This window comes from Lepidochelys olivacea (assembly GCF_965140295.1).
Source record: "Lepidochelys olivacea isolate rLepOli2 genome assembly, chromosome: 9".
NCBI lineage: Eukaryota > Metazoa > Chordata > Testudines > Cheloniidae > Lepidochelys > Lepidochelys olivacea.
The window spans coordinates 84,395,614-84,872,471 of record NC_140419.1 but is presented as its reverse complement, the minus strand read 5'-3'; the positions used below and the strand labels follow the sequence as shown (position 1 = coordinate 84,872,471).

The 476,858-nt window shown below is 43.1% G+C and overlaps 3 protein-coding genes across 12 annotated transcripts; 1 reads left to right on the top strand and 2 right to left on the bottom strand.

Moving 5' to 3' along the window:
- Positions 1-105,887: 105,887 nt before the first annotated feature.
- CHRDL1 (chordin like 1) lies at positions 105,888-267,282 on the bottom strand. 6 transcript variants are annotated; one of them, XM_084638923.1, is made up of 12 exons: positions 266,758-267,282; positions 154,733-154,882; positions 152,766-152,878; positions 148,838-148,931; positions 122,594-122,739; positions 121,180-121,273; positions 117,600-117,667; positions 114,835-115,009; positions 111,065-111,259; positions 109,424-109,591; positions 107,143-107,232; positions 105,888-106,414 (listed from the first exon to the last, which is right to left on the bottom strand). In XM_084638923.1, the coding sequence occupies exons 2-12, from the start codon at positions 154,827-154,829 to the stop codon at positions 106,284-106,286; spliced, it is 1,371 nt and encodes a 456-aa protein (XP_084495049.1). In that variant the 5' UTR covers positions 154,830-154,882; positions 266,758-267,282; the 3' UTR covers positions 105,888-106,283. The 6 variants fall into 6 exon arrangements, with proteins under 6 accessions (XP_084495049.1, XP_084495046.1, XP_084495048.1 ...); XM_084638920.1 differs by lacking the exon at positions 266,758-267,282 and adding an exon at positions 158,600-158,740; XM_084638922.1 differs by lacking the exon at positions 266,758-267,282 and adding an exon at positions 158,600-158,740 and having other exon boundaries at positions 154,733-154,879.
- Positions 157,892-375,361, top strand: PAK3 (p21 (RAC1) activated kinase 3). 4 transcript variants are annotated; one of them, XM_084638916.1, is made up of 19 exons: positions 157,892-158,112; positions 163,791-163,910; positions 176,603-176,728; positions 181,482-181,676; positions 321,071-321,267; positions 329,616-329,716; positions 333,398-333,442; positions 334,595-334,748; positions 336,341-336,378; positions 339,045-339,176; positions 341,014-341,176; positions 351,013-351,076; positions 357,881-357,929; positions 362,147-362,259; positions 363,308-363,425; positions 364,220-364,319; positions 364,771-364,967; positions 371,282-371,419; positions 372,115-375,361. In XM_084638916.1, the coding sequence occupies exons 5-19, from the start codon at positions 321,093-321,095 to the stop codon at positions 372,202-372,204; spliced, it is 1,677 nt and encodes a 558-aa protein (XP_084495042.1). In that variant the 5' UTR covers positions 157,892-158,112; positions 163,791-163,910; positions 176,603-176,728; positions 181,482-181,676; positions 321,071-321,092; the 3' UTR covers positions 372,205-375,361. The 4 variants fall into 4 exon arrangements, with proteins under 4 accessions (XP_084495042.1, XP_084495041.1, XP_084495044.1 ...); XM_084638915.1 differs by lacking the exons at positions 157,892-158,112; positions 163,791-163,910; positions 176,603-176,728; positions 181,482-181,676 and adding an exon at positions 272,874-273,047; XM_084638918.1 differs by lacking the exons at positions 157,892-158,112; positions 163,791-163,910; positions 176,603-176,728; positions 181,482-181,676; positions 321,071-321,267 and adding an exon at positions 272,874-273,047.
- A 15,963-nt stretch (positions 375,362-391,324) lies between these two features.
- On the bottom strand, positions 391,325-476,397 carry CAPN6 (calpain 6). Of its 2 annotated transcripts, none has more exons than XM_084640288.1 (13): positions 476,317-476,397; positions 466,683-466,862; positions 425,068-425,199; positions 424,159-424,367; positions 423,099-423,291; positions 419,115-419,308; positions 416,960-417,037; positions 415,512-415,707; positions 412,273-412,395; positions 409,501-409,703; positions 406,628-406,749; positions 396,450-396,586; positions 391,325-394,676 (listed from the first exon to the last, which is right to left on the bottom strand). In XM_084640288.1, exons 2-13 carry the CDS (start codon positions 466,845-466,847, stop codon positions 394,494-394,496), a joined length of 1,935 nt encoding a protein of 644 aa, XP_084496414.1. In that variant the 5' UTR covers positions 466,848-466,862; positions 476,317-476,397; the 3' UTR covers positions 391,325-394,493. The 2 variants fall into 2 exon arrangements, with proteins under 2 accessions (XP_084496414.1, XP_084496415.1); XM_084640289.1 differs by lacking the exon at positions 476,317-476,397 and adding an exon at positions 470,931-471,015.
- Positions 476,398-476,858: the final 461 nt, after the last annotated feature.

Here is a 476,858-nt window from a genome sequence, read left to right as displayed (position 1 = left end):
GGGAACATGCACGTGTTAAAACTGCACTGGCCAAAACACTAGTCTCTCAGGTGCCACAAGTCCTCCTTTTCTTTTTGCGAATACAGACTCACACGGCTGCTACTCTGCAACCTGAAGAATAATAGTTTAGGTGTATACTTTACATCTCAAAGGAGCATGAAACATTTTAAAAACTATATATACAAAGAGGACTGGCCTCACCCATCACTAAAATGCAGCTATCGCTGACGTGGAAACTGGCAGCTTTTTAACAGAGAGAACAGCAGTGCTACAAAACTATTTAGGCAGGGAGTTAAGAATATCATATGTAGTTGAAACAGCCGGGGAAATTTGTATAGGCAGAAAATCATTATCCAAATTAGAATGCAGCCTCAGAAAATCTCAAGGGAACTTTTAGGGCCAGGACTGGTCAGGAGCTCAGTTTTACATCTTATGTTGAAAACAGCATCACAGCAATGTCCTAGCACAGTCCTAGGCATTGATTCATTGTGGACTTAAAGGGAAGAGTACCACTTGCTAAATCTACAACTCCACTTCCTGGTGAGTTGGAGAGGCTTCCATCCAAAAAGTTGCCTAAATAGGCATGCAGCAATTCTCCAAAAAGAGCCATATTTTTGGAATTTAATGTAACCACCCTCTCACCCACATCATATATCATTTTAAAGCTTATGTTATGTACATTTAGATGAGCTCGGATGTGGAGCTGTCAAGTGGTGCCGTAAGCCTGTAGGCGAGGTGAAACAATGGTATCCAAAATGAGAAAGTGTCATTTATTGCACAGTTCCAGAAACACTGCCACATGACTCTGACTACAGTTCTTAATGTTTAAGTTAATATCAACACCTTATTGTGGTGTTTATTGGTCAAAACTACCAAATGACAGTGTAGAGTTTTATTGATTTTTGCATGAGCAAGTATTTATTTTTAGAAATGATGAAGCTGTTTAGTGTGCAACAAAAATAGCAAATATGAGCATTTTGCAATATACTAACATGAAATATTTTCACATCACATATTCTTAATTGTCGAAGTATCTCACATGTGATTATAATAGTGTTCTATATTGTCAGTAAAATTTGCTATCCAGATCAGTGTCATGTGCACCAGTAGCAGAAGATTGCCTGTCCATTGTTTATGCTGCATAGTGGATAGATGTAAATGTATGTGAATTCCTAATGTAAAGCCTCTCCATTTGTAAACTTTTGTACATACAATGTAGCATCTAGTCTGCTGGTGGAAGGTTTTAATTTAATTGCCTACGCATGCAGTACAAGCTTTAGAAATTTTCTAGAAACTAGCTTTTTAATTCAGTGACACGTATATACAGGCCACATTGCTGTTAGAGATGACAATTTCTGGAACTACATGAATACCTCCCTCTGCTTACAATAAAGAGAAAAAAAAACTTCACAAACTTTGAAAAATGTGTTATTTGTCAAGAAAATTAAAAGAATGCAAAACTGTCAAAAGTCACCAGTGCTGGACAGAAACTTCCTAAAATAGAAACATTTGCGAGAGCAATCAATCTAAGGGGGAGCAGCACTTCAAAGAAGAGATGACATGTTGCGTGGAATATCTGTGGAAGTCTTGATTGCTAAGGATTCAGTTTATAACTCAGCATGCCTTTCTTCCTACTTGAGTAAAACAAATCTTAAAGCAAAACTATCTGGTTATACTGCAATAACACTGTCACCTTATGACATTGCATTTTATTAGCTGATTGAAGAGCGCGAGAATCTGATGTACAACAAGAAGGCTCTTCTCTGTCCAAGATGCTACAAAGATATAAAGCCCTACTTCCCTCAGATGTAGAAACTGCAAGCTATTCCACTAGCACATAATAGGCAAGCTTCGAAAAATGTTATGATTCTGCAAGTTCATTTCATTCAGAGCATGGACAAGGCAAATCTACCATTGTTCTATGCAGCACAATAACATTATCTGATGCTATCCAAGTTGCTAGCAATCTGAAGCAGGAACTTAAGTCATCCAAATGTTTTGTGGATGTTCTGCTGAGAGAGCCTGATGAACAGTTTTCAAATGAACAAGTGGTTTTGTATAATGTTGCTTCAGTCCTTCAGCTGAAATAGCTATTATAAAGCCTCATAATCTTATCTAAAGCTAGGTGATTGTAGTTTACAGAGGTCAGTACTTTTGTTTCCTTATTGGTGCAGGAGTTCGTATATTGGTTGATAGATAAAGCAGTATATAATTCAGCCAGCAATGAGTACCATCCTTCAGAAAACATTCAGAGAAGGTGCTCTCCGTTTCAAAGTGCATAGTATTTAACAGTTCCAAAATTATCGTACCACTGCACATAATAGCCTTGCTGCACAGCTACAGCATGAGCTTGGGTCTCACAATTTAATTGGCATCCTACATTTTCTTGGATTCTGCAACAGTTATAGTGAGCTGAGGCTGTTCATCGCTAGTGCTGCAAAAACTGAATTAGCAAGTCGTGTTCATTCCAAATGGAATTGTACCGCTTCGTGCTGACAGAAATCTCATTCATGAAGGAGACGATAATATAGACATCAACGTAGAGACCATTGATAGAATATGTGCCATTCAATGGCTAGAGTGGTAATTCAAGGACAGCCTGCAGATAGTTCGATGTCACAAGAAATATCACTGAAGCATGGGAAAGAAAAGTCACTTACTCTCCACAGGCAATCAGAGTCTCTTATACAGTGTGCAGCATTTGAAAAACCTAGAACACATCCAGAACTGACTCTACACGAAAAAGTACTCTAGAAAACAAACTCTTGTCACCTACAAATGAACGCTGTCCAAGATCTCTCCTGGTGTCTTTTAAGACTACCTCATGATGTCATACCAACACCAAATGGCCTTGCTATTGTTCACACTCAGGTGATTCCATTTTGGACTGGTTTCAACCACAAGCTTGAAACAAAGAAGAGCACCTACACAGGAGTTGCATATGCACCTACTGGGGATGCCAGGTTAGCTGAGATGATAATACTGTGCTGAAATGTAAGGAAATGTCAGCAAGAGGGTCGCTCTTTTCCTATCTTCTATCAAGCTATCAGCTGAGCTTTGCAATATAATTTAGTTACCCAACACTTGAACCTAATCACTACCAATTTGGGAAGTCTGGACCATTGAATTCATCGGGCATGCCAGAGACGAGGCTGGTCCTCTGTCTCCCACTACCAGGTCTCCAGGGAAGGGTGTGAGTATGCTAGTTTAAGTAGTCTTTTAGAATAGAGATGTTACTACCAGGGGTCATAGAATTGTATTACTTCTTTGTGACTCTGTGTTTTATATTGTTTATTATTCTGTCATTCATTTTAATAAAGATCTTAACAATTTGGTATTGTCCTCAGTATAAGTGTCCTTGCCACACAACCCGAGGGTCTTCTCACAATGCTGAACTTTCTGTGTTCTCTAACCCTGGAGCCCGAATTGGGACAAGAACCTAAATATCTTCTGGTCAGATCATTGGCAAGCCATAATAAACCAGCCCATAAATTCAGATCAACACCCAAGAGGGCCTGTACCTACATCCCTCTTCTCTGCTGATGGAACAATGAGAAGAACAGACAAAACTGAATTAGGGCATCAGCTGGAAGCTAAAACTGAAAGAATCCATGAGCTAAGAGCAACCAAGAAACCGCAGTGTTTATCAGAGATGCCATGGTTGTCATAGAAATAATGGCTAGAAACAAATTCCACACATTCGATGAATTGGCTGCTGAGTACTTGAGGCAGGTCCTAAAAGGATTTGACAAAGCTAATCCTGTAATTGAAGTCTTTGACATATTTGACAACAGTAACTCTGAAAACAGCAGAAAGACAGTGCCACATAGGATCTAACATTAGATGCAAGAAATACCAGGTGATTGATGGAAACCCTGTAAAAAGCTTCTAAACATGGCATCCAACAATCAGTCACTTGTAAAATTCCTCTGTTAAAATATGGTTCAAAATGCACTTGAGAGTGTACGAGAACACCCAACATAAACATTCCTTTTTGCTGGAGACTTTCCCAATGGTGAAGTGGCAAAGTCCATCACTAGTAGAGCTTTTGAAGAAGCTCAAGACTTGTACAGTACTCAAGAGGAAGTGGACAAAAGGATGCTTCTTCATCCTGTATATTCCCATGTCTTTTGGTGTCAAAGGAATCATAATAATTAGATCACCTGTTGCAGATGTTTTGGTCCTTGCTGTTCACTGCTTTCCAAAATTGGAACACACAGATAACATCTGGGTTGAAACAGGCACCACTATCAGCACAACTGACAAGCGTCACTTCATACCTGTGCATGCAATTTATGGAGCACTCACTCCTAATTTCTGCAACATACTTCCTGCTGTATGCACATTAACAGGATGTGACTCTGTGTCATCAATATTTGGTATTAGGGAAAAAATCTATGTTTAACGTCAAAACAAAGGGAGTTTACTACTTTGGAGAGTGTGATGGACAAGTCACAATTTCTGCAGCAAGGAAGTTGGTAGCAGTTCTGTATGACCAGAATAAAAAAGAAAAGGAGGACCACAGAGACCTGAATTGCTTGTGCCTCAATTTAGCCATCAAAAACAAAAAGTCACTGGCCAAACACACACTGTATGAGGACAAAAAGAAAAGGAGGACTTGTGGCACCTTAGAGACTAACCAATTTATTAGAGCATAAGCTTTCGTGAGCTACAGCTCACTTCCTCAGATGCATATCGTGGAAACTGCAGCAGGCTTTATATATACACAGAGAATATGAAACAATACCTATTCCCACCCCACTGTCCTGCTGGTAATAGCTTATAAAGCTTATAAAGCTATTACCAGCAGGACAGTGGGGTGGGAATAGGTATTGTTTCATATTCTCTGTGTATATATAAAGCCTGCTGCAGTTTCCACGATATGCATCTGAGGAAGTGAGCTGTAGCTCACGAAAGCTTATGCTCTAATAAATTGGTTAGTCTCTAAGGTGCCACAAGTCCTCCTTTTCTTTTTGCGAATATAGACTAACACGGCTGCTACTCTGAAACCTGTATGAGGACAGTTTTCCAGAACAAGTCAAAAGAACATCTTGGCAAACAAAGATTTGGATATCTTTGCACATAGATAAACCAGATATTGGGTCACCATTGCAACATGGATGGAAAATGTGGATGGGTGAACTACTTCTTTTGTTCTTCAAGGAGCCAGTGGCATTTGACGTTATTTATGCCTGTGCCAGCAGGGGTCACTGCACAATCAACTGTGTCTGTAGTTAAAAAAATCTTTCCTGCACAGAACTGTGTACATGTCAAGGTAACGAAGACTGTGGTAACCCACACATTCTCGTCAGAGATTATAATGACGAACAAGATCTTGATGATGATCACTAGAAATGTCACCAATGCTATTACATTTTCATGATACCTGTACAAATGTATTCTTAGATTTTGTTTTACCCTTGAGATTGCTGTTATTATGCTTTGAAGTCACAAAGAAATCCAATTTTATGTCTTGAAATAATACATAAAGTCATTAAACTAACAGAAACAAATGCAAATATTTCAAAGTGGTCATTTTAACATGTTGATATTATCTATCCCTGTTTCTATGGTAATCACAACATTTGACAGCTCCAATCATACCTCATTTTAAAGTAGACATAATAAAATTTCAAGTGATGGATGATGTGCATGTGTGTAAAAAGGGTACGTTAAGAGGACCAGATTGATGGTGTAGGCCTCTTGCCTAAAACTTAGTCTGCTTTGTTTATGAGATCAGTTACAATCACAGCTGCAAGCAACAAAAAATGAAGAGAACAGTCCCATGTAGGCAGGGAGAGGAATTAAATTATATAATTCAGCCTTTCCCATCTTTGAATTTTTTGTTTCTAGTTGGGATTGGTGAATAGTTAAAAAAGAAGAAACCCAGTTTCCCCTTTCTCAAGTAACATTAAAGTCCGTCTTCCAAAAAGGGCAGTCTTCTCCACTTTTGAAATTCATTTAACCTTCTGTTGCTTTTGGAGGAACAGCCTCTGCAGGTACAGACGCCGGTGGGTGCTTGTGCGCCCCCAGCCCCACCCCGACCATGCCCCCTCCCTGCCCCAATTGGACCCCTCCCCTATTCCCCGTGGTGCTCCAACCCCGGACACCGACGGAGTTCGCACCTATGTCTGCAGGTATTGAGTTCTGTCTCTTTCTAGATTTTAAACACACTGCCTCTGTGGATGAGGGGAAAGCGGTGGACGTGTAGTTCCTTGACTTTAGCAAACTTTTGACACGGTCTCCACAGTATTCTTGCCAGCAAGTTAAAGAAGTATGGGCTGGATGAATGGACTATAAGGTGGATAGAGTGTTCGCTAGATTGTCGGTCTCAACAGGTAGTGATCAATGGCTCCATGTCTAGTTGGCAGCCGGTATCAAGTGGAGTGTCCCAAGGGTCGGTCCTCGGGCCGGTTTTGTTCAATATCTTCATTAATGATCTGGAGGATGATGTGGATTGCACCTTCAGCAAGTTTGCAGATGACACTAAACTGGGAGGAGAGGTAGATACACTGGAGGGTAGATACACTGGATAGGATACAGAGGGCCCTACACAAATTAGAGGATTGGGCCAAAAGAAATCTCATGAGGTTCAACAAGGACAAGTGCAGAGTCCTGCACTTAGGACGGAAGAATCCCATGCACCGCTACAGACTAGGGACCGAATGGCTCGGCAACAGTTCTGCAGAAAAGGACCTAGGGGTTACAGTGGACAAGAGGCTGGATATGAGTCAACAGTGTGCCCTTGTTGCCAAGAAGGCCAATGGCATTTTGGGATGTATACGTAGGGGCACTGCCAGCAGATCGAGGGACGTGATCGTTCCCCTCTAGTCGACATTGGTGAGGCCTCATCTGGAGTACTGTGTCCAGTTTTGGGCCCCACATTACAAGAAGGATGTGGAAAAATTGGAAAACGTCCAGCGGAGGGCAACAAAAATGATTAGGGGACTGGAAGACATGATTTATGAGGAGAGGCTGAGGGAACTGGGATTGTTTAGTCTGCGGAAGAGAAGAATGAGGGGGGATTTGATAGCTGCTTTCAACTACCTGAAAGGGGGTTCCCAAGAGGATGGCTCTAGACTGTTCTCAGTGGTAGCTGATGACAGAACAAGGAGTAACGGTCTCAAGTTGCAGTGGGGGAGGTTTAGGTTGGATATTAGGAAAAACTTTTTCACTAGGAGGGTGGTGAAACACTGGAATGCGTTACCTAGGGAGGTGGTGGAATCTCCTTCCTTAGATATTTTTAAGGTCAGGCTTGACAAAGCCCTGGCTGGGGTGATTTAGTTGGGGATTGGCCCTGCTTTGAGCAGGGGGTTGGACTAGATGACCTCCTGAGGTCCCTTCCAACCCTGATATTCTATGATTCTATGATTTAACATTAGCATGGATAAAAATATTCAAGTAATTTTAAAAGTTTAATACCTAGATTTGCTTAGCTTCTGTAACCACATAGTGAAATGTTGCTAGTGAATGTTGTCAGTACAGCACAGGTAATATCACTCTGCCCTTTGGGACAGAAAATTGTAGGGCTCATGTTGTTCCCCCAGGCCTGGCTTTCTTACCTAGAGCTGATACTCCAGTGCAGTACTGAGAACAATACTATATTGTTAGAAGTGATGTCCCTTGGGTGTGCTTTCTGCTTATCTCCTGTGGCTATCCCAGATAAAATTAAAAATTCCAGGGCGCTTCTTGAATAGAGAAGCAAATATGTCAATATCCTGGGCAATATTCCCTCTCTCTCAGTAAAATGTATTTTATTGTCTATTGATGCATATGAGCTATTTTTGATCCCACATTGGCTGCTCCATTTGCCTGCAAACTTACTAGTCTGAGTAGTCACTGAACTACTACCCTACCTAATTCAAGTGCTTTTCTGTATACCTTGAGCATGCAGGGTTATGTATAAAGTCAAATTTTGTTATCAAAGAGAAAGTAGAAGATGTAGAATTGTATTTTTAGTGCAATAGAATACAAGAGTATTCTAAATGTATTAGCCGTATTATCAGCTTCTGGGCTTGGAGAGAAATTTAGACCTGTGGAAAAATGTGCCAAGTTCAGTGGAAAATTTCCATTCATGCTTGAAAAAAGGGTTATTTTGTCCCGCAGAATCTGCCAGCTTTGCAAAACGCTAAGATTTGTTTTTATTAGCCCCTAGCTTAAGTTAAATCTTGTGCATGTGTTATTAGCGTTCAATTCCATTTACGTTTCTTGTTAAAGGGAACTCTGAGTCCATTCTTTTTCTTCTTTTTATACAGTACTTCTTTATTTTGCTAACTGTAGATCTTTTCCTGTTGCATAGTGATTCTGCTCTGCCTTTACATACAGTCATATATGTAAGTGAAATCAGTGTGAACATTAATGTAAATCTTTTAAAAGATATGAGCAGACACTAGCATTGTGGTTTGGTGAAATGAATTCAATTTAGACTTGATTTGTCCAATCACAAATGATAAATGTGGTAGTTTTTCCTTACTATTGCTACTTTTGAGCACTATTTCTTGCCTTGAATTCACCTCAAGATCAGCCTCATATTCTAAAGTCACAAAGAATCTAGAGTGTGCACTTGATTACTTTAAAAATCCAGGGAAAAGATAGGAAAAACCTATGGACTGAATTAAATTGATTTTTCACATTCAGTGTCAATAGCAATGCTCTTGGCAATCCTGTTAGACCAATACTGATGGGACAAATTAAACCAAGAAGCGCTTACTTACTTGTGTGAAGATACTTCCAAATGATTTAAGGATACTCCCAAGCATTACTCTTCTCTAAAAATATTAAGCAAATTTAGTGCTTAGAAAAAGGGGTATCTCAGAGGGCAATCCAACTCCCTTTGAAGTCAAGGGAAAACTGCCACTCACTCTAACGGGGCTCTTCATGACAGCCCTGGACAATCATAGTCCTCTCTTTCTCTGCAGAACAGGTACATTACAAGTAGTTGCTGTGAAAGCTGCCCTAGAGTTACCCACTATTTGGTCTCACTAGTGATCAAGAGGAACCAGTTGAAATTTGTGTACAAAAATTGTCCAAAGGGACTACTTGCATGGGGAAGCTTTGTAGGATCAGTTCCTTTGTCTCCCTTGGTCCCTTTGCTTACACATTTTAGCATGACTAAATTTAAAAAGATTGCTCAGGCTGTGCAAGAAATTTAGAAAATAATTATTAAAAGCTTTCTTATAAAATATTTATTGCAGCCAAGTGCAATTTTAATATCTACATGTTTAAAAGGAAAAAATGATATAAAACTTTATTGGATGCATTGCAGAAAATATACACCTTGTGATACTTATTTCATTGTGATTATTTATTGGGGTAGTGCCTAGGAACCATGGTCATGGGTCAGGACCCCATTGTGTTAGGCACTGTATAGACACATAAAGAGATAATACCTGCTGTGAGGAGCTTACAATCTATTTATAAGGAGAGAGCCAGAAAATGGTTTCAACAAACAAGACAGAAGTACAGGAAACAATGCGACAATATTGGTCAGCATGATAGGCAGAAGTCATAGCGCACCAGCTTCCTAATCATTGTCAAGTTTTCTGAAGGCATCATGGCAGAGGATAATTTGAAGGAGGGATTTGAAGGAGGGCAATGAGGTGGCTTTCCTGATGTTTCCAGTGAGCTCCTCTCATTCTTGAGTGGGAGCATGGGAGAAATCACAAAGGTGTTTTGTCTGAAAATGTAACAAGTGGGCAATGAAGACTAGCACCATTGGCAGAACAGGGTGGGAGTCAACATCTTGATAGTGAATGAGAGCTGATAGGTAGGGTGGGGATAGACCATTCAGAGCCTTAAATATGAAGGTGTGCAGTTTGTGTATGATGCAGTGGAAAAATGGAGGAATGCAAGGAGAGGGGAAAAACATCTTTTCAAAATTTAGTATTTTTATTTTCCATTTTCCAGGATTAATGTAGAAGATATTAAACAACAGTAGTTCTAACTTTATTCTATGAATACCTCCTTGCAAAACATGTGTAAAATGTGCGTGTTTGGAACCCATGTTTTTGTTATATCAAAGACAAGATATTTTTCATCTGAGAGGCCTTTTATTTACTACAGTCTCCAAAATTCATAGGTCAAATTCTACCTTCAGAAGGCCAGATTCTCACCCCCTGCTTATGGCCTCCATTGCCCAGTCTGTCATAAAGCTGGCAGATCTGGCCACTAAGGATTCCCTGAACATAGAGAGTTCCTCACCTATGGGAGAGCCAGATTCCTCCTTCTAGTGCTAAGTGGTCTGAAAATGTGTGGGTTCTCATCACCCCCACATCTGCCCAGCTCCTGTGGTTCTTCTTTCCCCCTCACACACACTTTCCCAGGCCTGGGTGTGCTGAGGCTGAAATGCGGTCCCCAGAGAGGGGGGGAAGAGGAGATGTCCCACTGCTTATAGGAGGAGAGGAGAAAGGAGGGAGCGGAGTGGGACCTCAGTGAGCTTCTGGCTCTTTCTGCTTCCTCCTCATCTCCTGTGAAAAGGGTGTCAGGTTTTTGAAGGGGAAAGTGGGGAAGTTTAAGCTGCTCTAAACTGGGCCAGCTGAAAACTAACCCTTAGATCAGGGAGCCATAACTGACTCCTTTGAAGTCTTCCCCATATCCCCTTGAATATTAGGCACAGTTAAGAATCAGGTCCTGAACATGTGCACAAAATCCATAGATTGTAATGGAAGTTGTATGCCAAATATCTGTGAGCAGTAGTTGTTCCCAAGCAACCAAGGGCAATATCGTGCTATTGTTGCACATATGGAATAATCATTGAAGTCTCCTCTGAGTTTTGCTCAAAAATTGATGTCAGAATGTGGTACCACTGCCAGCTTGGAGACAAAAGATCCCCGCATGTTGTTTTATTGGAACCCTGGCCACGTTTCACATTTTGAGCTATGGTGTAACTTTACCGTGCTTTGAAAACAATCTCTGTGTGATTTTAAACTTAACATTTTCTTTCAATTGTCTTTTACTCTCCTACAAACACAGGTCTTAGTACCGCGAAATCATCTGTGTACAGAACTTCCATCGCAGCATTGGGCCTGGATTTTGTTGCTGCAAACTTTCTAAATATTCCAGAAAGTGACTTGTCAAACCCAGTATGTACATATGTCAAAAGGGTCTTTTGATTAGAGACTAAAAACAGTCACATTTAGAAACTGTTAGTGGAGTCAGAAAAATATTAATTTTAATAAAAAGTATAACATTTTGTAATAAATGTCAAGATGTGTAAATCCACAGAAGGACAGATAGTAAGATTTTCATGTGTGTTCTTTTCACAAATTCATTGTGAAATGGAATACTCCTAAAGTATATTAAGGCAACATCCCATACTTTTTGAAATATATTTTTTCCCGTATGCAATGTTCACAGCAAAATTTAACTTAGATGTATAGATCCTCAGCTGGTATAAATTCAGCATATCTCTACTATGAAGTTAGTGGAGTACAATTTATGTTAGCTCAGGATCTGTCTCAAATACATTAACAGTAACCTGTAGGACATGTTTTTTGATGTTGCTGTTTGCAGTTTGCCTCCTCCCTTCTTTTTCTTGGAGAATGTAGTGATAGTGATCATACATATTTGTAGCACCTCTCATTTCTAAATGGCCCAAAGTGCTGGGTTAACATATTTATCTTAATGATTTAGAACAATAGAGAGTTATCTTTTTCCACCACAGAAATGCAGCCACTTCTCAGATGAAACATGGCAACTATTTAACAGGACACAGCAAATGCTGAACAACAGTTTAGGACAGGAAGTGAAGAATACTTTATCCATTTTAAATGAATGAGTAATTTAGGTAAATAGAATGTTATTACTCAAGTTGGAATCTAACCAGGACACATGCCAGGTTTTTTTTCAAAGTGTGCTATCAGATCTTTAACAATCACAAGTGGTCAGGGCTTCAATTTTATATCTCATCTAAAAGAATTGATGTGAAACCTAGTTTTCTTACATTTTTGCTTCTGTCATTACGTAAACTGGCGGTGAATTTTGATGAACAAAATACCGCTACTGATTAGGAGGACAGGAAACGTTACAATGGAAAGAGTTTAAAAATTCCACTTTGATCTTCCTCTTCCTTTTGAGTTCCTTTCATGCTCATTTTTTTATTTCAGATACTTGTTTAATGTCCTTGTTAAATTATATAAGTTCTGCCGATTGCTGCTCTTGGGAGCTTATTGCATATATTAACTAGCTTTCTGTGTAAAGGAATTCTACCTACATTCCTCTAATGTCCAACTCTTCTTAGCTTATGTTCATGCTCCCTTGCTCTGGTATTTCACACAAGCTCAAATAGCACAGAAGCAATATTCTGTCTAACCCTTCAGAGAAATGAGAGACACTTTCCCCCAAAGACTAAAAAACGTTTTTCTTTAAGCTTTTTTTGAATAGCAAAACAATAATTGAATCCTTCTGCTTACCCTCTGCTGCTCTATTACTATAAAAAACCTGTTAATGGCAAGTTGGCCAAGAACTGCTCATGTTGTTCCAAATGGGGCTTCACTAATCACTTTGTATTAAATACCTTTATGCATGCATCACAGAATATTACTGACTTATGTTTTAAACCACTGTTCATTAACTGCTATTTTAGACTATTATAATTTGTAATTACACAACATAGACTCAGTGCCTGGTTTTGTAGCAGTTGATTATTAATTTAATATTTCCTTGTTTTTCCCCCTCCTAGAGTCATTACCTTTCTTTTTTTTCTACTGGATACACTAGATTACTTAAGTTTCATATCTGCCTGTATTTCTAGGTTGTACCTGTTATCCTGAATTACAGTGTCTTCCTCATTTCTCAAAAAGAAAAAGGAGTACTTGTGGCACCTTAGAGACTAACAAATTTATTTGAGCATAAGCTTTCGTGAGCTACAGCTCATCTGAGGAAGTGAGCTGTAGCTCACGAAAGCTTATGCTCAGATAAATTTGTTAGTCTTTAAGATGCCACAAGAACTCCTTTTCTTTTTGCGAATACAGACTAACACGGCTGCTACTCTGAAACCTGATTCCTCATTTCTGCGACTGGTTTCATAAGATCATCAGTTTTATCACCTTACTTCGCTTACTCATTTTTGACAATTTGTATGTAAATGTGGATGCCAGCACTTCAGTGCTGTCAGTCTGAAATCTTTCTAAAGTCTAAAGACGAAATAAATTCACTTAAAAGAGCCAAAAGATTTAAATAGTATATTAATTAATAGCAGACATCACCCGCTGCGGCAAAATGCCAGCAGAGTTCCAGCCAAACGTGCCTCATTGCAGTTGTTACTTTCATCGTTGTCAACTTTAGCAATCATTAGCGTAGCCACAGTAATACTAATCTTCATGGCATGGCATGAGTCACCTCTCTCATCCTCACCCCAATCTGCTTTCACTTATTCCATAGTGCAGACCGTTGTTTTTTATTTGTACGCTATCAAAAGCCAAGCAAATCATGTTCACTGCTTCACCCTGCTAACTCTTTGCTATGATCTCAAAACATTTTTTACTGGAGATATGCAAGTCTCGGGGCCCAGTCCTACCAACTGCTGAATAAATAAAGTCAGTGGGAGGTGAGGGCGCTCAGCGCCTCACAGAATTGGACTCTAAATGCACGCGCACACAGATCTTAAACCCCGTGCACATGGCAAAACACTGCATGTGCAAAAATTTGCACAGAAGCATAACAATTTGCACAGAAGAAATTTTTTGCGCACACGGCCTGTCAAAAATTAGAGGGAACATTGAGTAGTAGTAACTTCTGTAGTATCCCTGTTTTTCTTTTCTATTTCTTTTTCTATTTTTTCTTTTCTATATTTTCTATTGCTAAAGCCAAATCTGTCCTCATACATGTATAAATAAGAGTAAATCCACTGAAGTCAATGGAGTTTCATGGATATAGAACAAGTGTGAGTTCAGACCCAGGCCTTATAAATCTGTAGTTTCCCATCTTAAATGGAGGTGTGATTTAGCTACCCGCCAGTCTATTGAGACATCTCCTGACTCCACTGAAGTTTTAAATATTCCTGCTAAGATTCTCCTATGTCAAGTTAACTATTAATATCTTGTGTTGTGGCCCTGATTTCCTTCTATATTTCTTACTGTCTTGTAAAATATGTGCATTCCTTTCCTCTCCCTGCTGAACATTCCCTTGAGTTAATAAACTAACAGTGGTCTCTTGTAGAGGCTCTTCTGTCTCATTCACTGTTCTCTTGTTCTTTATGTACTTCATAAATGTATTGTTACCCCTTTTGACTTGAGTGGTTAGCCAATATTTGGGATCCTGTGGGTTGTTTCTGTTAGCAGAAATTGATGGTTGCATCAAAGAAATACCTGACTCCATCCTACTTATTTACAAAGAATGTAAAGTCCTGTTTCTCTCAAGATGGTAGGAATCCAAGAACAGGAGACAGTTTTTTTTGCTCATATTTCCAAGCCTCTTTTTAGCCAGCGCTTTACCCAAAAGTTTGTCTTAGCTTTTTCTCAAAGTGATACTACAAGTGGTTCTCTGGCTTTCTCTGGGAATTCCTTCCTGCCTTATTTGTGTGTTTCTGTGGCATTGCTTCCCTTTCCCTTCCTCACACACATACACCTGTCCATCAAACAATCCCCAGTGCCCTTGTGTTTGCAGTCAGACCCCAAAGAAAAAGCCTCAGACCATGTGACTCAACTCCTATTCCAGCTTTGTATGTTGCCTGTTTTTTGAGCGGTGGCACCCATTGTTTCCATAAAGGAGGTTAATTGCTTTTTACATTTATCCTGAATGACAGCTGGCTGTTATCCCCAACAGCTTTTCTTTTTCTTTTTTGTATATGAACTATATCCTTTAATCATTTCCATCTGACATCATTGCTCTCTTAAAAACAAAACTTATTTTCTTTTAACTCGACCATTATTTAGTCTAAAAAAAGTTAAGTAAATCATATTTCTTGAACAATGAAGTAAGTCATAGTAAATGAATGGAAAAACATTGTTGCTCATCTGTTTTGTTAAATAATCTTTGAACCCTCAACCTTAAAATATGGTTCAGACCTACAAAGTTTGGATCCAAACATCACAAGCTTGGGGTAGGAGTGTTTATTTAATGAATAGTGACCACATCTTTCCAAACTAAATAGTCACCAATGGAGAATGAACCTCGGTCTACAAACACTAAAAACTAAAAGATAGCTCCTTTGGCTGTGAGCAACTAGTAGCTGTACCCATGATGAAGCCATTATATTCCATTTGCAACTGAGGCTTTAGTTTGGTATCATCTCCACTGATAATATTTCTTTATAGTAGATCTTTCATTTTTAGTTTTAATTTCTGAAGCGTAATCTGGAGCAGAAGTGTCATTGTGATGTAGCACGATATTTGAAGGGTGACATACAAAGGAGAGTTTACCATGAAATCAAAACTAGTGTGTCAAATGTAACCAAACGCTGGAACATTTCAGGACTCTACTTTCATAGGTTTTGTTTTTACATACAATGTTTCAGATGTGGGACTTCTAAAATGTTTTTCTATCATTTCATTAAAAAAAACCCAAACAGACAGACAGTTTGACCTCTGTGAAAAGCAATTGCACTGTATGAGTTCTTTCAGTTTTTCTGCTTTGCTTATTCTGTGTTTGTTTTCATAGGGCAAAGTCTCATTATCCAGTTTTCATCACATTCAGATCCTATGGTAGCCTGTAAGTGTCCAATCTCTAAACTCTATAATACAATAGAACAGCTGTATGGAGGTCCATGTGACCACAACATGAATACTGAAAGTGCTGAATTCATGTGTCTTTCATTGTTTATCACTCACCATTATATGTAGGGGTACAGTGTAGTTTATTATGTAGTCTATTTTACAAAGCTAAAATGCATGTGACTTAAGTATGGATGCTTATAGTAAAACACATATACATTTTTAAATTTCTAACTTAGTGATCTCATTCATTACATTTTAAATTTGACATTTACAATATAAAGACATACTTTAAAACATTTCCAAAGTGGCCTTTATTTTTTTAGAACTAGCTCTCCATTTGACTATATCAGACCTGAAAACTATCCAAGAAAAGTAATACATTTGCCCTTTGATGAGCAATTATGAAGTGATACATGTTCAGTGTGGAAAAGGGATAGCATTTTATTGTAAGAGCCCACTAACTCATAGTGAATTAGAATAAAACTCTTGTGGGAACACATGTGACATTCACATGAATAACAGATGAGTTTGTTATGATCTGTGCTTCTAAAAAGAAGGGCAAATGAATTCATAATGATTAGACATTTAAAATAACATATTCTCCAGTACTGCATTAAATCCCAGGCTGTAATTCAGCCGCAGGGCTATGAAGAATATGAAATGAAATGGTAGCAATGCATGTAGCTGAAACTGAATAACAGACTGAGAATTCAGTCATTTGCTACTTGATTTTAGTTGGTTGTTAATCAAACTAATGAAGACTTACTACTCTGTTTAATGTGTTTGAATTAGGTATGAAATTTACAGATAGATCTTGTGCCTGAAATAGGAGGAGGGTGTGGATAACAGCGTATGGAGCATAAAAAGAATAGTGTGTATATATGATAAAAGAGAGAAGCAAATGGGTCACTAACATGCATAAAGTCTGAAGTTCTGATGCCTTTGAACACTCAGTTTGAAATATGTTCTGGACCTGAATTTTTGAAGGGTTATTTTGCTCATGGTATGGGCCTATATATACAATGAATACCACTGAGGAAAATTATTACTTTCCTGAGAGCAACATTTTCAAATGCTTGCTGCGGTCTCACGTTAGCACAGTGGCTTTCCGCCTTTCCAGACTACTATGCCCCTTTCAGGAGTCTGATTTGTATACCCCAAGTCTTGTATACCCCAAGTTTCACCTCACTTAAAAACTGCTTACAAAATCAGACATAAGAATACAAAAGTGTCACAGCACGCTATTACTGAACAATTGCTTACTTTCTCATTTGTACCATATAATTATAAAATAAATCAATTGGAATATAAATACTTAACTTACATTTCAGCCTATAGTATATAGAACAGTGTAAACAAGTCATTGTCTGTATGAAATTTTAGTTTGTACTGACTTCACTAGTGCTTTTTATGTAGCCTGTTGTAAAACTAGGCAAATATCTAGATGAGTTGATGTACCCGCTGGAAGACCTCTGCATACCCCCCAGGGGTACATGTACCCCTGGTTAAGAACCACTGCATTAGCACTCTGCTGACTGTCTAGCAAGAGAATGTCTCTTACTTGAATTCTGACCTCTGCATTGCTCTGTGGTGACACTAGGAGCATAGCAGTCTAGTAAGGTTAACTTTTGTGCCTTCCCAGGCAAAGAAGAGAATGGATTGACATGGAAGAAAGCGAGACAGCCCAAGAAGAAGAGGCTAGAGGACAACACAGAGCAAGAGCAGAGGAGAAGGAAAGGAAAGGGGAAAATATATAGGGAAAAACTATGGCTGCTCCTGGAACTCCCAGCACAAAAAGGATCAGCAGAAGAGAGATCAGAGGCAGATCACCGGATGACCAGAATTTCAGTAGTACACACACTGGGCTGGGTGCTGTCCACGTAGACAGCAGAAACCCTGCCCCCAAAATCTTAAAATCTAGCTTAGACTAGCTCAGGCCCTGGAGCAGTGAAGTCACATCAACACAAACTTCAGCAGAGGCTATACAAACCCAACCTGAACCCTGGGTAATTAAAACCAGGGCTAGCCTGTGCTGAGGTCACACTGCCACAGTTTCAGTGCTCTGGGACCTGATCTAGCTAGATTAAAGTGAGTTTGGGTATGTTGGCTCGAGCTATAACCACATTCAGTGATTGCAGTCTAGATATACCCTCAGGCCTGGTCTACACTATGAGTTTATGTTGGATTTAGCAGCGTTAAATCGAATTAACCCTGAACCCATCCATACAACAAAGCCTTTTTTTTCGACATAAAAGGCTCTTAAAACCGATTTCTATACTCCTCCCCAACAAGATGCATTCGTGGCCAGTACAGATACTGGAAAAGTCTGTTAATGTGTCTGGGGATGTAGTGGAAATCCTCCAGGGACATCTCCATGAAGCTCTCCTGGAGGTACTCTAAAAGCCTTTGCAGAAGGTTTCTGGGGAGAGCAGCTTTATTCCGTCCTCCATGGTAGGACACTTTACGACGCCATGCTAGTAGCAAGTAATCTGGTATCATTGCATGACAAAGCCTGGCAGCGTACGGTCCCGGTGTTTGCTGGTATTCAAGCAACATCCGTTCTTTATCTCTCTGTGTTATCCTCAGGAGAGTGATATTGTTCATGGTAACCTGGCTGAAATAGGGGAATTTAATTAAGGGGACATTCAGAGGTGGCCGTTCCTACTGGGCTGTTTGCCTGTGGTTGAAAAGAAATTCTCCCTGCAGTTAGCCACACGGTGGGAGGGTGGGGGGGCATTGGCGCTGAGCTGTTCGCGTTTGGCTAGTAGGGATCTTCCCTGATACCAGCCACACGTGGGGGTGAGGAGTAAAGCAATCATCCCAGAGAATTGGGGGGCGGGGGGTGGGTTAGTTTGGTTTCTGCTGCTGCACGTTAACAGGAAAACCGCAGCACTAAATGGCCAACTCAACGTGCTTTGCTTGGTATGGGAGAGGAGGGCACTGCTGTTATGAAGGTTGCAGAAGCCGAAAGACTATGGCTTACCATGGCCACCTGCAAGCCGAATTCTGTTGCCTGGCACTGTGTGTGTGATCTCTAACACAAAAGCTGCAGGCACTCAATATAAGATGCAAAATGCGACCTTGTACCAAAATCAGATGTGCTATGTAATGTGAATAGTGTTGTTCACCGTGAAAGAGTATAGCCATTGTTCTGTAAAATGTATCTTTTTAAATACTTCACTCCCTTTTTTTCCTCCAGCAACTGCAAATGTTTCAAGCCTCCCTCCTCCATCCCAAAGGCTATCTCAGATAAGGCGGCAAAAAAAATGCACGCGGGATGAAATGTTCTTTGAGCTCATGCAGTCGTCCGGCACTGACAGAGCTCAGCAGAATGTGTGGAGGGACACAATAGCAGAGTACAGGAAAGTGGCCAATGAACATGAGGAGAGGTGGTGGCAGGAAGATCAGAGGAGGGATGAGGCAACGCTGGGGCTACTGCGGGAGCAAACGGACATGCTCCGGCATCTCGTGGAGGTTCATGAACGGCAGCAGGATCACAGACTGCTGCTGCAGCCCCTGTTTAACTGCCCTCCCTCCTCCCCAAGTTCCATAGCCTCCTCACCCAGACGCCCAAGAACGCGGGGAGGAAGGCTCCGGGCACCCAACCACTCCACCCCAGTGGACAGCCCAAGCAACAGAAGGCTGTCATTCAACAAGTTTTAAAGTGGCCTTTTCCTTCCCTCCAACCCTCCTCCCACACCCCACCTGGGCTACCTTGTGAATTATCTCCCTATTTTTATAATCAATTAATAAATAATACATGTTTTTTAAATGATAGTGACTTTATTTCCTTTGCAAGCAAGCTGTGATCGAAGGGGGAGGGCAGGTGGCTTACAGGGAATTTAGAGGCAACCAAGAGGGCGGGTTTTCCTCAAGGAGAAACAAACAGAGGTGTCACACAGTACCCTGGCCAGTCATGAAACCGGTTTTCAAATCTTCTCTGATGCTTCCTGCTGTGCTCTTCTAAGCTTCCTGCTGTGCTCTTCTAACCGCCCTGGTGTCTGGCTGCGAGTATTCAGCAGCCAGGTGATTTGCCTCAACCTCCCACCCCGCCATAAACATCTCCCCCTTACTCTCACAGAGATTGTGAAGCACGCAGCAATAACAATGGGAATATTGGTTTCGCTGAGGTCTGAGCGAGTCAGTAAACTGCGCTAGCGACCCTTTAAACATCCAAATGCACACTCTACCAACATTCTGCACTTGCTCAGCCTATAGTTGAACAGCTTCTTACTACTGTCCACAGTGCCTTTGTACGGCTTCACGAGCCAGGGCATTAAGGGGTAGGCTGGGTCCCCAAGGAAAACTATAGGCATTTCAACATCCCCAACAGTTATTTTCTGGTCTGGGAAGTAAAGCCCTTCCTGCAGCCATTTAAACAGACCAGAGTTCCTGAAGACGCGAGTGTCATGAACCTTTCCTGGCCATCCCACATTGATGTTGGTGAAATGTCCCTTGTGATCCACCAATGTTTGCAGCACCATTGAAAAGTACCCCTTGCAGTTTATATACTGGCTGCCCTGGTGGTCCGGTCCCAAGATAGGGATATGAGTTCCATCTATAGCCCCACCACAGTTAGGGAATCCCATTGCAGCAAAGCCATCTAGTATGACCGGCACATTTCCCAGAGTCACTACCTTTGCTAGCAGCAGCTCAATGATTGCGTTGGCTACTTGCATCACAGCAACCCCCACAGTAGATTTGCCCACTCCAAATTGATTACCGACTGACCTGTAGCTGTCTGGCGTTGCAAGCTTCCACAGGGGTATTGCCACTCGCTTGTGAACTGTGAGGGCTGCTCTCATCTTGGTATTCTTGCACTTCAGGGCAGGGGAAAGCAAGTCACAAAGTTCCATGAAAGTGCCCTTATGCATGCGAAAGTTTCGGAGCCACTGGGAATCATCCCAAATCTGCAACACTGTGTGGTCCCACCATTCTCTGCTTGTTTCCCGGGCCTACAATCGGTGTTCCATGGCATGAGCCTGCCCCAGTAACACCATGATCTCTAAATTGCCAGGGACCACAGTTTTAGAGAAATCTGTGTTCATGTCGTCATCACCGCACTGCCATTGCCTCCTTGCCTGGTTTTTCAGGTGCTGGTTCTGCATAAACTGCACGATAATGCGCGAGGTGTTTACAACGGTCATAACTGCTGCGGTGAGCAGAATGGGCTCCATGCTTGCTGTGCTATGGCATCTGCTCGGGCAATCCAGGGAAAAGGGCACAAAATGATTGTCTGCTGTTGCTTTCACAGACGAAGGGCGGGAGGGTTGACTGACGACATTTATCCATAACCACCCGCGACAAATTTTTGGCCTCATCAGGCATTGGGAGCTCAGCTCAGAATTCCAATGGGCAGTGGGGACTGTGGGATACCTATCCACAGTGCACCCCTCGGAATGTCGACGCTTACCACAGTACTGTGTACGCACACCGCCGAATTAATGTGCTTAGTGTGGACGCATGTACTCGACTTTATATAATCTGTTCCCAAAAATCGACATCTGTAGAATCGGAGTACTTTCGTAGTGTAGACATGGCCTCAGTGATTTGTGTAGTGCTGGTGATAGGGGTGGAGGGGCAGGGATATTCAGCACCTTGGCCCACCCATGGTCACCATCTACCAGTCCAGGTCCATCCACTTCCACCACATGGATTCTGACCCATTGGAGAGACCTCTGTGGTTCTCCAGGGAATAAGGAAGGTGGTGCTAGATGTGACTGTCTCTCTACCAATACACAGAGCAGGGGAATACATGTGTGGAAGGCCCTGTCTGCGAACAGATTTCAAGGGCATGATCTGGCCACATGGTTCCTCACATTTTTTACAGGGGGTGGGAAATCTGAGCAGCATGTTTCTTAGTTTCCTTTGAAGAATTCTATCAGCGGGTTGTTTTCACTCCTCCATGAAACTGACTGGTGGTTCCATCCCAGAAAGCCACAGAGAACTAGGATATGTGAGGATTTTAGGACATCCATATGAGATAGGAGCATTGACACAGAGACAAATTGCCCACAGAATTCTCTGGGTTTTCATCTCCCCCATGACAGCCCTGCTCCTGTAGGAGCCATGTTTCCATAGACTCCTTACATTGTTTACATCAGAAAGGAAAGTTGCCATATAAAATGTGACCTGCCTTAAGTTTCATTCAGAGGCTTGAAGATGCAGACATTCTACACTTTCTGTCTCTGAAGGGCTGCAATATCAAAACCAGTGTGGGCTCTTAGTGCTGAGGAAAGTGAAGGCCACGGTGTGTTACAATCATGAGTGAGTCATGGAGTCAGGAAGCAAATTAACCAAAAGAGTCATATAATTTAATAATTTCCTGCTCTGGTCCTAGATAACTATCCCTGTTCGGGAAATGAAGACAAGTATTGGGAAAGCAGCTTGTGTTATTTAAAAAAATTGTGAAAGTCCTTTAGAAACAAAGGTACTACGTTGGAACAATTTATAGTGGGGGTGCTGAAAGCCAATTAACAAAACTGTAAATATGATGGAAACCACTCCAAGTGAGGGGGTGCTACCGCACGCCCAGCAACTCTCGCTCTGGCACGCCTGTACTGCACAGATTGTACTGAGGGAATGAAAGAGATTCAGGAAAATTTTGTCCTGCTATAGAATAAGAAACACCAGCTGAGCTGTAAAGTAGCACAGCGGTCCCTGGGTAAATCTGATTAACAGCTGGATTGTATTACTTTTAATTTGCTCTCTATGCTTGGATAGCAAATACCTGACTAATTCCTTTTGCAAAACTGGGCTCTTATGAATATACTTGCTATGAGACTTTATATTTGTATTTATTTATATTTTTATTTTAATAAAATAAAAAAAATTAACTGCAGTTTTTGGAAAGACGTTTATTTATTTATAGAGTATTTAATACTACTGACGTACATATTTACTTACTTACTTATTAACTACTACTTACAGATCTCAATACCTAAATACTTGAGGTAATTTTTATTATCACCATTTTACAGAATATATAGAATCATGGAATCACAGGACTGGAAGGGACTTGGAGAGGTTTTCTAGTCCAGTCCCCAGCTTGGTATCATCTGCAAACTTTATAAGTGTACTCTCTATGCTATTACCTAAATCATTGATGAAGATATTGAACAGAACCGGACCCAGAATTGATCCCACCAGGATCCCACTTGATATGCTCTTCCAGACTGTGAACCACTGATAACTACTCTCTGGGAATGGTTTTCCAAACAATTATGCACCCACCTTATAATAGCTCCATATAAGTTAACTATCTGTATAACTGATGCAGAGACAATGATATCATCACATTGAGATCAATGGGAGTCTGCTAAAAATTGATACCACAATCTGTCCCAAAGAGACTACAGGGAATATTTTCAAAAGTGGGCTATGGATATCGAGTACCCAAATAGAAAAATCTTGAAACAGTTGTTTCAAAATTCCGAGTAACCCATAACTGCTGTCGAAGTCAATGAGAGCTGTAGTTACTCCTCGCCTCTGAAAATCAGGCCCACAGTGTCTCAAGCTGGGCACCCAAAAGCTGGGCCATCGTTTAAAAATGTTGACCTTAGTGACTTGCCCAAGGTAACATAGCAAGTCAACAGTAGAGTCAAGAATAAAATCCAGATGTGAACTCCTGATCCCACTGCAGTCAATAGCAAAACTTCCATTGACTTCAATGGGGCAAGATTTCACCATGGTCACCGGTTTCCTGGCTCTGTGTTCAATGCATTTGGCCATTGCTGGCCAACCAAATGGCTTAGTGGGCAAATTTAAAAAATAATAATAGTAGCAGTCAGTCAATTTCCCATTTCAGTGCCAAGGGCCTGATTCACCACTGTTTTATTCCAGTTTACATTAATTGTGCTGGGTGAAACAGGGTGGCAGGTTGCCCCACTCTAAGAGCAAATGACAAAACCCTCCCAGTGGGTAGGTGATAGAAGATTGTAAGGAGCTACAGATTAATTATTGCTGATAACTTGGGGCAAGTATAGCTCATTAGACTCCATATTGAAATGTAGGGAGGTGGCTCTCATACAGAGGGCATTAGTGCTTGGGATGGGCATATCTTGTGTAAAGGAACCCTAGGAGTAGCCACATGTGAGGAGATTAAAAAATGGAATTCCAAAATAATACTACATAAAACTGCCCCGGGAGGTGCGGTGCATTTTTGACTCTACAAGAGCATATAGGTTTTTTGTTTGGAGGTAGGAGGGAGCTCCACTATCTGCCAATGGGATTGGCTTGGCTTTAGAGCATGCTCCCAACAACACAAGCGTCACAGTTTATGTATCATCTCATTTTGTGAGATGTTGGCTTGCAATATAGAGCAGAACATGGTGGTTTTTAATCTTATGAAAAAGTAATTATAGTAAGGAAAGGCTGTTGGCAGTGAATGTAATAATAATAATAGTCTGCATTTCAAACATTTGTTTATAATTACAGTGACCTCAGCCTGTTGTTTTACTGCTAAAGAACAAACCTCACTCCAAATGCATTTGTCTACCACTGTAATGCTGCAGCAGTACACTCTAAACAAATTAGGGCTAATTGCTAATAACTCACTCACAGAAGGTCTGTTTATCAGGTTTGTGTATGCAAAGTGGGCTTTAAAAAGTAGGCTAATTTCTTAGAGACTACTGAGCAAATTCCACCTGTATGTTAATTCTTCAGGATCTCTTGGGAATAAAATGTGATTCTTCTAATGGGGGCTGGGGGCCGGGGGGGAAGGGGGCAGAGAAGTAAACACAGTATTGGGCTGAAAGATAAAAAAAAGTATTTTAATATGTAGCAAACTAATTATTCATATGTAGCTACATATATCTACAAGATAAAGTATACTCAGTTTCCCTTCCATGGCAACAAGGAAATAACATGTTAGTGTATTTTATATATGTATATATAAATATAAAATACACTAACATGTTATATACATGGTATATACACATACCACATATTTAATAGAAAAGATAGTTTAGAAATGTTCTAGAGTTTTAGTCTTTTTCATTGGGAATATGTTTTGTGTCACTTCACGTACATAACCAAATTCCCTTTGTGACCATGATTCCAGCTGTGCAGGGCTCAAAGAAAGAGCTACATTTTGGAAAACATGGATATCTACCTGACATGGAGACACAAAAATAACATGTAAAAATCAAGTCTGAAATGCTAGGCTAGTTCTGTCTCCTGACTTTCCGAGATATTGAAGTATTTTGGATCAATGTTATATTAATGTATGTGGGACATTGCTCACGAAAGCTGAACTCCTTGTAGCTATTGTTTTATTATACTATTTTACCTTTTGTCTTAAAACAACTGCAGTCAGCAATCAGTTAACATTAATTAATAGTCAAGGTCTTTTCTGAAATAGTCTGTATTTTTAACAAGAAAGTAGTTTAAGGGAATGTAAAACTTTCCAGCTGGGTGTGGGCTCTACCTTTCCATAGGTGTTCTCTTCTCTCTGTCACTCAAACTACTACTCCTAGAGAATTTGCGCAGTGCTCTTTATAGCCAACATACAAGGGGAGCAGGAATTTTATTTGGAATTAATCCCTTATCCACTGGAGATCAAGAAGTGTCCCTGCATCCTGCCACCTTGAGATTATTAAAATTAGATGCATAAATTAGCTTTATTAAAATCCATAACATATTTAAAATATTTACTTATCACTCTATGCGCTTGTACATCATTGAGTATAAGCCAATGACATTAGACTACATAGTTTCATGTTAGTTTATAGTGAATGTTTCTTTCTGGTTCTCATGCTGCTATGTTTGCACTGCAAACATGGTAGGGGAATTTTAAAATCCAAACAAAAACTATCTTCATTTAATTTATTGAATAACATGGAAATATTCTTTTATATATTAGTTTTTCTAAAAGTATTTTACTTTTGGGGGGCTATTTTATTTTTTTGTAAACCACAATTTTAGGCATAATCTATACATGGAAATAACATGCCTTCAAAGAGCTGAATACAAGGCCCTTTACAAGGTATACAATTCTGTGCTTAAGTTTCTTAGGCTATGTCTACACTACTGCGGTAAGACGACCTACGCTACACAACTCCAGCTATGTGAATAACGTAGCTGGAGTTGACGTACCTTAAGTCGAGTTACTGCGGGGGGTCGATGGGAGAAAATGTCCCGTCGACTTACCTTACTCTTCTCATTGGGGGTAGAGTACAGGGATCAACTGGAGAGTGAGCTGCAGTCAATTTGGCCGGTCTTTACTAGACCTACTAAATGGACTGCCGGTGGATCGATCTCAGAGCGTCGATCCCTGCCTAGTGTAAACCTGCCCATATTCTCAAAGGGAGAAGTACCATGGCAGTGAGCATTCATCCCCAGAGATAATTTCATAGGTAAAAATTTATTTTTTCTCTCTCTTCATTCTGTGAAACGAATGGACTTGCGGCCTGATCCAAAGACCACTGAAATCAATGGAAGGACTCTCATTCATGACAATGGGGCCTTAGAGAAAAAGGGCTGGATTCCCTCCTGTGTTTGAGCTAGTATAGGAAAGGGAGGGATGGGAACATCAGAGATCCTGCGGGCTAGTCTGTGCTGGACCCAGTGTAAATTAGAGCAGCCTAGGGACCCTATGCCAATGGAGGATCAAAGTAGTTTAGTAAAGCTCTGCCATGCCCCCTTCTTGTCCCCAACATGCCTCTTGTGCCAAGACTAGTGTGACTGGCGAAGGAGCCAATTCTGCCAACATTACGAGAGTTCCCCTCCTCCAGTAGAATTCTCCAGTGGTCATTTGCAGCCATAATCCGGCTCCTTTGCCCTGCCTAAGTAGTGCAAAGTGGCTAGATTGTAATGGAGAAACTGTCCCAAAGTTGACAACTTACTCAGCTCCTGTGGCTGTTCACATATAGTGTCAAAAAATCTTACTCCAGAAGAACTGAACAAAAGCACAGATTAAGAGGTCCTGGGGAAGGGCAGAGCTCCACCTGTTGATAGCCTTAATTTAGTTTCAGATTGTAGCCATCCTCCTCATACCCTGTGTACAATGTAGTGCTGCATGTATGTGAATATGCAAAGGTTGCTGCATAACTTCCAGATGACTGGAGAGGTAAAAATAATCTTTCACATACATCCAATTCTTTCTGCCTGAGGACAGAATTTAAATATCGATGCTGGGTGTTTTTCCTTCTGTGTAAAAGCCGCAAGTTCAATTCCTAGCCTTATCTGTCTCAGGCTACAAAATGTTTAATGAGGACATTTACAGTGGGCAAAGCTGCCACTGGAAAGGATACGACTAAAGTGAACCATGCATGAAATGTAAAGGTATATGGAAATAGTTTCTTAAGCATTTCATTTCCTAGCCAAGATAGTAGGGTCATAACTTTCCATACGACTATGAATTCTGTAGGTGAGCAAAACAAAGATGCTGGGAATTCTGTGAGGTTTATCCAGAGACTTTCCTCATAATTTTTAACAGGGGATATATAAAGAACTTTGGTCCCACCTGTTTGATTTCAGGGCACCAGAGTGGAGGTCAAGCTCCTATGCTGCTATGTACATGACACATACCTCTCATTGTCTAGCTGCTTACTGTTCTGTGTCCTAGCCTACTCTTTGGGGAAATTAGGATGTAGTCTGGAAAATCCTATGAATTCAGTAGGGCTCTGCATGGGTGGCCACTTAGATCTGATTGCAGGATCAGGCCCCTGAAGTATGAAGTACTTGCTGAACATAGGCTGTGAAAATGAGAGCTTGCCAGTTACTGTTCTTTTCCCTACACTTTGCACACCTCTTCTGATGTGAGGCTGTTTCAATCACTACATTACAAAGTTACACACAAAGTTATCGAGAGGCAGATCAGAGTTCAAGATCCCCAGTTAGCTGACACTATGCGGCTGAAAAGGGCTTCAAGCATTTCAGAGGCTGCATCTTCACGTGCTGGATGGGAAATTAATAGACGCATCACCTGTTACTCGATAATGACCCCTGTGGGTCAACTCAGGAGTGATCCTGATGGACTTCAGAGGAAGCTGTGGCCCTCTTTGTCACAACAGCACAGAGAGTTTTGGGAGATAAAGTTTCCAAGGGAGGCTTGGAAGTATCTTCTTAGGGAAAATAAAATAGACTATGTGATGTTGGCCAAGTGCCTTAGGCTCCAGTTCAGCAAGGTACTTAACTACATATCTAACTTTAAGCACGTGAGCAGTTCCACTGACTCCTATATTCTAAACATCATTATATGTCTGTTGCTTTTTTGTTTGGTATATTTCAAGGTTTTCTAATAGTTGTTTATGCTAGGACCTAAAAGCCCCAGCCAAGGGGCTTTGTATTATGCTAGGACCTAAAAGCCCCAGCCAAGACAGAGGCCCCATAGACACTGTACAAACACACTAATAAGAGCCAGTTCCTTCCCCGAGAGTTTACATTCTAAATATTGTAGACACACAAGAAGTGGGAGGAAGGGAGAATTATTATTCTGATTTTACAGATGTCGAACTGAGACAGAGGGTATGTATGTCTACACTGCAGTAAAACACCTGCGGCTGGCCTGTGTCAGCTGGCTCAGGCTGTGGGCTATAAAATTTCAGTGTAGACATTCAGACTCAAGCTGGAGGCAGGGCTCTGGAGTGTCCACACGGCAATTTTATAGCCCCGCAGATGGAGCCTTGCAAGCCCATGTCTATTGCCACGGGCCAGCTGTAGGTGTTTTATTGCAGTGCAGACATACCCGGAGAGACTAAGGCCCTGATTCAACAATGCACTCAATCATGTGCCTAACTCTAAGCACACGGGTAGTCCATTTGAAATCAGTGAGGACTCTACATACTTGAATTTTTCAGTGTATTAAGTTTGACTTGTGACATTTTATTTGCACAGATTTCTAATCTTAGCTGCTTTGATGGCTGATGGCAAAAATCAGCAGATTTTGCAGGTGGTATTCAATTTGGTTACTGGATTTCTAAATACAGTATAGTAGCTAGACTGTCAGTAAAGCAGCAGATCTTCAGTTTGTGTATATCCCTAATTTTTAAAAAAATCAGTCCTGTAATGTTTCCCTTCCATTATACCTGTAACTGTTCAGCTACACCCATCCATTTCATGGGCAGTGCATACACAAACACACACATACAGAGACTGGATGTGCTAGTTTTTCAGTACAAAATAATTGGGTCATTGTATTACACCACTGTGAGAGTCTCAGCCTGAAAGGGATATTTTATTGACATTTAAGTGAAAAGGCAATCATAATATAATGGATCTTAAAAGTGGCTACACTGCTTCTGGATTACTGTATTGTTGCTCAATATTCCTGTCAAAATCCCTTTGCCCTGTGCTACCAGACTGAAGTCATGAGACTCTGTCCTATATTTATGTAACCTTTAGGAATATTTATAGCAATAAACGCAGCAATGTATTTTCAGCACAAATGATACATTCATGCAGTTTGACTTTATCTAATGTGTTGGTAGCAGCTTAAAGAAATTACACCAAAGTATAAAGAAGTTTGTTTCTCATGCATGCTTTGACACACTCTAGTGGCAGGAAGTTGCACTACTGCTTAAGCAATGGAGCCCAATTAAGGTTAGACTTGACTCTGTGCCAATCCTTTTTTTCTTTTCCATGTGCAGTAATTGTTCAACTGAAATTAACCTTTAGTCTGTTATTATTATAGTACGGTAAACAGCCTGACAGTGGAGAATTTACTGTTCAAACCCTGACTTTAGTACAAAGTCATATTATTCTTATTTATTTTAATTTATAACATTTTGGCTCCGGGATTTTTGTTGACTGTATGCGCAGATGGAGTCTCACACAGCAAGCCCCAATCTGGTTCAACTTTTTAGGTGCTGCCACAATACAAAAGTTTAATAATAAGAAATAACACCCATCCACAAACTCTACCCATTATTTAGCTATATCTACAATTTACACAGGAATTTACTCAGACAGCCTCATCCATAAACCAACCATCATCAAATAACAAACCAATAAACCATTCCACAAAGAACTACTCATTTATAGCCAAACCCCATCCAAAGCTCGTGTTCTGCTTATTGAACTGATCATAAAGGTCTCATTGTGCTCCCTCTTTCTGTTTGTCATATTCACCTGTTGTCTATCATCAGAAAGTTAGATGGTGAGCTCTTTGAGGCAGAGAATGTCTTTTGGGGGGTGTACATGTGTACAGTACCTAGCACAATGGGGACTCAAACTCTGATTGGGGCTCCTAGGCATCACCATGTACACATATGAAATATAATAATAATTAATCTAAGCGTGGCCCAGGAGAAACTGGTACATGGTTCAGTGGAGGAAGGGATTCTCCTTAAAGGTAGGAAGGATGGTCTACTGCTGCGGTTCTCAAACTGTGGGTCGGGACCCCAAATAGGGTTACTATTTCATTTTAATGCTGGGGCCCAAGGCCAAAGCCGAAGCCCAAGGGCTCAGCCCTGGGTGGCGGGGCTCAGGTTACAGACCCCCTTGGGGCTTTGCCCCCCCTGCCTGGGGCAGTGAGGCTTGGACTTTGACTTTGGCCCCGCCACCCAGGGCAGCGGGGCTCAGGCAGGCTCAGGCTTCAGTCCCCCCTCTGGGGGTCATGTAGTAATTTTTGTTGTCAGAAGGGGGTTGTGGTGCAATGAAGTTTGAGAACCCTTGGTCTAATGGACTGTGCGCTGGGTTGAACCTCAACAGTCTGGAGTTCATTTCCTCACTCAGCCCAGGACTTCCTGTGTGACCTTGGGAGAATCACTTTATGCTGTGCCACGGTTGTTATTCTGTCAAATACTAGAATAATACTTGCCTGCCTCATGGGGGGTGCTGTGTGGCTAAAGCCACTCAGTTATAGTGAAGACAACCATATCAGTATCTGGATAGATACTCTATTAAATGCTATCTATGGAACATGCAATTGGCATGACCAAAAATATTTTATATAGGATCAAGAGCTTTCAGACTCTGGCAGTTACAATGTTCTTGGTCTGGCTGGGAGCTATTGTGTCTCCCTGTGTAAGAGCAGCCTTATGTCGGTGTGATAAATGAAGGGAGGGGCGGGGGGTTGGCTCCCTTTTATGGACACACAGTCAGCCAGTTAGCTATAAATCCCCTCTTGGTAACTGTTCTCTACTTGCTCTACATGTAAAGGGTTAAAAAACATGCAGGTAAAAGGAGGGGAGTGGGCACCTGACCAAAAGAGCCAATGGGAAGGCTAGAACTTTTTAAAATTGGAAAAAAGCTTTCCCTTTGTGTGCTGTTGTTCTTCTCTGGGAAAGAGGGGAACAGGGAGCAGTTATTCATTGCTCAATTAGTTAAAGCAAAACTCTTAGAGATACGTCTGGTGCCTTAGAGGTATAAATACTACTTCTTCCATTTGCATTACTGTCAGTTCCTTTTTGACCTAAGTCCTAATCCAAGCAGGGAATAAATCAATTCATAAATGAGAAGAGGATGGATGAGTGTGCATCCAGAAATAATAGCATCTTGTCAAGGCTCAGTCAGTCATATCCATTGAGGCATCAGTAGTTAACCTAAGGTCATTCCCATCAAATAGAGCTTTGTAAAGCTACAACATAGAGGATTCTCTAGATGCATTTGGAGAATACTACTGTAGCGACAAAGCTTTTCTGAAGGATTCAACTCAGTTCTTTCCATCTTATTGTTTTGAACTGATGTCATCTTGACTCTACAGTGAATCCACTGTTGGCTTGCATTAAAAATAAATGATCAACTGAGCATTACATATAAATGTATTAAAGATTTTATGTATGGAAAAAACAAGGATGGGAAAGGTCAGAGCCTCGGGGTGAAATTATTACAATCTAAAGATGTTTGGGGAAAAATGTTGAAAATGTTTTGGTAGAAAACAGAAAAAAATTCTAAACAAACATTGTAACTTTGTTAACTTCTTCTGTTAGAAGCTCCCCAAAGTAGAGGTGACAGTGAAATTCTAAACTCTTGTGATGTAGCTTGGCACCAGTGATTCCTCTTTTTTGCTTTGAATTACTAATCCTGTGAGGCTTAATTTGGAAGTTTTAGAAATGGTTCTTCTTCCTGTTTAAATAAATTGGGTTGCCCTATGAAAAAGGGACGTATGTTGATTGTAAGATAGAATAAAGAAAATTGGATAAGGTGCACAGAGAAAACAACTAACAATGCTCTGCACATGAACTGTCCAAAAAGCTCTGCAAATTAGCTAATTAATCTTCACATTAGCCCTGTGAAGTCAGTAGAAAGGCAAGAAAATTGAGAAGGCAGTAGAAATTGAGAAAGAGGTTATGTGATGACTAAGGCTATTCAGTGCATCAGTGTCAAGCTAGGCTGAAGTTTAAATTATGGGCTTACTATTTACGTTACCAATAAAGTCAAATCCCAGGAAGGGGGTAAGCTGATGTGTGGATACTTTGCTCTGAATAAGGGGGGAAAAACACCTGCTTCCACCTAACTCTAACATAAAGATTCTAGGTACTTATGTGGTCCTAATTACTAGTAACTGAATGCCTCCCATTACTTCAGGGCAACATGCTTTCTCCTCCTTCTCTGTCACCAAGAAACAGACCTGAAGAAGAGCTCTGTGGAGCTCAAAAACTTGTCTCTTTCATCAACAGAAGTTGGTCCAATAAAAGATATCACCTTACCCACCTTGTCTCTCATATCCTGGGACCAACAAAGCTACGACAACACTGCAAACACCAAAAAAACAGGGTCAGGCTTTTTTCTTTTGGAAGGAGAAGTATCTTTCTAATGCCAGTTTTTTGGGACAGATGAAGACAGGCAAACTATTTGATTTATCTTCCATGTTACCTTAACATATTTGCACTGGTGTTAATTTTCCCACTTCTGTGGGAAAATCTGCAGGGCAAGAATTGGGCTCCTCAGCCACTTAAAAACTCACCAATGAACCCCCTTGACAGATATCATCCTTGTATCGAGAGATAGCCAAAGAATAGGTTAATTAGAGCAGAATTTTTCTCTGCATTTTGCCACCATGCTTGCTATAATTCGATATGTGCATTTAATAGGCCATTTCTGTCAACTACATTAAAATGTATTCTCTCATTTAAATATTTTGATCTATAAACATTTCTTGGAGCTTTGGAGATTCCTTCAGTCACATGTCAGGAAGTATGGTGGGTGGTGGTGTTATCTAATAGAGGACTGGGAGCTAAGATTTTCTGGGTTCTATTCCTGTCTTTGCCCTGACTCACTGTGTGGCTTTGGGCCCAAATTTTCAAAAGTGACCACTTATTTTGGAGTGCCTCCAATTTTGGGTCCCCATCTTGAGAAACTGGGGCCTGATTTTTTTTAGTGATACTAAGCAATGAAACTTAATGGAGCTGCCGGTGTTTAAAGTTGGGCATCCAAAAATGGAGGTACCTAAAAATAGCATCCACATCTGAAAATGTTGCCCTTTCCCTCAGTGTCACTTTCTTCATGTATAATGGATAACTCTATGACAATATACCTCTGCCCTTTGCTAGAGGAGATGGGAACTGTGACGGTCATAGACCCTACATTACTAACAGCTAATGGAGAATCTCCTTTACCAAAAAATGGTTTTAGAGCAGAATGATCTGAATTCTATCCCTGCTATTGCTAGGCATTTTGATGTGGCTGTGATAGGAGCAGCAGAAGTTTCCTAAAAGTGGGGGGCCACCAGCGTCTGAACCGTGGTCCTGCCCCCCTGCACCACCTCTTCCCCCTGAGGCGCCGCTGTCATGCAACCCATTCCCCCCAGACCCTTGTGTTGCCCCTTCTCCCCAAGCCCCTGCCCCCTGCTTGTTCCTCTCTGCCCCCTCTCCCTCATTGCTTGCCCTCGCAGCTGGTAAAAAGTGATGGGGCCAGAGCTTCCTGCCCCTCTTCTCCCACCTCCGTTCCGGTATCCCTGGGCTGGGGCCAAGGTATGGAGTACATTCTTTAGCCAGCTATGAAGTGTTCAGGATAATCCTTAAAGTTTGTGAAGAACTAAGTGACTACAAAGTTGTTACAATCCATATTTATGAAATCAGGCCTTCAGTCTCACCTGGGGGATGTGAGAAGTTAGGTAGTTAATATGTCTACAGGGTACTTGAGAGGTAAAGCATTAGATAAATGCAAAGAACTATCATTAGAACTCATCAAGGTGAAAAGACTCTAGTTTCCTTTTCCCTCACTATTCTTAGGTAAAAATGTATTTGAAAAAAATATCAGTTCAACAGAGTTAGTCTCTTATACATGTAGCATTCAGTCCTACGTTGTTTGGTCACAAGTTTGAGTTAGATGCCAAATATCTAACTCTTTGTTCCAAAGGATTTATTTCTTTTCAACACAATAAAAGTAACATTAACCACTGATTGTGGGTGATGTGTTTATTGTGACAGCCATTTAATATAGCCGAGGGCCTGCCATCTTTAAATGGATGTCCTTGATATACTATACCCTGTACTGCTAATGTAGAATTGTAGAGAGACAAAGTGGGTGAGGTAATATCTTTTATTGGACCAACTTCCGTTGGTGAGAGAGCCAAGCTTTCGAGCTTACACAGAGCTCTTCAGGTCTGGGAAACTAACTCGAAGTGTCACTGTTAAAAACAAGGTTTGAACAGATTGTGTAGCATAAGTAGTTAACATATATTTCAAGGGACCATTCAAGGTGAAGTGGCCTCTTAACACCCCTCTAGTTATAGGGAGGAAAGGAAGTGGAGTGGGGAAAGCAACTGGGAGGGAGGGGGTGGTTGTTAGTGGGTTACAGATCATTATAATAAGCCATAAATTCAGTGTCTCTATAGTCCATGATTTTTAGTGTCTAGCAAAGTTATGAATTTAAGCTCCCTGGCTCAGCTTTTGAAAGTGTTGTGCAGGTTTCCTTTGAAGATGGGGACTGATAAGTTGGATGTGGAGTAGGATCTGACTGTTTTGCAGTCTTATAGCTCATTTGAATGCTCAAACATTGCGAATATTTGCAAAGTGATTCTAATTTTTTGACTGGCACTTGCAATAACATACCTCAAATTTCAATCATCAATTTTGCCAGCAAACTGTGTCTCTGGATATGTCTACACTGCACTGAGCCTCCCAGCCCAGGTAAAGAGACTCACTAGCTCTAGCTCGAGCACTAAAAATAGAAGTGTGGGTTTTACAGGTCAGGCAGCAGCTCAGGCTCGCAAGCCCACCTGACCCGTGGGTTCTAAGCTCAGGGAGCTAGCTCGAGCCTCCGCTGGTGCTGCAATGTCCACACTGCTATTTTTAGTGTCCTTGCTGAACTAGTGTGAGTCTGTTTACCTGGGCTGGGAGGCACTTTTCCAGCTGCAGTGTAGAAGTGTTCATTTGGAAGTAACAGCTATTCAGTTCTAAGCATATAGTAACAGAAGCAGTTGTTCTAGTTAGATGCCTTTAGCACTAGTCTACTCCTCTGACATCAGTACAGCAATCTATGAAAAGCCTTCTGTAATCACATAGGTCAAATGTACTGTAACATACAGTACAATTATAGCATCCGTATAGTATATCCTTACATGTCCTTGATAATGTTAACTCATTTGAGCCTGGATTCTGATCTCACTTGGAGTCATTCCAGGAAAATTACTCCAAATTTATATCAGGGTTCCTGCCCCTGATCCTTATGGAAACCCTCTATGAATGATATTGAGAGAAGAAATCTCACTCCAGCAAGAGATTGAAGCTAGCTGTAGCTGTACTGTACTGACAGTAGGTCCCTCAGTTTCTTCAAAAAGACTGATTAACCAAATACAAATTACCCCCCATGTACCTTCCTCATCCAAAGTACTGGTCCCATTATCCCATCACTTTCAATAGCGTTTTTCAATGTCATAAGCTAAATCTTGCCTGTCTTGATGTTACCTGTCACAACCTTAGTCTTTGTACAGAGATCCCAGTGATGTCAGTGGCATCTCCACATGGAGAACTGGAGTAGAATATGGCCCTTATTATTTATTCATATGTTTGGGGACTGATTCTCATTTCTTTTACACCAGTGTAATTCAGTGATACCTTGACTGAAGTCACTGGAGTTACCCCTGTGTAAAGCAAGAGCCAGTGAGAACAGACTCATGCTTGGAGTCTTCACAGCTATAATTTTTTAGCTAAAATTGGCAGGACACTTTACAGGTTGATCACTTACAAGAGTTTCTCTTTACCTTCTATGTAAGGGAGTTATATGACTGTGTGAAAGAATAAATATATCCTTTCAGTTCATGGTCAGACTATGTAGTAAACTCTATTTTTAATCAGGTTAGGTTCCATTCTACACCCTATGTATTTTTTTTTAAATTATATTTATATCCAGTAGCTCTTTACAGCTAATTGCCTCTAGGCAGGGCGCATCATAAATTCCTGAGTTTGTATAGTATCTACCATAACGAGGCCTCGATCCTTGTGTTTTCAGGTGCTACTGCAATATAAATCAATGTATTGAAAGTTTAATTAAACTCTTATTCACCTATATAAATTTTGAGCCAGACTGTGGCTGGCCCTGTGTGGATGCACAAGGGGAGAAGAAGGTGCATGAAGCTTTTTTCCCCTCCTCATTTGTGTTCCCGTGCAGGGGTCACTCACAGTCCCTGGAGGGAGTGCAAGAACTGCATGAATCTAGCACTATGAGTGGGTCTGTACTCACTAAAAGGGATGGGCAGGGCACCAGCCAGCAGAGTTGAGCAGGTGTGAAAGCAGTGCAGTATAATGTGATATAATGTGTGCAGTGTAATCTGTGACAGGTTGGTAGAGCTCCAAGTGACAACAGGTGCTGCACACAGAAGCCTAGCAGAATAACCACAGCCAGCATCAGGCGCATGGACTGAAACTGTCTTCTTTATCATGGCTCTATAAACAGCAGAGAGGCTGCTTCATTGGCCCTCCACAACAGGGAGCCCTGCATTCCAGGGGGCAAAGTCTCTACGTGCAAGCAAGTGGGATCCTTGCCTCAGCAATGGCTCCCATACACAGCCCTGATGCATGTTATTATTGTTCCTGGCATGAGAAATCTGGGCAAAGGGCTTTGTGCATGAGGCTGTGGCCAGGCAAAATATGAATGTGCATGAACACAACGTAAGTGTGTGCCCAATTTGGGTGCCATTTGGCACAGCTGGAAACTGTTAATCCCTTTAATCCATATCCCCTTCCCCTTAACTCTTCACTAATGTCAATAAGGGTCTTTAGTTTTCAACAGGAAAACTGACCTATGCTGTAATCTATTGTAAAGATGAAAAGTTAATCTATACTTGATCCCATCTACTTTTCTATTTTAGAGGTAATTTCCTTTCTGAATTAAGCTGCAGTGTATTGTAGAGTAACCCATTCATGATCTCTTCCTCTAATATTAACTCTCTTTAATGGTACCATTTCAAATGATATTTTCCCTATAATAAGTGTAAACAAGCTCCACCTACATAGGTAATGGTCATCTACACAAGTTTACCAGTGTAATTAGTTTTATCACATTAAATTGTTCAGATTTTAAACTCTTTGTGGGCTTGTTCTGAAGGCAAAACTTCCATTGACTTCTGGCTTTACTGAGAGTTTCTTCTTTAACAGCCATGTGGGATCTGGCCTTATATGTTTGCATGGCAACCCTTCCAATAGCTCATATCCAATCCTCTGCTGACAATAAGCAGCAATTGCTTCAGTAACCTATTATTTTTTAGCAATAGCTTTTCAAAATACAGCAAACCGTATACATTTCTTTCTTTCTGTCTTCAGTTTCTGTGACAAGGAATAGGGGCCCTTCAAGATTCCCAGTAAACCGGGTGCTTACTCCCTGCCTCACTCAAATATTCAGGATGGAGTAACAAGGCTGGATCAGGGGCTAAAGACCTGATGCGGATCTTTCATTAGCTTTATACCAGTGTAGTTCCAACAGGTTCAATGGAGTTACTTCTGAGACTCAGTAGTGTGAAAGGAGAGTCAGTGCTCAAAGCCCAACGAGGCATTCAGAAGGAATTTAGGACATACCATGTAAATTGGTAGTGAATGGGGAGAGAGGCCTTTACAAGAGGCAAAACTCCACACAGAAGGTCTAACTCAAAGTCTTTCCATTGACTTTAGTAAACTTTGGATCAGGCCTCCAATAGGCTGACTTGTAATCCAAGGTGTTCTGCTTGTTTTCGTTTTTGTTTTTAATTTGGATTCTTTCGTACCTCAGCCATTTGTTCACTTTTCATATAACTCAGGCCCACGGATGCCCAAGGACAAAGCCCGGATTAAAAATCTTGCTTGTTGACAGTCTTTGTTTTGTTGCTGAACCCAGTGCTGGCCCACTACCCCTTTCCGCACTTGTACGCTCATGTAATATTATTTCTCCCCACCCCTTAAATCTATCCTGTTGTAGAAAACCTCTCACAGGACATTTTCAAGCTAAAAAACGGAAATAAATATCTATCTGATCAAAAGGCGGCAGGGGAAGATTGAACACCTCAAACTCTGAGGGTCTTGCTAACTTTTGTTTCCACTGCAGATGCAATGTCTAAGCACTTTTATAGGAAACATTATTCCTTATGGGACTCCATTAGTACTCCATGCTCTCACCGTCTCCTGACAGTAGACACAGGAGGCAGGCATTACTTATTCTGTTAGAAGGTTTCCCTACCACTAGTGCAATCTCAAACTGTCCAAAATGTCTCTCTTAATAGGACAACACACACTGAGCTGCAGTCAAATATTTGGATGCTAAAGATTAAGCCCTCAGGAGACTTCTGTTGTTGTTGCAATAATGTATCACCAACCATTAAAGGATATTTTAAAGCTACTCCAATTTTTCCAAAAGGCCTCTGGAGAGGTAAAGAAGAAAAAAAACCTCTTGCATTTAATGTCTGCAGGGAGTTCTAGAATTTGGGTTGTAGATTCATCAGAAATAAGCAATTTTCCTGGGATGATATTCACATATATATATATATGAATAAAGTACCAGAGGATATTTAACTGTTCTCACTGCTATTTCAACCAAACTGTATGTGTTGTAAAATGGGAATTTCACCATCTTTACAGAGCCTAATTCATGCACTTCTAGACTAGGAGAACTGCATGATAAAAACCTATTTATTTTTGGTGTAAATAGGTCTTCTACCTTAGCATTAGTGGTATATCTGAGATGTCTTTGTAGTGTTAACACACTATTATACAGCAGTTTTAACATACTGTAGCAAAAGCCTGTGCACAAGACAAGAAAGCAATGTATGTAACTGTAGATCAGCAATATTGGGTCTTTTTTAATAATGTTTCTAGTTAAAGTACATAAAACAAGTCCTAGACTTGAATTGTTTACTCAGCTAAATAATAAAACCGACATTCAGCCTAGTATCAGGGAAGCTCAGGCAACAGACATATCCACAATTCAATCATGGTTAAAAATTACAGCTCTCCAAAATGTGCTGAAATGTAATGGGAAAAAGAAGGCTGGAACTGAATGAAATCAGTGTCAGTCGTTGATTTCTAGAACATACAAAGACAGTGAGTATAAACGTGTTACTTACAAGTGCTGAGGATTTTAGGGAATGAAAATGGAGACCAGGAGCTGGAGACTGCCTGCCATGCCAGCAGTGTTGATTTGGAAACGATGGACACAAATAAACATTCAGCAAAGCTTAAAAACTGTAATGCAAAGCTAGCCAAAAGTGTCCATGTCCTTACCGTGCTGTGGCTGGCAGGCAATCCGTTTCTGGGAGCCTTCAGTCCCGCTAATCAGGCTCCGGGGATTTTGTTTGCAAGGGAGATTGTCCTTTAAGTGATCAGTGCAGGAAAACGGAGAAATAAAGAGAAATGAGCAAATTGTACAAGGCAAATAGCTGCAGGTCTTTAGCATGCTCCCTGCGTTTTCCTAAGCTGCATCTGCAGGAGAGAAAATATCCCCAAAATAGCTCAGGCTGTCAATGACTTGCTGAAACCTGAGAAAGAATTGCTGAATTTAAAGATCTGCATTGCTGTGGGTGTATAATTAAAATGAGAAACTGCTGGCAGGAGGAACCTGGGATGGAAGCACATGCTTAAGGAGTAACTTGCAAGTTCACCAGTGTCAGAACATGACCTGACCCCTGATTTTCCCCTTCCTCCCTCTCACATCAGTTAACCCCTCTGAGTTCAATGTGGAGGAAAATTCTGTACTAGTGCAGTGGGAGGGAGAGGATACATAGATGGCCAAGAAAGCTCTTTCAAACCCTATTATCTGTGGTTCAGTGACAGTAAGTTACAGCAGTGTCCCACTTTCTACATTTCAAAGCAGTCAAATAAGCTGATGTTATGCATAGGTCTCTGGAGCTGCAAATTTTAACCTAAGGAAATCTCAACTGCATGCAGATTTTTGTTTTGACAGTCTGCAGCAGGTTAATTAATGTCAACCTAGTGCTGAGGCTAGTGTAGTCTGTTTGAATCAACCTTAATTTTAAAGACTACACCAGCTGTGTTGTTAAAATGATTCTTGAAAAATATTTTGAATGGGGTCAATGCCAACGATAGAGAGGAACTAAGAGTTGGATGAAGATATAACCAGGAATAGTGGGGTTAAATTTAAATAAGGGGAATATATGCTGATATCAAGGAAAAGAACTGATCATAGGATCTGTTGAGCTAAGAAATAACCTCCCAAGGGATCTGGTAGTAGCTCCATTGCTTTGGACATTTAAAATACGACCGAACAAGACACTACAAAAAGTTCTAAACAATACAGCCCCGCATTTCCGGGAGATGGATTAGAAGACTTAATAAGTAGTTATTTTCCTTCTATAATCAATATGGGTCTAGTCCTGCCAGGGGAATTCTCTCCTCCTCCCCCTGTCCCCAGTCACTTGATGCCAGCTAAGATATTGGAAGATAGCCTACAAAGCAGCAGTAAGGGCCCTCTTACCCTTAGCACAGGGGGAGTCCAGGAAGTGCAGAGTCAGCATAGTGTGACTCAGTGCGGGAACATGGTGGGCAGCTATCTGTGCCACAGCTCTCCCCATCAGTTGGATGGAGAAATAGGGACCATTGCAGTCAGGGGGTAACTTCAAGTATCCCCTGAGTCTTCTCTAACCTGCACCATAGACTGAATGGGCCCCTGGGCAGTGGGGAGGAGCTCTGCCTCCTTTCTTGGTCCTTGCCTTCACTGGGATCAACACTGGCACAGGGATGAATCAGGGCCAAATATTTACTCTGACAAAACTCCCAGAGATTAAAGGGACTGACAAGAAAGCCTGGTGTGCTAAGGAGGCTATGTTATACCATGTGGTTTAGGGCCTTGTTCAGGTTACTTTAGTCAGGCAAACTCTGATTGTTTATATTATGGTAACACCTGGAGCACCAGAGGGGGATCAAGGTTCTGTTGTGCTGACCTGAATGGAGCAAGTTGGGAAGTTTTAGACAAAACAGTCTTACATCAGAAAATGCTGATTTGTCAGGAACAAAACTTTTTGCAGTAATGTGTCAAGTTCAACAAAACACTTGTTGGGAAATTTCGCAGATCCGTGATGGAGTTTCTGGTCAAAATAAGAGTGTGTGTGAACACGTGTATGCAAGACAGAGACCCACCCCAGTATGGCCAGCTTTGTAGCCTGGCATGTTGGAGACTCATGTTGAAGTCCCTGCTCTGCCTCATTCAGCCAAGTGCTCTCACTACGGGGCTATTCTGGGCTGTCAGGCTTTAAAAGGTGTTGGGTTTTGTCCTGATGCAGAATGGGAAAATTGGAATCTTGGAAAATTTCCCACACAGCTCTAGCGCTGAACAGCCATAAAGAGACACAGGCCCTATCTCACCAAGTTATCAGACAATGGGACAGATCTGTGATAACTCTTTCATGCTGAACAGCTCCTTAGACCATGACGGTCCCATTGAATCAATGGGATTAGCTGTGATTAAGGGTATCACCATCTGGCCCAAACAGCATTCATTGGAAACTTTACTACTCATTACTGGGTTTAGGGACTAAATCTTCAGTTGTGCTGGAGGAGAACTTGATGCAGTTGAGGGAGGAAGCCAAAGATGACTCTAACCTTCCTTTCAGTCCCCCACCCCTTCCTGGGTCTAACTAGGGTCCAAAACACCCCTTCCTGGGGCTAACTGGGTCCCAGAGCAAATTAAAGTAGCATAAGGACTGCCCTGGTTTGTGCTGGCTTGTGATCATCCCCTAGTGTTCTGTTGGCTTGCATGGATCTCAGGAGCAAAGCATACTTTGACCCAGTTGGTGAACTGCCTCCTCTCATATATGTCTCCCCATGCTGGGAAGGGAACTAGGAGGGATTGGCATAGAGCTGTCCAGATTGGCTTTATGAGAGCTGATTGTCCCCACAAATGCCAGGAGAATCTTATCAGCTACACATTTAAGGCAATTTTAAGGTCCCTTGTGCCACTATAGCATGGTCTAGGATCTGGCTCTAAGCCCCTTTCCCTTTTTATACTTGAACTGAAAGGGGAAAAGCAGTTTCAAAAATATAACCAGGTTGGATTCAACCAGATGGGACTCCATTATGGGACACTGCTCCCTTGCAAAGCAGTTCTGCATCTGAGAAGCAAGCTTAACAGCAGTTTAGTTTTAATGCTTATTTTTTGATTGATGCCAAACGATAGCATACCAGATAGGTGGAATGTCATATGCAATATATTTTAATGGATGTGGCAAGCCCTGACATTAACGAAACCATTGACTATGTAAGCTTTAGGACATGGTAATCCCTGTACATCTGAGCCCCTTGAGGTGGGTTTTTTTTTCCCCCCTAAGGTGTTTGATCATTTTGTCTTGGGGAAGTTGTGCACATGTTTAATATTGACTAACCATTGTAGGCCTCACTCACTCAGTGTAGTTTTGCTGGACTAAGAACTGTGGGATTTGGCACATAAAGATAAGTAAACTTTTAAGCTGCTCCTACACAAGGAATGCTGAGGACCTCAAAGTATAACTGAAACCAACAGTATCAGAGAACAGGGTGACGAGGTGATATCTTTTATTGGGCCAGCTTCCATTGGTGAGAGAGACAAGCTTTCGAACCATGTAGAGTTTGTTTTCAGGTCTGGGAAAGATACTTCCAGTCTGAAGAAGAGCTCCGGGTGGCTCAAAAGCTTGTCTCTTGCACCAACAGAAGTTGGTCCAATGAAAGATATTCCCTCACCCACCTTGTCTCTCTAATATCCTGGGACTGACACAGCTCCAACTACACTGCATATAGTATAAGAGAACAGTAAATCCAATAAATCCTGCAACCAGTTTAAAAATGAAGGGTTAACGAACTCATTTTACATAATAGTCTCATAACATGGCTTCCGAAGCTTGGCTCTGATTCAAACGTAGCTCAGTTTGCATTCTGCTCAGGGACAGGAGAGACAATGGGGAGCAGGAATCTTGTGAAAAATAGAACAGAGAACAATAACTACAGGGAGACTGGAGAGGAAGGAAGCTGAGGAGAGAGAAAATACTAATGTGGTGGGCGGGGAAATGCTGTATACAGTGCTCCTATTGGTGCCAGATTGGTGTGTAGCCCAGACATTCGCTAACTGGAAAGTCTCTTTAAATTGACCCTCCCTTGGCACAATACAATGGTTTCAATCCCAGGAAAAACAGCTTCATGATACAAACTAGTTTTGTAAATGGTATGAATCCAAAAAGACACATTGACATTCACAAGCCCTTGTACTCCGGAGGATTGATCACTCCACAGCAAAAATAAAACTCCAACCCACCACCCATAAATAACTCCCCACTTCCACCCCAGACAAGAAAATAAAAACGTATTTGGCTGTGCTAGTAAAAGTATCACCAATACACTGATGTGTCACTGTTTGGTGTAAGGTGCCCCCTAATTCCCCTCCTTGGGTTACCCGTGTTGCCAGTAGCAGCACAGGAGTGGGGAGGAGAAAGCAGCGTCCATGGGACTGCAACTCCCCCTTTGCACGGGTGGGTGAGCAGGAAGTGGGTGGAGCCTTGATTCTGAGCCCTATCCCAGTGCACCAACCAGTGCAGAGAAGGAAGGAATCTATGCCAGATATAGGGCTGTGACAGATTACCTTCTCCCCATCTCCCTCCTCCTCCTCCTGGAGCAAGGTGGGAATCTGTCATCAACTGCAGCTACACTTGGCCTCTTATTCAAGACTTATGGCAAAAACACAATTGAGCCCTGTTGTGTGTTTGTACAGCGCCTAGCACAACAGGGATCTGGTCCTCCATGGGCTCTCGATGCTACCGGAATACTACTGCTTCAAACTGGTGATGTACCTTCAGGCAGAGAGCATTCCAGAATCACAGGCCTTCAATTAAAAAGGCCACTTATCTCATCCCTGGGCCAGTCAGCAATTCCAATCCCACTGATCTCAAGGGTCATGCTAGGAACTAGGGCAGCAGGCAGTCCCTGACGTAGGCTGGTTATGTTTTCGTATGTCTCTGTATACCAACAGGAACATTTTGAAGTGCGTCTGGGGAATGAATAACTGTGACTGAGCCCTGTGCGGCAGCATTCATCCTCAGAAGAAAGGCAATGAGTACCAGTATGAATACATTAACTGAATGGATTATCTGAGATGTTTCAAGGCCAGCAAAACAAATCTGACTACAATCTAATCCAAAGGAGACCATAATTAGAGATTAGTGTCTGTGCTAACAGAGTGACCATGCATTTAAAAAAAAAAGTAAAAAAGAGAAGTCTGTGCCTCCAATGAGCTGACTAATTCAGCCTCTCTCTGATCATTATAAAGTGGTTGCTTATGCAACACAGAGAAAAGGAGTACTTGTGGCACCTTAGAGACTAACCAATTTATTTCAGCATGAGCTTTCGTGAGCTACAGCTCACTTCATCAGATGCATACCATGGAAACTGCAGTAGACATTATATACACACAGAGACCATGAAACAATACCCCCTCCCACCCCACTGTCCTGCTGGTAATAGCTTATCTAAAGTGATCATCAAGTTGGGCCATTTCCAGCACAAATCCAGGTTTTCTCACCCTCCGCCCCCCCACACGCAAACTCACTCTCCTGCTGGTAATAGCCCATCCAAACTGACCACTCTCCAAGTTTAAATCCAAGTTTAACCAGAACGTTGGGGGGGGGTAGGAAAAAGCAAAGGGAAATAGGCTACCTTGCATAATGACTTAGCCACTCCCAGTCTCTATTTAAGCCTAAATTAATAGTATCCAATTTGCAAATGAATTCCAATTCAGCAGTTTCTCGCTAGAGTCTGGATTTGAAGTTTTTTTGTTGTAAGATAGTGACCTTCAGGTCGGTGATTGCGTGACCAGAGAGATTGAAGTGTTCTCCGACTGGTTTATGAATGTTATAATTCTTGACATCTGATTTGTGTCCATTTATTCTTTTACGTAGAGACTGTCCAGTTTGACCAATGTACATGGCAGAGGGGCATTGCTGGCACATGATGGCATCTATCACATTGGTGGATGTGCAGGTGAACGAGCTTCTGATAGTGTGGCTGATGTTATTAGGCCCTGTGATGGTGTCCCCTGAATAGATATGTGGGCACAGTTGGCAACGGGCTTTGTTGCAAGGATAGGTTCCTGGGCTAGTGGTTCTGTTGTGTGGCTATATATAGCCAGCATAGGTAAATACCTATACCTGGCTCCTCTGGGTATAAGTAAATGAATTCTCTCTTGTTCCTTGACCACCACAAACATCAGTTACAAACGATCTTCATCTGGCTTAATTTATAACCTTACTATCTGAGGGCCCACCATATGATAGGTGTGATTAATAAATCATGTGTACGTCACTGCATTTCAGTGTCCAGTATGCTTTGAAAACTGTTATTCTTGGCCCATAGTAATCGTTGGTGGATTAGGAAAAAAACCACTCCAGCTAGTTTCCACTCAAGGAAAAAAATAGAATGAGGATATTTACATCACTTGCCTAACAACCCTGGCCATTAATTATGGCTTTGTTAAGGAAAACATGCTCAGAGTACAGCAAAATAAACAAACTGGGTTAAATCCTGGCCCTACTGAAGTCAATGGCAGATTTTACCTCCTGCCTTTCCAGTTAGAAATCCCCATGTCTTGCTGGTTATACCTCTTGGTCCCTAGTTCAGTGAGCTTGGTGGATTGTGAGCTTTGGAATAATGTAGACACATCCATATCACTTCACTAGGAAGTTCTACAATGGACAACCAGATGGAGACAAATATTATTAGAAGGATGCTACACTTACTGGTAAAAGTAGTATCTTGCATTACCAAAAGCAGGACTACAACATTAGGGAACAGGACCCAGTCCTGATGAAATCGATGAAAATTGAGAGAGCACAATAGTACTTGCTCTATCAGACCTTAGGGAATGTATTCCTGTGGAGTGAAAAGTTACTCTGCCAGCAAGGAAAGAAGACAGAAGAAAACAAAATTATTGATTCAGTGGATGCAGGATGAGACCCTAATTTGAGTATTGACCTTGGTGAATAAGTTCTGTCAAGGGTATCTGTTAATAATGAGAGAAATTATGATTTGTCATATTAAATAATAGTCCCTGTCAATGTGCAGGGCTGGAAACAAAACACCAAATATATAGATGCAGTATCAGTAAAGGTAACAAACCTTTAGACACTAAAAACTGATGGAGTTCTAGTGCATCTGCCCAGTTGTGTCTGAATAATTGTATTTCTCGTCCATGTTTTGGTTTGCTGCAGGAGCAAAGGCAGTAACTAGGGCCTACCAAAGAAATTCTTTGAAATAGTGATAGATGTAATCTTGCTTCTCCATAGACAGGGTAGTTATAAATGTCCAACTCCAGTGATGTGTTGTCATATCTGATGATGAAGCACTGAAAGCTGAGAGATAGACTCAAAGAGCCAAAATAAATAAACCCATCCTCCAATGCTGAAATTTTTCTGGATTTAGACAGAAATATTCAATCTAGCTGAAAATGTAACATCTTAATGTTTAGAGCACTTTTGGTGACTAGTTACTCTCCTGGCACTAAACTAATGAATCAGCAAAGCATTTTCAGCAAACTTTAACTGTGGTAATCAAGCAAGTTCTGTTGAACCAAAACAATAAGAGAAGTCCCTGGGGCAATTAAAAGATTTTCTCTATTTCAATTACTGTATCAGATCAACCTCTGCTTTTATAATTCTTTTCATTCAATATATCCCAAGGCACTCTGCATCAGATTAGGTGGCAGCTCAAGAATAGGATTTAGGAAAATGCCAGATCAGAAAGCACAACCTTTTCCCATTTGACTTCTGAAGACTTTATACATCTGATTGAAATGAAAATGATTTCTTGTCATTGTACTGTTTATGGCCATAATAAAAATATGGACATCTTTCAACTTCTGCTGAGCGTCTCCAAGAGCATCAGTATCCTCATGCATACTCCAAGGCAATAAGCTGGACACTTGAGCACATCCATCTGAACTGAACATCTGTTGCAATAGAGACTTTAGTGTTGCTAATAGAACAAACTGAGTTTTCTAGATTGTGTTAACGCAACTGTCTTTTTCTTTGTTTCAGGGTAGGAGTCCCCCATATCTGGCACTGCTTAATCAGGCTGTGTGTAGAAACACCTGACTAGCTATTGCCACAAAAACTTGATCAGTGGAGCCCCTTCCTGCACCTCAAAGCCGCTTTTAGACCACTCATTTTTCTAATGGTGCCAATCAAATGTGCATGATTCATAGAGTCTGGAATCAGCATATCACTCCAGTTCTAGCCAGTCCTCATTAGCTTCTACAGATAAGCTCCCACCTGCCAATAATTCTGTTCTCTCTTCCTCTACTTCCCTCCTACTCTCTATGCTCTTAGTCTTCTTTCCTGCCTTCTCTTTGTTCTCTTTGGCTTCATGGCTTTTCTTCTTCTCTTAGGCTGGAACACCCTCCTTCTTGCTTCAACTCCAAGCCTAACCCTCTTCTCCCCAAACAATTCCTCTCCTTGTCTCATCAGTTAGTCCTTCACCATCCCAGTTCTGGGCTGTTATCTTTTCTTATTTAGATTGAAAGCTCTCTAGGCTAGGATGGATGAGTTTGATCTGTAAAGCATCAGGTAATCTGACAGTGTTGTATAAACCTTTTATAATAAAATCTATTATTTCATTTCCTACAGAGGGGTGACTTGCAGAGACTGAAAAGATTCCATCATAATCATCTGAAAAGAAAAAAAATTAAAAGAACGTCACAGGAAACAATACAACTCCCCACCACACTCCCAAAGCGCTGAGCTTCTCTGCAATTGTCACAGCAGTTTTCCTCAACACCATGTTGGATCTATTTCAAAAATGCTAACTCCCTGCTATGCTGCGTCTGGTTAATGACTGTCTCCAGAGATTTTCGCTGGTGATCATTGCATGAGATGCCAAGAAATCAACTGCTTCAGCAATGTCTGGGAGCAGGATGTGTCAAGGATATAGCTTGTTCATCTGAGTTTATAATGAAACATCTTATTATAGCAATTGCTCAAAGGTACTAATTTGATACATACTGAATCTGCTCGGCCAGAGCAGTCTGGAGCTGACTCACAAGTAAACACAGTCTGATAAGAGATTTGTATTTAGTCACCAAAAATCATAATCATTATGTGTGTCATGAACATTTAGGTGCAGCCCCACAGTATATTTATGCAATATTGTATGTGCAACTGTGTAAATTGGAATAAATGCAGTGAGTAACCCTGGGATATTGCTAACTCCATTATAAAAAAATTGGGTTCTGTTAAATATTAGAGAAAAATCTGAGCAGAGTGGGCCAAATTCTGCCCTCCAGTTCAGCTGTAAATCAGAGTAATTCCACTGACTTTAACTAAGACCTGGTGTACACAAGGACATTAGATTGGTATAACATGTCACTCGGGGGTGTGAAAAATCCACACACCAGAGCGGTGCAGTTAAACTGAGCTAACGCCCAGTGTAGACAGAATTCTCCCATCAACCTCGCTACCACCTCTTGGGAAGGTGAAGAACCTACACCAATGGGAGAACCCCTCCTGTCAGCGTAGGTAGCATCTTTACAGAAACACTACGGCAGCGCAGCTGCAGCAGTTCCACTGCAGTGTTTTAAGTGTAGACAAGCCCTAAGTCACTCTAGATTTACACCCGTGCAGCTGATAGCAGAATTTGGCTCAGTAAGTGGGTATATACGTAAGTTTTGTTTAAAGTTAATTATGTGTTTAAGTTCCATGGGCTTAAATGGGATTTATTATTATTAATTATTTGTGTTACTGTAGTGCCTAGGAACCCCGTCATGGGCCAAGACCCGATTGTGCTAGGTGCTGTAAAAACCGAACAAAAACACAATCCCTAATTTAAGCATGTGCTTAAGTTCTCTCCAGATTAGGAATGCTTTCCTGAATTCAGGCCTAAGGACCTCCCTTCAGTACTGGCTCCTCTGTCTGTGTCTCCTTTGACAGACTCATCCCTTTCCCTGGCTTCACTTTTTTCACTTCTTACAGTTTGGAGACAAGATCCTGGGTGAGTGGTTTGATCCGGTATGGCAATGCCTACATTCCAGTGCAGATTGTCTGCTGTAACATGAGTTTATCTGATCTGCAAATTGGCCAATGGGGATTGATTAAAAAACCTAGGTTAAACCGTTTTGTTTTTTAAACCGATTAAAAAACAAAGGTTCCATCAGTTAATAAAAAATCTCACACAGGAAAACTTGGCATTTCAGAAAGGTTCCACACAGACCACATCAAATCTGTTCTAAGAACTCTTTACCAGGTCCCTGTGGTATGAGTAAAATTAAAGGGAATCCTGTTTGGACAAATGGAGGCAGATTGTGTGGTTTTGATTTGCTGGTTTGTTCCATTCAATACATTTTCCCACTGTGGCACAATGCTTTTCAGTAGCATTGCTTGTAAACCACTTTCAAGGCTTTATTTTGGAGGGGAGGGTGGTGGTGGTGTGAAGTGAATAGAAATGCTTCAAGTCTAACCTGAAGTTCTCAGCATATATAAACATGTAATGTCATATTAATCCTCTGTGGGCCAGTGCCCATATGGTAAATGTATAGAACCGTATTTAGTATGGCTGGCAGTCTTGCTGGAGGACTCTCCGCAAGAGCCGTCATGTCAGCAATCTCTCAGCTACTGGCCTCTGATGAAGTGAGCTGTAGCTCACGAAAGGTTATGCTCAAATAAATTGGTTAGTCTCTAAGGTGCCACCAGAACTCCTTTTCTTCATGGAACAAAGTTTTTTCTACACAGGGGCCAATAAGAAGGGACACACATAACTGGTGGGGCTGGAGCTTCTTGGTTTAAGCACATAGCCCAGAAATGGAGGCCCTATTTGAGAGCAGGGTTCAACCATCACCACACATAAGAAGGGCTTGCAAGAAGGACTCTGCTCAGCCTGAAGCACTGACAAACCTTAGGCTCAGAGAAGGGGAGAGCTCAGCCTAGGGGAGGGTATGTCTCAGGACTTCTGTTTTGTTTTCAAAGATCTGTAACTCTCAGCTGCTTTAAGAGTAAAGTCCCTGTGGTTCAGAAACTCCTTTGTTAAGCCTGTGTTCCTTCCTTTTCTGCCATGTTATCCCCAAAGGGATTAAACTAGAAGCCTGCAGCACCCACAGTTATGCAGATGGAACTCTGAGGGAATGTGTGTAAGCGACTGAGGGACTCACAAGGTCTCTGACACTCATTTTGGGATCTAGGGCAGCTGGATTGCGGTGTCCCACATCCCAAGGAAGAGTGTCAGACGAGAGTTTCGAGCCTAGGAGTGTGCCCTGGAGTCCCAGAGCTAGAAACGGTGACTAGACTCTATACACATCTATTTAGCTTGGAAGCATGTGGGACCCAGCGACTGGGTGCACTAACACCAGACTGAAGACTGTACAGAGTGGTGCTAAGTCAGATTGTAACACAGTGAATAAAGGACTTGTTTGGGGCCAGATTCACCAGTATGTTTTGGCTGCTTTGAACCACTCCAGTGATGCAGAGCAGCCATAAACTTGCTTTATACCAGGTGTATGTCTACTTTGTATCACCGAACTGGGGTGAAACAGCTTAAGCTGGCCCTAAATGTGTCTATGGTACATATCCTGGACCTGATAATGGGTAGTTTGGGTGCACAAGGAATAAAGAATTATGTCCTTCATGAGCAAGGGCTCTCGCCAAACATGGGTAATCTTTGACTTTCACCATTACAGATGATTAACCAAAATTAAAATTACTGTCCTGCAGTCTTTCCGTACTCAGGCAAAACTCCCATTATAGTCAATGAAGAAATCTGCCTGAGAGAGGACTGCAAGCTGATGTCCTGAACACAAATGTGCTGATAAAATATAACATGAGAAACAAAACAAAAATCATTTTGAAAGGAACGGAATTGCTAAATTTGGTTTCAGAGAAATGATGATAGATTTTCTATGCATTGTGCTGACTGTCAGTTGCTAGAGGGCAGCATTGTATAACAGACAATGAGCAGTGGGAACATGACAACATCTTAATTTCCATAAACATCTAATAACTTTGGAGCTGAAATGTAGTATTTTCTGAGTGTATAAATAGTTCTGCAGTTTTACCAATTCTGGGATCATAAATATTGTTAGATTAACTAATAAAGCCATTCCCAGTTTGGTTGCTGTCTTGGTTACTATTACATTCAAATGCTTCAATTTTTCCCATTCTCTTTTGGTTGATCACAAACACCTCAGAGACATTATCTTGTGCATTTTTCTATATGCAAAAGTTAATGTCAGTAAAGAAATTAGGAAACTATAGTACTAGGTTCCCTAATTCATTCTATTTTGTACTTGAAGAATAATCCACAATCAGTTTTTTTACTTCCTGAGTAGGTGGCAACCATAATGTCTACATTCACCAAGCCCCAATAAATTCTCAGAACTCAAATTGCATAGAACTGGTTGGATATATAATTAGTGCCAAATTATGTATTCACCCTGTTTGGAGTGAATGTGTTGCTTTCTGTCATGGGAGTGCATCTGCTTTGTGTTGCTGCTCTCTTACTATTCCTTATGTTGACTAATGCAGTGTATGCTATAGCTGCATTCAAACAAACTGGAAAGGAAGGTAGATTCATATGTGATTGCAATGCTTTTGTGCACAGTGCTTATGAACATTTGAGCACACTAGCTTTACGAGTACAAGTACTCACAAAAAGCAATTTTTTAGCTCAAATACTTGCCCCAAATGTCAATAGTGAAATTAATGAATTGTAATTCATGCAACTATCGAGTGACACCAGGGAGGGCGTTTTAATGTGGGGTTGTGTGTGTGTAATAAGTTGCATTTATGTCAGCACAAGAAAGTCAATATTGTCAAAAATGGTGACTGATTTTAGGGACACATGAGACACCTTTGTCACGCACCTGAAAAAGAAGATACCCCCAAATCAGTGGCTACTTCTGAAGATTTGGCTCTATACCTCTGTTGCAAACCTCCTCTTTCCAGCCCCTGTGGAAAGGTAATTTTTTAGTGGTTTAACACAAGGTACAGCTGTGGGTGGGTGGGCAAAGGGAGCTACGGGGCTTACCTAAACTTTCACCAGCTGAAACTGTCTCTTAGGCCCTGGTCCATTATTTAGGAAACACTGGAATTAGTGCGGTTCAGCCACATCCAGTGCTCATGCCCCCAGCCTGCCTTGGAATGTAACCTACATACTAGGCGGAGAGCATGTGGCGAAGAGCCAGCTAGGGCTTTATGCCGCCGGAGGAGCTTCTTATGGCAGGGGAATCCCTGCTTCCCTTTTTAGGAAAGCTTTAAGTTCCTTCGAGCTGGTGTGATTCAAAGGGGACTTAACCTCAGCTACAGGCTGAGGATCCCTCATAGAGTTTCCCCATATGATCCCAGGTAGGTGTAGGGTTCCCTACCTCAAAGAATAAACTGCTGTGCCTGCCCCCAAACTCCACAGATATACTCTAGGATCTATGTGAAGCCAGAGCCCCCTTCCTGTCCCTCCCTGCCCCCTGGCTGCCCTCAGGGACCCCCTTAAAGCCCAAGGCCATATTATCTTTTCTTCAGAATCTCTACAGGGTCAGAGAAGGGATTATGTGTCACCCACCCCCCAAACCCACCCATTTGTCCCTCAGCCTGCTCACCCTCTCCTGAGTGCAGAGAGGCCAATCTGTGGGTAGAGGTCTGAGGTCTGATCCCCAAGGAAGTCAGTGGAGTTACTCAGGATTTGGTGTAAGCAAGGTGAGCAGGATGCCCACAAGAACACAGACATATCTGAATGAGGATCCAGCTTGTAATAAACAATATAAAGTCAATCAGAATGTTTACGCGCAGGAAGTCACTGTTGCTGGAGTGTGCTGATCATCTCTCTCATTCCGTTGTTGTTTATTGAAAGAATAAGGCAATTACTTTGTAACTTGAACTCACAGTATATACTCAAACATCAGCCAAGCTGGCTAGAGCTGCCAGTCCTTGGCTTCATTTTTTTTTAATCTCCTTTTTAATTTGTTTTTAGCAGCATGAAAATATACCAAAAAAAAATTAAAAAAATCAGATGTTATTGCCTTTGGATTAAATACTTTGATTATAGCAATGTGTGTGTAGGACTGTGCGTAAGGTTGTGTCAGTATTTCCATTAGATAAACCCATAAAAATAGAGGTATTATTTGGCTGTAAAATTACACTCCAGGCTGCAGCTCAGTGTACTAGGTATTTATGGAATTAAAAAAATATTTTTTTCACCATTTTTAATTGAGTTAAAAAATAGGGGCCAGAGTCTACGATAGTGCTGGCATAGCTGCATTGAATTCAATGGAGATACACTGGTTTTGTCTGGCTCGAAATCTGGCCCTAGAGGCTTACAAGCACTGACTGCTTTTTAAAATACCTGTATAATTCAAACCATCTTTGATTTTAAAAGCTAAAGTTCATCAAGAGACAAGGTGGATAACTGGACAGCTTCTGTTGGTGAGAGAGACAAGCTTGGACAACAGAAGTTGGTGCAATAAAAGATATTACCTCACCCATCTTCACTCTCTATCTTGAGACTGACATGGCTACAACTACATTGCATACAAAATTAATCAAGTAATGAGTCCCTAATATGGGCTAATTATGGGCTGGAGCCTGCTCCCATTAAAGTTAGTGGAAATTTTGCCATTGACTTCAATGGAATGCTAGATCGAGCGGAGATAGTGTGCCTCTTTCTACCTTTGCTGGGAAGCATGCTCCCAGTTGCAGGGTCGACATACCCTTAGAGTCAATGGGAATCTGTCCATTGACTTCAGTGTGAGTTGAATCAGGCCCTTGGAACTCTTCTGGTTCTTTGGGGTTAGAAGGAAGCATTCCCTGGGGCAGATTATCCCACAATTGCCTACTGCAGGTTTTCCTGCATCTCTGCTAAAGCAGGGGATACTGGCCACTGTTGGTGTCAGGGTCCTGGAGTAGATGCAACACTAATCTGAGCAATTGTGGCAATTCCTATGGTTTTATGGGGACAATAGCAGACTCCAGTCTCCGGGACTGACAATTTTGTTCCCTTTAACAATGCTACAATCTTTTTGTTTTTAAATCCATGCCTTATTTGCAGTCTCTCAGTATGAAATTTCTTTTGATTATTTGTATAGTTTTTAGTTTCACAACTAAGAACAAAAAACACTTTTAGACCTTACTTGAAAAACTGACTTTTTTTCCGGGAAGGAAAATGCAGCCAAAGACACACAGTACTGAATTAGTCTAATTATGCTGCATTCTTGTGGTTGAATAAGACACAAAGCAACTAAAACAAACTAACATAAACAGGGGAGCCAAATAAAATACTTACATTTGTATAGTGCAAGGGGATCTTCTGCTCTGGAATGCAATTCAAGCTTTATTTTTTTTTTTTAAATAGTCAGAGCATAAAATAGCTCAAGATCTATAGAATACAATTCTAGTGTGAGCTCAGAATAGATTTGTCAGGTAAGAATTCAGCTAAAAGTATATTTTAAGGTGACTAAATGTTTGCTCATTATGCAACAGAAGTTTAACAACTCTAAATAAAGGGTCACACAATCTAAAGAAAGGCTCACATAGTCAGCCATAAGAAAAGAGGACCTGTGGCACCTTAGAGACTAACCAATTTATTTGGTGCCACAAGTACTCCTTTTCTTTTTGCGAATACAGACTAACATGGCTGTTACTCTGAAACAGTCAGCCATGGCTCTTCATAAAGCAAGAGCAAGTTATCAAATGGATACTCAACACAAAAAAGGTGAGAGAGAGAAAGAACTGGGGTGGGTAACTGACTCATAGTCTACCTGATGTTGGAAGTTTGATGTTCTTCATGAAGAAAAATGAATGTGGTATGTAAAGAATGCAGATGTTTATCTATATATCATTGCCAGTGGGGTTTCTCACAGTCCTCCTATTAATTGTGCTGCAGGAGAACGTTTGGATTTTCACAAAACAAATGTGACCTTCCTGTCCCTTCCCATTTGAATGGGCTTTGTGCAAAAGAAAACAAATGATGAAGTAGCTGTAGCATAATATGGACATCAAACGAAATGGGAACACAAGGTTGTAACACAGTGTAAGGTAGCAAAAGGGATTTTTGGGGTGGGGGGATTTCTTCTGTAGGAGGCAAAATTAACCAATATAAATGATATACCTTAAAGCAGTGGCTCCTGCACTGTTGTCCATGGTCTTCAGTGGCCTATAGGGTACCGGCTGGTGGTCATCTGAGAGCTGGTTGATCACATGGTTGCTGTTTCCAGCTGCTAAACTGAATTAAAAGAATCTAAAAATTAATTAGAAAATATTTAAGGTTACCATTCCAAGAGCCACAAGTCAACACCAGATGTTCTATGATTGCGAATGGAAGGGTGTTTAGGTGATTATGAATGAGAGGGAAGTGGGACTCGCAGTCACAAATGTGATGGAAGGTGAATCATGAACTCCATTACGAAGTAGTCCACATTCTGAAAAAACCTGAGAACCTCCTGCTGTAGATTCTCAGTATTGCCAGAGTGTCTACCTACAGGGAAGAAGGCCAAAGACTGGATTCTGCTGTCAGTTACAACAGTGGAAATCAAGAGTACTGGTAATTTGATTGAAGTTAATAGATTTCAGATTACTCTATGTAACTGAGTATGGTATCTGTCCTTAATCTGTGTTGAAAAGACAGTTGCTTTAGTTGAAAAGCTAAATGTGCTTTTCTTTTTAAGTCACGGAACTTTCTTACCTTGCCCAAAAGACAATGCTGTCATTGTGATAGAATCTTTCGGGGCTGTTTTTATTTGTTTTTAAACAGTGACCACAGAAAACTGTCAGGGACAAAAGGACAGTTCAGTATCCTATTCTGGGGTCTAGATCATGCAGCCTTTAATGAGGCAAAACCCCCATTGATTTTACATAAGTTTTTCCTCCATGGGAGTTTGGCTTGAGCAGGGCTACAAGAGAAGCATTATAGTTTTTAAGCTTGGAACTGCTATTTGTTTGTTAGGATTTCCAAGATCGCACACAGAATTTCAACATCCCTAATTATTTCAGCATATCACAGTCCAGCAAAGGAGCTCTCCTGGGTTTTTGTTTTTGTTCCCTATTCTTTCTCCTTCTGTCCATTCTCTCCCTCCTTTCCATTTTCCCTCTCTCTCACTGAATTACAGAACTCTCCTTCACATTTTTGGCAGATCATATGGCAAAAAGTCTTAGTGAAAGCCTAAAACAAATCACTGGGTGTTATTTTTCCTTTAGCATTTTTTTGTTTAAGAACTGGACTTGCATGCATTCACCACATAAAATGTTACCCCGCTTGAGTTATGGCTTCTGCCCTTCATACCAGTATTATGTTTTAATCCCTCTTTAATTAGCTGGTCCATGTTGCACCATTTCCTGTTCTCGTGGTCTGTAACATCTAGTTTTATTTGTCTGAGGCCAAGATTTTCAAAACCTTGAGCCTAGTTTGAGGTACCCAAGTTCCTGGTTAGCCACTGGGATGGATTTTTGTTAAGTACTTTCCACTAGAATCAATGGGAGCTGCTAACTGCTCAGCACTTTGGAAAATCAGCCTACTTATTTAGGTGCCTGGACTTAGGCACTAAAGTGTGAAAGTCCCGACACTCTGCCCTCACCTCTAACCACTAGACAATATTCCTTCTTTGTATTATGCAGATAACCCCTCGTACTGTGCTGTTCCCAGTTAGCTCGCACCTTTGGTTATTCTAGATAAATGATATATGCCATTTTTGTGTGAGTTAACAGAATATGCAGCATAACCAATGGCCAAGGAGTAACCATGAGAACAGCTGGGACCAAGGCTGTAGATTGGTGTGTGGGAGTGCTAAAAAATTCTGTGAAAGGTAATGGAAAACTTTACTGTTCTGAATGTTTTGGTGTTGAGTAATTTGATCTGCATGGCTATTTTTGATCTCTCCTGTTTACATTCTTGGTGTCCTTTTCTAATTTTTTTAGACATATATGCACTTATCCTCCCATCTCTAAGGGGTTCTGGGTAAAATTCGGCAGAAACAAAGACTGTAGCACAGACAAATACAGATGAAAGGTCCGGGTTGTTTTTTATTTGCAGAGCTCTGTATTCACACTGCCATTCTCTGTATTAATCTCCTTTGCACACCCTCTGGGCTGTCTGTGTATGGGCACCTGTCTCCCAGTTAAACCACACACCTGCACTGGCTTTAACACCAGTCTATTGTGGTGAAGCCATGACCTTCTCTATTTTTACCCTATGTACCACGGGCACATACTAGGATGTGGGTATCATTTTGGTGCATAAATAAAAAAAACAAGGGCTCAGTCCTCAGTCATGCTGAGTTTATACTTGGTGCAGCTGAGGAGAGGAGGGTCAAAACCACCTTTATGGCTACTCAATCCTTGGCAAGCCAGGGGCTGAAAGAGCCTCTAGACTAACTTTTAGGGCAACCTCAGGACTGCTCTAAATCATACCAGCTAGAATCAACGACTGTGCCCACCAAGGAGTGTAATGTGCTCTGGACAGACGTTCCCACCCCATTATGCACCCTCTCTAATTTTGGCAGGCCCCCTCTACATGAATGGGGGGACAGATTGGTGGTATAGGACAAACTATGCTGGCATTGCACCATCCAAAGATTCTCCTGAGTCACTCCTTGGTAACTTTCCATTTTCTTTGTTGTGACTGTGGTGAGGTACAAACCGTGCAACACATCATGGACAACTGCCCCACTCATGCTTGCCTGGGTGGCATAAAGGGGATCCACTTAGCTACTCCAGAAGAATTAGAATGACTTTCAAATCTTAAAATTCAATTATAATCCCAGCTCATTGCTTTTCAAATGCGATATGAAGAACAAGAAGAAGAAGAAGAATGTTCTTTGTGCTGCTTTAGATGTGCAAAGCAGGTGGAAGTACCTTGAGAATTTTATATCTGGCCATGGCCACTCTGCTTCATGATCACATAAGGCAAGAGCGGCCTATGGGAGCGCTGAAGTGAGGCGGCCGGTCGCACACGTTCAGCACCTGAGCAAGGCAGAGAGCTGCACTTAGATGTGCTGGCGTTCCAGCAGCCTGGCACTGTGACTGCTTGTACTGAGTTACTGAAGGGCATGGCCCTTGCGTTCACTGCAAAGAGAATTGACTTCCTCCCTTGGCCAGGCTGCCTTGGAAAGTCAGGGCTGGGGTGTGTGAGAGCATGGGTGTGTAGGGAGATGCAGGTTCCTTGGTGCCAGCGAGTCTGGGAACAGCAGCCTGCATTCCAGGGCCCTGCAGCTGAGGCAGAGCGCGTGCTCATTTATCCTGGGGTGGAGGGAGAAGCAGAAGAAAGGCGTTGGAGAAGGAAGCAATTCAGAACCTGGCAAAGTGGGTGCCTGGGAATGCTTGCTGGGAACAGGATCAGAGAACAGGGATTGCATTATCTGGGAAGACTGAGCAAGGCCAAGAAAAAGAAAAAAACAACAGGAATGAGGAGAGCGCGAGAGTGAGAAAAGAGTAGATTCAACTCCAGAGGCCCTGGGAAGGTGTGCAGAGTCAAAGCAACAGCCCAGGAAAACACTGCAACTGACCAGCATCTTGGAGGAATATGCCCAGGACAGAAAGGGCACTGCCAGGGCAGATAGGAGACAGCCAGACGCTAGTATACAGGAGTGGGGAGGATGCCAACAAGTTAAAGAAGTATGGGCTGGATGAATGGACTATAAGGTGGATAGAAAGCTGGCTAGATTGTCAGGCTCAACAGGTAGTGATCAATGGCTCCATGTCTAGTTGGCAGCCGGTATCAAGTGGAGTGCCCCAAGGTTCAGTCCTGGGGCCGGTTTTGTTCAATATCTTCATAAATGATCTGGATTTTGCACCATCAGCAAGTTTGCAGATGACACTAAACTGGGAGGAGTGGTAGATACGCTGGAGGGTAGGGATAGGATACAGAGGACCCTAGACAAATTAGAGGATTGGGCCAAAAGAAATCTGATGAGGTTCAACAAGGACAAGTGCAGAACGAAAGAATCCAATGCACCCCTACAGACTAGGGACCGAATGGCTCGGTAGCAGTTCTGCAGAAAAGGACCTAGGTGTTACAGTGGACGAGAAGCTGGATATGAGTCAACAGTGTGCCCTTGTTGCCAAGAAGGCCAATGGCATTTTGGGATGTATAAGTAGGGGCATTGCCAGCAGATCGAGGGACGTGATCGTTCCCCTCTATTCGACATTGGTGAGGCCTCATCTGGAGTACTGTGTCCAGTTTTGGGCCCCACACTACAAGAAAGATGTGGAAAAATTGGAAAGAATCCAGCGGAGGGCAACAAAAATGATTAGGGGACTGGAACACATGAGTTATGAGGAGAGGCTGAGGGAACTGGGGATGTTTAGTCTACGGAAGAGAAGAATGAGGGGGGATTTGATAACTGCTTTCAACTACCTGAAAGGGGGTTCCCAAGAGGATGGCTCTAGACTGTTCTCAGTGGTAGCAGATGACAGAACAAGCAGTAATGGTCTCAAGTTGCAGTGGGGGAGATTTAGGTTGGATATTAGGAAAAACTTTTTCACTAGGAGGGTGGTAAAACACTGGAATGTGTTACCTAGGGAGGTGGTGGAATCTCCTTCCTTAGAAGTTTTTAAGGTCAGGCTTGACAAAGCCCTGGCTGGGATGATTTAATTGGGGATCGGTCCTGCTTTGAGCAGGGGATTGGACTAGATGACCTCCTGAGGTCCCTTCCAACCCTGATATTCTATGATTCTATGATTCTATGAGTGTTCAACCTGTGGAATTCAGGAGGCTTTTAACTTTGTGGTATCTAAGTTACATAGTTGCAGGCTGCTCTTGATCATTTTTGGGACTTCACTCAAATGAGCTATTCCGAATAGTGGGTGGAATAAAATTAATTTTTACATAACAGTCTGAGGTCAATGCATCGTCTCCCAGTATGTGGTCTCTAAAGCCAGAAGCAGTGATCTCTTTGTGAAAGAATTTAAGAAAAGTGAAGGTCTGTCCCAGTTAATACTGTCAATATCCACCTCTCATACCCTCAAAGAATGCATCCTATGCTTTCACATAAGTGCCTGATATTCCTGGGATGGACAGAGGCAAGTTTTCATGAGAGAACATCTTATCTGCTTTCAGTGGAAAGCTGCAACGCACAGAAGGAAGGGGCATACATTGTCACCATTCATCTTCTGGAGAGCTGCAGAAATGCAGAGAATATAATATCTGGACAACATTTCCAAACTTGGATGCTTAGAGTTAAGTTCCTACATCCATCTGCAGGTTTCAGAGTAACAGCCATGTTAGTCTGTATTCGCAAAAAGAAAAGGAGTACTTGTGGCACCTTAGAGACTAACCAATTTATTTGAGCATGAGCTTTCGTGAGAAGTGAGCTGTAGCTCACAAAAGCTCATGCTCAAATAAATTGGTTAGTCTCTAAGGTGCCACAAGTACTCCTTTTCTTTTTGCATCCATCTGCAGGCACCCAAAAAGATATGGCCTGATTTTCAGAAGTAAGTGAGCACCCACAAATCAAACTGAAGTCAATGTGAGCTCCAAAAATCACACCATTTTTATTTCAGCACCTAAATATGGATTTAGGAACCTCACTTTGGCTGTTTGAGTTTTAAAATGTTGGCTGCAGTCACCTCTTCTCATTGTTTGATCAATGAACTGTAGAAATGAAAATCAGAGAAGCAAAAAGTTGACGCAACTTTTTCTTCTTCCACAAATTTAGTGTGAGACTGATTGGCCTGGAGGAAAAGACTTTTTACGCTGGCCGAGTTAAAGTCTAAGCTTTCTCCCCAAAAATAAAGGGGAAGTGATAAGCAGCTGTCTGCAGAACAGGAACTGTCCCTCTCTGTGCATGGCTGAGCAAATGCAGGATTGTTTTCCTGTGATTTCTGTTCCAATGTTTAGCCAGCTTTACTTTTTGAAATTATTTTTGAGTCAGAACTTTTTAGGGCAGTTGAGATAATGTCTGTGGACTGACCCACGATCTCAAATGTCTCAAAATATCACTGAACCTGCCGCTGACTGACTAGGTATATTTTTGGATCCGTGGGCTTTCCTAACCTAAGGTCACTGGAATAGGGAGGTTCTTTGTTTGCATAAAGGAGTCCTAATTAGATCCAATTTGGTGATGTCAGTGACTTCAGAAGAGGAGTGCTCCATTCTGATTTGTCAGGAAATTCCTGAGAGGAGTTCCAAGGTGGGAGAATTAGTCAGGTCACCATCTTCAAAACCGGGATGAAGGGAAGAAGACTTACTACTAGCAGGTTTGTTTCTGGCTTCAAAGGGCCTGTGCTTCCTTTGCAGTCCTGGCTGGCCACCGAGGGGCAAGAATGGAGAAACATGCAACATCTAAGATTCAACATCTACAAGAAAGTAACTTCTAACCAGCCAGCAAGTTCATCAGAGTTAAATATCAGAGCCAATACTGGCTAATCTTTTCAACCATGTACCTGAAGATGAATGAAACCACCAGAGATATGACAACCATCCTGCGTATTTTGAGCCCGTTGGGTTTTGTTTTGTTTTCCAATCTTTATTAGTAGAGGCAGGCCTCTATTTCAGCATTCTTGCACTTGTTTTTAATTCCAGCAAATGGTTAGTAGTGAATTTATGCATGTGTGTGCGTGGCTAGAACCCCCAGAATTTATTTGAGAACAGTGCCTATAGAATAGTTCCTTAAATACCTAAAACAGCTGTCGGTTAAACAATCCTGCTGTCTAAAAGATCACACAAATGTATATTTAATGGATTAGGTGTTGTATGTTTAATCCTGAGAGCTCACATTATTTTCACCTAAATTTGTCATTTGAATATTAAATGTAACATGCTATTTTGTCTTTAATTGTGCTGGAAAGTTTTATTGTAATCCTACGTAGGGGACTGGAAAGAGAAAAGAAACTGGCTTTCACCTAACCACCAATAAGTTGGGCAGGCTACCTTAATTGGCACCAGAGCTTCCGTCTCAATGTTAGCTTCAAGTTGGGAATGACTTCACCATCCCTATATCAGCTGTTTGCCTGAGATTGATAGTGCCCTATCACTTATGGGGCTGATAGCTAAACAATGACTCCTATCTTCCCAAATGTTCCTGTCACTGTTCCTTTAAGGGCCCGGGGCCAGGAGCCTTGCAGAAAGGGTGGGGCAAGGCTTCCCTCTCACCAGCCAATAAAGAATGAGCTGGGAGAAAGGGACAATATAAATGCTGCCTCCTCCCTCAGCTGGGGGGGTGGTGGTGGCGCAAATGCTTGCAGAAGGTAAGATGTGCCTGCAGGGCCCTGAGTTAAGAGGGAGAAGATGGCAAAGTCTGCCTGATGAACCCCCTCCCCGCCAGCCTGAGGCAGTCCCTGGTGAGAGGTTGGAACCTGCCAGCCCCACCGAGCCCTGTGGCTCAGCAGTCAAGACCCACCATCCCTGACATCAGCATCCAGCCACAATGATTGACCCAGAACAGGCAGTATTCCTGTCCCTATAGGTGGGCCCCTCTCCTGGTGGCCTGCCCCTAGAGTTCCACACAGTCCTCCTAGCCTGAGGGTAGAACTGACTGGGAAAAGGGGCCAACTGGAGGAGACATCGCCTGAGCCTTTACAGCTCGCCTAAAGTCTAACTCCAGCTCCAAGGAGGAGAGCTAGGAGGCTCCTGTGTTAAGAAGAGGGTGTGGGGATTGTCTGAAGTACAACCCAGCTCTGGGAGTGGGGCTGGGACCTCCAGAACAGTGGAGGAAACTGAGCAGGACCCAGAGGGGGTGTAATTTGGAGAGGCTAAACAAGTGAATTATCTCTGTAGAGTGAGTGAATAAACCTGTACCCTGCAGCGAGCGGTTGACCAAAGCTGGTGTCGGTAACTGTTTGCACTCAAAGAAAAGGAGTACTTGTGGCACCTTAGGGACTAACCAATTTATTTGAGCATGAGCTTTCGTGAGCTACATCCGATGAAGTGAGCTGTAGCTCACGAAAGCTTATGCTCAAATAAATGGGTTAGTCTCTAAGGTCCCACAAGTCCTCCTTTTCTTTTTGCGAATACAGACTAACACGGCTTTCTACTCTGAAACCTGTTTGCACTCAGGACACCTGTGGGGTGGGGGGTCTTTTCAATGTGCCTGTAGGGGCACGACAAGAGAGCGTGCTGGAGAGGCATGCCCTTGTCATGGTGCACCAGCCTGAGTCTAACTCAGGTCTGAATAGCACCTCCATCAGCTCATACGTAGCATGAAATGAATATGCAGATTAATTCAGAGTATGAACAATAAACAGCTTTATTTCCAAATGTGTTAAATTACAACAGAGTAGCAGCTACAGAATGTGGGCTCAGCTCTCATTTAAACTGAGGCCCCTTTATCCTGCTCTAGTAGCAGGATAACTTTTATTCTGCTCTGCTAGAGCCTTGCAAAGAGGGCTTCGTGTAAATGAGGCTCGGACTCTACCCTTTTCCCTGGGTTTATTATTATTTTTGGCATTGAAATGATTGGTGGAGATGACGTGTATTTATTGTCATTAGGAAACACTTCTCAAAACACCTGATATAAATAACTGAATTTGGTTTCAAATGTGATTGATATTGATCCATCTCTATATCACGTTTTCTGAAGCTCAGTATTACAAACAGACACAACGAACAGCAAAAAGCAAGTAACAGAACGATAGAATAGCTTATGAAATCTGAAGTCTAATATTTATTCACACCCTGCCTTTGCTCCAAAGATGACCCTTTCATCTGATAATGATACACCTTGTTCATGTGAGAAGTTTTCCATCTTTATAATGACCAGCTGCATTTTGATTTTGGCCTAGGGAATAACTGTCAACGGATTTTAAAAAACATGTGTGCTCATCTTGCACTGAACGTGTTCTCTGCTCTTTTTCATCATGTGAAGCTGAACTTTCTTATATCCCCTCTTGTCTGGAATTTCTGTAGTGGAGGAAAGCTAGTTCTCAAACAAGCTTTACAACAATTGCCTTTCCTATTCTTTTTCACTATCAAAAATGTGATAAAGAAGAGTTAAATTGGCTTAGCAGTACCTTTTACTCTTCCAGAACGTGGAATTTGGCAAATAAAAATGGAAACATCCAAGAAATGGGAAATACAAACAAACATTAGGAAAACAGGAAATACACAACTAAGGTAATACCTCCTACTCGCAATCTACATACTCTTCTCTGTCCCCCTAATGGCAGGGATGGTAAAACCCAATCCTTCAAAACCCAGGATATGCAAAGACAGCATTACAAGCTCTCATGACTGTATTGCGAGTCTCATGGTATTTGATGTTTTTTTCCCCAAAGCCCCAGCTTCTGCAGTAATTTTATAACATGAAAATTTCAGCTTTAATAAAAAAAAAAATCTAGAACTCATAGGCCTGGTCTACATTGAAAACTTACATTTGTAAAGCTACATCTCTGAGGGGTCTGAAAAATCGCCCCCCCCCCGAGAGAAGTAGCTATACCAACCTAACTGCCATTGTAGACAGTGCTAGGTTGACGGAAGAATTCTTCCATCAACCTAGCTGCTGCCTCTCAGGGAGGTAAATTAACTACAGTGAGCGGGGAACACCTCCAGTTACGGTAGTGAGCATCTACACTGAAGCGCTACAGTGGTGTAGCTGCAGCTGTGCCCCTGCATCAGTTTAAGTGTAGACATCCCCATAGTTGTGGGAAAAGCTTGAAAGCATGGCCCCTGCAGGCTCACTAACCAGAAGGCAAACAAAAAGAACCCAAATGTTTAAAATCTCAGGCTCAAAATGGTATCTCATGACTTTGGGGAGGGGGAATGCCTCATGACTTTTGAATGTTAAGAGGTTGTTCCACCGAGACAATCTTAACTCTTGGGAAACGTAACAGACCCTTACCTATCCCTCACAAAACTTCCCATGGTCTCTGCTTCAGATCAGTATTCCTGTTCCTGTATTCTCACTATGCTCTGTGGAGCAGTATTGACGTAGGGGCTACTTGCAGCGAGTTGTCAGAACTGACCCTACCTTCTCATAACTACTCACTTCAGAATGCTATGGCGAAGCGCTATATTACAGGAAATACTTCTCTTACGTCTTAGAGTGATCCTTCTATACACTCTTACCACCAAGGTAAGTAATTGTACCAAATAAGAGCACTTTCCCTGTACCATTTCTTGGATGAGGCTCCTGTTGACTTCAATAAGAGTTTGACTGAGCATTGTGTACAGGATTGAGCTCACAGATATAGTTTTAGCAGCGGTGGAAAGTTTATTATTCATAGATGTTCACGAATAATGATGAAGTATGATTGATAATGACAATAAAGAAATCTACTCATCTGCAGATGTTGGAGTGGGAGGATAAAATTTGATTTGGGTTTTAGGGAGTTGGAAGCATCCTGACCTTTTTTTTTTTCCATTGGGGTAATTATGAAATGAGTCCAAAAACAGATAATGATTAAATGGCCCACACCCTTTATTGGGATGAAGGATAAGCATGAAAACTAAGCGAGGAGTAAAGGAATGCATTGAAGTTTTTATTTATACTTTATATCCTGTAGCTCATGCTAAAACATTATTTTAAAAAGTTCAGCATTCAGTGAGGATTTTAATTGGAACTCTTACATTTATTAGCAACAAAGATGTTTAATTATAAAAAACAATGCATCTGGCCTTATACTATGTTTTCCCTTTGACTCCTCTCCTCTTGTCTCCAGTGTAAGTTTTTCTAGTAATGAACAGGGTGTAATGTTTCTCAACTTCTACACTGGTCCCTCTGAATTTAGTTGCCAAACATCCATAGACTTCCGTGACAGCAGAATCAGCCATGAAGACGGATGGATGGATGTTTAAAGAACGAGTTGCTGGGAATAATGGGAAACAGCTACAGAGTTCCTGTGACACAAACTCAATCCTAGGTTATGAGAAGACTTATTTAAGGTTCCTGTTATGTGAAATAATAAATATCTAATTATTTCAGACTTCCCCCTCGTGCACTGTTAGATTGTCAGTGCTTTAGAGAAAGGACCATGCCTTCATATTGTGTTTTGTATGGTGATTTTTCACAATGTGGCTCTGATCCTGTTAGTGGTTTCAGGTACTGCCAGAATATGAATATTTAGTAATAATACTTTGCTAGTTGTGGAAGTGTTGCTTTCCTGGTGCTTTGGAGCTAGGGAAGCAATTTGGGATTTTTACTAGTGGTAAATAGTCCTCTTTACAAAGTGCTGTTATGACCCCCTGAGTGGCGGTGGTAGGAAGAACCTGTGCTGTTGAAGGGGGAGTTGCTCCTGAATCTTATTGGTGTTGGAGACAGTCGTTTATATCAAACATAGGGTTGCAGCGGACCTGGTTAAATAAAAATAAAGAAGACTAAGAACTAATGGGGATAATATCGGTCAAACAATCGGGGCCTACATTAGCTGCACTAGTGCTAACTAAAATGTGTATGTCTCAGCCTACCAGCCCCCTCTCTTTACCATGCTTCCCTGTGTCTCTTTCATCCCCAATCCCTTTCTTTCCCCTCACCTTCCTTGGACAAACCTCCCTCCAGTGGTGGATTAATGATTTTGCCGCCCCGATGCCCAGAAATAATTGCCGCCTCCCAGCTCACCTCCGCTCCGACTCCCCCTCCTCTCCTCTCGCCAGGTCCTGCTTCTTCCCACTCCCTGCCAGTGTTTGTGCGCGAAACAGCTTCTCGAAGGGGGGGAACGCAGCGCGCTCAGGAGAGGAGGCGGGGCTGGGGCGGGGATTTGGGGAAAGGGGCCAATAGGGGCAGGGAGGGAGCGGGGAATGGGGGCGGGGAAGGGGTGGAGTTGGGGCGGGACCGGGGGCGGAGGGCGCAAACCAGCACCTGGGGAAGCAGCCTCTGGCTGCTATTATAAATTTGCCGCCCCTGCAAATTTGCCGCCCTAGGCCAAGGCCTGGGCCTTGTCGGCCTAGGCGTTAATATGCTGCTGCCTCCCTTCAGCTCCTTTGTCTTTCCTTGGATCTCCTACCCCTTATTCTTATCTTTTCTCCGTACCTTAGTAAGCCTTGCATCTTTGCTGCTTGGGCTTAGGTGTGTGTGGGGTCACTACTTATTGAACAGGGGTCTGCTTGCTTCATTGTGAGGACCATGGTAGGCTGTTGTTATTAGAGCCATAGGGAGCGGAGCAGCACTTGCCAGGAGTGTGTGGGGAGACTTTAAGATTCTGAAAGATACAACACTGTGAAGATTGTTGCGAAGATTCTGAGAAGATACAACTTCCTCTGGGTTTTTATGCCCTAGGATGCTGTTTACTCACTAAAAGCAATACTTACTGCTGGAAGCAATTCTCCCCCAAGGTCTATCTCAACCACTTAAGTCCCTGCTTAAGCCCTGTATTGTATATATGCCTTTTGTGAGCCTCTGTATAAGGGTGAATTTCACATCTGTGCCTAAAGTCACAGCTGGCAATTGTCTGAGTACACCTCCTGGATAATGTGGGAGCAAGTGTTAGACCAGGGATCGGCAACCTTTGGCACGATGGGGGCTGCGGGAAGTGGCAGCCAGCACATCCCTCAGCCCACGCTGCTTCCTGCAGCCCCCACTGGCCTGGAGCAGTGAACCGCAGCCAGTGGGAGCTGTGATCGGCTGAACCTGCGGACGCAGCAAGTAAACAAACTGGCCTGGCCCGCCAGGGGACTTACCCTGTCGGGCTGCATGCCAAAGGTTGCCGATCCCTGTGTTAGACTAAGCGCAGCAGCAAGATTGAAAATGGTGAGTACAGCTCGGAAAGTACCATGGCATACCACTAGCACTGCAGCTCCAAGCAAAACTTTATATGAAGGTACACCCTGGTGGCCCTAACTAAAATGAGGGCCCAGATGCGTGGCACCCTGTGTTTGCACAGTGTAAGAGGCAATCCTTAAAATTTAAATAGACAAGGCAGCCCAAGGGCAAAAGGGGAAACAAAGATGAAGTGACTTGCCCAAGGTCACATAAAAGGTCAGTGATAGATCTGCGAATGGATCCCAGGTCTCCATAGTCCCAATCCAGTGCCCTATTCTCTAGACCATACGGCTTCTTTGTAGCTTTTCCATCAGTGCATTACATAATGTTACTGACATTAACAACAATTGTCTTTATCTGGAACCTTAGGCTGATTCAGGGAGTGAGGATACATTGCATGGTATTAACAGGATGCTAGAGCAGTCCAAGAACTTTTTAAATTGAATGTATTTGATATTATGCAGATATAAAAAGACTGTAGGAGGCTGCTCTCTCAGCTTCACCCCTTGACTTTTGGATTGTGACCCAAACACAGAATAACAGTCAATGGAAAGCTGCCCAGATAAGACTTGTTTCCTGCTGGGAGGAGGAGAAATGACCATCACCATGTTCAGCTCCATTGTGCGTGAGTGCTTCATTTTGGCCAACAGACATAGCAAAGAAACGAAGGTACAGGACTGTACTTTCAAGAGATGCTCCTGCTTAGATCACTCATTAAAAATAAATGGCTCCAAAAGAGAGAATCTTTGTAATAAAAAGGTGTTGACTGATGGAGGCAAAAACAAAGGTACTTTTTAAAATATTGGCTTTCTGTATATGCAGAGATTCTTGATTTGACCTCCCTCCCCGTGTGTTCCTGTTCATTGGGAACCTGTTCTTCTAGTACTGCTAGCAGAATGAGACTGGATTAGGGATCTGCTTATTTAGGATGTTTTCCATTGAGGTTTATGAAGAAATCAGTTTGACCAGTCTTAGGTGCGAATAACGTTACTTTATGCAATGGAGAGACCATTGCTATCTTCATTGTGGAGTGCCTACAATGGGGTTTGGCTCTAGCCCTAATCTAAATCAATGGCAGTCTTCCATTGACTTGAATGGGCTTTCAGAAGCGTTTCTTTCACTTCTCCTAAGGTTGGGGGTTACATATTTGGATACTGATACACAGCAAAGATATCTCATTGCAATAGCCTGTCCCCAAAATATTTGTTTTTGAAGCAACTGATTCTTTAAAAAAACACCTCATCTTCCTCTAAAATGTATTCGTGAAAAAGTTCAAAGTAAAACGTACTTCCCTCCCACTTTTGATTGTTTGATAAGATTCTTAATTTAATCACTTGATTAAACTGATTTATATAAAATAACTTTTCAGCAATTTATATTTGAGTGAAAAGCTACTCTAAAGCGAGGCCACAATGGAGCATTGTTACGCTGTCAGGTTTCATAAAGAGGATATTTAGCTGAGCTTATTTTATACAAAAACAAAACAATAAAAAGCAAGCATGAAAAATTCAGTATTTTCAGGGTTGTTTGCCGTGGATTATCTCTGCTCTGTGCAGATATGAGGGAAGATTTCTCTACAATTCCAAGTCTTATTATCTAGAAATATTTTAACATAAACCGTGTTTTCTCAATGTGATCATAGCGTTTTGTTAATTTTTTTTTTAAACATACTAAAAGGGAGAGTAGTGCTTTGGCATGAATTCACAACAGGCTTTGATGAGTTCCAGAAAAGTGACTGTTATACAAATACAAAGAATGAAAAGGACTTGTTATCTTTAACAAGAGCTTGATCGGATGTAATAAAAGTTCCTTGTTAATTTACTGAATGTTAGCAGCTATGCTGTTAATGAATTTATAATGAACAACATTTGATCTTCTGTGAAAACTTTAGTAAAAAACAAAAAACCCCACACCCCCACACCAAATCACCCCTTCTGGAGAAAGTCCAGATAACTTCCTTTAGTGGGGACAAAAACTTTAAAGAAGTGTTGCTTTATGGGGACCCATTTTGGCAATTTATCAGAATACTTCTGTAGTTGCTGAAAGTAACAATATAACTCAGTGGGGGGGTTACTTAAAAACATTGGCTTGAGTTTTTTTCTTTGTTTTGAAGGGCAGCGTATTGTTTACAGCAATGCCTGCAAAATAAAGAATTGCAAAAATCAGCTACGTGAGCAGGGAAGTTGAGATGTATGGGAATGGCTCCAAAGTCCTTTGTGTAACACATGTTAAATGAAGTCATTATAAGACTTTGAAACAGGCCTACCCAGATAGACATAACTTGTTTTTTTTTAACTAATCATGTTATACTTAGAGCTCTGAGAAACAATCCATGTTTTTCACATAAACGAGGACTGACATTTACATGAGTGCTCCCACAAAGGCTGCCCAAGCACTGCATGGGATTTACAGAGAAATCTTCCTGTTGACTTGCTTTGATTTTACAATCCCTTTTACAGCCTTGTGTTGGTTTTTTGCTTAGTTTCTCAATTATTTTTATATTCCGTCAAATTCCAACCCCTGTTAAACACAGTCAGTGTTATTGGTATGAGTGCCAGTGGCACACAGACAGACAGGGTAGACAGACGGCCCATATAATACATCCTATGCTGGCTTTATAAGTCTATAAAAAACTCTAATAAAGAAGAAGGTCTCATTAGCTAGAGGCAGGGGGCTGATTGATTTGCAGGCCACACTCCTTTTATAGCTGCTTTCTGTGTGAAAGTCCACCTTACAGTGTGAGAATGGCCTGTCTGCTTTTGGTAGCATGTTTAGTTAAACTTCATTTACTTGTTATAATCAGTTTTGTTCATCTTGTTGTGGTGTCTTCTACCCCAACCTGACATCAAAACATGGTTTCTCCCTTGTTTCACCTAGCTCAAGTGAAACTTGTTCCATCTGAGGTCAGGAGTAGAGCTGGCTAAAATGTTCACAGCGGACTATTTACCTTTTTAGTAAGGTCAGGCACACTTCAATACCGAATAACTTATAACTGCAGTTAGTAGAAATTGTTTCAAACCATTCAGGATTATTAATGTTCGTATAATTTTCCACTGTCAAAAGCCATCATTTGAATGGTTAGAGGAGGTCGCTCTCTATATGCATGACATTCTAGTATATAGATCGTCTAAAGAAGAAAACAAGGGGAGCTTCCCTCCACAAAGGGAAATATAAAGCCAGGCCAAGCTACATCCAGGCCCAGATGAAGTCAGAGCCCTCTTACAAATTCAGCCACCTAATAACATTGCTGAAATGGGCAACAAACTAAGTGTCCTGAGATTAATGTTTTCAACTCTTCACCTGCAGACTGTGCAAGAACAGAGTAGAAGGGGAGATGTGACTGGCAGTATGGGGGGATTGATCAGGATTGTTAGGATCATCCACAAGGTGCTTTTCTATCGTTTCTAATCTAGAAAGGGTTTTACTATTTGCAAATTGTAATATTTGTATCAGGCTTATCCAAGAAAAATTGGAGGTAACAACGTTAACTCTTTCTTAATTATTTCTGCCCCTACCCCTCTGGAATTCTGTTAGGTCTTGGCCAGACCAAAATGATACAGGTTTTGTTGGAGTTAAAATAACCAATAGAATGAGCTGGCAATAGCGAAAATGACTCGTATACTTCAAAATCCTGAATCATTCAGACTAACCAGAGAGATTTCAGAAAGAATCAGCTTTGCAGTGTTCCTGCAAGTTTTGGAGATGGTGCTAATCAAGCTTTGTAGGCTCTAGTTGGAGCAGGGTATGGTCCTATATGTGTATGAAAATGGAGCTGTTAGATTGCACCAGGTGAAGCCCTTATTACTGTTTAAAATAGGGACACCAGTTTATTGTGGGTTACTATGACCAGGCAAATTGGTCAGGTTAAGTTGAAAACTGCCTTGTAAGACATTCAGATAAGCATAAGCACCTTAGCTTATCCAAACTGAATGGGACATCTACATCTTTGATAAAATCATCTCATCACTCAGATTATATCCTTCCTATTCAAAACACTACAGAATAAAAGAGCCCTTTAGTCTAGAGAGGTTGCTGAGCTATATTCATTTTAATATAGAAATGGGTCTGACCCAAAATCGGAACATCTCCAAAGCTTTGCCAAAGTTCAAGCCCAGAGATGAATTTGCAGAAGATCAGGCCCCTCCATACTTTTTAAATAAAGAAAAGCTTAAAGGTTAGTAAACATTATGAGAGGTTAGGATCTCTCATGGGAGAGCCAGGTGTTTGGTATCTAAAAACTTCTCTGCTTAAAGAGATTTAAGAAGAGAAAATAAATAAATATAGCTTTAGCCAATTTCAGTAGTTATTTGCTAAATTGTATCAGCAGGCCAGGAAAGCTCTGATTGAACTATTAGTTAAATTATGGAGCTTCACGTTCTCTTCATGAATCCTTCCAGAGTGTCTAAGCTCTATTGGGAAGGGTGCTTTGGATGTTTAGCTCAACCATTTTTACAGCAGGAAATATTCACCCTGTCCCCCTCACTCCCAAATTAAAATCTTCCTCTTCATTTAAAAAAACACTCCGGGAAATAATTAGGTCCCATGTGACACAATTAACCAGCAACTCATCCCAGTGGTTTAATACTAAGGCTTAAGCTCACAGGATGGGATCTTCAAAGCCATCTAGTGGAAATGACTGGTTGGTTACCATTAATTTTAATGGGGACTGGGTGTCCAAATCCCATGGGCAGTTTTGCAAATCTCTGAAAGATTCTTTTCTTTACCCAGCCAAGCCTGCAACAAAATGGCCACTTACCTATTGAAGTACAGTTCCCAGAACATCTCAAACCTAGGATCAGGAGGTCATAGTAGCTTCCCAGCTATAAAAGTCCCCATTTCCTATGTGAGTCCTTTATTTCAGAGAGCTTCTAATTGCCAGGCAATTATTGGACAATAATAAGATCAACCCCTTAAATCTTAGATTAGGGTGTAGTTAGAGGCTCCCATGGTTTGCAAACACTTGGGAAGTTGAACAAAAAGGGGAGAGAAGTTAACCATATGAATAAAAAGTAGTATCCTTAATTGCAGCAACGTGGACTGCACTGATCCTAAATGTCCGTTAATATTCATGTAATTAAGTTATGCTCTGTGCTGCCTCCTATATATCTTGTAGTTACACGGTTGCAGGTGTGGTTTTTAAAAAATGTATTATAAATCTGTATTTCCCCTCATCATACACCAGCCTGGAAAAGGGCATCTGTATTGGAAGCTGTTTTTCTGCTTTTAGTGACTTGACACTTTGGGTTTTTTATGTTGTGAGACAAGTTTTAATTTTCTTAACATAGGCCAGGCATGGTACATAAACCTCTTCCTCTCCCCTCTCCCCCAGGGAGGCTTTTATGTTGGATTCCTTTAGTGGCAAAGCTTTGGAATGTCTCCCCTTGATTGACTTGATTATGATCTTCCCAATATGTATCATGTTGATGAATTCCCATTAGAGATCCCCAAAGGAGTTTACGAGGTTTGATGTTCGATGAAACAGAGGAATTAAATTATCTCTGCAACTACCATTAACTGAAGAGTTGAATATTACTGCTGAGGATGTTTAGTGATTTTTGGGTGTCCAATCTGAGACACAGTAAAGGGCCTAAGTTTCGGAGGGTGGATGCTCATCAGCACTTTCTGCAACTCATGCTTCTTTAAGTTATCTCAATTTGGGTACCCAGAATCAGAAGCCACTGTGAAAAATTAGGCCAAAATAACCTTATGGAGCAACAATATTGTGTCAGCTTAATTGTGCCATGTGATGCATTGGTGCTGGGAAATGAGAGGAATATGGAGGGGACCTACATAGCCCTAGAGTCCTGGAAGAAGAGAGAGACCCATGCTTGTTGGTGCACCACAGCTCCAAGAGGGCTCTCAGAGATGACCAAGCCAGTAGCTAGTGAGAGCATTCAGCATCATAGCCTTGCTAAGGTGAGGGCTACTCCTACACTGCTGTTCCAAAATTGGCACATGTTTTACTGCCCTGAGCTCTCTGTCTTACTAGCAGGATGGCTGGCAGCACTCATCTCCTCTCCCTTTCACCAGAAAGGGCAGGATTTTGCCTAGAACAGTAGTATTCAAATCCTGGTTCTTAAGCTTCTGTAACTGGTACTCTAAGATCCCCTGGTTCTCCCTTGCATAATGATAAGCCCCTCTGTGGTAGCCTTTGGAGCACTATTCCTACCCACCTGCCATTCAGCTGTAAGCACACTACCAAGCAATCGGGGTCAAGCCAGTCCAAACACTATTCTCCTGAATGTGTGGGCTAAAACTCTCACAAATGAATGGGAGTTTGCAGACAATGGCTGCTCCAGTCGAGATCTTTTTGGGTAAAGTGGCACATTGTCTCAAAGTGCTGGAAAATGTTGCTAAAAGCTCATTGAGTGTGACTGACATAAGAGAAAAGACAAACTAGATTTTGTTTCATATCACCCTTTTTACAGTCAGTATGCAAGATATCTTGGCCACAATGTAGTTGTGGTCTGACAAATTCCATTGTTGGCATTATGATGGAAAGAACATTATTTATGTTCATGAGTGACCCACTTTAGTGATCCCAAGACTAATGTTTAGTAAAACAGTTGAGATTTTCAAAGTGGACTAGTGATTTTCAGTGCCTCATTTTTTTCAGTGCCTCAACTAACTTGAGTCTCCTTGTCAGAGGGCATATTGTCAGAGGACTAGGGCTCAGCACATGCTGACAATCAGGTCTCTTTTGGTGATCTAGGTTGGGCACCCAAAAACTTCTTAGTGAGGCACTAGTCCTTTGTGAAAATTTTGGCTGCAGTTGGCATATTTAGCTATGATATCGGATACTGCACCTTTCAATGCACAAATAATAATAATAACACCTCTTATAGAGCACTTTTTATCTGTAGATCTCAAAGTACTTTGCAAAGGAGGCCAGGATAATTTCTCCATCTGTAAAATGGGGATAGTGAGGTACAGAGAATTGACTTGCCCAAGGCTCCCTGGTAGAGACCCAGTTTCTATTCTTGACTCTGGAGTGCTCTGGCCACTAGTCAATGCTGCCTCTTTCCTCTGTCTGCTTTGAATGGGGGTAGGGCTAAGAGGCATTTCAAGCTGGAAGATCTTGCTGAGTGAGACATACTCTTCTTTCCCTCTTGTGGTTAATATATTATTTGTTTTTTCTTTAATCCAAAGCAAGTGGAGCTGGTTGAAAAACAGGGGAGGGAGGGAATGAATTTTACAACATTTTTCATGCAAAATGTTTCCCCTATTTCTTTTGATTTAAAAAAATGTTTTGATGATTTTTTTTCAACCAGTTCTAAAAACCACCCAGCTAGTCTGGCAGGAACCAGGAGGAGAGGGTGTCAGGCAAGGGAAGCTGCAATGAGAACAGGCACCAACCTTATGGCTCCCATAGAGTGGGTTTGGTTTTGTTTGTTTGTTTTTAGTTAAGAGTTCTCATTTCTGTATTTCTGTCATAAAGTCCTTCCACTCCTCCTTGTCCTTTCTCCTTTTTTTTCTCTCTGCTTCCTTCTCTCGCTCCCAGCTTCCTGCTTTCACTCATCATCTGTATTAGAGTTGGCTGAAATTTTCCAGAGCTTGATTAAAAAATGTCATCAATTTCTTATTTCAACAAATAAAATGGATGAATTTTTAGTGACAATTCCCCCACTTCCCCCCCCCCCCCCGTTTTTGGACAAGCTCTAATAATTGTTGTGACTTATTGTTTGCATGGTGGTAGCGACTAGAGGCCCCAGTCAGGGATCAGGACCCTCAGAGGCCCATTTTTTAAATAAAAAAGAAAGACCATTCCTGACCTCAACAACTTCTAGCTTAACCATAAGTAGGGCCCTACCAAATTCAGGGTCCGTTTTGGTCAGTTTCACAGTCATAGGATTTTAAAAATAGTAAATTTCATGATTACAGCTACTGAAATCTGAAATTTGACACTGTTGTAATTGTAGGGGTTCTGACCCCAAAAGGAGCTGGTGGGGGGTAGGGTTGGTGGTCGTGAGGTTATTGATGGGGTGGGGGGTTGCAATACTGCTACCCTTACTTCTGTGCTGCTGCCTGCAGAGCTGGGCCCTCAGTCGGCAGCTGCCTCTCTCTGGCCACCCAACTCTGAAGGCAGCACAGAAGAAAGGGTGGCAATACCACAACCCCCATGCAACTCACTTTTGGCTTGGACCCCCAATTTGAGAAATGCTCATCTCCCTGTGAAATCTGGATAGTATAGAGTAAAAGCACACACAAGACCAGATTTCATGGGGGAGCCCAGATTTCACGGTCCGTGATGTGTTTTTCATGGCCCTGACTTTGGTAGGGCCCTAACCATAAGACAAGACCCAAGAAGGGGAGAGAAGCAAACAACAGGGAGGACAATGACGTGATTACATTTGGTAGAGTAAATTGGAAGTCACAGAGCACACAGTGTCAGATCTTCAGCTTACATTGACACCCACAATTCTGCCCCTGGGGAGGGAACGAGATAGAGAATGAACCATGTAACAGATGTTAGTCACTTCACTTAATGCACGCCTAGAAGGTGCTAAGATTCTACAAGACACAAGGGTGGTGTAAGAACCTATGTAGAGTAGCTGGTGTAAATTGTTGTTGCAATTGAGTTATGATAATTTACACAAGTTGAGGATGAGGCCCAAATTAGCTGTTGCAGTCCCTTAGTTAGAACAGACCCCTCTTTTCTATTCATTTAACACATCCCTCCTTTCTCCCACTCCATCCAGTTGTCCCCTTCACCAATAGCCTTTTCACAACTTCCCTATTGCTTCGGGTCTTGCCCTCATACCCACCAAGCTTTTCAGGCAGCAAACATGTCTTTCTCTGTGAAGTGCAGTGAGAATTTAGGGATGTTTAATAAGAACACATGCTTAATTCACAATATTCTAGGTTGCCTCTTTTTTGCTTTGCAAAAGCAGTTCTTATACAAAAGTGAAGTGCTTAACAAAATCTTGTTGATGTGTATGGTCTGTAACTAGCCATGCAAGGTTAATAATAGAGACACTTTGGCAATGGAAGGACCTTTGTCCAGGGGCAGAGGATCATTGATACTGAATTCAGAGGTCATAAATATTGGACACAGGTATGTTTTCTAATCCTTATCAGCACATAGTCCATGGTAACATAGAATTGCCATACCAGATCAAACCACAGGTCCATTAAGTCCAGTATTCTGTCACCATCATGGCCAATCTCAGATGTCTCAGAGAAAAGTACAAGAAACTCTACATTAGGTAGCTATGTGATGACCTGTCCCCAGAGAAGTTTCCCGCTACCCCGCCCCCTTTAACCCTAGCAAGGGTTATGGTTTTGTAATTAGGGTATTAACTTGGGACTTGAGGGAAAGGGTTCAATTCCCTGCTCCAGCAGAGACATTCTGTGTCTCTGGGCAAGCTGCTTAGCCTCAGTGATTCAATTCTCCAAACATAAAATGGAAATAATAGTACTTCATTGCATCTCAGGAGTGTTGTGGGTTTGGGGATTGTGACGGGGTATACCAGAGCCTCTGAGGACCCTTGCTGGAGGCCTTGTGGCCCTGCCACACCCTGCCCCAGAAAAGGGCAGTGGAGAGGGTCCTCCAAGCTGCCTAGACTGGCTGTGTGGCACACAGCCAATCAGGGGCCAGCAGCTTAGTATAAGAAGAGCTACAGGGTCGAAAGAAGTTCAGTTCCTTGCTGGAGTTGGAGCTGTGTGGGTGGCAGAGGGAATGGCAGAACCTTGGACCGGGCAGCACTGCCAGAAGCTGGGGAGTCCTGAGCAGCTTGTGGGACTCCATTAGGGCGAGGCCCTGATGTAAGGGGTGAAGACAGTGTGGGACCGTGGGGAAGTGGCCCAGGGAATGAGAGCAGCAGTGTGACATAGATAATGGGACACAGTGGATGGCTGCTATCTACAGGTTCCCTGATCTGGGACCTGGAGTAGTGGGTAGGCCAGGGTCTCCCCATTAGCCACTGGAGGAAGTGTCCTGGACATTAAGGCACCCCAGGGGGGAACTGAACTGTAGTGGCCCAGCTGGAGAGCTGTGACCAGAAAGGCCCCCAACAGGCTAAGGACATTGTCTCCAGGGAGGGAGCCCTGGGGCACTGCCCTATCCTGGAGCAGGGACAAACAGAGAGAGTGTAGGCACACGCCCTTGGCCAAGGGGGTGCTCATGACAGGGGAGTTATATAAAGTACTGTGGTACAATACTGGGGGCTGTATAAGAGAGAGGCTTAACCTTAGATTTCTCCCTCTTAGTTATTTTTAAAAAAATGTTTACTATTCTAACTTTATATTCTTGTTCCTAAAAATGTTTAATCCTTTATTAATATTACTGAGCTCAGTGATCTCCTGTGGCAGTGAGTTCCCCAGGCTAATTGTACACTATCTGAGGAAAGAATTTCTTTTTATCAGATTTTAATTTGCAACCTTTCAATTTCAGTGGAGGTGGTGATGAAAGGAAATGTGGATTCTGTAAAGATTATGGAGCCTCATTCATCCCTGGTGTTACTCTACTGAAGGAAACAGTTACCAAGGAGGTAGCCCACATGTCTTCCTTTCTGAAGCCTGTTAGCATTTGCCTTGTAGCAGGATAAATCCGTGCTGGAGAGAATCAGGACTGTTTCTTTCCCATACCCAAATGTTAGTTTTCTTGACTCCAAGTCTAGAGGAAAAAGTCTAATACAGAATGCTGTCCTTTTCTGATAACAGATTAGTAATTGCAGATTTATGAAAAATACCTTCAATGAGAAGAGGTTAGCCACTGCTTTTGAAAGTCACAGGCCAGTGATATGTACAGAAGGAGAAAATGCTCCCTATTGGCCAGAATATGTTTTCAGATCCTTGAAGGTATTGTTTAGACCAAAGAATCTAAATCTGAGCATTCAGATAAATCCCAGGCTTTACGTATTGGGGGAAATTGAAATTTGCCTGTTTTTGTTTCAAACTGTACTGGGAGCGCTTGGCTAGAAGATGCTGAAAAGTAAGCTTGATGGGACCTCTAAGTTGGGTTTGGCCCAGTATAGCTCCTGGGTGTAGGATGGATGAATCTGTAACCTTTTGTGTGCTCCTTTCCAAAAGGCAGATGCTGTCACTGTCCAATATATATTGACACCTGTGAAAGATTTCTGGGAAAAACTTCCCAGGTGGGATCAGTGGCAAGGCTGTATGGAAGTTTTCATAGCACAGTGACTGTAGTAACAGTTCTGATAGGGGAGGGATGCGGGTGGCTGGGTGGAAGTGGTGGTAATGTGTACAAAGGGGGGCACTAGGATGTAGTAAGGGGCATGCAAATCAAAATGAGAGCTAACAACACAATATAAAGGGAACAAATTACAGGCATTTACTGAATAGGAAACTACTCAAGAACTTGTAAAGTCAATTTTTTTACCATTCCCCAAAGAGGGAAATGGTTACTTTTCTATCAGAGGTCTGGTCCTACATGGACCTCTCCATCCTTCCCTCCCTCTTATTCTGCCCCCTGCCCCATTCATTTTTCCTTTCTCTTCCTTTCCTCCTTTTCCCAACTTCCCCACCGGCATTTCTTGTCACCCCACCTTGGCTTCCATAATATGAACAAAAATCATTGACAATAAATTGCCACTTTAAGAACCTTACACTGATCTTGACCATTCAAATACACTCATGAGCTTGTGAAAAGCATGTGACTGTAGCCGTTGTGTTTTAGAGAGAGAGGCTGACTTCAAAGAATGCTGAGAATAATTAGTCATGAACTTCCAAGAAAAGGTAGTAGCTCTCAAATCGCACAGTTGCAACACAGTGGGTCCTGCAGTTATCCTCTCTTTTCATCTCCGATCCTCCAATAAGTCAATATGACTCTTTAAGGGTGACTGCTGCCTTTCAGATGGCAGAACAGCGCTGTCATTGTTCAACAGATTTTGGCACTTTTTGGATATGTTGCAAAAACCTAATCAAACTTCTTTGTGAAAGAGAAAACAAGAAAGGAAAAACACGTGTATTAAGGCAAAAGCTGCAAAGGTTGGGAATAGAAAATGAGACAGGGAAACAAAGTCCTAGGAACAATAAACTCTAAATTGGCTTTGATTCAGCTATTTAGAATGGATTGAAAATTACTTTTGATTGCTTTAATGACTGGGTATGTCAGGAATGAGCTGTTACCTTCCCTAATTGAGCTAGTGCATTAAAAATGGAGCATAGCTGCCATGGCATGAGCATCAGGAGGAGTGAGCTACCCTGAGTATGTACCCATCTGAGGCACAAGGCATGTAGGGGGGTGACTAGCTGCTCACACCACTATGTCTAAACTCTAGTTTTAGGACATTAGCTTGATCACAGCTAGTGCTGGTATGTCTCCTTGAGCAGAAACATACCTGTCCAGTGCAACATGTAGCTGTAGCCTGAGTCTCTTAGCTCAAGCACTAGAGGCTCTTGCCTGTTGTGCTGAAGATGCTGGGTTCAAACCCTACGAATGGTCCAAGTGAGATTGGCTTCACAAGCCCCTATTTCAGTGGTGGGTGGGCTGCACGCAGCCCGTCCGGGTAATCCGCTGGCGGGCTGTGAGACAGCTTGTTTACCTTGACCATCCACAGGCACGACTGCCCAGAGCTCCCAGTGGCTGCAGTTTGCCGTTCCTGGCCAATGGAGGCTGTGGGAAGTGGTGCAGGCCACACGGATGTGCTGGCCGCCACTTCCTGCAGCTTCCATTGGCCAGGAATGGTGAACCGTGGCCCCGGTAACTGTGGGCTGCCGTGCCTGTGGATGGTCAATTTAAACAAACTGTCTCATGGCCCACCAGCAGATTACCCTGACGGGCCGCAGGTTGCCCACCACTGCCCTATTTGTTTCCATTAAAAGTCCAGTCTTTGCAAGCATTGGGGGCCTAGCCAAATTCCATCTGGAGTAAATGATTGCAACATTAGGGTTGCTGATTGCCTGGCCAGAGAGGAAACCACTGTGCAGTTAGAGTGTTAGCCTGTGACTTGGGAGACCAGGTTTCAATTCCCTGCTCCATAACAGACTCCATGTGTGACCTTGGACAAGTCAGATAGTCTCTCTGTGCCTCAGTTTCCCATCTGTGAAACGAGGACAATAGCATTGCCCCAGAAGGGAAGGCAAATAGTACTTTACCTTGATGGAAACTGTGAACAGTTTTCCTGGTGAGTACTGAACTTGCTTGAACTGAGCTTTGAGTTTGATGCATTTGTGAGATTCAGCCCATGCTCACACAAGTTCTTTGGCTGAGGTGGTTAGAACAACTGGGGAGATAATGAATCTGCTTGTCTTCCCCATCCATCTACATAGCTTCCCTCACAAGAATGAAGGCTTCGGATTTACCATGCCAGAGTATGCTGGATGGGGGCCTTGCAAATACATCCACTGGCACTCCATGGCACCAAAGACACAGGTAGGTTGCAGTTAGGCTCTCGGCTGATTAGCATGTAGCCAGGATTAGCTGGAGCAGGCACCACCATTAGGGTTAGTTGAAAACTTTTAATTCAAACTGGGTTTTTTTGTGTGTTGGGGGAGGGGGTGTGTGGAAAATGTCTGCTTTCCATGGAAAACTTCAAAAAATTTTTTGTCAAATACCTGAAAAAATTGAAGTCTGAAATAATTTAATGCAGATTTGTTGTTGCTGTACCTAATGGGAGGTGTAGTTGGGTTGTCTCATGGTGATCTCAGTCCCTAGAAAAATCATGGAGCAGGTCCTCAAGGAATCAATTCTGAACCTCTTAGAGGAGAAGAAAGTGATCAGGAACAGTCAGCATGGATTCACCAAGGGCAAGTCATGCCTGACTAATCTAATTGCCTTCTATTACGAGAACTGGCCCTGTGGATGAGGGGAAAGCAGTGGACGTGTTATTCCTTGACTTTAGCAAAGCTTTTGACATGGTCTCCCATAGTATTCTTGCCAGCAAGTTAAAGAAGTATGGGCTGGATGAATGGACTATAAGGTGGATAGAAAGCTGGCTAGATTGTTGGGCTCAACGGGTAGCGATCAATGGCTCCATGTCTAGTTAGCAACTGGTATCAAGTGGAGTGCCCCAAGGGTCGGTCCCGGGGCCGGTTTTGTTCAATATCTTCATTAATGATCTGGAGGATGGTGTGGACTGCACCCTCAGCAAGTTTGCAGATGACCCTAAACTGGGAGGAGAGGTAGATGCACTGGAGGGTAGGGATAGGATACAGAGGGCCCTAGACAAATTAGAGGATTGGGCCAAAAGAAATCTCATGAGGTTCAACAAGGACAAGTGCAGAGTCCTGCACTTAGGACTGAAGAGCCCCATGCACCGCTACAGACTAGGGGCCGAATGGCTCGGCAGCAGTCCTGCAGAAAAGGACCTAGGGGTGACAGTGGACGAGAAGCTGGATATGAGTCAACAGTGTGGCCTTCTTGGCAACAAGGGCAATGGCATTTTGGGATGTATACGTGGGGACATTGCCAGCAGATCGAGGGATGTGATCGTTCCCCTCTATTTGACATTGGTAAGGCCTCATCTGGAGTACTGTGTCCAGTTTTGGGCCCCACACTACAAGAAGGATGTGGAAAAATTGGAAAATGTCCAGCGGAGGGCAACAAAAATGATTAGGGGACTGGAAGACATGACTTACGAGGAGAGGCTGAGGGAACTGGGATTGTTTAGTTTGCGGAAGAGAAGAATGAGGGGGGATTTGATAGCTGCTTTCAACTACCTGAAAGGGGGTTCCAAAGAGGATGGCTCTAGACTGTTCTCAATGGTAGCAGATGACAGAACGAGGAGTAATGGTCTCAAGTTGCAGTGGGGGAGGTTTAGGTTGGATATTAGGAAAAACTTTTTCACTAGGGGGATGGTGAAGCACTGGAATGTGTTTCCTAGTGTTAGGATATAGATATTCAGGCCTGTCTGTAAAGGCCTATACTCTAAGAATTTAGGTGTATTCTTATCACTTGGCTAGTTAGAGGTATAAAAGAATCAAAATCACTGTCTTCCAGTGTAAGGTCCTTCTCTTACTGTGACAGTCTGAGGCCCTGTTCTTAGGCTAAGGCCTTTGGCAAGACAGCAGAGGCAGCCATAAGCTGGGAAGCGACTGGTCACCTCCTCACATTCCAAACTAGTCACATTGAAATAAGGTGTTATTGGGCTGTTAGGAATACAATCTTGTCCTAATAGTGCCTATCACCTCCAGAGAAAGGGAAGTGCCTAGAAGATGTAAAAGGAAACTTAGTTTAATAGCATCCTGTCTGGCAAGAATTCACTTATCAATAACTGGGATGTGAAATCCTCACTTCTGTATTGTTTTGTCATTATAGTTCCCACTTTGCTATTGTTTGTCTGTATAATCTCTGTCTGGTTCTGTGATTATTCCTGTCTGCTGTATAATTAATTTTGCTGGGTGTAAACTAAGGTGGTGGGATATAATTGGTTACATAATCATGTTACAATATGTTAGGATTGGTTAGTTAAATTTCAGGAAAATGATTGGTTAAGGTATAGCTAAGCAGAACTCAAGTTTTACTATATAGTCTGCAGTCAATCAGGAAGTGGGTGGGTGGGAAATGGGAACAGGGAATGGGGGTGGGGAAATTGGAGTCGTTTGGCTAAGGGCAGGAATGGGAAGAGGGACACAGGTGTAAGGCTCTGTGGTATCAGAGCTGGGAAGGGGGACACTAAGGAAGGAAACTGGAATCATGCTTGCTGGAAGTTCACCCCCAATAAACATTGAATTATTTGCACCTTTGGACTTTGGGTATTGTTGCTCTCTGGTCATGTGAGAAGGACCAGGGAAGTAAGTGGGTGAAGGAATAAGCCCCCTAACACCTAGGGAGGTAGTGGAATCTCCTTCCTTTGAAGTTTTTAAGGTCAGGCTTGACAAAGCCCTGGCTGGGATGATTTAGTTGGGGATTGGCCCTGCTTTGAGCAGGGGGTTGGACTAGCTGACCTCCTGAGGTCCCTTCCAACCCTGATATTCTATGATCTGGCTAGACTAGAGTATGCTAACTGTGAGGAAAGGCAGAGGCAAACCAAGACACAAGGGATAATTTTAAATTTCTAGAACTTTATAAGGGAAAACCCCAAAATTGTACTGAGAGCATAAATAATATAGAACATTACCAAAGCATTACTAATTAAATAATAATCTATAGGTTACCAACTCATTAACCTTTTGTGAGTTGTACACAATGTGCCATAATACCAGATACATTGCTTTTAACAAGAACAAAAGAAATTTCACAATATACTGTCTGACTTCAGAAAAGAATCAATTCTTCCTCTCCTTGGCTGTAAGTCCAGCTCCGCTCTTGCTATCCTGTTTCTTGCTTCTCTTTGGCTTGAAGTGCTTCTTAGATTTGATGTTCCTGTGGCTATACCTCTTTTCACTGAGTTTATCCACACATGGAGTTTCTTCACCTGATAGGGCCTCACTTGTGCATTAGGCACCTTTGAATTGTAGTCCAAGAGATGTTCAGACAAATTACCTGAACAGAGAGAGATTAGGTCCTGTGTGGGTGGGCTTCTTGTTTACCGTTTTCAGGATCTGTTTTCATCTAGCAGCTTTTTGATCATTTCCTTTCAGGTTTTTCCCCTTGATTCTCTCTCTGGTAAGTCTGTAGATTTCACCCCCACCCCACCCCTAAGGGTGCCTGCTTACATACTGAGGTCTATTTTTCTCCCCCTCCCTCTTCTCCTGACTTGAAACCTTTCTTTCCTTCTCACTCCTCAGGCCCCTACTTTTATTCTGCAGATCTTCTTTTATTTTATCACCTCACCTCCTACCCAGGCTCCAGATCATTCCCTAGCTCAGCATCTTGATTCTTTTCCTTCTCTAACCGCCCTATCAGGGGGATTCTGAGCCACCTCCCCAGCTCCTGCTGCCCTCTCATGGGCCATCTCTCTCCCCACGACAGCAAGTGCTGGTACCAGGATGTGGGTTACTACACTCACTTATGTCCTCATTCTCCTCTCTGGGACAGGCACCAGGTGGACTACATCTCTAATGATGCACCACAGCCATTGACTCATGATGCATCACCTCCCCTCCTCAAGAGTGAGGGGAAGTGCTACATTGTGAGAGATGTAGTCTGACTAGGAACCCTGGTTTATAGAGGAGAACCTAAAGTACTCTCTGTTCAGACATTTCCAAATTGAAATATTTCTGTACTTTGCCAAAAAGTTGAAAGCTTCCATGGAAAACTTATACAAAAATGTTTTTCATTTTCATAAATTTTCCGTCTCCCTCCCTCCCTTCTGACTATTTATTTCTAATCTGGATTAATCTTGGTATGTATACATGACCATCACTGATCTGACTTCCAGTGTGCATGACATCTTGCTCATTGTCCATAAAGGAATGCATCAGCACAATCTGTACATTTTCTAAAGACCTGACTACTTTGACAAATACTAGAAACAAACAACAAATGCCCCCAGAGTATGAAGGCTTTAAACTTTTGGTTCTTACAAACCACTTCTCACTGGTGCTAACCTCCTTTTCACTGCAAGATAATTAACCTTCACTTCTGTTGTGCACCCTTGCTTTCAGTGTGGGACTCTGCATAGCTCCGCTTGTGGTCAATTATCTGGCAGAAGAGGCCCACAACAGTGGGGACTATTGCTTAATTGTTGTTGCGGGATTCTTATGCAATGTGCTGTTGCTGGGGCTCATTTACAATTGTAACACATCCAGAGCGCCCTGCATCAGGAGTCCTGTGTACTGGACAAAAGTTAGAAAGTAGCAGCGCTGTCCCTGGCCAAAAGCTCATTAAGATACATGTCTCCTTCTAGTGAACATCACACAGATGACATAGACAACTCACTCCAAACGAGCAGCACTCTTTTGTTCTGCCCCGTTGAGGCTTTCAGATAAAAAGAATTTGAGTGGGCTCAAAGGGCCAGCTGTGATATGAAGGGAACAGGTTTAAAACAGCTCTCACAGGCTACAGATCCTTAATGATGGGATCTTTCATTGGTCTTAGAATATTTGAGGAAACTCAGCCAGCTAAAATTTTTGTTGATTACTTCAACAGAGGCCCTTTGTTCTTATTATCATGCAGAATAATTAAGCCAATGCAAGCAAGTCCCCTTAGCTGTATACATAATTAAAATGTTAGACTGTGATTAAGTAGACTGTATTGGCACAGAGAGCAACCTATTCACTTCATCAGAGTACCATCACTGCCTTAACTTGGTTTCAACCTCAGCCTTATTTTTTGTTTTGGAAAAGAAACTTTATAGACAACAGAATGGTCAGTTGTATCAGTTGGCCTAAAATGAGGAGTGATTGTAGATTAGTGACCAATGGCAGCTCCTGTTAACTCTGTAGGGGCTTTTTCTTGGTGATTTTTAAAGGTTTGCATCTCAGAACAATAAAAGGAAAGAACCAAACCCCAATGGTATGAAAACAGACACTCTAAGAAGGGGATGTGAAAAATATTGTTGTCTTCCTTTCTTTGATAGTGTGGAGGAGGCAGAGCTGTAAACACATCTTAAGTGGTTACAATACAGGGCAAAGACCAAGGTATGGTCTTTCTATTTCGTCTTGTTGAGAAGGTTCACTTTTTCAGCAGCTGCCTCTAATTTCCTCATTCACTTTATGATCTTGGGAGTTCATATGCAAAAGTCAGATCCCAAAATAGAAAAGTTGTATGGCCATGTGTTACTTGGAGCTTTGTCAGAAACACACTCTTTGATCAATCAAATCTCTTAAATGCAGTCACAACTTTCTTTCTTTGTTGTGTTACTAGTCTGAGATCAGGAGGAACATATTGTCAATCAGAACTCCTAGTCTTGAGGGATCCTAACCCTAACCATCCCTTTTTAAGGAGGCATTCTCTCCCTGTTCTGGGAATGGTGAGAATGACAGTATGGCACGGAGTCTTTCCCATTTAAGATCAAGAATTCTTAGTTAGACTCTTACTTCATTTTCCAGATGTTCTAGTCACAGAACCTTGTTCACCAGGAGCAGCACGCACAGGGTAATAAGTACAGGAAGCATCAATAGATCTGGGGACTGGAAGAGGGTCTACAGGAAGGAACCTGGGTTACCCTGATATCATGTCTCTTCAAATATTAGGGCCTTTTTTGAGATATCCAACAAAGCTGCCACTTTGGCTAGATCAGCTCTAGGAAAAGGGGTGTCTCTCTATAGTTCACACTAGCATTTCAACATGTTAATACATGGAAAGTTGCAGTTTTAACGTGTTAGCTGTTTAAGGGTAAGCTCTACAGGAGAGATTGGGATTTACCTTGACCGGTTTACATGCATTAAAACTGCAAGAGCTTTGATTGCATTTTCTGAGTCATGATTACCTATACAAACTAGACATCAACTCATTCAAGTCAGGCCACTGAATTGCCATGAGATCTAGAACTCATCAGACTGGCCCAGTTTGGATTCAAAGTGGTGTCCTACTCTGTGGCTACATCTACACTGGGCTAGCCCCCTAGTTAGATGCAACCTACACTGACCAAAGGAGTCTCCTGTCAGTACAGGAAAACCAGCTCCCCAGTGATATTCGTTAAGTCGGTAGAAGCCCTGGTCCATTGACATAGTTGCATCTACGTGGAGAGTTTTGTCAGCATACCGATGTTGGTCAGGGCGTGTGTTGTGTTTTTTTTTTTTTTTTCTTAACACCTCTGGCCAATGTGGTATGCCGATACAAGTGTAGACTGAGGCCGTGTCCACGCTACACATTTGTTTCATGTTGTGTTGGCACACAGCTGCTGCAGTTAGTGCATTGCTTGTGCATGTGCATGCTTGGCTCCTTGTGTCAGCAGCGCACGTACTCACCAGGAGCGCTCGTACTGCTGCAGAGTGTAGTGTACCGGGGTAGGTATCCCACTGTGCCACTCACCACCATTCGGTGCACTGTCTTTTGGGAAGTTTTGGCTGTGCATGATGGGGCTACAACAAGTTGCACAGGGGTGACTGGGATCATGGCATCGACTTACCAGTTTACAGCAGTCTCCATCCCATAATGTTATCTGTAGCCCATAATTTTCATGCCTTCCCATCCCCACCCCCAAATCCCATGAAACTGCATGGCCCTCCTTGCTATCCGCCATCTCACAGAAGCATGCAGCCTGCACAGCTCTGCACTAACGATCCTGGAGTATTTTCAGAACTGTAAGAACCAAATGAGTGGAGAACATGATGATTTCTTGGAGGGCAGATGGCTGTAAAAGTAAGAATCAACTCAAGGTTGTTGTTGGTATTCACAGAGCAGTTGCAGATGGTGGATTGCCCCAGAAACAAGCACTGACTGGTGGGATCACATCATAATGCAGATTTGGGATGACGAGCAGCAGCTGCAGATTAGGCTGAGCTCACCCCAACCCTCTGTCACAGGGACAACAAAATAAGAGTGGCACTGACAGTGGAGAAGCAAGTAGCAATCTCACTTGGGAAATTTGCAACATCAGATTGATTCCCTACTGTCCAGTAGCAGTTTGGAGCCAGGAAATCCATCATGAGGGCTGTTGTGATGCAAGTGTGCAGGGCCATTAATCTGCTCATGCTATGCAGGACTGCGACTCTTGGCAATAAGCAGGACATTGCTGCAAATCCATCTGCTATGAGGTTCTCAAACGGCAGTGGAGCAGTAGACGGCACACACATCCCCATTTTAGCACTAGAACACTTGCAATAGAAAGGGCTACTTTTCTATGGTCATTCAAGCACTGGTGGCTGACCAAGGCTGTGTCACTAACATCAGTGTGGGCTCTTCAGAGAAGGTGCATGACACTTGCATCTTTAAGAGCACTGGACTGTTCAGAACGTTACAGCCAGGGACTTTCCCAAATGGCAGATTACCCCTGGGGACCCAGCCCACCTCTTGGTCCCCTGGCTCATGAAGCTGTACAGTGGCCTGCTTGACAGCACCAAGGAATGTTTCAACTACTGGCTCAGCAGGTGCAGAATGGCATTTTAATGAGCTTTTGGTCATTTGAAGGTTTGCTGGCTGTCACGTCATACCCAGATTCTTCATAGAAATAAGCTTGTGATATGAATATGGCATAACTAAGCTATATTTGATGCAAGATGAGTTTTGTGAGATCATTTGAAGGGTTATGATTCACCAGATATGATTATCCTATTTGTATGCATGTATCATTGCTGTATCTGAAGTTAGGAATATAAAACTCTGTACCAATTGCAAAAGTGTTTGGATCTGGGAAACGTCCACCAGACAGTAGGCAATCAGCCTGAATGGGCCATTAGAAGAACAATAAGACTTTGAAGATACTAATCTCCTGCCTTCCTGAGAAGCTTCCTGGGTTGCTGCTTTGACACTACAGGGTCAGGTGATCCTGTCACCTGGTACTAGACCCCCATCTTTGGCTTTCAGTGCTTTTTCCATTAAGGGAGATCAGACTAGGAAACACAAGATTCCCGCCATATGTAAATCCTATATAAGCTGGAGAGTGAGTTAATTAAGGTAGCTGGTTCTTCACTGAATCCCCACCCAAGATGGCCGCTATAAACACCTAAGACTCTTCTGGGGAGAAGGAGTGGGACCCTGGCTGAAAGAGGTCAGCCGATGAAGGGTATACCTGGAGATTTAAGCTGCACTGCTTACAGTTTACCTTCAAGAAACTCTGCAACCTGTATAAAACAACATTTAGGGTGAGAAATTACTGTCTGTAGCCAGTTTCTTTAATGTATTAAGCGTAGTTAGCATGTTTTGTTTGCTCAGTAATCTGCTTTGATCTGTTTGCTATCACTTAATCTGTCCTTTGTAGTTAATAAACTTGTCTTTGTTTTTTATAAACCAGTCTGTGCAATTCATATTGGGAGTGGGGAGGAGAGGAAGCTGTGTATATCTCCCTCCACTGAGAGGGGGGCATGTGGGTAGGGGTTTTTTTTATTTTTTTTTATGAGTTTAGGTAAATCCCTGAGCTGAATCCTCCCACAGAACTGATTTCAGTCTGTCTGCAGCTGGATGTAGCCTTAGCTGTATGTGTGTGCTAGAGAAGGCTTGAGGGCCTGGCACAGCAAGGACAGGGTGAGGAATGGTGGAATGGGTGGGCTCAATAGGACCCCAGTACATCAGGTGGCATCCCAGAAAGGTGGGGGATCCAACACTCACACTGGAGTTCTTTACTCACAAGACTGAACCTAAGGGAGAAAAATATACCAATGGCTATAGCTGCCTGCTGTGTCCTGCATAATGTATGTGAAGCAAAGGGGAAAAGTGGAGTGGCTGTCTGCTGAACTTGATCAGTCACATATGAGCGTTATTAGAGCTCAACACAGTTATATGGCTCGGGAGGCTTTGGAAGACCATTTTAACAGTAAGTCAGAAGAGTATGTTGTAATGGGCTCTACCTGGCCCTGCTCTTTTGTGTCCTGTGAGGAATCATATGGTTGCTGTAAATGTAAAAATAAACATTGTCATTGCACTTATTAATTTGTTTGTGAATGATCCTCTGAGTTGAGTGACACTGTGTAGTAACAAAAAGAAAAGGAGTACTTGTGGCACCTTAGAGACTAACCAATTTATTAGAGCATAAGCTTTCGTGAGCTACAGCTCACTTCATCAGATGCATATCGTGGAAACTGCAGCAGACTTTATATATACACAGAGAATATGAACCAATACCTCCTCCCACCCCACTGTCCTGCTGGTGGGAGGAGGTATTGGTTCATATTCTCTGTGTATATATAAAGTCTGCTGCAGTTTCCACGATATGCATCTGATGAAGTGAGCTGTAGCTCACGAAAGCTTATGCTCTAATAAATTGGTTAGTCTCTAAGGTGCCACAAGTACTCCTTTTCTTTTTGCGAATACAGACTAACACGGCTGTTACTCTGAAACCTGTATAGTAACAGGTAATTTGGTTGCTTTCAGAGCTGTTGAGCACTCAGCAGAATGTTGTGAACAAATAATAATGAATTATGTTCCAAATAATAGGAATTTATTCTGTAACAAAATCAATATGCAGAAAACCATGCAATTTTGCAACAAATACATTTAAACTTAAGTTCTGTTCCCTTGATTTATTATGAAGGGGAAAGAACATTCATGTCCATTCCAGATACACTGATCTGTGCAAGCCAGGGTTGGTGTATGTGAAACTGTGGTTCTTTAATGTCCCCCTGATGCCATGAGGGGTGTGTGTGTGTAGAATATGGTGACCAGACAGCAAGTGTGGGGGAAAAAATCAGGATGGGGTTGGGGGTAATAGGAGCCTATATAAGAGAGACCCCAAAATTGGAACATCTGTTCACCCTATATAGGGAGGTCCTGATAGAGTTCTCAATGGGCTGCAGAAGGAGGTGAGCCTGAGATTGTTGAACCTGCAGGTTCAACAGAGTCTGCAGCATCTGTTTTTGATGCCTGAGATGCCTCCTTATGTCCTGATACAGCCCCCTCTCCTTTTCCTGCTAGGACTCCAGGACCTTTCTCCTCTCCACTCTTGTTTTCCAGGTTGTCTTTAATGTTCATCTTCCAGGCTTTGTACTCACGGTCCAGTGCAGCAGGATTTCATTGAACATGTCATCCCACATCCTCTTCCTTATTTGGCTCAGGCATTCAGTGAGTGTGGAGGTGGAGAACCTGAAGGCCTCAGTGGCAGCCCTTGAAGATAAAATACAGAGGTACCATTATCAGGGTCTTCACTATGGAGAGTGAAACTTAAGATGCTGAACTTCCTCCTCTTGCTTGCCTAAAGTTTTTTAAGCACTACATTTTCACTTCTGCTTGGGATTGCTTGTGCACAGCAGTAGTCACAGCACCATCCATGGTGAGTATGGCCTGCCGGGGTTCGGGAAATGAAGAGGGAATTGCTTGGTTGCATGATTCTTGTAATACAGGGTTATGACACTGAATACTGGCACCATTTTCCACAGGTGGTGGTGATTTTAGGTGATACCCTCAGGAGTGAGGTAGCAAAGACCAAGAACACAGCTCCTGCAGATTCCTAAAGCTGTCCAGGCCTATATGCTGCTAGCCTGTGTATCACAGTTATCAGTTATCGCTGAGCAGTGTGGTAAAGTGTTCTATCACAAAGTAAGAAATAAGGCAGCCCTCCTTAGAAACCTTTGGCAGAGGATTGCAGATTACCTCCAAGAAAGTTTCATCAAGATCTCTCAGGAGGATCCAGGGATATCCCTCTGTACATAAACTCACTGCTCCAGACACCCCCCCCACCACCTAACTCTAGAGTGGGATGAAAAGTCAAAAGATATCCTGCTACTTGCCATCCCTGCAACTGAAATTTGTCTACATACTTACCCGAGGGTCCTTCTCCTGCATTAGGCTCGCTGGTGCGCGACTGCAGTGGAGTCAAAAACAGGTCCTGGCTCACTGTGCAGCCAGATCCCTGGTGGCCTGTCCCCCCACACCATACTCCTCCTCCTCTTCCTTGTCCACCACCTCCTCTTACTCCCTGTTCACCAGGGCCTGTGACTTGGGCTCCTCTTAGGCATCCGCAGTGCTCTGGGGGGTTGTGGTGGGGTCTCCCCTGAGTATGGCACACAGCTCTTTGTAAAAGTGGCTGGTCTGTGGCTCGGCACTGGATCGACTGTTGGCTTTCCATGCCTTTTGGTTTGCCTGCTGCAGCTTCTTGGCTTTCATGCAGCACTGCAGCTGGTTCCTGTTCTACCCCTTCTCCTGCATCCCTTGAGCAATGTTTCTATGGCGGGCTCAGAGCTGTGCCAGCATAGTCTCTTCTCCCAGCAGGCCCAGGAGATCCAATGTCTGCCAGCTGCTAGGTATGCTCACCAAGCTGGGCAATCAGGAAGAAGAATTTCAAAAATTCATGGGGTTTTAAAGAGGAGGGGAGGCTTCTGGTCTCCCTGACCCTTGGGCAGTGGAGTTCACGGTGGTGACCAGAGCAGCCAATGTGCGACAGGTTCTGGCGGTCATTTGGGGTTGAACTAAGTAATGCAGTGTCTCAACTCACCCTGCGTCTGCCTAAGTACATTGACCATGGCTCTACGCTGCTCAGGGAGGGGTGTTACTATACTGGAATAATGGGGTTCTTGTGTCAGTGGGAGACACATGGACAGCTAGGTCAATGTAAGCTGCCCTGCGCCAATCCCATTTCGTAGTGTAGACCAGGCTTGGTCTAAACCTAAAAATTAGATCAACCTAGCTAGGCTGTGCCAGGCTTGCACCCTAGGTGGCTGGCTAAATTGACCTAACTCTCCAGTGTAGAAGCAGCTAGGCTGACAGAAGGTTTCTTCCATCAGCCTAGCTACTGCCTCTCAGAAAGGGGGATTAACTACACTGCTGGGTTGTGGGGGCAACCCCTTCCACTGATGTAGGAAGCATCTATGCTACCGTGGCACAGCTCTGTAAATGCTGTAATGCAGAGCTATCCCAAGGCTGTATTTCCTTTATCACCTGGGCTATGCCCCCTTCTCTCCCCCCTGCTCCTAAGAACTCTGTGTTCTGAATTGCTGCCCATTCTATCCTTCATAAATTATTGGGGTCTTGGTTATTTAGAAATCACTTTGAGATCCTCCACCTGAAGGTACTACAGAAGTAGGGAGGGTTAGAAATGAGTGGCTTACAATAGCTGTGAGAAGTAAAACAATCCATAATTCAAAAAGGATAGCTGAAGAACCTTTCTCATAAGTAGCAACAGTATAATTTCTTAGACTTGAGTTCTGTATCTTCTGTTTTTAGTGGTAATTATTTTGGGCCAGGTCCTTAGCTGGTGCCACTATGCTGATTTACACCAGGTGAGGATCTTGCCCTTTCTGGTTAGGTTTCCTTCTAAATCCTACTTGAAACCACATTAATACTGAGCTGCACAAATATTCTCAGAACATCTTATCAGGACTAATGTTATACTGACTTTATATGCAAATATATTTTTGTGGCTGCTAGTGTGTTTCTGTGGTGTTTCTCAGACAGATGTATAATAAGCAATCTGTAGGCCAAACCTTATCCTTCTGTGATACCATCCCATCCTTTGCTTTAAGAATCTCTCATTCGATTGACACTGATGGTGGTGGTTTTTGAGGTATAAGCTTCATTTTAAGGAAATCATCTGGCAAACAGTCCTTTCTACATTTAATCTGTAGGGAAGAGAGAGAATGTTTGTTCAGATATACTTCTATTAGGTAGAGAGACCATTGAAAAAAGCCAACATAAATTCCTATTTGCTCACTTTAGAAGGAACATTCAAATGTAACAATTTTGCAGCTGACATGGATTCCTCTGGCTTTCTTTAGGGTTATCTTAGCTTTCTGCTTGACAAGTAAATTATTCTTCACTGTTGTTTTTGTTGTTAGGATTTCCGTGCAGTTAGTGATATGGGCAGTGGGCCCCATAAACGGGATGGCTACGATAGCTTTGTTTGTCTCTGAGAGCTGATTTCATAGCGGACATGGTTGGGATGTGGTAAATAATACCCAGCACATGCTGACGAGAAAGAACTTGGGAATGATCTGCAAGCTTAGGTCATGGGCAGTGCCTAGTCTCAACAGCAGGAGACTCGTCCATGTAGAATTCTTTAAAAAGTGCCTAAGGAAGGAGGAAAATAGGACAAAGAGAAACTGCTGTAAAGTTCAAAGTTCCTGTGAAAAGCATTGTTTTGTTTTCATCATTATTTTACAGTGAACTAAATTTTCTATTTTTTAAATGCTTGTAAAAGCAAGGGCCTCTACATGGATTTTCTTTGAATTCATAAAAAAAAAATCATGCATTTTTTTTCTCTCTCATGTAAAAATGATCCATAACCTATACACAAATCCTTGGAAACAAAATAGTAGCAGATTTTTGAATACCAGGGAGTTTTAGCATATTTTGACATAGGAACTCAAAGGGACTGACTCTTCAGTGCCTTGTATAGTCATTTATACTAGTGTAAAATTACTGTAAAACACTGCCATTGTGAATTGGTAATATATTTACACCCGATTGTATTGGTATAAATGATTCTCTATTCAGGGCACTGGACAATCATGCCCAAAGTCTTGTAAATATCCTTCTGAGGATTTATACCTGCCTTGTTCTGAAAGGATACCACACTGCTGCTGTCTGGATGCATTTAATTAACGTGTATCTTGTGAGGCTCAGCTTCTGACATGCACCAATATCTTCCATCCAAACCAGGAAATGTTTTCTAAAAATACAGAATAAAAAATAAATTGCCCTTAGATATACTTGCCCATGTGTCGTTCTCAGAGCAGTCAATGGAAGCTGTATGCATGTTTGCAAGAGCAGAACTTTTATATTAAAACTGTATTTACCATTGAAATGTCCTCTTTCTATCAACCTTTTGTGAAGACTGGAATGGTTATTGAAGTGCTGCCATTTAGTTGTTAGATAGTTACAAAGTCTTTATTATAGATAATGTCCTTCTACTGTGCCAGTGGAAGATATAGCAGAGAGAGAGAGAGAGCGAGAGAGCAGAGGGCTTAATATTAATAAAAGTATCTTGCATTTTTGTAGTGCTTTTCATTCCAAAATATCTCAGATGATTGTCCAAGTATGTTCATAGGAATTATTTCATTCACCACTGAAATCCTGTCACCTCTTGCTATATAACAGTATACTGCATCATGTCAGTATCACAAAACCTTCAGGATAGGAAGTGAAGAATAAATACTATATTGGTTTGAAGCTGCAGGGTTTAATAGGAAAGTCCTATTTCTCCTAGGTAGGAATGTAGGGGGTGAAATTCACCCCTGTGCAGAAGGCCAGCACAAAGCTCAAGCATTGCTTAAGTCCCGCCTGAGCCTTGAAACTATTTAATTATGACTGAGTCATGTATGGGTCTTGTACTGGCGCTCTGCATGGGGAAGAATGTAATCTGGGATGAACCAATTCCAGTAACAGCACTGAGTCAGAAACATTTAGGTAACTGGAGATCTGTCCATAAAGTGTGTAAATATGATTTGTACCTTCTAACGTCTTTAACGTCAGGACAATATGTAGCAGTACAAAATTCTTCAGCCTTTTCTGAAAGTTGCAGTATGTTGTTCCTTCTGAATAGTTCACCTCAACAGAAGAGACTCACATGATCTTTGGGAAAGCTGGCCTATAGGATTTGTACATTGTTCTTGCTATAATTTCTGCATCTTCCCTTAAAGCTCAAATCCTACAGGGAGTTGAGTACTTTGACTCAATCCGTCAAAGCTAGGGTGACCAGATGTCCTGTTTTTTATAGGGACAGTCCAGTTTTGGGGACTTTTTCTTATATAGACGCCTATTGCCCCCCACCCCGTCCCATTTTTTCACAGTTGCTATCTGGTCATTCAAGTCAAAGCACATGCTGGATTCCAGTGAGGCTATGTATGTGCATACAGTTAAGTGTGTGTTGAAGAGCTTTGCTGAACTGCAGTTTGTGACTCAACTCCAATCTTAGGGCCAGATCCTGCAAACCTTTACCCTTTGGAATACCCCTTGTTCATCCCTTACTCAGTTCGTAGTCTCACTGACTTCAATGGGCCTGTGTACAGAATAAGGGATAGCAATGGAGTTACTTTTGGTTTGCACCAGTTTGAGAGGAGATTCCTGCCATGTCTACACACACATTTGCACTAGTTTAACTGAAGGTGTGATTTAAAAAACTGATTTATTTAAATTGGGGCAACTTTGTATGTGGACATGCTTAACTCCATTTAAACCTGGCTTATAAATTAGCTTTCCCTGTATATTTACAGGGGCAAGCGAAACTGATATACCCAGTTTTAAACCAATATTAGTAGTTTGCATTGGTTTAAACTGGTGCAAATTTGTGCGTGGATGAGCCTCCTGTCTCCTTTATTTTCATCAATTTATAAGTAACATGCTTTTATTTTTCTCCTTTCCTCTTATCACCTCTTCCCTTCTTTCATTCTTTGGCTGCAGCAGTGAATGCTCGTCAGAGAACACTAAGAAGTCACGTTTCAGTTTTTGGGCTGTCAGGATATAGGTGGAATTATTACAATAGATATTGTGCTGGTTCCTATGAATGTGCCTGAGGAGTGTTATTTCCGTACTTGTCTATTTGTAAATTGTTTAGCCACATTTTAATTCAATAATAAACATCAAATTGTGTATGCTTTTGATTTATGAACAATATCTCTCTCTGTTAGGCCCAATCCTGCATTAGGGCCTTACAGTGCATTATCCAAAGAGGATTTTTAAATACAGCTGGTTTTCTAGGAGCTGCATCTCATTTCATACTCCTTGACTCTCATGTTGGCTTTTCTGCATTCTATTAATGTGTCTCTCTCTCTAAAACATACAATGCCTGAACATCGGCTTGCATAAAAACTAAGCAGGCCAGAAAACCCCTGAAAGCAAATATTTCTTTTACTTAGAAAATATTTCAATTGAAGTGAAAGCTCATCTGGCATAACTACAACAAAGCAAATAAAGTTCAAACTGAAATGGCATTTCTTCTTTAGTCAAGGGCCTGTTACCATTTCAGCGGGCTTCAAGCAAACTTGTGCATTCTCGTAGAATGTAAAAGTGATCAAAGTAGGTCTCGAAATGTCGTCTTTTCCCCCACGCTCAAATAAGTTAGTCAAGTGACTTCAAGAGACTCCTGTGCAGCCTGCAGCATCCTAACTCTTCCAGGGCTTCCTGCTGCTGGTTGCAAAAGGGGAGAGCTGGTAGAAAATACAGGCAAATATTAGCCCCCCTTTCCCACTTGCATAAAAATCAAAACTTTAATGTAAACTTCGCTTAAATTTTGACCATTCAATAAAGGTGGCAGGAAAACAGCAGGAAAAAGAAATCAAGACAACTTTTTGAAAAATATTTGCAAAAAATATCCAGTGACAATTGCAGCTCTGACAAAATATTTGAATAATTTATCTTTTATCATGCATATCCTTTGACTTCAGTGGCCGACTGTATCAGCCCCTTTAAAATCTGCTCCTATTGAAATGAATGAATGGGAACTTTGCCACTGATGTCAGATAGGAGCAGGAATCTGCCTTTACCGGTATGTCTACATGGCGGCTGAAAGCAAGCCTCCTAGGCAGACACATTTGTGCTAGCAGGGCTTGACCTCGCATGTAGAGTGCTAAAAACAGCAGTGTGGATGTTGTGGCTCTGGCAGAAACTTTGGCTAGGTACCTGATCTCAGACCCAAGATGACGAATGGGCTTGAGGGCCTGAGCTCCATCTGAGCCACAGCATACATGCTGCTATGGTTTGACCATTTGCTTCTTGAGCCCAGCACTGGGAAGCTCACATCCAGTGCACTGTAGATGTACGCTAATTTACTTTGGCCTTAACACACCTCAATGTGTGGGTGTTATGAGCATCTTGGTAAGGAAATAAAAAAGAGAAGAGAAGTCACCTTGGAGAAGACGGAGTGTCCATTCATCCCAGTCCAGGGAGAGTCAGCACAAGTTGGTGTATTCTCTACATGAGAAGCACTTAAGCTGCACTGAGGGTATGTCTACACTTCAATTAAACGCCCATGGCTGGCCTGTGTCAACTGACATGGGCTCATGGGAGGGCTTGGGCTGTGGGCCCAAATTTCTTCCCTGCAATTAAATATTCCTGCAGCCCGAGTCCTGCAAGCCTGAGTTAGCTGATGTGAGCCTGCTAATGTGTAATTGCAATGTAGACATAGACCTTTCGAGCTCAAGTGGGTCTTGAGTGGTGCATAGTCGTGCTGCGAACTGTCTCCCATCACAGAGTTGAATAAAGGACAGGGGGAATCTTTACTCTGAATGCTGTTGCTGCTGTTAGTTGAAAACAAACCTGTCACCTTAGCTGAACATATTGAATTAGCGGCAAAGACATCTGTTGAAACTTATTCTCCCAGGTTAAAATAATTGCTTCATCTTATCTTGGCTAGTCACTTTCATGCTCAGTTGTTGGTTTTTATATTATGTTAGATAAGGGCAGGGTTGTGGGTATATGCTTGTTATGCTTTTGTTCATAGGCAGTTTCATTTTCATGCATACTGTACCCAGGTAGCAGGAGTTTCCAAAACTTCAGTGCAGGAGAATAAAACCAGAACAAAAGGAATAAATGGAAATAAGGATTAACTGTGATGATTTTTATCCCTTTCCCTCAATAAATCGAAAAAATCTTGGCTTTTATAGCAGTGGGTAATGCAATAGGCATCATACAATGCACAGATATTACATAAAGGCTTCATGTGTTATCAGTTACTCTTGAGATATTAAAAATCTGGGTTGTGAAATGTCTTTAGCTTCTTTCCTATTGGAAAATGTATGAAGAGGGGAGGCTTAATACACTTTAAAAGTTTTAATATGTATAGCAGAACAACACAATAGTATTAAATGAGGTAGTTCCTTCTCCTTTATCCATCCTGCATGATTTGGGGATGTGGAAGTCAGACGATCCAGGTTCTATGATGGGGAGCCTTTATAGGGTGTGATAAATCATGCAGCTTAATGTGCTATTGAAAGGTGCTCAGACTACTGTGATGAGGGTGGTTTAAGAAATGATAAAGAATAGACTAGCATGTGTTCTAGTGGTTAGGAAACAGTTTCTTTAGTTTTGTAACATGGTCTGTTAAAACTAAGGAAAGTGACTTATTTGGAAATGACTATACACAGGCAAATGAAATAAAAGAATTTTATGAAGAGTTTCCAATGACATCTTAAACCCGAGGTTTGAAGAGTTTCACTATTTTTACCTCTTCCCAGTTTTAACAGTTTACCTTTCCAGGGTTTAACATTCTGTTAACGCATTTCCACAATTGATTTGTGTGTGTGTGTGTGTGTGACATATTTATTTCTTTTCCCAAAGCCTTCTCTGGTATTTTTAAATTTGGCATAGACTGACTTTTATCAGTATTTTCCAAAAGATCTTGAATTGTACTCCCTATGTAAAGAGATCTCTATAGATCTCATAAATGTCTGGGCATAGTAGGTTGTTAGTTGGATACTACACGTGGATGTTTGTGCTTTGCTTATATGAATTACTGGTTTTGAGTGAACTGCCGTACTTGCCCAAGGTGAAACTCACCTCTGCAGAAAGGGCTGGTACAAGACCACTGCCCTGCAGTGGTCCTATGCTTTTCCTTTGCACAGAGGTGAATTTCAACTCTTGTGAACTGGTGGTCTAGCTCCATGAATTAGAGCCCATTTCCAGTCCTCTGTTCTAGCCATTTGATCCAAGGCATATTTTAATTGCTTTGCATTACAAAGCAGGAAGACATTTTGTCAGGAGCATTAAGAAACCCCAAACAAGGCAACCCAGCCATTTCTGTGGCTTTCTCCAAGAACCATAGAATTTGTGTTTCTATATAAACCAGTACACTAAGGCCCAGATTAAAAATGGTATTTGGACCTCTGAAAATGGAGGTGAGTGCCTAGAAGTATTTTTAAAATCACATTAGCTGATTTGCAGCTTTAGGCACCTGAAAACCTGCCCCTACTAGACTAGCAAATAATGCACACAGGGCATTTCTCAGTCCTTAGCTAGGCAGAGCTCTCATAGACGTCAAAGGAAGTTTTGTTTGAGAGAATACTGTAGAATTTGCTCCCTTGATTGGCAGACTTTGATTTTTCTCTTCAAATAAAACTCTACACAGGAGCATGTCCTCCCCATAGTATAGCCTCCTAAAACTTACCTGTTCACGTGTCAGATTAAGCCCAGAAACACTGCAGCCAGTTATGATAGCTGTTCCTCTACCAACAAGTCATGATCGGAACAGAACTATGGCTCTTGAGATTATGCAACTTCAATGGGCCACCTGTTTGTTTCACTCCTTAGTTTATCCGTTTGCATTATCCTGCTTGCTACTATCTCCAGCTTATCTGGTTGGAGTTAATATCATTTTGACTTCAAAATTCTAGCTGTAATGTGATCAGCTTTAGCCAAGGGGAAATCTAAGTAATGACAACCGGACTAACAAGCTTGTAGCCCAGGAGACTGCCTCCTGTACTCAGTTGGTTAGAAACCACCACCATTTAAGCAATGTGGTCCAGTGACAGGGCTCTAGGATGGGAACTGGGTTTCTCTTACCAGCTCTTACTCACTGTGTCATTAAAACTCCCCGTGCTTCAATTGCCTCATCTGTAAAAATCGAGATAAGACCAATCTCTGTAAAGCTTTTCGAGATGTAGTTATAGAAAGCACTATACCATTGTTGAGTTATTACTATAATGTATACATTATAGTTTTCTGGATAATTTCTGCTACTGAATCCCTGAAAACATAAAGTTAAATCAAATGCCTTCTGCCATGTACCCTCTCACTTTCCCCCCGTCCTTAAACTCATGTTAGTAGAAGCAAACTGGCCCGATAGTTTCCCCGCCCCACCCCCATCTTCTGTACTTCAATACAATTTAAAGGCTCCAGCAAAGGGCTTAGGGTGATGAAGCAGCATAATGTGAAAATGCAATCACATGTGTGTAAAATCATATTAACCCCATTCTTTCCGGAGTAATGAGTTGAACTTCAGTTTTAATTGGGAGAATCTAAACTTTAATAGACTTAATTTGAATGGTTTTTACATGCCTGGCAAAATCTGTGTGTACCAGTATAAATAACATCAGGAGAAGGGAGAGATTAGCCACAGTGTAATAGCACCGATCATCAGTTATTAGGGTAATTCATACAGACATATAACAGAAAATGTGGAAATGGCAGAAGTGCTGAGTGACTTTGTTTTTTTCACCAACACGTTTATTAGCAATTAGACATCTAACATAGTGAACACCAGTTAAAATGAAGTAGGATCAGAGGCTAAAATAGAGAAAGAACAAGTTAAAAATTACTTAGACAAGTTAGATGTCTTCAAGTTACCAGGAATTAAATACATCCTAGAATACTCAAGGAGCTGACTGAGGAGATATCTGAGCCATTAGCAATTATCTTTGAAAAGTCGTCAAAGAAGGGATAGATTCCAGAGGACTGGAAAAGGGAAAATGTAATGCCCATCTATAAAAAGGGGAATAAGGACAACCTGTGGAATTATAGACCAGTCAGATTAATTTCAGCACATGGAAAGATGGGGGGCAAATAATTAAGCAATCAATTTCCAAAAACCTAGAAGATAATAAGGTGATAAGTAACAGTCAGCATGGATTTGTCTAGAACAATTGTCAAACCAACCTAATAGCTTTCTTTGACCGGTAACTTGGGGAAAGCGGTAGATGTGGTATCTCTTGACTTTAGTAAGGCTTTTTATACTGTCTCACATGACCTTCTCATAAACAAACTAGGGAAATACAACCTAGATGGAGCTACTATAAGGTGAGTGAATAACTGGTTGGAAAACTGTTCCCAAAGAGTAGTTATCAGTGGATCAGTTAAGCTGAAAAGGCATATCTAGTGGGATCCTGCAGGAATTGTCCTGGGTCCAGTTCTGTTCAATATGTTCATCAGTGATTCAGATAATGGTATAGAGAGTACACTTATAAAGTTTTCAGATCATACCAAGCTGGGAGGGACTGCAAGTCCTTTGGAGGATAGGATTAAAATTCAAAATGATCTGGATAAATTGGAGAGATGGTCTGAAGTGAATAGGATGAAATTCAATAAGGACAAATGCAAAGTACTACACTTGGGAAGGAACAATCAATTGCACACATACAAAATGGGAAATGACTGCCTAGGAAGGAGTACTACGGAAAGGGAGCTGGGCGTGATAGTGGATCACAAGCTAACTATGAGTCAACAGTGTAATGCTGTTGCAAAAAAAGTGAACATCGTTCTGGGATGTATTGGCAGGAGTGCTATAAGCAAGACACAAGAACTACTTCTTGCATTCTATTCTGTGCTGATTAGGCCTCAACTGGAATATTGTGTCCAGTTCTGGGCACCACATTTCGGAAAGATGTGGACAAACTGGAGAATGTCTGGACAAGAATGACAAAAATAATTAAAGGTCTAGAAAACATGACCTATGAGGGAAGATTGAAAAAAATGTTTTTTTTTTCCAGTCTGGAGAAGAGAAGACTGAGGGGGGACATGATAATAGTTTTCAAGTACATAAAAGGTAGTTACAAGGAGGAGGGAGGAAAAATTGCCTATGGAGGTTGTGGAGTCTCTATCTTACCTGCTCTTAAAATTACCAATGATAAACACCTGCCAGGGATGGTCTAGTAATACTTAATCCTGCCATGAGTGCAGGGGACTGGACTAGAAGACCTCTTGAGGTCCCTTCCAGTTCTATGATATATATAAATATATACCAGCTATACGTAGTGAGGAAACCTGTGCAGTCAGTAGTGGCTCTTAAATCTCTTTCTTTACTCTCACAAATGGATTTAGTTAGATGGGACAGTAGCTCATAAGTGATCGCTTATACTGTAGTGAGGCTTCTGTTGAAGCACTTCGCATTTGAAAAAAAGAGATTCCAGAGCTGTGTGTCAGATCCATGTCCAGCTGTGCTGCTACAGGTTTTTAGAGTCTGGTTTTTGGGAGGTACCGAGCAACCAGGACTCCAAAGAAAGTTGATGTGAACTGTGGATGCCCAGCTTCCTTGAAAATCAGGATCTCACTGTTTTTAGGCTTGATTCTGCTCCCCTTGAAAGAGGTTTTCCATTGACTTGAATGAGAGTGAGACTGGCCCCTTAAAAATTAAAAGGATGGCAATGTTCTACCAGTGCTGACAAATAGGGCTAAATGGTGTTCTGAGCTGTGGGTGACCGTGCCTTCGGACAGTCAATGTAAACAAACTGTCTCGTGGCCCGCAAGTGGATTACCCTGACAGGCTATGTGTGGGCCACAGGTTGCCCACCACTGGCTTAAGCACATGCTTAAGTCCCATCAAATTCAAGGGGTTTAAGTAAGCGCATGCTTACACCGAAGCATATGATTATGGGCTAAATGAATAAAATAAGGCAGGGCTTTAGGCCCTGATTCATATCTTGCCGTTGACACAGTTTTTGAATCAGAACTTTGTTTACTTTCACTGGCAAAGCGTACTCACAGCTCATGTGGCTGAAGACACACTCCCATGAGCTAGGGCTGCAGAACAGGGTTACTCTGTTGTCCAAGCCTCCTGATTTGGTTTAAAGGAATAATAGCAGCAGAATTGCAAATAGGTCTAAAATTTATTTCTTTAATTCACATATCACATCACTGAGAGAACTTCGTGTTTTGAACAACTGCAGAGTTTATTAATTTATAAAACCAGGTCAAAGTGATAGAGCAAGTACATAAATAAGTACCACATCAGGCATATGTCCTGTGAAGACAGTGAAAAACATGATATCGTGTATTTTATTGTCTTAAGTGACCAGAGACTGTAAAAATGCAGAACTTCATTTTCTAAATGGTGCTTATATTGTTTTGTATTCATAAAAGTTTATTATACAAATAAATACACAATTTGAACCCCACTTGTTCTGTCACAAACACAAGACTGTTTGTCTTCCAAAAAAACAACACAAACACTGTACACTTTCCACAGAATCTTTGTTCAATCAGCTACTGCTACAACCATACTGTACCAAGAGGTGAGCCAAACATAGCCAGGTGTTTGTCTGCCTACCAGAATACTGTGACGCCTCAGAATGCCTTCCATTATGTCTTCATCAGAGGTATGTTCATGTTAATACATGCATTATTAGTGGACTTATAATAAAAAAAAATTACATTTCTAAAGTGCCTTCCAATCCAAAGGATCCCAAAGTGTGTTACAAACCGCTGCTCCCACAACTACCCTGCGTGGCACCCACTTCTGATGTGGAACATACAGCTGTTTAATAGTGCACAGGCGTGCTATGCCACAATTTTGGACAGAAGGTGAACACGACACCCATTTTAAACACAAAAGAGAATTTAGAGAGGCAAAGTCTCATTACCGAATTTGGCCTGGACACTGGAGTTAACTTTCTCTCTTATGAGAACTGCCCTAGGATCATTTATAGGACCATGCAAGGACTGTCGGGTGCTTTGTCTGGTTTCTAAATGATTTTACTCACATCACAAGAATTATTTTGTTCTTAGCAATCAAACTGGCTGCTGAAGAAGCTCACTTCTGGCACACTATCCTGTTATGTGTTTTAGGCCACTTTGGGCACTGGCAGAGAAGGAAGTGCACTAAAAAATAATCTGTTCTCTATCCTGGCATGGAGGATAGCTTGCTCTTTGCAGGCAGGACCATGAAGAATTTCTGTGTAGGAAATCCTGGATTTTCTTTTCATCCTTATATCCTCACTTAGTCTCCCTTTTCCTTCCTATCACATTCCCATCTCCTTGCTCTTAGTCAATGCCCCTTTCCATATATTCCTGCTGGATATTGCAAGAAACCCTGGCAGGGATGGATCCTGTGCCACTGAAAAAGCAGTAAAAGGGGGTTGCCTCTTACAACCACAGCTGCTATCAGGGAGCGGTGCAAAGAGATCACGGCTGTGAATAAGACCTTACTAAAAGGTTTAATATTTCTTCTGCTGGAGCCTGAGTTGGGCCACTGGTATTAAGTACTGAACATCCATACCCCTTAACCTCTTTGTTAAGATGTATATACCCCAGATGAAGACCTAGAGTGCCATCACTGGAAATACAGTGCGGAGCAGAGAGCACAAGTTTTGCAAAGTCCCATGGAGGCCTCTGAATTCTGGCCACCACCATTTATTTCACTCCCTTTGAGGACCAAGTGCCTGGCTCGAGGCAACTTCTTTAGAACTTCATTGCTGTTCAAGCACAAAAGGAAATGTTCTCATATGCTTCTGGAATAGAAAATGGAGGGAAAGCAGCCACAGTCACTTGCGCCTCAGGAGTGAATCTAAGATGGTGTCCATGTGGCAGGATTTCCTCAGAGAAAGCCATGTTTTCAAAGTAATGGCCTTGTATATCAGAACAGAACTCTTTTCTGAAGGCAGACACTGGACAGACACTAACATTCAGCTGTGAACTGCAAATCAGAATGAGTGCCTTAGATTTCTTTTTGCATGAAGATAATGGTCTTGCTGGTGCTGCACTAACTTAGTGGCTTTATATAAGTGCTCATTAGTTTGCCATTGGAGAGAGTTGTCCTTGAAGTTATGCTTATTAGTTTGCTGGGGCTTGAGAGGCCACCAATTAGAACCACGCAGAACACTCTTATTGCGACAATTAACATTAATAAATTAAGCGATATCACAAGACATTTAATGAGTTATTAATCACTGTGGGTTTAACCCTATAGGAATTTTCATAAATGATTCAAGTACTTTGCATTCTCCTGCTATGTTACTTTGTAAAGGGAGTTTATTGACCGAGGCTATGTGTTAACAGGGCCCATGAGAATGCAGTAGTGGGGCGGCATGAGGGAGCTGACGTTTCATATTTCATGTAGAGAAGTGGATAATGGAAACCAAGTGAAAGCCACTTAAAAGTTGAATGTTTTCTCAAATTGCTACATAAATGCAGTAATTCCCACTAACACCTTCTGGTTTGTTTATGTACTCAGAGTTTGTTCAACTGCAAGACATCGTCCCAAAAGCAGTAGGCTGGTTGGGAGTTTTCATTTAAATCTGGATTTTATGGCTCAAACACAAGTACTGTATCACTTGTATTCCCACCCCCCCACCCTAGAAAAACATGAGTCATTTCAACACCAGAAGTGGTATAAACTCAGCACAGGAAATAATGCTCTCCATAGCTCCTGCACAGTTATTAGGTGTCCTTCATTTCATTAGTTTGAGTAACTTGCCAAGTTTAAAAAAAAATCTGTTTTCTTTTTTAACTTTTCAACTTTACAAGGAACTACAGTCTCCCTCTCCCTTCCCCCCACCAATACGGAGCCTCCTAGTCTTTTTGAGGAGATATTTAAATGGTTGACACAGACCACTACACATAAAGCAGCAAGTTTGCTGTGCATGATGTGAATAATTACTGCATTATAGTTTTGGATTTTAGGGCAACTGTTGACTTAAGCAAAATAAGCCTGCAGTCCAGCTGCAGATCCAAGTTTTCTCCCTCCCGTGCTGTCTCCCTTAACAGTGACCCTTTTCAGGCTTTTCGAGGTACAAAACCTTTACCAGATCCTCCAGCTCAGTCCTGCACACTCTGCTTTCACACATTTGGCTGATCTGAGCTTCTCCCTCGCTAAATATTTTCCACTGGCCTGAAAACAAAAATACAAAGCAGAAAGACACTGACTTAGACCGAATGCAAGGAGCTTTAGAGTCCCTTACAAGCACTAGCCAGACAAACACATTCAAATTGTTGATAGGGAGAATTAAAATATTTTCCTTTGGAAGGTTTGAAAATATCTCAATCACTTAATACATTGCATGCAAAAGAACATGAAGGGCCAGATTTTGATTGGGGAAGGGGGGAGGGGGGAAGCTTTAGTTTGTAGCTGGGAAGGCCCTGGCTTGTAATTGCGGCATACTCTCAAGAGTAATTCTTTCAACAGCTGCTGTTGCCCTGCAATAGTGGAAGTCTAAGCATAACAGCAACTTGCTAGTGCAGAAGAACTGGAGAATAAAACTGACCATTAACAAGTGAAATTGGGAGGCCAAGTTCTGTAGCCCAAGCTGGGTGAAATACAAACTATAAATTGCACTAGTGGTGAAAAATGAATTTGGGTTTTTTAAACAGTCAGTTTTTAATAATCCAAGGTGTTACTAGGGACTTCAGAAAGGCATCTTTTAAATATGATTTATGTGAAAGTAACCCTCTAATCATATGTTGTATTCTGATTATTTTATTTGATACTCATAAACTATCGATTCCAGATGTTGGTGGGAAAGTAGCACATTTATTTCAATTGGAGGAGTCATGCAGGGCATGTTTCAGTCTGAGGTTATATAGAAAAGTGGAGCCTAAGAAGACCAGACTTTTACTTACTCAGTGTTGTCCTTGTTATCTGCTTGAAGTAGGGAAGTTCTTCAAATTCACTTTTGGATATCTTCTCAGTGTGGAAGTGATGTAGAATCCCTGTAGCAAAGCAGTAAGAACATGTAGTTGGAACAAATTTTCCCTGTTCTGAGCCTGTTGTGTTGTTGTGATTGTTTGTTGAATTACTGGCATGTTGAGCCACATTATGAAATCGTCTTTACCAACAATGTTTTAACCGATTCCATGTGCTCCATCAGTATTTTTCTTTTGTGGTTTTATGGTGGTGGAGAGTATCACCGAGATCTGAGAGTTAGTTCTTCCTTTACCCATATAACTACAGCCCTCCCTGGCATGAATGAGAGAGGACCAGAGCAGAGGCCAAAATCCCAATGCCTTGGAGAAAAGCCATTTGGCATGCTGACATCGGACATTGTCTTTTACCTAACTGCAGGCAGCCAGCAGGAAATGCTCCTGCCAAACCACCAGAAGGGTTTGTGTCTTACTGGGAGCATAGTAGGACCCTGTATTAACGACCAGCCCTTCAGAGGGCTGTTCATAGATCATGATCTGGGTAACTTTCAGGGTAGTTTGCCCTTTAATATGATCTCAACTTATGAAGCGTCTATATTTATTTATTTATTTTTAAAAGGTAGAGACTAAAGCTACTAAGTTGACACTGATGGTCTCAAAGCAATCTGTACACAAGCCTCGCAATGCCCCCGTGAACTAAGTAGATCCTAATTTTACAGATCTGTTAAAGCGAAGTACAAAAAGATTGAATGATTTGCCGGCGGTCACACTGTGTGAGTCAGTGGCTGAGTCAGGATTAGAACCCAGGCGCCTTGACTCCTGTGTGTGCCTATTTACTTGCTCTGACTGCGTGACAACATTCCCAGCTAAAGAGAGACTACAAACAAGTGAAAGTCAAGCTACTTTAATATTTAGCATGTGGACTAAGGCATTCTGAGACACAGTGTCATCACTTAGTAAATGCCTTCATGTAAAGGGCCTTTGAGAAGATAGCCAACATAATTCTTAAGGGAAAGAGTTGGTTGTAGGAGATGAAGAGAAAAATAACATTGCCTATCTTTATATACTGAATAACGCATCTGTTTACACCCACACTTTTGGCATTTCCCTTTTTGGGTCCCCACTTGTATTTTTAATTAAACTGAAATAATATACATTTTGTAGCTCCACTCTTCCCAAAGATTCCTTAAGGGTTTTTTCTTTCAGTAAGGAATCACTTTGCCCACTTTGAAACGCAGCCTCCTCAGAGATCAATACGCTTTTTAGGATACATTGTGAAACACATACTCTTATAGTACATAGCAATATTACACAAGTTCAGATTCAACATAGAGTCCAAGAACTGTAGGGAAGTTTGGCATTTGTTTGAGATCTAGCTTCTAGATCTATAAAATCAAGGAGACCAGTCAATTAGCTAAAGTAAAAGCTCAGGCTTTATTCATTTGCAGCACATACAACACTGATCATCTGAAGGGGTAGGAACATCTAAACCCTTCAGATATTCAGGAGTCTGGACAACTGAAGGGACTGGCCTGAAAGGGTTGGAAGTCTGTGCTCAGGGTTAAGACTAGAGCTGGTCATAACATAGATTCTTTTCCCTTCCACAGAAAATGAGTTTTCTGTGAAAAATCAAAATCTAAAATGTTTTGGCCAAAACCTGAATAATTTTGATTCTGCAGCACTGCTATGGTCGGGGTGCTGGAACAAATTGTATTGTGGGGATGCTGAGAGCCATTGAACCAAACTGTAAACCCTGTATATAATGGAGACCACTTCAAGCCAGGGGGTGCAGGAGCACCCCCAGCACCTCCAGCTCCAGCACCTACGGCTATGGTGCCTCATGGGAGTTGTAATCTGGGAGCTGTGTGCTCCTGTTCCCCGCAATAGGCCAGGCTCACTGGTTGGCCTCCATCTCCCATGATGCATCACAGTCTCCCTCCTGCCCCCCCTCCATAGGATGGTGGCATTGAACTGGCTAGTGTGTGCTACTGCCCTCTATGGGCCAAAATCAGAACTGCTCAAATGCATATGATAGACCCCATACTGCTAATAACAAGGGAGTTTGGCACAAGCATTAGCAATTTGTGCTTTTGTAGTAGGAGGACTGGAGTTCTATCTCTGCTACCAGGGAAGTGCCAAATGCCCCAACGTAAAGAATTGGAACAGCTATAAAGTCCTGAGGGGCAAGAATTTATAGATCTTTCCTGAGGTTATAAAAAGAAAAAAAGCACTATTTTAAGAGAGAACTTGATCTACTTACCTTTCCGAATTGTCCACACATGTATTTCTATTTGAGGTGGCTTTTCTGTTTCCATTGCGATTTTTCTAATGGTTTCTTCTTCCTTCATGAAAACAGATTCATAGACAGGAAGCATCTCTTCACCGCAAAAGTAATCTTTGCTGTCAAAGCTCTGACTTGGCATCTCTTCTGTAAGCAAAACATGACACAGCTTTAATAATGTTCCTTGGACCTTACTAGATTCATGCTGCCCAACAAGTTCAGCTTAATTGTAGAGAGTTCCTCTGAAGTGGTCTTTCAAGTCCTTCTCCAACTGAGTCCAGACTACTTAGTGAAATTCTGTTTTCCTCTCCCTTTTTAATGCTCAGACCTGGTAACAATAAAACAATTTGGATTTTTATTTAGTATGTTTTATCTTACCACATACAAATCAGACTTCGAGAAAAGATCCTGCTTTTTTGATGGCTGTGGGTGAACTTCAGGAGTTAGAGACTGATCTGAAATCTAGATAACAAATGATTTTCTTCTATAGCACTTGCATCCCAGGTTCTTAGCCAGATTTTTCTGAGTGCCCTCATCTTCCATTGACTTCAAGAGGAGTTGTGGATGCTCAGCATGTCTACATGTCAGGCTCTCACAACTTCAGTTATTAACTGAATTAAGCCTCACAACCCTCCTGTGACATAAAGTATCATCCCCTTTTTACACGTAAGATGATTGAGACACAGGGCAGTTAAATGAGTCTCCTTCCATCACATGAGTCAGGGACACAGCTAGGACTTGAACTTAGCTTTCCTGTCTCCTAGTGCACTGAACCAGGCTCCCTTCTAATTAGCATTGCTAACAGGTGCTTTGTGAGTGACTTATGCATTTGGCTCTGACACTTGTTTTCTCAGAGCATTTCTGCCAGTGCGTCATAGAACTAAACACAAAAAAGGGGTTAAATGTGTTGTGGGAAAATTTTAAAGGTACAGATGGGGGTTAGGCACCTCGCAAAACGTCATAAGAGAGGTTAGCAAATTTCTAAGTAGTTTGTTTGCTTTTCTTTACACATTTTTACTAATATCCTACAACAAGCTAATCAAGTGATTAGATTTTCCCACAATGCTATGATAAGCTGTCATAGCATTAGTGCTTATTCTAAGGATCCAGTTCCATTATTGGCACAAATAACGTTTTGACCAAAGCATTTAAATCTACTGCTATGTTTTGCAAAACAAAAGCTTTATTTAGTACAGTAGTGTAAATGTCCCAAGCTAGAAAAGAAATGGAAAGCTCGGTGAGGATTGTAAATGGGAAGGGAAGGGAGAATGAGAGAATCTCCTTGAATTATTGTCTGAGAGATAATGCATCTCTAGTTGGTGGGGGGGGAGGGGATATACTCTCTTCTGAAATAGATGTGCAAAAGTCACACTAATGCTAGAGAGCAGAAAAAGAGACCAGAAGGTGGGCCCAATCCTCCGTTCCCTCTATCTGTGGAAATGAAATGAATGAGATGGCTTGCAAGATTGGGTGCTTTAGATCTATTATCGGGCCCAGATTTCCCTCTAGACAAAATATAGCAACAGATAAGGTTGCTCATTTCATCAGGTGTCACTATGATCAAAAGACCAGTTAAAATCCAAAGCAAAAAGGCAGTCTGTGATCTATTCTGTGTTTTACCTGGACAGACTTTACAGCATTTTCCTTCTATTTTCTGAGGGTATTTGCAGGGATATTGATCCGGACAATGAATTTTCTTACATTCTTGTTTGGTGATGTTGCAGGTACACAACACACACTCTACGATTCCAAAGGCCCGGAGATTAGGATGCCACGATTCACCATGTGAATATGTTTTTCCATTTGAAACACAGACTAAAACAGGAGAGAGGAAGAAAATGAATATTCATTGTATGGTAGGGCCCCAGCAGGTCCATAGTTGAACTACAACCTCTGCCTTAGTGCATACACACTGGTTTGAGGCAATGTTGCATTCATGACATGGCTAAAGGATACACCTCTGCTTGGAAGTATATTTTTCACAAGTGATTTCTGGCCCAGCCCTTCTCGCACTGACGTTAAGTTTTGTCATTTACTTCAAAGGGAACAGGATTGAACCTTTGATCACCTTTCTCTGTGCAATTTGGTCTAAATTCTGGCCTCACTTATCTGTGAGGGTGCCCTGGTATTTCAGTGAGCGAGATGGAATGCAGAATTTGACCACTCTCCTCCAGTGGGTGTCCGTTTTTGTTGGGGACCATTTACTCCCACCAATTGGCTTTTATGATCTTAGCTCCTCATGCACACCCCACTCCTCTGAACTGGCTCCTGCCTCAGAATTTCAGCCTGCAACCAGAACAATATTCTAGTTGCCCTGTGAACCTTGCTTCTTTAAACATTTCATAAACACACTGAAAAATGCAGACTAACCAAAAAAGGTGAAAGAAAGGGCACTGTTTGATTTCAAAAAGCAGTAAAAATCAAGTTTGGATTTGCTGTAAATATTTCCAATTCTTCTAATATGCCATCATTTTGTATTAATGCTTTTATTTGTAAAATATGTTCTTCTTTTGCCTGTAACTTTCAAAAGCAATTTAATTTTTATCTGTAATCTTAAATTTACATCTAACTGGTAACAGATGTGAGCAACTGGCTTATGTGTTACTAAGTTACCAAGATTTATGGTGGGTGTTCTTCATAATGTATTGTCTTTCACGGGTGTTATACCATCATTTGGTTTAATAATTTATTACTTTTTAAACCCTTTCTTAAGAGCTGTTTTCATTTTAGAAGGGGAAACAGTTTTTTCTCATAAAAGCAAATGAAGTGTTCTCTGTATACAAATCATAATGATGAGAAAGAAAAGGGAAAATTTACATAAAACAGGATTAATTACTCTATTGTTATAATTAACCTTCTTACATGCTTTAGCAGTATATTTATACTTATGTTTATATCATTTTTTTCCTGCCAGAGAGCTCCAAATGCTTTACAAACATAAATTAAACCTCACAACTTCTCTGTACTGTAGTCAGGGATATGTTGACTATAGATACATTATCCCAATTTTGCAGATGGGTAAACTGAGGCTCAGAAAGGTTAAATAATTAGTCCAAAGTGACAGAAGAAGTCTGTAGTCACCATGAAAATAGAACCCTAGCTCCCAAATGGCCTGCTTTAACCATCTGCATAGAAATGTAATTCTGTATCCATGTAATGGCATCAAATCTGCAGGTCAGTATAACTATTTTGTTTATTTTTAGATTTATAAAATGTATCTCAGGAAGCATGTGCATTAATTAATAACACACTCTAATTGCAGAGAACAAAAGAAAGGACATGGTCACCATTCTAATTTCCATTCCAGAGACCTCTTAGACTCTCTCTGGGCCACAAGCTCCTAAAGCTGTCACTGACACTAAACTGTGCAGAGAAATGTGCTGTTCGTTTGTCTGCTTTTTATCTGCTGAAACAAATCAGTTAGAAATTGCTTTGATGATGTCTTCATGTGTGAATTGGATGTCAGAGATATTGCACTGAGTGGAGATTCCTGCTCCTAGTTTCAGCATAAAACATTGACATGATCTGAATGTGCTTTCATGGTTGTTCAGGTGGATAATAAAGATCCTATGGCCAACATTCCTTCTGTTAGTTAATACCTTAAAAGATTAGTTGGCTATAACACAAAGGCTTTTAACTCTTGGTGGGACATTCCTGAGTGTACACTACTCTGGGGTTTGTGTATAGTTGCTCTTCTATAGCGAATTCTTTTATTACTATTTGGGCCTGATCCTGTAGACCCTTATTCACTTAAAGCATACTCTACCAGCTACACAAGTAACTCCGTTGAAATGTATAGGAATTGAGTGCACTCAGCACCTTGCAGCATCATGCCCTTTTGCCAGGACATAAAATCTGCTGCCCCTTTTAAATTGGGGATTTGGTGAGTCCAACCCTTTTTTCTTAGTATAATCCTTGAGGAACATGGCTTAGTCATGCTTCTATAAAGGTTTTCCATATGAGCTTGAGGTCCTAATGTTCCCATAATGTAATAAGGCTCTCAGAGGCTTAGAGAGATATTATGTTATGTTACTGGAATGCCTCTAGCTCTCAGTGCTTTGTTTTACATATATCTTTGATATGAAGTATTGTATTGATCTCTGAAAAACAGAATAAAAGTTAAATGGGGGGTGGTGGAACTGCTGGCCCGAACACTAGGTAACAGCTTTGTTCAACACAGATGTAAAGGGGGAAGCTCCTCATCGCTCATAGGTGGGATACTTTCTACCAAGGAGATGGCTCAGTAAGTCTTGGCAGTAGTGAGTCTACTGGTAACCTAGTAGGGGTTTGTCACCTGAGATTTCTGAGATAGCTTAAACACGTACCACTTGCATTCACACAGGTTATCAAATAGGAGAAAGCATGAAGAAAATAACCAAAAGTAGATTTTTCCATTCTCTGGATGCTAGACCAATCAGTGTGTGAATTTAGCAGCAGATCCAAAGGCACTGACAGTTGTGTCAGCTGCTCACCTTCCTAGTCCCAACAGAATAAAGTGGTCTTTATATAGTGTGATACAGCATGGCCAGAAGGCAGCAGGAGAGTGATATAGGAGAGAGATGTAAGTCCCAGGATGAGGAGAAGCCTTATTCCCTATAGAGGGAAGAAAGGTTTCTATAGATTAATTAAAAACACCTGAAGCCAATTAGAGCACCTGAAGTTAGTCACCAGATAAAAACCTCCTGCTTCAATCAGCCAGGGGAAGGAGTTGGAGCAGAGAGGTTTGGAGGAGTTGAAGTAGAGGAGAGTTTGGAGAAGTGCTGTGGCTGGCTAGAAGACCAAGACCCTAGGTAAAGAGACACCCGGCTTGTGCAGAGAGAGAGGGCAGGAAGCCCCACAAGCTGAAGAGCAGGAGAGGGAAGTAGCCCAGGGGAAGGAAGCACTAGTTCAAGTGGTTTACCACTATCCCTAGGGCCCCTGGGCTGGAACCTGGAGTAGAGGGTGGGTCTGGGTCCCTCCCTCTCCACTACCTTTCTCTGGGTTACTAGTGGGACAGTAAATATCCTAGTTCAGGGGCAGGAAACTGCACCCTGAACTCCTCCCCAAGAAGAGGAAGTGTGGGACCCATCATAATTGTACTGGCAATTTGCCACAATAATTTCATGTCATATAGATTCTCGAAGTTCTTTAGAAAGCAATATGGTAGTGCCCATGCGTTGCCTATGCATGGGCAAATGCAGCAGCCACTATAGGCTCAGACACAATTGCCCCCAGCCAAGATAACTCTCCTAATGTTATATCTTTGCTGTCTTACTGTACTTTTACTTTTTGACTTGCAAGGTTCAATCGTTTGCAAAGGGTCTCCCCCTTTATATACTAAAAATTCTTTGAGAGCTATAAATGGCTGAGACCCAACTCAGAGTGGTATTGCTAAAAGGACTTCTCTTTACCTCGTCCGTGCTTATGCTTGTTGTTGATGACGATCTGTACTATAGTTCCTGAGGCTTGCTGGGGGTCAGGTAGGACTCCACGGTTACTCCTGCCACTGGAAAATCGTGGAATATTGACCACCTGTCTAGTGGAGCTGGGTGACAGGTCATAATGGGAGCGATGATATGAATGCCTCTGTGTGGAGACAGAAGGAACAGGAATGTAAATATTTCATTCAAGTAAAGCAATTGGAGAGCTGAACTTTGTGTGTAAACTGTCTGTATTAAGGCTCCCTGTGCAGTCAATGTGAGTTTTGCCACTGATGTCAGTGAGGTGCTAAATCTCAAGATTCGCTTCTTCCTTGATGGAGAGAGACTCATGCAGGTGCTTGAGATTAACCTGTGTTAAACTGCAGGTATTTGACCCCAGGAGTTCTAGCCTTCTGCATCCAAACTGCTTTTTACAGCATCCCTGAATATGGACCAAGTATAGTCAATACGTAAAATGATCAGATGCTGCCTGCCTTCCTGCTTCTCATTTCACTGTAGATGCCAGAGCCACAGACACGCGTAAGGCCAGATGCAATCACTGTTGCTCCAGATGAGCAGCACCTTGTCAGAATCTATCTCTAAGTCCATCAGCTGGGAAGCCTTGACAGATTTGTAGGTGAAAATAGCCCTGTGCAGTGACTCTGTTTTTCAAAACAAAGCACCATGGTAATGTTGGGGGATTTTTTCCAAAAATACCCAAAAGCATGACTGAAGATTGTTTGTTAAAATAGTACTCTTACAAGGCATGTATTTATTTTGTGCTCCAAATGCTTAAAAATGCCAGGTACTCTCTCCAAATTGTGTTATAAAAATCAACGCTGCCAGACTGAATTATTGATGGTTAATCTTCACCCTGGAGGCAATAAAGCTGCATCATAGATTGATCTAGCCCCTGGAGTGAATTCGTACCCCTCAGGCATGATAACTAGTAAATAAGTGTGTTACTACTGTTGAAAAGCAGTGTTCACATGGCAGACAAACCATTTATTCAGGTATGGTATGCACAAGTATCTGATCCAAAGTCTGCAGGAGTCAGTGGGGGTCATTCCATTGGCTTTGGATCAGGCCTTAGCTGCACATGTTCGTTCAGTAAAGTGCAAGAGAATAAGTAAAATCTCTAACAAGATCCAGAGACAGCCTGGGTCATCCATGTGTGTCCTAGTGGCGATGCACACACAGGGCTAGAGTCTCCTTTGCCTTGCACCTGCGGTGGTTATTTACAAGGTGGCTGCAATATGCTACCGTTCTTGTTGGGTAGCAATCTGCACTCATTCTGTAGCAGCAGAGGTGAAAGTAAGCCAGTCCGGTGTACCGGTAAGAGCCGGTACACCATGCCGGACCAGACCAGCTTCCCCAGGCTGGCAATTTAAAAGGCTGGGGCTCCCCGCAGTGGCAGGAGCCCTGGGCCCTTTAAAGCACTGCCCGAGCCCTGTCGCCGCTACCCTGGGGCTCCGGCAGCTGGGCTCGGGCAGCAATTTAAAGGGCCCGGAGATCCACTGCAGTAGCCCCTGGGGCTCCCAGCTCCCTCTGCACCGGCTCCCTCTACAGCTGGGAGCTCTGGGGGTGATTTAAAGGGCCTGGGGGCCCTTTAAATCTTTAAAGGCCTCGCCTTTTCTGGTTGAGGCCACTCCTCTTCCAGTTGAGGCTACGCCCCCAGCTCAGGACTCCAGTGTACCGGTAAGTCCTTTTAAGTTACTTTCACCCCTGTGTAGCAGTGCAAAGTACCTGACTAAACAAGGTGCAGAGCAATGAAGAGTCACACCCATTCGTTGGGTGTATCTTCTTATAATGTGGCGTTTTGTTCTGCTGTTGTAACTATTGAATACTGGCAGATATAACAGTATCCAAACAGCTACAGCATATGAAATATGGCTTATATATTGCTAAGTATTTACTTGGTATTAGCAATGATGAATTTTCCAACATTCTTACTGCTCTACAGGCTGTTGCTGAGTCAGGGGCCACAGAAATGGATATAGAATTTTTGTCTGGCAACAAAATACACTGTGAACCACAGAAAATAAACAATGTTGCCCCTTCCTCTGGTGCTAGCTTTTTTTTTTAACAAAGGACACTGGATTTTTTTCTAACAATCCATTAATTGTGGGAGATGTTAGACATCTTCTGATCACGGGCTGCCATCTCAACAGTGCATGAACCACAAATGATTTTAGAAGGAAAAATCATATAATAGTGAAAGAGGAGGAGACAGGATAGCAAAGTGGGAAAGAGGGATTATGGAAAGAACAGGCATGACAAATTGTTTTCAGTTTCCTAGGTACCAAAGTATCCTTTTGTAAGAGACATGCCCATTCTGCCCGCATGAACTCTAATTGCTCACTCTGTAGTGCCCTTGGCTCCCGAGCAGCACCTTTTAGCTCATGAGACCTGACACGTGAAGTGTACTTTATTGGTTTCAGAACATACTATGCAAGTTTGTCTAGGGGGACACCATGTTTGGAGCCCCTCTCCCGGCCAGGCCCTAATCTATCACAAGAGAATTTTTGTCTGTCATTTCTTCAAGATCATCAAAGATTTTCAGCTGGGTACAAAGAGCTAAAGGCAAACAGAGGAAGATTCAATGGAAAAAGGTATTGTCACTAGTATGAATTTTTCTGCCTGGTATTCCCGTGCCAAGGCAGAACTGGTGAAGAGTTAGAGTAATCGTCCCTTTTACTTGTGTGTGACTGGCTCAGTAGGAAAATGGGTTTTCTCATTACACAGGGCACACTTACGGCTTCTCTGTTGGCCGGCTGCCGGAAGATATCCCCATCAGAATGTTCCCATGATAATTCTCCATCTCCTGTATGTGAGATAAAACCATCAGTTATGGGAGTAATTGTGCAATGCCTTAGACATGCCTATGAGAATTCTTCTCAGCTGAATGAGACCAAAGACTGAGGCAGAGCTGTAGTGAGGTCACATTGTACTAAGACACCATTACTTCTACAAAACATATTGATTATTTGTATCACAGAAGCTCCCATCCTGGGCAAAGAATCCATCATGGAACAAAAATACAGTCCCCGAGTACAAAGAGCTTACAATCTATGTGACATTTTCCTAGTCTGCTATGAAGTATTAGCCTCAGTCAATACTAAACTACACTTATCATATAAAGAACAAAGTACATTTTTGTGTTGCTTTGTCCTTAAGGGTTTTTTCCCCTTTTTGCTTACTATCGAGTTCACAAAATTTGGTAACTTGGCGTATTTCCCAAATATTATTCTGAACCGATAAGGTTCTTTTAAAAAACATCCAACACTCTGCCACTGAAATTATTTTAAAAATAGATGCAACAGCCACTTTTAATGCATTACTCCCTGGACACACAGACAGGAGGGAGCCAGGTGAGGTAACATATATCTGGCTATATGAGAAGGACTGGCTCTAATGTCAGCCAGCAGATTCCTGTACCTGCAGCCAACAATCATGAACTGTACAGCTCTGCTTTTGACATAGACCAGTGGTTTTCAACCTGTTGTCTGTGGACACCTGGGGGTCCGCAGACTGCTTAAGATTTCCAAAGGGGTCCACAACCCCATTTGAAGATTTTTAGAGGCCCACAAATGAAAAGAAATTGAAAACCACTGCCGTATACAAACAGCCAGGAGAAGGAGTACAGGTAGGTAGCCCTCTTCCCCAGGATAGGGCTCATATCATTTAGGATGCTCATAACACAGAAGTAAACACAAGAAGGAAATGTTGACTTGTGTGTTAGAAGAATGTTTGTGGAATCAGAGATATTGTCTGAGGCCAGGAGCTCTGGAAACTCCCTAGAAGTGGGGTGGGGGCACCAGCACCCAAACCTTGGCCCAACCCCCCTGCTCTGCCTCTTCCCCCGGAGGCCCCCCCTGCTGCTTGCTCATCTCCGCCCCTTCCCTCCCATTGCTCACCCTTAAGGCAGGTCAAAATGGGAAGGCATAGCCCTCCCGCTTTTAAAAGTGATGGGGCCATGGTCCCCTGGCCCTCCCTGTTCTGGCACCCCTGGCTGAGGCACTTGCCATTTGTGCATTGTGATGTAGGAGGAATTAAAATGCTTTAGAGAAGCAACTAGAGGAACTTCAGAGCAAGGCTTTGGCCCCTCAAAACCCAACACCATGATCTGGGGGAATTTAGAAACGTAAACGAAAAATCTCAGCTTCCATTAAAGTCTTTGTAAAGACAGCTTTAGAAATGTAAACTTCTACAAGCCAGTGTGCGCTGATCACTGGTACCGAGGGGGAACACAATGAGGGAATGGAATCTGTTATATTTGAGCGGAGGATGTGGTATTTAATGCTTAGACTGGTATTTAATTGTTTAAAAACATGTAAGGATGACTTACAGGAATGGGGCAGGAGGGTTATCGGCTATGGAGATAAATTTGGAATTGAACACCCCCAAACTTTGGTGTTTAGATCTGTCTTTTATTATATGTGTTATGTAATGTAAGCTTTATATTGGCCCCAAATTTGCACCACAGAAGTCAATGGTAGCAGCATGTGCCCCCAAATCAGCTGGACTTTATGGCTTGAAGCCATGTCTAGTCAGTATAAAAAGGACTAATTTGAAAATGCAGGGGGCTTTTAAGTGTTCTGTTAATAAGTTACTAATATTCTTTGTCCTTAAAGGGAGTAGAAATTAACTAACAGATCCTTCTCCCTGAGGCTGTGCTCATATATCTTCATGCAAACAAATTGCTCAGACTTGTGCTTCATAGAATTGCAGGGGAAGGATAAATCAGCATGTGTCAGATTGAAAAGGACAAGGTTAGTTAGAAAGGAAACGTTACTTTCAAGAAAGTTTTATAAATAATGAAGCATTTTAAAAACCACTATGCAAATGTGGAGAGTCTTTTCAAAGGCCATTGCAGGCTCTGAATCTCCTTTACCACAATACCTGTCTTGCCTAATGCCTCCCACATCTGGCCCTGAATTTCCTGCTTCTGATTCACTTTTTTTCTCTTAAGTGACTGTCCTCTTCTGTTTTCAATGGCTGACTTTTCCAGTGTAATCTTAGTGCACTGTGTAACTAAGGCACGATGCTTTGTGCTTTGAAACTCAGTTTGATTTTTGTAATTATAATGGGTCTGTTCCAAATCCAAGTCACCATATAAAGTAAAATTATGTGCTACCAGCCCGGGCAACTAAAAATAGCTATCAGGGAACAGAGACCAGGAACCAGATGATTAGCTAATGTTTATTTTATTGCACACTCAACATATTGAACGTTAAATGGTAATTTGTTAGATCGCCTGCCATGAGACAAAGACCATCACCTTTGCCCGTCTGAGTGAAGAAAGCTTCAAATCCAAGGTGCCTAATAAAATGTTTCTACGTTTAGTGGCTAAAAACATAAGAAGCAGCAGCATGGGCTACTGGGTAGGGGACTGGACTGGAACTCTGGAAACCTGGGTTCTGTGCCTCATTTGTCTCTGGCTGACTTGCTGTGTTCACCAGTCTGTGCCTCAGTTTCCCCTCCCCCTCTTCTTGGCTGTATAGATTGTAAGCTCCTTAGGGCAGTATCTGTCCCTCCCTATACGTTGGTGCAGTGTCTAGTACTGTAGGCACAAATGAACTACAAATAATGTAAATGCTCCTTAATTTTCCAAGTAACATTACTGAGCTCTAAGGGTCAGATAGTTAGATATGTAGACTCCTAAGAACACAGATAGGCACTTAATGGGATTTTCTAAGTGCCTAACTCCCATTGATTTCAATAGGAGTTAGTGGGATTTTCAGAAGTGCCTAGGTGCCTAAGTGATTATTTGCATCTTTAGGCAGCGATGTACCTTTAAAAATCTGGTCCATATTCCAGTGGAGGGTGACACAGAAGCCCCAATATAAACATATAGGTAAGATACAATTATAAAGAAGGCCTCACCTGCAAAATGTAGAGGCCCAGATTTAGGGTTTTGACCTTCTCTAGAATTAAGTTCCCTGTGTGTATGTGAGGGCTGCTTTGGGATCTAAGATAGACTTGCTAATAAAATACCAGAGATACCTGAATGTAGATTGGCACTTGGGGGAATCGATTGTATCCTAAGAACTGAGTTATCTGTTCCTTTTTATGATGAGAGCAAGTCTGGGCACTTGCAGGATATATACATATTCATATTCCAAAGCTCATCTACCAGAGAGGTGGCAGATATTTTAATGTTTCAACTCATTATCGTAACATTGCTTCTGCTGTATTAATTGCTTGTTTCAATTTAGGAAAACAAAAAATGATACATCTGCTGAAATACAATGTTTAATGTCCAAACTCCCTCTGCAATGGGTGAATGTGGCATGCTTGCAGACAGTATCCTTTTGCTTACATAGCAGATTTTACCTCTGCAAACTGGGCAGCAGGACTCCGGAACAGAAACTGGGAAAGAGCATGTTAATTTAGGGCAAGTCTTCAGGCCACAATACACGTTCCCTTCCTGCCATTAAAAACAAGGACAATTAAGAAATGGTTTCTGCATTGATTCATATGGTACTATGCATTTACATTTGGGGCTTATCTTCACTACCAGGGAGATAAATGCTGATTGATGCAGCGGGTGTCGATTTAGTCTAGTGAAGACCCGCTAAATCAACAGCAGAGCTCTTGCCTGTCGACTCCAGTACTCACCTTCTTCTTCTTTGAGAGGTGAAGTTGACGGGAGAGCACCTCCCATTGATGCAGCGGCGTGTAGACACCACAGTAAGTTGACCTAAGCTACGTCGACTTATTATTCATGTAGCTGGAGTAGTGTAATTTAGGTCGATGTACCCCAAGTAGTGAAGACAAGCCCTTATACAGATTTGAATCTGGCTCTGTACATTTACATACGTGCCACTCTAGCATCTAGAAACAGAATATTGCACTGAAGAGTATTCCTTAATTGTCTTTCTAAAAACACAAAATATTTACAAAACATTGTACAGAATATAGTGCTCAGGAAATGTACCTAACATACCAGGAGACTCAATCCACAGGAGAGGTACAACATGGGCATTGCCACAGTGCAAGCTCCCCACTCACTGCCCCACCAATGAGTTTCAGCCTTGACCTGGAGGGACTGCATTTAGCAGTGACCCAGTAGCGTAATCTCCAAGTCCAGTCACTGGTTGACCTGTTGAGCCAGATGGCTACCGAGATGGTTCCTTAATACTAAATTTGCTGGTGACTTGATCAAATGAAGGTCCAAATATGGCCAATGTTTGTCCAGGAAGAGGTGGGTAGACTGAACCTATTTCAGTTCAGAGTGGCTCTGAACAGCCACCAGAGGGTGACAACTATTGGTCACTGCAATTAGAATTGATGACCGAGTGGGTTAAAGTTCTATGCCCCATTGTCAGTCCCATGAGCCATCCAGTTCCCACTTGTAGGAATCTTTACTGAATTCAGAATAATTCTGGCCTCTTTTAGAGAGCCAGTGTTGAACTGTCCATAGTCTCGTTGACATAAAACTATATATACTCCAAGTAGCAATATTCTACCTGCCACCTAACTACTTTAAGTGTGTGGAGTGTGGGCTCATGTACAGAGTGTTCACAACAGGGTAGATTTTGTTTGTGTTTGGAGTAGGAGGCAGAATGGCATTTACCTGGGGCTGCATACCGGCTCTGAATATGCTTTTATATGTCACTTTTTCTCCTGACTTTCAGCCTCCACTGCCCAGGTAGTACTGTACATTAGTTAAGTTTCAATAGGCTGGTCTCCTAGCAAAGAGGATCTAGCAAAGCATACAGCAGGGCTCAATGAAATTATTACTTACTGAGCAGCTGCACTGAGCACACTGGTTGGGTTGCCTATTCTGAAAAAGCCCTTCTGCCACAAACATTTCCCCGTGCTGGTAGGCAGTGCCATTGTATTCGCAGGATTTCCCAGTGATTTTACTGCTTATGGAGAAAAGTGAATCCTCTGGAACAAATGAGAAAAAAAACATTTTATTAAAAAAAATTCACAAGTTGCTCAATAATGGGTGTTGACAACTGGGGACTTTGGGGGGCTAAATTGCATTAATAAATAAAAGAAACACTGAATTTTTGGAACAGAAGCTTGTTTATGACTTTATTGAAAGTGGGCAAATTTAGTCATGGTACAAAACTACTCATTACAGCAATATTAAACAGCTATTTTATTTTTTTAACTTTAGAACCATATTTTAAAAAAAAGCTGTCTCTGTCCCTATTAATCTTTGCAGACCTATAGTCAAAATACACTAGCAGCATCGAAGGAGGTGTGTCACGGCTTTGCTAATCGCACTGTAGCGTTTGCCCACTAGTGGGATGGGTGGCCACGGTTAGAAACTGACTTAGCACGGGTTATGTTGTATGTAAGGTTTTTCTAGAGCTGGCTAAATATTTAATTCTTCGGTTCACTGGCAATTTAAAAAAAAAAAAAGTATCTTCAAGTTGACCCAAAAGAAAACTTAGAGGACAAGTGGGGGGAGGAGGAGGGGGTATGTTCATTTCAAGTCAAATGAAATGTTTCATTTTACCTAAAATGAAACTTTTTATTTCAATTTTGAGGATTTTTAATAGTTTTTAACAATAAAATTGAAGGAAATTTCAAAACACCTTGTGATATGTTTCAATCAATCCAAATCTGTGTGTGTGTATATATTGGTGAAAACATGTTTTGAACAAAAAAATCACCCAGTTCTGGTTTCTCCTTTCGGGAGAACCAATATTATTTGCATTGTGGTCGTGCCCAGGAGCCCCAGGGATGGACCAGCACCCCACTGTGCTAGGTTCTGTACAAGCCCAGAACAAAGAGACAGACCCTGCCCCGAAGAGCTTACAAGCTTAGCATACGAATCCACATTAGCAAGGAAGTATAAATAACTATGTTAGCAACCTGTGCGATAGCTTACCTTTACCTGTTTGCCTCTACATGAGGGAATAACACCGCTCTAATGCGCTGTTAGGCAAAATCATGTTGTCTACCCTATGCAATGAAGTCATGGTAGAACTCTGCTACCAGCAAATATGCCCAAACATAGTTGTACCTTGGAAGGCTCTGTTTCCAGTGGCTTCCATGCTTAACTTTTCCCCTAGCATTGGCCACGGCTGTCAAAGTGACGCATTTCATCTGAACTAAATGCGCACAGTTTTGTTAAAGCTGATGTTTGGTTGCATGCAACTTATTTTCTGATATTCAAATTAGCTCATTATATTTGCATAGAACATCACATACAGAGCTGCCGAGAACTTGGCAGCCATGACCCAGTTCTGGGCCCTGCTGCCTCAGCTCAGCAGAGTTATTGGCCAAGTTTTCTTCTATGGCCTGGCTTCTGTGCCAACCCCACCCCAACCTCAGCTCTAGTGAAAACAGATTAGGGGCTGCTCTAACTAATGCCTGTTGACAAAATTCCCAAAGGGGTTGTCCTCCAGCTTGCGAATATCTGGAGTGTGCCATGGTCAGGGCTACAGGCTATGATTGATGTATTCCTGATGGGACTCCCTGATCTCAGAGGAATCCTCATTTAGAGAGCTGTGGGCAGTTTCTGCTCGCTCTGTGCTGCCTGAGTGGAGTGGGGCTGTGACTCTGACACTATCTATTTACATTTGTCACTCTAGAATCCAGAAATGGGCACAGGCATTTTTAAGCAGGAGCTCCTTAGAAATAACAGTGCAGCGATTGTTCTCTGGAGCCAGAGAATCACTTCAGATTTCAAGGAATGCAGCTGACGTTTCACTTGGTGGGTTTGGGGTTTCACATAAGAGGAAACCTGAGCTGCAACATCATGTTTTGCTGTAGCATTTTAATATCTGCCAGATCATTTCATATAAAAACCTTTCCAAAATTAGTATGTCATCAAAGAATGTAGTTTTTTTTAGCTGAGCACTCAACCAAAGGAGTGAGAGTTTTTAGACGACAGGCATTGGATTTAAACTCTGATATTGAGAGTCCTCCATAAAAGAGTTTGTTTTGGTATGCTGGCACCATTGCATATTAATAATCTTTTCAACATGGGGGGGAAATTAGTAAATGTCAAATAGGAATGTACTGTGTGTACAAACCTCAACATTTTAAGGTCTGGTGTGTTAGTGCAGGACCTACTGCTATGACAAAGGGAAATGGAGGAGGAGAAGCTATGTAAGACAAAGCACTAGAGGATTTAGTGCTCTTAAATGACCCTTTGTACTTCATGTACACTGAGTATCTTTTTAGGAGATGTGTTCACTATTTGCATTTCCACTCTGTGAAAGGCCACAGCTTGCATTTATTTCAGCTCCATAAATGGCCCCCTGTGATAATGTAAAAGCAAAAGGGAACTGCATGGCTGAAGCATGGATACTAAATCCCATGCAAACCTCCAATCTTTCTCTTTACTGATCTTTCAACATACTCAAGTTTTATGTCCTTGACACGCTTTATGATGGATGACATATATGGTTAGGTGGAAACTCCTCTTGGTCAGCAATATTCAACACTTCAGGAGCAGAATTTTCATTTGTCCATATTTGGTACCTATTATTAATATACTTCAGACACAAAAGGTAAATCAGTCTCTTGATTGTAATTCTGAAACAGAAGAGTCTCTTCCAAAACCTGCTGCTGCTAGAAGTACTGTCTTGGTGGATGCTGATTAGCACTGGCTTCTATTTCTACTCTGGGAGATGCTGTTGCTTCCAGCTACTTGTACCATCTTGGGCCAGTGTAGGAGCATTTACAATATCTGGAGCCAAGAAATAAAACTCAGTTTCCTACCAGAAGAAAGAGAACTGCAAGTGTAGAAAATCACCAGGTTCTGTACATGTCCAGAACATAGACAGTGGGACCCTGCTTAATAAATAAATAAATAAATGGAAAACAGGATCTGAATTCTCCATCACTAGCTTGCTAAGGTACTGTAAGGAAGGCAAGAAACAACTAAAACCTTAAAGTTTGAAAGGTAGATGATAATGGCTAGTGGCCTCCTTTAGAGGACTATATATGCCTCTGGCAGAAGGAACCCTCTGAGATATAGGAGAGATGTCACTGAAAAGTGGGTGTCAAACCTAAGGAAAAATGTAGAATGGGGGAAGCCTATTATTGTACAGTCCACTGTACCTTTAAAATTGTTTATATTTGAAACTTTCATACAGAGTTACATCTTACATTGTAAATAACACACAGGTATGACAAAACCCATGTTGATCCAGGAGATGTGGCACTTTGATTGTGGCACTTTGTTAATTTGTTAATGTGTATTCTGGAGTAGTTCTCTCTAATTAGACACAATCCTTGAAATTCTTAAGAATAATCACTCAAGCCAAAATTCGGTGTTGTCTCATGGTACGTAGACACCAGACAAAGCACAGCCAGCAGGACTGCAGTGCAGAAGAAGGCTACTGGGGACTTTGCCTCTTCTGAAAAGTTATGCAGCAATAGCTCCAGGGGCCCTCTGCAATTGACCTCATGGTGAGCATGAAAATGTAGCTAAAGCCTTCTGAGGGATAGATCCACATATTAGTAGTATACGCAGTTTTCCGTGGGGAATGAATGGCCCACATGCTTCTGACCTGAGCAGCTTTCATGGCTATACAACAGCCCTGGCATGTAGCACTCCATGCACTTGTAACATCAACAGAATTTGCAAGAGCTGGCCCCAATCAAGATACAAGCCATGTGTTCATGTTGCCTCTGCAGCACATTGCTGTGTCCATTTGGGAAGTTGTTTCTAGGCACCCGCCCATAGTCTGCAGTTTGCAAAAAACAATGCATGCACGAGATCCCTGTGACATTTTCAGAGTGAAAAAGAGTGTTGGATGTAGTGAATAAATTTTACTTCAGACAACTTATATCCAGTAAGTAAGATTGCTAAATAAAATCACCATCAACCCTCAAAACATTGAATTATGGTCCCTAATTATGTTTTTTTTAGGAGGTGGAAGGGATGACTTTCTTTGTAAGGTAGTTTCTTCTTCTGAAAGAAGATTGTCTCTTACATGCAGGTCTATACAACTATTGTGGAGACCCTGCAGAATCTCAGGACATCAGCAGGTGGAGGAAATCACTCTGCAACTGACAAACCTGAAAATTGCATTGCCTCACTAGTGAGTCTAGAGACCCAAGTGCAGACTGAGGGTATGTCTACACTGGCAGAGTTACATCGCCGACAGTTACAGCACCGCTCAGAGAGCGCTGAAGGGAAACCGCTGTTGTGCGTTCACACTGTCGGCTGCCTGCGCAATCGCGTCTTCACACTTGCGGCACTTGCAGCGGTATTCAGAGCACTCTGGGCAGCCATCCCACAGAGCATCTCTTCCTCTTCTGACACTAAGAGTTGTGGGAAGGCAGAGGGGGTCGCAGGGCATCCTGGGTCCTGTCCCAATGCCCCGTGATGCATTGCTTCGCATCCCAGCAATCCCTGTACTTCTGTCTGCATTTGGCGCCATCTTTCAACAGTTTGTGTATTGCGCACTCTGCCTCTTCAGTCTGCAGGAATGGATCCCGCACTGCTGACCAATATGCTGCTCACTCTCACTAACATGTCACGACTGGCAGTGGAGTTATTCCTTAAACTACAAAGGCAAGAGGAGCTCGACATTGATCTCGTCATGTGTAGTAGCTATGACACGAGATTGTTTGTGGCATTCACGGAGGTGCTGACCACAGTGGAATGCTGCTTTTGGGCTTGGGAAACAAGCACTGAGTGTGGGATCACATCGTGGTGCATGTCTGGGATGATGAGTAGTGGCTGCAGAACTTTGGGATGAGGAAGGCCACATTCTGGGACTATGTGACGAGCTCGCCCCAGCCCTGTAGTCCAAGGACACGAGACTGAGAGTGGCCCTGTCATTGGAGAAGCATGTGGCAATTGCACTGTGGAAGCTACTGCTACTGATCGGTTGCTAACCAGTTCAGAGGGGGAAAGTCGACCATTGGACATGTGTTGACAGAAATGTGCAGGGCCATTAATCACATCCTACTCGAAAAGCCCGTGACTCCGGATAACGTGTGTGACATTGTGGATGGCTTTGCACAAATGGGCTTCCCTAATTGCGGAGGGGCGATAGATGGCATGCATATTCCAATTCTAGCACCAGACCACCCAGCCACCGAGTACATTAATTGGAAGGGGTATTTCTCTATGGTTCTCCAGACGCTTGTGGATCACTGTGGGCATTTCACGGACATTAACATAGGCTATGTTAATGGTGCATGATGCACACATCTTTTGGAACACTGGCCTGTTCAGGAAGCTGCAAGCAAGGACTTTCTTCCTAGACCAGAAGATCACTGTAGGGGAAGTGCCCATTGTGATCCTGGGAGACCCCGCCTACCCCTTAATGCCGTGGCTTAAGAAGCCATACACGGGGCACCTTGACAGCAGCAAGGAGCGGTTCAACAACAGGCTGAGCAAGTGCAGAATGACTGAGTGTGCTTTTGGATGTTTAAAGGCCTGCTGGCGCTGCCTATATGGGAGGCTGGACTTGGCCAATGAGAATATTCCTATGCTTATAGCCGTGTGCTGTATGATCCATAATATTTGTGAAGGGAAGGGGGAAAGCTTCACTCAGGGCTGGACCACTGAGGCTCAGTGCCTGGAGGCTGAATTTGAACAGTCAGAGACCAGGGCTATTAGAGGGCGCAGCAGGGGGCCATAAGGATCAGGGATGCCTTGAGGCAGCAATTTGAAGCTGAAAACCACTAGTATTTGTTGCTATGCTTGGGGAGTGCAGTGCTTGTAATGCTAGCAGGTGATTGGTGCAGATGATGCACTATGAAGGTTTAAGAAAATCGCCTGTTGCTTTGCAGGGCTGTCTTTGCTTTCAATTAATGGAATAAAGATTGCTTTCAAACCAAAACAATTCTTTTATTAAAAAACAACAACTGGAGGAGAGAGACAAAAAAACACAGCAGCACTGTAGGGGATGGGGGAAGGGAGGGTCCCAGGAGGAGATGGGGTCCCGGGATGGTTAAAGATTTGTGTATGTCCAGGGATCATATGCAACCTTGTCCTTTGGAGTACGGTGCAGCAGGTACTGTACTTCAGCAAGGCTAAACTGCAGAGGGATGGGTGTTGAGTGCAGTGGGTCCTGGGAGTCCGCAGGGCTAGACTGTGACAGGGCAGGAGTGGAATGCAGCAGGTACAGACTGGAGCCAGGAGGTTGATAAGAGTGCATTGGTGATGTGTGGGGAGGCGCATGGGAAAGAGTTTTGCGACAGCGGATGCAGGGGAGGGTGGGCATGGAGCTTTTCGGTTTGCAGTACTACTAGTGCCTGGAGCGTGTCTGCTTGGTGCTCCGAAATGTTTAACAGCCACTCCGTGGCTTCGTTCTGGCGCGCCATGTTCTCCTTTCAGTCCCTCTTCTCACTGTTCTGCCACTCTTTCAATTCTTATTTTTCGGCTGCGGAGTGCATCATGACATCACACAGAAAGTCCTCTTTAGTTCTTTGTGGCTGCTTTCTAATTCTGTGCAGCCATTCAGCCAACGATAACAAAGAGGGAGGCTGGGCTCCCAAGGTCATATCTGTGAAGCCAAAATGCAACATTTTACAGAAGCAGTATTGTGTGCAACACACAGACCACTGATTAAGTGATTTAAAACCCAGCAGCTGTTCACATACCTGTCACTAACTGGCTGACCCCAGGCTAGCACACATGAGCAAGACCCCCAAAATGGTGAGTAACCACAGGAGCAGGGGAAATCAGTGTTTCAGGACCATACTGTACACTGGACACGTAGCTCTTAGGGAGACCCAGCACTGTAGGGTAGGCTTTATAATCATTACTGTCCCCACATTTTCCACTGGCTCTGTTCATTATGGAAGATCTCTTGATGTGGAGGATGAGCAGGGAATCAAGGGAGGATCTTCTCCAAGACTGCGGCTTCTGCCCTGGCCCTTATGCGGCTCACTTGTGTGCAGCAATGGTCCATCCCCTCTCTCCCCTGCAGTGTCGGTAGAGTGGCATGGGAAAGTTACCTTTAATGGGGCAAGAAACAAAGCAGCTCTGCCAAAGAACCTGCGGCAGCAGATTGTCCAATATCTCCATGAATGTTTCAAGGAGATCTGAGGCAGATTCCCATGAAGTGAGGGAGTCAAGCAACACCCTGTTCCACCGCTCAGACTAGGCAGACACAAGCCTGCTTTCTGAAACGCTCCTGCCCCCAAAAACTTGCTTCAGAGATTCCCAAAATCAAAGCCACTTACCAGGGGCCTCCTCTCCTGTTTGCGCTTCACCAAGCTCTGACAGCTGTGACTGGCTAGCCTCCTCTGGGGTAGAGAAGAGCTCCTGGCTGCATGCATCTCTGACCTCCGAGTCGTCCTCTGCCTCTAGGTCCCCCTCCCCCTCCACATCCTCGTCCAAGATTTCCTCCTGGCTCGGTTCACTCTCGACTGGCACGCGACCACTGAAGTATCCACAGTGGCATTCACAGTGGAGGTGGGGTTGGCCCCGAGTATCATGTCCAGCTCTTGGTAGAAGTGGCAGCTCGTGGGCGCAACACCGGAACAGCAGCCTTGTGGAAGGCGTTCCATAGCTCCTTCACTTTGACCCTGCACTGCAGTGTGTCCCAGTCATGGCCCCTTTCTGTCATGCATCCTGAAATCTGTCCATAGGTAACAGAGTTCCTACGGCTGGAGCGCAGCTGGGGCTGCACAGCCTCCTCTCCCCAAATGCTGATGAGGTCCAGCAGCTCGGCATTGCTCCAAGCAGGGGATCGCCTGGTCCGTGGAGCAGGCATGACCACCTGGAAAGATGTGCTGAGACCACTGCACGCGTCACTGAGCAAACAGGAAGGGGACTTTCAAAATTCCCAAGGAACGTATGGGGTGGGGATGACCGTTGGTCACCTGAGGGCAGGGCAGTAGAGGTCAAACCGATGACCAGAGAGGCGAGAACAGGCATTGTGGGACACCTCCCGGAGGCCAGCTGCAGCGCTGTAATCGACCAGGGTGTCTACACTGGCACCGCAGCACTGTAGACCCGGCGCAGAAAGCCGTACGCCTCTTGTCGGTGTGGGTTTTTTTACAGCTCTGCAACAGCACAGTTTCTGCGCACAAAGTGGCTTGGCAGCGTGTGCACCTCCGGAGTTACAGTGCAAATAGCTGCTTTACTGCGCAGGAACTTGCCCGTGTAGACAAGGCCTGAGAAGCAACAGTAGCTGCCTTTGTATCTGGAGGAAAGTAGGGAGGTCAGAGGAGAGAGGGACCCAGCATTCAAACAGGAAGCTAACACGGTATCTAATCTCAATCCGGACCACGTTTTTCCAACACCATGGGCTTGGCTTTCATCTGAAAACCAGTCCACAGTCAATGCGGTTTCCAGGCTAATTAAAATGAGTAGATGTCTCTGACTGATGCACAAAGTATGGAAGGGCAAGGCAGGGTGGGGACAGAAGGGAAGGCTGTGAAGTGATGAAATGATGGACCCCTCTGCAACTCCAACTTGCTTCCTCTGATCTCTGTTCTCGACTCAGAATTAAGACTTCTGTTAATTCCATACTGCACCGCATGATACTCTCTTCTGTCTATTAGAGCTGAAGCAAAGAGGACAAGAAACTGAATGAGATCATCAGGAACACATTTAGTGACTACATGGGATGGGCCTCTCCGCTCAGCACAAAACCAGCATGGGCATAGTGGTATCTTGGTATCCAGGTCTTAATAGTACTTCAGTTGGGAACTGAATTATTTGCCGCAGGAAGATCTTTACATAGTCTAGAGCCTGTGCCTTGTCCAACTCTCTGGTACAACTGCAAGTGCATGAATATTCTCTTCTCCAAATGGTGCTATCCGATATACTGCTCAGCCATACATCCCAGTTCCTTCAGTAGATCATTTCACACACCTGTATTTCTCCTTAGATCAACCAAAGAAGTTAGGCCTATAACGGAGAAGCCATAACACACTCTCCTTTGTGTGCCTATGAAAGCCTGTTAGGATTTATGACATAGGTTGAAGTCCTCCCCTGCTTTGAGGGCTTAAGTGGTTCATAAGTCTTGTGCTGACCATAGAAGGGAGAATATGACCGTATGTCTATGGCTCTGATCATGCACGTGCTTATCTCTTAGCATGAGTAGTCCTAGTGACTTCAATGGGACTAGTTAGATGCTTGAGATTAAGGTTGGGAATGAGGAGTTGCAGTATCGGGGCCTACATTGCTACGACTGCAACAAAAGACATAAAATTGAATGTTTGAGACTGCATGAGAGTGTATGTTCCTCTACAAAAACAGCATCTGTCTAAAATTGTAAGGAGGCTTTGTTTATACTGTATGTCTATACATAACTTCAGTCTGGTGCAATTTCTCTCTCCCTCTTTCCTCGTGTGGGATTGCCTTTTGGATAGTAAAACGTGCCTTCGTATTTTTTTCTGTGTGCCTAATTAGAGGGCTTCAGATTCCTTCCTGATATCCTATTCTCCTGCAGAATGTGGAGTGATTATGGCTAATTTTAGTAAGTGCCAGTTTGTATTTTGGAAGAACTTGGCATGAATGTCGATATCAGCATGTGTTGTTCCATACCTCAGTAGAGATGTGTGAGAATTGGATTAGATTAATTAGCCGCAGATATATAGTACTGCATATAGCCCATATCTGTGAACTCTGTTTCCTAATAAGGATTGCTCTCACAGCTTTGCATGGCATTTAATGGTGTTGGATATTGTTGTAGTAATTAGCTGCTTATGGAAAGTACCAGGTAAATCATCTATGTAAATCCTCTTAATGAAATGGGTTCATTCTGAATCCTCCTTTGTCAGCTCCCATAGTATCAGGGCAGGGGAAGTGAAGCATGGAGGGTAAAGTGTTTTTATAGCATCAATGGAAAGGAAGTGTCTTTGTTCCCAGGGTTGACAGCCATCCTCTAAGGGTCCAGTCCTGCATTACTGAAGTGAATGTGCAATGCATGGTTTTGCCTGTGACTTCAGTGGTATCAGGATCCGGCTCTTAATTAGCAAGATTACCAATATTTATCTGTTGGTAATTGTGTTAGTGTTAGATAATGCTAAGAGGATAAGATGTGTGACCAGGCTTAATATCTTAATTTGGAAATAAATTTACCTTGAAAACTGATTTAAAGGCTGCACCTACCTATAGGACTATAGGTTTAGAGATAGGCGACAGAGTGTGCTGCCATATCAAAATGTTCTGTTGGCTTCAAATATTCTTTTTTTTTTTTAAAGGAGAAAATTAAGACTTCCACTAAAATAAATGAATTCACAAATATCAATGTTCTTCTTCTGCAAACTTTGACTTTCAGTCAGTACTAATCTAGATACCAACATGCCATATATACTGGGCATGAAATCCTGGCCCACTGAAGTCAAGCAAAACTCCCTTCAACTTCAATGGGGCCAACATTTCACCCTAGATTCTTATCATAACTACAATATGTTTTGTTAAAATCCATTTAAAGGGATGAAACCACTGATCTGTATTAGGGAAGTGCACACAATTCAAATCCAACATCATGAGGTGTGACCGTTCAACCTGATAGGTTTTCACAGTGTCATATGAATCCAAAGGTGAAAAACAAATACAAAGGGTTGTCTCCTCCCTTCCACTTATACAAGCAAAGGGAACTTAAGAAAGGTGGAGCTCCCACTCTGTGAAAGGAAAGGGGACAGTGCATTATGACTGCTTCTTCCTGGGATCATGTAGAACAATGGTTTTCAAACTGGGCTGCAACCCAGTCCTGGGTTGCGGAATGGAAGGCACTGGGTTGTGGCAGCTCTGGTCAGTACTGCTGACCGGGCCATTAAAAGTCCTGTCAGCGGTGCTGTCCGGCCAAGGCAGGCTAGTCCCTACCTGTTCTGATACCACGCTGTGCCCTGGAAGCCTCCAGCAGCAGGACTGGCTCCTAGGCAGGGCGGCTAGGAGGCTCCGCATGCTGCCCCCATCCTGAGCACCAGCTCCGCACTCCCATTGGCCAGAAACTGGCCAATGGGAGCTGTGGTGTGGTGCCTGCAGACGAGAGCTACACGGAGCTGCTTGCGTACCTCTGCCTAGGAGCCAGGCCTGCTACTGGCCGCTTCCAGGGTGCCGTGAGGTCCGCAGTGCCAGAACAGGCAGAAAACCTGCCTTAGCACCCCCGCCACACCCCTGACCGGGAGCTGCCTGAGGTAACCCTGCACCGCAACCCTGAGCCCCTTCCTTCACCCCAAACCCTTCAACCCTGGCCCCACCCCAGAACCTGTACCCGCAGCCCAGAGCCCTGACCCCCTCCTGCACCCCAACAAAGAGTCCCCTCCCACACCCTGAACCCCTCATTCCTGGCCCCAGCCCTCAGCCCTCACACTGGGTCACCAGAAAAAAAGTTTGAAAACCACTAATGTAGAAGACACTGCTTGGGGTGCTCTCTGGTTACTTAGGTGTGGGGCAGTGGGCTGGTAGTTATCTGCAGCATGCTCCTTGCACAGCTTGTGGATTTTTACCAAGAAATCCCATTGGGAATTATTGCTGCTTGAAACAGCCTTAACTTCTGTAGAGTTTTTTCCATGGCAGAAACTGGCCGATAATAGGATGGCTCCTTTTGGGAGCTCTGCAGTAGGACCACTCATGAGTAAGGGCTGCAGGATCCAGGCCCACAGGCTTTATCACAATTAGTAAAGCTTCCCCGTTGGGTCTTTCTGGACAGACGTAAGACGTACATGTAAGAACGTTAACAAACAATTGGGTATGGAATGGTCTGATAACACTAGCTCACAGATTGGCAGAACAGTCCAAATAAAAGATCAGTTCCGTCATGCTGAATTAATCAGTGGTTTAGTCTTTGCTGCTGCAAGTCCAACCTTATGTATCACTACAAGAAAACTAGTTATCTGAGCGATTTACTGTTATGAACCATTTTAAATCCACTTACTCAAAATCCTTCTTTCTTTGTGTTTTGATATAATACAATCTACTGCAGTTAATGGGTGTAAAGGATGTGTAGGGTCTTTGCTGTACAAGAGAAACTTTCTGAGCTGGAGATCCTGTAACTTGCACTAGCAAGATCTGTAAACGGAGTTCATGGTTCAAGTGAAAGGGAACTTCTGCTGGCACATCCTGGTTGGGCTCTACCCACCTTCTCTTGCATATCTACTGAGATACTGTCTTTTAAACAATGCTCCAGCTAGTTTTGCTTGCACTTTCCATTACACTCTTACGATTGTTAGTACCAGAACATCTGTGAAAGATCATTTTTAAAACTCCTAGTCTCTTGGTTTGCCAGGTTAGAAACTATTTTAAACTACAACATTCAAAGTCTCCTAGTGACACTTGCTGACAGGGATGGGCTCTTAACATCAGAAGCACTAGACACTCTGCCTGACTTACTTTTTGCAGTTTGTCTGTTTTATGAACCAGCCTTAAAAAATCCAATCAAGTACTAAATTACATGAAATTAATAATGAAGTTTAATACTCTAGAAATTTACCATACTGGGAACTGTTTGTGTATAGCCTCTCTGGCCTTTTAGGACTTGAGAGATGACTGATCCTGAATTTGAATCCAGGCAGGGTTTTTTAAAACATATTTTCAGAATCAACCATAGCGGTTATGCATATAAAGACCAAGGAAATCTGCAAATGTTTCAGAACTCTCTGACCCAGGGAAACAATTCATTTCTGCTTTAATTCAAGGGCATCTGTTGCATAAAAGCAGTTCTCTGGCATGCTCTTGTACTTACAACCCTTCTTGTACTCTCTAGGAGCTTTGCCGCTCACTGCATGCTACATCGTTTTATTTATTTGATGACCAGCTGCAGCAAGCCCTCTCTGAGGCCTTGCCTAGCTGGTGACCCCACCTGCTGCTTCTGTACAGATATCAGGACAGTCCAAATTGGTATCATAACAAGACCCAATGCCATATTATTTGCCATAGCTTTGTAAACCGAGATGTTTCATCAAGAGGCGCACAGGTAGATCAACTTTGGGTGACATTAACTGGAAGAGAACCACAATGCTTGGAAATTGTCAGGTTGTGAATCCCAACCGTGCCTAATGCAGCCAGGAGTATGACTGGACAGGAAGAGAACCTCCCTCACACAGGCAGCTGGGTCTGAAATTTTAAATCTGTGTGAGCAGAATCTCTCTGATCCAACAGTGTGTAGTATCTTTTGAGAGGTCAGCCCCTGGGAAAGGGGCCATAAAGCCAATGGACCTGACCAGTTTAAAATTCCCTCTGCAGATAGCTGGCCTAGTGACCCTGTGCCAACCCCCTTCAGTCTCAAAATAGGGCATGCGCCTGGAGGAAAGGATGTTTGGCTCTTACTCTTGCTATTTCCAGCTGATGGAATAGCCCCTGGGGGACCTGGACAGCCATGTGTAGGGTCAGGCAGGTCTGAGGCTGCTCTAACTTACACTATGGCCTGAATTAGCCACCATTCAGCCAAAGAATCAGAGTGCCCAAAAGGTGGCATACAGCTCTTTCCCCCCTGCACCCTTAGAGTCTGTGCTGCAAGCAGCTTGATCAGACCTGGGATAGGGCCCTATGCCAGGAGGAGTCTTAATCTCAATACTAGTGTTATTCCAAATGAAGGATATTAAAAGCTAGACTCCAATCAGAAACTCTCCAATTTCAGACTCTACCCCATACTGTCCATGAGCCAATAAAATATGATAACCATGGATCAGAAACAGCCTATTCAATATCTGACACATTTGTAATGGAAGAATAAATAAGTGCTGAAAGTTTGATCTGTACAAATCCAAAACACAGCTGCAGGAGATTTAAAGAAATGAGGATAGCAAGAGATTGATGGGACTTGCTACAAGAGTTGATTGACAAGGTGGACCTGATTTTGATCTGTTATATAGGTGTAAATCTGGAGTGATTATTGCCTTCTTTCCTGAGATGAGACTCTAACCAGGAGTGGATCAGTTCTGGCTTTATTTATACTAGAGACTATAAATATATTGTTGCCCCTCCTAGCCCTGGGGGCTGTTTGTTCAACCTAAAATTCTATTTTAAAAAACATCTTATGCTTTTTGTTTTAAAAAAAACCCCTCACATATTTATATGGGAAATAGAGCAAATAAATAATAATAGTTTGTGTGTATATATCAAGGCATTTTACTACAACAGAGAGTGTTAAATTCTGCTTTCATCTCTCCCCTAGCAGCCCCACTGACAACAAGGAACAATGAAAGCAGTAGGGTTGCAAAAATGTGTCTAAGAGCAGAATTTGTACTTAGGGACCCAATTCAACTCATCATTGTCTTCTGGGCTCTTTATATCTGCAGGGCTGGTGCAAAGTGGCTATATAGCAGTTATAAGCTCTCCATCATCCTGGGAATACCCAGGGTATCATATTGGGGCACAGAGCCATTTCTGCCAGCAGCACCTCACCTCTGCAGCAGTCCCTGGGTGCATAAGGTCTTTGGTGGTGGGTGCTGACCGGAGAGGGTGGGTCAGGAGGGGACATAGCCAAGGCAGAGCTGTGCCATGATGATTCTGCACCCTGGTGAAGTCTTGTAGGGGCCATTGTTAGGCTGCGCTGAGGGCTGCCTTAGCCTGCTCCAGGTGCTGAACTAGCCCCTGATAGGGGAGGCACAAGCTGCCACCTTCTCTCTGTCCTTGCTCTGGCACCTGCACCAGATCAGGGATGAAAATGCCCTTAAGTATATACACCCTGTACCCTCTATTTTTACAGGCACTACTTTTAGGGCCAGCTGCTGCAGTTCTCACACTGACAACACTCTTAAGCCTGAGTATAGGTTGTAGAAGACTCTGCTCAATTGTCTGGCATCTGCAATCTCACTTCCATTTGTAGAGCTGTCTTCCTTCACCCAAGATGGGGTCCAGATCTCAGTCCAGAAGCTCAAGCCTGGGAAGGCGCCAGGGGTTTGTAACATCACCCCTGAGTTTCTGGAGACAGGTGAGAGTATTGTTGTACCATGGCTGCATAGGTTCCTCCAGAACAGCTGGCAAACTAATATTATCCCTGATGACTGGAAGAAAGGAGTCATTCTGCCTCTGTTCAAAACCGGAGATAAAGCTGAAGGTGGCAACTATAGTGTTACATGGTTGTCAGTCCCTTGGAAAGTCTTTGCTTCCCTGTTAATGTCTAGAATCCATGATGCCCTTCATGGAAAAGGCCAGGATATTCAATGCAGCTTTAGACCTGATCATTTCACTGTTGACCACCCGCTCTTTACTTTGAGACGGCTTTTGGAGAAGAGGCTGAATTTAATAAGCCGTGTGAGGCACTTATTATAGCCTTCCATCAGGTCCGTGATTCAGTGCATCAAGCCATTTTGATCTGATGAGGCAACCGGGCGTCCCTGGGAAGATAGTGTCATTGACAGAAGAGCTCTATAATGGAATGGAAAGCTGTGTTCGAGTCAATGGCAGATATACGTTGTATTTTTCTGTCTCCACAGGACTCCGCTGCTTTGTGTCCCCAGGGTTGTTCAATATTGTCATTGATTGGTTGATAAGCTGTCAGAGGCATTGAGAGGACACCATTCTGCTCTGAGATCTCAAATATGCCAATGACATTGTCTTGTTAGTGCAGTTTGGTGAATTGCTGCACCTGATGGCCAATCTGGTGGGGCAAGAAGCAGCACACATTGGTCTGGTTATTAATCCGGGATAAAACGAAGGCCCGGGCCGTTACCATCAAGTAGCCTCCAATTCCAGATTACAACCAGCTCAATATTAATCTGCCCAGATGGGACATCAAGCAGGTGGCAGCTGTCAATATTTGGGCAGCATCATAGGAAGTGCCGGAGGATGCGCGAAAGATGTGGATACTTGTATAGCAACAACTACTGCCATGTTTTGGGGACATCATGTCCTCAAGCTTGTCACAAAGCTGTGGTTCTAGCAAAACACCATTATACTAATGCTATTGTATGGCACTGAAACATGGGCATTTAGGAAGGCTGAAGAACACCGCATTGACATTTTTGGTTCTTTTTGTCTTTGTTAGTTGCTCCATATTAAGTGGCAAGACAAGATCAGAAATGAGGCTATTCAAAGCTGAACCCAGCAATGGCTTCCATCAGCCCTGGTTTGGTTTGGTGGCTTATTACGCCTGGACATGTTGTTAGAATGGAAATCCAACAAATTCTGAAGCATACATACCAGGAATGGTGTTACACAACCAGCAGTCACATGGTCTCCAAAAGCTTTGGTGGCACAATCAAGATACTGTAGCTAGTGATAGACAAACTGAATATCAAGCCAGAGCACCTTAAGGACCAGTCTGCAATGAGGCCTTGTCCTTTGGGATTTACCATGATGATTATGATGACAGATTGTAGAACTTGGCTCAGAGAAATGACACAGACTTTCTAAGCACTCAGGACTCTGCATTCACTCAGCTGCATTTGCTGATTCTCTAGGACTATCACCATCACTTCTACTCCTGCTTAAAGGTGTTTGTGGGAGGGGAAAAATAGGGCCACATTCTGGCCACCCCGGCATGCATGGCTATGTCCTTATCCCTCTGCATGGAGAGGAGCTGGTGCTAGGGACAATGCAAGCCATGCCTTTTCTGCATGTGTGTTAAGGCTGCCGCCGAACAACCCCTTCAGTGCCCAAGGAGGGGGTCTTCTGTGCTCCTCTCTAACAATGGCACAGTGCTTCTCACCACCACCGCTCACTCAGCTGGTGCACCTTCCAATCCTGCAACTAATACAGCATTGGGTCTGGATGACTGAATTGAGCCCCAAAAATAGAAAAAAGCACCATCATCTTTCAGTACATGATTCTCTCCTGAGCACTATTTTATTAGACAAGACTGAGGCTAACCTCATGGGCTAGTGAGAGAGCAAATGTGTTCACACCACGATGTCATAAAGGATAAGGGATGCTCAAGTTTTATCTGACTGCAGCGGTCCTCTCTCCCTTGATTGGTCCCTTAGAATATGTGCTAACAACTTATGCTAAACAATCTATTCCCGCGTGCATTTAGCTCATGGTTTGTCTACATAGACTGTGAAGTTGAAGACAAAACTTTTGTCTTTCACAGGTACTTTAAAAAAGCTCACCCTCCACCCCCACCTCCCCCGGCAAAAGACAAAAGTTTTGCCGACACACGTGGCTGTGTGAACACGGCTTTGTCGGCAGGAGTGCTCTCCTGCCGACAAAGCTAATGCCGCTCACGGCAAAAGTGATGACAAAGAGCATTTACACACGCTGACTTTTAGCGACAAGGTTGTTTTGACAAGCCCTCAGAGTTCCTTTCCCAGACCCAAAGAAGAGCTCTGTGTGGCTTGAAAGCTTGTCTCTCTTACCAATAAAAGATATCACCTCATCTACCTTGTCACACATGTTTTATAGTCAGTTAGCATCAGAACTAAATCCTGCTTCACCCTCCATGGGATCATAGGGGCCAGAGCTGGAGAAGACCAACTATGTTGTGCTAATGAAACATATCTTCTAATGATTTATACAGTTTAGGTTCAAATAACATTTGTGATGGGAGACCTGTGGGGGATTTTCACATAGGGTAACAGAGCAAATTGATTTTTCTCTCTCTAAAACTTCCTTTGCTTAATTTCATCTCTTTCCTCCTACTTATAGCCCTTGGTACTATTAAGTTCACAGCATACACACATAAGTTACATAAAAACGTCAAATATTCAGCCTGGAAGTTTGCAGTGTAACACTACTTTATTTCTTAGAATTAAAAAAAATAGCACACAAGAACCTGAAAACACACAGAAAGAAACAGGCTGCTCCCTAAAACCAAGAGCCACAACTCACCCCATCTTACTATTGACTGGCTGTCTTCAGACTGATGCTCCCAGATACTTTACTACAGAGACCCATAGCCTGCAAGCAGGACCAGGAAACATCCCACTCTTAAAATGATAGCCTGCAATTCCAACACAGTCCTCAATACATCACAGGGATCTAAAGTCCATTTAACTTAGTGATTTCATCTTCTAAATTATTTTTCTGTTTTACTCATTTGCATTGTGGGTGGCGGTGCATATTAACTGCATCCCTTTTTCACAGAGGTCCTTATCTAAAGTCTATCCAGTCCATCTGCAGAGAGCCTTTTCCTGTTGTTCATGCATCACAATTTAATTTTATATAAATCTGAAATGTAAATAAAATATAAATAATGTGGCTCAGGGTCTGGGTTTTTTTTAAAAGCAATTAATTGTTTTGCTTTTGAGGAGTGGTTGAAGGTGACAATAAATTTCAATTGAAAAGCTATCCACTATCAAACAACTGTGAACACAAGTACTAACAGAATCCATATGAGCAGCTCTGCGATGCAGGTGTCAAAGATATTAAATCACAAAACACCTTATATTAAAGTAACTTCAATGACTAGGCTAAACTCAGAAAGAACAAGGCAATTCAAAGATGAGGGGACCACTTGGTCTTTAATATAACCGGCCCGTAGCATGTGTAAGATCACCCACCTCTTGAAGGGACCAGCAATGCTTTACCTAGGCAGTATGAGTTTCCATACGGAGCTGAGTTAAGGATGCCCTTTCAGTCTAAATGCTCAAGGATTTATTTTTAACTTTCTTGGGTTAAAGTCAGACTCTGTGTTGTTTTAATATATTTTTGTGAGGTTTAATTTCCTGTATTTTCTTTTATGGTGGCATAAAAAATAGCCCAACAAAAAGTCTGAGGGGAACTATTTAAAAAAAAAAAAAAAGCTTTCTCTGTAGCTACATTTTAGTTCACACTCTAAGGCTGAACCACTGTATAAATCATGTCCCCAGTCTTCCAGGGTAGCAAACTGCATGGAGTCTTGATGCATTTTGAGCTGTACTTGAAACGCCCTGGAAGCTCTGCCGAATTTGTCTTTCACCAAATACCTTTGAAAAATTCTCAGCAAGATATCATGGCAGTCCACTGTAACTGCCTAATCTGTATATATAGATACGGGTTTATTTCAAAGCATGTTGAGTAGCTGATTTTCAAATAGACCTTTTTTTTTAAATGACCAAAAGAAACTGGGTGTGACAATTCCACCTGGAGAGATTAGCTAGCAGTGCTAATGAATCTAGTATTATAGGTGAACTGGAAAGCAACACGAACACTGAGCTAAACCCTGAGTAGCAGGCAGTATTGGAAACCACCCAGGAAAGCCTGTTCTCATTATGTTTCTAGTTCAGATTTGGGGCATCAAGAGCTTCAGATAAGCTTACTCTGAACTTTGGTACTCACCTGAACCAAACCTCCAGGGATTCTGATGTTCATGTGTTGCTGGCAATGAGTAAATGAGCATTGCCAGGATAGTTGGTCACTAATTTCTGATGCTCTGTGACATTCTGACATGAGGCTTTCATACTCCATATTGTTAGAATAGCAAACCCACTCATTTTCCTGAACTCTTGAGACTGACTTTTTCAAATGTCAGTGTTGCCATTTTGCACCTAACTGGTTTGTGCAACTATGCGCCCAGTCTTTGTACCGAGTTGCCCAGTAAGAGACTTCACTTGCTCTCTGAGCATGTAAATGTCCAATTTTTACATGCAGGCATAATAATTGTGCAAATCAGACAAGCCTCCAGGTAATCCGATTCTGACCCTCTGCTCTGATTTCTGGCTCTGACTCTGTCTCACCCCTTTGCTCTGGCTATAGTTCTGTGTCTCAGTCTTGGTTCCTGGTTGTGACCATCTTGATACTTTGCTCTGGCATTTAGACTCCAATCATTGGGCCTGACTCCTGCTCCAGCCACTAGACCTGATTGCCTACAACCCAGTCTCCTGAGAGTTTGAGCAGCCTATTTCAAAGGAAGGAATCATTCAGGGAAATAGGGGACCAGTTCTGTGAGCAGAGATCCCAATGAGACCAATGTCTCCCTCTCAGAGATAGTGGGTGCTGTATAGAATCTGCAGGCATAGATTACAGTCCTGCAAGTGAAAGCCACACCACCTGCCGCCCCTGCTCTTGACACCGCCCCCCGCCCCCTCCCCCGCTCCGGCAACCAGATTCACTATTGAATAAATTTGGCTGTGATTGCAGCATCTTCCATGTCTCATTGTACAGCCCCTGTGATACCAGTCAGGTACCAAGACTTCCTTGACATGTTTGACAAGAAGAAAGCAGATATCTTGCTGCCCTATCGCAGTTATGACTGCCCCATTGATCTTCCACTGGGAACAGAGGTTCCCTTTGACCACATCTACCCTCTGAGCCCAAGCTATAGGCCCTCCAGAGCTACCTTCAAGAGAACCTTTGAAAGGGGTTCATATATCCATCCACCTCTCCAGCTGGGACACTGATCTTCTTTGTAAAAAAGGATGGATCGCTACTGCTCTGAGTGGACTACAGGATGCTAAATAAGGTCACTGTTTGCAACTGGTATCCCTACCCCAAATCAATTAACTCTGAGAGGCTTTGCTCTGTCAAGATCTTCCTGAAACTTGCCCTCTGTGGAGCATACAACTTGGTACGGATCCAGAAAGGAGATGCATGGAAGACCACCTTCCATACCCAGTATGGACATTTCTAGTACTTAATTATGCTGAGGAAACATCAGGGTCCCTAGTTAAGGTAGTCGCATGCAGCTCCACATTTACAGTGTGCACTTCAGGCCTCCCATCATTGTGAACCTGTGTACCGCAGCACACAAATGTACAGATCCTGCAACTCTCCCACGCTGAAGAACTGCTTAGGCCATGATGGCGTAGATGTTTATGGTGGCCTCCCGGAGCCCACGTTCTCCTTTTGATGCAGCTGTGCAGTGCCTCAATGAGTATTTCAGCACTGCAGATTCTGTTCTGCTAGAGGAAAACATTTTTTAAAGCTCGCCGGCAGCCCAATGAAACCATATCTGAGTTTGCATGCTGTTTGTGGCAGGTGGCCCAGGACTGTGAATTTGGGGATGTTATGATGATCATGCTGAGGGATGTTTGTGATTGGCATAGCCAATAACCACCTGGGCAAATGGTTACTAGGTGAAGATGCTAGAACTCTAACTTTTGATGCCATGATCACTAAGAGGGAGACATTTCAGAGGGCTCTGACTGCAAGGGGCTCAGTGTCTCAGACTGCAGCTAACTTTTTGTCTACACTTAAACCAGCATCTGCTCCTCCTGCTTCCATCACCCAGAGTCATATGGTGCTACCTACTCCTGCCCCACAGCAAAAGTTGCTGGCTCCTCACTCTTTCCGCTGTGGTAGTATGGGTCACTTGGCCAATTTCCCTGCCTGCCTGGCTAGAACGGCTATATGCCAGAAATGCACCAGTGAGAAGGCACTATATTGATATTATTTTCTACTGACTATGACCACACTGAGGGCAGATCTACACTATGGGGTTAGGTTGACCTAAGTTAAGCAACTCTAGCAATGTGAATAAGTAGCTGGAGTCGATGTAGCTTAGATTGACTTATGTAGTGTCTACACCGCACTGGGCCAATGGGAGAAACTCTCCTGTTGACTTACCTTATGCTTCTCGTTCCAGTGGAGTTCCGGAGTCGACGGGAGAGCGATCTGCGGCCAATTTAGCGGATCTTCACTAGACCCGCTAAATCGACCCCTGGTGGATCGATCGCCGCAGCGTCGATCCATGGTAAGTGTAGACAGTCTAGTTACATGGGAGATATAAGAACTCCTAGTGATAAAGTTCCTTTAGAATTGGGTATATTCTACTCTTCATCTTGGTGAGTTAAACATGGGAAAACTCATTGCTAGCAGGGGATACACATGGACTGCAGTGCAAATTGCAGGTCTAGATCTAGACTGCCACGCAGACTGGGTTGTTTGGATCTGGGGTTTCAAAAGCAAGCCATGAATTTTGGATCCAAATCCAAATTCCCACGAAGTTCTCAGTGTTTGGATCCATGTTACTGACTCAGGTTTGTTTCTTCATAGAGAAGATCCTGTACTCTTTGTGTTCATAAAGAATTTGGTGCAGAGTATTTTTCTTCTAGTCCACTTGAAATCTTCAAGGAAGGAACTAAGAAGTTGAGATTTATTCCTACTACAATTTCATACAGTGCCTTGTCAGTCAATAAAGGTACATTCTATATTGGAGAAACCAACCACTCTTGCACCAGCAGTGTCCGTTTGATGATAGGTCAGCAGCCTTGCTATTACTATTTCCTGTTTTTCCCCGCCCTTTCTTCCTAACCTCTCTGTGTAGGCCTGACCTTGTTCCCATTAAAGTTCATTAAAACTCTCTTCTTGACTTCAATAGAATCTAGGCCCCTAATTTGTTTCCCCCTCAGTTTAGATTTCAATGTTCCTCAGGTAAGTCATTTACTCTTGGAAGTGATGGTCTAATCCAGTGGCTCTCAAACTTTTTAGACTGTAACTCCCTGAATCTCTATTCTTCCTAGCCAGGATATAACTGCGCCTCTCCCATTTAACAGTATGGGAGGTGCAGAGTGGTGGTGGCCCCTGAAAGCTTTTCATGACCACCAGATTGAGAACCCCTGTTCTAATCCAATGCAACATGCATTGTAATATACACGTGTCCCTATATTTATACATAATATGCAAGTCAATGAGAGGTGAGAGCTCTCAGCAGTTTGCAGGATTGAATCTCTGACATTCTAATATGACTACATATGACTTGCAAGAAACCTCTTCTTGTGTTAGATTATTTGTATACCACTGCCTTGCATTTTCTGTTACAGCTATTTCAATAGCTGAATAAAAAATTAAATGAGAAAAGAAACAGATTGAATTCGATACATGCTGAAAAATCATAACACCACAGGAGTCTGAACATAAATGTGTTACTAATCATGAAAGTTCCTGGAAGCCCGTGTGTGTATCTGGGCAGTAAGCTTAAAAAATGATGGAGCCAGATGGGCTGATGCCAATATGTTGGAATACCCAGCAAAACATATCTGAAGATCAAAGCAGCAAGTGGAATACGGAAACCCTTTCTAAACAGTGAAGTGTACATTTTTACTCCTATTGTAAATTTGCGACACCTCGTATTCAAATATTCACTTTATCATCTTAAACCTTACTTTGAATGCTCCATATTGGAATGACTCAGGCACATTGCTCAATGTAGAAAATGTATAGTTTATATTTTAAATTTAGTTACATTTATAAATGTTGTCCATAGTAATGTCATGACTGTGGGATTCATCTACATGCCTCAAAAACTAATCAGGGCACTGTGTTTCCATGAATGGTACCATTCAGACAGGCCTGCAGACTAAAATTCTCTAATTATTAATGGAACTCATCCTGATCAAACAGTTGCAGTGCAAGGGTCCCCTATCCCATCCTGCAAAAGTACCTCCGTCCTGATCTGGATGGACAAGCTTTAGGTGCATGTAAGGAGTTCAGATTCCATGGCCCATTGTAAGCTAATTCTTCAGTCATTTTAGTTTGCCAGTTTAGGGTACTAGTTGTTTTGATGTCTTTTTAGATGCGGACATCTGTCCTTCAGTACCTGGGCTCATGAACATGCACAGACCACAGAAATTTCCATTGTGTGGCACCAGCTGAAAAGTGATCTCAGCTTTCTGGAAGACCCTTGTAGTATCAGCATAATCTAACTCAGGTAATAAAGCACATGGTTCACAGAGCTGTAAAGGGAGAAAAATCTCTGTGTATGAAAGACACAGACCCTGGATTTACCAGCAAAATGAAGACTAAGCTTCAAAGGACGACAAACATGAAAAGATTATGGAAAGGCTTGCCATGAACCTATGGCAGCAGCTGGGAGACACTGAAGAAAATTAGAAGATACATCATATGTATGTGCATTTGACAATTGGTAAAAAAATTCATCTTGGCAAGGGGAGAGTGTGGGGTGGAAACTGCACCTTTTGGTGCCAGCAGAAACCATAGTGCTGTGGCTGGGGGAGATCTTAATTCCAAAAGGATAGCATTGCCAACTTCCCTCAGAGGGATCCCCCTCAACAGCCTCTCTCCCGGGGTAGCTATGAAGTACCAGTTTCCAATTAAAGTTCTCGCCTCCTGGCATTACCTCTGCTCATTACATAAGGAGGCATGTATTTGGGGGATGGCACTATACAGTGCTTGTGGAGTAGCGGGAGGAAGAGTCTGAAGTGACATGACTCAAGTACGACCCATTTCCAAACTGCAGTTTGGGAAGCTCTGATGAGAAACGCATGATTGAATCTTACAGACATTTAAGATGGTAATTCAAATGAATGGCCAATGGCAAAAGCTCTGGCACTTCCAAGCAACAAGATTTATTTGGACCATAGAGTAATCACTGGAGTTTCCTATCATCGTAGGAAACAACCGAACTACAACCTGCAGCAGCAGCTAACAATAAGAGTGCTGTCTCCATGCAAGGTTTTTCTCCCCAAGGCTGGATCCTTGAGGTTTAGGATGCACGTGTCATTGCAGGAAAGCAATCAAAAAAATCTGTGTGTGCTTCACCCTAGCAACTGATCATGGAGTCCTGCCTCCCTAGAGGCTCCTCCCCCTCTGACTACCAGGTGGCTGCTGTTAGTTTCCTGACTTACTCCTGAGTGCCTGCAGCCCTGCTGTCATTATTCCACCCTTGTGCACCGGGAAGTTCTATGTCAGGACTTCAACTTTCTGCTTGCGGGTATTCAGGTAAGGCCTGTTGCATGGCCTCATTTGTGAGGACCCAAAATCTATTACACGGCGGAATGTAATCTCACAAATTGAGTGGTGAAAGCCTTGTTGCTTGGGATACAAATGTAGCCAGGACAGAGCATTGGAAAACTTCCTGGAGAGAGCAGCCCTGCATTGCTGAGCAGGAGAGATTAGGAGATAGATTTAGCCAAATTAATCAGCTGAGTTTGTGTGACAGCTGCAATCTTGACTGACACAAAGGATTGAGCCAGGGACCTCCAGAGCTAAAACCATGAGCTGCTGTTGGAGCCATGCTCCCTAGCTGAGAGCTGTAACAGACTCGTATCCTCTGGGCACCATGTGTGGCGGGTGAACCCCCCTTTTGGGGAGGCTAGCCCCCTGACCCCACCCCTTCTGCCCAAGCACACACCCCCATCTGCTAGAGCCCCAAGTCCCCGTGGCCGGAGGAGCCCTAAACCTGCCTCCCTGCGGCTGGAGGAGCCCCAGCAGGCCCAGCCCAGCTGTGCTGGTTGGCTAGAGCTCCCGGGCTCCTGGCCTGACCCCACCCCAGCTGCCATGGGCCACCAGCCTGAGCCGCCACCGGCCCGAGACCCAAGCTGAGCTGAGCCCCCACCAGCTTCGGGGGAGAGGAGGAGCGAGGGCAGGGCCTTGGGACAGAGCATGAGCATGGCCACAGGCCTGGGATAGGCGAAGCTTAGCCTCCCCTGGCCTTTGATACCCACCGCCCATGTTGGGCACAGAGGGTGAACATAACACACTGCTCAGTGTGTTATGCTTGCATTGTTGCAGGCACTTCAAATATTCTCCTAGCCCTAATGCGTAGCAGACTGACGCCCAAGTTCACAGCCCTCCTCTCACATACCACCCTCTGCTCACATGTTTCAGTAGTGGAACGGTTCTTTCCTCAGACAACAAAACTCTCTCTGGAGAGAGCCAAATAAACACCCTTTCTACAGTGCTGCATAAATAGCCTTTTATAGCTGGAAACGAGGGGTACCATTAAGAGACAAGCTTAGGGGAAAAATCCAGTCAAACCTACCAGCCTTTAGGCCATGTCGGGAATGTTGTAACAGCCGCATGAAAGGTTCTGCGTAACCTCCTTCATACAGTGGCTCTTAACAATGAACGTCTAATAAATGTACAGTCTGCAAGAATTTACTATACAGTAACTAATCAGATTTATATCGTCACAAATGTCAACAGCTCTGCTTCTGTGATTTATAGCAGTCCTTAATTACAAGCTATACTAGGATATGAGATGTAGGACTCCAATTGTGCAGTGATGTTATACAATTGCACCTTGGTCATAGCGTTTTGGAACAACTACTTAGTAATGCTGTACAATCTGTAAGTGACCATTTTAAAAAATAAATCTTGACACCACTGTCATGCTAAGCATTACAACGAAATCCCAGAAGAAACCACTGTAGGAAATACTAGGGCTTATTATAACATAGAACAAGCCTCCCTCCTATTATAAAAGGAGTGTATACTGGGGTTTTCTGCATGAAAGCTTTTCATCAGTTTCCTAGTCAGGGCAATACCCTGCTTCCTATAGCCTAGAATAATGGAGTACGTTCAAGAGCAAATTATGGTTCTGCAAACGTTCATTACCTGGACACCGTGGGCAGCACAGTTGTGGCATGTGCACTGGAGTAGGGCAGTGTAGGCTTGGACATCTTATTCTGCTGCATAATACGTTCCCATTCTGGGGAAGGAATGCAACAATTAAATGCATGGATTGGGTATTGTGCCCTCTATTCTGCATTTAGGTATTATGGTGAAGACTGTTATGGGCCAGATTCTGATCTCAGTTACACCAGTGTAAGCCTGGGGTCGCTCCACTGATTCCAGATTTACACTGTAGTAACTGAAATTAGAATGTGGAATAAATCCACAAAATAGCATAAATGCTTTCAAATCAAAGGGAGCATCTAGAAATGGGATCTCAACAATTTTCACTTGTGTATTCAAGTGTCTTTTGAGCCAAATTGTAATTAGAAACTGCTTTTCCAAGGCTAAGGGATATATAACGAATGACAGGTCTCTGAGGCACCTCCTGTTGAGGATTCATTTGAGAGCAAAAGAGATCATAGAGTCTGTAATTTTTAATTCTTCCACTAAACCTGCAGAGAGTCCTCTGTTCTCATTGTATTGATTCCCCAATAGGCAAAGAAAACCAGTTGGTAAATAGTTATTTTTCTAAGAAATATGAGCAGGATTTGGGAATAGGGTTAATTATTCATAATTAATGTAATATTCTGTTTGACCATATCTAGGTTTGATTTATAATTAAAGCACAGGGAATATTCAGTCTCCAATGTCTCTAAACCATCTATGTTACACCAGAAAAGACTATCCATGTTACTCAAGAAAACACTATCTATTTCAGATTTCCACTTCCCATCCTTAATTCATACCCTTATGAAAGCTGTTAATGTTTGTAAATAAGAAAGACTCTTCAACATGAACATTGATGCTGTGCTATGTTTGTGAATGATTGTAGTTTCTGGAGTAGCGTGAAATAAATCCATTTCAACTTCACATGGGCCATCAGAATACTATGAGACTGGTGCAGCCAATCAGTTTCCATTCGTTTGGGCTCCAACACGTACATTAGCATGCCTTGATATGGTCCCATCACTATACAGAAACATTCCTTGTCATCATCATAAAGTGCAATTCCACTCTGAAAAATGACTCTAAAACTTTGTGTCTCAATGATTCCAGATTGGATGTGCTGGGGTTGCAAAACACAGGCCAGTCTTTTTGTTGTAAATTCTTTGGGGCACAGCAACTGTCATTTACTATAGGTCTGCACAGTGCCTTGCGTGATGGGACCCCACACCGATTGGTTCAGAGGCATTGCTGCAGTATAAATGTTAAATTCTCTGCTGATGTAAATGAGCCTACCTCCATTGGCTTCAATGGAGATTTTTGCCTATTTACATCAACAAAAAATTGACCCAAAATGGTGGGTTTTTTTCAATTACCAGCCATTCAAACTCAACCTGAGCTCTGAAAACCAAGCTAGAGTCTTTCCTTCTTGTGCATCATTAACATAATATGTTCTGCAGGCCAAGTGCTATCCTCAGCGACACCATTGCCTTCAGCGGGTTTACACTGTTGTAACTGATTAGAACGTAGTAAGCAATTCTGATTATGATAAACAAGGAATAATAGAATTCAGCTCCCTCTTTCTTAGCTGTGTCTGCACTGCTTAAAAAGTAGTAAACTTTTTAGACACTGACGGCTGCAGATTTGACTCTGAAAACACACAGGAAGCAGCTCTATTGAGTAAGAAGGTGCCCTGTTTATAGAGTCACTTTTCAGAGTAGAATAATGATCTGGCTGTTTATAAACACTTCGCTTAACTGAACCTAACAGTCTGTGTGCAATTCTAACTCGACCTGACCCTGCCTTGTGGGAGATAATGACTTCTCTTTAGGTACTCTGCTTTACTTTGAACCCGTAAGCTTTTGCTTTTAAACAGGAACATGCAATCACTGTAAAACATGAAATACCAATTACTACTAATTTACTGCTGTATTTTCCCCCTTAAAATAAGAGCCTTCTCACTATAGGTCAACATTCAGGTGGCATTTCTTTGAGCTAAATCTTTGTCCAAGCATGAAGCTGGAGTAAATGGATGAGCACTGGGGATGTCCACAGGAAATCCTCCCATCCAGGCTGCAGAGTGGCTGTGCTTCTACTCCACAGCTACTTTTGCACCACTGCAAAGAGGGGGAGGAGGGAATTGGCTGGTGGATCCATGTAGTCCTGGATCCACTGAGATGCAGGGAGCCACTTCTGGGCTCTGCTTGGTGGTGCACCTACCCTCTATGCGGCCATGTCAGGAATGTTGTAACCACCTCATGAAAGATCGTGCGTAGCCTCCTTCATAGGGTGGACATGGTCTTCTATCCTACTTCCACCCTCCCATATCCCTTTGCACCAGTTCTGTTGTCATTCAATCCATGTGTGTTTGTGGAAACAGGATTTTCCCCACATGAATCTTATGATGAATGGGTTTGCATGGAACATGGCAGTTCTCCTTTAATGTTAATATCTATGAGGCTCATATGCTGTTTGCATTCCACATGATTTCCTTTTCCTCCAGCTCGTCTAACTTCTTTCTAAAAATCACTGATTGATGATTTCTCTTCAGACACCTAAAGTCTCAAATTAATTTCCCCCAATCCCCACAATCGGGAAGGCACCACCCTTTAAGCAGTTTAATGAGCATTTTACCATTCATTGATTCAGAAGGATTTTTAAACATTCATGGAGGGTTAGCAAAAGTGAATGGAAAATCCTCATAACTTTAAAACTCTGGAGTGTTACATGTGTTAGTGATTCAAATCCCTGAACCGTGGTGGGTTTTCTGTATAGTCCTTTTAGAGCACTCAGGGAGAAATTCTGCCCTCCGATATGCCCCCCCAAGCTATCTGTCATGTTGCCAAGGGGTCTATCACTGTGGTATCTAAACATCAATCACCAACTGAAGGGGACCTGATCATGCCCTGAAACCCTATAACTTTAAAAAAGATACTTTCCCCCCTTTTCGATACGTTTCTGAGCAGCAGAAGGAGAAGATATACACCACTGCCAAGCTTGTGTGCTACTGTTTGTATGTGTGCATGAAAGTGAAGTAGCAGATTCTTTAGGATAAGTGCTGCACAGGGTCCAGTGTTTTATACTTGCAGGGGGATAAATGGTCAAAAAGAATTTATTGAGCACTAAAGATAGCAGACCAAACGCAACATCTGGAGTGTCACGTGGTAGTGATTCAAATCCCTGAACCATAGTGGGTTTTGTGTTTAAAATGGCTATAAAGCACTTTAAGGGACAAATTCTGCCCTCTGATATACTCCTCTCCCCCACCCCAGCTAACTGTCATGTTGCTAAGTGTCTATCACTGTGGTATCTAAACATCAATCACCAATTGAAGGGAGCCTAATCATGCCCAGAAGGGCTCATCCTTTCATGTCAAAGCCAATTCTCCCAACTCCCCAACCCCTTCTTTTCTCCTCCTTCGTTCTCCCTGCCTTTTCCTAGATTTTTATAAGTTGTGGCATCCCAGCCTAATTCCCCCAGTGCTCTGAGGGAGATTTCCTTACTGTGGGAATGCCTTACTGGAGAGGTTGGTGTTGCATTTAGATCTCAACACAATCTTGGGTTCAGTCTAATCTTCCATCCAAAACGGTGAGGACCATATGTGGATGCAGGATTCATATTAGTCAAGATTTTATGCAAAGAATATGTAAGGCTGATGCCTAGTTAAGGAGTCTCTTGCCTGTTCCATCACTGTAAAAGGCATGCATGATCTATGTATTTTTGCCAATATTGCCCTTCTCTGTTGAGGCAGGGGATCCCAGCTGTGGAATACCTTTTCACTCTGCAGTTGCTGTGGAAGCCAATGGGAGCTGGACACTATAGGAGAGCAGGATTGGACCCCACTGCCGTGTAAATACAATGTAAGGACTTGTACTCAGTTAAGAACATGCTAGGAGTCACAAGAGCTAAACCTGAATTGACCTACCTCTGAGCAAAGACAGTTAACACAGTAAACGAGTCCATAGGGTTCTAGGTAGGGATGCCATCTTTCTCCTACACGGTACTTCTTATCTTGAAACACACAGTATGTCTCTGAATCTGTTAAAATAATATGGAATAGAAAGAGCGATGAATTAATATTCCCTTTCAGTGCAGGAAAGCAGTGGTAGCTGTGGTATCTCAATTAGGACTCTATGTAAACCTCAGGTAGCTGTGTTTGTTTAAGGTGCAAAGAAGTTCGTAAAGAATTCTACTTTTTCCTTTTCTTTGAGATCCCAATTTAAAAATGAATGCCTTCATATTGGATACCAGTTGCTAGCCAAGAAACCCACCAGGTTTCTGATGTGGTAGCTTTCAGACTGGGTTGATTCACCAGCCTTTCATATCCTAGAGACTTGGGTTCAAATCCTTTGTAAGTCACAAATGAAAGCGCTTAGTCCCTCAGCCTATTTCATAGTAAATAAAATGTTCCCATCTCAAAGGCATGGCAGCAGTCTCTGCTCAGGACAGCAGAAGTGTTGAAGGACAGAATGAGGAAATGTGCATGTTCTATATTTCCATAGTTTAAGAACCAGATCAAACAGGAGCATGTCATGTTATTTGATACAGTGTCTTGATCTTATCTATGCAGCAGTGTGCAGGATATCTTTAGAGGCCTATTTCTCAGCAAAGGCCTCTAATTTCACAAGTATAGTTTTCCACTTGCAACTAACAGCAAACACAACTGGTACAATTTAGCTATCTACTTATGTGATGCTGCTTTGGTAAACGTTAATGTCAAGCTTCATGATAAATTATCACCCTTCTTAAAAACACATCTCCTAACAACACACAAATACTTGTCTCCCAAATGTTAGAATGAGAGTGGAATGTCCCTTAGCATTCAGTCTGCTAAAAGCAGGTAGCAAGATGCAGGGATTACTGGTAGCATGTGTAAAGTGATCTGCTTTCACTTCAGACAGCTGCATGGTGAATGACGCTTAGTGTCTGAAAAAGTAATGAGCTGAAGTTGCAACTGGAAGTTGCTGAATTTTCCTGTGCTGCCTCTGCTCTGGGCAAGGCTAATTTGCACAGGTCTTTCTTGTGAATAAGCTCAGGAGAGCAGAGACTGCCTTCTTTGGACCAATTCAGCTGATTTTTTGCTGCATCCCCTTGCTTAGGACAAGAAGCTGGGTTGGAAAGATTTGACACTCTGTCTGTGACGACTCCTTGAAGTGCAAGCACTGAGCTCAGACACAGGCCGAAAGAGCTGCACATGCAGGTAGAGAAAGGCACTAGGTGTCTCCTAGCAAGACCATAGTCTTCCTATAGATACTGGAGTGTGCTGTTAGTTACTCCTTCTGCTGTCACTCACTCTTTCTGAAATGTATTAACATCTCCCATGGATCATTTGGTTTCTAGAAATATTTCCTTTGTCTTGTTTATGTTCCTTTCTATATATCGCACCAAGTTTTTGACAGTGCCTGGATCCTTAATTTTCTCAAAGACTATTTCATCTCTAACCCAGTTAATTCGTTTTTTGGAACACAACAGGTCTGCCTTGGAGGAGGTTTACACTGGCTGAAAACCTCAGCACAATAGACTTATGGATGGGACAAAATCCAGATAATCTGTTAGATGTTTATAGAGGTCACTAAAATGCAATTAAGCACACTCTGTATGCAGGACATTTGAAGTAAAACAGATCTGGCAGCTTGATGTGTTATGTTCTTTATGATGTGATGAAAACTGTACAGTTTTAGGGAAATAGACCACAATTTATTTTGATTTGATTTTACTAAATGAAAACAAGCAGACACATATTTTCTGTGTTAGGCTCATTTTAATGCAAAACTGTTGTTAAAGTTCTATTACATATAAAAATTTTATTTGACACACACAATTGATAGACAACAGGAAAACCCACATTTAGTTTAATATGATAGATGCATTATTCTTTTGAAGTTTACTTACGTTTTACTTGTTCCGATTTACCTCCATCTATGAAAAGGAGCCAGAGCACACAGGAAAAGATAAATCGAAAGTCCTCCAATCTCCATTTTTTCCTCATCTTTGCCAGCAAAAAGGAAAGAAAAATCCTTCAAAGGGCAGAATGTTGAGCTGCTGGGAAGAAAATGTGAAAAGACTTAAGACTGAAATCCTCTGGGACTACTTAAGATGAAGGTCTCCAATATGATTTCAACCAACATATAAAAATCGACAGCTGCCAGAAAACAAGACAAGACAAAACAAAACAACAGCAAAAAAAAGTCTATATAGATCTTTGTTTGGTGGAAACATTTTAGGCTTGAGATTAAATTGCTTCATTTGTGGAAAATGGACCACATTCCCTTTCATAAAAGGTGAAAAGTGGGTATTACATCTTATGAAGTCCTTCTCTGATTGCAAAGCAAAGAACTTGCAAAGTGTAAGCAGTCTAAATACTTAAAACCCTCTTTCACAAGAGAAATAGTTTGTTTAGAATCTTTTCCATGGACAGAATCAGATCTTTTGTATGTAAAGAAGGAAGTATGAATGTTGGTTGTAATGCCTTAGCTTTGCCATGGTAAGAGTAATCTGAACCTTGAATATATGTTAACCCTTTAATGTGCATTCCCATTTATTTCAATAGGTTCAGGATTTCACCCCAAATTAATTCATCCCCCATCTCCTCTTATTTTGGGACTCCATAAAATTGATTGTTCAGGAGTTAACTCTTACCGTTTCCTTGAAACCTGTTTTAATAACCCCTGCATTCTGCAGTTTTATGCTGAAGGTACAATATGCAAATGACATGCCAGTCTTTATTCAGGCAGCTCTTTAATATCAACACCCTGTTAGCATGGAGCATAGTCATCAAGTATGCCTGGCCCTGAAACCTGCACTCATGGTGCCAGAACGCAAATTCTATTTGCCTTTTATCTGACTTTTTCAAGATGGTCAGTCTCCTTAGAGTGAAAAGAGGAAACTGATCAAATTGTAATTAACATGGGTCTTTTTTTAAAAAAAAAATCCAATCTGGAACAATAAACTAATAAACTTGTGAACCACAATAAAGAAAATTATTGTCCCATTAAAAGGACAGTTGGGAATAATTTACAGTGTTATTCATGTGGGTTTCTTTAAACAGTCTCAGTATTGGTTTTCCTTATGAAAGTTTGAAAAGTAATTCACTGTTGGCGATTTAAACAATTATATAAACTTTTAAAAATATGTTCAAGTCATTTGACCTTTTTAGATAAGTCATCTGAAGATGACTTGTCAAAAATTGAATGCTGGACCCAAATTTCACAAGGTTTCAGTGATGCATTTTCAAAGCAGAAATATTTACTGTACATGTAAATTAAAAAATTAAGGACAATTTAGAGGAATGGAGAAGCACTGAGAAAAAACAACCCAAGTTCACCTTAAAATACTGTTTTTCAAATTCTCCTTAAAGAAACTAAACAAAATGCTTATACAAGCTACAAAGTAATCATTTTAAGTCATGTACTGATCAATAACACTTTTTAAACATCTATTCTTTCTGACTTGGGATTCTATAACAAGGGGCTGATAATATGGATGATTTGATCTATTATGTATGGTTTTTCTCTCTTATGCTATTTCTTCCACTCCCAGTCCCCAAAACAACACCAGAAGCATGACTATCTACCCTCCCCATTCAAAACCATACAACCACTCTGTCTACTCATCATTGACCTCTGGCTGGTAGTGTATAACCTCATTCTAAATAATTTAAAATGCATCTGAGAACATTCAAAAGCATAATGTAACTTTTAAAGGGTGCTCTTTACACAATAGCAAAATAGAATTTAAATTTCTTCTTGGGAACAAGAAATAAAATTTCATTTGAGGAACAAAAGTTCATTATCATTTTTCCCCTCAATGTGTTCAGATCTCACAGGACATTTTCTAAGACAAATACTTTTAAAAAAACTTGTTTAAAATGAAAAAAATTGCAGTTTAGTCTCAGTATAACATGCCGGTATTCAGAGCAACAGTAGCATGCCTTAGATCACTAGAACTGGCAAAACGTGGGCATTTTAAATACTCCGACTTTTTTTGGCTGCTGTCTGGTTGTTTGAGCAAAAAATCTTTGTAAATGGAGCACCATTACTCCTCTTGGAGTCTTGGGAGCACTTTGATTGTTAGCTAGACTGGAAAGAACTCAGAAATGCTTTCATTTCAAAAAGTCATTTCTTTAAACCCCATCTGGCTTAAAGGAATGTTAAATAGTACAATGAAATAGAGGAATTAACAATGGAAATTAAATGGATTTTTAATCTCTTTAATGTCAAACTCATTGTTACAATAAACCCAAGCACAGGTACTTTTAGCAATAAACACATTCCCTCTATTTTTGAGCAATATCCTCAGTTGAAAATATGCTGAGCTAATTAATTGCTATTAAAATTAACCTTTTTATTATCCATTATTGGTAGTCATCAGTGAGAACCCCATTGTTAATTAGCATTACCCAGGACTGAAACAAGGCAGAAAACAAAGCCCTATTTTCATGTCTTTTGATTTCCAATAAATCCCATTTAATAGCTAAAAATGACAGAGCATGGGTCCACACTTTATATTATTAAAAGGAAGCAGAAATGTTCAAAGAAAATTTGAATACATTTTTAAAGGTCAGTGACATGATCAATGTTATTACATGCAACTAGCCACCAAATATATTCAGATAAACTTTCTCCTAGAAGTTTAATCTGGTTAGTGAGCACAAGATGTAAATGGCAAGAAATGCAACACATTAGTTTAAGAAATGTCAGTCACGGATGGAGTGGCTTGCTGTCCTTTTGTAACATAAAAATGTACCACTGAGAACATACATTGTTGTTTTCTCATCGACAAAGTGCAGTAGGGGGGAAAGATTTCCTAGGCTCTGCATTAGGCTTGTTTTCTTACAAGGGCAGCCAATTGTAATAAAAGCTAGTTTGATGCAGCCCTGGCCAGAGCACTGGCTTTTAATGGTTAAAGCCCGTGTTACTCCTATAGGACACAGAGGACTGTGTAGCCTTTGCAGAGTTCTCAGCCCCCCACCCATAAGCGGGACGAAAGTTGAGTTCAAAGACTAACTTGAGCGGGGTCACCTGGGGCAGAGGGGAGCGGCTTGCCGAGTTCCCTAGCCGGCGAGCCCCATCCAGCCCTGCTCAGGGACACAGGGAAGCCAGCCCCCTGTGGCGGGCGGAAAAGGGGGCAAGCGAAGGGTATGTCACCTCCGGGAGACCGGAGCGGCAGCCCCCGGCCAAGCGGCAAGCGAGCCAGTCCGAGCATCAGCAGCGAGGAGCCAGGTGGGGGGATCCCAAACGGGGCTCGGGTTCGGAGAGGACCAGCGGGCCCCGGTAGGTGTGTCGGTCCATGCCACAGCGCCCTGCTCTCTCTCAGTCCAGCCTTTCTCCTGCGGCCGCCTGAACACCCCCCCCCCCCCCCGGTCCCTGCCTGGCTACGGGCGGAGGGGAGAGACGGGAACAAACCTGCTAAGAAGGCAGAAGCCGGAGGGCTGGTCAGTTTCCGCAGCAGCCGCTGGAGACTCAAGTGGCTCCCCCTGGAAATAGGCGAGGGGCTTTGGCTGGGCTGGAGGGGAGGGAGAGGCAGGGATCTCACCCCCTGTGACTCAGTAACAGCCCCGGTGCCATCGGGCCCCCCTTCGCTCCAGGAGCCGCGGCGATGGGGAGTTCTGGGTCCTATAAACCCCCGCCCCCCAAATGAGCCGGGGTGGGGGGGACAAGCCAAGAGCTGATGGAGAGTCCCGGGGAAGAGCTGCCCAGGGTCTGATGTTGCCCTGCTGGGGGGGGGGGGGGAGAGAGAGGAGGGGCCTCTGCCACCTACTTTCCTTCCTCTTGCAGCTGCTCTGTGAAGGGCCGAAAGCCGGGAGCCCGGTGAGCGAGAGCTGGACCCAGCGCCTCGGAGGATGCTCTTAAATGAATCCCTCCCTGCACCCCCGCAGAGCCGGGAGCAGGAATGTAGCCAGAGCCCCGGGGATCCGCCTTCCCCTCCCACCCTCTCCTTTCTCTGCACCCCCCTCGCTTCTGCCTGGCATACAAGTGGTGATTGACAAAAGTTTGGGGTGGAGTTTGTTTGATTTGGGGGGTGGGGGCGGGGCCGTCTAAGGGAGGCAGGAAAGTCAGTGCGGTAGGAAAACGAGCTCTTTCCATGGCAGGGATCTTAGAGCCTCTCCCCTCCCTCCCTCTGTGCAGGGAAGCTTCAAAAGATCCTCTCTACTCAAGTACACTTCACCCTGAGCTTAAAGGGGCCGCTTGCCCAGATCCTGGGACTAGTGTCCCCCCGCCCATTCACAAGCTTGCAGGGGACGGTGAGCCACAGGACAGGATGGTTCAGCTTTAAATGCCGGATACTTCATTTCCAGAAAAGGAAAAACAAATTCTGCCTATCTTTAGACAGCAACTGGCAATGGTCATAGTTTAATAGAAACCTATTAAATGTCTGTAGAAATTACTCTATACACTTAGATTTACTAGAGAATGAGATCCTGTCTGGGGGTGGGGATGGGGGGGGGGTTGTAATCATATAGAATTCTATCACAGCACTAGACTTCACTAATACATTCTAAAGGATGGTTTAAAAATTAAAAACCATAGCAAGGTTCCCATTTTCTAACAAATTGTATAGGGCTTCCCCACAAGGCAAAGCTTTCAGTTCTGCTCAGTTTTCTTAGAGGTAGAAATATAAACCAAGCTGGCTCTGTAACAGGCTTTCCACACACACAGAGCGCAGATCGTTGCTGGACTGATTAAGTTATTGTTTGTTAGGATTTGTCAGGCACCCTTTTTTGATACTCATGGCCTGGTCTGGTTTATTGTGTTAGAAGGTTTCAAGGTCATACTGAAAATCTGTTGGAACTAAATTAAACCCATGACTCATGACATTACATGCTTGGTCAAACATTCTTGTTCTTCTTGTTGTAGCCCCTTTAACTAATAAGAAGAGATCAGCAAACCCTTGACAAATGATCTGAGAGAAAGGGTGAGGTATGAAAAGACATCATGTAGGGAAACAAATTACAGCCTATTTCCCCTTAGTTTTGTATAAGGGTATTTGGGAGTCTAATACTGCTGAGAGGTCACAAGTCTCCCTGGACTTCAGTAAATCCCATAAAATTGAAAACCGAGTGCAACTTTTATTCCATCTATTGTAATACTAGACCAGATAAAACACTAGACATACAGTTTATGGAACAATCTTGCATTAGCAGGGAGATGGATTAGATACCTCATGGCTGTTTTCCAGCTCAGTAAGTAACTGGGGTTGTGTACTAATATGATTTTACAACTCTTAGCATAAACCCCCCATGCTCTGAAGCTAAACATTATGAAAAGATTTTAGTGTATGCAAACACAATCCCCCCCAGTTACACCTCAGTCTAGATTTTGGGTGTAAAATGTATTGACCTCACACACATATTGCTAAAGGAAGAAAACTTCACTGATTATGAGGAGATCTCAGTAATGAAGGTGGAAGCCACTGCTGCAGAATGACTGCCAGCACTTCTCTTGGAATGGGTGAGTTACAGGCAGAGGAAGAAATGTGCTTGCAGAGAAAAACAAATGCCAGGATTCTATCAGGAACATGATCCTAAAATTCATGGGTGGGCAGGGAATCCTACTAATTTGGGCCCTGATCCTGCAAAGACTTATCAACAGAACTACTCATATTGGATAAACTTAAGCATGTGCATAAATCATTGCAAGATTGGAGCCTAAAGTTCTGAGATAAAGCTGTGCAACACCTAAGGAGTTTGCGCCTTGGAACATTTTGCCTGGTCTGGTAGCGTGGCTCTGGTCTACAAGACAGGTTTAATGTAGTGGGTGAACAACTCCCCTGTATGCACTCAGGCCCTGGCTTCTGAGCCAACCACCTATGACCTCTGAACTCAGCGCTTGATCCAAAGTCTAGTTAACTAAAATCTTCCACTGACTTCAGTGAGTATTGGACAGAGCCTTCCCAGGGGATACCCTAGCCTCTGTTTGCCAGAAGCTGGGAATGAGCGACAGGGGATGGATCACTTGATGATTACCTGTTTTGTTCATTCCCTCTGGGGCACCTGGCACTGGCCACTCTCAGAAGACAGGATACTGGACTAGATGGACCCTTGGTCTGGCACAGTAGGGCCATTCTTATGTTCTTATACTTTTGGCAAGTGGGGAGCCAGTCAGATGTGTGGCCACTTGCAAATCCTTCTGCCTTCCCATTTCAGATGATGTGGCCTTAATCTGACAAGCTAAGCAGGAACAGACCTAGAGACCTCCAGGAAACGTAGCAGACACAGGCATAACAAGGTCCATTGGCTAGACATTGAAGCCAGATACATTCAAGTGAAATAAAGAATGAATTGCCTAACGAGACATGGTGGATTCTCCATCACTTGAAGTCTTTAAATCAAGATTGGATTCCTTTCTGAAGAGATGCTCTAGTTAAACCAGAGATTGTTGGCTTTGATTTGATGCAGGAATAACAGACTGAAGTTTCATGGCGTGTGTTATGAAGGAGGTCAGGCTAGACGGTTATCATGATTCCTTTCTGTCCTTATATTCTGTGAAAAAAAATCATGGTGCCATGGGAAGTGGTGTTGATGTCAGTTTTCCCTCTGAGTCCAAACTGAACCATTTCCCTGCATGGCGTCAGGAGGAGCTATGTTGCTAAGGTGCCATCTTTCACATGAGATATTAAAGGTTTCCTGATCAGTGGTGGTGATTAAAGATCCCCAGGCATTTCTCTGGAAAAGCAGGAGCAACTGACATGGTGTCCTGGCTGGATTTCAGTATAATACTGTTTAGCTCATCTTCCTGAATTCCCATATTGCTAGAGTTGGATAAGGAATTATTTTCCATGCCTGGTATCTACACTGTTCTGTTACCGAAACTGATCTATTCTGAACCTGTGTTCTGCCACAGAACTAGTTGCATTTTGATGGTGGATTAATTTACCTTTACATATAATATGTCTGTATGTGGGATTTTCAAAGTGCCTGAAGGAGTTTGACATCCAGATCCCATTGACTTTCAGAGGGAGTTAGGTAACTTTTTGAAGAGGCCTATCCATAATTTGTAATTGAAAAAAAGGAACTCTAGAGAAATTAACTTATAGTAGAAATAAAAATGTATTGTTGAGCTTTCTTTTGACTGTGACTGCAATACCCTTTCCACGATCTGTCCTTATGGCAAAGTCCAATAGAATTTAATAGGCATGAAACTAATAGGATTTCTATAGGTATTACTCTATATGTCTATTTAGTGTAATAGCCAGTGAGATGCTTTCAATAGGTTTTTGGAACTGTCTTGTAGAATTCTTTAGCAGAGATGGAATTCTTTATTCGGTTCTAGTGACTGGTTCAAGAAAGTCTATACCAAAGTTAGTATTTTCTGTTAAATTCCCATTGTGCCCTGTATTGTGCATTGCATCTGATATGGCCCTGTATTAAAGAGTCTGTGAACATTACATATCACATACCTTATGGACTGCAATACAGTACTCAGATTCAGTGCAAAGCAAAAAGACTTTCCTTTGCTCTGTGCCCATGAAGTTGGGTGCAATTGCAGTTCCTGTACTTCCCAATGCATAGGGATTTAGCACCCCTATGGCACAGAACACCCCAAAGGAGAGAAGGCACTGGTCAGATATTTGCCACCTTACACACTGCCTGCAGAATTGACTGGCTGAATGCGACATGCTCTGGAGTTTGGGGAGGAAGGATTTGTGCTTGAAACAGAATATTTCCCCATGCTCCCCCAGGGATGGGTCTTAAAGTTACAAGGATGCTTTAAAGTTTTAAAAAGCTCAGAGATTTAGCCACATGACTCTCATTAAAGATAATGGGACCTTGTATAGCTAAAACCCTGTGAAACTGACAATTAGAGAGACCATTTCCTTGTGTTGTGGTTTCAGCTAAGATGCTTAGCAATACTCGGTTATGTCTAATGTCTCAGTTCTTGTGGTAATAAAAAGAGAACAAGAGAAGCATGCATACTCAAATATACTGATACACATTTTTGGAGTTTTCTTAATACCAAATATTAACTCAGTCACTTAAATTTAGAGGGATGGTTAGCCTGTGGTCAGGTCTAGGAATCTGCAAAATTATACAAGTGTGAAAGGAAGCTTTTGAATTAGTAAACTCCTATGGGTGTTTTTTTTTAAAGAAATATTTGTCATGCCTATAACTTGTACTAAGTGTTTTGAAAACTTATTACATACAAGAATATTCCCCAGATTTTATAAAGCTATTTTTAGCCCTGAGTGAATTTTTATGGGTATGAACAACCCCTGACACTGGGATTCATAATGGAAACACAAGCGTGGTTGTCTGTCCAGCATTTTTTATGAGCACTATATGCTAAACAAAAAAAGGTCGAGGATGGAACATTATTTTGTGATTACAAAAGAGGACTAGAAGTCTGGACTCTCTGCTTTGCTGTTCACTCACTGTGTCTTTGGGCACATCAGTCAATACACCACTCTCTGCCTTAGTTACCTGTGTGAAATCCTGGCCAATGGACGTCAATGGTAAAACATCAAGAGAGCGAGGATTCCACCCCCTATCTTTATCATTGGTAATTAAAATATTTATCTAACAGGGCTATTGTGAGGCTTAGCAAATTAACAATTGCAAAATGCTTTGAGATTCTTGGATGAGAGACACAAAAAGTGCAAAGTAATTTTAATAAACACAACATAAAACTTGAAGTCTCAGGTGAGCAGCTTCCCTGCCTTGAAGAAAAGGCATCAGTGTCTGCGATGTGAGAATGGTTGGAAATATTTTAATATCTCTAAAATGCAAATAAAATATATTCCTAAATCAAAAATAAAATTGCGGATTGACCTTTACTTAGCGATCCATGAAACCCTCCAACAGTCATGGAAATGTAAAGCAAATTGTGACAAGAAAAAGAGTGTAGGAGAAATGTAAGGATGAGGTGAGCTGTAGCTCACGAAATCTTATGCTCAAATAAATTTGTTAGTCTCTAAGGTGCCACAATTACTCCTTTTCTTTTTGCCCATACAGACTAACATGGCTGCTACTCTAAAACCTTTAAAAGTCACCACGCTGCAAATGATGTTCTGCCAACCAGAGCTGAGACCAGTCTTGCATATGAGAGATATACAGGCCATTGGATGAGAAGAAGTGAGTGTAAGGAATGCCATCCTGGATATGCCTTGATTGCAAAGTGTTCATCTGTATCTGCCCTCCAATCTAATCTATTTACGACATTTATAAGGTGCCCATCACCGTAGTATCCTGGACATAATTATGGGCCTAATCCTACAACCCTTTCTCATGAAAATAATCCCATATGTTGTCAATGGGCCAATTTGTATGAGTCAGGATTTCTCATGTGAAATAAGAGCTGCATAGATGGTAGCGTTAGAGTCAAGTGAGCATCAGCATCACATCTAGCAGTCCATAGAAGTCAAAATGCTAATGAGAGCTTTTGCAGTGATATAACCAAGATGAGGAAGGAATTTTAGCTAGAATTTCCAAAAGTTCCTGAGAGCGTTAGGTGTCCTGTTTACATAGAAATTCTGTAATTATGAGGGTTGATCCTTGGACAATTTTAGAATGTCTTGCTTTTTCCCCTCTCAAGTTCATGCCCTTTTCTGAAAACCAAATGGTTGAATTTATACCTGGTCTAATTCTGGACAGGATGTATCTTACTCTCCATACTGCATCTTGTTCTCTGACAGAAATGTTTGATCTCCAATTTATCTTCTTTGGTTGTTCATCCACTGAACTTACTTTTGTAGATACATTTCCCAGTAATGTCAGGATGTTGACTTGTGTTTCTCTCTAATAATAATAATTAATCATGAATATTTTTCATTATTTGTTTAATTTTTGTTGAAAGTTATTGGAAGTTAGGTGCCTAAATCTTAGGCCACTTGAAAATGCTGGTCTGAATCTCCAGTGGATATCATGTGATGAATGTTTGAAGGAGTTAAAATGGACCTTTCCAAGTCACAGTATATGATTCCCATATATATATATATATTTATAATCAACTGATTTCACATGGTACATGGCTCTTGTACACAGAAAATGTATACAAAACTATAATACTATATGTCTAACAGTGCCTGCATAATTATATTATATTTTCAGAATGTACTGTTAAAAGTGGCATAAAACCTTCCTTGAAGGTCCATTTAAATTCTGGAATGAGCTTTTTTATACTGGTTCTTTTCCATGCTGCTGTCATCTGACCAAAAAAGGCAGAAAATGGCAAGCTCATGTGAACTCAATAAAAGTTCTTCCTTACAATCGAGATTATGGATTAGATACTGAGCTAGTGTAAATCAGTATTCACTTCAATGGAATTACAGCAATGTTCACCAGCTGAGGATCTGGCCACCTATCTGAATAGCAGTGTGGTGGGTCTCTGAGTGCCCCCTCGCATGGTGCAGGATGTTGCCTCTATCTTCTGTGGCCCAGCCCTCTGGCTAAGTCACCTAAGTTCACACACTTTCTGGGGTATTGTAAACAAGTTCAAACAAAACTGAACACTTCTCCTCCCCTCTGAGGCTATTTTTCCTCTCTACTTACATACTGTATCTTATAGCTTCTCTAGCAGGAGCCTACATTTCCCCATATGTAATGCTCTATGGGTCTAGAACCCAGGCCTGTTGAACTACTAGGTAGTTAAAATCCCCAGACTGCCACCCAGCAGCAGCCATTACTAGCCTATGCTCCACTTCTCATGACCCACTGTGGACACAGACCATAGGAAGTTCCGCCTCAAGGGTTTGACAGGCAGCAGCCCCAGGTCTCCTGATTGGCTCCCTGCCCTATATAAACCCAAGGGACATTCTAGGAAGTGTCCAGGTAATAGTGTGGTTTCCTACAGTTGCTGGGACTGTTTGTGTTCTTGAACTTGTGGCTTGTTTTGGACTTTGCCTTGTGACTTGGACTCTGACCCTTGGTATTGACTCTGGCTTGAAACTGACTATGAACTCCTTGGCGACTCCTAGCCTCAGGTTTGCCCCTGCTTTGATCCTTGGCCCTGACTGCCCTCCTTAGGATCCTGACCCTATAGTGAGCTGCTCCTGTAGTCTCTGTGTACTCTAATCCTGGGCTTCTCTCAGCCAGAGAGAGCTGTCTCCTTTGCTATTTCTCCCATCCATGGAGTACCTTTAGTGTACTTATTATTTAACTTGTGCCCTCTGGCTGGGGGCCAATTAACTACTCTCCTCCCCAGGTGCAAACCATGACTAATAGGTTGCCTTGGCTAGCCTTTCAGCTTAAGAGTGCACAGAATTATGCTATGATATAGAAGTAGTTGCTGACTGGGGTCTCGTTGCAGCTGAGAGAGCCCCATCCAGTTCATCTTTCTCAAGCAAAACAGAGTTAGTAAGGAGGACTGAGTAGGACCCTGAATCTCAATTTAAATATGCTTTTATAAAACCATGATTAATGCTGCTAACCTTGTCTCTCTGAGTGAAAGCTGATAACACCTTATGTAACTCTTGCACAGAGACTTGCTGGTGTGAGAGAGCTTTCGGTATCCGAGGCACCCCATTTGAGAACATCTACAGAGAGAGTTTAAAATAAAGGAGTTTTTCTTTCATCATAAAAAACATTATAAGATATGTGGAGAAAACAAACAGCAAAGGACATAGTCACTGGTGGACTGGCTTTTTCAGTATTAACGGAACCTAGCACAACAAGAGTTTCTTTTATTCTTTCTACCCCAGCTCCCTCCTTGCCAGCTCCTGTGTGAACGTGCAGCAGTTTCCAAACTCAAGGCTGTGAAATTATCAGGCCTGGACCAAAGCCAGTACAAACCAATTTATTGGGGTCCAGCAATTAACTAAAACCTAGAAACCTTGATTAATTGTGGCAGTGCTCAGCAGGGAATGTTGGGGGGGGGGAGGGGGAATCAGGACTACACTCCATGCAGTGTCTCTGTTCCACATTCCGATTTACACTATATGTGTTAAAAAGTTTCCTCTATGTAACCACCTAGTTAGTATGTCTTACATATCTTATGTATAATAGTCAGTCTCATCACAGCTCGTATCCAGATCATTTTGTTGTCATTGAATTAATATCTTTTGGTAACCCACACAATGGGCTATATTCTTGACAAACTTTGTTTGCTAAACATTTCTCTGGGGAGTCTTCTTGGTGAACTAGCGCTGCACTGTTTCTATTCTATCCTGTAATGTTGTGTGAGGAAGATTAAAGGGTTGGTAGTTGGTCAGGTTTTGCTAGGTTAGATAAACAGGAAGCCACATGCACTAAAAACAAATTTATCAAAGCAAATGTGTTGGTTTCAATGAAGTCTCTGCAGAGACAGAAGGGTGCCCAAACAATTGGTCCATTTAGAAGTTGAGTTAGAAATCTCTGTACAGCATAAGAAGCAATTGTAAGGTGTAAATGAGGTGTTAATTGATTTGATTATGGTGGCATCAGCAAATATTGTTCATATCATTGTCATAATATCTTAATTGAGAAACAGAACTCTCGAAATGAGATTTGTAGTTACTTTTAGTAAATAAATTACTTTATACAGTGCAGACATCCAGGAAATAAATATTTAGATTCCTATTCAAGTGTATTATATATCAATTTATATATAATACAAAGCACTGAATCTAGCTATTCCCTGATGTGCCTTTTAAATTAAGACTCTAATGGCTAATGGAGAAACAAATTGTCCAAGGATATAAAAAATTGTCAAAGTAGTCCTTAAAAAAAAATAAAAACCCTGCATACAGCATGTTTGAGCTTTTCAGCAGTATTTCGCATCCTATTCCATATCCAACTGCTGCATTTTCACATTCTCATGTTTAAATAATGCATTACAGACAGTACTAAATCACATTAGGCAATGGTGATAACAGAGGCAATGCACACAGCATCCAGGCAAGTCATATGACTGGGTCTGTAGGGTGATCTGGGACGTCCACTGAGGCTGGGAGGGGTTGTCTCCTCCAGTTTCAGTGTATCTATTAGGGATTTAATGTTTTTTTTTTTTTTAAATATACTTGCAGTGGAAATGGGTTTGTTGGAGGTCATCGAACTGAATCTACAGTCCTTCACAAAGGCTGCCAGAAATGGCTGAGTTGCTGATGTTTAGCTGTGAATACCCAGCAGGCGTTCTCTGCAGGGCTGAATACAGTCAATTGTGGTATTTTTCTAAATATTAGTGACTCAGCTGTCTCTGCTTGTGAAGAGTTGCCAGGGTCACAGATGCAAGCAGACATCTCCTGCTCCCCCAATTCCTGGGGATGTGTGAAGGGAGGGGGTTTTAAATATCACCCTGAAATAAAGAGGAGAGGTGCTGGACCATATTCATTTGAGCTGTTTCTAATCTCCAAAATGGCTGCGTGATATAATCCTACGGCTTTGTGATTTCATGCGCCTGATCTCAGTGGGCTAGACTGTGCCACCCTTACTCACACTGGGGAGTACTTGCGCTTACAAGTAGCCCCACTGAAGTCTGTGGTGTGAGTAAGGGTTGCACAATGCAGCCCAGTAGGAGCTAGCTAACCATTCTCTCGCTGGGTAGCTCCGAAATAACCTCGTGAAAAATTGTTTGTTTAGTATCCTGTTGGGTTTTCATTTTGACCTTTGTTGGTCAGCTTGCTGTTTATGAAAGTAAGGAATAAAGAGCCGTGGTTAACGCAGATACAGCATAAGCAGATTCTGGACAAGATTCACTACATAGCTCTGTTAGTACACATCAGCCCCCTACTATTCCAGTCCTGAGCCGCACATGCAGCTTTGCCAAAGCATCTCAGTCATCTTAAACTGCAGCATCCCTTAAATTGCAATCCCCCGTGGTCTTCTGCTAACATACCTCAGTCTTGATCTGCAGCAGACAGCCTGAAGCTGGAAGTAGGGAATCCTTATGGACCATCTCAGAGCTGGTAAATGGTTTGGGGTAGTGCTCAGAGGCGGGACGATTTCCTATTTTATCTTTGCTCAATTTTTGCTGGCTTTAGGATAACTCTGTGAAGGTGGCCAAGCCCCAATGATTCTGATTCCATTACAAATATCCTAATCCAGCACCTTTGGGTATAATGCTAATAGGTATATTTCCCCTTTAAAGGACAGCACACTGACTGCAGTGAACATGTGTTTAGCAAGCTTCCAGCAGTCTGGGAAGGCTTCTCCTGCAAGGTGTGGTGCTCTTTTTCCTGTGGGTCCTTCTCCTCTGTGGTGGGAAACCCCTCACTAGGTCTCTGGTGAGCCCTCCTATTCTCTCCCCAGCTTCCTGAAGCATATACCCTGCTTCATACATGGTTTGCTGGTCCCAGTGTTTTCCAGGGAACTAACTCCAAAAGCAGGAATCAGGACTTTTGGGTTTTTTCCTCTATCATCTATTGCTCATGGTATGCTTGGGCAAGTCCCTGAACCTTTCTGTGCCTCAGTGTTCCCCATTTATAAAATGGGGATAATGCCCACCCTACAGGGATGGTTGGATTTAATTAGTTAATGTTTGGATGTGCTAAATATTGGATATTAGTTTTAATAAGAGGCCATAGTCTGGTAGGGTGACAATGAATCCAGTTCAAGAGACCCATGCAAAGCCCTCCAGGCCATTTTAAGCTCAATGAAGATTAGATACCGGGGAGGTGAACACCTTAGAACTGCTATAGCTGAATTAAGGCCTGCACGGAGGTCATAAGTGTTGCTTACTCATTGTTGGCATTGGGGTGGGCTTTGACCCCAGGGAATGTGTACTGTTAGAATGACTCCTTTGTGAGTCTCTCTTGCAAGGTTTTGGTGGCCTGGTAATTTTCCAGGCTGATGTCTCCTGGCTGGGGGATGACATGGTTCTCTGGGGGAAGCTGTGATTTGATAGGCTGAGGGGGCTGTTGGTTGCCTGAGTGGGTTTAGTTTATTTTTTCCATCTTATTTTTAACACTTTATTACCTGCTTTTCCTTTTATCAGTGAATAATAGTTTTCCCATGACAAATGTAAAAATATTGGACCTGATTCTCCTCTCCCTTACACCATGTAAATGAGGCAGAATTCAGTTTCAGTCAGTGGTGTAAAACTGGTGTGGGAAATCAGAATCTGATCCCCAGCTTTGGATGCTGTTTCCAGTAAAAGAGAGTAAGGACTGTAGAACTGTGTCCATACATATAAATGTCACAATTTAAACACATCCCTTGTAGGGATGAAGATATTTCTAGTGCATCAAATACACCTTGTTTTTTCCATTGCCACCAAAAGCTTTTATAATTTCTGAACAGTATTCTTGGCTGTCTATTCATGCATGTTCCCACCATTTGTAATACTTCACAACTCTTAACAGCTAATCCACGATGGTTGATTGGTTAGGACACTTACTTTATTTGAGAGGAGAGGTGAGAACTCACTGATGAGCTCTAACCCCTTTTCATTCACAAATATAAATCTCCTGTTGTAGACCAAGTATCCCAGGGACCTGATTCACCACTGATGTGAACAGGTGCAAGTCTATGGATACCAGGGGACTTACAGGATATGTCTACACTGCAATAAAAAACCTGTGGCACAGAGTCTCCAAGTCTGGGTCAACTGACTCGGGTTCATGACCTCAGACTGCGAGACTAAAAATTGCAGACATAGAATCATAGAATCATAGAATATCAGGGTTGGAAGGGACCCCTGAAGGTCATCTAGTCCAACCCCCTGCTCGAAGCAGGACCAATTCCCAGTTAAATCATCCCAGCCAGGGCTTTGTCAAGCCTGACCTTAAAAACCTCTAAGGAAGGAGATTCTACCACCTCCCTAGGTAACGCATTCCAGTGTTTCACCACCCTCTTAGTGAAAAAGGTTTTCCTAATATCCAATCTAAACCTCCCCCACTGCAACTTGAGACCATTACTCCTCGTTCTGACATAGGGGATTGGGCTGGAGCCTGGGCTCTGAGATCCATTCCCCTCACACTGGGTTTCAGAGCCCAAGCTCTAAGGTCTATGCTGAAGTGTTTAGCCCTGCAGCCTGAGCCCGAGTCAGCCGTGGCAGTGCTGTGGGTCTTTTATTGCCGTGTCAACATACCCACAGTCACTGATGCCATCCTTTTGCTGCAATTTTTTTGACCAGCTGGTCACACTAGTAGGAGAAATACTTCAGGATCTATGACCCTATAACTTAAGTACAGGGAAATTCTTATGTTGCGGCATATGAATCCATTTGCAGCAATAAGACCTAGCTCTTGTATCACTTTTATATCAGTAAATCTCAAAGTGCTTTACAAATGAGGCAAGTTTCATTGTCTCCATTGTATAGAGGGAGAAACTGAGGCACAGAGAGGACAAGTGATTTGCCCAGAGTCACCCAGCAGACCAGGGTAGAATTGAGAATAGAAACCTGTCTTTCGAGGTCTGGTCCAGTGCTCTGTCCATTAGACAACACTATCACTAGTTAAGCTTATTCCATAGTTAAGCCCATATTCTGTTCTTAGAGGCATCTGTTTTTTTCCAGTTGATTTCACTATGTCACATGCTTCTGAATCTCTTCCACCTGCAATTCTGGGGAGGACACCCACAGGTGAAGCTACAATTTTGTCTGACATCATCAAGTCCTGCAGAGATCTTGCCATTGCCCTCCTTAAAGAGGAAATAAGAATCAGATATTTCAAGTATAAAAAAACAAGCAGGAAAAGTATTTAAAAAGTGATCTGATATAGGAACCAAAATCACTCCTCAGTTGTTGTTTTTTTTTCTTTTGCCATTCACCTTCAACATTTACACTAGGGTAACCTTATTCCCAGGAAAGGATTAGCCCAGATAAACTTTGTAATGCAACAAATTGGAGTAATCTTTAATATTAAAAGTGGAGTGATTTTTTTCTTTAATATGGAGGATTGTCCTAATAAAAACACAAGTCAGAGGCCACTGTTACAAGATCAAGTCTCCTTTTATCTTACAGGGAAATTATGGCAGCAGGATTTTCATTCAGCAACTTTAAAGCTGCACTCCATCCTTTCATGCTAAAATCACAGCTCCTCCTAGGATTATTTGAGAAGATAGTTTCCCTAGGTTTCTTATTTTCCTCAGTCTTGAACTTGGACTCCTGATCCTAACCCAGCTCTGGTTATGACTGAGTGCTGGCCATCAATTGAATAACTGTGTTTTTACAATCAGATTGGATCCTTCTCTTGTAACTTCAGACTAATTTTGTGATATTGATATTGTAGCTCTTAATTAAAATGTCAAGCATTTTATGTCTCGGGTAATGAACATACAGGGACTGCAAGGTTTTGTTCTTATATGGCTAGCCATCCAAAACATTCAGTATGTGTGATTAAAGTCAGTTAGTTGCACTAGATTGAAAGATGGCCTTCTCTTTGTGTTCTTTCCCATTTAACACACGCTAACACAATTCTGCACCTGTCTTGCTCCATGTAACCACAATGACTAATCCATGAGTGGCAGATCATTCAGGATCCCCCATTAGTTGAGTCCTGAGCCACTCATTAGTTGAAGCCTCCAAACGGGCTGAAATATGTGTGGCTCTGCAGTTAATTACAGGGCAGAGTTAGATGTCAGGGTGATAAAAATATCTGTCCAGACTGCACTGCAGCCTCCTCTGCCACTACGTTTGGGGGTGAATTACAAGTCCTTGTTTTGCAAGTATAGACCCAGATAGAAATACTCTAATCACTGTTCACCAGAGCACATTTATGGCATCCTTCTGTGCTGATGGCTCAACATGATTTCTTTTTAGTTTGCAAATCGTGTGTGTGCTGGCGTTGTGTGAGGGGTGGGATGTTGATGTTATTGCACAGGCTCTTGCATTTATTTAGCAAGTTACCAATTGATGTTGCATTTTGGTTTGAGTAGAACTGGTTCCAGTTTTTCATGAAAAATTGCATTTGGCAACAACTTTTCACAATTTTGAGTGGGGAGGGAATCTCTCCTTTTTTGTTTGTGAAAAATGCTGTGCCTTTAAAATGTATATGTATATGCAACTTTATTGAACTCGTTATTAGGTATTTGAGAAATAAAAATGTAAATAACCATTTGACCTTGCTTTTGACTTTTTAAAAATCATGTCAAATTTTGAAAAAACTAAAAGTAGGGTCATTTCAAACGCTTCAAAACAAACCATTTTGAAATTTCAAAAATGTTCACATGTTTGGACTAACTTCAGATTTTATTTAAATTACATTAAGGCACCCAATGACCTTTAAGGAAAGGCCCCTAAAAATCCTCCACTCTGCCTAAAGTCCCTATGCACCATTAGAGCAGCGTAAAGGAATTAAAGGGGCTGGTAGGGACTCCTGCACCCTCCCACCCAATGCAGAGGAATTCTAGGTTAGTGTAAAGACAGCTCCTTCTCATCTCTCTATGGCAACTCTGGGGCCCTCAGGGAACAGCTGACCCTGGGATCACCCATAAAAGGGGATTCCCTACACAAGCGAGGCCAGACGGTATTAATTTTCCTGGGAAAGTCTGAAGTGGAGGAGATGATGAACTTGCAACATGGAGACTCATTCCAGCCTCCCCTTCTCCCATGTACACTTCCAAAACCTTAGTCCTTCAGGGGGTGTGGAGGAGGAAGTCAACAGTGCTGTGGAGATGGCAGAACCTCACCCCTTCTGTACAGGAGGGATAGGTGCCATGTAGAGGGTCCCTTATGTGCACAGATCCTTAGGGGATGATCTGTCACATTGTTCTTTACACTTGGCAATCATCTTACTAATGAGTTATGTGGGTCACTGGCATTTTGGGAGCACTATCTTAAGACAAAGGTATGGTCTAGTGATTGGAGCACTGGGCCAGAAGCCAGGAACTCCCGAGTTCTAATTCCAGCTGTGACTCTGTGGCCCAGGACAAGTCACTTGAACTCTCCCAGCTTCCCCATCTGTCAAATGAACATAGTAAAGTATCTACCTCTTGGGGATGTTATAAGGATTAATTAGTAAATGTTTGTAAAGTGCTCATTATTGTTGTTAAACCGGTAGCTTCACCCTCTCAATCCCACAAAGAACTTGATTCACTTTTCTATATTTTTCTCAAGGTTTGAATTAAAAAAATCGGTCTCTGAAGATGTGGTTCATCAGCATTGAAATAACCACTCTGAGGTCTTGTTCCTGCATGTGACTAAAACAGGGATTCTCTATGCTTGGAGCTCTATATTCTCTAATAGTCTGCTGTAGAGAAAGACACCTGCTCTGTGTCTCACTGCAAAAGCTCCTAGTATACTTTATTATTGTCATAGCACGTTACTCCAGTTCTATCCATTTTCTCTACGGAGGGCCTAATATCTCTGGATATTTGGGACATGAAGTAGCCAGAGGACGAGATAACATCTCGCTAATTATGGTCTTGAAATATCATACAGATCTTGGGCCTGAATCTGAGCTAACATTGGTCTTATGTCAGTAACTCAGCTACCTTCCATACAGTCTTACTTCTCATTTGCACCAGTCTGAGAATGAGCAAAACCAGACCCTCCTAATGTAAGTTCTTGGCCTTTTGTAAATTAGCCACAGGCTTAGAGGGCACTAATCCCGCTGTGGTTGCTGGTGGGACTCTTAGATCTTTCTCAGAACCTCAGTGACGACAGAAGTTGGTTTGAAGGTGCATCAGTTTCTTGTATTAATTTGCTTGGCTGAGAGACAGCAATGAAAGAACATCAGAGTCCCTCATGGAGGGTTATTTACCAGAACATAATATGACTGAGGGAAATGATCCTTCGAAAACTCTGTCCTGTAAATTAACCACTGTTTGGCACCAATCCTACTCCAAATGAAGTCAATTGTAAAAGTCCCTTTGATTTAAACGGGAGCAGGATCAGTCCATCCAGAAGCTGTTGGGGCTTAATTTTTTTTAATTGGTATCTAAATGAAGCAGAAAAGTTGACAAGGAGTTATTGCTCTTTAAATGGGTGAGGGAGATGATAGCTGTTTAATGGGGTTTCATAGCTATGATATATTTTGAAAAAGAAAATTCATAGCTTAAGGTGTTGTTTTGCCTTTGTGATTAAAGTTGGAGCATAAACATGTTACTTTCGAGATATGTCCTGCTAAGCTTATAATAAATAAATATAATAAAATAAATATAATAAAAATGTAAAAAGAATTACCTTGATGAAGATGCCTCATTTAATTTTAGTGGCATTCCGTCAGTGGTAGCAAAAGTCCAGTAAATGGCTTTGTAATTCACCATATCACGAAGTAACTTATTAAACAAACAAAATATCAAAAGCAAAGCCCCACAAGAATAGAAGGAGGCATTAACCATGAATATTTAAAACTGGACTCCTGTCCTGAGAGTTGCTGTTCCTACTCATGCAAACACTGACATCTAGTGGTGGAAAACGTGTATTGCCAGGAAGTAATTACACAACAACTTGCTTGGGTTAGTGCACACATTGGGGGCGAAGGTCTTTGTTTCCAACTAACGATTTCCATCAGAACGGAGTAAACCGAGTAATCTTGTTGTTGTACTGTATGGCGTACATTTACAAAAACACAACCAGCAGTGAGCATTGGTGAACTGGCATGTCATCAGGCTTCCAGGATGCGTCAAAACATACAGGGCCTGGTTCTGACCTGTGGCACTGGTGTAAAACCAGAGTGACTCCATTGACAGTGTGTTTACTTACAATGTAGGGACCAGATTCCAGTCTCAATTACATCAGTATAAGATTGGAGTGTTACCCTGGTATCTGAGACTGGAATCTGGCCTCTATATTGTAAGCTAACACTTTCAGTCCCCAGAGCAACAGAAGACATGCTTAGACTTATCTGTATGCAATAAAATTAGAAGAGGTTAAGAGAAAACAACGTTTACATGGGGCAAGGAACCCCCCAACACCCTCCAGAAAAGATGCTTCCAGATATCAGATACATTGCGTGGGGCAGTGTGACAGAGAAGCCTGCACTCCTGCTTTCTGCGCTGTGCATGGTCTATGGATAGTCTGAGCATTTCAGTCTCCAGGGCTGATGCTCTGGCCCATTTTGCCTGCAATAAATTCACTAACATTTAAAATGACAGGAATAACTTTCTTTCCCCCTCAGCAGGTCTAATTGTCTCCTGTCGAGCTCTTGGTAGCCTATAAATGTATTTAGGGACCCTTTGATCTTTCGAGAGGGGAAATAATTATTCTTTCACAATAGGATTTCTTTGGCTCACACCAGACTCCTGGCTAGTTATTTCAACAACCTCATGCAAACAGTATTACAGGATGATTCAGTGGGAGATTTGCCTGAATAAGGACCCCGCGATGGACACTTCCTTTTCCCACTTGCTCATGGGCAGTTCCCAGAGGTCTTGATTTTCCTGAACACGCTCGGAGCAGCATGATTCTGTGAATAAATCATTTGACTGGGACTCATGAGACCTAGCCTCTGTCCCTTGCTTTGCCATTCACCTGATGTGTGACTTTGGGCAAATCACTTAATCTTTGTGCTGGTCCCCTCCACCTTTTGTCTATTTAAATTGTAAGCTCTTTGGGGACTCTCTCTTGATGTGTGTATATACAGTGCTTAGTACAATGGTGCTGCAATCTTGGTTGGGGCCTCTAAGAATTACTGTAATACAAATAATGAGTAAAGATAAGCACATGTAAATGTTTTGCAGGCTTAGTGCCTGAAAAAGTAACCATGGCATTTCCCATTACATCTTTTGCAGCTGGTGTCCAGTGATGGGCAAAAAAAATCTCTTCCCTCTTCCTTTAGGTTGTGAAAAGTCTGCAATCTTACCATTGCTTTCTACCTCATTTCACTCACTTGCCATCATTCCCTTATACAAGTGACACATGCTAAAGGGTGCTTTCAGATTAAGCCTTGTTTCTTGACTCGGACTGTAACATTCTGCTTGGATCCCCAAACTGGGTTGCCATCTCTGAATCTTTCATCTGGATTTTTCAGAACAACCCAGCTGGACTGAACATGCTCTCTGGAACACTTCCACTTTTGAACAGTCCTTTCCCACAAGTACAACAGGCTGCTAGCTGCACCTGAACAAAGCTTTAGGAGTTGACCTGCTGTGGAAACGTGAGTTGCTAACCCATCATTCTACTCACTAACTTAGTAAGCAGATGTTTATTATTATACAGCATAAGCTAAAGTAAAAATACACGATGGTGAATAAATGCATCATTCTTCATTAAGGATATCAGTAGCATGATATAAAAATTGCCTAACTTCGAGAGGAATTTGTCTTCATTAACTTTCTTGTCATTATTTCAAATGCAGCCGTGTTTTGTTTTTTTTTTCCTTTCAGCTCATGGTTCCTAAGCACATTCATTTCCTCTGGGGATTAGTAAATAAAATGTCAGTTGCTGAATTCCAGAGCAAAACACCCAAACTGAGAAAATGAAAAAGAAACAGCACTTCAAAACGGGCAAACAAAACATGAGCCCCGTCATGACCTGCCATTAAAGCCTCATGACTCTCCATGTGTCGTCAGTTGGCATATGCTACTTGTCCTCATTCAGTACCACCCCATTCACTTAAGAGAACTCATGGACATTTAATATATGGTAGTATGCTGGGATGGTGGCTTAGTCACTGATGGCCTTTCAGTTCTCCTCTATATCTAGGAAGGTATAAATGATCATAATAAGTAGATACGACGAATGCTCTTATACTGTGTATACTTTATTATTTGGTATTTGTATTGCAGTAGCATCCAGAAGCACCAGTCAGTATTGGAGCCCCCCGACCCCCCTTTTGTACTAGTCTATTATATACACACTTATAGGAAGACTTAGTCCATGCCCAGATTCTGGACTTTAATATCTCATTGAGTGCCTAATGATGGTTCTGGATCAGTCACTGAGATGGCGATTGATGTACTGGACACTTATGCTGTAACTATTGATTTCATTTTATTGCCTTATATTCCATTGGATCATGTGCGGTAGGATGGTGTAAACAACTCTTTCTCTGGTTCAATTATTATTTGGTATTCCATTGTTTAAGGTGGAACAACTTCAGTAAGAGAGATTGAGGGAGACCCAGATCAGAATATTCCATAGCTAGTGGCTAGGGAATTCACCTGAGAGGCTGAGAGGAATTCACTCCTCAGGAGGAGTGAGGACTTGAACCAGGGGTCTCTACATACTGGGTGAGTACCCTAGCCACTAGTCGAATGACTATAAGGGAGGGTGTGGTCAGAGGCTGCCTACCAGATCAGGCCCCCATATGTGTCTTGGGTAGCTGAACACTCCTCTTTCCTGGTTTGTGAATTGCTCTGGGGCTTAAGAAGAAGGAGGCTGTCCAAGCACATAGTGAGTCTGCAGTGTGCAGACCCAGAGGAGAAAAACATAGGGCTGGAGTGAGTTTAAGCATCTCCAGGGTTAGGTGGCAGCTGAGCGGAATTTTGTGAGTTGTTATGTGACTCAAGTGCCTAAGTATCTTTGTGACTCCTACCCTGAGTATGTTCTGCTGTGGTTAGTGGATCAGTTAGCATCTCTCCCTTTCAGACTCTGCTCCTCAGCCTAGCATAAAGCCAGTTGAAATTATACATATACACACATACTGTGTGAGGTTTTGCATATTTATAAGGTGCTGGTCACCATGGAATGTGGGTGCTAATAATTTTTGGAAATTGAGCAGTCTGTGAATGGCATAAACCAGAGGACAAAATACTCAGGCACCTGAGTAAACAGTCCGATTTTCCTAAGTGCTGAGCACCCAGCAGCTTAAGTGAATGAGACCACTTGAGGGAGTAAAGTTACCACTCAAGTGCTTGCAGGCTAAAATTAGGCCCCAAATAAATTATACAAATGAATGGATCATGCAGCAGCTGCACCACAGGATGTCGCTAGGGAGCTAGCAGAAGGTATTGTAGTTAGTTGTATTTTACAATCTTCCCTCCTACACTATTCCAGTACTTGCATGTAACTTAATCTCTTTCAACTTCTCTGACTTGCTCCTTCGCAAGGGAAATCATAGTAGGCACAGAAGGATTAAGAACTTAACTTTACTGCTCTGAGAAGTAGGATCGGGGCCAAGAACAGACCCCCGAACCATTTGTCTGAAGCACTGCACACACGCGTGTACAGAAAACGTATGTATATTTACTGTTCTGTAAAGCATTTTGATCTTTTGATGACCCTGTAGCACTGACTTGCAGTGAGATGTGGGTTCCTGGGTCACTTCTGAGGATGGGTCACTTGGGTGGTTCTGAAAATGTTACCCAGATTTTCAGGGGTATTTGGGTGCCTCGGTTGCAGATTGGCGCCTCTTCATCCAACGTCCTGAAGCAATGAAACATAGCACCGAGTGTGTCTAAACATGTACAATCGTTCGTGGTTGATTGTACAATTAACATCAAGTTAAGCGCTCTGCTGTGCGTGTCTACCCCTTCCTCTATCGGTGTGTCTGTCCCGGCTAGTTAGACCGGAGGCGGGCAAACTACAGCCCGCGGGACCCTCTTGCTCGGCCCGGGAGGCTACCCCCCGGCCCTTCCCCCGCTGTTCCCCCTCCCCCGCAGCCTCAGCTCACTGCGCCACCGGTGCAATGCTCTGGGCCGGTGCTCGGTGCTGCGCGGTGCGTAGCTGGCTCTAGCCTGGCGGCGCGGCTGCCTACCGTGGTGCAGCCGCGCTGCCAGCCACCGGTCCTCCAGGCAGCGCGGTAAGGGGGCAGAGGGGTTGGATAGAGGGCAGGGGAGTGGCTAGGGGTCGGGGCGGTCGGAGGGCAGGGAACAGGGGGGTTGAATGGGGGTAGGGGTTCCAGGGGGGCAGTCAGGAAGGAGAGGAGGGGTTGGATGGGACGGCAGGAGGCAGTCAGGGGTGGGGGGCAGTTAGGGGCGGGGGGTCCGGGGGCAGTCAGGGAGAAGGGGTGGTTGGATGGAGCAGGGGTCCTGGGGGGGCAGTCAGGAAGGAGAGAGGGGTTGGATGGGGCGGCGGGAGGCAGTTGGGGGGGAGTCCGAGGCGGTCAGGGGACGGGGGGAGGTGCATGGGGCAGGGTTCGGGGGGGGGCGTCAGGGAATAGGGTGGGTTGGATGGGGTAAGAGTCCCGGGGGGGCCATCGGGGGCGAGAAGCGGGGGGCGGAGCCGGGCCAAGCCTGGCTGTTTGCGGAGGCGCAGCCTCCCCTAACCGGCCCTCCGTACAATTTCGGAAGCCCGGTGCGGCCCTCAGGCTAAAAAGTTTGCCCGCCCCTGATTTAGACTGAAGCTCTTTGGGGAAGGAACTGCCCCTCTCTGTGTTTGTACAGTACCTAGCACATGGGAGCCCTCTTCTGGGTTGTCCCTAGACACGACCATGTTTTTTTTGGAGGAAACTACCTGTGCATCGAAAACATTTAACACAGCACCCAAGAAACCATACAAAGAATTAGCAAGAGGTAGACGGATTTATATTTTAATCATGAATTGTTTGAAGATGTCCCTTCCTATCGATGCTTGTCTCAGAGTTTGGCACACAGAGAGAGAAGGGTGTGTTTTTCCTCTCTAACAGCCTGTCACCCACGGGACTTGTACGAGAGAATAGGCCCAGGACGTCAGAAAAGGGGACTGCCCTTTGTCACACAGCTCACGACAATCTCCACGTGTTATTTAAATACCTCGTCACAGGGGGGTCCCGCGGCTTCAGGTGCTTAACTTGGCTCAGGGCGGGGGCAGCGGGACCACTCGGAGCGCAGTTCAGCAGCCGGGAAGCGGTGGCAGCCTCCCGATCTACTGTTTGTGCTTTTCGCTCCGTGCCTCGCGGCTCTGAGCAGGGCTGGGCCGCTCCTTTCTTATTCCGAGCCGGCTGCGGCTGGGGGACTCCCGCTGTCTGGCTGAGATTCGCCCGGCCCCGCGGCCTGAGCCGAGCGGGCTGCGTCCACCTGCGCCCCCCTGGCCCCCCTCGGCCCCGAGGGGGGCGTCCACCTGCGCCCCCCTCGGCGTGGCAGCTGGGCTCTGCACCTGCTCCGCAGGGCGGTGGGGCACGGTGCCTGCTCTTCGCCCGGCCGGCTGCAGCGGCGGCCCCCCCTCCCCGGGAGAAGAAAGGGGGCCCTAAATCCTGGATGGGGTGGAGAAGGCAAACCGCCCTCCCCATCCCACTCCCGCTGGGAGCTCAGCCTGCAGGCAGCGAGGGGTGCGAAAAGCCCCCCAAGTCCCCCCCACTTCCCTTCTTGGGGAGACTTTACCCAGGGCAGGGGGGTGAAATAGATCGACCCCCCTCCCCTTTCTTGGCTTCTCTCCTCCTCCCCCGCCTGCCGCACTGGGGAAGGGGCTGGGCCGGGAAGCGCCCCTGCGGCGGGGCGGTGGACGGACTGAAAGCGAGAGGAACATCCCCCCGCCCCCGCGCCTGCAGGGGGCTCGGCTAGCCCCGGCTCGCGGGCTTCAGCGCAGCTCGCCCCAGGCCGCCTCCGGTTAGGGCGCCCGGAGGAGGCGATAGGGGAGCTGGGACCCTGCAGGCCCCTGGCGGAGCGAGCGGGACACGTGCCCGGCTGCCGGGCGAGCAGCCCCTGCCTCGGGACAGGCGCCTGGGAATCACGCCCGGGGCGCTTTTGGTTCCGTAGTGCCCAGTCTGCAGCAGGAAACACCCTGCAATCTAATGTGGACCCCCCCCCCCCGCGTGTGCAGATTTAAACACACAAATCCCCACCCTGGCAGGCTCCCGCTCGCCTCGCGGATGGGAAATCGCCTGCCCTTCGGCGCGGCGACTGGGAATCACCCCTTCTCTCCTCTCCGCTGGGCTGAGCTCAGAGGAAGGAGGGAGGGGGAAGGGTTTCACTTCCGCCTGCTTGCAGGAACCACAAGCCCCCAGAATATATTATAATAATAATCTAGATATATATTTTTTGAAAATAAAGAAACCCACCGGCCCGAGCAATGTGGAGCAGATGAGCCCTCCGAGATCCTGCAACGCCTCAAGAGAGAGCCGGCAAAGAAGCTGGAGCATCCCTGAGGAAGCGTCTGGGCTGCTCGCCTCCTCCTGCCAAGCGGCGACGGGCAAAGCCAGGGAGAGGAAACGCTCCCTCCCCAGCACAGAAAAGGCGAGAGAGAAGGTCTGTCATTTGCTTTGTTACCTTGCCAGCTTGCTCTGCAGAACTCCGTCTGGGGTGGAAAAGAAAGGCAGCTCGTTTAAAACAAAGCCAGGGAGTAGATCTGATGCGGCAGTGAGGGGAGGGAGTCGGGGTAGCAACTGGACAGTTTCATCACTTGTCAATTGCAAAACTCTCCTTGTCAGTTTCAGCGGAGGGGGACAAGCCTGTCTCTCTCTCTCTCTCTCCCCATATTTTGCCGGACCTGGTTAGTCTGAGACTCCAGGGAGCAGTGTCTGTGTGACAAATGTTCTTGCCTGCGCCTCTCTGCTGGCAGTGTCTGCATTTGTGTGAGGAGGACTGGAGGGGTGTGTATGTACACAGATTGAAGGCACTTAAATAAGCAGTGTAACTGGAGCCAGTGCTGAAGGGGGAATGGAGAGCAATCGCTATCAGTGCTTCTTAGAATATACCTGTGGGCCAGGTTGTCTTTAATCCTGTGTCAGAGTACAGTGGATGCACATGGCTGCAGTCTGGGCTTTACCTGTTCTACGTAGCCCCATTGTGAGAATAATAATTATTTTGGATAGATGGAAATTCCCTGATTTTTTGATATCTTCACTTATTTTTTTTACAACTACACACTCAAGGCTCACTGTGATTCTATTGTATTAGTCACTTTCAGATTCTCAGGAAGAGAATAATTTTAATGGGGTTCTTTTAAACCCACTCACAACCTAAAACTCTCTCTGCATTACCAGCAATTTCTATAAGAAGTTTTATTTTTCAGGTCAGGCAAAAATACAGTGTCTTAAACCACTACTTTAGTAATGTTTGATTAAGATTTTGTTTTATTGTAGTGATGAACAGAATGTAACAAACATGTCATGTACAGGGATCATGATGAACTTGTTTAGCTGAAACAAGTAGCAAACTAAAACTATGGGCCCCATGCTGCACCACTGAAGTAAAGGGAAGCTTTGCCATTGACTGTATTGGGAGCAGGCATTTTACCTTTGTTACTGTATTTACCCAAATTACAGTATTTGGGTTTCCTCTTTTTAAAAGTATTTCCTGCACTGGCCACAATGATGTCCAGTGATGATAGTGAGCAGGGAGATCACTTTAGACTTCATGCAGTAAAATCACATACACTTAGGAGCTGATGCACAGCACTGACTTAATGGGGCTGGGGCAGACAAATTCGTCTCCCTTTTTCCAGAAGCAACTGATCTAATGAAGTACCCTCCCCCACTCTCATGTGGTGCCTAGTGGAAATCTTACTGAGGCTGAAATTGCTCTCCTTGCCAGCAGGACTGACAATTTCTTATCTGAGCAAGGTTTGTCAGGTTCATACAAGGATCCAGCTTGGGATGAGCTTATCTTAACCGAAGGGATCAATGTACTGGCTGACGTAATCACTGGTGTATATTTTTAAAAATAAAGAGACAGATCAGGTGAGTTAGCACAGCTATTGCTTTAGCCTTTTGAGGAGGAAAGCTCATGACCATTTCTTAATTTTGGATCAAAAAGATGCTGGTTGCAAGTGAATCTCTCTTCCATTGCTGCTTCTTTTTGTTTATTGTGGCTGAGAAACTTGAACACTTAGAATCCTGTGTCCTTTGTGGTAGACCAACACACAGGTAACTGGATCTTATGTGCATTGGACTTTGCTTGGAATAAAATCTTATAGAAAATCTACTCACCTTATTATTATTTAGGTGGGTAGCCAAGGCACAGATAGATGAAATGACTTGCCCTAAGTCATACAGGAAGTCTGTTATCGAGCTGAGAACTGACCCCAGATTTCCTGATTGCCAGTCCAATGCCATCCCATATGCTCATGCTTCCTTCTACTTATGTTAACTTTATTGTGGATCTTCACCAGCTCCTTACCAAGTGCAGATGTGGTGGCTTGAGGTACATGAAGGTCAGTGGGCCTCCTTTGTTATGTTAGCTTAAGGTGACCATATGTCCCATTTTGGCCAGGGCAGTCCCTTTTTTTTTAAGCCCTCTCCTGGCCGTCCGATTTTTTTTTTGTCAAAAAAGTGGGGTGCAGTGTGGTCAGAGGAACATGGTGGGGGTGGGGGGCCAAGTGGGATGCCAGCCCTGCGCAGGGAGGCAGGCAGTGTTCCAGCATGCGGGAGGCTGGCAGGGTTTGCGCGACCAGCGACAACATGGGGGGGAGGGCAACAGGGTTCCACCAAGCAGCCGGGGCCAGCTCTGCGGGGGGCTCTGGAAAGCGGCTGGGGTGGGGGGCTCACATCAGCTCTCTGTGGTGTCCTGTTTTCCCTTTGGGAACTATGGTCACTGTAGCTGATGTCAAAAACCATAGCCAGAAAAGAAGAAAGCTCATCAGTCTCTAATTTGTTGAGACATACAGAACAGGGAAATCAAAGGAATTCTGTAGTTGCATTTCTGTGGCCCAACATAACTAGCTATTCAACATAGAAAAAACAGGGTATTAGAACCCCAATCCAGTTTTTAAGCCAGAAAACTTTCATCTGCGTGCTGTTACATTACTGAGCAACAGGCAGGCCTCTCATAAAGTCACACTGATCAGCGACATACCATGGGAATTGGTAATGGCGTACAACAGTGTACTTTATTTTAACAATGGGATAGAGGAAATAATTATGGGAGCAGTGAGTTGGTGCAGGTAGGAAGTTTTCAATCAGTTACTCAATCTTACTTGTATCCCTCAGTAAAATATGAAGTTGTCTTCAAGATAGTTTGAGTTCAAGTTCTATACCATATGCACAGGCTTCTGCTTTATTTGTAAAACAGACTAAAATGACTATTGTTAGAAGTTCAACATTTGTAGCTTACCAGACTAGTGAATTAATTCTCTTTCTTTCTGTCTTTCTGTCTTTCTGTCTTTCTGTCTTTCTGTCTTTCTAGAATAACTTTTCCTGAGCTGATGCCTGTGTGAAGTTGACTATAGTGTTGATCGTTAATGCGACTCTGGTAAAGAATCTATGTTGAGAAACCTAGAACTTGGTAGAATATGGGTAGAATGTGTTGAAGTGGTGTTCTCTAGTGGCGATAGCTTGCATTTTCCTGAGCTGAAATACATTTTGTTGTTTTCTGCTTGTATTGCTAATCTCTGTAGGTCCCTCTTAATATTATTTTTGTGTCCCTGGGGGTGTTTGCCATCTCTCCCTGTTCAGTAGGATTCTGTAAACATGCTGTTTGCTCCCTCTCCTGCAAGTATTCCTGCTGTGGATTGAGCACTCCCTTTAATACTACTGCTGCTATAATCAGCTGCCCTTCCTACAGCTCTTGCCAGCCAATCTCAAGCCCACACTGAGTTTACAGAAGTTGTCACATAGTGGCTCACATCAGAGCAAACTGCCATTTAAAGTGAGCCCGTGTTTTGCTGTTAGGGGGTCTGAGCACAACAGCCAGGGAAGGGGGTGCCTGGGTAGCCAGGGAAAGAGGGCTGGGAGTGGAGCTCTTGACTTGACTCTTTTAATGCGCAGCCCATGGCTTCAGAAGAAAATGTATTATCTGTTTTTTTATAAGCGATCCGCTCCAAGAGGAATCTAGAGAGGAGAGGTGCATAAGGCCCTGTAACTGAGTGAGGAGGCCTAGTTTCAGTGTGTTTTGGATCTCCTTATGGCTCGATTAGAATTTGTAGTGTGGACAGGACTTAACCATAGCTACCTAATATGGTAAAACCCTGGGCAGTCATCGAATCATAGAGAATCATAGAAATGTAGGACTGGAAGGGATCATGATGGATCTTCTAGTCCAGTCCCCTGCACTGAGGCAGGGATAGTATTATCAAGACCATCCCTGCCGGTCACATCTATCTAGTCTTTGTGCCAGTGGAATCAATCCCACACTAAGCCTAACTTTATTTACCAAGTGCATCCTTATTTTGGGGGTATCTCTCCCTCAGTGGAGAGCTTTGTGTCCAATCGTTTAACCTAGTTATGGGGCTAGGTCTTGCCTCTACCTTTTAACCATGTGTAACTGGGTTGTTTGAGTCAACAATAGGTTTTGTGTAAACTGAGCCTTACTAATGATGTAATCACTCAGTGTCAGTTGCAATAAACGGGGAGATTGGAATTTATATAAGTGATACTTTCTCCTTTACACAGTGTAGTCTTCAGAGTTGATAGTAATAATGGTGATAAATCTTTCATTTACATTGTCAGTTATCACAAAGAAGGCCAAAATAATTGGCAGACCTTTACCCACCACTGAAATGCAGCAATAGTTAAACAGTGTACATTCAAATGATACAACAGGTTGGGACGGTCTGTAACCTCCACTTCTGTATGGTGTAGCAATGGCGCCCACAACCTAACAGAAAGCAGGGGGTGAAACTTTCTTGCATCTGCTTTTCTGACTGGAGAGATATGAATATATATAAAATAGCTTCAGTCAGCCAGAGCATTACAAATATATCACAGCTCATGGTGCAGAAGCTAGGATAGCAAAAATTAAAATAAAAGAATCAAATTTTATTTGCACAATGTGAACACATTTTTAAAGGGGGTTTGATCTCCCTAACCAAATTCAATCTGAATATTTATCTATGCTAGCAGCACACATTACATCTGAAATATTAAATACCTAGCTGCCTTGATTGTTTGTTCATATCTTAGCTGGCAAAAACTGTGCTCCTGGAGAATTGCCATTCCTGAAGGTTATTTTTACAGAGGTTTTGGACTACACACACACATGCTTACAGACTACAGACTTCATGCTCCCTGGTATTTTTAAACAGATTGTCACTAGCTGGCAGAACAGCTGGGTGGTAATGTTCTGCAGAGACAATATTGGCCCTAAAATACCCCATGGCATCAATAAACATCACCTTAAATTATGCAGATAAACTACTTTTAGCTATTCTAAGACAGATATAAAACCATGAATCTCCCAATTCTGTGTAGAATTAATAGCACTCTAGGGGCTGTTGACCAAGTCAAAGGCTTAACCCTTCGAATGGGGCTAGGCTCTCTGTAAGGGCCTTTCATTTTTATTTATTTAGTTAGTTCTGATCATTTTCCTTGTAAATTTTGCTCCATTGCATCAACATCCAGAAGTTTTTGTCACTGCTGGGGGTTCTTAATCTAACCGTTGTCTCTGGCTGCAGGACCACAGTCTGTTGAGAGCACACCAGGATATACATGGTAGTTCCCTGAGTGGGTTAAGATTCTGAGCTGTCTGAAAAGTTAGCTGATGCACTGTTGGGGGGAACATTTGGGACACTGTAGAGCTCTCCGGTAGCGATGCTAAACATCTCAGGTGTTTTGCTGGGGAAGTTCTGTCTGTTTTCTTACTGAGTATTTCTCTTTGCTCATGCACTTTATTTCATCACCTTGTCCGTAATTTAAACTCATACTGGTTTTGTTGCAAGAATGAGGATGGAATTATTGGTGGTTTTGGGGTTAATGTTTGTAAATGTTAATGGAGATGGGGAGTCTAACTTTGTGGAAGTGGAAGCAAGCTGGATCTGAACAGCTTGATGAGCTGATAGCTGATCCACACCTTGCTGAAGAAAGTCCAGATTAAGTACAATTATGATTTGTATTATAGTAGTACCTAGGGGCCCAGCCAAGATTGGGGCCCATTGTGCTAATGAGGGTGATGCAATGTTGAAGTAGCAATCAGAGGTGCCAGGTCAGGTAATTTAGGTCCTGCAATTTGCACATCTTTTTAAAGTCAGTCTGTCGGTAAATATACGTCTCTCTGTATCCCTCTGATTTAAATATTGGTCGCTTGGGCTCTGCAGTTCTTGCAGCTCCTGATGTCTTTTCTACAATACAAGTAAACCTGAGGATCATGCATTAATCCAGGATCCTGGGTCTGCAAAACTTGGTTTATGTTTGAACCTTCATGCAAAGCTTCAAATGTATTTTTGTGCAATTATTCAGGGTGGAAATGATTTTTTTTAAAGACCAATCAGGCTCAGTAGCTGTGGGTTCCTGGTAGCAGAAAGCCCGTGGGAAGGGGTGGGAAAGCAGTGCTATGAGTTGGTTGCAACCCAGCTCTCTCAGAGGCTTAGGGTACATCTACAATGAATATAAGATGTGACTGTAGCCTGGAGAGGTGAAACCACGCTAGATTTAATTTAGTTTGTGGAGGTAACAATAGCAGTGAAGATGCAAAGGCAAGATCCTGGTGCAGGCTAGCAACTCGAATATGTTCTCAGAGTCCCAGAGGGGCTCATACTGGGTCGGCTAGCCTGCACTGAATCCTGTGTCGCGACATCTTCACTACTACTGTTACCTGCGCTAGCTAACTTAAAGCTAGCATAGGTATACTGACCCATGCTACAATCACACCTTCATTTGCTGGGTAGAGGTACCCTTATTGCCATCCCATCCATGCAGCACAGAAAGTCAATGAACTCTATACTTTTCAGAGTAGCAGCCGTGTTAGTCTGTATTCGCAAAAAGAAAAGGAGTACTAGTGGCAGCTTAGAGGCTAACAAATTTATTTGAGCATAAGCTCTGTAGTGTCCCTAGTGGTAGAGAACAGACCTGATTCTGATATAATGAATATAAAATGACCCTTTATTCAGGCTATGGGAAACAGGTGGACCTCGTAGTGCTCCCTGGCTCTGGACTAAAGTCTTGTCTACACTGAGTTTTTAGTATTGGTGTAGCTACCGCAATGTGACTGCACCAGTGCAAATCCCTAGTGCAGATATGCTGCATGAGTATAATTGGTGACTTATACTGATGTAGGTTTACCAGAGTCTGATATGAGGGGCTTAGACTGGGTCAGCTACACTGGTGCTATAAACCACTGCAGACAAGGCCTAAACACAGCGTGAGCTGTCTAGTCCAATCACAGAGGGGCTTCCTAAACCCTGGCTTGGCATATATGTTCATGGAGTGGACTGCTGACCATAGTACAGTCCTGGGCAGAAGAAGTGCTGAGTTTCCATGAAGCCCTGGCCATTTAAAGCTGATCTCCCAGTACCGAATCCACCCTTTAGAGCAGCTGCCCCGGCAGGATTCAGTTTGTGGATGTGAGTGTGGTCCATTATTATTTGTGCTGTGGTAGGGCCAAGGAGCCCTAGTCATGGACTGGGACCTCAGTCTGCTAAGTGCAGTACAAACACAGAATAATAAGATAGTCCCTGCCCCCAAAGAGTTTACAATCAAAGTGTATCCAAGAAAATGCCTAATCCATTAGACAAATTAAGGTAATGAAGAAACAGCTTTGAAAATAATGCATAATATGTAGCCTAAACTACTGGATAATGTCCCTTTGTAAATATATAAATTAAACCCTGAGACTGAGAAGTTGGGGGCTTAAATTCTCCTCCCTGAAAGCAAGTCTTTGCTCCTTCCATACAGTTTTGATATTAAGCTGTACAGGGTGATTCCTGTTTTGTTAATGAAACCTTTTCCAAAAGGCTTGGGCAGGTCAATGAATCTTGACCTGAGCAGGATGATTGAATTTTCAGTAATAATTTATTACTAGTCCTCTGTGACTAATTTATGCAGAAGTGCAGGGAGGGCAATAATCAAACACTTTATCTTCTGTAATAAAACAAGAGGTTAGATGGGTAAACCGACCCACTGCCTGGCAGTTGCTGTAGTGTTGTTGTTTTTTAAGTTGGACATAAAAATTTCCATACTGGATCAGAGCAGAACTGAGGTCCATATAGTCCAGTGTCCTGTCTCCAGTATGGTCAGCACCAAGTGGTTCACAGGAAGGTATAAAAACCCTTTAGGAGGTGGGTGTAGAACAGTGGTTCCCAAACTAGGGGCGCTGCTTGTTCAGGCAAAGCCCCTAGCGGTCCGGGCCAGTTTGTTCACCTGCCGGGTCTGCAGGTTTGGCCAATTGCAGCTCCTACTGGCCGCAGTTTGCCGTTCTCAGCCAATGGGGGCTGCAGGAAGCGGCAAGAGCCGAGGGACGTGCTGGCCGTCTTTCCCGCAGCCCCCATTGTCCTGGAGCGGTGAACCTTATATTTGTTTTTAATACTTATTTAACTCCAATAACAAAAATAATCAAGAAAGGCTGCCTTTGTTAAAGCTTTAACACCCCCCCACTCTTTCAACTATAGTGTAGTGCATAAAAAACATTCTTTAGTAGACCACCCAACTGGTCTTCCAACACAATCAGGGAAGAATAGACTTGACATTAGAGCTGGTCCAAATTTTTCTTTAAAAAATGTACATTGTCACACTTCTATTCCTGGAGCTCTACAGCAGGCATGTGATGGGAAGATCTTATAAAGATGACATTTTAAAATTATCTTAGTAGCTGTCTTCCTCCTATTTATGCCCTGTAATGAATGTGAAAAGTCGTAGTATTGACGTGATTGGATGGCACTTCGCTTACAGCAAAATGTGACCATCACTGTAGCTCACGAAAGCTCATGCTCAAATAAATTGGTTAATCTCTAAGGTGCCACAAGTACTCCTTTTCTTTTTGCGAATACAGACTAACACGGCTGTTACTCTGAAACTCTGGAGAGAAGTGCACTAGCAGAACCTTTGTCTTTTGGAATCATCCTCAAGGAGACACCCACCACTGAGTTAGTGGTATTTTTCCTACAGGTCGTATCTCAAGGCATGGCCGCTGTGTGCTGCCATAGTTACAATTCCTGCCTGACAAATAGTGCTGAGAGTTGACACGTCTTTTTTATGGGCTATGTTCCATTTGCACTATTGCCAACTCTAATGATATTTAGTGTGTTTTTTCTTAAAGCCCCAGCCCTTGAGGCAATTGATTGGAAGGAGGTGCTGAGTACCAGTTAAAGTTAATGGGAGTGCTGGATGATGAGTATCTCAGAAAATTGGGCCCTAAGTGACTTGCTCAAGGTCACATAGGAAATCAGGGTTAGAACCCAGAATCCTGGTTTCTTCTCCGTCCTGTTTTTTAACCACAAAATCCTCTGTCTCTCTAGACCCCTCACTAAGATAATGACTCTTGTAATTCAGTGGTGCTACACCAATCTTACTGGCTGAAACATTTTCAAGTACATTCAGAAACTTCTACCAGTACCAGGCTGGTTTTGGTGAATTAGTACTTTTCAACCACTAGGTTATGAGAGTCACTGCCTAGGAAGGAGTACAATGGAAAGGGATCTGGCGGTTAAAATGTATCACAAGTTAAATATGAATCAACTGTGTAATTCTGTTGCAAAAAAAGGAAACATCATTCTGGGATGTTTTAGCAGGAATTTTGTAAGCAAGACACGAGAAGTAATTCTTCCATTCTACTCCATGCTGATTAGATCTCAAGTGGAGTATTGTGTCCACATCTGGGAGACACATTTCAGGAAGGATGTGGACAAATTGGAGAAAGTCCAGAGAAGAGCAACAAAAATGATTAAAGGTCGAGAAAACATGACCTATAAGGAAAGCGTAAAAAAACTGCATTTGTTTAGTCTGGTGAGAGAAGACTGAGTGTGGACATGATAACAGTTTTCAAATACATAAAAAGTTGTTCCAAAGAGGAGGGTGAAAAATTGTTCTCGTTAACCTCTGAGGATAAGACAAGACGCAATGGGCTTAAATTGAAGCAAGAGCAGTTTAGGTTGGACATTGGGAAAAACTTCCTAACTGTCAGGGTAGTTATGCACTGGAATAAATTGCCTACAGAGGTTGTGGAATCTCTATCTAATCTGCTCTTAACAATCTCCAACGATGAACTCCTGTCAGGGATGGTCTAGATAATACTTAGTCCTGCCTTGCGTGCAGGGGACTGGACTAGACGACCTCTAGAGGTCCCTTCCAGTCCTACAGTTTTCTGATTCTCAGGGAAACGAATACTAAACATGAGGCAGAGAAAGTTAGTGTTCTCACTGCTCAGATGGGGCCTCCTGCATTTTCTGGTAATGCGAAAATATTGTTTGTATTTGCTAGAGTTAAACTGATGAGAGGACTCTGTTAGTTGGCAATTAGTACATTGGCTTTAGACAACGACAACTGTGTTACATGAGCAACAGCAACAACAAAAGATTTTCCTCTGCCCCTTGTGCCAGTTTGTGTTGTGCATAAATATGTTACTCTCAGCTGCCTCGCCATCAGTCTACGGCTGGGATTGCACATGGTATTGAGTGACTCACCTTCACTAGCTCTGTCAGGGTTTTGTTTAAAAGTAAGGTGTCAATTATTTAGGCAAACAAGAATGTAGGGCCTTATTGTCCCAGTAAGATCCCAGGCTGTATCCATGGCACTGGCGTCCCCTTCCTTGGAACGCCACAAGGCTGGGGATTATTGATCTGGAATGAGGTAGCGTGGGGCACCATCCCTTTCAAACAATGCAGAATTTTAGTGCTCTTGCCCATCATATGCTGTGGATGCTCCTGTCATAGGGGATTCCTAGGGTGACCCTTTTGGGTCAATAATCCTCTACCAGCAGTACTGCTCTGTTGAGGAGCTGGATTGGGGTGGAGGGAGTATAAGACCTCTGTGTGGATTGTCTGGACCTTCTGCTTGCCCCTTGAGCTTGGTGGTGGAAACAGGTATTCATTCTGTGTATTGGATGGAGAGAGAGTGGGGAATTAACCCTGCCCTTCCCCTCCCTGCTGTGTTATAGTCTGGGGACAGCTCTGTGAAGGAGTGAGATCTCAGGCCCTCATTTTGGCTTCCTCTTAAAGGGCATTTGACTGACCCGAAATGTTAATATAATTTGTTTTCATGAGCTATTTTATTTTAAGTTAAAAATATCTCTGAATATAGGTTCTAGAGGGACTGAAGCATCCCCTTGCACGGTAGCATTCAAAACCCAATCTGGAAGTGAAACCAGCTGGCTGCATGTCACGGCTCAAGTTGGTTTTGGGAGCTGGGCTTCTCACTGCTCTGTGTACCTTTTAAAAGTCACCCTGAAAACTCCTTCTTTCTTACTATGCTAAAATATTTTCATAGCCATAGAGGTGAAGGCACTTTTAAAAAAAAAAAAAGATTTTTATTTTGGCAGTGTCTCTTCTGAAATTGCTTTTTGATTTCCATTGCTGCACGACACTCCTTCTCAAGCAGGTGCTTTTGGGAAAGAAGGTTTGCAAGATGCTGCATGTGCTTATTGTCTTGGAAGTAGACATGGACACTTTTTGATGAAGATGCCAGCTGGTACTGTATGTTATGAATAAGGGCTTGGCTACACTTGCCGATGTAGAGGGCTGGGAGTTAAACAAGCCTTCGGAGACTGCAGCAGGGAAAACGCTGCCGTGTGTTTACAGTCAGCTGCAAGTGCACTGGCGTGGCCACATTAGCAGCTCTTGCAATGCCACAAAGAGCAGTGCATTGTGGTAGCTATCCCAGTGTGCAAGGGGCTGCAACGTGCTTTTCAAAGGGGGGGCGGTGGAGTGTGACAGGGAGTGTGTTGTGTGTATGTGGGGGGAGAGCATGGGGCACGGGTCACTTGCTGGAGGATTCTCTGCTCCTTGAAGTCTTTAAACCACAATTTGAGGACTTCAATAGCACAGACATAGGTGAGAGGTTTTTCGCAGGAGTGGGTGGGTGAAATTCTGTGGCCTGCGTTGTGCAGGAGGTCAGACTAGATGATCATAATGGTCCCTTCTGACCTAAATATCTATGAATCTATGAGAGACAGTGTGTTTTGGGGGGCAGAGTGTATCAGCATGCTGTCTTGTAAGTTCAGACAGCAGCAGACTCCCCTCCCCCCGCCTCTCTCTCTCTCACACTCACAGCAGCAGCATTCCACGGTAACGGTTTGCTTTGTCCTGGGGCAGATAAGCAGCTGGCTGTCAGAAACAGAGCTTTGAAAGGGGATATCCGCATGCCTGCAGCCGAGTTCAAAACAAGGACGAGAGCGGCCACTTGACTTCAGGGGATTATGGGACGTTTCCGGAGGCCAACCACAGCGCAGTAATGCAACACATCGTCCACACTGACACCCGGGCGTTTCAGCCGGGGCGCAGCAAGCTCTATGCTTCTTGTGGAGGTGAATTACCAGGAGCACTCCAGCTGCAGAGTCCAGATGCTTTAAGTGCCTTGCCAGTGTGGACACCTCAGGAGTTATGCTGCCCGGGGCTGATTTAATGCGCTCTAACTTGCAAGGGTAGCCAAGCCCTAATATGTTTGCTTATCCTTCACAAACCAGTCCTGGTTTTCTTCAGATGCCTTTGTAAGGATTTGTAGAATAGTTTGGGATGAATGATCTTTGGAAGATGGGTTATTCGTTAAATGTTTGCAAGTCATTCTCTGTAGTGTAGGTAGGTGGTGGCCTAATTCATGTGGAATTATTTCTGCTTTCCTAAGAAGATGACTTAAATTCCTTTAAACAGGGAGCAGTTAACAAAGAATGCACTTTCTGGTCCACCCTTTCAGACGAATGGTATTCCAGTTAAAATTCTTGACACTTTCTAGATCCATGAAAGTTTTCACAAATATCTGGTGGTTTTTGGAATACTTCTGAATAACTAATAGTATGACCCCCAGCCCTGGTCTACACTTCAAACTTATGTCAATGTAACCGCATCGCTCAGCTGAGCAATGCAGTGATACTGACAAAACTCCCAGTGTAGATGGTGCTATGTTGGTGGGAGGGCTTCCCACATAGCTACCATCTCTTTGGGAGGTGGAGTACAGAAGCTCTCCCATAGTACGTAGTGTCTTCACTAAGCACTACAGCAATGCAGCTGCAGAGCTGCAAGTATGGACAAGCCCCCAGAATCATAGGAAACTGAACTTGGGACTTTTATTATCAAATCAGGTAGGTTTGTTTTGTAAACTCTTTTGATCCACTCTACATAGAGCTTCCTGTTATTTACACCATGCAAAACTTTCAGGGCTTCATGCTTTCCACTTAAAAATCCTCTTTGACATTCTCTCAAATCAGTAAGCCATAGAAGTTACAGAACAGGCAACAAGGCTGAACGGGGAAATCCAGAGTGTGCTAACCATGCCTTTCCTTTCTCTTTGAGGGTATGTCTTCACTGCAGGGTTAACCTGGGCTTTCACTTGGGTGTTGCCATAAACCATCAACACACACAAGCCTGTGAGCTGAGTTTAGTAGTGATTTCAACCCTGGCTAGCTGGCCTGGCCTGGTGTATCAGTTAAAACTTGGGTGTTGTTTTCACGTGAGCTGGTCACCTGCCCATTTTGCAGCGAGGACACAAACTAAATTACTTGAGTGGTGATAGTCCTCCAGTGCCTTCCCACAGTTCCTATGTGCCCAGAAGAACAGACAAATTCTCCCACAGTTCACTGGGAAAGAACCATAGAAAGAGTGGCTCAGCTTACTGCAGTTCAAAGAAACATGGGATGTGACACACAGGTGCATGCAGCACCAGTCAGCACCTGTAAATCAAGTAGGTGTGGCTGATTACAGATTGGCTGGGCTAAGCCTGGTGCTGATCACCCAAGTGAACTCTGCAGTGAAGATATGCCTGTAAACACACAGGGTTCCGTTGGTCATGAATGGTGGTTGTTCCAGAAACAGATTCTACTCATGAGTTTCGTGATTCACAGTAATAAATGTGGAAGTCAGCTTTATAGCAAAAAATGTAAATGCCTTATGATAGATTGCATGTGATATTATGGACTCTGGGCTTACTTGTTTGCTGCTTTGTGCAGTGTTGCGGGGCCTCCAGTGGTAAGTCATGAAAAGTGCAGAGAGTTAGATGAAAAATATTGAGAGCCAACAATGAAATTCTAGCCCTTATGAAGTCAGTGGGAATTTGTCCATTGACTGTTGGGGGTCAGGATTTCACCCCCAACTTTTCAGAGTCCTGAGTCCGGACTCTAATTTTGTGTCTGCCATGCATTCTGCCCCCAGATGATAGAAGCTAGACAAGTCTGAATTGAGAGTGCAGTCAGGTAGCTGGCTATCTAAACGGTACCATTTATGCTTGCAATTGATTACAGCTGCAGTTGACTACATACAGAATTAGAGTCCATTAAAAAAAATCTAATTTAAGATCCAAAGATCATTTGGCCCTAAGTGTTTAAATGCATATTATCAACTACTGCTCATTTCCTTTTGTTGTGTGTCCTAGAGTTTGAATGATGAGCTTTTAGAGCCCAACTAGTGACAAAAGAAGTGGGCTTCTGTATTGCTTGACTCGATTGTGAAATGAGTTCTCTCTCTATGTAATGAAGCACTGATTATCTAAATTAAAAAAACCAAAACAATACTGTTGTCCCATTTTATAGAAGGCGAGAGATTGTGTGGACAACAGAAAGCTTGCTTGCAGGCAGTCTGTGACCCACTCAATGCTTTTCTTATGCTAATGTGAGAATGGGTATCCCGGGCACCATCTGCTGTCCCTGAGGTCCTGGCCTTGGGCATTAAGAATAGGTTTGCTTTATTAGTGTTAGGCCATCCAGAACAGTAGTGGTGCATTCATTATTTTCCATAATATCAGAAGTTCTAATTGTACAAACCCGGATATAATTGTCACATTTAATAATGCAGTAAAATGTGATAGCTACCCATTTTAGACAAAGGTGCCGTCTTCCAAGCTGCAGTTGGTTTGAGAAAATTTGTGAAGGGCCTTTCTTGTTTTTTGTGAAAATGTTTCTCTATTTGTCTTGCAAAGGACATTTCATTCTATCTAGGATGAATTTATTTGATTACTGTGTGTTTTAACTTTTGTAAAAGCCCCCAGAGGAATGAAGGGATATTTTGATATGAATCAAAATTAATAAATAAATTATATGATATGATTATTTTTAGAAGTGCCAAAGGGAGCAGGCTGGTTAAACCAGTTGAGGTTTAAAGGACACAATCATCAGCTTTATCCAATCTTCTTGGCAAATCAAATGGCTAAATTCTCAATTATGAGTAACTTAATAAAGCCTTTTCTAACAATAATTATGCTTGCACTTATTAGTTCAGTGCACTTTAATTATAAAAGTAGTTCTTTCCATCCAAGGATCTTGGTACTTTGATGGGTGATAATTAAGCCTCATAACATCCCTGTCATAAAAAGTATAATCCCATTTTGTGATGTGAGAAGTACTATCCCATTTTACAGATGGCTAAATTGAGGAATGGCTATTATGTATTATTTTTATTTCAGTAACACCTAGGCACTCTAGTCATGGAGTAGCCCCATTGTGCTAGACACTGTACATACATATGCCTCGAAGAGCCTATAATCGAAACGTAAGACAAAAGAAATAGGTGCATATAAACATGGGGAGTACAGGGAAATAAGACACTATTGGTTAGTATGATAAGCAGTGGTCTCAGCAGAGAAGCAGCCTAGCTGTTGTCAAATTTTTTTGTTTATTGTAGGTATCCTGGCAAAGGAGAATTTCAAGAAGGGATTTAAAGGAAATGACTTGCCCAAGTTCAAATTGTGAATCAGGGCGGAGGTGGGACATACCCTGAGGGTATGTCTACACTACAAAATTAGGTCGATTTTATAGAAGTCGATTTTTAGAACCAATTTTATATAGTCGATTGCATATGTCCATACTAAGCGCATTAAGTCGGCAGAATGTGTCCTCACTATCGTGGCTAGGATCGAGTTCCAGAGCGGTGTGCTGTGGGTAGCTATCCAACAGTTCCCGCAGTCTCCGCTCCCCATTGGAACTCTGGGTTAAACTCCCAATGCCTGATGGGGCAATAACATTGTCACGGGTGGTTTTGGGTACATGCTGTCAGGCCTCCCTCCCTCCCTCCATCCCTCTGTGAAAGCAATGGTAGACAATCGTTTCGCGCCTTTTTTCCTGGGTTACCCGTGCAGACACCATACCACGGCAAGCGTAGAGGCCGCTCAGCTCACCGTCCTCGTACATCTCCTGGGTGCTGCTGGCAGATACAGTACTGCATTGTTACACAACAGCAGCTCCTTGCCTTCGCAGCAGATGGTGCAGTAGGACTGATAGCCGACGTACGTCTCCTGGGTGCTCCTGGCAGACCTGGGTGAGGTCGATCAGGAGCGCCTGGACAGACATGGCTATCCTCCTCTTAGAGCACCGAATGGGAGCCAGAGACTCCAGGTCATTCTCTTCTTTAAGTTTCATCTCACGGAGATTCAGTCTTGCCTGGAATATCATGCGAGCTGGAGGCTTCTGTCTCAGGCTGCTCTTCCAGCCGGTAGCACTGCACAGTCGCACCTACCCCAGCCTACCTCTTGCTCCCATGGCTCATGAAGCTTGGACAGTAGTAAGGAGCAGTTCAACTATAGGCTGAGCAAATGCAGAATGGTGGCAGAATGTGCCTTTGGACATTTAAAAGCTCGCTGGCGCTGTTTGCTGACTAGGTCAGACCTCAGCGCAACCAACATTCCCGTTGTTATTGCTGCTTGCAGTGTGCTCCGAAATATCTGTGAGAGTAAGGGGGAGACGTTTATGGCGGGGTGGGAGGTTGAGGCAAATCACCTGGCATCCGATTTTGAGCAGCCAGACACCAGGGTGATGAGAAGAACACAACAATGCTTGCTGTGCATCAGAGAGGCTTTGAAAACCAGTTTGATGACTGGCCAGGCTTCGGTGTGACAGTTGTGTGTGTTTCTCCTTGATGCAAACCCACCCCCTTTGTTGATTGTAATTCCCTGTAAAGCAACCACCTCCCCCCTTTGAAATGAAGTAACTATTGTTTTGAAAACATGCATTCTTTCTTTATTAATTAAAAAAAATGAGATAACGGACAAGGTAGCCCGAGTGGGGTGCGGGAGGAGGGAAGGACAAGGCCACATTGCTTATTGTAGCCACACTAAAAAGCAAACTGTTTGAATAACAGCCTTCTGTTGCTTGGGCCATCCTCTGGAATGGAGTGCTGGGTGCCCGGAGCCTCCCTCCCCGCGTTCTTGGGCATCTGGGTGAGGAGGCTATAGAATATGGGGAGGAGGGTAGGCGGTTATACAGTGGATGCAGCGGGGGTCTGTGCTCTTGTTGGCTTTCCTGCAGCTCCAACAGATGCTTCATCATGTCTGTTTGCTCCCCCATTAGCATCAGCATTGCGTCCTGCCTCTGCTCTTCGCGCTCACTTTATTCTTTCCTGGCCTCTGCCACTGAATTCCTCCATGCATTAAGCTGTGCCCTATCAGTGCGGAAGGACTGCATGAGCTCTGAAACTGTCATCGCGAGTGCATTTTTTTTCCCCACCTTCTAATCTGCGATAACCTTAGGGATGGGGATGATAGGGGGAGCATAGAAACATTCTATGCTCTATGATTCTGGAGGGACTGCATGGTCGCCTGTGCTGCTGAGTGCTGCTGAATTCACCACCCTGACCAAACAGGAAATGAAATTCAAAAGTTCCTGGGGCTTTTCCTGTGTACCTGGCTAGTGCATCGGAGTTCAAAGTGCTGTCCAGAGTGGTCACAATGGAGCACTCTGCGATAGCTCCCGGAGGTCAGTACCGTCTATTTGCATCCGCAGTACCCCAAATTCGACCCAGCAAGGCCAATTTTAGCGCTGTTCCCCTCGTCGGGGAGGAGTACAGAAGTCGATTTTAAGAGCCCTTTAGGTTGATGGAACAGGGTTGGTTGTGTGGACACAGTCATTTTTAAATCGACCTAACGCAGCTAAATTCGACCAACCCCGTAGTGTAGACCAGGGCTGAGAGTCCTTGCTCCAACCATTAGGACACACACTTCAGCCCTTTCCAGAATGCAGAACATATTTACAGTACCCTATTGTGAAAAAGACATAACGATCTGTACATATAAAGACCTATGTACATGCACATGTAGTGGTCTGCAGACCAATAAATTGTGCACAGAAGCTTTAATTAATTTTTCCACTTTTCCATTTCTTCAATCATATGTGAACCAAATAAGAACACTTCGAATGAGTGAAAAAAATGAGTCTGTCTATTGGAGCAATTAGTTAAACTTTAGAAGAGGATCATTGCATTATGCAGCCAATATTATAAATAGTTAAGAGCAAAAACGACAGTATTTTGGTATTGTCTTTTTCTCATTCTTTGTGAAGAATTAAGATCATCTCAAACTTAGACTCAGAATCTCTCTCCCCTCCAGTTGTGGTGGGTGAGAACTTCCCAAATCAAAAAGCTCAGGTTTTGATCTGAAATTTTTGTTTTCAGAACAGTGCGGTTTTCAATAAAAGTTTTGTTTTCATTCCAGTGTGGAATGAAAACAAATTTAGAAACCTTTAAAGTTGCCATAAAATGAATTGTTGTCCTCTGGTCAGCTTTACTTATATGTACTACCAGGGATTTGCATATGTTAATATTAAAGGGACTCATCAGCTAGTTCAAAATATTCTGCTTATCGAATGCATAAGTAGTTAGATCTTAGAGAAATGCTTATTGTCATGGACAATGTAGTTCTTTTTCAGTGCAGTAAACCCTCTTCTGCCTATGTCTGCTGTACATATAGCTGATGTCTGTAGTTTATACCAATACACACAGGCAAATTTAAAATATTACATCGTAGTAAAACATCACAATGTCCAAATTAGTTCTGATATTTTTAATTTGTTCTTTTGTAGCTAGATTTTAAATGGACAGGATTGATTTAATGTTTTAGAAATGTTTTTAGTTTTTCTTTGACATAAAAATGGCTGTTCAGTGGAAAACCTGCTGATAGTGATAATTGCAAAAAGAAAAGGAGTACTTGTGGCACCTTAGAGACTAACCAATTTATCTGAGCATAAGCTTTCGTGAGCTACAGCTCACTTCTTCGGATGCATACTGTGGAAAGTATAGAAGATCTTTTTATACACACAAAGCATGAAAAAATGGGTGTTTACCACTACAAAAGGTTTTCTTTCCCCCCACCCCACTCTCCTGCTGGTAATAGCTTATCTAAAGTGATCACTCTCCTTACAATGTGTATGATAATCAAGTTGGGCCATTTCCAGCACAAATCCAGGTTCTCACACACACACACACACACACACACACACACACCCCACTGGTGTGTGTGTGTGAGAAAACCTGGATTTGTGCTGGAAATGGCCCAACTTGATTATCATACACATTGTAAGGAGAGTGATCACTTTAGATAAGCTATTACCAGCAGGAGAGTGGGGTGGGGGGAGAGAAAACCTTTTGTAGTGGTAAACACCCATTTTTTCATGCTTTGTGTGTATAAAAAGATCTTCTATACTTTCCACAGTATGCATCCGAAGACGTGAGCTGTAGCACACGAAAGCTTATGCTCAGATAAATTGGTTAGTCTCTAAGGTGCCACAAGTACTCCTTTTCTTTTTGCGAATACAGACTAACGCGGCTGTTACTCTGAAACTAGTGATAATTGGTTTCTGATGAACGAGGGAAGCCAGTAATTGGGCCAGAACTAACTTGTGTTAGAAAGAAGAGTTAGTACTTAGCTATATCAATATTTTTGATCCTAATGTGCTTCCATCATTCCAGAAACTGGAAAAATAATCCCTTTGTTGTGACATTTCGTGAAGGAGGTATAGGGATACCTGCTATGATCCATTGAGAGCTGTTGCTTTGAGAAGTTTCCAAGAAACATTTTTGCAGAGGACAGGGATACACTTGCAGAAACTGCAGTGCTGCTAGTCTTTCAAGCCATTTATCACAATGCTAGCAGTCTCCATTTTCAAGAAAGTCACCATAAAATACGGATCAGAGAGAGTTCATCTGTGTCTAGAGAACATAAGAGGAAAAATACATTAAGAAGTGGGATGACTGTGACTGTTAAATTTGGTTTCCTGTGTGCAAGTCTCTCTGGAGTAAGAGCTTTAGTTTGGAAATGCTAATGTAATTGTCTGCATATTGGAGTATTCATCATCCTATTTATTATCATCTGACCTAGCCTCATTTATTACCACGTCATGGATTTCCAGGATCTGTGCTATGCCCTAGCCCAAGGGTGGGCAAACTTTTTGGCCTGAGGGTCACATCAGGGTGCAAAATGGGGTAGGGAAGGCCTGTGCCTCCCCAAATAGCCTGGCCCCTCCCCTTATCTGCCCCCTCCCACCTCCCGCCCTCTGACTGCCCCCCTCAGAACCCTCAACCCATCCAACACCCCCTGCTCTTTATCCCCTGACTGCCCCCTCCCGGGAACCCACACCCTATCCAACCCCCCCCCGGCCCCTGACCTCCCTGACCCCATCCAACCCCCCATCCCCTGACAGGCCCCCCGGGACTCCCATGCCTATCCAACCCTCCCTGTCCCTTGACTGCCCCCCTGGAACCTCCATCCCTAACTGCCCCCCCAGGACCCCACCCCCATCCGACCCCCTGGGCTCCCTGTTCCCCCCAACCCCCCACCCCCAATCCAACCCCCCGTTCCCTGTCTCCTGATCACCCCCCAAACCTCTGCCTCATCCAACTGTCCCCTGACTGCCCCCCAGGGCCTCCTGCCCCTTATGCAATCCCTCCTCCCCCCTTACCCTTACCATGCTGCTCAGAGCGGCAGGACAGGCTTATTTGAGAGCCTGGGAGGTGGGCGGGCACAAGCTGTGCTGCCCGCGTGGCGGCATTGCTGCGGGGGAGGGGGGACAACAGGGGAGGGGCCGGGGTGAGTCTCCCCGGCCGGGAGCTCAGGGGCCGGGCAGGACGGTCCCGAGGGCCGGATGCGGCCCGCAGGCCATAGTTTGCCCACCCCTGCCCTAGCCTGTAATTAGCCTCTTTCAGTGTGCCAGACCCCCAACAGGTCACTCTGTTCCACGTGTGTAGGTCACATGGCCTCAAAGCCTCTGAGACTGAGCCTCCAGGTTCCAGCCCTCCTGTTCCTCACTGTGAGCTCTGCCCAGTGAATCCGACTGAAGCAGACTCCTGGTCATAGACTTTTAACCCCATTGGGGATCAATGCGTTTCAGCAAGTACCTGCAGTGACTCCATGAAGCCTTGTCAAAACAGAGTAGGGTTTATTAGTCAAATGGGGTGGAGCACCAGGCAGTCCTTAGGTTAGCATAGAGAAGCCAAGGTTAAGACGGAGTTTAGACTGGCCAACACCAAGGCCCTACCAAGCTGCTGTAGAATCCATCTTGGCTCTTCCTGGCTCTTTCTGTCCCTTTGTCTTGGTCCCAGGTGAGCTCTGCTCTGTCTCTGTGAACCTAGTTCTTACCATGGCCTCCTATCACCCCGCTGTCCGCTTGCTGTAAAACCATGCTGAGTTCATGTCTTCCACCTGCTGGGGGCCTCCCAGTGTTAAGTGTCAGTTGTTCGGTTACTGGGGCGCCCATTGTCTTTCCGGATCCTCCATTGATAAGTTTTGGTTTCAGCCAGTCCTTAAGGACCCATTTATATCACCTCAGGCAACCACAAACACTGCATGTCTCCTGCTTTGCCCCAGGAGCAGGATTTCAACCCTACTGCGCCCACTGGGTGCAGAGTCACACAGATAGTTCATAAAATATTACAGAAAATTCCCATATTCATCCCAGTGTACCATACACTATTGGTTCCTTTCTGAACTGGCACTATACATGTTCTGTTCTCATTGATCCAGGAAGAAGAGGTACCAGTAAGGCCAGAATGGGAAAATGGTTTAATGGTTAAGACACTGGACTTAGACAGACTTGGATTCAATTCCTCTCTCAGCCACAGACTTCCTGTGTGACTTTGGCTTAATCTACCCTGGGCCTCAGTTTCTCCTCTGTAAAATGGAGATGGTACTTCAACGGCTCACCAGGAATAAATCCATCATTGATTGTGAAGGGCTCAGATACCATGATGATGAGAGTCATATAAGTAGTTGCATAGACAGAACTCTTCTGGTGGCGGTGATTATTTATTATATGCCCAGTTAGAGATCAGGGCCCCGCTGTGCTGGGCACTGTAAACATGTGTATACACATATAATAAAAAGACAATCCCTGCCCTACATAGACTAGAATTGTAGCATATGATTAGAGACAACAAACAATGTAATCCGTATAGCAGAAGTAGCACCTAGTCTGCTACATGGCAGAAATAGAAGAGATCAGCTCGATTGCTAGAATATAGGCTGAAAATATCTGGCCATATTTGGATGGCTCTCATTCAGAAAATGAACCATACAGTCAGTCCTCTCTAATGGTTAGGTTTCTCCTTTATAATATTATTAGGTGATCACTTTTAACCCAACAGATTTAGAAATGTGTCTAGTTTTCTGGCATGATTCACATCCTTCCATTCTTGCACAATTGTGCCTCACTTCCTAATAAAGAGAAAGGCTTCTACTGGAATAGAGAGAATAAAACAACAACAGTGCACTTTGTGGGTCTTTGTCCCCATTTTGGTTCATGGACTTTTTGCTTGTTACCACTGCTACCAGAACAAATCCCCCTTGCATGCAGCAGGGAGCTACACTCAGTAAGCAGTATTTCTTGGCCGTGTGTGTGTGTATATATATATATATATATATATAAGGCAACTGATTTGCAAAGCCTAATTTAAACTGGTAGATCAAAACGCTTGCAGCTCACTATGCACTTCCTCTGGAGAAAGGAATGTGTTGTCATTCCTGTCTTATTTCATATTTCGCAGCTGCAGTGCACAGTTTGTCGTGTTCTTTTTTTTTTTTTCCCCTGCCTAAGGCCCAGTAAATGTTGAGATGCACAAGGGTTTAAAGGATTATATATTTTGGTGCATTGATGCCTGCTTTGAAAAGCCATGTATATTTAGTTTGTTTTACAGAGGGCCATTGACTGTAGCAGTTTGGGAATTTTTGGAGGGGAAAGAAAGGGAGGTTGTAAATATGCATATCTATTCAAAATATGCTGTATAAAGATCTGCCTTTCAAATTATGTTAAGCAGGACAGATTGCTGCAGCTTTTGCTCTGCGTTCATTTTTCCTTCTGCCTGGCTCTACCTCTCTCTCTCTCTCTGCCTTATTAATACATTATCTGCACTTGTGCTGCCAACTGCATCTGTCCAGGTTGCCCCTCATACTTGTGTCTTGCAGAAGAACTGTGTTTTGGGGTCTAAAGATACAGCAAGGAAGAATTCTGTCCTTTAACTCCATTCACTTGGGTGTGACTCTAGCTTGAAACATGCAGGGGCTACTCTTGCAATACTGGTGAATATGATTATCCCTGTTTGTGCTGGCAGGCACATAGCCGTGGGGCTACTCCTGTGAGACAGGCTTGTGGGATAGGGCCCTTAATTATCTCTGTGCTCCTACTGGTGCACTTCCGTGCAGGGCTCTTCTTTCCCCCTCCCCTCCCCATCTCACTCAAGTGCGAAGTTTAAAGCATTTTGATCTACCAGTTTATATTAAGCTTTGCGAATTAGGGTTGATGGTCAGGGCAAGGGTCAGGCTGAAGGGCAGAGACAGGTCAGGGATCAGGCCGAGGGTCAATGCTGGGTACTGGGGTCTGTGTGTGTATTCTGAGGTTCGAGCAGGAGTCAAAGTCCAAGTCAGAATTGAGGTCAACACTGGGAGTTCAGGAACAGAGAATGTAGGGTGGTTGTGGCAGCTAGTTAGTGATCCACACTGTTGCCTGGACACTTCCTGGAATGCCCTTGGGTTTATATAGGACAGGGAGGCAATCAGGCGCCATGAGGCTGTTGAACTACTTGAGGCAGAACTTCCTGTGGCAGTGTGGAGGTGTTTGTTGCCTGGCAACTCTGTAGGCCTCAATTTGGGACCCACTGGGCCTTAAATTTATTTAGCATTTTTATCAGTGACCTGGAAGAAAACATAAAAATCATCACTGATAAAATTTGCAGATGACGCAAACACTGGGGGAGTGATAAATAATGAAGAGAACAGGTCACTGATAAAGAGCAATCTGGTAAATTTGGTGCAAGCAAACAATGCGTTTTTAATATATGTAAATGTATGCGGTGTTGTAGCCATGTAGGTCCCAGGGTATTAGAGAGACAAAATGGGTAAGGTAATATCTTTTACTGGACCAACTTCTGTTGGTGAGAGAGACAAGTTTCAGTGTACACAGCTCTTCTTCAGGTCTTGTACATTTCTCACAAAAAATAACGTGACCAGATGACTACCAAAGTTACCATAGACAATAAAGGAGAAGGAAGGCAGATCAGGATAAGTAAAGAACACATCAGAGATCATCTGACCAATTTGAATAAATTGAAATCAGTGGGGCCTGATGCTATTCACCCCAGGTTATTGAAGGAATTAGCTGAAGAAATCTCAGAGCTACTCTCAATAATAGCTGCAAAGTCCTGGGTGAGAGGAGAGGTCCCAGAAGACTGGAGAAGGACTAACGTAGTGCCCATCTTTGAAAAGGGGAATAAAGGAAGAGCTGGGGAACCACAGACCAGTCAACCTGACTTCAATACCTGGGAAGTTACTAGAGCAATGTATAAAACATTCAATTTTCAAAATCCTGGAAGATGAAGGGTAATCACTAGCAACCAGCATGGATTTATAATGGAATGATGTCAGATTGGAGGGAGGTTTCAAGTGGGGTTCCACAGGGATCTGTTCTGGGTCCAGTGTTGTCATTAACTACCTGGATATAGGAATAGAGAGCATACTAATCAAGTCTGTGGATGACACAAAGCTAGGAGGGTTGCCAATGATTTGGAGGATAGAGCTAAAATTCAGAGGGATTTTTTTTTTAACAGTATCAATAATATTTAGTTAAAATACTTTTGCTGGGGAAATCTCATTTTAGAGGAGGTTGTTTTTCAGAGAGTCAGCAAGACCATGACAAATAAAATCAGAGACAAGTTCTTTGAAAAAAGTTACAACGAAACCTTCTGCATGTCAAAAACAGTCTTTAGATCTGCAACTTGAGTATTAGTCCCATTTTGTCCATCCTAGTGAACACCACTGTCCATCTTTAGATCTGGTTTGTTCATGTCATTCTTCACGGAGTAGATAAAATATGTTAAGGAATCCTTTTCATTCACTGGAATAGTCCTAAAATGGCAACCAATTATTTCAACAAGCTGTGCTTTGTTAAGTCCTGGTCTGGTCTGTAACTTGAAGTGTCTTTTGTACCTGCGAAGTGTGTTTACTTGTAACTGATATAAGGAGAAGTGGGCTATAGACAACAAAATGAAATTCAACAAAGACAAAAGAAAGGTGCTACACTTAGGGAAGAAAAACCAAATGCACAAATATAGAATGGGGAATAACTGGCTTGGCAACAGCACTATTGAGAAGGATCAGGAAGTTGTGGTGGATCACAACCTCAGCTTGAGTCAGCAATACGCTGCAGTTGCAAAAAAAAGCAAATGCAGTTCTAGGTTGCATTAACGAAGGCATAGCATGCAAGTCACAGGACATTATATTACCGCTCTACTTGGTGCTGGCTAGGTCTCAGCTGGAGTACTGTGTCTCAGGGGTGCTGGAACAATTTATATAGTGGGGGTGCTGAGAGCCCTTGAACCAAACTATAAACTCTGGATATAATGGAAACCACTTCAAGCCAGGGGGTGCAGCAGCATCTCCAGCACCCCTAGTTCCAGCACCTATGCCAGGGATCAGCAACCTTTGGCACACGGCCTCCCAGGGTAAGCCCCCTGGTGGGTCGGGCCGGTTTGTTTACCTGCCACATCCACAGGTTCGGCTGATCGCAGCTCTGGGCCAATGGGGGCTGCGGGAAGGAGGTAGAGAAACTGGAAAAGGACCCAGAGGCAAGCGACAAAGATGATCAAAGGGATGAAATACAAGCTATATGAGCAAAGGCTGAAGGAGCTGGTTATGTTAACTTTAATTTGGAAGAAGAGACTGAGGGGGAGGAGGGGGCATAAAAAAAATGGAGAAAAGTTGATCTCTTTTGTCACAGAGGGCAGGACAAGAGGCAATGGGTTCAAACTACAGCATAGCAGATTTAAATTAAATCTCAGGAAAAGCTTCCTAACTGTAAGAACAGAGGGACAATGGAACAGACTGCACAGGGTGGTTGTGGAAGCTCCTTCACTGGAGGTTTTCAAAAGGATGCTGGATAGCCATTTGTCTTGGATGATTTTTAGACACAAGTCCTCCATTTTGGCAGGGGATTAGACTGGATGACCATTGCGGTCCCTTCTTACCCTATGGATCGGACTGCAAAGCTTTTGGATTTGTCAGGGTAAAGAGCTGAAACTGGCAAATAACAGGATCCACAAAGAGATTCCTAATGTCTCTTATTATTATGTATTTATTTATTATTTGAATTATCATATCGGCTAGGAACCCTGTAAGGGGCCAGGACCCCATTGTACTAGGTACTGCATGAACACAGAACAAAAAGATGATCCCTGCCCCATAGAGCTCACATTGTCTACCCTGCTCTTAAAAACCTCCAAACACCTGTCAGGGATGGGCTAGATAATACTTAACCCTGCCTTGAGTGCAGATGGCTGGACTAGATGGCCTCTCGAGGTCCCTTCCAGTCCTATGATTCTGTGAATCTAAGTAAAAGGCAAGAGACAATGAATGGATACAGACAGGGAATACAAGGAAATAACGGTCCAGATTAATGATTTTTTAATTCCTGGGGTTTGAAGACAAAAGGCCTGATGTTCATAAGTGCTGAGCACTTACAACTCCAATTGCTGCTCAGCACCTTTCAAAAATCAATCCCAAAGCCGTAGAAAGAGACATGCAGAAACCTTGCCACAGTATATGCGGTATTTCACGTTAAGAGAGGACAGTCTTAACAAGCATGATCTGCTCCAGGGCAGTTGCATGAAGTAATGAGAGAGGCACGTGCAACCTTTCTGGTCTTTTATAATTTAAAATATTATAAGTGACCCTTTTGCTTATGAGCTAGTTTGGAAATCTGCATAACCAAGATTTACATCTAAGGAACAAACTAGGTGAGGAAGAGGAGAAGAAATTGGTAAAATAAAAGAATATGCCACAGGGGAAGCTAGAAATCATCATTGCAAAGAATTCTCTAAAATTAAATAATATAGATTTTTGTCTTCACTGAAAAAAAAAAGATGTGGTTTTTACATAGAGGTTACTTGATATAAAATCCTGGTGGAGTCCAGGCCTGGGTGTTGTCAGCTCTCATGTTTTTTGTCATGAGTCTCACAATTTTTGATGATTTTCTGAAAGCCTCAGTTCCTGGATACCTGTGACTAGGTGAGAATTTCACCTTTCATTAAAAAGAAATCAATCTAACTCTCATGGTTTCAGAGAAAAGCCTGAAAACGTGGCTCAACGGAACCCTAAAGGCTCAGAAACCAGAAAACAAATAAAAGAAGACTGACGTTTGTTTTAAAAATCTCATAATTTTTAAGCCAGTCTTATTGTTTTTTATGCCTGACTCATGAGTTCTGAATGCTTGGGGTTGGCAATACTGTAGTTTTTAATCTCAGTGCAGCTGGTGGAGGTCAACCTTAAAGTCTCCTCCCTGGAGTTTACCTTGGCCAGCTACATGAAGGTCAGTGCTCCAGCTACACTACAATTTTACATCAGGATAATAACCTCAATCTAAAAACACAAAGCTTTTTTGCAGTGAGTACATAGCTTAATTTCACACTGCAACAAGCTGAGTGGAGAGCAAAAAAAGCCTGAACAGTAAAATAAAACATTGAAAATGCTTTTAGTCTTAATAATCTTAAAGTTATGTAATCCAGATAGAGAGAAAAATCATGTTACACAGATCCTAGGAGTCAGTTTTGCATGAAGCATGTCAATCTCCCCTTGGCTTGTTAACAACAAATTCAGGACTTACAAGCTCCACTTTTCATTTTTGATACAACCTTATTGGTATTTTTTTTTTTAAGGGTTTTCCAGCAGGTCCTCTGGGGTTTGCCGAGTTCTGGGGGGCTTGGTTGGTAAGTGGAGATGAGAAGTCAAATCGTGTGTGTGAGGGGCAGAGGAAAGGAGACCTCATTATCGTGGGTATGGCAACACCCATTTTTTCATGTTCTCTGTGTGTGTGTGTATATATATATATATATATATATATATATCTTCCTACTGTATTTTCCACTGCATGTATCTGATGAAGTGGGTTTTAGCCCACAAAAGCTTATGCTCAAATACATTTGTTAGTCTCTAAGGTGTGTGACAAAGCTCTGTCCTTGCCTCCTTGGGTCCTGTGTTTCCTGGCGGATTTCACTAGCCTCAGAGGCTCACTGTGACCCTCCACGTAACCCTTCTTTCTCTAGAGACAAGGGTCACAGTCTACTGAGCCATTTTCATCATAAGCCAGCAAGGGAGGTGAGGAGAAGTTATCCTTCCTTGCACAGTCTCTGTTGTCTCCCAGTCTCAGTGATTAATCAGGGGGCAAAGGTGGTGGGGGGAGCCCAGGCCCACCCTCTACTCTGGGCTCCAGCCCAGGGACCCTGATAGTATCAGCTATGGTAGCTGACCTTTTAGAAACATGACATGTACAATTCCCTGGGCTACTTCTCCCCACAGCAGCCCTCACTTCCTCAAGCTCCACTTCACCCTTACCTCAGGGCCTCCTTCCTTGTGCCTGATATGGTGTGTACTACTCAGCCTCTCCAACAGCACAACTTCCTCCCACAGCTCCTGACATGCACACCCACCTGACTGACTGGGAGGCTTTTAACTAGTTTCAGCCAGCCCCTGATTGGCTTCAGGTGTCCCAATCAACCTAGCCTTCTCCCTGCCTTCTGGAAAGTTCTTAATTGGCCCCAGGTGTCTTAATTGACCTGGAGCAGCTTCCATTTCACTTAACCTGGTACCAGGGATTTGTTTAGCCTGGAGCTAATATGTCTATCTCCCACTACTTTTCTATAGCCATCTGGCCTTGCCCCATCACAGGTGCCACAAGTACTCCTCGTTCTTTTTGCTGATACAGACTAACACAGCTACCACTCTGAAACCCTTAACATTGGTATGTGATAAATACTGTAGCTGCTCTTTATCAAATAAACATAATATTTGAAAACAAATAAACATATATTTGAAAACAACTGAAAACAAAGCCTGTCTGTGTTCAGAGTACAGTCAAACCTTTCTAAAAGGGTTCTATCCCAGCCTGCTGAAAGGGCTTCTTTAATTCCAGGGCCCTACTTTGCCATTGAGTTAATCAGTCATCAGTGTAGAGGCAGACTGTACACTGCATACAGTAAAGTAATCCCCCTCCCCCACCCCCAAAAGACCAGTTGCCTTTTCATAGCACGCTGTGAAATATACATAATGGTAGCTGCTCATCAGTGTAAAACAAAAGTGGCTTTTTTTTTTTTAGGTTATTCAAAGGAGAGGGTTTAAATTGGGTTAATTAACACTGACCTCATTAAAGTGATGAGGGATGTGTGTGTGTGTGTGATTGCATGGGGGAAAGTTAAAGACTTAAATGTATTTGCTGGAACTCTTTTTAGATTTATTTAGACTTCTTTTTTTACTTTGTTCACTGAACAGACAATGAAGTCTGACAAATAAAGCAGCTGTTTGCTCCACAATCAGCCAGCTGGTTTGAAATTAGCCACAGATCCTATTACACATTCAAAACAGGGTGAATATTAGCCCCTTTAAAAGTGGCACCCCTCCCTGCTCCTTAGAATAAGGATTTGCTACCTGGGGTCATGAACAGGTGTTCAGGGCACAAGACCATCCTCCCCTTCCCGTGTTGCTAACTGGGATGGTGGTTCCAGCTAATGGGAGAAGGATCCAGGAGGGGCAGGAGAAATGGGATATGCTCGGTATAGAAAAGGTGGTTGCTATATAGAAAAGGTTCTCAGAAAAAGCACTGGGGGGTGATTGCATTCTGGAGATCTCACCCTTGTTGTGTATTGGATTCATTTGGAAATGTAAAGCTCATACCAAGTGCCATGGGCCGAACCATAATGAAGTTTAAATGAGAGAGAGGCTCAAGTCACAACGTTTGGAAACATTCCCAAAGTTTGCAACTCTTCAGATCCAAGATTTTGGTTAGAGCCCATCTCTGGTTTGAACCAGAAGAAGGCAGACCAAAAAAATACCAGTTTTTATATGGCTTGAACAATCACACCATGGCCTGGGTGCCTACTCTGAACCTCTTGGCTTTGCACTATCACATGGGTGGCTTCAAGAAGATGAATTTTCTCACAAGAATTCTGAAACATCTTGATTTCAATTAGGCTTTTGTGGTGGTGTTGAGGAAGCCTGTCTCACAGTATAGTTCAGCTTCTAGTCAAAAATAGAGGTCTAGTGAAAACGAAAGATAAGGGGGGGAAATATGCCAGACTTTTTTGGAACCTCAGAAATGATTTGAAGAAAGGGTGATTTCTCCTGCTCCTAGTGCAAACACACTAGTGGTATGGGGTTAAAGTATATAACTATTGCAAGAAAATAAATAGATCTGTGGTGAATGGAGTTGGCCTTCTCTTGTCCTGTTGAAGAGGCAAAACTGATAGCGAGGGAGGACATTTGGAATGAGCTACTCAGCGTGACATCAAGGCGTCCTAAAACAAATGTTACAAACAACGGAATAGCTCTTCTAACCATCATTCAAAAATAAGAATTCAGGATTCAGACTGAAATTCAACCCCATCCCTATGCCAACAGCTTCAGAAACTGGGGGGCCACAACTTTTTGCTGAGTTTGTGACCACTTTTAGCATGGCCAACTCTAAATACCATTTGTCTTGGACCCCACAAGGTTAAAGTACACTAAGGATCCGGGACAGTTAACTGCACTACTCTCCACCAAGCGCTGTGTCAGGTACACACAATTGTCCTGTAGTTGTTTTGCTGTGGTATAGACATGACCCCTTAAGCAGTGTAATTGTGTAATTCCAGCCATTGCGGGGAGAGTCTTGGCAGATTTCCCCAGCACCTAGTTCAGATATTTGGGCAGGGAGCTGGCCTGCCAATTCAGAATGTAATGCAGTGAAATAGCCTTCTGATAAGTTATTTACATAAGACTCTATTTAAGTTTTACTATTTAAGTTTGATTATTCAGTCTGTCCCTAACCAGGTATAGAATGCTGTCTTCACAACCTTGCTGATAAGCCATCAGTACTTCAAACCACAATGTACAAATTTACCTGCTGCTCCCAATCTTCACTGGGGATATTGCCTCTTGGTGTCCTTTATCAGTTCTTCTTGTGATATAATCAGGAGGCAGAAAGGAGTGAAGTATTATTAGTGTCACTTGTAGCTGTCAGATCACTGGGGGTGGATTTGTTCTCTCTGTTCTGCCATGTTACAGGGAGAAAAGAAAGGCAAACCTGCATTTCCACAGAAACAAAAGGTATTAAAGCTTCAATAAAACGCCTTGGAGGATGGGAGATGGTGAATTAGCAGACTGCTGACGGGGGCTGTTTTTCCATGGAGGCAAAACATTGCCTTTTTAAATTCTTTCTCATGTAATCTATAGAGTACATGATAGGGTTCAGTAGCCATCTATGGGGTAGATTTAACTCTCTATTTGGAAAGGTAACATGAACAAAGCCCCTGCAGGAACTACATTAGGAAAAATCCAGGAGCCATTTGAAATGTGGGTCCACTGTTTGGGGAAAATTGCAGAAAATTGACAAGCAGTGGTAGATTTTCACTGTGAACTTTTAAGGGCTTGCAGAGATTGTGGAGGTTTGGGGAGTAGAGAGAGCACAATGGGGTTTGAATGAGGTACGTAAGAATATAATGAAGACTGGTCAGTCTCTGTTCGTCTTCTTTACCTTGCGAGACCATGGGAAAACTTGAGCTGTAAATGTACTAAAAGAAATTCTTCATTAAAAAGTCTGTAGCTGACCCATGGGATCTACAGCCACAAGGCGTCATCTGTGCACAAACTGTGCAGCAAGATTTGAGGAAAGGCCTGGGAAACATTATGAGTGCTAATAGCTTTAGCAGCTTTGCAAGCTACGACCACAATAAAGGAAATCACAGCTCATGCTTCAGGGTGTAAGAAGGGATTTCCCTCCACACACACACCATTCCATATAGCACTGGACAGTTTGCAAGGGGCCTGACCCTGCAACCTTTATTTATGGGAGTAATCCTCCCTTTGGTGAGAAGTTTCATTTACATTCAATGGGAACACTCATCAGAGTAAAGATGACAGGATTTGGCCCTAGGTTTACTTGGGAGGTTGGTGGTGGTTGCTTCCTCTACGTCAGTGGTCCCAAAACTTTTCAGAGTCTCACCTCCCCTAACCCCTGTCATCCCCTGTCCCCCGCCGCTGGGAGCCAGGGCCGGAAGTGAAGCCATGGCTCCTGGGGCAGGGGAGAGAGAGGCAGAGAGGGGCAAGGGGACCAGGAGTGTGGGGTGGGGCAGGAGCAGAGCCCAAGGCTGGGGGTGGGGCTGGGGCCAGGCACAGGGCCGGGAACTGGGACCGCGGCCAAAGCAGAGCCGGGGACAGGGTGGGGCTGGGTGGTGCTCCCTCCCTGCCCCACATGGAGGCTGGCCTGGCCTCTGCAGCTCTCCCCCAACATTCCTCTGCACCCTCTTAGGGGGGTGCATTCCACAGTTTGGGGACTAGGGTTACCAAGTGTTTGGTTTTCGACCAGAACGCCCGGTTGAAAAGGGACCCTGGCAGCTCCGGTCAGCACCGCTGACTGGGCCGTTAATAGTCCGGTCAATGGCACAGGGGCAAAGGAAGGTTCCCTGCCTGTTGTGGCTCCACACAGCTCCTGAAAGCAGCAGCATGTCCCCTCTCCAGCTCCTAGGCTTAGGGGCAGCCAGGGGGCTCCGTGCGCTGCCCCCGCCCCAAGTGCCAGTTCCACAGCTGCCATTGGCTGAGAACCACAGCCAATGGGAGTTGTGGGGGTGGCGCCTCTGGACCGGGCAGTGTTCAGAGCCGCCTGGCTGCATCTCTGTGTAGGAGCTGGAGGAAGGACATACCGCTGCTTCCGGGAGCTGCTTGAGGTAAGCGCTGCCTGGATGCTGCACTCCTGACCCCCTCCCATGCCCCAACCCCCTGCCCCAGCCCTGATCCCCCTCCGAACTCCTCATCCCCAGCCTGGAGCCCCCCTCCCACATCCCAAATCCCTCATCCCTGGTCCCACACCAGAACCCACACCCCCAACTGGAGCCCTCACTGCCCCCCTGCACCCTAACCCCCTGCTGCAGCCCGGGGCCCCTTCCACACCCTGAACTCCTCATTTCTGGCCCCACCCCAGAACCCGCAGCCCCAGCCGGAGTCCTCACCCCCTCCTTCACCCCAACCCCTTGAGCCAACCCAGTGAAAATGAGGAAGTGAGGGTGGGGAGAGCGAGCGACAGAGGGGGAGGGACGGAGTGAGCAGGGGGTGGGGCCTTGGAGGAGGGGCAGGGCAGGGGGCGAGGCAAGGGTGTTCGGTTTTGTATGAGTAGAAAATTGGCAAACGTTTTGGGGACCCCTGCTCTACATGTTTGCATAATAGGCCACTCATGGAGGTCATTGGGGTAGATGGCCTAATGGTCTGCTCCAGTATGACAACAGTGTGTTACTCTATGTAAAGTCATACTGTATCTAGGACCTGGGGATTACAGTGGACAAGAAGCTGGATATGAGTCAACAGTGTGCCCTTGTTGCCAACAAGGCTAAATGCATAGTGGGCTGCATTAGTAGGAGCATTGCCAGCAGAAGGAGGGAAGTGATTATTCCCCTCTCTTCGGCACTGGTGAGGCCACATCTGGAATATTGCATCCAGTTTTGGGCCCCCCACTACAGAAAGGATGTGGACAAATTGGAGAGAGTCCAGCGGAGGGCAACGAAAATGATTAGGGGGCTGGGGCACATGGTTTACGAGGAGAGGCTGAGGGAACTGGGCTTATTTAGTCTGCAGAAGAGAAGAGTGAGGGGGGATTTGATAGCAGCCTTCAACTACCTGAAGGGGGGTTCCAAAGAGGATGGGTCTAGACTGTTCTCAATGGTAGCAGATGATAGAACGAGGAGTAATGGTCTCAAGTTGCAGTGGGGGAGGTCTAGATTAGGAAAAACTATTTCACTGTGATGGTGGTGAAGCACTGGAATGGGTTACCTAGGGAGGTGGTGGAATCTCCATCCTTAGAGGTTTTTAAGGTCAGGCTTTACAAAGCCCTGGCTGGGATGATTTAGTTGGGGTTGGCTCTGCTTTGAGCAGGGAGTTGGACTAGATGACCTCCTGAGGTCTCTTCCAACCCTGATATTCTATGATTCTATTAATCCCCTGCTGTTTGGCAGAATATTGGTTGAGTGGTGTTTTACTACATTGTAGCAGTAATGATTTCCCTGTGTTCTCTCATCCATCCTACCCAAAGTGTTGACTGCTCTCGAAATACAAAAAAAATTTTGCCTGAGAAAAACAAGAGTGGTGTGGGCAAGTGACTGCTTGGTTTGTTTTGCACTTTCTGAGATGTTTCTGAGCCTGGGAGAAGGAAGCAAGAATATGGTAGATTTTCTTCCTGTGTGCTGAACAAGCTGCTTAGAACATGCTGCACATTGCTTAATTAATTGATTAACTTTCCAATCTGCATAATAAAACGTTTGCTGAAAAATGCTTAATGACACCGCTAAGTGTAAGTAAGCAGTTTGAAAAGATATTACTATGAAAGGGAACTGCTCTGAGCCACACTGAGGTCTTTCATGGAACACTTGGGTCATTTCAGGCAGAAAAATACTTCTCCTTTTTAGCTACAACAGGGATAATTTATGGCCTTAAACCTTTGCCAAAAAGTATGAAGGCCTAATACTCCCAGATGAAAAGTCTAAAGTGGCATACTGTTTAGGTGAATAATTTTGTTTAAAACAAACAGTCATGATCCAATGGATAATTTCAGCAGTGTGAAATTCTCAACTGCATCCTCCTTTTTTTCCTGCCATTAAAAATCTTCCCCAGTCCCTCAAAGGAACACATATATTGCCCTGCACCAGGGACCTGATCCAGCATCCACTGAAATTGATGAGTCTTCCCGTTGACGTCAGTGGGCTTTGGATTGGTTCCCTAAGTGGAGCTATTATGGATGGGAGCCTGAGGTAGAGAATTTTTAAATCATTTAATTAGAAATTTGCCAAAGATAGCACAATCACTTCAGTAGGGCAGGATCAGCCCCTTTGTCTTTTTCGTTCCTTCTACCTTACCCATGTGTCTTCCATTTCTTTCATTCCTCCTCATTAAGGCCAGGACCTTGTCTTCTGGCCAGCCTGCCTCCTTCAACCCACCCTCTGGAGCTAAGTTTCTGGATGAAAATCTTCTGAGTCATGATATCCCTTGAAATGTGGCACTTAGCCAACCTAAGTATAAAGATACTCCTCTCTGTTATTTGGAGATGGGCCTCAGCAACAGTTTTTTTGGATCTGGATCAGAATTTTCCTGGTGTTCAGTGGTGTTTGGATCCAGAGTTTTGGTTTAGCCCAGCTGTAGAGATCGTGAAATCAGACCCTAAATCCCCCAGAGTTGTGGATGTTTGTCTCTGGTGTTCTGGGTCAGTACATTTGTCTGGTCTGATGTGAAGTAGAGCTGATTGAGAATTTTTTCAATAAAATGATCTTTGTTGAAAGATACTGGCATGTCAAAACCAAACCTCTTGTGGGAAAGGGTCAGTTTTAACAAATTTCTTGACTCAATTTTGAAAACCATAATTTTGAAATTGTCAGTGTCCCATTTTGACATCTTCAAAATGAAAGTGTTCACTTTTTCCAGTTTAAAATGACTTTTTGGTTTAAAATGCAAGCTAATTATACTTTAAATTTTTTAAAAAGATTGTCCTGAACCTTTTTTTGTGGCTTTTCAGTTTGTGAGAATATTTGAAATCTTGACTTTTTGTCCTGATCCAGGATGGGAAAAATTGCCAGAATCTTGAGAATTTTCATGGGACAGGAAAATCATTTTCCAGCCAGGTCTAGTGGGAAGGTCTGACTAAGAGCCAAATTCCCCCAAAGGTCAGGGTTATGGGGTTTTGGTTTGGGCCTATTTCATAATAAGTGAATTCTGATTGTAAAATAGTATTTTATTTACCAATCATTTTGCAGCTGTCCTCTGGACACTTCTTGCCTGCAACCTCTGATTTCGCACCCTCTCTCCTCTCCCCATGCTGGCACAAGGCTTTGTGATAGAAGCGGTCCAATTACAATGCTTTCTGGTCCTGTAATGTTAAATAAATGTGTAAGTCTAGCTCTGCAGTGCCTGCTGTGAGATAAACTACACAGTGAGCTGTAGCTCACGAAAGCTTATGCTCAAATAAATTGGTTAGTCTCTAAGGTGCCACAAGTCCTCCTTTTCTTTTTACAGTGTCCTCAGTTACTGTGGGAGAAGTGTGTTCACAGTGTCACAGAATGGAAAGCTTACAGATCAGGGGACACTGTTGGGACCCCTGAGTCAGCTTTATACATTTAATGGGAAAGGGACTCAGAGAGCAGAAGGTGTTAATTTCATTTTGCAATCATGTCTGGCAATGCATTTCCCTCCTTGTTCATGCTGCCAGGCAGATTCCCTTCCCAGATCATTATTCAGCTGCTGTGCTTTGTCCTCTTGCTCTTTTCTTCCTGACAGAAAAAGAAGTCCCCAGAAATTCCATGTCCCAGGGTATATGCATTTCATGTGAGAGCATCAGTGCAAATTCTTGGAAATTACTTTCTGACTTTGTGGCGTGTGAGGGTGGGAGACTGTTCTCCCCCAACCCCACTGATTTTTTTCTTTGACAAAAGCATCCAGAGTCACTGGCTAATGGAAGGGACTTTACCAAAGGAAAAGTGAACTGCTAAGGACAAACAGCCTACCTCTAAGATTTAATTCCAAATGTATTTGTTTTTCTATTTATATGTGGGTCAGCTATTTCTATCCAAGGTGCATGCTTGCCTGCCTTATTGATACACTTGATTGTCTGGAAATCTTGCGCGGGGTACGGTTTCACCTATAAGACCTATGCACAGAAGGTCACAATGGAGCTCTGATGACTTACACTAGCTGAGGATCTGACTATTATCTATACTATTATCTATATCTACTCAGAGATTCAAGTTGTCTGAGGGGGAAGGAGCTAATTTATTTGCAGCACTTCACAAGCTACAGCACCACAGAAATGCAGTCATCTCAGTAGTGGAAGGCAGCAGACTGACAACCGGCATACAACACCTTGCACAATAGTGGCAAAAGGGGTGTAATTTGGTGCAACACTCAGCGTGAAACAGGTAGAGCTGGTCAAAAATGTTCAGCCCAAAATGGGATTTAATGGGAAATGATACTTTGTGCACAATCATTTCCATTAAAGAGCGCTCTCCCGTCGGCACAGAGTGGCTACACAGGAGACCTTACAGCGGCGTAGCTGCAGTGGTATGACTGTGTGGCTGTAAGGTCTGTAGTGTAGACATCGCCACATTTGTATCTGTAACAGAAAGCATTTTTACGTGGCCGGATTGTTAGCCTGACTCACAACTCTCTATCAGGAGGTCCAGTGAGGGTGGATGCATGATTGATGGAGAAGAGTATGAAAGAGTTGATAGATGACATTATCTTGGAAATACAATATCTGCTAATGGCCAGCTCACTAAGGAAGTGAAGGCAAAAATCGAGAAAGCCCGTGCATCGTTTTCCCATTTGTCAAACACCTGGAAGTGGGAGCAGATACATCTACGCATTTAAATGAGGTTGTGCAACGCTTTTGTCTTCCCAACACTATTTACGTCTTGGAAACGTGGCAGCTGGTGGAAGTACACAAGAAGAAGCTGAGCTTTGTTTAAGAAGAATCTTGTAACCAATGTGCAAGCGTTGTGCCACATGGTCAGTGGTCTGCACAGTCAGTAATCAAACCACTGTAGCTGTTTCTCTCTGGCCATACCATCGGGCTCCCCTGTGGCAGAAGCACAAGGTAGGTCTTAGATTGGATCCCACTTAGAGGGAAGAGAACACTTGGAGGAAACGAATGAGCTGTTGCAGGAGGATTGGAAAGGATGCGGCTATCATGGAGCCAGTGTATGATGGAGTCAGACATCTTGCTGTGGACAGGCATCAGTGGGAAAAGTGGGTTGTCTCATGTACCACTGGGCACAGGAGATTTTCAAGCTAGAGAAAAAAAGCTAAAGTGAAACTGCCTGGGGTGCTTTATACTTCTTGCAGAGCAGATCGTAGTGTGCTTTGGCACCCTCATCTCCATCCTCTTGTATTGCTGTGGGGAAATGGAGTGGTCAGCGGTGCAATAACTGAATGAATTATTTGTGTTTAATCTGGACTCTGGGCCTAACTGATACATAAACTGGTTAACAAGAACTGAAAAAGGATTCGTTGACAAAAGAAGAATCAGTCTGAATTGGATATGACTGGATTGCTCACCACAAGGAATATTTTTTTCAAACCATTTCCGACTCTTTGTGGGGGGAAGGTAGAGTTTGGAGAAGAGTTTCTACAAGAAGAAAAGTCCTGGCTTCTCTTGGCCATTTGATCACTAGCTGACTGTTATTAGTTGAAGATTTTGGAGAAATCAGTTGGGCTTGGATTGGTTCAGTGCAAAATTCACCATGGTCGATAACTAAAAACCGAACTCTGTGTTGAGCTTTAAGAAGAGGTGCATGTAGTTTTGCTTACAGATCCTGTGATGGATGATCCTCTCTTAAGACCTTTGGAAATTGAAGGTGCTCAGCACTTTGCAAGATCAGGGGCCTTAATGTATTTTGAATGAACTGTACAGAAACTTCTGAAGATTTCCCAATAATATCACGGTTCTAATGACAGGAGACTAATAATTTTTCATAAGGGGTCCTTGTATGGAGTGCCTTCTGTCTAAGGATCTCAGTTCATCCATGTCTGTAAAGTGCTTTAAGTCTCCCAACATCCTGTGAGGGCAGAGTAATTGATGTTGCCATTTGTAAAATGGGGAAACTGAGGCACAGAGAGGTGACATGCCCTGCCATAGGTTATGCAGGAAAGGAAAATTGAGTTGGTGTTGTGCCTGCTTACAATGATGCTGGGGCAGCAGTGGGAATATAATCCAGGTCTCCTGATGTCCAGTCCTGTGTTTTAACCACAAGATCATCCTCTGCTTATTAAGGTACAGTATAGGGACTGGAGCTAGGTGAATAACTCACAACAAATAATGTATTAAACTAATTTTCCCATTAATTGTTTTTTCTGTCTCAAGGGAGAGTGATTTCTCTGGAATTAATGTTAGAAATTATTCATTGAATAATCTTCGGGGGCGGGGGGATAATCTTATTTAAGCAGCTGATTGGTGAGTTGTTCATTGTGAGTATTCAAGATAATGAAATATGAGCTGTTTTGGTTGGACATGTGTAGTAAGTCACATAGTTGGTTAAATTGTTAATGGCTGCCATCAAGGGTGTCTCTCATTCAAAGATCATCACAGACCTGGGAGTGCTAAGCATCCTTTGTTTAGGATAAACAAAGAGAGCAATTAAATTCCTTTATATAGTGAGATAGCTGGAAACAATGGAAACTGCTGCCCAAGACAAGAAGACACATGTGAGGCCTGAGCAAAACCCTAACCCCCATAGATTAACATGGGTTTCTTTGATTGCAAAGGCAGGGGGTAAGAGTTTGGATTGGTATGTCGGGACTACTAACTGTCGCCTGTAACCTATCATTTCAATCAGCTGCTGTACTAGATGACTAGAGGATAGCTAATGTGACGCCAATTTTTAAAAAGGGCTCCAGAGGTGACCCTGGCAACTGCAGGCCAGTAAACCTCACTTCAGAACCGGGCAAATTGGTTGAAACTATCATAAAGAACAAAATTGTCAGACACTTAGATGAACATAACTTGTTGGGAAATAGTCAACATGGTTTTTGTAAAGGAAAATCATGTCTCACCAATCTATTAGAATTCTTTGAGGGGGTCAACAAGCATGTGGACAAAGGAGATCCAGTGGATATAGTGTATTTAGATTTTCAGAAAGCCTTTGACAAGGTCCCCCACCAAAGGCTCTTAAGCAAAATAAGCAGTCATGGGATAAGAGGGAAGGTTCTCTCATGGGTTGATAACTGGTTAAAAGATAGGAAACAAAGGGTAGGAATAATGGTCAGTTTTCAGAATGGAGAGAGGTAAATAGTGGTGTCCCCCAGGGGTCTGTACTGGGCCCAGTCCTATTTAACATATTCATAAACGATCTGGAAAAAGGGATAAACAGTGAGGTGGCAAAATTTGCAGATGATACAAAACTACTCAAGATAGTTAAGTCCCAGGCAAACTGTGAAGAGCTACAAAAGGATCTTACGAAACTGGGTGACAAGGCAACAAAATGGCAGATAAAATGTAATGTTGATAAATGCAGAGTAATGCACATTGGAAAGCATAATCCTAACTATACATATACAATGACGGGGACTAAATTGGCTGTTACCACTCAAGAAAGAGATCTTGGAGTCATTGTGGATAGTTCTCAGAAATCATCCACCCAATGTGCAGCGGCAGTCAAAAAAGCAAACAGAATGTTGGGAATCATTAAGAAAGGGATAGATAATAAGACAGAAAATATCATTTTGCCTCTATATAAATCCATGGTATGCCCACACCTTGAATACTGCATGCAGATGTGGTCACCCCATCTCAAAAAATATCTATTGGAATTGGACAAGGTTCAGAAAAGGACAATAAAAATGATTAGGGGTATAGAACGGCTTCTGTATGAGGAGAGATTAATAAGACTGGGACTTTTCAGCTTGGAAAAGAGGCAACTAAGGGGAGATATGATAGAGGTCTATAAAATCATGAGTCATATAGAGAAAGTAAATAAGGAAGTGTTGTTTACTCCTTCTCAAAATACAAGAACAAGGGGCCACCACATGAAATTAATAGGTAGCAGGTTTAAAACAAACACAAGAAAGTATTTTTTCACGCAACACACTGTCAACCTCTGGAACGCCTTACCAGAGGGTTCTGTGAAGGCCAATACTATAACGGGGTTCAAAAGGGAGCTAGAGAGATTCATGGAAGATAGGTCCATCAATGGCTATTAGCCAGGATGGGCAGGAATGGTGTCCCTAGCCTCTGTTTCCCAGAGGCTGGGATTGGGTGACAGGGCATGGATCACTTGATGATAACCTGTCTGTTCATTCCCTTTGGGGCACCTGCCATTGGCCACTGTCAGAGGACAGGATACTGGGCTTGATGGACCTTTGATCTGATGCAGTATGGCCGTTCTTACATTTAACTTACGTCTGTATTAGATGCAGAAAGACAGCAGAGAGCTAAAGAAGCAGTCGTGATTGTGACCCTGGGAGGAAGCGGAGAGACAGAGCTTCTTGGGCACAGAACTCTCTGGAGAAGCGGACTTGGGGATTTCTGAGCAAGGAGACTGCCTGCTGTTGCTTGGAGGCAAAGACAAATTTTTGTACATTCTTTGTAAATAAACAAGGGTGCACCAAAAATATATTGGACTTGCATCATGAATTTCTTCTCCTAACAGAAACAATCATGCACAATCCTTTCCGTCGGCTAACTGCTGAGGCTCAAGGGTCAACAGTATATTTTCTCTTTCTTAATTGGATCAGGATAACTTCTGGAATCAATTCTCCAGCGGAAATACTCAGTATCACAAATGTGAATTTTGCTATCTGAAAATTGCAGCAAATATTCTTTCCAAGAAACTTGTTTGCTTGGAGATGCAATGAAAGGGAAGGCTAAAGTAGTGTGGATACAGCCCAAGTGAATATATTTAAAATTGAAATGAATGCATTTTGCCCCGCTGTAAGGTATAGGCATTAAGAACCATAGCCAGTACCCAGCATTTCTCAGAAAGAACTAGTTCTGTTTAAGTTAAGATTTGGTTTTGGAAGATTTATTGGACTGTAGATGTGTAAACAGGATAGGCCAAAATTGGAACCATTTATCTACCTTCCTCTCCTATCCCCCACATTGTGGGATTTCAGCTAGAATAGGACCTGGATCAAAACCAGCCCGCACTTTTGCCCTTCTCTAGTAACAGATATGAGTGAACAGGATACATCTTCTGTAATTTAATATGTTAATCTTTACAAGGGGAAACTATCAAATGAACAGATTTTTTATTAGCAGAAAACATGTATTTTCATCTCACACACCTGACATTAGTTTACAGCTATCAAGCTTGGGCCTGGTCAAATAATAAACCAAAAGCACGGGGGGAGGGCTCCTTGCCCTCAGAGATCTTCCTCACGCTCCTTCAGTTGCTATTTCCAGTTCATTATCCTTCCTCAGCTGTGGTTCCTGTAGAACTTTGTTGCCCTTCCACCTGAAATTTGAGGGATAGTCATGATTTTCCTGGGTCTGTGGTTGGCAGGGCTGAGTCCTGTGAAGGGCTGATAATTTGATGTGCCTGATAGCAAAAATTATCTTGTATAGGTGGGCTGTGTCCATGACCTACCCATGTTACGTCAAGGCATGAAGACAGCGAACATCATGGTACAATTATTTATCCTTTAGAACAGATGTAGGAATGTGGGATTAGCCAAAGCAGAGGCAGTTTCCATGCAGCAGTGGGTTGGTTCATCCTTACCGACTGTAATGGTCTCAACTGAATCTTGGAAGTCAGCCTTGTCCGGGAAAATAAGTAAGTGTCTAGCTAACGTACAGTATATACAGACTGGCATGGTTTCCCCATTTTATTAGGCTCATTTTAAAAGAAAGCTGCACCTGTTTTGCTGGCATAGCACTCTGAGATCCACGTGATTCTTATTTATAAGGTTTTATTTGACATTGGCCTTTTTTCCTTTTCAGAACATGAGCACGTTAAGTGCTGGTGAAAGGTGCTGGCTTCTACAGCAGGAGTAGCAGCAAAACCTTCTTTTGCTGCTGCCCCACAGAGACTCCAACACTGTTTTGTTGGGACTAACTCAAAAGATAAAAATGGGGCTTTTCAGTCTTCCTGGCTCCTATTTTGGCCTATCTGCTAAGACAATCACTTTGTGTCAAATGAGGTCCCCAGACTCATTTCAGATATGAACTGGCAACAGATTAGTAACTTTTGGTCACCATCTACTGTACCTGGATCACCGTTGAATCAGTGAATGGTGTGAAAGTTTCTGCATCATTTTCATTCTCTGTCATCAAGTTTTGGTTGAGTCAGTGGTTCTCAACCTTTCCAGACTACTGTACCCCTTTCAGGAGTCTGGTTTATCTTGTGTACCCCCAAGTGTCACCTTACTTAAACTACTTGCTTACAAAATCAGACCTAAAAATACAAAAGTGTCACAGCACACTATTACTGAACAATTGCTGACTTTCTCATTTTTACCATGTAAGTATACAGTATTGGAATATAAATATTGTACTTACATTTCAGTGTATAGTACATAGAGCAGTATAAACAAGTCAATGTCTGTATGACATTTTAGTTTGTACTGACTTCGCTAGTGCTTTTTATGTAGCCTGATGTAAAATTAGGCAAATATCTAGATGAGTTGATGTACCCCCTGGAAGACCTCTGCGTATCCCCAGAGTTACGTGTACCCCTGGTTGAGAACCACTGAGTTAAGGAAGGTATTTTACAGACCCTGCAAATGGCCTAGATCATCATTCTAAGGTTCTTTATATAATGTTACAATGAAAAAGCTTAGCTTAAAACTGAGGTCATATTCATGAAAGTTCTAGAGACAAACCCCAAATAGGATAAACTATTTTTCTTAAGTTAAATTTATCATGCAACCTTTAAAAGTCTGTCTGTACCATTCCAGCTCTGACATTTAACCTTCAGCAGCTCTTATGTTACTCCCAGTTGTTACTCATTTTATTAATAATAAAAAACAAGAACTGTAAAAATCAGATGAGGCATGTAAAGAGGGAACAGTAGAACAATACAAATTAGTAAAGCAAAAGTAAGTGGATGATGTTCAGTATCTCCCTGGAGTCTCCCTTGTCATGCAATATGAAGCATGATTCAACAAATAACATTAATGTATACTCTAGTCACTGCCAATGACTACCTGATTTATCAGACAGATCGTGAAAGATAAGCTTAAAAATACAGTGAGCCTGATTCTGATCTGACCGCCACAGGCTTTGCACTGATGAAACTCCACTGGCTACAATGGAGTTACTTCTGGATTTACACAAGAGTGAGCAAGACCAGAATTTTCACCTTAAAGACACAGTTATAGCCCCAAAAGCCAGAGGCACACTGAAGTCGATGGTAGGAAGAAGGTACAGCACCAAGTGGTGGTTGCAGAACGCATTACATTTTTACAGAGCATGATGCCACTAGATGTGCTGAAGAAACATGGTGAACGATCTTTGCTCCCTATAGGGTAAAAAGTACACAAAGGACCAGATTTCATGGTCCGTGATGCGATTTTCATGTCTGTGAATTTGGTATATCCCTCATTATAAATGCTTTGGGGCAGGGACTCTTTTTGTTCTGTTTGTACAGCAGCTGGCACAATGGGGTTCTGGTTCATGACTGGGGCCTCTCGGTGTTACTAAAATACAAATAAATTATAGGTCCAAGTCCGTCTTTGTGTTCAGGGAGTACGGGCTGCTTTATCACGGTTGCATTCTGTGCTAGAGCAATGGGCACTGGTGGGAGAGAGGGAAGGGCTCTTTGCACCTGTACCCCCAGCCTCCTAACATACCCACACTGGACAGCAATAATTTGGCCCCAAAATCTGGGAATCAAAGCCCAAAGAAGAGAAGTGAGACTCTTCTTTTTCCCCTATTCCTTGGGCCTTCAAAGCATTCTCACCTCAATGGCACTGATCTAAATAGAACTGTCCAAATGTTGTCAGAGATCTTTCCTGGGCAGTCCATGCATAAGTACAGTACCTAGTTTTCCTGTTCACAGCTGACTAAATCCTGTTCCAAGTGAGTCACCCGCATTGTATATAAATGAGAGGTGACAATATATAGGTGGAGAGTGAGAAAAGAAGAGTGAAATAATGAATCGTAGAGAGAAATGGTAAACTGTTTGTTTGGGAATGTGGAATACGTCTTGCAAGCCTTAAAACAGGATTGTACTAAAATGATTATTTCCATTTGCAAACTTATTTCCCTGAGAGAGTTTGTGTTTTCTGACCCATAAATTAATCTCCATGCAGCTGTGCTACCTTAAACTGCGCTTTGTCAACTTTCACAAGTTAAACAGGGTTTGGCACAGCTCAGGTTAGCCTTTGGATGGAAACTCTCTAAGGAACACCCTGGTGCTTTGTGTAGTCTCGCTCTTCCCTCTGAGTGAATACTGTATGGTGATTGGTGGGTGGGGAGGGGAGGGACTATGACGCTGCAGGTGCTGACTTTATGGAAGACCTTGACCACTGATCCTCATTAAAGTCCATTATTATGAGAGCAGGGACTATGAAACCTGGTGTCTTGGCATTACATTTTGCCTATTGAAATTGCCCAGCTGGTAGCAGTGGGATACGGTGTTCATCAATTCTGTTAGAATGTTGTGCTTTGTTAAACAGGTGCTGTTTCACAATGGAGGTGGCTGCACTTCCGTGGTAGCTCAAAATGATTCTTCTATTTGTTACGTATATGGGCTTGTAGTGGACTTTGGCAAAAGAGTTACTGAGTAAAGCTGGGATTTGCAAGGAACCTAACGGAGTTAGTTGTCCAAAGCCCATTAAAACGCAATATAATTATATGGACGTGTGTGTGTCTGGGTGGGGGGAGGGAGGCAGGGATGCACAGGGAATTTTGCGTGTCGCTCCCTTTGTTACTGCAGATCTAATGGCCCACAAAGTGCTGAAAATTAACCATCTGTTCTTTCTGATTTAACACTATAAATGTAAACATGTAACTTACAAAAAAAAAATCCTATTGCAACAATCCATTTCTCTGCTGTTACATCCGAAAATCCTTGATCTGGCTAAGAAGACAAATTGCTTTTTTTCCTAAGATAAATCAGACTGGTAGGTAGTCGGGAATCTTAAAGTGAAATGAAAAAAAAGGACCTCATGGTTGAGGTTATGGAAGATAAATGGAGGATTATCTGGCAGAGCTTGTCATAGCTGCTTCCTGCTGCTTTTGCTCCTAATTCAATAAATGAAATTGAGCTCCACAATGATACACAAATGTTTACTGGTAACAACAGGAGCTGCAGTGGTGAAACTGAGAAGAGAATTTTGCCCATTTGAAAACTGCCCCTGGGGGATCCAGTTTATTATTCCCTCCCCCCACCTCCACCTTATGGAAATGTGGAGCTAGAAGAGGAAAAAAATCTGGTCAAGAGTTTAAAATAGCAAAGGCCTTTATTGATGCTTCAGGCGAGAGATCATCCTGGGGCATGTTCCAGTTCCTTGGTAAAATGTTAACATTCAAACGGACCCAAACAATAAAGCTCCAATGAATTGTGATCCATCTATGTCCCACAGCATTTTTGGTGTGTGAGTGATTAGTTGTGACAGATTGTCAGCCAGACTCCAGTAGTGCAAACTATTACAAGTGTGTGGATTTTCTTGTGTGTGTATGTTTGGGGGGGTTTTCCCAAGAAGAATCTTGTGGCTTTAAAAAAAAAAAAAAGAGCAAGCAAGAGTGGTGTGTTTCAGGTTAGAAGATACTGAAGTTACCAAAGAGGCAGGAGATGGAGCATTTGCCCACATCACCAAAAATATGATTAATACTCTGCTCAGGAGGGTACATGGGATTACATAGGGTGTAGCAGTTTCCACCCAAGTCAACAACTAACAAAACTCATTGCCCCTCCCAGCTTTAACTCCTTGAAAGTAGCTTTAACATTGTTTACTAACGGCTGTCTTTTTTTCACCTGGAGTTTTGGAGTTGCCTGGTAATGGGTTGTACTGAATTATATGCTGCACCCTTCAGACTCGTAGACTTTAAGATCAGAAGGGACCATCATGGTCATCTAGTCTGACCTCCTGCACATTGCAGGCCACAGAATCTCGCCCACCCACTCCTGTGATAGACCCCTAACCTCTAGCTGAGTTACTGAAGTTCTCAAATAATGATTTAAAGATTTCAAGTTACAGAGAATCCATCATTTACCCTAGTTTAAACCTGCAAGTGACCTGTGTCCCATGCTGCAAAGAGAGGCAAGAACCCCCCCCACCCCCGCCCGCCAAGGGGCTCTGCCAATTTGACCTGGGGAAAATTCCTTCCTGACCCCAAATATGGCTGTCAGTTGGACCCTGAGGGCTTGTCTACACTATCACTTACTTCAGTATAACTTAATCGCTCAGCGGTGTGAATAATCCACGCCCCCGAGTGATGTAAATTACACAGTCCTAAACCTGGTGTAGACAGCGCTATGCTGGTGGGAGAGCTTTGTCTGCCGACTTACCGACCGCCTCTCACGGAGATGGAGTAATTAAGTTGATGGGAGAGCTCTCTCCCATTGACTTAGAGCATCTTCACTAGATGCACTGCAGCAGCACGGTTGCCTCCGTGTAGCTGCTCCACTGAAACACTTCTTGTATAGACTAGCCCTGAGGATTCGGCAAGACCCAACAGCCGAACACCAGCTTAAGTTACCTTTGGGTGGGTGTTATGTGTAGTTTTTAGGTTTCATCAAGCGCATACAGAGAGATGCTCTTTGTTAGTAGATGTATGAGCCTAAATAAGTAAACCGGCTACTCTAGTCCAGGGACCAATCATCTTACATCTCAACTGCTTGCAACATCCTCTACTTACAAATCAGCTGATGTGCAACCGCTATCTCGTATCACTCATATAACTTTACAATATAAATAAGAGCACTGGCCAGATTCTCAGCTGGTGTAAATTGGCCTGGGCGTCACGCCATGGCAGGCTCGCGCCTGTTTTGTCACTGTGCACCTACTGTGCTGCACAAAACTCTCCTTCTGCATCACACCAGCTAATATGGCTGAATATGTGCGGCTTGTACTTAACTTCGCTGGCTAAACTTTCATTTTCTGTATGTAATTTGCCCCCTGGATCTCAGGCCCTGATGTCTCCCTTCCTGTCTTTTGACCTGACTGAAGAGCACCTCCGAGTGAGTCCCAGGAACCTTCCCCTTTGTGATATTTATTTTGATTTTTTAAAAAATCACTGAAATGAAGCCTCTCCCAGGCTCTGGGAGCCCTAACACCTATTACCACTACCAATTCAAATCTTGGCAGCATTAAAATGATCAGGTCAGCAGGAGCTCTGCCAGCCGCCAGCCAAAGCTCTCTTCCACCTCTTCATCATTCTGGGAAACAGGCCCTCAGTTTTCTGCAGTCCCCTATCAAACAGATGTCTTTTGTAGTGTGCCTGGAAGGTCACCTGATTGAGGCTATTTTGGGGTAAGGAAGGGAGGAAGTTGCAGAGTCCCAGCACCCTCACAGGCAATTGTCCGGCCAGCCATCCTCTCTCTCTTAGAATCATAGAATATCAGGGTTGGAGGAGACCTCAGGAGGTCATCTAGTCCAATCCCCTGCTCAAAGCAGGATCAACGCCAACTAAATCATCCCAACCAAGACTTTGCCGAGCTGGGCCTTAAAAACCTTTAAGGATGGAGATTCCACCAGATCCCTAGGTAACCCATTCCAGTGCTTCAGCACCCTAGTGAAACAGTGTTTCCTAATATCCAACCTAGACCTCCGCCACTGCAACTTGAGACCATTGCTTCTTGTTGAGGGGGATCCAACTTACTTCAGTATAACTTAGTCACACAGTGAGGGGGATCCAACTCAAGTGCCCCTACTGACCACAGCTGTGGCAGTATGGCTGGAGAGAAAGGTGACTGAAGGAGCAGGGACCACCATGTCTTTCAGTTGAACCACAACTTTCTCCTTCTTCACTGCTCTGCTGGATGACTGACTTACTATATGTTCATTCAACAACTGGGTGGCTAAGGAGGCAGCCTTTTCTTAGGTGAGGGCCAGTCGAAGCCAATAAAAAAAAATGTATCCGTGAATAATTTAATTTAGCCAATGGATTTTCACCTTTTTCTCATTTCATACGCAATGTGTAATTTGACTATCGATCTGAATACAAAACCCAGCACTGGGCCTAACTCTCATTCTATCCATCCCATCCCCTACTGCAAAGAACAAACACATCTAGGTGCCACCAGCCGGAGTAGAGTAAGAAAGTTCCTGTCCTTCTACTTGCATATAATTCGAGCTCTGCTGCTGTCAATGTGCGAGAGTGCTGTTGCCTGGCTACTTGCCAGCGAATAGCAAATGCTCCTTAATACATTTTCCACTTCATGATGACAGTCCTGTGATAGCCTGATCAATTTTATGATTGCCACTTGTGTGAAAGCCTCCTGCTGCTTGGCTCCGGAGGAGGAGGAGAAAAATCTCTGAGCCATCAACACCTTATTAGCTTCTGGTTTGGTTAGGGATGTGGCAGGAACTTCTTTTCTGATTCCTTCCCCTTTCATTTCATGTCATTTCACAGGATCAAAATCTCTTGAAAGAATTTCTGTGACAACTTTAAATGTGTAAGTATAGAAACCACCGGCAATTCTCTGGAGACCAAAGAGTAATGTGCATAATTTCACCTCCTACTTCATAAAACTAATTTAGAAAAGGTGTATTATGCACACCCACAGCCTTATTTCAACACTGAACATTTGTTTGGTGGCATGTGGATAAATATTTTAGGTATAGGTATCAAGTTACTCATGTGGGAGTGACAATATGAATGAGATGATGTATTGTTAATCAGAGAGTGACTCTGCTAACACTTGTGAAGTCTCTGAATGGGCCCACTTTCCAGAAGCCAAAGCAGACTCAGGTTGGCATGGGTGCTTGTACAGTTAACGCAAAGCGTTGTGCTCTTTCCTGACAAATTAATCCCAATTGCTTGTATGTGCTTATAGATGGACAGTACACACAGTGCTTCAACCACAGGTCAACATTTAGATGTTAGTTATTTAACTTCTCTCCAGTTCCCACTGGAAAAGGAATAGTGAAATACTATACCAGCATAGCATACCTAGTGTGGACGCAGCTTATACTGGCAAAGCTGTGCTTCTTCTGGAATAGCTTTTTCCAACACCACCGCCATCCCCAAGCAAAACAAGCTATATCAGTAAAAAACCCACTTTGCTGGTGTAACTGCTTCTATACTAGGACCTTCTGCCAGCACAACTATGGCTATGTCTATACTACCACTTATGTGCAAAACTTACATTGCTCATTGGGGGTTTAATTCTGTCCCCGGGAGAGCTCTCTCCTGTTGGCATAGAGCAGCTACACAAGAGATCTTACCGTGCCACCACTGTAAACTCTCTAGTGTTGATATACCCTATGTCAGCCCAGGATCACGCTTCTTTACATACCGGACCAACATAGGTAGGCCAGCAGAAGTCTGTAGCTTAGACACGGCCTCAGTCTCCAAAGGTTGTAAATTGTCATTGTTGATATTGACCAAATGGTTCTTATCATACTGAAATAGGAAAAGACAAAGAGGGATACCTATATAGTAGATACTTTTGTACAGTTGACAAGCTCACTAGTATTGAGTGGAAGCTGTCCTACCCCTCCCAGACCAGGATTGAGGCATGTTGGTGGAGTGGTACACGGGAAACTTGCTCTTTGTGTGTTGTACATGTTCTGTGGATGATGAGAGGATTTCAGTCTTATAGGGCTGTCCACTCTGCCATCTCCCACTAGCATGAAATTCTCTCAAATGCAACTTTAGAAATTTAGAGAGAGAGAGAAAGAGACAAAGACCCACCCATCCTAAATTAGCCTACAGTCCAGTGGTTAGAGCACTCATCTGTGAAGTCCTTGCTTTTCCTGATTCACTGCCTTATCGGCTACACTATAAACTCAGTCTCACTCTCAATCTCTTCAGCTGGAACTGTCCCACTTTGTATACATTAAATATTCATTGGGCCAGAAGGAGAGAGACTCATACCTTCTTTCTGGTTTTGATCAGAAATTCCAGCCTGGACCTGAAAAAGTTTCATCCCAGGTTTTGGGAGGAAATTATTAAAGAGATTTATCTTATAACAAAATGCCAACTTCCCTGACCTTCTTACTTAATGCTCCATTCAGTACAGGATCTACATTTTAAACAGAACAACAACAAATTCATTTCTCTTTTTAAACAGAACAACAACAAATTCATTTCTCTTTTGTGGTTGGCAGAAAGACTTTGTATGGCACATTGCTGGAAAAATGTGAATTTTCCTGTGGAATGTGGTACAGTAAAATATGGATTGTGCTTGTAATGGAAAAGCATTCACATCAAGTACATACACAAGAGAAGTGCCAGAAAGAGGATGGGTATTTAGAAAGGTGGTCACCGTTTTTAGGAAGAGGGCTCCCCAGGCAGCAAGCCAAAGTCTTTACCTGATCCTCACTAAGAACTGTACAATGTAGTTTGTTAACATTTTATTGTATCTTTGCCTGAAAAGGAAATTAAAAACCCTGATACATGTCCATGAAAAGTTTTGTTTTTTTGACAAATGGGCATATTCTGATGAAAAAAGTTCCATTGAAAACATCCCAAGTTAGTTTTATTTAAATGTAAAGGGGAAAAAATTCAGGCCAATTTATTTGCAATACTCTCTGAAAGGACTTTTTGAATTGTTTCCTGACTGGCACTGTATCTGTTTCTTTATATGTCCATTGGGATTGTTTGCATGAGTGTAGCAGCATTTCTGAAAAAGCGGCATCTTAGATCAATTCAAATGAGCATCGCTGCTGAACTAAATAAATGCAAAGGTCGGACAATGATTCGTGTACAGCACGAATCAACTTCATGTCTGCCAAACTGTAGACGATTCTAGCATTGGTTTTTTCGTTGCCACACTGCAGCATGAAAGCTGCAATCTAAGGTTAGATTGTGGGTTGGTGTTTGCGTTTGAAATTCACTGGGAATCCAGGTGTATCTGTTTAGAAGAGGAAAGCGCAGCTAATTGCACCTAAATCCCTTTAATTGGATACACTTTCCTAGATCTTTGCGCTAGGATTTCTGTAGAACCTGTATTTTTGCACTGGGTAATTCAGGACTGGCGGAGGTCTGGTTCCTAAACATGCGGAGAACTATTTGTAATATAGAGGCATAAATTAAGAGCCTTAGTTGTTGTGATGTTTAAACGACTCGTTGAATCTTAAAACCTCTGAACTACCATATAGATCAGAACTAGGGGGCCGCGTGTTGGAGCTATGTAAATAGGTCCCCAAAATGCGTGCAGACACACACTGCAGAAGCAGCACTGACGTGTTACCTGTGTTCTGAGCAGCAGCACAGCTCCCTGTGCAGAGTAATCCTGCCACACTCTTCAAAGGCACCTTCCACCTTGGTATCAAAACAGCAGAGGCAGGAATAATCTGTACCGGGGACTGTGTGAAGAGTCCTGGGCTGTAATCTTTGATCCCTTGCAGACCCACTGTATTCCCTCCAGGCCTTTATAATCCTGTTGTGCAACTCAGTGTGTGCTGCCCCTACCCCACCCATTTTCTCCCCCCTTCCTGTCCCTGCACTTTCCCCCCTTTTCTTTCAATCCGTCCCCAAACCCTACTATTCTGGTGACACCCTCAAGAGGCGAGTTAGCCTGTTAGGCCCTTACCCAGATTATATGTGTCTATGTAAACTAATGGCACCGGAAGAGATGCCTATCCCCAAAGTGGATAACCTCAAGAGCCCATCCTCCCTGCCCTGTGTTACTCTCACTCGCTTAGATGTGGCAAAACACTTTGGGGCAGGCATCATGCCTGTCTTCTCTCTCCAAAGAGAGACTGCATAACAGAACTGATGATGTACAGGGACCGCAGTGCTGACTCTCTGGTCCCATTCTGGGATGCCCCTTTCTGATTCCTATCACATAGACTCTGCAAAGCAACCCTGTCTGTAAGCTTTGGTGAATGTTGGAACAGGAGAAACCCAGCGTCTCCTCTGGGCTAGGAATGGGAGTGGGCATTCATAGCTAGCTAGTGTAGTCTCTTGTACTGCTCTCATTATGTAGTGTCTGAGCAGCTCATGATCGTTGTAATGGATTTATCCTCACAACACCCCAGGTGGTAGGGAAGTACTATCACCACCATTTTATAGAGGGGGAACTGAGGTGCAGAGATGCAGCTAGATGCTGTTGGATTGAGATTCACTTACTCAGCAGATGGGTCTAACAAATATTTATTAAGGCAAAACACTCAGAGTAGTAGATCAGTTACTCACAGGTGATCAATTACTCAGGACGATCTCATCACAGTCGCCTCCAGTATCAGACAATATAGCTTAAATCTCCCTTTGTTACACACAATTATTTATAACTTTTTGTTATCTTATGTGTAAGTTTTAGTCTTTCATTTCCATGTTAGCTTTCCTCCAGTGGCAGTACAGGCTTAGTGTTAGTCAAAACCAATCTTTTCTAGCTTTTTAGTTATACTAGCTGTTCTTGTTCTCACAGACACGATTACTCTGCAATTTCTTGCACATACAGAGGACTACTTATGCTTAGGCTGTTAAATGTTATCAGAACAGACTGCTAAAATCCACAACAGGCTTCTGTCTGGTTGAAATATGCCTTCGCTCCCAGCAGCTGCCAAATACCTTTGAAAATCTGAGCCTAAGTGATTGACCCAAGTCACATAGGGATTCGATGATGGAGCACGAAACAGAACCCACATGTCCTGGGCTAGAATTGAACCCCCAGCCCGCCATTCTGTATGCTGTGCCTGGCAGGATTTGACCCTGTGCTTTGTCTTATGGCTCTTTCCCTGGGGCTCAGGAGTTAGGGATGCTATCTCTAAAAAAACTGATGGATGTACAAGTCAGAAACAGAATTTAAAATCCTGTGGCATGTTGACAAAGCACCCAGTTGAAATAGCCTCAATGAAAATCACCCTAACTGAAATGATTTATCCATCTTTACTTCACACTTATAATGTGAGTGACTGATTTAGTGATGCTGAAGCTCTGCCATTAAGGTATTGGGTCTATAAATCCTGGCAGGCATGTTTTAAGCTTGGATTTATACACCCTGATCAGATTTTCTGTATCTGTTTCTACCAGGCAGGAGTGATTTTGTAATGAGCATCCTGAAAGGTTTCTCATTGTATGTGCTACAGTCTGATTAGGGGAGGCTCTTTACAGAACCTTACCGAGAGATGGCCTCGTGAAACTTTACACTTCAGAGTTTGGTGGTCTAATCAGTAACCCTTTGCCTGCCTGCCTCATTTGTAAGTCAGCAGAGAAGGGACCAGCAGATAGGAGGAGGACTGAGCTATTGGGCTAGGCAATGGTGCTGGGTGATGCAGATCGGTTCTTTCCTTACCCACTGCTTTACGGCAGGTGGAGTCATAGTAGCTCAGTGTGGGGATGGGGGAAGAGTGAGAGTCATAACATTCAAAACCAGAAAGAATCACTCTGATCATCTCATCTGCCCTCCTGTATAATTCAAGTAATAGAATTTCACCCAATAATTCCTCCGCTGAGCCTGATAACTTGTGGACAAACTAGAAATGAAGGAAACAATTTTTTTTTTTTACCACTGGTAAATCTGACTTTGCAGTCTGTGCCATACAGAGTAAGTTTTGTGAGATATAAATCTGTTCTTCACTCAAGTGCGAAGAGGTCCCCCTGTCACATTTGGTCTTAGGTCAGTAATGCAGCCTAAGGAGAGAGACTCAAGCGGTACAGTGTATAGGATGCACATAATCTTGCCTTTCATATACTAACCTATTCACGGTTCTTCATGAGCAAGACCAATATGCAGAAGGTACTGGAATGTGGCAGCTTCTATTGTGTACACTTCTGCCAAACGAGCTTTGAAATTAAATCAGTTAGCAAATTGAATGAACTTTAAACCAGAAATGGAGGGCCTGATTCTCTGCTCGCTGATACTGGTTTTGAGCCAGTGTGACTGCACTGCCTTCAGTGCAGTTACTCCTGATTTACAACACTATATGAGAAGACGATCAGGCCTATAATTGTGGGGAAATGGCTTAACTCTCAATTATAGCTGGGCATTGAAACACTTTTCAAACGCAAACAATCTTCGGCTGCTGAAACAAAGCGAAAGTTTAATTTGTTTAGGAATAAAACAAGACTAACCTCAATATGCTTTTCACTGTACTAGGTAATGTGAAAGATGCCTTGGTGTTTTGGCTATTAAAACCTTATAACACACATAATGTTGCTTTAAAAATGACCTCCTGCATACCGAGATCTATTGAGATATTAACATTTCTGTAGAGTCTGGCTTAATAGATCATAAACAGAACTGCAGGAGAGTTAAGGAAATGATCAAAGTTGAGTGTTCTCCTGATAGCTACAGCTGGGCATGCTGACAGGATTTCTGTGACTTAATGACCAACTTTCCCACTAGCCTGCAGACTGACCCTGTGTATGTGATATACTAGCATGTGGGTATCTATACAAACCACTTGGTATGTATGAATGCAGATGGAGGCAGTCCAAGTCATATGTAAGTGGGGGAACAGTCCTGCTATTGTGGGGAACTTTCCTAGCTTCTGCACTATCCCGGTGAAGTGGGCTAGCGAAAGGATCTGAGTCCTCGCTCCCACTTCCTTTACCCAGTGGCCTCCCTGCCCTTGAGGACTCCCCTTCCACTCTCCTGTCTGGCAGAGTCCTCGTAACCCCAACAAGGCTGGGCCCAGGATTCCTGGGGGGGCTCAACCCCCAATTCTGCTGTGGTCACCTAGGACAGGGGCTAGGGTGTCCCCACTCCGGGGTACTCTCTTTCTGCACTGGGCACTTCTCTGACCCACTGACCATTACATACAAGTTAAAGCAAATGCAAGTTATTTAATCAACAATTAATTTTAAAAAAGAATAAGGAAACATGGGAAAGGTTAAAGGGAACATATCAACCCGCTCTGTGGCAGGGAACGTCACAAACAGTGTCTCTGGAATGTCCGGGCCGTTCACAGTCTGTTCCTCGTAAGTCCCAGGCCTCCTTCTCAGGCCCTGGCTGTGCTGCAGGGATGCTGTGGGTCGGACACTTGCTCTGGTGGTGGCCACATGCTTTCAGGCTCTAAGTGGTAGGACCCTTCTTCCCAGTGTCGCCCCCGCCCTGTTGGGGTTACGATCCAAGCCTGGTCTGCAGAGCCTCTTGGCTGAGGCGTCTCCCTGTGCTGGGCCTGCTGCCCAGGGGCCCCCTCACTCTCCTCAGCTGCTCACCGCACCCAGCTCCGGACTGCTCCAGCCCCAGCTGCGCCACTCGGTCTCTGCACTGCTGCTGCTGCTCTGCCTCCAGCTCCCTGGGCTGCGTCTTTGGCCCCTCTGGCTCTGGTTGCTGCAGCTCTGCTCCCAGGACAGGTCTGCTCTGCAGGCTGCTTCTGTGACTCTGCTTCCAGCACTGACCTGCTTCCTGGACTGCTTTTTTGGTCCCTCTGGATCTGGCACAGCTCTGCTCCCCAGCTTAGCTTGGGCCCCTACTTTCTCCTTAGCTTGGCCCCACTCTGTCTGACCCAGGCAAATCCAGCTCACATGGAGGACGGGACCTCCCTGACCTCCTGTATCTCTGATTAGCCTGCCCACCCTGTCATTCAGGCTGACATGGAGCATTGTCCTCTCCTCATTGTTCCTGGGGACTATCAGTCTCAGGGTCCTGGTTTCCCATAGACCGTTCCCCTTTTAGTACTGGGAGCTAGCCAACCAAAACACCCCCACTGAATGTTAGTAAGGGGGCAACAGTCCCCTTACAAATACATATTCCTCCCTACAGAAGGTGATCCAATGTTCCACAAAACCAAGCCCCTCTATTTAATGATTACATGTGTAAATGGGGAGAACTGTAGGTAATATCAAGAAACTTAGCTCCTTAAATCCATTAGGAATATGTAACTCCTGCGTCTTGAGATGATACTATAGCCCTTATTGTTTTGTCCTGGATCAGGGAAAAGAGCAAATCTTGGAGAGCTGGGAATCCAGTATAATTTCAAATATCTCCAGGCCTAGTGAACAGGAACAATAATCAAAGAAATGGTGATGATTCTAACTCTGACATGTTTTACTGACCCCCAAAATTTCCTCTCTTGATCTCTGTGCATTATGTTTTCATGATGCAATAGTCCTACAGGAGTCCACTTCTGAATGATTACAATTAAATGTCTTCAACAAATGAAGGAATGGTTAGGTGGACAACAGGTAGCAGAAAAAGATCTATAAAGTACATGGAGTGCAAAAGATAATGTAAACTACAGCACTGCCCAAATGATGCATACCTAGAAATCATTCAGTGTCAAGATTTAGTAATATCTGTGGAAACATGCTATAATTAGCATGACGCTAGATATTCAGGATTTACGGCACAATAATGATTTACTGACCGAAATGCTTCTGCTGTTGCACCAACCTCTCAGTAAAAATGTAGGGTGAATTTACATGTAGATATAAATCAAAAACTCCTGCTAAACTATTTCCCCAAATTGAGGTAGACGCTTGCTGGGCCAAGTTCATCTTTGGTGTAACTCCATAGACTGCATATTTGAACAGCATATGTTCTTACCAGTGCAAAATAAACTTTGACATGAAATTTTCTACTGGAGTTATACTAACTATTCTTAGTCTTAAAGTTCCACTTTGCCTAAATACTTTTTTATTGAAACAATTATGGCCAGCCATGATCTACATAACAGACATGAGCGCTCACCAGGAAGATCATTCAGAAGCCAAAATTTGGACATCGAAGAAGAGAAATATGGGTGCTAGGTTCAGATTGGCAAAGGTACAAAGGCAGAAAGATGCCTGGTAGGACTTTCCAAATTTCTTAAACAGGTTAGGCACCTATTTCCCACTGAAGTCCCATTATGCGCCTAACTACCGATGTAAAGCTGGTCCTTTGTGTGCTGCATTGTGTATGTGGGAGCTAGGAGAACAAAAATACAGATGAGAAAGCAAACCATGATCAAGATCATCTTCTCTTGACAACAGTGTAGAAGATAAACTAGTAATGGGTTGGTAACATCACAAGGACAAGCCAAGAAATAATGATTACATGCATAAGGTATAATGGAGCACCAGTGAATAGTAAGGACAACAGAGCAGATGGTGATGAAATAGGAATCTTTGCAGAGCCATCTTGGTCATCTTAGCCACGTCAGGGATATATAGTAGCACCATGGGGAAGCCTTCAATTCCAAGGGACGGAAAGAAGATGAGGATGGGTAAGTATCACAAATTATACCATTTCCCTAGTGTTCCTGTTCGGCTTCCAGAAAGCCTAAAGGAAACCCATAATGTGTTGCTCTACCAATAGGAAGCCCTGCAAAATACAAGCTATGAAGGTATAAAAACTATCATTATGTCAGAGACAGTCCCTCTGTCGACAGTATCTTTTTACTGAGGTTTTCATTTATGTCACTGAACACTTTCATAAATGCATTTGCTAAAAGTATCCATTTGCAGGCTGTACAAAAGTATTTTCTTCCCTGGTTTTATTTCCTCAAATTGTAGGCATGGTTGCAAGTGGCATCATATGCAAGGCTCAGAAATGACAACACAGTCCTGTTTAGCAACCAAGAGGAAATCCTTAATGGTCCAAACCGAAATCTGATTGAGATGCCAGGCCTTTACTAGTGACAATCAGCTTATTAAAACATTTGGGGTGAAATCCTGGCTTTGCTGAAGTCAATGGCAAAACTCCCATTGGCGTCATAGGGCCAGGATTTCACCCTTGATGCACTATTGTTGCTTATGGAAAAATGCAGGATTCACAATTCACAATTTCAGGCTAATCTTTATGCCATTAAATAATTTAAATTAAACTACTACAACTTCTTTGGGTTTCATTACCACCTATAATCACCACAAAGATTGGGACCCTATTATGCTGGGTGCTATACAAGTATATAATCAATAATTCCTGTTCTAAAGAGTTCACAATCTAAAACCACAATTTAGCAAGGTATTTAAAGGTGTGGCTAATTTTTAAGTATGTGAATAGCTTCGTTGGCTTTAGTGGGCCTACTCACAGGCTTAACCTTAGGCATGTGCTTAAGTATCTTTCTGAATCAAGGCCTAAGTACTGACAATCTTTTTTTCCCCATTTCCCCCCATTTTTCTCTATTCTCATATCCCATTCCCTGCTCCCCCTTCATAATACTCCATAGTGCATGTGCTAGCCTACAGAGAAGCCCCTAGAGAATTTCATTAATACAGTTAGGCTAAGGCAACTATATTCTAGCAAACATGCTGCCTCAATAATCAAAAAATGTAGGGTCTCCAAGCCACACACAATACCCTGTGGTTCCACACTGTTCTCAGCAATCAGAGCTAAACAACAACATTGGAGAAATGGGCATTCGACCGGAAGCCTATTTTGTGAACTGTTGTAAACAATAACCGTTCTGTACAGTTCATAAGATTATAGTGATCTCTGTCCGAAGTGGCCAACCAAAAATGGTCCTGGCTTTTATTATAAAAATGTGGAGCAGAATTGTACTTCAAAATTTGGGGGTAACTTATAGGAGTGTCATGAGACAGCCTGGTGTATGTAGCTGCGCCTCTTATTTTACTATTACCTCACCATATGTCTGGATTCATCTGTTGGCAGGGGTAGCTATTGTGGGAGACAGTGATGATTATAGTATGTGCTGTCTCATGGAGACTACTTTTGTTTTTTCTTGGTTTGTTGCTTCCATTAATCTTAAAATCAAAGCCATTCAGATTAAAAGTACATGGCTACACTCTCTGCCTAGGAGACTGAACCAAAAAGGAGTTGACGATAATCTTTTGTTTCAGGTTTTGGCTGCTACTTGTGGAAAAATCAAATAAGCTTCTCCTTTAAGGCTCTTTACCATTTAACCCTGCCCTATCTATTAGATCTATAAATATACCAAGATCCTTGCCTTTGCACTGCCAATGAGGACAGCAAAATTAAGGTAGCTGACATCTTAACTTCTTCAAATGCCTCTTTCAGCACCCTCTCTGCTGGGATGCCTAAAAATTGCTACCACCTGGTATGGATCAGGCAAGTGCTGAGCTTCACTTGTGCTTTTATGCTCAACTCTGTTTGTTAGCTCAGCTCCCAATCCCCCACCTTTGCCCCCCTTTGTTTGTTTTGCCCAGCTGTCCAACCCTGTGTGACATAGAGATTGTCAGCTCTGTGGGGCAGGGACTGTCGTCTTTGTTGCTTGTCTGTACAGCACCTAAAACAATGGGGTTCCTAGGCACTAATGCAATTCAAATAACAACCCCTCCGTGGGTGGGTTCTTCCCCTGGGCAGTAGTGCAATGGATTACAAGTACCTGTGACTCCTTCAGAGGATTGGTTCCATTCCAGGCCAATATGCTTTGACAACGCATCATGATGTGGCAGGAATAAGTAAACTATATTTCTGATGAGTGGGATGGAGGAGGCCAGTAGCCCCAGACAGCTAACCTGTGCTGGAAGAGAATTGATGAACCTTCATGTTTTAGCTTGGACTCAGCTGTATCCAAGTAACCCTTTGCTACTGGACACTGAAAGCCTCTCTGTGCTTTGTCCTCAAGTTTATTCATAGTAAATTCTCACTGCATTTGGAAAACTTGAACTTTGCTCCCTAGGCAAACCCCTGGTGACTCCCAACAGTTTGTAAAATGACAAAAAGGGATGGCAGAATCTTGACTGCACTGCTCAGCATGCCCTCTGGTTAGTCGTCTTTGCACACTGGTGGTGGGAACCCAGAGTGGGCCAGCTGGCTTCAGACCAGCTTGTGTTGTCTTACACATCACTCTAGGGTCCTTAACGAATGTATGTTTTATTCTGTGTCCCTTGGAAATTGCTTGAGGGGGCAAGATAAAAGGGGGAGTGAGAGGAAAGACAATCAGGAGAATAGCAAAGTGTCACTGGAAGGGAACATAAATTGAATCCAATGAGTACATTCTTTCAATGCATATTTGTTACAAACGCTTCCATTTTTAAAAAGGTATTGAGGGAAAAGCAGTATAATATTAAAGAGAGACACAGAACACATTTGGGATTCAGTTTGGCAGCTTGAGGTTTATTTGAAGGGCTATTGTTCTCTGTGTTGACTCTCTCCCAGGATCCCTTGTGTTTTAAAATGCTTTACCTAATTTCTTGACCCTTCCCCCCCATTTTCCTTTTCCCTTTACATTAGGGAGCATATCAAAAACATCAAAGTGAGTTCCTTGCATTCAAGAAGAGAAGCATTGGGTCCTCTGGTGTGTTTTAGTCATGATTAATGGTCATTTGCTTACATGAGTAAAGAGTTTTACTTGCTAAGGAATCACAGTTTCTTTCAAGAGACTATCTACATGGCAATTTGTACCTCTGATTTCTCTCACCCAGAGCTTTGAATAAATAACTGAATTATGAATTAGATGCTTTTTTTCAAAAGACAATTCTACATAGTGTCCAAGAGACAGAGTCGAGTTAAAAGAAAACATTAAAACAAAACCTGAATTTCCTTGTCTCAGTGTTTATGCTCTTCGATTACCTTTTGCATTCCACATATCTTGGACAAGGAAAATGACTATTTATTTCTTTAGAAAGTGCCACACCATAGAATGCCCATCCAGAGCTCTGAGCACCTTTGACATAAAGGTACAACACAATAATGACACAAAATTAATCAGTTACACTTATTTCTAGTCCATTTCATGTTTTGGATCTCATACAACATTGCAGGAAAATATTGGAAAGAAGCCAGTTTCCACTGAAATTTTAAAAAATAATAATGGAAACATTTCTCTTGCCTCTCAAATCCTGTAAACTCCAATTTTTATAGAACCTAAATTTTTAGCCCAACTTGACCTGACCGCATCCCTTTTAACCATTTGTTTAACAGTAAAAGTGTCCTTTTTGGTACAGTAATGGCAATTGCTTTGACAGGAAATCTCATAAACCCTTACTTACTTTAGACACACTACAGAAAAATCCTAAATAACAATTTATCCATGAGAGCAATTGTGAGCATGTCTTCTGTATTTGTGATGGTGACAGAGACAAATGATCAGGAAGACTGAATTCATTAAGATGCCAGTTTTTACTTTGAGCATTCTGTTTCAGATTTGCACAGAGCTTGTTATGTTTGTGGCCAAGATTTAATGAGAGAACTTTTGACAGCTCTGGTGAGTGTTGACTCCCCCCCCCCCACGTTTGTTTGCTTTGAGTTGATCAAGATTCATCTTGTATCTTGGAACCTCACAAACCTGCATTTCACTAACAAAATTCTCAACTGGGCCCAATAACCTCAGAATGCAGGTGAGCGGCAGACCCATAAAGTAGGATGAAAGGTGCTTGTTTGATGGTCCTGGCAGAACAAAACAAGTACAACATAGACATCAATAGACTAATCAGCCCCATGTTGCCCTGTCAATGCACCTCAGTCCAGACCTAGAGGAATGTCTCAACAGGGTGGTAAAATCCTGCAGTTGATTCTTCATTGCCCATTCAATCCTTGCCCTCTCCAAGGAGATTGCCAATAAAGTGGTGGTTTTGATTAGAGCGGAGCAAATAATTGATGTTTTGGTTCCTTGAAAGAACCAACAAATCCAAAAAGACATTGTTAGTTTTGAACCACAATTGAAAGCTTTTTTTTTCTTGCAGAAATGAAAAACTAACAGAATTTTTGTTTTGGGTCAAACAAAACATTTTGTTTGCGCTGAACTATATATATGGGGTTTTTTTTCATTTCTTCATGTTTTTTGATGTATTTTACCCTTGTAAAATAATTAAACAAATCTAGCTGAAATGAAACATCAGTTTGAAATTGACAGTCACAACATTTTGTTTAAAAAATGTTGAGGCAAACAGTTTTGAATTTTTAAATAAAAACAAATATTCAGCTGAAACTATTTGCCATATCTGACCTGAATTTGCAAATTGTTGTAGTCACCCTAAAACTGCCTTTTCCAGCAAATGGACTATTCATCTGAAAAATTTCTCACAGCTCTGGTTTTGATATTGTAGCATGTGCATGCCCACACATATATACATCTTATTCAGACTGCTGTGTATCGTATACCACAAGCACATGAAACTAACTAACTAAATCATAATGACCTGTCTTGATACTCAGTTGGGATCATGGGGCAGGAACAGAAGTGTGTGCTTTGAAGATAGGCACACAAACAACTCTTGTATTTTTATTGATTGCCTCGGGGCAGTTGGCCTGTTAAAATGTCTTAGTTCTTCTCGTGAATCACATGTGATTTTTAGTAAATACTTTTTTCTTTTAGAAGATTAGCTATGCATCTAGTGCAAGAGATAATTTATCTTCTGAGCAAGAAGCAAGAATTGCACAGTTCTTTCACGGAGCTAAGGAAGGGAATGTGTGCTGGGATATTTCAGGTGCCATGGCAGTTGGTCTTACTTTCTTTGCTCAGTTAGCCCTGGTCTACACTAGGACTTTAGGTCAAATTTAGCAGCGTTAAATCGATGTAAACCTGCACCTGTCCACACGATGAAGTCCTTTATTTAGACTTAAAGGGCTCTTAAAATCGATTTCCTTACTCCACCCCTGACAAGTGGATTAGCGCTTAAATCGGCCTTGCTGGGTCGAATTTGGGGTACTGTGGACACAATTCGACGGTATTGGCCTCCGGGAGCTATCCCAGAGTGCTCCATTGTGACTGCTCTGGACAGCACTCTCAACTCAGATGCACGATTGTTTGCTGTTGCTCTGACGCAGGGAGGGGCGACTGACGACACGGCTTACAGGGTTGGCTTACAGGGAGCTAAAATCAACAAAGGGGGTGGCTTTACATCAAGGAGTATTTCAGGCAGGACTTCACGGAGGGTTCCAATAAGAAATGGTGCACCTAAGTTATTGTTCTTATTGGAACAAGGAGGTTAGTCTGGCCTCTGATTGATACATGGCTAGATTTACCTCGCTGCACTTTCTCTGTGAGTGACTGCAGTGTGACCTAGAGGAATGAGTCCCCTTGACAGGGGGAAGGGGGGAGGGTTTGCAAATGAGTACAAAACAAATCTGGTCTATTTCCTGTTTTGATCCACTCCATCTATCTTTTACATCTTTGGCTGGCAGCAGACGGTGCAGAAGGACTGCATGCCATCCACATCTGCATGCAGGCTGCTCGGCAGAAGATGGTACAATAGGACTGCTAGCCATCCTCATCTCTTGCCTGCCCGGCAGAAGATGATGCAATAGGACTGCTAGCAATCCGTATCACCTGCCTGCTCACCATAAGATGGTTCAATAGGACTGACTGCAGGACTAAAGAGAATGACTTGATCAAGTCACTCCAAATTTAGTCCCTGCGCCCATGTCTGCCCAGGCGCTCCTGATCGACCTCACACAGGCAACCAGGAGCACCTCGGACATGACGATGACGGCTACCAGTCCTATTGTACCGTCTGCTGCCACAAGGCAATGGGTTGCTGCTACTGTGTAGCAATGCCGTACTGCATCTGCCAGCACCCAGGAGACATACGGTGACAGTGAGCTGAGCGGGCTCCATGCTTGCCGTGGTATGGCGTCTCCACAGGTAACTCAGGAAAAAAGGCGCAAAACGATTGTCTGCCCTTGCTTTCACAGAGGGAGGGAGGGAACGGGGCCTGACGATATGTACCCAGAACCACCCGCGACAATGTTTTAGCCCCATCAGGCATTGGGATCTCAACCCAGAATTCCAATGGGCAGTGGAGACTGCGGGAACTGTGGAATCTCGTACCCACAGTGCAACGCTCCGGAAGTCGACTCTAGCCTCGGTACTGTGGAAGCACTCCGCCGAGTTAATGCACTTAATGCACTTAGAGCATTTTCTGTGGGGACACACACACTTGAATATATAAAACCGATTTCTAAAAAACCGATTTCTATAAATTCGACCTAATTTCGTAGTGTAGACATACCCTCAGAGAGGGCTAAAATTGGTCATTAACATTGCTCCTTGATAATGCAGTTGTTATCTCTCAGGTTACTAGAGATATCCTTAAATCAAGGTACTGATATTGAGTAGGGAGACTTATAATGATGAGCTTTATTGATTGTATCTGCACGTTGAGTATTCACACATTGCTGCCAAAGCACCTAAAATCCTGTCCCGGTGTAAAATCTGTTAAGGATTCTGTAGGAGAAGTGGACTCTTCTTTGGTTTCTGGAGGTATTCCCAGGCCATTACAAGCGTGAGGCTAGTTTAGGTAGCATTATGTATAAAAGCCTTGGTACAGCTAACAATAGTGGGGCAAATCCTCAGCCAGTATAGATGTCTAAATCATCTGTAGTGTGGCATGGACTCACTCCAGCTGAAGCCTGGCCCTGAGATTTGTTTTTCAAAATAAAAGGATTCACTCAGTCTTACAACACTGATGTAGGACAAAGACCAAGACAGATTTAATGCTTGCTCTGTTAATTGCCCAATGGCCATTCTTTCAGCACAGATCTGCATATGTGTGCCAGAATAATTTGTGTGACATAGGAGATCTGGCTTGCAGAAGGGACTGGGCAGTCATTTTTGGAGGCCTGGAGAAAGCAGGTCATTTCCTCCTTGCCTTGTGGTTCTGGAACTGGACACACCTTTTAGATATGCGTATTTATCAGCAGTGACCTGAGATGCCCCTATTTATCAGCATGTAGTTTTCACCTCTGTTTGCAGCCCCTATCACTTTGGCCCAGGGTCTCTAGAGACTATCCTTGGTACATTAAGTACAGGTATGTTGTGTCTGTCATATAGTTTCCGTAATGTACTTGATTTTAATAGAGCTAAGATTTAAATAAGATGATTATCTGTCTGCATTAAGGTTAACATAATAGAAATCTAATGCATGCCTTCTCCCATCAAATGCAGCTGAATAATGTTTTGTGATGACAGGGAAATCATGCAGTAAAATCAGACCCTGCTCCTTGGGAGATGAATGAAGACCAAGTGAAGTTCAGGTCAGTCATGTTAATCTGAAGGAAATAGGATTGTGGGGTTGGGGAAAGGGGGAGGCCCTTTTATACATGAAAATTCTGTAGCTTAGAGGCTTAAAAACACTCCATACTAAACATTAGTGAAACCTCCATATCGTTACCATTTTATAGGAGACAAATCAGTTTAGTATTTCATTTCTTGCAGGTCTTTCATTCCCGTGCATATGCAAATCCTGCTGGGTGGCAGTGTCTCATACAAATAGGTCTGAAATGCAAAGACAGCCATGCAAATTAAATGTCTTCACCTCCTGTCTGTAGCCATAACTAGGTTTTTATCAAAGACAGAAGGGAGAGAGAGAGTCTGATTATTAAGGAAGCAACAGGAAGACAGATGAAAACACAGGGAACCAGAACTGCTGGAGCATCGTAAAATGATCGAACTAGCTGAGAAAAGCACTGCACCTTATATCTGTATGACCTTTCTGCAGGTGCAAGGTGAAATTGACAAGAGCCTTCCAGGCAGCTGTCATTTTGATTTTCCTGATGATTTTTTTTTTCAAAATTGAAATGAAAAGGGCTTTTTCAATCAGGAAGTCATTCCAGCTAAAATTTCCCAGCCAGCTCTAAATAAAAATGTTTTTCTAACCTAGAGGTTTGCTATCCCTTGGCAGAGACCTTAGGCAGGACCCTCTTTACTCCAGAGCCCTGGCCTGTGGGGTCTGTGCCCAAGCAAACTACTTCTCATCAGCAACTCCCATCAACCACTCCTCCGCCCTCGAGAATGTCACTTTTATCCCCTCCAGAAGCACTTTATATTAGAGCTGGCCTACACATGGAATTATTCAGGAACAGCTATTCTTGAATTACTCCCTGTGTGGACACACTTATCCCGGAATGAGAGTGTCTTGTTCCTATTTAGCTTATCCCACTTTGAAGGCACAGGAACAAGGAGTTCTTATTCCAGAATTAGAGTGTCCACTCACATAGCTCTTCTGGAATAGCAATTGCACTTTAAATTCATACCCTACCTTAATCTGAGACAATTTTCAAGTGTAGATAAACCCTTGGTTTTGGGGCTGTTTGGTTCTCCTGTATTTACAAAGTGGGATTCCCTACCTTGACAAATGGGTCTATCAAGCTTGATGGGGGGTTGGTGGAGGGTGTCAGAGAAGGAGCATCAAAGCGAAGGGGTCTACTACTATTGTCCCTCAAGTGTGGGTAAACGGGTGGCTATCTGAAGTTATTGTCCTCTTTGCTGGATAGATGTAGCCGACTCTGCTTGAATTAGCCCCTTGAATTCATACAGGACCCCCTTACAACAGTCAGACAAACAGATAGTACGTGTAATATCCAAAAGTTATGACAGAGCAGGTCCATATCTGTCATAAGCATGACAGGGCCTTTTCCCTCTTGCTCTTTGACCTTACTTTAGCATTAAGCAACATGTAGCATGACTGCAGTGTGACACCATGTCTAGGCTTTGTTGTCATGCCTTAAAATTAACTGCATCCTCGGCTTCAGTCTGTCTGGGCTGTCTCATGCTAAAAACTAAGAGACCTTCACTTTCCATGTGATTCTGAAGCAGAGTGCTGATGAGCTCCTCTGCCAAGCAAACAGAAAAATCCTCTGTCTTTATGTTTATTCTTTATTGCTGCAAATGCTCCCAGGGAAAATGGCTGAATCAGAAATAACTGACTGGCTTTTAACTTCCTTCTTACACCCCGTTTTCTTTTCAAAGCAATATTCCTTCGCAACATTTGGCAACAGCCAGCCAGAATCTCCTTTCAGTGTCGCTGGGCATCACCATTGACTTGGAAACGTATTGTTTACTTGGTTTGAAATGTTCGTCTTTTACCTTCCGAGTTCAGACTCCCCCCGACCCCTTCTTGTCTGCCAAATGCTTATGCAACTCAGCACTGGAGTTGTCTGCTTCCTGAGGGTGTCTGGGCTGGCATGGGATTATCTTGGACATGAAGCCTGTGCAGTGCAGCCCTGGGCATATATTCAGCATTCTGGATCAGCTTCTCAGTCCATCTGAGAGCAGTTTCCTGTATCGTTTTTAGCATTTCACCTCTGCTCACTGGTGAACTCTTGCTAGTGTTTGAAATAACAGCTTAATACCTTGCAGTTTGGTTTTTATACCTACATTTCAATTTCAACCACATGTTTAGATTACAACTTTGGTTGCATTCCTTTCTTTAGTGTTTATTATCTGCAAGCCCTTCTCTACTCTTCCTTGCTTATCAGAATATAGAATGTGTCCTTTTACATACACACGCTAGTTAACGATTTTCTATGTAGAATCTACACTTCAGAATAATAGAGAAATTGACAAGAGTCGTACTTTTTTTCCTAGTTGATTCCAGATCATAACCCTGAAACTGCAAGACAGTTGTAGGCTTAAGCAAGTAAAATTTACGTTTATGCTGTCTATGCACAATGATTTCACTAAACCATAGTATTTCGAGATGGAAATGACCTACTAGATCATCCTGTCTAGTCCCTATCCCCTAAAAAACAATCTGTAGTCTAAAAGCTGCATTAATTTCTGCCATTTTTTTCCAGTTGTTAGGTATTCCTTGTTGTGGCCCTGACAACAAGGAATGAGAGAGATAATCATGTCATAAATAATGCCATTGGTCTGCCAGCCTTGATGCAGAACGGAGTATACTGAGATTGTCACTTGCTTTTAGAATCATTTTTGATAGGAAATGGAATTTAACTACAGACATTGAGCCTGAGTATTGGACAGAAGTGACAAATGTACAGCTAAATGAATGTCAGTCACCAACAAACTAAACAGTGATTCTCAGAGGTATTAAAACCCTGCAGCTCCCATTGTCTGCAGCTGCAATTGCGTGCTCAGTACTTCTGAAAATTAGGCCAATCCTGGCTAGGGAGGAAGTGTGGTTGGTGAGTCGAGAATGAGTCAGAAATTCTGGGTTCTAGTCCTGGCTTTGCCAGTGACTCATTGTGGGACCCAGGGCAAATCACTCTGATTTTTGCCTTTACATTCCTCATTTGTGTACGAGGGATAAAAGTGCTTCCCCCTAAGCCACACAGGTGTATTGCGGGATGCAAATAGTGAGTACTTGGAAAGCCTATGGTTCTGGGAGAAAAGGAACTCTAGAGGGTATACAGAGCATGGTTACAGCAATACAAATAATATACAGAGTGCAAAAGCTTCTGAAAACATTGGTACCTGCTATGGGGTGCTGTGAGCGGTGCATCGTGTACATTCTTGTACTGTCTACATCAGGATTCTTTTTAGTATTTATAGTGTGATGCTGGAGGAAACCCGGTGTAGCCTTTAAATAAATTCTGCAACTTAAAAATACTAACTGCAGTACTATATGGGGGAGCTATCACTACCATATACTGCTACCTCTCCTGTTCCTGTTCATTGGTTAAATGTTTCCAGGCTCCAGTGCTGTCATTCTGGCATTTTTCATAAGCCCCACCAAAGCTTCGTGATTGTAGATTCATGGATTTTAAGACCCGAGGGTTTGTTATGATCAGTTCATCCAACCTCCTGCATGCCACAGGCCGTAGAATTTCACCAAGAGGCTCTGGCATCAAGCCCAATAACTTCTGGTTGGGTTTGGTTTTTAGAAAGGTTTCAGAGTAACAGCCATGTTAGTCTGTATTCGCAAAAAGAAAAGGAGTACTTGTGGCACCTTAGCGACTAACCAATTTATTTGAGCATAAGCTTTCGTGAGCTACAGCTCACTTCATCGGATGCATACTGTGGAAAGTGTAGAAGATCTTTTTAAACACACAAAGCATGAAAAAAATACCTCCCCCCACCCCACTCTCCTGCTGGTAATAGCTTATCTAAAGTGATCACTCTCCCTACAATGTGTATGATAATCAAGTTGGGCCATTTCCAGCACAGCAGGAGAGTGGGGTGGGGGGAGGTATTTTTTCATGCTTTGTGTGTATAAAAAGATCTTCTACACTTTCCACAGTATGCATCCGATGAAGTGAGCTGTAGCTCACAAAAGCTTATGCTCAAATAAATTGGTTAGTCTCTAAGGTGCCACACGTACTCCTTTTCTTTTTGCGTTTTTAGAAAGGCGTCCAATCTTGACTTCAAGTGATGGAGAATCCAACACATCCTTAAGTAAGTTTTTCCAGTAGTTAACTACCTTCACTGTAAACATTTTGCACCTTATTTCCGAATTATTGCACCTTATAGTCTGAATTTATCTAGCGTCAGTTTGCAGCCAGCGCATCTGTTATGCCTTTGTCTGCCAGATTAAAAAACATTCTACTATCAGAAATCCTTTCCCCATGTAGGTACTTATAACCCATGATCATGTCACCTCTTAGCCTTCTATTTGTTAAACTAAGTAGATTGAGGTTCTTTAGTCTCTTGCTTCAGCCCCCAAATCATTCTCGTAGCTCTCTTCTGAACCCTTTCCAACCTGTCAGCATCCTTTCTATAGTATGGACACCAGAACTGCTGGTGTTAATTGACATCAATGGCAGTTCATGTTTGTACTGAGGTGGAACTTGGTCCTTGGTGTTTTACTGAAAACCGTGTAAACTCATGGTAGTTGATAGACTGGAGTCACATTGGGGACATGGGAGAAGGTAGTGGCGGTCTTTCAAACTCCTCCCTCAGAATAAACTCCACCCATGTGAATTGCCAAAATGAGACCACTCATAGTACATTGTGCAGATATTCAAATAATGGTGGTGTGTGCCACTTGGCTCCTGTTCGGTGGGCCTTGAATATGCTCATAGGCTATGCTGCTCTCATTGGTTTTGTCTCTTTCTTGATTGGGGAAACAATAGTGGTGGTATCTCCCAAACACCACCCACTTGTGACACCAAAATGAGACAACACTCAGGGTATATAGTGGAAATCTGTGATTTCTCCCCTTTCCTTTTTTATATGAGAAATATAGTAGTTAGCAGTGTTGACATTTAAATGATCATCATTGTATCTGAGTTAACACCTCACTGAGATGAATGGGACAGTTCACTCCTTTCAGAGCTTTAGTTCCAGGCTCTCTGCAGACTGAGACAGGCATCTGTGCATCCAATTTGGGGGATTTTCTTTGTAACCGTAACAGCTACAGACTGACATAAAGAAAGAAAAGAAAGCTGAGATTCTGGAGAAGAGAACAGTAGTTCCAGGGTGGTGCAAACATGGCATATGAGTGTACCAGCTGGTTACAAGCCCTGACACTAGACTGCACATTTTGCTCATAAATGATCGTGTTATTCCAGTAGCAGAAGCAACAATGGAGTTCTCATATATTTCAGATGTTTCCTTAAAGATCATCCTCACAAATATGCCTGTAAAACCAGTTTGTTTTATTAACTGTTTCTTGGGACAGATTATGGATGGAGATGAATACAGTTAATTTATTTGTCTGTGGTAGATGTGAATTGATACAGTGAGAAACTGGAAAAGGGGGTAGGTTTTATTTTTACCGCAGGGGTTTGTTTTCTATAAACAGGTATCAAGTTCACATCACACAACTCGCTGCTCACATGGGCTTGGTTATTAATTCCATCCAGCAGAAACCAGTGGGGTTAATCCACTTTGGTACCAAAGTGTTCTATAAGAAAAAAATGCCTGTTTACATGTAAGTACTTAGTAGATAAGGTGCCAGTAGACGGTACCCAGGATATATCCAAATAATATGTTTTCACTTGTAGTCCATCACGTCAGTAATTTATGAACTGCAGATTCAGGCCATGGAGGTCAGGAGGTAATTTCCTCCTGTGTTACCCTATATCCTTTAATCTGTAACCTCATCGCTTTCTGTTAAGAAGATCCACTGCTGTTGTGTGTGAACTGACATCTGAGTGGGCTGCTGGCACATAAATAGTTCTGTGTGTGAGTGGCTGAAAGGCAAGTATCTAGTACACTAAAGTAAGTGGATAGCTTTCATCTCAAAGCTTTCTATGTGAGTGATGAGAGATGGGCTTCACTTAGGGTCAGTTCACCTGTTGCTTTTCTAAGTCTGCTGACCAGGGTTGTTATCTGTTTCCACTCAGAGCAGCTCACCTACATAGGGTTTATCTACACAATGAAATTGACCAGAATAGCTATTCCAGAATAGCTCCCCTTGGGACTCTCTATTATGAAATTCAAATGACTTTTACTCTGGAATAATTTTTCTGGAATCAAACCACTTTTGTTCTGGAATAGTCTACACAAGAGGAACTATTCCAGAATAGCTAAATTATATCGGAACTACTCCACAATAGTTTGCCAATCAATTTCCTCCATGTACACAAGTCCTATCTAGCTTCTCTCTCCCTTGTTATCTGCACCAGACTTGGGAAGATCTCGAAAATGTATTTAGTGCTGGCAAAAGGTGCCGGACTGTTAGCACTGGAAACCGAATATCATCTTTTGTTTATCCACAGAATAAATAGAGCATGGGTAGTAGTGATGCAAAGTTTTCAAGCTGTCCTCCCCGCCCCCACCCCCAACACACACACACATTTCAATCCTAGCCTGGTGGGAACATTTCCAAGGGTGAGAGAGCATTTGGCTCTGCATGTCTCATTCCGTTCTTGTCGTGTCTGCTCAGGCCCAGTTAATGCTGATGAGCTGGTGGTTTTGTGAGGTAGAGAATTCCTCAGCAGGAACTCCTTAGGTTAGTGGCTTTTTAAGAGGAAACACATCAGGCATGAACTGGACACTCAAACTGGCATCTGCAGCTAATATGTTGCATAGCCCGCCAAAAAGGTAGTCACGTGGGAAGTACATTTGGTCTTTAAAAACAGATGACTTTTGGAGTACAGTATTTCAACAGGGGTTGCTGGGGATCAACACTATAATCAGACATTGCTATTTGTCCTATATTGAGGAATGTCACTCAATTGTGTGTGTGTGTGTGTGTGTATGTACATTATAATTTAAGGGATGTCAAGAAAATGGAAAGGCCTCAAGCCTTGAGACTGTTCCTTTTTGCATTCTGTCATAGTAGAAATAAGTTCTTTTTTTAAAAATCTGAACCTAAGCAGATAATTTGGTTATAATTGAAATAAATTGGTTCTCTGTCCATTTCTTAGTGGACAGATGTCAGCATCACAATAGCCCATCATTGCAACTGTTCTGAACTCATGCCCATGCTGGTAATTACAAGAGACACCAAAGTCTGAATGTGGATAAGCTCTGTTACCAACGGAAGCACATTAGTAGGGTGGACTATGAAAGTACCTGGCCGGGGTGGTGCCCACTCTTTGGATGAAGAATGGATATTGGCTTCCTGTGCTGTCTGTCCAGTGCCTTCCACAAGGAGTAAATAAACTCAAGTTAAATGAAGGATGTAAAACATTGTAGTAAAATCGAGGCATGGCAGGGAGGCAGAAAGTCTTCCTCCCTCTGCTTGAATGTAGAGCTTTACATCGCAAAGTAGAGGTTCCTAATGCAAAGACCATAGAAATGGGAATGGGGAATACAACTGGAGACACACCATCTATTACAAGTGCTATCTGAATAGTTTCAAAATGACTGCACTGGACCCTCTGTTCCTGGAGATCCTAGTTTACATTAACGAGTTCTTAGCTATCAGTGCTGAGTGGTGAGATCTGGCTCTTGATTATGATTGCATTTACACCTGATGGGAAAAAATGGTGACACTAAATTCCCATTAGACTCCAGAGAAGAGAACACTTTCTGTCATCATCAGCTACTTGATGGCTCACTTCAGCAGCCACAGATGAGGGAGAAGAATGGCTTCTCTTCTGACTTGGAAGAGTAGTGTCTTCTTCCTGTCAAAGGATATCATCATAGAGTAGGGTAAGTGAGGCAAAAGGAATGACCAAAGAGTTCTTCCTTCTTGGGTCAGGGAGGACAAGATGTAAGTGATCTATTATTCAGCAGGGAGATAATTGGCTGTAGTAGCATGTAGAAGCAATGTGCGCATGGGTATGCCAATCCTTTTTGTCATAGTGGTTGTCCCTGCATTTTGCTCACAATTGTAATTTACCTTGCAGTGAAATCAATGTGGTCCAGCGCATGCATCATTTCTGAGAGAGCCCGGTCGCCAGATGAAATTAAGTGTAATAGCCCAAAGGCCTAGGCTGGGATGTTTCTGAGGTTATTTGGGCATCGCACGACCTGTGAGAATAGAAGACAAATCCAGGTTGCTGCTGGAAGGCAGAGGGGAGGCAGCAGAAGAGAGGCAGGCATTGCGGGGAACAGACCTCCAAATGGGAGCGACAGCATCTCTTTCTCCCCCTCCTTCCTTCCATGGGGGGAGCATCTAACCTGGTGTGACCAGCATGTCCTCCCTCCTCAGGTTTCTTTTTTTGGGAGTATTTTGGATTCTCTCTCATGTCCACAGTGTTGGAGCACTGCCCACCCTCCATGAGCGTGATTTCACTTACTTGGCAAATTCTAATTACTTTGTGGACTCAGCCCCTCAAAATTGCAAGATGGGCTCTTTAGCACAAACTCTTCTATGGTTTCACCTTCTTTTCGTGCTCTGCTCTAAACCTAACTCTCAAGTTTCATTTTCCCGTGCACTATAGTACTCCGCACATTTCTGTGTTACAGTTTCGTAGTTAGCCTCCTCTCCCTGAGTTAACTGAAGATAGTTAAACACAGTAAGTGCTTCAGAATCCGCTAGTGTCGGAAATAACTCTACCTTCTGACTGGCTTTTAGCTGGCATCCATTGCTGGCACATAACGAGTGAAACACTCTTTAAACTTCCTGTTGTCTTCCATGTTTCCAGAGTGTGGAGCTTTTATCTGCTCTATTCTTCCACTCAGGTTTTTTTTTTCCCATGTGGGTTTAAGTAATCACTCCAAGGCAAAGACTGACCAAGGTCTGCTTCATTCAGTGCCTGAGATCCAACTGAGCAGCACCAAGTCTCTACGGAACAACCAGCTCCAGCTGGCTCTTGCCAGAGTCTCTTAAAGGTGCAGCTCCCTATGGCGGGAGATGGGCCTGAGCCACAGAACTGGAGTCCAGAACTAGCTTTCAGACATTTCAGAGTTTGATGATGTTTGGCTCTGTGGCTTTAGCTGAAGCTAGCTATGTGAGCTCACTGCCTGAAAGGTGAGAGCTCTCCCCTGAAACCGCTCCTTTGCTGCTGCTCTATAGGGCCATGTTGCATAGAGATAAATGCAATTGTTAATGAAAAACACCCACTTCACTTACTGTGATGACCAGGAACACACACAGCATTTCTTCCCTGTTTTTCAGAGACATTTCGAGCTTTTTTTACATGTTCTCCCAAATCACTCATTCCCTTTCAAACAAACACTGTCTTGTCTCTCACCTCCCCAGGAGCTGGTTGTATCCGATTAGTCCCTTTCTCCTTGTTTGGAACTGAATGGCCGTGCGTGGCAGCTAATGAGAAGCAGCCAGGACAGGAACTAGCTTTTTTTTAAAAAAAAAAAAAATAAATAAACAAATCAGGCAAAACTTGGTGTCGTTGGCTGCTTTTTGTTTTGAGATTTTGGGTTTGCTTGAACTCGAATCTCTGGAGAGTGCAAACCTGAGTGAATGGAACCAAAATCCAATCCAATTGCATGAAGCCACCATGGAACAAAAACACCCAGTTCCTCTTGTGCTCAAAGAGGCAGAGGAGCTGGCAGGTCATGCCGGCTGGGTCGGACTTGCAGCCGATTAGGCTGAAGGCACACCCTGATCAACACCCTGGAGTTCCCCTTTAAACTTGCATAGCTAGTGGAGTGTCAGCGTACTCAGCACTAATAACCTGGCAGCCCTGCACTGGCAGCAGAGTGAGTGATTCCCAATCCAGCTCCATGCCCTCCTAATGCTCACATTAAGAGACTATTCAGAATTTTCCTCGTGGGCCCTGGGAATGTCCTGAAAGGGAAGCTCATCGTAGAGGGAATTTGGATACCACATGCCTGGTAAAAAGGTAGATTGCAGCTGATCAAAAGTCATAGGCTTCACTTCTCTGTGTTGAATGCAAACACATTCTTCCATTGCATTGCAAGAAGGCTGAACCAAAACCTTGATTCCGAACCCACCTGAACTTTGGAAGCAGTCCACACATTGCCACTTGGGCCCTTCTCCAGCTGCTGGAACTGTATCAGAAGAACACCCAGGATGCTACAGATTAAGGTTCTGACCTTTGCTCAGCTGTGTTCTCCTCTCTGAATGGGGGTATAAACTGGACAATACCTTTCATTGTAACAGTCCTACCACTCCCTAGTAACTGGATATCCCCATTTTAAGAACAAGGAGCTAGGACAGATAGTGATGTGGCTCAGCAATGTTTCTGAAGTGAACCAGCCCCCACTAGTCAACCAACAGGAATTAAATGAGATTCCCAGCATGGGTACTGTGGGGATAAGAGAAAAGGAGATGCAGCCATAGTGGCTCTTACGAGCCAGCATGTTGTTCTTGTCAGTTTTCTTTCAAGGAAAAAAAACGATTTTTTTAAAATTGGGTGTTGTGTTTTAAAGATGACTTTGCTTAGCTGGATTATGAGCCCATAGTGCTTCACAAAGCAACTCTACTGAGGGGCTGTTTTGCTGTCAGGCGCATAGACAGCTGATGACTCTCAGCCCAAGCCAGTCTTTTTATTATTATGCAGTGAAACTTTTTTTGGTGGCGGATATTTGTGGCAGGTGCTTATGCTGAGGCAGCTCTGCCCAGCATGGAAACTTGCAAGACAACTGCAAAACGACTTTCAGGACAATGAAGAAAATTGGGACACAAAACCCACCACGCACAGTCACATACGCAGAGAGGCTGAAGGGACTGCATTTTCCAGTGAGCTGAACTCCTCCCAGAAAGGCTCTTAAATCACACAGAGCCACAAAAGGAGGTTTCTTCTCTTACTTTCTGGGATGACCAAGAAACAATGCATCCCTCAGCTTTGGGTCTCACTGATACTATAAGAAACAAGCATCTTTCAGAAAATGTGGGCCAGTGTGACAGCTGGAGCACAATTGCAAGCTTGTAGCCTTTTGGGAGCTGCCATGGTGTTACACACCACCTCCATAAAAGTTAACCTTCCTTTAAAGGGGGGAAAGGGTTTAAACTCCTTGTTTTGTATGATGTCAGTTTGTCTATTGCAAGGGGAACTCTGACTCCTGGCACAGAGCATAGAAATACCGGAGCAGATCAAATGATCTGTCTAGTCGCAAAACCTGCCTACCACATGATCAATGCCCGATGCTTGCCTCAGAGGAATGCAGAACATTTCATATGCTGGCAACCCCAATGAAGTAATTAATTAGGTTCTGGGCGATTAATAGGGTGTATGTAACCGAGAGCTGAGCTTGGCTCAATGCACCTAACAGTGTGATACCGAAAGGGGATCTCTTCCTGATCCCAGCTGTTGATCAGATGAGGCCCTGAAGTGTGAAAATTAAGACAGGTGCTATTGTCTAAACCACCTAACTTTCATGGCCAGAGCTGAGGACTGTCAATATATTTAGAAATGTTGGTGCTGCTTTAAATTCTGACCCCCCTCCTTCCCCCCCCTCCAGTATGAGAAGAGGGGTTTTTGTTTTGTTTTGTTTTTTTCCCAGTACTTGGACACTCTGTCTTAAAATTAGCTATTGGCCTTGCCTGTGACGTGTCCAAATGGGTGTTAACTTTCTCCATAGTATACATGATAAATCTACATGACAAGTCTCTTCTCTTCCTCTTGGTATTTGCAGCTCCACATACGTTTAGCAGAGTCAGGGTCCCCAAACTTCATTCTTTCTGAATTAGTTCTCTTTGTGGCTGAACAGAGCAGGAAGTAGCAAGCCAGACAGCACTGAAGTAACCTGTGGCATTATTAAGTCTGCGTGCTCTCACATTTTAGTTGGTCTCTGCTGCTAGGCAATACATTAAAACACAGACCTGTGCAGAGTTTAAGAGGGAGAAATGGGTGGGTGGGTGACAGAGGGGGAATGTTATTCACAGAAGCCCTGATGGTACATGGTAGGGGAATGTGTAGCTTTTGAAGAAATCCTCTGCCAGAGTAATGGTAACACTGAGGATGTGTTGAGGGAATGGGGAAGTGGACCAGCCTATTTGTAAGGCTTTTGTGGTTCCTCTTTCTGCGTACGGTTGTAGGGTTTTTTTGCCTGGCACATTATCTACTTACGTTAATGACTTTCTGGTCAGCCAGTCAAATTCAGAAGTCATCTTTTCTGGAACAAGCTGACAAAATCTCTTTTTTTTTCCCCCTCTCTTCAGACCCAGACTGAAAACTGTCCCACAAGACTGGGGTTTCTGTCTTTTTCTTTGATGGATTGTTGTAAATAATTAACATCAGAAATGCAGAGTCATCAACTTTCTGGTTTAGATGCTATTAATTATGCTAAAGGAATGAATCCCACGAAGTTTAACCTTTTGCATTATGATTCGATTTGGACTTCTGTTATTGGCTTGGAGCCTCCCCCCCCTCCATGCCATTGATTCTTTAATCCAAAATCTAACACTGGTTTGATCACTCAACAACCTGCTTTTATACTTAGACATTCCAGCTTGCAACTCCAGAAAGCTCAGAAAAGGTAGTGGGTAAGATGAACCACATATTCCCACCACTTTGTGGGTTCCATCTTACAGACTGACGTTGAAGAGCCTATAGATTAGAGAGTAACCTAGGCAGTGTTGACAGGGACCCATGCACAAAGCTTGAAAGGAATGGTAGTAAAATCCAACTGAAGTGGTTTCATCTCTGATACATGTGCTGGGGGACTGTGTCCTGCACTTGTGGAAGAAGGAATGGCTTTGCTGATCTGCAACTCATCAGCTCAGGTTCATCCTGGTGTAGATTCCCTCAAGTCAATGGAGTTGCACCTGTGACAAATCTGACCCATTAACTCCGACTCCACTCAAATCAATAGAAATGTAATGCCATCTATTCTCTCTCTTTGGCACAGCTGCAGTAAAGTGTAGAAGCTGGAGTCTAAAGAAAGTTTTCAGAGTAACAGCCATGTTAGTCTGTATTCACAAAAAGAAAAGAAGTACTTGTGGCACCTTAGAGACTAACCAATTTATTTGAGCATAAGCTTTCGTGAGCTACAGCTCACTGCATCCGATGAAGTGAGCTGTAGCTCACAAAAGCTTATGCTCAAATAAATTGGTTAGTCTCTAAGGTGCCACAAGTACTCCTCTTCTTAGTCTAAAGAAAGACTCAGTTATTGATCCTGACTCTGATTTCATACTGGTGTAAATCAGGAGCAACTCCATTGATTGCCCCAGGATAAAACCTGTGTAGATGGGCTCAGAGTCAGGCCCACTGTGCTTTCATAGCAAAGGACTGAGGAGGGAATGATGTACCATTTTAAGCTGTAGAAGATAAATAGGTGCTGAAGGATTTATTATACTGAAACAATATAACCACACACCAGAAATAATCTCATTTCATGTTCACAAAGAATTAATCTTATGCTGGATCCTGCATAAAATTGATCCTGCATAAAATTAATTTCCAACCACCTGCCCACATTACAAAATACTACCCCAGGTCTCATTGAAGTCAATGGGAATTTTGCCACTGACGTCAATGGGGTCAGGATTTTACCCACGATGTCAGAGGATGGTGTTAATTTCACAGTATGTATTTTCTTCCTTCTTTCCCCTCCACCCCTTTTATCCAACCATGTATTAATGTGTGTTGGCCCTGTGGAAGAAGTGAATCTTCTGGAGAGAGCTGAATGAGAAGGCGGAGCCCTGCCAGGCAGAAACAGGTAAGGCATCCCAAGTGTATGGGGTGGTCAGGAAGAAAATGTGAAGGAAGCAAAGGGAGTAGTGAAGCAGGATTCATTAGTGGAGAGAAGGGGAGGAGGGAAAGTACGTTTCCAGAACATCAGAACTGTGGGCAGGGATAGAGCTGTGCAGTTATCCTTGTCATTCCAACTGCTGTAAGAACACTACTAAGACATAAATATATCCATATCTGTCTATGCTGAGGATAGAATCATGGTACCACAATCACTGCAGCATATTTCTGAAGATCTAGAAAGCAAGGCCCTCAAATGCCACATCGTTTTTAATCTGTGAATTGTTAACTCAGATGTAAAGTGGTTGACTCTCCCAGGTTCCTGAGGCATTACCAAACTGAGGACTGACAGGTATGTCACTGAATAGCCTGCTCATAGTAGCTAGGATTCTAAGAAGCATCAGCCAATGTTCTCTCTTGTTAATCCATGTAGTTCTCAAACCCTGGGCAGGGACAGGCAAGGTTCAGGCAATAAATGAAGCAAACCTTTAAAAAAATATTGTCTTTATCAAGGTTGTACTGGGGAGGGATGGCTGGTTCAGGGAATTGGTGACGGGCTATAGATGCTTTCACCTTTAGGTTGTCTACTCAAATCCAGCCTTGGCTGGTAGGGATCAAAAGTAGTTATCTTCTGATAACTGTTTGGTGGCCTATGGGAGTTGGTGATCTCAGTCCATTTCTTAGTGGACAAATGTCCTCATCAGAGAAACCACTATCTCTGGACTGAGAGGTCTTGGACTGAATGTACCATGGAGACTGAAATACCTTCTTAGCCCGAGATAAGAGCGGGAGAATCCTGGCTCTGTTGAAGTCAGTGGGAGTTTTGCATTGACTTCCATGGGGTCAGACTTTCACCTGGCTTCTACAGAATATAATTGAGTAACAGTGGGGTAATGGGGCTGGGTGAAGCTTGCATACCACGTGTCCACGCTGGGTTTGTTCTGTGGCCAAACAGAAGACTTCAGTCTCCGGAGCTGTTGCTCCAGTACCTTCCCTTACTGCAAAATTTGCTGAAGATGGGGAGAATCCACCCCCTCCTACCTGATAAAATGGTTGTGTGTATCCCCTTATAAGCCCTTTCTATTCATGAAGCAAAACATGACCCCCGTTGAATGGGACAGAGCTAAAGAGTAAGATTATTCTGTTTAAAACCCTCTGACACACAGGCAGGCATTTAAAAAGATTGTGGCTGCAAGGTAAAAGCTATTAATACCATTTCATTGTCGAAGAGCCAGAGCAGCTTAAATTACACATAAAAGATTCATGAGACAAGAGTCAATATTGCTGTGGCCTTAACAACCCTAGTGGGGACACTTTCTCAGTCTCCTAAGGATGAGGCACCTGGTGCAGCAGCACCTGAGAGGCCCAGGGGAGGAAGGCCTGATATAAGGAAAGCTGTCATTCTGGTGCGGCGTCAATTGCAGGGAATTGACACGCTGCTGAGCGCAAGCTTCCCAGTTGTTGCAGGGATACTCTCAAGGGTGTCAGGCTTAGCAGCTGTTGTATCTTTGTGGTTGTTGCTTTGGCAGTTGTCCTCTTGTAATGAGGTTCCCGCCTTAAATGACACACTTATGTTTTGGGGGGAACTTTGAAAATCATTCAGTATAGAAACCATTCTGCTGATCTCTCCTGATGGTAATTTTCTCTCTCTCGTCTCTTCCCTTATTTCTGCTCTGAGGTAGTTGGCATTAAGGGTCTGATCCAAAGCCCACTGAAATCAATGAGGATCTCTATTCACTTTAATAGGCTTCAGATCAGAATCTTCATTCTGCCCAATACTGCACTGAGGCCAAGTCCATGTTAAAGTCATTTGAGAGTCACTCCGGATCGGGACCAAAAGTCCAATTTTCAGAAGTGACCAATTAGTTAGGGTGCCTCCATTTTGGGGTGCCAGGGTGGGATAACTTGGGACTTTCTTTCAGAAGTGCTGGGTACACACAGCTGATTTCAGCTGGAGTTGTGCGTGCTCAGCACCTCTGAAAAACAGACCCAAGTCATCTGATGTTGCTGGACACTCAACTTGATTGATCTCTTTTGAAAACATTGGTCTAAGTGTACAGTAATCACAGGCAGTTGTGATATCACAAGCAGAAGGTTATGAATTGCTTTTTTATTTAGCACTTTCATACCATAGTACTTTCCAGCTGTACAATATTTAATCTTCACACCTAAAAATGAACCTAAATTAACCAAACTGCAGCCGTGTTTGGATTTGGAGTTTTAAGCCTGAATCCAGATCTGAACCTCAGGTCTCGAGCCCATCTATGTGCAACATTCCTGTGAGGCACATGAGCCAGTATTCATAGCCCCAGTTTTTGGAAAGAAAATGCAGAAAAATGTTTTTGAACTTTTTTGATGCTTTTTGAAGCCTGTTTAGTTGAAACTTCAGCTTTTCTAAAAATAGGGACCATTCTAGAAGCTGTTTGCAAAACAGAAAATAGTTTTGCACAAAAAAGTGAATGATTTTTGCACAGGTATTTTCATGGAGGTTTGAAAATGTTCAGTTTAGCTCTGGCTACTCTACAGATGGGAAAACTGAGACGTAGAGCGGGAGTCAATGAACAATGGTGATTTTATGCCAGCTGAGGATCCAGCACTCTGTCTGAGACATTTTTGCTAAATGATGAGTTCCCAAACGCTCCCCTATTTCTTCTTCTCATCACAAAAATACTTAGCCCTCACACAGCACTCTTCATACACAGATCTCAGAGTGCTTTTCAAACATGAGTAAATATGACCATTTCCATAGATGGGGAAACCAGGGCCTAGAGAGGCTAAGTGACATGTCCAGGTTCACACATTATGTCAATGGCAGAGCAAAGAATAATACCAATGTTGGGTGAAATTCTAGTCCTGTTGAAGTCCATGGGAGTTTTGCCATCAACTTCAATGCCGTCAGGGTCTCACCCTCAAATCCAGTGCCCTATTCACTAGGAGTATGTCTATATTTGAGTTTGCATAGATGTACCCTTGCTAGTTCTCCTCCAACTAGCGCACTAAAAATAGCTGTGTAGCTGGGGTAGCACAGGCAGTGACTGGGGCTCGCTGCTCAAGCACATCCCTGCCTAGACCCGTTGGGTATGTATTCAGGCAGCTAGCCTAAGCCACCACCTATGGTAACCTGACTTTTAGATCTCTGAGTAACTCCTCATCCTTGACAGCTTTTTTAAAAAACAACAAAGCTAAAATTTTGTTTGCACAGTAAAAACATACTGCTCACTTTTTGACCATGTGAGTCTCATGCACTAGCCCAATCCCATGATGATTTGGGTTGCAAATCCTGCAGGGCAATATATAAATCCAAACCAAACCCCTGTTTCCATTGCACTTTTAAAAAGAAACATTTTGAGTGGTGTTTGAATTTGTAAAACGCCATTGCAAAATTGTGAGGCAAAATTATCTGGTGGACGGTGCACAGGACAAAGAGTTGGGGACTTCCTTGGTATGTTCCTGACTCTACCACTGAATTGATGGGCAGCACTGAGCCAGTCACGTCACCTCTCTGCCTCAGTTTCCCCATCTGTAAAACTGGGATAATACTACTTCCTTACTGCACCAGGCTTTTGTGAGGGTTAATTAAGGCTTATGCAGTATTTAGAACAGGGGTCGGCAACCTATGGCACACGTGCCAAACATGGTACCCGAGCCAATTTTTAATGGCACGCTGCTGTCTGCCGGACCTGGGCAGACAGCAGCGTGCCACTGAAAATCCTGCCTGGCCCGCTGTTCTCCACCCCCCGCCCACCGCTCTCTCCTTGCAGGGCAGGCAAGCTTCCCCCTCCCCCTGCCTCTTCCCCCAGCATGCTGGGTTCCTGCCCCTCCTCTCCCTCCCTGTGGCTGATCAGTATGGAGGGGGAGATGTAAAAGCGGGGGAAAGATAAAAGCAGAGCCGCAGCGTGCTCTCTGCTCCGGGAACCTTGGGGAAGGGGGTGGAATCAGGGCATATCCCCTCCAGCCCCCTGCCGTGAGCTGCTCAGGGCAGGGGGCTGGGAGCACCCCCACAACCCCAGCCCACACCCCCAGCTCTATGCCCTGACTCCTGCCCCCCCCACACCCCCAGCCCCCTGCCCTGACTCCTGTACCCCCCACATCCCCACTCTCACCCTGAGCACCAGACAGGAGCTCCTGCATCCCCCCACCATTCCCACCTGCACCCCTTGCACCAAATGGGAGCTGCCCAGGTAAGCGCTCCACACCCAAACCTCCTGCCCCAACCCTGAGCCCCCTCCCTCATTCTAGCTCCTGGCCAGACCCTACACCCCAACCCCCAGCCTGCTCCTTCACCCCCAGCCCTATTCTCAGCACACTCCCACCCTCATCTCAGTGCAGAGAGAGGAAGAGAATGGCTAGAACCAGGGAGAAGGTAGGTACCTACTCTATGTGGACAGGGCCGGGACTCCAGACCGGCAGCGGTCTGAGCGGGGCCTGAGGCTGGGACCCTGGCTGGCAGGAGCCGGCGGACGGAACCACAGATTGACAGCAGGCTGAGCTGCTCAGCCCAGTGCCGGTCTGGGGTTCTGGCTGCCGGCTCCTTGCCAGCCAGGGTCCCAGCCTCAGGCCCCGCTCAGCCCGCTGCCGGCCTAGGTGAACAGAACCCCAGACCAGCAGCGGGCTGAGCGGGCCGGTGGCGTAAGATCAGCATTTTAATTTAATTTTAAATGAAGCTTCTTAAACATTTTGAAAACCTTGTTACATACGACAATAGTTATATAATATATAGACTTATAGAGAGAGACCTTCTAAAAAATGTTAAAATGTATTATTGGCACGCAAACCCTTAAATTAAAGTGAATAAATGAAGACTCGGCACACCCCTTCTGAAAGGTTGCCGACCCCGATATAGACCATGCAATACAATGTATAGTAGTATTGTCTCAGATCATTGTCTCAGATCATCCTTTCCTGAAGGAGTGGACTCTGGGACAGGGATCTTCTTGTGGATATCCCTACACATTGCTCCTTTTATGGGAGGCACGATTTGAGGATCTAGGGTCCATTTTGTTGCCCATTATTATTCTGATATTTTTCCTCCTGCATCTAAGATCTTACCTTAGGGTTTTATACTGCTACTCATCACCATAGTATGTCAACACTACATTTAGCGGTACTAGTTATTGGATGCCGGTTAAATGCCAGTTGATTATTAACAACAGTTACTGGGATTCAGCAACTGCTTAATGAGATGTAACAACTATATATTAAGATAGATATCTATTAAACACAGTCTTATTAGTCAATTGGTGTTTAATTGACATATGTTAATTTTCTTATTACAACTCAATTAAATCCACAGTTGAAGCACTCAATTTTGAGTATGACCAAATTATGATTGGAGGCAAAAACATAAACTAAAATATAATCACATAAGCTACAGCTGATCTTAAATGCAAACACTTTATGAATATTCTTCTACCAGTGAAAGAGTAGATTTGAGGTTGGTACTTTAAAAACAGTGTAGGAAAGGTGGCAAAAATAATCATTTTGTCAATTAACTCTTGCAGTCAGGGATTAATGTATAGTTATTTACAGAGATAATTTCCACAGCCACTCCCTTTTCGGCAAAATTATAAAATTTGAATTTTCTAAAAACACCCTTGAAATGAGTGTGCACAAGCAGCAACTGAGATCGCCAGGACATTTGTAAAATTCATTTTTCTGTTAAAGTTTGTTTTAGGGGGTGCAGCAGTTTACAAAACTCAGTAATGGAATGTCCCCAAGTTGTGTGTGGATGACACACAAAGGTCTGGGACTGTGGACAGAGGTAAAAAGCATGTTATAATATAGGTCCCAACCTGTGCCCATTGCAGTCAATTGGAAAACTCTCATTGACTTCAGTCAATGCAGGATCAAGCCCATAAGGAGGATGAGGCAAAAGATTGGGTTATAGATTTAGTAAAGGGGGCAAAGTAGAAATATATTGAATGTTTAGTGACAGAGAACAGATAGTTTAATGCAGAGGGCTTGCCTTGGCTTCTCTCTTTATGTATAAATGACTGCAGTCATTGAAAGTAGCAGCACTGAGCAGAGGGAGTCTCTGTTCTAATTGGTCATCCACATCTTTGACCTGATGGGATCACTTGGTAGAGCTCGACCATGAGTCCTTCTCCTATGGAACTGCCATGGCTAGCAGCCACTTCCCTCAATAACTAGTAGTTAGGATTTATAATCCCTAGACCTCAAAACTCTTCACAGAAGTGGGTAAGTATAATCATATTATCCTTTCTACAGATGAGGTAAGCTGAGGCACAGAGAGATTGAGTGACTTACCCAAGGTCACACAGGAAGTCAGTGGCAGAGCTAGGAGTAGCATCCGGGTCTCCTGACCCCCAGTCCTGTGCCCTCTACCCTGGACCATGCGGTGTCATTGTCCACTGTGAAGGGTTTAACCACCTGGATACTGGATCATAGCTGGCTCGAGTCATTTCAGTTCAATATTTGTGAATTCCTCTTGCTTCTCCTCTGCTTGGATTTCCATAGGTACCAGATCCCATAACTGAGCTGTTCTGACACACTCACTGTTGTGAAACAGCCTAACTGGTTTCCATAGCTATGTGTTGTTAGGTGTTTCCTAGCTAATGAAGCACCTTTGCATGGCAGGCTGGTCGTGTGTGCCAGCAGCGACAAATGATCTCCCTACCTTTCCTGTTCACTCCTTTCCCTCAGATACATTAATGATCACTAAACCTTGCTGATGGAGGGACTCCTTTTGGTGACAACCTCATTATTTGGTTATCAGGAGCTGACACTATCCAGGTTGTCACGACAACCAGCCATGATTCAAAGCTGCTCTGAAAGGTCTGAACCTCAGGCAAATAATCAGCTCTTAGCTCTCAGCAGATGCTCAACCCCTCAGCCAATCGTGGGGGAGCTGGGAAACCATGACATCATAGTCGAACCAGTCCAAAAAATTTAATTCTTAGTTTGCAGTGTTCCTCCTTGTTGCTTTTCCCCAAACCCCAGCTCAGCACATATTGTGGTAAAACCAGCCCGCAGTGTTACCATTTCAAACCACTTCACGGCTGACTTCAAAACTTCAAACTGGGTGAGGAGTGAATGTGTAACCAGGGCCACAAATAATAATAATAATAATAAAAAAAGTACAGCATTTCAGTTAACTAATTCAGGCTTGGTCAGAGCTATTGCAGAGTGGTGATCAATTACAATCCAATCAGAAGGCTGGATGCTGCCATAACACTGACAGTCATGCAGTCAGGATCCAGATAGTTATGTTGCTTGTTTTGTTTTTTTATTTTAATGGGGGGGGGTGGGCTTCCTTAGCACTAATTTCCTCTGAAGTACAAAGTCTCTTGCAGCACCCACTAATTACTGTAGATGAACAGGGCTGGGGGTGGGGGGGAGAGAAAACCCACTGGCATCCAATTAATAGCCATGCTAAATTGCAAAGAGTATGTCAGGTTTGCCAGGGAGGTGTGGTAAATGCTGTGGAACCAGTTCCATATCTATCAAAGGATACGTTCGCATATACTGCCTAACGCAAGCCAATGAGGGATTGCTCAGTGTCTCTAAGCCTGAGTTTTGGCATACCTGGACTGCTGTACCTGGAGCCATAGATTTGATTAGGGTTGAATTCATTTCAGTAGTATTGACCCAAGGATTCCCAGCAGTGATGCTTCTGACGTTTGTTTGCTGAGCTTTCGTGAATTGCTGCTCCTCTAGAACAGTGTTTCTGAATGACTGGTCCATGGACTGGTGCCAGTCCCTAAGATCTCCATGACACAGTTTAGGAAGGCAGCAAGCCGGTTCCCGGTATCTAAAAGGCTAAAAAACACTGTTCTAGAATTCACTCCCTGTAGAAATCAGCTTAAGCACAACTTATAAACTTTTAGGAGAAGTTGCTCTCTTTGCCAAAGAAAGATTTGTCTCCTTGCCTGTGTGGCCATCCTAGGTGGTCTTCTGCAAATACCAGGGAGCACAGTACTTGGCCTCTTTTATTGAGACCTCAAGGCTTGCAGGCACTCAGATATACAGTGGTGAATGCCAATAAATGATTGTAGCAAGTGCTAAGTCCTTTCAGGGTAGACTGAGGATGCAGGAATTTATAGGTGCTGAGTATTATTATTACTTATTATCGTTGCGTGATGGTCTATCCGATCAGATCTGAAAGAGGAGGTCAGCTCCTCTGCAATGACTTTAAATGTCTCCAGCCTGTTTATTAAGAATAGGGGCTCACCCTGCTGATATTCCCCTTTCCCCTACCTGGTTATATACTGGTTGTCTGTCTCCCTCCATCCCAGTGCATTTAAGTGGGGCTGTACTGATATAGCTATCAGGGGGAATTCACTCCTGCATCAGGGCCACTGTGCACTGGCTATGTCTGAGCAAAGTGACTAGGAAGCAGCCATTAGGCTCCCCCAAGGATCATCCCAGTGTAGGAGGCTTCCTCAGCAAACACGGAGTTGGTGCAGCCAGCTCTATGTTTCCACAAGAGCCGCTGGCGCAGGAGATGTGTAAGAGGCAGGCCGGGGGAGGGAGGAGACGTGGACAAGTTATGCCCTGATTATTCCCAGCTGCTGCTATGGCCCATAGGGGCTGTGGATCAAGGTAGGGCAGCTCCTGAAGCTACTCTAACATGGGCTAGGGGCTAAATTGGCCTCTGGCATTCACAGAATTGGGGGCGGGGACTCAGCAGGCCACTTCTCAGCTGGCACAGGGCTGAATTGGGTCCCTAAGATGCTTAGGGAAGGAAGGCTCTGTGTAAACATAAACTCTGATCTACACTTCAGATAAATGACAATTCAATACAGGTATATTTTATGTAGCATTTTAAACTGGCTTTGGCACCAGTGAGACTGCCCGGTGAAATTAGCATCTAGCAGAGAGATATCCTCTCCTGTACCTGTAGGTAGTAGACAGAAATCTTGTGGTGACCCACTAAAGATTTGGGGGACCAGGTTTAGCAGGATTCTGCAGCAACATCAAAACACATGCCACACCACACCAGCTGAGCAAGTCCTACCTGAGCTGCAGAATTTCAGAGCCCTGAGGCCTTCCAAATTCCATCGCCATGAAACCATTCCCTGTCAGTAGAAAGCAGTTAGCCCTTGAGAATACAAAGAACAATGTTCCCTTTGTTAACATACCTTGAAGCATACAGCGCACGCAGGACATCTTACGTGTAACCTCCAGTGTGCGTGAACCACAGAATGATTGGGTGGGTATGAGGGGGGATCCAAAGGTACTGTGCTTTCAGGGGGACTTCCCCAGTCAGAGGCAGAGTCCCCAAATGCCAGTAAAATGCCTTTTTTGTGGCTTCTTCCTCTTGCTTTCTCCTATGCCACACTGCCCTTCTATTTCTCCCCATCTCCCTTCACTAGAGTTCCCTTCCTCTCTGTTCCCTAAGGGGCTCCTTCTCTTTCCTACTGAGGAGAGGCTGCTCCTGAAGATGGGCCAGGGATGGTCCTGCTGATGGGTGATGTTCCCTTCCCCCTCTCATGGGAACTGCACGGGTATGTTTGTGCTGAGCTTGGTCCCGATGTCTTTTACCTTCATCATGTCTTCTCTCTGTAGCTGAATAGATTTTTCTGCTGAGATCCAGCCCCTCTCCGCACCTATTCTATTCTATTCTATTCTATTCTATTCTATTCTATTCTACATGGGTGGTTCTTATACCACACTCATTATCCCTTGTGGTTGGTGACTTCAGTGGCAACTCTGGGTAAGCTGCTCGAATTCAGAGAGCCAGGTGATGGCTTGAGAGTAGTTTGTGGCAGCAGCCTGGAGATGGCTAGAGGGGGGTCCCCATAAAACCACAATCCCCAAAGCCAAGGGTTTTGGGAGCCCCAAAGGCCCACCCTGGGCAGCGGTGCAAGGACCACTCAAAAGCCCCCGTGACTTTTGGGATAAATCACTTGCCAAATATCCCCCCAATGCTTTGGTGATATTTTGAAGGTTATCTCTGCACCCAAAAGGGTTACAGCCTTAGTGAAAAGGCATATGCCCCTGATTAAATAGTGCAGGGGGAGAATGAATCTCCTCTCTCCTTCCAACCTCTGATGCTGGCTTCTTTGCCTGCAGTCCCACAGTCATTGTTATGCTCTCTGACAGAACAAATGGGAGAATAAACTACCCCTTCATATGCTGTGCTGGCCTGGTCTTTGTGAAACACAGGCAGAGCCCACGGGCCAGGCTCTTGCATATGTGTATCTATTTTTAAAAAAATGCATGTGATCAAGTCACATGATTAGTTTGAGTTTTAAATGAATGGGGCTTATTCACCCACTGATTCTGCCTCCTGACCTGTACGTGTGTGTCTTAGGCAATGCTCTGACCAGCACTTGTCCTCACGCCGTGCCAGCCCCAGGAGATTTCAAACAGGGCACATTTCTTATTCTTAAATGGTGGCAATAAAGATGTGGATTGTTTGTTAAACTGTGATTCGGAGGCTGAGCTAGTCTGAATTGTATTTATAAACTAATCCCTGTTCTACATAGATGGCTGGGTCCCTGTTCACTCGCTCACCCAACAGTTGCTATCAGTGCAAGCTCTTTGTGAGCAGTGGGATGTTCAGAAGCTCTCTGCACTGGTCTAACTCTGCTCCCATTGATTTCAAAGGGAGCAAAGTTAGGTCATTGGCAGGGCACTTTTGAAAATCTCATCCTACCTGACCGAAAAAGAGAAGCAATTCCCTATCAATTATTCACCCAGTGCTGGCTCTCAGGATCCAGCAAAACTCTCCTTGTGATGAGGGACACAGTGTCCGTGATATGTAAATTACCAGTACAACGACTCCTGTTACCTGCTGAGTGGGGAGAGACTCCCCTCTTACACTGCCATGAGATTGCTGGGCAGGCCTGGTGAATATTGGCACTAACTAATCAAGGTTACCTAAACATCTCTCTGTAGGGCTGGGAACAGCCATGCCACCTTACCATACACACCATGCACTGTCATCGTGTCAGGTCTCACAAGCTAATCAGCATTAGGTTAGATAGAAGACCTTTGAGAACCCTCTGTGTGCAGCAGGAAGTGGTGACAGCAGTTCGGTAAGGGCTGCTCTTCTGAGTCACTATTGATTTAGTGACCCAGCATGGTGTTGCTACTGAAGGAGCTGTCTTTTGAATGTGTTGTATCACTCAGGCATGACCACATGTGGTCGTTAAAGATCACATGGTGCTTTGTAGGATGGGGAGTGCTTGTTATCTTGGTCACATTTTGACTTGGGTAATTAAATTCTGCTTGCGTAAATTTCTCCTGAAGTTTCAGATAGGAAAAGTTTCAGAGTAGCAGCCCTGTTAGTCTGTATTCGCAAACAGAAAAGGAGGACTAGTGGCACCTTAGAGACTAACCAATTTATTTGAGCATAAGCTTTCGTGAGCTACAGCTCACTTCATCGGATGCATCATTCATGGAGCTGACGGTCTCAGAAGATTTAATTCTTCAAGCCAAAGTTCAGTGCTTTAAAGTCCTAAACAGAAAGAAAGAACAAGAAAAATAATCTGAAAAGACACTAGGGGAAATAGGAATCTCTTCTGACTAGTCCATGGCTCATTGCACAAAAGTGTCCTCTTTATTCAGGACTGGCTAGAAGTTTGTGTAGAAAAAGAACTGCTGCAGCAAAAGCACATAGAATTCAGCAACACATGGGGATGACTTTTAGCAAAGTGGCTTATTGTGGAAACCTAAACAAGTTTCATGAAATTTTCACCTTCTCACTGGACAAAGAGAAACCAGTGCCATGAGCCAACCAAAACCTACAGATGTAAGTCAGACATACCTTTAATATGATGAAGGCCAAGGATTGAAAAAGCCCAGAAGACTGAACTACCCTCTTATCCCTGCAGTTCGCGGTTGAGGTATATTGACAGGACTATGTTGGGGAAACGTGCAGTACTCCTGCCTGTGCGCAATGTGTGTTCTATGGGTGAACAGATGTCTTCATTGTCAATGGCTGTAAATCCAGCACCCTAAACCATCACTGAATTCACATGAAAAAAAGAGTAAAAAATGTAAAAAATGGAATGCCTCAATATTCCCTCCTTTGCTGGGCTTAGGAAGTAGTTTTGTATGGCACTGGGATCCAGTTATCCTTCAAAATAAACATATGAATGAAAGGGATGATGCTGTATATAAAGGTGTGTATGTGTGTGCGTGTGTGTGTGTGTGTATACACATTTCTGGGTGGGGCACTTGATTTTTTTTTTTAACCTGCTGCGAGTGAGGAGATTCTTACACCACTTCTGTGTCATTTTATTCAAGTTTCTATATTCCCTCTCCCACTTCAGCTTTCCCTGTGTTTCCTGCTTTGAAACAAAAGATTTGCCTATTCCAGCCCTCTCAGTGCTATTAGTAGTATTATTATCTGCTCTCTCTCCGCCAATGAGTGCAGCCAAAACCTGGTGACGACATGGGCTAGGGAACAGCAAGGAGGCAGTGAAGCATCCAAGCTACTAATGTTAGGATTGGAGGTCAAGAAGCTGCTCTCCACAGAGAATGGGAAGCTTGCAGATGGACTAAGCTTGGAGGGGAGGTTGCTTTTGATGACTATACCAGACCTCGAAGGTGGACAATCGGGTGCAGTATGACAGGACAAAGTGCAGGTAATGCCTTTATTTTTGTTATCAGGCTGTCAGTGCAATTGGTGCCTTATCTTGAGCTGTTCAGCTGGGAGAGGAATGGCCTATGGTTGCTTTCTTAAAGCTGCCTGCAATGAACATTACAAACAGCCATGTGTTCTGTTTAAATTCCCTTTATCGTTGCCGAGACTGTATTTAAGGGAAGGAAACCATCCAACACAATTGATGCTGTGGGGGGTATTTGGTTGTGGGGAGAGGCTCTGGTGGTGTATTCTAGGCTTTGTGTATTTTTCCCATTGTTGACACCTGTATTATTTTATTGCATCTGAATTTTTAAAAAATGGAGATTGACATGTTCTGGCGGATAACTTCCTGGTTAAATAAAAACCGTAAAGCCTGCATTGGCACTGAAGTTGTGTCAACACAGACACCAGCCGTAAAAGCTGTCTTGGTGTGTTTGAAATCAAATCCCAACAATGCAGTTTTCTAGGCTGTGCTTCTGCGGAAGAGTAAGAAAACCTATAGACTCTTTGTAATTTATTCTTCTGTCATTTGCTGACAAAATGCACCTAATTCACCCCTTTTAAAACACTTTCTTGCTAAGTTTTCCCCAAATCAATTAAATGCAGTGATTTTGGTCTCTCTCATGCACACACATGGTGGTGGTTTGTGACACCACAATGAAGCTGGCCCTGTGTAGGGTTGTCCCTTTGTCCCAGTATTGAACACTAGCCAATAGAGGAAGTTACAGCCCAGTGCCCTGCTGCTCCAGTCTCCTCTCTTCAGAGGGGGAGATGATTTCAACACTGGTGCCCCGAAGTCCATTCAACTTCTTTTAGAATCCAGTTTTTTCTGATGCTAGACTTGAACCACATTTTGTAGCACCAAACTCTTTTAAATGTTATTCCATGTAAAGAACTATGGGGAGGAAAAGGGGAAAAGCTGTTGTTTATTATTGTGCTGTGTCTGGAAATGTCGAAGGGACATGGGCCTGAGCTGTGAAGAGCCGTTCTGGCTCTGGACTTGTATTTGGAGCCAGCAGAGGCTTGGGGTGTTGGGAGTCAGGGTATGTGAATAATCCCCATTCTTCTTAATAGGGAACTTTGATGCTAAACTTGCCAGGAGTTAGTACTCCTTTGGAGAGTTTGGCCAACAAGTTTGCACCTTTCATTCCCTCTCTTCTGCACCACCCTCCCCAAACAAATGTTTAACCCTCTGTAAGGAATATTTGGGGTTTGTTTTTATTTTTCCTAATTGACCAGTAAATGCTACTGCTTGCTGCATGGAAGCTGGTGCGGTAGCAGTGGGAAGTGGCTAGTTAGAGATCAAAGTCCACCTTGCTGGGTGACTGGGTGCTGATCTGACTCTTCCCAGCGTGATCAGCAGGACTCGCTGTCACCAGGGTGGGGGTGAGTTGGATAAGGGTTGTGGGCAAGCCAGCGGTTGGCCTGAGAGGGAGAGAAAAGAAAATGCTGGGGTCTGAGGAGAAGATGAAACAAAATGCTTCCCAATGTCGCCTATCTCTTGTATGAGTTAACGTTCTACGCTGGGTCTCTGTGTACGGCTGGTGGGAGAGGAACCTGGAGGGGAGGGGAACATGTTTGGACAGTGGGGAGCATGGGATAGCACTGTGATGAGAGAGGGGGTGTGGGCACAGTGAGGAGGATGGCAGAGAGGAGCATGAGCTTGGTGTGCAGTGGGAGTGAGGGGAAGGGGAAAGGATGGTCAGGGCAGGCAGCTGGGAGGAAGGAAAGAGTGAGCAGGTTGAGACTATGAGGGGAAAGTGGGCAAGGGGGCAGCGTGGGAGCAGGTGGGCAGGGCGAGGGCTTGGAAGAGGAACAGGAGGAGGCAGGGTGGGGTGTCTGGGAGGGAGTGCTGGAAAGGGAAAAGCAGAGGGTGAAGTCTGTAGTGGCCTTATTAGCGAGCATGATGGGGTACTGGAGGGTGAAAAATCTCACTTGGTCAAGGCAGCAGTTTGGGGCTGGATAAGTTCAGGGGGAGAAGAGTATCAAGAGGCTGAGAGCTGGCAAACCCTCCCTGCTTCCTGCCTAGGAGCCATGTTGGTAGCATTCTCCTTGTCTGGGCTTATCGATAGTCAACTTTTTTCTTAAGATTTCCCACCATTGCTCCCAGTGGCTCTGTTCCACCAATGGCAGTAAAGGTGGGGACACTCATACAGATGGGGCAAAGGTAGCAGGCACCTTGCCATCGAGACCTTGTGTGGGCAGGCATAGATAACATGGTCCTTAAGGCACTGCTGGGTCATCTGCACTACTGCACTGATGGTAGCAACAGTCGGGAATGTTCCCAAAAAGGTCCAGTGTAGACAAAGCCCTTGTGCACTTATCTCATTCCTCCTGGAATCCATCTGTGTTGTGTAATGTGATGGAGACAGGCAAAGAGGAAAAACACAATGGGGCGATGAACCCACACATGCCTTGGAAGGGGAACAGATAGTGGTAGTGACCCTAGTAATTTGGTCACGAGTTAGAATTTCTTTGCTATAGCACTTAAAAACATCAGGTGTACAGTTAAAGGAGGCTCTAAGCCTGATGAGTGCTTTGATAGGTTGCTCCAGGATTGGGCAGGAAGGTTGCTTTGGGCATCCAGAGAAGGGATGGATGGATTGCTCTACGTCTGGAAAGGATGAGTGGGTGGATTTCTCTAGGTCAGGTTGTTGCTGTAGGTGTAGGAGGAAAAGGGATGCTTGAGGCCTGGACTAGTGGGTGGGATTACTGTATATTTGTGTGGGAAGATGGAGAAGTTGCTGTGGGCTTGGGAGGATGCCTTGCTCTCGGTCTGGGCTGGTTGAAATCTGGGTAGGCTACTCTAAGGCTGGGGAGGAAAGTTGCCCTGGGCTAGGAGGGTGGGCAATTGGGTTGGGTGGGCTAAGCCTGGGTGGGAGGATGAGACAGCTGCTCTAAGAACAGGACAGTGAGCTGCTCTGGGTCTTGGTAGCATCATGGGTATGGCTGAGTGGAGAGGTTGCTCTAGGCTGCGTGTGCAGATATGCAAGGATGGTGCAGGCAATCTGATCTAGGCCTGGGAGGGGAATTTCTCTAGACTTGGGCAGGTGGTTCTTTGTTCTAGATCTGGGTGAATGGCTGGCTGCACTAATCCTGGATTCACTCATTTAGTTACTCATGTAGTTATTAGAAGCATGTCTGAGCTGCACCTTTGCTCCTGTTGGCCATGAAAAGGATTCAAAGTACCACAGGCTACTGCTTTCAGCAGCAGCAATTTCGGAGAGCTGCAATGGCACCTCTGATGAGCCCCGTGGGAGGCATTAACCAGGGCAGTCTGCTTTTGTAATCATGGGCTCTGTGCCCGATGCTCACATATGTTTCCCCCACTCCCTCACCGCAAGCCCCTTTTAACACCTTCACCAATGAAAGGATCCACCACCATCCTCCTTGCAATAACTGTCTGGCAGGTTCTCATAACTCCTGCAATGCTGGGTCTCGAGGGAGCTGTGGATCCACCATCCTTTCAAATAGACGAACCCAAACAAACTCCCTGGGTGAAATCCTGGCCGTACTGATGTCGACAGGATTTTGGCTCCTCTGTCTGTATTGGACGGAACCAAAATCCTGTATCCGAACAGTCCCTAAACGTGGGGAAGCTGGGATCCAAATCCAGCCTTTGTGGCCTGGGCCCTTCTCCACAGAGCCACTTTACAAGCCTTGACTAAGGGGCAGTGGCAGGCCAGTCAGGGGCACCACAGGCTGCATCTTTGTCATCCTGGTGCTTATACAGTAGTTACACATACCCGTGGGAGGGGCCCAGTTTAGTTATTGGCTTTGGTAGCCATCAGTTAGTCATGCTCCTGCAGGAAGACTGCTCGTTACCTTTGACACTCCTGAATGATGTATGTCTGCGGATAGCAAAGCACTGTGGCACCGTTGTTTTGAGCAAAGGGGAGAGATTTTTTTGTTACACAAATAAGAACTGGAGAGAAGCAGCTTTCTGCTGTCACCAGCACCTAGTGACCCACCCCAGGAAGAATGCTCCATTTCTGCTGCATTACACAGAACTGCCATGTACAGATCAAAAAGATCTTAGCTGGGATGAGAGGCAAAGTTCTTAGATAGAGTGTCCAGGCCACTGGCTGGGGATTCCACTAATGGTTACATCCACTTCAGTGTCTGGCAGACATAAGACTTAATTTTTTAGTCTTTAGTTACACAAAACTTCAATGACATGATGGCTGGTGTGAGTGAGTACTGAACAGGGTCAGGTCTGTAAAGATTCCTCAGCTTTCTAGGGGTTTTTTGATAAAATTCTGTTTAGACTTCTCCTAAATTGGATTAAATCCTGCTTGCCTCCCTCAAGAGAGCTCTGCCATTGGTGTCAATGGGACTGTTGCTGCAAGTAACACAAGCAGGGGTTAGCTCAGAGTTTGTATTGGTTTGATGGACTTTGAACATGTGGTGTGTAAAGTAGGTAAGTAAAGTAGGTGTGTAAAGTAGGTAAGTGTGTCTAACCCTAGAAATATTGGCATCACCTGAGCAATGAGCTCATTTCAATACATAGTGACATAAATTTACCTGGCCCTTCACAGGCAAAATAAGGCCTGGTCCCTACCCCTGCATGTTACCATTAGTCACACAGTTAGAATAATCTGTCACATATGTGGCAATGTTCATGCTGCTGCTGCCTGAGTAGTACCTGGTATGTTTCAGGGAAGGCTTAGATGAGAAGGATCCTTAAAGAGAAAGAGAGAGCGCACAGTGTAAGGTTAGTTCAGATCTGGAATGGGCTTCCATGTGGAGATTGTAGAATCCCTGTCATTGGAGGATTTTAAGAACAGGTTGCACAAACAGCTGTTGGGGATGGTCTTGGTTTACTTGGTCCTGCCTCAACACAAGAGGTTGGACTTGATGACCTCTTGGGGTCCCTTCCATCCCTATATTTCTATGATTCGATGATAATCAATAATAAATGCAGAAAACAATGTTAAAGCAATGTATAAGAATGCAGACATCAGAAAATGCCCGAATCAAGGTTGAATGCGTCACCTTTACTCTGTCCCTTGTCTGGACACATTATGATATAGGCTTTATTTATTACTGTGATTAGGGCTGAATTAATGTGGTCTGGGGCATCAGGCACAACACAGCACCCTTATAGTGCTGCCCCACCATCTGGAGTGATGGTGGTAGTGGGGCTCCCCCCCCAGGGAAGTAGGAGCAGTGGCATGACCACTCCCAGAAGCAAGCAGCAGCAGGCCCTCCCTCCCAATGCATCAGTCATGTTTGCAAACTTTTCTTTACAACCACGTGGGCTTGAAAGTTAATTCATTTTAAAACGAAACAAGAGATTCTGATGTAATCCCATGACTCCAGGACCTGCAGCACTGGGGTAGGCCTACAGTGCCCATACCTTGATCTGGCCCTGCGATCATGTATGGTTATTTATTAATGTAATATACTGTACTCTACTGGTGTTTATAACCCTATAACACATGTGTATCTAAAATAACCTGTGATTGCAATATTACAGATTATGTCATGATGCTGACCTTCAAAGGGTCAGTGTTAACCGTAACTTTCTCATTTCCTTCTTACATTTGGGGTGCCAAAAATGCCCCTGGAATATTTGCAGGCTCACCTTTTTTTTTTTTTTTTTTTGAACAGTTACGCTTGCATACACAATAACCTATCTTACATATGCACCAATAATCAGGTTTATTTTGGGAGGCCTTTTGAAAATGCAGCTGTGTCTCACTGGTTGCGGGTGAAGGTTGAAATGTTTTCTGGGTTGTTTCCTCCTCCCTGTCTTTCCATTGTAAAAGAGAAAATCCTCTAGACCTGAAATTGTCCAGTGCTTTTCTGCTGTGACTCTTGACTGGACCTGCAGTGCCCAGGTGCCAGCTCGTGTTTTTGCCAGCCACAGTCTTGAAGTAATGTGCTGCTGTTTGCTAGAACTGCGGCTGCAGTTGTACTATGGATGTGGTGGTAGGGATGCTAGTCACTTCGTTAAATTCCTGTACATAATTTACCACAATGCTGCCATTCAGCCCTCCTGCACACCTTGTTCCCGGGATGATCCTGGACTTGGCTTTGGGACAGCCTTGCGCCGTCACTTCTAAAGTTGTCGAAAAAGAGTATTTGTACAGGTGGAAGCACAGAAAATGCCTTTAATTCTGATTCTGTTCTGTAAAACACACACTACTGTGCTTTGAGCTGAGGTTCATTTGTCTCAGGGGTAGACACTGAGACCACAGCTCCTATTGGTGCATGAATATTTTAGCAATTGAAATGCTGTCTGCCTGCTCCAGAAAAGAGCTGTTCAGATGCTCATTTGATCCTTTAATGAACCGGCATCAGGCTGGCTCAGGTCAGCATCCTGGTTAGTTCGTATGGTGTGGCTGACAATGACCGCATCGCTACGTATTGTGTTGTAACCTCCTCTTCCGCACTGGATCTGTGGGAGCTCGAAGTGGGGCAAAGTGAATGGTTTCTAGGAAGAAAATAAGGCAGCAAGAATTCTTTCTTTGTACTGATGGATCAGGGAGACTCATTGCTTTTTTTGGGGATGCTCAGTCCAAAAAATTAAGGGGGAGGTTTTTATACAGTCAAAGTTGGGGGAATCAAGTCCATCCCTCTCTCCATCTCTGTCCTTACGCTTTCCTACCCTGTATCTTACTCCCTATGCTCCTCCCCAGGCTCTCTCCAGACTCCTCCCTTTGTGCCCTTCTCCCACTCTTGGCTTTGAACCTTCTAATGCCTCCCCCTTTGTTTGGACGAGCCTTTCGCTTCCCGTGTGCCAAGCTCGCTCCTTCCCCGCCTTCTGATCCCTTCTTTTCTGAAGCTTCCTTATGATGATGCCATTGCTTGTCCTTCTCACGCTGGAACTCTTGTCCCAAGAATTGTACTTGTCTGAGTTAGGGCCAGACTGGGTCTAATGGGACAGGTGCACCGGGGTGGAGAGCGAGGGAATGAGGAGAATCCCCTCTCTCTTTTGCATTCCCGGGAGGGGCCAGTCAACATTCCAGTCCTTGATCCCAGGGAGCACAAGGAGTCCTCTAGTTGCGTTTCTCTAATGCGGCCACCTGCATGCAGCCACCAGTGGATTTTTTTGTGGCCACGACAGCCTCCAAAGCGTGGGCAGAGATCATAGGGGACAAAGCAGTAGCCCCTCCCTGCAGCACCCAGCTGTTGCTCCTGAATAGCTGTTACCAAGGGCACGGAGATGCGCCATCTCAGGTTTTGCACGGGTGCTGCCAGTAGGGATCGGTGCCCTGCACCGTGCAGCCTTCTCGGGGACTCCAGCCAGCTCCTCCTGTGACGTGTGGGGCTGTCAGTGGAGGGGGCTGCCGTGTTTGGTTGCCGTGGCGCTCTCCTGGGCAGTTCCCCCGCACCCACCTGGCTGGGGCATGGGGAGCCTGGGACTCTGCAGGCAGCCAGTGAGTCCCCGACCCTTCCCTGGGGTGGCTAGTGAGCTCCCCACCTTCCCCAGGACAAGTGCTCACTGAAGGGCCGTTGGGAGGCAGAGACAGGCCAGTGCTTCCCCCAGCGGGGTCTGCACTTGCCGTTTACAGTTGCTGTAGCTACCACAGCAGCTCAAAGGCTCCGGGCTGCTTGGCAGCTCCCCAGCAGGGTGAGGGGCTCCCTCTCCGTGACACGCTCCGAGCACAAGAATAGGAGCAAAGTCCAGGTGTGCTGAATGGGGAGCTCTACTTCCTACTGCCTTCCTATGATATCCATAAATTACCGTGATTTGGATGTGCACATGTGCACATTTATTTGTTTTGCCGGAAGTTAATTAAGTATTTTAGGAAAAATTGCCAGAGTGGCCCCCAGCAGGAGTTGGTGGCCACACTCCGAGGCCACCAAAAATTTTGTTATGAGAACCCAGTGCCACCAGTGATGCGGGCTGAGAGTGGAGCCATAGCCTTGTCCTTACTGCACTGGCTAGCAGAGCTGGCCCTGCCCAAGGGGACAGGAAAGACATGTTGGACCCTTCTTTTCAAGAGGTGTACCAATCGCAACTCTTCCCTGAGCTCCCAGAGGTATTATACCTGCCTCAGGCAGACTGCCTACAGCAGGGGTGGGCAAACTTTTTGGCCTGAGGGCCGCACCAGGTTTCCAAAATTGTACGGAGGGCCAGTTAGGGGAGGCTGTGCCTCCCCAAACAGCCAGGTGTGACCCGGCCCCCGCTCCCTATCCGACCCCCCGCTGCTTCTCGCCCCCTGACGGCCCCCCCCCGGGACTCCTGCCCCATCCACACACACCCCAGTTCCTTGACATCCCCCCCTGGGGACCCCTGCTGCATCCACCCCCCCCCACTCCCTGTCCCCTGATTGCCCCCGGAACCGCTGCCCCTGACTGCCCCCCACTGCCCTATCCAACCCCCCCTCCTTCCTGACTGCCCCTGGGACCCCTGCCCCCATTCAACCCCGCTGTTCCCCGCCCTCTGGCCGCCCCAACCCCTATCCGCACCCCTGGCCCCTGACCATCCCCCGAACTCCCCTGCCCTCTGTCCAGCCCCCCCTGCTCTCTGCCTCTTTACGCGCTGCCTGGAGCACCAGTGGCTGGCGGCACTACAGCCGGCCGCACAGAGCACCAGGACAGGCAGCCACACCACCCAGCCGGAGCCAGCCACGCGCCGCGCAGCACCGAGCACTGGGTCAGGCCCGGCTCTGCAGCTGCGCTGCCCCGGGAGCTCGCAGCCCCACTGCCCAGAGCATTGTGCCGGTGGTGCGGTGAGCTGAGGCTGCGGGGGAGGAGGAACAGCAGGGGAGGGGCCGGGGCTAGCCTCCCGGGCCAGAAGCTCAGGGGCTGGGTAGGATGGTCCCACGGCCCAGATGTGGCCCGTGGGCCGTAGTTTGCCCACCTCTGGCCTACAGGGGCTCACCCTGGGCGGCTGTGCCCCCACATTGTCATCACCTTCACTGCAGCCACTGACTTGATATCCACAATCTGGTCGTAGAGTTGTGTGCTCTTCAGGGTAGGGATCTTGTCTTTTTCCATGCCCTGTAAAGCACGCTGGACACTTATGCTGCATTCTGCGTGAATAGCTATAATACAGACCTACCTGGATGTGAGGAATACTGGGCACCATATTGTTATTTGTCAGCAGAAGTAATAGAAGGCTGTGAACATGTATCCTGGTAAGATGGTTCTCCAAGTCTTATTTCTGGGCATATCTGACCTGCCTCTCCCCTTGTCCAATGAGATCTTGCAGCAACATCATGTGGATGGAGTTTTCCAGTCAATAGATGGTGCCAGAAATCAACTACTGAATGCAGTCTGATCTTTGGTTCATTCTGTTTAGCTCACTGAGCCACAGTGAATGGCAGTGTTCGCCAGACTAAGGACTTATCTTCACAGGGAAATTTTCCAGCATGGCTATAGTAATATTATTATAGTTATACTGGTATAAGTCCCCATGTGGAACACATGTGATTTTATTCTAATATACTTAGTCTACCTGGAAAGTGGAGAAAGTATACTGGAATAAAGTCACTTTTATGCCAGAATAATGTGCCCAAATGGGGAATTCAAATTATAGCAGTAGATTTATACCAGTTTAGCTATGCTGGGAAATGCAGCCATGTTGGCATTTGCTCCTGGACAAGGAGAGAAAAAAATCTGTCCATACTTTTTCCCAGCTGCCCCCAAAGCACACACCTCTGTTAGAATGATCACTGGCTTTCTGGTGGAGTTAGGTAGCACAGGGACCTCCTGTGATGGCTCTCAATTCTGTCATACAGTGTCAGTGAGCATGAGAGGCTCCAAGATGACCAAACCTAACCCATTTAGGCTTGGCTCAGTTCAATCTGTTAATAATGTTGATCGATACTGTTGATGTTTATTTTAAAGGGTTTTTTTTAGATTTATATTGGTCTTAAATTTTCACATTTGCAGGAAATTATTGGTGAGGCTCAGACAATAGGGGAAGTCAGACAATAATTATTTAATGACAATAGACAGTGAGAAGTCAAAAAGTTAAAGCTATGTAACCGTTAAAAACCAGTCAGTCACACGCCAAAATACACAAAGTAAATATCCGTAAATCAAACTCTTGTAAGTTCTCAAGCAGCATTTGTCTTACTTTGCCTATCTGTACATTTCAGTTATTATCAGTGGAAATATTTTTTGTCGGTTTGTGTGTGTATGGTGAAATTGACGCTTATCGACATTTACTGATAAAAGTCTAATCCTTCCAAGCCTATTTACCTTACTCTCCCTTTCCTGCAGAAAGAGTGGCACAGCCAGAAGCTGGCTCCTCCCCAGTGCTTGGAAAGTTGTCACTGGAATGTATAATGTTGGCATCAGAAGGTGATGGGTAGTAGGCATCTGAATCAAGCACTTTTCAGCAGTGAATATGTTCTGAGCTCTTGGGAGCCTAAACTATATCTACTTGTGAAGGCTGTTTTAGAGGCTTGTCAAAATGGGTAACAATGGAGTAACAATATGATTAGTATTATGGTAGCATCTGGTGACAGATATGGCAATTTCCTGTAATATCCTTAAAAAAAGTTATTGAATTAAGTTTAAGTAACTTTGGAGTCCATTGTATAAAACTTAAAGGGTATGTATTGTTGTGGAGCAGGATTGCATGTAACTTCTCTACGCGGGAAATGGGATGCGACTCTGGGAGCTGTTAGGAATTTCAAAGGACTATACTGAATAATGTGCCAGAAGAGAATGGACTTTTGGGACAAACAGGATCAAGTGTTGGCCTGGGGAATCTCTGTAGGGAGATGAATGCAAATTCCCATCTCTGGTTTTGCAAAAACCCAGCCTTTGAGCTAGGCCCTTTGGAGTGTAACTGCTGATTACTTGTTCCCAGAGGTTTGAGATAAAAGGTTCAAAGTGTCGAACAAAATAGGCTGAGCGGCCCAGATGGGGTGCTTGGGTTGAGCTTAGGCTGTTATGAACTTGCAACCACAGAAAAATCCCTTTGTGGAGTTGCAAGACTGACTCCTGCCAGAGCCCTTGTTGGAGTTGGGGATTGCGGGGGTGGAAAACTTATTAGCATGGGTGTAGGTTCTTTTATTGATTTTAATAGGTTTTCTGTGTAATGCTTTTACCTTAAGAATAAATGTGCTTGCTTAGAAAGAGCTGTGTGGGAACTCCTAACTGCTGGCAATTACATTGTTCAGAGCCTTCAAAAAGAAAGCAAAGTGTAGACCCTGGCCTGCGTAGACAGTTTGCCTTGGTGGGAATATCACAGTATAAGCAGGGAATTGTGCAGCCTGGAAAAGCTCCTGGTCAGGAGGGAGAGAGATGTGGGTCTCCAAGAGGGGTGACATCTGAGTTATGCTAGGCAGTGTACACACATGTTATCAGAGGCCGTGCCTGCCTGAATAAACCTGTGCTGACAAATAAACCAGTTTTTTCTGCCCTGTAACAAAATAAAATCAACTTGTTTTCTGAAAGTATCTGGTGCCAATTCAGCCTCAGACCTTTGTGTGTTTGCTGTACTATTTCCCGTGGAATGCTAGGATTATGGTACAGTCATCATTTAAAAACTTAGCATTCACCACCCTAGGTCCTGCAGTGTTTTCCTATAGCTGCCATAAGAGAGGCAGTGGCTACCATTAAAACTCAATGACCACTAGCATTGCCTATTACTTCCTATTATTTTACTTGGGGAAAACTGTGGTATCTCCACCACTATGTAGTAACTTTTAGTAAGTATTGACTTTTTAATGGTGATCCCTATACCTCAGTAAAGCAATAGCACTGAGTGGTAAATGTTGAGTTTTGACTGGAGCATATTTAAGCCCCTTCATTTTCAGTTTAAACCATTTTTTACCCCCAAAAATCCAGGGTTTTACAAAAAGTATTATCTGCTTTTTCCAATTTTCACCCTACTTTTGAATCATTACAATATATAAAAAATAACTTGTTTTATTAGGAAAATACAATACATTGCATGAGATATATGTATTACTCCTGTGGGAATTCTGTGCTAAAAAAATTAAAATTCTGCATATTTTGTCAAAATAACACCATATAATCACTCCAGTTTCAATTATTGTGATAATTTATTTCAAAATACCTGTCAATAAGTATGTCAACAATACACACAACAACACAAAAATTTCTCCAGGAGTAGACAGTCAAAGAAACCCCTATGAAAACCCAGTTCCAGTTGGGAGGTGCTGGAGGGGGCTGCATGGAGCCACCAGAGCCCAGTCATCTGCACTCCCCTCCCCAAAGAGCCCAGCTGTGGGGCACTCCCTGGTCAAGATACCCACACCCCTCTCCCCAGAGTCCAGACACCTGCACCCCCTTGTCCCCCAGAGCCCAGCTGTGGGGTAGCCCCTGGCCCAGACATCTGCACCCCCAGAACCTTTACTCCCCTGCAGCTTCTTTACTGTCCTGCCAGAGGATGTGGTGTGGTGTGGTCCTGCCCTTCCTCAGCCTTTGCCAGAACTGGGTCTCCAGGGCCCTCTCCTGTCCCCAGGAGAATGAGGATCAAGCCAGGCAGCTAGAGTGTGCAGAGCCTTTGCCCCTGCCAGGCATGGCACTCCGCTCCCTGCGAGCTGGGCTCTGCAGGGTCCAGCGGTGCCTAGTGGCACCCAGCAGCTCTGCAATCCAAATTCTGTGGAAGAAACAAGAATTCTGCACAAATTCTGCATTGCACAGTGGCACAGAATTCCCCCAGGAGTCACGTATTATGATAATACATTAGTCTGTGTGTCTGTGCAAAGCTGCCTGTTGAAGTAAGGCTATGTGTTGGTCTAGAAGATACACACAATAAACAAACAGGCACTCACGCAAGCTCTGGAGGGCATGCGCATCTGAACATGCTGATGAATCTCACGCCCACCACGTACACAATTTCAAGCTTTTAGCAGATAACGGTTTAGAGATCTGACATGCTAAAATGGAAAGAAAACAAAAGTCTGTACCAGAATACGTTTCAGAACACAAGGAAGTATTGAAAGTGTTAAGGAAACAAAAACAGGAGAAAAGGATGAAGTTGAATATATGCGCTGCAAATAGTGTGGCCCAATTATTAAATGTAAATATTTATAGGCTAATAGGTCTAAGTCTACAACAGGAAACTCTTTATTCAGATGAAAAATATTGTTTTCTTAAACGCAGAGATGGCATTCTGTTTTGAGTTCTGTTTTAGTGCTGCAGCAAACTACATAGAATTCCATTAATCAAAGCATTAATCTACTGAATACTTTTTTCCCCGTCCTTCCGTCCATCAATATAAACCCTGATATTTACCCAGAAAAATTATTAATAGTTTTTTCCCACCAATTTTCACCTGTTTTTGTTGTCGTAGTAATAAACATGGATAAATTCCTGGGAAAAATTAAATAAAATAAAACCCAAAATTGAAGGGCCTGAAGCATATTGTACTGGAACACTGGGCTGGAGTGTTTAAACATTTAAACTATAAATACTGTTTATCTTTTCATAGCACTGATCATTAACTAGAACAAAAAGACAATTATAATAATCTCAGTTTTACTGCAGCGGGACCCGGCAGCCCTAGTCATGGAAGAGCGACCCACTGTGCTTCTTGCTGTACAAACACAGAGCAAAGAGACAGTCCCTGCCCCATACGGTTTACAATCTAAGTAATTCCTTCTTGTTTTCCTTAGACCCAGAGAACAAAAAATATTCCTTCAAATGCATGATCTTTAGATGTAGGAAAATGGCAAGGAAAAAACAAATGTGGAATCTCCATTAGAGAGAAACCCCAGTGACTCTCTCTGCAACATTCTGCACCTGAAATGAAACACAAAGTGGCGGCTGTGTCACAGGTCCCCACGTAGCAGGACTCCCAGCTGTTTAAAGGTGCAGTACACAGAAAACAGAACGACATCTGCTTTCAGTATATATCTACCTACACAGCACGTCTGCTCATTTGATTCATTGTTTTGTGTGTGTCTGTCTGGAGAGAGATTTTATATAGGCCAGTTTGGCTGAAGCTTGCTCTCTCTCTTTCCAGTTCACTAGACAAGTGTTTTACATTTTCTTCAGTTTAACTTTAAATGGACATTGTTTTACCCTGTTCTGCAAAGGAGCTGATCTTTCTCAACTCACGCTGTCATGGAAGTAACCTTTTTATTTTCTGAGCAAGGTCATTACATCATGATGCAGTAATCCTTTGCCTTTAGGATAAAACATTCATTCTCTGTCTCACACTCTCTTTATGTCTGTCCCTTCTTAAAAAAGGAAAGCAGGGGGAAAAGTCCTGATTCTGGTCTGTTAAACTAGTCAGTTTTTAGTGAGAATAATGCATGGGCTGTGGGTATTGAAGGGCTGGAGGCTCACAGAGATGCTTCTCTGACATCTCATCCACAAAGAGAAGCTCCACATTTTTAAGTCATAGACGCCTGGGGATGAAATTACACCTTTGCTAGGCTCTGATGGGGTAAATTTTAAAGTTGCACGAATAGCAAATTAGCCAGACTGAATTGCAAAGGAGAGATTCTAAAAGGGTTTAAAAAAACATGATGGGCAGAGTAGATTTATAAAAATACCTTGATCTTTGCATAGCACTTTCGATCCCCAGATCCAAAGTGACTTACAGAGGAGGGCAGGTATCATTATTCCTGTGTTATCAATGGGGAAACTGAGGCCAGAGAAATGAAGTTACTTGCATGGTAGGTCAGCAGCAGAAACAGAAATAGAACCCAAGTCTCCTGACCCCCAGCCTGCTGCCCTGATCACTGGACTATGCTGCTTTGTCTGCTGATCTTGTTTTCGACGTGAATGTTTGTGGGGTGGTGGTTTTTTTCCATGTCAGGTTACATCACCATATCATTTACAGCCAGTCTGAGGTACACCTGATGAGGCATCTGTCATAATATAACCTGAGGTGATGCTGTCTCAGCTACATCAGGATGCAAGGGATGTAACTTCAGACTGTTTAGCCAAACCCCCGCTGGAGTCAGTGAGGCTGCACAGGTGTAACTGAGGGCTGACGTTGGCCTTGTACGTTTCAGCCAGATAAAACACTGGGGATGGAAGGATTTGATCCAAAGTTTGTTAGAGCAGAGAAGGTAGAACAAATGGGTTAGATTGTCAGTCCCTCCCCGTTATACCTCCTGTCTGCATGGAACAGCAAACATCCAGTCCCAGTTGTATATGGTCTCGCACTTGAACAGAAGTGTCCAATTTTGGTCATCAGATTGTGGTGTCGTCTCAAATTCCATTCAGATATGGCAGGCCCTCATTTTGTGCTGATATTATACTTGAAGAGATATAATATAAGTGATTTTAAACTATATTAGTACTTCAAAGTTATCACTATGCCATACTCCGCGACCATTTGGAACTTGGCAGTGACAGAATGCAGATCCTCCTCATACCCAAAAGTGAGAAGAGAATCTCCATTAGCTGTTAGCAGTGTAGTGCCCATGGCACACAGCCAAGCAGTCCTTATTCCATTCAACAGAGGGCAGTGGTGATACATAGGTAGCAGCTAGTTTCCTGCAGTAATATTTTTGACTTGTAATGGTTCCTAACTCATATTCTGAAGCCAAGTGGTCCTTACCGGGATTGCCCTGCTAGAAGCTCCATTCCACATATAGAATCTCTAGTACCCCTGCTCATCTTAACTGTGGCCATATTTGTTTTTCTACAGTTCCTGAATACTGTAGTGGGGGAAGATAGACTTATAAATTGCATGAATTTATTATGATCTATTATGTGTTATTAAGGAAATCCCAGCAAACTAGTCTGTAGTGCTCTGTTTGCATTGTTGTATTCACTTCTTTAATTCTTGCAGGACTGCAGAATCTTCAGGTTCTGGACTCCGAAGTGATTACTGCATCATAGCAGTAACATAGAACCAATAGGGACTGCTCAGCCTGTTGGGCAATAACTTGGGCTTCTGTTAGTTAACAGACAGGGAAACAGTGATTTTATTTCTCTATGTAACTTGGGATTTGCTAAATTACAGCTGACGACAGCTTTTTGATGTCCTTAGAGGGTCATTCTCTTTTTGTCTGTTGTGTTTGAAAAATGCAGAATCACAGCTTAAAAAAGAAAAAGCCTCCAAACATGTATAATTTGCGTTTAGTACCTTTTGCTTTTCTCTCGGTCTGAAAGCCAAATGTTATAAAACAACTTCCAAACCTTTGATGTGAGCTCATAATTTTCTCAGTGATGCTATTAATATTGCATGCTCGCTTGCTCCTTGGTGGGCTCCAACACCCACTAACAGCAGCCATCTGTGAGAGCAGAGTTCCTCCCCAGCACAGTGAAAAAGTCAGGCCAGATGTACATGCTGGAGCTATGTCTTACTGGCTATTTCTCCGGATCCCCTTATTTCCAAGGCTGCTACCTGGGATTCCAATGTTTAACCAACGTCTCTTCTCACTCCCTGGTGACAAGAGGTAGAAGCCCAAGTGCACTCAAATCCAGCAGGTCTCCATTAGAATAGTAGGAACTGATACTGCTCAACTCAGGGCATCCCCTGATTACATTACAGCCCAATTACCTGTGAAGTAGTTAAGGATAAAAATGAGGCCATTGTGTCAGTTATGACAAGACTGGAATATTGTAACCTATTCCACCTGTCCTATCAGAGAATCTATGGATCCCAACCACGCATGAATTGTGCGTGGTATGAATTGTGCCTGGTAACTTTTGTAATCCTAGCAATGTGATTGCAGCTTTGGCACTGTGGATTGGAATCACTTTTGCTTTGTTTTCCCAGAGTATTGGGAAGCTGTGGTTCCCATTGCCACCAGGCTTAGCTCCTGGACAGATAACCCCCGTTAAAAAATGAAGAAAACCTTCAAGCTGGATCTCGGTTAAGATCAAGATACTGATGGTTGGTGAGATTTCTCACAGGCTGAGTCATTTTGCAGTCAAGCTTCTGGGATTTAAATAGATTTAAAATCTAGTGTCTGAGTTTGGTGCAAAAACTAAATCTGCTAGAACAGTTCTGATAGTCTGTGATTAGTTGCATTGTGACATGGATTGCAGTCCACTCGGAGCTGTCCTTACAGAAAGTGTCCTGCGGGCCATTTGTGGCTTGAGCTCAGATTTTCATGTAATGTACATGACCGAGAATTATAATACAGCTCTGTTTAATATAATGCAAAACCCTTGTCCTGATGTAGAATGAGCACATCGTTTTTAGTTTACTATGGTCTCCCAATACACATCTACCTAACATGCTGTCTGCCAATAGCTAACTCTTAACTTCGTCTTTCTTTCTCAGACCCCAGAGATCTTGGGATATATATGTTGCAGCTGACTCCTTTCACTAACCACTCATTCAAGAAGTGGCTTGCATGCTGGAAGTTTCTCCTATTCAAGGCTGGTGCTGCTACTAAACTGGGGTGGGGGTCCGAGGAGCAGTCCCAGGAGGCTGCTATTTCCTTCTTCCAGAAAGCCATTTGGGGCAATTATTGCTTGTTCTTTTGAGGTGGTGCAGGGCAAATGTAATTTTCATAGGGATTCTGTGTGTTATTCATCCCCATTTATACCCTCTACAGTTTCACTGCACCAGAATCATTACTCTATATTCACGGCATGTGCTTAATGAGATAACACCCATGTACGTGAACCAGATCAAGGCACACAGTGTCTAATTAAAGCACTTATACTAGTGCTGCTGGCAATCTTTAAAATTTGTGACCATGAAAATAATAACTTTTCTGCCCAAATGTATCATGGCTGACATTATTGCTAGCAGGAAATAGTTATAGTAACGCTCAAAGGCCCAGGTTGGGATGGGGCCCCATTGTGTTGGGTACTATGGAAACACAGAAGACAGACAATCCCTGCTGAGATTCTGAAAGTTGTAACAATTACCTGTTTGTAAGGATCAGAGGGAGGAAGTGGGGAGAGCCTGATTCTGCTACCCTTCCTGTGTCATCCCTAGGAAATCAGAGGAAGGTGGTGTTCAGTGTGAGTAAGCGTGGCAAAACTGCATCCTTAACAAGGAATCGTCATTCTTCAGTACGGTCCAGGCCAATAGTCACCAAAAGTTCTGGCCATCTAATATCCCGTCAGTGGTCTGTGAAGTGAATGTAGCTCACAATCCATTTCCCAGGGCACTGATGTCCACAACACAAATGCCACTAGTACAGCTGGCTCTAACTGGCAAACTCATTGCCAATCTCTGCAGAGAAGCCAGGGACCAAATGAGCCGGAGAGACCCAAATAACGCCTTGCTCCTAGAGATGGTCTCTCCAGCTGAAAGAAGTTCACTTTAGCAGGGGGCAGAGAGCAGTGTGTGGAAGTCTGCCCTGCCCATGTCTGTGCAGCACCAGTTCTGAAGACAAATACAGCACTTCATTCTGCAGATGGCTGGTGAGGCACTTTTAACAAAAACTAGATTCACATGGAAATTTAAAATGAAGAGTCTGCACTTTTGTGTGCCATGGCCAGGTCAGAGGGATGGCGGGTATTAACCTGTGCAAATGTGTGAAATCAGCAACAAAATACACATTGCCCTAAACCCTTCAGACAGGCTGGTGTGTGCCAACTCAGCTTACATGTCAAAGGGTAGAACACCAGGCACAGCATGCACCCCTCGAGCAATGTAGGCCTTATCTGCCAGAAGTGGAGACTTGTGCAAATATGTATATAGACTCTGCACTTACAGCACCTTCTTCCCAAGTAGCTCAAGGTAATTTGCAGACATTAGTGAAGGAAGCTGCATAGCTCTTCACAACCCCAGTGAAGAAATATGCAGATACCCCAGTGCTAACATCCTTAGTTTATATGGGGAAATTGAGGCACAGACTTGCCCCAGGTTATTCTGGAAGTCTCTGGCAGAGCTGGGAGCTGAAGGCAGATCTTCTGACCCTCTGGACTGTGCTTGAACCACAAGGCCATCCTACCCCTTCACGGGAAGCCCCTGAGAGGACAAAGTGTAATTTCTCCTAAATGTAAACAATACAGAAACTGCTGAAAACATTTGCTTTTTGCAGCTGGGTAACTCACTGCAGTCCTGATCCATGGGCTGGTCAAGAGGTCACTGTGATGTAATTTCTGCGTGCATATTGATATCATCTGTTTCTTTCTGTGTGCACAAGAAAACCTGGGCCAGATAGTCAACTTCAGTATTCCCCCTGTTCATTGACTACAGTGGAGCTATAATGATTTGCCTTAGTGGAGGCCCTGTGACTTTTGTGATGAGTTAGGGCAAGACACATGATAGACTTGAATTAATTAAGATGTGGCCTTGGTTGGCAAGAAACTCTAGGACCAGGTGTTGGCATCAAGGGGCTGTCCTGTGAGGGAGTTCAGACTGGACACAAGAATGGTCTCGCTGCTGGTGCTGGCTGAGAGGTGTGCAGCCTTTGGCAGTTGGCTTCTCCAGCTCAGGTTAGTATTTATCTCCTAAATATAGATCATCCTAAACCAACCATGTCCTGCCAAGTTGACTCTGATCCCCCTCCCCTTCTCTAATGGCAGATACCATTTGTGCTTCCAACACAACAAGCCTGGCACAAATTATGAACCACTGCGTGCGGGGGTTGCGGGGGAGATTGGGGGATTGAGAGTATTCTGATACTAAATAAAAATCAAACAACTGCGAGAGTATGGTGGAAAAAGAGGCCACACCCACAGCAGCTGAGACTCTGAAAAGTAGTCACCCCAAGCAAACCGGTAAGCAGTCATAGCTAGAAAGACTATTGAACATTTCTAGGAGAAAACAAGACACTTTATATTCTCTCTGCATGCTTCAGTGCAGCATCTAGATTTACCTAGGTATCATTTCTAATCAGCAGGCCCTTAGCCATTCTCCACCAGCATTGGTTGCAGCTTAATGACATATTATTGTATCATTCTTTTATCACTCAGCTTGCTAGGTCATTTACCTCTTGGGAGGATGGGGGAGAAGAGTTATTGCCTCTTTGTTTCTTAAAGTTATATAAAGCAAATGCGTATAGCCAGAGATTTGGGGGAAGGGTGCTATCTGAAATTGCATACTGATTGAATATCTACAAACAGAGGTGCTTCATGTGGCACATGCTGATAATCTAGCCATGTATACTTAATACCCTGTTACCCTATATCCACTGAGTTCAGTAGAAAGAAGATTAGTGAGATAGCTGAATGATACAAAATAACTTTTGGTGTGTGCCTGCATGCACACACAGTTGGCATTTTAACAGCTGTTGCTAGCAAGTTATTGAGGGGGAATTTTCCCCTGGATGTAAGCTAAGTGAGGAGTAGAAGAGGAAAACTCCCTGCTCTCCAAATCAGTTGACTCACTGTTCCCTGTTGAGATGGTAGGTTGGAGACCATCTCATCAGCAAGGCACAAGATTACAGGAATCTCAGGCCTTGCCTGTTACACAGGTTGCACTGGCTTAATTCAGTTTTAAATAATCTAGTAAAACTGGTGGAGATCCCTAATGTAGATGTAACCACACACTGCTGGGTGTGGTGTTCTGTCCCATCTAGTGGCACCGAGACCACTTAGAGAGAGAAATTAATGAGTCTGCTCTACAGCCATAGCAAATGGCTATATGGCGTTTAGCTCATGCAGTTGAGGCTCATGTATTAGCTTCCCAGGTTCAATCCCACCCACCGACAACCGGGGTCTGTCTGCGTTGCACAGACTCCCAGTTAACTCCCAGTGGCTTCCCCTTAAGAACAATAGGAACTGCTGGGTGCCGAACACTCAAAATCCAGCCACTTATTTCGGTACTTAAAGGGGACCAAGATATTTTGAAAATTTGCCTCAGCTAGTGCTGCAGGGAAGAGGACTAATCAGCAACAATCACAGAAGGCCAAACCTGTTAGAACAAAAGGAGCAAATCACAGCTCTGGGCAGCACAGCAGTTGACCTAGGATAGTGTGTTCTAATAGGAAATAGTCTCACCTCATAAGGAACTTGAGAAAGACACTGACTTGAGAAGAGATCTTTGGATTCTTGTTAGGTCAGCAGGAGGCTGGACATTTTGCAGAGGAGACAGGTCAATCCTGGCAGAAGGGCAGGGTGTTCAGCACGTGACACTGCTGAGTACTCCTGCTCCCTGTGGCTAGAGGCAGGTGTTTAGATGTCAAAGCAGCAGGGGACATGTAGCAGGTAAGGGGACCCTGCCAGTTCGATAGAAAAGAGGCCTGGGCATACTAGAGACGCAAATCATGGCTCAGACTGACAGGGTGGATGCTAGGAATCTTAGCACTGCACACAGACTGATTAATTTTCTGTGTAGGTTTCATCTCTCAGAATGGTAAGGTGCCTGACCATATTCCTTTGTTTGGATAGGGCTACATTGGTGATATATGTGACACAGGCAGTATTGGCAGCTCGTGTAATTTTGTTGCAGATCTCATGTTTGTTTTTTAAAAGCCCCAGCCCTCGGAGTCATGTGATTACATAAGAAATCTCAGATGCAAAAATGTAATGTGAAAGATGATTCTCTTGGCTAGAATGCACCCTCTGTTAGGATCGTTTGCTTACTTTTGGATTACAGTGGACATTTTGCACATTTGAATTACAAAATAACAATTTTTACATGCTAGACATTCTGTAAGCAATTGGTAGAGCAAAGACTCTTGGGTTCTACTCTTTGCACTGGCTGGAGTGTTTCCTAGTAGTTAGAACAGGCAAGACCTGGGAGCTGAGGCTCTGCAGTTCTATAAGCACTATGTTAGAGCTAGGTGGTGATATAACAATTTTTTCCTAGTTCCCCTGACCCACCATGGGATCTTGGACAGGTCAATCAACCCACTCCTTGGCTCTGTCTCTTCCTCTTTACATTCATTACAGATTGGTGTCGCACTTGAATGAGTTCCATTTAGCATTAGATGCTCAGGGCGAGCTTTGACTATCTGGGGGGACAGAGTGTACCATGTACTGTGTGTATTGTCTGCCTCTAGTGGCTGTTCTCATTCAGCTCAAGTGGTAGACGCCTGTGTTTTTGGAGCTGAAAGACCATGGTGCTGATTCTGACTCTTCAGAAGAGTATGTGATTTGTTTAGAAACAGCACATTGGTTTATTCCAGATGCACTTTGAGATTACTGGAGTTAAGACTAGGTAAACGTCAGTATACCCATGTGGTGTCATGGGGCCTAATTAATTAGTGGTGTAAAGGGATTTGTGAACCTGAGATAAAAGGCTCTGCAGGAGCATAAAATATCACTCTCCATACATCTGTCCCATGTAATAAGAAATACTTAAGAACATAGAAAATATAGAAATAACTTCTCTAATGTGCTATGCTCATCACAAGTGAATGCTCTTGCAAGCTGAGTTAAGTCTTAAGATCATGAAAAGTCATAAATGAGGATGTAATAGTCCAAAGTTTCAAACACGTGCATATCAAAATGTATATACATCTGCATTTAGGCTCTCAAATCCTCATGCAAATTTGGGTTGTGCGCATACCTATGTGCAAGAACTGGTACACACCTAAACCAGGTGTATGAATACTTAAAAATAGGAGCCAAAAATGCCAATGTAAATTTGCAATTACTTTTTTGACATGCCATCTAGATATTAGCATTAAAAGCATACACAGGTACACCTTCTGAAGCCTTGCCCCAGTCTCTAACTTGTTCACTCCCCGAACTTGTGCATTTAGCACTTGATCAAGTCACTTAGGCCAGAATTTTGAAACTTGGGTGCTTAAAGTTAGGAACCTACACGAATGTTAAGGCTTCAGAATAAGCAGCCTGGTTTTTCAGTGGTGCTGAACACCAGCAGCGCCCCTTGACTTCCGAGGGAGTTGAGGGCGCCTCGCAGGATTGGGCCCCCTATACATGAGTTTCCTAATCTGTAAAATGGGGGTAACTTGTCTTCATCACAAAGGTTTGTGAAGCAAAATTAAATTTAGTTCCTGAAAAGAATGTTGAGCTGCTCTAATGGGAAGGGTGTGTGTGTTACAGTGTCCACTGGAGTCAGTGGGATTCTCTCCTTTGACTTTAAGCTTTGGATGAGACCCTAAGCATGCAAAACTATAATAATGGTTAGATAAGTATATCTAAAATACATCATAGGGAATGAGCCTTCCTTCATGCAAAATTATGACTTCTATTGATAGAAGTCGCCGTAGCTAGAATATTAAGTTTGTTTTTTATAGTATCTGCCACTGTTTAAGCCTAATGAATAATTTGTTGTTCCTGCTGACAACTTTACCACTGAAGAGATCCAGTTTCAGATCCTTTCTGGTAGTAAGGTGTGTGGTTACAAGCAGTCTCAGCCTTCTCTCGTCCCCTCAGAATTTCCTACTGTTACAGAGGTGCCTCTACTTTGTGAAATGCTTACAAATACAAGGCAAATATTTGGCGCGGGGTGTGTGTGTGTGTGTGTGTGGCTTACCTCTTTGTTTCTTTCTTGTAAATAGGAGCTATTTGAGCTTTAAGGAATGACTTGCTTTTGCAGAAGACCTTCCACCTTTTAAATGTGGGAGGATGCTTTCCTCCAAGTTTGTTTGATCTTCTAAGTGAAGTTTGCCTAAGTGTTGCACAAATGCAGATATCTTTTCATTGCTTAATAGTGTCAGATGCCTTGAGATTTCAAATCCACAAATGTACTGGAATACTTCAGCAGAACTCTTGTGCAACTTTAAAATTCAGTGAAGTCCTTTACTTCATTCTGGATAGTATCATACCTCAAGTCCATCAAGAGCAAACTGGCATTCCTTGGTTCATATGTTGAGGATTTAGTGCCCAAACCTGCACTGTGATCTTTGCCCACACAGACCACAGTACAGTAGCCGGGCCTTATTCTCTAATTGAACCTTCCACCAAATCCAAAATCTTCACTTCACTTCCTGAATCTTTGTGCTGCCAGCTCAGGTAGGATGCACATGTAATACTTTCCCCACACTACATCATTCTTAAAATGTGAAACAGGCAATATTATCAACTCTTGTATTTTTGTTGCAGACCTCATGTTTGTTTTTTAAAAGCCCCAGCTCTTGGAGTCATGTGATTACATAAGAAATCTCCACTTTTATTTAAATGCCCTCATGTTTGCAGAGAAAAGCTTGAAGACACAAAAGCTAAATGCTTTAAACCAGGGATCTCAAATTCGAATCACCACGAGGGCCACATGAGGACTAGTACATTGGCCTGAGGGCCGCATCACTGACACCTTTTCATATAAAGGTACAAAAGCCTTCCTTCCTGAGCATGCAGCTCTCCACTCCTCTCCCCTCCTTCCTGGAAAGCGCTAAGCGCTGTCAAACAGCTGTTTGGCGGCAGGAAGCACCTGGAGGTAGGCAGAGGAGCTGGGACGCGGCGCACTGGGAGCGAGGGGGAGTGGAGGAGGAGGGAAGCTTGGCAGCCGCAGGAAATAGCTCTGGGAGGGTGGGATGGGGGGGCGCGGGGAGCTTGGTGGGCCACAGGAAATAACCCCGCGGGCCGCATGGCCGCATGTTTGAGACCCCTGCTTTAAATCCAGAAGGTAATATATACAGATTCCCACATTGGCTTAAACATCATGAAATTTAAAAAAAAAAAAAAAGTTAATCTAATGAGTCAGGCCCCAAACTTCTAAAATTTTTAATGCTTGGTGTTGGCAGTACTGCATAGGCCTTTAAAATCTGACAGGGACCCCACAGAGGGACACAATTATAATACAAATGCTTGTCACTTCTGTGACATACGGACTTCTGTGTTGTCCAGACCAGCGAAGGGAGGAGGGAAGGGGGCTGCGTCACCCTTGCCCTGTAACCTACGGTACCTTGTAATGCCTTACTGTTGAAGCTCCCATCGTGGACTGCTCACCACTTGCCAGCATACCAGTCATTCCCAGATGTTTGTGTATTTGTAGCCTGCTATTATCCTATTTTACAATGAGTAAGTGCCTTGGCCAAGGTCATATATGAAGTCTGTGGCAGTGCAAGGAATTGAACCTCTGTCTGTTGAGTCCCAGGCTACTGTCCTAACCACCCCGTCCTCCTTCTCTATAGACAGAACAAAGAAGCAAAAAGGCACAACTCTCATCAGGGCATTTTCCCCTGACAAGGGCCAAATTCAAGCCTGACTCTACACACCTGAGTGATGGAGATTAGCATGCTGAAGCTTTGGCAGCGTAGCAAATCCTGCAGAGTTGCTACAGTAAACCATGAGTGCTCTGAGGTTGGAGCTCGGGAAGGAACTTGCCCGACATACTGCAGTGCGTATGCCTTCTGGCTGGGCTGCCCCATGCCACCAAGCAAATTAGCTCTTGCTCAGCCAGAAATTGTCAGGGATAGTGCGAGAGTGACACAGTCAGTCTGTACTCTAGCCCATATCAATGCAGGCTTGTGCAGCACATACATATGTAAGAGGTGAAGCTGGCTCTGAAATGAGGGATGTTCCTAAGAATTGGGACAGCTGGGAAGTATCTTCCCAGCTAGAGTAATCACAATGGAAATGTGAAGTATTGCAACTCCTGAACCAATCCCTGCCAGCAACAAGGCTGTTTCTGCTCTATTCTGGCAGAGTCCCGCTTACTTCAGGGAGGGTTACGCATCCTTTGGATGTGTGTATCAGGCCCTTATTTGTAATGACTAGGGAACCCTGACAGATGGAGGAGCAAAACGCATCCTCAAGCTTTCCTCACTCCATCTCTTAGCTTCCTACCCTCCAGCTCCCTGCCTGGTTTTCAGTCTGTTTACTGTGGAATTCATAAGAACACAGCAGTCACTTGGTGCCTCGTAAGACCCTCTGTTTTCTATAAAAGTTCCTGTAAAGGCCCGATGTTGTTGTAAAATGAAAGCAGGAGGTTACTGAAGAGTGGTGGGCTTCAGCCATCAGGAGGGTAAATGCTCATTCTCTGTTTTAAGAGATCCAGGCTAAAGCTTTTATGCCAGAACTCGGAGGTATGCCTGGCAGGGAAAGGCTGACACTAGAATCTATTTTAGTTACCATTCTCTTCCCCCCCCCCACCTTCCCCCCGCCATCTTTCTTCAGATCTTTTGTTTCTTTGTTTTGTTTATATGCATTTTTGTTGGGTCCTAGTTTTTAGTGTTTACTTAAACCTGATACCAGATTACACTAGCGTTTACTGCCACCCTGAGAGTTTACACTTCTCTAGAGACTTGTACTGGGGAATTTCAAAATACTTTATAAATATTCATTAAAGGATGAAGTCTCACATTTTTCAAAAGGTGCATGTGCACGGCTACACATTTCTGACTGAGGTATTAAAAATCCCTCAGTGTGCACTGTTGTATGAAGACACTGGCGTGTGCAACCTTGCCTTGCATGCTGACATCAGAAGATTTGCATGATTTTGCATGAGCAGTTTGAAAATTTGGACCCCATTTCCTCTGAGGTACATTGTATAATACATGTAGGGAAACTAAGGCACAGAAAGGTTAAGTGATTTGCCCAAGATCACACCTTGAATCAGTGGCAGAAAGCTGGGACTAGAACCCAGGTACTTTGCTCTAACCATTGGACCATACTTAGTTCTAGATACTCCCATCTTTCTATGCCACTAATACTACTATGGATAAAGTGTTCTCAGGCTTGGGATCACAATCCCTACATGGCCATGAACATGTGCTGAGGATGGGGTTGTAGTCTCCTTTTCTTTATGTCTAGATGGGAGGGAAGTCCTGAACTGTCTCCCTGTTGCAACACGGGGACACTGTATGGAAAAGCTAGAAAAACTCTGCAACAAAACATTTTTCTTATGTTTTTGTGCAGTCAACCCCACAATTGCCTTAACACAGGTTTATAACAAGGGTATAAAACTGTACATTGTTTTTTCAGCTGCCCTTTTTAAAAATTCAGCTCAAGCTCTGTGTGGATCTTGCTGTGCTTCCTGCACGTTGGTTTATATTTTCCTCTGATGTACTTAAATGACAGAGAAAACTTGGATTCTACTATTTTTCCTGTCTTATTGATCCAAAGCAGGGGAGTAGCTGGCAGTTCGTAATGTGTACACTGACTGCTGCACTTTTTCCCTTTGCCTGCTCTAGATCCATAATCCCCCAACCCCCTGGTAGATGTGCTGTTATACACATTAAGATCATTACCACAGAAAGTGAATGGCTGTTAAAACGGTCTGGTGAGGAACAAAAGAAAAAAAAATACTGTCCCTGGAGAATTAAAATGGGATATGTATGCCTTTGCCCAGCACCTAACAGAACAGGCCTCTGGATGCTACCCAATATCAAAAATTGGGGGAGTGGTAAATAATGATGAGGAAGGTCACTGATCCAGAGCAATCTGAATTGTTTGGTGAAATTAGCACATGCAAATAGTATGCATTTTAATACAGCTAAATGTATACATCTAGGAACAAAGAACATAGGCCATACTTACAGGATGGGAGACTCCATCTAGCGAAACAGTGACTCTGGAAAAGACCTGGCAGGCATGGCGGATAATCAGTTGAACATGAGCTCCCAGTGAGACCTTGTGGCCAAAAGAGCTAATGTGATTGGGATCCATAAACAGGGGAATCTCAAGCAGGAGTAGAGAGGATTTTATCTCTGTATCTGGCACTGGAGCGACACCTGCTGGAATACTGTCTCCAGTTCTGGTGCCCACAATTCAAGAAGGATGTTGATATATTGAGAGGGTTCAGAGAAGAGCCATGAGAATGATTAAAGGATTGGAAAACATGCCTTATAGTGATAAAGTCAAAGAGCTCAATCTATTTACCTTAACAAAGAAGGTTAAGGGGTGACTTGATTACAGTTTAATTGTCTGCATGGGGAACAAATATTTAATAGTGGTTTCTTCAACTGAGCGGAGAAAAGTATAACATGATCCAATGCCTGGAAGTTAAGCTATACAAATTCAGAGTAGAAATAAGGTATACATTTAACAGGGAGGTTAATTATCCATTGGAACAATTTACTAAGGGTTGCTTAAACAGTCTCATCCCTTCCAAAGCCTGTGTGGTGATTTTGGTACAGCTGGCACATGTCGAGTGGAACATGAACCAGGACATGCCAAGTATATCATGCATCAGCAGTGGGGAGTCGCATTGTGCCCTGTGATACACACACCTCCACCTGACTTCCCCAAAAGACATGCATATATCTCAAGACAAAATTGACTTCTCTGTGCGTCCCATGGGGAGTGTGTCATTGGGGGAGGATCCAAAGTAATTAGGTATTAATGTTCAAAACTAGAATATTTAACTGGTTTATGCTTCTCATTTTGTCATGGCAGAACTTTTATGAATGCATCAAACAGAGTAAACTTTAGAAGAGCAGAGAAGGCACCAGCACAGCAGGGGTTAGGGAAACTGGATGACTTTAGGCTAGTAAAATTGCATGAAGTCTATTCCTCTCGACCTGTTTTCATATACACAGAATAAGAAACATAATGAGAGAAATGCTGTTACATTATTAAACACCCATTGACTTCAATGGGAGTTTAGGGTTCACAAAAGTATGTAGGATCAAGAGCTATTCTTGTTTTATATTATTGCACAAGCAAGAATGGGACTCTATTGGGATAGGCATTGTACATACATAGTAAGAGATAGGCTCTGCCCCAAAATGCACAGTATAAATAAACAAGAAAGAAAAAGGTGGGAGTCAAGAAGGAAACTTGCAGCAACAGAAGGAGTTTGTCAACCCTGCCCCGAGTGAGGTCAACAAGAGCCCTCTTCTGTCAATTTAGCTGTGTCTACACTGTGGGTTTTGTTGGCTTAGCTATGTCGGTCAGGGAATTATTTTTTTCCAGACCTCTGACCAGTATAGCTATGCTGCTGTAACTGACCCAGCCTAAATCTGTTTGGGGAGGTGGTGTAGCTATGCCAGCAGAAAAATTCCTCCTGTGAGCATATGCTGCATCTACAGTAGGGTGCTCTACTGGTGTACCTATTCAAATAAAGCATTTGTGGAATAGACAAGGCCCGAGGTAGAGAGAGAGTTGTGACTCGCCCAAGGTCATACAAGTAGTTTGTGGAAGAGCCAGCAATTGAACCCAGTTCTCCAGTTCAGAGCCCTATCCACTGAACCATCCTTCCTCTCTGGCACTAACTCCATGCCAGGGAAAAGTGGGTGTGGTAATTGTAGAGTGAAGAGATGCAGCAATCCATCTTCCGACTGTACATGCTTCAGGACGTTGTGTTCCCCTGCATATAACATGCGAAACGAAGTCAAACACTGTCAGACAAAGCAAGTCAAACTTCAAGTGCTAAAGTGTGTTATTTGTTGGCATAAGAAACAGGCTGAAGCCATTTCAGTTCCAGTTTGCTGTGTTTAAAGGCTTGTTTATACAGGACCTTTTCCCAGTTATACTGGCATAATTATACTGATGTAGTTAATTGCTGTAGTTAAACTGGTATAACTCCCCAGTGTAGTCCCCCTTAATTCCAGAATAAGAGTGGCTTTTTTTGGTTTAGCTTAAACTGCTTTCAAAGCAACATAAGCTAAATCAGAGAAAGGCACTAAACCTATACTGCTTTTCGTTCAGACCCTACCTTTTAATGGTATAATTTCCCTGTGTAGACAAATCTCAAGAAAACATTTCTTTGTTTGGAATGTGTGGGGCAAGGGTCTTTGATGGACCTAACTGATTTTAAGACTAGCTTCTTATTGCTATACAGAGCCTGTATATGAAGTTGTCAGTGGGTTGTACCAATAAACAGGGAAAACTTGCAGGTTCTTTTTTATTTTGCAACAGACAACTGACGTGTTAATTAAGATCTTGTGGACTTTTGCCCTCCTCACACATGAATATTTATTCCTGATGTCATTATTGCTTGATTAGACTGAAGGAAATGTTATGTAATAAAGGTTGTAATTCTAAGGATGGGTTCTAGTGGTCTAGTCCATCTAATACATTTCTATTGTCTTTCCTATCTATCTCTTCTAGCTTTTTCTATAATGTCTATCCCTGTGGTAACTAAGCACTGTATTTAGATACTGGGGCCCAGAGCAGAGGTGCTAAACCTTTGGTCTGTGATGCACAAAAGGACAAAAAATTATTTTATGAGTTGTTCTGGGATTAGGGAGTGGGTGGGTGGAATGGGCTTGAGGCAGTAGCCATAGTAGCAGATAAGCGGTGGAGGGAGAAGAGAGAGCTGCTCCTTCCTTATCCTCCTCCCTGGCTGTCATCTGTGTCCTAGTGACACAGGGATTTTGCTGTTTTCTTAGTCAGTGGGGTGTGATCCACCAGCCTTTCCCGTGTGACCCCCAATTAGGTCACACTTCACTGACTGCGGAAGCACATCTAGAGGAATAAGCACTGCTACAGCCCCTTTTACAGGGACAGTTTAAAGGGCAGAGTGTCCCTGGGGAAATTCCCCCAGTGCAGGGGCAGTGTGTTTGTGGACTTTCACGGTCCCTCCCTCCGAGTTCCAGGGATAGAGGTATGTCAGATTGCTCTGGGCTTCCATAGTTCCAGGCAGTGGCAAATTTGCCATAAGTTAGAGCAGTCCCTGTGATAGCTTTAAGTTATGTTGGGTGCTGCACTGGTCCCTGGAGCAGCACAGAATCTAGGAGGTGCAAAGGTAGCTCAAAGCTACCTTTTGCCTCTCCTGAGCTGTGCCTCCTGAAAAGCACATCATAGAATCTGGCCCACTGTTGGTTATTGGGAATTCCTGGGTAGAGCTGAGTGAATAATTGTTTTTTTTCAATTTGGTGGCCAAGCTGAAAATTTTGGCTAGAACAACGTTTAGTTCTACCTGAAACTATTTTTTTGTTTTGTTACATCTTTGGTGTTTTTTACCCTTTAGCCAAATCTAGCTCTTTCAAAAGGACACATTTTGAAGTGAAAAGTCAAATGGTTTCATTTCAAAAGTGTCAGAATTAATTCAACTTTTTCCAATTTTTGGTTTTTAATTGGCCAAAACTATTCACCAAAACGGATCCAATTTTGCAAGTAGTTTGTCTCCCCAAAGCTGCATTTTTTGGGGAGTGAATAAACGGACTGAATTTTGTCCAACTCTGCTCCTCAGTTTTACTATCCAACTCAATCTCACACTTGCTGTGAGACCACGGAAAAAATCACTTCCCCATCCTATATGTCAGCTTCCCCATCTGCAAGAGGTTCACCATTCCCAGTCTTATATCCTTCAGAGCAAAGCTTGAATGGTTCATCATGTGGACAGGTCCATGGGGTGACTGCAGAGTTTGGATGTGTTATGTTTTGATTAGAAGTGCACACAAGGAAAATGTTTTGCCAGGATGTGCCCTAAGCCTGGATCCAGGTCCTGCAGGGCAGATAGTGACTCTCCCTCCTTCTGTTGTTTGCCTCCTTGGTGTCTCACTGCTGCAGTGCAGCCCCAGGGTCCTTATCCCTTTCAGGCCATGCTATTCATTCCAGGTTATCCACTGCATTGAGGCTCGGATTCAGCGAAGCACTTAAGCATGTGCTTAACTTTAAACATCAGTGACTTCAGTGGGTAAAGTACAACATGTGCTTTGTAGGACTGGGGCTCAGACTGAAAAGCTACATCCTGCTTTTGTGAGTGAAGAAGTTGCAGAATAAACACTTCCTCCATACTGAGCCTCGGATGAGGTATAGGTGATTTGCTGTATGCCCCTGGCCTATAGAAATGAATGGGAGTCAGAGGTCCCATACAGCTGAGCCGAGTGGATGCTGGGAATGGCTATAAGGATGCTGAGGAACCTGGAGAAGAACAGCAAAGTCTTCACCAGGTGGGAAGAAGAGTGCAGGCTGGGCAATGAGGTGAAATCTTATTAGACAAGTTATTGCTTACTGTTGGCTACTGCTGACACGGTTCCTGTATAGAATAAGAGTGCAAAAAGCTGTGGAAAGTACCGTAGCCAAATGGTTGGAACAGGGGACTAGCTGGAAAATTTGTTAAAATGAAATTCAGTTGAAAGAAAAATCTTGGCATTCAAGCTTGTGAAACAGCATAACAAACAAGCACAATAATGTGCGGAGATCTGTTTCTGGCTCTCCTAATGAGTTGCTGTGTGACATCGGGTGAGTCACATGGCAGTCTGGGCCAGAAAAGTGGGACTGACAGTCACCAGATCTAAATTGTCTCCATTCAATTTCCATACATATTTTCTCAAAAGCATCAAATGTACTGTGTTCACATTCTGACAAGATTCTAGTAAGTGAATTTACTGGCAGGAATGCTCATGGAATGGTGAATCTGAAACCAACATTAAAGAATCATTTAGTGCACATGAATTTTGGACTCTGACATTAGTATTCATATCAGACCTGATTCTAAAAGTTATGTTTGTCCAATCAGAGAAGAGAAGCATTTGGATTGGACACAGCTTGAACTTTGAACATCCAGTCCTCAGAATGAGTTGCTTGGGAAGAGTCCAGAGGCCAAGAGTGACTTGTAGAAGTTTTCTGGGAATAATTTTGAATAAAGAACACACTGGAGAGAATTATAAGCTCCTCATAGACTAGTTACAAACAGAAACGGAAAGTAAATTAAAAAATGATTCAATCTGAATGATTTGGTCAGCTCAAATAATGCTTACTTGCCCCGTAGGTGTTTTGTGAGGCTTAATTACTGAATATTTGGAAAGTGCTTTGAGAGACTTGTATAAAAGCAATTCTAAATGTGAGGCATTGTTAAATTAGGGCTTATAGGTTTATAATAGTTGTAATTCTTCAGGTAGTGTGTGGAGTTATATTTTACTTTGTTTTACTGGTTAAAAAGGAATAATGGTTACAGCTAGATACATAGATAAAAGGTTCTTTTATTCAGAAAATTTGTGTCACTATGTCCATTTAACTAACAGTTGGCATAAGCGAGTGCCACAATTGGCATTATTATTATGGCTTACCATATTGCCTGGGAGCCCTAGTCGTGGACAGGACCTCATTGTGCTTGGAGTTGTACAAAGAATAAAAAGATGGGCCCTGCCCTAAAGATCTTACAGTCTAAGTATAAGACAAGGGACAACAGCTGGATACAGATAGCTTGATGGGGAGCACAAGGAAATATTGGGACAATACTGGTCACCGTGATAGGCAGTGGCTCAGCACACCAGCAGCCTAATTGTACTCAATTTTTTGTAGGCATTGTGGCACGAGTGCTAAGGAGAGGAAGAACCATGCAGTAGTTTTACAGTGAACTCCTTCCCAGGTGTGAAGGGCAACATGGGAGAGAGCACAAAGTACTTGTTTTTTAACAAGTGGGTGAGGGTGGATGAAGTCATAGGGTGATCAGAAGTGGGAGTCAACATTTCAGTAGTGAATGAGAGATAATTGGTAGGCCATGAAGGGCCTTGAAAATGGAGATGTGCAGCTTATGTTTGATGTGATAGAAAAGGGGGAGCCAGTGGAGGGATGCAAAGAGAGGGGTGACATGGTCAAAGTCACTAGCTAGGAAAACTATCTTTGCAGGAGTATTCTGAATGGGTATGAGCAGAGCAAGATTGCATTGGTCAAGGCCAGAGAGAAGGATGTTACAGTAACTGAGACCCAAGATGAGTGCCTGGGTGAGAGTTTTAGCTGTGTGGATGGATAGGAAAGGCCATATCTTAGAGATGTTCTGCAGAAAAGATCTGTAAGACTTAAGTATAATCTGGATGTGAGAGAGAAATCGGAGTCAAGAATGCCACCCAGGTTAAGGGCCTGAGTGGTAGGCAGGATGGTGATGTTTTCCAAAGTGATCAAGAAAGGAATAGGAAGGCCTTGGGGTGAAAAATTGCAAGTTCTGTTTTAGTCATGTTGAACTTGAGTTGATGATTAGACAATCATGAGGAGATGTCAAAGAAAGTAGGAGATTTCAGCTTGGACAGGAGACTGGTCTGGAGCAGAGAAGTAGATCTGTGTATCATCCACGTAGAGATGGTAGTAGAATTTCTGGATGAAATACACTGAGATAAGGTGTAGAGAGAGATGAGAAGGGGACCAAAGACATGGCGTTGTAGAACCCCCACAGAAAATTGGAAAGGTGACAAAGAGAGTTCTCCGAAAGACACACTGAAGGTGTGGTTAGAGAAGTAGAAGAAGAACCAGGAGAGGACAGTCACAGAACCCAAAGCAGGACAAGATTTCAAGAGGAGGAGTATGATCTTTGGTGTTGAAGGCGGCTGACAGCCCAAGGATGAGGTTGGAGCACCAGGTCTGGGCTTTGGCTAGGACTTCAACAAGAGTAGCTTCAGTGGAATGCAAGGGGCAGAGCTTGGATTGGATAGGGTCTAGGATGGAATTTGAGGACAGGAATTTCAGACAGCAATAGAAAACAAAATGCTCAATGAGCTCTGAGAGATGAAAGGGAGAAGGCAGATGAGGTGGTAACTGGAGAGGCAAATACAATCAAGGGAGGTTTTGTTTTTTTAAAAAAAGATGGAAGAGGATTCTTGGATTCTTGTATTGTGATGGGAAGAGCCAGAGGAGAGTGAAGATTTAGAATGAGTAAGGGAGGAGAGGAGACTTGGCAAGAGGGAGATCGGAAAATAGGATGGTGTGTCTGGAGCCAGTGGAAGGGTCAGAGAAGGAGACAAGAAACTTGTGCATTTAAAGAAGAGAGTTGTAGGAGGGGAAGCGACAGTGAGTTCAGGGGAGGGGGAAGGTCATGGCATATTTTGTCAGTTTTCTTTTGGAAATAATTGGTGAGCTCCTCAGCAGAGAGAGAAGTAAAGGCCAGGAAGAGGTTGTTTTTGCTTTTTCAATTGTGAGTTTGGCCCAACTTCTCAAAAAGATGTCAGTGTAATATATTCAACCATTTTATATAGAAAAAAACAATTGCAGCTCTCAAACAGCAAAACTATAGCTAACCAGCAGCTCTTTCTACTGAATTCCAGGGAGGCCAGAGATACACACAGATGCAGGATCATTCTAATTGTGTAAGATTTAGAAAAATATAGACACACAACTGATACTGGATGGAGAGTAATGTATAAATATGCTTATTTAGTACCTAATATACACAATATATCAGAGCTCAATAGGCAAATAGTCCCTATTGGCTACAATCATGCAACTCTCCTGATTTCTGTGGGATGCACAGATGTAACTGAGTAGAATTTGACCCATCTCAATCAGCAGTAAAGTATCTTTTTGCAATAAATATTTATAGACAAAGTTCTGTGAAAAGACCATTGCATCTTCAAGTTAATTTGCAAGTCTTACACCAATTGTAAACAACATGCTTAATGAGCTCTTAGAGATGTATGGCCATGAGTAATTTCAGGTATGTTACGGCTAGAGCTAACGAACAAGTGCTTTGCAAAGGGATAGTTTTGGTAGTTTAAGTTCCATAGGCCATGTCCTAGCCTTCACTTGAGATCTCCAGAGTGATGTAAATAAATGCTATCAACTGAGTTTATATGCTGGGTCACAGGTTATACCTGACTCCAAGGCTCACCTTCTCACTGGCCTACAGCACTTCTACAACTGATGGAGGAGGCGAAGTCATAGGTGGGCTTAAGTCTTGCTCCTTTGCTTTCAACACAAGTAATGTGGCACAGAAGTGAAGAGGCCACTAGCCTACCTGTGGCAGCAAAGTTCTGCTATTACCACACTGTAGAGAAGGCCTGGGAAATGTAGTTGAAGCATGTTCCTTTTTTCAAGAAAAACAGACTATTGCTAGAAAGGTTCCCTAAAGTCAGGGTTATTAAAGGAGACAGTAAAAAAAATTCCTCACTTTTGTTTTTAAACAATCCCCTTGAACATGAAATTGAAATCTCTTTTCCTCATTGCATGTGCACATCAGTTTGTTATTAAAGAGCTGCTTGTGTGGGTCAGACTGCAATAACTAGATTCTAGAGTACTGAGATGGGAAAAGCCTACTCCATTCTCAAGTATCCCCCTGCGAGTGCAGGCTAGCCTCTGAAAGAGGATGTAATTGATGATGACCTGATGCTACTCTTGCTGGATGGTGTGTGCTGGTACATTGCTGTAGGATGCTCAACAGTATTAGCCTATTCATAATTGTATTGTAGAATTGCTTATAATCGGGGCTTATATATTCCGCAGTTCTGTGGCTGCAGAATTTACCAGGGAATTTACGCCTTACTGCAAAATTGTGCTCTCCTATCATGTCTTTTAAAGTTTCTAGTCCCTTTGGCTGCAGAGAGAATCTTGAAAATATGACTAGTGTAAACAATACTGTTGTCTTCCTGAGTTTGCAAAGAGTCTGAAACAATAGCTCTGAGAGGTCTGAACTGCCATTCATCTCAATCGCTGTCCTTTGGATTCCGCAATCATTAGGCCGTAGAATAGGCTATTTTTCCAAGAAGCTGAGAATTCAGTACTTCTGTCCTGGAATTTGCGGTTTTGCTATAATGGGCTCTGGACATTTTGTTTTGTGTCTCTGCGCTGCTGGGTCCTGTCTGCAGGTGCCTCTTGTACTCCAAATTTTCCCACAAGGAAGAGTTATACAGCATGCTTCATACAGCCTTCCATAGAACCAGGCAGCCGAGGTCAGGGATCTAGAAATGGAGTCTATGTTGCAACCAAGAGTGGAGGGAACCAGAAGTGTAGACTGGCCAGTTGTGCTGCCTGGAGAATAGGGAATCAGCCAAGCCCTGGATTTTTAAGAAGGCGAGCTGCTGACGTTGGCTACATGCTCTTCACCTTCCCTGGCACTTAAAGAGATTCAGAGCTGGGTCACAGAATAATATCATGGCTGCTGAGGCCCAGGGAGCCACGCCACCTGGGGAACATAGCAAAAAACCCAAAAACAAACACCCATTCTCAAAAACAATCACTGACAAAATAAACAACAAGGAATCTTATGCCAATGAGTCTTTTCATCTCTCATCAGAAGTGTGTGTATTTAAGAGTATGGAGGGGAATAGGAGTGAAGGAGAGAGAATAAATAAACATTGCTGCAGAATTTAGGGGTACTTAACAAGGAATTTGGTCTCATTATGTCATGGAAGTCCTAGGGCCTTGTTTAGAGTCAGTGGGATGTAAATACCATTTTGTAATGAGAGGGTTTCCCATGAGTGTTGGGCTATACACTCACTGGTTTATTGTCAGCATTATTGATGAGAGCAATTAAAGCATTGTTTTGAAAAGTAAACTCCACATGCAAAGAATTATGGCCTTTGCAAACATAAGAAAATGGTAGCCAGTTTTTGATCTTCCAGTCTTCTTAGTGTCTCTGCCCAAAGGGAAAATCATTGGTAATTTTAACAGTGTCTGAGTAGGAATGGTATAAGCACTTCCAATGGGCAGGAGGGATTTTTTAAAGTACAGACACACTGTGCAGTCCTATGGTGGAAGTCTGAAGCTGGGTATGGCAGTGCAAAGGAGCACTTAACTCTTGAGTGCCTCCAAGTGGCGGGTGCAGTACCACAGTCCTTTTCTTGCCCCGGCGCCTCCTGCAGGCTGCTGACTGACCATGGTGAGCCTTCAGTAGCTTGTCCCTCCAGCCCAGTCACACAGTCCAAATGAACCCCTTCCAGGGTACTAACCTGCTTATTTGTTGGACTCTATTTCACTTTCTAGGCCCCAGCTCTGGGTCCCTTCAATTCAGCCCTTTGTTTAGGCTCCCAATTAAGGCCTGTCCCCTTCTTGGGATTTACGCTACTTTACCTATGGCTAGCAGAGGAACATAGGCCTGCCCACTATTCCAGGTTTCAACCTAGGGCCCCCTCTACAGCAGCCACATACTGCTTACTTCAATCTATTGCTACTGTTTTGCTGGGCCTCTTTTATCTCCAGCCTATCTCAGAGCCAGCATCCTCAGGGTCTTCTCTAGCTGCAGGCATCGCCCCTCCCATCCCAGTCAGGAGCTGAACTTGCTAAGGCCAAGCATCTCCTTTTATCGGAGCCTGGTGGGCTCTGATCAGCTGCTTCCATGAGGCCTCTCTAGGCAGGCCTGGAGGACCCACCTTTGCTGCTTCTTTCCTGTCACTTTGCCGCTTCCTGGGGCGATTTGTAGTGGGACTGTGGGGTCTCCTGTAGGAAACTGCAAAGGCCAGGTTCGTCCCGTCACAGTTCATTGTCTTTTGTCTCAATCCAGTGCTGTAATATGATGTTTGAAATGTCAACGAAAAGGACAGCAGATGGGGCTTGAGCAGGAAAAGTAAAAATTGAAAGTTTCTCCATGCGCACTGCCTCCTGGTTTTCTTCATTTTTCCTTCAGACGCTTTTAGAAAGTTAATATCAACCGTTAAACCTTTTAGACTATCACCCTTATTTGGTTTAGAAGTGAATAATTCTGCTGTGTACGACTCTTGAAACTGAGCCTGAAGCAGTCCTGAACAAAATATAGTATTCCTTTCAAGACCTTGGAAACAATTACATCATAGGCAAATTGGGCCAGAAACCATTAATAGTATTCTTTGTGCAAAGAAATCCCATGGGACAGCCTATTTCAGCAAACTGGCATTGCTTATAAACAGATACAGTAACAGATACAGTTGTCCCCATTCTGTGGGAGAGCTGAAACTTCATACAGTGCAAAAGACTTCACAAAATAAACGTCTTTCTTTCTATAACAAATTTTAAAAAGCTGCCTCAATGATTTTATGATCTCTTTAATGCTAATGCTCTCAGAGGATGAAGGTTGTCTTTGGCGCACTGAAAAGTATTTTTTTGAGTATTATTGTTGCCTTTAGCTCATCGTTCGTAAGAATTGTCTAAGGCCATGTGAGAAGGCATAAACCTCTTTGTCACAGAACAAAATACTGTGGCTGGAAGCTGACTGAACCATTTATAGTAACCTGCGGCTGGCTCGGGCTTGCAGGGCTCAGGCTAAGGGGATGTTCAATTGTGGTGTAGATGTTTGGGCCCAGGCTACAGCTCAAATCCTAGGATGCTGTGAGCACGGCCGTCCCTACGGAGGTGCAGGGCCCAGGACAAATCAGCCTCCCTGTTAGTCTCCTTGCCGCCCACCCAGCAGCCACTCGCCTCCTCATCACCCCGGCCGCCCGCCGCTCTCCTCCTCGCTGTCCGCCTGCCTGCCTGCCACACGACTCCTCCCCCACCTGCCCGCCCCTCACCTTCCCGCTAGTCTCCTCACCATCCGGCGGGCGCCCCCCCAGCCCCGCGTCCACCCGACCGCTGCCTGCCCACCTGCCGCTCGCCTCCCCGCTCGTACATCAGTCGGGACGCGGGACAAAGGGCTAAATATCGGGACAGTCCCAATTTTATCAAAGCGCTGGGCCCCCCCAAAGCATGGGGCCCGGGGAAGTTGCCCTGATTCGCCCTACCCAAGGGATGGCTCTGCCTGGGAGACAGAAGGGTCCCAGAGCTGGCGCTGCAGCCTGAGCCCAACATCTACACCACAGTTCAACAGCCCCTTCACCTAGGCCCTGCAAGCCCAGGCCAGCCACAGCGTTTTAATGCCTGAGCCCCACAAGCCAGAGTCAGCTGGCACAGGCCAGCCATGGGTGTAGACATACCCCAAGGCAGTGGTTCTCAACCAGGGGTACATGTACCCCTGGGATACGCAGAGGTCTTCCAGGGGGCACATCAACTCACCTAGATATTTTCCTAGTTTTACAGCAGGCTACGTAAAAAGCACTAGCGAAGTCAGTACCAACTAAAATTTCATACAGACATTGGCTTGTTTATACTGCTCTCTATACTATACATTGAAATGTAAGTACAGTATTCGTATTCTAATTGATTTATTTTATAATTATATGGTAAAAATGAGAAAGTCAGCGATTGTTCAGTAACAGTGTGCTGTGATACTATTTTTGTACTTTTATGTCTGATTTTGTAAGCAAGTAGTTTTTAAATGAGATGAAACTTGGGGGTAGTCAAGACAAATCAGACTCCTGAAAGGGGTACAGTAGTCTGAAAAGGTTGAGAGGCACTGCCCTAAGGGATCAAACTGAAAAATATTCGGTGGATGCAAAACATATGCTTGGAGCAGGGGGCACGTTTTCATGGGCAACAAGGGTGACAGTAAAAATCTGTATTCCTGCTCCAAAGCTGGGCAACTTTCCATAACTCCCCATTGACAGGTGCAGTTATTCAGTTTGTGCATGCATGGAAAAGCAGGTTAGAGATAATTCTGGGGTAGATTCTGGCATCCTTACTGACACCACGTAGTACTTTACCTTGCAGACACTTCCACTGCGATCAGTGGGACTCCTTGCAGAGTAAGGTGCTACTGAACATGTGTAAGCATGACAGAAGCTGGAACTTGCTGAGGAAATAATGTGAGATGTGTGAAGTTGTCACCATTAGCTTAAAATGAATTTCGCCATTGCTTGGTTTTTGTTGCTGTTGTCATAACATGGAAAACTCTCCCACATTTAATTATATGCAAACAAATAAACAATCCCCATTCATGTTAAACGTTGGACTCAGACCCAGAAAATCAACATTGAGTTAAATTTAAATAAGGCCTGGCTTGCGCTTGAAAGTCATACTGGTATAGAATGTAGGTTAGGAGTCTGATTTGTTACCAGTCTAGTAATATCAGTACAAGCCCTAGTGTGAATTCAGGTTAGCCCAATATAAAGGTGACTTATCCTGGTATAGCTGTTTCCCTCGTGCCTGTGGAAATAGCAGCCCTAGTATTAAGAATCATTATACAGATATAACTGTATCCTATTAGCAGGGTTGTTCTGCTTTAACTATAGTAGTGTTTGTATTTCATCTTTCACAGTGGTATAGTTAAAGTGGTACAACTTTCTAATGTAGCCAAGAACTGACATTATTATTGGGTCTCATTCACATTTTTACCTGGGCCCCTGTACAGCAAGCTGACAATGTAAAGGGGCCTTAACGTAGGTGCAGAGGGCCATGTAAATGTCCCCTCTACGCTGTCAGCACAGGGTAAAGGTACTGTCCAAGGGAAGCATCCTCCAGCAAGCAGGAAGTGGGGGCAATGGACATTTCTATGGCACATTGTAGAAAACTCTTTGTGAAAGGGTCCATAAGAAGCTCCTCTCTGCACATGCTTAAACTCCCCTTCATGCCATTAACAGTGACACATGCATGTTCAAGGGAAATAGATTTCTACCTCTTCAACACATCCCGTTGTACCTAAATAGTGCAGGAGGTCTGATAGCATGAGGGGGACTCTTATGTCTCATGAGCCGAATTCTTGCAGTTACTGAACACAAGCACACACCAAAATATCCACTTCGATAGTAAGCTCTTTGGGGCGGGAGCTCTTGTTCTGAGTTTGTACAGTGCCTAGCACAATGGGGTCCTGGTCCATGACTTGGGCTCCCAGGTGCGACAGTTATACTAATAATATCCGGTCAACAGCTGGTGTGCAGCCTTAAAGTTCACGGGCAGCACAACTGGATGTTCTGTATGTTAATATTTGGATATCCTTTTGACCCAGCAATGGGATTACTCAAGTGAGGATGCTTACCCATATACATAAGCATTTGGAAGAATGGACTCTATATCCCTTTTTACCAATTCTTTGAGCCATCCAGTCCCACCTGTGGTGTAATTGTCACTGGAGTTTTTACTTACTGTAGGCTTTTTGTATTTTTAAAAACAAACCAGGAAATTGGTTTAAAATGGCATGTAAGCGCATGAGGGCTGACTATGGAATTATGTCCATTGTATAAACACAGAATTATGGACTGTTCAAAGTATTATTTACTCCAGACCCTCATTTCAAAGCCATTACTGTCCATTGTGCCAAGGCCTCAGAGGGTCACTGGCCAGAACAACTGTAATCACTTCCGAGGCCCACGTTAAATCCTTCTTAGAAAACACATTAGTTCATGGGTCGTTAATATGATAGACCTGGTGCCACCATGGTCTATCAGGTCCATGTGGAAGATGTACGTGTGTGCTAAGTCCACATGTTCAAATTCTTTCAAATAATTTTTTAATTTGCAAGTGTCATCACTTTTAAAAAAATTAATCAATTCTCCACCCCAAAGCACCAAAAGTGCCTGAAAAAAATGTTGTTCAAAAGTTTAAGTTGGGCGACGAGGCTCAGGGATAAAGAGATTTTTTCATCTAGAGCAGTGGTGTGAATCCCAGGTTAGTAGTGACCTTATAATTATCTGACAGCAATGTAATAGATAGGGCTGTCAAGCAATTAAAAAAAATAATTGCAATTAATCATACTGTTAAACAATAATAGAGTACCATTTATTTAAATATTTTTGGATGTTTTCTACATTCCAAATACATTGATTTCAATTACAACACAGAATACAAAGTGTACAGTGCTCACTTTATATTTATTTTTATTACAAATATTTGGACTGTAAAAAACAAAAGAAATAGTATATTTAAATTCACCTAATACAAGTACTGTAGTGCAATCTCTTTATAATGAAAGTTGAATTTACAAATGTAGAATTATGTACAAAAAATAACTGCATTCAAAAATAAAACAATTTAAAACTTTAGAACCTACAAGTCCACTCAGTCCTACTTCAGCCAATCGCTCAGACAAACAAGTTTGGTTACAATTTGCAGGAGATAATGCTGCCCATGTCTTGTTTACAATGTCACCTGAAAGTGAGAATAGGCATTCACTCGGCACTGTTGTAGCCGGCATCGTAAGATTTTTACGTGCCAGATGCGGTAAAGATTCACATGACCTTTCATGCTTCAACCACCATTCCAAAAGACATGCGTCCATGCTGATGATGGGTTCTGCTCGATAACATTACAAAGCAGTGCGGACGGATGCATGTTCATTTACATCATCTGAGTCAGATGCCACCAGCAGAAGGTTGATTTTCTTTTTTGGTGGTTCGGGATCTGCAGTTTCTGCATTGGAGTGTTGCACTTTTAAGACTTCTGAGAACATGCTCCACACCTTGTCCCTCTCAGATTTTGGAACATAAGAATGGCCATACTGGGTCGGAACAAAGGTTCATCAAGCCCAGTATCTTGTCCCCTAAGAGTGGCCAACTGCAGGTGCCCCAAAGGGAATGAACAGACAGGTTGTTATCAAGTGATCCATGCCTTGTCACCAATCCCAGCTTCTGGCAAACAGAGGCTAGGGACACCATTCCTGCCCATCCTGGCTAATAGCCATTGATGAACCTATCTTCCATGAGTCTATCTAGCTCCCTTTTGAACCCCGTTATAGTATTGGCCTTCACAACACCCTCTGGCAAGGAGTTCCAGAGGTTGACAGTGTGTTGCGTGAAAAAATACTTTCTTGGGTTTGTTTTAAACTTGCTACCTATTAATTTCATTCGGTGGCCCCTTGTTCTTGTATTATGAGAAGGAGTAAATAACACTTCCATATTTACTTTTTCTATATGACTTATGATTTTATAGACCTCTATCATATCCCCCCTTAGTTGCCTCTTTTCCAAGCTGAAAAGTTCCAGTCTTATTACTTTCTCCTCATATGGAAGCTGTTCTATATCCCTAATCATTTTTGTTGCCCTCTTCTGAACCTTTTCCAATTCCAATAGATCTTTTTTGAGATGGGGCGACCACATCTGCATGCAGTATTCAAGGTGTGGGCGTACCATGGATTTATATAGAGGCAAAATGATATTTTCTGTCTTATTATCTATCCCTTTCTTGATGATTTCCAACATTCTGTTTTCTTTTTTGACTGCCACTACACACTGAGTGGATGATTTCTGAGAACTATCCACAATGACTCTAAGATCTCTTTCTTGAGTGGTAACAGCCAATTTAGACCCCATCATTGGATATGTACAGTTAGGGTAATGTTTTCCAGTGTGCATTACTTTGCATTTATCAATATTAAATTTCATCTGCCATTTTTTTGCCCAGTCACCCAGTTTTGTGAGATCCTTTCGTAGCTCTTCACAGTCTGCCTGGGACTTATCTATTTTGAGTAGTTTTGTATTGTCTGCAAATTTTGCCACCTCACTGTTTACCACTTTTTCCAGATCATTTATGAATATGTTAAATAGGACTGGGCCCAGTATAGATCCCTGGGGGACACCACTATTTACCTCTCTCCATTCTGAAAACTGACCATTTATTCCTACCCTTTGTTTCCTATCTTTTAACCAGTTACCAATCCACGAAAGAATCTTCCCTCTTATCCCATGGTTGCTTATTTTGCTTAAGAGCCTTTGGTGAGGGACCTTGTCAAAGGCTTTCTGAAAATCTAAATACACTATATCCACTGGATCTCCTTTGTCCACATGCTTGTTGACCCGCTCAAAGAATTCTAGTAGTTGGTGAGGCATGATTTCTCTTTACAAAAACCATGTTGACTATTTCCCAACAAATTATGTTCATCTATGTGTCTGACAATTTTGTTCTTTATGATAGTTTCAACCAATTTGCCTGGTACTGACATGAGGCTTACTGACCTGTAGTTGCCAGGGTCACCTCTGGAGCCCTTTTTAAAAATTGGCGTCCCATTAGCTATCCTCCAGTCAGTTGGTACAGCAGCTGATTGAAATGATAGGTTACAGATGACAGTTAAAAGAAAAGGAGTACTTGTGGCACCTTAGAGACTAACCAATTTATTTGAGCATAAGCTTTTGTGAGCTACAACTCACTTCATCAGATGCATTCAGTGGAAAATACAGTGGGGAGATTTATATACACACAGAACATGAAAAAATGGGTGTTACCATACACACCGTAAGGAGAGTGATCACCCAAGAGGAGCCATTACCAGCAGGAGAGCGGGGCTGGGGGTGGGGGGGGAAGAAACACCCTTTTGTAGTGTTAATCAAGGTGGGCCATTTCCAGCAGTTAACAGGAATGTTGTCCGAGGAGCAGTGGGGGTGAGGGGGGGAAATAAACATGGGGAAATAGTTTTACTTTGTGTAATGACTCATTCACTCCCAGTCTGAGAAGGTCTCAAATGGAGTGAAAGCTGTTAAGAAAGTTAAAGGTTTCAGAGTAACAGCCATGTTAGTCTGTATTCGCAAAAAGAAAAGGAGTACGTGTGGCACCTTAGAGACTAACCAATTTATTTGAGCATGAGCTTTTGTGAGCTACAGCTCACTTCATCGGATGCATACTGTGGAAACTGCAGAAGACATTATATACACAGAGACCATGAAACAATACCTCCTCCCACCCCACTCTCCTGCTGGTAATAGCTTATCTAAAGTGATCATCAAGTTGGGCCATTTCCAGCACAAATCCAGGTTTTCTCACCCCCCACCCCCCTCCAAAAACCACACACACAAACTCACTCTCCTGCTGGTAATAGCTTATCCAAAGTGACCACTCTCCTCACAACCCACCTTGATTATCACTACAAAAGGTGTTTCTTCCCTCCCCCCCAACCCCGCTCTCCTGATGGTAATGGCTCATCTTGGGTGATCACTCTCCTTACGGTGTGTATGGTAACACCCATTTTTTCATGTTCTATGTGTATATAAATCTCCCCACTGTATTTTCCACTGAATGCATCCGATGAAGTGAGCTGTAGCTCACGAAAGCTTATGCTCAAATAAATTGGTTAGTCTCTAAAGTGCCACAAGTACTCCTTTTCTTTTTGCAAATACAGACTAACACGGCTGTTACTCTGAAAGATGACAGTTAGTAGTCCTGCAGTTTCACATTTGAGTTCCTCCTCTAATGACACCTCAATTTGGGACAGTTCCTCAGATCTGTCACCCGAAAAGAATGGCTCAGGTTTGGGAATCTCCCTCACATCCTCAACAGTGAAGACCGATGCAAAGAATTCATTTAGTTTCTCCGCAATGGCCTTTTCGTCTTTGAGTGCTCCATTAGCATCTCGATTGTCCAGTGGCCCCACTGGTTGTTTGCAGGCTTTCTGCTTCTAATATATATTTTTAAAAATGTGCTATTACTTTTGGAGGCTTTGGCCAGCTGTTCTTCAAATTCTTTTTTGGTCTTTCTAATTATAGGCACTTCAGATTCTTAAACCTGTAAATGTAAACAAACTTGTTTGTCTTAGCAATTGGCTGAACAAGAAGTAGGACTGAGTGGACTTGTAGGCTCTAAAGTTTTACATTGTTTTGTTTTTGAGTGCAGTTACGTTAAAAAATAATCTACGTTTGTAAGTTACACTGTCACAACAAAGAGATTGCACTACAGTACTTGTATGAGGTGAATTGAAAAATACTATTTCTTTTGTTTATCATTTTTACAGTGTAAATATTTGTCATAAAAACAATAATATAAAGTGAGCACTGTACACTTTGTATTCTGTGTTGTAATAGAAATCAATATATTTGAAAATGTAGAAAAACATCCAAAATATTAAATAAATTTCAATTGGTATTCTATTGTTTAACAATGCAATTAATCGCGATTAATTTTTTGAGTTAATCGCATGACTTAACTGCGATTAATCGACAGCCCTAGTAATAGCCTGTATGAAATGGGGTGTGGTGGAGTAGGGGCATGTCTCAGTTCAGAACCTAGTTTGTAGGAACTGGATTTAAAGCTCCACTCATTTCAAAATCCATTATCACATCTTCAGTGCAAGAATGAGGCACGTTAGCTGGTTTTGCACTGCCCCTTCCTGTATTGTACCTATCTGCGGGAAAAAGATTTGAATCTCAAAGTCTGTGAGTTCATGAAGGCTAAATTCAGGTTAAATAAATACAGTAATAAAGGCAAAAAATCATGAAACAATCAGTTTGTGTGCAGTACTTTAAAAACAACAAAAGTTTTATATTTTTTCCAAGTTTTTATAACAAATTTATACTGGGGTGAACTTCTCTAATATTGGGATCAATCCTTTAGTGTATACATGCATGTAACTCTCACTGAAGCCAATGGGAATTTTATTTACGCATAAAAAACGGTTCTACTATAGGAGAAAGTCTTGACAGAATTTTAGCTCTATCAGTGTTAACGCAGTTACTCTTAGAGGCTTTATCCCCAAGCCTGCAAACAATAACTTTCCCTTTGCCAAACCTTGAGCATAAGATTTACGTTTATAGGGCGTCAAGGTGTGACCTTGCAAGTGTGATGGCTGCCATCTTTGGTCGACACACACGCTGGGAGCCTCCAGAGCTAAAAGCACAAGCTGCTTCAGCTTAAGCTAAAGAGTCTTGGTTGCCTAGCTGGGGGCTGTAACAACTCATCTCATCTGCAAGTCAGCGCAGATGGGGACCTGTAAGTAACACATACTCACCAGTGGGTTATATAAGCCCTTTCTGAATGGAGGGTTTCGGAAGGCATGGTGTTTGTAGAATCAGACCCTATTAAAAAAGTTTAATATATCTAACATAGTATGAACGATCCTTTCTGAATCAGATATTATTTTCAGGTCTTATGTATTAAGATTTTATTTGCCTAAATTACTGCTTGCTTGTTACCCCAGTTTGATAGCATCATACTCTGTACTTACATTACAGATATACGAAAGAAGTTGCGAAACATAAAATTTGATTTGCTTTCCCCCTCCCCATATCTATTTGCAAATCGTGTATAATTATTTCTAGGTAATTCTCCCCCAAATAAATACAACAATTCTGAAGGAAAAAAGCACTTGTGACTAAAGTAATGTACAGGACCGGTATGCATAGCCCAGCACTTGTGAGTGACAAACCAGTGCATAAAGCAATGATCATTAACAGCCATACAATAACAAAGTGGTACAGTCAGCCAAGCATCGTAAGTAGGGTGACCAGATGTCTCGTTTTTATAGGGACAGTCCCATTTTTGGGGGACTTTTTCATATATAGGCGCCTATTACCTCCTCCCACCCCCTGTCCCATTTTTTCACAGTTGCTATCTGGTCATCCTAATCATAAAGAACCCTACAATAACAACCTGTATGGTAATACAGAGCAGTAGGGGTGGAGTGGGACTCAGAGCTGATTTTAGTTTGTAGCTTCCAAAAGATTATTATAATATGGTTTCCAATATGTGGTGGTTATTTTTCTGATTTTTTATCTTGATTTTGAGGTAAACATAGGGTTCATTTTTATGTGTAAAAATACTTTAAATTATTGCTTTAGAATAGTTTCCCTTGAAAAAATGTCCCCCCCTCCAGTGAATTCCCACACTCCCTGGGATACTCTCAGTAAGCATGAAGCAGGGGGGAAATCAATATTTGTGACCCGTTACCCCCTTGACAAGCAGTTTTCTGCATTGCAGAAATTGTTAATGTCAACTATTTTCTAAGATGTCAACTAAGAATATCTCTAATTTTTGCTCTGGTAGGTCTGTGCTGGTTTGAGATGAAAACCCTGTTTGTAGGTAGGAAGAAAATGAGTTTTAAATATAATTTTAAAAAGCGTTAACTGGGATTAAAACGTGTTAACATTTATTTTACCATTGTTATGATTAGCAGTAGTATTTATTTATAGTGCCAAGAGTACCTGATTCGAAAGGCTAAAACAAACTTCTACCACATGCCCCTCCTTGGTTCATCCTTATGCTTTTCTTCGTCCCCTCCCAGCACCCCAAGCTGGGTGTCCTTTTGTGAACTGTAGCTTTCTGTACTGGTTTTTACAGGAGGCTGTGAGGGCTGCTGAAGATGTCCGATAGTCTGGATATTGAAGAGAAACCTCCAGCCCCTCCGCTGAGAATGAACAGCAACAATCGTGATTCTTCAGCACTGAACCACAGCACCAAACCGCTCCCCATGGCCCCAGAAGAGAAGAACAAGAAGGCCAGGCTGCGCTCCATCTTCCCAGGAGGAGGGGATAAAAGTAAAGTATCAGCAGTGCAAAGGGGTTACTTTTCTCTCTTCCTGTCGTTTGTTGGTTGCTGTGTTTGCTTTCTGCCTGTGCTTTCTTTCTGTTTCATCTGTGGGACATGCTAATTAAAAACTACCCCAAAGCGTTATGTTACTATAATTCTAATGCCGTATTTTCAGAGAGGAGGAGGTGATGTTTCATTAATTATCTTTGTGTAGCTGACCAGGACAATAAAACACACATGCACACATGGTCTTGCATTTTTTAAATGCAGTTGTGGTTTAGACTGGGTTTTGTCTTGCATTTGCAGAGTGAAACCAAGGGAATAAGGTTCAAATTTCATTTGCAAAATTAGGGGAGGCATGTGTTTTGAATTAAAAAAAAATGTATTTGCATTTAAAGAATGGAGAAAGGGGTCTTGCTTTTATTTGCACTTGTTGAGATGAGGAAGGGTGTGTGTAATTTTTTTTATTTTTTTTTTTACAAAACAACACCAAAACATGTGCTTAATTAAGGTCGAAGTGTGTCTTGGATTTTTTAAATGCGTAAACCAGGAATGTATGTTGCGTTATTTGAATCTCTGAAGAGAAGCATGTCTTGTATTTTTAAATGCATTTGAGGAGTGAAGGAAGGTAACATGTGGGTATTTTAAATGCAGTTACTGTTAAATCAGTAGGCTGTGTTGCATTAGTTGAAATGCATTTGCAAATATAAAGGTAGAAGTGAGTCTTAGAACCAAGACAGGAAATGATTCAAATCTCCCCTTGTGTCAGAAGGTTTTTTGTGACATTACTCTGAGAGCAGCGCAGCTCCTCCCAGTTCCAGGTTGGTGCCACAATTGATTTTCTGACCTGCAGGACTCTGCACGATGCAAAGGGGGTGGAAGATTACGATGCTTCGTGCTCCTGCTTTGTAACATTATCACAGCCACTCGTCCCTTTTTGGAGAGGCTATTAGTACCCCATTTTAATAAAGTTTGAGAAAAGTTTCTGATAGCTGCATTTCAGTGGCTTGATGCAGCATGCACAGGATGGGTAAGAGATGCCTTGGACAACACGGGATTGGGGAGCAGATAAGCCCGGAGCTGTGACTGCCACTGCACTTTGCCTTAGGAATACCAGAGTTGGGACCGCATGAGTGAGTGTATGGGGGGGAGGGGGGAGGGAATGTCGTGCATACAGTTCTTAAACTGTGATACATTGATTGCATATTAAGGGGGGTGTTTGGAGTGTGTGAGCATGAGGTGGGTCCGAGGGCGTATTAAGAGTAAATTACTGGACTAGGGTTCAGTGGAGATGTTAGGCATTAATGGGGGCGTATATGTTATGAATGTATTGGGGTGAGTTACTGGGGTGGGGTTATTTGGAGATTTGGGGAATTCAGAGGTGAGTGGGGGCTGACTGGAGGTGCTAGGGGTGTATGTGCTATGGGGCAGGGTGTAGTCGGAAGTGTCTGGGTGTATGAGCGGCTGGTGGTGTTAGGGGTGTATGTGCATTGGGGCAGGGCTGAGTCACGGAGGGGGGCTGGCTGGGGAGGTCTGAGCTATGGTCATAGGGGTTGAGTCACTGCTGTGCGGTCCTAGCGTCTGCGGACCGTGGCACCTTCCTGTCCCAACCCCTATTGCCTGGCCATGCAGGCATTTTCCCACCCGTGGCCAGCACTCTCTTCCCAGCCACTGCCGCCTAGGGGCTGAGTGCAGCACAGGGCATGGAAAGCAGCTTCCCCAGCCAGCTTGGCAAACGGAAGCAGAGGATGCACCCACTGTAGGAGTGGCCATGTAAGGTGGAATTGAAAGCAACAGGCCTGGGAGGTGAAGGGGAGGAACAGGGGAAAGGAGATCTTGGAAGGAAAGATAATACTCCAGGAGGACCACAGGCAGCAAGAGAAGTTTTCTCCCTCCTGCTACATATAAGTTGCCCGTTACCCTGCTGCTGCCTTCTGTGTCCATCCCTCTCCCTCTTTCCTCAGAGAGGATGGCCTAGTGGCCCCTGAGTGTATCCTACTTAGGACTTCTGGCTTGGCCCTGATTATTTAAACCACATTCTCTTCTGGCTCTAACACAGCACTAAAAAGTAGAGAGGACATTTTGACTTGACTCCCTTGATTGAAAACCACCATAGCTCCTGGGGTGACAGAATGACTTGAGTCATTTCCCCTTCTGGCTGACATCAGAGTGGTGTTGATTCTCTTCTGAGGGAAAACTTCCTCAGCATGAGGTAGTGTGTGAAACAGATGCAGAAAAGGGGAGATCCAGAAGGAATCCATGCCCAAAATAATCTGTTACAGCCAGAACAGTAGTTCATTTTCTTCTCGTATAGAAGATCAGAATCAATTTAGTAGTCATTTAGATTTCATCACTACAGGTGTAACTAGGAGTAAAGTGACTAGCATTTTGTATTTTAATTTTGTTGTGTGAAATAGTAAGAATATTTAGCTTTGATGCTCAGGATGTGCCAAATCCATTGAATTGAATTCATCTCATGGCTGATTTGTAGGTCAGGGTATCAGCTAGCTTGTGCATTCTTTACAGAGTTACACAGTGACAAACTTTGAAAGTCTTGGTTACAAGCACAACATTACTTTAACATGTCCATTTTGATCCAGTGCAACTGATTTCAGCATCACAGATTTATTATAATATCCTGCTATCAGATCTTTTAAACAGAACGAGAGAGAAAGAGAATCGTAGGATATTTCTCCTTAAACAGACTAGGACATTTGTATCCTTTGTTCATTCACCAGGCCTGAGATGTGCTACACTGCTTGAAGTGTTCTGTCAACCTTTCTTTGTAACGGATAGGTAGCTGGTGTACTGTGACCACTACTTATCATGCTGACCAATACTGTCTCATTGTTTCCTTGTGCTTCCCCTGTCTGATTGTTGTATGCACCTGTTATCTCTCACGTTATAGTTAGTCCCTAAGCTCTTTGAGGTAGGGACCATCTTTTTGTTAAGTCCAATGGGGCTTGATCCATGACTAGAACCCCTAGGTGCTACCACAATACAAATAATCTGTGTTAAGTAATTATATGCTCATAATCACTACAGTATCTAAGTTCCTCTGTCTGCAATGTGTGTTTCCTCAATACCTCTGTGAGGTAGGGAAGTACCATTGCCATTTTACAGATGAGGAACTGAGGCACAGAGTGACTAAATAGCTTGCCCAAGGTCACACAGAAAGTCCTGTGGCAGAGCAGGCAATTGAAACCAGGTCTCATAAATCCCAGACTGGTGCTCTAACCATTTTCCTTCCTCTTAAGTATGATAGTAGTCAGTAGCTATTGGGGATTCAGAGGCTGTGCGTCTCCTCCCAGCTGGGCTCTGTTCCTTCAGGAAAACTGGGAGCAGAGCCATTCAAGGAAATTGATGGGGTTCTGGGCTGGGTTTTTTGGGTTGTTGTTGGGGTTTTTGCAGTCCTGTAGATAGAGCCTTCTTTTCCATTCTCACTGAATCGCCTGGATTTGCTGCTCTGCAAAAATAAGTACTACCGTATAGCGGGAAGTGGTGGCCTAGTAAGGAAATTACGGGAAATTAAACCTAAATTATCACAAAGGAAATGTATCCACCTGACTCTCTTTTCAGCTATATTGGTGTAAATGATAGTAGTATTAACAATATTAAACCCCATGAAGATTTAGACTGGTGTAGCTGAGAGCAGAATTTGGCCCTTGGTAGCTAAGTTGCCTCAGATACATAAAAATAAGAAAATGGAGGAAGAACAGACCTGTTGGGATAAGGGGGAAAAGAGGAGAAAGAAAAGAATGGGGATGCTGGGGTAGAAGAGAAGGGAGAAGGAGGAAAGATTAGAATAAGGTGAGAAGAGGGTGGAGAAAAGAAAGGACCCAGAGAAAAGAACAGAATGAAAGGGGGATAGAAGGGAATTAAACAATGAAATGAGCAGGTGAAAAGAGGGCAAGCTGTTCTTTCCCTTACAAGAGAAATGAAAAAGTCACCACTTAGATGAGTCACATTTTACTGCCAAAGAGACGGTTTTTAGCATCATAATAGTGTGACTGGGAGAAACCAGACAGAACACTGTCTATTTCCTTGTCATCTTTTGATCTGTAATAATTGTTGCAGATGTGGTGGGTGATTTCACATTTCCCAAACTTTGACAGCTGTGTTTATATTGGCCAATTTATCACAGATCATTTATAACATAAGCAAGCAAGAATTACAGATATTCGTGCAGAGGAGTCAGCCCATCACATTATATTTCACCACTTCACATGGAAGGTATGTGATTTGGGTTGCAGGGCATAGAAAAGTGTCAAAATGTTTAGACAGTGGGGTTAAATATAGACATCTAATTCCTTATTTAATTTACATGTTATCAGTGTTTTGAATGCAATCTTTAAGCAGAGGTATGCCATGCATACTTGCCAAGTCTCCTGAAAAAAGAACAGGAGTACTTGTGGTACCTTAGAGACTAACAAATTTATTAGAGCATAAGCTTTCGTGGGCTACAGCCCACTTCATTGGATGCATAGAATGGAACATATAGTAAGAAGATATATATATATATACATACAGATAAGTTGGAAGTTGCGATACAAACTGTGAGAGGCTAATTAGTTAAGATGAGCTATTATCAGCAGGAGAAAAAAACTTTTTGTAGTGATAATCAAGATGGCCCATTTAGACAGTTGACAAGAAGGTATGAGGATACTTAACTTTAGGGAAATAGATTCAATATGTGTAATGACCCAGCCACTCCCAGTCTCTATTCAAACCCAAGTTAATGGTATCTAGTTTGCATATTAATTCAAGCTCAGCAGTTTCTCCTTGGAGTCTGTTTTTGAAGCTTTTCTGTTGCAAAATTGCCACCCTTAAATCTTTTACTGAGTGGCCAGAGAGGTTGCTAATTAGCCTCTCACAGTTTGTATGGCAACTTCCAACTTATCTGTATGTATGTGTGTATATATATATATATCTTCTTACTATATGTTCCATTCTATGCATCCAATGAACTGGGCTGTAGCCCATGAAAGCTTATGCTCCGATAAATTTGTTAGTCTCTAAGGTGCCACAAGTACTCCTGTTCTTTTTGCGGATACAGACTAACACGGCTGCTACTCTGAAACAAGTCTTCTGAAGTGATCTATAATGCTTGTCACCGGGAATGAGAATCCTGTAAAGGGTAACAAGTTCCAATTTTTGATAGAACATATTGTATAGCACCTAATTGCACTTACAGATCTGACTGTTCCTTTAAACTGAACTTGATGACCCTTTAAATCCAATTTTTGCTGCAGTCACTTGCAAGTGGCAAGCTAGGAAAAGCCACTTTTGTTATATACAATAAAGAATCACATACACTGAAAGGATATGATCTCTTATTACTGAAAATTAAGTAACAATTCATTATAGATGAAAGGAAAAACCCTGGCATTCTGACTTGATATATTACTGTTGTCTCTTCCAAGTGCTGAAGGAAAATAAATTATGAGTTAACATTGTGTAGATGTTAGGATCTTGGGCAGAAATGCAGCAGGTAATTATTCAATTAGGATAAATGCAACACTATGGACATGGGAATAAAGAATTCAAAATACCCTATACTTTCAGTACGAAGGGCAGTATGTGCTAACTTTGGGGAAAGCTGACTTTTCTCTGCCAACTAACTGGATGTGTAAAGTGGCATTAAGGTCAAACAGGGAAAGAAACACTTCCTTCTGAAATGAGATTAGCACAGCTCATATTGGTTTGCCTGCGAACCAAGAGGGACCTGGTTTGTGTCTTGACTATGGTGTTGTGCAGGATGCATGCACACACAGTGAGCTCAGGCACCAGATGAGGGACTTCACTAATGCCATCTATTGGCAGACCCAACGCTGTCACTCATCAGGAAAGGCAAAATAAAAAGCCACTAGCTTAGTGTTTAAGGTAGAAGTCTGACTTGGCTTGGATACAAATAAAAGTGCAAAATGTGAATATTTATAGAACAAAGACTCCATTCACTCAGCTCCCCACTGCTCTCTGTCAATAGAACAGGAAACTTGCTTGTGGAAATAAGTCTCTCAACAAAATTGCTGCCATGCAACTTTTTCTGTACAACTTGGCTATCCTTAATAATGTACCCAGGGAGTGTGAAGGACAAATGAAGGGAATGCACAGTCACTTCTTGCTCTCTTACTAAACTGTCATGCATGTTGCTGACCAAACATGCAGGTTCACAGCATGATTCCCACACCTTCGGTGAAGGTGCTCCTTTCCTCCCAAAACCAGTGCTTTATATCAGACCTTCCTTTAGCCTGCAGCTGCCATGTTATTTATTAATTTGTACTACAGCCGTGCCTAAAGACCCAAATCATGGCCCCATATATCTCTGGAGACCTTGTGACTGTTCGTGTGACGTCATATCAGATTTGCAGAGCTAGTCAGTCTAGGAACATGATGAGAATTTATAAATCCGTTCCCTAAATATTTGTATTAAACTGATGGGAAGGGAGGAAAGGAAGAGCTGGCTTCAAGGGTATATTGCAGAAATTTTCAGTTTAAAGCATTAGAGATGATGCAATGTGCATTCTACTAACATTTTATTAACATCTTCTTTCTCGAATTGGGATTAGTAACTAAAACACATTGCAGATAGAAATTCGAATACATTCTAGCCCCCTTTTTAGCACATGCTATTTCAGCTGAAGTGGCAAAGCTGTTCCACAGGGAAGCAGTTGCTCCCTTCAACAGCAGTGCACACCGCACTAGGATAAAAGAAGAACCTGCAAATAGCTATGTCCTATACCAGGGTTGGCCAGCCTGAGCCTGAGAAGGAGCCAGAATTTACCAATGTACATTTCCAAAGAGCCACAGTAATACGTCAGCAGCCCCGCCATCAGCACTCCCCTCCCCCTGCACCCAGAGCCTCCCACCCCTAGCAGCGCCGCCGATCAGCGCCTCCCCCTCCCTCCCCACACCTCCTGATCAGCTGTTTCATGGCGTGCAGGAGGTTCTGGGGGGAGGAGGGAGGAGTGAGGGCACGGCAGGCTCAGGGGAAGGGGTGGAGTGGGAGAGGGCCTGTGGCAGAGCCAGGGGTCGAGCAGTGAGCACCCCCCGGCACATTGGAAGGTTGGCGCCTGGAGCTCCAGCCCCGGAGTCGGTGCCTAGACAAGGAGCCACATATTAGCTTCTGAAGAGCCGCATGTGGCTCCGGAGCCACAGGTTGGCCACCCGTGTTCTATACTATCTACCTGTATGGTTTCAGTTTGTAAAGTATGACGGTTCTCCAAGGAAACCAAATACTTCAGCTTGTACTATCACTGGACTCCTGCTGTTTGAACATAGTGTCTGAATTATATGTAGACTCCTTTAGAGATGTATTTGAGAGTTCAGTAAATATGTTCTACAGTTAGGTTTATTCATAAGCTTATATTTGATATTTTAACTAGGGTTCTGCCTGGATTTGGATAGGTTTCCCCAGAAGTTTTTGTAACCTAAACACAATTTGTTGCATGAACAGTTATTTCGCTGTAACTTCTAATTCAGTGTGTTAGTGGAGGTACCTTTTGTCTTATAGATTCATAGATTCATAGATATTTAGGTCAGAAGGGACAATTATGATCATCTAGTCTGACCGCCTGCACAACGCAGGCCATAGAATTTCACCCACCCAATTTATAGAGGGTTGTCATTCATAGTATCTCAAAAACTCTGCCAGACCCAAAAGGTGAGTGCTCCTGAAGTACCTTGATTTGGTCACCAGCCAGGGGCCAAAATTTTGTTTGTTTGTCATTTGAATACTCAGTAAAACTGGTCATGGATGTGGTGCTGCCATTCAGTTCTTCAATGGAGAAGAGTGCTGGGAACAGACAACCATAAAATATGATGCTTTACCAAAGGGCTATAACAGGAGGGAGAGGAAATGCAAATGCAACTTTTATTGATTCCCCTCGCCCCCCCCCCCCCCCAATCAAGCTCCTTCCACAAGAAGCATCAAAATCTGTTAGGACAAACTTCAGAGTTTTGAAAAAATAAATCAAACAAGTATTAGCCGCTGGATATGAAGGCGTGATTAAAAAGAGAAATGATGGTGGAAATAACTTACCTGCCTGCTTCCTTTATATAGATGCCTAAGAAGGCTTTTACATTTGTTTAAAGTGGATTCCTTGCTTGACTCTTGGTAGCTGTAATCTGGATTTGGTCATGTGAAGAAAATCAAATACAGTCTCATGGGCCACCTCGAAAAAGGGGTATACATTAGGTTGGCACTTCATTAACCTGGGTCTCTGTAGCGGATAAGATTCCCTTTGAATTAATTGTTTCCCAGTTTAAAATGGTTACTTTTACTGAACCTGATTGTAAATACCTGTGAATGAAAAAACTGCAGAAAATAAGCGCATGTTAACATTTTTGCCTCTAGCCAATAAGAAGAAAGAGAAAGAGCGTCCTGAGATCTCTCTTCCTTCAGATTTTGAACATACGATTCATGTGGGGTTTGATGCAGTCACCGGGGAATTCACTGTAAGTAACCTCCATATTGCACCTTTAGTAAGTCTCCCAGTTCCTTGACAGTGAAATAGTTTTTTGCAGCCAGAAACTTCAGGTGATGACAGCAGTCAGGCTGAGAAAAAACAGACTTGTTGGATTTGGATATTTTCAGGACTTTACCTCTGATTCCGGCTGCTTCCCTTCCCTCCTCTCCTCCCCTCCCCCGCCTTCCCTCGGATTAACAGCAGAGTGCCTGTGGAAAATGAAAACTAGGAAGAACCCAGGTGCCTGCCTGGATAAGTCTTGTAAGCTATTTTGGGGCAAGAGCACACACACATCTGGCCATCTGGCCTAAGGGGCATAGTCTACCTGGCCTATAGACATCTCTAGAGCAGTGCAGAAAGCTGCAGACCAGGCATTGTGGAAGGCTGATCATTTTGTTTCAGTAAACAACCTCTGAGGTATTCCCCGTCCAAAGACTAGGTAATCAGGCAGGCTTTTAGCTTGAGTCAGGTAGTAATATAACAGCCAACTTTGCCACGTAAGATTAGTGGGAAGAGTTAACGCAATGTGTTTCAGCTCAAGTAATGGGGAAAATGAGTCTGGTCCAAGCCCACTGAAGCCAATGGGAGGTTTCATTGAGCTTTGGATTGGGTCACTAGTTAGGTGTTGGAATCATTAATTAATTAGTAAGCCTAACATGATAGTGAGTTTACGCTTACTTTTTCCCAGTAACTTTCCATACCTTCAGTACCCAGTGAGCTGATGGATCAGACTGTGCTGTACAAACATGTTGAATGGTAGGCAGTGCTAGTGTTGATTGGCTGTGTAAATAAAACAGGCAGGATGGGACAAATCATTTTGTGGCTTGCTGGCAAATGTGCCACAAGCTTCCAAAATCTGGGCACCAAATGCAGTTCTTCTGTGATTTTTGTTTTGGTTGCTGCTTCTGTTTCTTTAACATGTTTCAGGAAACTAGAACATTCCTGCTTCCCTAAATAAATAAATAAAATAAAATAATACATATAAAATGAAAGCGGTGTGTTGGCAACACCTCTTTAACAGAGAACTAGAATTGAAGAGCTTTTAGTCATTTGAAAATGTTACACTCAGAATATTTTATATTGGATTTTAAAGAATAGACATGACTTCTAAATGTGTACTTTAAAAAAATATTCTGGGCCAGATCCTGAGGTTCTTATTCAGGCAAGCCTGATTAACTTCACTGGGAATTTTCCCTAAGTAAGGCCTGAGTAGAGATTGAGTTTAGACCGCCAGATTTGGTCTTCTGCCCTTAGAAATTGCAACAAATATATCAATTTCAGAATACTTTTCTGGTATTCTCTCTACACTTTATTGTTTATTCCTCCCAGTATGTCTCTCTCTGTAACTACTTGACAGTTAACTTTAATCTTTGCTGCCATTTCTCAGTTCCACATTACATTCTGTCACTTTTTTATTTTCCTCCTTTTGTGTTTACATTTTCCATTTCTTTCTCTTCCACCTTTTCTATCCTCTTCCTTCCTTTTCTTTTGTGTTCTCTCTTCTTTTCTCTGATCCCCTTTTTCAATGTTCTCCCAGTTACGGTTCTGTTATTTCTTTCCTGTTTCTGTATTGTGCACTCCTCAGTCTGCTCTCTTTGTCTCTATTCCCTGTGCTCATTCCCTTCTGTGTTCTGGCTGGAAGAAAAGTGAATGGATCACAATTATCTTCCCTGGTGCACCGGTAGACAATGATCCCAGTCATTTTCACTTCCCTACCAGCTGGAACAAAAAGGAGTGGAACAACAACAAAAATAAGTTTTCAGGTCTGAGGCACCCTCTGCCTGCACTTCAGAGATCAGCATTTGGATCAGTTTTAATATTGTTGCCCGCATCCATTGCGTCAAAACAGTAGGTCTGCAGCATCAGACTTCTTATTTTCACGTCTAATGCCATTGGCAGTACATTAGCACAGGCCCTGGCCTCTTATAGAAAGCAACATCTCTCTGGACAGACCCAGTTTTATATTAGTGATTTCTTTTCAATTACTTTTTTTCCCCATTTAAATTATGGGCACTAGCTTCCTAGTGTCCAGCCACACTTTGTTGGATAGTTATTTCTAAAATGATACATACTTGCTACTGAAGCATGAGAGTGCAGAAGTTAATTCAGTGGGCTGCGGCCATAAAGAGATGGCTGCGCCATCAGAATATACTTACCCCACCCCCCCAAAAAAAGCCTGGTGATCATGAGGCTTGTTGGTATAGGCCAACTTCTGCAGTACTTAATGCAGCAAAAAGCCCATTCAAGTCAAAGGAAATGTTGCTCCATTAAGGACCACAGTTTGCCCCACAGCCACGAGCTAGTTCCAGTCACCAGATATAAGTATTGTGTTACATTTGGCTTCCCTGATTTTTCCCAACCTCGACACAAGTCTCTTGTCAGCCAGATAGTCACACGGTAAGTAAATTTTGCTGAAGGGACTGCCAATAGCTACACACCTTTTTTAAAAAAATTCCCACTGTTTAGTGATCGCACTGTCTGTGTCTCTCAAAAGTTTGGAAGTGCCATGGGAATGTGAAAATATTTTAAATTTCAAGCGATTACAGTGGTTGTCATGCCAGCCATGTCTGCTTTATGGGTTATGCGCAATGCATAGAAAAATTTCTAAAACCCAATGTTAATCACGCCCGTGTCTGTATTACCTGACTGCTATTAGTTGCATCTAGAATCGGAATCAGGAACACCTGCATGGGACCCTGAGTTTTGGCTCTAAGGTTTTAGCATCAAGCTATGTTGTTACTCATGTATGCATGTTAAAACTCCATTTCACTGTGCTTGGAGCAACCATGATTGCTAAGAATTAGGGCACAAAGCACCAAATAAAATTGTTTGGAAACTGTTGGGTGGAACCATGCGTCTTTAGCTTTATATTTATTTATTTTGAAGAAGTTATTGCAATTATTTTGAGGGGAGGAAGGCTCTAGATTTGTAGCTTTTTTGTTTCATTTTGTTTTTAAAGTGAATTTTGTAAGCCATGCCTTTTAGTGAAATAGTTTCCTGACCCCCAGTCTGGAATAAAAACTGGCCCCACCCCAAATTTTTAAAGATTCTTGATTAAGATTTTAGCCAGTTGGAGGAAGTCATGGCTTTAGATCCAAGGTGACTTAAACAAATGTTTAGTGACCTAACAAATGTCTGTCCAAAGTTTCCTAGGTTTTTCACTCTGACATATACATTACTTGTATTATAGCAACACTTGTCCTTCTAATATGAAATCTGAATTCGACAACTACTTTCTCAGTTGCACTTTGTTCACTTGTGCACTGGCCAGTTATGATCTCAGGACTGGAAAAGCAATGGAAAAAGTTGCATACAGCTGTTAAAAATTGCTAAACTGGTTTTAAAAAACAGAAAAAACAGAGTAATTTTTCCAGTCACTTGCCGTGAATCCTCAGTAATATGTTTTTGTAAGGGAGGGAAAAAAAACCTGGTAAAAAGGGGGATGATGCTTCCAAACTTTGGAACAATTGTGATTTTTCTGTTTTTCCTAAGTCTGTCTTCCTTGTAGCCTGTCCAGCACCTAATCTATTTGGTACTTACCTCATAATTCTCCCACTTTAGATGGGATTTTCCCCATTTTGGCCCATTGGTTTCACCTCCTTACCACCTTCTAAGTTGTCCCACATTCTGTTTTAACTTTCTTTTCTTTCTTTATTTACGTCCATTACAGCCAGATCTCTATGGCTCACAGATGTGCACAGGGAAGCTTCCAGAGGTGCGTCACAGGCCCAAAAGAAGCTTGCATCAAAGTGCTTCTTTGAGATGTCATAGCACTGCAGCAGCAGGTTCATGTGTGTGCAGTAGATTTGTTGCTTGGCTTATCCCACATTTTTGTCATTAATCCAAAACTCTGGAGGCCCATGTCACACATTGATTTGCAGAGAACTTCGAAGGAAGAAGCCATGTAAAATGTATATCTAGACTGGGGTGGCACCAAGGTTATGCATAGATGCACCTCAGGTATAGTCTTTATTCGGTAGCTCCTCTAATTCGCTGCTAGATGTTGGCTGTGTGGTAAAAGGGGAAAATTGTAGGTTCTGAAACTTAGGAAATTATACTGGATGTTTAAAGCAATTTGTCAACAATAATATTCCAATGCAAATTTGCAGCTTTCCAAGATTGGATCGATTTCCAAATGTCACCCTCCCGCCTAAGATGATTGAAAACTCATGCTAGGCTTTGGCACTTCCAGCCTGTTTTCTGAGTTCCTACTTTCTATACATTTTTAATAAGCAGCATAGAGAGCTAAGGGTGCTGGAAAACGAGACTTTCCTTAGCAGCAGCAGCAGCAGCCGTGTTACAACTCAGTGTTACAATTTTTACGTTTCAATCCAAATTGTTGCCCCCTTCTCCAAACTAGAAACAACACTCCCCTGATTTAGACATACTGTACTGTCAAATAAATGTATCAGGGGAGGGGGCTAATCTTTTAATTAGAACAGCAACTATATATTTCCATTAAGCATTGAAAATCCAGTGTAAAGCTCCTAAAATACACTGTGTTGTCCACAAATATAGAGTAGTCTTGTTATGTCTGCACTTAATCACCAGGAAAACCAGCTAGGCCTTAAATCATTATTCCATGGAAGAGCAGAGTTGATTTAAAGATGAGTTTCATGCACGTTTTTTCCTGTCAGTCATAACTTTCTTTTCTTTTTTAAAAGTTGGATCCCGGTTTTAGCTCTGTATTTTGATAGAGAAGAGAATGATTACATCTACTGTGTCAGTTTCTTATTTTAAATGTAAGGCATCAATTAAAGTTTCTGAAAGTAATCTTACAGGTAGCATGGGATTCTTGGTAAGGAACTATGCTGGTTGTGGCTGCTGAATTTCCTAAATCAACATTCTTTCTACTTGGCATCCACAGGGAATTCCAGAGCAGTGGGCCAGGCTGTTACAGACCTCCAATATAACAAAACTAGAGCAAAAGAAGAATCCACAAGCTGTTTTAGATGTTCTCAAATTCTACGATTCCAAAGAGACAGTTAACAACCAGAAATACATGAGCTTTACTTCAGGAGGTAAGTTGAAGCCATGCTGTGCAAGAAACTGAAAGCCAAACTGGTTCAAAAGTAAAACAAGTGTCTTTGAAGTGCAAAGAAGTGACCAGAAAGACATTCCAATGACAAGGAAAGATCTAATATCCTGGAGTTGAATGCTGCTTCCTCCCAAAGATGCAGTTGCAAATGTGGAAGAGTAATTGGATAATCTGGTTGTTTTTGTTACTTTGTTTTCAAAATTAAATAAGAGGATTTGTGAAACAGTCACTGGCTCTTTCATTCGGAAGCCACAAATAACTAGTAATCTGCATGGGAGATGGGTGCTATGCATAAATATATGAAATGAATACAACATTTCTACTGTCATGGAGTCTTACTAGGAATCTGGATGAAGGATCAAAGAGAAGGAGGTACTTCTAGAGCCTGGAGCATCTTCATTCTGGGGATTTCATTGCAATCGAGGTGCCATAATTTGGAAGCCTCCAAATGTGACACTATCCCTGGGTTTTCTGTACATTCTGCAAGGTCACTAAGCAGCATTGAGAAAATGTTTTCAAGGAGAATAATTCTGAATTTTAGTTTATATTTTTTTCAGTGTGTTCTTTTTTTTTTCCTTGTTAGCGAAAGGAACCCTGTTGCCTGATAATAAATCATGTCTACCAAGGACGCTGAGGCTTCAGACTGGGTAGAGTGTGTGTGGCTTTAGTAATGATGTGTTCTTTTCTGTATCATGGCTCTCCTAATTATTGACATGATTCCTGCACAAAAATGCTGTGATACAGTTAAGTCTGTAAAGACATAGCTATTATTTCCGCTAACGTGGCGTTCAAACCCAGCAGCGTGTGAGCAGCATCTGTAACTTTCTTGACCTGAAATTGTTCATCTGGTAGAGCTAATAAAAATGCCGCCATCAGTGCCAGTCGAGACAGTTACTTCCTTGAACCTGGTGGCTCAACTGAGACCCGTAATTCAAAAAATTGATTGCCTGACTAACCTTCAATTTACCCCCACTAAAATAACAATGAATGCTGGAATAAGATATCAACCATGCAAAATTTTAGGCTTGTCGGAGTTTTGTGCATGTGTGTGTGTTTGCAAAAGCTAGAGGGATGATGTGTTCATAATCCGCTTTAGAAGGGAAACTGACGTACATTCTTAGGGAGTTGCTATTGTGGCTCCATAATAATAGAACAATCACAGTATGAGAGGGGTTATACTAAATCTTTTCTGTCAGAAGGTTTTGACCCCACTAGAAAGAAAAATGCGTGTATTTGCATTCTTTTTATCCACGTGACTTTATCATAAGCCTGACTTCAAACTGCCTTCCCTATTGGGGAGAGACGTGTGCCGAACCACTTCCCAGCTCTTTTGGGATAGTAAAGGGTCAAGTGAAACATGGAAAACAGACACTAAAGTAAAATGCAGACATTGCACTAAAAAAATAACCCAGATCATTCCACCACCTTGCTGTCATCTTTATAAAGTAACTGGTTTTGCCAAAGGGGTGTTGTGAATGAAATCCGACGAATTTTGGAAGAACTTGTTCTGCTGGATTCCCCAGACCAAGCTTTGTTATGAAAAGTATCTAGCCAATCTTCTTTTGCACCTTTCAGATAAGAGCGCCCACGGATACATAGCAGCCCATCCTTCGGTGAGTGTAAAAAAATAACAGCAATTTCATTTATGGTGTTTGTGTAAGTGTGGTGGAGTAAGCCATAAACTCTGAATTTTCTGGTATTTAGAATACCAGTCGCCTCCGCTGAAAGAAGTCAGACACAACATCTTTGCAGCAGTGGTATTTAGATTCCATTGGCTATTTTTAATTTTCTGTATAATACCTGACAGACAGATTAAAGTCTGGGTTTGTTGATGAGGAATTGCTTACTATTCCCAGCCCTTTATGATTTATATTCTGTAGTACAGTGTGTTATTCCAGGCTCTCTAATTACACTTTAGCGTAGTTTTTTCCATCTTAAAATAAAATCTCTACTAAATTTTTTTGCTTTTGTACTTCTGTGATTTAATTAGCTATATGACTGAACATAAAATTAGAAATTATTCAGAACTCACTGAAATAATTTGTAAGAAAGTTTTAAATATTGGTCCATTATAATTAATGCTGAATTACTGTGGAAATCCTGGAGATATATTTATGATGTACATATTAATATTGACTGAGTTTATCAGTATTAACATTATTGCATTAAATATCAATAATTAATTAGGGATTTGGCCTTTATTTTAAATTCAGTGACTCAGTTTCACAGTTAAATTTTTTAACTAAAGCCAGATCCATTATCCATAATAAAATACATTTCTGGAAGAATACTGCAATCACATAGGAATATAATCAGTATGGCCTTCAAAAGTGGTTCCTACCAGTGGTTATGGTGTCCTTAGGAACTATAACTGTGTATCATGGGATATAACCAGTAGCAAGATACAAGCTCCTACAAGAGAATAGCCTACTCAAGGGATTCAACAGGAATCTTATATAAGAGGGAAGGTGGGAGCGCTATTGCAATACAAAGAAATCATTCAAATCCTACTAACTGAATTTCACCCAGTAATACAAGTCTGGTATTAAATATTCAGGTTATTGTATGTAGTGTAGCTTCACAATTCTAGTGTTGTCACATCAACTGAGGAACCCTTCTAGGGTATGGAAATGGTTTGTTATGGTCTGGCATCATAGAAGTGAGATTATTTTATTGCATGATTTTTTTTCAAAAATGTGTAAGTTTGTAAAATATGAATTTTAAACAGGAAACTTTAGAGTCATGTGATATGCTACAGAATAATAGATACTCTTTCCCACCTAAGACAGCTCCAAACTCTGGCAAAGTTGCATGATATCATATAGTATATGGTGAATGCTTCTCTGTCCCGGTAGTTGGGTTATGCAGCATATAATTCTAAAGTTTTGACACTTTAATAACTTGTTTTACAGGTCACCATTTTCAGTAAAATCAGTTATGCAGTGGAATAGATTCTCATGGGAGATGCAATATCACTGAATATATATTTAAGGACAAATTAATTCAGGCAGTGGTAGGAATGATGTAGTGAACTGTTCTGCAAACTATAGGGGTTTAGATTGGATGATCCATACAATCTTTTCATTGATGCCATGTACTGTACTGAAGAGAAGTGATCATCTCACAGGTTATGTGCGAGACCTGATTACTTAGAAGAAGTGTCCCCAGTCAGCTTAAGATCCTGCTTTGATAACCATGTTATTCTCTGTGTTCCTTCTCTTAACCCCCCTATAAAATTCCCTTCAGCATTTGGTAAATGTTTGATTGGATTTTTTTCCCCAGTCTATTCTTCTTCTAGCAATTCTAGCCATTAGTCCACATTTTAGGTTTAGTCGCTGGGTTTATGGTAGCTGCAGCCCCATTAATGTTATACTGCTGATTCACTGAAACCTGGCAAAGAGCAGAAATACTAAGCATTAAGCATTAGATGAAGATAAATGTGAAAAGCATCTAAACAGGAAAAAATAATATTATGCTGGGTAAAATAATAAAAAAATGAATAGCTATTCTCTATAATGCAGAATTTCCTGTTAGACTTAATGAAGGATCCTTTGAGCTTTGAAGTGCATTAATTAGGCCTGGTCTACACTAGGGGCAGGGATCGATCTAAGATACACAACTTCAGCTACAAGAATAGCGTAGCTGAAGTCGACATATCTTAGATCGACTTAGAATCACTTACTTCGTGTCCTCTTGCCCTGGTGGAGTTCCGGAGTCGACAGCAGAGTGATCAGGGATCGATCACTACCCGCCGATCCGGCAGGTAGTGTAGACGTGGCCTTAGTCTAACAGGTAGACTTATTAGCTTAATTAACTGTTACCATTTCTGCAAACACATTGCCAAAGCAATTAACCAGGAACTAGAGGTGATTTTCTAGCTCCTGCATCTGTTCAAGTATTGTTCTCAGTTAAATTAGTCTTTCATTAAGTATGTAAATGAATGATTTATTTGCCTTTATTTAACTTAATTCCTCTAATAATGCAGCACAGGATACAATTCACTAGCCCAAATGCTAGTATCTTACCAAGACTGGCCATGAATAAATAAGAGGCAGAGGAAAAACACCAAAATGAATTAACCAAACAATACATATATTTGTAATCATAGAAAAAGAATGCACCATATGCAACTAACAACTGAGGTTTCTACAACTAAATATAAATGTAAAATTCTCTGTTATGTCTGAGTAGATTTATGCTGTACATTATTAACAAGCCTCCCATGCTGTCTTTAAACAATAAGTGAACAATCAGTTATGCTGCTCCCTTTTATCCACAGAGCACAAAAACTGCATCAGAACCCCCTTTAGCTCCCCCAGTTTCAGAAGAAGAGGATGAAGATGATGAAGAAGAAGAAGATGACAATGAACCTCCACCTGTTATTGCACCACGACCTGAGCATACAAAATCAGTAAGCTCACTAGCAGCTTTGGTTACTGTTGTCATTGTATGGTATAACTGAGAGATATATCTGTTATAATAGGAAATAGTGTATAGAGTTCCTTTTGGGTGAAGACTCAGTGTTAGAATCCTAACTACCTCTTTTAATTCCCATGAACCTACAGAAGCCAGCAGGTTCTGATTTGAAGCTTTTCGTGTAATCTTGAGCTTTTCCCATTCTGCCAATAGGTATTGTGAAACTCTGAGTTCAGTTTTTGTATTGTGTTTGTGTGTATGTAATACTATGTTATTTAAAATACAGATATATAAATGTGGACTTAGCCATGGTCAGTCGAAAGAAGGCTTACGATAGTGCTAGCTCTCCTCCTTGCTTCCTTATTGAGAGAGAGAGAAACTGAACCAATGTGATGGGGAGATGAAATGAAGAGCAAATATAGACAGTGCGATTCTGTGTCTTCTAACAGGACAAAGCATTTGTCATATTAAAAGACAGATACAGTATATAAATGTTTTCCTAATGATGGTATTCCATGCTACACAGTTGTGAATGGGAGAAGTGATCTGCGAGATTACAAATTGAAGGAGGGAATTCCACAAGATAGTGAGTCTATTAAGATGTGGTCCCCATCATGAAAATAATAAGGCCTTTTATTATAACGTTGGGATCTGTCATGTCTAAATGCACTGCTATGGAGGATGAAAATACAAATCAGCTATATCCAGCTCTGCTGAATCTAACCTGATCATTGTGATTCAGCTGAGCAGACATTGGCTTTGGTGAGGTTTGCACCATGACTGCTACTCCCAGTATATTCAGACTCCTATCTTCCGACTTAATTGCTCTAAAACAAGTTTTTGTTACTATTACTCCTGTTTGTCCTACAGAGCCATCACAGGCTCTGGAGCAGTGGTGGGCAGCCTGAGGCCCGCAGGCCACATGTGACCCACCAGCGGATTACCCTGACAGGCCACAGGTTGCCCACCACTGCTCTGGAGGATGAGCTGGATACGCTTCTGCCTCATGCATCTTCAGCAGCATTTTTAACTGAGTTCCAAAAATCTTTTTATTACAGATTGTCAAGAGATGCTCCTCCCCTGTAGTGCCTTGTACTAGCCAAGCATGGCTCTGCAGAGGCCTGCCTCAGTTTCCCCTTAAAATGTCCACATTTCCCCTGCTGGGATCCAACTTTTTAAACCCTGCACAAAATATTTCAAAATAGAATTCAGGCCCAAAGTCTTCACCTACAGTTTCATCTGGGCCTAGCCTCTCCTCCCTGAGCGTCTGTTCTCTCTTTGAAGTTTCATTCTTTCACCCCAGTACCAAACTGGGCACAGCCTCTCTTCCCCAGGTGTCTGTCTTCTTGCTTTCCCAGCACTTCTTTCCTGGAGTTTCAGCCCAGGTCAGAAAGAGCCCAGCTTGATTCTCTATTCCCAGGCAGTACGTGTAAATGCAGAATTTGAATCAATGAGACACAGAGCCTCACAATGTCATTTTTACAGTCACCCTTCAGAGCTTAATCAGACTATAAGCAAGTAAATGTTCCCCTCCAGGGTTTGAAACATAAAATTGCAGAACCAACAACCTAAAAATGAAACTGACTATAAATAAGGATAAAACTGACTTCATTAGTTTTCATTGTCCATGTTTTGAGAAATGCACAAAGGAAACAAACATCTTAATGTAAGTTGCCATTGGTGATAGTAAGTAAAGGAACATGATATGTTTTTGTTTTTTTTCCAGTGTGACACTTAAGTTGGCAGAGTCCCTATTTATGTGTGAGATAAAATCTCATGGGGATCTATCTCCAGACCCACCTTTCTGACCACAAAATAATTTTCTGTTGCAGATCTACACTCGGTCTGTAATTGAACCTGTTGCTGCACCAGCCCTAGTTAAAGAGGCTTTGACCCCTCAGCCTGAGAACTCAAACACAAACACTTTGTACAGAAACACGGACCGGCAACGAAAAAAATCCAAGATGACGGATGAAGAGATCCTAGAGAAATTGAGTAAGTGTCCTGGCCTTACCCCTTGTTTGATAAAAGGTTGTCTCTATGTGTCTCTCCTGTATGCATGCAGAAGGAATGTCCTTATTTTAGTGTCACTGGGACACTTGGGCTTTCTTGTATACACTGCAGTTGTGCTCGATGGACAGGAAACAGAGATGGAGGGAATCCCTTCCTTCTCAGTGGACAACTGTGATTTGCCTGCCTGTGCTTTCTAATGTGCAGCAGAGAGAGAGAACATTTCTGGATAAACTGAACACTGTTGCCTAGTAACCCCTGGTGTACTGAGTCACCAACAGGTGTCCATTGGGCTGAAGAGAAAACACATACTACACCTCTTCTACAATAGTAGCAAGTGCAACTGGTGAACATCCCCTCCCCTCAAGGTACTTGTTAGGGGGCTTATTCCTTCACCCACTTACTTCCCTGGTCCTTCTTGCATGAACAGAGAGCAACAATACCTGAAGTCCAAAGGTGCAAACAATTCGATGTTTATTGGGGTGAACTTCCAGCAAGCATGATTCCAGTTTCCTTCCTTAGTGTCCTCCTTCCCAACTCTGACACCACAGAGCCTTAGACCTGTGTCCCTGTTCCCATTCCTACCCTTAGCCAAACATGATTCCAACTTCCTTACTCCCATTCCCTGCTCCCATTTCCCTTACCCACATGCCCATGCCCACCCCCACCCACACCCACTCACTTCCTCATTGACTACAGATTATGTAGTAAAACTTGAGTTCTGCTTAGGTATACCTTAACCAGTCATTTTCCTGAAATTTAACTAACCAATCCTAACATATTGTCCAATTATATCCCACCACCTTAATTAGTTTACACCCAGCAAAATTATTTATACAGCAGACAGGAACAATCACAGAACCAGACAGAGATTATACAGACAAACAATAGGAAAGTGGGAACTACAACGACAAGACAACACAGAAGCGAGCATTTCACATCCCAGCTATTGATAAGTGAGTTCTTGCCAGACAGGATGCTATCAAACTCAGTTTCCTTTTACGTTTTCTAGGCACTTCCCTTTCTCTGGAGGTGATAGGAATACAATCCTGTCCTGATCGTGCCTAACAGCCCAATAGCACCTTATTTCAGTGTGACTAGTTTGGAATGTGAGGATGTGACTGTTCGCTTCCTAGCTTATGGCTGCCTCTGCTGCTTAGCCAAAGGCCTTAGCCTAAGAACAGGGCCTCAATCTGTCACAGTAAGAGAAGGCCCTTATACCGGCAGACAGTGATTTCTTTCTTTTATACCTCTAGAACTAGCCAAGCGATAAGAATACACCTAAATTCTTAAAGTACAGGCCTTTGCAGACAGGCCTGAATATCTATATCCTAACAGTACTATGTCTGTTTCGGGTCTGCAGAGGCATAATGTCGCCAATTACTGCTGCTTTGGCCGTGCACCTCCTCTCCTCCTGCCCCAGCCTGGCTAAGTTCATTAAGCTTTAGCTTAGCCCTTAGTACGTAAATACTCATATTTACAAGCCACTGTTTCTGTTGTGATTTCATATAAATCTGTATTAAACTCAGATTGCAGATTTAGTGGTATAGAGGGGAGATCTTTATGACTGTATCTTCGTTACAGTTCTGTGCTCTCTGGCATTTATATATACCAAGGATGAATTTGGTCCAGTAACTAAAACTACCTATACAAGGCACCAACCATTGAAATGCAGCAGCCTCTGGAGTGGGGAGCTTCAGCTGTTAATACAGAGCAGCACTACACTGGAGGTCTGCTCAGGCCTAATATTAAAGCTCGACCAGAACTCAACCCAAGCCCAAGAGTGTTGACTTTTTTTCATGCAGGGCACTTGTAGGGTGTTAGTTTTGCTTGGAGAGCTATGGGTCACTGACTAGAGGCTCAGACAGTGGGTAGGGGGAAAGAAGCCAGACTGAAGAAAGAAGGGTGGAAGGAGAGAAGGAGCAGGGGAATGGTGGGGAGGAGACTGGGAAAGGGGAGGGAGGGGAGCAGGGAGGAGGAGAGAGGCAAAAATAGGAAGTTGGACGAGGGCTTCAGAAAATAGAAGTCACATGCACAACGATGTTAAAAATGTCCTGACCCGAGCCAAAGAATGTCATTTTCATACTTGACCTGACCCGAGATTTGTAGCTGGGTGCCATCGGGTTGCAGGGCTACATTACAGTGCTGCTGATGGAATACCCACTACTTCCTGTAGCATCTAAGTATTCCTTTGAGTTCTTCCAACTAGGCATCATCTCAGCCTGTTCTTGCTCAGTTTGTAAATTCTGTTGGGATCTCAACAAAATATGGTATTACTACAGTCACCATGTAATTCATATACATAGTCAAACCCCTATAAAATTCCTCCTGCCTTCCGGGAATCTCATGCCCTGAAAGTTGTGTTCCTTTTAAAAGACTGAGTCCCTTTTTAAAAAAATGCTCCATTCTTGCAGGACAGGATGCATTTTAAAGAGTGTGGAGCTGGGTTTGGTGCTCAAATGCCGTGAGGTGTATGTTATCTAATCAAGATGGATAAAAAATAATGGAAGTTGTAAAACCCTGAAAAAATTGCCTTTTAATAGAAATCTGTCTTTATACTATACTCAGTTTAGTTTTACTTTTTAGCTTCTTCACTCATTAAAAGTGTCTAAAAAGAAGCTGGTGCCAGTAACCTGGAGTAATCAGATGCTGATTAAAATCATTGAGAAATGATTACATTACATCTCTGCAAGCATCTCTCAGTAGCTAACCATCAATGTATCTATTGTAGTATGTACATGAGACTTTGTCACAATTAATTCCTAACCAAATAGTTCTCTAATGAGTCCACCTGTGAGCTACCCCAGAAAATATATTGGTCATGGCCCAGGGATGTACACCAAACTCTGGTAAGTCTAGAGCAAAAGAGGTTTCTCAGGCTTCTAAGCAAAATGACTGATTATTGCTACTTTCTTAGCAGATGGATACTCAGATTCCAAGAATAGGCCCTTTCAGTCTGTCCCCAGCTCTAACTAGTTGATAAATAATTTCAGTGGAGAGTTCTAGATCTTTTTTTTTTTTAACATTTTACATTTGATTCTGAAGTCAACAACATTCTGAACTGCGAAAACTGTATCCTTAAAATGAATACAAAGTTTGAGATCATCTGTAATGCAACGCTTTTATAGCAGCAGCCTCTTCATGGCAGAGAGTGTGGCTCTTCACTGACCAGGCACATTACTGCTTGTACCTGTGCTCAGCGTGTCTCTTGTTCATCACTGCTAGTATTGACTAATGAAAATCATTACAACCTGACGTGAATCCTAATGTTTACCCCTTACAAGTGTGAACCCAAACACTACTGTAGATTTTTCAGTGCAATGTGCCTTTTGCAGATTGACTGGTAGATTAATAGAGAGTGAAGAATTGTTCTTGTTATCCTCTGAGGGTAGGACAAGAAGCAATGGGCTTAAATTGCAGCAAGGGAGGTTTAGGTTGGACATTAGGAAAAACTGACAGTTGAACACTGGAACAAATTGCCCAGGAAGGTTGTGGTATCTTCATCATTGGAGGCTTTTAAGAACAAGTTAAACAAACAAACAATTGTCAGGAGTGGTTTAGTTATTACTTAGTCCTGCCTTGAGTACAGGGGACTGGACTAGATGACCTATTGAGGTCCCTTCAGGTCCTACATTTCTATGATTCTATGGTAGATCTTTTAAGAGTTGGATCTCAAAGAAGCTAGGCAGTACCCAGGAGACAATGAAGTAAGTTAGAAGATATTTTCTAGTGCAGGTAGTTACCCCCTTGCATATCAACTCATAATGGCTACTTTAGCTGAGGCTACGTATTTGAGTCATGCTTCTAACATGAGATCCCCAGGCACACTGCTGGTTTTGTGAGGCATGTATACCTGCAGCAATGGATTATTCAAGATGTACAGTTATAATTGCCCGTGTTTCTCAGTTTAGAACTGAGCCCTGGATTTATTTCCGTTTATTTCTTTGAAGCATTACAACCACCTGCTCTCCTTTTGCTATCTCAGGAATCTGATATCCACATGAGCAAGGTCTTTGAAGGTCTGCCTCGAGCAAATATGTGACGTGGAGATTTTAGAAAGAAATCCTTGCCTCCAAATCCTAGCCTTCAAATTAATTTAATTCTCTTCTGTGTGAAATATCACGTGATTGCTTTCATCACATATTTTACTGGGGAGTAAATGCTCTAGTACTGAGATTGGATAAAATGAAATTCTGTCTATAATGAAATCATTAGTATGTTCCATTATAATTGTAAAACATAAATGTCCTGATTCAGCATTCATATATGCCTGTTTTAGGCCTTGATTTTGGACAGTACTTAAGCATGTGCTTAAGTCCATCCCTGTTCAGGACAACAGTTATGCATATTCTTAACTGTAAGTTTAAAGTTAGCAACATGCTTAAGTGCTGACCTATATTAGGGGGTGCTATCCTGAATTGGGGTCTTACAACAATATAATGTTGACTTCAGTGGAATTACTCTGATTTGCACTGGTGTAAAAGGAAGAGGAGAGGAGAAACTAACTAATTTTACTAAAGTAATTTTCAAAATTAGGTACCTGAAAGTTGAGATGCCCAACATCAGTGGCCACTTCCGAAAATTCTGACCTAAATATATTTGTTAGTCTCTTTCTTCTCTGATCTCTTGTAGCAGGAAACCAGTGTCTTGTTACACCTCTGAGTGAGCTCCCCGAAAGTCCTCTTGATGGGTACACTATTGCCGTCAATTAGCTGAAGATAATACATTATGCAGACACAGATTTAGTAGTATTCAACACAGCACTAAGTTAGAGTGATTCTGGATACAATTCTTTAGAGACTCATACTGATCACTGTCTTTAAGTTACCAGTCATTTTGTAGTGAAATTCTGTTTGTAGCAAAATGGAATACAGTAAAACTCCTGTCTTGCATTATGCATTTCAATGGATTTCTACTCCTATAAGGAAGCTCACTCTTATAGGAAGCATCTCTGCTCTAATAGAGTTCCACTGTGCAACTCCCCTTGGATTACAGCAGTTACTACCTTGCAGACTGCAGGTTTTAAGTACAGTTTCTGAAGTGATGCTGAACACAGTTTATTCTAGGCTCTGATTGGCGCTAAACAGTGTTCATTATCAATTCAGCTGCATCTGTTGTCAGCAATGGGTATTTTTTGTGGCATGGACCAGGCTAAAGAGCATTTGCCGCTGCTCCATGCAGGAGAAGTAAGTCTCCATGCAGCTGTCCCCGCTGTGGAGTAAAACAGAGTTTGGCTCATCTTGCTGCATCATCTACCAAATGAAAATAAGGTGTACCCTGCCCCAGCAGCCAGTGTCCCTCGCCACTGCAGAGGATCAAGAGAGCATATCATTATTCCCAAGGTGAAGAAGTGGCTATTTTGCTAGACAGCTCCTCTCTGCTATAATGAATCTCAACTCACCATGAAGCATTTTTGTGTAAGTGGGTTCCCTTTGTTCCTAAAATGCCCTTCATTCTAATTACGGATAATACCAATCCACTGTCAGTGGGACACTACCGTTTCTTAAAATAACAAACATTAGAAATATATTTTTTCCCTGCTAAACAAAAAAGTCTCTGGTTAAAGGGGACAGTAAAGTATTGTGATTATGTGTCTCCAACTGAAAGAACAATACAGAGAATTGTTTCTGTATTCCTCAGAAATCACTGCTCTATCATAGGAAGTATTTAATTACTTTAAAATCTAATCATTTCATTTCTCCTTTCTGGATGGCATTTTTATTATTTTTATTTTAAACGCATTTACTGCACTTCTCTCAATCTGTGGTAAGGGGTTGGTTAGTGGCTGTATATAATCACTCTGCCAACTTCAGAGAGCATAAGTGGACTGGAATCAATAGCATTTCAGTGCTGTCATTCTGTTTGAAGTTTGCTTTGAGCAAACCCATGACACACTTGAAGAGAGTCCATTTCCTCTTCCATTTATCACTCATTTGTCAGTGTGTGGGGATTATTGCTTTTCCACCTAAGTGTAAACTAGTTAACTTCTAGCTAGGTGTCACGGAGTCCCTGGGCGATGCTCTGGAACTGCTCCCCATGAAGCCAGTCAGGACTCTGGGGCAGTCGCCTTTCTGTGAGTAGCCTGTCTTCAGGACACACAGCTCACACAGCTTCCACCTTCCTGGGTCTGACCTCGGAGCATTCAGCATCCTCTGCCCCTCCGTGCACTTCCCACAGTGAGTCCACTCAGGTGGGGCTCCTGGGGAAGCCAGAGGGTCCTGCACCCCAACTTCGCAGTCAGACGTGACTCTCAGCCAGCCAGTAAAACAGAGGTTTATTAGACGACAGGAACATGGTCTAACACAGAGTTTGCAGGTGCAGAGAACAGGACCCCTCAGCTGGGTGCATTTTGGGGGGCAGTGAGCCAGACAACCACATCTGTACTTCACTCCATGTCCCACCTAGCCCCAAACTGAAACTCCCTCCAGCACCCCCCACCTCCTCTGGGCTTTGTCCCTTTCCCGGGCCCGGAGGTCACCTGATTCCTTTAGTTCTCACCTTGCAGAGGGGAAGGGCCCAGGCCATCAGTTGCCAGGAAACAGGGTGTCGGCCATTCTCTGTGTCCAGACCCCTGCACACACCTGCCCTCTAGGGCGCTGCAATGATCATACACCCTTACCCCACCACCTAGATACTTAAGAACTGCATAGGGGAAACTGAGGCACCCCTACACTATTCAGAGGAACCATTAAGAACAGTCTCACTTCGTCACATTAGGTCCCTGAAATGCTGAGTTCAATAAATGTTTGAGGTGGAGTCTGAAAATACAGTTAGAATACCTTGTGCTGCACTCTTATAGGATGAGGCGTGTGGGAGCCGGTTGCTGCACCTCCAGCCAGCAAGAACATATGCTGGGATCAGTAGCAAATGCTGGCTTGCGGTTCATGATGCTCCTGGTTGGGGGAATAGTATAGCATGTTCCACAGCACATCCCCATTCCCGACAGCTCCCCATTAGGGATCTTGCCTTGACCAGCAGGATTCTTTTACTAAAGGGTGCACCAGACAGTATCTGTGCTTCCCACTGCACTGGCCGGAGAGGAGTCAATCAGACACCCATCAGCATTAGATGCCAGAGCATTGAGCACCATAGTAATACCATAGACAGGAGAGAAAGAGACTTACTTACAATTACTGGCAGCTCAACTAGATGTTCATAATTTGGAAGTACAAGTAAACACAAGAGAGAGAGAGGGGTGTAAATTTCCAGATATGTGCACACAAATCATTATCGCATTCCAGACATTTTTTCTCAGTTAAGGAATAATCTTCTCAAAATATTTTAGTAGTGTACACTGTACATTAAATCTTTAGTAGCTATTTACCCTGCTATTAAGTTTTTAGATTTTACTTTTCATCAGTTTTTATGTTTTATCTAGGAAAGTGGACTAGAAAAAGTAACATTAATTTTGTATGATTTGGGTTTATAAGATTGTGGCTCAATTACTCAATTTAAGCACATGTAACTCTTCTGCCAGGTGGAGCCAGCAGCAACAAGGGCTGGGTTGAGTATCTAGGAGTTCCTTTTCACCAAACTGGCTTGAGCCCCCACCCAGTGACCTGGGACAATTACATACCACCCCCCTGGGTGCCTCTAAGAGGCATTACTTCCCCTCTTGCAAGCACAGAGTCTGAGTATAGCAAAAACTTTTAATAAAAGGAGGGAAGAAACTCAGCATTAATTTGGGAAAACACCACAACTACTGTTCATAAACCATGAGCAAAAGACCCACCCTCAAGTAGGTTGGGTAGTGTCCTTTTCCTGTCAAGTTCTTAAGTCCAGCAACTCAAAGTCCCTTTAATGTGCCCGTCCCTTCTCTGCACCCCACTCACAGTTGCTGTCCTTGCCCAGTGCAGCCCCAGAGTTCAGAGGTTCATCTGCAGAGTTCACCTCCCACCCTGGGTGGAAGGGGGGTAAGGAGGCACCTTACATGCTCCGCTGATTTGGGCACTCGCTTGCTGCCCCGCCACTGATTGCTGCACCTCTCTGCAGGACTCTGCTCTGGCCCTGGCCCTGGCCCTCTCCGCCAGCAACCCTGCTGGCCACTCCTCTCTGCCAGCTGCCTGCCTGGCCACTCGACAAGATGTCTTCAGGGCCCACCACTTAACACAGCTCTCAGTGATTTCAGCTGTTAGTGGAGGAGCCTTACTACTCGTGCACACTGGGCAGTCTCTTGCAATAGAGACAATGTCCCAAAGTAGGTCTAATACTTAGATATAGGTATCAGTGATTTCAGCTCTGCAGCATATGACATGACCCTCAATTGAGTCTAAATTAGCTCTTTTATTATACTGTGGAGAGAAAGGGAGTCAAATGGTGTTCAGAATCCTTAAACAGGAACCACACCAACAGGTAAAAGTACCTGTCCCCACCCTCTCTTAACTCATTGGGTTTTGGAACCCATGTCCCCTGCGTAGCGAGTGCCATTCAGTTGAGGGTAAGTCTCTCAATCAGGGTATGCGAGGTACAGTTCTGGTGCCCACAGTTCACACAAGGATAACAACCCTTTATTACTCCTGCCCCAGTAACAAGGAGACTGGAGATCTAACAGAAGCCACAAGTGATCATTTGGGCAAGCAATCCCATCGTGCTGAATACCTAGGCAGGGTGGGTGTGCCCATGCAAATGAGATCAACTCCTGAAGTCCTTTTCCACAGCTCACCACTAGATGTCAGGAGAGAGCTCATTCAGACTCTGCTTACACACACTTTCCCAAATACTGCTCTATTTGCTCCTGATTCAGCCCATTTACACTGCTGGCCAAGCAAGAAGCTACCAAATTATTAGCATTTTTGTTTTCAATAGGACTTGTGTGCCTAAATCACACTCTTTTGAAAATCCCACCCTTAATTCGTTTGCAACTTTCTGAATATTACATGCAAAGCCTTTCAATCAATGCCTGTTGTTGCAATAATTATTCAATAGAGGGCAGCACTCCATCCACCATAGCTTGTTGTTGAGATCAATTTATTTATAAAATTACCAGCACCTTATTAATGTAGATAACTTTTTAAAGACGTTAAAAGCTACAGTCTGAAGAATACTGCTGCTCTTCTAATCCATTTAAAAGGCTGTTTCATGTAGTAAGATTAGCATGTGTGTTCACTGTAAAGTATCGAATAAAATAATTGTTACTGATCAAAGTCAGACTGAAGACAAGCAGTGTTGCTCTTATATAAGTGAATTAGATCTCTTTCACAATGAAGCCTACATCATAAAGATTGTCAAAAGCCTGTAATTAATTATTTGATGTTAACTGTTGTTTTTTAAAAAAGGCAAACCAAGGAAGGGCTAATGGAGAGTCACTCCAGGAAACTCTTTATCACTTTCTTCCTCGTGTCTACATGGCAACTGCTTATAAAAGTTGAGTCCAAAAACAAAGTTGGGTTCAGTATATGAAAGTATGAACCCCCCTGTGGAATCATAAAGAGACTAGCTAGTTCTGAGGAAATTAGCATTGTTATGCTAGCGCTCATTAACATTTAAGTATACAAACACTCATTTGCATATTTATTCATTCGTTAACTCATATCTGAGTCTTACGTGAGCTCTTCTCTACAGTTCGTGTTCTTAGTTTTCTTTCCAGCTCCAGAGGGAAACATGCTCATCAATGGATTTAAAAAAAACCAGTAGATGCCACCTGAATTATTAAACTGCTACTCTTATTTCTAATCTGTGTGCTCTAGTAGTATATTGAATCTAAACTGCACATAATGCAAATGATGCCAGGCAATAATGGTGGATTTTTGACTTGCCACAGATTGTCACTGAAGATATAATACTCATTTTCAAGAGAGCTTCATTGTTCTTTTTTCTTTCAGGAAGCATTGTGAGTGTTGGTGACCCTAAGAAGAAATATACACGATTTGAAAAAATTGGTCAAGGGTAAGTACTGTTCATAGAATCATAGAATATCAGGGTTGGAAGGGACCTCAGGAGGTCATCTAGTCCAACCCCCTGCTCAAAGCAGGACGAATCCCCAACTAAATCATCCCAGACAGGGCTTTGTCAAGCCCGACCTTAAAAACTTCAAAGGAAGGAGATTCCACCACCATTCCAGTGCTTCACCACCCTCCTAGTGAAAAAGTTTTTTTCCTAATATCCAACCTAAACCTCCCCCACTGCAACTTGAGACCATTACTCCTTGTTCTGTCAGAATATCAAGGTTGGAAGGGACCTCAGGAGGTCATCTAGTCCACCCCCCTACTCAAAGGGGGACCAATCCCCAAATGGCCCCCTCAAGGATTGAACTCACAACCCTGGGTTTAGCAGGCCAATGCTCCAACCACTGAGCTATCCCTCCCCACGTTGGAATCTTGGGTTCCATTGCAGTCTGCAGTTGGAGTTATATGCATAAATATGGGCCAAATACTTTGCTGGCGTTACCTCTTTGAAGTCAAGGGAGTTACATATACATTCAGAATATTTGTTTTGATTGTACTTGTTCCCTCCACATTGATCAGTATTTTCTTGCGGCCAAAAGGAGTCATCAAAGAAATTTTCATGATGGCTGGCTTGATTGCATTAGTTACTGGGACATGGCAAAATTGTCATCCCTCAGATGTGCGGTGTGGTTCATCTGCCTTCATGGAAGAAGCCATTTTGATATGACCAAGAATTACATAGGTCTACTAGAGAAACAGAAGTTTACCTTTACTTTATTGCATGAAAAATGCCATTTATCATTTTATCTGATGAGTGTTATTGTGCAGCTCAAAATGACATTAGTCAAAAATCATTTAGTGGTTAAAGAGAGTATTTCAGGAGTCAGGTTTAAAATCATGTAATTTGAGAACAAAAGTCAGAGGCTAAATAACCCTTGTTTCCCAGCATATGTAATGAAAAGTATGTATACAGAAATGCAATCCATTCTGATGCACAGAATCCTCAATAGCTGCCCATAAGATACAGCATTTGCTAGTAATGAGAAACATGGTGTCTTCAAAGTGTTAGGCGTTTACCCAGAATGGAATCCTATGTATGCTTTATCAGACTGGTAAGAACAAGGTAATTTTGAAATTCTGTGGTGTGTGACATGCATTTTAAATACTAATGCTGACTACATATAGAGTCTGATTCTCTTCTCCATCACAGCCAGTTATGTAATATTGTAATTCCATTGTTTTCAGTGGAGTTACTCCAGATTTACATCATGTAAGAGCAAAATTGGGCCTTCAGGTTACCAGCAATAATTATCACTGAATTAAGGGTACTGAGATAAGCAGGTATCTTTGTGCATTGTATATATTATTGGATTTGGAATTTTCTATAACTTCTGGTTGACTTGGAACTGGTACATGCAGAACAAGAAGAGACCATGTCTTTTCAAGCTCACATTGCTTTTTCTTTTAGGTTTTATAATAAAAAGACTCTGGTTTGAAAGGGCAGTTATGGCAAGACGATTTCAAATAATGTCAGCTTTCATTACTTTCATTTACCTTATATCACTTAAAATAGATAAAACTACATCTTCATTCTGATTCTACAACGTCAAATGTGCTCACTAAAGTTAAACGAGAAATGAAACGTAATATGACCCATAGTGTAACAAAGCCACAGTCCACCTTACAGGGTGCTCTGAATGGGTTTAGGTAGGAACTTTTTGATCATCTTAAGTCCCAATGTGAGTATTTTCTAATGTCCATAAATATACATTTTAGAATGTAAATCTTGTAAGCAGGATCAAACCGCATGTATGTAAGTAGCGAGAAATTAGGCTCTTCTTTAACTTCTTGAGTTCTTCATTCAATACACTTGTGTCTTCCTGTACTTATAGTGGTGCCTCTTTCTGGTCTTGTTTTCGTGGAAATTCTCTGACCTGTGGAATCACAAATCTAATCACTTGTAGATTAAGCATGAGGCGTATTCTCACCAGAGCTGGGCATTACAAAGATGAGATAATTGCAATCCTCTGATGGGATAAACAAACACTAATATAATGTGTTACTGCAAGTTATTTACCACAGCCACAAAATATTATTTACAGAAGAATTAAAGTCTTTGCATTTCTGATAACCATTTATGGGAAACCATAAGATTTTTTTGCTGGGGTTGTACATTTAACAATGTATTATCATTGTAGAAGCAAATATCTTTCCAGGAGTTTAGAAGCAGGTAAAGCTTTAGTAGCCATTATTCTAACAATCTTCTTACTTTGGGCTTCTAGAATTGGAGCATTATGTGTTACTCACTTTTACTCAAAACTTTACAGAAAATCTAAATTTAATATGCTGTACTCCAGTGTATTAGACAGCAATTTTATCAAAGAAATGAAGAGGCTGTTTCTTTAGTTGGGATTATGTGAATTTGGGGAGGGAGGGAGAGGGGAGAGAGACACACCTTGCCTCAAAGCAGAAAGTTTTGCTGAAAACAGCAAGCAGTGGACACAAGGGAGGTATATGTATCTATAGAAACAAACTCACTTCCGTCTGCATTTCTTTTTTCTGTCCAGACACTAGAGAACAATGTTAAGACTGTAGCAAACACATTCTTCCTTTAAGCAGGTCACTTTACCCTAGAACTATAGATAGTGCAAGAGTGCAGTGGTTGTCAGGGAGCTGCAAGGCACATAAATACTGCTATTACCAAAATAACTTATTTTGATGGCAAACATTTTGTTTCAAAATGCGGATGTGCAAAGAAGTTTCGATAAAATTAGAACTGTCTGGAATTATTGCCCAAAATTCAACTTGAAATAGACCAGAACCATTTTGAGCCATTGTTAACTTCATATATATATAAGCCTCCCCAAAACACCCCAATAACCCATCTTACACAATGTTAAAGTGGTAAAGTCAAGCTCTTAAAAGTTAGGAAATGACACAATTAAGGTTGCTCATGCATTTGCATTATGATAGGCTTTAATTAAATGATCTCACACTTCTTTGACACAACTTCCCTTGCCTCATTCAGTGTCAGGAGAACAGCTAAAGGCACCCTTGACGCTAGGGTAACCTGCTTTCTCCCACCAAATTTCAAGACCCTACTCCCAAACATGAACCTACTAGAGCTTCTCAGTGAAACAGTTGTAGGAAGTTTTTAACAGGCAAAACAACAGTCTTGGAAGTGACTGAACTTTCAAAACCAAATTTTTAGCTGAAGCTTAAAAAAAAAAAGTAGCCTGAGACCAACACCCCACATGGAAAATTTCAGCCCAACTGGTTGAAGTTTGACAAAGTTACGAGCACCTGAAAACAGGAAACAGGGTCTTCTAATGGAAAATGTTGGGCAGCCTTAACCATCAGCATGACTATCAACTCTCTACCTACTACTGTGTATCATGATGACTTTAAACTTCAGACCTGCAAGTAGGAAAACAGTGAGAGAAGCTATTCTTGCTGGATTTCTTAGTCACTTAAAAGTGGGGTGTATAATATCTTTCACAACAAAGAATTCCTGTTTGATTTTGTGACCACAGAATTTTGGGTTAGCATCTGAATCATTGCAGGCTTCCCTGAAGGAAGCTTTTTTGAGACACTCCCATCTTTTTTTAAACTGTGAAAAATATAAAATGACTCGGATTAAGGACTTACTTTAAAATGCAGAGCAGTGTTTGCATTTAAAGAAAAGACGTACAAAAACAACCCCTTTGGTTTTATGATGACAGGTCATACATTTAATCTTATAGCCAAGATGAAAATATATTTTGGCCGCTGTGATAGCAAAGCTTCATTCCACATATTTCACGAGTCTGGCAAAGGGAACTGTAAATCCTCCTTTACCTTGCACTGAATACAGATCCCAAAAGAGAGCTGAAGCACGTGGGAAGTGAAGTCTGTTCTGAGGATGGTATATACTCAGGCTTTGCTTTTCAAGTGAGACAAGGAGTTGATGTGCCTATTTACAGGATGGGACATAATAAATGAGATGATGTGGCCATTACTCTGTTTATGTATTTAGTTAATGTTAATGAAGATGACACAGCTTATTGAGCTGATTTCCTGGCATTTATTACAAATAATCAGTTAATATGATATTGAAGATAGTAATAGAATAGGATATGAGTGGCTAGATCTTTCAGTGGCTGCTAATAAGGAAACTGGAGACTAGAGGGGAAGACATGGTTCCCTGGCAGACTGCAGCTGAAGAGGAGCTTTTGATTTAAGGAAAAGTGAATTGGGTGGGCAATCACTCCGCGGTGCTCCATATGGTTAGCAAACAGCATACTTTAGTCAGCAGAGTCACACTTGGAAATAGGTGAGCTTCAGAGCTGAATCTCTTTTTTGGTATTTGTTCTTGGTTTAGGATTTGAGGACATTTCAGGATACCTAGGAAATGTAGGTTATGCTGCTTGATAGAGAAGGCTACACTGGCTCAAATCAGTTTCTGGTTCCTTCTATCATAAAGATATTTTATGGTTTCTGTGATTTAGTTTCTTGGTTCATCTTCACCACTTCTACTTCACCAGGATACTGAGACAGATCCAATTCCAGATCCCACTAAGTGCCTAACTTTGTTAAAACTAAGATGTTACAATGTATTTTAAAAGTTAGAAACTGAACAGAAATTATAATCGCTTGGAAGAAAAAGTCCCTAATATAAACTTATAGCGGCATTGCAATTAATTTACAGATTTATTTAAAATACTCATATCTATCTAAATTCTTACCAGATAGCCTTGAGCCTACAAAAAAAAAAAAAAAAGCATCCGAATTCAAATAGCTGTTTTAAATAAACCCTAACAGGAATGAGCTAGGGAGGTACAGCTCAGTATTAGCAACCCTGAATAAACTGTTGGATTTTTATGAAAACAAATTGGATTAATCTCCACAATTAGTTTTAGAAAAATGCATTTGCATTTATATTAAAAGAATGCATAGCATGCCAAATGCTAACATTGTTTCCAATACAGGCACTCAGTCTATGGTGCACAAAAGAGTGAGTCTGCCAAATTAAAATGCTATGGAAATATTTCAGCTTCCAGGTGAACAGAACTAACATAAAGGTCTTGTAACACTGGGCAACACTAACTGGTTTCAATTTAAATTAGCTGGTTTTCACTCAGATTATGTAAATGTTCCAGCTTCCCTTCCCAAAATTTCTATCCTGGTCCATCCATTTCTGCAGACAAGCAGGAAAGGCTCTCTAGATGATCACAGTTTGAGAACCAATGCTTTAATTCAGGTGTTAGCCTCCAGTAGTGTTAACAAATGTTACCATGGCCCCTTGACATTTAAATCCATTAGGTGGTTTACTCTGTGTATTACCTCTTTCCAATTCTAGTCATCCACAACACTGTAGGGAAAGAATCTTTCTTAATCAGGAACAGATGGCAAAAAAACAGACTGTCTAGTCTGCATATGCCGATCAGTGTGTCACTTTATTTTCCGGTGGCTCTATGACAGACTCCAGATCTGCTTTGAAAATGAAACTTGAATATAAGGGCGATGAAGGATTCAAGTGTCTGACACCCTAAAATAGGAAGCTGCCGAGTGACTTGACGTGCATAGGAATCTGGGGCTTCTTATTTATTTATTTGTATTCTGTTTTAGGAGTCTAGGACTTCTCACCTTGCAGAATTTTACAAATAAAATTAACATAGTCTCTAAGTGCGTGTATACAATTAAAAATCACATCATGCAATATAGCAAGCTAACTCAGGGCCAGCCCGAGGCCTAAACAAATCTCTGCCTCAAAAAGAACTTCAGGCTTCTTAAACCATCCATCCATGTTGTGAAGATCAGCAAACTCTGGCTCTGAGGAAAACATTTAAAATATCAGGACAGCCGTGCAATGTTGAAAAACCAAATGAGAGCTCATAGAAGGTGAGCAGTTGGGCAGAAAATGGGATGTTGAGAATAGGAAATCAAGTTAGCAGCACTTCATCCAAGAAGCGAGAAGAAAATATAAGTAGCTCAACTCAACCACATTTGAATCTCTCCTAGATGTTTTTCATCAATGTTAAGATAAACCTTTAGGAAAATTGAGATATTGTCAAGGTTTGCTTGTTGCTTTAAGACTAAAGAAACCAAACAGTGGCTCTGCAGAAAGCCTACAAGCAAATGCAGTGTAGGCTGTAATTTTTGGGTTGTAAACTAACAGCTTCTCAGGTGCTGATAATCCTCAGTTTGTGACTATGTCTTCCTCCTGGAAGATCTACAAAGGGAATCCTTTTCCCTCATTTTTGCCTGTTTTCTTATCCTCCACTGCCAGCATCCCCAGAGTGCTCCTAGGAAAGGAGCACAGCTCCCTCTGAAGCCCATGGAGCATACCCCTAAATCATCTGAAGAGGACACAGGTAGAGCTGGTTGGGAAATGTATCTTATTTCCTGCAGTAACAAAACAGAAGAAAATGAACATTTTTCATTTTTTGTCACAATTTGGATGCAAAATTTTTTGGTTTTTGGGAAACAACAACAAAACCCAGAATATTTTTTGGTTTTTCATTTTTCAACAAAAAAGCCAAAAAAAATCAATAAAAAGCATTTTTCATAGAAAAAATTTGCTTTTATTTTGGCCAGGTCTAGTCACAACAAATGACTCAGGGTGCTCCTTTCACTCAGGTGCTGAGCTTGGGTTTTTATCTTGCATCCTTTGCATGGTGTGGTGGCTTGTTGTACAAAGCTAAATACTGTGCTGGCTGAATAAATTTATTTTGTAAACATCTTAGGCAGAGATATGGTATATATATTTAACATTCGTCAAAGGCACTGTACATCTCCTCACTTCTTGGCTGCTGTTTTTTTCTAGGGCATCGGGTACTGTTTATACAGCAATAGACATTGCCACAGGACAAGAGGTGAGTGCTAATATTAAATCCAGATTTTTATGTAATTCTTCAATATTTTCTCTTTTATCATGAATATTATGTCATACTCATTGTTCACATATAGCTTAACATTAAGGTATCGGTTACTTTGATTTGCTATTGACTTAAATAGAACCAGAATTTCACCCTTTGTATAGCCAGTTGTTAAGTGGACTATTTTCCCTACCTACTCTTTCCTCAAACCAGTTCTTGCATCCTCTTAAATTTTATCAATCCCAACCTAGCAACCTAGACTATTATGGCATTCCAGGTTGTATTACGGTATAGAGAGAAATCTGTAAAGACATCCCAGATAGCACCTATTGCTGGTTTACACATAGTTTTTATTACTGATTTAACTATACTGGTTTAGAAATTGATATAGGTAAATCTGTGTGATCCTATAGTGTGGAAGCAGTTTTACCAGTATAAAGGTATTTATATCAAAAGAGCTTATATCTATAAATTTACAACACAAAAAACTTGTGTAGAGCAGACTTTAGATTGTGCATCCTCTAACCTAACTACAGACTTATGGATAACCACAGGCTTGACGATACCCAGGGTTTGTCAAACAGTTTAGCCCATCTCTAATTGGTATTAGGAATAAATATGGTTCACTGCACTGACCTAAAAAAGTTTCTCCAATCGCATTATTAAGCACTGCCAGAAAGCATAACCAGAAAGAGTATGAAAAGAGAAGTTATATCCTGCACAGAAGGACATGCTAGCTCTCTCTTAATTACTGAATGTATTAATACAACAACCTTTTGTCAGATTAGCTGATGGATGTTTCCGTCACTTAGTTCCAATTTATCTTAATCATTGATTCAATTATAATAATAACACTTAACACTTTTCTACAGCACTTTTCATCTTCAAAGTGCATTGCAAATATTAAAGACAGAGCATTATTAAGCCACAATTTTATATTTTAGTGACATTGAAGTTGGTTGACCCAGACCATTAAAAACAAGAAAACTCAAAATTAAAGGTAAAGATCTGTCCTTAAAACATCCATTTATGCTTAGGTCATGCCTCACAGTACAAGACACTACACACTGATCTAAGTGTGACCTTGCAATAGTTGGTCACAGTGCGGGGAGTGGAGAATGAATGAGGTTTTGAATTAAGAATGTCTTGACTTTGAACTTCCAAGTTTTGCTACTTTTAGTTGTCATTTTCATGTTCATTTCTTTTTTTTTCAAACCAAAGTTTTTGAAATTATATAAAATCCTGTATAAAGGTCAACATTTGCAAGGTTAGGTGACTAAAGTGAGACCCCTAAAGCTATATTTAGACATCCAAATAACAATGGCATGATTTTCAGAGGTGCTGACCACCAAAGCTCCCAGTGACTTCTCTTAGGATCGGACACAAACACATTAAACTGACTGTGTTACTAATATACCATAATGGGATTTTTATAAGGGTTCCTGTACCCTTTAGAATGGTTTAGAATAGTTAAGTCTACCATGAAAATACATGTATAGGCCCCAATCCTGCAAACGTTTACACACGTGCTTAATTTAATCACAGAAATAATCCCATTGACTGACTGCTCATGTGTTTAAAGTTAAGCACATGTATAAGTGCTTGGAATATTGGGACCTTAAACCAGTTCTTGGGGGAGTGGGGTCAAGCTGAGGCGTCTTGTTTGGATGCCTCACAGTTCCTGCTCACCTGCGTTCCAGGGAAGTGATTTCTTAACTAGGTCCAAAGAGGTCAGCACAGAGCTGGAGTAGTGGCCATGAAGGGGCTGCTTGTCCCATGTCATATAGGCTAGATTTCATTCATTCCCCATTCAAACCCTTTGTTTTTTGAGATGGAGTGAATTTCATCTCCGGTGCATATTATAGATGGGACAGATAATACCTCGTTGTATAATGGTTGCTTGACATTTCCTGTTATAAGACCCTGTTTTCCGTTGCCAGAGATCTGCTGCAGGCCATATTATTTTTGAAATTTTTCGCCAAAATGGTTCAACTATCTCTGAGAATGAGGCTATTGAAAACTACATTATTTTGTCCATGTTTAAAAATTCTGGCAACTTTTTCTTTGAGAATCTCTAGTGTTTCCATGCTTTGGAGCAGGGACTCGAAATTTGGCCTTTCTCTCAGGGATGTGCCTTTTGCATCCCATTTGATAGTCTGCTCAAATTTGGCAGTGTTGTAAGCATTTGAAAAATCACTACATGTGCTCAGTAGAGAGATCTGAGATTTTTAGCAGTTAAATTCCCCCAAATTCTGGGCATGCTCCAGCTGGGGGCTGAGTAGCACTTTCCTTGAAGTTGCTGCTGGGGGCTGGGCCTCAGGAATCAGAGCAAGGAGATGATTACCACTCCCACACCCCCACCGCTGGGTCTAGGCAGTGTGGAGGAGGAAGCTGCTTGATTCAAATGTGGAGGGGACAACAGTCAGACCTGGGGTGAGGGTTAGGAGTAGATTCAGACAAGGAGGGTGGTAGATGGGGAGGAAAAGGGGAACCAGGGAGTAGGGATTGGGGGGAAACTGGGACTGGCTGGGCAAAGAGTGTGAGATTGGGAGCTGGGTTGGGGAAGACTGGGACTGGCTGTGCAAGGAGACTGAGACTGGAAACCAGTGTGCAGGGGGAGAACTGGGACCAGCTGTGCAAGAAGAGTGCAACAAAGAGTTGGGGAGGAGGGGGAGATTAAGTGAAGAGTCCATGGAGGAAGACAATGAGGAGGGGGAACATAAGCATGGGAGAGGTGGGAGGGTGATGGAAAGCCAGGGGTGGGAGAGAAGGAGACAGATTGGATGAGAAGCCAGGTTGGGGGGAACTGGTATTGGCTGGGCAAGGAGACAGGGGACAAGGAACTAGAGGGGACTGGAAATGTCTGGGCAAGGAGACTGGGAACAGAGGGGAGGTTGAAGACGGGGAGTGGAATGGAGAATCTAGATGGGGAGACTAGGACAGGTTGGTCAAGGAGAGTGGGACTGGGATAAGAAGCCTGATGAATGGAGACTGGGACTGGCTAGGTGAAGAGAATGAAACTGGGATGAGCAACCAGGGTGGGGAAGGGCTGGTTGCAGGGGGCATTTCAAAAGAAGTCCTACTTGGGGCGGATATAGGCAGAAGGGTCTGCAGTCTGGGATGGAACCCAAGATTCCAAGGGGGGAGGGATAGCTCAGTGGTTTGAACATTGGCCTGCTAAACCCAGGGTTGTGAGTTCAGTCCTTGAAGGGGCCATTTAGGGATTTGGGGATTGGTCCTGCTTTGAGCAGGGGTTTGGACTAGATGACCTCCTGAGGTCCCTTCCAACCCTGATATTCTATGATTTGCCTCTCACCATTCCTCTGCTATTTACAAACATCTGTGAAACCCACTGGCAAAGTGTCTCATTCCCTTCTAACATTGGTCCACATGGAGGATGACAATCTAATTTTTCTATCAGCTACTTCATTAGCTCAAGTGGCAGAGATCTGTGTGGTGGATCTAGAGGTTCTAACCCTGGTGATGACTCACATTGGTGCCAGTAAGATGCTACTTGATGGAATATCTGGGGGGTGGAGGTTACAGGTTGTGTTTTTTACAAACCTAGAAAATTGCATGCAAGACTTCATTAAAAGAATATTATTTGGGTTGCCAAGTCAAGCACTCAAGATAGGAAATGCCAGAATTAAGTAGGTCTCTTCTGCCTTAATAATGTTCCTTTATTGTCGCTTTTTGTATGAAATTGATATAGGCATTTTATATAATTTATGTAAGGGGAATAACTAATCTTCCCTGTGGAGAATAGTTATTTAATTTGTATTGTTGCCATACTATTGCAAGATGGTTTTATTTTTTTATTTAATCAAAGTACCCAAATCACTAATTACTTGCAAAAATGACTGCAATGAATTGAGACCATTTTGGAATAAGCTAGGACTACAGAATGTTAATGATATTAAGTAGCAGATAACATTTTTAAAGCCATTTTATATGCAAACTTGCAAAATAAGACATGTAAGGCAGTGCACTCTGTAATTGTCACCCAAGTAGTGGATGAAATAGTGCGGATTTCAAAGTATAAAGCATAGTATTGCAATGCAAGTTACTGAGCACTAATGCCTAATTAAAGGGCAGTTTGGTATAGTTCTCAGCTGATCTGAAACATATGGTCTCAAACACATTTATTTCTTTTTCATTCTGGTCTGTTGCAATATATGCTATTAAACTTAGTATTTAACAAAATGTCATTTTAGGTGGCCATAAAGCAAATGAATCTCCAGCAGCAGCCTAAAAAGGAACTAATTATTAATGAAATCCTGGTCATGAGGGAAAATAAGAACTCTAATATTGTAAACTATTTAGACAGGTAAGTTGTGCCAGTCATTATCACTGTAGAGCTTGTTTATATACCGTGCGTCAAAGATTTAGCCAGACAATTTTTTTAAAAATTTTGTGTGCAAATGACCATTTGTGCACACAAAGCTGATCACTGAACGTCAGGATCCATTTACACAAGCATACAGAAAGCTATCCTTCATGTGTGCATGTGAAAGATTCCTGCAAACTATGTAGACCCAGTTTTTGAAAATTGTGACCAGCACGTGCCTTTTCTGAAAACAACTGTCAATAACTACATACATCTTCACGTTTTATGAGTTAGACACATTCTTCCTATTTTATTAAGTGGGCATGGTTCAAAAAGTTCTAGAATCTATGTCAATTGTTGCTCCCCGATAGGCATGATGCCATTCATGTAATTTTGGTGAAGACTAGATTCCTGCTAGGATTTATTTATTTATTTATTATTTTTTTTAATGTTCATGTTTAAAGCTCTCCATAAACTGATGTCTTGTCAGTTTTAAAATTGTTTTTGTATATCCAGGGATACTTCAAAAATGCACTGAAAAAATGTTTTTCCTGTGTTTTCACTTCTTTGCTTCTGACGGGCTAAATGAAAAACATTCAGCTACAGCTGGATTGTGTTTTCTGCAGGCAGCACATGAAGGATTTCCTTTCCCTGTCTTTATATTATTCAAGGTTTTTCAAACTGTTGATCAGATTCCATCTTCTGCCACCATCGGCTGCTGTGCGTCTTATACCTCTTGGAGTTAATGGTTATATTTCTCTATATATTTCACTATGAAACAAATAATGTGAGACGGCCTAGTTTAACTTTCTTTACATTTTCTAAACTGCATTTTTACTATCTAAAGCCTGCTGTACAGTTAAAGTATTGCCTATAACCTTTTTCATTTGAACTACACACGTTCTTCTAACGCTGTGAACTGTTCATTATACCTGGTTGTCAATGAAAAATGCCAAATAGGCAAAGTCATCTGTGAGTTTCTTTTGTCAAAACAACTCTGTAAATAGTTGTGCTTACTGATGGTGGTGTCTTCATTTTCTTGTTTCAGCTACCTGGTAGGTGATGAACTTTGGGTAGTTATGGAATACTTGGCAGGAGGCTCTTTAACGGACGTTGTTACAGAGACCTGTATGGATGAAGGACAGATAGCAGCTGTCTGTAGGGAGGTAAGAAGTGCCATGCATGGATGTGCTTGCTGGGATAGTGTGTAATGTAGTGTAATGGTGTGATAAGAATGTAAGGGATCTCAAAATACATCTTTGTTTAAAAGTTGTCTTTTTAATATTAGAGGAGGAAGAGCGTCTTAAAGGAAATCAGATCTATGTTCTGCTGAAAAATGCCATCCTTGTAATAAAGTTCAGTTATGATGACACTTTTTATTGATTTAGTAGTGTTTAGCTTTGCTTCTTTGAATGTTTACCTGTGATAATTCAGCAGTGCACCTTATTCCTGGCCTTTAAAAGGAAATAGTCTTGCCACAGAATGTAAAAAACTGCAAGTAAAAACAAATGCTAGTTTGTTAAAGTATGAGAAATTACATGACAAAAAAATATTTTAAAATCTGCTGTAGATTGTAACACCAAAGTCTTTGTCATGCAGTATTTTGCCAATAGTGATCCGGTTCATACTGAAAGAACTTTATTTCTTTTCTGGCAAATAATAGTTTGTCATATGGGATAGAGATGGCAAAATTCACTGTAGCAGCAATCATTCCGTCTGTGCTTCCAGGCTATAGTCTGTAACAATAATTGACATTTCTAATTCAAAAGCTAATGTGCCTTCATTTAGAAAGTTATTATTCTAATAGTGTTGAAGTAGCAAGCTATTTCACTTGACAGCACAATATTCTGCCATTACTCACAATTCATCTAGAAATTAAATCTTTTACAGATATTTTTATCCCCCTATATGATTAAATCAGGCCATTAATTTTTACCTTTATGTTCCTTTTTTATATCAGTGCCTGCAAGCGCTGGACTTCTTGCATTCAAACCAAGTGATCCATAGAGACATCAAGAGTGACAACATTCTTCTCGGGATGGATGGATCTGTCAAATTGAGTAGGTGTTCTTGCTCAGGTGGCATTATTCCAGTGGTTGTTGTGGAATTGCTAACTGACAGCCTGTTATCAGAAGGAAGTGATAGTATATTGGCCATTGCAGCCAAGGAATGTTTCATTTTAGAACAATTTTAACACCACAGGGAAATCTGAGAACATAGGTAGGGTGACTCAAAATTATTTGACTATGTTCAGAGCCCAGAGTTCTGATCTAAAGGCCTGAAAGACATGTAGTTTCTCACATAAATAAGAGCTGTAGAGTCCAACTTTGTTAAAAGAACTTAAACGGTCAAATTCAGTAGTTGTTTGGTTATATCCTGTTATGTAAACAAGAGATGGCCCTGTTTCCAGCCAGATACCTTGATGCATTCTTGTGCAGAGAATGGACTATTTGTATTTGTTTGCTTCATAGCCCAAGTTGGCGTTAACAGTATTTTTTTTCTTCTCTGCAGCTGATTTTGGGTTTTGTGCTCAGATCACACCTGAGCAGAGCAAACGGAGCACAATGGTGGGGACTCCCTACTGGATGGCACCTGAAGTAGTGACAAGGAAAGCATATGGCCCCAAAGTTGACATCTGGTCATTAGGGATCATGGCAATAGAAATGGTGGAAGGAGAACCCCCGTACCTTAATGAAAATCCTCTCAGGGTAAGGTGCAAGTGGAATCATATAGCGCTGTCCTTCTCTGCTGTCCCAATTTTAGATACAAAATCCTGTCCAAACCACACAAGCTTGGTATTGTTTCAACAGTATCATTGCAGCATAACAGTATATACTGTTGCTATAGGCACCTAAATGATGGCACCTCAGAAGATAAGTGACATGGAGTTATTCTCAATATGTGTCATTTTTGTCTTCAGAGCTGTTTAAAATTCTCAGTATGTCTGCTTGTTTTCTGAAATCTCCTTCTGCTGTATCTCTGATGACAAGAATCTTTCTGATTCCAAGTTTCTCCAGCTGATGAAGTCTTGTGAAAAGAATTTCAAACAGAACAGGGGGAAAAGGAGAATTTTCCCAAACACAGCTCAGAGTGTATTTGTTAAATAAATGAAATGTCTTATCTTATAGTGAAATCTGTAATTACTTATTAGTAAGTGCAGTTTTAAGGTTATCTTTCAACACAAATACTGGTAGTAAAAAATTGGGGCATTTATACTATGGAATAGTTTACATTTTTGTCCGAGGAAATTTAGTCCTTTCCTACGTTAATCAATTTGCATATTAAAATAAGTGAATATTAAGGGACAGTCTTGCCTAATTGTATCACTGAATGAAACACCCAGTTAAACACTGGTCTCCCTTCCCTGGGATGTATTCCTGGAGTGATACAGCAGCCCACATTTACCAGAGGAAGTCCAGCTTGTATCTCCCTTCCCTATGGCATTAGGAGGAATTCAGACCATGGATTAACATTTCATAAGTAATTCTAGATTTGCGTAGAGAGAATATCAGAACAAAGCATGGCCTCTAGGTTTCTCTCACGGGATACGTCTATGCTGCAGCAAAAAACATGTGGCATCAAGTCTCAGGGCCTGGGTTAGTTGACTCGGGCTCAGGCAATGGGTAGGGTTGCCAATTTTGGTTGGACGTATTCCTGGAGGTTTCATCACATGACAATCTTGAATTCTTGGAGACTCCAGGACAGTCCTGGAGGGTTGGCAACCCTAATAGTGGAGCCCAACATTTCAGTGTAGACATCTGGGCTTGAGCTGTAACCCAGGCTCTGAGACCCTCCCCGCTCACGGGAGCTCAGAGCCCAGGCTCAAGCCCAAGTCCAAACATCTACACTGCAGTTGTATAGCCCCATGAGTCCAGGTCCCACAAGCTAGCATCAGCTGACCCAGGCCAGTCTTGGCCATGCAGCAGGCCTTTTATTGCACTGTAGACATATTCATAGGTTCTGATCTGTGATACCCAGACTGCAGACATCAGCACACAGACCGCTGCCTCTGAAAGAACAGGTAGATGAACAAAAATAACGTTGGAGGAGAAACTGTGTTGGTCATTGCCATTAAGGAAAGAACAGTAAGGACGAAGTGGCCCATAGGGCTTTAAACAAACTCGACGTTGCAACTTTTGCAAAAGGTTCTCTATTCTTTTGGAAAGCCACAGATTTGGGATGTGCGGTGCTAAGCGTGGAAAGGCTGCACTTTCACTTGCACACAATAACTTGCACCTGCAGACTGCTTCTGTCCAGTGCTTTCTGCACCACTGCATGGAGGTACTGTGGGGGAAGGGACATTGATAATTACACTGAACGTGAGCCCCACCTCCAAAAGGGCAGGCCAGTAGTCACTATTACTGCAGTCCTGGTGCTAGAGCAGTGGCCTCTGAGCAGAACCAGATGTGCTCTGCTCCTTTGTGGGGAGAATGATTCCATACCCCATCATCTTCCTCAGGGAACCCTTGCAGAAACCTTCATGCCCTGGATTTGGCCCAAAATCTGGCAAGGAAAATTAGCGTCACTGCAGTCTCCAGCTGGCCCTCTGAAATGCAGCTGATTTTGACCTGCTGCAATCTCCCTACTATATGGTATCAGCGAGCTAATTAGGATTCCTCTAGACGCTGCAAATCAATTATTGCAAAGCTAATTAGGCTTCTCATCTGTGACTGCATTCAAATTCAGTTATACCTCTTCCCACCCAGGTTAAATCAAAGAGATGGTCTCTCTCCCTGCTGAAGTTATGATTTGTTGGATCACTCTTAATTCACAGAAGTAAACTCTTCAGGGCATCCTCAGTGAGAGGTCCATGCCTCTGAAACCAGCTCCCATGGGTGGTCTGGGGAGCTTCTAGGCATAGACCTGTTTGGCCAATTTGCTGGCAGATGTATAGGTCATTGTAATGGTTGTGTTTAAGAGTTTGTCTGTGTTCATGGAGTTCTGCAAAGCTTTAAACTGCAGGGTTGATACTTTATTTTGTGAATAATTGTTTTAATAATGCAAGGTGCCCAGGTGCTCTAGTTGCTGGCACCAAAATAAATGTATAAAGAAATAATAAAGGCATTTAAAGGTCATTAATCATGGACAGAGTTAATAGCCATCCTGATGCAAAAGCCTGTGTCATTTTCTAGCTCAGGGGAAACTCATTCCACTTTGAAAGACAAGTGTTCAGAGACAATCTATGGCACAGGTGCCCTTTCCTGGCTTCTGGAGATCCTAATTCGCTTCCAGTTCATGAATACAGCCTGCAATAGTGTGACTTTCTTTTCCCGGTGATTTTCACTGTGCCAGACGTGCACTCAGGCCCTGAGATACAAGCCTGGGGGCACAAAAATGCAATATACTTTTAAATCCATGTTGGATCTCCCAAGCTTCAATTTAAAAAAAACATTTTTCTTCTTTTTTATCCTATGAGTCACCTGTTGCACTAGTTGCATTAGTTTTCATCAAAAATTGCAAAATATTTCTAGAGTGCTATGGATGCTACAGTTCCCAGCCTGAGAGTCTTCATAAATTGAGCCTCACACATGTGGGTATGACGTGACCCATATAAGGTCTGTATCTAACTTTCCCAAATCGCAGCCATAACTATCTGCTGAATCCTTCCTGTTTTTTTTTCTATGCCAAATGCTTACTGCCCCTTTACAGTTCAGTTACTACCAATGTGAAATCCACTCCCTTCCTACATACTGGACATTTTTTTCCCTGCCTTACTTTGCAAGACCTAAATGATAAAATTCCCTCCTTTCCCACTTCCCTTCCCCTGAAATATTCAAAAGGTGCAATGCCTGGCTAAGGATGACTATTCTTCATGACTCATGTATTGTGATGAAATCAGCACAGTGAGTCAGCTTCTAAAAGGGCTGCTGCATTTAACCTGCAGCTCCTGTTTGACTTGGAATTCAAGACAGGGTAGATGCAACTCATATATCAATACTTAGCCTACAGCAAACAGAAGGGGGTCAGTAAGTTTTAAAGTCCATTGGAAACAAAAAGTCATCTGACCTCTGGAATGTCTCCAGTCCGGATGGAGTCATTTAGGTGGTAAAAGCTAAAAATGATCAATTCAGCTACGAACTCAGCAGTCCTCAGACACAGAGGCACTGATTGGAACGATACCAGTGTAAATCCAGAGATATCCGTGAAGTCGAATTACTCTGGATGGATAGTGGTGTAAATAAAACCTGAATCTGTTCTGGCATTCTAAGTACCCTTTAAGATCAAAGCAAATATCTGCTTGTGTAAGGCAGTTGCTTTAAAAGGATGAAGTGGCCCATAGGGCTTTAAACAAACTTTTAGGTCTAGAAAGCCTTGCTCTATGTTTAAGAGGGTAAAAATAGTGGATTTGGTCACTGTTTATTTGAATGCTAATAGGACAGAACTGGTACTATTTTAACAGAAACATTTTGGGGGGAGGGGGGGATTTCCAGGCCTCCTCCTATTCTGAAAGTCCAAGTGCGAAGAGTTGGTAGGGTTTCATAGGTCCCTTTTGTAACCTATGTAAGGATTCAAAGTGTCAATGTCATAACAACATCCTGTAGTGGTGTCATAGGCTTATGCTATAGGTTTTCAACTTTCTAGGCCTCGACCACAAGTAATATGGGTCTAATGATCTTCTTAAGGACAGTATTTTCAAATATGAAGGAACACAAATTCATGTGCAATTGTGTGCCATGCTTATATTTGCTGATGATGTGATTGTGTGCACAAACTGAATATTTGTGCACTCAAATGGCCCAGTGGATGCTTAGGGCTCCATGGAACTTGCTGTGGAATTCAACCCTTGCCACTGAATTCTTAGCTTGCTCCAGAGTCTTAGCTTTCACCTTTATTTTTATTTTGTTCCAATTATGTTTCTGCACCTTTGGGTTCTGAAGATGACCTTGAAAATGTGAAACAAGCATAATGGATATAGTTTTATCTTTCTGAGTCTTCAGACTCCTTGAAACAATCATTTTTGAAGTGTGAACTAGCTCGTTCATCTGAATGGGTTGCCGTCAAGGTTCCTTCCCCGCTCTGAACTCTAGGGTACAGATGTGGGGACCTGCATGAAAGATCCCCTAAGCTTTTTCTTACCAACTTAGGTTAAAAACTTCCTCAAGGTACAAACTTTGCCTTGTCCTTGAACCCTATGCTGCCACCACCAAGTGTGTTAAACAAAGAACAGGAAAAGAGCCCACTTGGAGATGTCTTTCCCCCAAAATATCCCCCCAAGTTCTACACCCCCTTTCCTGGGGAAGGCTTGATAAAAATCCTCACCAATTTGCATAGGTGAACTCAGACCCAAACCCTTGGATCTTAAGAACAATGAAAAAGCAATCAGGATCTTAAAAGAAGAATTTTAATTAAAGAAAAAGTAAAAGAATCACCTCTGTAAAATCAGGATGGTAAATACCTTACAGGGTAATCAGATTCAAAACATAGAGAATCCCTCTAGGCAAAACCTTAAGTACGAAAAGACACAAAAACAGGAATATACATTCCATTCAGCACAGCTTATTTACCAGCCATTTAAACAAAAGGAAATCTAATGCATTTCTAGCTAGATTACTCACTAACAAGTTCTAATACTCCATTCCTGTTCTGTTCCCAGCAAAAGCATCACACAGACAGACAGACAGACCCTTCGTCCATCCCCATCCCCCCTCCCCCCGCTCCAGCTTTGAAAGTGTCTTGTCTCCTCATTGGTCATTTTGGTCAGGTGCCAGCGAGGTTATCTTAGCTTCTTAACCCTCTACAGGTGAAAGGGTTTTGCCTCTGGCCAGGAGGGATTTTATAGTTCTGTATACAGAAAGGTGGTTACCCATCCCTTTATTTTTATGACAGTTGCATACTCTGAAACAAAGATTACAGTTGAAATGTCTGCATTAACTAATTAATTTCTTTTCCCTGGTCTACACTACAGAGTTAGGTTGACGCAAGGCATCTTAAGTTGACCTGACTTTGTAAGTGTCTATACTAAAATTTTGCTCTTGTCGATGTAACTCGCTCACTACACAGACTTAATAACTCCAACTCCACGAGAGGTGTAGAGTCAAGGTCGATGTAGTGTCAGTGTAGACACTGCGTTGCTTACATCAACTGTTGCTGGCTTTCAGGAGCCGTCTCACAATGCCCCACACTGACAGGTCAGTCAGTGCAAGCGCTTGTGGTGAGGACGCACACCACCGACACAAGGAGCAAAGTGTAGACATGCACAAGTGATATCATTACTGTGACTGCTGTATGCCGACATAAGTGAGGTCAATTTAATTTTGTATTGTAGACATTCTCCTATACTTTTGCAAAAACATCCAGCTAATTTGCTCAGCCAGCAGTCCCAGACTGCCCTCCCTCTCCCTCCAGTGATCAGAGCCCTATTGTCACTTGCCCAGCTGGCAAAACCTTCAGTTTACTCTCTAGCAACTTGTACCATGCAGCTATCCATCTACTTTGTGTACCTGGTAAGTGGGCATGCAATTGTAGGCATATTTTGAAAATCAACTCCTAAATTTCCCTATTTTCCTCTCTGAATTGATGAACTGTTGCACTGCACTTGAGTTATGATACAAAATCACAGTGATATCCAGTTGTCCAGAATGAATGGAAGTATCTACTGCATCACTCTGTCATATGGAAGTGGTGTTTAAGGGAACAGTGAGCACTGCAGAGATGCATTTGAATTATTCCTAGTACCTTTGAAATATGTGTTTAGGCCTGGTCTACACTTCAAATGTTTTGTCAGGGTAGCTATACCACCAAAACCTCCCTATTGCAGACACAACTTATGCCAGTAAAAAATTGCTTTTGTTGGGATAGCTTATTAGGAAAATGCAGTAAGCTGCATGGACAACAGCCCTTTATGCGTCTACACTAGGGCTTTTGCCAGCATAGAAATGTCACAGAAAAATCACACCTGTAACCAACATTGCTTTACCAGCAAAAGTTGCGAGTGTAGACCTGGCCTTAAACAGGAATACATATTAGATGTTGACAACTCTGAAAGAAATAGATTAAACCCTCTGGTTTAATGTTTCTCTAGGCTTTGTATCTGATAGCAACTAATGGAACCCCAGAACTTCAAAATCCTGAGAGACTCTCTGCTGTGTTCCGAGACTTTCTGAACCGCTGTCTGGAGATGGACGTAGACAGACGAGGGTCTGCCAAGGAGCTTTTGCAGGTAAAATGGGCACAGGTGTGTGAGGCAATTGCAAGCGAAAAGTCTATGTAAGTGGTGGCATTTGTATCCTCCAAATATGGAGCCCCACTGGCTACACAAGGAGTTGGTGTAGTCGGATCTTCATTGTGCATTACACGTCAAGCTTGGCACTTCTCACACTACCAATAGGTGGTCTGTCATGTGTAGTTTTCTTTTTCAGAACCAGTTAATGGCATTTGAATGGGGCGGCGGAAAGGGGGCGTGAGGTGGGGCTGATGTTCCTCCACTTACATGGGTGCAGTTAAGGAGGAAATCCTTTGAAGTTAACCAAATCTGAAACATAAGTGTAAATGAGGTGAGAGCCTGGCCCCAGAAATGAGAGGCCAATGTGCACTCTGTCACCCAGCACCCTGTAGTCTGAATTTTGCCTTCATGCAAAAGGCAACTGATGTGAACCTGCACCTCAGAGGTTCTGAATACAGGATCTGGGCCTAAAATAAGATTGGGCCAAATTCATCCCTGGAGTCACTAGAATTGCACCAGAGATTAATTTGTCCTTCGTGTTTTGAAAAGTTACATAGCATTGTGTCTTTTTAAATAAAATTAGAGCCTCAGGATGGCGCAAGCACAACCAAAAAGCTGCTTGACAGTTAGGGTAAATGGGCTTTGAATGGAAAATAATGAATAATTTTTCTTTCTGTTTTTGTTTTAAATAGCATCCATTTTTGAAATTAGCCAAGCCTCTCTCCAGCCTGACTCCTCTCATCATTGCAGCAAAGGAAGCAATTAAGAACAGCAGCCGCTAGCATTGTGGACTGGCTTTACCCCAGGCCAGCTCCCTCCAGAGCAGGACTGAACAAAACTCTGTAAAACCTCAATTCTTGTGCTGCAGGACAGGCAGACATAAGGACAAACAAACAGTCACAGTCATGATGGAGGCCAGCTGTTTTCCAGCTCTTCGAGGACTAGAAACCTAACACGTGTCTTCTTCCTGCTCTCTGATTCCTTGATTTATTTCTCAGATGAAACAGGGCCCAAAACCAAGCTGCCAGGCCAGAAATCGCCTTGTTGTCTCAGCCATCTCCAAGGTCAAACAAACTCAGTAGCGAGACTCCCAGTGACCATCCTATGCATTTCACTTTTAAATGATTGGTTGGTTCTTAAAGATTCACAGTCACTTTTCTGAGTTTTTTGGTTTGGTTTGGAATGGAAGAAGGGTCCTCCTGCATTGAGAAACCTCCTCCAGGTCGAGTTGTCTTTTGAATACAACCCATTCGCTAGTATTTGCCCATTCATGGTACTGTTAGATGAGAAGGATGAAAGTGAAGGTGCTTTTCCAACCAAAATTAAATAGCCCGCCGAGCAGGAATCGCATCCTGCTGAGATATACCCTTTTAGCTGTGAACATGCAGAGTTTGGGTCCTTCACAGCACAATGTGTGCAATTAACAATGGTACTTTTGCCTTGGTGAGGTTCTTGTAAACTGAAAAGCGGAACAGGCAGCAAGTTTGTTCAGAAAGGACTCGTCTGATATAAAGCTGTAATAAAAATGGCAGCCCAGTCTTACTAGGTGCTGAATCTCTCCTCCAAAGTGCTCAGCACACAACTTCCCCGGCAGTGAGCTGGAAGGGCACTCCCCTGAAGGGAACTGAGGACGCTCAGCCCCTTTGCAGACGGGAGGCACTCAGTGCCCTGTGGGATTACACCAGCTGTTCATAGCGTGAGACCCTAACCAACAGTAGGCTAAAATCTGCTATCAGCTGCCTCCACGCCAATGCAGCCCTATTTATACTTGGGTTTGTACCGATGTAATGGAGGGGCAGAATTCAGCCTAGCGATTCTGTGAACTGAGTTTGCCCATCCTCTTGGCTGGGTTGTGACTGCTGAAAAGGGACAGGTAGCGTCTGTAAAATTCCCAATCAATTAGGGACCCCAGTGCTCTAAACTGTTACTCCGGTGAGTGCCCCTTAGTCATGTGAATAATCCTATTGAACTTGTTGGGGCTACTCCAGTGAGTAGGAGTTTGCACGATTTTGTTCTGCATGAGCTCTCTGCCAATCCAACAAAAGAGGGTGGAGAAAATGTATTTAAACTAGAGGTTTTGTAGTGCCAGGTGAAGGGAGGGAAAGAGAAATGCAGAATAGCGTACATAAATACTCTTAGGCCATAAACTGGGTCAGCATTTAACTCTCCCCTCAATGCATGCACCAAACTCGCCTTAATGCTGGTATGTATATATCGAGGGGAGAATAATTGCTGGAAATGACTGAGGATTGTACTGGCTAGTAAATTTATTTGTAAAGGAGCAGAATAGTATAACTAAACAATTCGTATTATGTGAAGAGGACAGACGTGGTTGGCTTTCACTTCGCAAAATAACGTGTACGGAATATTTGCTGCTGGATTTTAGGGTTAAGACTGCATTTAAAAATCAAAGCCCTTTGAAACAACAGTAGGATATGGGGTATTGGTAGTGGGGAGCCTGCCTCTGTAAAAATAATAATAAACCCTCGAATGTAGCTCAAGGTGACTTCACATTTAGTTTCTGATACTTCAAGGAGCTGAGCATTCCTCAGAGGTGCTAAGTATCCTCAACTCATAGTTAGTAAGAGTTAAGGGTGCTCAGCCCTTTCCTGGATTAGGCCTTGAGCCTTTGGCTTTGGATTTTAGTCAGATCTTTGGGTTGTGACTTTCATTAATATTGCCAACTGGCTGGCCCTCATTATTTGTCCACCTCAGTTTCTGTGGGGCTTGACTGAGGCAGTGTTTGTTAGTTTACCATACTCAGCTGTTAAATAACTTTCCCCAGTCTCCTGGGATGCAGAACAAGTTTTTGCTTTTGTTTTATGCCCAAATAAGTAAAGATCTTTTTTCTGCAGCGGGGTCATTTTTGTCTTTGTCAACTCAGGTTAGACATCTAGGGGATGGGAGTTTAGGCTTCTTTGAAAATCCAGTGATTCAAACTCATGAAGGCCCAACCTTATTTTGTAAAGCATCAGTCGGAATGAAATGAATTTAAATTCCACACAAGAAGTAAAAGAGCAAGTGACAGTTTCTATTTCCAGGGTAGCTTTTTCTTTTCTTTGTATCTACAAAGCTGTGGACATCCGTCCCTTGAAAGGAAAGCACTTTCTGTGGAGCATTTCTGGTGGACATCCAGGACAAATCTTTTTGGGGGGAGGTTATGCTATTCAATTTGCTCTGAGTTTTTTCCATGGTTGTTTTTTTCAGCTATAAATATTTTGCCTTTTTATCCCAGCTCCACCCTTCAAAGAAAGAATTTAAAAAGGTATAATCAAAGATATACGCTTCAGAACCGTTTGTGCTCCAGTGTGTGAAATATTGTAGACACTGGCTTTTTAAATGCAACTGCTTTAATAAGAGGCCTTAATTTTTATTTTATTTTTATTGTAAAAATATTTTATTTTGCAGCAGCAAATCCAGAGATTTTACTTTTTAAAAAAATTCCAAGCATGCCGACAAGATTCAATAGAAATCCAGTTCCTGCCAGTGATTGCAACCAGCGCACAAGATATAATTGCCCAGCTGAGTACTCTGTAAAAGGGACCAATTACTTTATGTCCCTTTTTATAAGGGACTAGTAGCATTCCTAAAGCTCTTCACTGGGGAGAGTCTGTGGCACTAAATGCTACAAGGCAGTGGATGCAAAAAGATAGGAGCTGCTTTTATGTCCTCCTGAATTTGGAGGCAGACTTGGAAGTGGAAAACAATCCTGAAAGAGACAGGCCTTGTGTGTGAATTACGGAACTGAAAAATAGCACATCAGGATAGGCATTGCCTTTGCAGAACAAAAAAGATATAAACAATCAGATAAGTCTGTGGTACCATCTCATTTATTGAGAGCCATCCCTGGTTTAGGCAATTATATATATTTTAAGGAGTATTAGAGAGAAGCTAAAAGAAAAGGAGGACTTGTGGCAACTTAGAGACTAACAAATTTATTTGAGCATAAGCTTTCGTGAGCTACAGCTCACTTCATCAGATGCATTGAAGTGAGCTGTAGCTCACGAAAGCTTATGCTCAAATAGATTGGTTAGTCTCTAAGGTGCCACAAGTCCTCCTTTTCTTTTTGCGAATACAGACTAACATGGCTGCTACTCTGAAACTAGAGATAAGCTGTTCCTCCTGCCAAAAGCATATATAAAGATAAACATACTGTACATGTTTCAGACACTTTCATTCCAGGTATTAATAGACCGGTTAATTTCCTTTTTCTATTTCATTTTTAAATTCATAATACAGTAAAGAACTTCCCGGTCTCAAATGTTGTTCCAGTCCCCTATAATATTGAGGTGTGAAAATGGCCGTTAGCTCACCATGGTTCCGAAAGGTCCTAGGACAGGAGCAAGAAAGCAGTAAAATCAGGGAAGCTTGAGAAGCACAGTACAGATTATTTATTTAAGAAAATGGAAAAGGAAAAAAAAAAAGCCTTACATGTAACAGGGCTTCTGCATGCATTCACAGGAGCCAGAGAGGAATTGCTGGATCTTACAGTGCTCTCAGGTTTTGGTCACAGTATCGGGCAACGGTTGTGTTATCACCTGTTGTGTCTTTCTGCTTTTGTAAATATGTATGTGTCTGTTTTCCATCAGTGGCTACTGGTTGGCCAAATCTCACTGTACACAGATGAACTCAGTTATTTATTTATTCTGTTGTTGTTGTTGTTGAGGTTTCTTTGAGGCTAGTGAGAGCACCTCAACATTATAGTTCCTATCAGCCAGTCCCCCCAGTTTCTGCCCCCAGCACATTCCAGTCACTAAAGAAGGGAAATACTAAATCATATCCAATTGCTTATGTAGTTGTTACTTCCCATATGGAGTCATGGTTTTGGCTACATAAGGAATATTCCTCAATACTGTACATTAAGCATGTAAATAAATATATTTCTTTGCTCAGCGGGTTTGCATACGAATTGGTTGACAAGCCAGAGAGGTTCCATAAAATCTACCAGTGAAGGCAGGAGGAAATGTTGCTTTGCTTGAAACACCAGGGCATGCACAGCAAAGCTAGATTAGCCTTTATGAGCTGTATAAAAGACCGCTAGTCTGCATGTTTCCCCAATGGAGTATCATTCATTCACACTCAGTAATTTAAAGATGGGCGGTGGGGGGAAGTGACTAAGGCCCAGAAGCAAAGCCTCCAGCTTTCAAGATGGTTATTCTCTTGGACAGGGAAAGTATCTTCATTTTTAATCCATATTTTTCAGGACCAGGGAAAGGACAACCTCTGTGTTTCAAGGACAACCATTCTGATATCTTGCTCGGGTTTCTACCATAGCATCTGCATCTTGAGATCTTCAAGTATCTTTAAAACACTTCATTGCTCATGCCCATCCTTGATCTAAAGCGATAGTTCTCTCTAGGTGAACACTGCGGAATCTTGCTTACACCTTTTCCTCTGTTTATCAATGGTTCAGAGATGAGCCAGCATTCTGGGGTTGCGTCACAAACGCATAAACCCATGCTTGGAGGTGAAATCCACGTGTTTTGGCTCAACGCATGGGTTGTGTGGATCTTTGGGAACAGCTGCAGTCTCAAAAAGGGTGTGGCAGGGTGGGAGAAAGAAGCTTATGTTCTCTTCATTGGTGCCTTCCGGTCAGTCATCGGTCTGATTCTGCAAATACTATTACTGCTTAGCTATTCTTCTGAGTAAGTTTCAGAATCTGACCGTGACTTAGGAAATTGTGGGTAACATAAGATATTAATGTTAAAGTTGCTTTAATGAAAAATGACCTTTTTTACTTTTGGAGCATGGTGGCTTTGCACCTGACATTTCCCCAAAGGATTAAAAATGTCTGCATTAGCATCTGTGTGCCAGTTGCAGCTGTCTCCAAGCTAGTGGGGCCCACATTCATAGCCACTCATGCTTAGTGCTCAATTACTGCAAGACATGGCCAGAGACACCTGCTTTTACCAGTTGCGTATTAAATGTGTCAAAACAAGGTAGGAAAGAGAGGACTGAAATCAGGAGCAGTGAGCTGGCAATCATTGCAGATGGATCTGAGAGGCATCAATGCACACTTTCAAATACATGTTTGAATCGAAGACTACAAGTGAGGAAATACCTAGCAATTATCATTTGTGTGTCTTCCCTTCACTCCCTTTAGGGACTTGGATCAGCTAGAAGAATATTTCCAAAGAGAGAAGCAAAAGGGGGTTAACCCCTGCTGTTATTGCTCTTCCTAGTCTCTACATTTTATTTGGTTGCTTTTACCCTTTCTGCACCCCTCTCTGCTCCTTCCATCCTCAGTGGCTTCTAACCAAGTATCATTATCTGAGACACAGTGGTCAAACTTCTCAATTCATTCCTTTTTTGATTGCCTGTTTACAGCAGTGTTTTAAATCGGCATCCTCAGCCCGGAGACCAAGTCCTTCATGGGCATAACCTCCACTAGATCACTGCCTGCAATCCCAAGACATTCCTGAGCCTAAGTCTCCCAGATATGACATGCTGGCCTAATATAGTAGGAGACTTAGGGAATAATGTTGGCTTGATTTGTTCTAAACTAAAATCCTTTTGCTGCTGAATATTCTCTGTTTCGTTTGTCCAACCTTACGGTACACTTAGGGAACAGATATAGGATCCAGTTCTGCTCTCATTGAAATCAGTAAGAATTTTGCCATTGACTTCAATGACAGCAGCAGCTGGCCCTTAATTAGCAGGTGCTGGTAAGGCAGAGCCACCCAAACAGAATGTCACTTTATGTGCTGGCTGCTGCGAAGTATTCCCTGGAGAAGTAGGGATGTGCAAGAGAGTCAGACCCAGTCTATTCTTTCGTACGAGGTGCTTAACATATAATCGGTCCAATGTTGCACTTTTGAGGCATTCTTTTACATCCATGCCTGCTAAGATTTTGACCTCTGAACTTCCAGGTTACAAACGAAATGTGTGCACAGTTGCTTTGAATCTTTATATTAGTCTTAGGCTGTGTTAATAAATCTGTCTGTTGAACAACAACAACAAAAGGCTGGTCAACTCTTTGGTTGCAAATCCCATAAATGTCTGGCTGCTTGGACTTGGAGGGTGAGCGAGCTACGGACATGTCCCAATCGCAAAGTACTGTACAGACCAGTAAGCCATGGTGGAAATAATAACTAACCTTATGGGTAGAACTTGAGTCCAGGGGCTATACCAGGGAGTTATTCTAGAGCTTGTATATGTCTATTTACACTGCACTGCTTGTGCTGTACGCACATATACACCTACCTTCTAGTAAGATCTGGCAAAAGAATCCTGCAACCATTTACTGGCTTGAGTTTTAACCATCTGTAAACTTCCGGTCAATCAGAAGCAACTAGTTTACAGCTATACTAGTGTCTGCTGGGTTTTTCTTCAGGGTACCCAGACAAACGTAAACAGGAGGATCCTACATTTTCATTGTTTATCAAAAATGTATCTCATTTTGCTGTACATTCCTTTTTTTAGGACGTGTTTATCTGTAAAAAAAAAAAAAAAGTGTGTAGTGGAATTCTTCTGTAGCTTTGGATTAAGAGGTACTTACGATCTTTTTAAGAAGAGAACTAAGTTCTTTACTTTGTAAATATGCTGATGGCATGGACCCATTGTACTGACCTCAGCATCCATTTTTTTAAAAGAATTTTTTCTTTCCAACATTAAGTTATTTTAAATTGTGGTTGAAGCAATAGAAAATTGAAATATGGATTGTGCATGACTGTGTCTTGAGTGTAAAAATATTGCAGTTTGAAACTTGGACCTAAAGTATTGCAAATAAAAGTTATAAATACCACTGAACTGTGTTTTCTCAGCTCTCTCCATAGGATTTCCCTATGATGTACAGTAAAATAATATCAGGGCTGAATTAAGACCATCCCCCTGTGGTTCTGCCCCCACTTGAAGCATGGGTGGTAAGTGTAGTGGCAGCAGTGTATGGGCTGGGCCTGCTGCAGTCTTTACTTCCTACCACACACATAGTCCTTTGTGGGGTTTGCATTGGCAGAAGCTCCCAGAACTATGGGTCTTGGAGGTAACTCCTCTTTGAGATGCATAGGGAGTTCACCCTCCTCCAGGCTGTCTGCAAACTCAGGCAGACGTCATTCCTTTGGTTACACACTGTTCATGTTTTAAGCCTTTCTGAGACCTCCTGTCACTGATCCATATTGTTATATTCAGACAAAACATTCATTCTCGCTAGCTCATCAGCTGTCAGTCCTCAATGAGTCCTCCTCTACCTGTCATCCTCCATCTAGATGTTGGAGCTCTTGTATCTCTTGGCTTTACAAAGCTCTAGACAGCCATGTATTTCACTGCTCCACCACTTGGAAACTTCACTTAGTGCTGTGATTTTTCAGCTTATGTTTTGCCCATTATCATATTTATAAACCATAAAATGCCAAAAATGAATATGTATTACACAGCTGGAGATAAGCTACATTCCCTGCCCTACAAACAAGTCACAAGGAGGGGGAACTTTAGCTTTTATTCTAACACACACACACACACATACACCTTAAAAGAACATTATTAAGTTGCAGAGTTAAGCACTCAAAGTCAGGAAATGCCAGAATTAAGATTGCCGGTGCAGCCTTAATTTGGTCCCTTGTGCACATGCATTATGAGACAGTCACTAATTACATTATCACACACTGTTATCACAAGACTCCTGCCTCACTCAGGGCACAGAATGGCCAGCCAGTGGCTCTCACAGATATTTGCTGACAGCAGAGGAATGGTGAGACTCCGGAATCTTGGATTCCATTCCAGAGTCAAGGAGAATTTGCTCTAGTGGCCACAGCCCGTTCTGCCCATTCCCATGCAAGCATGATCCATTCTGCCCTATCTCCTCCAAAATTGTCTCTATCCCAGACTCGTCTCCATTCCTGGCTCCTCCTTCCAGTGCCACTTTTCTCACCTAGTCAGTCCCATTCTCCATGCCTCAGGCTTCCCATCCTAAGCCAAGTCTTCACCTCCGGATGGTGGCCCAGCCCCATTCTCCTCATCCCTCCAGTCCTAGTCCCAGGCTCCTAGCCTATGCAGTTCCAGTATTCCCTTCCCCCAACTCTGTCCGTCTCCTTGCCCACTCTTTTCCAGCCCAACTCCTAGATCCCATTTCCATCTTGCTCCCCCCCAAGCCTACCCACATTCCCCTCTCCAGGCTTTTTGTCCCAATCCACTTCCCCCTGCAGTTCTGCCTCCTGTCTTCTCTACAAGTGACTCAGACAGCTTCCTATTCCATGCTGTCTGGGCCCAGCATGGATGGCATTGAGTGCAAAGGAGAGACAGTCTTCCTGCTAGCAGTTCAGGTAGACATAGATTGGCCCACAGCAGGCCAGAGCTGCAATTGCAGGGACAGTTGCCCCAGGCTGGAACATGCCAAGTGTGATGGAACCCTCAGGGAAGTTAGACGTGAAAATCTAAGTCATCTCCACTGAGCGTGCACAAACTGTAATTTTTGAAAGGTTTATATGTATAGTTGGATGGATTTTCATGAGGATGGCATTTCTGACAGAAACACTGCCCCCCCCCCAACAAATTTCAAGTTCCTGCTCCAAAGTAAGTGGGGGTAGGGCAGAAGGGGTGGGGAAGGGGTGGAGGTGGGCACTAGAGATTCTCAAAGCAAAGATGGACAAAATCACATATTTTTCACTAGCCTCCTCAGAAACACCTGAATTGTTCTAACTGAAATTTTGCTGCGGCAGCTACCTGGCATGTAAAAATTTCAGTCCAAACTGTTAATGTTTGGCAAACTTAAGAATTGAAAACAGGGACTTATAATGGGAAATGTTGGGCAACCTTAAAACTAGCAGACCTGCCCTGCCACTAAGATGCCAAAAAGCACTGAAACTGTTTTACAGCATGCAATGTAGTGGTCCCAGGATATTAGCGACAAGGTGGGTGAGGGAAAAGCTTTTAGTGGACCCACTCCTATGGGTGAGAATGCTTTAGGTCTGACCTGAAGAACTCTGTGTAGCTTGAAAGCTTCTCTCTCTCACCAACAGAAGTTGGGCCAATAAAAGCTATTACCTCACCCACCGTGTCTCTCTCTGACAGCATGCCAGTCATAGTGAAGTGAGCATCTACCAAATGAGGCAATCAGACTCCGGGCACTCACATCTGTCTTGACCTTGCCTTACATGCAGTTTAATGTTTGACATAACATCATATAGAGCCTAGGTTCGCATTTCAGATAACCAACATCAGCTACCATGGTGCTGAATGGACAGAAACAAGTTACAGCCTTAGCTATGATAGGGTTTTTTCATCTTATGAGCCATGGCACGAGGCAGGCAGTGCACTGAAATTCAGGAGCCCTGTGTCAGTGCCTGACTCTGCCTCAGCCTTTCAGGGTGACCTTGACCAAGTCACTTATTTAGGGCCAGATATACAAATTGTATTGAAGTGCCTAAAGACATGCCAAGTGGGCTTTCAAAAGCTCCTAAGTGAGTTAAGCCCCTATCTTGTTTAGGTGATGTTTATGACTCCCATTAGGTGCCACTTTGCAACTTTAGGCAGCTAGATGCCTTTCTAAATCCGGCCTTATTCTCTCTGCGTTCAACCTCCATCATTAAAACTGGAAGCCTATAAGTCCCCCCAATTCTCAGGGGTATTGTGAGGCTAATGTCTGCAACGGCTAGCTAAACATGGCCAACCCTGGAACAGTGCACGTAAGGGCAGAATGTGGCCCTTTGAGCCTGTCTTACAAATGTCAAGTGCTGCCAATCATTTGTATGCCAGATTTTGTGAGAGGCTCATGTCAAACAGACGGTGATGATTTGCCTTGGAGGCTGGTGCACACAGCTGATGAAACAGCGAGCATGTCCTGTGCTCTACACGCCTGTGTCCTTGAGTCAGGAGTGGATTGTTAATTGTGAGCTTAATAGCATAAGATGCGCCGGGCAATCAGTGGACTCAAGCCTGCTGTGGGGTAACCCCATATTTCCAGTATGTTCCCCACCTCACTTCTTCTAACATTAAGGTGAGCAGTTCAGTGGGTATTTTACAAGGTAGCATCTGCCAAGGCTTAACGCACCTGTTTTCTATTCATAGCCACCTGGAAACTAGCTGTGTTATAAGGGCCAGCAGCTTGTGAGCAGGGCATTTTGCAGAAGATGTGCCAGCGTGTTGTCTGGGGACCTGGGGCTTGGCATGGTAGACGCAGTCAGCAGGGGGTGCCAATGGAACACGGCTCTATAGGGATTGGGGGGGCAGTTGGAATCCTTTTTGAGGCAGGGTCATAGGAAGGGCTGGCCTAAGGGCAGTGGGGGGGAACGCAAGTGCTAGTGAGAGGATTTCCAGTTGGCAGAGTTGCTGGGGTGCATGTTGCTGGGGGGGGGCAGCAAGGAGGAGGGGTTGATTTGGGTGCAGTCAGGGTACATGGCAGTCAGTCAGATGGAGGAGTGCTTATTGTGACGTTAGCAACAGGTTGGGTGAGCTAAGGCCAAAGGGCACCGTGAAAGTCGACACTGAACATCATTGACTGGCTCCATATTTTGCCCTCATGTACACCAAGATAAAGCCAACAAAATGGCACTCAAGGCCGTGCAATTTACACCACAAGGGAACTGACACCCCCCCAGCATGCCTGGACACGTTACACCTAGAGCCAGCCAGGAAAACAACTTGAGCCACAGAAAAGCCAGTGGTTCCTACCCCACATTTCAGCATCCTGGCCCACATAGCTCAGCGCTGGGGACAGCCATGACTTTCCTCCTTTGCCCACAACACGTCACACCACAGGTCTCCAGCAAATGGAAGTGAAGTAGGGGGGCCAATTTCAGTGGCTGTGTTACATGCTGGATTGCTGTCAAATACAGTAGGTCCAGCCAAGTACAACACACCAGCTATGCTGCTGAATGTAGCAGGTACCATTACTGGCAATGAAACACTTCCGTACGGTACAGCAGCCTCACAAGCAAACTGATTTGCCAACCCACACCTCTCTGGTTTGTGCAAACTTTAGTGCTTGCCCATGATTAGCGGGGCCAAGCTATATGTTGCAAGACTAAAGGGGTGGGGGGGATTCATGTGACCATTCCAGCAACCATGTTTTGCGTGGAGTGAATGTCACACTGCTACAGGGCCGATGCTACCAAGCAGGGATTTTTTGGTTTGCAAAGAAAGATGACAGGACATTACAGAATGCAAAAAGTGTGCTTTGTGGCTTCACAGCATGCCTTTTTCACCAACAGAAGTTGGTGCTCATGAAAGCTATTACCTCACCCCTATCTTGGTTTTCATGACCATACTGGGACCAACACGACTGCAACGCCACTGCAAAATACTAAATGGAGGCCTATTCCACACCAGGCTTTTGCATCAGTATAGCTACAATCCACCCCCCAACCCAAGTGACATAGCTACACCTAGCTAACCCACAATGTAGACCAGCACTAGGGCTGCAGAAAAATTCTTCCAGTGCCCATGCTATCACCTCACCAAGACCAGATTAACCTTGTGTGGGCCCAGCACCAAACACATTTGTGGGCCCCCCCATGGGAGCAATGGGGTATGGGGTGTATGTGTGTTGGAGGGCGGTGGCGGTCACTGGAGTGAGGGACTGGCTGGTAGGGTTACCATATTTGAACATTCAAAAAAGAGGACACTCCACATTGGGGTGCTGTCAGCCCCGCCCACAGTCTACCCTGCTCCTCCCACGCTCCGCACCCCTCTCTCCCCAGGTCCCGCCCCCCTCCCCACTCGGCCCTGCCACCGCACCCCTCCTCACCCCCTGGCCCGCCGCTGGCTTGCTGCATCCCTCCTCAGTCCCCTACCCACCGCTCGCCTCCTCCCACCTGCTGCTCGCCTCCTCACTCCCCTGCCAGAAACCCCCATGCCCGCCCCGAGAACTCCCACCTGCCGCTGGCTCATCGCTTACCTCCTCAGCCCCCACCCGCCTGCTGCTGGCTCCCTCACCGCTCACCTCTTCAACCCCGGCTGCCCGCCGCTGGCCTTTTCACCCCCCACACCTGCCCGCCTCCTCACCCTGCCCGCCTGCCACCTGCCACCTCACCCTCCCGCCCGCCCCTTGCCTCCTTACCCTCCCGCCTGCCCGCCCGCCAGCCAGCCAGCCACTGGCTCCCTCACTGCTCATTTCTTCACCAACCCCTCCGCTCCCCGCTCGCCTACTCATCCCTCCTGCCGCAGGTCCCTCTGGCTCCTAGGATCAGGGCGGGGCATGGCAGTGGGCTCTCTGCACACTGCCGGTGCCTGCAAGCCCCGCTCCACGGCTCCGGCAGCTCCCATCTAGGATTACCATACGTCCCTATTTTCCTGGACGTTTTTAGATATTTAAAAATTCCTCTGGGATGGCTATTTAAGAACTAAAAAGCCAGACATGTCCAGGAAAATATGGTAACCCTACTGGCTGGGGGCAATGGTGCAGGGGTGGCCCTGCTCTGTGCAGCCAGCATGAGGGCACTGTTTACAAACCCACAACTGCCATATGTAAACTGGCCCACCCATCCCTGAGGTGCCAGCGTGCCCCTTCCCCTCGGGAGGCAGGCCCACGCCATGTCACACCACCCCAGTGCCCCCCGCCCACCCATGCCCAGCACCCCCCAATGCCACGTGCATTCTTGCCCAGAGACCTCCCACATAGATTCCCTATGCCCAGCACCCATCCCCCAATGACTCGTATGCCCAGCACCCCCCTGGACTTGCTATGCCCAGTACCCCCTTGCCCAGAGACACATCCCCCGCCCCTAGCTGGTCCCCAGAACTGCACAGCACCCTGCACACCACATGCCCTGCCCAGTGCCCCCCACCACAAGTGCTCAGCACCTAATATTCCTGAGGGAATTCTGCACCAAAAACATTAAAAATTCTACGCACAATGTTTTAAAATTCTGCAAATGTTATTTGTCAATAAATAAATATGGAGGCTCCAGCATGACAGTGGGAAGCACAGGCCACTGGCTGCATGTTGGTGGCAGATCACCTTTGCCCCGGTTCAATGAGATGGCAATGAGGCTGCACCAGACCCTGAGACAGTGCCAGGGCTGGACCTGCCCCAGAAATACCCAGGGCCCTGCCCCTCCGTGCCACATGCACCAGGTGTGGGTGAGCAGGCTCAGCCTGGCAGCAGGAGCTAAGTACAGAGGGCCTCAGCCTGGCAGCAGGGGCTAAGTACAGAGGTGGCTCCAGATGGCAGTAAGAGGGGGTCTGTGTGGAACAATCTGGCTGTGGACGGCTCAGTGGGGGGATCTGCACATAGACTTGTTGCTGGAGGGGGGTTGGGCAATGGGATACTGCAGAAGGGTCCAGGTGAAGGTGGTTGGGGGCTCAGCAGGGGGCGTCTAGGTGTGGGGTGCTCAGTGTGTGTGTTGGGGGGGGAATCCAGGTGCAGGGGAGGCGGAGTGGGCTTGTCAGGGTGTGGGGGTTTGATGGGCCTGCTTAATGGGGGAGTCCCAGCTGCTGCCAAGGGGATGCCACATGCCGGGCTCCCGCTTGCCTCCTTCCTCTGCTTTGCCTCTCGCCTTCTCATCCCCATCCCATGCTCCTTCCCCATCCCGTGCCTTTCCCCCAGCCCCAGCGTGCCCCTGCCCCAAAAGGCACGCTCTGTTGTACAGAAGGGGCGCACGCCCAGCACGAGGCCACAGAAAGTGCCGGCCACCTGCAAAGTCAGCGGCTGAGCAGCACCCTCTTTCAGCCAGTCAGCTCTGCACTTGCAGAAATGAGGAGCGGGGGCATGTGATCCTGTGTGCCCCCCATCCCTTTCCTCTGTCTGGGGGGAGCAATGCTCCCCCAACAGCATTCCCCACTCCCGGCGTCCCTTTACTTTTCCGTCACCTTCTGCAGGGAAGCAAATAAATCTGCGGGGGGCGGGGGTGAGTGAGGGAAAGAACCTGTTTTCATCCTCCCAGGAGTAGCCCACACAGAGCCCCCCACACACACTGCCCAGCACCCCAAGGAACACAGATCTCCCCCATCCCCCACTGCCCCCCGCACTGTCCAGTGCCGCCCCACAGATTCCCCCAGAGACCCACTTCTCCTGGCCCTGTGCCCCCGCCTCCCCAGCCACAGTCACTAGTCCCACGGGGAGGTGACCGTGTCCGCTGAGCTGAGCCGGCAGCACAGCTGGGGCCAGTCAGGGATTGAGCCAGTCCCTTGGGAGTGGCCCGATCGGCCAGGCCAGAGTGGGAGCAGGGACCGGTCCAGCCCCTGCACTGGTCCCGGGAGGTTCAGTCGTGGGGAGGTGGGTGGGATCCCCACAGGTGATGGCCAGCAGAGACCGCGCGGAGTCAGAGCTGTGCTAGGCCGTGGGACAGACCCCTGGGACATGACCAACCCCTGCCCCAAAAGCCTGCCCGGCCCAGCCATGCCCACTGGCCCCATGCCCCATGCCCAGGGGCCAGACCCAGGGGGCGGCGAGGGGACAAAGAAGAGTGAGCGGTGTCTGGGGCCTCAGGGCAGAGCGCAGGCAGAGCCGGAGCCGGGGGAGTGGGACATGGTCCGGGCAGTGGGGCCCCTTCTGAGTGTGGGCCAGCACCTTGGTGCCACCGCCATCATTGTAGACCCAGTACCGCACCTCGCGGGGAGGTAGGGTGACCAGATGTCCCCATTTTTTGGGGACAGGCCTGATATTTGGCCTTTTTCTTATATAGGTGCCTATTACATCCCACCCCCTGTCCCATCTTTTCACATGCGCTGTCTGGTCACCATGCTCCTGTTGGCGTAGGGGCCATGTCTCCAGTGAAGTGCCAAGGTAACATTTTACGTGTAGACAAGCCTGACGTCTTCTTAAATAAGTTTCTCAGAGAACCAACTGTAGAGCAGCAGTGCCACCCACTGGATATGTTGATTCATTACAACTGTGTTAGGGAAATGGTCCCCCCTTGAGGCTCCCTTATACGGCTCCAATATAGCTGTTTGGCTACTAGACAGTAAGCTCTTTGAGAGCTCGGACTGGCTTAATTTGCATTGTCCAAGACCAGGCACATGACCAGTGCTTTACATCTCATGACACTATTTGCACAAATCTATTTGAAAAGGTAACTGTTGCTGTCAAGGAGGGAGTGTAGGGGGGAGCTCTGTTGTAATAGTGAGAGGTGTTGGCCCGCTCCCAGGGAGGCCTTGTGGAAGCATGGGATGTGTTGGTTAAATTAGCATGCCAGCATTAGGATAGCTCGTCTAGCGAAAGTGGAGTGCAAACTGTCCCTGCCTACCCCAGGAAAGGCTAAAAATCACTGAGGCTTGTATGGCCATGAGGAAACGAGGCGGGTGTGTACATGGGCGAGGCATTGCCACATGTTGAGCCTGGAAATGCAGCCAAGACCACACACGAGATATCAAAGCCCTTTACAAAGAAGCTAAGGTGCATTATCCCCATTTTACAGATGGTAAAAACTGAGACACAGAGTGGTGAAGTGATTTGCCCAAGGTTACCCAGGAAGCCAGTGGCAGAGCCAGTAATAGACTCCCTGGCTCCTGCAGCCCTAGACAATGTGCAATCCCTTGGGTAACATTGGCTAGTTGTGGGAAGCCATAGGATATCTCCAATGGGCAAATCGTTGTCCTACTCCACGCAGTAGGATTGGGCCTTAATAATGCAGCCACCACCTGCCTTTTCAGTAAAGCAATTTCCTACCGTTGATCCACCTGCAGCTTCCTCACCCTGCCAGTAGACGTAGCCATGCTACAGAAGCTGAGCCCACAAAGTGGCAGAGATGGGAAAGAAGAATAGAGACAGCCGAGACTTAGCCACGTGGATGGAGAAAGGTGATGCAGTATTATAGTATAAGCAGTGGTGAGCTGGAGCCGGTTCGCTAGAACCGGTTGTTAAATTTAGAAGGATAACAAGGGACAACCGGTTCTAAAAGGGCTTCTAAATTTAACAATCAGCCAAAAGTGGCACCTTAGGCACCGACTCCGTGGGTGGTCCAGGGCTGGAGCACCCATGGGGAAAATCTGGTGGGTGCAGAGCACCCATCGGCAGCTCCCTGCCCCAGCCCCAGCTCAGCTCCGCTCCACCTCTTCCCCTGAATGCGCCGCCCTGCTCTGCTTCTCTGCCCCTGCCCCCCCCAGCTTCCTGCAAATCTCGCTGTTCGCATGGGAAGCCGGGGGGCTGAGAAGCAAGTGGCGGCTTCGCGCTCAGGCCCAGGGAGACGGAGGCGGAGTGGAGGCGAGCTGGGGCCAGGGGGGTGCGAGAAGGGCCGCCCGTGCTGCAGCTGGTAACCCGGGGGGGTGCGCAGGGGAACCGCTCCCTGCCCCAACTCTCCTCCGCCTCCCTGGGCCTGAGCACGACGCTGCTGCCTGTTCTCAACCCTCCAGGGCTTCCCGCGTGAACAGCTGATTTGCGGGAAGACGGGGGAGGGGGGCGGAGAAGCAGAGCGGGGCAGCGCATTCAGGGGAGGAGGCGGAGTGGCGGTAAGGTGAGCTGGGGCCGGGCGTGGGGCAGGGAGCTGCTGGTGGGTGCTCTGGGGCCTAAGGCGCCACAGAGTCGGTGCCTAAGGTGCCACTTTTGATGTGATCAGTGCGGGGAGTGGCCGCTCCGCCCCCAGCTACGCTCCCCTGCCCCTAGGAGCCAGAGGGACCTGCCGGATGCTTCCTGGGAGCTGCCCCAGGTAAGCACCGCCAGGACTCCCCACCTCGCCCCCCGGCAGGTCCCTCTGGCTCTTAGGGGCTGGGTGGGCACCCACTACAGTGGCCCACAAGACCCTCCTGCCCCGTTCTGGGGGCAGGGGAGGGGGGTGGATGGGGCAGGGCTCCAGGGGGGCATCAAGGAACACAGAGGGTTGGATGGGGCAGGAGTCCCCAGGGGGTGGGGGTGGGCCACGACCCCCTCGTGGGGTGAGGACGGAACCGGTTGTTAAGATTTTGGCGGCTCATCACCGAGTAGAAGGGTGTGTACTGGACTGCAGGGACTACAGTCTTGAGCATAGGGCAGGGAAGCAGGAGCCCAAATTCCTGTTCTGCCACTTACGTACTATGAGACCTTGTGCAAGTCACATGGTCCATCTGGGCCTCCGCTGTACAATAGCAATAACAAGCTTTACCAATTTGTGCCAAGCACTCTGAGAGCCTCTAATGAAAGGCTCCATGAAAATGGAAATTGTCATTGTGGACACTTATCCCTTCCAGCCCAAGCAGCCCTTTGCCAGAATGGGATGGGCACAAGTCAGAGGGGCCTGGAGTCCATTTTCCCCGGAGCTCTGCTTTCTTCCTGAGCGTCATTTGCCACATTCCCTAGTGCAGGGTGCAGCTACAGCTTATGCACACTTGGGGTTCTGCTGTATTCAGCACAAATCAAACCACATTTCAATTATAAGCTACTCACTAAAAAGGGTCTCTTGTTGCCCCTGAAATGGTCTGAGCACATAGCCCTGGAGCAGTTTACCACAGTGCAAGGTTTCTTTTTGCAAATTCTTTTTTAAATTGCTTTTTCTTTCCCTGGATGCAGAACTGGCACTAGATGGAGGTACATGTTGTATCCTTTCTAGTGGATATTTGCTAGCTAGGCTGCTATGGCAATTGTCTTCCCTAGAAGACAGAGAGCCCTCCGGGATGATGGCATCAGTGCTTGGGGCAGATGTTCCTGTAATGGACAAAGTCAAGTGCTGAAAACATTTCCTTTCCAAAGTCCAGTTTACCATAAGGCAAGATGAAGGTTGCCTTTGCTGGCTCCAGGTAGAAGGACACTAAGAACATAGGACCAATAAAGATAAAAATGTTTATTTTACATCATGTGACTGTATTTTCCAAGACTTAGAAGTGCCATTTCTGCAAAATGCTCTTTGAGCATGAAAAACAGCAGTGCAAGAGTTGAACATTCTTCCAGCAAGGGTAATCCCATCTGAGGACTCAACACAATGGTGATATGTACAATTGATCTCATTTAAACGCCCACCTTTTCAGAAGTGGCCTCTAATTTGGGGTTCTGGGCATCCACAGCTCCCTCTGGAGTTGCTCAGCACCTCTGAAAAATTAGGCCCATACTGGTGAAGGACCTGCTTCAAAGCCCACTGAAGTCAGTGGGTCTCTTTCCATTGACTTCAGTGGGATTGGGTTCAGACCTTCATAAAGGAAGCTGCCTCTGAAATTCTAGCTTTGATTTGGTCAGGTGCAAGTCACTGGCCAAAACGTCAGTATTGGAGGGAAAAAGAAAAGGAGTACTTGTGGCACCTTAGAGACTAACCAATTTATTTGAGCATAAGCTTTCGTGAGCTACAGCTCACTTCATCGGATGCATAAAGTGGAAAATACAGTGAGGAGATTTATATACACACAGACCATGAAAAAATATACACCGTAAGGAGAGTGATCACTTTAGATGAGCTATTCCCAGCAGGAGAGTGGGGTGGGGGAAGAAAAAACCTTTTGAAGTGATAATTAAGGTGGGCCATTTCCAGCACATTTCCAGGAGTTAACAAGAACGTCTGAGGAACAGTGGAGGGGAGGGAGGGGGAGGAGGAATAAACAAGGGGAAATAGTTTTACTTAGTATAATGACTCAACCACTCCCAGTCTCTATTCAAGCCTAAGTTAATTGTATCCAATTTGCAAATTAATTCCAATTCAGCAGTCTCTCGTTGGAGTCTGTTTTCGAAGTTTTTTTGTTGAAGGATAGTCACTTCGAGATCAGAAATCGAGTGACCAGAGAGATTGAAGTGTTCTCCGACTGGTTTATGAACGTTATAATTCTTGACGTCTGATTTGTGTCTATTTATACTTTTACGTAGAGACTGTCCAGTTTGCCCAATGTACATGGCAGAGGGGCATTGCTGGCACATGATGGCATATATCAATCACATTGGTAGATGTGCAGGTGAATGAGCCTCTGATAGTGTGGGTGATGTGATTAGGCCCTATGATGGTGTCCCCTGAATAGATGTGGGCACAGTTGGCAACGGGCTTTGCACATCTACCAATGTGATATATGCCATCATGAGCCAGCAATGCACTTTATGCATCCGATGAAGTGAGCTGTAGCTCACGAAAGCTTATGCTCAGATAAATTGGTTAGTCTCTAAGGTGCCACAAGTACTCCTTTTCTTTTTGCGAATACAGACTAACACGGCTGCTACTCTGAAACCTGTCAGTATTGGAGGGAACAGCTCTGTTGGAAAGGCTTCGTACCACCATTTTCCCCTAGAGTTGGGAGGAAAGTAAGCAAATGTGTTAGAGGAACTCAGATGTAATAATCCTGAGACTACCAGGTGGGAAGCACTAGTATTTATAAACAGAAGAACAATAGGGTGATGAGCAAATTTAAACCAGACAAAAGGAATACATCTTAACATAATATGTAGTTAGCTTGGGAAACTTGCTACCACAGCATATTACTGAGCAACCAGCTTTAGTTTCAAACACTTTCCCATAAATAAGAACAGCAAGTGATGCTGCACCAGGAAGGTAAAGTCACAAGGACATTCAGTTCTCATGCTTCATGGAATAAGCCGTTCTCCATCTGTGGTCTAAGAGAAACTTCCAGTGCCTTAGGAGGAAATCACAGGGGAAATCGGGTGAGGAGGAAGGAACTGTGAAGCTACACACAATACTTTCTAGCACAGTAAACTATACTAGAAAGCACAATAATGTCATGCTAGGTTCCATTTTGTCTTAGAAAATGTAGGGGGCTGTATTAGGCCAGGCCTTCAGCTGATGTCAATCGATGCGTCTACACTGAAGCCAATGGTGCTATGCTGGCTGAGGATCTGGCCCATTTTCTACAAGGGGCTGGGAGCTTGAGATCACGGTATTTAAGAAGGAGTGAAGACTACTTGGCATATTTGTCAATGCTTTGAATGGGATTCAGCCACAAGACACATACATGGGTATCGAATGGCTATTGCCCAGTAGGGGAGACAGGACAGTGTTAGTAGTGAGGCTATATTCATAGCAAGAAAGCGTGCACACTGAGATGCAACTAAAGGGGAAAGACAGGCTTTAAGCCGCAGGGCCTGGAAGCTGGTAGCACTGAATGCTGAAACAGATCTAGTACATTGAATCCTGGGAGGGCACAGTTATCTTCTACAAGTCAAACTGGAAAAAATGAGACTCATCTCACACTGGCTGTACTCCACTGACTTGGTGAGACTACTCTGATAGGACAGCATGGTTGATCCTCTGCTCTCTTACCTAATTAGAGTATACAGGATGGCCTGATTCTCCTGTTGCTTACACTAGTGTAGATCAAGAGTAAACTCCACTGAAGTCAGTAGAGTTACAATGGTATAAGATAGCGGGTGAGAAGTATCAGGCCCAACATAGTCAAGCAGTTCCTAATGCAGAGTCAGGATACTGTGTAGTGTCTGCACATTGGCTCCCTGGCACTGATGCTCACCAGGGCCTAAGCTATATGGGAAAGCTTAACTTTAGATGTGCAATCAAAACAAAGTTAAAAACATCAATTTACAGACAACGGAAATATCCAGGCATGCAGTTCTGAGCTGACGCATGCTATCATCGTGCAACACAGCTTAGGCACAATATTTATGGCCTAAGCCGAATGCAAGTATTTGACACAGAAAACCAAAGAGATGGCTCCCAACTTGCTCAGTATCATTTGTGTGTTTCCATTCCTACCTCAGGACACCAGCAAAATCATTGTCACACAGCAGAGGTGGGTCTGAAACTCATGAACAAATGTTCAGAATATTTTGCCAAAAAAGAGTCATGTAATTCTGTTCTGGACCATTTTGCAAGCTCTTAAACTCCACAAGAATGCCTGGGTTAGCCTCCAGCTGAGTGCAAAACTCAAATTTTCCAAAAATGCAACCTCAGTCTGAATGAAGGGTTGAAAGAGGAAACTTAGAGCTTCATGCTCAAGCTCAGAATTTGCAACAGCAATAAAAGAAGTCGAAGGTTGAGGGTGGGGATTTCATTGTGAAATTATTCTACACCTGGAATTGCTACAGTTTGACAATAGGAATGGATTCTGCTCTGGGGAACCCCACCGTTGTGCTGTAGGCGCAGGTTGAAAGGAAGCATGTGCCTTGGCCTGCTCTGTGGGAACACTTAGTCGTGCCTGCCCTGCATTATATTTGGTTGACACAAGTATTTATTAGCGCTCAGTGTATTCAAAACTCAGGAACGCAATCAAGTAACCAACCCCCAATGGCTTTGCCTTTCATTCATAACCCTCGCAGCAGCTGGGAGGATTGTATCCTCCTCAATTCAATTTGTCATTATGCACATCCTCATTTGGGGTGGGGAGGGGGACGTGAATTGCATGTTTAATAAGAATGATATTCCTCTCTTAAAGCATCTCATTTATTAGAGCACTTCTGCTCTGCAAATGGGATCTCATTACTAAGAGTTTGTACTAGATCCAAGCCACTGCTGAATTTCCACGTGTCTTCCTGTGGTCAGAAACCTGACCTTGTGAGCTCAGATGGCTCAGGAAAAAGGAATATGGGGTCTAATCCAGCAGCCTTATGCAGGCAAAACTCCCACTGGCTACAATGCCTGAGTAAGGACTGCAGGGTTTGGGTCTATCATTTTAACACTGGGATTCTTCTTCCACCAGGTTTCCACTTCTGTGCATTTTGAATGACTGCTCCGACGGTTCTACCAATGACGTTTCAGTTGAGGCATAGTAATGTCTGATTAGCAGTAGTAAAAGTGCTGTTAATACAAATTATTGTAGGATTAAATGAAAAGTAACTCATTTCAACCAACCGCAGCCCAGACAAATCCCTCACCAGTGACAGGGTGCTGGGAAACATTTCAAAGGCTGGGCAGGGATTTAGCCATGGGGCCAACTCCTGCACTCCATCCCCTCACCTGTGCACCATGGACATTAGTGCCTTTCCAGCCTGTCGCCCTGAAACAGACAACAACAAAAACAGCGCGCTAGAAACCTCCAGGAATAGTGGGCTGCGCTGTAGGATTGTGTACCTCAATCTACTGCAACGTCACCCCCAGCTGGAGCGGATGGGGAGGTGGCGGTTTGGTTTTAGATCGGCCTGTCTCCTGCCATAGCTGCTGCATTATATTTTTTTTCCTTTAAAAAAAAACCACCTCCCCCTCCCCTGCACACCCCCCGCCCCCACATGGTCAGACTGCGCAAGAGGGGGCTTTCTGGAAACCTTTGCTCCCGAGTCGTTCACACTGAAAGCACAGACAAGAGTTCTTGCTGCGAGGCAACAGCTTTGTCTGGGTCTGCGGGGCTCTGGTATTCATAGCTCCATGAGGTCGTCACTGGAAACAACCTTGACGGTGATGTGACCTGGCATTTCATCTGCTTCTCGGCTGCCTTTTCCCCGGAGCTGGAGAGTCTGCGGTTCTCTGGGGTCACCAGGGAGTGCAGCCAGCAGCACTTGTCCAAGGAACTGGTCACACAAGACGTTGCTATTCCAGACCTAGACATACAATTACAAGGGAACAGAAATAACCGCAGCCCAGCCAGTGCTTCCTGTCACACTCCACTGAAAAGGGTCATTCATGGTGGATAAGGGGTACTCACATTAACCCCCTGGAGCAGGAGTGGGGAACAGGGGGTGGGGGGTGTCTAAAGTTGGCTAACTATCTAGAGCCTGAGGGCTGTTCTTGACTTGCATATTCATTTACATACACTAGTAAAATAAAGAGATGAAAACACAACTCCCAGCATTTTGCTTGGCCTCATATGTAACCTAGAAGAGGTATAGAAACTGCCTGTTTGGGTTCATCACCAATAAAGACCTGCAGCTAATCAGCTTGTCGACTTTTCTCTACAACCCATTCCTGGCCCCAGGCTGCTTGCATTTTACTCAGCTACCTATGGCCCCAAGGGCTGTTCCTGCCATGGAGTCTTGGCCATGCCTCCTTGGCCTAGCCATACCTCCTCCGCCAGAGGCTCGGGGGCAGGGGCTTGGGCATCTCTATGACAGCTCAAACACCACCATATGGGGGAATCCTCCATTGCCAATGTAAGTGCTTTTAAGGCTGATTTGTGTTGCCACAGTGGCACATGGCAGTCTTCACTGGGCCATGCATCTGGCTCGGCCTGTGAAGCACTCAGCTGTGTTTTTCTCTATTTTTGCCTCAATCAACCTGGAAAAGTGGGAGTTTGTGTTGAGTGTTATGGAGGTGATGGGGGTTGTGTTAGCCTGATATCCAGAAGGTTTATACTTCTGTTAGTGACTTGTCCCCAGGATCAGTCCTGCCCATACTGATTGGGAAACAGGAGACCCTTTCCATCAGCTGTGTTATTAGGTTAAATTCATATCCTGACTATATTCTGAGGGCTGTGAGATACCTGCTTCCTTTTGCTCATAGTGAACTGAGCAGATCCCTTTCAGCTCAGAGAAGAATTGTGCCAGAGGAATTCTAGATATAGTGTAGTGAATAGTCAGACATGTTCACTGTTTGTAAACTGCTCTCACAGCACTGCAAGGCTAGCTTCCCTCTCTGCCATTCCTTTCTAATAGCAGTGGATTGAGTTATGGATTATTCTTAAAATCCTATAGAAGCACTGATCCAACCCAGGAAGAGAAAAAGACTTCATTTTCTTACATTCTTATGGTACTAGGCAACTATCAAGTGTAACAGATTTCACTGAGGGCACACTCCCATAACTACACTGGCATAGCCTTCTCTAAGCACTGATATGCCTCTTACTTAGAGGTTGACATGTGGTTTAGCTGATACAGACCACATGTCTGAGAGTCAAGAGACTCTGTTCTTGGCTGTGCCATTAATTCAGTGAGTGACTTTGGGCAAATCCCTTCATTTTTCTATGCCGCAGTTCCCTCAGCTATAAAGTAGGGATGAAGGCGTTTAACCACCTTTGAGTGCTATGTAACGCCAAGGTATTATTAATGGTTACTATTTTGGGTGGTGGATATAAGAGAATCAATATAAATTGAATTACTTCAGCCATGGGGCTGTTAAGGAGAAGCAGTAATTCTCATATTCTTCTGCCTCAGCAGCCCCAGTTCTGGGTATTGATCTTGTGAAGGAGCAGTTAACATATGTCAGACCTTTAGCCCATCAATGTCACATTTGTTTAACCCCCACTGCTGCTTTGCATTGCTGTATAGCTGCACACGGATGCTGTGGATAGACCTGTCCGTTTCCCCTGCAGTAGCATTACTCTGGTTGCCTGTGGGAGCATGTACTTTGCTGCAAGGCTCTGGGATTCCCTTCCTTACCTGGACAATAATGGGATGCTCGATCTTCTTTCTGTAGAAAAGAGCTTGTGTGTCAAAAATGGCACTGACAGTGTCTTGCTGGACAGCAGAGCAAACTTTTTGATTCTCACACTTGATAATCAGGTAGGGATCTGCTCCTGAAACACAATCAGCAGAGTCTTTATTAGTCCCACTGGACTAGCTGAGAAACTGATTCCGAGTCAGAAACACCAGGGAGAGTCAGAGGAACAAGTGCCAACTACTTATGGAGGCACCATTGATAGGGACGAGAACAGGTGGCTGGCTTGGAGTCAGGAGAAGACAAGAGAGCACAGGTTTGCAAATTCCTGATCCTGCCCCTGGCTCACCGTAGGATCGTGAGAGAGTCATTTAGCTTCCCTGTGCTCTGCCGCAAAGGCTGGATCCCTCTAACTTTTTAGCTCTTGGACACGGTCTCCTTTAAGAAAACAGTTAGGAATGTCTGGAAGAGGCAACTGCTGAGAAATTGTGCATCACTTAATTCATCTCTGTAACTGGCACCCAGGAATGTTGTGTAACAGAGTAAGAGGCAGTACTTTTCTTAACTGGACAAGCACCCGGCTCGATCTCAGTCTGACCAGTGGTAACAGCTAATTCACGGTGGGCACAGGTCACAAGCTAGCAGCATAGTCACGTCCATACATCCGTTATGTCATAATTTGCATAGCCATTACCAGGCCAGTAGAAGGACAACCCTACAGTGAGTGACAGCAGTTAGCACCTGGATGGAAGGAGGGGCATGAAGATGAAAAGCACTGGGAGGAAAAGTCACCTAAAGCTTCCCAAAGCATAACAAAGGTGTGATCAAGAGTGCTGAGGGGAAGGTCAGAGTTGCTTATTATAGTATATAAACCATCCTTAATAATCAGGGGCATGCGAAGGGGTCGTAAGAGCATTGGCAGTCTGAGTTCCCAGCTTGACTTTTACTAGCTTGACCTTTACCATGTGTCCAAGTATGAGCCCAGGCTTTCCGTTCAGCTGCTCTTTTATTAAAAAAAAAAGAGTGGCGGCGATTTTTGACCCTCGCTCGAACACTATGGGCATAACATTATACCCATATAGCCACCATCACCACCCTCCTCCTCCCACCACTGCCCTTCCACCGCCCCAGGTCAATGCAGAAGACAAAGAGGGGAAGTGGTAGAGATTTGGGGTCCTTCTAAATTGAATGGTACATAAATACACAGCGAGGAGAAAAGACCGAATCTGGGGTTATTTTACACCTTCCAAAGTGACAGGCATAACTGGCTGATGAATTTTTTAGGCTCACAATCAACAACAGGCCTGTCTCAAAGGACAGCCTGTATTTCAAAAGCAGGACTGATGCTTTGATGGACAAGGTGACAAAAAAGGATTCCAGAGACGTAAGCAATGAGTCTCGTCACAGCCATGTGCAGTGACGGACCGCTCTCTGCTCAGCATGGGCACCTGGGTCAGAGGAATTGGTGCAGATGTAGGAGGAGGGAAATTAATGCCACTGTTGCCATCCCTGTCCTGCCCTACTCTGTTAGGAGACAGGCACAGGTTGCATACAAAGAAAACCACTATCAAACATCCTTGTGCATTCCCTGCAGCTGGAAGCTGTTTGCCATGGTCGTGCTTCTCTTCCACTAGCATTCTGCCAGCTCATTTTAGGAAGAACCCTTCTGCCCCCTATCTCTGAATGTCCAGGAAAAGTCTCTCCCCCTTTGCTTTTTGCCAGAGATCAGATGATCATTTTTTATCCCACTTTGGTTAACACAGTAACTGCAAAATGAGCACAACAGCCTAGTTATCATGAGAAATCCTAGGGAAGCTCCAAGTAAATCAAAGGTAAACTGCATAAATTCACAGCTAATCTGAGGTCTGGGTAACAGCCTCGTGGGGGGGGGGGGTACAGCCTTGCAGTTAGAGATGCATTAAAACAAGAGAGTACAATTCTCACATTATTAAAGGTCATTTGTGTTTTCAAAATCCAGGCGGCTTGATCTCTTAACAATGCCCTCTAGCTCTTATATAGTGCTGATAGTAGACCTCAAAGTGCTTTACAAAGGAGGTCATTCTCATTAACTCCACTGTAGCAATGGGGAAGTGAGGTGTAGGGGGGAAAGCAACTCAGAAAATGACACCACGCAGAGCAGTGGATAGAACCCAAGTCCCTGAGTCCCAGTCCAGAGCTCTAGCCACTAGACCATACTGCCTTCTCCTTTCGTTTCCTCCCTCCTCCCCGCACCATGGTCTGTTTGACAATCTCCCCTTCTCTATCTACTCCTGGCTTATACACCACATGGTTTTTAAAGTAAAAGTGTGAGGCCCCTCAGCACCTCTCTAGATATTAAGGCAAAAAATTTGTGTATAAAAGTAGCCATCAAACTCCATATGAAAGCACCTAAATAGATGGTCAAGAGGTGCTAATTCCCACCAAAAGCAATGAAAGCCAACCCTCCAAAGGCTTCAAAATCATTTTCATGTAGATCCCTACACACAAAGTTAGATGCCTAACATTAAACCTCCAAGTTGGAAAGAGCTGACCTACATCCTCTTTGGTATTAGGACCAGAGCTGGTCAAGTATTTTTCTACAGAACAGTTTCCCTGTCAGAAAATGCAGGTTTGTCAAACTGAAACGTTTCACGGGAACATGTCCATTTTTGACACCATTGTCTACAAGAAAGTGTCCAAACAAATCATTTAGATTCTCATTTTGTTTTAATAATTTCAAAACATTTGGTTTTGATAAGGTAAAAACATTTCATTTAGACATCGTTTCGATTCATTTTGTTTCTACTTTTATATTAATGCAAATATAATTCTTCAGCATGCAACGGAACTTCATCACTAGATGATATCTCAATTGGAATAATGCCCATTTGCATTGACAGAGCTCTGCTCCAAAAGAAGCTGTTTGCAGTCTTTGGACAAAGAGCCAGATGTAAAGTATAACTTCCTTGTAGCCACTAAATTTAAAGTAAAAAGAAAAGGAGTACTTGTGGCACCTTAGAGACGAACCAATTTATTTGAGCATAAGCTTTCGTGAGCTACAGCTCACTTCATCGGATGTAGCTCACAAAAGCTTATGCTCAAATAAATTGGTTCGTCTCTAAGGTGCCACAAGTACTCCTTTTCTTTTTGCTGATACAGACTAACACGGCTGATACTCTGAAACCTAAATTTAAAGTGACTGTAGTTCCTTAATAACTGATATTACATATAATTTCTCTAAAGTATCTACTTGGTCACAAGGACAGACACCAAAATCTCACACAAACACACACGAGAACAGCTACGTACTTCTGAAGGAGCAAGAACGATAGATATTTTAGAGAAAGGAACAGACTTGCCCATATTCTTTACTCTGGCTATCCATAGAATAGGACTGTTGCCCTGACAACACATAGCACTTACAGATTACTGCTGCAGGTAGCAATTTATTGGTTTTTTTGGTCGACAATTATTTCTGTGTCACTGAGTGTGTTGATTTAGCCTTTGGGGCACATACTTACAGTCTGTTACAAGTAACACGAGAGCCCACCCCTAGTCAAAGACATTTTGAAAACTGTTCTGAATAAAATGGGGTCTTTTCACAAAATGGTGTCAACTATTGTGGCCTTAGGCAAATAGCAAAGCAAAGTGCTAGAGCAGCTTGTTAATAGCAATCAGGCGAGCAACAGGCACAGAGAAGCGACAGAAAGGAGAGTACACAGGATTCTAATAGTTAACAGGCATATCTGTATTGCAGCAGAGAGCTGTTAGCCCAGATTATTTAATCAATCAAAAGAAATAGAAAGGCTAACATTTTAATAAACTATTAAACCTACTCAGGAGTTACAAAGAGAAAGAAAGAAAGAAAGAAAGAAAGAAAGAAAGAAAGAAAGAAAGAAAGAAAGAAAGAAAGAAAGAAAGAAAGAAAGAAAGAAAGAAAGAAAGAAAGAAAGAAAGAAAGAAAAAGATTAAAAGTGTCAAAGCAAGATACATTCCTGGCTGGAATGCTGAACGTTCAGTTACTGTAAGGAAAATGGTACAATCTTTTGAAGAAACATGGCTCAAAAGAGATGTGATGCCTAAAGATCTGAGACAAGACAAAGATATGTTCTCAGTGGTTTTAAAGGGCCTGATTCGCCACTGCTCAGCTCTTTGTATGTTTTAACCTGTGCATAATGGCTACTAAATCAGAAAGGTGGCATTTCATACCCACGTTGTTCAGGAATCAGTCACTACACACGTGCCAGGTGGTAAAGAACCAGGCCCGCCAGTCTAGCAGTTCAGTTCCCAAGGTCACACCAGGACAGTAGCTCTATCACAGGGATCGGCAACCTTTGTGATTGTGATAGAACAGGGATCGGCAACCTTTGGCACGCGGCCCATCAGTGAAATCCGCTGGAGGGCTGGGACGGTTTGTTTACCTGCAACATCCGCAGGTTCGGCTGATCGCAGCTCCCATTGGCCGCAGTTTGCCATTCCAGGCCAATGGAGGCTGCGGGAAGCGGCGGCCAGCACATCCCTCAGCCCACGCTGCTTCCCGCAGCCCCCATTGGCCTGGAGCGGCAAACCACGGCCAGTGGGAGCTGCGATCTGCCGAACCTGCAGATGCGGCAGGTAAACAAACTGTCCCAGCCCGCCAGCGGATTTCCCTGATGGGCCGCATGCCAAAGGTTGCCGATCCCTGTTCTACCACAATCCCATGGCTGTGGGAAATGGACGGGACATGGCAATTTAAGAAAAGGATAACACAGGGACAAAAATAAAGCCAAAATCATGAGTGAGAGATAAAAGCTAATAAGAATGTAGTCCCAAGAAAAGTAGTGATCTAGATGACAACTTTTAAGCCAAAATGAGATCTGATCAGAATTAGCCTCACGGTGAAGGCAGCCCATTGCTTTATGGATAATGGACTTTAGACAAGAACATTCACAATAAGGTGCTATTGTACAAGGCAAAGGCTTTCAAGATTATATAGAAAAAGTGTTCTTTAGTCCAGATCTTGAGGTCTTTAGTCAGTCTGCATTCAGTCCTTATTCAGCAAAACCCCCATTGACTGAATAAAAACTGACAAAAGACATCGAGACATGGCACTTTGTTATTAACCAATGAAATGTCCTGAAGATTACAGTAACTTGGTTTGTAAGCGGTTTGCAGCAGGGACCATTGTTTTGTTCTGTGTTTATACAGCACCTAGCACGGTGGGGCCCTGATCTATAACTGGGAGGGCTAGGCACTACCGCAAAACAAATAATAGAGGAGCATGCTTATAGTGGCGTTAGAAATTAGTCAGGAACAAGTTTTTGAGCTGGCTCTGAGTACAGCACTCAAAAATATTTTCTCTCCCCCCTCACAGGATGTTTACAAGGTATTTCTTGCACCCTCACTTTTCCTGCTTATCAAATAGCCATTAGTGACAAGTATTAAAATACCATTTTGGAAAGAGTGGGAGCAGTTAAAACAAAGTAAAAGAATTAAACATGGGAATCCAACATGAAGCTTCAGGGGCAACATTTTAGAAAACTTGGAGGGCTATTTGAGATTAGCTGTGATGAAAAGACCATGACAGACAGTAGCTGGGATGATTTTAAAATAGACTTGGAATGAAGAAAGAAAAGCCAAAGCAAACATCCCTTCTTCATCCCCTTGCAAGTCTGCCACCATAATTGGCTTAATGGTAATTGGTTAAATCTCAGAATGAATTCACTCATAACTGGATACTTCCAAGAGAAGCAGAAAATATACTAATGTTTCTCTGACATCTGAGTGACCAGATCCATCGCTTAACCTTGTCAACAGCAAACAATCAATTAATTGGCCAGGACAGATCATCTATAGCAGCAGCAAGTGGAGTATTTTAAAAACAAACAAACCAAACAACGTTCCGGTGGCAGGAAGCAACATTGTCACAATAACCAGAACAAGAGCCATGATGTGGTGTGTGTTTGCCATGGACAGAGGTCTCTTTGGCTCCAATTTTTGATTAGTTTGGTCAGAAATACCTCCACAGTATGGCTCTCTCAGATATTACAGATAGGCTTTAAGTGGTGAATTGTGTATCCAAATCTAAACTTCCACCAGATTCAAGGCTGTTCAAATCAGACATTCCAGTTCAGGCCCTTCTGTATAGGATACTACTGTGTGGTAACCAGTCCCTTACTTGACTGCTTATCCCAGACCACAATTTATGGGTACCCGATGTGATAACATTACAGCACAGACCGAGTTAGCAATTCAGTGAGCTGGAAAGAACTACAGGATCTTGTCTGTGTTCAAAAGGATAAAAAAAAAATCCCAATTATATTAATTACCACCAAGTCCTGTCTCTTCTCTACCACAAGGGATGGGAGAGATGCCTTATACAGAACTGATTCTGTGGGTGTTTTTAGTCCCACCACAGACAGCAGAGCTGATGGATGATGGAAGCTAAGGAAGGGGGAAGTTAGGTTTAGAAGTAGGAACTCTGCAAAGCAGAGTGGAAAGAGAGAATGGGGTGCTCTCATCTGGAGTCAGAAAACATTCACATTTACATACACAAAATGTGATGGGGTAAAAACAATCAAGAGGCTTATCTTGTAAGGCAAGGTCTCAATGAGCTTGCCACCAGGAAGGTAATCTCTATGTAGGACTGAACTAACCTTAGACAATGTGTCTAGTGCTTTGGGCACAACAGGCTTTCTCTGAGCACCTCTTCATGTTCTACTTATTTTCCTTCTAAGCAAACATACTGAATGTACCTAACACAAGTGAAAACTCTCACTCATCAGTCCTGACTGGGTTTGCTGCCAGACTCCTTCCATACCCCGTTGTTCTGATTAGACAGGAGGCTGGAGTGGGTCATTGCTTTTAAGTGTGTTTTGACCTAGGAGCACTCAGGGGCCACTGGGTAAGGCGGGTATTTTGATACTTGCTCATGGGACTTGGAATCCCACATGGCACTCCCCCCACAGGAAAGCTGTCACTGAGACCCACACAGTCCTTTTCCAGTGCTTTGAGATGAGTGGAAGCTGGTCCCCAGATGGGGACAGAGGGAAAGAAAAGGGTTTGCTTCTATATGGCAGTTTTAAGGAAGTATACTCAAAGCATATTTTCTAATGTCTCTGTGAACACTAATTTTAATGCTGTAGTGATTTTGGTTTATGACCAAGCTACAGACGGGATTTTTAACGGAGTACTATTAACTCATTTGAAAAGACACAATAAAAGTCTGTACAGTATTTAGCCCCTGGCCATAAAATCCAGTGTAATATCAAACAAGTGTCTTAGCACAGCTCCTCAAAGCACCTCAGCAGTACTAGGCTGGGGGGGGGGTCAGCTGTGGACTGTGTCATAGCTAGAGCCGGATGTAAGGATGGCAGAATCTGGCTCTAAAGGTATTTTAAACCACCTTGTAGGCAGGAGAGATTAATTTCTGTTAATCACTGGTTGCAAGTTCCCATTGTAAATTATAGACAGTATCACAGCTTGACAAATCCCATTTCACTTCCTGAGCTGAAGCCAGCTTTTTGGCAGCAGTGGACGTTTGTTTTAGTGATCTTGGCAACACTGCAAGAGTGCTAGGGATTATGAAGTGATAGAACCCAATTCTCTCTCCTGACTGTTTTCCCACGGGGAATGTGATAGGAAAATGCTTAAGGAATTTTAAAGGGGTAAAGAAGAAAAGGTCTAAAAGCTTAAGTGTCATTTTTGAGGGGAAGAGTAAGAATGCCCTGCCTCTTTTGAAATCCCTCCTCTGCTGGTCTCTCCCCCTTTGGTGTCATCCATCCAGCTAGTCTCTCCAAGAATGTCAGCCATATTACTTGCACATCTGAAGTCTAATCACATAAAAGAGGATTGCAGCCCTGAAAGAAAACTGCCAAGAAAAATTAACTGAAGCAATTTCCTTCATCCCCTCCTTCCATCCTCTGAAAAGACAACTGCAGTTAGCAAAAATGACCTGTACAGCGAAGACTGCAGTCAGCCACTCAGAGGAACACAGATATTGGCTGCTATTAGGGAACTGTAGCAGATTCTATCCAACGGTTTGGCGATTCATAGCAACTGTTTCTTAAGAAGTTCATGCACAGGTCTCACTTAAATTACTTCTCTATTATAAGGAGTTACAGCAACTCAGCTCCAGATTCCAAGCCAACCAAATCTGAAGCTCTCTCTGTAGCAAATACATCAGGGAAGCCATTGTTTCGGCAGTCTTACTTGTTTCTTGTTCCAGGTTCACCCAGGCTGTCTTTGTTCCCTCTCTTGCTTTCTCTTAACCCACTACTCTCTGCCAGTTGTCTCCGCCCACGTCTATCCTTTTGGTCATTGGAAGGCATAATAATTTAACTATGGCAGACAGAGAGAGGATGTAAAAGACAGGGAGCAAAGGACAGGGATGAGGAAAGTCTTAATTAGCTGTCAGAGATAGGCACCAGAGAGAGGTTTCAAGACAGCTTTTCTTTTTGATAAACACTGACACATAGCCTGTGCTGTACAAGGCACAAGTGACTTAACCTCTCTGCTCAATTTACCAAGCCCCAAACAATTGTAATAGAACAATAATTACCTCACAGTGATTAAGTTGTAATTGGCAAGACAGATACTGGAATACTGTATAGAGTTCTGGTGTGTGCATGGATATTAAAAAATTGGAGATGGTGCAGAAAAGAACTACAAAAAATGATTTGAGGGCTGGAGAAAGTGCCTTACAATGAGAAACTCAATCTGTTCTTTTGCATAGAGATTGTCTGGTTTGGCCAATGTACATGGCAGAGGGGCATTGTTGGACACAAATCAGACATCAAGCATTATAACATTAAAAAACCAGTCAGAGAACACTTCAGCCTCCCTGGTCACTCAATTTCAGGCCTAAAAGTCACAATTCTCCAACCAAAAATCTTCAAAAACAGACTCCAATGAGAAACTGCAGAATTGGAATTAATTTGCAAACTGGACACCATTAAATTAGGCTTGAATAAAGACTGGGAGTGGATGGGTCATTACACAAAGAAAAACTATTTCCCTATGCTAATTTTTCCCCCTACTGTTACTCACACCTTCTTGTCAACTGTTTGAAATGGGCCATCCTGATTATCACTACAAACAGTTTTTTCCCCTCCTACTGATAATAGCCCACCTTAATTAATTGGTCTCGTTACAGTTGGTATGGCAACACCCATTTTTTCATGTTCTCTATGTATATATCTCTTCCTACTGTATTTTCCACTCCATGCATCTGATGAAGTGGGTTTTAGCTCACGAAAGCTTAGGCCCAAATAAATTTGTTAGTCTCTAAGGTGCCACAAGGACTCCTCATTTTTGGGGTTTTTTTGCTGATACAGACTCACACGGCTACCACTGTCAATCTGTTTAGTTTATCAAAAAGAGATTGAGAGTGATTGACTTGATGGCAGTGTGTAAGTACCTCCCTGGGGAGAAAATACTGGGTACTAAAGGGCTCTAATCTAGTAGGGAAAGAGCATAACAAGAACCAATGGTTGGAAGCTGAAGCCAGACAAATTCTGCCTGGAAACAAGTGAGGGTGAGTAATCACTGGAACAAGAGACCAAGGAAATGGTGGATTCTCCCTCTCTTCAAATCAAGACTGGATGCTCTTCTGGAAGATGTGCTTTAGCCAAATACAAATTATGCTTTAGTCAAACACAAGTTATTGAACTCACTGCAGGGGTAAATGGGTGAAATGTAATGGCCTGTGAACAGGAGGTCAAACTAAATGATCTAATGGTCCTTCCTGACCTTCAACTCTATGAATCTATGAAGTGCAAAGTACTTTGAAGTCCTTGGATGAAATGTGGTTAGATGTATATAGCAGAATGGACCTCATTACAGGGAGTTCCATCCAGCTGACTCACTGGCAATTTTCAATTTTGACCCCCAAAGATGAAATGATCGCTGTGAATTTCTGAATCATTCCCACTACATGCTCATCAAAAGTGACTGCCCATTATTCACCATCTGGGCCAGCATATTTAACTCATAGCGCTTGTCGCTTTTTGATGCCTCCTTAACCCCAGCTCTCCTTTCGAAAGCCTGCTCTCATATCACAATGTTCTATAAACGATACCCCTGCCTCTCCAGACACAAACAGCTCAGGCTTAAAAGTCACAAATTATTCTCATGAAGTGAACAATTTGCATCTCAAATGACCATGGCCTCAGAGGAAATAACAAGCAATTCCCAATCCTCCAGAGTCTTCCTTTGCACTTACCACCCGATCGATCTTGCCTCTGTAGACCTTCGGCGGAGTGAATTTTAATTTCCGTGACTACGCGAGGGTAACCACACAGAATGCTCCAGCATGTCCGTTTAGGCTTATCTAGCTTCAGCTCCCTGAAAGATCAAGATTAAGCAATTCAAGCAGATTATAAATCTTTAGTGATGAAGGCCAAGCAACAAAATGGTGAACTTCAGTGGAATTTTGACCTTTCTGGAACATCATACTTGTAGTTCTTCACCAGTTTATTACCAATGGTTTCTGTTACAGGAATGTCCTATATTTAAGTAAATAAAAATGGCATAATCTCTCATATGACAACTACATGGGAAGGGGGGGGAACTAAAAGTCACCTATATTAATATCAATGCAAAAACATAATGGGCCTAATCTTCTTTTGCACCCTGCATATGTCCATTGATTTTAACTGAGTTACTCCAGATTTTGTCAGTGAACCGCTCATGGGCGGTCTGGTGTAGTGGTTGGAGCAAGAATCTAGCCTACCAGTTAGAGCTGAACCTAGATGGAGCAGGTTGAGGAACAAAGCCAAGGGTCACAGCCTAAGCCAAAGGGTTAATCAGAGTTGCACTCAGAACATCCAGTGGAAGATCAGAGCTGAGAGTCAGAAACCAAAGCCTAAATGGAAGGGTTAACAGGAGTTGCAGGCAGAAGGCAGAACCAAGGGTCTGAGCTGGGAGTCAGAAAGAAGCTGGAGAAGGAGCAGTTAAAGGCTGGGGATGGAGCAAGACTAGAGAGAAGCAGAGGCAAGGCCTGGACCAAGCACAGCTTCAGGCTAGGGATGCATTGAGTAGCCACTAGAATGCTGTTGCTACTGTGCTTAAGTAGAAGCCAACTGACTCCTTCAACCAGTCAGCTGGCTCAGTCAATCAGACAGCTTCTATCAGGGCCAGCTGCACTCATTAGGTTGCCAGGAGACTGGTTCTGCTGCAGGCTAGTCCCCTGACAGTTTTACGCTCACGTGAAAGAGAGAAGAATAGGACCCAATAAATGAAAAGGTTCACTGTTTAGCTGACATTAGGGAAGGATGTGTTTGGGAGATTGCATGGCTGAAGAAAGTGGTAATGGGGTCAGGGGCCTTTCCATCAGTAGATGCCCAGGTTAAAATCCACACCAACAAAGCAATTTATAAGATGTTATTGTAATCTGTGCAGTGGCCTGTGATATGAGTTTGGGGATCAAAATAACCTCTCCCCCAACAGCACAAACAGGCACTCATGTTGAAAATGTCACAGTAGAGAGGTCAAAGATTGAATGGGCTATGGGGAGACAATTATCCTATCATCCCTACAGGTGATTCCCCAGATCAGGCCATTGTGGGGGAAGTTTGCACTGCAGCTGCCCACCATGCAGTCCCAACTCTATGAGCTTTCTGAAACATACATATCTTAAGATTGGTTTCGAAGGCTGACTTGTGACAGGAACCTCAACTCAGTATCCTACTTTTCAGGTGCAAATATTTGATGTCATTGGCACGTCCAACTGCCTGGTTTGTGAGCTAGATTGTGAGACAAGTAAATGTTATCAACTGCACTTGCAAATATTAGTGCCCACAAAATTTCACCTGCAGAATGGAAGGTGACTATAAAAGTCGGACCCATGTGCGAAAATTTCCCAAACTTGAGCCCCTACTGTGACAGACTAACAATGTCCTGGACAAACCTTTTGGACATAAGACAAACTTTACTGAATTAAGTTAAACATTATTGAATTAGGTTTAATACCTTTCAGGTCCATTGTATTAAAAATGCAAATGTTTATGTACTATTGTACGGAACTTCTTAAGCAGGAAGACAGGTTTCATGCAATCACTGGGAGATATGAGAAACCTCAAAGGACTTTTTGGAACAATGCATGTAAAGTGGATTTCCTAGGAAATACCTGGGGGCAAGGGGAATGCAAATGACCCACTGTGGAACCATCCTTTTGAAGCTATGCCCTGGGGAGAGAAACCAATTGTCAGCTATTTACCTGCTCTGGGAAACTCCAGATCAATGACCCCCTGCACTGTATAAAGGGTGGACTAAACATGTTCACAGGCTCTGAGCAGAACCTGTGGTGAACCTGAATCCACAAAGAAAGCACTTGAGTGGGGGGTTTGAAGGACTGCCCCTGCCAGAGCCCACGTTAAGCTTGGGGTGATCTCTGGTAAGTTTATTAGAATGCATATAGGTTCTTTCACTGTTTCTAATGTGTTTTTCTTGTAATGCTTTTACCTTAAGAATAAAATGGGCTTTCATGGGAAGAGCTGTGTAGTACCTTATAATGATGGGTAATTACTCTGTTATTAGTCTCTGAAGAGAAAGTAAGCAGGTCTTCTTAGGCAGCCTCTTGCTAGGATATCCCAGTATGGTCAGGGGACTGTACAGCCTGGAAAACCCTGATCAGAAGGGAACGAGAGGCATGTTCCACTCAAGAGAGGTGGTGGCTGGGAGAACCAGAAGCCTAGAGTGGGTGCCATTGCTGGACCACAGAGGGAGAATACAGGTGCAATTACCCTCAACTGTGACACCTACTTTTAGGGGCCTAACTAAAAATGTCCCCATTTTCAGATATTCTGATGGTCCACAGCTCCCAGTGAAGCTAATGTGGCTGAGAGTGTTTAGCACGTCTGAAAAAATCACATCACTTTTGTTTAGATGCCTACCTCTGGCTGTAAGGGTGTCTAGCTTCGAAACACTGAAAAACTAACCTTCATTTATAACAGCAAAGACTCATGTAGATGAACTTCAATGAGTCACACAGTCACCTTCCGTGACCCAATGGTATTTGGAGGATTAACCATGCTGGTGAAAGGGGAACTGGAGTCAGTGGGAGAAACCTTTTTACTGTTGTAAAGTAGCAAGTACCTGAGTTCTGATGGCACATCTGTAAAGAGCCTCAGGATAAATGCTGTGACGATGCCAGGATAGTGTGTTGTTGGGATAAGAACATAGCGACCCCGTGCAAGGAGCTTCCTCAGGAACACGGTGCGTGTATTGATGTAAATGGAGGTTGCCACTCTTTCTTGTACTTGCAGCTTGTGCATCCGATAGTCTCTGTTAAGCTCCACCTACAGTTACACAGCAGAACAAGATCTGGCATGTTTATTTCTCACTCACAGTCTTTCTTGCTGCATTGTTTGGTTCTGGTTTCCAGTGATGAGACATGAATGCCTCCACAATGATGTGCAGTCATGTGAGCAGGAAAATCAAACGTTGCGTTCCCTAGCCAGCCCCAAGGTACATTTAGGCAGATCCTGGACATCATTATACAACAATCTGGTTTGAAATGGATTTAGTGCTAAAGAAGTGGCTAACATCATCCTTCACTTACAAACACCACCAAACAAAATGGGCCACATTTTCTAAAGATTAATATTTTACCATACTAATAATAATACTTGAGACTTATTTAGAGCTTTTAATCCAAGGATCTCAAAGCTTTACAAAGGATCAATATCATTATCCCCACCACACAGATGGCGAAAATGAGGCACTGTGAGGTAAAATGACTTGCAAAACAAAATCAGGGGCAGAATTAGAGTTTCTGACTTCCAGTTCAGTGCTCTAACTGCTGCATCTTTCCCAAATGGAGAATGGGAAAGCCTTTCTACCTGCACTATGTGGACAATGCATTCGTACAAGTGCACATGAAGTGAAGCTGCTTTATTTTCAAAGGGCCCACTGCAGAGAGAGCTGCCAGTACATGCTGTGTCCACCAGCAGAGGCGCAATAATAGAGTAGCAGAGGTCTGAAAATAGCAACCGAAGGCTTGTCCGGGCACTCATTCACACACAAATGTCTCTACTGCATGTTGAGGTTCTTCTGTGGCATCCCTCACTAGAGCACGTAAGTGCTTCTCAAAACGTACAATGTGTAACACAGGAATATGTGCATGCACTTTGATGGAATGCCCTTTGCTGTCCCTTCTAATCTGAATACAGAAAATGTTTGATTGACATCTATGCTTGGTTCACAACCTTGAAGCAATATCTTCTCTGGGGGACTGCAACATTTTCTACAGAATCATTACAATATGTATGTATTTCTCCAGCCATTCTACCTGCAAAAGTAACACTAAATTGTCTGCTGGCATAATTTCTTTGACTTCAATGAAGCAGAGAATTTGGCTTATAAACTTCAGTGTGTAATTAGCCACATTAATTAGTAGGACTGGTCAAACATTTCCAAAACACAATTTTGACAGACAAAAAAGAAGACGACATTTCTGTGAAAATGTTATCCTGTATTCACATTGTTATCCTATAATTAGGTTTATTGAATAGATAAGAATACGGAATAGACAAATCATGCAGTGTTCCAGAAGAATGTATTAATTATACTTCTCAATATATTTTGATACTGTGAATTTATCAAATGTATATGCATTGAATGTAAATGTCAACTTGCTGTTTATGGCACAATCAACTCATGTACTGTTGTTTAGGGTAGGGACAGTGATCAAGACTGAGCTTGATAAGTTTATGGAGGGAATGGTATGATGTGACTGCCTACAATGGCATGTAGCTGAACTGTGATTATTAGTAGCAAATATTTCCAGCGGCCAGTGATGGGACACTAGACGGGAAGGGTGCTGAGTTACTACAGAGAATTCTTTCCCCAGTGTCTGGCTGTTGGGTCTTGCCCACATGCTCAGGGTCTTACTGATCACCACATTTGGGGTATGGAAGGAATTTCCTCTCAGGTCACTGAGGGGGATTTTCATCTTCCTCTGCAACATGGGGCACAGGTCACTTTCAGGTTTGAACTAGTGTAAATGGTTGATTCTCTGTAACTTGAAATCTTTAAATCATGATTTGAGGACTTCAGTAACTTCACCAGAGGTCAGGGGTCTATAACAGGAGTGGGTGGGTGAGGTTCTGTGGCCTGCGCTGTTTAGGAGGTCAGACTAGATGATCATGCTGGCTCTTTCCGGCCTTAAAGTGAGAATGAATGATGTCCAGAGTTTGCTTTTTATTCCCCCATTTTTCTTCTTGCTACTTTGCAACTTTTGCAAATTTCCTCAACTTTTCGCTGTAGCCATAGGAAACAGCGGGGAAAAAGAGACAAATGTTCAGACACCATTCATTCTGTTGCATTGATTGGCAAAATGAAAAGCAAGGGGGGAAAATGAGAAAACCAACAACCCCGCAAAAACCTTCACATTTCAAACACCAACATTCTAGATAATTTTTTTGTAACAAACTAAAAAGATTGTTTCATTTCCAAACCTGATGAATGAAAGAGACTTCAAAATTTTCTGCACTTTCCCCGCCCACCAACTCCTCCCCCCCACCAACTCCTCCAGCGTTGTGTGAACTGTTTCATACAGTCATCACCAGCGCAATAGTAGAGGCTGTCAGGAGGAAGCTGAGTGGACACAATCATGTCTCCCACATGTGGCTTGCCATATCCTGCTGCTCCTTAAGCTCAAGAGGCAGGGGTTTGAGCTTTGAAACTGAAGAGCCCCAGTGACTTTGGTATCTGAATGTATTTGCAGTAACTGGGCAAGAATCATGTTGAGAGATCTCAGGGGCAGTTAGACCCCATGGTGTCTGAAATGTGCATCTACCTGCCAAACACCCATTGATGAGGTGAAGCTGCAGTTAGGTTCTAAACCCAAATGAAGATGTGGCCTACCTTGAAGATTTCAAAGCCAATAGGGAAGTTGTCCCCTTTCCCATCTTTCTTGTAAATGCGTTGATCCTGTTGCTGTAGTGAAATCAGCACTTTGTCCTCAGCCTTCTTGACATCAAAGACATACTAGCAAGGGGGAGACAGAACAGAGAACCAGCTGTTTAGGACAACATCTCTGGGATACTGTACACAAGGGCATACTGCAGAGGTACCTGGAAATGGATGCAGAACCATCATTCCAGGGACAAACCCATGATCAATTCCTGACAAGTTGTAGCTGAAAATTAGTTACAATTGTTGGGATTTTGAAACTAATAGTATCAGAGATATTGAAATCAGTGATTCATTCAATGCATGCTAAAAGAGAATGTCTCCAAGTAGCTATTGAAGTGGCATGACACCAGATGTGCTCTGAAAACAATAGTAAAAAGAAATCTTAAAAAATATAAAGGGGAAAGGAGATAAAGTTAAACAACAAAGTCTGGACTGTGCGTTTGCTTTTTTTCTACATGGATCTCCAAGTAGGGCTGGTTTACTCCAGGTATTTTCCTTACCGGTGACATGAAAATGACAAATGGGTTGTATCTGATGATGCATAAAGAAAGCATGAAAAGGGTTTTTTGTTCCACACCCCCAGACCCCAGTTACTTCAGAAATGTCCGTTTTGGTCTTTCCTGGTTTTGCTGAAAATATTTGGAAGACTCAGAGAAATTGACTGAGAGGATGGTTTGCATCTTTAACTAAGAGATATTTTATCCCAACGGTGTTTAAGGGATTTTAGTTGAGTAGGTTTCAACAAGACCAAACAAAAATCAAAATATTTGTGCAGCCTGTATAAATAGCACTTCCTCTTCTCAATGAATCATGCTTCACTGGTTTTTTAATTATGGTATCACTATCCTACTAGTTCACCAGTGATTCAGAATCTTTCAGAGAAAAGAGAGTAGACAAGACCAGAATTTCTAATACATAAAAGAAGGCCAGAAGAGTGTTTTTTACAGCACAAAGAAGCAAACGGGGCCAAACACCAAATTCTTTCCCCATTCACAGACACCTTTAAGTTCCCTGTTCATTCCTCATACTTGCCACTAATGGGCAAATCTCAGTTGTAGGAAATTGTCAAGGGAAAGAAATGGTGCTATATATGTCAAGATTAGGAAGATTGGATGTTCCCCTGCACTGAGACTATGAAGCAAATGAAAAACAGCATCAAATTGCAATGTGGCCCAACTGTGCAGTGCACTGATCTGGCTTCATGTTTTAAAGAGAACGCTGGAACATTGTGACCAGTATTGAGGGTAATGTAATCTGTGGTATGTTTAGCTTTCTCCCATCCGATGCTGCTGAAAAGTTTTCCTCACTAGTTCTCCTCGGGGGTGGACACTGGGATTGCCTTTGCTTTCACCGTCTAATCTACCCCTGCTGGTGATTTCAGATTCCTCAGAGTCACTCTGCCCTGTACAATGAGGCACCTTCCCTTCTTTCTCCCCTTTACCGTCATGCTTTAGGGCAATATCATTTTAACTTTGAGGAAACGTCAAACTCTTGCAGAGGAGGCACAAGGAAAGCTGTCCTGGAGAAAATTAATTCCCTCCCAGGCTCTCGGCCTGTTATTTCTTTCTGGTTTAACTGTTTCTTGTCAGGACTGAGGGGACTCAAGAATCTCTACCTGAGGAGTGATAAATAGTGAGAACCACTATTTAGGCTCCAATTTTGTTCTCCTAGTAGCCAATAAAGTAACCAATAAGAGAAATTAGCCCTGGGCATGTGCTGATAGCAGATTGTCAAAATGCTTAAATTCTCTTATTTTGCAAGGGAAGTGGATATCTCATAATCCCTCTGTGAAAATATTTGCTTCAGAGGAGGCCGTCAAGGGAATTAGACTGTTCCCTCCGGTGGGTGAGGGTCAGAAATGGTCTCCAGACTGTTGTAGTATGTGACACAGGAACAAGGTAATTTAATTTGTCCTTAACTAAAGGTAAAGATTTCACAGGAATGCTAGTACTAATCTTTGAGACAGGATTTAATAAAAGAAGCTCTTTTCACTGCATCTGATCTATAATATTCTTCTTACATCAGGAACTCTTCTTTTTTGTAGTTGAACACTTAAAAAGTAGACCGACACAAACACTAAGAAAATGTCCAAGATCAGAAAGAGGAACTGCCACCCCTGTGAACTGGACAAATTCACATGAGCACTGATCCTTTTCAAGGGAGACTGTTTGTGGAAGAGATAGAAGAGAAGCCATTCTTCCCTGCTAGGCACCTAAAGGCAAGGACAAGCGGGGAGTTACAGATGATTCCTAGTCTGAGCAATGAAGATTGCAGCTGTCTGATGCCCTGCTAAGAAAATAGAAGGAATGCTGACAGAAACCACCCAACTAAATGTAGACAAGGAGGCACAAAAACAGTCTCTGCAATTGTAAGTATGGGGAGTTCTCCCAAAAAACAAAGAGGTCAATTTTCAAAGTAATACGTGGAGCACTGAATGCCCAGCTCCCACTGACAATAATGGGAGTTTTGCATTTGACTCCTCATGCGCTGTGCTGGCAATGTCTGACACGGGGGAGAGCAAAGAACCAGCTAACTTTGATAGCTTGAGAGCAATCAGCTAGGACAAGAAAAAGAGAGCCTTGTGAGTAGTGATGGGAGAATCAACTCTGGGGTTTTATATATCCTTAAGGAACCTAATCAGTGCAAAAAGTTACCCCTTGATCACACTCAGCCAAAGTCTCTACAGGGTTAATACTATTAATAAAATGAATTAGTGCCAACATAAAATTTGGACCAGTGTTCCTTTAGGTGTTGGGAGAATGGACATGGATTCAGGGCAATAGGTCACTCACCTCCCTTCATCATCATCCACGAGGGACACCTCCTCCTGCCTTGACCATGTGGGCAAGGCTCAGTATAGCTAAAATGAGTCTTAAATAAATATCTATATACTCTGCAAGGTATTACAGAAGTCACTGAAACATATATGAGTCTTTATCCTGTGACAATGTTTAAACCTAGGTGAGATGTTTGTCTAAAAGTTCTGCTCTAGGAATTATTTTGGGGGAAGTTCATGGCCTGCGTTCTATGGGAGAACACTAGGTGGTCACAGTCCCTTCTGGTCTTGGAATCTATGAAACAACATGCTCCCAGGTGGTCTTTACATGGAAATGCACAGGCTTCCTGTTCAAGAGTCACCACTGACCCCCAAGGATTGCCTTCTCAATTCAGTGTAAATGAGCTCCTACCTGGGGATTCTGTAAGAAGGTGGCTCTGTAATCGAAACACCCTCCGGAGCGGTTTTTCAGTGGTTCCGAATGCTTGGTCCAGGCCCCGTACACCATTTTCTTCTCCCAGGTTTTGTGGATGCTGAAGTACGAAGTGTTCACAATACGACAGACATCAACATCGGTGAAGTTCTCACACCAGTCATCAAATGTCATCCTGAACCAGGGACACAAGCAAGGCATGATTTGTAAAAAAGGCCTCAAGCTTTCCATAAAAAGGATCATCATGCCCATCTGTGGCAAGACAACACACGGTGCCTTCTAAAGCTCAAGTGGAGGCATCACTTGTCTTTCACCTTAACCCATCTGATCCTAAGAACATGGTTATAACCACAGGGCTGGAACTGGTACGGTATGTATGGCATAGGGCAAATGCCATCTCTGTACCTGCTACAAAGGTTCTATCTACAACACAGAAGCAACCATTTCAGGTGACTTTGTTATAGCCTGTTGGTCTCCATACATGGTCACAATGTGGGTCCCTCCTGAAGTGTACTCAGGATTTAAATACAGCCTAGCACTGTCCCTAAACTGGGCTATGGCGTGTGAAACAGTTAAAACCCATTTAAGTCTCATCTATGGGAGTGTTTTAACCAAGAAATATTGCTGTAGTTTCAGCGGGGTAGCCATGTTAGTCTGGGTCAGCGGTTGTTTTTGCTGTAGCTGTGACATAGTTGCAGATGGTCCTGAAGATTAATATCCAGTAGGGTCAGTCTAGTAATCATGGCTTGGGGTCTCTCCTGACATAGAAGAGACCTGGAACCAAACTCTGCATTTAACCCCTTGTTCCCAGTTCTGACAAAGCGAAGGGTATGCAGTGACACACTGACCCTTGGGACAGGAGAATGTCTGTCGATAGTGACCCCTCCCCGCTGGCTCATCAGGGCTCCAGACAGTCTGTCTGGAATACAGAGTCCCAAGTCGGGGAAACAATGACTAGGATCAAAATTAGTTAATTACATCTTTATTTATAGGGACCTCACTTCTACAGTGATGGGTGAATTGGAAATCCATGAGGTAGATACTGTACCAGGCAGATAGTTTTAGATGCAGTTTGGGAGAGTGCCTGATATTTGATAGTTTGCCATGCACAAATCAATTTAGGAAGAAGGGGATTTTCCTAAATACTGAAGGAGCATGGATCTGAGGTGCCTGTAATGTAAGTACTCATTCAGGCCGAGGTATTTGGTTCCATTGCTTCTTTCGCACGCTTTCCATCCCCACCCTCTGAGAATCTGAAGCAACACCAGTTGCTAATGTCCAATGTCAGTAGCTGCAGGACAGTCCCAGGCCCTCATGCATTCAGAGAAATTATCGTTGAGGGAGGTACAACACCAGGACGAATAATAACTGTTGACTTAGACAGCTCCAGTGGAGGTTCCCCAAGCAACAGAGATATTTTTACTCACCAGAACTCGCCATCATTTTGAACTGTGAGTCCCAAGCTCTTACGCTCTGAGTCGCTCACTTTCTTCCATTCTTCAGACCTGGAAGTAAAAAAGTGCTTTAATATGTGAAATTAAATCTTCTCACTTGGGAAAAAAAAGTCCCTTTATTGTCCCCTCATATTCAAATACTGTCTGAGCACTGACAAGATGGATCATATATAGGAAAGTTTTGTTGCCTTACACAGAGGCATTTATTAAACCATCACTGACACATGGTTAAAGACAAAATGTTAAACACAGTTACAGCAGCACTTGATTTACTTCACTTGAGAGCCTCTCCCTCAGTATAGCTGAACCATTGGCTTGGAAGGTCAGATTTGGATGAAATTTCCACATGAGAATGACTTTATTCCCCAAGGACCCTCACAATGTACATGAACTGCTCTGGAAACACAGCCTGAATTTCCTCCTGAGCGATTTATCATGCTCTGCACTTGGACGGGAAGGTATTATATAAGGGGTGGCTACACGGACATTTCGTTTGTGGCAAGCTGGGGTGTGACCAACCCCACATTAGCGTGCCGCTGTCTAACTGTTCATGTGTACTCTGCTGATTTACATTAACAGTCTGCTAGTGCACTTTGATTTAGTCCTGTTTCCAAGAGGGCTAGATGAAAGTGCTCCAACAAACTGTTAACACCTAGTCCTCTTCGAACCAGGCCTAGATCAAAGCAGATCGGTGAATTGTTAATGTGCATCAGCAGGGTGCACAAACAGCTAGTTTCACATCCCATCTTGCTGCAGTCTAATTGTTCATGTGGACAAGCCCTAAGGGCAAATCTGCTCTACAAATGTACATCAGCACAGCTGCACCAATGCAGCTGTGCCACTGTAGCACGTCTGGTGAAGACACTCTAAGCCGACAGTACAGAGCTCTCTTGTTGGCTTAATAACGCCACCTCTGCAAGAGGCGGTAGCTATGTCCGCGGGAGACGCTCGCCCTCTGACATAGCACAGTCTACACAGGGTGTTAAGGTCGGTATAACTATGTCACGTAGGGGTGTGGATTTTTCAATGGGCCAGCCCCACAGATCTTGCTCATGCCAAACTCTACCGAAGTAAATGGAGTTTTGCCGGAGAAAGGGCTGAGAGTACACTTCAGAATCTGGCCCTCTGTCTCTAGTATAAATCAAGACAACTTGTTTCTCTTTGCATCTGGCCAGCTCAGCACTTTGTTTGAACGGGGATAAAGCACCGACTGAAAGTAACAGCCTCTTTGTCAGATAAAAGAGGAAAGACAGGGAAGTTGGTACACTGTTATTAAGGAGCATCATATTATTAAGTGTTGAAAGCATTGACTAAATGCCCTAGAAATGGCCAACTGAAATGTAATGTATTATTTCTTTCTTTTAATGTTTAAGGCCTTGGGTCATGGAACAAACCCAGCAGAACCAGTCACTCTGCTCCTCCTTAACTCGCTGGAAGGGTTTCTGCAGAACTCATGACCCATGTGATGATCCATTACAAAGTCATTTAAGAAATAATACAATTTGCACTTTGATGGCACATTTCATCAGCGCCTCAAGATAGCCTAAGAGGGAGCATTTTTCAGATGGGAAAGTGAGCCACAGAAAGGCTCAGTGGCTTGCCAGGATCATGCAGGGGGTCTGTGACATAGATGAGAACAGACCTCCCGTCCTTGACTCATCATCCTTATACTTTAACCACAGACTATGCCGCTTGCCAAAAGAATGCTGCAAGAGGCATGCTGCAGTCCAGAAGGTAAAGTAAGCCACATCTCCCTCATTGCAGCAGGATGTGGTGTTCCATTTGTTCGTAGGCTGCTACGCTTGGGAAGAGATGACAGAACACTCCCAACGTCAAAGAGGCTCTTGTCTTGTGGAATGCCATAGCATTTCATAGAGACACAAGTTGGGTGAGGTGGTATCTTTTATTGGACCAGCTTCTGTTTGTGGAAGGGACAAGCTTCCAAGCTTCACAGAACTCTTCATCGGGTCCGGGGAAGGAAACTCGAAAACTACTTACCTTGTCTCTTGTATCCTGGGACAAACACTGCAAACAACATTGTGTTTCTTAGCATTTAATCACACATCTAACTTCCAGCAGCCACAAATGACAGCTAAATTATTGGAACACAGAAGCCCCCAACACGTACTGGTCACTCCATGCACCGTTCCACTCCTTCTTTCCCCACGGATTCCTCATTCTGATCATGAAGAGCTTTTCTGACTTAAAAGAGAACAGGAGCCTCTCTCCGAGGCGCACCTTCTGAACTGCCGTCACCGAGTAGGCATGGCCTATGATCAGACCCATATCCGTCTCCACCTCGGTGTCATTGGGGGATGAAGTCTGCAGCACACAGAAAAAATCCCACAAGGAACTAATATGAACTTCAAAATCAATAAGGGCACCTAGCACATACACAGTCAAGAGGTTTATTTTTTTACATACCACTGTGGGTTCCCTTGTAGAAATACAGTAACAGAGGAATTGCCATAATGGATCAAAGTCAACATCCCTCTAGACCAGTATCAGGCAGCCTAAGGATCCAGGGGACTAGAACCCTGGTCTGGGGAGTTTGGGGCAGCTGATGTTCTCACATCATTACCAGGAGGCCATACAAAGTGAAATCCAGGGTGTACTGTGGAGATTAGGCACCGCAGCATGTACTGCCCAAGGAGTCCAGAGAGACAGCACGCTGTGGCCTTCTGATTGGCCCATGCTCACTATTTAACCTTGGAGGGTGGCCCAGGGAGCTGTTTGGGCAACCATGCAGGCTTCTGGCTTGCTATGATGCCAGACCTCAGCTTGTTTATTGGTCTCCAGTCTCTGACCCCAGCCAGACCCCGACTCTTGCCTAGTAACTACCTCGACTCTGAACCTGGTCTGACTCTTACCCTGGCTCTCACCCATTGATCCCAGTTCTAGTGATTACGCTGGTCCCTGTGTGCTGACTACTGCCGTGTGACAGTCGGTGCATCTCTTGTGTATGCTGATGCTATCAGATTAGTTTCCTCTGGGGACCTTAACTCAGATTTGAACCCAGGTCTCCAGATGTGACAGGTTGGTAGCGTGTTACCCTGGTGTCCTGCCTGGCCTGATCAGCTACTGATCTAAGATGCAGTGAGCTGTAGCTCACGAAAGCTTATGCTCAAATAAATCTGTTAGTCTCTAAGGTGCCACAAGTACTCCTTTTCTTTTTGCGAATACAGACTAACACGGCTGCTACTCTGAATCCTGATCTAAGAATGTTTGACAAATGCTTCTCCTGCACTTGGATTTCTATCTGTTTTATGCAGATGGGGCTGATACAAAGCCCATTGAAACCCATGGAAAAGAGATTCCCGTTTAATAAATGGGTTTTGGATCAGGCCCTTATATTGTTTTTCTTTCACGTTGGGCCAGATCCTGCAGGGCTTACATACTCTCTACACAACCAACACTCCCCTTGGAGCAGCAGGAATGAGTTGTTAGGGTTTGGCTCTTTGCATTTCTCAGTTCTCTTCATGGAACAGAATGACCAAAATCAAATCTCAGCGACGATACAAGCCTTGGTTCTGGTGGGAAGAGAGGGATGGACTACAGCACTGATAGTGATGTGTGACCATGCCAGACATTCTTACCCATTTCAAATCAGCTGGAAGATTTGAACAGCTTGGTATATAAATTAGTAAAAAAAGAAGCAACAGAGAAACTTCTCACCACATCTATCAGATCAGGTCTGACTGATGCGCTTGAAATTGCAGGACTAATGCCAAGACCACAGTATATTTCAGCGACAACAGCTCACAAAGAATCAGTTCATATGTTATATTGAGAGCCACTGACATTTCCCAGGGCTTCCCCCCCCCAACACTTTCTTTCATTTGTACTCTTCACAAATAAGAGCACAAGTTTCCATGACAGCAAAGGAGTCTATCACCATTCCTGCTTGTTAAACTGTAGCGCCAGAAGAATCTCCATTAGCGACTGCACTCTTCTTTTCAGCAGGATGGCACCTGGCTTTTTCACTTTCTATTTAAGGTTGTTGTTTTTTTTCTTTTAAATAAGAAATTTAAACTGCCTTCCATTTGAACCGCCAAATGTACAAGCCTTGGGATGTTCTGTAAACAAAGGAGCATGTTGGGTCACTTCTAAATTGGGATGTAAGCCACTTAAGTATTAAATATTCTGCAGTTAGCAAGCACTGTGGTGTGTATAACACACTTATCGGAGCCGAGAGGTAAAATGCTAGTGAGGCAGTTTCATACACCAGGATAAATCAATAAATATAGTGCCTGCATAACAAGGTTGAGAAGCATTTGTGTTTTATTTGATTAATTCAAAGGGCAGAAATAGAACTTCAGGGGAGAATGGAAAGCACTAGCAAGTGCTTAATTTTATTCCAGCCACCTAAACTTTTACCTTTTCCCCAAGCTATTGTTATTAAATAAACAGCCTCAGCATTTTTTAGTGATAATTTCAATCACCCCCTTGGTATTTCTGTCCACTGCCATCACATTAAAGCAGGATGCCAGCCTAAGGCTTTGGGGGAAGTTAGTGATAGAGCTTGTCAGACTTTTGTTTTTAATGTTGAGTTTCTGTCAAAAAAACAAAACAAAACACCCCGACTCCCAAAATATTTGGATACTGAAGTGCAGCTGCAGTGCCTCATGGGAGTTGTAGTTTGGGAGCCTCATGCGCTCATTCTCCATTCTATAGGCTGGTAGTCCAATCAGGGAGCCATCTCCCAGGCACCATGCTCTCCCCTCTTGGTGAAGGGAGACAGTGCATTGAAACAGTGGATGCCGAGTTGTAGTTAGAGCAATGACCTCCACACTTAGTTGACCTGCTTTGCAATCATGGGGGATCTTTCGATTACCACCAACTTTCTTGCTGCAGAAGTGGGCCAGAGCTGATTGTTCTGGGATCGGCACACAAGTGCCAATGTTAATACACTCATATTTTCAAGGAACAATTTCCAAACAAAGCAGGTAGTTGGGAACTCATATTGCAGACTGTAAGTACTAACCAGTTAATCACCACAGTACTTCTAGGGGGGAGGTAAGTGGTATAATTTCCATTTTGCAAAGAGGGAAACGAAGCTGAGAGGTTAAGTGACTTGACTAAGTCTATAGATGTTAGCCTTGACATTTATAGGTCTCCAGAATTGAAAGGAGAGAGCAGTGCAGCCAGGAGCTTCATAGAACCTTAACTCTGCCCTGTTTGATCTTATGGAATTATCCCCTCTCCCTTTCACACCCTTCCCCGGGGCTCCTGTCCAGAAAATAAGTAAACTCAGTTTCTAAATAATTTTAAAATAAATTCACAGAAAATCCAAAAATGCATGGTGAGCAGTTTGTTTTCCCTTCACTTGTGATGTCATCTTCATTTAAGGTGGGATTTTCAATGGCTTTCAGCATTGGTCTAACCCTGCTTCCACTGAAGTCAATGGGAGCTTTAGCATGGGCTTTTGGGGAGCAGAGGTAGGCCAGTGACTAGCACTTTTCACAACCCTGCTGGTAGCTCCTTGGGGCAGGGAGCATGTCTCTTTGCTCTCTTGTAAAGCATCCAGCCCACTTTGGGTGCTATGTAAATATGTATAGGATAGTCTTAGACTGCAAGTATTCACAGTGGTTTTTATTTCACCAGAAGCTTTAGTGAGAAACATGAAGCCCACGTTCCTGCTCTGAACAGCTGGATGAGCTCACCACTTCCACTCAGCTCCGGTACTATATTGACACAAAGATGGCCCTGTCACCACCAGCAGGAAGAAGAATTAGCAGCTCAGTGCTTGGAAAAGTGATTCTGTAAACAGGTTTCAGCAAGAAGTTAAATGTCTTAAGGGGACATGGTGCCAGCCTCCTTGGTTGGAAGTGAGTATACTCTAAATTTGTTCATCTCTGCTCAAGTTACAAATTGGGTACCTTTCTCCATTCAGAAAGGTCAATGGCGGGGCACGTGACTGTGGTTTCCTGAATTATAGCCGGTGGCTTAGGGAATTGTTCTTGGCTGACAGCATTGCCAAGTCATTAGCTTTCTACAAACCACCTTTTCAAAATCCAAATTAAGGATATGCTGAATATATTTATGTTAAGATCGTTTTTCCAGGCAAGAAAAATCAGAATAAACCATTGTATATCAAAGTCTGCACACATACCGTGATGGAACAGCTGATTAACCCGCCTCTTTTATGTACTTTCAGCAAGTCTTCAAACAGCTTCATTTGCTCAGAAATATTTTCACAATATTTGCCCTTGACCAGGTCAATGGATTCTGCCACTGCTCCAGTGAAATCAATAATTGCATCTGCAGCAGTGCCTCCATCCAGGGCTTCATAAGACTCAGCCAGCCTAGAGGTAAGATGGAACAAATTGACTCATTTTCTGGCTGTTAAAACCAAGCCAAATCGGATTATTTCTGTGTAATATTTGAGACCACCAAGAAAAAGGATCACAAGTTTGTCTGAACAGCAGGGAACTGGGAAGAAAGCTTTGTTACACTGCTATGCAATAGACCTGAGAGCATCCCTAAGATTCCTGGTCTCTGAACTGCTAGCTTTAGATGTAATGAAGGGGAAACATGATTTTTGTAAGAAGCATGGGAAGGAGATCACTGCCTTAGGAGCACCTCCTGGCTAGAGCTGGTCAGAATATTTTTGTTACAACGATTTTCTGTGTGAAAATGCTGTTTTGATTTTCCCCCCAAATTGGATCAATTTCAACAAAAAATGTGGATTTTTTTTAAATGTTGCCATGTCCAATTTTCATGTTTTCAGAATAAAAGGGTTTGATTTTTCATTTAAAGGAACTTTTCATTTCAAAATGTAAAAAAAAAAAAAAAGATCAAAATGAAACATTTTGAATTTATTAAAATGAAATGTTTTGACCCTGAAATAATTTTTCCAGAATTTTGTTTTGCAAAAAAAATACAAAATTGAAATGTTGGCTTTTTGTCCAGAATTGGGATGATTTTTTAAGTTTGAAATGTTTCACAATAATGAGAAGTCTGATTTTGACCAGCTCTGCTCTTGGGAATGGTTTAATGAAGGGTCCTGGAGTCAGTCTCAAAGCTACATATTCTCCAAGAGCAGCAGTAATTGGGAAGTAACCTGGGGAAATATGATAGGGGTGAGAGAGGAAATCAGTAGCATCTGAAATGATAAGGTGGATTTTTATGTGTAGCTGAAATCACTTAAAGGACATTCAGCTAATTCATACTTTGCATAAGCTTTCTCCAGTAGTGCGCTCCAGAATTCATTCTCCATGTTGGAATGGCAGTAGATCAGCTCCCCATTAATTGTTGGCAATCTGTCATCTATGACCACGTCGGTCCACTGTCCAAAATACCAGAACTGGAAGTGAAAAATCCCAGCATATTTCTGGGGTCTCTTTGAATCCCATTCTTGTTCCTTAAAGTTTGGAATCACCTGAGAAATGAAGAAAAGCACAGTTCACCATACACAACAAATGAGACCTAATCAGGGGGTGGCTTGCTCTGGTTCCTTGGCAGATACCACAAAGGGCATGGCTCTGGTAGCCCCATCAGCCTCTGAAGATCTTAAACTGAAATCACAGATAATTGCACCCACCTACACCAGTAGTGAATTTGGTCCCAAAGTACCTAAAGTTGCATTTGGTGCAATCCATGCGGAGAATGAAAACATATCTTGAGGGAGGCTACATGGCACTGGGGTGATATTTGCAGTGACTGATAGAAGCATCACGGTGCAGGTGGTCCCTGTTTCTGCAACATCCTCTGCCTGATACCAATGAGGGTATGGGGGAAATCAGCTCAGTAGAGAGTTGCTTTCTTGTCCTCCAGGCAAGACACATAATAACAAGCCGTGGGAGCAGCAACTGGTGAGGCAGACGGCATATAAAAATGAGCAGCTAATGAAAATTTGAACCTCAAGTGCCTGCTACTCCCCAGCTGTATATTCTTCCTGAAGGGAAGGGAGAGGAGGTGTGGATCATGGGTTACACTAAATTAACACTGACAGGAAGGAAAATGAGCAGGTTTTGTATGGACAGTGATTTTGGATGCAGGACACCTTGGCTCAGGGCACTCAGCTCTTCTTTGGGGACAGGCTTTATGATGTCAAGCACCAAGCATATTGGGTCACATACCCTTTGCCAGAGATTCTCCCGAAGAGCCAAGCAGGAGCAAGCTGCCACAAACCAGCAGTTCCCGAGCTTCCCTTGGTGCAAGTCATGGGCACTGATTCCATTCACAAACAGGTGTGGGTCTTCACAGAGCTCCTTACAGAACAAAAGAGAAGTTACTGGTACACTTGGGAGCAAAAGTATTTAAGAGCCCAGTGGGGAGTTAGAAACAGAACTGGCAGAACTAAGGGCTGGTCTACACAGGGACATTCAGGAAAGCTAAGGTGAATCAGTGAAAGGTGCAACATTAATGCACATTAAACCTGCATGTGGATGATCTGATTTAAGAGCAAAATGACTTAGTTTGCTGTAGCATGGAGGAGGATTAAGCTACCGTACACTAAGGCCATTTTAGTCCTGAACGAGAGCATCCACGTGAGGGTTCAATGTGCTTTACCTTATGTGCATTAACTTCACACCTTTCATTGATTCACCTTAACTTTCCAGAGTCTCCCATGTAGACTACCCCTGAGTCACATTGAAATTGCAGGAGCAGGCTGGAGAGAAACAATTTTAGTTCTCCATGGTTCCAAAGTACCCTCTAGCAGGAGCACATTAGCATTAACGGGCAGCAGTCGCAACATGGCTGCTTGTGAAAGCTGTGCTTATACACAGGAACCTTTTCAGGGATGACACATACATCGTAATTGCAGCCAAGAGTTGAATGGAGCAGTTCTCAGTTGCACACCACAGCCACACTTCTCTGATGGCCCCAACCAGTTTACAGCATTTAAACTATTATTTTATTTGTTTATGTTCAAACTTGGAAGCTTAAAGTTAGGCACTGAAATCCATAGGGAGGGATGGGTCTTCCAGAAGGATCAGCGTGGGAGGGCCCCTGTGCCGTGCAAGTCCAATTCCTAGTTCCATTCACCTAAATAAGCGGCTTGATTTTCATAAGTACTGAGCAGCTGCAGTTCTCCCTGAAGTCAAAGAGGAGTACAGGTACTCTGCCTCTCTGAATGTCAGGACACCCAGTTACATGCCTAAATATAGGTTTAATTGCCTAATTTAGGCACCCATATTTGAACATTTTTGCCGGAGTTTCTAGCTTTTCATACAGTATGAATGGATGTACAGAATGATGGAGGGTAACATCTGACAGTGCATTTTGAGGAAAGACATGAATGAGAGGGGAGTGATCACTCGGCACCCAGGAGCAGGGAACTTGCTACAAAGACAAGGTTGGGAGAAAGAAAAGAAGGGAGGGGTAGGCTTGGGTGGAGTGAAGGGGTCAAAAGAGGAAGTGGCAGGAAATGACTGCCCCTCACACCGGAATGCTATCATCCTACTGCCTCTGTCAAGGGCCTCCATCATGACTGATACCTCAGGGTTTGAACCGGGGACCTCCAGAGGTGAAAACATGAGCCTTGTTGTCCACATTGGCTTTAATTTGCCTCCCCCAGAGGTTTTCCAAAGTTATTTAGGCACCAAACTGCCCATGAAATTAATGGGCACCTAAGAGCCTTTGAGGACTTAGCCCGATGGCTCTAAGCATGCAGCTGCAAGTGTTCAACAAGCCCAGGGGGCTGAAGGAACAGAGCTTTTTGAGAGTGCTGGCTTTGTTAGCGTTACTGACCACTCATCTCGCACGCCTCAGGAAAGTAGCTCTTCTGAACTCAGACAGCATCGACACACGGTGCTCAGTTATTGGTGTCTATGCAACTCCAGCCCCACGTTCCCAGAGATAACACAGCTAGCAGCACCTTGGAAGTTTGGTGTGCTTGGTAACCTGGAATTCACATTTCAGTACCCGCTGAACTGCATTCTAGAGACCGCAAGAGAAGTGGGGGGCAGAGAGGGATGGCAGTAAGAGTGGGAATGGTGGCATGACGGGGCAGAGGTGGTGGCAGGGACGAGTGTGGGAGATGGAGCGGGTAGCGGTGGAGGGAGGGATTCTTTTTAAAAAAGGGTATTGGGTTTGGGTTTTTTACCCCAATACTATTTTAATCATTTAACAGCATTTCTTGGGAGAATTGTTGAGCATTGGGAGACACAGGCAACTGATCATTATTCAGTGCTCTACTCTTCTGTCAGTAATTCTTACACGTAGACTTCATGAATTAAAAATTTTACAAGAAACTTTGAGTAAGAGAAAGTACATGGAAAATCTGGTATTGCTGGTGTCCGCTAGGCACAGATTACTTACCTGCACGATTGACAGATTCATTATGTTTAGCTGGAATGTACAAGAGCTTTAACACAGGGAATGAGGGCAGGAACTTCAGCTTCTTGCTATGATTTAGACCACCTGAAGATCTGGCCTTTTCTTTGCAATGGTGGTAAACATTCCAAACCCAATGAGGATAAATCTCTAGATTATCTTTTGCTGGACTTTTAAGTAACACGGGCAGTAATATTTTCTAGTTTGTTTTTCCTGTTGAAATGTTGTCATTGGCATAATTAATATGGGGTGGATTTGTTCTCAGGAACAAAGTAGTCCAAACATTTTTGTTGTTGTTTCTTTAGGAAGCCAAGAAAACATATTTTTGAAAGAAATTAAGCACACCCATATTTGACATGTCCAAACAGAAAATTAATCTTATTTGTTCTCCTTGCCAAAAATAGCCATATTAAACTATTGAGGGGATTGTTACATAAACGTTTGTCAAGTGTCTCGTATACGCTTATGTACAGTCCCAAAGCAGCTTGTGTCAAAAAGCCAAGCATGTGGATATGATTAGAGGGAACTGACCACTATGACCGAAAGTAAACACTGGGCTGAAGAGTTGATTGGCACTGCTTCCTTGTTTCTATTGCAGCTGCATAATTTTTTTCAAGATCCTGCTTGACGCATTTTTACCTACTAAAATATTTAGCATGTCTGAAATATTTGAAGCTAAACAACTAGTAAAAGCAAATGATGTGATGTATATTTTCCTTATTATTAATCACAGACATTGGAATAGCACCCAAGACCATAGTATCTGGGTTTAGATGAGGCAAACAAAAAACTCCTACGTGTTTGTTTAATTCCAAACATATACTGTTTCCTTTTTTTCATTGTTTTTGCAGTGTATCAGGAGGAATTGATAGTGTAGGAAACCATTGCTCCATCTAATCCAGATTTCCTTTGAGAGAGTCAGATCTCTATATTGCAACTATCATGATTATCAGGCTTTTGATAATGCTGTTTCTTAGGGCTCCCAGGGGCCTCTTCTGATCCCATACCTGTTATTTAGGTGCAAATCCACTGAAATCAGTGGAAATACTCTGGTATAAAACTGGAGCGGGTGAGAACAGAATCTGGGCCCAGATATTTGCAGGAAACCCTCTTTTATATATGATGCTCTGTTTGTCCCTTATTGTTCTTCTCAGTCAATTTGTAACCTCATTACTATAAATAATACAGGAAGAAAATATTTGGGTATTTTGCTTGTATGTTCAGAGAGTTCAGCCTTAGAAAGCTCAGTTCTCCCAGTAGTTCTTCAGTTACACATATCTGCATTATGTGTAGAATTATAATTGCCACCTGTATGGAGTCTGCATGGAGTCTGAAAAGGAGGCAAGAGGTTATAGCTGCTTGAGATGCCCCTGAAAATAATGATGTCCCTATTTTCATACAAGACTTTTATTCAGGTAATTCGATTCTGCTTGTGCCATTTCCCATTCTTATAACCCTGAGTGATATATCTGTAATTTAATGTCACTCGCACACTGATACTGTGAGAAAGAAAGTGGCTCACTGAACCCCTTTGTCCTACTTTAATTGGTATGGCCCTTTCTGAAAGCTGGCGAGCTGTGAAACAGTGAAGATAATAAATGAACTGGCTAATAAGCAAGTTCACAGAATACTGAGAAGGTCAATATGGTAGAGCTCATTACTGTACCTGAAACATAACACAAACTACAATTTTAGCTGGTATATATTATAGATTTTCTTCTGCTTGGGATCGACAGGCTGTAGGCTGGGACTTCACAAGCTGCTGGGAAAGGGTTTGAGTGGTGGGTGAATTGGATTTATGTGGATTGGGTTTTTTTTTCCCCTGAAGAAAACATTTCTTGAGAAATCCCAGATATAACTGGTAAAAGGTCAGAGATTTACTAGTTTCAATCTGAGTCATCAAATGGTTTGTACATCTCTCTGTAATGGAATTCTTTATAGATGATGAAGGACTGATATTACTTGTGGCGAAAATCACAATAGAGAATTAGACACTATTGGGAGACTAATTCCAGTCTAGAAGGTTGTTTGCAAAATGTGTAATTAATTGTGAATGGGCAGGTAGAAGAGACAATCTGTTATCCTCTGGCAGTGGTTCGGGTGGTTCACACTATTAGAAGTAATGGACTTTAGAGGAGCTTAGCTTAAGTAAAGGGCTCCATTTACCTGTAAAAATGTTTCTTGGTCTAAACATTACCAGCAGCCATAAAGTAACATTATGACCTTGGCATTAGTTGGGGAGAACAAGCTTAGTTAGACTTGGAAGGATTAGATTTTTATCAGTGGATGTTGGTAAACATCGATTTCAACATACACGTGCTAACTGACAGAAAAATATTTCCATCTATGATAAGCAAAATTTACAGATAGACAAAGTAAGAAAAATGCTGCTTGAAAACTTATTAGAGTCTGATTTCAGAATATTTAGTATGTCTATTCTGACATGTGATAGTGACAATTTACGTTTTAAGGTTATAAAGTGTTGACTTTTTGAATCTCATCATCTCCTATCTTTAAAAAAATTATTGTCTGATTCCCCCCATTCTGACACCCCCATATCCCACAACTGCAAACATTTAAATAGATAATTGATAAAAAGGCTTTAGAAGAGATGTCGATATTATCCATCAAAATGATCAAAAATTGAATTCTGCCACACCTAAGACTAATGTATTCACTACACTGTTCAGAGCAGAGCCATTGAAACCACACTGTAAAGCATTCTGAGAGGCTACAGAGACCTGGGGCTGGGCAGGACTTGATCTGTGAGGAAGTGCTTCAGAGCTGGCGATCGTAGAGCTGAAGAGAGGGTGGTGGAGTGGGTGGGGATGGAAGGGAGAGTGCTTCAGGGAGAGGGGAAAAAGAAAAAGCAAGGGCAGTGATTAAAGCTGGGATTTTCAAAAGAAGCCAGGTGCCCAGCTCCCACTGAATTCCCAGTAGGGTTTGCGTGTGTAACTCCCTAAGCATCCTTTGGAAATCCCAGCCTTAAAGGTCTAAAAGTGAGACATCTTTGTCTGCTCATAAGACATCTGGGATCTGTGGCCTACCCTGGGTCCATGAGATCTGCATGGTGTGTGAAGTACCTGCCCCAGGCAGTCCATTTTGCACAAGGCAGGGGGAGTCTGAGAGACAATGCTCAGCACAGATCTGCATCACGCTCTCCTCCAGGCCCCTCTTCACACTGGCCCTACTTCAATGGGCACTGGGGCATGGTGGCCGCTGTGGTAATTCCTCCTTCCTGCTATTGAGAAAGCAGATGGGAAAGTTCACCCTCGGCTATAGCTTACCCACTGGTTAAGAAGCAACAACATCAAAAAGGAGGCAGGGGGAGAACACAGTTGCTGGGCTGTTTGTGTGGTTTGAGAGGTAGGGGAGACTGTCTGTCCCATAATAGCTCCCAGCTGTGCGGGCACATTTACAAGTCCTCCTCCATTTTGGGCTGGGCGTCAAAGCAATGACATTTAATAATAAAAAAGATCAGTTCAACTGTGCCAGACACTCAAACATTCACAAAAAATCCTTTCAAAATGTTATGTCTGAGATGGCTCTTTGTACAGTATGCAGCCTGGCTGCCATTCCTATGGAATGAATAAAGAGAAGTCTTAATAATCATGTGCAATAGGTCTTGCTATTAGCTTGTAATTGCCGTTAGAATGTAAAACAACTAGTGAGTTACAGGAAAGGGTAGTGTGCTCCGATGGACCTTCATTCGGGATATAGGACCCAGTCATAATCTCACTCACCCCTGTGTAAATCAGGAAGTAACTACTGAAATCAGTGGTGTTTCCCCAGTGTAAATAAGCGAGATCAGGATCTAGTTCTCAGTCTGCTGTTTATACACTGGCCAGTTTCTATCCTCCCTTCACCCCTGCCCCCACAATCCCATCCATACCTGGAGTGGAGCATAGCTCATTAATTTTAAAAACAGAAACCCAACTAAATGTACGCAAGCTAATCCAAGGGGAAGAAGAACATGCCAGTTTTGTGCGTTGTTGATCATACCTCTGGCACTGCACTTTAGGAGCCTGTATTATTTGGAGATTAAGCAACACTTTTTTTTTTTTGTCTCCTCTAAATCACTCTGCAAAGTTAAATGCATCACAAACATTTTTATATAAATCTTTTTTGTTTTTATTTTTGGGGCTAACAATGACTAAAGCTGCATAAGGCCCACCAGCCTGAGCATCACACAGGCTCCACAACACACATTTCGGGGGGGTTCGAAGTCAGTGTTTCGAGGGAAAAAAAGATACTGTGAAATGTGGTATGGTTTTTTGTCTGGCACCATTTTCCTCCTGATCCTTAGAGCTCTGGTGCAGTTCTCATCGAGAGTGCTGTCATTTGCTGGAAATATTACAGCTGATTTTCTGAAAGGCTGACCTCCCATTGAACCTCACCAATAAGCAATGAGGTAGTTATGGTTTTGGGAACCTTCTGCCATGTAGACCTGGAAAAAGACCCGTGAGATTCTCTAGCCTCCAGCCCCCTTCTAGAAAGATACAGTATTCTAGACCCCTGGCCCCAAGCACTGTGCTACTTACATTATTTTAGGCCACAGTGATTTGGATCATTACTGTGAAATATTGTGATAGGTCAAGGATTCATTTTAGATAAAGGCTGCCTTTATGAGGAGTAAAGTACTGACTTGCTGTGGCCTTTAGTTCTTTCTGTCTTCTTCCTTCAGAGGAAGAAAGTTTTCTATTATATGTATTACAATTTCTCTTATGTTTCTGGTGGACTGACACATAAAGATGGTACTCTTAGTGTGCTAGCTATTTGTCCATTAGAACCTTGTCAACTAATTTTCAGACCACCAGCAATGACTTGCCAGGTATCCATCCCAATATCCTTCAATCAAGAAAGGAGATACAACCATGACCTAGTGAACTGCAATCCATCTACAGTAGGGCTGGTCAAAAAATTTCTACAGAATAGTTTTTTGATGGAAAATTGTGTTTTTGACAAAATGATATTTTTCACGGAAAGTGGTTGTTTTGCACCCAAAAATTTAGACTTTTTGTTGAAAAACTGAACACCTGAAAACTTCTAGCCAAAACCAAAAAAAAGATTTTTGTGTGGAAATAGTGCCTCATGGGAGTTGTAGTTCAGGTCCTCATGCCCCCATTCTCCTCTATCGGCCAGGTTCCCCAGCCAGATTATATCTCCCACATGTATCATGGCCAGGGCCTCTCATGATAGACCACTGTGGCTCAGCAAGAGTGGGAGACCTTTGTATATCATGGGAGATGTAGCCAGGCTATGGAAGAGAATACAGGCATGAGGAATCCAAGCTACAACTCCCACGAGTCACCATGACACAATTTTCAAATCAAAATGTTCTGTTTTAAACCGGAAGTTTTGGACCCACGATTCTTGGGTTTTGGAAGAATATTTTCAACTTTTAATTTTTGGACAAAAAGTTAACATTTTCCCACATTAAAACAGACCATTTTCTGACCGGCTCTCATCCAAAATATTCTCTTCTAAAATGTTGTTTCTATGGGGTTTTGGAAGGGTATTGCTCTGTCAAAAAGCAAGTATCATCTTGGACACTACACAGTTTTGGGGGCTTGATGGATGATGGAGCCCTTATTCAGCCTGGTGAACACTTATAACGCAAGCAGTGAAATCAATTGGACTCTTTGTGAATAACTTCTCACCAACAGAAATAAAGAGGTTCACCTTCTGATCCTGGGTAGTTAATGAATTTAATACATTATGGCATATATGATTTCAATGCACTGATTAAATAGCAGAATCTTGAAGATGAAAATGCCATGCAGAAAATTTTGATGCCTTATCACAGGGATCGGAAACCTTTGGCACTCGGCCCGCCAGGGTAAGCACCCTGGCGGGCTGAGCCAGTTTGTTTACCTGCCTCATCTGTTGGTTCGGCCAATGGCAGATCCCACTGGCCGCGGTTCGCTGTTCCAGGCCAATGGGAGCTGCGATCAGCCAAACCTGCAGACGCAGCAGGTAAACAACCCGGTCTGGCCCACCACAGGGCTTACCCTGGTGGGCCGCGGACCAAAGGTTGGTGATCCCTGATCTAGCAGTTATGGATTATACTGCTTTCTGAAAACATGCTTTTCGAACAAATTCTTGGACTGGTTTCATAAGATGGGAGAAAAACAAACAAAGAAACAAATAAAAAAAGTGGAAGTCGTCTTGCACAATTCTTCATAACAGTGAGATATTCAACATCATCCTAGTATGGAATAAATAATTCCCAGGTTTAGCTGTGTGAACTCTTGTCTCATTGGCTGAGGAATTAGCTGTTCTACCCTTATGTCAATAAGCACCATATGGCCTATGGGCTTGGTTTCTCCAGGTTTTGTCCAGTCTGACATTTTGAAAGGTCTCAGGGGGTTGGCATCGGGACACAGCATGGTGGCTGTGTTCATGGCAAGCATGGGAATCAGCTGTTTACAACAGAAAAGTTTGGTGGATTTTAGTGAACTCTGATTTTCACCAGTGTAGTTGTACCCTGGATGGCCAGTGCCTGGCAGAAATTCTGTCAAGTCTTCTCAGAGACATTCTCAGGGTGGAAAGTGATGAAAGGGATGGTTTGTGTTGGCTGAAAGCTCATGTTCCCCTCTCCGCCCGCCCCTTGTGAAGGTGAGTGATGCTGTGGGCACAAGAGAGGCTCATTGTGCCTGAAGTTACATATGATTGTAAATGCTGCTGGATTCGATGAGATTACAAGATGTGTCCTTTTTCTCCTTTTCCCCTTCCTTATGACACAAATTAATGACAACACATGGCACACATAGTGCAATTAAAAAGCACAGAGCAAAAAAATTGCTTACCCACCGCTGTAAAGGAGCCCTCTTCTACAAGAAAGCCCTGAAAGTTCTGCTTTCCCCATCCTGCTTCCAGCGGGATTTTGTTTCAGTCTAGACAGTAATATTTATTACATCAAATATTTATCCCACATGCTCTTCTTGAGGACATAAAATCCTTCATGCTCTTCTCCAGATATTGGTTTTCCCTACCCACTCCAAATTATATCAGACACCTTTACCAGACACCTGGGGATGTCCCCTCTAACTTTGCTTGCATAACTAAATCTTTTTTTTTTTTTGAGCCACAGAGTATAAGTAGTCTGTCTTGGTTTCTGGCTGAATTCTAAATGAATCCATGCAATTTCATTGCTCTAGACAGCATTCTTGCTTGACATCACAAGGATTAAAAGGTTACAAGTTCTCCCCTGACATCCCCATCAATAAACCATAAACAAAAGCTTGTTAAGTGTAGTTCAGTGTTTTAGAATACCTTTAACATTACATTTTGAAACCAAATCAGGTAAACCGTTTTAACATATGCAAAGGTAGCTGAGGCTGGATGGGTCAAGATAAATCTCAGTTTATATTATTTACAAAATACTAATAAAAGACATAAGTTTGGTACCAGATAATACAGGTTGGCTCTTTCGGGACTTGAGCCAAAGTCAGCTGAAGTCAATAGAGTCTTTCCATTAAGTCTCACATGGATTTCAATGGGTTGTGAATCACACCCTTAAATTTTGGTCTGGACATTCATCCTGGGAAAGGGTATAATGTAGAAATGAGAGTAGTAGTTTCTGCTATCTGTTGTCGATACACCAGATACGTTATAGGGAATTGTAATCAGTGCTGCTGGACCATCAGAACCCCATCAGAACCCACAACTGTAGCTCAAGGCTACAGCCATCCTGGGAATCCATTGTCCGGTCCGCATTTATCTAGGGTAGGCCTCTGTGTTGAGATTAACTCATGTCATTCATTGCCCCAGCATGGGCTTGAGTTGCCGCCATGAGAATGAAGAACTACAGCATGATGTAGTCCCTTCTGACTGCAAATAAATATTAAACCAGCACAATATTACTGTGTGAGGATGAACACTTTGAACCATGTAAGCGTTGTTTCTGATACTACTGTAGCTGTTTTACAACTAGGGAGCATAACTGATAGAAAACGTTGCTAAGGAACTATTACAAATATTGCAGTGGATAACAGACAGAATCAAATCAGTGTGACATGTGTATGTCAGACAATCTGTGCAACTGACTAGGCCAGTTTAAGGAATCCCACTGCTTGCTTGCCTACGGGTCTGAATACTCAGCTTTAAAAATGTAACATCAATAACACCATGCACCCTCTTTAACTCTGGTTCTGGTACTAGAAGCTTATGACTCAGCGGATCAAATATCACTGTGGCTAATCTGTTATAAACAGAGAGCAGCTACCGATGATGTCTCTGGGCTTCATTCACTCTTTGGAAATCAACAGCAGTTTGTATTTCTATAACAACCTTTAAAACTGTGCTCAGGATGCTGTTCATTTAACCACAAAGAAATTATCAGCACCTGGGAAGAGTTTCTTAGGCTCTGAGTGATGAAATGGAGCAAGCTTCTCTGACCGCAACAGACAGTAGATTTCAAAGCTAGAATAAAAGGTAAATTGCGATTTCCTCATCAGCCAGCCAATCAGCATGCAGTTTTCTCTCACCTTGAGAACCACTCTGATTTTGCCTAGAGTATTGTCTCAAGGTTTAATGATGTGGTATGCAAAACCCAAGGCTGATTAACAAACCATTAACCTCTCTTTTCATTGCCAGAGTTTCATTGCCTAATAACATCAGCCACACTATCAGAGGCTCATTCACCTGCACATCCACCAATGTGATATATGCCATCATGTGCCAGCAATGCCCCTCTGCCATGTACATTGGTCAAACTGGACAGTCTCTACGTAAAAGAATAAATGGACACAAATCAGATGTCAAGAATTGTAACATTCATAAACCAGTCGGAGAACACTTCAATCTCTCTGGTCACGCGATCACAGACATGAAGGTCGCTATCTTAAAACAAAAAAACTTCAAATCCAGACTCCAGCGAGAAACTGCTGAATTGGAATTCATTTGCAAATTGGATACTATTAATTTAGGCTTAAATAGAGACTTGGAGTGGCTAAGTCATTATGCAAGGTAGCCTGTTTCCTCTTGTTTTTTCCTACCCCCCCCCCCCCCAGATGTTCTGGTTTAACTTGGATTTTAACTTGAAGAGTGGTCAGTTTGGATGAGCTATTACCAGCAGGAGAGTGAGTTTGTGTGTGTATGGGGGTGGGGGGGATGTGAGAACCTGGATTTATGCAGGAAATAGCCCAGCTTGATTGTCATGCACATTGTGTAAAGAGTTGTCACTTTGGATGGGCTATCACCAGCAGGAGAGTGAATTTGTGTGGGGGGGTGGAGGGTGAGAAAACCTGGATTTGTGCTGGAAATCACTTTAGATAAGCTATTACCAGCAGGACAGTGGGGTGGGAATAGGTATTGTTTCATATTCTCTGTGTATATATAAAGCCTGCTGCAGTTTCCACGATATGCATCTGAGGAAGTGAGCTGTAGCTCACGAAAGCTTATGCTCTAATAAATTGGTTAGTCTCTAAGGTACCACAAGTCCTCCTTTTCTTATTGCCAGAGTTGCTATTCACGCGTACTCTCCCTCCTTTTACTTTCCTTCCCCTATCCTCATCTCTCATACTGTCTCACATGTTTCACTCTTGCCCTCCCTTCCAATCGTTATTGTCATTTTACTGAGTTCCTGAAAGCAAACAAGGGAAAGAAAGAACGAAAAGGACATAAAGGCCTGATCCTGAGAGGTGCTGAATACCCATTTCTCCCACTATTAGTAGGAGTTGTTGTGGGTAAGCAGCTTCTTTTCAGAATCAGGCCCAAACTGTGCAGTGACCTTTCCACAGCAACTCGGGGCCAGTATCAAGAGAAACGCGACTTGACATCCTGAGGTGCTCCTTCCTCAGACTTATTATTTCACTCCTGGAGGTTTCTTTTTACTTTGATACCAACTGCAAGTGACTGAAACCCCATGACTACTGTCATGCCCCAGGAATGTTTCCATTTAGATCTGGAAGAAGAGAGTAAAGTGGATACAATCAGACGTAAATATTGACTGAAACCTTTGCTTTATTGGGAATAATAAGCCCATGAACAGCCTTGTCGGAAAGTTTACTTGATCATGGATTTTATCTCAGTTGAAGTTTAGTCAGTTTTATCTGTATGGTTGAATTGTGAGGGTCCTAGAAGAGCTTTCACTGCAGAGATATGTCATAAAAATAAGTTGTTCATTATGTATATGATGCTGTACGTTCACATGATGCAGCTATTGGATCTATTTAGTCTAATATTTTCCCAGTGTGATGTAAATAAGAGACCTCTGAGTTTAGGGCTTATAATTCCGTTGTGAAACACTCCACCAGTATGTCTACTCTACAGCACTGAGATTAGGAAAGAACAGCACCACTCAGCTGTCAGAAAACAGATAAAGACTATATAATAAATGATAGGCACAACATCACTGATCAAGAAACTTCAAGTTAAAAATACCTGAATGTTCAGAAGTTTAAATAAACTCAATACAGTGACCAGGATGCATATTAGACTCACACTACTGTGGGTAATGATTCATCAGGAATAACTTGAACTCTGATTAGACGCAATACTTCAGCCCCTTTGTTCATGTAAATTACATCTCCAGCTAAGGGTCCTACAGCACACATAGGTGATATAGATGAGTGTCAAGTTGTCCACTTGGAGAACCAGTAGTTTAGTAGGAAGTGACCAGGATGACAGCAATGATCAGTATGTGTTTCAGTAATATCAGTACTACGCTTAGTAAGAAGAAGTTAGCCTTCTGGTTGCTGGTTAAGGCAGCTTGTTATTTCAAATTTAGTGGATTTACAGCTAAAGAAATTTTGAAAATCTACAATACAGGGACAGCTCCTGCTGACATTATATGAATACTCCTATTGATGTCAGTGGGATTACTCACAGGATTTGGCACATAATTTCCCAGAAGATAACATAATTCCCTGCAGTCACAATTTTGGAATGGAACCTTCCCTATTTTTCTCATTCTAGGTCAGATCCTCCAAAAACAGGTGTGAACAAGTTTCTGTGTTCAGTTCAGATATGGCTAAAATATCATGAAATTTCTCTCCAAGATGATGGAGTTTTAGTGAGAGTGTCTAACCTTGCAAAATTTCCATCAGTGAAGATCACAGAAATCTGCAAAGATAACCTGTGATCTCCCCCATTTGGAGCTGAAATCTTACTAGAAGAGCTCATAAGTTCTTGACATCGCAAACTCAGCCCTGACCTGGAGTCCAATACTGCATCCTCATCCTGTGTCTAATTGCTACAGAAACAGTTCAGGCTCATGATAAAATTCCCTTCTTGTCATATGCAATTTCACAATTACATGCAAAAAGAACCAATAATTCCAGTCAACTGAAGTCTTAAAACATTATCAACCCACAAAGGACACTGAAATCATTGTTGATAGTACATGGGACCAACAATTGGATCACTCTTGTCCATCACATAGGCCACTTCCTAGAAAAATTAGTCATTTTTAGCCTGAGCCTCACACAATTCAATTACTTTCTGAAGCAGATCTTAGCCAGTTTATTCATTTGGAGCCCCACTGCCAAAGAATGTCAGTGGAAAACCTAAGAAAACAGCAACACAAATGTCTTAACTCTCACGAAGCAGAAAACGTCTGTTTTTATTAATGCTGTGGTTTGCTAAATATTCTGTTCTCTTGTAAAATATAAGTACATCCAGTGCCATTATTTTCAAATAAAGGTCACATTTTGCAACTCAAAGTCTGCAAAAGTAATTTCATGTGCACTCCACACATCTGCCATGCAGACTACCCCACGAGCATGCACAGTTTTCACTCTATAGCTCAGAGACAAAGCCAGATAGTCAACTGTAGACCAGTATAGCTCCATTACAGCCAAAGCAGTTATGCTGATATATACCAGCTAAGGATCTAACCTCAGACACCAGTATTTATTCTTCTAAGTGGTGATGGGCAAATTTTTTGTGCTTAATTTCTAATCTGCTTGAACAGCATAGGTTCAAAATGTACTTAAAGTCAGAAGAGAAAGCCCCATGAAATGGAGGGTGAAAAATGTCATGTGTTGGGTGACAATGTGGATTTTACATTTTTTCTCTTACTGAATGTCAGGCAACATCTATCTGACACATCAAATCATGTGACCATGTGAAAATGTCTATCATGTAGAAACAAGATTGAGACAACCACCATGTTTGAAATTTTCCCTTTTTGGGAGGAGACATGATGGGAGAGAGAGAAGCTTGTGATTTACATACAGAGCAGGATGGGCTAGGGAATCAGCGATGGAGTTGCGAGTGTAGCTTATGACAGAGACCAGAGGTCAGAGAGTCCAAGATTTGGGCATTCTTTACCTGGGATGAGGGATGGCATTGCGAGATTATGGTAAATGCACAGGATGGAAGAAAGAGGCTGTCTGTGGCCCTGGGCCGTGCACAAGGAGTACAGCAAAATGGACATACTTCACAAGCGCTCACAAAGAGATGTATTTATCCCTGCACCTGTCTGAGTGCCCTACCCTATGCTCCACCCAGGGAGTTGGATGCCAGAGGAGCAGCAATAATCAAGGCCCAATCCCCAGACAATTATCGCTATGTCTAATGGGTAGCCAAAGCATCACAACCGTGCCCCTATTCCCTGCACACAGTCACAGGAATGAAGGTTTAAATAAAGTCTCAGACAGCAGCATTATTATTAATTATTGATACCACAGTAGTGTGTACAGGCCCCAACCAAGATCGGGGTCCCATGGTGTCAGGGTTTCCTCCCCACTCTGAACTCTGGGGTACAGATGTGGGGACCTGCATGAAAGACTCCCTAAGCTTATATTCCACCAGCTTAGGTTAAAAACTTCCCCAAGGCACAAATTCCTTTCCTGGTCCTTGGACGGTATTGCTGCCACCACCAAGTGATTTAAACAAACATTCAGGGAAGTGCCACTTGGAGCCGTATCCCCCCCAAGCCCCTTCACCCCCTTTCCTGGGGAGGCTTGAGAATAATATACCAACCAATTGCTTTTAATAAAAGTACAGACCAGACCCTTTATGTTTAGACACTAAAATTGATCAGGTTCTTAAAAGAAGAACTTTATTATAAAGAAAAAAGTAAAAGAAGCACCTCTGTAAAATCAGGATGGAAGTTAATTTTACAGGGTATAAAAAGATTTAAAACACAGAGGATTCCCCTCTAGGCTCAAAGTTACAAAAACAGGAATAAACCTCCTCTTAGCATAGGGAAAATTCACAAGCTAAAACAAAAGATAATCTAAAACATTTCCTTGCTATTACTTACAATTTCTATAATTTTAGATGTATCATTTCAGTAGGAGCTGGGTTACCTGCTTGGTCTCTCTCTTTGTCCCGAGAGGGAACACCCAAAGAGAACATAAACAAAACCTTTCCCCCGCCCCAGATTTGAAAGTATCTTCTTTCTCCACTGGTCCTTCTGGTCAGGTGCCAACTAGGTTAATTGAACTGATTAACCCCTTACAGGTAAGGGGATTCTGTACCTCTGGCCAGGAGGGAAGTTATGTTACTGCATACATAAGTGTTGTTACCGTTCCCTTTATATTTATGACACATGGTGCTAGGCGCTGTACATATACACTTAAGAGATGATCTCTGCACTGAAGAACTTACAGTCTAAATAAGAACACCAGATAAACTTACCTTCTCTACTGCAGGCTACCACAAATATTGCAGAGAAAAAAGCAAGCAGTTGAGACAGGCCATATGTTTAATATATAAAATAAAACTGGTTTCAGAGTAACAGCCGTGTTAGTCTGTATTCACGAAAAGAAAAGGAGTACTTGTGGCACCTTAGAAACTAACCAATTTATTTGAGCATAAGCTTTCGTGAGCTACAGCTCACTTCATCGGATGCATACTGTGGAAAGTGTAGAAGATCTTTTTATACACACAAAGCATGAAAAAATACCTCCCCCAACCCCACTCTCCTGCTGGTAATAGCTTATCTAAAGTGATCACTCTCCTTACAATGTGTATGATAATCAAGTTGGGCCATTTCCAGCACAAATGCAGGGTTTAACAAGAACGTCTGGGGTGGGGGGTAGGAAAAAACAAGGGGAAATAGGTTACCTTGCATAATGACTTAGCCACTCCCAGTCTCTATTCAAGCCTAAGTTAATTGTATCCAGTTTGCAAATGAATTCCAATTCAGCAGTCTCTCGCTGGAGTCTGGATTTGAAGTTTTTTTGTTGTAATATCGCAACTTTCATGTCTGTAATCGCGTGACCAGAGAGATTGAAGTGTTCTCCGACTGGTTTATGAATGTTATAATTCTTGACATCTGATTTGTGTCCATTTATTCTTTTACGTAGAGACTGTCCAGTTTGACCAATGTACATTGCAGAGGGGCATTGCTGGCACATGATGGCATATATCACATTGGTGGATGTGCAGGTGAACGAGCCTCTGATAGTGTGGCTGATGTTATTAGGCCCTGTGATGGTGCCCCCTGAATAGATATGTGGGCACAGTTGGCAACGGGCTTTGTTGCAAGGATAGGTTCCTGGGTTAGTGGTTCTGTTGTGTGGTGTGTGGTTGCTGGTGAGTATTTGCTTCAGGTTGGGGGGCTGTCTGTCTCTCAAGATTTGTGAGCATGTTGGGTCATCCTTCAGGATAGGCTGTAGATCCTTAATAATGCGTTGGAAGGGTTTTAGTTGGGGGCTGAAGGTGACGGCTAGTGGCGTTCTGTTATTTTCTTTGTTAGGCCTGTCCTGTAGTAGGTGACTTCTGGGAACTCTTCTGGCTCTATCAATCTGTTTCTTCACTTCCGGAGGTGGGTATTGTAGTTGTAAGAATGCTTGATAGAGATCTTGTAGGTGTTTGTCTCTGTCTGAGGGGTTGGAGCAAATGCGGTTGTATCGCAGAGCTTGGCTGTAGACAATGGATCGTGTGGTGTGGTCAGGGTGAAAGCTGGAGGCATGTAGGTAGGAATAGCGGTCAGTAGCTGTCCGGTATAGGGTGGTGTTTATGTGACCATCGTTTATTAGCACTGTAGTGTCCAGGAAGGGGATCTCTTGTGTGGACTGGACCAGGCTGAGGTTGATAGTGGGATGGAAATTGTTGAAATCATGGTGGAATTCCTCAAGGGCTTCTTTTCCATGGGTCCAGATGATGAAGATGTCATCAATATAGCACAAGTAGAGTAGGGGCGTTAGGGGACGAGAGCTGAGGAAGCGTTGTTCTAAGTCAGCCATAAAAATGTTGGCATACTGTGGGGCCATGCGGGTACCCATAGCAGTGCCGCTGATTTGAAGGTATACATTGTCCCCAAATGTAAAATACTTCAAATCCAGACTCCAGCGAGACTACAGAATTGGAATTCATTTGCAAATTGGATACAATTAACTTAGGCTTGAATAGAGACTGGAAGTGGCTAAGTCATTATGCAAGGTAACCTATTTCCCCTTGTTTTTTCCTACCCCCCCCCCAGTCGTTCTTGTTAAACCCTGCATTTGTGCTGGAAATGGCCCACCTTGATTATCATATACATTGTAAGGAGAGTGGTCACTTTAGATAAGCTATTACCAACAGGAGAGTGGGTTTGTGGGGTGGTGGGGGGAGAGAAAACCTGGATTTGTACTGGAAATGGCCCAACTTGATTATCATACACATTGTAAGGCGAGTGATCACTTTAGATAAGCTATTACCAGCAGGAGAGTGGGGTGGGGGGAGGTATTTTTTCATGCTTTGTGTGTATAAACAGATCTTCTACACTTTCCATAGTATGCATCCGATGAAGTGAGCTGTAGCTCACGACAGCTTATGCTCAAATAAATTGGTTAGTCTCTAAGGTGCCACAAGTACTCCTTTTCTTTTTGTGAAAATAAAACTGATGGAAACTGTAGTGTACAGGAATTGGGTAGTATCCCTTTAAATAGTCTGTGAGCCCTTGAGTGGCACTCACTGTGTTCTAGGTTTTAGAATCCAACCTGAGCAGAATGAGTATATGCAGCTAGGTCTTGCACATTGTACATATGTAGTAAACATGGTTATTTAGACCATACTGTGCCTGTGTGGTTTCTTTTTGCTATTATTGTTGTGTTAAGGGGAAAAGTCACAACAGAAACTAAAAGGGAAAAAGGGGCGGCTCCTACTCTCTGACCTGATGGTGTTTTTTTAAAATGTATAAAGGAGAAGCCGAATGCAGCTGCTGTTGAGCTACATAAAATCTAGACATGGGGTGCGACAAGGTGCTTTTGGAATCATAGCTAACAGGAAATATTTTACACTTTCCAAGTGGTGTCAGCTCAGTTGTGTCTCCTAAACTGAGATCCCTGCTCTGCTTTGAGGGCTGCATGGACCATAAAACAACAGTGCAAACCACGCAGTTACCTCGCAGAACCGCATGCAACAAACAAGTCTCTCCAGACCAAAACACTCAGTGAAGGAGCCTCAACTCGGCAACTCTACATTAATAAAAATAACAGAATACAGTAAGTCGAGTCAAATCATCAAGTCGGGCACACAGCTAACAACCTGTGTAGCCACTTGAACTCCTTACTGTTTCCCTGCCCCTGTTGTGCTCCCTTGTGTCTTGTCTGAAATTAGATCATAAGCTCTTCAAATCGGGAACCAGGTTTCCTATCTGTATGATGCCCAGCAAAATGAGACTCTAATCATGTTGGCGCCTTTGGGCACTATGACAATATGAAAACATAAAACTGGCTTCAACATCGGAAAAAAGGGATATGAAACTAACAATGTGGAAAGGTCTATAGATTCAGAGCTCACTCTGGATAAGTCTCCACACTAACCCCTCTTTCACAAAAGGGGCCTACAGAAGGACAAACCTTCCTCTCACACAGACATAAGTGATCAAGTCAAGATGGTTTGGGCTGACCTACTGCACCAATATAGAGTAGGCGCAGGGATCCTGAGGAAATGTCATGTGATTTCTACCAAGCGACAATACTCAACTTCCTTAGCTTGAAACTCAAATATGCACAATGAAAAGCTTTGCTGACATGCAGAAAATGTGGAATAAAGTTTGTTCTCAACTTTCATTACATTTTTGCTGCTGTGAATCATTTTATTGGAACCTGCATTTTCACAGATGCCCCCAAAACTCAGAAGGAGCAAATTAGTAGTGTTTTAAAGCTTTGCAATGAATAGGTAATAAAACTCTAAGAGATGCCACATAAAGAAAACTCACTTGTGCTAAACAAGCTTTTAAGAGGCTTGGAAAGGACAGAAAAGACTGCCAGTTAGCTAGAAAAACATGTGGCTTTATTTGTTTAATTTATAAATTGAATTACCCTAGAAGGAAACATGCATTTAAATCACAGGAAAAACAGTATGAAAACTTGAACTAGTTTTGAAAGCCTAGAAAATAATGGCTCCTGAAACCTCAAACTTCAGAGCTTTCCCCCATGCCCCTGACACTTCTAAATATGGAAGCAAACTTAAGAATGGCACAAAACTCAGATGTGCAATGCATTCCTTCCAATTCATTTCTAGAGGGCACTGAAACTGTTGGTGAAGTGTCAACAGAACAATGTTTTTTTCCTTCCAAATAACATATTCATCCTACAACTTTCCTTGAATGAAGCCAGACATTTAGGGCTCAGTCCTTAGTTGGAGTCAACATAGCAGTCAACGAAGAAATACTGGGTTATACCAGCTGAGGATCTTGCCCTCAATTTTTCAGTCTTACAGCATTTGTTCTGAGCCTAATAGCTACATCATACTCATCAGGTCCTTGCCTCAGGACAAACTGAAGCTGACTCTGTGAGAAACTGTTTTTAATTTAAGAGAGATTAAAAAGTTAAACAAAAACTTGACATTTTAAACTTTTCATTTAAGGAAACCAAAAGTCTAGTGTTTATTTTCTAGAGGTGATGCTGAGGTCTTTTCTTCTAGCTTTTTCTTCAGAGACTACCAAAAAAAAAAAGAAAAAAAGAAAAGTGTCTCCATCCCGTCTGAAGGAGGGGAACATAAATTGGCAAAACTGCCAAAACAGATGATGATAAAATATTGGCATCTGAAGCGCTGTCTGCTTGGGGAGCCTGCGTGTAATTTACGAGCCTTTGCCTGTCATTTCATCCCTGAATGATTTGGATGTATCATACGGCTGACAAGGTTGCCATTTCCAAAATAGTGTTCTTGCTTCAAGTGTAAATAAATTTAAACACCCCATGAAAGGTTCCTGAATATAGCAACAGAGAAGTAAAGAATGGACAGTGGTAATGTGAGTTTTCCCAGCACTGCCCTGTATCTTGGCAGCGAGAGGTAGGATGGAATTGTAGCTCAGGCAATGGACTAGAACTTGGGACATCCAAATTCCCAGTTCTGTGACAGATGTCCTCTGCAAGCTTGGGTAATTACAGTTCTCTACCTTACAGGAGCTCATGAGTACTCAGTTACCATGCTATTGGCAGCCATAAAAGTACACAGAGGGATGGATGTTGAGGGACCACCTCTAAGGAAACAAAAGCAGCTCATTTTTCTTGCTCATTCAGTCTTTGGTCTCTCTGGTGAGGCTACCAACAAGGGTGCCAGCAAGGTTGGGGGTCAAGCCCCCCAGGAATCCTGGGCCCAGCCTTGTTGGGGTTACGAGGACTCAGCCAGACAGGAGAGTGGAAGGGGAGTCCTCAAGGGCAGGGAGGCCTCTGGGTAAAGGAAGTGGGAGCGAGGACTCAGATCCTTTCGCTACCCCACTTCACCGGGGTAGTGCAGAAGTCAGGAAAGTTCCCCACAATAGCGGGACTATTCCCCTGCTTACATAAAGGGGCAGAATCCTGGCTGCAATGGAGAATCTCCCATTGATTTAGATGGGGCCAGGATTTCACCCAAAGTGCTTTATTGATAATGTAACACACACACGCCATGCCTCCCTTTTCCTTTCCTGGAATGTTGTACTAATCTAGCTGATCTCCCTAATCCCTCCTGTTTGATTTCTGCCTTTGTAAAAATAACATTCCTTGTGCAATTTAGGAGAATAAGCTGAAGCTATTTCAACACCTATTGCACTGCCCACATCTTTCAAGGCAAAACCTGGGCATCTGAATTCTTTGATAAGGGACCGGAATGAAAAAGGAAATCTTTTCAACCAAACAGCCCAGGAGTATGGCATTGAACAGTGCAGAGTTCCCAAGAGCTATGCTCTCCACAGGTGTCTATGTGTGAGGCCAGTTACATTGCTCATTCCTATTTTCTGTGTTAGGGAGGATGACAGGGAGGTCTATCCAGTGCTAGGTTTGGCATAGTACTTCTATCAGACATAAGTGTCTTCTAATTCAACACATGACAGGAGCTGCATGACTGGAAATTGGGAAGCCAGTTCTAATGAGCAGGAGCAGGGCTCCTGTGTGCAATCCAGGAAGATGTAGAGGCCTTTTCACAGGTACAGAAATGGAAGTGGTGACAGTTCTCAGAGGACTGAGAGTCACCTTGTTACCTCCAGCCTGCAGCATCAGAGAATCTTGCCTGCGGCGACTGGGTGTAAGCTCCATAACATCACCAGCCTTTCAGCCACTCAAGCACCCTCCTCTGGGCTATGCCAGCCCTGCCTTTGCCTTGCAGGTTAACAAGAGCTGCACCCCAGTCCCAGAGTCCCTTTGAAGCGTTCCCCTGTGATATCCAGCCCCTGATGCTGGCTACTCACAGAAATCCCAGATCTTCTGCCCCGAAAGGAGCAGTGTGCCCCCACTTTACTAGTTTTACCTTAAATCACCACTCTTGTGAGCACTTATAATAAACCAAAAGTAGGTTTATTTAAATAATAATGAAAAGTTAACAAGAAACAAGAGTGGTGGGAACAAATGGTTCCAATACAAAACAAAATGATAAAACAAACCTGGGTCTACAATTAATAGTTACCTTTCCTCTCTAATAAAGTAGGTTTTCCCCTGAAAGTTCAGCTTGTTGCAGAGCTGGCTGCCTTCACAGGAACCAGGATCCAAACTTCCATGAATACACTCCCACTCCACAAGAGGTTTCCTCCTGTGAATGGATCCAGAGTACCTCTCCCTCCTTGGTATTACACTGAAACAGTCTTTTGTTTCTAGTCATAGTCAAGGCAAACTCCTGTCTTGTTGTAATGTTCCTTTTTTACTTCCAGGTGGCTTCCTTGCTGTTATCTCTGATAGTTTTCCATTGATAGTCTTGGGTTTGAGCAAGGCTAAACAATTGAGCCTGGCATTACATCACCAACTAACCAGGACAGGGTGACAACTCTCTCTTGCTTGAATGAGCTATCACCAAAACATTATCCCCTGGTGACTAACTTTTACTCCAAGTCCATCAAGCATACTTTCTATATAAGTACATCATTCCTTAAACAATACCCATGCATACATCTCACCATGATTATGAATCTTGACAAGTTACAAGCTTTTTATGGGTACCTTACATGTTGCTCTTTATAGATAAATATCTTGGAAGATATATGTTTGGTGTAGTGAGTTTGTCAGGTCTAACGTGAGAGGTGTTTGCAAAGAATAGGGGACCTTTTCCTTGGGAGCCTCTGTCGCAGAAGCCTGTGCTAAATATTACATGAGGTTTTCAGAGCTTCCACTAACTCAGAGTTTGTGGCTGGACTCCAGAGACTTGTGCTCTTCAGTATGCTTATCTTAGCAACAGTCTGTAGAAGGAATCCAAGCTCTAATTTGAAAAGCAGATTCCTGTCTAAAATTGGAAGTGGGCAAGGTTTATACAGCTGAATGTAGCCCTCTGAGGCCTGAATCTTGGCTATGGACAGCATCAGCTGCTGGATTCTCTGCACAATGAGCATTGTTCTCTGCTCACAGTCTAACCAATCATCTGGGCCAGTCCAACAGGGACAAAGGAACAGAACCCAGACAAAACAGAGAACGAGCGTTCTTAAGAAGAACAAAAAGTCTCTGGAAATAGACAAAAGCCCTTTGAGAAGATGACTGTTTTTGCTGATGTATCTCCAGGAACTTCTCCATGATCCTTGGATTCCTTTCCCCATACAACATTAATGCATTATCCATCTGGAATGGTTGTGTTTTCCCATTACTCTTCTTATTAATCAGATTCAAAACTGGCCCTGATGGGGCAGAAAGTATAAATTTATTTTCTTTGCTTTTTTCTAAAAATAAAAATAAAATGTAATTTAAAAAAATGCTTTGTTCATTGTGTTCACTCTGCTTTCAAAATGTGATGGATTTTCGCTGGATTCAAACCGGCATAACGGTGTGTACCCAAAACCCAACCTCCTGCTACATCCTGCACTGCTCCCCGTGCCTGCCAATATTCTGTGCATGATGGGGCGTCGGTGGGCGTATGGGGGGAAGAAGAATCCCTTCTGACTCCACATCTGATGATTATGTTTGGAATCAGAATGGAGGATATTGGTAAGGACATTATGGGAGGTGCACAGAGATTTTGGGGCGTTCCTCTGGGTTTATACTGGTCTACTCAAGAGCAGAGTTTGACCTTCACTTTTAAATTTGTCTTTAATGCAGGTTTCAGTCAGAACATGATTTTCACACAGTTCTCTGGTGGTTTAACATACATCAAGTGAGCCTGCAGCGAAAGGCCTATTAATCAATTCGCTGCATTTCAGCGACTGAGGTTACTTAAAAAAAAAGAAAGGAAGAAAAGAAAAGAAGAAGAACAAAAATCCAAGGCTGCAGAAGATGTCAACATAACTCTTCTCAAACCCACACCCCTGACAGTAAATGCTCTAATTAAAGTGTCTGCTGGAATATGAGGCGGGACATGCAGCAGAGCGTCTGTCAGACTCAGACACGCTGGGAAGGGATCAGTGTCACTGCTCTGGATGATCCATCTCTGAACACAAGGAGTAGACTCAGGGATTCTAGCCAGGATAGTGTCCTTTTCACTGGGGTCCCGTAATCAGAAGCCGTAAAACATCAGGGGACAAGAAATAGCTTGCTACTGCTGTCTCTTCCACGCAGGCAATAAAGGCCTTTTTTTCTTCTCTTTGGAGAATATGTTCCCTCAGAGATTAGCTCACAACAGCAGCAGACAAATCACAACGTTAATCTTAAACAAAGGGGGATTATATCGAATACTCTGCTGCCTCTGTGATTTCCCCAGACCACTATGATGATGCCAGTTGTCAGCAGCGATTTACATGGCTAATGTGAGATGCTTTCTCCTAAATGTCAGTTTGATGAAGGAATTTAGTCAGCTATGTTTGTAAGGGTCTTGTCTCAACTCCATGCATGAGGTTTTATATCCAGGTAATGCCGACATGTAACTCACAGAAATCTCTGCAGAATGAGATGAAGAAAGACTCAGGAGGGGACAGAATCTGTTTAGGTTGGCAGGAATCACTGGCATTTGTAACCAAAAAGTGAAACGTAGCTTATTGTGAGGGAGGCTAAGGAAATTCTCTGCAAGTTTCCAAACAGGTGTGAACATAAGCAGGCCTCATTCTCATTCACACTAAGGCCACTTTACACTGTAGCTGAGGTGGGTGTGCAAACTTTTCATGCATGGACACAAAATGGGTTGTACACATGCCAGTAAGTAGGGGGAGACCGTAACTTACCTGTCTGCAACCCCACCTCACTTGTACCCACCGTCTGCCTAAAATTTTGGTAGATATTCTATGACTGTGGTGTCAAAGTGCCATCAAAGTTAAGGAGCACAACAGTGGTTCTCTCACACACTGTTCCTCCGGAGTGGGGATGATTTTGAATGCAAAGCATTTATTTTATTTTTACATGGTCCCAAGGAAGAGCTTATTTTAACATCAGGAGTTTGCATGCCTGAGCTAGGTCCCAGGAGGTTGATAATACAGACCTTTCAAATTTTCACATTACATTTGAGCACCTGTTATAACAAATGAAAACTTACAGGAGAAGATATAGACTTTGAAACTCAGTCTGCGTCCCTTCTTTTTCCATCAGTGGACCATATTGCCACAGGTGTTGATCCCACATTATTTGGTGAGGGAATTCCTTCCATTAAGATTCCCAAGTCTAACGCTGCCTGACTCTAGTTTTCTTTTATGTTTCGAGGTCATGACACGTGATTATGTAGCTCATTTTCCGCAGATGTTGCCAGTGTAACAACACCTACAGAAATCCACTCCTGGATGAAGAGCTGTTGGCTCAGATGCAATCTGGGAAAGTCCAAAGTGATGCTGGTGGGGAGTGAGAGATTTTTTTTGAAGACTCAGCTGGTACACATTCTTGCCCCTCTATTGAGCACATACATCCCTCAGTCAAAGCAGTGCAAAACATCAGGGTCCTGATTGATTAATCACTGAACCTGGACGATCAGGCAACATCCGTGACAAACAATGGCTTCTTCCACCTCCCTCTTTTGCCCCCTTCCTCCCAAACAAGGACATGACCACAGCAAATGATGCATTTGTCACCTCTTGACTGGATTACTGTGATTCAGGATCTGCAGCTGAATGTGAGAAACTTGTGAAGGCTCCAGATGGTGCAAAATATGTCTCATCTACCATTCAGACTCCTAGGAGCACCTCATGCCTGTACTCTGGTCCCTCCCCTAGCTCCTAATCAGTTTCTGCAGCCAGTTCAAAGCCTTGATCCTGATTTTTGGAGCATTAGAGATCATCAATGCTAAGACAACTGTGCTTCTCTGGGACAATGCAAGTCACTAAGACCGGAATAAAACATACGAGAACCAGAGACAAGACTTTCTGAGTGGTTTTGGACAGAGAAGAGATCAGACTAATCCAGTATAATAAATATTTTCCTCATAACCAGAATGACACTCATGACAATAACTTTATTCCCCTACTACCCCGCCCCTCAAACAAGAAAAACAAAAATAACACCCTTCCCCAAAAGCAAAAACCAGAAATAACCCCCAAGGCTTCCAATAACCAGAGAAGTTAGAAAAGCAAAAGACATGCTCTAGGACAGTGGTTCTCAACCAGGGTTAAATGTACCCATGTGGGTACGCAGAGGTCTTCCACGGGGTACATCAACTCATCTAGATATTTGCCTAGTTTTACAACAGGCTACATAAAAAGCACTAGCGAAGTCAGTACCAACTAAAATTTCATACAGACAATGACTTCTTTATAGTGCTCTCTATACCATACACTGAAATGTAAGTATAATATTTATATTCCAATCGATTTATTTTATAATTATATGGTAAAAATGAGAAAGTAAGCAATTTGTCAGTGATAGTGTGACTGTGACACTTTTGTATTTCTATATCTGATATTGTAAGCAAGTAGTTTTTAAGTGAGGTGAAACTTGGAGGTAAACAGGACAAATCAGACTCCTGAAAGTGGTACAGTAGTCTGGAAAGGTTGAAAGCCACTGCTCTAGAAATCTTACTATGAGAATCTACTTAACCTGGGAGGAACTCAAAATTGTGATGATAGGTGTCAATATAAAAAATTCTAAGACAGACAGAAAATGACCAAAGTTAGGTTTGGAAAAGAATATTATGATCCAGACTGGTTGTGAGTAGAACCATCAGCTGAACTGTCAAGAACAAAAGCATTGATGATTGATCTGGAAGAATTTCTGGGGATAACTGGAGTAATGAAATTTATAACAGTAGAAAGAAGAGCAATAAAAAAAAAAGAGAGAGAGAGAGAGAGAAAGACCATGAAACACAGAGTGGAAACACAGAGAGGGGAACAAAACTAAGGAGATGTTCACATGGATATTAAAATGTCACCTTCTGTTCAGAATTCACCATTCAAAAGAATCAAAAACTTGGGGGGAAATGATGGAAAACATTTGAGAACAAACAATGTTTTAAAGCCTGGAACTATTTGGGTGGATGCCATCTGAATCTTCCTGCTGACTTTCTAAGATACATGGAAGTCCTGTGTGACCTTTCATGGGACACAGTCAACAATTTCTAATCAAACATGAGAAAAATTATGTGGGACTTGGTCAGGTTATCAATTAGAGTGGATCAGAAAAATGTTGTTCTCCCTCCCCTCTCCCAAGTGGAAAATTTTCAACAACCCTCCTTCCCCCTCCTCCCCTACTCCCCATCAACATTTTCAGAAAATTGCAACTTTTTAATCACAAAAACAGAAAAACAAGATATTTTTTGTTTTTGACTGAATATTTTTGGTTTTGGAATTTTCAAAGAAAAATTAAAGGTTTTCAAGCAGACCTTTTCCATGGAAGTGTTCATCTAATTGAAAATGCAATTTTCTGTTGGAAAAAGTTTCAGTCAGCCAATATTTGATCAGTCCTATGATTAACTAAAAAATAATCACAAGAACTTATCTGTGTAGGACTCAAGTAATAACTATGTTGTTCTTCTATCAGCACCATCTATGCTGAGCCATTACCTATTATGTCCTGGTAACTGCATCAAGGCCCTTAGGGATTCTAATTATTGCTGTATTTTGATTGGTGCATTATTTATACACATTTAGGGTATTACAGTTGTTAACATCAGTAATGAGAGGACAGAGATGTGAATGATAAATTATACACTTTTGTCTTCACCTGTCCCTGAAACACAGTCTGAATTATTCTATCCTAGTGCAAGCCTTGGAGTCTTTCGTTCTGATGGATGTTTTTTAAAACTCCATTTGTAACTGTTATGACAATTTTTAGGAATCTCCTGTTTTGCTTTTCCACCCTGTCATTGAGGATGAGGCTAAAGTCATTTGCTCATCTGGAACTCTTTCTCTAAGACACTAATTTGTCAATTTTTCAGGGGCAAAAAGAGGACTTACAAGTAGAGAGAGAGTGTACACAGGGCCAGACATAAGCCATTAAAACTCAGCATAATCCTTCATCAAGCCCATTTGAATTAGTGTACACACGGGAAAAACGTCAATATTTTAATACACAACTATCCATCTACACATCTTTCACCTGATAGATAAATGGATAGGTAAATGGAGGTTATCTGTTTGAGGAACTACATAGCTAGCTCTTTGTTTTTGTTCAAAAATGAACAGGATTCCATTTTCAGTCTAAATCCTAGAGGTTGGTCCAAACTGGATTATCAAGCCTCACCTGTTGGAATTTCAGAAAAAGGAAGATTTGAATCCCCCCAATAAAAAATGCAGCCTTAAGGTTCAGTATCTGTGCTTTTCTGGGGAGTGGTAAAGTGCTGTAGGAAAGCCTTCCACTGACATTTATATAGCACTCTTTATGTGCACGGTGCTGTATACAGTGCCCATCCTCTGGGCAGAGGACTTCATCACAGGTCTAGAGACTGATTCTGAACACTAAATTAGCATTAAGGTTATTTTTTTGGACTGCCACTAAAGTCAAGAACAGGACAAACACTTCATAACCAATAGTCAACAAAAATATCCACATACATTCCAAAGGATAATTTTAAATGAGGAAAGAATGCTTGGTTAAGTGTTGTTGTCACCTTTCTGGGCTTTAAAGCATGGGAAAGACTAGTCCTAATATACAAGAGCAATACCAGGACGCTGCTAAAATCATACACATTTAGTTTTAATTAGTTAAGCTTCCTCTCTCTCACGCACAAAGCTTTAGTCTATTTCTGTCACTCCAGGATAAGATGCAAAGGATAACTCCTTATGGAACCTTGTTTTATAGCAATGTGGGGAAAAATCTCTATGCCTGGCACTGTATATTTGCTGGTCCTGCTGAAAGGTAGCAAGAATCAACCAACTTCATGAAACCAAATACAAAGAGGCCAGATTCTGATCCCAGTTACCTCAGATTTATACCAGCACAGCCAAGATAAGAATCTGACTGGAGATCATTGTTTTAAACTGTTCTGCTAAGAATTTTAAAGGCTGCTTTTTGGACACCCATTTCCCATTAAAATGAATAGGTAGCAGGCATCCAAACCTCCCAGGTGTCTTTGAAGAACCCATTTTTAAAATTTATGAATTCTGAGTAGCAAGGAGGCAAAAGTGGGATCTTAGAATTGTGCCAAGGCCAGCCACCTTCTTAAATCCTCAACTCAACCTCATTAAAGTCTCTAATACATTCCAAAGAGCTCTATAGTCCGAATTCCAGTTTCTTCAGCAAGAAAACAAGGCTCAGAAGGGAATGAAGGTTAAAATGCAACTTGTCAAAGAGATACACATAATGAAAAAGTTCTCATTACCCAAAGACCTTGGTTTGGTAGCAATTCACTGTGAATATCATTGAGGGTTTTTTTCCCATCTGGCTGAAAATTACAACTAACAACTTGAAGACAATGCGACTTAATAACAACTGCAACGTATGCGGAATGTCACTGCCATTCTCTGCCATTTGAATGTGCAGTTGCTAGGGTAACGCAAGTGAAGAACATGCTTTAGTATTGCCACATGCATCTCTGGGAGCTGTGCCAACATCTGAGATACGGCAGCTGGGATGGATTTTACATCTTCTTCCCCAGGAGCCACTTTTCCCTTTTACAACTGAAACTAAATCAGCCAGCTTTTGGAAAGCAGCTATTCACAGTTAGAAGAATGGCATTTGTGTTAGAATGATGGATGGTTATAACAGGGCTCCGAGTAATCGGGAACCAAGGACACCGTAACCCCTTATCAAATCAAGTGTTCGGTGTTGGTAGACTTCATTTACAGGCTTCTATGGAATGCACAGCTCATTATGAGTACTCAGGGCCAGGGTACCGAATACACAGGCTAACTAAGGAAGATGGAAAATTTACTGTCATTTAAACGTGCCCAAGATCACATCATATATAGATGCCTACATCAGATATACTTGCCTACGCAATTTCAGCCTGCACGGCAGGACTGTAATATTTCTGCCTAAACCTTCCAATTAGCCCTCTGATTGCCACATTTAATTCTGAAGAAGAGCTCTGTGTAAACTCATAAATTTGTCTGTCTCACCAAGCAAAGTTGGTCCAATAGAAGATATTACCTCATCCATCTTGTCTCTCTCATATAAATAAACATTAAATTTGGATCCCAAACTTTGCACAGTTCCTTAAAGAGATACTGTCAAAGTTTTAGGTCTTAAAGTTTGCTTACTTTAAAGGCTGTTTTGCATATAATTCTTTATACATCTTTTTTAACAGATCCTGCAGGTTGAAGGGGAAAACAAATTACACCAAACACACATCTTGGTTTATTTCCTGACAAAGATGAAAATATGCCTGGTCTACTCTCTTAGCCTATGCGCACAACTGTGTTTATGGTAGGACCTAGAATAAGTCACATGTTTGCATTGTCTCATGGTTGGAGCAAAACGTCCCTTGAGAGAATCTGGAGGTCAAGATCAACATTCAAATCTGCTTTTAACAGAAAGTCAAATTTTGGCCCTAAAGTATTAACCACCCTTTCAGTGCACTTATGGTTAATCGCAGATAATTATTAAGCTAATATTTTGAAGATTTAATAATCCCCGAGGAGCCCCTTTAATTGCCTTACAGGGCAACTAATGTATCAATGTGCCTTTAAATGGCAGTATATGGTCTTATAGTTGTTATACTATAAGTCTCAATGTTTCATGTATCATTTGTGCTGGACAACAATCATTGTGTGAAGCATTATGACCCCTGTGATGCAAGGAAAAGCAGTCACCGGAGCTTTACATTAGATTAGTGCATGTTAAAGTCCTCTGATGTCCTTTCCCCCCTTTACTTCAATGCAGTCCACTTCCTCCTTATTTCAGTACCAGAGTACCCCAGTAAGAAGAAGAAGAAAAGAACCATAAACTGGTAGAGGTTGGGTTTCGTACAGCAATCTGCATTCCCAGGCCACATTTGATATTCTCTCCAACGCCTCCATGTGCTGAAAGAAAACAGGCCTGTGATCCAGATAAAAAGATTCCTGAACACTATGAAAGTTCAGCTGAGCTTATTTAGAAATACACATCCACGATCCCAGAGTTGTCTATTCCGCATGTGCTTATAGTTCAACACATGCGAATGAGGCATCATTTGGGGCTTAGCTGTTTGTATTAATTTGCACATTAGCTGACCACAACTTTCAAAGGTGAAATGCAGATGCTCTTAGGGGACTGTCACTAAAAACAATTAAAAGCACTTCCATTGCTTGAGGCTTTGCAGTGATGTGTTTTCTGAACCTATCTGGTATTGTTAGGTCAGTGCAGACAGATGGGAAGCTTTGGGAGTCTGCCAGCTCTGAATCCATCTTTCAGATCAGGGCCCTTTCCCACATGCTCACATGAAACAGACAGGAAGAGGAGGAAGGGCTAAATTCCTTCCACCAACTTTAGACCTGACAAGGTGTTTTGTAAACAAAGGGCACATGGGGGACAAATTGCTGTCAGAACACTAAGCCTACTGTTTCCTCAAAGGGAGCTCTGTAATGTTCCTCCAAAACCAGTCTTGACAACAGGAGGGGCTTCAAATGCCCAAGTCAGCACTCACAACGGGCCAGAGGTTTTATTCACTAGTTGCTAGGATGACTGACAGCCCCTTCCAGCGCAGTTACAAGGACCAGCATAATCCTGAGAAAATGAGCACTGGGACAGAGAGCCAGAACTCCCAAGTTCTAATGCCACCTCTGCTGTTTGCTTGCTGTAGAGCTTTGGGCAAGTCACTTCACCTCTCTGCCTGAGTTTGCCAGTCTGTAAAATAGGGACAATACTTACCATGCCTACCTGAGTACCTGGTGTCTGTACAGAACTTTGAACACACGGGGCCTGGCTTTCCCTTCTCTGACACCAGTAGTATGTTGTTGTAACCCCCCTGAAAGCACTGGAATTTCACCCGTATCAAGTTGGGGTTGTGGAGAACTGGGGCCATAAACAAGACAGCAGCTTTTTAAAAACCTAGGAGACCCAAATAGTGAACCATGTTTATGCAGTCCCCAGCCTCGTAGCTAAATATCTGACCCTGGACATGATGGCGTTAATGTGTATTTAATAAAAGAGAGGGAAAATGAATCCATTGTGTTGTTTTGTCTCTGGGACTCACAGTTTCTTGAGAGATGGCAAATAACATCACGGCAACATTCCCAGCAAGAGTCTTTCTGTGTTATCTTCCAGGAAAAGAACCCACACTGTCTTTATAGTGTGCTAAGGCACAGATTATATTCTATTCATTGCTGTGCAGAGCACAGCAAAAACACTATTTACAACCACACAGTAAACTGCTAGGCCTGAGAAAGGGTCAACTGGGGAAACCCAGAGAAGCAAATTATAGTTTCTCATTCTGGAGGCTCAGACTATCACTTTCCCCCACAAATAATTCGGAAAGGAAATCCTATGTATAATCAAGGATGTTCTCTCTTAGCAGGGGAATCATCATTATTATCTGCTTACCACTGACAAAGATAGAATTGGGATTTAATATCCTTTGACAGGAAAGCCTCTGATGATGATGCCTTAAACTTTCTCAACTTTAGTTTAAATAATTAAAAATCCTAAATCACCCCCTCAGGCCAATTGCAGCGTCCATTGGTATTTTCATTAGACGTGAAGTGCCAACTGTTCATTAGAGATTGGTGCTGACCATAACCGCCAAGAGTAGGCAGCATTTCCATCCAACAGTAATGGGTTAGTGTGGGTACAGAGCTGAGGACATACCATACTACCAGTAGGAGACTGGGAAGAGAATCCCTGTAATTCTCTGGGTTAGTCGAATGCTTCCCACAGAGGACGCTCATGCTTCCCTCTAACTCTACCCCATGCTTCAAAAGCTGGCAGGGAGAATGGAAACTCCAGGTAAACTGAACGGGAGGGGTTGATTTGAATACTACTAGATGGACATTTTTCTCTTTGATTTTTTTTTTAATGGAAGCTAGATTTTTCTTTAAAAAATAAAATCAAAGATTTTCTCAGAACGTTTGTTTCAGTCAGGTTCCCCTCCCCTTATTTTCAGTAAAGAGGTTTGGTTTCAATTTTGTAAAAATAATCCCCCAAATTTGCAAGACATTTTGAAAAAAAAAAGTCAAAATTCCCTGTGAAAGACAACTGGCATGTTCCAACCAGCTCTCCGAGCACACAGACAGCCCCTTCCATTCCAGGATCACAGCACACTTCTGTAACCCTTCTGCCCGTCAGAGTTGGCAGCAACAAGGGCCGGGTTCAATATCTAGGGGATCCATTCCAATAACACAATGCAAACCGGCTCAAGCCCCCACCCAGTGACCTGGGACAACTATATACCACCCCCGCTGGGCGCCTCCAAGAGGCAATACTTCCCCTCTCGCAAGCACATAGTCTGAGTGTAGCAAAAGCCTTTTAATAACAGAGAGAAACAATGCGGCATTATGTTGGGGAAACACCACCAACAGGATTCATAACACAACCCATGAGCAAAAAAAAACCCCACCCCAAGCAAATTGGGGCATGCCCCTTTCCCTTTGGTTCTTGAGTCCAAAGCAACCCCAAATCACCCAAAGTCCCAAAAGTCCAATGACCCAAAAGTCTCTGTCCCTGGTCAGGGCAGCCGCAGAGTTCGAAAGTTTATCTGCGGAGCTTTACCTCCCAATCTGGGCGGAGATGGGACGGGGGTAAGAGGCACCTTACATGATCTGAAGCTGACTGCCCCATAGCTGTGCTTCGCTCCGCCAGCCACCCCATGAACTCCTTCGCTCAGCTCCACTCCGTGGCCCACAAGCAGCTCCTGCCATCCACAAACTGCTCCGCGCCGAACTGCTTCACCAGCCTGTCCACAAGGCACTCCAGCCATCCCGCAAACTGCGCCACAATATATCTTCAGGCTCCCCCACTACTTAACACAACACTCAGTGATTTCAGCTCTTAGGTGAATTCAGCTTGTAGTAGGGGAGCCCCAGTGCTGGTGCACTGTCAGCCCAAAGTGAGCTCAGCAGCCTATAACTAGACTTCTAATGAAATCAAAATTAGCTCTGATATTCCACAGTGGAGAGAGGAGGAAGTGCAATTAGCATGTAAGGCCCTCACCAAGGGGCCCATGCCATCAAGTATTAATACTTGCCCCCAGCCTCTCTCCATTCACAGAGTTTTGGAACCCATGACCCTTGCCTAGCGAGTGCTACTTAGTTGATGGTGAATCCCTCCATCATAACAAAAGGCCACGTACAGTTCCAAGCACAGTTCCCATAATCAGGGTAATAACAATTTATTCTTCCTGCCCCAATAACAGAGACACTGGGGATCCCACAGCAGCCAAAGTGACCATTTGGGCAGCTATGGTCTCATTCTAGGCGGGGTGGGTGTGCCTATGCAAATGAGATCGGCCCCTGAAGTTCTTTTCCACAACTTGCCACACCTCACCACCAGATGTCAGGGTGGAGCTCATCCTGACACTGCTTACACTTCCGTACATTCAGGGCCGGTGCCTGCCAGGCCCTGATTCCACCTGGGAAGGGAGCAAGCAGCTTCCCCAGCCGTGCATGGCCCACGTAAGAGGCAACCCGAACTGCAGAGCCTACACTCTCATGGCACCCCTAAGGCAGCACATGGGTCAATGGCCCTGGTCCCCCGCTACACTGTCTCATGGAACAGCGCTGGAGCAAGAGTGGGGAGGGAGGGAGCAAGCTTCATGCCATCAAGAGGTGTAAAAGGAAGCATGCTCCTTGCCTGCTGGGGAACTCTGGAAGGCATTTAAAATGCCTCCCACAGATCCCCTGGTGGCACTGTGTCTCTGCTTTGCTCCCAATGCAGGGCTGTGCCTCAAAAGCACAGCTGAACCCTCACTGCTTATGCATCAGTTCCCCCATGAAGTATTAATATCCCCATTTTGCAGATGACAGGGTGATCTATTCTGATTTTCAAAAGCAGCAAGTGCCCAGAAATCCTGTTGATGTCAGTGGAACTGGAGCTGTTGATTGGCCTGCTTTCTTCAAAGGCAAGAATATGCTCAGTCAGCAGACCACGCTGCACCAATGCACTGTAGAGAACAAGGTGCTAGATACGCCAAGTAGAGTTAGACCTTTCTCGTGCAGTGGCTGCCCACCACCAACCAAGTACTGCATTACAGCATGAGCAATGGCTGGGACACTTAATGGGGAAGGCTTTGAGTTACTCCAGAAAATTCTTTCCCAGGTATCTGCCTTAACATAAGAACAGCCCTACTGGGTCAGACCAAAGGTCCATCTAGCCCAGTATCCTGTCTATCCTGTCACCTGCCAATGCCAGGTGCCCCAGAGGGAATGAACAGAACTGGTAATCATCAAGTGATCCATCCCTGGTCGACCATTCCCAGCTTCTGGCAAACAGAGGCTAGGGACACCATCCCTGCCCATCCTGGCTAATAGCCATTGATGGACCTATCCTCCATGAACTTATCTAGTTCTTTTTTAAACCTTGTTATAGTCTTGGCCTTCATAACATCCTCTGGCAAGGAGTTCAACTGGTTGACTGTATGCTATGTGAAAAAATACTTTCTTTTGTTTGTTTTAAACCTGCTGCCCATTAAGACACTTGTAAGTCTTGCCCACATAATCAGGGCCTAACTCATTGCCATATTTGGGGTCAGGAAGGAATTTTCCCCCAAGTCAGATTGGCAGAGACCCTGGGGGGTTTGGCCTTCCTCAGCATGGGGCATGGTCACTTGCAGATTTAAACTAGCGTTAATGGTGAATTCTCTGTAACTTGAAGTCTTTAAACTACAATTTGAAGACTTCAGTAACTCAGCCAAAGGAGCTGCACTGACATAGTGCCACTTCTGCACGCAAGAAATGAAAAAACCCAATGCACAGTGCATTGAACAGACTTGCCCTTTTGGCCCTAGATGGCTGATTGGCTGGGGAACCTTTGTATAGAAACCCCAGCTCTCTCTCTCTCTCTCTCTTTGTAAATATGCTGCTGTGAGTTCCAGCCGTCACCAGAGGAGTTGCAGTGTGATACATGGTGCCTTTCATCTCATCAAATTCTTCATCCTCAGGTATAACACTTAACAAGACCATATTGGCTTTCTTCTGTGTCCCAAGGGATGTTTTAAAAAACAGGTTACTAATGGCAATCAGGGTAGCCTGGTACTGCTGCTAATCTGACAGGGTTTTACAAACAGCACACATTAATCTCTCAGGTGCTGATGTGAGGAAGAAAGTGATGGGGAAAATGCCACATTAGAAGGCCTATTTTTAGCAGATCAGAGCAAAACCTCTGCAGAGATATCTCCATAGACATGGCCTCCTTAGCATTAATTTTGCTTAGAAAATGCCAGTGTTTTAGGGATTAAGCAAGGGGTTAGCATTAATGCATGCTAAAAATAGAACACCAGGCTGGCAGTCATGTTTGCATGTCTAGACAGAGCCAGGACTTGAGAGTAAAGCTATTACTACTTAGAACTTACATGGCTCTTTTCACAGCCAAAGCACTGTACAAATGTTGGCAAATTCAGCCTTACCACACCCCTGGGGTGTAGGTATTATTAGCCATGTTTTAGGGATGGGGAAACTGAAGCAGGGAGTTGACATGATTTGCCCAAGGCCATGGAGGAAGTCAGTGTCAAAGCCAGGTTCAGAAGTCAGGTGTTCCTAGCTCCCTGTCCTGTGCTCAGGCTGCAGGCCCATGTCTCTTGCTAAGGTATCTCTACATGGCAATCAAGGGGTTTACCTGCACATGCAGACATGCCTGAGCTAGCTTGAATCTAGCTGGTTCATGTACTGACAGCAGGGAAGCCACAGCAGTAGAGACTTCAGTGCGGACTAGCCACCTGAGTAATTACCCAGTGTGCCAGGCCGGCTCATACAGCCACGCTGAAGCCTTTGCTGTCGCATCAAGTGCCTCTGCTATTGGTACCCCTGCTAGCTAGATTAATGGCCGCACACGTTGCAATCACATCCCCCGATTGCAGAGTCACCCTGCTCTAAGAAGGGAACTAGGGAGAAGCTCTCTGTGAAGAGGGAAGTCGGGTGTTCTGTGTGTTACTTTATGGTGAGAATGTGAGAACTGGAGTCATCCCACATGGTAGACAGGAGGCCACCTGGAAGCAGTGGAAGAGAAAACTTTGTGTTTTAGCTGGTGCAAAGCAGATTCTGTCCGCTGTGGCAGTGGGTAGAAACAGGCCCCTTGAGGAATTTCTCCAGTGCAGAGGCAACATAGGAACAACTCGAGCAGATCTACACTGCCCTCCTGTGCAGACCCCCCACCTATCATAAAGGCTGAAAAGGCACGATGTGTTTCAGCTAGTCTCTGCTCAGGAGCAGCTCATGGGCAGCCATGCAAGGTTTGGACCAGCCCCTTGGGGCTGTGCTAACTTTTGCCAACCACCACAGTGACCCACAGGCCAGTGCAAAAGGTGGCTTAAAGCACCTTTGAGCTCCAACTCCCGTGCTGTGTCCCCTAGGAAGTGCAGTACAAAGCCTTCCCCTGGATCGTTATCAGATCTTTTGCTCACCTCCAGGGAAACAGAATGATTCCGTTCCCATCCCTCTCGACACTGAAGCATTGTCCTCTTTGTATTAATTCATTTCTTTGTGTTTCAGTCAGTGCTTTCATAGCATTTCCCTTCTCTCCTTTTCAGAGAAGAGGGGAAACCCCCAATAAACAGGAGAACACAGAATAAATCCTTGGAACTTCTGCACCAAACTTATTGCACTTAAGGATGAAAACACTATATGGATCCAACTACAGAGTTTCCACACTCCGCTGCCCGGTATCTGTCCAAATATAACCCAATTACATTTTCCATTGGAAAGCCATATGGTTCAGCAGAGTTGAAAATTATTTTAATTCCCTCTGAATTATTTGCTCATGTCCTACTCTGAATAGTTTCAGGAATGCAAAATTAACAAACCATAACCCCCACCGCAAACTGACTAACGAACCCAAATAAAATAATATCAGCAACTCAAACCATACAGGTTTCAGAGTAGCAGCCATGTTAGTCTGTATCCGCAAAAAGAAAAGGAGGACTTGTGGCATCTTAGAGACTAACAAATTTATTTGAGTATAAGCTTTCGTGAGCTACAGCTCACTTCTTCGGATGCATTCAGTGAAAATACAGTGGGGAGATTTATATACATAGAGAACATGAAACAATGGGTGTTACCATACACACTGTAAGGAGAGTGATCACTGAAGGTGAGCTATTATCAGCAGGAGAGTGGGGCGAGGGGGGAGCCCTTTTGTAGTGATAATCAAGGTGGGCCATTTCCAGCAGTTGACAAGAATGTCTGAGGAATGGGGGCGGGGGAGGGGGAGGGGGGAATAAACATGGGGAAATAGTTTTACTTTGTGTAATGACCCATCCAGTCCCAGTCTCTATTCAAGCCTAAGTTAATTGTATCCAGTTTGCAAATTAATTCCAATTCAGCAGTCTCTCGTTGGAGTCTGTTTTTGAAGTTTTTTGTTGAAGAATTGCAACTTTTAGGTCTGTAATTGAGTGACCAAAGAGATTGAAGTGTTCTCCAACTGGTTTTTGAATGTTATAATTCTTGACGTCTGATTTGTGTCCATTTATTCTTTTACGTAGAGACTGTCCAGTTTGACCTACGTACATGGCAGAGACACATGATGGCATATATCACATTGGAAGATGTGCAGGTGAACGAGCCTCTGATAGTGTGGCTGATGATGAAAGCTTATGCTCAAATAAATTTGTTAGTCTCTACGGTGGCGCAAGTACTCCTTCAAACCATACAGCATGTCAGCAGCAGCTAGAAGAGAACAATGTGACATTTGGTTCCTATTAAGGCAGATTATTATTAAGGCAGATACTAATAAAATAACCTAGGAGCAGTCATCAGTACAAATGTCTCTGTGTTAATTGGTTTCAGAGTGGTAGCCGTGTTAGTCTGTATCAGCAAAAATAAGGAGGAGTCCTTGTGGCACCTTAGAAACTAACAAATTTATTTGGGCATAAGCTTTCGTGGGCTAAAACCCACTTCATCAGATGCATGGAGTGAAAAATACAGTAAGAAGAATATATATTATAGCACATAATATAAGCTTATGCCCAAATAAATTTGTTAGTCTCTAAGGTGCCACAAGGACTCCATTATTTTTTCTGTGTTAATTGCAACCTGTCAGGCAACAGTGACCCTTTTAAAAACATCTAAGGCTCAAGTGAAGTCCCGTCCCTATGGAAATCCATGGCAAAGCTTCTATCAACCTCAATACAGCCAGGACGTTGTCCCGGTCTCCATAATCCGTAAAGAAAAAAGAAAACCCCCATTTGCTCAGGCTAATATTTTTTCCAGGGGCCCTGATAGTGCTGAACCTGAGACATATCAGCAGGAGGGATGAGAAAGCGGCCTGCTGCAATTTTCACACCCAACTTCAGAAGGCTCAGAGGAGAGGGAAGACTCCACAAGCCCCCTTTGGGGGTGGCGTCCCCTCTACCACAGTATTGCAACCCCCTTCCTTTCCATTTCATTTCCCGTCAGACACATTCTACTCCATTATAGAGATGGATTCTCTGCGATTTCTCAGGCACCTCTCTGTAGAGCAGTATCCCTTTCAGTAGTGTGAGCCCTACAGTGAGCCTCCTATTTCCTATTGCAGCAGCCAGCCGAGCAGCAGTGTATGTCTGGAGCGAGGCTTTGTTTGCTTGTAGCTAGTTAGTGAACACCATTCTTTGGAACCCAGCTGTGTCCTTGAGAATTCCACAGATTCTGAAGGTTTTGCAGAGAGTCAGGATGCAGCTCTTTTAATTGAAGCCCAGATCAGTTCTCTAGGAGAGGGTGGTACTTCGAAGCAAAGGGATTTGCTATGTACCAATGAGGGGAAGCTGCTGCAGGCTGCTGAGCACTCTCCACGTGTTCTGAAGTCAATGGCAGTTGAGGGTGCTCGGAAGCTTTCAGCATTGTTCCTATAGTGAGATTATAGACTATGGTGATACCACTAGCTCCTGGCTACCTGCTGCCCCATATACCCCAGCTGATGAGATGATGTCTCTCCTCATTCCTATTCCTTTGTCCCCTCCGCCATCCCTGAGAAATAAGCTGTATGAACTACCATGCTTCAGTGTATAAATCAGCTAGCTAACCACCTGGTGTTAGGAGGAAATTTCCCCTTTTGGACAGATTATTCTATAACTTTCCTCTAGGGGTATTTTCCCTATAGAACTTAATGGGGCTTGAGAGACATTTCTCTAAAACCCACACACCTAGAGAGTTATATTAAGAACATAGTAGAGTTCTTTTCTACAGGTTATTTGAACCACCCTGTAAAACTCTCTAGTGGGAAAAATAAATGTCAATTCCGTCGGAAAGTTAAAAAAAAAAAAGTGTGTATATGCATGTGCATAAATAAAATTTTCTACCAAATTTTCTGTAGGGGCTGCACCTTCCTTTGAAAAAATGTAGTACTGGACACTGTCAGAAACAGGACCCTGGATTAGATGGACCCTGGGTCTCAGTCCTTATCTTCAAAGTACTTCATGGCCTGGGCCCCTGGCCCAGAGTAACAAAAAGATCTAAAGCTCTGGGACAAAGACCATAGTCAACAGATGTGCTACTCTGGCACAATGGAACTCTCTAGAAGAAGAGTAAAGCTTGTCTGTGCAGGAGACAGAACTTCTCCAGAGGTAGCCTGAGACTGTGGAATTCACTCCTCCAAGAACTAAAGACTATCATAAACCTCACCGTCTTCCACAATGTGCAACGGGCCGTTTTTTGACCTTGCCTTCTCTAATACAAGCACATAGCAACAAGTATATTTATAATAAAAATAATACCTTACCAAAAAAAGACACTCCTCTACACACGCTTTTCCCTCTGAGGAGAGGATGAGAGAAACAACATGTGACAGATGTGTAGTCATGTTGCTTAATGCATTACTGGAAGATACTCAGCTACTAAGACTTCTATATTATGGTATAGAAACAGATATAGAATTGAATGCTGTATGGCAATTCTTATGCTGTATGGGGATTCCAGAAGCGACAGATAATGAAGTGTGTTATGTTCGTGGCACACAAACAGATGTTATATAAAATTCTCTTGCTGGAAAGTTGCAACATAACACTACTTTCTTTTTAAAATCCAGAACCTTACACACAAGAATCAAAAACAGAGAGAGAGAAAGCAGGCTGTTCCCTAAAGCAGAGAGGCACAAATCATGCCACCTTCCTGTAGGCTGGCACATTTCCCTACAGAGCCCCCTAGCCGAAAGGAGGACCAGAAAACCCCTTACAAACTTAAAAGTAATTGCTTGTAATTTTGGTAAAGTTTTCAATACATCACAAATTGAAACCATGATTGACCAAGTCTGTCACATTATTGTACTACTTCTGTCAGCAAAGTAGTCCAAAAAGGGACTTCTCTGCAGACTGACCCAGGTAATTAATATTTTACTCCAAGAACATACTACTGTATTGAGTGATCTGTTACAGATAGAGTGTTTTCAGTGAATTCAGAGAATATTGATTTAAATGGAACTAAGATTATAGTCACCTCATATTTCTGGTTTTATATTAGAGAGTTATCAACCATAAAAACACAATTAGTCATGCACAGCATTTAGTTTACATTGTGTCTTTCTATACTAAGGCATTATTGTAGTCTGGACAGCAATTTGATGCAGGAAGTCTGTTGTCTCTACCTTACAACTGTATGAAATAAATGGGGGCAGGAGGTGCAGGACAGGGAGGAGAAGAATTGTTTTGTAAATTATATTTTACCCCTGAAGGGTAAATAGGAATTAAAAGGATTCTATTAACCTTGCAGATGAGTAGCACAAACTGGGCTCCATTCATCACGAATGGTGTAAATTACCTTTGGCCGCTTCCATTCCACTCTTCCAGGGGGGCACCTGTTGTAGAAAAGGGATTCATCCGATGCCGGAAACTCAGGATCTTCAAAGAGTCGTCTTTGTTTGATGCACTGCTGCTTGAGTTCATGATACTTCTGACCTTTGAAAGATTTCACTGATGAAAACATAGTCCTCTGTCCAGCCTAGATTAAGATTAATAATTTGTGTAAATTTGGAACCCACTTTAGAGTGTTTTAGAGATTCCCCCCTCGTCATGCTCTTAAAACAAACAGATTGCAGAACCAGTAGTTCTGGGCAAAATTATAGACTGATGTCAGATAAAAGGTGGATTACAAATTAGATTAGGCTGGGGTTAGATCATGAAGTCTTAAAAGGATTTATCTTTTCGGATATTACACAGGCCCTAATTTTTGAGTAGGAGAGAACTCTGAGGATGCATCTCATCAGGAAGAATAATGAAGAAGATTCTGGACAGAACAGGTGCATGGCATTTCCTTCTTGGCACATGGTTCTAGGGTTCTTGGAAGGTAAACTCTGAACAGAGTGGGTGTGTGCTCCCAAACTAGAGTACCTGGGAAGGTTTTTGTCTCCTTTCCATCTGGTGAGATTCAGAGTCATAGGATTTAAGACTAGAAGGGACCACCAGATCATCTATTCTGACTTTCTGTATATCACAGGTCACTAAACACCACCCAGCACCCGCACCTTAACCCCAACAACTGAAATGAGACCAAAATATTACAGCCTACAGGAGACTAGATTATGATATGCTACAGGGAGGGACTAGGAGGGACCGAGGTGCCCCAGGCCATCACAATGGCAGGGAGATGATTAAATAAGAGATACCCAGATAAACCTGCAAAGTGACCATACAAGACCATTCCAAGCAGAGTGTGTTTGTAATCACCTGCTCCTATCTCCAATAGCCAGGTAGAAAATGGGGCCCGCTAATTGACTTCTATGCATGAATAGTGAAGAATAGAGGTGGGTGAAGACTGCAACACAATTTCCACAAGAAGCTATTTGAATTTTTAAAGGAATGTGCTTTGGCTGTTTTTGCTTTTTCCAGATATTTTAGTAAATTGATTTTCCTGACAGCAATGTTCATAGAAGCAGCAGGTATTTGAAAATATTGGTGGAAAGTGAATAGGAAACTTGCTTTCTGTGTTTGCATTGATTCTAAGAGTTATGACTATGCAATTAGGTAACACAAACATGCCATGTGATTTAGGTGACCAATCACACAGCTCAAGTATTATATTTGCAGTAAACCTAATGGTAAATGGTAATAGTAAATGCTACAAACCAGGAATTATTAACAGAAATTATTCAGGATTGTCTATGGCTTTTATAACATTTTGCCAGACCCATTTTCTACACAGCCAGGCTGCTGGAGAGAAGAGGGGGTGATTACGAACACACTCTGCTTGGAATGTCTTGTATGGCGAATCTTTGCCTTTTCTTTCCCCCATATTTTCAGGGCCACATCCTCCTCTTTCCCTGACATGATCGGCAATAATAAAAATACTGTCACTGAAGTAGAGGATACTGTGTGTGTAAAACATCCTTGTAGAGTATAGGAAGCAATAACATGCGACAGGGCATGCAATTACAGTTAGAGCTGGGCAAATAACTGATTGATTGGTTATGGGGCAAAAACGCAAAAGCCAAAAAAGTTTCATTTCAGGTTGAACAAGATGTTCTGTTTGACCTGAAACGTTTCATTTCATTTCAGGTTTTCTTACCATTTTACGATTGTTAAAAATAAAATTGAAGCAAAAATTTTAAATGAATAAACATTTTGAATTAAAAAAACCATCAAAACATTTAATTTTGAAAATGTCAAAACAAAACATTTTGACCTTTTTGGAAATTTTCTTCTTTTTTTCCCCCAAGCTTAAACCATTCAGTGAATTTGATATGAGTTTGCAAGATGTGTTGATTGTCTCAAATATGCATTTTTCAGTGAACAAAATTTTCATCTGAAAAAGTTCACCCAAGTCTAATCAAAGTATCAGAATGATCTTCTTTAGGTGTTAGCACCTTCACCCACTGGAGTGGAAGGAACAATCTGATGTCAGATGTGTATCCTCCATTGTTGCATTTATTTGCACATGGACTGAAGCCAGAATCTGGCCCAAAGGTGTAACTAAACATGGCAGATTTTCTTTAGATCTGTATTGATGTTAGTTAGTGTATGTGGAAAGGCGCAGCAGAGACTGGGTGACTACCCTGCACGAGAAAAGTGATAGACCATGATCCTGTATTTCTTTTCCATTCTAGCTCTCTTGGGCCAAATCCTGAAGTGCCTGCTTAATAAATTCTCCGTCTTTACTAAGGCAAAACTCCCATTGACAACAAATGGGAGTTTTGCACAAGTATAAAGACTTTGGGGGAAATCCTGGCCCCACTGAAGTCAATGGACGTATTTCAAATCCCTTCAGGATTAGACCTTTTACCACCTATGTGATTCAAAGAGGAAGATATTTCCTTATGTTAATACAAACTGCCTTCGAGCTCAACAGTATGTATATTGGCTGTTCAGGGGTGAAACAGCTCAGTGCTACTGTATCCTTCTAAACAGTTTCCCTTTTCTTAAGGGCAATTCTCTTCTCATTAATGATCCTGAAAGAAGATACCCTACTTGGCAGTTGGTCTCCAAAGACCAGGAATATTAAGTAGATTTGCTTCTTCCCCCCCAGCCCCTGCCTGCTTCAAAGTCAAGTGCAGAATACTTCACCAATTAAAAAAAGAGAGCGAGAGCTGAGAAAAATTAATTACTCTAATTTGAATGGAATAGAGATAATTACCTCATAATAACACTCACTGATGTTCTCTCATTAAAAAGTCTCCACTGGCGGACTAAGATCCCAAACTATGAGTCTATTTGCAAGATACGCTTGTTTTTAAAATTGTTCCAGGGGGATAAGGTTTTCAACTTGTCATTGCATAATTCACAGAGCTAGGTTTTTAATGACTTTACCCATCCCCCCTCTTGGTGTGCTGTACTGGATGGGAATTCCAATCCTTTCAGGATTAAAATCCCGCCCCAACTACTACACAAGAGTTTATATTGCAGCAATGTATAAAGGCAGTCATAGAATAAAGAACATAGTCTAACCAGTAGCTGCCTAGCTGGCTGGGTCTACAGGGCAGCGGTGTTGGAAGGAGTCAGTTTTGCTAGTTATTAGGCATACTAGTGAGGAAGCCCAGGAGTTAGGCTGTAAGCCTGAAATTTGGGAGTCCCTCGTACAATTCTCTGCTACGGACGCCCTGTGTGGCCCCGGGCAAGTCATTTAGAGCCAGATCCTAAAGGTTGAAGCCTGGATCCAACTGATTTCTGCTACTTCAGTGAGGGTAAAACATCCACCTTTGAGAGTATGTTCCCTAGCTGTACTTCCCTACCTTGCAGGGGCATTGTGTTGTGACGATAACTATATTAAAGCTAGTGAGGTGCTCAGATACGACAGTGACTTGGGGAGGGAGGGAGGAAACAGATGATATTGCCATGGGCCAAAGGATGTTGTTTCAACAGCGTACCCCCTAGTCCCTTCGTAAGCTACTATAAAATATTTACACCTTACACTGCTGGCACTTACTGGACTTACAAGCAAATACAGCAAGGCTTGGCAACCTCTTCGGTGTGCCTTGGACTAGGGCTCAGTACGCTGTCATGTGATGAGAAACATCTGTGTAATGCTGGCTAATGACTGGTCCTAAAATATATGACTACAATTTGAGAACCTCCTCAGCATTGCTATATAGGCTGGGCTGCAGCAAATAAAGAAAGCAAGTCCTTCAGACAGAAAAATCCTGCAGGTCAATTGACTCTAGTAAAGCTATCCCCCCTTTGGCTTTATCAAGTTACAGTGGTGCTCTTTACTTTTACTTCTTTAGACTCTCCAAGCTAAGCTTCCAGACAATGGAATGTCAAGCCTCATTCACTTCCCTACCCAGTACAACACAAACAAGCAGCAGACCTGAAAGCTTATTCGGAGAGGTGCTGGGCACCCACAACTCCTGTTGAAACCGACTGGAATGGAGGATGCTAAGCACCTCTCAGGAACTAGCATCAGGGTTGGAAGACTTTTTCTAAACTGTTCCTTTCCAGGAGATTTTGACGGGAATAAACTCATCAGCACAAACAGTGAAGATAGTCTAGGCAGTTCTCCTTTCTGATAAGATCCTGCTCACATGGCCCCTTCCTTATTTTAACTGCAAGAGAACAGTATTATTTGATTTTTACTTACAATTACTATCTAGCCACACTTCCCCAGCTGGAGCGAGAGTGCAGAGCTAAATCACATTCAGCATAGCTGCAAATAGAGTCCTGGCACCATCAGTAGTTCTAAAATTAAAGGGCCATCAACCTGAAATCCAATCTGTTTAAGGAGACTTAAGAACAGTTTCAGGCACTATCCCTCTGAGTGCCCCTGCTGAGTTTTAAGGTTTTACAATAACCTTTTTTTTTTAAGTTTCTGTGCCCTGGTGCTGTGTAGAAGACCCACAAAAACAAAACCAGAAAGCTCACTAACTGCTCATGCAGGGAAAACAGTCAGAATTATTATACACAAAGCAAAGTCAAATGCACACAGTAAACATGCTGAAAATAATGGAGAAAAATATTTCTTTGCTGATCTGCTAGTTTTGGTCATCACAGGTGTGACTAAGTAGTCCCATGTAGGTTAGAATGTTTCAGAAAGAAGTGTGATTTTTAAATGATGTCCTTTAAGCACAGATATCCACAGCGGGTGTGTTTTGCTGTCTACAAGCATATCTTCTTTTTATAGCAATGAAGTTGCAGTGAAGTCACAAAGGCTGTTTTCATCTTCATAAAAATAAGCACAAAGTTGCTTTTCAATTCTGCAGGCCAACATATCTCTGAGAGGCTGCAACAATCACTGCCTTCTAAACTGGATCTATCTTCAAAGAGAGGGGCCTGATTTACTGGAAATGCATTTATTTCATTATATATCCAGACAGACTGTTCTGTACACAGAATTAACAAACACGTGCTTCCACATAAAAGCCAACACAAAAAGGGAGAATTTTTAGCCACATATATATTGTATTTGTTCTGCAATTGTGCATGGTTTTGGATAAGAGTTCTCTCTCCTTCCAGCTGAATCCTATAGTGAAGACCACAGAAGACAGACTTAGGACAACAAACCCCTCATCCCCCACCCCCGTCTCAAAATTTTTTTATTCCATGCTCCATTAAGCTTTTTGAGATGACCTTCATGTACTTCCCTCATCCGGCTGGTGGAGGGGGCTTAGCTGGTAGGGATGGATATGTGAATAGCATCTGTGCAGGGCTGCAGAACTTTTAAGGAGTTGGGCTACTGGAACTAGACCGCCATTGCACCCAGATTTTAAATGAGTTCAATCATTTTTCACAGCCCAAGTCAAGATTTTCAGTTTGTTTCATCCACCCCACCCCACCCCCATTTTTAGCTATGCTTGTGTAGCCTGCTAGATATTTTGTGCCAAAAAACTTTCTTTGTTCCTTTGACTACTCCTGTTTAAAAAACAAAGAATCTCACAAGCAATGAGCAAGCAAAGTAAAAAGCCAGCTATTTGATTGAGATCAAACATACCCTTTTGGTATTTTAGTCAACATGCATCTCTTCCTGGTAGCATGCACTCCAAAAACTCACTTCACAACGACTAGACCAGTAAACTAGTTTTGCAGCCAGAAGCTTTAAATTACTGCTAGCTCTGAACTACTTCCCTGAAAGATTCCTAATGTAAAGAGGTTCCAGGAAACAAGGAAAAGAATTTTACAGTGCTTTGTTTCTATTTGCTCAGATTTAAGGGCTTTATAAAGTGATGGTTTTTCAAGTCTGTACTAACAGCCTGGCTAAATTCAAAGCAGTTGTGAAATCTGTACTTTGCTCAGAACCATTTTGAAGAGAAACATTTTCATATGTTTGCTGACTTGCCAAGTTATATTACATGATCTGAGTTCTGCTGGTAGCTAAATTGACCTGAAGCATTATCCCTTTTCTTGTCCAGCAGTAAGTCACTCTGTTAGAAAAGAAAATTGAAAAGAAAATATGTGGTTAACTATTAGATAGCTTGGTACTTTCTTAAGCATGTGAAGGTTTCTCTATCCAAAACTAGCTTTTAGTTCAGTAGAAGAAATGTTGTAAGGGAAAGACACACGTGAGTGTAAGGCTGTGTAACCAAATAAACCAATAGGTGCCAAGCATTTTTAGTTGCACAGTTATGGCAGTCCTCTTGCTGTATGTCTACAAAGGGGAAAACTAGCTACAGTGTCTTGCCTTAAACTTTCTAGTGAGAATATTTGTCCTTTATCCTGTATATTCAGACCAACTGGGGAAATACAGGAGAGGGATGGTACTATGCAGACAACAGCACCAGGCCAGAGGTAACCAGATGGGACTGGCCATTACCAAGGGAAACAGCAACAACTGCTATCAGTAGATGGTGTCAGGGACTCTAGTGAACTTTCCATTTGCAGCCAGATTTAATTCTGAAGGTGAAGAAGGACATGAGCACATGCATTTTCTGGTACTGGGAGGTACCAAAACTAGCAACAGCTCTGCCACAGCTACATTATGATGTTCTAATGAAGCTTTTCTTTTTGATCACACTATGACGATGTATGATTTCAAAAGGAATTATTTGGGGAAAGGTCTGTGGCCTGTCTTATAAAGGCAGTCAGACTAGGTGATCACAATGGTCCTTTCTGGCCCTATTAATTTGCCCCTACACTGACTATGGACTGGGAGCTAGGAGAAAGGAGGCTTATGTTACAAAGAACACTATAGTTTGAAGGGTAACTGAAGCTTCATGGCCCAAGTCCATCCTTGATGTGACTCCATCTGCTTCACTGAAGTTCTGCAAGAATGAATTGGACCCTATAGCTTGTTTTATGGTTTATATTCATGTGATACACCCTGTCTGAATATTTTTTTAATGAACGCAGCTGGAGGGAATTTTTCAGCAGTGGGTGAAGCGATTCCTAAGGGCTAGACTGTGACTTGTACTACAAGTATTATTATGTTCCTTCACAGGCTACCCAAACTGGGGTTCAGGTCTGCAACAATAAACAGGGCTTCTTGCCTGCTTATACCTTCCCTGGAGAAAGTGGATGGGGAGTAGATGGGGGAATGGGTGGAGCCTGGGTACCATGCCACTACTTGTTACTGTGGAGTGGGTAGTAATTTACTTCTGGAACTGGCCAGCAGTAAATTAATCTCTAGGCTCAAGGTGAAAGCAGGGATGGAAATTTGAATCACATGTATGCCAGGGAAGCACAAGCCCTCCCAGGGCTACTCCTGGGGAGATGGAGTTTATGCACAATCTCTTGGTCAGGCAGTGTCTGAAGTCACAACCTAGCTGTATACACAGCTGGCAAACATTTGGAGATCCTTCTAGATGAAATGTGCTATATAAATGCAGGAGAGTACAAAAGTGGCCCTAGGCTACATCTGTGCAACCCTATCATCTCTGGATTATGTCATCAGTTACAAATTTGTAAACTCACTTCATGCTAATGAGGTTACTCAAGTGCTTCAGAGCTGAGCTGAAGATAATAGGGCTCCTCAGGTGTAGCTAAGGACCTCTATTACTGGTGATGATGCACAAGGTGGAAGGAACCCAGCTGAATTCTCAAAGCCCAGACTGAGTTTCCAGGGCTGGCCATTAGAAAACAAAAATTTGAATTTGCAAACCAAGTAAACTGCACACGTGTCAAAAAAGAGTTGGCGATTATGGAACTCCATGCTGCCACTCTTTCAGTCACAGCCACTCTGAGTCCCTCCCTGTGTGAAGGAGTAGAAGGATCTAGAAGAGCTTGATTCAGCAGAAGAGTTGGGCACATTTTAGAAAAGGATGGTGCATGAATCAAAGCTACATTGGGGGGGGGACCAGCACATTTCTGCTGTTCATGTACACATGCGGACACACAGAATTCACTTACCATTGTATCCCTTCTAAGGCAAATGCACTGCATCTATTCTCACGTATGGAGTACCTTCTTAAAAGGAATATGTATACCTATGATCATGTTTTGTGTATGCATTGGTGACCTTTTATCCATTTTAAAGCTACATCAGAATGTACACATAGTAGTAAATATTATAGACATACATTTACCCAAGTTTGAGTCTTAAGGAGATTATACAAGCATTTTTCTTGTCCTACTTCTCAGGTATTCAGAAAGTAGGAGCATAGCATGCTAATCTCCGCTCACGAAAAAATACAGCTGAGATACTTTGTATTTTTGTCTCCTGTTGTTTTCTCTGAAGGGGCGTAGCCCCAAATCACACCCAGTTTGGTGCCTCGCACATTATGTAGAGCCCAACTCTATTAAATTATTCCTAACAACCCGTCCTTTAAACAGATCAGCAGAGTAATTCCCTTTTTACAGATGGGAAAATTAAGGCATGAAGGTCCAGATACTTAAAAATACCTTGGTGCCTAACTCTCATTGGTGCTTTTGAAAATCCCGTTAGGCACTTTTCTGAATCTTTAGGTATCTAAATATCTTTGAGGATCTGAGCCAAAGTGGCTAAGGGACAGATTTTAAGGCATTTAATTGCCTAATGGGATTTTCAAAAGTACCAAATAGGAGTTAGGTGCTTAATGGAATTTTCAAAAATACCTAGGTGCCTATCTCAATTTTTAGGTACCCAAATGCCTTTTAAAAGCTGCCCCTAAGTGATTTATCCAATGGTCATAAAACTAGCCACAATTAGTTAGTTATTATTCAAATTAATTCCAGAAGCACTGGGTCAGAGCCTTAGACTACACGCTTGATTTGGGAAGGAAATAATCAAGCATGTTTGAATGATGATATATTTGCAATTAACACTACTGCAAGCCAGGATAGCATTAAGAATAAGTGTACAAACTAGAGAAAGTGTGCCAATAGAAATGTTTGTGGAATCCTTCTAGACATGTTCTCTGCTTGAAAATAAAGCAGGCAATTCTGTCTTCACAATTCCTAAAAACTCTTATTCCTGCTTTCACATTCTATTCAGTTTTAACATGACCATGACAATTAATGATTGTGAGTGAGTCCATGAATAGCAGGTATTCTTGTTAAATTATTTTGAATGCTTACTTATCCATGATGCTAAGCACCTACTTCTTGCTAGATATTATCAACATCTCTTTTAAAGAAAGATTTAAAATGCCCACGTGAGACTTGCAATAGAAAAGTCCCCAACAAGAACTGACCATACTTTTAAGAAATCAAAGAAGGTGCAATTCCATACCCCCTGTGAAACTGGTTTAATTGTGAAATTGTAATCACATTGTTTATCAACACTTGCCCTTCTGATTTTTTTTGTCTGTGTAGAAGTCACACCTGTAGAACAGTCAGACTCCATGTAACATTAGACTGGTTATCTCAGAAGAAGTAACTGGGTAGTCATGCTTTTACAATCTATCATTTACAAAAGCCTTAATCAGAGTTCAGTATCAAACCCAGCCATGATTATCTAAAGTATGTATGTTACTGTGTTAAAGTAGCATTTTCTTACTGTGGATATCAAAGTGAAATCGAAGTGGTGATTATCATTACTATAAAGAGAGTTTTGTTTCTGGTAACAGATGAAGCAAACCCACTAAACACATGTTAGCTTTATTAACGTTGGCACTTACCTGGCTTATATAGTCTCTGCTCCTGAGCTGTCAGGCAAACAAAATCTCCAAAATCAATACTGCAAACAAAGAGTCCCTGGCTTCTTAACCTGAAATTTCTTTGGACTGTACCAAGATCTGATCATCAGAGGGGAGGCTCAGAGTAACTTCAGAAATTTTTGTCTTCCAGTCTAACTTCTGCGTGCAGTAGCTGATTATGAGTCATAAGGGAAAATATTACTAAAAAGAACAAGGATGCTCTCTCTTATTTATTCCATGGTAAACTCTTGTAGCCATAAAACCAGTTAACAAAGTGATACAATTTTTAAAGAGTGGATGATACGGGAAGGGAGTTTTGTGAGGATTTTGGACATTCCTTTGTGACAAACAACATATTCTACCACATCATAAAAACGGTATTCCTTATTAGTTTGCAAAATATTCTTTGGTTAAATAGGGGATATGTCAGTGTTTTGCTTCAGCTTATCCCTTCAACTCATCTCTGCCAGAATGTGCCATTATAAAAAGGTTGAAGTGGAACATGGAAGTGGTTTCACTGAGCC

What these genes read in the sequence shown, in the direction of transcription:
- CHRDL1 (XM_084638923.1), bottom strand. Translation starts at nt 154,829, where the DNA reads ATGAGGAAAAAATGGAGATTGGAGGACTTTCGATTTATCTTTTCCTGT. An exon ending in TAAATCGGAACAAGTAAAAC is followed by an intron (nt 152,879 to 154,732) that starts GTAAGTAAACTT and finishes TTATTTTAACAG; the next exon opens with ATTCAGAGACATACTGTGTG. An exon ending in TGTGTGGACAATTCGGAAAG is followed by an intron (nt 107,233 to 109,423) that starts GTAAGTAGATCA and finishes GCTTTGCTACAG; the next exon opens with GGATTCTACATCACTTCCAC.
- CAPN6 (XM_084640288.1), bottom strand. Translation starts at nt 466,847, where the DNA reads ATGTTTTCATCAGTGAAATCTTTCAAAGGTCAGAAGTATCATGAACTC. An exon ending in CTGGAGAAAGCTTATGCAAA is followed by an intron (nt 423,292 to 424,158) that starts GTATGAATTAGC and finishes TCTTACCTCTAG; the next exon opens with GCTGGCTGAGTCTTATGAAG. An exon ending in AGCATCCCATTATTGTCCAG is followed by an intron (nt 394,677 to 396,449) that starts GTAAGGAAGGGA and finishes TTGTATGTCTAG; the next exon opens with GTCTGGAATAGCAACGTCTT.
- PAK3 (XM_084638916.1), top strand. Translation starts at nt 321,093, where the DNA reads ATGTCCGATAGTCTGGATATTGAAGAGAAACCTCCAGCCCCTCCGCTG. An exon ending in CCCAGGAGGAGGGGATAAAA is followed by an intron (nt 321,268 to 329,615) that starts GTAAAGTATCAG and finishes TTTTGCCTCTAG; the next exon opens with CCAATAAGAAGAAAGAGAAA. An exon ending in CATGAGCTTTACTTCAGGAG is followed by an intron (nt 334,749 to 336,340) that starts GTAAGTTGAAGC and finishes TGCACCTTTCAG; the next exon opens with ATAAGAGCGCCCACGGATAC.